Genomic DNA, 576,716 nt, shown 5'->3' on the forward strand with positions numbered 1-576,716 from the left:
CTGAAGTTAACTTTACAATACAAAGAAAGAACAATACAATACAATACAAATACAAAGAAAGAACAATTTGGCAACTATTCGATAATCATTTCATTTATTAATGGGAGACAGAGAAGTAAGAGGAGCATGAGCTCCATCACTATGGCAGGTTGATTGCATTAATAGCCCTGATTTTCCACCTGTCAGAACCCTTAAAGGTGTGGTCATGTGACTTGTTTTGCCCAACAGTATATTGAAGACCACTTAGATGTTTTTGCTTAATGCTCTTACCCTCCGGTATGCCAAGAGATGGACATGCCTAGGCTTGAGTGCTGAAAGATGAGCAAGAAGTGGAACAAAGAAAACTCTAAGTCATCCCAGCCAAGGTCATTTTCAATTAACCAATGACCAGCCAAACCCCAGGCATGTGAGCAAGCCTAGCCAAGATCAACAGAGCCACACAGCCAACCCAGAGCTGGCCACAAGAGTGAGACCAGCTAAAAGAAGCAAAATCCATATTTTTGGATTTGAAACTGCCACTTACCAGTTCTGTAACCTCCAGCTATAAAGTGAAGGTATAAAGGTACTTCAAGGATTGGCGTGAGCATTAATTGAGATAATATGCATCCATAATACTGCGTTTGGCATATAGCCTGTACTCTAAAAGTTCAGTGGTATACTGGGAACAAGAAAGTAAAAGTGAGAATAAATGAGAGAAGGGTTATGGGAAAAGATACTGAGTTCCTGCTACCCTCACCACCCTGACCTCAGCGGATATTACTGGGTTTTAGCACAGATGGCATAACATTGCCAAGATCAATTTTAAGCATTTAAATAAAACTTTGCTGAAGTTCTCAGATCACAAAAGGGAATTAGAGCAAAATGAAGCAAAATAATCTGTCTTCCAGAATATCTTCAGCTTTGTCTTCCAAAATATCTTCTATGGGAGTACTGCCTGGTATGCACACTGTGCCTCCAGACAGAAGTAAGAATCTTTCCTCACCACTCAGTAAAGCCCCTGATCCCATCTCTAAGGCCAGGCTCATTGTGGCACCTGGGTGGCTCAGCTGGTTAAGCATCTGATCTTGGTCCAAGTCATGATTGTGGGGTCCTCGGATCAAGCCCCACATCAGGCTCCCCACTCAGCTGGAGTCGGTTTCTCCCTCTTCCTGTCTTTCTCTCCTTCTCTTGCTCGTATTCCCTCTCTCTCTTTCTCAAATAAATAAATAAAATCTTTAAAAACAAACAACAAAAAGTCTAGACTTAGAAGGAGGTAGACTTAAAAGAAGAAGACGTTTTCTCCCTAAGAGTTGCCTCCCCAAAATTAGGGGAATCAGTGTCCTGACAGAAGCATGGTCCCTTCCACAGAGGATGTACTCAGAGACACCCCCCCCATAGAGGGGATCCCATTACTTAGTCATGATAGAGTAGCGTTAACAAAAAAATCATGTCAGAACACAATACAATCGTTTATATACCTATCCAAGATGTGTGAACAGGCCAGACACATTGGGGAGATGAGATCACAGTTAAAAGACAAAGCAATGCTCACAGAGCATTTGTCGATTGCACCTTCTACCTGAAATGGCTGGTCCCCTCTCTCCCTACTATCTTCAGTGTTCCAATTTCAGCTCATGCTTCAAAGCCATCGCATCTGGCATCTTCTCTGAAGTTTTCTCTGATCGTCATCCCAGTTCAAACTCCTGCAGGCATTTGTCCATAGAGGATCACATAGAAGAGGGGGAAAATATAACTCTGACGGGTCAGAATCCCAGCTATGCCACCCATCAGCAGTAGAATCTTGGGCAAGTTATTTAATCTACCTAAGCCTCAGTCTCCTTATCTAAAAATAGAGAATGTAACAGCACCTGCTTTGAATAATGATAAAGTACTTAGTACAGCCTGGCATATGATAGGTGTTCAAGAAATGTTAGATATTATTATTGTTGTTGTTGAAATAATTATTTTGCAATATGTGATGATACTAGCAGAATATTTGCCACATAGCCATGAAATACTTTATTATTATTAATTAGTGATCACTTTATATTCTATATTTTGTACTTTTCCTTAAGAGATTCTTTTTTTTTTTAAGATTTTATTTATTTATTTGATAGACAGAGGTTACAAGTAGTCAGAGAGGCAGGCAAGGAGAGAGGAGGAAGCAGGTTCCCCGCTGAGCAGAGAGCCCGATGCGGGGCTCGATTCCAGGACCCTGAGACCATGACCTGAGCCGAAGGCAGAGGCTTTAACCCACTGAGACCCAGGCACCCCTCCTTAAGAGATTCTTAATTCATACTAAGAACTTCTTTTATAGTGAGTCACTTACCCATTTATCCCCCAGTGAGATTCTAAGATCTTGAAGATACATTGTTCCAAAACATCTTATCTGTGGAGGGTGGAGAAATTTGAGGTATTCCGAGTTTTAGTGATATTTGTTCTCTGGTCAGGAATTGTTAACCTCCCTACTAATGAAAGAAATACTACCCTTGAGTGCAAGTCCAGCTGTGCTGCTCTTCAGGCTAACTATAGGGAGGATGCATGGTCTCTTTTGCCCTTAGCAACCAGGAAGAATTAAATTAATTTATCAGATCTCCAGCATTCCCTAGGCAGGCCAGACAGATAGACAGCCTGGAAAGGGACTGTATTTAAATTAAAATGGTGACGGGAAAAACAAGCTTTTTCTGCAGTGTTAATAAGTATGGCAAAACCCAGACAGCCTGGGTGCCTAGGTCCTGATCAGAATTTTGATTTAGGATTTCTTTTTCCCAGTGAGTCATAATTGTCATGGTCCTAACACCTGTCACCAGAAAAAGGCAAAATCAGTGTAATCACCAAAGCAGTTGCCTCAGGAATACATTCTTTTAGCAATTTGGTTGGAATAAGTTCAAGAATGCAAGTAATGAGTTGATTTCAAATGTGAAGTGACCAGAGTTGGCCTAAGTGCTGAGCTTTCCGAATTTAAGGGAGAAAGGAAAGGAGAGACAAGTTATTTTATTAATAACAACAGCAGGAAATCAAGTTATTCAAGACTTGTCTAGTAATGGGTAAAATAATTTCTGATACCAACATTTCTAGTCCAGAAACTATGAAAAAAATTATTGGATTCCCCAACTAAGCAATTAGTGCTGGGGCTGGCCAGATAAAAAGATGAGAATTGACAGCCAAAAGAATAATTATCTGGCATTACACCCAGATAATTTTTAAAATAAAATAAAACCAGATGAAAAAATGACAAAGAAGGGGAGGGGTCTTTAGATGGTAGGGTAAAGGTTACAGTAGACAGCATACTGCTGATAGTATTATTTTCCTGTTGCCCATGTTATTAAATTCCTTAAAAGTCATATAGTCCATTTAGATGAAATGAAAACCATAAACCAATGTAGTCATCTTGCTCCTAAACCATCAACTTTGAACTCCTGTTGTTGATCGTCCAATTTCTTTGAAATCATTTTAGCAAATCAAACTATAATAAAATCTGACTCCAGTTTTGATGTTTAATTTTTAACAACTTTTAAGCCTTACCTTTCCCTCTTCCCCTGGTATCCCACAACTGAGCAAGCCATAGGCCCAGATATTTTTCCCCTTGGCACCAGCAGAATATTCAAGCAATGCAAATAGTGGCCAGAGGTTAACAGTTATCCTGGCCCCACCCCCAAATCCCAAGGTCACTTGCCTCTCCTGCCATACAAGCTTGAGTATCTGCCCTATTCTCCCTCAGGAAGAAAAAGAAAGAAGAAAACTTAAAACTTAAATCTTTATTTAAATATAGCACAACTTGAGGGTGCCTGGGTGGCTCAGTGGGTTAAAGCCTCTGCCTTCAGCTCAGGTCATGATCTCAGGGTCCTGGGATCTATCTCCCACTCTGCTCAGCCAGGAGCCCACTTCCCTCTCTCTCTCTGCCTGCCTCTCTACCTACTTATGATCTCTCTGTCTGTCAAATAAATAAATAAAATCTTTAAAAATAATAATAAAAAAATAAATAAATATAGCGCAACCTCTGGCTCAGTTGTTAAGCATCTGCCTTTGGCTTGGCTCAGTTGTTAAGCATCTGCCTTTGGCTCTGGTCATGATCCCAGGGTCCTGGGATGGAGTCCACATAGGACCCTCTGCTCAGTGGGGAGCTTGCTTCTCCCTCTCCAACTCTCCCTGCTTGTATTCCCTCTCTCACTGTCTTTCTCTGTCAAATAAAATCTTTAAATAAATAAATAAATAAATATAATACAACTTATAGGAAATCCTAAGAAATCTACCTAAGAGAAACCGTAACTAATACGTGAATTTAGCAAGTCTGCAGTTTATATGATCAATACTTTAAAATCAATTGTATTTCTAACAAGTAGCAACAATTGGAAATGGAAAGTTTTTAAATTATTCTTTAGGATAACATTAAACCTAACGTTTTTAGGTATAAACTTAATAAAAATATGCATGACCTGTACACAGAAATCTGTAAAACATAGCTAAAAAATATTAAAAGACACAAATAAATGGAGAGATATACTATGATTATGGATCAGAATACTCAATATTATTAAGATGTCAATCTCTCCAAATTAATTTATAGATTCAATGAAATTCCAATCAAAAATCCAAGAAGATACCTTTTAGAAACTGACCAGCTGATCCACAAATGTATATAGAAATACAAAGGAACTAAAATAGCCAAAATAATTTTGAAAAAAAAAATAAAGTTAATTTTAGGATGTACTACAATGCTACAGTAAGCAAGAAAGAATTTTATTGGCATGAAGTTAAACATACAGATCAAAGGAACAGAATTAAAATTCTACAAATAAACCCTCATATAGGTAGCCAATTGATTTTCAACAAATGTTCCAAGGCAATTCAGTAAGGGAAAGGAAATCATTTTAACAAATGATGCTGAAATAACTGAATACCCATATGCAAAAAATAAAACTCTTTATTTCTCCGACATGCAAAAATTAACTTGAAATGGATTGCAAAATCAAACATAGTTTTAACTAAAGCTAAAAACTATAAAATTTCCAAAAGAGATCAAGGAGAAAATCTTAGTAACCTTTGGTTAGGCAATTTTTTTTAAATTGGATACAAAAAGCATAAAATATTTAAAAATAGAAAGATTGGATTTCATTAAAATGAAAAACGTTTGCCCTTCCAAAGACATTGTTAAGAAAATGAAAAGGCAAGGCACCAACTATTATATGAGCAGATATTTGCAAAACATATATCTAATGAAAGTCTTTTACTCAAATTATATTTTTAAAAATGCTTACAACTCATTAGGAAGAAAACAAGAACAAAAGGAACAAAGCTTTTGCACAGACACTTTACCAAAGGAGATATATGAATGGCAAAAAATTCTCAACATCATTTGTCTTCAGGGAAATGCAATTAAAATAATAATTGAGGGGTGCCTGGGTGGCTCAGTCAGTTAAGCGTCTGACTCTTGGTTTGAGCTCAAGTTATGATCTCATGAGTCCTGAGTTTCAGCCCTGCAAGGACAGGCTCTGCACTCAACAGGGAAGGTCTGCTTGAAAGATTCTCTCCCTTTTCCCCTCCCTGCCCCACATTCTCTCTCTATATATATCTATCTCTATCTCTGTCTCTGCTTCTCCCTCTCTCTTTAAAATGAATAAATCTTTAAAAATATAAATAAAACCATAATTGACTACACTATTCATACTCTAGAACTCCTAAAATCAAAAAGACTGATAACCTAAGGGGTGGCAAGAACATAAGACAACTGAAATGCTCACAAATTTTGATTTCTCATAATGTTAAGCATACAAGTGACCCAGCACTAAGATTTTAAATATTTACTCAAGAAAAGTGAAAATATATGTTTACACGAAGACTTGTGCTCATATATTCATAGCAACTTTACTCATAAAAGCTGAAAAGTGGAAGAAAATAATCATCAAATGATAAATGGAGTACATATTTTGGGATGTACTCATACAATAGAATATTAGTCAAAAAGAAAATGACTACCAATAAACATACAATATGAATGACTCTCTAAAGGATTATGCTAAGTAACGGAAGTCAGACCAAAAAAAAAAAAAAAAAAAAGAAAAGAAAGAAAGAAAGAAAAGAAAACTCTACATACTTGCATACTGCATGATCTCATTTACTAATCTATCTATCTAGAAATTCTAGAAATGGTGGAAGTATAGTGAAAGAAAGCAAGTCAGTGCTTAATGGATCCAGGGAATGGGGAGAGGAGATGGATTGTATGTGACACAGGGAACCTTTTTGTGGTGATAGAAAGGTCCTATATCATGGTTATGATGGTTGTTACACAACAGATTTGTCAGATTTCATCAAATTGTACATTTCATCACATGAATTCTATTCTAAAAATCTGTTCTAAGGAGGAATCTTTGATATGTGGAAAAAATAAGCTAAAGAGTATGTATTGCATTTTTTTAAACAAGGGAATAATGTCCATTTGCAGATATTTAATAAAATAAATTATGGTATATCTACAAGATAAATTGCTATGAAATTATTTTAAAATGATGGTGTTGATGATATTTAATGACACAGAGAGAGATATTTGGGTACTTTTAGGTAGATAAAGTAGAATGTTTATAGTCCATTTTATTATCAATTTATATGACTGTTTCATGTATATGTGAGCATGTGAATATGTATATATAATTATTTTTAGATCTCTATATATCATTAGAAGCTTATGCGCCATCATTTTAACTGATGGTTTCATTTACTTATCCTTATTTCCCAAGTATCTGATAATAAACATGCATTTCTCTTTAAGTAAGAGAAAAAACAAGTTCTTATTTTAAAAAATACATATCTGCTTTTAAGAGGCTTACAGCCTAGATTAAAAAAGAAACATGTAAATATCAAAATACTGATAAAATGAAATAAGTACCCGTGGAAGGTGAGAGAGAATTGACTGGGTCAAGTATAGTTTCATACCAAAACTCGAACCACTATACTCTCCAACATCCAGACCATGACCATGTTTTTTTATCTGAGACACTGAACCCACTTTCATTACTCATGATCATTTTCCCTCAGAAGATCCATGATCCCTGACTGCCACTTTACCCCTCATCCCAGTGTATCAGACAAGAAAGCATATTGATATTTGAACTTCAGTTGTGGATTAAATTCCATTTTCCTTCCACAACCAGTCAAAAATATACCTGGATACCGCAGATCAAGGACAATCTCCCGAGGTCCTCTGGAAATTCCATGATAGAAGACAAAATGTCGAGGGGAAAGAGCACCGCTAAAAGGCATTATATCCTCAGTGCCTGAGACACAAAAGATGCTTAGCAATATTTGCTAATTGTTTACTGGATATACTGAGAATAAAAACATTAGCTCAAGCTTGTTTTGGCTAGTTATTACCCTAACTTAATCTGGGAGGACTTCCTGAAAGAGCTGGAATTCTCTGGTTTAAAAGCAAGGTCTGCACACTGCTTCCACCCTTGTTATTCTTATATTTGGAGTAATTCCAAGACAAAAATCTTTTTGGTTAGTCACTAGGATGCTTGCCATCTCACCAGCTGGGATATTTATACATTAAACCTATTTCCAATGTTTTCTAACAGAATTTCCTGGTAGTGCTGAAGAGGGCTAAGCAAGTCAAGCAATGAGTAGTTTGGTCTAAATTCTCCAACTCTTGGTGGTGCCTGGGTGGCTCAGTGGGCTAAGCCACTGACTTCAGCTCAGGCCCTGATCTCAGGGTACTGGGATCGAGCCCTGCATTGGGCTCTCTGCTCAGCAGGGAGCCTGCTTCCTCCTCTCTCTCTGCCTGCCTCTCTGCCTGCTTGTCATCTCTCTTTGTCAAATAAATAAATAAAATCTTTATAAATAAATAAATTCTCCAACTCTTTCTCAATATTCTGGATTTATTAAAACCCCAAACATATTTCTACCTGGAAATTTTGTATGTTACTTTTCAAACTCAGTGGATTTTCAACAAAACTGAATCCCTGTTGCAAATCTGTTTGTGTTCTATTCCATCCAAACTCAACTTTGCCAGAACCGTCTAGTGTTTCTAGTTAGAAGTCTCCAAAATCTTGTGTCTAAGGAAAGGATAGCAGGGAATCCTAATTTACACTTGAACAAACTAAGAGTTTAAAATCCAAGTGTGAATAGAGACTGTAGTACAATAATATCCCAATTATAAATTTTAATTTATGGTATAAATAAATGAATATAGACCTAGGAGTAGGATATTGAGTCCAAAATCTGCCTTTATGGACTATTGATTAAGGCAGGTCACTTAAACTTTCTGAGAAACCTCAGTTTCCCCCTACATTGTCTAGGAGAGCTGGTTTCTTTTATCTGGGTCTCCAAGTTCCTTTCAGCTCTAGTATTCTATGATTTTATAATGTTCCCTTATAGATGCTCAGGGGAGGTAGTCATTTGGCAAGATGCTTCCCCAGTCCTTGCCTTGTGTCATTGTTTGTCAGTGTGTACAACAGCAATAAATAACCCATTGGTTGCAAGAAAAGTATGTGTTGGATCAAGCTGATATGTCTGCTCTCTGCCTTTTGAAGAGGACAGAGGAGGCTTTGATGTTGTCAGAATGAAGCCACATTTTGACCCCGAGACCCTTCAATTCGAAGTGGCCTCCATTGCCAAATACATGAAATGACTATTTACAATTAAAGAAGCATTCTGCCACAGTTTTTTATTTTTAAAAGAATATTTTTTTATTTTCTTTTTATTTTAAAAGAAAAGTATAATCCCAAAGATTAACTCTCTTACCTGGAAAAGAAAGAAAAAGGCTGGTTGGGGGACCTGGAAACTTCTCTTTATATACTGTTTCTGTTCAGTGGCAGGTAAGGGACAAGGTAAGTGATGTAGGCAGTCTGCATGCTAATAGGAAGTTAATCCAGATTTCTGGCTTATAATGAAGAGCACAGACCTGAAACAGATATGTGCAACCCCAATGTCTTGAGGCCTTTCTCTGCTCAACTCTGGTCTCCAGATCAATGCTTTTCTTGGGCTGAGACTTTATAGTGGCCCATGGGATTGGTGATGTACAAAATGCAGCACAACTCCTGTCACATGAGAATTGTTACTTCTTTTCCTCTTCCCCAGTTGTGCTGTACAGATATCCAAAGGCCTGCCTTCTTCCACATTCAGTCAGTTCTTTCAGAGTAGAACGACATTTTCTGGAATGTGTCCTTTGGAACTCTAATCCTGACAAAGTGACACATGTATTAAGAGGTTTGAGATGTGATGCACAATCTTCTCTTGAGGTTCACTTGTAATATCAAAAGGCTCTAAGAATTTCCACACAAAAGAAATGGTGCTTTTGTTATTAGTCAGAAATGGCAAAGATTACTGAGCACTTTATTTTTCTATAGATTGTCCATCTTTCCAGATCCCAAATTTCCTCTCTGGCTTATCCGTAGCCTCCCCCTACCACTCCCAGAAGTTACAAATAATCGTCTGAACTAGATCTTCATTTGCATCTGTCTCATAAACTTTTTAATTTGTTTTTTATTTTATAGATATACATAGATATCTCTTACCTCTCCTGACTGCCTGTACACTGCTAGAGAATAGAGTCTTCATTCTTCAATCTTTATCTACCATAGAAGATCTTGTACATGTGGTCGACCTATACATACTTGGTTGGATGGATCAATCAATCTAGGAGATAGCATCTTCTAGGTATTTGCACCTTCAACTGGTAAATAACAATGGAATCTAGACAAGTTCTCAAATAGTCAAAAAATACTATACTCAAACTTAAAGTTGGAAAAATGAAAATATTAACACTAAAGTCATAAACACCAAATGCCTCTTCTTTCTTTCTCTCTTCACTAATTCAATTACAGAAAAACTGGATATCATCACTCTTGCATCTTCAGATCTGGAAATGTGCTTCATAGTCATACAGTTTAGGTACCATAAATTGATGTCACAGGGAAAAGTTGACTTCAGGGAATTCATTACAAAAAGATCATATTATTATTTGTAAATAGCATTATGTAGGCCTAATATTCAGAGAACTACGGTGTTAAAGGCTTTGATAACACATCTTACTTGTTAGAATGGTGATTGTTCTAGTTAATTTTGCATTCTAATTATTTAAAAACTACCAAATAAGAGATCCACATAAATGATCAATTACAAATCAATTTTAATTTTATAAAATGTACCTAATATTAAAACCAAACCAACAGAATTAGATAAATTTTTGGAGGATGTGAGTATTGATCTCTAGGGGAAAAATATGAATAAGATATAATCTCTACCCTTAATAGGTGTGTCATATAGTAGGGTATCTCAGCCTTGGCACTATTAACATTTTGGACCAAATAATTCTTTTTATAAGAGGCTGTTGTCTATGTTGTAGAATATGTAATGGCACCCTGTGCTTCTTCCCATTAAATGCCAGCAGTACTTCTCCAATTTTGAAAATCAAAAATATCTGGTCATTGCTACATATATCTCCTAAGAGACAAAACTGCAGCAGGGAATAACTTTGCTATGCAGGAAGACATACTTAAAGTTGTATAGGTTTCAGAGTCACCTCTGACCACCAATTCTCATTTTACAATCCTATTAGATAAAAGCAATGTAGAAAACCTTGGGCTAGAGACCACATCCAAAACGTGGCAATAAACGTTTGATATTAGTTCCTCTATCTATAAAAGAATGGAATAAAAATTAAAACATTTGTACTTTCCGGTGTTTTGAGTGCACCACTAATCATTCATTTATTGAGTTCTTTGCATACAGCAGCCAGCTAAGGATAATGAAGATAGAAGGGTCTGAAATGGTTCTATGTGCAATTAAGATCTATTAAACAACAGAAGTAATAGAAATTAAACAAATGGCATCTTAGAGATGACCTACCTATTCCTCTGTTTTTTATATGAGAAAACTAAGATCCAGAAAAGTCAGGAAGGTGATATGACTTAAGGACATCTACCTAGTAAGTGCACTGGGCTAAAACATAAATGTCCTGATTCCAAGTCAATAACTTTGACCAATACAAAATATTAGCTAGCTGCTAAATAATGTAAGACAAATTACAAATTTGGGAAGTGATCAGAGTGAAAGGAAACTGAGTAAGGGCTGGAATAGTCAGAGAAGGCAACAAAGAAGAGGAGGGACTCAAGGCAGGCCTTGAAGTTCACAGGTGGCTTCAAGAAAGGGTTTGGGAGGGCTATGGTAGTTTTCCCATGGCTCTGGTGCCAAGCTGGGAATGACATGAGAGGAGACAGAGGCAGGAAAGCATGTGATATGAGCCAGGAACTGAGTTCATGTAGGGAAAGAATAAAAATAAGATTTGGGATGGTTTTCAAAATCATTCTGAGAAATCCCAGATTACCTTCTTTTCTGGATATTGTCCCCACTTTTGTGGTTCAATCTTCAAGTGCAAAATACCCTACTGGCTCACAGAGGGTCTTGAGAGCAGCTTTGCTAGGGGTTAAAGGTAACCCCAAGATTTCAGACACTCTTGAAGCTGCCAGCCCCCAACCCATCATTCTTAGGACTCAATTTATGAATTCAAAAAATTCTCACACATCAAAGTGCTAGGAACAAAAACAATTCTTGTGTTTCTAAAACTGAAAATTTCATCACTTCTTTCCCTTTAGTATTTGATCTTGAATATTTAATAGACTTGATTCCTTTTGTCTTGCACAAGCTAAATTTTCTGCATGTATCAAGGGATGAGTCTGGCATCAGTGAATGGATTAAGTGAATCATAAGAAAAGTGAATTTGATTGTATGGTTCAAAAAACTGAATTAAATAAATAAAAAACCCAAAACATGAAAATTTCATTAAAACCTGGAAAAACTCCACTGACAAGGGTTCTTCAGGAAAGAGCTGATGGAATTCAACTTAATAATATTGTGAGCTTTTCAGAATAATTGCCTGGAAAAAAAAAAAAAAGAAAGAGAGAAGCCATACTTCATCATATCAGTCTATTAAGAATGAAGGTGATCCAATGTATGTGTGTATACATATGTCTGGAGAGAGAGAATGAGATTGTGGGATGGAGGACTGGCCTAGAATCTAGAAGGAAAAAATGAAGAGAAATGTAGATGCTCTAGCTGAGGTTAAAAAAAAAATGCAAAGAGGCAAGTACAACTCTAATACAATACTTAAATTAATACCACTATCGCAAAGTGATAGCCAACGTAAATAAGACGGTATTGTCTCTCAGGCGTTTCTCAGGCAAAACACACCCTTAATGCATTGAGTTGATTTTGTCTACTGTTCAAGCCTTCTGAACCGATATGCTGAGTATCAAATATGTAATTCCTTTTCTCTTTTATAATCAAACTTCACTTGTACAAAAATGTTTAGAGATGTAGGACACCAACCAGAAGAGACAGCATGGTGTCTATTTCAGATGTTAACCCCAACCCTATCTCTGAGGCCAGTGAAGAGGGGGCTTCAGGTAGAAGCCAAAGGAAACTTTTTCAAAGGGACTCCGTGAGACATGGGGACCTGATGTTTTAGGTGACAAAGTATGGCACAAAGCTAGGAAGCAGGGCCTTCTCCACACCTCTGTGTGACGCAACTTTTCAGAACAGTGAGAACTTTAGGAAGAGCATGAGGAACTCCATGCTGAATGGGACGACACTTACTCAGAAAGAGTACCAGCAGCAGGGCTCCATCAGGACGTATCCCTCAGGGAGGCTTTTCATGTATTGAACACCTCGATAAAAGTTGATTGAACACATCTCTGTGCCAGTCATTCTTCTAGATTCTGAGGATTCCACAGTGAGCAAGAAGGAAGGCTAGAAAAATGTAATAAAAAAAAATAGGACAGCACAGGAGAAACTATTTACATGCTCTTTGGGGACACTACACAGATTCCCAGAAATAACTGGGTAAAGTGGAGCTAGATGGCTGTAGTTGGAGGCTGGACCTATGCAGATGAGGACAGAATATAGTTAATTTTGGTTAATATTCTTACTGCAATCCCATGGATATATATGCGCACTGTTGTATACATGTATGTATAAGGGTTGGAAGAAAATACCCAAAATGGTAACAGTGCTTATTATGAGCAATAGAATTATGAATATTTTTATATAATTTCATATAATATTTCATATTTTCAGATGTTACAAGGTGAGTAGACTTTATTATTCCAAACAGAAAAAAAGTTTGATTAGGGAGGAGATGGCATTACTTCATCGTTACTTCGCTTTGGGTAGTATAATTTTCTCGCGGAAACTGATTGTGCTGTTTATTTAGAAGAAAGGTATTTCATGATAAACTTACCTAAACAATGGATTAAAATGAAATGTGTTTCTAAACAGCATTATAGAAAGAGGAGCTGATGAATTATCTGCTAATGGTTTATAATTAAATGTCTAATCTTAATGCATCTTTTACTCATTCCAGCAAAGTAGATTTTACCACAAATTTTTAAAAAAGTGAGCAATTATCTCTCTCTAGCAACAATAATAAAAATGAGCTCTGTAACTTCCTAGGAGATCAATTCTACATCAATAAGTAGATAATTAATTGAGCTCTCCAGACAGTTCAAGAATTAAAATATCACCTTTGTCCTGATGTCTCTATAAAGAGATGCAATGGTTAACACGTGTTCTACATCTTGTTTTCATAAATGTGTACTTTCTACTTAATTTGTAAGGAGTTCCCCTTGAAACATTAGCCTTCAAAAGTTTAATGTTATGTCTAATGAAACCATGCACCTTAATGTTATACATATTAATCGCTCCTCCTAGAGAGCTATAATTCAAGCTAGTATTTGACTCAGCTGGTATTCCTTTGTTAGAAAAAAAAAATCAACAAGAAATTTTATCTAGTTTCTCCCCTTCAGACAATAGCAATTAAAAAAATGGAAGATTAATTTTCCTAAAAACAATGTGTTTTATGACAACATGAGCAACATGAATTTGCCAGAGTTGGAGAAATGAGTAAGATACAGAGATACATAGCAAGCCTGGCTTGATTGGGGCATAAAAATGAGGGATCGGCATCAGGACCACAAAATGTGGAAATTCCTGGAAGTAAGAGACTCTGGAAAGATAGATGATGACTTTGATATACCATGTCCCCAGATGGGTCACTTATTACTGCTTGATGATAATTTAGTGGCAACTATGCACCTTGCATCACTACTCCCACAAAATAAATTATAAACACTGATTTGGTTGAATGAGACCTTTAACAGAATTCATCTAAGACCTTCGAAGAATTTCCAGGGAGGTTTACTGTCCATAAAACATTCATAACGCCATTCAATCCAAACACCAAAGCAAGTTCATGGGGCTTCAGAAGCCAGAATGGCCTCACCATAAAGGATGGTTCAGGTATCCCAGCCAGGACACACACACATGTATGTATGTGTACTTTGTCCTGAAAGTCCAGACTTTAGGGTCTGTTTGTGCTCTTCTAGACCTCATTGGTTAAGAGGTAATCTTTGAAATGAAGAAGTTCACCCTGCTTAGGTCAGGTTCATTGGGAATCTTTGAAGCATTACAGACCTTCTTTTAAGTTCATGTTCCCTTCAGAGGAGATAAGATCTCCTGGGAAATCTAAAAGAGTTGTGAAGGGCATCACAGATCACAGTCAATCTATAGAAAATCTTGACAGCTGGTTCTTTCTACCACACTGAAGTGTGGGAACTCTCCAGTCAATACTCTACTGTTTTCTTATTTAGTCTCAGCCTGCCCTGGGAGCCAGGCAGAGCCAGTTGGAAGACAGGAGATTGGGGGAGCTCTCCCCTGCCTGATGGAGATAAACCAAGTTGGATTCTCAATTTACTTCTTAGCCTTGCCAAATGAGCTATTCCACCTGAGTAACAATCCAACAAACTTATTGTGAAAATGCATACACTTTTCCACATTACAAATGCCATCAGCTAAAAATGCAAGCCCTTCAGTGGTTGTCAAATCACACAAGAGGATGGGAATGGCATTCATGTTGAATTATAATTCACCATCTCTATGGTACTTGCCAAGGCTTTCTCATTGCTTCCATTTTTTCTTCTCTTATGGAAGAAAAACAGATAAAATATGCTTTGAGTTTTTCCCACTTAAAAGAAAAACACAAACCTAATAGTACATCTTAATCATTCTTCTCTTGCTTTCAAGGGAGAAAAACAAGTAGAAAAAGTATTAAATACATGAGTAGAGAAGGAGAATCCCTTCCCTTGAAGCTAAAATGTGGATGAAACAAGTATAGTCGCATACCAGAAAAAAAAAAAAAAAGTTTTGACCCACATTACCAAGAAAAATTCTAAGAATCCTTTGGAAAATGTGTTTTGAGGTAAATTAATCCTACGCTATTTTTAAAAAATTTTTTTTAAATTTTTTATTAACATAATCTGATGCTATTTTGTGGCACTCACCGGTTGGAGTTATTAAGATGTGGGTCATATTTCCTAGTCTACATTATAGGCTATTCCATTATGGAAACTCTCTTAGGTAGGAAGGTAAGTCTGTCTAAAGAAAAGAGTAAGGATGAGGCAAGTGGACCTGATCCCAAAATTTAGCTCTGCCCTTTACTAGCATTGTGTGCTTGAGCAAGTGAATTAATGTCTCTGAGTTTTGGCTTCTTCACTGATAATTTGATGCCAATAACAGTACCTACCTCATTCGGTGTATTACTGTGTATAAAGCGGTTAACACCTGCATGGCACAGAAGTCTGCAAGCATGCCTTAAATTAGGAGTTGGCAGACTCTGGCCTGCAGGCCTCTAGTTTTTGTAGATGAAGTTTAATAGAACACAGCCACACCCATTCATTTACATAGTGTCAATGGCTGCTTTCTAGCTGTAAAAACAGAGAGGTTGAGGTCATGTGGTTTGTAAAGCCTAAAATATTTGCTACCTGGCCTTTTTCAGAACAAAAGCTCCAATCCCTGCAAAACTATATAAAAAAATTATGATACCTTGCTTTTCTTTTTATTTCTTTCTTACCTTTTTAATGTAGAAAGAAAGTGACTTTCAGAGAAATATAGCAGCTTAGTGAAAACCACCCAGCAAGGTGGTTGCCAGACTTCTCATCCCATTTTCCACCCCACACTCCTTACTGCGATTGTAGAACCGCAAATGAAGTCATTAGCATCAGGTCTCATAATACATCTGCTATTTTTTCAACTGATTGGCTCCAATTTAAAGTTCACTTACTGAAACCAACTATTATTATTTACGGCTTTGAATGTGATTAACAGTGGTGCCTAGCTTAGTTCACCCCAAGAACCCTACCCCAAAATAGTCTGGATACAAATTTGGCTCAGATATCCCCATTGCGCTTACTATCTGGGCTCAGTTGGCTTTGAAGTTAGTGAGAGCACAAAACATCCCCAGAGGGGAAGTGTGCCTGACTAGAGCTCTCATCTCTGAAAGTAACTTTTCAACAAAAGCCCCAGGGTCATCCAAGTCATCATTGAGACAGTGGGTTAAAAACTGAGAAGTACAAATAGGCAGTTAAAAATTAAGGTTTTCCAAAAGTTGGGGGGCATCCTTTCTGATGGGGGCATAATACTCCATTGTATATATGGACCATATCTTCTTTATCCATTCATCCGCTGAAGGGCATCTTGGTTCTTTCCACAGTTTGGCGAGCTGTGACCATTGCTGCTATGAACATTGGGGTACAGATGGCCCTTCTTTTCACTACATCTGTATCGTTGCGGTAAATACCCAGTAGTGCAATTGTAGGGTCTTAGGGTAGCTCATAGCTCTATTTTTAAATTTTTAAGGAATCTCCACACTGTTTTCCAAAGAGGCTGCACCAACTTGCATTCCCACCAACAGTATAGAGGGTTCCCCTTTCTCCACATCCTCTCCAACACTTGTTGTTTCTGCCTTGTTGATTTTGGCCATTCTAACTGGTGTAAGGTGGTATCTCAGTGTGGACAGGACTAGAGGAAATAAAATCTGAGTAAAATAATCTGAGGAAATAAAATCATGCTAAGTGAAATAAGTCAAGCAGAGAGAGTCAATTATCATATGGTTTTACTTACTTATAGAGCATAAGGAATAACACAGAGGACTTTGGGAGAAGGAGAGGAGAAGTGAGTTGAGGGAAATTGGAGGGGGAGACAAACCATGAGAGACTGGACTCTGAGAAACAAACTGAGCGGTTTTGGAGAGGAGAGGGGTGGGGGGTTGGGTGAGCCTGATGGTGGGTATTAAGGAGGGCACGTATTGCATGGAGCACTGGGTGTGGTGCATAAACAATGAATTTTGGAACACACACACACACACACACGCACACACACACAATTGAATTAAATTTTTAAAAAATTGAAGTTTTCCAGAAAGATGGTTCAACTGAAAAAGCATTTTACTTCCACAACATCCTGGCTCACTTACTGATAAGCTAAAAAGAGACATTTTTTTCTAAAATAAAGATTTTATTTATTTATTTGACAGAGAGAGAGAGAAAGAGATCACAAGTAGGCAGAGAGGCAGGCAGAGAGAGGTGGGGGTCGGGGAGGCAGGCTCCCTGCTGAGCAGAAAGCCCAATGTGGGCTTGATCCCAGGCCCCTGGTCTCATGACCTGAGCTGAAGGCAGAGGCTTAACCCACTGAGCCACCCAGGTTCCCCAAGAGATGTTTTTATAAAGTGAATTTGATGTGCAGCTCTGTTCTGTTCACTTCTACCCTCAGAAGTTCCTTGCTATAAAATAAAAAGTAGAATTTGAACTAAAATTTTTTAATGGGAAAAAAATATGCAAGCGATGTGATAGAAAAGGCAATTGAAGCAGGATTTCTGTGGATTCATCCCTAAGGTTGAAGAAAGCCAGCATCAGAACACACATGAATGGTTCCTCTGGGTCTTCATGTTGTCTGCCCTTCTACTATGTGACCTTTACAAAATGACTTTGTTAAAAACAAGACATTTTTTAAAAATAGAATTATTTTTCTCACTCACATGTTGACTTGGTTATTTGCAGAGATAAAATGTCCTTCTGTGATCTCAAAGTGAACTTTTGAAGTATAGTCAAAGTCAAACAAAATGAGAGAACTGACTGAATTCAAAAATTGTGCTTTAGGATTTGGAGTTGATGAAAAATAGCAACTAGATTTCAGCAATTGGAGGGTTTTGCTGTTATTTAGATTCTTCAACATTTTATTCAATGTAAGATAATTTATTTTCATCTTTCCTAAATGGCTCTGGGATTGAAAGCAAGTCTCAGACGTGAGGCAGAATTCTATAGCCAAGTTGCAAAAGCCTGACAAAGTTTATTGTGGGAATGCTGATACCACCTTAACACAACAACAGGACTGGCACCACTATAATGTAATCAAAAGATTCAGGAAATAAATTCTTTGACAGTAAAAGACAAGAGGATATTAAAATATCACACTGAAATATAGCACATTTCCTGGTGACTTACTGGATTCTGACATCATAACCATTTTGCATGACATGGATTGACTTGAGAGAATATAGGAAATCCAGTCAGCACATGCTTGAGAGAAATGGACACATGTAATGGCCAACTCGTCTTGCTTCTTCATGGAAACAACTGGAATCTTCCTACAACAAGCAACTTTCATTTTTTAAGTATAAATTCATTAAGAGAATTTTTTTTAAAAAGGGAGAAAAATACTGAAGCCTGACCAAAGAAAGTAGGAAAAACAGCAGATCACCCCAGTCCAACCCAGGGCAGATATAAACTAAATCAAATAGCTTAAATGTGAGTCCTGGTATGGTATTCCTTCAAGATGGAATGGAACAGAGAAAAATGAAAATACCAGAGCGGGTCCCTTAGATTTACAAAACTCCACTCCAGTTGGAGGGCCATAGTTTTACATGTGTTCATGAACAGCTGGGTCATGTCTTGGTACTTGTATTGGTGCAGAGTGTCCCCATTTTCCTGGCAGAATCTCTCTGATCACTTTTTATGTTTTGAAAAGTAGATCAGACCTGCTACGTCACCACCAATAGAGAAGCTAACCCATGACCTTCTGTTTTGTTCTTCTGTCTTTTTAAATTTCGAGTTCCTCGGCTTTTCTTGGGAGGGTGTATGCATTCACTTCTCCTTACTATCATCATCTTGATAGCTTATAATTAATTATACAGCAGTTTCCACTTTCTATACTCTTTCAAACACCCCATAGCATCCCTCTGCAATAGTATTATTATTCCCAGTTTACTCAGGAAATGAAGCCAGTATTAACAGACTTATTATTTATATACATGGTCCATTTCCATCCCCATCTTGAGAAAAGGATTTATTGTGACTTCACATTTATAAGCATTATATAAATGACTTTCCCATATAAGCAAAACTTCTTTTTGGACACCAAACTTCATTTTAACCATTTTGCAGGAAATCCTTCTCAAAAGGCTTAAACGTCACAAAGGATAGGAAAAACTGGACAGCTACATGCAAAAGAATGAAACTACCACTTTCTTACCCCATACACAAAACTAACTCAAAATGGATTTAAGACCTAAATGTGAGACCTGAAACCATAAACTTCTAGAAGAAAACCTAGGCAAATATCTGTGGCATTAGCCATAGCAACATTTTTCTAGATCTATCTCCTCTGGCAAGGGAAACAAAAGCAAAAAATAAACTACTAGGACTACACCAAAATAAAAGACCTTTTGCACAGCAAAGGAAACCATCGACAAAATGAAAAGACAACCTATTGAATGGGAGAAGATATTTGTAAATGATACATCTGATAAGGGGTTAATATCCAAAATATATAAAGAACTCATACAACCCAACACTTAAAAAACAAACAAACAAAACAAAACAAAACAAAAAAAAACACTTTAAAAAGGGCAGAGGACCTGAATAGACATTTTTCCAAAGAAGACATCCAGATGACCAGCAGCCGCATGAAAAGATGTTCAACAGGGGTGCCTGGGTGGCACAGTGGGTTAAGCATCAGCCTTTGGCTCAGGTCATTATCCCGAGGTCCTGGGATGGAGCCCAGTGGTGCCACCAGGCTCCCTGCTCTGCGGGGAGTCTGCTTTTCCCTTTGCTCCTCCCCCACTCCCGCTCCTCCTCTCTCACTTACTCTCTCTCTCAAATAAAAAAATGAAATCGTAAAAAAAAAAAAAAAGACACACAACTTCACTAACCATCAGGGAAAACACAAATCAAAATCACAATGAGATATCACCTTAAACATGTCAGAATGCTAGGAAGAAAGAAAGAAAAGGAAGGAAAGAAGGAAGGAAGAAAGAACAAATGAATGAACAATGTTGGCAAGGATGTGGAGAAAAAAGAACTCCCCTGTACTGTTGGTGGGAATATATATATATTGGTGCAGCCACTGTGGAAAACTTTACCAATATTCCTCAAAAAATTAAACACAGAAATATCATATGATCTAGTAATTCCTCTACTAGATATTTACTCTCCAAAAAACTAAAACACTAATTTGAAAAAAAATATATGCACCCGTGTGTTTATTACAACATTATTTATAATAGCCAAGATACAGAACAACCCAAGTGTCCATCAGTGGATGGACGGGTAAAGAAGATGTGGTATACATATAAAATGGATTATTACTCAGCCATAAAAAATGAGATCTTGCCATTTAAGACAACGTGGATGAACCTAGAGGGTGTTATGCTAAGCAAAATAAGTCAGAAGGGAAATCACCATATCATTTCACTTACATGTAGAATTTTAAAAGTGAAACAAAGTAGAAACTGACCCACAAATGCAGAGAACAAACTGGTGATCGCCAGAGGGGAGGAGGATGGGGGAATGCGCAACATAGGTGACGGAGAGTGGAAGATACAGATCTCCAGTTAGGGAATGAATAAGGCAGGGCAATGAAAGGTACGGCATAGGGAATATAGTCAGTGGTATTGTAATAGTGTTTCATAGTGACAGATGGTAGCTATGCTTATGGGGAGCATAACAAAGCTTGTAGAGTCCTCAAATCACTATTTATACACCTGAATCTAATGTAACAGTGTGTCAACTATATTTCAATTTTTTTAAAAGAGCTCATATGTCACCAAGGATAACAATGTGATTTAGCCTTTTCTTGAAGACCCAAGGTTGTCATTGTATAGATCTTGTCATTTTATAATGATATATAATACACCTTTGCAGGGTTTTTTGGAGTCCAGCAATTTGTCCCCTTACAATCAGGCTATCTGCTGTGGCTTCTTATTTTAGTGGGCCTACCTCTTACAGTTCCATTTCTGTTTCAAATCATCCAGAGTCCTCTACGCCAAGAATTCGATTACTGTGTTTATTAAGAATTGCATGTTTAGGTAAGGTTCAAAGGATGATACAGAAGTTAGCATTAATGGGTTTGATGCAGAGACCATAAAAAAACTGTTTCACTTTTCAAAGAAAGCCCTTTTCAACTTACTTTCCATACAGGGCCATATTAAGAAAGGAAAATCTGAGGTTGCTAAAGTCTAAACTTTAGATAAGCCAGGGGTTTGTGAATTTTGATTTCCATTTTCACTCACATCTACTCAATTTCTTACATTCTCCTGTGAATTATATGCAAGCAGGTCTCAAGGCAGAAGAGTAATCTCTGAATAATGTTACTTTTTTTGGTCCAGTGTTATTGGTATGATCTTAAATCACAGACATTTGAACAGTCTACCCAAGATACCCAAATTACTCAGAAAGTGATTTGTTCAGGAAGAAAGCAGAACAACAAAATATTATCAAAGTTGAGAACTGATGCAAAACATCATTTCCAAGCATTATTCAGTTTAGAAAGAGGAAAGTCCACTGGACTAGATATCAAGCAATCCAGTTTTAATGCTAACTAGCTACATGAATTCGGCTAAGTCATTTTATTTATCTAATCCAAATAGTCTGTTTTTGTTTTTAATTAACGGACATGATTGAACAGATAATGATTCTTAAGGTACCACTCAGCTCCTAGATATCCTGGCATTTAAAATATGGTCTGACTAGCACAAAATCTGTGAGAGGATGACATCTAGTGGCTTCTCAGTTTATATACATCCTGATTACAAACACGAATGAAGTCACCACCAATTCCTACAATCTTATACATTAAAATATTAGTATTTTAAAACACAGAAGAATCGAGACAATAATCTAATTCAACCCACTCCCTTTACACTCATGAGAACTGAGAACCAAAGCAGTCATATCCTTGCTTAAGGACACAGAGCTAGATGTTACCCAAAGTTTACAGAGTCTAAATCTGGTGTGTGTGGTTTTTACATTTTTATGTTTCCCACAAAAGTCAAAAAAAAAAAAAAAAAAAAAAAGGCGAAATATAATATCACAAAAGACCAAGGGGGATTTTATTCCTTTGTGCAAGATCATTATCTGTTCATGGTTATCATATTGTTTTGTAATGTTTGTTTACAGGTTTAACTAACCCCATTAGTCATGAGGTTTATGAGGCTGGGGAACCTCAGGTAGCACTCATTTCTGCGGCCCCAGCACTCAGTCTCAAATCTATCTATCTATTATCTAATCTATCTATTATTTTTCATCAATCTACCTATCATTCAAGGTTTAAGAACATACTGTCAATATATCCTTTTAAAATTTCAGTGAGGTGTGTGCAATTCTATAAAATAAGATCATTTTTAATGTAAGTGTGTATTTTACGTGTAGCCAAAAATAAGACAAATTTATTGAACAATTTTTTCCCAACTTTCTGTTGGAAAACTACCTATCTCCATTCTGCATCACTTGGGTGGGGCCAACCTAGTCTTTCTCAGTGCCAAAAGTTCATGATGAAGGTCAGGCCTGTCCCCATTTGTCTTCCCCTTAGCCAAAGTGACCCATTTGGGGACTTTTCTGCTGAAGGCACTGAGAAAAATGCCACCTCTTTGTCTGGAATCTTGAGTAAAGATGATAGAGACTTGGAATAGCCAGTGGGCATTTTTCAGCCACATGGACAAAGCTCTTCTAAAAATGTAGCTAGCACATGAAGGAAAGAAGAGATAGAGACAGTGGCCTGGCATTATCAAAGACCCTGAATCTGGCCACTGATTTCTTTTTGCTTAAACTCTCTTGAATGGATTTCTGTCCCTTGAAGACAAGTGCTGATAATACTAAGATATATGACTTTATGAACAATTTTTTGAGGACAAGTCTTTCAAATCCAGTTCCCAATTCTTTCCATGAAAAACAAGGCAACAGGATCTATTCAGTGTGAAAATAGAAAGCCATATCCTAGATATGAAATATGAATTATTTCTTCCTCTTCCTCCAAATGCCTATAGAATGCATTATGATTCCATAATAGAATATTTACTGATAGTCTCTATGTTGAGATATTTTATTTCTTTAAGCATATTGTGAACTCCAAAAAGGTACAAATCACAGAATATCTTAGAACAAAGAAGCACTCAGTAAATATTTCTTAATGAGTATATAAGGTCTAAATTGTGTATAGCTATTCAGTTATATGTAATACCCTCAGAAAACATTTTATGAGAATTATTTCAAATGAAGACAAAAGAAATTCCTAATCTAATTAAATAAAACTTGCAATAAGGGAGAGACTTATTATGTAATTTGTAGAATTGTCTCCTAAGTGGCTGGTTTCATGTGGCAGTGGCTGCTAGTTTCCTTCTAAAATCTGTTCTCAACCATGACAGAAATTAAGCTAGTTACATGACTATCTAGGTAGAGACTGTATTCCCCAGCCTGCCCAGCAGCTATGCAACTAAGACCAGACCAGTGGGATATGAACAGAAGTGATGATGTGCCACTTCTGGGTCTGGGCGTTAATAAATTTGGCTTGAGCAATTTCATTATCTTTTTTCCTTTTTTTTTTTTTTTCTTTTTTGGGGGAGGCTGGTACCTTGCAATACAGAAGTCCCAGTAACTCAAGTGCAACCATAAAGATGAGAACAACACTCTAAGTTTGGAGTCAGTAAACTACAGGCCACACAGACCAGCCACCTGTTTTTTTGTAAAGAAGATATTATTGGAACACAGCTAGCCCATTTGTTTACATAGTGTCTATAGCTGCTTTTGCGCTACAGTGACAGTGCTGAGTAGTTAGCTGCAATGAAGACTATATTGGCCTGCACGCCTCCAATATTTACGATGTGGCTCTTTCAGAAAATGTTGCCATACATAAGGTCTCACTGTTGCTAGGGAAAGCATGGATGTACTCTCAAGGTCCTTTTGGTTCTGGGAAGGATGAACCAGGAGAACGCTCCACTTAACCCTCGAAGCTGAGAAGAGCTCAGCTGACTACATTCCTCAAACTAGCTCAATGGCTCAGATTGCAATCCCAGTATCAACCCTGCCAAGTCAGTTTTTGGGAAGACAATTAAGGATTATCCAAAAAGTCGATGGGAAGATGTAATAGTTAATTTTCTGTATCAACTTGACTAGGCCACAGGGTGCCCAGATACTGGTAAAACATTTTTTGGGGTATGTCTGTGAGCATGTTTCTCGGTAAGATAAACATTTGAATGAGTAGACTGAGTAAAGCAGATTACACCTCCCCAATGTGGGTGGGTCTCATCTAATCAATTGAAGGCCTGAATAGAACAAAAATGTTGAGTTAGAGGGAACTTCTCTTGCCTGATTATTTGAGCTGGGACATCAGCCTTTTACTGCCTTCCAACTCCAACTGAAAAATCAGCTCCTCTTGGGTCTCAAGCCTGCTGGCTTTCAGAGTAGAACTTACACCACTGCTTTCCTGAATGTCCAGCTTCCTATCTGCATATGTTGGGACTTCTCAGCCTCCATAATTACATGACCAATTCCTTATAATAAATCAATCTCTCAATCCCTCTTTTTCTCTACATACACCCCCCCCCCACACACACACACATTCTATTGGCTCTGTTTCTCTGGAGAACCCTAATATAGAGGATATTTCAAATGCATATGTTAATCACCCATATATTCCTATGCAAAACAGAAACTGAAAATATATTTTTATTCATGATCACAAGTCATCATAACTGCATCAGTAGGTAATAAATGTTAAGGGAAAATATAGATATATGAAGATGGTGTATGTGTGGTGTGTGTGCAGATTTGTTTGAAAGAAAAATGATCTGGTCATGTAATTCAGTTAGAAAACCAGGTGGTCCTTTCCCAACAAACACTCAAAGTCTACAATTTTCCGAAGGACCTCCAAGTTACTGCCCTAATACAACGTTTTCCCTTTGGATCTGATAATGTCCAAAGATTGCACCGATGGACTTCATCCTTGTAGGCCAGTGTTCTCAGTTGGGTGTGATTTGCTCCCACAGGACATTTGGCAATGCCTGGAGGCACTTTGGTTAGCACAACTAGAAGAAGGGTCTTACTAGCATCTTGTCTGTTGGTGCCAGGGATACAGCTCAGCATCCTACAATGCATAAGATAGCCCCCCCAAACAAAGGATTATTGGGCCCAAGATGTCAATATTGCTGAAGTTGAGAAAACCCTACCTAAGGCAAAAGACTGTGCTTTTTCAGGAAAAGAACATGTCAAAGTCAAGAAGTCATTTATTTAATGAAAATGAATTCAGAGCCTTTCCTGGAAACTGGTTTTCATAGAGAGATTTGGTTGTAGAAGAATGTGAGGTTCCTGAGTAACTTCAGGGAATGGCAGAGGTAACCCACAAAGAAATGAGAGGGGAGAAACACCGAAGTTAGATTGCACAAATTTACGAACTTATAACTTACTTTGGAGGAAAGCATGCCCTTTGGAAATGGGTCCAGAACCTCCAAAAAGCTGTTCAAATGTATTCTTAGAAGGTAGGGTCATATGGTAACTATGAGTTTGTTAAGCTTTTATCCTGGGCGTTGAGAGATGGCAAGGTTTAGATGGATCTGAAGGGTAAGTACATGACTGAGTGAGCAAAGACCAGGACACAGAAAAACAATATGCCTATTTTCCTGGGGTGCATCTATTTCACTGGAAGCTGTGAGGGCAGAGAAGAAAGATAAACTGGGAAGTGATTAGGATCCAAGCTGTGAGGATCTTTTAATGATAGGACAAAAACAACTATTGTTCTAGGCAATGAAAGACCATTATTATAAAGTTCTCAGCAGAGAAGAGATAGGACAAAAGTGAATATCCGTTGAGGGGGATTTTTCGGTATAGTTTCTAATGAACCTAGAATAATCCTGAGAGGGTAATTAGCCAGAACATTCATTTCCCCAAACATAATTAACTTTTATAGACCTTTAGAGTTTGCAAAGTACTCTCATACATCTACTTTTATTTTACTCTCCCAACAAGTTCCAGAATCATGTGTTAAACCCATTTTACAGCTGACGAACACAAATATATCACCCACGATCCAAACAGGAAACAGATGGCAAACCTGAATTAGGGTAATTTGAAGTATTTATTTACAGTGGGTTATAAAGGGATACTGGACATGTAGGGAACCTGAGGCCAGTAATATTAGAAATCTGTAACCACTTCTAGGCCAGGAGGAACAAAGAAAGCCAGCTGTACTGGAACCTACAAGGAAAGAGTGTTGTGTAGAAAGGATTGCCATGAGATGAACAGTGACCTTTGGCAGTGACACATCAGCAGGCCAAAGCTACCTCCTCTCAAGGAAATGCCAGGGGAACAAATACCATGATTTTGTTCTCTGATTTCCCATCTCCTTCTAAGGGTACCATTGGCTGGAAGCAACTAGAAGATAATGGTCCAGGAGTCTGTTGATGCAGGCCATACCCCCCATCAATACCTTCTCAAGTCTTTCCTCCTCAGGAAAAGTTCACGTCCTTACCATAAAAGACCCATGAAGTCCCTTAAGATTGTGTGTCATCGTCAATAATATTCCCTCATGATACCTAAAGTGTTAGCTCCCTCTGGTGTTCTTCATGTGCGATGGAAGAAAAAGATGGGGGAGGGGAGAAAAGAAAGAAGTGAGGTAAAACTTCACTGCTACAATCCATACTTCTTCCTGATCATGGGGGAGAAGTTGATAATAACAGCACCAGGACCAGATTCGCGGATGTACATTCCACGTGGCCACATGGAGCCCTAAACTTAGAACCGACCTGTACTTAGTCAATACTCTCCTGTTGATATACTGAAGTTCTTGATAATATTTGAACAAGGGGCCCCCACATATTTATTTTGCCCTGGGTTCTGCAAATTATGTAGCCAATCCTGCAGAGCTTCCTTTTTCTAGCATCTATTCAAGCTACCCTCGCCTTTGTCAGACTTTGCTAGACAGGGTTGTTTACCTAGTGGATGACTCAAACCTTCCTTCCTTGTCTTTACTGGATTTTCCAATAAGCAGAACATTAGGTAAGGCAGTACTAAAAAAATGGCTCATTGATATTCGGGGTTCCTGGCAAAATCCTCCTTTAGGTAGCAGAAACCCATTTGCCCTCCACAAATCAGGATCAATCATTTTGATCAGAACAGCAACCTCCAATTCCGCCGGTGGGTACAGCAGCCTGTAGAGCCCCAAAAGGCCAGGGGGCAGTCCCAACTAATTCGTCTGAATCATGACTGTACCCCCTTAGGGACTGGAACCTTCAAAATGAGCTAGCCCAAAGTTGTAAGAACTAGAAGCAGAAATTCTTCAGTTGAGGGGTGCCTGGGTGGCTCAGTGGGTTAAAACCTCTGCCTTCAGCTCAGGTCATGATCTCAAGGGTCCTGGAATCGAGCCCTGAGTCAGGCTCTGTGCTCAGCAGGGAGCCTGCTTCCTTTCTTTTCTCTCTGCCTCCCTCTCTGCCTACTTGTGATCTCTGTCTGTCAAATGAATAAATAAAGTCTTTAAAAAAATTAAATTGTTCAGTTGAGTTATTAAGGGTTAATAATGAAAGATCTCTCCTTGAATTCTGAATCTCAAATTAAAAGCCCCATAACACTGCTAAAAGTTTAGGGCATATACCCAATGGTATACTGTTAAATGTTTAACAACCAGCTCTCTGGGAAAACAATAAGCCCTGATTTGTAGGATTTGCCAGTTTCTGAGGTATAAATATTCCCACCATGGCTGATTTCAAGCTACTAATATCTGAACTCTGAGTTAGGAACAGATATGCAGGATAAAGTATTTTACCAGACTGATAAAATAGACAAAAATGAGCTCAAGAATATAAGTAATACTTCATGTAGTAAAATAATTAGCAAGTGGTAAGTTTTGAGTATCTATTACATCTTAAAATATGATTTAATTATAAGTTCATATAATAACTATAAATCATGTATATAAGCAATATATAAAATTTATATATGAGTATATGTGGCAAAAATGTAAAGTTATTTCAGGATAAAAGCTTGTATGCTTTTTATCCTGAAATAACTTTACATTTACAGGAGAACTGCAAAGACAGCACAGAGTTCCCATATTCCCTTCACCCAGCCATTTCTAATGTTATCATCTTCCATGACTGTGGTACATTTATGAAAGCTAAGAAATTAACACTAGTGCAATATACAAACTACATTACAGACTTCATTTGAATTTCATCAGTTTTTCTGCTGATGTCCTTTCCCTGTACCAGATTCCAATAATCCAATTCAGGATACCACACTGCATTTAATATAATTTAATTTGTAACCGTGATTATACTTAACAACTGATTTGCAAAATTTCTGAATGGGTTTTCAGCTGTTTGTATTGTAATCAGGAGCCGATTTTTTTCAGTAGTTTTAGTTGCCTTTAATTGCAACAAGCCAGGCACCTGTCCTTACGAGCAGATTGTATGGGCCTCCACGAATGGCTGTGTTAGTTTTTCCTTGCATTGAACACTGGGCGTGGGTATTCTGTTAGGTATTGTTAAAGCAAACAAACAAACAATATTTGTGTTTTCACAGTATTTTTCAGCCAAAGTGCAGAACAACAAAGTACAAAGGTGACTAATATGCAGGGGCTATGGAGTAGTCTTTTTTTTTTTTTTTTTTAAAGATTTTATTTTATTTGACAGACAGAGATCACAAGCAGGCAGAGAGACAGGCAGAAAAGAGAGGAAGCGAAGCAGGCTCCCTGCGGAGCTGAGAGCCCAATGCGGGGCTCCACCCTGGAATTATGACCTGAGCTGAAGGCGGAGGCTTTAACCCACTGAGCCACCCAGGCGCCCTTGGAGTAGTCTTATAATAGTACTTGTACTAGTATTGGTTTTAGTACTAGGTTTAGGTATCCAGAGCTAGATCAACCGCCCTAAATCCATGCCTGTTTGCATGATTCTGGAACCATATTTAAAGGTAAAGGGAAAAGGCTGAAAAGATTAATGTTTTTTACTTTTGTGGTTTGTCCAGAGGTTTCACAAGCCTCTTGAGAGGCTTTCTTGAGAGTTTTCTTGAGAGTTAAGAAAATTTAAAAAAAAAAAAAAATGGTAGGTGTTATTGGAACAACAACAAAAGAACATGGGTCTTTATTATAAAGAGAATATGCTCTTCTGGGGGACTGAAGTAGAGAAAAAATTAAATTATTGTAAACCCAGCAGTGAAGAAAGTAATTAAATTTTTAAAAAGATAAAAGAAAGCATGCTGATTATGTTGGAGGAAGACAGAGGTTCCCTTAAAAAAATTACTATGTTAGAAGGAAAAAAGGAGAAATGATATCTTTAAGAAAAAGATAAGTACATATAAAATGGAGTGACTTCGAAATGTAGTAGAGGAGTAAGGTGTTCTTCAAAAAGGTAATAGAATGCAGGGATATGTTTCGCATTATTAGATCAGAACAAACTAAGAGATCCACTGAAATCAAACAGGATGGAAAGCAAGGTCTCTAAACGAACTAGAATAACTCACTCATAAGAAACCAGGATTCAAATACCACAAAGAATGCCCTCTTCAAGTCATAGATAGACTTTCTATTTTGGAACGACCTACCAAACGTTGACACTCTCATTTGAAGTGCCCTATAGACATTGGATAGATTTGAAAGGGAAACCAGAAACATTGGTGTAAAGTACTCAAAGAATTAGCGGGTGAGTTTCAACTTGGCAGTTATTATACCTGTGTCCTGAGTAAACACCAACTTCTAAAATTGCATCAGCATTATCTTCTCTGCTATTATTTATACAGATGTAATTTGTATGGTGTGAATGTGCATGATGATTGGTATCATTTCTAATGACATTCACAATTTTAATCATGTTTTTTTAGATTAATTGTAAAGAAATCAGAAGGAAAAAAATCCACATCAGCAAGGACCACATATCTAATAGCTCCAAATATTTCACAGTAAAACATAAACCAAAGCATTGAAAAGCATTACATCACTCCAAGTGTGATTGGTGAATAATTTTATCGTAAGGTATATACCTTAGAAGTATAGTGTCACATTTCCTAAAGTGCATTCTTGAAACAACTATTTCTGTTAGATACTGTTGGAAGTTTCAGCATCCCTGACTCCCCTTCCAACAGAAAGCTCCCCCCAAACCTTTTTAAATGAAATGGCACTCAAATTGTTTATAGTGAAAATATTGCCAAATGAATCACAAACACGCTTTGCCTTAGAGATATTACCCATAGCACCCATCACGCTCATCCTCCCCTCTAAAGGGGCCCACACTCCGTAATGAGGAAACCATCTGATCCCTGCAGCATGCTGGATACACTATATGACGAGCCCCTCAGCCCTGCTGAGTAGGCTAGGGGAGGCACCTGACCTGAAGGGACAACCGACCAATCCGTAAGCTAGCCTGTGATCTATGATTACACAGCTTGGTAATCACACAGCCACCTTCATTCTCCTCTTTGGAAATCTGAACCATGACATCTAAAGTAAATTGGTCAGCGGGTAATAGGAGGAGAAGCAACAGACAAGAGTAACGGAGTCATATTAATAGTGAAGTTCTAGAGTTCATATCACACCTTCTTGTTACTAGAAAGGACCTTGGATTTTGACTAACCATCAAGCTACAGTCCCTGCAGCCTCTCATGAGGCCTAATTGTTCAGTTTTCCCTGCAGTCCCTGTGGCCTGACTGCACAGATGAGATCCCTGTTTCCAATTCTACTTCATGTAGTTCTATTTATTTATTTATTTATTTTTAAGATGTATTCATTTTAGAGAAACAGAGCACGAGAGAGACCACGAGTTGGGGGGAGGAGTAGAAGGAGACAGTCTTCAAGCAGATCCCCACCAAGCATGGAGCTGGAAGTAGAGCTCCCTCTCACAACCCATGAGTTCATGACCTGAGCCGAAACTGAGAGTGGGACACTCAACGGACTGAGCCACCCAGGCTGCCCCTACTTTATGTCGTTTTAGAATAAATTCCTCATTTGTCAAAAATCACTAAAGTCTCTATTTCTTACAACAAAAAGGGCATCCTTCCCCATTCTCCCTGTAATCAGATTCATACTTACCTGGCCATGTCCCAGCTGTGTGTTTTTCTGAGATGTACTCATATCAAAGCAGAACTTTCCATGTATATCCTCCATTGCTGCATACTATATTTCCTTTAAAAAAAAGTTTTTACGTGAATGAATAAAAGATTATTATAAAGTTGAATCTCCTCTGATTCATATTTTTAAAAAGTTGATTATGTGTCATCTTCTATTATTTGTAACATTTCTATTATTTGTTCATAAATGATTGTTTCGCTTCTCAAGGCAGAGCTGTTGAGTCACTGCCCTAAAATGTATGTAGGTTAGAGAGCATCAGCTATAACATGATGTCAATCAACAGTTTTCTTGTGAGTAAATAGACAAAAGTAGAAAAACAGCTTGTTGTCCTCTGGATCTGGGATCTGTTGTAAGCTCTCATAATCTTTGCTAACCCTAAAAATCTCTTCCTAACACTAGAGGGCACTGTGCCTTTGGCATATCTCCCTGAGAGGTTTCCACACTAGCCGCTAATTTTGACAGCTTCGCCTGGGTTATCAGAGCACATTGAAACTTCGTAGATTTTTGCTTTATCTTTTTTGCCATCCGTAGACCAAGACTGATTCTGAGGTTGAATGAGAATAAGGGGTTAAGAGAAGCTGCTACATGCCAAGTTGCATAGCAGTAAAAGGAGTCTGCAATTGTTAGTCTATACTGTTCGTCTAGAAAATTCAGTAATCTCAATCTTTCTGGTCCTTGTTATTCTTATTAAAAAGTAGCGTACTATTCAGGTACGTATATACTATGAGCATGACTTTTTTTTTTTTTTTTTTTTTTACTTTGGGAAGTAAGACTAGATCTTGTTAACTCTCATTATAATTCAAATATAAGTCAGATTGGTCTACTTAGGTCTACTAAAATTGTACAAAACTCCTGGAACTTCTTAAGGTGACCACCCGCCAATTAGGACGGGTTGTGCGGCCTTCGCGGGGACCTCTGTAGCGGCGAAATAATCTACTCTTACTATGAGCCTCCGAGATATAGTAATTTAGGGAATTTGGCTTCTTTCTTTGACAATACAAATTAAGAAGTAATTTTTCAAATAAGGTTTATCTCAAAACTTATTAACACCCTCAACACTTATTGAACAACTTTGTGCCAGGTTTACATCTGCTAGATGCTGGCAAAAGATACACACGTTGCGCTTTCCTTAAGTTTTCGAAGAGACAGTAATTTTTAAATTGTGAAGTTGATCTGATGGTGCTAGCATATTCAGAGCCACATGAAGCTCTCTGCAAATGTAACAGGAGACTTGGTCCCTCCAGTAAGGGGGGGGGGGGGTGTCAAGAAATGGCTCCCCTAACGAAATGACTCTTGAGATCTGACAGAGAAGTAGGGGCTCAACAGGCAAAAAGAGTGTGGGGGCAAACAGAGATCAGAGGATGGGGAGAACAATCTAGGCACCTACAAAAACAAAACTGTGGGAGAACACATAAGGAAAATAGTTCCAGTTCAGTGTATAGGGAACGGGCAATCAGAGGCCTTCAAAGCCGTAACTGTATTTATTCTAAGAGTAAACGAAAGCCTCTTAAAAGAGTTTTGAGCAGAATGCTGCTGTGATCACATTTGTATTTGCAAAGACGATCCTGGTGCCATGTGAAAAACGGAATGCCGGGTTAGAAAGCTGTTGTTGTTTGTGGAGGGGTGACTCTGAAGGTGGCGGGTTGTCGAGGGCTGCTGTTTAAAAGTAAAATCCGTACAACTCAGCGATGAAGTATATAAACTGTGAATGAGCTCATTGCACTTCCGATTTCAAGTTAGTAATTGTTTTTGAATTGGCTAGTAAAATAAAAAATGGGCCCATTCGATTCCAAACACTGAGGCTTCTGCATGAGAACCCTGGGGTCAGAGCGTTTATTTCCTTAAGTCAAAGTCGTTTATTTCCTTAAGTCGTGGGCCTTTGGAAATGCTCTCTGACGCGTTACAGATTAGCCGAAGCACGTGTTAAGGGATATCGGAGGAAAGGCGCTCATCCCTGGATCATCAAGGCGCGGGTCTCGGGAAACCTGAACTGCTATTAGGAGAGCTCCATTCGCCGCTACAGAGGTCCCCGCGAAGGCCGCACAACTCGGCAGGCACTTCAGGTCAGTCCGGGCAGAAGCCGTAGGAAACTCTGCGCTCTGTCCCCGGACTCTTCCAAGCAATAGGGACCGAGGCTTGAACCCAGTCCCTCCCACTCGCTATGGTGGCCGGAAAGGTCCTTGACTAATGGGCAGAGTATGCGTGGAAGAAGGCGCAAGTGAATTAAGGACTACTGGGCTCAGGGAAGGGTTAAAACCTGTACCCTCGGATCCCTTTCCCACACCGCCGCTCTCTGTTTTCCTACAGGGCTATCAACCAACAAGATTTTCCATTGGCTTAGAGACGGAAGGACCCGCCTTTCCCCGTTGTCGATTGGCTGACTCTTCAACCAACGGATTGGGAGGCGGGGCTTGGACGCTTTCCGATTGCATCAGCTGGTCCTTTCCGCGCCACGTGGCGCAAGCGCAGTGTTCCCGGGTCCCCAGCCAGCCTGTGACTGGCTTCGGCTCTCCTCTCTGCTAGAGCGTCACTTTTGTGTTCCGTCTTCCCTTCGTGGCTTGTTGATGTCGGAAGAGAAGGATAGGAGCCCTTCAGGGAAGATGGGAGGCGAGGAGAAGCCGGTGAGCGAACTGAGGGGGACCCGGAGGCAGGCTGGGGGCTCTGCTTGGTGTCCACCGCGCCCAACCAGGCGGGAAGGAGGAAGCGGCCCGGGCCGTGTGGGTCGGGCCGTGTGGGTCGGAGGGACCCGAGGGGGACAGTGGAGCTCCTGGAGGAGTCAGAGCCTCTTTCGGGGAGAGAGTGTCCGTTTATAAAGTAGGGCGGGGCCTTGCAGGTCATCTCTAGGTCCATCCTCTTTTTGCAGTTGAAGAAACTGAGATCCTGAGTGAGGGACTAGCTTAGAGCCAGACATCCAATTACAAGCCGCGACAGAATTAGAATCTAGGACACGGGACTCCCAGAGTAATGCTTTTTACTTACCTTAGGCGGGAAGAACACTGCAGAACCTTGTTTAATCCTAAAGCCCCGTAGGGGTTCCCTTCACTTTAAGAAAGGGAAAACTGAGTCCCCGAGATCGGACCCAATTTACCCAGTTTGGGTGGTTTATAGTAAGCGGTAGAGACCGGGTGTCTTAGAGAGGTTACACATTTCCCCTGCCTGGTGCTGTAGTCATGCCTTACCACATTCACACCTGCTGATGATTTCAGCCTTGCACTTTGACTTTGGTCTCATCTGCTTCATAGGAACAACTCCCAGGTCACTTTCACACCACTAGGATGAGTTGTTTTGTTTTGTTTTTTAAGTGATCAAGCAGATGTTAGGTTCATTCTGCCAGGCACTGCTGGGAGATGAAGGTAAGTAGGTGAAAAGGACCTAGTGATGCCTGATAGCAAAGACTTCACAGCCTGGTGTGTGAGGCAGGAAAAAAAAAAAATCATTGTGCAATGTGATCAACCGTGTGGGATTTCAGAAAGAGAGAGCACCTAACTCTGCTTGGGCACAGCTCGTTTGGGTTCACTTAGGAAGAACGAGTCTTAAGTGCACCAGGTAAAGCAGGCATGGCAACGCTTCCCAGGTAAAGGTAGCAAGGGCAGTAAAAACGGACACCCAGGAAGTGTCCTTAAGCTGCTTGCAAGGGATCAGTCTGTAGAGGGAGCCACAGCTCTTAGGAGGATTTCAGGCGATAGACACTTGAAATTGTATTCTACAGGTGAAAGTTTTTAAATAGGAAAATGATTAAGTGTGGATTGTAGTTTTAATTAACGATCATTCAGGCATTGGGATGGAAGGTGTGTTGAAAAGAGGTGAGGCCACAAGCAGGAGGCTGTTGCAGTAGTCCAAGTGAGAAGTGGTGATGTCTCAAGCTAAAACAGCCTCAGCCCTAACTCTGAAAGGATAAATCGCATAGAAGCAACAGTTTTCTCTTCAGTAAAATAAAGATGTCCTCTAACTCAGGAATAGAATGGGGAAAATGCATATGTGCATATTTCTAAACTGCATAAATGAAATTTAAGGTGATAAATGGTGCCTATCCATAGAGTTTTCTCCATTTATATTTTTCACTTAAAAATGGTATCTTTATTGTTTTGTAACTTGTTTACTTTTTTTGCTTAATAGTCTATAGTCAACAACTTTCCATGTCCACAAATATTATGTTATGCCATTCTTAATTGGAGTTGATGTAGAGCTAGCAGATAACATGATTTCTCTGCAATACCTAGCATTGAGTGCTCACTGGGGGTCTGGTATTATATTATGCATTACATGCATTAACTCAGCTTTTTCAATCCTTATAATAACTATGAATTGGGTTCTGTTATCCTCGTTACACAGATGAGGAAACCGGCAAAGAACAAGTACCTTGCTCAAACCCAATATTCAGTAACCAATACTTCTATCTCTGGTGCTGTCTTACCTCCTGTCCCCTGCCTAGTAATGAGTCAGGGACAGATACTGAATCAGACTATTGGTCTTTAGGACATACCCGAAGACCTGTCCCAGTCTCTGGGTCTGAATTTACACCATAGTCTGTATAGGTACTTTTCCTTCAACTCCTGAATATCCCTGAGGAAGGTAATTGTGTAGCTTCTCTTCACAGTTCCAACTTTTGGATTGAAATTTTAGATTGCTTGTACATAAATGCATGATGCATAAACTCAGATTTTTTTTCTGTTTTTGTTGGAAATAGAGAACAGTTGCCAAACATCTTCCTTATTGTTGTAGTAAAGATGGACTGGAGCTCAGGGTTCTAGAGTAACCTGTTTAAAAGTCCTGGCTCTGCTACTTACTAACTGTATACAAATAAGCAAAATACTTTATTCTCCTTGGGCCCGTATTCTCATTTTTTAAAAAAGAGGTATTTGGACCACAAAAAACCTTTCTGTTAATTTTCTCCTTCTTTTCCATTACTCCTGTTCATTTGACAAATATCCATACAACTAAAACCAAAAACATACAATCAGAAAAGTAGAAGTATCTCATTATTTTTCCATTTTAAACCTGCACACCTGTGGTTCAATTTCATCCCTCTTCCTAGAGATACTTAACTAGTTGCATCATTTCTACAGTGGAGCAAAGGCATATAGAGAGTCTTATAACTTTATTGGTTAGTACTTATTGATTGGGATAGGTGTAAGTTTTATTCATTTTTTATCTATTGACTATAAATGAACCTGAAAAGTTTGTGAAATCCAGAATCCCAGAGTGGGAAAAGTTTTAGCTCAGCTTGAAATTAGAAGTCATATTTTTAAATTTAGTTTATTTTTTAAATTATACAAGTAATACATTTCAAAATGTCCAACTGTTAAATGGGTAAATAAACAGTGGAATATTATTTGGCAATAAAAAAGAATGACGTACTGATGTGTGTAACATGAGTGATCTTGAAATCCTGCTGAGTGAAAGAAATCAGTCAAAAAGACCACATATTATATGCTTCCATTTATATGAAGTGCCGGGAATAGGCAAATGCATAGAAACAGTGGATTAGTGGTTGCCAGGGGCTGGGGAGAAGAGAAAATGGAGTGGCTGCTAATGGGGACAGTGTTTCCTTTTGGGGTGATGAAAATGTTTTAAAACTGAACATGGTGATAGTTGAATGAATATTGAATTCTATACTTTATATGGGTGAATTGTATGATGTAGGAAAGTATCTCAGTAAAACTGTTGGGAAATAAAATCAAAGACCACAAATATACAGAAAACTGTAATAAAGACCCCCCCCCCTCTTATCCCCAGTTCTACCCTCAAAACTCCTTCACTACTGATGATCATTTTCCTCCTTAGAGTGGACTGCTCTCAGCACCTGGATGCGTATCTTTCTTGTGACTTAATGTGTGAATCTAGAAAAATCATCTAGCTTTTTCGGATTTAATTGTATGTGTAAAATAGGAACGATAATGATGTCAATCTCACAGGGTTGCTGAGAACTAGATGCAGATTGTTTGTGGGGAAACTTTGTACATTGTAAAACTTTGTAATACAGTTTGCTTTAGGGTGTTTCTGCCTGACCACTGAAGTAAGGTGTTCATTTCTGTGAAGATACTTTTCACAGCATCCTATAATGCATGTCAGGGTCTCTTGACCTTGTGGACTGGGTAATTCTGTGTTTGGGGAGGCTGACCTGTGCATTGTGGGATGTTTAATAACATCCTTGTCCTCTACCCACTGTATGCCAATTGCACCCCCCAGTTGGGACAACCAGTGTCAACTGACAATGCCAGGTATTCGCTAGGGGCAGAATGTTCTTCTGGTTGACAACCACCAGGATAGACCAGCTGGTTGCCTTTTTACACCGGATTTACTGCTTTAAAACTTTCTATGACTTCATGTACTTCTACTTATTCCTCACGGAAACCCCAAAACCCCATAAGATAGAAGTGTTTGCTTCTGTCTAAGCCCTTGTCTGTCTTAACTGACATGATTTCCTAAAACACTCTGTTTTCGTTAGCCTGGTTTTATCATTCTCTCTCTTCTCATTCTCTCTCTCAACATTTCCACCAGTTTATTTCCTCCATTCTCAAAATCCAGTCTGTTAAAATCTTCATTCATTAAAGTTAGTTGTCCTAACTTACTTAACATCTAATCATAATGCTGCAGCTGTACTCTTTCCTCCTCTGGGAGGTTCTCACATGTGTGTGCCTTAGTTTCCCTGGAGAGATTAAGTTTGCACATTGTAGGGATTAGGCTTCTTTCTTAGGGTTTAACAAAAATCTATGAGCACAGTCTCTGAGTAGTACTTGTAGAGTGGTTGGTTATATATTAGATTCAATTTTTTTTTCCTGCAAATACTATAACTGAATAAATTGCATGCCTTTTTGTGGCCATATACTGAGTATATGTCCAGGCAAACCTGAAGTGAGACTCACAGGACAAGCAAAATAAAGGAAATGTGAAAACTTGACTATTATCAAATAACTCCTTTCTACTTTTTTAAGACGTGCTTATTGAAAGTTGTTAATTTGTCTTTGTCAGTGGTGAAATTTTTTGTCTTTTGAAATCACATTACTCACCCCTCCCTTTTTTAAATACGTGCTCAAATAATATCCTCAGAACTTTTCTGGGTGCAGCATGACAGGGTGTCAGATTAGAGTAGAATATAAAATCTTATTTCTTCTTTGCTTATGTAGGTAGGTGCCGGGGAGGAGAAGCGAAAGGATGGAGGCAAGAAGAAGAACAAAGAAGGATCTGGAGACGGAGGCCGAGCAGAGGTGAGTGTTGCAGAGCCCCGTTGTCAAAGATTGACAAGTGACAGGTCTCACACTTAATCTGTGTAAGATTGTAGATGGTTTACATGGCAGTAGGTGGGAAACTCTGGGAGGAGAATTAGGAAAGGAAAGTCTGAGCGAGGGAAAAGATTCGCAGCTATTTATTGAAAAAGGAAAAGTATATTGAAGTAGGATTGAAAGATAATCTGTGGGATTAGATATAAAAATCAGAGAAAAAAAGCTGGAAAGAAGGGGATTGGTAATTACTCAGTTGCCAGCTTGGATGCCAGCTGTCTGATCATTTCATTCAATAAGATACTAAGAGGTAGAGACTCGATGTTTAAGTTTACACTGAATGCAGCAGATATCAAAGAGGGCCCAATTCCTTGACCCATGCACACTGTTTCCACAAGGACTTGCCACTAGGGTTTGGTTTTGAGCCAGATAGATCTCCTTGGGGGCCTTGCCATTGTAAAGAAAATGCTTATAGTTCCTCCAGCTCTCACTGACTGTAGGTGGCATTTCAAAAGTCAGCCTAGAATCAACCTGGTTTCTGGGTGTTCTGCTTTGAGCCAGTTAAGCTCGTCTTCCCACTTTATTTTTGAAGTTGAACTTCTGTGAACCATGTTTCAGTTTTTGCTTTAGTCATTGCATTTTATTAGAGACTCCTTAGAAAATCACCAGGATGTGGAAGCACAAAGGAGCAGGCGTTCTAGAAGTGTCCTGTAGGTCAGTAAACCGGCTTTACAGAGCTGCTCTTACTAATGCCATGTCGCTCAAGCTGAAGGGTCAGTTGGTAGGTGATCAAGAACTAAGTGTTGCTTGGAGCCCCACCCAGCCATTTCTCTTAGGTTTTGTTCATTATAGTCCGCTGTAATTGTGGGGGAAGTTGTTGGTTGTGAATTTTAAAATTTGCAAGTAAATAGAAAAATACGTATGTTTCCTCATCTGTTTTTCATGTTTTCAGTACAGTGGTACGTGTTAATTCCATCACAGCTTGAGAATTAGCCTGCAAAGAGGAAAGAAAAGGTGCAATTAAAGGACCCTTCTGAAGAGAATATGTTGAGTACAAAATGTGGCCATATGTGTCTGAAATGATCTGTCTGGAAAAAAGTTCATAGTGAGCGGTCCAAGACCTTTCCTCCTCCTCCTCTGTGCTCCCATCACTTATGTACTTGTCTTACCTCCCTTCCAGGCGCAAGGTGCAGGTGTTATTCTTCTCTTTGAATTCGGAGAGAATTTTCCTTGAATGGGAGCCCTTAAGTCAAATAAATTTATAGTTGGTTAGTTAAGAATTGTAAGTGAACTTATAGTCTGACCAGCTACACAGACAGTTCCTTGAACAAGATTGAAACAAAATGGAAAAGCCATTTTATTTCTAGTATTATTTATAACTATATGTGTCATTTAGATAGAAAAACCCTTCAGAGGACGCCTTAAAAGGAAAAAAAATCACCTTATGCAAATAGCAAATGGTAATAATTGTCCATTTAAGATACTGACAGCTACGTGTCTGTTGTTATTTATATTTTTTGTTTTTTAAAAATTTCTTATAGTAAAAATTAGAAGAAAACAGCTTTTAATTCCTTTTCTTACCTTAATTTTAGGATAAGATTTAGCTGTGCTTCATGATTTGGGCAATCCATTTACCATGTTGCGTTAGTAATCATAATTTTTGTATTGTCTGTTTTTATTCTTTCTTTTTTCTAAAGAGGAAAGCAAATACTTACTAATCATTTATTTCCTCTTTTCTTGTCTTGCAGTTGAATCCTTGGCCTGAATATATTAACACACGTCTTGAGATGTATAATAAACTAAAAGCAGAACACGATTCTATTCTGGCTGAGAAGGCAGAAAAAGATAGCAAGCCGATTAAAGTCACTCTGCCTGATGGTAAACAGGTCAATGCAGAATCCTGGAAAACTACACCATATCAAATTGCTTGTGGAATTAGGTAAAAGTTACACCTGTCTTCAACTTCTGTTGTTTATAACTAAACTCTTTTTTTTATTATCTTGTTAAGTTTTATCTTCATGATATTTTTATGTTACTGTTTGTGTTTTTAATGTTTAATTTATATTATTTGGGATTTTAAAAAAATCAAAATGCTGTGGAGCTCTGTACTCAGGATTCAAAGTTAAGGGGCACCTGAGTGGCTCAGTCTATTAAGCGTCTGCCTTTGGCTCAGGTCATGATCACAGGGTCCTGGGATCCCTGCTTGGCAGGGAGCCTGCTTGTCCTTATCCCTCTGCATACCACTTCCCCTGCTTGTGTGGACCTGTGCGCTCTCTCTGTCTTTCTCTCTCTGTCAAATAAATAAATAAAATCTTTTTTTTTTTAAGTTACTTTAAAAAAAAAGATTCAAAGTTAATTTTTGAGAGAGTCCACTTTGGTTCTTATGTGACAAAGGATTTTATATTATTAATTCTTCTACTTTGTAAATATCACAAAACTAAGTAGACAGTGTTTCACCTATTCTGACTTAAATATCTGTTTTGAAGTTAAAAATGAAGGTAGAACATCTCACATGGGGAAGTTAAGAAGCTGATATATGACACATGAAAATAATGTACTATTTTTATAAATCCAAAGAAACATGTCTGATCTTAAAACTTGTATTGGGTTGGGAAGAAATAACAGAATTAGATGCAAACTTTGTAGTACAGTTCAAGCTTTCTAACTCTGATATGATTGGGATGAATCACTGTTTATAGGAAATGATACAGATGGGAAAGCATGAATTGATGCACCTGTCTCATACCAGGTATGGGCAAACTGTGGTCATAGCCTACTTTTGTCCAGCCCCGGAGCAAGCATGGTTCTTAAATGGTCTGAAAAAAAAAAAAAACAAGAAAACTAAGACGTGAGAGACACCATGTGTGGCCCAGTCTGAGATATTTAGCTCTTTACAGAAAAAGTTCGCCAACTTCTTTCTTGAACATTCTAATTTAAAACATATAATATATATTCGCTATATCCTTCACCCTATATATGTAATTATTTCTGTTTTTACTAATTCATTATATGTTGATTTCAACCACCTGCCATCACCATGTAATTGTTAAAAATGGTTTATTATCATCAGTTTCGTACTGTTGAACCTAAGGCCTAAAAGAACAAGTACAGAAAGAAAGAGGTTTGGGAACCAGCCTAGCCGGTTAGTGGGAAGCCCATGATGATGATGCAGCTGGTGAGCGTAGAAGCAGTTGGCCTATGAGCCATGAATCTTTATTGTGCCGTGGACACTAATTAGTACTTTTTACAAAGAAAATGGAGTGTTTCTGTTAATTTGACCATTGCTTCTATCTAAAGTACTTCTATCTTACTCCAGAGGAAGTATGAAGAAAATTGTAATATTAAGTAGATTTCCATGTGAGATCATAAATAACTGGATAGACCTCTGAATATAAGTTCAGCCTTTCATTTTAGATGTAACTGATAGCCTGAATTACATAGCTCTTCCTCCGTTGTTGAACATTGAGATTGTAGCGGTTTAATTCAGGCTCCTATTAGTCCAGGAACTTTTTCTCTACATTCTACAGTGTTGTCCTCCAGATTACATTGTAATTTCATAAAGTAACCGATTAGAAGATATTTTTTTTGAGAGCTGCAAAATTTTACATAAGGCAAACTGATCTGCAAGTGAGGGTGCATTATGACATTTTTACAAAAGTCCAGAATAAATTCTTGGCTGTTGTGTACAGAATTGTAGCATAAGTAACAGACTGTTGAAAGGTTTGGATAATCAGTTGTGAATACAAAAGGAAAGAAAAAAAAAAAAAGGCGTGTTCCATTTGCTTCAAAAGGTTTTTCTTTGAAGTTTTGTTTGTTTTAAATCTGAATGTTTAAATACTTTATCCTTTCTTTGGAAAATTGAAAAAGATGATCTAATATGTTCTGTGCATATCTACATTTTAAAGTAACTGCTGTTAACATCTCAATGTACCATTTTGGGCCCTGAGATAAAAGCCATTTTCTCCCAAAGAATACAGAGACTATTAGTCACCTTTTGGTCAATTCTTTAATCATCTGAAAACTTTTACACTGATATGATAAAATACATTTCTCTCTGCCAGATCTGTGTATGTGTTATGAAGTGTGTATATGGTTTTCATTTTACTGGCTTTATATGAGCTCAGAAAGAAAGAAAACATTGGATGTAATCTGTGGGAAATTCAGTGAATTTGAAAATGGGATAGGAATTAATAGTTTGCTTTCTCAAGGGGGGAGGTTGGATGTGCTTAGTTGTACTTATGCAGAATAAGGAGGGAACCATCCAGCCCTACAAGGCTTGTCAGCTGAAGCTTTCAGGTGGTAGGTTTATTTAAGACTAACAATACAAAGACGGCAGACTTCTCCTTCACAGTGTGGAGTGTTGTCTGCTTGTGTCTAGGCTATGACAGACTGTCACTTCTCTAGCTGCCCATTCAGACCTATCATCTGATTAATCTTACTCAATTCTCTAGCCATGCAGCTTCCTGAACCTTTCTTAACTCACATCTCCCTCGTCTAGAGTGCTATCTCCTCTCCTTTTCTTCCTGTGCAGGCCGCGATCCTTCAGCCCCTCATTACTTAATTCTCAAAGCTTGTCCACACTAATCTGACTTTTGCTGCATTCCAGTCCTCAGAATTCCTGTGGTTCTTACACTTGGTGTGGTCTGATTGTGTGGTCTTAATCGCTTGGTGATAGTTTATATCTGTGCTGTCTGTGTGTAGATGACTTTTTAAGTCCAGATTATAAACAAGTTTTATTGAATAGTCCTATATTTTACCTATATGCTTGCTAGAAATCATACCATCTTAGGCATTTACAGAATTTATTCTATCTCACGGAAAAGAGCTATTACAGATTTCAAGCAGGAGGGAGAGGAGAAGAGTTACTCAGTAGCCCCTCTTTTTCTTTTTTGGAGTCTAAATAGCTTGGTTTTGTGGAAAACTTTATTGGGAGAGATGAAAAGATTAATCAAACTGCTGAAAATTGTTTGTTTATCACAGTTGTGTCTGCTTAAATAAGAGGCATTAAATGTAAAGTAATAGTATTCTAGATTTGGGGGATCCTCTAGTTATACTTGGGTACATTTTGGGAGTTTGTTGTTTTTTCCATTTTATTTCAGAAAGCTGTAATACATATAAATAACATATGTAGTGTTAATGTAGAATATATATAGTGCTTATTTTCCCGTTTTTATTCTCACATTAAGTGTTTCACTACAGAAGATTCTTTCTTACATTCTTTTGTAAATATATATATGCTTGTGTGTATATTTTTTCAGTCAAGGCCTGGCTGACAACACTGTGATCGCTAAAGTGAATCAGGTTGTCTGGGACCTAGACCGTCCTCTCGAGGAAGATTGTACCTTGGAGCTTCTCAAATTTGAGGATGAGGAAGCTCAAGCGGTAAGTTTTTATTTAGCAGTCACTGAATTGCAAGATAAAGGTTCACGTTTCCAGTCTCTTCCTGCTCCCACTGTCAGTGGGTTTAGAGTTTACTGGTATCTTATTATCATATTTGAAATCATTATTATATCTTTCATTTAGGAAAGCAGCATAAAAGAGCATGCCTTGTGTATTTAAGAAGTGAACTTGAATAAATTTATTTTCATTACTGGATACTTCAGTGAGAAAAATGTTCTGGGATTTTTATTAAAAATTGGCAAAGCAAATAAAAATTCCTTTACCCTGTCAGTCAACACTTAAGCAGTATGTATAGATCTTATAAATAAAATTGAACACATCTTTAAACTACTGTCCCTATTGAATAATTAATTTCCATATTTTCCTTATCTTAAAATGCAAATCTGCTTGAAAGCTCTATAAAAATCAGCCTGCACTTGATGGCAAGGTTTTCTTCTTATTTCTCCGGGATGGTATACCATATAAAGGAAAATAAAATATTTTGTTTTATTATGACAGTTACTTAAATATGTGTTTTGGTGGTTTTCAGATGTATTCTGCATTCCGTAAGTTTTTTATGAAAATTTAAAAAGTCATTTCGGTACCTTCCAAATCTTAAAAATATAACTTTGGATATATTCTGACTCATCTGACCACCTTAAAAACCAAGTACAAATGACCCCTAAACAATATGAGTTTGAACTGTGTAGGTCTACTAATACACAGATTATTTTTCTATAAATAAATGTAAGTATTGTTTGATAAAATAGATGTATTTTCCATATGATTTGCTTAATAACTTTTTTTTCTCCAGCTTACTTTATTGTAGCAATGCAGTATATAACGTGTATATACCCTGCAAAATTTGTGTCAATTGACTATGTTATCACTAAGGCTTCGGGTCAGGAGTAGGCTGTTAGTAGTTAGGTTTCTGAAGAGTCATGAGTTATACTAAGGTTTTTGACTGCATGGAAGGTCAGCATCCCTAACCCCTACATTGTTCAAGGGTCAGCAACGCTGCTGTCAGATTTCAGTATCCATATTGTGTGTCCGTGTGTTTTATAAATGAGTTGTGGGGACAAGTTATAGCACCTTAGTTGTTTGCGTCCAATAAGGAAAAAGAGTGTTATTCTTAAAATGTCCCACATCTCAATAAGAGCCACAGCATAGCATGTGGGAGGTAGGATATGGGCTTGTTGTCTCAAAAGACCCTGAGTCATTACCATCAATAAGACAGTCACTTTGTGAGTGGCAATTGTTTTCAGGGACCAGGGTCTATCCCTTTTAATTAATGATGCTAATTTGAATTTAACTTAATTAGTTTGGAAACAACAAAACCAGATGATCTCTAAGGTACAAATGCAACTTAGTAATTCAAACCCTCTTAAATTATTTGGCTCTGCGTAGAGTCACACCAAAGTTTATACATTTATAAATTTAGATTTTTTTCATGTCTTAGGTTTATTTGTAGTAAATTTTATATATCTCTTTTTTAAGGCAGCCATATTAATTTACAGCATATATGCTCAAACTCAGACCATCCCATTTTTCTTTGTGTTTTCAGGTATATTGGCATTCAAGTGCTCACATAATGGGTGAAGCCATGGAAAGAGTCTATGGTGGATGTTTATGTTATGGCCCACCAATAGAAAATGGATTCTATTACGACATGTACCTTGAAGAAGGGTAAGTTATGTAACTGAATAAAAAAAGAGTTCGGAGTTACTCAGAGTCCATACGTTATTTTTAAAGAGCTCTCAGTAAGGAAGGAATGATAATAAGCTTACTGCTTAATAGTCACCAAGTGTTTCCACTACCAAAACTTGAAGTGTTGTAGTAACTTATGAAGTACTAGTAACTTACAAGAGCTCTGTTGTAGATCAGTGGAGGTAGAGACCTAAGGGATGTTGGGAAATAAAATGAGGCCGATCATAGCGGTGGTGGAGGGAGGGTTCATTAGTGAGAACAGTCTCCATCATGACCAAGGTAGAAGCCACAGAAAATATAAAATACAAAAATAATAATAATACCTGGTTTAAAATTCTAATATATGACACAAGGGTCTATTTTTCTTATTTTAAAACTCTTCACATTTTTTTAAAGAAATCTTTCACCAAGCTACTAGGTGAGTAGAATAGAGTGGAAAGAGATTAATTATACTTCCTCTTCCTTCAGGGGTGTGTCCAGCAATGATTTCTCTTCTTTGGAGGCTTTATGTAAAAAAATCATTAAAGAAAAGCAAGCTTTTGAAAGACTAGAAGTAAAGAAAGAAACTTTACTGGAAATGTTTAAGGTAAATTGAGCTGTAACATACAGTCTCCACTTCTGTATTCCTCTGTAATGTTACTTGAAGTTGTCACACTGGGGTTTAGTGTATTAAGTTGAAGCATTTTCTTTAGAAAAACATGTGTTTTTAAAACATGAAGTATTGACATACTTGTTTTCCTACAGTGCTTCGATAAGATGTATTTTGAGTTATATTTCAGCTGTAGTATTTAGAGATAAAAATTAAAGGAGGGTTTTTAAACAAACAATTTTCCTATTTTTAGTACAATAAGTTCAAGTGCCGGATACTGAATGAAAAAGTGACTACTCCAACTACCACAGTCTATAGGTGAGAATGTCAAATGTCATTAAATGTAACTAAAAGGTATATATGTCTTTTTAAGTCTTTCTTTTTAAAATTTCCTTTCTTTTTATCTCTAGGTGTGGCCCTTTAATAGACCTCTGTCGGGGTCCTCATGTCAGACATACTGGCAAAATTAAGACTTTGAAAATACACAAAGTAAGTAATATAACTTTAGAGACTGTATGAATGTATTTATCTAGTATAGGTTCTCTTGGTTTCTCTTTCTGCCTGTTTTTCCGTTGCAAACTTAGGGATGGATTTTTTTTCCTCATCCTAGTAATTGCTCAATGTCATTAGTCTTTTTTAACTGAAAGTCTGAAATGGTGACTGACTCACCATCCATCACCGGAGCACATGGAGATGGAGCTTTAGGGAATTCCCAGAACTCACACGGTCATGGTTCTAAGAGCTTTGAAACTCACTATTAGTATCTGCTTTTGCCCTTTGTCTGAAGTAATAATTACTTTACTTGTGCTTTTTAACCAAACTAGTCCTGCCTGTTTTTGCCAGTTCATAAATATTTTATGAGTGATTATTCAGTTGCACTTTGAATTATAAAACTAAACTGGGTCATTTTAAGATTTTTTGTTGTTGGTTACTTTACATTTTTGCTTAATCATCTTGTGGCTTGCATCTCATGTTCATGGGGTTGTGCTTTGAGTGGATAGTTGAGAGGGAGGTAATTTTCTTATCATGACGATGCTATAAATTTGACTCAGAGACCAGTATAAGAAATAACATCTAGTTCAAAGTAAGTGAGATATTAACAAATTTAAATATTGTTTCATGGTTAATCTTTGTTTTCAGAATTCCTCCACATATTGGGAAGGCAAAGCAGATATGGAGACTCTACAGAGAATTTACGGCATTTCATTCCCAGATCCTAAAATGTTGAAAGAATGGGAGAAGTTCCAAGAGGAAGCTAAAAACCGAGATCATAGGAAAATTGGGAGGGTATGGTAAAAGAGAGTAATAGTGTTTCTAGACTGAATTTTCTTTATTTTTATCTGTAACTCAGTTGTATTAAGTACTAGGAATTTCCTCTTAAAAAGATGCTGTGGCTTTCTAGTAGCTATTCTGCTATATTCTATATAATCCATAGATTACTTACTGATTATCTTATTGTTATCTTACTGTTTACTGTCCACATTATCTTTCTATGATGTACTCAGTACCACCCAAAGACTCGTTTTAACTACTACTTGTATTGAGAACAAATGCTGATGACCTAGCTCACAGTAAGAGAAGCATAGCAGTGTTTCATAGAGCTGAGAGAGAGATAACCTTGGACATTCCTGGTCTCACTGACTTATTTTAAAGACATGGAAACGGATTTCCCCTGAAATTAATCTACTTGTTGCCCAAGGTGACATAGCAAGTCACCAGGGGATACTATGGTGTCATTTTCTTTATCCCTCTACCCCTTAATGTTTTCTAAACTAGAAGTTAGGTTTGATAAAAACATGGCATTTCTAAAATTGTGTTCGCTCTGTGCCATCTCCTACCCTGCTTTCTTGGTGACCTAAAATAAATTCCAGTGGTAAGGAAGTACCAACAATTGGTGGGGCCCCTCCCTAAGAATTCTGGGTATTTGTTGGGGGAGTGGTCGGCAAGAAGGCTGGAGGTTATGCTGCTTTCACCGAGACCCAAAATCAGGCAACTTCATCAGCATCTTCTCTTTGATTATCACTGTCATTTTCCTGGTCTCCTTCCTGCTGCTCTTACTTTGAAAAAAGAAACAAGATTCACATCCCAGAGGTTTCAGGTATTAAAACTATGAGAGCTCCCGCTGTGGATAATTGAAAAGAACTAAGACCCCTGCTCCAGGTCATTCTTGGGTAAACTTGACTGGATTCAGGCATGTAACAGGCAGAGAATGTACTTCATGCTAAGTTGCAAATCAACTGCGATTCTATGCTATTGAATGGCACCAGAAGCGTTAACGTTTTCTTTGATTCGGGAACGGGATACATTAGAATACAAGATACCATAGTCATATTCTGAACTCAGGAACACTGAAGTTTATGTTGATGTTATGTGCATATAGAAACGTTCTTTTGCTTCTCTTTTACTCAGGACCAAGAACTATATTTCTTTCATGAACTCAGCCCTGGAAGCTGCTTTTTCCTGCCGAAGGGAGCATACATTTATAATACTCTTATTGAATTCATCAGGGTAAATAAACCATATTCATTATTTTCTTCTGTAAATTCAGGATATAAGTTGATGATATTAAATAAGGTCTTCTGAAAGGAAAAGATAATCTTGTATTTGAGAAGAAACATTTAAAAGAATGAAAATGCAAGTGTGAATTTCCATAAAATGTTTTAAAAATCCTTCTTCCTGGGGCACCTGGGTGGCTATCCGTTAAGCGTCTAGACTCTTGATCTCAGCTCAGGTCTTAATCCTCAGGGTCATGAATTCGAGCCCCACATCGGGAGCCTACTTAAAAAACAAAACAAAACAAAAAACAAAATTCTTTCCTCCTAATACATGACTTTATCCTTTTACATGTGTATGTACTCAACAGAGAAGCTGGTGAACTTTAAGTGGGAACTCTGTGTGCTCTTTGACAATTTATATTTTCCTCAAAAAAACAAGTTAGTCATTACATTGCTTTTTTATTCTTTACAAAATACAAAGTCTTTCCGGCTTATTCAGATTTGTAGGGAATAATACCACGGCCATCTGCATACTCACCACCTGCTTTACCACACATGGGCAATGGCCTTTCTTGCTTCAGATTTTTTATTTAAGTAAAATAATACATACAGTGTAAAGGAAAAACTCTCTTTTAGGACCCCTTTTATTCATTTCCCTCCTTTACTAGAAGAAACTACTATTTAGAGTTAGCATATATTCATGTTATTTTATATCTACCCATACGTATGTACCTTAAATTATTTATGTGTTTGTGGAGTTCAGATTTACATACATGAAGTCTCATCGTGTATCAGTCTTCATAATGCAAAAAATCATAATATTTTTAAAATCCTGCTTATTTTCACTTGCTATTTTATTCTTTAACGACCCACGCTAGGCCCGTTCCTTACTGGTAGACACTGATGTGATTTCTCATATTACTGATTATACAGTAATAGCATAGTTTTGATAGGCCTCCTTATGTATGGGTGCAGGGGTTTCCTCTTTGGTATATACCTCCAAGTGGAATTTCTGGATTGTAACGTGTGCTTCTTGAATTTCCCTAGATAGTATAAAACTGCTTTTTAAATCTTACTCCCACCGGAAGTCTGATGTTCTCTGTTCCTTGCATGTGTATCGTGTGTGTTTTCGAACAGAGCGAGTATAGGAAACGAGGATTCCAGGAGGTGGTCACCCCAAACATCTACAACAGCCGGCTGTGGATGACGTCGGGCCACTGGCAGCACTACAGTGACAACATGTTCTCCTTTGAGGTGGAGAAGGAGCTGTTTGCCCTGAAACCCATGAACTGTCCCGGACACTGGTATTGCGCCAAGATTTTCCTTTACTGCAGTTGGTCCTGGATTACTCTCCCTCCTTTGAAAGTATTTTTGTTTAAAGCAAATTATGCAATTAGGAGAATATTTAAATGCAACGTTATTATGATATTATAAACATTTTTCATGCACAGTTAGATCCTCAGATATGTAGATATCCAAGAATGGCAGTGGGGTGATAGCAGCGAACAGAGAGTATATAAAACAGGGAGACTGAATGTGGGCGCAGCGAATTCTCTAGATGTTTGTTTGTTTTCTTTTTCTTAAACATGTTCTTTTAAAACCTTGCTAATGAATCGACCTCCTTGGGAGATCTGCCTTGCTTTGCAGTTATTTTACTTTCTGTCCTTGAAAGTTAGCTGAAGAGTGACTTCAAGGGAAGACTAGGAAGAAGCTGTGGCTCTGGTCGCTCGGTGTCTGCAGCTCCCAGCAGCAGGGCCTCGGAGCTGAGGGCCGAGAGGACTGTCCATAAGGGAACTGGATTGTAAGTCAGGGAGCCAACGAGGTTTGTTCTTAGTTTCCCCAGATTCTCTAAAGTTGCTGAAACACCTTCAGACAGACAGAACTGAAGCAGTTTTGAGAGTGACAAGAAAGCAGTCTTTAGTTTCCAGTGTATTAAATGATTAGTATGGAGCCAAGGTTTTTTTTTATTTAATACGAGCATTAAGGGCAGTCCTCAAATTAATGGAACTATTGAGCACAAGGATTTGACTCCAGACCCACGGGAATCGGTTTTTATCTTCTGTTAATTGTGGATGGTTGTATTATAATGTATTTGCTGGTTTACTCATGCAAGTACTTATATTCCGTTATGAACTCCAGGATTTGAGAAATGTTGCTTGTATGTTTTATGCTTGTGAAATTAAATATCAGTGGGCTTTAATTTTCTTTTTCCTTCAGCCTTATGTTTGATCATCGGCCGAGATCCTGGCGAGAGTTGCCCCTGCGGATAGCTGATTTTGGGGTACTTCATAGGAATGAGTTGTCAGGAGCGCTTACGGGACTTACACGGGTACGAAGATTCCAGCAAGATGATGCTCACATATTCTGTGCCATGGAGCAGGTAGTATGAAATTCTGTGGGATTAAATAATTGAAAGAATTGTGAATAAAGTCAAGGAAAGTTACCACTTGTCTTTTTTTTTTTTTCTTTTTTTTTTAATTTAAAGATTGAGGATGAAATAAAGGGTTGTTTGGATTTTCTACGTACGGTATATAGTGTATTTGGATTTTCTTTTAAACTGAACCTGTCTACCCGTCCAGAAAAATTCCTTGGAGATGTTGAAGTATGGAATCAAGCTGAGAAAGTAAGTTTTGTTTTTCAGTATACTTGAATACTATTTGATGGAAATGAACTTGTTCCAAGAAACCCAAGCCTCTTTAAATGGCTAAAAGCAAGAGAAAATTGAAATGGTTCCTAGGCTTGGGCAAGCTAGTTTTTTAATGTATGATTTTAGATTATAAATAGTTGATATATTTTCAGTCATCGAGCTGTAATTTACAGAAGGGGGGGATTGGAGGAAGGTGGTCCAAAGATAAAAACTTCCAGTTATGAGAACAGCAGGTACCAGGGACATGATACGCACCATGATGCCTGTCACGAACACTGCTGCATGGTACGCAGGAAGGATGGTCAGAGAGTAAATCCTGGGAGTTCTCGTCACGGGGAGATGTGTTCTTTTTTCTTCCCTTTTCTTTTTATTGTGTCTTTATGAGAAGATGGATGTTTACTGAATCTAACATGGTAATCATTGTACAGTATATGTAAATCAAACCATTGTGGTGTACTTCTTGAATCTATACAGTGATGTGTGTCAGTTACTTCTCAGAAAAGGAAATTTGTATGTGAGTGTGGTTCAGTGGACGAAATTCTAACAGAGAGCACAGGGACTCGTGAAAGTAATTACTATAGTTTTAGTCTTAGATCAGGCTGGGGGAAGGGAAATTGCAGATGAACAAAATAAAAATCATTTTTCTTTATCCTTAGCAACTTGAAAACAGTCTGAATGAATTTGGTGAGAAGTGGGAGTTAAATCCTGGAGATGGAGCTTTTTATGGTCCAAAGGTCAGTATGAAAGTATATTTGAGTAATGGGATTTTTATTTTGGGGCGAAGAGGACCTACTTTAAGTTAAGAAAGAAAGAGAGAAAGCGAGAAAGAAAGCAGGCCAGTCCTGTTATAACTATTGAGTTCAGCTTTAATATAGACAGCAATTTAAAATAACCCAATCTTTACTGTTTAGATTGATATACAGATTAAAGATGCGATTGGTCGGTACCACCAGTGTGCAACAATCCAGTTGGATTTTCAGTTGCCCATCAGATTTAATCTCACTTTTGTAAGGTGAGTTTCTGGTGTCTGCTCTGAGTATATGTCTTTAGGGGCATATAAAGGGATACATAAAGTAAAACAATTTTTTTTTTCCTATGTAGCCATGATGGTGATGATAAGAAAAGGCCAGTGATTGTCCATAGAGCCATCTTGGGGTCAGTGGAAAGAATGATTGCAATCCTCACTGAAAACTTTGGTGGCAAATGGTAATTTTTTCATTGTTTTTGTCCAAACAATGTAAATTGACTAGAAGAAATGTCTGCTGTACAGTTTAGTTATACAGTAAAAAAGGAGAATGATCTGATTCGTCCCTTCTAATTAATGGCAAGTGTTCACTAAGGAATCATAATCGAAACCATAACTTTTGCTTTAAGAATAATTATTAGTGATTTTATTTATTTCAGAACTTGATTTGTTTGAATGTTATGTAATACTTTCTAATTAGGAGCTACTATACACTAAGAAGCACATTTGTTGTTTTGGGATTAGTATGGTTTTGACGTTTTTGTCTGAGTATACAAGAGTGGCTTTGGGCTCTCCTCTTTGAGTATTGTTGATCATAATAAGCAACTATTTTGACATCCTTTCGAAGCCAATTACTATTTTAATTGAAAGTACAGACTCCAAACTGGTCAACACTTTTTGTCTTGTTTCTACAACATTATGCTTTTGCTGGCAGGAAATGAGCCCATGACTTCGATTTTATTTTTAAGCAGTTTTGTCTGGGCCCACAATTTGTAAGGGCAGTTGAAAGCCACACAAGGTTATAAAACACCCATTACGTAGAGTCTGCTGTATTGATTGTATTGATGCAAAACTTTTGTAAAATGTAAATCTGTTCTATTTTACATGTTGTAGTCATTTCAGTTTTATTTCTGATTCAGTTAGTTCAGTCTGTAAGGAGAGTTCGTCATACTTGTAAGTGAAAAGAGATCATCGCTTTTTAGTTCTGTTTCACAAAACCAAATCGAATATAGAAAAAATTCTCTCCATGGTTTCTAGAGAATAGGACGATCCTCAGCTGGTTGCGCCGGCCAGTTCCGGTAGAATTTAGTGCCTTATCCCTGCTGTAATAAGACAACTGAAACTAGAGCAGTGATGAAGAGAAGTACTAGACCACATGTCTGCAGCACAGTGAGAATTTAACATCTGAAATACTCCACAGGTAGAATTACAAATGCTTAGTTTTTTAAAAAGAAGTGAGAACATAAGAGAACATAGGGTGGTCAGGCTTGCAAGACTTACGGACATAAACAGGGCGCTACAGGTGGCAGTCTGCCTTTCAAAAAAAAAAAAAAAAGTGAAAACACTCATTTTTATTAAATACCATCACCAATTATTGTCAGTTACAATTTCCTGAATCCTGCGGCATGGATCTTGAATGACTGAAGGCACAGTCTGGTCCCAGTGCCTCGGGAAGAGTAGTTACTAAGAGAATGTTGAACAGTGACTCACGAAATGAACTTCTTTGTTAGCCCCGCTGGCCTCTGGTGCATGAGGTTCTGTTTCCCTGAGAAACAGAACAGGTCGAAATATGAGGCCTAGTCCCTGCCCTCGATGTGCTTTGCCATCTGCCTAGTAAATCAGACCTTAGTTGTGGATTTTCTTGCTTTAAGGTTCTCTCTCCGCCCCTCAGTCTCCTCCCTTTAGTCTTTATTGGATATAAGGGGCAGGGGGAGAGTGTTTTGAATGTGGCTCTTGGATATTTCAGGAAAAGATACTGAGAAGTAAGCTAAGAAATGTGCCGTCCTTGTTTAGGAACGGGTCCCAATCCACATTAAATATTTTTAATTTCTTCTGAAGGCCCTTCTGGCTGTCTCCTCGTCAGGTAATGGTAGTTCCAGTGGGACCAACATGTGATGAATATGCCCAAAAGGTAATCCTTAAATACAGCTTTTCTTTCGATTTACTGTCACTTGGCTTTTTAAATCTCATTACGATATATATCCTTGGTAGATCAAGCCAAGGTGGTATAAAGAAATGTTACTATTTCTGAATAGATTACATTACCTCTTTTATACTTTTCCTGCATGTTCATGATCAGAAGACATAATTTGGATAGTGTTTTATATACTATTCTATATTTAGTGTTTAGTATGAGGAAATAGTGAATGCTATATATTTCATATATGCAGTATGATATGTAATTTCAGGTGCATAATGCAATTTAAGTTGCTCTTTGACTCAGAGAGTAATTTTTCTTCATATTTGTAATGTATATTTCTTCAATTATTTGTAAATTTTTTTTAGATTAATGGTGCCAGACCCATGTTTTGCCTTACCCACCAAAAACCTACCTTACATATAGATTCATAAATATCCATTCATACTTCACATCTTAAAGACGAGAACAGTCTTTTCTGTTATAGCGACAATTCCATACCAAGGAATTTCAAATCATTAGAAGTTGTGTTATAAATAAGCATTGTTTTATAATTGCAAGCTAAAGGTAATAAAGGTTAAAACAGATCTAAATGTCAGAGAACAATATCGTAACCTCACAGCCATCATCTTTCTGCGTCATCAGAAAAAATACACCCAGGTCTTAACTGTCCTTAAAAAAAATTCATGAACATTAGACCACCTGAAAAGCAAACCATTCAGACATACTGTATTTCTGTTACTGCAACAATAGTTTTTAGTTGTAAACGATAAAAATCAGTTATGTCCCATGGTTAATTGATTATACTTTCTCTTATTTGCATTATGAAAGTTCACATGATAGGAGAAAGGTCTATAATTAAATAACTCATTTCTCAATTGTTGCCAATACTGACTTCTCCCATTCCATCGGTGGTGGGGATGGCATTTCGAATTATGCAAGCATGGCTTTTTGGCTGTGTTGAGTGGACAGGGTTGGGGGGGCACTACTGCTGTTACTTAATGACTAGAAACCAGAGGTACTAAACAGCCTGTGATTATCATTCCACTTCCCCGAGTAGTGCAGCTTACGTGCATGTAAGGGCCCATGTTAAGAAACTAAAACACTGGTGTTTTAGTCTTTAAAATAGCATACAGTTGAAACTATAGTCCTGTCCTGGCACTCTTAATAAACTGTGTGTAAGGACCCTTCTGAGGTCCTTCTGAAATTTGTGTACTTAACAAAAATCTCTATTGGTTAATGATCATGTAGACTTAACAGCCTAGTAATGAAGTAAAACTGGTTTATTCAAATCTTGTGTCCTGTTAGTGGTAATTGGTTATCAGGTAGATGGCAATTTTAATATAGTTTAATTTGATTTACAAATAGTAAAATTTAACATAGTGTTGAGTTTTTGTAGAAAGGAAAAATACTAAAAACATTGTTTACTATTTAATGTACAAAAACTTAAGACGGTTAAGTGGAACTAGTATTTTTTAGGGGAGAAAGAAAGGGCATGGAATAATAATCTCTAATGTAAATAGCCAACTTTAGATTCCTGGAAGTTTATTTCGGGAAATTCCAATTTGATCTTTGCCTGTGGCTCCTTAAGAAGGAACCTTAGGAAGGTTTCTTTTTGGGGCGCCTGGGTGGCTCAGTCAGTTAAACATCCAACTCTTGATTTTGGCTCAGGTCATGATCTCTGGTTCATCAGATCAAGCCCTGTTTGTGCTATCATCAATTTCTTTTAAAATGCGGAGCGCACACAAATGACAGCAAGGACTGAATTCCTCTTCCCACCTTGCTGCCTATTTGAGAGATTAGAGATACTACATTCTGTGGTAGACTGGATATCTATCACTATGTATTAATACGGAGACTAATAAGCAATTTATTTCTTGGCAGCCATTAAGTGAATTTATGTTTGCAAAGGGATTTTTTTTTCTTTTGTAAAGAGAGCTGATTAAAGTTAGCTGATTGCCTGAGTTCTGATTTTTATGGGTTTTCTAAAACAATTACCTCTCAAGAGCAAAATATATCTTTTTATTTTTTGAAAATGTAGTTCTAAGTCACAAATTAATAATATATGCTTCAATGTATCTAGTAGCGCTCCTTTTTAAATATTTGCATGACTGTCCAAATCATACATTAAATAAAATCATTCAAGGTCAAAATCTAATTCTTGTTTTAAATCTGAAGAATTCTGTATCTGTTTAAATAGGTACGGCAGCAATTCCATGATGCTAAATTCATGGCGGACATTGATCTGGATCCAGGCTGTACGTTAAATAAGAAGATCAGAAATGCACAGTTAGCACAATATAACTTCATCCTAGGTAAGAAAGGAAACTTACTGAAGAAAACCTGCCAAACCTTAAGAATTGACACTGAAATCTTGAGACTTAAGAGAATTGTGGTTGATAGTTTAATTTCCTCTCATCCAGATTCTTACACTATGAAGTTCTTTCATTTGTTATAACAAAGGGAAATTTTGGTGTAAAAAAGAATATTGTTTAAAAGTTTGTATAAAAATCTTCTTTCCTTTATCTCCTGTTCTTTTTATATGGTAAGTTTTTATTAAGTTGGCTGGATTAAGTGACTCAGTAAGTACAGTGGTTTGAAGCATTGTAAAGTGATCTATTTTTTTAAATGAAAAGATTCTTAAATTGGTTGTTTAACTATACATGGTCACCTGACTATTTTATTTTTTTCTTAAATAGATTTTATTTTGTAGAACACTTTAAGTTCATAGCAAAATTGAGCAGAAAGGACAAAGTTACCTGTGTATCTCTTGCCCAAAACCGACACAGCCCACCTCACTACCAACATCCTGCACCGAACTGGTAGACTTCTTAACAAAGTCCGCAGTTCACATAGGGGCTCACTGTTGGTTTTGTCCATTCTGTGGGTTTGGCCAAATATATAATGAGATTCCACCATTGTGGTTTTGCTGTTCCCCCCAGGTCCTCTGTGCTCCACATACAAAACACGCTCTTCCTAACCACAGATGACCACTGAGGGGTTTTGTTTTGCTTTGTTTTGTTTTGTTTTTTTGTTTTACTAATTTCATGGTTTTGCCTTTTCCAGAATGTCATATAGTTGGAATCATACAGTATGTAGCCTTTCTAGACTGGCTTCTTTCAGTGAGTGATAGGCATTTAAGTAAAATTCCTACGTGTCTTTTCATGGCTTGATAGCTCATTTGAACATTTTAAAAAATCAAAAGCTACATGGTGGCTTTTAGGTCCTCGGATCATTTCTGTTCAAATGTTTGAGAAGAATCCTTCCACCTAATAAAGCTTTATGTCTTTTGTTTTAGTTGTCGGGGAAAAAGAGAAAGCCAGCAGCACCGTTAATATCCGTACAAGAGATAATAAGGTCCACGGAGAACGTACGATTGCTGAGACCATCGAGCGGCTGCAGCAGCTCAAGCAGTCCTGCAGCAGACAGGCAGAAGAAGAGTTTTAATGAAGAACTTGACCCAGATTGGCTCACTGGGAAAGGATGAACAGTGTTTCTGAAATATTAATTTTATACTCTAGAGAACATCAATTTATACCAAATTTGGAGTAGTTCGGTGGAGTCTACATGGGTGACAGCAGGATCAACCTATTTTGTGACCTAGACGGGTTTTAGATAATGTGTATTTGAAGGAGATAATTAAAAGACAAAATGATTTTATTTGTTAAATAAACACTGGAGCACTGGAAATAAAGCATGAGGAATGCTTTAATGTAATGTGGGACAATGTTTTTTATAAATTTAATGAAGTTGAAAAACAAAAATTTTCAGATTTGATTAAAGTAAAAGACCAGAATTAGATTATGTGGTAAAAATAAAAACTTGAATTCATGTAAGTTTCAATGCTCTGATCTTTGCATATATATATATATATATGTATACATATATACATATATATATACACACACCTGCTTGGAACAAATTGTGTGATTCAGTGTTTAATGTTTTCTAATATGATGTCTGTCTGGTGGGACTGCTGTTCTCAGAGTGGGGGATGGGCTGGGTGCCTGCTTCTTTGGCCTAGGAGGCAACTTTTAGGAGTGTCACTTCTTTTCAGATGACACCAGTTAGAACCAAATACGGATCTAATATAAAGTAGATTTGCACAAGGTTTTAAGATGAAGATGAGTTTTTATAACATTTTTTTTTTAAGATTTATTTATTTATTTGACAGATATCACAAGGAGGCAGAGAGAGAGGAGGAAGCAGGCTCCCCACTGAGCAGAGAGCCCGATATGGGGCTCTATCCCAGGACCCTGGGATCATGACCCAAGCTGAAGGCAGAGGCTTTAACCCACTGAGCCACTCAGGTGCCCCGAAGATGAGTTTTTAAAGAAATACAGGGGGCTGGAAGACTGCTCTGCACCAAAGCATCCTGGTTGTACAAATTTCCTATCCTCTCATAAGGAATCATTTTTGAATTTTCTATCAGTAAGTGATGATTGGGAGAGCCCCACAAAATAAGGAGTTCCTTGTGTGAACAGATATTAATTCCTCTTTAATACTGTCATCTGGAAAGGGCAACAGCATGTCAGTTCTCTAATAACCCCAGTAGCTTGTTTGGTAAGGTCACTTCAAAATGAAGTCACTTTGCATAGATTAATCCTCACTTTATTAAAGGAGATAAGACCTCTAATCATAGGGATTTTTTAAAGAACTTTATAATTAGGCCTTGCTAGTAAAAGTCTTAAGACTTAGCTTTTGACAGGTTTGTAATGAACTTTTTTATGTATTCTGAGAAAAACTAATATATTTGAAACAGAACTTTGCTTTCCTAAGTCATGACACCAAAATTTGATTCATTTGAAAATCATGTATTTGATTTTTGTTACTTTATAGTTCATAGTATCTTAATTTGAATTTTTCTTCAGTATGAAAAAATTTATATCATAGAATCATTTTAAATGGCTTCCATAATAGTCCAAACCAACTTTGGTTTAACTAGATTTCTTTCGGTACTTATTTTACACAAAGCAACAAATGGGTTATATAGTGGTTTCTTGAAATGTTTAGAGAAGCTTTATAAACCTCTCAGAACTTAAGATATAAAAGTATAATAAACTCATAGGTTAGTAAGACAGAATCAAAGAAATCCTCTTTGTAACTGACACCTTAGTTTTAGTCCTCAGTCTGTTGTTCTAGTGGAAACATTAAGGCACAACTGTCTTAAGAGCTCTTGGAACCGGGGGCTTATCCCATCAAAGCTCTTAAATCTAGTTTTTCCATTGTGTTTTGGTGTGGGGTTTTTTGGGGTTTGTTTTTGTTCTGGAGTGCAGATATGGTTCTATTCACTGTTTTACCCACCTGTTCTATTCTGGTATTTGACTTGAATTGAAAGAGCTGAATTGCTGAACTTTGATCAGACATCTCGTCTAGAGTTCTATGATCTCGGTAATCAAATATGCAGGAATAATTTTAGAGCAGTGACAGCACAGTTGTGACCAGCATGCGACTAAATCTGTAAAAACCCAATTTTGTGAAGTAAAATAGGTTCCAAAACCAAAATAGGTTGCAAAATGTGTAAAACAGGTGCACCCCAACCAGAATCTGCGGAGACCGATTTAGTCCGGAGTCTTGAGGCAGGTTGGGGAGGCGGAGGCAAGGGTAAAGGGTAAAGGACCTAGAGCAGGGCTGAGTTCTTATGAACCCTCTGCTGCTCCAGGAGTCACCTGGCCTCACTTCACCTTTACTACAGCGAGGGACATAAAAGGCTTATGAAGAACCAGCCTCTTAACCTTTTGACCCTCACCTATTCCAACTACGCGGGACAACCACTTTTAGCCATGATGCTGTATGCCCTGTTCCTGTTGCTAAAGTCGGCGGCTCTCTCGGTTCGTCCCTTTTAGAAATCCTCTACTGACTTTGCAAAAGATGAGGATTTTAGTTCACACCCCTTCATCTTCTCACTCCATCCTTCCAATATCTCATCTCTTTGTTAAATCCATATTAGGTGTTATTTTTTTACTAGGTTTATAAATACTATTGTTCTAATAAGCCAGAGTTTTCATGATTATTTTCTAGTGCAATTTTTTGTTTTATTGGCATTAATAATTACCTCTTTCAAAATATTTGTTTTAAGATTTTATTTATTTATTTGACAGAGATCACAAGTAGGCAGAGAGGCAGGCAGAGAGAGAGGGGGTAGGCAGGTTCCCTGCTGAGCAGAGAGCCTGATGTGGGGGTTCGCTCCCAGGACCCCGAGATCATGACCTGAGCAGAAGGGAGAGGCTCAACCCACTGAGCTACCCAGGCGCCCCCAAAATATTTCTTCGAATATCTGATTTGATCAGCTCTGTTTTCACTCCAGTTTTCCCAAAAGTCAAATTTTTTTCCAGCTTTCTTGAGATACTATTGACATATAGGTGAGTTTAAGGAATATGATGCAGCGATTCGACACACATATATATTGCAAAATGATTATCACAATAAGTTTAGTTAACACCTTCATCCCTTCACATAATTATGATCTAAAAGTCAACTGGACAGATAATTCACTGGTTCTATTTATCTTGTGAAACAAACCCCCTCTAGATTCTTGCCTCCTGACCCAGTGCAGACTCCTGGCACTCCTCCTTTGTCAGCCCCCATCTCTCTAGCATGTTCGGTCCTCTTCCTTGGATTCCATATTTTCCTTTTTCTGGGCTAACTACTTTCTATTGGCAGACAGGATTTTCCAGTTGCTTTTCAAAGAAAGATGCATAAGATTTTTGATTGAAAACAATTTTTTCTCTCAGAATTGAGAAAAGGTTGGCCCATTTTCTTCTGCCATTTTGTGCTTCTACGAGGAACCCATTCTTATTCCCATTCCTTTGTATGTCCCCTGTCATTTTCTCTGATAGGTTTAGATTTTTTTATTTAGCCTTATTGTTCTGAAATTTCATGGTGATGCTGTAGGTCTTTTGACTTCCAGTATAGTGAGCAACCTATTCGTTCTGGAAAATTGTATCCTTCCATTCTGAGAAAAGCTTTCTGTGTTGCCTTTGATGGTTTTCTCTCCTATTTTCTGTTCTTAATGGAGCCTCTATTATTTAGGGGTTTGTTTGGTTTTAGTTTTCAAGAGTTCTTTCTTTTTCTTATGTTATTCCGTATCTTACAGCATCCTATTCTTGTTCCTTGAATTAAATTTCTTTTCTTAGGGTATTTGTTAAAATTATATACAAGTTGTGTTTAGCACACTGCATTATCTCCACTTTCTTCTAAGTTTATATGTTAATGTTCTGGTCTCTTGTCAAGTTGTAAGTATACCTAATTGCCAGAGATTCTTTTTGAACAGTGAAGCGCTAAAATATATATTTAAAGTGCATGCGTGTGTGTGTGTGTGTGTTACAGAAGGTGGGTATAGCCTGGAGAACTCAAGGAGTTAATATCTGGTGGGCAAATTATTTTCTCATTCTGTTCTCTTCTTAGTGGAACTTCTATTATTTAAATGATCAACTTTCTTTTTTTTCTTTTTGTTAAAGATTTTATTTATTTATTTGACAGAGAAAGAGAGAGAGAGAGAGAGGGAACAAAAACAGGGGGAGCTGGAGAGGGAGAAGCAGGCTTCCTGCTGAGCAGGGAGCCCGATGTGGGACTTGATCCCAGGACCCCTGGGTCCTGGTCCTTAGATCATGACCTGAGCTGAAGGCAGACACCCAACAACTGAGCCACCCCTAGATGATCTGCTTTCTAAGAGTTCTCCTTAACCTTACTTTCCCCATTCATTCTACTGATTTTTAAAAAATATATATATTTTGGGCGCCTGGGTGGCTCAGTGGGTTAAGCCGCTGCCTTCGGCTCAGGTCATGATCTCAGGGTCCTGGGATCGAGTCCCGCATCGGGCTCTCTGCTCAGCAGGGAGCCTGCTTCCCTCTCTCTCTCTCTCTCTCTGCCTGCCTCTCCATCTACTTGTGATCTCTCTCTGTCAAATAAATAAATAAAATCTTTAAAAAAATATATATATATATATATATTTTAATTGTCACTTTTTAAGCTGTCAAAGTTCTTCTCTGTTCTTATCTCGTTTTCTCATATTATAGCATCCCGTAGGGGACATTAAATTTCTTTAGAGAATTTTCTTCCAATCTTCCTAAGAGGTAAGCCTGTGGTTTTTTTGGTGTTGCATTTGGGAAGGGGGCTAGGGAAAGGAAGTCTAACAGCAAGTATGCAGACTCACTTACACTCCTAAGGCCAGAATAGTACCTCATCATAGCCCTCCCCTGACTCTGCTGTCCCTTCAGTCTCTCTGGTTCTCTAAAGAACAAATTCCACAGTCTTCTGGGAGGACAGGATGGAACAATCACCTGAGCTCACAAGAGGCAGACAGGTGTCTAACTGCTCTCTATTTACTTTCAAATAATGCTTTTAAATTTAATCGCTCTTTTCCCCTGGTACCTGATCCTCTAATTCATGAATCCTTCTTGGTTCTTCAAGGCAAATAGCCTTGCTACTCTTACCCTTTTCTAGTGCTTAAACTTGACCTTCCGTTTCCATGCTGCATCACTTTCCAATGCCCCATTTACTTTCCATCTTCAGATGTTGTGGTTTTGGTTACAGATGTCTCCTCCCGGGGCAGCCTGTTAATTGCCCGTCCAAATTCTTACTTTCTGGACTCAGATCTTATTGAGGAAGCCACTATGCCCTCCTTAAGATGCTCAGCTTCCCAGAGGTTTGTTTTTCCCCTGGGAGTATTCATGACATAGATCTGACCAATGAGATAAGAATGGTAGTCTTGGGTGGGAGTTCTTGGAAAGTCTGTTAAAGAGGACAGTTTTTTTTTTGTTTTTTTTTTTTTCCCTTTCACTACCCTTCTTGTAAATTGTTCTTCCTCTTTCTGCTTGGAAGGCAATTCAGCAGCAATCATGCACCCACAAGGTGACCATGAGAATGAAAGCCACATGCTCATCACGAAGAATGGAATGATCGAAGAACCTCAGCATAGTGGTGATGTTGTGGATATGCTAAAACTGCCCAGACTGTCAAATTCTGGATTTCTTCTATTAGAGAAATAAACACACATTTGATTAAATACCTACGGTCACAATACTGGTTCAGTATAGCCAAAGCAAACCCCAACTCATACACTTGCTTTCCTCAAAAATGGACATGTGTTTTGGTCTTTGTTTCAAAGTCATTATTTGAACTAACAGGACTGGAAGTCCTTTGTCTGCTTTAGGATCTCACAAGAGTCTAGCCTTCCAGTTCCTTCTATTTTACCCCTGCCCCAGGCCACCTTTTGCTTTTCTTCCTCACCAAGCCTTGACATCATGGCTGATCCCTTGAATTCCGTTTTCACTAACACTCTCAACTTTCAAGCATCATTGCTCAGTTTGACCCATTGAACAAATACTCAGCCTTTCTCCATTCCTACAGCCAAATGACTGGGCACTACTAGGGAAAAGTATAGAATTGTTAGAATTGGTGCCACTTCCAGTTCATGATCTCCAACTCAGATGTGCAATAATTTATCCTCATGAGTAGTTTCTTTTTCCAGTCCCACAGTAACTACCACTAGTTTCTTCAAATTTGCTACATCTGGGGTGCTTGGGTGGCTCAGTGGGTTAAAGCCTCTGCCTTCGGCTCAGGTCATGATCCCAGGGTCCTGGGATCGAGCCCGCATCGTGCTCTCTGCTCAGCAGGGAGCCTGCTTCCTCCTCTCTCTGCCTGCCTCTCTGCCTACTTGTGATTTCTCTCTCTCTCTCTCCCTGTCAAATAAATAAATAAAATCTTTTTAAAAAAATTTGCTACATCTCTCTCAACTTACACCTATCTAAAAGCCTATGGAAATCATGTGACTTTATGTTTTCAAATGTCACTTCACACTTATCTACCCCCTCACTCTCAGGAGACTACTGGCTCTCCTCCTACTTCACTGAATCTAAAAAACTCTATCAGTGCTTCCCTCCTCACCTCCAGTGAATGAGATCTTCTTCCTTCTTTTTTTTAAGGCCAATCATTCTACTGGAGCTCTTGGTCCCGTGGGAGAAAGTGTGGTCTAGAGGCAAAGGTATGAGATTTGTAGCCAGACATTTGGGTTAATATCCGAACTCTGGCACTTACCAGTTAGGCAAGTTCGTTTAATTTCTCTGAGCCTCTTTTCTTATCTATAAGATGTAGATAATTCCCCTTTCATTAAATTGTTGTAGTCAGTAAGTTTTTTATGTAGTGTAAGAAAATAATGTTCTCATTTTCTCTAGTACTTTCCTACCATAGTTATTCCTGCTCTATCACCAACTTCTCCTCTAATTGTTTTCTACCTCTTAACCCCAAAGTACCATCTTTTCTGTTCTGCTATAGTGTGTTCTTATCTATTCTGACTTCAACTCCCTCCACAACATTGAAGGGGTGCTTGCCGGAGACCAGAGATAGTCTGTGCTGCAATTGAGCACTCTCTCTGGAGATACCCATGTGTTCAGGGGGGAAAATAACCCATTGGGATCCAACCATGGAACTGGGGTTTCATTAGCAGTGATCAATGAGAAGTTCCTTGTCCTCTTAAAGTTTATAGTCTAGCAGGAGAGGAACAAATCAAATACTTACAGTCCTGATGTATATTGTGAAGGAGGAAGCACCGGGTCAATGGAACCACCCATCGTCTGCAGAGGCATGGAAGGCAGATCAAGAACGAAGGGCTTAATTTGAAAGCAGGAGCGTGGAGAATGAGAGCAAGGGACTGATGCAGGAAGTAAGTGACCAGGCTTGGGAGGAGGATGGCGAGAGAGAAGTAGTGGGAACAGGGGGCTGGGATTCTGTGGGATTGGTTTAGATTTGCAATGGTCTGCTGAAAGTGACATTTACATAATGACTTTGAAACTATTATAAACTCCTGTGCTTTCTCTAGGTTCTTAAAATATCAATCAGGGAGACTTAAGCAAGCCAATTTCTTCATGGCATGACTTCTCAAAGTGCATTAAAAATCTCCAGTGATGCTGGAACTCCTTTTATCAAAAGTGACTCTCCCCCAGCCACTACTGTAAGGAATTCACTCTGGGAAATTCTCATCGAGGAATCTGTGGTCCTGAAAAAATGAGGCTATTTTAATTCCAGGCAGCAGAGGGCAACCTTACCCTCCTTATCCAGATTGATACAGGCTTCAGATAAGGTTAAAAGTAAAATCAGCTAAAATCGCCTTAGAGCTAGTTCGAACTTCAAGGGGAGGTTCTTCTGTTTCCTCCATGGTTACCCCCAACTTCATTTTCATTATTGTGGAAAATCAGCCATGAGAACTGTTGGAATAAGCTGTCCACTCAGGTATCAGAACAAACTCAGATGGAGACATCTTTCTGAGTGGTCCACTTACTGGAGAAGGGTACTGGAACCAAACAGCATCCAGTACTTGGATCTTGATTACAATTACATCTTAAAGTGGGACGTTGCTCTGATCATTCTCAGCTTCCCCTCATTATAACCGTACAAGATTGTTTCACATTTGTATGTATTTATTATAAATTAAATGCAAGCTCATTTAGAAAAACTAGAAAACATGATTAGGAAATAAAAGACTCATGACTTCATAGCATAGATAATTACCATTATACTTTCCTGTATATCCATCCACACTTACCCATCCACATTTAGACTTATAAATAAGATTATATGTTATCAGCTTAACCACCTGATTTTCATTTTTGATTTATATCCCAAACATCATTTTCATGTCTACAGGGGGATCAATAAATGACTCTAACACATGAATTTAATAAAATTCCTACACTTGACCATTTAGTGTTCCAGACTTCTAATATTATACACAGGAATTTTGAACCAACTTTTAATGCAATCTTCTGATTCATTTTTGTTGTGGTTAAAAAAAGCTTTCTCGGGATGCCTGGGTGGCTCAGTTGGTTAAGCAGCTGTCTTCGGCTCAGGTCATGATCCCAGGGTCCTGGGATCGAGTCCCACATCGGGCTCCTTGCTCAGCAGGGAGCCTGCTTCTCCCTCTGCCTCTGCCTGCCTCTCTGTCTGCCTGTGCTCGCTCGCTCTCTCTCCCTCTGTCCCTGACAAATAAATAAAATCTTTAAAAAAAAAAAAAAGCTTTCTCTTTTTTCATTATTTCCTATTCATATGCTACATTAACTATGGTTATGTTTCTCTCCAAGTTCATACAGTAATGTACAACCACCTATGCACTTACATAGGTTTTTTTTTAATAAACAAAAAAATAGAATTATAAGATGTACATCTCATTTTTCTTGCCTAACAGTATACAGTGGCAAAACTTTCAGGTCTGTTAGTAGAGATCCAATTAATCCCTTTAAAAATCTGTAGACAATCCTATTATTAGACATAATCACTTACCTACCAGAGAAAGACAACTTTGCCGATCTGAAGAATAAAATATGCTAACTCATTACTCAATGATTTCGTTCCTCCTAGTACTTGGATCTAAACTAAACCTATTGAATGAGAGATATATGCATTACTTCCAGTTTGAAGACAAGAGATGGCAGAACCTTGACTGTGCCTGGAGTTTGATGAAGTGTAAAATTAATTTGCCGTCAGGCAGAGTCACAGTCATAGCGATGCCCACTGTGTCCGTCCCAGCTGGCTGTGGCCCCAAAGTCTTACTTCCCATCATGCCAGCTTTGCCTCGGGCAGCTCCTTCCCCATGTCCTAACATGACCGGAAAGGGAGCAGTACAGGCAAAGAGGCCCAGCGGATTTCTCAACTGTGGCCAGAAAGTATGAAATGACACAAAACTTTATGATACAGAGAGTTACTATTATAATAAGTGATTGGATTTTTTTTTTTACAGCATTATTCCCCAAAGAGGGTCAGTAAAGCCCTTTTGCTAAGAGACCTTGCAGGAACATTTTAACACCTTCATTTTAGTTAGACCAAGAATGTCATGGGATCAGTAGCTGGGGATTAGATATATGGGGAAGGAACTTGTGAGGGAGAGATACAAGAATATAAGGGTTTTAGGGTTTGAGAAAGAATCCCCCTTTCTCCCTCTCCTGGCTGTGAAACCAGTTGAGAAAGAGAGAGAAGGAAAGAGGGAAATCCCAACAGCTGGAGAACCCATCATTACCTTTCTCACTGATAAACTGTTCAGAGTACACGACCCCACGTCTGCCGTAGAAGGAAATCTCTCCATCCAGTCCAGACAAAGTTGCAAAACCCTCTTCTGATAAAACATGAGGTGGAGCATTTTCTGAACTAGGGGGCTCACAGCAGGAGGAAGGGGGACAGGACTAACAGGAGGTGGCTCTTCCTCCTACTCACCCACCAGCTAACGTGCCCCCTTGGTTGGGGAGTGGGAAATAAGGAGAACTTAAGAGAGGAACCGGGGAATGGAGCCTAAACAGAAGGCAGGAATCAATATTCTCTCAACAGCTGTGGCTCAGACTCTTACTCAGAGATGCTCCAGCCACCAAGGAGGCCCAGGTAGGTTACAAAATGTCCATGTGAGTGTTTAGGCGGCGAAGGTCAAAGCCTTAGACCATGTAAGTGAGACTCTAAATTTTTTTTTTCTGTAGCCACTACTTTCAACAATACCTGCTGTTTGGAACCCTACCTGTTCACCACCGACTGCATAGGCAGAGGCCCAACGGCTTTGTTTATGCAATCTGGAATGAATAGCAATACACCAGCAATTCTCAGCAGCTGCTCATCCATTTACAGAAAAAAAAAACAAAAAACAAAACAAAAAAACCCCCGAGGCTTTGGTGCTAAAATCCCCATCTGGGACTGTCCTGGGCGATGTGTAAGCTGGATGTGGGTAGGGGTGGCCACCAGAGCCAGAGGCTGGGGATCTGGGATCCAAACTCCAGATCCGCGTTAACTAGAAGGGGTCGCAACCCTCCTCCCCGTGGGTTTCAGTTCCATTTCCCACACAGAAGGAGGAGTTTGAATATGGCGGCAATCCTTCCCCCTTTACACCGATTCATTTTAGATATACAAAAGGAATCCTCGTTACTAATGATGCTTTTATGTTTGAAAAAAACTTGGGAAAGTGGATGTGATGACATTTCAGATAGAGAATAAATATTTGTCGATGACAGGATGGACAATTACTGTTCTCCACTAGGACTCTCAGCAGCAAACAACGGAACCCCCGCCAGCTTGTTCAAGTATTCAAGGATACTACTAAGTGGTGCACAAAGCCTGCTCTAAGGAGGGATTCTGACCTCACGTCTCCACGAGCGAGCGCTGCCTCCTAAAGCAGGTGTCCCTCCCCATAATCCTCCTGCTCCCCTCTGCAAGTGGATTCTCATGGTGCCGCCTCTTTCCCCGTGAAAGTTTCGCTCCTTGTGCTCTCGTTTCAAGGGAGGTTCATGGAGGGCTTCCACCATGAGGAGATAACACGCAGAAGGGCGGAAACTGTGCCGTGGTCATAGGAACAGAATTTTAAAAGTATTGAGTGACAAAAAACACAACAAATGCACATGTCCACTCTTGCCAGTCCGCCCCACAGGCAGAAATCCTGGGCACAGAAATGCAATGTGTCGCGATGCATTCGATTTGCATGTGTGCCCACACGTCAGGGAACCAGAGAACCAGCCTATATTAACTTGCCAAGTTCTTATAATAAATACTTTCTTTTAAAAAAAATTCAGTTCTGGCAAGTGGAAATCATTACTGTGTTCATGGCTCTGAAAAAGGACACATTACATTAAATTCGCTATTGATGATTAATTCAGTACACAGCTAGATGGAAAGGTTGAATAAGCTGTCTTAAGGTGAGTTTTTTTTTTTTTTTAACCCTTTAACATATTTCAAAATCACCCAGAGTCCTTGTTAAAACCCCAGGCTCATCCCTGAACTTCTAAGTCAGTATCTGAGGGGAAAGTCTGGAATATATCGTTTAACAAGCTCCTTTGGCAATTTCTCCCATGCACTAAAGCTTGAGAATCTCTGCTTTGTGAGGCAAATATAGGGACTGTCGAGGAATAGTAATTAATACATTTAAAGTTAATTAATTAATAGATACAGCTGCGCATTGTTTATATTGTATGATTTCTTCTAGTCTTTGTTGACGTGGAGTAAAGTCTGCTACTTGTAGACCACAAGTTCTGGAGTGAAAATGTCTTACTTTTGTCATTACATTTGAATTTTAATTGTCTAGTGTTTCCTGTCCGTCGTTATCCCACATTTTCCTAAGTCCGTGGTCACAAACAGGGCACCACTGCTTCGTGAGGCCATTGAGTTGTCGTCTTTGATAGCAGAGTGAGTAATAGAGCTCTTTCCCCTCGCCCCAAACTGGGCTCGGAGGATTCCATCAAGTTTCCCACTAGCTAAACTTTTGAAGCCAGTGTCCCCCAGACCGAGGGCACATCAGAAAAATCTAGACGGTTTGTGCTTGGGTCGGTCCCCAGGATGTGTGTGGGGTCTGCGCGCTGGGCCCTCACCCCCATGCACACGGCTGCCGGAGCGGCCCTTCCCGCCGCGTGGAGGGTCCCAGCTCTCCGCGTGGAGGGTCCCAGCTCTCCGCGTGGAGGGTCCCAGCTCTCCGACTGCTTTGTCCTTCCGCCGTAATCACCAGGAGGATCGATGAATTGTGTAAGAAAGCTTCTAAGGGGTGTTTCTCAAGCTCATGAAGAATCCAGAAAAATGAGGGGGAGGAGATCAGGGTGTGGCCCTGAGCTGTCCCAGAATCCTGGAGCTGTGCTCCTGCGTCGGCGGCGTCGGCAGCGACGATGAAGTCCTATCTCCCAGCGCCTCGCTGGTCACCATAGTTTCTCACTGGTGGCCCTGCGTGCTGAGGGCAGCGAAACCAGCGCCTCCGACAGGGGTCTTTTAAGAGTTAACCTCTTCTGCTTATTCCTTATAACTCGGTGAGGAGGGCATTACTATTCTCAGTCCTGTTTAAAGGAACTGAAGGTCAGGGATCAGGAGGGAGACAGACCATAAGAAACTCTTAATCTCACAAAACAAACTGAGGGGGGCCGGGGGAGGGGGAGTCGGGAGAGGGTGGTGGGGTTATGGACATTGTGGAGGGTGTGTGCTATGGTGAGTGCTGTGAAGTGTGTAAACCTGGCGACTCACAGATCTGTACCCCTGGGGCTAATAATACATTATATGTTTATAAAAACGAAAGAAAGAAAGAGAAAGAAAGAAAAGAAAGAAAGAAACTGAAGGTCAAGGGGTTGGCTTGTTCAAGAACATGAGCATGAAAGCCATGACCAGTTCCTAGTGAATTTTCCCCAGTCGAGGGAAAATTAAAGTCAGCCTCAAAGTGGGTTTAGTAAAGGCTTATGCATCGTCTTACTGAGGGCAAGAGCCCCAGAGACAGTCTTCCAGACTGCTGGAGAACGGCTCAGAGCTCGTCAGTTTACAGGGGATTATACATGAAAAACACATGAGATTTATGTGCTTGCAAGCAGTTCTCTAAAGTATAACTCTGTCATGAGGTTTAATTTCTTCGGTTGGAAAAGACAAAGGCTTGCTGATTGGCACATGCACCCATGAAAGACCCTTAGCTCATCTTAATACATTATATTTCTTTCGCTTCTGATCTTTCAGAAATATTTCCTGCATGCCTCTGCTTCAAAGGTTTTCTGGTTCTTCCTGGTTTTGTTTTCTCCTTGAGGTCACTAGGGACGTTGCCGGAAGTCTACAGTAATCACCTGCTGCACATGACAGTGTGTGGAACTCGTGCCTGGTTCTTAGGGAGCCTCGAACATCGCTCTGAGCTCTGGTGGTGGGTAGCAGAGCTCAGGGGAGAGCAACGGAACCACCAGTCAGGCCAGGGGTGGGGTTGCGGCATGGGACTGACACCCAGCCCCTCATAACGAGGCACTCTCAGGTGTGAGAGTTGACCTGGGGTGAGGGAGCAGGAGGCCTTGGCCTTTAGCACTGGAGGGGCTCAGGGAATAACCTGCCTTTCCGAATGGCACATTGCAGGACTTGAACCCCCTCCAAGAAGTGTTTTTCCCAGTGGGCTGACAGAGCCTTTTCAGCCTCTAATTATGATCTACCAGGGATGCTACCTCAAGACGCTGCGAGTACCCTTTCCCTCAGCACACATGGAGACCCAGGAAGGTGACCAGCCCGGAAGAGGTGGGCACGCACCCAGATGCCCAGCCATGAGCTTGTCTCAACGTAGTGTGAGGGCTAGAGCTGCAGGTGGCCATGAAATGGCAAAACTCGTGAAGGAGAATAAGAAAAGAAGTTGTAGCTGGGATCTGTCGAGTGCCTTAACCTCAAGCTAGGAGAGAACCAATTCCACGTATGCCAAGGCTGAAGCAGAAAGACCACAAAGCCCCACAGAGAACATCTCTGTGAGTCTTCTTTCTCTCTCCCTTTCTTTCCTGGAAAACTCAACCCAAATACCATTAGGGAGATTGAGCCAAATAGGCACCCATTACAGGGGCTGAGGGTCAGAATTGGCACAGGGTGTCAGGGCCTCAACAGAGTCAGGAGAACACATGTGTGGGTGAGAGGCAGGGCAGGGGCAGAGACCCCGCTCCCCTGGGCATCTGGATGAGGTGAAGAAAGAGGGCATTCCGGTAGGGGAGGCGGCAGTGGCCAGAACCAGAGGTGTGAACACAAGTGAGGTGAAGAGGGGTCTGTGGAGGGTGGGGGGGGGGGTGATGGGAGAAAATGAAGTTAGTATATCCATGGAGGAGGATGGGAGCCGGGTTTCTCACAGTCCAAGAAGGGAGAAAACTCACAGAATCCTATGATACTCATTTGGAATTGGAGATGTCAGCATGGATTCATGATATTCAGTAGATAGAGCTAGGTATAAAAGTAAATATAGATATGAAAATTTGTGTACACACACACACACACTTTCAGATACCACCTTAAAAAAGTGATCAAAATTAACATTGCTAATGATGGGACGATTTGAAATTATGAGCCAGCTGATGGGATTCAGTGAGAACATAGCTTCGCTTCTGACATATTCCTGCCCAAAACTCTAACCCGAGTCTCATCATGAAAATAGCAGACCAGCCTGAACTTGGGGACAGTCTATAAAACACCACGCCTGTAATCTTCTAACCTGCCCAGGCTATAGAAGTCAAGGAAAGACGGAGGTGTAGTTCTGGAGAGAAGAAGAATACTATAAATAATGCAATGTGTCGTTCTGGGTTTAACCTTTTTATATAAAGGACATTATTGGAGAAACTGGTTAAACTTGAGTGGTGTTGGAGGATTGAAGGCTGGTTAGGTTCTGTGTAGATGTCTTGACTTTGATGGTAGTTTGGTGGTAGGAGAATGTCCTTATTTATAGGAAATACCTTGAAGTATTCCGGGGTCATGGGGCAGTGGGTCAGCAACTGATTCTCAAATGGGTTTAGGGAAAAAAGTTCTTTGTACTGTTCTTGAAATGTTTCTGTAAGTTTAAAATTATTTCAAAAAAAACATTTATTAAAATATTCAGGATTCAAGAAGTTACTTGGCCCACCCAGGTGGCTCAGTTGGTTAAGTGCCCAACTCTTGCTTTCAGCTCAGGTCATGACTCTGGGTCCTTGGATCGGGCTCCTCATCAGGCTCTGTACTCGGTGGGGAGTCTGCTTGGGATTCTCTTTCTCTCTCTCTCCCTCTGCCCCTCCCTCCCCCACTCTCTCTCTGTCTAAGGAAGAAAGGAAGGAAGGAAGGAAGGAAGGAAGGAAGGAAGGAATCTTAACTGTGGATAACTTCTTTTAAAACTGTTCAGGTGGAGCCTGAGTCACTCAGTGGGTTAAGCATCTGCCTTTGACTCAGGTCATGATTCCAGCGTCCTGGGATTGAGTCCTGCTTCAAGCTCCTTGCTCAGTGGGGAGCCTGCTTCTTGCTCTGCCTGCTGCTTCCCCTGCTTGTGCTCTCTCTCACTCCGACAAGTAAATACATGAAATCTTAAAAAATAAAATAAAACTGTTCAGGAATTAGTTGGGCTTTCTTAAATGCTTTTATTTTATAGCTATGACTGTTACACTTTTCTTTCCAATTTTTAGATATATAGCATATAATGCTAATCTGTGTTTGGCTTTTGAAAAGGTTAAAAATCTGACAATAAAACAAAGAGATAGGAAATAAGATCTTTCACTGAAGACAATGCTTGCTTTTCCTCTTACCTCCCATTAAGGTCTAGGCAGAGGGACGTGCTTCTGCCAGGAAAAACCTCATTAGTCCCAAGAAGCAGCCCCGCCCACCTGTCCCACTGTCTGCCCAGCTTTCATAGGCACTTTCCTCGAAGGGTCATGCTCCACGTCTTTGAAATACACCTACATGCTCTGTGGTGGGTCACGGCATTTAACTTCCCTTGTCCTCACGTTTGGCTAATGGGTTGGGAAGCACGGTCTCATGCTTGCTCAGATGATGGAAGACACTTGCTGCTGTGTGCTGGGGCTCAGATCTCACTGGTGCTTGGAGGGAAAGAGTCGGATCACTGAGCATGGGAATCCTAGGTCTCTTTATTTATTCTCTGCTTTCCCCTGATGTCCTTGCAGCAAGATAGAAATATTCAACTTCTGTCGCAACTCAGAGAGGCAGGGAAAAGAAGACTGTTTTCTCCTGAGCCCTCTCGTGTGCGATACTAGGTGAAAATCAACTACAACTTCATTCCAATCTAAGTGGGGTTCAGTTTCTTTTTTTCTTTTAAGCTTATGTTTTTTAGTAATCTCTACACCTAATGTGGGGCTCAAACTCAGGACTCTGAGATCAATTGTTGTATGTTCTCTCACTGAGCCAGCCAGGCACCTCTTCGGTTTCTGGTAAGAGTGCTCAGTCCAGGGGGGGCCTGGGTGGCTCAGTCTGTTAAGCATCTGCAATTGGCTCAAGTCAAGATCCTGGCGTCCTGGGATTGAGCCCCATGTCATGTTTCCTGCTCAGAGAGGGAGCCTGCTTCTCCTTCTCCCTCTGTTCTCTCTCTCAAATAAATAATAAAATCTTAAAAAAAAAATGTTCAGTTCCTCAAATAGCATCTCTTCCTTTGTCTCTCTCCCTAAGATTATGTCTGATATTGAAGGATATAACTTACTTGTCCTTGTGGCTTTGGGGAGAAGTTGAGGTCCTACGGGGAACTCAAGAGCCTTGGATTTCATTTCTGGATGTTTCTTTGCCACCAAGCTACTAGGTACTTCATTGGTCCCCTGCACCAACATCTGGGTGGTATTAACTCGGGGTCATTCCTATTCTTTGTGCAATGAGCCCAGAGGTGCTTTCTAGTCGATCTGATTTCACTTCAGTTACTGCTGGCTCCAACCAACCTGAGATACCCATAGTCTCCAGCCTCTGCTTCTTGTGCTGCAGGACTTTCTGCCGGACTCCCTTGTCCCAGTTAAGGCAATACCTGGGTGATTTCCCCCAGGCAGACCTCCAGGTCCTGAGCAGAGTGCCTTGGGTGGACCCGGGCCATGGACCTGGGGCGCCGGGGTAAACTGCCAGACCTCTCTCTGCCTGCAGTTCTTCATCTATAAAATGGAACTCATGAGAGCTAATGTTGAAATAGGACATCACTACTTGTCTTTACACTGCAACGTACCTGGTGGTTTCTTCAGAGCTCCTGTGTTTCTCGAACCAGGGACTGTTCTCTTCCTTTATTTCCAGTTTGCCATAGATTAGTGTTTTACAGAATACATAAAAACAAATTAGTGGAAAATGACATAGGAAGAAAGAGAAAAAACTATAAAACTTGTGCATACTGTTCATTGAAAGGCTATGTATGATTAATGTAGAGAATTATTATTACACTAGTAACTTGTTATTTCACAAATACAACTTTGCAAGCAGTTACGAGTGAAATAACAAGTCCTTACACTAAGGTTCTTTATGCATACCTTGGATAAATAACGTACACATCCATATTTTAAGTGTGTAATGTGACAAATGATGTTTCTTTTTCCTTTTTAAACCCACTGATCCAATGAGATTTGCTTGACAAGTTTCAAAATGACTTCCACTATACTTCATATTGATCTGGTTGCAGATTGGGACCAAGCAATCTGCGAACTGTATTGCCTCATAACATACACTCTGAGTCACATTTTGTACATGTTTCTACAGGCATGAACCAATTTAATTCTCACAATAACTCCATGAGGACAATATTATTATTATTACCCAACAAGTGAAAGCAGCTTATAAGTGTCAGAGTTTTGGGGCCTGGGTTTTGAGACTCCAAGGCCATAGCATGTTGTGAAGGGAAGGAGAGATATGCCCAGGTTTTCCTTATCTTGGAGACCCCAGGTGCAGTGAGCTACTGATCAGCAGGCTGTGGAAAGGGCATGGGATGGATTTAAGGTGAATTGGGGTGGTCTGTGTCATCGAGGAATGGGTAAAATGGATGAAATGGCTAATATCAAATGATTTTAGTGAAAAATAAATAACAGGTATGGGTAAAACCAAAGAACCTATGGTGGGGTCCCAGCTCCTAGTCCTGGAGGTGATGGGAGGGCTGAAACCAGAGGGGCCCCTGTTGCTCAGTGTGGGATATGTTTCAGAAGATACAGACTAAAACATGCAAAGGATCACCATTTGTTCTATGAACCAAGTAGCTGATATGGACAGTTGATTGCAGCTAGCAGAATAGTGGCGCTAACTAGCCACATGTCGTTGAAAGTGATGCTTAACCCAGTTCTCTGTCCTGCTGCCTATACCCTTTAGAAGCAAGGTTTGGCTCCTAATGAATATTTAGAGAATGTTCTAGAAAGTTGCCCTTTTACAGTAGCATTTTCATGGAAAGGGAATAAAATGTTCCTAACTTTTTATCTTACTCTTTTTTAAATGATTTTTTTTAAGATTTTTTTTTAAATTTATTTAAGAGAGAGAGTGAGAGAGAGCACGAGAGGGGAGAAGGTCAGACTCCCCATGGAGCTGGGAGCCTGATGTAGGACTTCATCCCGGGACTCTGGGATCATAACCTGAGCTGAAGGCAGCTGCTTAACCAACTGACCCAGGTACCCCATTTTATCTTATTCTTGGGACTTAAATAAGACCTTAAGGATTTGGGAACATCTTTTCTACAGTAAATCAGCTAAATAGGTGAAAGGGTATATTTCCCGAATTGTCTTACCATAAAGGAGTCTTGTTTAGAAACAGGTGATACTATACAAGTTGTTCCTGCCAAATGCAGGGAAATGGAAAGAAACCTAGATGAGAGTGAGGTAGAGGAGTGTGTGTGTGGGGGGGGGGGGCAAGTGCACATGCATGCATGTTTCCTGACTTTGGATGGCAGCTCTCTGACTTCCTCAGTGATGTCCTCGATAATCCAGCAGGGTTACAGAGAGAGATAGAGGTGACTGTGGGTTAGCAATAAGTAATGGCACTATCTCAGCCAAAGTGGCCTCTCAGCGCATTAGGTGTGGACATGCAGGTGAGGTTTGAGAACTGGGCTACAGGTGTCCATTGGAAGCACTGCATCTATAATTTCTCCTCCTCTGGTCCCTGGATGGGTCTTTCTCTAGGACCTCGCACAGCACCCAGGCCTGGAGCTCCTTTTGGTGGCTTTTTGTCTCCATCCCCTACTACAGAGGAAAAGAGAATACAAGAGTTTAGCCCGAAACACAGTGTGATCACATTATTCACTTAAAACTCCCTTGGATGACCTCCTTCCATCCTTAGACTGAAGTAGAAACCCCTTCACAAGGTGGCAAGGTCCTTTCTAACCATGACGATAGATGGAATAATGGCCCGGCAACGCTGTCTGTGTCCTGTGTCCCAGAGGAGTTTGGGCTCATGGCACAGGGGAATTCACACTGCAGAGGACATTAAGGCTGCTGATCCACTGACACTAACACAGGGAGAGGATCCTCGATTATCTACGTGGATCCAACAGGATCACAAGGGTCCCGGAAAGTCAAAGAAGGAGTCCGAAGAAGAACCAGAGGGATGCCATGTGAGCAGAACCTGACCAGCTGGTGCTGGCTGTGAAGACAGGATGGGAACCGTGAGCCAGGGATGCTGGAGACCAGTCGGAGCTGGAAGAGGCAAGGAAGTAGGTTCCCCAGCACCCCGACTGTAACCCCATGAGCCCACAATTGGACTTCTGACATACAGAAGTGTAAGATAAGAAACGTGTGATGTTTTAAGCCATCCAGTTGGTGGTTGTTTGTTGGAGGGCTCAAGCTCAGCTTCCAAGCAGGAAAGCCAGTGGCGTCTTTCTCTTTTCTCTCTCTCTCTCTGTATAGCTCGGGCTTCAGTTTCAGCTCTATCGTGCACGGTTACACGAGAGAGACGTCCTACGGCATGTTCTTCCTAGTACCAGCTGGGAGAGTTATCCTGAGAATTATTTGACAACATAATTCGATTACATAAAACGATTCTTTCCAGAGCATCTCTGTCATATGCAGCAGACACTGTAGACTAGGGGCCATTGTCCCCACTTAGATGGACTCACTGTACTGTACTGCCTTAGGAATGACATGCCCTGGGTGCATCCTGGGCTGAAATGCCTCATGTTGATTGTGGAACCAGGGACAAACCCAAGAATGTTTTTATATTTTGTTTTTGCCCTCGTTTTTGTTTTTGTTTTTTAACACTCCAGAGACACAGCTTGGGTTCTTCAGGCCAGAGGAGTCTGTGGGTCTGAGGCCGTGGGAGTGCAGGCTGAGGACGTGGCATCATAGCCCAGGCCCAAGGACAGCAGATGGAGTGTGGCTGTTCCTGCTGGAAGGTGGCCAGGCCAAAGCACCTAAGGCAAGTGTTAGGGCTCGTGGGCAGAGCAGGTCCGCCAGATAACCGGGCTCTCTCCTTCCCTCCCTCCTCTCCCCAAGATGTGGTTTGGGCGAGTGTTTAGAACGGCCTGCAGATTTTGAGCTGGAAATCTGAGGCACCGGGGTGGCACCTGCATGTCCTGAGCTCCTAGGGACCTTGGCCAGGTCAGCGTCCATCAGCCCTGGGTCCATCAGCCCTGGGTCTGGACCGGCTTCTCAGGGGGCAGGACTGGCTCAGGGGTGATTTGTGTATCTGCTCTGTCATAAGGGAAGAGGGCCGTGGGACGCTGGACAGAAAGCCACGCTGGACTGAGGATGTAGCTTGTTCCATAATCTCTAAGCGTGAAGACATTTGGTATGTGGCCCTCCAACTGGCCTCTCACTCCAGGCCTCACAGATGCAAAAGGCAAGGCTAAAGCAAACACCTGTCAGGGCTCAGAACAGGCAGGGCGGGCACCAACATGGGCCTGGTGGAAAATCCCTGGGCAGCTGTGGAGAAACCTGGCACAGGCTCTCTCTGCGGCCGGGACTGCAACAGACTGGGTCTGGGGCAGACAGGGGGAGGGTTCAGATCCGTGTGAGGACCGGGAGGAAGTACCCATCTGGTCCCCTCTGAGACGGCCCGGCATACTCTTGGTCTCCTGCCACGGTGGGCGAATAGGGCAGGACACTATCTCTGCGGCTCAGTGTCTTGGTCACCCCACTCCTCCGCTGGGCACCTGGGTGCACTCCCCATCGTGCCACTAAGCTCTCCATCCCAGACAGGCAGCTTTCATGTCACAGAGCATGACCCTCCATGTCTTCTCACCTCTGCCTCCTTCCTCTCCTCCAGCCCTTCGGTTTGCTGCCTCCTCCTGCCACTTCCAACTTCTTGACCACACATCTCTCCAATGAATCCATGAACGAAAGAAGAGATGATTTTAACAAAAGCAATTAAATTCTTCCTCTATGGCAGGCACTGCGCTGGATACGGAAATTCTCAGAACATACTGCCTCTGTCACTTGCTGAGTGAGATCAGGGAAAGCAGAGGTTCAGACGTCACAGTGGGCAGTCAGCTAGCTACTCAGGCTGAGCCTCAAAAGGTAGCATTTGGGGGAGGGGTGGCTCAGTGCTAGTCTGAATTATGACTTGCAGCTTGGCAGCTTTGGAGACTGAATTTTATCTGAGGAATTGACTTATATCAGCTAAGCTCACAGAAGACTGATGTATAAACCAGAATGTCAATTTATCATATTACTTTATCAGTGGATGGTGATAGTGGTATAGGGTGGTGAATGACTTTCCTATTTGGAAAGTGGTAGGAAAGCACTTGAAAATTTTGTTTGTCTCCTGTAGGTGCTAAAGAGCAACTGATCACTTTTCCCATACTTTCTCCTTAACAGATTAGTTGTGTCCATTGCACCTCAGCTGGCTTTCACAGGCTGGTGTAACTAGACAAGATTTAGAATTTCAGCTCTTACTACTTTGACTGGAGGTGGGGGAGGTCATAGGGGGAATGACCACACACTTTGTCAGTGTTCCAGGAACTCACACCAAAGGTTAGATACCAGTGAGTCTTTCCCCAATTAGAAGTGAACAAATGAAAGTAGGACATCTCCTACATCTTCTTTCAGCCACTTTTTCCTTGAGACACTGGTGCCTGCTATTCCTTCTCTGCAAGGAAAGGTTAGCAGAAGCCAAGACAAATGAATATGAAGCAAATGCTTAATAACAGATGATCCTTTGTCTTCACTCAGACACACGTGTGTATGATTTTTATAGCACATGTTGCAAAATGTGCATGGAATTGATTAACGTTCTGAAGCCCATTAAATAAGTATAAGTCAATGGAGGGGTGGTTTGGCTAGATCACAGCTCAAATGTTGGAGTGAAGTATTAATATCTCATGATGTTGCTCTAAGAGACATCACTGCCGGTGTCTTGTCTCCCTGGTCACCTCTGATGCTGCAAAGCCAGGGGCAACTTCTACACATGGTGGCTTCCATTCATCTGGTGATTTAACCAGCAATGGGAGCAAAGTCATCATCAGTGCTGCTGTGAAACCTGTTCCCCATTCCATCCACCCTAAACGAACGGCCTGCTAGAGAGAATTTGTGTTTTGTTGTTGCCGGCCCAATTTCTCTCCTGTGCTGACCCTCTAAGGAATGTCCTGCCATTGGCACACCTGTTCCTGGGTTACAGGCTGCCAGTGGAACAGAGTGGTTACATAGACTCTGGTCTAGAGAAGACAGACAAGTAGGGAAGGAGTGGGGCTTCCTGATAATTGTGGGAAGAATTAGGGTTTGAGAAAATGAGCCTCTCTAAATGTGGGACAACTAGAAGGGAGAAGAAAAAAATTAGAGAAATACATCTGTAGGTTTTGAAATGCATTCCTTCATGTTCTTCAGGAGAGGCTGGCAAAGTCTGGAAATACTTGCCACTTGCTTTTGGTTGTTAAGACTATTTCTTCCAGTAAGACACTGTCCTTAGATTGGGCTACTCAGATTAAACTTCTCCCTGCTGGTCATTTTTCTAAACTCTGCTGGCTGGTTATTCTGATTCCCTGTGCACTAACTGTTCTCCTTTGTGGTGAGTTTTGGTTTATTCCCTTTTACTGTATTTTGCTTCTGAATTTTTCTTTTTTTAAAAGACGTATTTATTTATTTATTTATTTGAGAGAGACAGGAGAGCAGGGAGAGGAGCAGAGGGGGAGAATCTCAAGCATTGGGCATGGAGTCTCACATGGGGCTTGACAGGCTTAACAGACTGAGCCAGCCAGGCACCCCTGAATCTTTTTTTTTTTTTTAATGTTTGGGTTAGTGCTCTGCTGGAAGGCAAACTCCTTTAGGGTGGAGACTTGTCTTAATACTTCTTTGAATTGACCTATTTTAAAGCACAGTGTTCATTGCCCAATGGGCAGTCAATAAAATACTTAGTGAACAAGTGAATGCTGTCATAATGCTAACAGTAGGTTTCTATTCTTTTACCTACACAGCTTATCACAGCAGGAGGGCCACTCTGATTCATCAAAGACCCTGGACAAGATCGTGCGAAACGAGTCAGGGCCCAGAGCCTTATCTGCCAAGTGACCCACTGAGGAACCCCGGAAGTTCCTTCTTTTTTTACTTGGCTAGAGTGGATATTTTCTTCTACTTCCAACCTCAGAGGGCATGTATGATAGCCCAGCAAAGGCATCTTGGGGGAAGCTGGCTTTTGGAATTGTGTCATGAAAATGTATTAGGAATACTGTGGTACAGATGAATAATCAGCAAGATTTCAGCTTGGCGAGCATCTTGGAAAAAAAAAATCCCTACAGTGGAGCCCACAGCCATACCACCTTCGCTTCTGATCTCCCTGCTACCGGTAATCTGACATTTAATTTTAATGGACAATTTAATTTTAATCTGACAACAATTTTCATTTAAAAGTAACCCTCTTGCCCCTGGGTGGTTACGGCCTAAGTAAGAAGAAGAGCAGAAATGTTTGTCAGCTTGCAACTTCCTTCCTCCTCTTCTGAAGTTCAGATGCCCCTTCTGATTCAGAGGCCCATGTGTTCAAGCACACATGAAGGAGTATTTTCTTCATGTTTTGCCCTTTGGTAGATCATAAGGGCACTTAAGGGCAATTGGCTTCCCAGCAATATGTAACTAATCCATTCCTCAATCCACAAGGGTCAAGGAGAGCTAATTGAATCTCATGCTTTATTAGCTTATTCGTTGTCTAAAATCAAAAACAGATGCAAAGACCATCAGCCCAACACCAACTGCCATTGTGCGCAGCCGTAGATTGAAGCTGGTTCCCTGAGGCTCCGCCCATTGGACTCCATTCACAATTATTTCCACCCAGTTGGAGGAAGGTGTTCCTGTTTATTAGCAGATGGGCGCCACCACCGTCCTCCACTCTAATTTCTCCTCACAAGGGGCTTGCTTTCCTGTTGAGACTCCGCATTGATTCTCAGTGGGATATACCAGCTTTGCGTGTTGGCCGGGTAGGTTGGCGCAGCTTTTCTCTTCCTGAAGACAGCCACCAGGGTGCAGCGCACGCCTGACTAAGCCCAGGTTTGTGCCAGAGGCAGTCAGGGAAGACCTGGGATGGACCATGGAAATGCAGGTCTGAGAAGAGGCCAACATTGGACGAAGCCTGGCAGAGGGAGGCTGTTAGGAGGCCAGGAGAACTCCCCTTCCCTGGGAGATCGCTAGATTCGGTCTCCAGAGATGCAGCGTGAAGAGGCTGTGTGGGAGTAGGGATGAGAGCTCCTTAGGCTGGCTGCCGGGTCGTGGGAGACTGGAGGACACCCAAGGCTGGGCTTGCTGTCCCCAAATGCCTCCTCATTATGGCTGATAATGTTTCACTCCCTGGATTCCAGAGAGTTGTTGTTCTTGTTCCTGTGTATATTGATTGTGTCTGTGTTTAATATTTCGGGTCTGGAGGCTACAAGTACGCCTCAGCACCCTTGTAGCCAGGCCTGGTCGTGCCTGGCTTCTGGTGACCTCAGTTTACTGCAATGGGGCTTCACATATGTCATCATCCTTCTCTGTCCCATACATGCTGTTCTAACGTTTCTCCTGACAGACCAGGACCAGGCAAAGTGACCTAATTCTAAGGAAGCCTGATGAAGGGTGAGGCATTAAATTTGTGATCAGGAGACTCTCAAGGGGCTCAGAGATCAGGCAGAACATCTGGGGAACTAGAGGTCAGAATCCAGGGAGTGGCCTGAGAAACAGGCATGACTGACCAGCAGAAGGAAGGGTATTGGACACTGAGCAGCCCCTTCCCATCCCTGTGACACCGAGCCCTGACCCTGGGTTCTGTCCCAACCAAGGCCAGACTGTGACAGCGGGAAGATCTTTGCAGAAGAAATGAGTAGGCATTGGAGGTTCAGAAGGGAACTGTGGAACACTAGATTTGACAGGGGTGTGGCACAGACAAAGCCATTGTCCACCATCTTTCTTTTCTACGGAAATGTCAGCTGCTGCCCTTGTGATCATATTCAGCTTTCATCTCCCAGTATACCCCCAGTTATCTTGTTTGGGTCCTCCCAGCGCCTGAGACAAGGACTTGGATGAAAATAGCTTATTTGGGGGAGTGAGTTCAGGAAACAGAAATAAGGGGGTGGGAAGGAGAAAGTCAACCTCAGAGTGTGCTAAAGAGGTTGCTCTAGCTATATCTATGGGCAACAATGCCAGCACCTCCTGTGAAGCATACAGGATCCCCACATTCGTGCACCTGAAGGATGGGGTCCTTTATCCACAATGTCCACTCCCACTGGTTGAGAGTTGCCCCCAGCAGTCTTAACCCCTCTACCTTTCAGAGCTGCCTGTATAGAGAGGGGTTGCGTGCCACAGGCGTGAAGCAAGATGACTCCGGGCTCACACAGAACTGCAATGGGCCTTAGGAATGTGACCAGAGGTGTCTGCTATGTCAAGCAAGGCTAGGTTAAAGCACTGGTTCTCAATGTGTGATGTCCAAGACCACCTTCTGGAAACCTTTGAGAAATGCAAATTCTTGGTCCTGAGTCCAAAATTCTGGGCACAGAACCCAACAATATTTCACGTAGCTCTTTCTCGACCCATCTGGCCCCTAGAGGCAACTGCTGTTCTGATTTTTTTCACTACATATTGGTTTTGCCTTTTTAAAAATTTTATCTTAAAAAATATTATATAGTCTTCTTTTGGGTAAAACTTCTTGTACTCAGCATATGTCCTGAGGTTCTGCATCTTGTTGCGTGTCTCTAGAACTCATTCTTTTTTATTGCTGAGTAATAGTCCATGATACACATACGTCGCAGTTGGGTTACAGTTCTTGCTACTGATGGACACCGGAATGGTTTCCAGTGTTTTGACTATTTTGAATAAAGCTGTATCAGCACTTCGGACGGTAGCGTAGTTCTTGCAGGATAATGATAATTAATTAATAACTGATAGGATAAATGATGATAAAGTGTGAATAATTGATACCCTATGATGCTTTGCCCTAACTCTCATGATCATGGAATGCCATGACCTGTGGAGGCCATTCTAACCCAATGTTCTCTCAGACTTCAGCCTGCCCTCACACCTCAGCACCTAACAGACTTCAGCACCATACTCAGAGGCCATTTTAACTAGTGAAATCACCAACAAAAAGCACTAAACTGTGAAAAACGTGGCACTAAATAGACTGAGAAGAACACTCACGTACTGTATGAGAGCGGAAACAAGAAGGCAGAGCATGGCCTTGTTCAACCTCAACTGGGAGCTCATGTGCAGGTGACGCAAATTTTTTGCAGCTCTGCACAAATCAGGAGAGCATTGCTAGTACTTGTTTGGGAGTTACGACTATATTTTAACAAACAGGCCAATTTGCAATGATGGAATCTGTGACTGGTGGGGTTCTGTTGCGAACAGAACTTAAACTTGATGCATGGGGTGGTTTCTAGTCAAAGCCCTAGTGATTTGGCTCTTGCTGCAGTGACAGAAATGGCCCCGTGTCCTGCCCCCTCGAATGTAGGAAGGGCCCTCGCTGTCCTGAGCTCAAATCCGGTTTGTGCAGAAGGGACTGGTGTTTTCATGGGAGAGGGAGCGAGAGGGGAGGGGGTTTGGGCTGAGTAAGGAAATGAAAAATTACTACAATTGGGTTAGAGGGTTGGTCAGTGTCCGTGTGATTAGGTCACCTGTGACGAGGTGGGGCTTCTGTCCTCCCACGGAGACTGGGAAACGGGCGCCCTACCCTTCCCGAGGATTATATTTCAAAGGAATGGCTCTCAGTCCTTGAGAAAGAGACTCCTGGGGTGTAGGATATACAAATACATCTCCAAGGGATGGAGAGAGGATTTATAGTAAGTTTTTAATAAATACTCTAAGACAAGGGAGGATGCGGGCCTGCCCTCAGAGTTGGCTGGAACAAGTGCTAAATTTTTTCCACACAGTTAAGCTTTTCCAGACGGAGACTCATCTGGGATGGAGAGAGGGGGTTCGGTGGGCTGTCCAAGGGACCAGGCCTCACGCTGCTAGAATCCATGCTAATATTTGGTCAAGTCTCTTAGTGCAGGGGTTTGGATGGAGTCATTCGTGCAAGTTTTTGCAGTGCTCAGCATCCCGGAGCAGAGACATATTATCCCACCGTGTGCCTGCGTGCAGAGCCTCTGACCCATGGCATGTGTGAGCACGATAAAGTGGCGGTTGTTGTCACACCACCAAGCTCGGGGGACGTTTGGGATGCAGCAATAGTAACCGGAACATTGCAGCTCCTCTCCTCTGCCAGGAGCGGCCCCGGCCTCCTGCCTCTCCCCAGTGTAAATGAACCAGTCTGATCCAGAGCCTTGGATGGATGGCTCAGTCCATCCTCAGAGTCGTGGTGTGAAGAACACTCAGCAGCCCGCCACTGCGGGCTGACCTGGAAAGAGCACCGTTGTTGGCGTCCTGCCCATGATTGGCCCCAGGGTAGTGTGGGGTGATGGGCTGAGGGGTGGAGAGGAAAAAGCCCGTCAGCTGCCACCAAAGCTTTATTGACTGCCAGGAAAATTGGACTAGCAGGTAAAGAGCCTTGGTTGGGGTGGGGGGGGGGGCGGGTACTGTAGTGAGAAACTGTGTAGCAGACAGAGGGGGAGATGTTCTGTGGGATTTTCATGGCGGCCAGAATGTAAGAAATCATCCTGTTACAGACTGTTGGAGCAGATTTGACTCAGAGAGACTGGATCAGGCCTTGCATTTTCCCACCAAAAAGCCCCAAGGCAGGAGAGAGGCCAGGGGCTTGACCGAAGTGATCCCACACAGGAGGAAGTGCCCTTGGAGTTTCCCGTTTTATTTTAAGGATTTATACTTCATATGCTACAATATGTATTTTATTTTATAAAATGCTTCCCTGCTCCCAACTTTGCATCACATCGACAGTTCAGAAGCATCATGCTTTTCCTGTGGTTTAAACAGCCCTCAGACACCCAGACTTAGGCCGACAGCCTCGTTCTACAGAAGAGCTAGCCACGCGACCATTCCTTCCACTTTCCCAGGCATCCTCTCTGTGTCGGGCATGGCATTAAGAACCGGGGGGATAATGACGAATAAGAAGTGACTCTGCCATCAGGGAGCTGATCATACATTGGGAGACAGAAATGTAAGGGAATGATTGCCCAAGACTTGCCCAAAGTCTACAACCTGGCGGTGGAACAGAGATTTACATCCCGTTCTGCTCCCAGTGTAGTCTGTTCGCTTCCCACCACATTGCCTCCCCTTCAGACACTGGGAAGACCTCAGAAAGAGCTGGGCATCAGGTGTTAGTAAAGTGGAAACCCTGGGCTCCTTAGTTTCAGCCCTTGGGTCCTGTATGAGAGGGTAGTTCACAGGACACCCAAATACCATTCCTAAAAATGGCTTGAACACTTCAAGTGCCCATAATTAATTGTTGATTACTAGCTATCATGATTAGTTTAGCTCTCTGTGTTGTTTCTGAATGGATCACCAAGTTCAGCTTCCAGAATAATCTTTCACCTCTCAGTTGCTAAGACTTTGATATGTCATCCCAGCTCCTTCACTTGACACCAACACATTTTTATTGAACAAATACTATGTGTTAGACAGTGAGCTAAGTTCCAGGAACCAAAATAACAGAAATATTCTCCTCCTCTTCAAACGGCTGCATCTGGAGGAGGAGCATGTTCATAAAAGAATTGTTAAGCAGGTCCCTGGTGTCTGGAATTAAGAATATAATTAGTGATGGTTTAAGAGTTAGTTTTCACCTGGATCTGCTCCTACATATCCTGTAAATTCCTGATCGTTTGGGAACAACAAGAGAATCCCTCCTGTGGACTAATTCTCCTAATGACTTTCTCCCACACCTCAGTGGTTTCTTATTGGCATTTAGGCAAGAGCCATCCCCTCCCCTATTGCCATCAGCTGGCTGATGCCCGATGCCCAGCTCCAGCCAGACTGTGCTGCTGCTTTAGGAATCCCTTGATATGACCTTGACCCCAGGCACCATAGACCATCATTGCAGAGGCTACAGGCACCACCACTGAGGACCCCCTGTCTGGGCAACAACCCACAAAGCTGGAGATGGAGGTGTTCCAGTCTGTACCAGCAAAAGGATGGGGCCTGGTCTTGTCTAGGGAAAGCGTGGGCAATGTTTGTTTGGAGAATGAACACAGTTGCAGGACTACTCTCTCATTAACCTCTCTCCGGTCTTGTTTTTTACTATGCCTGGCACATCTTATCTTTGTGATCTTAAAAAAAAAAAAAAGTCATATCCTCACTTATGATTATGGAAAAGGAACATCTTTAGATATTGCCTTCTCTGTTCCCCTCACCCCCACACCTCTTACCTTCATGCTACTCGCTACTCTTACCTCTCTTCCGTAGAAACAAGAGGACTCAGTATTGGTGGTATTGGGACCTTTCATAAAAGAATTGTTTTGGGACTTTCGTGATTTGGGGACTTTTGTGATTCCCTTGTCCAGAGCTCTTCCCAGTGGAAGAGGGAATGCTGCTATTGGTGGACATTTAATGGCCATGGGTACTTTTAACGGGTTAATGGGTTGACTGATCCATCTCTCCCTCTCTATCTCTCTGACCCCATCCTTCTTGAGCCAGAAACTTGGAGGTATACAGAAGAATAGGAAAACACTTTTCTATCCGCATCCAAAGCATGGTCTCCAGGTCAGCCTCACCTTTAGTAAAGTAATTCACTAGTAATTCAGTAATACTTCAGTAAAGTAATTTAGTAATACTTTAGTAAAGTATTTCGATATGACTTATGTCTGTTCAGTTTGGGTAGAATACTCAGTTGGAGGTGGAGGATTATTCCAAATCCTCAATATGTCATTTTTCTATTTTATTTGCTTTTGGTTTATTGTCCCTGGCTCTAGGATTGGACACCTGAGCCCCCAGGGGCTGATTCAAGACTTTTCTGGAGCGATGGTCACTACTCTTTCTCTCCTGCAACATTAAGATGCTTTTTCAAGGAGATGTGCTTTGAATCCTGATAAACATGTTTTCTTCTTCAGAGGTTCCTGACCCACCTCGTCAGTCCTTTCATGAGTTCTGAATTTTAGGGAGAGCTCAGTTTCACTCAACCCAGAAATGCTGCTACTCAGGCCAGGGTGATCATTGTTTAAGCGCAGTTTTTCAACTTCAAACTATTGACATTTTTAACCAGATAATTCTGTTGGGGGTGGGGCTGCCACATGGAATGTTTAGCAACAATCTTGGCCTCTCCTTCCTAGATTCCTATAGCACCCTCTCCCCAACCTCCTACCCCGCAAGCTGTCAAAATTAAAAATGTTTCCAGACATTGTCCAATGTTTCCTAGGGACAAAAATTACTCCTGATTAAGAACTGCTGTTCTAGAGAAAAATAGGGTGAGGGAGCAGACGAGTGTCTCGGGCTTTCTGGCGGGGTTAGTGTAGGTCTCGGGGGGTGGGCAGCATCTGAGCTGAGTTTTGTAGGATAGGAGTTACCTAGTCATCACAGAAATAAGAGTTTTTAACAAGGAGGTGTACATGGCCCTCTGTGAGGTCTTCTTGACCAAAAAATGACTCCTACGACTCCTGTGTATGACTCTGAACATGCTAGGAACGGCCTGCAGCTGCTTGACTCTTGCCAGGCTCAGTGTTACTCATTCCAGCTGAGTAAACTGCATGTCCTCATGGCCAAATTTGACCTTTGCTGGCCATACTTGCTATGCTATGTACCATTTTGGGAAAAGGATTGGATTTCCAGAGCAAGATTCTCTAGAGGTGGGTTACTTTCTCTTAAATGTTAGGCCTATAGGTTGGATAGATTGAGGAAGTAGGTTCTGCTGGGAGCTGCAAGTCTGATTACACTGAACCTGGCACTGAGAATTCTGTGCATCAGTTCAGATCATCTTATGATGGATCATGTCTGTTGTATAATCATTCACGAGAAGAGACCTACGGTCCACCTCATCTGGGATGTGACTCATCCGGGGACATAATGAGCTCAGGGTGGAAGAGGAAGGAATCTTCATGGAGTGTGGGAGGAAGAAATTGGCAACCTCCTCCTCCAGTTGCTGAATCCCACGTTAACACTGGTGGGTGGTGGGGGTCTCACTACAGGAGTAAATGAATCACATGGAAACATCAGTGAGTTTAGCCATTTATTAATGCCACTCAATGGCAGGCTATGATTACAATCAGGTTTTAAGTACTGAGGTCCCCACCAAGGGACCCCCTAAAGTGGGCCTGGCAAAGCAGCACAGCACAGAGATGCAGGGAGAATGGATGGGTTGGGCCATACACATCATACAAGCACTTTGGAGGACAGTCAGAGGAAGAACTGAGCTCTGCCAATGATGTGGGTTTTTTTTTTTTTAATATGACATAATTTAAAATTCTACTACTAATAACAACAATATCTGAATTAGCCTTACAACAAAACAGGAGTAGCATCAAATATGTTGGCTAAGTTATAGCACCAGGCAGTTCATGTCATGTGGTTTCTCCCCTGAAAGTGAATCGTCGTCACTGAGCACCAGATACTGTCCCCTGGTTTCATCTGAAAGTCAGAGGGAGAAGAGCTGAGACCTGCAGTCTCTGGGGTAGCAATGTGTAGCTCTCAGGGTTTGAAGGATTTAAGCCAATTGATTGGGAAATGATTGTCTGAAACAATGTAAATCTCCCAAACTGGTTTCAGAAACTTGATGGAAGTTATCCAGAAAATTCACTAAACATCTGAAAGCACCACATTGGATTGCTTGCACCAAAAAAGCCATCATACAACAAGTCATTCCCACAAGGAGGCAACTGTAGTATCCACAGAATGATTTCCTTTTCTAGAAAAGTATTCCTTAGTCCCTTGAAATAAATTAACCCACAACTTTTCAGAGAACAGTGAACTCTACCAGGGGAAAGGCAGTGTAAACCAACCTTGCCTCGAGAACCTTGCTATATCGAAGCATCAGACCGTGTGGTGGCCTCTTGGTTCATGGCAGATGGGTGTCCAGTGTGTTTTGCTACACCTCTCACTTGCTTGTTCAAGGTGGGAAGAAGAGAGGACGTGTGTTAAGTAAACCAATGATGTTGCTTTTGTGTTGTCCCCCATGAGCACCGAAGAAATGGTAAAGACACTCTCTAGGTTCTTATCTTCAGAGTCTCCCCTCTCTGATTACAAGCATAGGGACCTGTCTGAACCCTGAGGATCCAAAGATGAGTGACTGTCAAGGAAATGACTGTGTCAGATGACTAACAGCAAGGCTATTTCTAGCCTGGAGTCCAGAATGACAGAGGCCACACAACGATCCCAGAGGGCAGCCTCCACACAGGAAGGGAATGTGTGGGATGCATGATGAGGGGCTAATTTCTTGTCTTTGAGAAACTGGAGAAAGGCCTAGAATGGAGATTCTGGGCAGAACCTCCTCACACATCTATCATCTTCACCACATGGGTCATAAATAACATGGCCCATTTTGTATATTGGGGGATATGGCCTAGTTGAGTTTGCTGAGAATCACTAGGGATCCGGGTTTGTTCCTGAGTTTTGAAAGGCTGGTCATATCCAGGTCTCTGATGACATGCATAAGCCTCTGATAGCTAGTACAGTACCGGGTGAAATAACTCGGGCCCGGGGCTGACACTCAGTGCCCCCCCCGCCACCGAAAGTCCATACTCCACTCTAGGAACAGTCTTTGCAAACTGCGTCGTTAGAAAAAAACAGGTTCTCCCTCACCGTTCACGTCACTAACCATTTAAGCCTCTCCTCTCTAAAACCATCGTGTCACCAGAGACTGTTATCAGCCAGCAGTGTTTGCCTTTAAAGACAGAGAATACAAGAACCTCATCATCGGGAAATAAACTCCCTCACTTCAGGTAAACATGGCTGTTTCTGTCCTGTTTTTCTTCTCTCTTAAGTTCCATCCCAACCTCAGTATTTTATTTTCCACAGGAGTTTACCAGAATAATACACATTAATGGCTTGAAAAAAAAAAATAAAAAGCACATCATATTAACAATGTTAAGCTTCTAGTGTCCAAGCAATAGAACTGGCATTGGCCGGCAATACCGTTACATGTTTGACAGACGTGGATGGACTCGTCCACTTGTACATCCATTTGTGTGTTTCTATCAGTTCTGCACCCTTCTAGATATTAGCACCGGTTTTCAATAGCACCATTCTGCTGAACGGATAGGTAATCCACGGGAGCCAGGGGACTCTGTGCTCCGCGGGGAACAGTAAGTGCAGTCTACTTGTGTATGAGCCTCAGCCAAGCTGCTTGTGACCTGAAGGCCCCATCCCCGCCCCCCATCCTCGCTCTCTGTAAATGCCTCCCTTGGCAAACCAGGAAAGTTGCCTTGCATTTGAGACCACAGCTGCCTAATCAGTGGTGAGAACATCCAGAACAAGCATTTTCACTTTCATTTCACTTTTTTGGACTCCTCTGACTTGCCTGCTCCCCTAAGGGACAGACCTTCAAAAGTTAACTACTGGGTATACTGGGGTCCTATTTAACCTCGCTTGGAGCTATGTATTTTTTTTTTCTTTCTCAAGACTGAAGTTTGTATTAAGTTCTTGTACTTAATACAGTTTACCTGGTTCTCTGAAATATTTTGATCTTGAGCCCCATTTTCTGTCCTGGGGTAGGCAGGAGTGTCTTGCAACCATGGATTTGACTATGGCAGCAGTTGTACGTGAACCCCCAGTAAGAGAAAGACAGTTGGACCTCTGAGTTGATGACTGAGGCAGGGAACATGCTGGAGAGGAAAAGTCAGATGGGAAGACTCCTCTGTTCTTCCCCAAAGGAAAGGTCTTTGCCAAGAAAGTGATAAGTATAAAGGTCTGTGTTTCTTTTCTTACACTGGCAAGAAATTAATTTCTGTTCATTTCCTTTTTAAGAATTTCCATAGAAATTATCTTTGAGTCAGAATGTCTTCCCTATAATTAAGCTAAATCCCTTACCTTTATTAGTTAGAGTCTATAGTTTCTGACCATTTCCTCTTTCCTCTTCTTCTCGTGTCTCCAGGCCATCATGGGAGTCTTAACAGCCCAGATGATGAGTCTACGGGGACTGAGTGATACAGCCAGCACCTTCTCTCCTTGTCCCAGTTGTGTACTGACTAAAGAAAGTTGCCTTCACCTGGATGAATTAAAGGAATATTCCTGAAAGCTCTTCCATGACATATTAAACAGCATCTTCCCCAAGTAGGGAGGAAACAAAGGAGGATTTCACCAAGGTAAATTAACAAGACTGTTTCCTGGATGCATGTGGTTCTATTTCCAGATACTCCTGAGGCAGTCTGGGAACAACCTGGGGTCTTTGTTTTTACTTTTAAGGGGGAAAAGACATCAGTCACTGACTTACCTAATTTGGCACCTTTCCCAAGAACCTGTCCCAGGAGGTGTCTGAACTTCCTGGATATCTCACCGGCCTATCAGGGAGTAGCAAGCACTGTCATCCCATGCCTTCCGCAAAGCCATTCTGTGGCGAATAAAACACTGGATTTCGTTTTGAACCAAAGTTGAACCCGAAAAACTTCAATGAAGTGGTCCCTGGGGCTAGAACACGGGGGAGTCAGTCAGCAGGCAGCTGTGGTCTGTGGTGGGGGGTGGCTTGCTTCTGGACTTAGAATGCTTTGGGGTTTTTGAGTGACTGTGGCTTTCTTGGCCTTCGGGTGTGGATGACGTGTGTCTGGGAACATGTGAGGCAGCACTGAGCCCTCACAGTGGGTACAGAACATTTCTTCATGGTTTTCAGTGTCTGGCAGAAACTGGTTGATAAGTTGTCCTTGCTACAAAGTAAATCTGTGGAAGGACAGAAAAATAAGAAAAAGAACATAAAAAAAGAAAGATTATCCTTTGTAAGTGAATGAGCACAACTTATATGAATGGAAGATGTTACAGGTCTACCCAGAAAGGCTTCGTAGTAATTCATAGTAGTTGACACCCACTGAATGGTGATTATGGAACAGACAAGGTACAAAGTGTTTGTGTTAAACAGAATTATCAGTCACAGTGCTTCACTCCTGTGCAACATAGCTCCATATACGTTCCTACCCTTGCCATGGCGGCCTGGGCAGGGGGGTGAACACTTCATAGCCTGACTTTGGCTTCAGTTTAATACTTGCTTTGGACAATGTGGTATCAGTAGAGATGATCCCTACAGGGCCTTGGGAAGTGCAATGTGGTGAACCTGTCCTGACGAGCTTCTTCTGTCCCCAGGAGAAGGACCTGTTCGTGCAGCTAGTGGACCGCGGAGGATGGGAGACACAGGGAGCAAACCTAGACAGAACCTCCAGCTTGCAGCCAAGGCCAACCAAGGTTAGCCGAACCTTAGCTGACCCACAGATGCTGAGCTAACCACCCATAATTGTAGTTTTAAGGCCCTGGGTTTAGAGGTGTTTGGCTCTGCAGTATTTTCCTGTGATCGTTGAATGCAATGTTTCACAAGCATTGCTTTCCGTAATCTCCCCAGCAGGGCTATCAGGCCAACAGGAGTCTTTCCATTATTACAAATGAAGATGGTGAGCCCTACAGAAGTTAAGGTCCTACACAATGTTTCCCAGCTGGTAAGGGGCATAGCCAGAGCTCAACAGAGACAATGTTGACTCTAGAGCTTATGCTTTTATCAGTCATATCATTCAAAGCACCAGATGATAACCCAGCTAGCTGACTAGCCAGCGGATTCTGAGCAGAGGATACAGATGTATGAAATGTGATCACTGCCCTCCAGAAATGGACCGTGTAGGTGAAAGAACAAAACATATGTAGATAATTCCCACAACAAGCATCCAGCGAGCTACCTAGAGTCTAATCCTTGTTCTACTCTGACAGGTCTAAGCAAGTAAGTCCCTCATTGTTTTTTCTCCCCCTTGGCCCTGATTTCTTTATCCATGAGGTGGGGACTTTCTCAGGGACCACCAGCACACACATTCTGGGAGCGATACTCAGACCGGACTAGTCCACGGACTCTTGAGCTGGAAGGAACTCACTAAGGCCCTGAAGAGCAGATTTTCCTTCTCTAAAGTGAAATTGTTTCAAAGTTTGCCTGAGTGCCTCTCCGAGCTCTGGTTGCCTTGCTTTTTCTTTTTTACAGAAGAGATTTGAATAGTTTTGAAGAAAAACTTTTTTCACAAATTGAAGTAATGTCCTCTTTATCCAAAAACCATGAAGGTATTTTTTCTTCTTTATGTTTGCTTGTTTTGTTTTTCACTCTCAGGTCATGAAGGCAAAAAAGAAAAAAAAGAAAAAAAACTTTTAATCTCCTCAGAGCTCATCATTCCCTTGACACCACCTTGTTTTTCTGTGAAGAAACAAAAACGTATTTGGTTAGCTGTCAGAGTCCTATTTTGTTTGCAGGTTCAAACAGCAGTTGGGATTTGGTAACACACAGTGTTTGTAGAACCCAAAAGGTCTTCACTGTGGATTCTTTTCTTCTTCAGGCCTCTTCTTTAAGCCTATTACAAAATCCAATCGCTCCTAAAATCCACAGGGAAGTTTCTTAGGTGCTCTGCTTCAGAAGGCGTACATGTTTCAGCCAAGGATTCCTACCATGACTTCTGGGCCAGGTATCGTGTGGGTGGCTGTTCAGAGTGAGGTGAGAATTCCTTTTTAGGATGCTGGCTTTGGAGCAGGACCAGCATGGGTGCCTGGTGGCACAGACCTGCTGCAATTTCTTAACCAGCATCTCCTGAAGCCCTTGTGGGTGGTGGCTGGAGGAGAGTCAGGCGGCATAGCTCTCTGCCCCACAACTCCCTGACGTGAGTATGGGAGTGCTCTGGGGCTACTTCAGGAGAGGAAGAAGACAGAGGCAGTGTCAAAAGTCAGCCTGCCTTCCATCTCTTCATGAAGCTTCTTTTGGCCATGCTGGCTCACATGGATCCCTGCTGTTTCAGTCTCCAAACTTGTATTATTATGTAATATTTGCTCAAACATGGTACTACATTCTATCTTGAACTGTTCTGTAAATGGTGGTATGAGCCTTTTCTGCTAAGGCTCTAGTATGATCTCTCGAGGGTGTCTACCATTCTAAAAAAGGCTTCCTAGAGGTTCCCAAAGTTCTTACCTGTTGTGGGCTGAACTGCATCCTCCAAAGTTTAAGTGTCCCCCAAAGTGGCAGTGGCGAATGTGAATGTGACCTTATGTAGAAATGTTTTTCTTTTTCTCTTTTTAAAGATTTTATTTATTTGACAGAAAGAGAGAGAGAGAGAGAGAGGCAACACAAGAAGGGGGTGTGGGAGAGGGAGAAGCAGGCTTCCCACTGAGCAAGGAGTCTGATGTGGGGCTCAGTCCCAGGAACCTGGGATCATGATCTGAGCTGAAGACAGATGCTTAACGATTGAGCCACCTAGGGGCCCCACATGGAAACAGTTCTTTGAAGGTATAATAATGATATAAAATAAGATGAGGTCACAATAGCGTGGGCCCTTATTCCTTAATAATGACTAGTGTCATTATAAGAAGAGGAGGAGAGACCAGCACACACAGTGAAGAGAAAGCCACGGGAAGACCCTGACATCAGAGGGAAGCTGGCCCTGTGCGGACAGAGCGAGAGACTGAAGTGACCCAGCCACATGCCAAGTAGAGCCAGGGACTGTCAGCAACGAAGGGAGGCTAAGACAGAGAGCATGGCCCTATCAAGACTTTGATTTTGAGCTTCTGGCCTCCAGAAGTGTGAAAACACATTTTTGTTGCTTTCAGCTCTGTAGCTCTTGGTAGCTGGGTACGGTAGCCCCGAGACAGTAATGCGCCTCTCCCTATGACAATAATCATAACTGAAATACAACAGATCGTGCACTCACCCCACAGCAGGTCACATACTTCCTCTGTACTATTTCATTTGATCTACCTAGAAATGTACTTATAGGTATGGCTCTTCTTTTAAAAACTGAGGGTTCTGAAAAGTCTTAGTAACTGGCCCCATGCTGCATAGCTGATATGAAGTTGTGACTGGGTTCCGAATGTTGCTTCAGGGAAGGTTCCCAGGATGCCACCAAGGGAATGAAGCTCTTGTACTGGCGATGGGAGATGGGGTGGGAAAGGGGCCACATGGACAGGTCTTCCTTGAACACAACCTCTTCCCTGGCTCCACACAGGCCCCCAGCTGTCAGGTTAGGTGACACGCATGGGACAGACGGAGGCTCAACCATGCCTTGTGTTCTTGCCTAATCTTGCCTGAACCATGAAAGAAGGAAGCCTGCTTTTCAATGGTCCTCAGAGTCGTGGGAGCATGCTGGGTCCTGGGCTCTCCTGCTTGAGAGTGGGGTACTCGAAGGAAGAACGGATGTGGTGGCCTAAATGGGGAGCCTGTGTTCCAGGCCCATGTTGAGCAGCTCATTTAGACAATGACATGAGCCCAACATCGTGGCATGGCTTGACTGCACAGTTCTCTTTCTTATTATAAAACAATGAAGGCTTGTTGTGTTCATCAGCACACTGGATCCCAGCCGAAGCACACACAATGCTTGTAATTAGGGGCAACTTGGAGAGGAGATCCTAATTTGGCTCTGCCTGTTCAATAGAAACCAAGCTTGGAAATTTAAAGGGACAGTTAAAAGCTTGTTTCTTTGTGGTCAGCTGTGTCTAGGCTGAAAGGATAATGTTTTGCCCACAAAAGAAAGTTGAAAAACAATTTCAATATTGCTGACAAATACAGTTTCTGTAAGAGTTTGGGTTCTTTGAGGCCAAGAGCTGTATTTTACTTATTTCTGGAGTCTCAGGTTTTTTTTTTTTTTTTTTTTTTTTAAGATTTTATTTACTTGACAGAGAAATCTCAAGTAGGACAAGTAGGCAGAGAGGCAGGCAGAGAGAGAGAGAGAGAGGGAAGCAGGCCCCCCACCGAGCAGAGAGCCCGATGCGGGACTCAATCCCAGGACCCTGAGATCATGACCTGAGCCGAAGGCAGCGGCTTAACCCACTGAGCCACCCAGGCGCCCCTGTAGCCTCAGTTTTTAAGCACTTGTCTAGGACGTATCTTGTGATCCTTTATATTTGCTGAATAAATGAAAACATGAAATCCTATTCATCTGAAAGAATATTCCAGAATAGAAAGTTTGCTGACTCAAATGTTCATTTGTACCAACTCGGGGTCTATGTACTGTCCTTATTACTTTCTTTATTCTTTTTCTTGCCTTCTCTACCCCTTATTCCTTAAATTTAAAACAAAACAAAAAAACAACAACCAACCTAGGAATAGTGGTGTATATGAGTTTTGCTTTTGTTTTTTAATCATTATGAATGTAATGCCTAGAATATAGTAAATATTTCTGGATAAATTAAAAAATATCTTAACCTACTTAGGGTTTTACTATGTACTCTCTACTATGGAAATGGTAGTTCTGATTTAGAATTTAAACCATTAACAACTTAGATGGCATGTAAAGGAAATAAAATGGCCTGGAGGAAAGCAAACTTTACGTGGAATTCATATCTGATATTATAAGATGGACACAGGGCATATGTTTATTGTGCTGGCTGGCTGGCTGACAAGATTCCGGGCACTAAATGCCTTACTTTCAAAGCATTTTAGAGGACATTGGGGTAAGAGTGGGTGGTGGGTTTTTAAAATCAAGGAATTTCTTGATGCTACTCTTCATGTTGTTTCTATATGAGTAAGCATGGCTCGGCCTTCAAGAGAAGCTCGTAATTAACTTTTGTTGCCCTGATAATTGTTGATGAGTGGAATTCATTGCTATTTATATCTGTTGCCAGCCAGCTGTTAGTCATCATCTTCTCAGTGTGAGATTTCAAGAGAAGTCATACCAAGTATGCATTTAACCTGGTTCTGATTATTGAAGATTGCACTGTCCAGCAATCAAACAGTTAAAGACCATCTACTTAGGGTGCCTGGGTGGCTCCGTTGGTTGGGTGACTGCCTTCCTCTCAGGCCATGACCTTGGAGTCCCAGGATCGAGTCCCTCATCAGACTCCCTGCTTGGCAGGGAGTGTGCTTCTCTCTCTGACCCTCCCCCTTCTCATGCTCTTTCTCATTCTTTCTCTCTCTCTCAAATAAATAAAATCTTGAAAAAAAAAAATCTACGTAGAATTTAAAAATAAGAGCCCATAACACTGGACGTGGTCAATGAGGCCTATATTGCGGCTTCAATTTTGTAAAAATCAACACAACACTGATGGGTTCTAGAACCTTAACATTTTAAAAACATGGTACAATAGAAGGTTATGAGATGACATGAAAGGAAGAGGTTCTCAAATTTGCCCTTTGGCTTCTCAAACATTCATGTGCGCAAATCACCTGGGAATCTTGTTTAAATGCAGATTCTGATTCAGCAGGTCTGCAGTGAGGCCTGAGCTCCTGCACATCTAACAAGCTCCCAGGCGAGGCCAAGGCAGCCAGTCCACAGACCACATTTTGAGTAGTAAGAATCTGGAAAACTAAAACTTAGTTACACCTCTGAAAATAAACCCTAGCACTTTTCTTAAGAGTTTCAAGTAAGGTCCATGATGGCCATCCTCAAATGTAATTTGTTCGGAAAGTAACTGCACATGATAATCACTTCCACAACATTTTCTCCCTCAGTGTATTGCATTCAGAATTTCCAGCTCAAAACCCCCTCGTGGTCTTCCCATCTGTGTAGGAAACCAATCACAAGGCACTCCTACCTAAATGATTCATGGGCCTATCAACAAACACATCCCAAACAGAACTCATTTCTTTTCTTCATTCCCAAACCCACTCTGGGCATAGGACAACCAATGAATGGTAGCTTCCTCTATTCAGTGGCCCACGTTGGAAATCTGGGCTCATCCTCTCTCATCTTCCCCCTAGAACAGAGTCCTGCCACATCTCCCTGTCCATTGGCTCTTGAATCTACTTCCTTCTCTCCACCTGCATGTCTACCACACCAGCTTATATCACATCTGTCTCTGGTGTGGGGGACAGCTGTGTCTACAGAGTAGTCTTCCTTGTCTACCTTTCAGTGGCATCCAGCATGATGTTCTCATCTCCACACCCTTGTCTAGAATATTCCAGTGCCCCTTTGCCCCTTCTGCCCTGAAGATAAAGTCCAAACTCATTGGCATGTTTCCTAAGCTCCAGCTTTCCCCTTCAGTCCTACCTTTTCTAACTTCCCTTGACCTTCAGAGAGCTTGAGTTAGGCTTCTGCGCCATGACCTTGTATTCTTCCTGCTTACTGCAGAAACCGAAAGTCTCTCCAGGAACCTCCTGCCTGCCTGACCCGTCTCCTCATCCTTCACTTCCTCCACAGGCCTTCCCTGCTCTCCCCAGTTTGCAGTCAATGCCTTTCCAAGAACTCTTATAACATCCTTACTTCCCTACTCAGTGTTGCTGGGTTGCGGCTTTGTTTCTTGACTGACATTATGTTTACATGGAGTTGGTCAGGGTCTAGCAAATATGTGCTGAGGAAGAGCACGATTTGCCAACAAGCAACCTCTAGGGAAAATCTTCTCGGGTACGAACTCTAATGGTGGTCTCTGTGGAATACCCGCCCCCTCAGTCCTTGGAAGGAGGCAAGAAATAGATTCACAGACCGCAGCCTTCACTACCTCTCATCCTGAAGAATCTTCAGAACACGGCTACCACTGGGGACCACCAACGTGATGGTTTTCAAGATTTTTCTCTGAGGTGCTGCTGTCTAGTAGTCAGCTCTTGAACGAGGGGCAGAGTAAATTCAGCCTGACCCTCTAAATCCCGATCTCAGGACTACATCTAAAAGAGGCATTCTCTACTTTATAATGGATGTTAACTATCAAAAAAATCCTCTCTCCCTACCTAAAAACCTTCTCTCTAGGTTTTTAATTTAATTTAAAAAACCCTCACATATCAGTGAAGCCCCAGACACCAATGGAATAGACATTAGAATTCATGCTCGGACCTATTCAGAAAACTGTTAGTCTATTGAAATGAAGTAAGGTGCCCGAGGGAGGTAATCGAACTGGTTTGTTGATGGAATTTTTTCTTTTCAAACCCACTCAATACCTGCTATTTAAAATCTTCACAATACCTCTACAAGGCCTGTGTTATTATTCTCCTTAGAGCCAAAAGGAAACAGGCTCAGAGCATTACATAACTTGCCAAGGTCACAGAGATAGAAAGGGGCTGCTAGGGGACCCACACCCATTGCTGTCTGATTCCAACACTGGATTCCTTCCACCCCCGAGAGAGCAAGGCCTGTGAAGAGAAGGCGACCTGGCCTGAGACTCCGGCTCTGCCATCAGCCCTTAACCTTTCCAGGTTGGAGTTCAACACACTTAACATGACGAAGGTGACCACAGGTCATTCAACCTGGGAAGCTTTCTGAAAGTGGAGGTTGGATGTAGCAGACGACACGGATGCTCCCCTGCTCAGGTCTCCCTCCTCAGATTTGTTGGTCCACTTTCATGTGTCACCCCCGACCCCCTTCCCCAGTGCCAGCATCCCTGTTCTTCAGCTGCTAACACCCAGAGACGCTGGCTCTTTTGGAGGAGTGCCCGCAGTGTCTGCTGGAGCTCATTTGTCTCTCCATGTGGAGAGCTTTTAACCTGCGAATTTCCTTCCCCTGGGGTGGCCCTTGGCCTGTGGCTGAAAAGTGTGGGAGCGTGAAAGTCCAGCTCCAGGACCTCAGGAGCAGACGGCTCTGACGCACAATTACCCCCCGGAGCTCTCCCGTGGGACCAGGCTGAAGCAGCGGCCTGGCTGTGATTTCTCCCTCTTCTGTCCTGCTGCCCCTACTCCCCTCAGGGTCTCCCTCAGGAGCTTTTCCAAAATGGATCCCTTGCACCGAATCTGCACCTCAGAGCTGTTTCTGTGGCGCCTGAGCTAAGCCGGCGGTGCGGCATTGACAGGGAGGGCCGCTCAGCCCCTGACTGGTTTCCTGAGAAGGACGGGCACGTCTCTCAGACTTTTCTGACAAAGCAGAAGAGATCCTCATCTGTGCAGGATGACATCAATCTGAGTGCGCTCCGAGGCAGGAAAACATAGGAGATAACCCCTCAAGGAGTTAGAGTCAAACCTCACCAAAGTGATAGCTTGCTTTGAGTGGAGCTGGCTGGCCTCTTCAGCATGAAGATTCCTGGCACCAAAGGGGACTAAAACCATCCACAATGAATTCACACGGGACACCTTATTTATGAAAAGCTCTCACCCCGCCCAGCAGTCATCCATTCACCCACCGTCACGCTTCTTGCAGGCCTCTTGGCCACATTTTCGGAATTCTGGAGGTTTGGGCTCGTGATCACACAGGCATTGGTCTTCAGTCGTATTGTCCTCTGAGGAGACACAATGGACGGTCCTCTTCTGAAAGCCACCCCCACAGGAAGCGGTGCACTGAAAGAGAGGGGCATGCAGAGAGTCACAAGTCTTCCCCACGGCACGACAGGATTGCTAACGCCACTGTGCTCAAGCAGGGGAAAGTCTCCATGACCAGGAATTGTCTCGAAGGAGTCAGGGCATAAAGCACTAGTCATCTGGAAATGTGAATTGAGGAGGAGTCTACACTACTGACTGTGGACTGAATTCGGCTTAATTTACTATGGGGTTCCCTGAAGAATGTAGACAAAGGTGGAACAGCAGGAAAAAAATAGAACAAAATTTCATGTCTAGGTCCTGGTGCCTCAGAAATCCAGCTTCTCTGCACTCATTTTGACTTGGGGCTGGGAATCAGATGTGAGGAAAGAGAAATGAGAGAGGAAAACCATGGAGGGTTGGAGAGAGAACGTGGAATGGGCCCAGCTTGATCTTGTTGTGGCCTCAAGCCACACAGGCAAGAGGGCACCACAATGTCGTGAAGCAGCTGCCCATAAGCCAAAGGGAGTTCTCTGGCCTGCAAAAGTGGCCTGTGATTTCTGGGGCTGTGAGAACCTTTGTCTGTACTTAGCACATATACTCTTAAAAAAAAAAAAAAGTCTTTTTATTGTGTATATCTGCAGAACATAAAATCCACTTTTTAAACTGTTTTTAAGTACAGTATCCAGTGCCTTAAGAGTGCATTCTCACTGTTGTGCAATCATCACCTCTATCCATCTCTAGAACTTTCTCATCTTTCCAAATTGAAACACTGTTTCCATTAAATAAGAACTCCTCCATCTCCCAGCCCTAGTCTTAACCCCTGGCAACCACCATTCTATTTTTTGTATCTATGAATTTGACCTTTGTAGATACCTCATCTAAGTGGGATCATATGATATTTGTTCTTTGGTCCTTGCTGATTTCAATTAGTGTAAAGTCTCCAAGATTCCTGTATATTATAGCAAGTGCCAGAATTTCATTTAAGGTGGAATGATATTCCATTGTCTGTTTATACCACACTTTGTTTACCCATTCATCAATCAATGGATACGTGGGTTGCTTCCACATTTTGGCTATTGTGGACCCCAGATACTCTAATGATTAGCATCTATTTCGTGTTTTATTACTTTTAGCCTTTTCTTTCTTTTATAATCAAAACCTCCAAGAGGGCAGAAACCAGTAAGAAACAACTACTGAGCTCTGCAACAGAGGCCAGTGGGAAGAACAAGGGAAGTTAATCAGCCAGAATCTGGCAAAGAGTCCTGGACCAGGATGCCAGAGATGGGCTTTTCCACTTACTTTACATTGTCCTGGATCATTTACTCAACTTCTCACTTTCTTTCTCTGTAAAATAATGCTGTTAGATAAAGTAAATGACTTCCTTTCCTGCTCTTTTCTCCTAAGGGTCTGATGGAGCCAGGCTGGGCTGGTACTGGGTGCTGAAGTGCTCTAGGCCCTCTTGGGCAGAACAGATGAAGATGGAAGAACTAATTCCAAGCCAAGCACAAAAATAAGCAGAGAGGTCACTGTCTATGCATTTATTACTCAAAGAAAATGACTTGTGAGTAAAGAAGATGCATGAATTTATGTTGTACTTTATTGGAGGATTAAGCAGGAACCATGGTGGCTAATTTGGGTTTTGTTAATGGTAGTAATACTGTGAGTTTGGGGGTTTAGAGAGAAGCTACACCTTTCTCCATACTCAGTTCCGCTTCTTTTGGAACCAGCAACAATAGGGAATCTTGGTGTAGAACTGAGCATCCCAAAATAAGGATGGGGCTAACGCTGATTAGCTGAACTCCATGCCAGTCTCATTCAGTCCTGGATGCCTATTCAATCAGAGCCCCGGGTTTCTCTTCAGCTTAAACTGGCCTGTTGGGAAATGTTGATTCCCAGGGTTCAGCAGGTGACTAGCAAAGATTCACCTGTGAGAAGCTATAAATCTCTGGTTCACTACCACTCAGCCAACATGGATGGCATGGAGATCTATGAAGAGGAGGAACCACTAGAGGTCTTAAAACTAATGTAAGCATCTTTACTGAATAATTTTCTTGCACTCACTACTAATGCATGGTAGGCCCAGTTCTAAGTGCACAGGAGATATCCTTGAGTTCAGTCATGGTAACAACCATGGAAAGTCAGATTTGTTTGCTACTTCTGCTGGTATAGAAACACCCTCCTCTCTCCTGACTTTTCTTTGTCTTGTAGCATTTAATGGGCATGGAGACTCATGTCTTCCTAATCTGAAAATTTTCTTCTACTATTTCTTTCATCACCTCATTTCTATCCCATCTCTATTCTCCCTTTTTGGAATATTATTTTGATATTGTATCTCCTGGTCTAATCCTCTACTTTTCTTATCTTTCATATTTTCTGTTTGTGCTTGTTCTCCTTTTCTTGAGAGATTTCTCCACATTATTTTCCCAATCCTTCTATTTACTTTTTTTACTTTTGTTATTCTAAAAAATTTTAAGTTTTTCTTATATTCTCTGAATAGTCTTTTTATATAGCTGTACTAGGAAGCTAGGTCATGGATGTCATCTCTTGTTTCTCTGAAAAGATATAGTTTGTTGGTGGGGGAGAGGAGTTTGATGTTTCTTTCAAGGTTTCTGTTCCTTGGGGTTTCTTTTGTTCTGTTTGTTATTTTGTCTTTGGTGTGATAGAATTTTTTCAATGTCCAGTAATCCTAGGCTATTGACTTACGATGAGGTACCTGTGAGCTGACTAGAAGTTTCATGGGTGGCAGCACTTACTGAAAGGTAGCTTTATATGAAGTGATCGGGAAGAGATCTATGTTGTGTGGGGTTTTTTTTTTCTCTCGAGGCTAACTCTGTCCCCTGCCTTTGTGGAGCTCTATCAAGGAAAGGAGGACAGTATGTACTGTGTATATTTTCACTTAATCAATGGTGAGAGAAGTTCTTTTGTCCTCACCAATCATGACTGATTCCAAGGTCCATCATGGTTTACTTCTCCAGCAAGAAGACTTCTATGCTGTGGTCAGGAAAGATCTTAAGAGCCAAATGTCTCTCTTTACAAACTTTCAACCAACTCTCATCCCCCAACCCCCAACCCCCTCCCATGTCACCCCCAACAGCTGCCTCAGAGAAAATCTCTGCTGTGGACAGTTCTTGGCTTTCTCTACCATGCTAAGTCAACTTTAAGTTTGGCTATCTGCTTCTAGCTTCCAAAATTTTATTGACTCCTACGATATTGTGTCCTGTTCTCTTGTCTTTGTGGATTTGTGGCACTTTTAATTTTCACCTCTTCTATTTAATGCAGTTTGGGGAACAGAGGCAAATGTATATGTTCAACCCATCTGCATGTGTTACTTGCACTCTAACAATTGGCCTTTTTCACTTAATTATAGGAACTGGAGGTCAAGAGCAATCCCAAAGGCTGGCTTGGTAGGTGCTGGCCACCCTTCAAGTCCCCTCATCTTTGACATGCACAACTGATGACTTTCTGACCCATGGCTCTTCCAGGGAAACTTTAACTCATGTCCACTTCCAGGAGGCAGTTACCTCTAACTCACTCTAAAGAAATTTTGAACTTCTGTTGTTAGTAAGTTTTACAACTCAGAAATATGAGTCTACCTCATTCTTAAAAGGGATGAACTATAACAAATTAATAGACTGACCAGTTCTATCAGAGGATATTACGTTATTTTTAGGAATTGCTATTACAAACACTATGGCAATGAACATCTTTATCGTCAGCTAGGATTATGTTTGATGGTATATTTGTGGGAAAAATTGTTATAGGTAGAACTGTTGGGTGAGTTTATGTATTTTAAGTTTTTCCATGATTTTAATGCTTTCTGCTCTAACTCCAGAAGATGATTATAATTGAAAAAATGTGCTGGAAATTGAAGAACAACAACCATACAAAATCTCATTTTGCAACCTGGATGCTACCTGAGTGCCAAAATGAGAAGCAGACTGCATTCTTATAGCAAAGTGGGCTGTTTTTGACAATTTCATCTTCTCAGTGAGTTCCCTAAGAGCAGGATATGCTTCACACATCATTACTGTAACATTTGCTGGTCTATCATTATCTTTCCTGCCAGAAAGAATATTGGTCAGCTTTCCTTTACAATGAAGAACGAGGTACTAGAGCCTCAGGGAATTGACAGACTTACACATGTCCATCTGTAGTTGTTAATCTTCTGTGGGATTTTGTATTCCTGAAGGGGGCCCAAATTTTTAACATGTTCATGATAGTTTATGTTACATCAATTATCTTCTAAGGATCACATGTGATTTGGTTCGTGATCCTTATATTGTTATCCATGGTTCCAGGATATATTTTTTTAAAGGTTTTATTTATTTATTTGAGAGAGAGAGAGAGAGAGAGAGAGAGTACTACTCGGGGGATGGTCTGATGGAGAAGCAGACTCCCTGCTGAGGGGGGAGCCTGACATAGGGTTCAATCCTCAGACTCTGGGATCACGACCTGAGCCAAAGGCAGAGGCTTAACCAACTGAGCCCTCCAGGCACTTCCCAGGGTATTTTTGAGGAGCCTAATCTGCAACATGCATTTATTCACTAGGTATTATCTTCTCAGGTTCTGAAATCAATGATGGATGAAGAAATTCAGTTTTAGAGTAACTGAATTTCTAGTGAAAAGAGAAATGAAGTAATTTTCTGAGGGAGATACTGTGAGATGCCGAAATATAAAGTGATTAAATTACATTTACATGAAAAAATTACAATTGCACGTGACACCAGTGTCTCTTTCGGTCATTCATCAGGAAGCAGTATTAGATGCCAGTAGAAATAGGGAATTCACAGAAGGTACTACGTGCGCTGGCTATCTAATGAAGTGGTTGACATCATTCTTCTTTGCCTCCTGGGCATTTTTTCAAGCTATGAAAATAATAAACAGTGCATTTAAAAAATATTTTTGCAGGGTAAATGATTCATGTGCAATGTCCCTTTAGCAATAATGAATCATCTTGTTCTTCCTGGCTTTGAGTGGGTGATATCCAGAGACCAGCACAACCTTGAGTTGGATGTACCAGCAGAAGCCTTTTCCAAGACCACATGCCAGCAAGTGAACTGATCATGGGCGTGCAGGAGCCACCACAGCGTTCTGAACAATGCCGATCAATAAGGATATAGCAGCTGCAAAATATCCGAGGGCATTATGTGCAGCAAAATACTATGATGGCCTGTGTCAGAATAATCAAAATACACAAGAACAAGGCACTTTAAAAATATTAATGGTTGAGGGATTTGTATATCAGATCCTCATGGCTCCCCGTCTTCCAGCCGTTGGCCTTTGATCCGTCCCCACTGAGGTGGTAACCAGCTTCATGAAAGCACAGCCCAACCCATGGGCCTGCACCTCCCATGTCCATGCTGTGTGCCTCTCACCTCCCGACTCTGGGCTTTTCTTGTTGAGACATGAGACATGGTGGGGTCTTCCCATTGCCCACACGTGAATAACCCAGGATGACAGGGGATATTAGTCATCTGAGAGGACACTTTTTACCCACAATCCCCAGAGATAGGAGCCAATAGGGTCATCTCCTCCCTTCCTGCTCCCAGACAAACTACCCTAAGAGGCAGTAGTTCACACAGGTTTTAGAAGACCTTCTTTTAAGAGCAACCAGTTGTCCCTGACCCCGAACAGCAGTCATTTAAGACAAGAGGTCAGTCTGGTAACGTACCACCTTATATTCAATTCCCCTCCTTTCCTGTCTCCTTCCTCTTTCCTATCACCTCCACTTCCTTGACGTGGTATCAGATTTGGCCTTAAGACTGTATTTTCTAGAGAATCCAGGATATGACCCATCAGATTGATGGCAGAAACTGTCTATGGTAGAATTTTCTTCGTTTTCAGTGTCACGGATACAGTTATTTACATAACAACTAAACTTTGTGACAACAATAAATCTTTTCCCTATTTGCAGTTTAATTTTTTGTTTGTCTCTCCATCCAACAGGCTGGCTATCTGGCAAGCTGATCTGTGGTTTGACAAGATCTGAAACTCACAAAATCAGGCTAAGCCTCAAGCTGCAGGGTGTATCCACTCTTGATTGCTTCAGGACAAGCCCCAGGATCCAAGGTGCTGGGACCCAAAACTGTCTTTCCTTAGGCTTTCTGCCTCTGGGATAATATTGGTATTTGATCTGTTGTCTTCTGACAGTATTTGAACCTTTCTCTTCTGAGTTCATGACATAAACACTGGCCACACATCAGCTAAGGATGAACTTCTAGCAGATTTAGAGGTATTAATGGCAGAAGAGTACCAGAACTAAAATGCACAGAAACCCTCTATAAACCAGTGGAGATGCTGAACATTGACAATGAATATATCTTACCTTTGAAATCAAAACAAAACAATGCTATTTTTTAAAAGACTAAAATAAATAGAAGGGAATGTAATTGACTCTTACCAGGTCCCAGTTCCCAGCGACCCAGTGACAACAAGGGTGGCTGTTGCAGGGGGCAGTGGGTGTGGGCCTTTTCTTCCAGTCACAGAGACCTCCTGGGCAAGTCACTGCTCTCTCCTGAACTCCGCCTCCACAGGACCTGGAACACTGATGTAGAACAGGGACAAGTTTAGGTAAAAAATCCCAGAGTGACCTTTTCAGTGATAAGGGAAGACCTTTTTATTATCATTTTTGTTGTCTACAGTGCCAATAAGAATATTAGTGTCTATATTAGAATCTGTGCAGGTTCCTTATAACGACTACATAACAGTGATGAATCAAAAATTAAAGAGAAAGAAGGAAATTAATAAAGGACATTCTGAGGATCTGAAGAGGAGAAAAAATAATCAGAAGATGCCACATAGTTCAATGTAACATAGAACTGGAGGTCACACAGAAGGAATTCTGGTTAAAAACCTGAATGAGTGGTCCTTCCAGAATGGACATTATGTTATCTGCATTCTGCCTTCTGGAACAAGTATCTAGAAACCAAACTGTAAAATGTAGATGTCTTTATTATGATTAGCTCCAACAGTGCAAACAGGGAGCACACATTTGCAATACAGTGTTGTTCATCTCCTCTTGAAATGGGATTGAGTCCTCCTTTCCCACTACAAAATGTTTTAGAATTAAATGGGTCCATGGCTTTGAATAGGGGCCTGGAGAGGTTTGGCCTGGGGTCTGATCCACCAACTGTCATGCTTGCAAAAGTAAATTTGAGATGACAAGCTGGATTCCTAAAGGGAGACAACTCCAAAACGTGTCAGATTTTTGCTCACTAATATAATTACATAAGATCATATTCTCATTTTCCTACGGCTTCTAGGAGGAAATTACATTATCCACCAAGAAGCTTTGAAAAGTACTTTGAAAAATCTTAATTATGCTATGGTAACAACAACAGCAACCACAAAGCAATTTATGGCTGGCCACATCTTGCCCATTACGTTCAGGCACGACGTGAGCGGTGGTGTTCTAGAAAATGCAATCATGCAATCAATGCTTTCTGCTCAATAAAAGAACTGATCTATTACTTTCACGATAGTCCAACTTCGAGGGTCAACATGTTTTTTCCCCATTTATTCTATAGGAGGAGAGAAGAGAAAGGATTCCCCATTTCAGATGGGAGAGATGGGCAGGGTTGGGGACCAAACCTTCCATGTGCTCTGGAAAGGAAGGCGGTAAACCACAAGTGTAGGATGCAGAATTAGCATCAAAGCTTACAGAAGAATGTCCCCCCTCCCTAAAGACACTTCCTGTCTACATGCCAAGCAGCCATGTGGCCTCCTGAGGCTCTGGGTCAATACCTGTGATTTCTGGGACAGCACTCACCACTGTCCCTTCTTTCTCCTTACCGGCTCAGTTCTAGAATCTATGTAGCTTCCTCACAACCTGCACATGGACATATACCTACAGGTGTGCATATATTCAGAGCCATCTGGCCATGTCATGTCCCAAGAAAGGAGGTGAAGAAAGTATATGCTGGGGCTTCTCCAAGTGTGTGGTCTCTGGACCAGCAACTGTAGCATCTTCTGGGTACTTGCTAGAAATGCAGAATTGAGGCCCCACCCTGGACCTCCAAATTGGACACTCCGGGGGTGGGGTCCAGCCATCTGTGTGTTGACAAACCCTCCGGGTGATTCTCAAGTGTGCTAAAGTGTGAGAAGCTCTCCTGCAGAGACATCCCCATAGCAGAAAGGCTTCTTCCGTGCTGGTCGTCTGGGCCGTCGGACATGTCCAAGGGGGCCCACAGTATTCTCAGGATGGCAGACTGTGAGTGCATACAGACAAAGCAGCCTCATGCGTAGTCAAGGCAAAGCACAAGGGTGCCCAGACCTTCAAAAGCTCCAGAGGAACACTCAAAATGATTTTTGCATTTTCCATCTCCCTCAGAGGGAAGTCTTTCAATTGTGTGGCTGGCTTGAATGAGAGTACTAATTCCAAAAGGAGGGTGGCGGAAGCCCTTGAGGGAATAGCTCCTGACTGGGGCTCCCAGGATACATCTTCTTCATTATCAGAGGGCAGATCTGATTTCTCTTTAGAAACCTGCAGATGCACTTCTCTCACAAGGCCCCTCTGCAAATCCCTGGATTCTGAAAGCTGTCACCAGGTTCATCATATGTGGAGAGCTTGGAGGTCCACAGCATGAGAGGAGCAGGCATTTTATGTGCTCTAGAACTAAGCTGGTAAGGAGGAGAAAGAAGGGACAGTGGTGGCTGCTGCCCCGGAAATCACAGGTATTGGCCCAGAGCCTCAGGAATCAACATGGTTGCTTGATATGTAGACTGGAAGTGACTTTGGGATGGGGGGACATTATTCTGTAAGCTTTAGCACTAACTCTGTGTCTCACACTTGTGGTTCACCACTTTCCTTTCCAGAACCCGTGGAAGGTTTGGTCTCCAACCCCCCTCCCCGCCCCCCATTTCTGGCAAATAGTCACTGATTCACTCCTTCTCCTCAGTTCACTCTTTGTTCAATGTTGACTGGGCGGATTTCTGTGGTAGAAAGAACACAGGCACTGGAATCTGCCTTGTACCGAAACTAACAGCCCACCATTTATTTTCTAGTTGTGTGAACTCATGTAAGTTTCTTAATCTCTGAGTCTCAATTTCTTCACCTATACCATGGAAGTAATAAAGCCTACCATTCAGGTCGCTGTGAGTGTCACACCACGTATCACGGGCAAAACGCCTAGCCCATAGACATACTCCAAATATGCTGGGTTCCTTTTTTCTCTTCTTACTGTGCACAGATAAGGTTGGGAGCTGCCTGGAGCTGTCGCGGTATTTGTCTACTGGCAAACGACATCATCATACTTCACGGAAGAGCAATCACTTCACTTTTGTGTGCTGAAGTAGGACAAAGACCCAGAGGAACCTGGGCCCTCACAAAGCAGAGGGCACACACAGGCACAAACACACTTCCTTTTATTTGTGTGAACAGCAATCTGGGCACTGAATTGAGAGGTGGAACTCTAAAATACACTGTGTGTGGGAAGGAGCTGGCCATGACCCCCAGCTCAACCACAGAGGCCTAGCAGAGGCATGGGAGGCTCTGCCCTCAGGGGCTTTCATCAGAGTGGTCTGTGAGCATCTCCCTGACACGGACCCCAGTTCTGCCCATTATATCCACTGGGAGACTGGGTTGTGTTAAAATGCTGAATTGTCATAGCTGAAGCCACACAATGTAGTCTTCAAGTTCCTATTCGGCCTCCTGTGTGGACAGTTCGGGGCCACTGACTGGAGGCTGGTCATTGTCATAAGGCACATGCGGCTTCCCCTGACTTCTAGACTCGCAAGGTAATGCAGAGACTGATGCTGGGGCTGGGGATGACGTATGTGGAGGCCGTACCTGGTTCCAGGGCTCTACCTGCCACTCTTCGCAGGGCTCCACGTTGCAGCTCATGCTCAGTGGGGGACGAATGCCCGCCAGGAACTGGCAGTGAAACGGCCTCAGGCTGCGGCGGTCCAGGCTGTCCACACACTGAATCTCCCGGATCTGGAAGCCCCCGCTGCAGTTTCTGGAGCACTGCACGGAGGAGACAAGGGGGTTACACGAGTCCCTGGTGTCAGGCTTCCATTCCCCTGAATTCCAGGGGGCTTCTGCAGAGAACCATGAAGTTCCAGGCTTCCAGGCATGAAGAAGGGGCAAGTCTAGCTCAAGAGACCTGCTTCTCTCACAGGCCCTGGAGAGGAAGTCATCCAAGCAGCTCCCAAACATGGCATCTCAGAAAATACAGGCAGGGATTTATAGGAACTGAATGGCAAGTCCTGTTCTGTCACTCGCTTGTCATAAGGCGCTGGGCAAGTCTCAGAAACATTCTGAGCCTCAGGCGCCATACTTGGAAACCGGGATGTAACTGTGTCTCCCAGGGCTGTGGTGAAGATCACGGACCCTGGGGTCGGGTGTCTACTGGCGCAGCGTCAGCCTCAGTGGGTGGCCCGACTCTCTGGTGTGGAGTCATCCTGGGTGAATGGGGCTGCTCACGAGGGGATGACTCTGCCAAGCCATGCCCACCTCTCCCTCAGAATCCTGCCAAAAACCTGTTTGCTCCATGACTCTAAAGGCAGGATGGGTCACCCGTGGTCATGTGAAGGGCCTGAATGAGGGAAATGACTGGAGTAACTGCCCAGTGGTTTGGCTCACAGGAGCGAGCTTGTCTCTACCGCCATCCTTCCTCCCACAGCCAACACCCCCTGCCTTCTTCACTGAGCATTTGTTTGGCACAGATTCATGGAAAGCCATCATGAGGCGCTCCTTACTGCATAGGTGTGGGCATCGGCCACCTTGCATGGCAGCCCCCATGGCCTGCTGTGTCTCAGGAAAGAGCACGGTTCACCAGCACGCTGCTGACTCTTTAATGTCATGGTAACACTGGCGCACTAGGGTCCCATCCCCTACACCACAGCTGACACGGCCTCTTCCGAAGCAGTCCTACTCCCTGACCTCTTGGATTCTGGAAGCTACTCCATCCTCCACCTGCGTTATACTTGATCAGAACTCAAGCTTCCAAGACATGGTCTCGGGTGTCTTCAGAATATTAGTGTCTACTGATCCCTCCCATTCTTCTTGCCCCCGTCTTCTGGTCTCTCCTAGTCCTGTCCTTGCCTGGCCTGTCTTGTCACCCACACACTCAGTTGGGGACCCGAGGTAGGAGGGATGGAAACAGACCCCTGTGCTCCTCAGCGCTTTCCCCCAGACTCTCTGTGGGTTAAGAGTACCTCCCTGGGGGCACCTGGGTGGCTCAGTGGGTTAAGCCTCTGCCTTCAGCTCAGGTCATGATCTCAAAGTCCTGGGATCAAGCCCCACATCGGGCTCTCTGCCCAGCAGGGAGCCTGCTTCCTCCTCGCTCTCTGCCTGCCTCTCTGCCTACTTGTGATCTCTCTCTCTCTGTCAAATAAATAAATAAAATCTTTATTAAAAAAAAAAAAAAAAGTACCTCCCTGTTGTCCTTATGTCCCAAATGTTCCTCCCTCTACCCTTCACATTATCTGCTACCGCTCTTCCTTTTAGGTCTCAGTTGAAATGTCCTCTCCTCAAAGAGGCCTTCCTGGAAAGCCTTTATCCAAAGGAGACACTCCCTCTTCTTATGTCTCTCAGCTCCTTATCTGTTTCTATCACAAGAACTTGAAATGTGGAACCATTTTTACTCACTCTGTGTGTCTTTTTACTTATACTCTCACTGCCATGAAATTGGAACCCTATCTGCTCTGGTTACTACTGCATCCCGAGCACCCAGCATGCAGCCAGGCACGGATGCTCCACACAGGCTTGCTGAACGCATGCACGGATTTGGAGAAATGGGTAACCCGGGAGTTTCTGGGAGGCTGAAGCGACCTGTGGTTGCTGTGGAGATGAAAAGTGTCTTTAGCCTTCCCATCCCCCCAGCTATGATCTCATTAGCAGTCTTGGCTGAGAGAATGTACCAGCAAGAAAGTGTGTCTGTTGCTCTAGGTACATTTGGCCCCTCTCTACATGGTGAATAATTATGCTCTTTCTGGCTATGGTGGAATAACCCTAATTGCAGGGTTTGGGATGATGAAAGAAAATTCCTCAAAACTTTCAGTACGGTTTTCCCTTCTGCCATCTGCACATTGTACCAAGTCATCCGACTTCAACCTTGGGCTGTCACATAGAAAGATGCTGGCCCATGTGACAAGGGACAGACTGATGCTCTAATGCTTCCATAAACTGAATGTTTAGCTTCTTAGAAATAATCAACATATGCCAAATAATAACCGCCCCACACACACAAATAAAATAAAATAAAATAAAATAATAAAATAAAAACTGTATTTTCTTGGTGCCTGGGTGGCTCGGACAGTTAAACATCTGCCTTCAGCTCAGGTCATGATCTCAGGGTCCTGGGATTGAGTCTCCTGGGATCAAGTCTCCTGCTGAGCAGGGAGAGCCGGTTTCTCCCTCTCCCTTTGCCCCTCTCCATCACTCATGAGCTTTCTCTCTCTCTTAAATAAATTAATATATTAAAAAAAAAAACCCTCACTTTCCTGCCATGTAATAAGTACACAAAGGAAAAAGTAACTGCCAGTTTGAAATCAGCCACAGAACAAATGAGGAGACATGCTAATAATTTCCACACAAAGCAGCCCTTTGTTTGACAAAACAGATTTCTGGGAAATAACACGTAGTAAAGCAACAGGGATCTTTATTAGGACAGGGAATTTTATAAGAGTTAAGTATGAAATGGGATTTTACTTTCCTTTTTTTTCATTTGCTGTTGCAATCTGTTATTCCAAAATTTAATTTTCAAATTAGCATTTCCCTTTTGTTATTCACAGTCAATGGGAAATGAACTTTATTAATATGCTGAAGTAAATAACAAGGGAAGACCCTCACTAAATCTATGACTTTCATTCCATTTTCAAAACGGCATCTAGTTCAGTTAGCAATAGAGAAGGGGCAGGATATTAAATCACTCCATTCTTAATGCTGTTCTGCCTTGTATGCTGAATGCCAATTATTATGTTCATTTTCTTCTTGCCCTAGAGGAGGGTCATTTAGATTTATGGTTTCCTAACCTGACGCCTGTGGACCAGACTGAGCACAAGAGTCAGACTAATGAAAACAAAACCTGGCCAGCGCCTTCCTGGGATCAAATGATCCCATTTTCCAGTTAGCACCTCAGCTCAACAGTGTGATCTACAGACCAGATCAAGTTAGCATGAAAAATACCCTTAGCTTATAGGGGCCATTGGCAGAGACAGAAAGAAATCACGATTCTCCCTTATGTTGTTGTTGTTTTTTAATTTTTTATTCCTTTTCAGCGTAACAGTACTCATTGTTTTTGCACCACACCCAGTGCTCCATGCAATCCGTGCCCTCTCTAATACCCACCACCTGGTACCCCGACCTCCCAGCCCCCGCCCCTTCAAAACCCTCAGATTGTTTTTCAGAGTCCATAGTCTCTCATGGTTCACCTCCCCTTCCAATTTCCCCCAACTCTCTTCTCCTCTCTAACTCCCCATGTCCTCGATGCTATTTGTTATGCTCCACAAATAAGTGAAACCATATGATAATTGACTCTCTCTGCTTGACTTATTTCACTCAGCATAATCTCTTCCAGTCCCATCCATGTTGCTACAAAAGTTGGATATTCATCCTTTCTGATGGAGGCATAATACTCCATAGTGCATATGGACCACATCTTCCTTATCCATTTGTCTGTTGAAGGGCATCTTGGTTCTTTCCACAGTTTGGCGACCGTGGCCATTGCTGCTATAAGCATTGGGGTACAGATGGCCCTTCTTTTCGCTACATCTGTATCTGTATCTTTGGGGTAAATACCCAGTAGTGCAATTGCAGGGTCATAGGGAAGCTCTATTTTTAATTTCTTGAGGAATCTCCACACTGTTTTCCAAAGTGGCTGCACCAACTTGCACTCCCACCAACAGTGTAAGAGGGTTCCCCTTTCTCCACATCCTCTCCAACACATGTTGTTTCCTGTCTTGCTAATTTTGGCCATTCTAACTGGAGTAAGGTGATATCTCAATGTGGTTTCAATTTGAATCTCCCTGATGACTAGTGTTGTTTTTGATGTGTGAAGTCATCACGATACTCATTTTGTGCTGGACTCACACAGATTGCTCAGTCAGGTACAGTGAGATGCTGGAGCACAGGGCTGGGAGATTGCATTCAGGTGTGACCCTGACAGCAAGGGGCTACCTTAGTGTAGGTTAACCACTTCTTGTCTCTCAGCCTCTGTTTCTCCACTGGTGTGGAAAGGAGGATAGACGAGACGATTAGACTATCCCAACATTCTGGAGTGGTGTGAAGTATGGGGTCACTGCATTTGTATTCTGTTCTGATTTCAGAATACTTACTTGCTTTCCAAGTTGAACTTGGAAATACTAAATACTAAATACTAAATTGGGATACAAAAAAAATTCATTCCTGTTCCTTTCCTTATGCTGAACAGTTTCCTAAGACGCTTAAGATTAAATAGTTCATTCCAAAAATTCGAAGTTGAACAGTTGAACAAAATTCACCCTTCCATCTCTCTCCCATGCCACCCCCACATCCCTTCCAGTTATTAGACATTTCTATGTTCCAGACTCTATATTCCAATCCAATAGGAGGCGAGAGTTACATAAATGAGATGGAGGAATAAAGGCTATATTTAATATAAATATCACATCATGAGTTGCTCATGATCTACTGAGGGCACGATGGAGGAGGTGGGCAGTTTCACCTGAAGAGGTCAGGAAAGGTCTAAATAAAGGAGCTGAAGTTTGAGCTGAAGCATATAGGATAAGTAGGCGCTCACTCAGCTGACAAAAGAGGGTGGGGGACAATCAAGATGGAGAGAATGGCATGTAAGGAGGAGAGTGCTATGAAACAAGGCTCGCTTGGGATCGGCAAGCTGATCAGAATGCTAGGGCAAAGAGTCGGGGTGGATAGAGATGGGCAGGGCCATTATGGAGAGCCCCATAGTGGTCTTGGGTGGTCTTAGGCTCGTGCTTCCTGTGCTCCTAAATGTTTTTAACTCATTCTCATTCCTCTATTTTTTAGGGATCCCTTAATCTAAAACCTTTGGCGATGCTAAGAGAAGGTAATTACGGTACAGACATTTAACAAATTATATCAAGACTAAAATAAAAGCAGCAATGTTTAGCATATAATGATCTTCCTGCTACTCAGTTTTTGCTTTCTGGGGACAGAGAATCCCTTATAACATGCAAGTCTAAGTTTTGACTTTTGCACATTGGACTGTAATATACATTCCTGTGAACATGATATATATCAAAGTTGGGGATGGTCTGTATTTAGCAAGAAAGGAGCTCTTTCCCTACTAATTTAGTTCTAAAAATTCAGATCTAAAAAAATGTAGCAATGCCATTGACAATCTGTATATTCTAATAAACACAAAGGCAAGAAGAATGAGACAGGAATACTAGCGATATATACAATTACATTAGCAAATATTTGAAACCCATGGCCATGGGGCACCTGGGTGGCTCAGTGGGTTAAAGCTGCTGCCTTCAGCTCAGGCCATGATCCCAGGGTCCTGGGATCAAGCCCCGCATTGGGCTCTCTGCTCAGCAGGGAGTCTGCTTCCTCCTCTCTCTCTGCCTGCTTCTCTGCTTACTTGTGATCTCTGTCTGTCAAATAAATAAATAAAATCTTTAAAAAAAGAAATGAAACCCACTGCCATAAGGAAAGGCTGCCACCTTCTCTCATTTCCCAGCAAAAGTCAAAGGCTGCAAAAATAAAATGGCAACACTGCCGAGGAGGAAAAACAGAATATTCCAAGAAAAAATGTAAAAACGTTTCTGATTCATTTTAGAAATAATCAAGATCTATTATAACTTAACTATGAAAAGGGAAGTGCTTGTTCTCAGAAAGCAAAGAAAGGGCCTGTCAAACCACCAGTTTACAAAACTTCAGAAGGGGTAGGCATCAAGATGTTCCACCAGGCAGTGAGTGGGGCTGTGGGTGATGCATCGCTTTGGGGTCAAACCCAATGGAAGCTTTTCAAACCCATTTTGTCACTTCCTAAATTTCCTGCATGATGACACTCCCTCTTGTTTCCTCCTACAAATTTTAATGCCCTGAAATTGGCATGCGTCTTACAACTGATGTTCATATTTATTGTGCAGTGTTCCCCTTCTTTCTGAAAAGCTGTCATTAAATAGATGACGTGTCCCCCTGTTGATGGTTTCTTAAAACCGGGAGTGTTTGGTAACAGCTGTGTGAGCAAGCGTTAGTGATTTAAACACCCCGAGCTTTCAGTTTCCTCAGTGGGAATTATAAAAAAAGTCCTGGGCTGGATGAAAATGGACTTGATTATCTAAAGCAGCTCTTGTGTAATGCTGGGCACATGACAGTATCTGGAGAGTGCTGGAGCCCAGGCTGGGTCAAGTTCTCCAAAGTTCATACACACTTTGAGCACCTTGTCTGCTTTGTCCAGGGGAGCGGACACCTGCTCCAGCCAGTCCTTCTGTTGACAGAACTTTCTCTGCTGTCACCTGTCTACAAGCTTTTTGGCCCAAGTCCAGGAAGCCAGAGGTTAGGAAGCACCTAAGGGCCAGTCCTAACTTTCATCTGGAGCTCAAAGTTGGCCCAGGATTTCCCCTGAATAGTCTTCTGCCATTTACAAAGTAGTTTCACGAACACTCTCTTTTCTGACCTTTGTAACAACTCTATGAGGTAAGTGGAGGCAATAGCATCCACTTTATTTCTCAGAGGTGAGAGAAGCACAGTTTCTAAGGTGAATGCACCAGTGTCACATGCTGGTCATGACAGAGCAGGACTGCCAACCCACACGGGTCTCGTCCATTGCCCAGCACGACTTTCAGGATGCAATTCTGCAGAATGGTCTTTCCGAGCATACCTCTGGGAGAAACCCGAGAACTATGACTTGAACTTTGCTTCAGACAGACTGATGCATGAAGGGGAAGCAAGCCATGCTGAAAGTCTGCTTCTAGACACGTAAAGGCAGAGGGCTGAACATAGACTCCTACTCTACTCTCACACCCAGGGAGAGCCTGTCCCCAGCAGCTGTACCGGGCTTCATCAGGGAGCCGCATGGTGCTGGAGACAGAAGTCAGTAAAACCACCACAACTCACACAGCCATCACAAAGCAAGGGGGGACTGCTGGTGAGTGACCCCGAGGCATCAGGGGCATCGGGGTCACAGTTCTGTGAGAATTCAGTGTCCGTGGATGGGACGGTGGTAGAGATTTGGGGGATAATGCCAAAGATTCAAGGTAAAATTGGAATTCTTCCCTCTGAGAAAGCATCTGTGTAAAGGCAAACCATCAACAGGGCAGAATCTAAATGATCTGGACATTTAAAGGCAAAAAATGTACCTACGCTCCTACTCTAGGTTTTGGAGGTTTGCCTCTGAAAGAGTTTCATAGTCCTAATAGAACAGTGAAATGAAGAAGCCCTTGAGTCTTTCCTGGTACATGATTTGGAATTCAGACCTCCATATGAACTGGTTAATAATGTGGTAGTTAAGAAGGAATTATACTTACTCCTCAAAATTTAAGATAAAATCTAAACCAACATGCCTGGGAAAAATGGAAGTCAGGTGTGTAAGGCTCATAATAACAGAAACAAAGAAGTCAGGGCAATAGGCTGTCAGTGGTTAAGCCACGTCTTTGACAAGATTTATCTAGTATCCTGAGCTATCTCTCTCTAGCATCTCTTGAGTGGGAGGAATGGGGTAACTTGGAGGACCGATCCCGCATGTGGTAGCTATCACGTTCTGGCAGGCTTGGTGATAATGAGAGAGCTCCCAGGAAAACACCAGAACCAACCGCACTGCAGGGGGTGTACATAGCCCCAGAGCCCTCCCGGCCATGACGGGGCACACCCAGGGACAGACAAGGGAGGTATGCGCTGGCAGAGCAGGGCTTTCCTCGGGAGGTCTGAACCCAGAGAAGGGCTTCTGGATCTCTCATTCAGGGTTTTTCACAAGCTAGAATTCCTGGTACTTTTCACTGGAGTGCCTTTTTGAAAGTGTGAGCGATTTCGCACATCTGTCCTTTCTTCAAGCCATGCAATTTCCGAGGGAAGGGCTGTTCCCAGTAACAGCAAACTGGGGCGTTAGGACTGCTCAACATTTGGCCAGGTCAGGGATACAAAATGTCTCTTGGGATTTTGCTGGATGTGGAAGAGAAACTTCAGCAAAGCATTTGGTCTTCGTTGGAACTTGAGTTTGTTAGGAGTTGGAAGATAAAGAAGAAAGAACCAGCACGGTACGCCTTCTTGAAAGGAAAATGACATGAAAGCAGAAGAAAGGGAGGGCGGCAGGTACCAAAGGGATGGCTGGTAATCTTTGAAGGAGTAACCCTACTCTCCCTTTCTTCTCCAGAATCAGAGCCTCACTTTGCAAGAAGGGGTCTAAAGGAGATAAATGATGTTGCAAACTCCAGTCTTCCAAGTAAGTCCTCCAGAACCAGAGATGTCCTGCGAGACACCTGGTGGTCCTGCTTGTCTGGGAACAGGAGCTCAATACTGGATGACGGCGCTAACATTTACAAGGCTCACCAGCCTCTCCAGACATCTGGGTAGCTCTTTCTTTCCCCTTCTGTGTCTCAGCTGTGTGGAGAAACTGGCTCCCCAGAGAGAAGATGGGGCCCATAGGACATGCTAGCGTGGGGCGTGCTTGGCAAACAGAAGGTACGCGCCCAGCTCACACCTCTTCCCCTCCTCCTGCCAATCAGCTGTCAGCCCCACCACTGACAGGTGTCTCAGAGCCCGGGCATATCCTCCTGCGCCGGGCTCAGCCCCAGCCCGGGCTGGACCTGGTTAGTGCCCCAAAGCACCAAGGCCAAAGAATCCCAAAGCCTGATGGTCTTTCACAAGGGACCATACAGACAGCACAGCAAAATGAGTAACCACAGCCAGATCAGCAGAGACAGTAAAACCACTCTTCAAAAAGATCTGTACGGGAAATACACTTATGAAAGACCAATTTTTCCTTTAGGTCTCAGCTTTCTTCTCCTTTGGGGTCTGACAATGAAAGAGCACACTTGCTTTGTGAGCTGCTGCTGAGTCGTGACGTCATGATACGTGGGGTGCTGTCTAATTCTCATTAGAAGGCTACATGTGAGTCCTTGAGAAACAATGTGGCATACTGGACAAGCCATCCATGGCACTAATTTAAGGTTTTATTCTAGTTTATCTGGGAAGGCAAAGGACAGGCAGGTGAAAACATGTGGGTTACTCAGAACTCTGTGCGTGTTCAAAGACTGTTGTGCAACTTCAAGGGGGCCTGTGGGGATGCCCAGGATTTGCTCCTCCAAGTCCTATCAGAGAAAAGGGCAGCATGGAGGAGACATGCACCTAGGCTGTCCCTTCCAGAACACCGCGGGGCCGGTCACTCACCTTGCTCCAGTTCCCCACTCTCCAGCTGGCACAGGGACGGAGGTGGCACCTCTTAGCGGGGTCGGGCTTCTGGACAGCGGCACAGTCAGAGTCCCTGCCGGTGCTGCATTCCACGCTTCGCCAGTAGGCCCCCAGCCCACAGCTGGTGGAGCACTGCGGCGGGGAGGGGGACAGAGAGGACAGAGGCTGAGGGTTTCTTTCTCAGACATGCCCCACCACATCCTATAGTCAGAGGAGTTCTGTCTTGGAGGCTCACCTAGGTGCAGAACTTTTGACAAAAATACCAGTGCTGGGGGCCTTCCCTAGACAAATTAATGTGAATCACCCTGGGTAGGGTCTAGGCATCAGTGCAAAAAGAAATGCCCCGGCGTGGGGGGTGCTGGGTGGCCCAGTCCGTTAAATGTCTTCCTTCCCCTCAGGTCATGATCCCAGCACCCTGGGATCGAGTCCCCCATTGGGCTCCCTGCTTGTTGGGGAGCTTGCTTCTCCCTCAGCCTGCCACTCCCCCTGCTTGTGCTCGCTCTCTTTCTCTATCAAATAAATAAGTAAAATCCTAAAAAATAAAAAAAAAGAAAGAAAAGAAATGCCCCAGGTGATTCTAACAAAACAGGCTGGATGAGAATCCCTGATCAGCACAGGAGAAGAAAAGCTAATTGGAGGGGGAATTTGCTTCTCTTTAAAAATCATCCCGGCAGGACTGTCTAGGCGCTGCGGGCAGACGGCCCCCCACATATCACCCCAAGGATGTCCGCTCACAGAGGGTGTCCGATCTACTCAGCAGCCTGGTCGAACACCTCGGTGACCTTATGTCACTTCCTCCTCTCCACAACAAATCCATGGGTAGACGGGTGCCCAAAAAGCCCCATGAAGCTCGAAGAGCTGGCTTGACCGAGGAGTGAGCCTAGGGCTCCCGCCTCCAAACTGCTGTACACGGTCTGTGAGAGCAGTTCCTCTCGGATGTCAGCGTCCTCGTGCCTCACCTGGGCTCCTTGCTGAAGGCAGGCGCTGAGTCAGCAGGGCTGGGTGGAGCTGGAGATTCTGCGTCTCCAACCAGCTCCCAGGTGCTGCTGACGCCTCCAGTCCTCAGATCGGGCTTGGGGGTCACAAAGATGTTACAGCCCAGTGCTTTTCACCACTTGCCCTCTGGTAATGTATGACAGCCTTTTCCTCACATGATGTTATTATTTATTCGTAATTCTTGAATACCTTAAGTTTAGCCTGGGGTCACCTTGAAAGCTACACCCCCCGCCATTTCCTTTATGCTGTGTGCTTATTCTTCTGTACACCTGATTTTTCTTGCGCCCCTTCTCCCCTGTCCACTCTCAGAACAGGGGTGCTCTCTGTACAAATGGAAAACACAGTTCTGGGCTTATTTTTTAAAAAAGTGTAGAAGTTCCATTTAGGACATCTTTGAAAGCCTCACTTTTCTCTTGCTGCTATTTCATCCTCCATATAATCCCTTGTGTCGCATTGGGCAGACTCGCTTTTTGGACGTATGCGTGACACGACACAGGCTCTGGGGAGACGACTCTACCACAGAATCTCAGAGAGGGAAGAGGAGAACACAGCCTAGGGCATCGTTTTTCCAACCGGCTCATTTAAGGATGTAAGGTCTCCTCCAGCCTTAAGTTCTTTAGGATTTGGTACACACCTAAGTCCCTAACATCTTTGTAGTGCTGCATCCCGCAGGTGTGTGATAGAGTCTGGACCACTGACATCGGATGATGGCCCTGGTGGCCCACACGGGACACGCCATGCTCTCTCTCTGCAGTGGGACTTGGCAGCTCTTCTCATCAAACAGCGGGATATAACCCCCCAGCTCTTGAATCAAGGAAACTCTTGTGACTTTCTTTGGCCAATAAAACCCACCATATGACATACCAGTTCTCAAGAGGACATGCTAATTTCAGTTCTCTGTCTTGGACCTGTCTCTGCCATAGAATAAAACCAGGCTACCTTCCTGGAGGATGAGAGCTCATGTGAAATAGAACTGGGTGACCCTGCTGAGGCCACCTGAGACCAGCCCTCCCACAGTCCACCCTCGGGTGAAGCTGGGATCCCTGAGCTCAGGCCCGATCATCAGAACCTCCCAGCTGACCCACAGACTCATGAACACAACTCTGGGGTTTTGTGGTGGTTTGTCACCTGGCATTATTGTAGTAATAGGCACTGATACAGCTACATAACAGGTACCTTTCCTACAACTTCTCTTGCCTTCTGAGACTCGGGATACAACGAGAGCTCTGCAGTTAGCCAGTCATGTGATCTTCTGCAGTTTCCTAACCCCTGAGCCTGTAAAACTGGTGATACATTAGGACCACAGACATTCACGCCCATGGTCAGAACCCTACAAATGTTACCTATTAAACACAACACAGCTGCGAGGTCAAAATTGTAAGTCCACTTTCTGGATATCTGGGGCCCAGAGATAAGAAGCCACATTCAAGGCCACGTCACTGTTGTTAATTTCATATATGACAGAGAGAAAAATACATTTGCCCAAACCCAGGAAAGGGCCTAGTGAGACGGAATTCCCAGGGTAGTGAAAACGTGGTAAATCTCAAGGGATGTCTAGGATTCTTTGAACCATAATTGTGTGGCAAATAAATGCGTGTTGTCTCTGGGGCTCTGACATTAGTCCTGCCCGTTTCTGATCCCAGGAGCAGACACTGAATTCCTTTTTGACAGTTTCTACGGAGGCAGCCAACAACAGTGCAAAGCGAAAGCTGACATGGGGAAAATCATGGAACACAATAAAAGGGAGATGGGGCTCCATCAACGGTCACTTGTATTAGTTTCAAACTGGGAGTGGGGGAGGGGACAAGAAAGGAGGGCCGTGAGGAGTCAAGGGACTTCACTTTGTCCTGGAAACCTCCCTCCTGGTTACAGCCAGTGGCCGTGTGGCCACCGATGTCCTAGGTCAAGGAGTTCAGGTTTCGGGATGTTCGGAGTTGCACCTAACAAGGAGGGCTGCATTAGAATCACGTGAAAACTGCCATGGTTCTGGAAAATCGTTGTGTTGCATCGGTTTACACAACTGCTGCACCGCTGATGAGTAACTGCCTGGCCCGGGGGCTCTGACCGGACGACGGGGTGATTCAGTGGGACGTGATTTTCTGACCACGGAAGTGCCACACCACGCACACTGCCGACTGGCTGGGTTTTCTGCTCTGAGAACAGATTCCAGAGCAAACACTGGCTGGGGGCTCCCGACATGCCCCATATGCTCCCAACTACCTTACACAGAGTTAGTCCTCTTCCTTGCTAACGGTCTTTGAGTTGGGCATTGTCACTGTCCTCGTTACACAGATGGGGAACCTGAGCATGTGGGGACATGGACAGTGAGTGGCCATGCCCGGATTCCAGCCCAGAAAGTCTGGTTCCAAGCTGTATGCCTGTTGACAGTGTTAACTGGGTTTTTATAACCATGCTTTAATTTTCAATGTCACCATCTGAGGAACGTGTTGTGTAGAGTGGGGAGCGTGAACAGCTCTTCCACACAGGGCAGAAAGTGGGGGGACACGGTGAGAGCCATTTTGGATCAAATGATAAGGAGCTTTAGAAATTACTGCCAATCGTAAGGATCAGGAGTGCCTTTTTGGAAGAAGCAGCTCAAAGTTTGGTCCTGAAGAAAGCAGGGAGGGATTTGCAAGGGTAGAGGATGAGGGGAAGGAAATTCGAGGCAGAGGGAAAAACAGAAACAGACTGAGCGGGAGGGAGGCTTAGGGGGGACCTGAGCAGTTTTGATCTGCTGAAGCTGAAGATGGGGAGGCAGCGTGGGGTCAGTGAGGCTCAGAATGCTGGATTATGTAATGCTGTAGAGACTGCTGGACTGTTGGAGTTGACTTATCAGAAGAACGAGGAGACAGGAGAGATCTATGAGCAGGAGTTTGGAATGATTGGCAAATTCCTGCAGAAGACTGACTCGGCAGGCTTCCGTCTCTTGTGATGATGTGTGGGAAGCACTGCCGCGGGGAGAGACCGGGGGCGCGCAGACCAGCAAGGGGCCGGGAACAGTAACTGACGTTTGGGGCACTACTGGCATTCTGGACGGGACATTCCTTCCTTATAAGAGACCTCCCTGAACGTCACAGGGTTTTACCATCTTTGGGTTTCAGATAGTCACTGTGGGTAGTGGCCCCCTCCAGCCATCACTGCAACAAACAGAAGCATCTCATCTTCTCCAAGTGCCTCCTGCCATTAGATTAGAAACATCTGGCCCCGGAACTAACAGGAAATAAAGAGGAGATGACAGAGATGAGGAAGTGACACTGCTTTGGAAAACTGTCTGGGTTTTTACAGGGGTTGGGGAAGACTGATCTCAATGGGGTAATTGAGAGGCCATCCTAAAGAAATAGCTTCAGAAATGGATGGAATAGGGACACCTGGGTGGCTCAGTGGGTTAAGCCTCTGCCATCTGCTCAGGTCATGGTCCTAGGGTCCTAGCATCGAGTCTCACATCAGGCTTGTTGCTCAGCAGAGAGCCTGCTTCTCCCTCTGCCTGCCACTCCCCCTGTGTGCGCGCTCTAACAAATAAATAAAATCTTAAAAAAAAAAAAAAAAAAAAGAAGTGGACAGAATAAAAAATCCACAGGGAAAACCAAAGTTTTCATCCTGAGTCCTCATCCTCTCCAACAATTCTGTGTTAAAATATTTTGTCGGGCCGCCTGCGTGGCTCAGTTGTTGAGCATCTGCCTTCAGTTAGGTCATGATCCCAGGGTCCTGGGATCGAGCCCCACATAGGGTTCTCTGGTCGGCGGGAAGCCTGCTTCTCCCTCTCCCACTCCCCCTGCTTGTCTTCACTCTCTTGCTATGTCTCTCTCTGTCAAATAAATAAAATATTTTTTAAAAATTGAAAAAAATTGTCTCAAAAGATGTATAAAAGGGGCAGGCACCAAACCCTACCACAGAGGGAATTTCTGCCAAATGTTGAACTCTGTTCTTGTAATATCCTTTCGGAGCTCTGAAAAACTGCAGTGTGGACCAACACCCTTTTTCTAGCCAAACGACCTGGAATTAACAGCTCTCAGTTGCTTCACCACCGTTGCCAAATTTTGGGTGAGCTATGATGTATTCAGTAAGACAGTTTACTTCTGTCAAAGACAAATGATGACATTTGTGATAAGTTAAGTATAGCTTGATTTATTATAATTAAAACATATCAATTAAGTGCTGGCCTCCATGATTATCTGAGTTAATATATACTTTTATTTTGGTTTGATTTACAGGTACACCTCACTTTACTCAGAAATAATGTATTTTTTACCAATGGAATAGAGTTGAGTTAGAAGGTTCATCTTCCAACTGACAGCTGTGTCCTTAGACAAGTCACTTTAGTTTTTCTATTGCAAATTGGCATCAATGAGACCTTACCTGCTCCTCAGGACTGTTGAAGGGAGAAAATAAGAGCTAGATATGAAAGTGGTTTGGAAATTAACATGCTTTACAAATTAAATGTACAGCGGTTATATTAGCAGCAAATAGTTCATTTCTCTTTGGCCAGGGAGAGGAGCCATGAGTTGTGATAAAAATGCTGATTAATTTAAACATGCGATTATTTTACCACAAAGACCTCTTTTGAGTTGTCAAATTATTTCAACAAGCTCATAGCCTGTGCATTCAAAATTCAAATGGGGAAAAATGATTTTGATGCTTCAAAGGACATTAATTAGTTCTAGAAATGGAAAAACACGTATCCAGCCAAAATGCTGAAGCTTGAAAACAGGGGCCAACATTCTGTCATCATATTTATTTTCTTCTTCTTCCATATTCTAATTCTTTTAATGAGCCAAAATGCTTTGGTTTTCATGCAAGCAAACAGACCAACAAGAAAAGAAATCCCTTGATAACACTGAACTAGAGAACGCTTTTAGGGAATTTTACCTTTGATTCCCACCCCAATTAGGATTACCTAACAGATCTGGAGTCCCAGCATCAGCTTTCTGAGTGAAATGCCACCTGAGGCCCATTAAGGCGCTCCTCAGGTGTTCGCAGCTGGGGGCATGTTGCTCTTGGTCTACATGGGCACTGCCACAAAGCGGCTTCTGAAATGTGGACTGAGTTCTCTGCTCTTAACGCAGCTAGCTTGCCCAGTCCTCCTGACTTAGTGCAGAGTTCTTTTCACTTTATCTCACTACATTTGTCCTCCTTTCCTGGAGAGTTTTTCTTCCCTCTCTCATTTTTGGAATTAGGGAGGAGAGAGAGAGAGGAAGGGCATGGATCTAATGGCTTCACGTTTTCTTCTACATCGGGCTGTATCTTAAGCCCATTGTGAAATCTGCGCCAGAATGCAACAGTCCTAGCTATTTCCCTACAGAGTCGGGCATGGGGTGAGAAATGGAACTCCTACCTCACTCCAGTTTCCAGCAATCCAGTATGCTGGGCTTCCGCCTGTCGAGAGCTCCTTGTAGTCAGAGGCATTCAGCAAAAACCCCTCGGCAATCAGACTTGTTGCGTCTTCCTTGGTCAGGACCGGTCCGGAACCCTGCATTAGATTCACACTGCCTGGAAGTTCTGGAGGGTTATGGAGGACTGAATGTTCTGTTGGTGCTGGCTGGTGGTCTCCTCCCAGAGGGAATGGAGTGTTTGCTGGCTTTTCAGTGATCACCTCCGCACCAGGTGTACCATTTTTGAGAGTAGCAGGCCTGTGGCTGGGCAGCAGATCTTCCATCACAGTGCTGAAGGGTGGCCACAAGGACGCCCCCCTGAGATAAGGTGTTGGTGGACGTCCAAGGGGGATTTCTGTACTTCTCACCACCGAAGCATCCTTTCCAGCTACTCTGATTTTGGTCCATGTTACAGAGTTGTTTTCGTTTTTGATCTCAGACTGTTCACTGTCTTCCCCTGAGCCACTGTGTATCTCTATCCCTGGTTCTTTGGTCAAGGTATTGTAAAATGGCGTCACCTGCCATGTCACAGGCTTGCCGGAAGATGGCAAATCAGAACCACTCACTGTTGTGGTGAAAAAATCTCCCTCTGAGGTAGGACCAGGGTGTGAATTGGGAACATTCCCTTCGTTTGGCTGGCTACTCAAAGACCAGGAAGTGGGGATGGGCTGGGAAGTACTTCCGGTGGAAAGGACATAATGGGAACCTGGTTCAGTTTGGTGTGAACTATTCTGCCACCATTTGGCATCCGTGTCTCCTTGTCCAGCGGCTGTGGTCGGACTGGGGCTGCTGACAGCCCCAGTGCTGGTGCTCATAGACTCCGGCACCGTGGATGTGCTCAGCATTCTGGGACTGGATGGAGTTGGAGGGATGGGCTGCGGGGGGTCTGGCTCAGATGTTGGGAGATTTCGCCCACTGGGAATTGGGTCTTTGTGGGGTTTCAGAACTCTTCGGCTCGACGGGCACTGCTGGAGGCCACAAAGAGCTCGGCTGTTGGGCTTCCTTGTCACATCGCAAGGCTCGTCATGGTTCTTGGCACACGTGACACTGCGGATCCGCACCCCCCCGCCGCAGGAGACAGAACACTGGAAAAGAGAGAAGGCTGTCAGATTAGTGGGAAAGATGCACCGGTTCTCAGGCTCAGGTTTACAGTGGGTGAGAACAGCCCTGATGAAACAGAGTTGTGCGACCCGACCGTTTTCTTCCACTTTTTTACATTTGGTCTCTGAGCTCCTTTAGTTCTCCACGGAAATATGTGTCTCCTAGAGACCAGGTGGGGCTTGGGACCAACCTTTTACTCTTCACAAACTAAACATACAAACGTGACAGAGTAAAACTGAAGTCTGCCAGGACTCTGAGGCAGGACCGTTCATTCACAGGGAGTGCGATGAAACGTGCGAGTCGCCGCTCTTTCTTTCTTTTTTTTTTTTTTTTTTTTAATTTATGTATTTGAGAGGGAGAGAGGTAAGCAGGAGAAGAAGACTCCCTGCTGAGCAGGGAGCCCGATGGGGGATTCGATCCTGGGACTCCAGGATCATGACCTGAGCTGAAGGCAGTCGCTTAACCAACTGAACCACCCAGGTGTCCCTCACCCGCTCTTTTTAAGAGATGGTAAAATTATCTTTCCTTGGGTTGTGATGCTGTTAAATTAACATAAGCTGTTTACATATTTTCTGGAATCTATTAACAAACCTTCCCCTTTTATTAAGAAAACACCCAATGTAACTAAGAGAGTCTCACCCAGGCACACAGGCTACATACATTTCCACTTGACTCTGTCATGTGGAATCAGAGTAAGAGGTAGACAACCATCCACTCACACATGCACACAACATGTACACAGATCCAGGACTTCTGCTGTGAGGGTAATCGAAGTAGAGAGAGAGCCTTTCCGAAGAGTGACTCCCACGGCATGGTGCCAACGTGAGGGGCCATGGCTGGTATCCCCACCTTGTGTCCCCTCCACATTCTGTAGGGCACACCAAGACACATGCAAGTGGAGAAACTTTGGAGGAATCCTAACAGGATAGTCTTTCCTCAGGGCTCATGGAAAAGAATCTTTATTTCCTCAGTCTTAGCCGCCGCAAACCACACGTACTTGCTACATCACACGAAATTTCTAGATGTTTGGAATAATCTCTACTTTCACCAGATGTTTGCCTTTTCTTTCCAACTTTAAGTCGGCCACCAAATATACTGCCCTTGAATATGAACCACCCAGGGGCCTTCATGGGCTGTTTCACATGTGTCCGTCTTATATTCCTGACCTCAAAGTAGGTTTTTTTTAAAGCATGGGGACTGCATGATGCTTGGCAGATTTCAGCAGGTTCACAGCCACGATGCCGTGCGATACTGACGACCGCCCTATGAGATTTTCAAGGCAGGAATTGGGATTCCACATTCCACAGGAGAAGAACCTGAGACTCAGGGACTTGCTTGAAAGGTTGCCAGTCAGTGGCAGAGTAAGAATCAGATCTGTTTCAAAGCCTCCATGAAGTCTAGTGCAGCACACCAGACAGGTAGCCATCTACTGATTTCATCTCTTGAATACAAACTTGATTTCTGAAAAGCTACCCAAAGGCAGGAACTGTTTCTTATTCTGAACTGAATTCCAGGTATGTTCTTGGGACACATCAATCACTTAAAACACGTTAAGTGACTATTTCCCCCAGGGGGTGGGGAATCAGGAAAGGGAAAATTCTTCTGTGAGCTCAGGCATTTTTTAGCCTAAATTTCTTGCCTTCTCAAGTCCTATTTTCCCTTTCCTCTTTGTGGGAAAATAATATAGATACACGGAAATCCCCTTTATTTTGTTCCAGTCAAGCACCATTTCCCCCACAGACCAGGCAGCCGAGATTGTGCTCAGCTGAGGATTTGGGGCTCACCCCACTGCAGAGCCTGGCAAGGGCAGGCCGGGGCCAGATACTTTCCTGGTTTACTACAGTATTTCTACCTTCTTCTGTGCGAAAGTGCTTTAAAGCTCTGTCTGCTTCGACCTCCTCATGGCTTCTCCATTTGTTACATTCTAATCCAAACCCCTTGAGTTTTCAAATCTCCACCTTGGAAAATGATCTGACCAATTGAACACTTTTCACGTGGCTCTGAACACATTTCTGCGCTGCTTGCCTTTGGCAGGCTGGGTTTCGAGAGCTGATCCCTGAGAGAGGTCCCAGACGGTGCCAACGGTCTTCAAGCGGCGGGTATACCTCCCTTTGGATATTTTCTTTCCAAGAAATGTCAGAGTAGACAGCTACGTGGCGGGAAGCTCTCTGGCTTTTCTTTTCTTTCTCTTCATTCCTTTATTTATTTATTTTTTTTTATTTTGGTTTGTCTTGACTCGAAATGCTTATAAAGCACAGAGACACACACCTGTCCATGAGAAGCTAAGAGGTGAGCAGCTGCCTGGGTGAAGTAATTGTCAACTTGTATCTAGAAGATACTGTGGCTACCCACAGATCTCACTGATTTATTGCTAGATTTTTTAAGATTTAGATTTCCTAGGGTTAACAGATGGACAGATACATATTTTTTAGAATTTATAAATAACAAGTATTAAATAACGTTATTTCCTACTGTATAAATTTGCTCAATGTAAAAGAATAAAACAGGAGTGCATAAAAGCTAACTGGTTGTTTAGTTCAAATACATTAAGTTTTTTTAAAACTGAAGATTATTCTAGAACAGAGATCTAAAGTGGCAGCCTCAGGACCAAATTGGACCCACAGACATTCATTCTTCGGCCTGTTCAATCTTTTTTGTCTCTTTCTTTCTTTTTTTTTTAAAAAACAGGGGCAGGGAGTGGTGGCGGGGGAAGGAGAGAGAGAATTCCAAGTAGGCTCCATGCCCAGCACGGAGCCTGATGCAGGACTCGACCTCATGACCCTGAGATCATGATCTGAGCCAAAATCAAGAGTTGAACGCTTTAGCGACTGCACCACCCAGGCACCCTGGCTTGCTCAATCTTAAGCAAACAGATAAAATACAAACATTGAATTAGTAGCCAACACCTAAAAATTAGCAGATCGCATATTAAAATTCCAGATTTTTAGCTTCTCTCAACAAAGCAGACGGTCTCCAACTCCAGGCAGCTTTTCCAGATGGCAACTCACGATGTCCTTCATGGAGCCCGGGGTCCGGGAGCAGTTCTTATGTTCCCGGGCACACCTACCTTTTGTCCCCACCCCTTTCCTCACCCACAGACCCAGAGGCTTCCAGGTAGCCCAGGGATGCCACTCTTTAGGCCTGGGGCATATCGTGCCCAGCAGGACAGTGTTAACCGTCTACCAAGTATAGTGGCCTAAAAAGGAAGTTGCCTTTTCTCATAGTCACGTGGGAACGCGCAGCACTGTTTTGTACTCATCCCCATGCTCCTTCCAAGACATCTTCCAGCTCTGATTATCTCCGTGGGAGCTGTCAAGCCCCCTGCATGAGATAAACACTGGGCACGCCGCCGCCCCGCAGAGCTCATCTCTCATCTCGACTGGTGGTTTCGGGACTCTCAAAGCCAGTATCTGCTGTGATGACCTCGTGTCCTAACCTTATAATTTTGAACTGTGCATGGGGCCAGCGGCTCGTCAGTCTGTTACTGTCCTCCCTGGGGGTCATTGTGCTCTCACCTGTCACCTGTGGGGAGCCCGCTGAGATAGAGGTCTGCTGCTTAAATGAGTCAAGCCACCCACCTAAGGCGCCCTATTGGGGAGGGGAGCTCACAAAAGTCTGGGAGCTGCGGTGCTAAGAGTTTATTCAAAAACACAGTCGGGGCTCATCACAGAGTTCCAGCTAAAGGGACGAGGAGAGAACTCACTAGTGCGTTGGCATAAAGACATTTATTGTACAGTCTCGGGAATTTATAAATGAATGATTAGATCTCATGCTAAAATCAGCTTTGAAAGTAGGCTGAAAAACATAGGTGGCTGCTATGGGTTGAACTATGTTTCCCCCAAAAAGATATACTGGACTTCTAACCCCTGCCTAGCCCCTCCCCCAATACCTCAGAATGGAGACTTATGTGGAGATGGTGCCTTTACAGAGGTAATCAAGTTAAAATGAGGTCCCCAGGTGGGTCCTAATCCAATAGGACCACTGGGGAAATTCAGATACGGAGACAAATAAATAGGGACAAAACCACTGAAGATGAAAGCAGAGATCAGGATGTCAACATCTATAAGCCAAGGAAACCAAAGGCCACCAGAAGTTAGAAGGCATGGAACAGATTGTCCCTCACAGCCTTGAGAAGGAACCAACTCGGCCAGTACCTCAATCTTGGACTTCTGGCCTCCAGAGCTGTGAGACAATAAGTTTCTGTTGTCTAAACCACCCCATTTGTGGTTCTCTGTCATGATAGCCCAAGCAAACTAATATGATACCCTAATTTTAAAAAATATCAGACAGGAAAAAGAGAATCAGCATGGTCCCCAACTGGTTTTCTGTGAGTAGTTTAGTTAAAAGAGGTTGCCTGCTGAAATCTGAGAAGAACTGAGATGCTGGCACTTCCAGACATCCCTGCCACAAGAGGAGGTGGTCAAGGCTCCAATATCAGGCATCCAACACCACAGAAGTGCCTTGGACCTTAACTCAAACTGGGAAGTACCACAGGTAAGCGACTCATAGACATCTCCTCGCCTTCCTGCTCTGTCGTCCTTCAGTCTGCAGGCATTTCTGTGAGTCGCCACCCACGGGTATTAATACCTATGGGAGTATTTAATACTAATACCAGTAAGTATCCAGGAAGTATCTGCCATTAATATGTAATTCACTATTGACTTATGATTTTGCTGGGTCCTTTATATTTATACATACATTTGCCTCTTTGTTATGTGTCAAACATTTGTAGACCCTAGACCCAAGTCTTATACTTTCACTGCTCCATATAGAAAATGGCCCTGAGCTTGAGGCGAGGGTCTAGATGAAAATGCAGAGTGGCAGAGACCAAATCTCTCAGGGTATCTGAGTGCCAGCGACTGAATAAGGCTTGCAAAATCAGGGTAGTGTAGAAGACAGACACTTACTTGTCTTCTTAGCTTGAGAAGGAAGTTACCGTTTAGCTAACACTCACTATTTGCGGACACCACACAAAGAGCTTCTGTGGATTATCTCCAAGCCTCACATTAACCCTGTCTTTATAAATGAGAAAAGGCTTGGGGGGTATGGTTAACACTAGCTCAGGCCCCACTGTTTGGGATTGCCAGGGCTAGAAAACTAAGGAAAATTCTCTCCCATTAAATCTATTAGCCTAACTACCAGGACTAACAGGGGAATTCACAACAATATCAACCTTACAGAGTTATCTTCAGTGTTAGATGAGACGAACCATATAATGTGAAAAGCACTCAAAAAAAAAAAAATGATAGATGATGTTGTTATTCCTACCTATCTACTCTGCTAGGAAATGAGTGTGTCTACAGCTTGCTATGTCCCAGGCACTGGTCTAGTAAGAAGTTTGGAACTATTAACTCACTCCCCATAGCTTCTCTTAAGTCTAAGTACTGCTGTTAGTCCTGTCTCATGGATGGAGAAAACAAGCCACAGAAAACTAAAAAGAACCACATAGAAATAAAGTCACACATCTAGTTAAGTGGCAGAGCCAGGATTTGAACCCAGGGACCCATTCCCTGAAACCACGCATGCCCTTTACCCCCAGACAAGGCATGTCACTGAAGCGGTATACCTAATAAAAAATGGGGGCCTCAGAAATTCTGATACTCTCTTTACAACAGATTGAGGCCCCTTCTTTACCCTCCAAGCCTAGAAAGTAGGCTGGGTGAAAACAGGGCAAGATTCTTCGTGAAATCCGAGATTGGGGGTAGGAGAGAGGGAGGGGCTGGTCAGAGTGGCAGAAAGGCCCCCAGCTCCCACTAAGTCCTAGCTCTGGGTCAGGAATGAGTGTGGAGCCTGGGTCAGGGATGAGTGTGGAGCCTGGCACAGCTGAGCTCACCCTTCTCCCATTGCTTGGCTTGGCAGAGGTGTCCTGGCAGGGAAGGGAAGTCAGCCTGGGGAGGAAGACTCTGCACGAGCCTCATAGTTCTTAGATCTTTTAGCCCAGTTACCTCCTCTCTTCCAATACCCAGAGTGACCCAGACAGCACAGTGCAGACCAAATCATGAAGTATCACTTGGCGTGCTATACCCTACATTAATTAATGCCAATCTCAAGACAAGATCCGGACCATAAATACTATGATAGTAAGAAGACAGCCCTGCATCATCTCTCTCAAAAATGTATCTGCGGGGCGCCTGGGTGGCTCAGGGGGTTAAAGCCTCTGCCTTCAGCTTAGGTCATGATCGAAGGGTTCTGGGATCAAGCCCCACCTCAGGCTCTCTGATCAGCAGGGAGCCTGCTTCTTCCTCTCTCTCTGCCTGCCTCTCTGCCTACTTGTGATCTCTGTCAAATAAATAGATAAAATCTTTTTTTTTTTTTTTTAAAGATTTTATTCATTTATTTGACAGAGATTACAAGTAGGCAGAGAGGCAGTCAGAGAGAGAGAGGAGGAAGCAGGCTCCCTGCTGAGCAGAGAGCCCCATGCGGGGCTCGATCCCAGGATCCTGGGATCATGACCTGAGCCGAAGGCAGAGGCTTTAACCCACTGAGCCACCCAGGTGCCCCTAAATAGATAAAATCTTAAAAAAGAAAAAAAGAAAATGTATCTGGCCCTAGTTAGAATGTGAAAGACATTTCCTCATAGTCCAGGAATGCTCATTAGAGGGCTCAGATGGACAGACATTAACGAGATAGCAGAGGGAAGAAAGGGAGAACCACTGGATGAATATTTCGATGTTGATTGAACTAAAAACACCTCTCATGACAGCATTCCGGGGCTCAGCCATTCGGCTTAACTCCATCCAGTGAAGCCAGAAACTGAACCCCATGTCGGCTCATGGTACGCTACGCAACGGCCTGGATTTGGGACCACAGACCCAAGGACTTATCACATCCTGCCAACTTTTGGGTCCCTTGTTCTCCAGTTAAGTCAGGTCACTTTGTTCCCCATACACATGAGCACAATAAGAAGAACTCCTCAGCCAAAGACGTAACTGTAGTCCTTGAAAAAAGCACGAAGAATCTGGCAGTTAGTAAAGTCTACTTGACAAGAATTATGGACCACTTCAGAAGAAGCCCAGACATTCCTGGTAAACAGATGTAATGGACCAGTCCCGATAGCTCATCCAGGCTGATTTTGACAACACTGGAATTTACAGCAGTCCAGGCTGGCAGGGGCCTCACAGGCCAGGCCAGGCATAGGCTCTCATGGTCCTCTCCCAGGATCAGCCCCGTTGCTGATATGTGCACAGATTCATCGTACACTCTTAGTTTGCGGGTATGTTTTCTTTGCATTTATTCATCTCTCTTTCTCTTCTTCCTTTTTTTCTTTCATTCGTTCATTTTTTGGTCCCACCTGTCCCATTTGGCAGAGAGTTCTTATAACGCAAGAACCATACTAGCCATTTTCTTTTTCTTTTCACCTCGATGCCCACGAGAGTATTCTGCAGCAGATTTAGAAGCTAAATAAACCCAAACTGTGACTGTGAGCTAATGAAATAAAGTTCTGGAAATAAGGTCATCACAGCGGCTGTATGCATATGAGTGTTTTCTGCTCTCAAACATCTTCAGAAATCGCACCTTTGCTCATACGAACATTCAGATTCTTCTTCACAGAATACTTCAGAGTACCTTTATTAGTATAGAGAGTACTTCCTGCATTCTCCTGAATCAAGTATTTCCTATTTATTTGACGGTGAGTCCTAAGAGGAGTTCCTGTGACGTTCTGGTCAGTGACTGCATTATTACCAAAAGGGATGGGGCTTTCCGAGGGAGCTCAGCAGAAGTCAGAAACCACCCATAAAGTCTGGACTGTTACTTTAAAAAATCATGTATTTTTGTCATTCCTGAGGTCACTGAACTGCAGTGTGCATAGGGAAACAAAGCAAGGCCCTGGAGACTCCAGGACCTCTGGAGAAAAAAGGTCTCCGCTTCTACTCCAGACTCTGGGAGCACCAGGCATGACAGGACCAGGTTCCATGGTGACCTAAAGAAAAATGAAACCTGGGAGCTTTTTGTGACTTTCTAGTCCACTGATTTCTAAGTATACTTAGAGGATTTGATCAGATTAATTTTGGCAAAATGGAACAACACTGATTTGGAATTTATGTGGCAAATCACAGTACATGCTCTAAACCTCATACGTTGCCTTGCCCCATGCCGAACAGACAGACGATTTGAGGGGCTTTTTCAAGTCTGTGGTACACCGCCTATCCCTCTACAATTAGAGCAACACTCCTCCGGTTTTAACTATCACAGTTTCAGGGAAACAGAAATGTAAGCGTTTAGCAAACTAGCTCTTGGGGTGGGTGGGAGAGTCCCGATGTGCAACCAGTGGCTTAACAATGGGACTGCAAAAACCCTGACATTGTGCCAGTTAGCTGTTGCGGGCCTGTGCAAATGGGATCCAGCTCACCCCTGGCAGGTATCCGACTCCTGGACGAGAGAGAAGCAAATCCCGTAAGAAGATAAAATAAACCAGATCAGATACAAGGCCCCAGGGAAACGCAGTGAACAGGCCAGAGGTGGCGGACACCGGCCACTGCACAAGTTTCTCTAGAGCCGCTCTGGACTGGTTAATGAAGAGGCGGGGGGTGATGACACGCACCTCACTCCAGTTGCCTACTGTCCAGTCTGATGGACACAAGATGTCTCTGTTGCAGGAAATGAGGGTCTTGGGCTTCAGGAGGTGCTGGCAGTCTTTAGCGGGGAGAGCCTGCTCATCAGAGCCCGTGGTCTGGACACACAGCACTGTCCGTTTCTTCTCTCCGTGGGGCCCACAAGTGGCTGAGCATGCTTCCCACTCCCCGGCCCACCACCTGCAGACACACAAGGACACCAAAAGCATTTAGACATATTCATATTCAGTCCAGCCTCTGGAAAGAGGAAGTGGGAGCGGAAGTGCAGGTCACAGAGCTGGCGTGGGGGGAGGGGGTGTCCTTGGAGACATTCCAGCCAGCTAGAGGAGGAGACAGGGCCCAGCTGGTTCATCCAATCACAGCTCTAGTCCAGCAGAGCCCCTTGCAGGAGGAGATGCTACCTAAGAATGTCTCTAAATGGGGGGGGGGGGGGGGGGGGGAAAGCCCTCTCCTTTTGCAGTCAAAAACACTGAGGTCCAGTTTTCTATAGTAACACATCAAGCAAGTTTAAGCCTTACTTTCTTCATCTGTCAAATGGGTACAACAATACAGAGTTTCTATGAGTGCTGCAGACGAAACAAAATACCAGACTTATACATAGTGCACAGTACAGAGCCTGACACATAACAGAACCTGATCACCTGTAATTTACATGTTGTTATTTTGACGGTTGCTAGCGAGTAAAAGAATCACATAGAATTTAGGTCCCCTAGCTCTTCACTGAATGTTTTTCTGTTCTGCTGCGAAGCCGGTACTGAAACAATCAGTGGTTTTCAGTTACTCAGGAGATGGTCAGTCAGAGGCACGGCCTTCATTCTCCCCATCGCCTTCAGTGTACCTACGACTAGTTTCACCGGTCCCTTTGATAAGAAAAGCAAGAGAAAAAGAAGAAACAAAATAATTTCTTACTTGTCAGCCATTCTTGACAAGTCAAAGTGCTGACACGGTTTGCTAAGTGAATACTCTGGATTCATTGTGGACAAACAGGAACGTGAGCTCTTTCTCTACCCCCTTATCCTGGATGACGCACTCCCGATTCTAAGAGGCAGACCGTGTGGCTACACAGAAAGTGGCAGGGAGCCCTCTCTGTTTCCCCTTCTCCATCACCGTGTAAATCTTCTCCAGCACAGAAGAGAGAACAAGTGTACTGATCCACTGTGGTCTGGGTTCACTGCTGTTGCAACATACGGCCCACTTCTTTGGCTCTCTGTGCGGTAATAAAATGGAATGCTTCTGTTTTTCATGAAACAATAGGATAGCTCATGAAGTCATTCATTCCTGAATTTGGGGAGGACTTCTATCCTTGAGATAGTATGGAATTTTGAAGGAGACAAAAGTAAGTACTGGATTTGTCTGGGTAAAACTTGTTTTGAGTTTCACATTTTTAATCTCAGGTTAAAAGTATTTTTAAAAAAGTTATTCCTTGATTCTGTTATATTCTTCTTAAGTTATTTTTAAGTTGTAAAGATTACTTATTTATTCTTCAGTGTTGAACATCTATAATTAAGTAATTAAGATGAGTTACTCATTTACTTAGTAAGTAATAACAACACATATGGTTACTCCCTTAGGCCCTGGTGTTTATCATCTGGCTATCTTGTGTGGGTAAAAAGATGGTTTTGGAACTACATGATGTGAGAGCAACAGAACGCCCACTTCAGTAATTATGAATCTAATCACTTTGCTCTACTGCTGACATGTCTGGGGGAAGCCAGACACGTTACTGAATATAACATGTCATTCTGGAGGGCTTTAATAATATGAGTGGACCAAAAAAGCATAATTTATCAAATTACTTGCTATCAGGCTTCCAGCTCTGTCATCACAAAGTGATAATGAACCTCCTTATTTTCTTATTCTAGAATTTCTTCCACAGTCTCCTGGGCTATGTTTGTCACTAGTTTAAATTGAAAACAGACCCCCCCCCCCCCGCCCAATTTAAGTATCAGCAAGGTCTTCCAAGCCCAGGGCTCAGGAACTACTGTCAAGTTGTTTTCTGTCGTCCATCTCATTTTCTGATGTCTGCCATAATGCCAGATTTCTAGGAGATGTATAACAGAATACTGTTTTTATATTTATAGGACACATGACAGAAGGCTGTTAAAATGCCCTGAGGGATTGGGGAGAAGTGCAACGTACTGCAAAGAACTCAGCAGGACAAAAGCCCAGCCCATTCACTCACCCCAACAAGACAACTGCTCTGGCTTAGTTAGCACAGGATTAGCAACAACCTTCCTGGATCTGTTCTGGTTTTGCTATTGATCTTTATCTTACCAAATGCTGATGACACTCCCCACACAACTGGGTAACTGATCTTGTACTGGTTTGCACTGTTCTTGAGACTCCCTACGGGGGCCAGTCTCAACTCCCAATGACAATGTACGAGTCCTGTGGGGGCACGTGGGTGGCTCAGTCGGTTAAGCAGTTGATTTCAGCTCAGGTCATGATCTAGAGGTCCTGGGATGGAGCCCCCATGTCTGGCTCAGCGGGGAGTCTGCTTCTCCCTCTGCCACGGCCTCTCCCCACCACCCCACCCCCCATCATGCTCTCTTTCTCAAATAAGTAAATAAAATCTTAAAAAAAAAAAAAAGTCCTACAGACTGCAGACTGCAGATCTATTAACAACTGTCACCATAACAACACAATGAGAGGCTTTAAGAAGGAAAAAATGCTACCAGTTGACAATGATTTAAAAAGATTTGTTCAATTGCTTAGGCTACCCTCTCCGTAAGTATAATCTTCAAGTTGTTTGCAGGAAATTGTTTCCAATATAAGAGCAGAAGTCGGGGAGCAGAATGGGCTGTCTTCATCCCCTGAAGCTCCACAATGCGGAATGGCAGAAACCGCAGCTTCGAAACTGACAGCCTGACGAGAGCATCTGGGCACCGGAAGGCACACCTGTGCTGGCCGGGACTGTCCCTCGCCCACCTGCGGCCATGGCCACAGTCCTTCCTTTCTGAATGCCAGGGCTTCAGTACTGATGGTGGGAGAGGCGGCTGAGTCAGGGGTCCATTTGAGAATTTTGCTCCGAATCAACAAGCTGCATCCATCCCTCAGCTTAGGCAGCCTTCCCGGGGTAAACGTATCACTTGCCTTGTTCCTACAATGCTGCTTTTAGAACGAAGAGATGAAGACATGTCTACTAACTACAAAGCCCCGAGGAGGGCAAGGACCACGGGGACAGTGGCCAGGAGGCACAGCTTTGGATGAGGAATCCTCAGGCCTGGCTGCTGGTCCCTCCATGACAACAGCTTGCCTCGCCCACGAATATGCATCTGATTGCCTGCCTGGCTGCAAGCTTCCTCAGGAAGCAACCTAGGTGTGCCAGTCCATAAATTCCTTGGCCATGTCTTCCAGGAAGCCTCTATGCAATGGTTTTCCCAGCTCTGCAAAGTCTATCGCTGGGTGGGGGCATTTCTCCTCTTCAGCTGCCTGCATTAGTTTCCTGGGACTGCCACGACAAATTACCATAATAAAACTGGGGGCTTAAAACGAAAATCTGGTTTCCCACAGTTCTAGAAGCCAAATCTGGTTTCTTAGAGTCCTAAAGTCAGCGGGATAAAATCCAGTTGCTAGTGGGGCTACGCTGCCCCCCGCCCCAGGCTCTACAGAAGATCTGTTCTTTGCCTCTTTCAGTTTGTGGGGCTGCCGGTGGTCCTCAGCTTGGGGACCATCCCGTCAGTGTCTAAGGCTAGTGTCTTCAAATCTATCTGTTCTCTCTTCTTATCACCGTGTGTGCGCCGTGCGTGCGCGTGCGTGCGTGCGTATGTGTGTGTGTGTGAAATTTCCCTCTGCCTCTTTCTTCTAAGGACCCTTGCAATGACATTTGGGGCCAAGGGGGTAATTGCTGATAATATCCCCATTTCAAGACCCTTTAATTTAACAACATCTGTGAAGACCCTTCTTTGGAATGAGGTCACATTTGCAGGCTGCGGAGACCCAGAAGGAGACGTCCCTCCAGCCTGTCCCATGACCGCACTGAGGGTCAGCTTCCAGTCCACAGAGCTCAGCGGCCATCATGTAAGAATTCCTTCATTAAGGCTCTTCTTCCGTGTTCATGGGCTTCCCCCTCAGCTCAGCTCCTCCCCAAGAGTCCTTCAGCCTCTGGACTCTTGCTCCAACCTCCTTCTCCCTCTCGCACCGGTACCCCTTACTGTAAAGTTACCTCCAACTAGAAATTCTTACAGCTGGAGTGTGGACACAGCTAAGATAATCCCCCTTATGGAAGGTGAATTCTGAAAAGAGTGAAATCAAGTTTTCAGCCACAGGGGAATAAGAAAATGTCAGCAACAGATTGATGTCTGTTCTAAAACCAGAGCTGATATCAGAATCTTCTTTGACTGTGTCGCTTTTACGTACATAGCCCACGTCCCTGGAGCTCTACCTTGGCCTCAGCAGGTTAGTGTCGGCATCGAGAACTTCCCACCATACCTGGCACAGAGCTTGCTTTAATTCAGACACAGCCTGGGTGGGGGAGAGGGACGTGCCTGTCTTCGAACTTCTGCTGTCTACTAGTTGCATGGTACTGAGTGAGGTAAAGAAAATTTCTTGCTCTGTGAAACTGACATAATAATAATTATTTTTCTGAGTAGTTGAGAACAATAAAGAGAAGATAGAAGGTTATCTTTAAAACATCATCAGAAGTGAAGGCGGTGCTGAAAAACCCCACTGTTTCCACAGTGTCTTGGTGGCCCAATCGGTACGCATCTGACTCTCGATTTGGGCTCAGGTCATGATCTCAGGTTCATGAGATCAAGCCTTGCATTGGGCTTTGGGCTGGGCCAGGAGCCTGCTTAAGATTCTCTCTTTCTTTCTCCCTCTTTCTGCCCCTCTACTGCTCTCTCTTTAAAAGAAACAAAACCCCAAAACCCACTGTTTTTTTCTACTCTACTTTCACATCACTTCTGTTTCAACTACTGTGTGGGTTTTGCACACCAAGCAATTCTGACCCTCACTATCTGGGGTTAGCGCTGCCCGGGCAGGTCAAGGGCTCAGCGTCCTGACGCTGCTTTCATCCCCTGCTCTTCTGGTCCAGGAGGTCACCTGTGACCTGTGCTTCTCACCAGCTGGTTACGAATCAGGGGTTCCCACAATCCCTGCCAAGGGCTTGATAATTTGCTAGAGGGGCTCACGAACTCAAGAAAACCTTTTACTTACTAGAAAACTGGTTTATTATAAAAGGATACAACTCAGGACCAGCCAGATGGAAGAGATGCAGAGGGCAGGGTCCAAGAGAAAAACTGGAGAGCTTCTAGACCCTCTTAAGGGCATAGTGCCACCCCCAGCACCCCATGTATCTGGCCAGCAGGATGCTGTCCATTCCTCTCCAGTTAGGGCTTGTTTATGTTTTCTTTTTCTTTTTTCTTTCTTTTTTTTTTTTTTTAATGGAGGCTTTACTGCACAGGCGTGTTGGATGAAATCATTGGCCATTAGTGATTAACTCAACCTCCAGCCCCTGGACATCCCCAGAGGTGGGGGGCGGGGACCTGCCAAGTTCAAACCCTCTAGTCACAGGTTCCCCAGGTGGCCAGCTCTCTCACTCTGAGGCTGTGTGGTGGGAGGGGGTGGGCGGGGAGGGGGGGGCAGCCACCTGGGCACTTGGTTCACATACAACAAGACACAGCACTTGGGGGTTCCAAAGGTTTTAAGAGCTCTGTGAGGAACCAGGGACAGAGATGGAATATCCAGCCTTCACCGACTTACAGTGTCTCAGCACTCAGTAAATGGTAACGGTTACATGCCTATAATCACCACTGTGCCCCTCGTGGGAAATAAGAGAAGCTTAATAAATACTTGCTGGCAACAGTCAGGCCGAGGGAGACTATATAATACGATAAAAATGAGAACCTGAAAGCCAGGGACAAAATTAGAGTCCGGAAAGAAACAGCAGTGGCTTTAAGAGGGTATCTGACCTGTCAGAGAGAGGGTTTTGAAAAGGGAGGTGAGGATCCCAGGCATGTGCGTCCCAGGAGCGCAAGAGGAATTTACTGGTAAAGCGTCGTTAACCTTGAGGGAGCTGGAGTGTGAGGCAGCCTGCAAGCCCCACAGAGCAGCAGGCTAGCCACCTTCCGGGATCCCGGATCTAGAACCAATATGGCGCAGAAAGTGCACAGCTCTAGAATGCTAGGTCTCCACCAAGGGTGCTTCTGTCCTCTGTAAGACACTTGGCAATGTTGGAACATATCACTGGTCGTGACAACCCAGAGGAAGGGGGGTGGTAGTTGTTACTAACATCTAAGCAGATACAGGCCAGGGGTACAGCTGAACGCCCTCCCACGCACAGGACAGCCCCCCAACCAAGACTTACCAGCTCCGGATGTCCACAGTGCTGACGTCGGGAAAGCCTGCCCGGGAAGGCCACTCTTGCAGGCTGCCTTCCGTGCAGATGGGCATGTGATCTGACAGGGGACGCCGTCCCGGCCCTGCATGGTGCTCTTGGGAAAGCTACACTGTTAGCTCAAGAACTTTTGGGGGACGCACATAGTATTCTCTTCAACAACGCTATGAGACCAAATAAGCAGACGCCGAGCAGACCAGCTTTGTAAGGAATCTTGCTCGATGGGGAGAGGACGTTCTCACTCCCAGCTTGCCTAGGGCTCCAACAGCAAAGCCACAGGAGCCTGAAGAGTTTTCCTATATTCTAACCACAGAGCCTCACAAGCCTTTACTATTAAATCAGATATCATCCTTTGTTTTTGGGGTTTTTGTTTTTGTTTTAGAGAGAGGGAAAGCACAAGCAGGGCGGGACAGAGGGAGAAAGAGAATCTTCAGCAGGCTCCATACCCACTGCAGAGCTGAACTTGGGGCTCGATCTCACCACTCTGAGATCATGACCTGAGCCAGGCACTCAACCAACTGAGCCACCCGGATGCTCCAATCAGACATCATTCTAGGCAGACACACAGAGTCCTAATTCTTCTCAGTGCTTACCTGGGTGGACAATCTTTTTCATAGCACTTCTTCTGTCTCCCATTGGGCTGGGTTTCTGGGTCACAAAATGTAGCTTTCACCATCCCGTGGCCCTTCTTTACACAATGGGCAGTCTGGCGGCGAACACCTGGGGGTCGGGCAGAAGGGTTCACACATATTAAATCCTGAGCCCACGTGCTTAGGGTCAAGTGAAGTCCCCCGGTCATGTCAAGTGATCATGCTTATGGCTAATGGGAAAGTTGTCTGTAAGGTGTCTGGTTTTTAAAGTGGGCATGCGGAACGGGGTCTCTAACCCACCCACACGGCAGCTAGCCATGGGTGGAAGAGGTCGTGCTTGAGAAGGACTATAGGTAATATAGGTAGATTGATACATAATCGAATATATAGATTATAACCTAGCTATGGAGAACAAGTGCATATATGCCAAATAAAAAACAAAGTGAGATTTAAATAATGAAAGCAGATATTATCACCAGGTGTTTGAACACGATTGCTCCTAGTGTAATAAAGGAATGGAGAAGGTAGGAGCTTCTTTTGGAGAGAGGGGCAACCTTTCAACTACTCAGGCTTTCTCAGCTGATAAGACTGTGTTACGTTTCTTTCATCATATAAATAAAATGCTGGAAGGGACATGTAAAAGGAACTCTCATGGCACACGGAAGAAGTCTCCGGAAAGACACGAGCACCTGTAGAGATGTCTTAGACAACGTGAGCGGAATGCAGGCTGGCTGGTTGAAGCCGGAGACGTTGGTGTGTACCCGCCATGGTAGAGCAGAGAAGAGAGAGACTTAGATTCTTAGGAATTACATGAAAACTTTGGGTAGTTTGGCAAACTCTGAATGTCAAAACCTAAAATGAAAATGTCAGGTGACTCTCAGAGGTTGGAAACGTCGCCCCAAAAGGCTTGTTTCTGCCCATGAGTAGCAAAGATAACTATCCTTGTTCACTGATGCTGACTCCAGAAGTAGCAGAAGGGTACAATTTATTATGTAAAATCCCTCTTGCTATGATAACAGTATCCCATGGGACAGTGTGCTGGACCAGCAGTGAGCTGAACAGATGAACTGGCCAGGCAGATGATCGTCACGTGCAGAGGGCAAAGTTAATCGTGGTGTGTCAGTTTCTCCTTGGAATTAATGGTGTATATTACTATTTATTACTTGTAATTTATCTGATAAATACTATGTATTTATGTATATGATAAACTATTTAAACCTCATTCCACGGCATATGCTTAAATCCACCTCAATAAACATCTCTATTATTTTCATGACATCCTGAATATTAAAAAAATCTTGCAGGTACTGTTAGAGATCAATATCTTCACTGGGTTGACCCTACCTGACAATGATAGCAGATGAAGCCATATGGACTAGTACTGAAATGAATGCTATATTTAAATCGTCAAGGAAGCATCAGACTCTGATTTTCCGAAGAAGTGAGCTGTCTTCTCAGCATCACTGTATGGTCACACATCAGGGTCAGAGTGGAATGTGTGTCCCTATTTGTGATTCTCATGCCTTTTTTTTTTTAAAGATTTTATTTATTTATTTGACAGAGTGTGAGATAGTATAAGCAGGGGGAGCTGCAGAGGGAGAGGGAGAAGCTGACTTCCCACTGAGCAGGGAGCCTGATGAAGGGCTCCATCCCAGGACCCTGGGATCATGACCTGAGCCAAAGGCAGCGGCTTAATCGACTGAGCCACCCAGGTGTCCTGTGATTCTCATGCTTTTCAGGGATATGCGCACCTGTCTCAAATGTACATGGATATTTTGAGCTTTCATGATATTGAGGAAAGGTGGTCATTATACCATTACAAAAATGTTTATAACTGCAAAACAGTGGAACATATAAATAAGTGCGTATTTGCACAATGGGACATTTTGCAGCTATTCAAGCAAATGTACTAGAGCCACTTTCATTAGTGTGGATTTAATCTCAAAAGCACAGTACTGAATAAAACCAGCAAGACAACGACTGATACATAGAGTATGATATTATTTATAGAAAGTGGAAATGCCTGAGAAACAATATTTTTTAATGTATATGGCTATTCACGTGTATAATAAAAGTATTTAACAACATGTGTGAAAATAATATGTACTGGTTTCATGACCCTAGTTAGCTCTGGGGGAAGAGGAAAGCGAGTGGAGTCAGGGAAGTTGGTCTTCACGTATACCTGTGCAATTTCTATTCTTTAAACAGGAAGACTGAAATAAGCACGAGTAATAGTAAGAGCCGAGAAAGCTGAGTGGCTGGTATGCAGGAATTTGTTGTTACAATTCCACTTTCCCAGGACACTCGTCATGCTTCCCAGCAACAAAGTGTAAAGCTAAAATAATACAATAACAATACAAACAAAACAAAACAAAACAAAGTGATTGCTACTACCTGTTTGTAACTCTTTTGCTAGGGGAATCAATATGGTAGTAAGTTTCTTCATATTACCATAATATTTACACTCTTTTTTTTTTTTTTTTTAAAGATTTTATTTATTTATTTGACAGAGAGAAATTACAAGTAAGCAGAGAGGCAGGCAGAGAGAGGAGGAAGCGGGCTCCCTGCTGAGCAGAGAGCCCGATGCGGGACTCGATCCCAGGACCCTGAGATCATGACCTGAGCCGAAGGCAGCGGCTTAACCCACTGAGCCACCCAGGCGCCCTACACTCTTTGAACCTAGACATTTCAATGGCAGATTAACACTGATGAAATTATTCTTTACAAGAAATTGGCTAAGGACATTTTGCTTTGTCTTGCCAGGGAAATATAGAAATGATTCATAAAAATGATAGCTGAGAAGACCAAGTAGTGCTTGGAAAGTTTACCCGCGCCACAACGTTCAGTGAAGGTGTGTGTATACATACGTAAATACATCCAATGCATGCAACTAGAAAGTCCCTGACTAGAAAAAAGGATACCGAAAGGCAAAGCAAAGCACAAAAAGACATGTGTCAAGGGTGTGACTTTTTCTATTTTTAATTTTCCAGTAAAGTATTTAACTTACTTTAAAGATGTAGAAAATGTTCATTCAAGGAAAATAAAACATCGTTGACTGATTCAGTGTTTCACGCGGTCTTCCATCTCTGTATTTAGCAACGTGTGTCCTAGGGGACATGCCTTTCGCCCTCTGTGTCTGACAGCATGAGAGTAGAAATGCTGTCTTTCTTCTCCGTCACAGTAAGAGAGCTCACCGTCACTCCGACGGGCAGTGGGACCGAGATTGGGGTGAGCGTGTGGACACTGATGGCTCCCTGATAGTTCCTGTTAAGGTTTGCCAACCAGGATGACATTCGTCCAAGACCAAGAGTCTGGCTGTGTCAACGCTAAATGCCTGATTCACACCTGGTCAGAACATTAGGACTTTTCATTTCCCAGCTAAGAGCAGCCTGCTTTCCGGTGACCACACACATCAGCCATTTTTCCTATGCTCTGAAATGCTGCGTGTGTAATGCAAAGAATTCATCACATGGAGCATAAAGGGGGTTGTTCTCCTGTTTGTGGAGGGACCCCTGCCCAATCTGGACTGGCTCCGTTTTCAAACCTTCCTGGTGTCCCAGCACAAATGATTTAAGCCTACATCTAACCCTATACTTCATGGAAGGAAGAGATAAGTGGGAATGAGATCTGGAAAAAGTATTGGTGACTACAGTCCTTGTGACCTCAGTTCCCTCGCAACTGCTAGTTTTCGCTGACTCATTTTCTGCTTAAATTCCTTGAGTTCCTGGGCTAGCCCAGCCCCCGCTGTGCAGTGGGGCGGGACATCCAAAAAGAAATGCTCACCACAGCCCTGGGGTAACACCACCGACACCAACCCCGTCAGTGACACCGACCCCACGGCCGGCTGCTGCCACACATCCCACCTTGGGCCCTAATGGATCTCCAGAAGTTTCAGATTTTCAAAACTCATTTTGAAATGAACAGGATCTCCTGGATTTCTGAAGGCAAACCCTTGGTTTCTGTACTGAAGGAGGGAGAGAAAGAAGCTGGTGATACAAACGTTGTTTATTAGGTTGATGGGGTGACACAGTGTCTGCTACACCTCTTTCCAGGACTGCTTCCTGGGGCTGGGAGAGAGCAGGGGGCTGAGGGGTGCAGAGACACAGGACGTGAGTGGGAAGCCCATGGGGGAGTAGACTGGGTTCTTCTGAACTATCCACTCCTTCACTGTCACTGCCTTGGCTCCATTGCTGACTCGGGCCGTACTTTCTAGGCAGTAGTGACAGACTCGAGGCAGGAAGTTCCAGAATAGACTTGGACATGATCCAAAAGGAGAGACCGAGGCAGAGGCCTTCTCACCTGGTACTACAATTAAAGCCCCTCAAATGAGTACAGAGCCCCACATACCTGACAGGCTTGGACTCTGCCCTCCCAGGCCTCAGTGAATTGCATCTAGCCTGCAGCAGAGAGAGCCACACAAATGTCCCTGTGCTTGTCCACAGTTCCTGCCTTCTCTCTGCAGTTGCTGTACCCAGAGGACTAAGGCCAACCAACAAAAGATGAGCAGAAATCATCTGTGTCACCACCAGGCCAAAGCCCCTAATAAGAGCCAGTCTGAGATGCCTCGGTGGCTGAGTGGGTTAAGCATCTGCCTTCGGCCCAGGTCATGATCCTGGGGTCCTTGGGACCGAGTCCTGCATCAGGCTCCCTGCTCATTGAGGAGCCTGTTTCTTCCTCTCCCTCTGCCCCTCCTTCTGCTCATGCTCTCTCTCTTTCAAATAAATAAATAAATAAAATCTAAAAAAAAAAAAAAAAAAAAGGAGCCAGTGTGCTTCTTCCAATTCTTTCTACTCCTGCAGGGCACACTGGCAGCCACTCCTTTCAGATGTCTTAGCTCCGAGATGAAGCCGGGCCACCCAACCTGCACCAGACTTAAAATGGGTTAAAAATAAACCCACATTGTGTTGAATTCCTGAGATTTTGATTTCTTTGTTCTGGTAGCAGAACTCAGTCCATCCTGGGCTCCTGGATGGCTTAGTTGGTTAAGCATTTGACTCTTGATTCGGCTCAGGTTGTGATCTCAAGGGTGGTGAGATCAGGCTCCACCTTGGGCTCTGAGCTCTGTGGGGATCCTGCTTAAGATTTTTTCTCTCCCTCTCTCATAAATAAATAAATATTTTTTTTTAAAAAACCCCAAAACCAAAACAAAAACACAAAGAACTTATTCCATCTTGACATACTTAACAGCAAGGAATCTCTCCAGTGCTCAATTTTATCAGAAAGCTACTGTCCTCGTAGATACAAATACTCCGTAAACTGGGGGCGGAACAAAGAGCAGTGGGTGGGAGTTGGGAGAGTTTCTCATGGTTCGGGTTTGGCCATGTTTATCGAACGCCTCTGGGAGGGATGTTTGACTTTTGCAGAAATCAGATCCTCAACCAGGCTTTTAAATCTCTCTGTTTTGCTTTTTAGAACACATGTAATCCTGTGTTGTATGCTTGAAAGTTGCTAAGACAGCAGATCTTAAATGTCCTCACCACACACAACAAAGGTAACTATGTGCGGTGGTGGGCGTGGGACCTTATTGTGGTAAACATCTCACAATATACACATGGACCAAATCGTCCAGTGGTAAATCTTAAACTTACACAATATTAGTGTCGCATACAGCTCAATAAAGCTGAAAACAAGACAAAACAAGATACAGAACACTTTTTTCAAACAGAACCTTCTATGAAGGACAGTATAAAGGGAAAACTGCCTCTGTCCTTAGACCATGACCAGCATATTTGTTCCCACAGAGGCCCCTGGGCCATGTTTGTGGAAGCCTACAGACCTCTCGGCACCCTTGGATGGCCCTTTGTGAAGAGGACAAGGACTTCCAGACAGACCAGCTGCCACCCACCTGTCCCACACGTCACACTGCACTCAGTCCAATGGCCGTACTGCCAGAAGTATACCAGTTTTCCCACGTCATTGTCAAGGCCATCTTTCCGGATTGTGTACTCATACTTGATGCCGGGATTAGTCACCTGGAACAGAAGCTGAAAGGCAAAGGGGGGGGTGACATTCCTGTCATGACTTGATACTACAAAACACAGTTTAGTGACAACACCACAGAATGCCCATCCTCTTAAAGTAGTGACGAAGGCATGCATTGGAGCAAAGGCCAATCCATGAACATATCACCACCTCCGCCTCCACACCCATCGACACATCTGTCTGTATCTGTATCTATCTACATTCGTGTCTACATCTACCTATACCTCATCTCCACTCGATTATTTCTTGGCTGAATTCCCGGGGAGGTCTACTCTTACAGAAACTGCTCTGAGGGAATGGGGGGGCGTCTTTTCCAACAACAGACTGGCGGGCCACCTTGCACCCTCGTGAACTTACTAAATTGGTGATTACAGGTAAGTTACTTAATCACTTTGTGCCTTAGTTTCCCCATTAACAACATGAGGATGATAACAGCATGACTGAAAGGGGTGTTGTGAGAGTTAAATAAGTAAATAAATGTACAGTGATTCGCTATGAACAGAATAGTGCCTGGCAGGGAGCTAGCATTCTATAAATACTGATGCTTATTATTGTTGTTGCTGTTGTCTTATGACGCTCTTCTCCGGCTCTCAGGCTGGTTAGTTCCTTTAAAGCATATAGTTCTGGGGGTAAAATGGTCATGGGCTTTAGCCAAGTCATACCACTCTTGGAAGCTTCCCTCACTTCCCTCTCCCGTAGGCAATCAACTTATCACATGTTTATGTATTTCTTTTTAAAAGCTTTTATTTATTTACTTATTTTAGAGAGAGAAAGAAATGAGCAAGGATGCGAGCCAGGCAAGGAGCAGAAGGAGAGGGAAAGAATCCCAGGCAGACTCCACGCGAAGCACAGAGCCCCACTTGGGACCCATCTCACGTCTCTGAGATGACAACCTGAGCAGAAGCCAAGAGTCAGACACTCAACTGACTGAGCCATGCAGGTGCCCCTCATCACACATTTAAAATGGTTTCATTTTAAACTTACAGGTGATGGATTGGATGGTCCTTGGGATCAGGATTCCCGTATAGAAATCCTTACCACATCGGGGGTAAGATGTCTGGTTTCTAGACATTTATGACTCATAGTTGTCAAGCCTTCATCTCTGGTTTTTGTGAGTGCTCTGATCTCTGCCTCTGGAACCACCTCTCTCTTACTTCTGAATATGGTTAGATCTGACTCTCTCTTGGACCACTGGTCATCACCAACCGGCCTTGTCTCTTCTGCTATGATGATTTCACTCTTTCTCTATAGCTCCTTGCCAACATGTAAGATGAATCACCCATGCCTTTAAGGTGCACATATTACCTTATGACCCCATTCTCCTCTAAGAGCTTCACAAAATCAAACCTCCTGCCTACGAACAACCACATGATAACATATGAAAAAACCATGTCAGTCCAACACCACTGCCGGAAAGCTACCTGGAAACTCATGCCAGATGGACATCAACTGACAGTACCTTTTTTACACCTGAGAAACAATCACCCTCCAATAAACAGCCTATTTCAATCATACTGGAAGCTGAACTCCAAACTCCCAACTGATGACTTTTGGGGCCCCAGCACTTCATTTTTAGGGTTTCAGTAATTTCTAGGCAATAAAGGATTAACAGCACAAAGTAATGTCTTGCTTCCTCCCTGCTCCTTGTTAAAAGAAGTTTTATAAGTTCTTAATTAGTGTCTTATAGCAAACACCTTGGAAAAGAAAATCAGAAAGACCCTAAGTAATATACCTATCAGCAGTTCCCTTTGCTTCCACATTACCTGGATCCACACCGACTCATTGGTAGGACCCGTGGCCATCAGCTTCTCCAGGTCTCCTTTCCTGTCGTATTGGAACGTGGTCCCTGCCAGCTTGTAGTTCCCATTCCACTGGATAATGAACCCTCCATTGAGGTAATATTTTTGGGGGTCTTCACTCCTGATGGCCAAAAAGTTTCCAGCTCCCTCAAGTTCCATTACCCGTATGTCCCTTGCTCCTTTTGGAATCAGTCCGATGTCAACATAACCTAAGGAAAGAAGACACAGTAATGAAAGCGGCACACTGGCTTAGCTGAACACTACCTATTTCTGACCCATCGTTCATCCTCATTGTTGAGCACGCTTGCTTGCATTCCTCCTGGGTGGTCACTGGAATGCGCAGATGCACTAGACACAGTGAATTTTAAAGAGCTTGGCTGGGAGCCGAATTCCCAGGAGCTCTGTGACTCGGTGTACACACGGTTTTGGGAGAAGAGGTGAAATAAAGGCAGACTTGACTCTAAAGAGTTTGTGGTTGATCTAGCATTGACTTTTCTGTGATTTTAAGTTGATAGTTCAAAAATATACAGCCTAACTAGCTTCCCATTAGCATTTTTACTTCCCCATTTGCTGCTGCTATCAGATGAATCTTCTTGAACCCTGTATTGGATGTGCCCTTCTGCTCATGCATTCCCCACTGCCTGCAAATTAAAGATAGACTCTTAGAAATAATCTAATCATAGCTTAAATTCATTAAGAGAATCCCTGAGGGAATCTTGGATCATCTGCCACCTGGCGCTCTTGAATATAGCTACTGATGAGAAACTCTGCTCTGACCACAGCTTTTTGTATCGCTGGACAATTCTGTTCATTAAATGGGTTTTTTTCTTTTTTTTTATGTTTTGCTAAAATATGAACTTACATTCTACTTTCCTGACAAAGCACAGAGGGTGTCCACTTAAAGATGATGATCAAGTCGAGCTATTGTCCTACCCTCATTTACTGGATGTCACGGCAGGAGACATACTGGGGACAAAAGGAATGAACACATAATGCTCTCCTCCCTTTGGCAGACTCTATGCTAAGCACTTCAGGCATTTATCCTATTTGTGCTTCTTAAGAACCACCACCTCATCAGTGCGATGGAATGGAAAAAAACACGTGAACGTGCCAGGACAAGGGGGTCAGAACACATGAGTCCCAGTTTCTGCATCACCTTCAATGAGCTCTATGGTGTTCACTGACTTATTTAACTTCTTTAAATGTCCTCTGCACCATGAAGAGGCTCCAGTGAGATGTCTGATATCCCTCATAACTCCAATATTCAATTATTTTTCTTTTCTAAGCAGAACATTCTTTGTTCTTTTAACCTTTCCATACAAATGTTGGCTTTAAGACCCTGATCATCCTGGTCATTTTGCACTAGAGACACACTAGGTTTTTCAGCCACAAGCAAACCTTCATCTCTGTCACCTGAAAGTGACTTGACTGTTTCTTCTCCCTCAGACACTACAGTAACGGGGGGTGCTGGGAGCTCAGATCCTAGGGCTGGCCGGCAGGTACGACTGGCTCAGAAGCTCAGGAGTCACATACTCTGCTCTGTTTCTCAAACTGGAAGCTCCCATCCAGCAAGACCAAAATGCAGGTCTCATAGTATTTGATTAAATTGCATTTGGCCCTCACAATACTTGCCTGAGATGGCTGATTAAAACTACAATTTTTTAAAAATAATTTTATTTATTTATTTGAGAGAGAGAGAGAGAGAATGTGAGCAGGGAGGGGCAGAGGGAGAGGGAGAAAGAATCTGAAGCAGATTCTGAGCTGAGCATGGAGCCCAATGCAAGACTCAATCTCACAACCCTGAGATCATGACCTGAGCTGAAACCAAGAGTCGGATGCTCAACAAACTGTGCCACCCAAGTGCCCTAAAAGTACAAATTTATAATGATCTCAGGGAAACTATTTATCGCATGTCAAGAGGCTAATCCAATTTTCTGAAATGCTTTGGAGTGTTGCAACCTGCAGTCGCTTTCTGACTTGGGATGTCCCCTGCCTTCTCATAGCAGAACTCATGCAAGTAGATCTACTGGCATCACCTTTGTTTATAAACAGCAAAACAACCCCCCCCCCCAAAAAAAAAAAACAATGAGAACTAAATGGAAAAAAAATCCAAAAGACTTTTGTTTTTTATCTTTCACTTAAGAGAGAAAATCCAAAATGAGAAATGTTTATCGTGGCAGATTCTCCCAAATTCGAAGTGGAGGTACATCAGATTAGATTAAAGATTTCGGTGAATCTAAGTGCTGCTTCTGAACAGATGTAAACTGAGGCAGATTTAGCTGTGATCAAAAGTAATGCATATTTATAATTCATATTTGTAAAAGAATATCTAGGGGGAAGTGAAAAGATAAAATTATAGCAATTTGGAGTTAAAAAGAACCATGATGTACCACCAGACTCCTTTGCACATAATAAGAAAAACCACACTTGAGAAGTGTATAAAATGAAAAATAAAAATTTCAATTTTCCTTCCTTCCCCGTCCTATGTTCCAAAGATCATTACAGTTAATAGTTTATTGGATTCTCTTCTAAAACTTTTGCTTGCATACATAAAGCACATATACACATAACTTTTTAAACCAGTGGGATCGTGTTACATGAACTATTCCAAGGTACTGCTTTCTGGATTTAATATACCTTACATATCTTTCCATATTTTTGGAGCATTTCAACAACTGCAAAAATAACATAAACCCAGTTATTTAACCAATCTGCTATTAATGGGTATTTAATTGGAAACAAATGGCCACAAAGATTTTGCTTACTAAATGAGAAAACTGAGTTCGCAAGAGAGGAAGGTATCTATGCTACATCACATAGCTAGGTGGAAAGTACATATATGTATATCTAAGGTTTGCTAACCAATTCTTAAAATAGCATTTTTAATAAAAAATGTGGTTGGTAGAAAGAGATTTTAAAAATCCCCTTGAGTATCCTACCCTTAACGGTCTTCTTTATAGAAATGAGAATCCTATTAAAAAGTAAGTGTAGAAAACTGGGGTACCTGGGTGGCCCTTTGGGTTAAGCCTCGCCTTTGGCTCAGTTCATGGGCTCACGGTCCTGGGGTCGAGCCCCACATCAGGCTCTCTGCTCAATGGCGAGCCTGCTTCCTCCTCTCTCTCTAACTGCCTCTCTGCCTACTTGTGATCTCTCTCTCTCTCTCTGTCAAATAAATGAATAAAATCTTAAAAAGATAAAAGTAAGGGTAGAAAGTTACTGAGACATTTATTCTGTGTCAAAAGAAGGCTTTCCAGGGTTAGTCAGATTATATCCAATGTGTTAAGAATGGTGAATTTTTCATTCAGAAAATCACTTCTTTCCCACCTTCCCTAGGAAACATTCGTCATTTGCACCAGTACGGGGGCAATACTGGGAAAACTGGGGGAAGTAGGGAAATGTTAATCTTGACCTCAAAGAAGGCATCTGGGCCCATGGAGACTCATGTGGAGAAAACATCCCATCACTGAGTCCTGAGCCCCTTGAGTTGAAAGAATACTCAGGGCCTCTGGGGCCGGGGCAGAAGACTGGCCTTGCTTCAGAATTATCGTTAAGAGCTGAAATAGATTATTGGGGCTAAAGTGCATCTTATCCAGCTGTCCTTTGTAATTCACAAAAAAGGATTTACCTGATAGCATATTTGGTTTCCAGTCACTTCTAATAAAAATGTGTTCACAAAGAGGTCATACTATTAACCCCAGACATCTTTTTAAAGCTCATCTTTTTAAAGGAGATTGATGCTGTCAGATCACAGTGAACAAAACAATCCTCACTGCAGGGCCAAATCTCATAGTTTAATGTGAGGAGGCTCCTGGGCAAGGCCCATCTCTCCCCTGATGCTTGTCTTGACAGCAAAGACACGTCAATGTCAAGTTCAGGTACGACCCTGCATTTGACCCCCTCCCAAATCAGAGTGAGGAAGAACTACGTACACATAAATGTGCCCAGTAGATCTTTTGAGAAGTCCAAGTGCCTTGTCCTAGATTATGAGTTTTAGCTTCAGTTATTTTAAAAAGCAAGTTTTAGGGGCACCGAAACCTTGGCACACACAATGAGCAACCACAACCCACCTGCTAGAGGCTGGAGGAAAGGAAACGTAGGAGAGGGAACAGATGTTGACAGGGGCTTCCTGACCCTAAATGCTTCTGGGACAAAGGATGGCAGCCCTGAGGTCTCTTGATAGGAAAACTGTCCAGTAGAATGCCTATGCCTCCCCTTCCCTTCCTGTTCCTTCCAGCCTAGGCTTTCCTAGAAAACTTGATCTAAGACGGTTTCCACATGAGGTGATATTCTGGTTTCAAGGAAGCCACATCCCTTCTTCTTATGATGCATTACCTTCTACCTCAGACTTCTTCGGAAATGTTTTCTTATGAGATTCTCATCCAGTCTCTGTGGACTCACCTCCTAGCCCGCAGCTTCCCTGTCCCAGGCAGTTGTGTATGTTGTTGGCAAACCAGTCATCTATGACACTGACCTCCTCGTGTCATTCACCCATCTAAAATCACAGAGTGGGACTTATTCTCTCTTAAGCCAACAGCAAACTTGAAACTGTTATCAATTCCTAACTCTAGGTGAACCAAATCCAGCCAAGTAGATCAGCGGCAGAGACTAGGAAGCTACAGTTGGAAGAATGAAGGATGTAAACACACAGGCTTGGGAAGTGGGTGGATATCTGGGTGGTCAGGTTCGAGCAGAATCCTAGGCAGTTGCTTTTCTCACACATTCCAGGAATCTCCTGAAGATGTGGATACTGGCAGCAGCACATTCTGCTTATGGTTGAATAAAGGATGTAGGAACCGAGGCTGGCAGTTTGGGCAGTGAGTTAAGTGATACAATCACCTGTATCAGGGTTCCGGGGCACTCAGAGAATGGGAGCCTTTGTTCCCAGCAACAGAGGAAAGTAGCCAGTATGAGCAAGATCAGGACCTGGTTTAGTGATCACTGGGTCTGGCGTTAGTCAAGTCTGGAGACACCAACCAAGGACAGAGGAGTCCAGAGTAGTAGTTTTAAGAAGTTGGTGAATTAGTTCAAGAGGCTAAAAACTGTCAGGTTTTAACATTTAAGACCAAGAGAGATGAGTCATACAGAATCGAGGAAATTAGGCAATGGTGGGGGAGGGAACAAGACTGAGGAACTGGACAACAATGGGTCAGTGTTCTAGGCTAAAAAGAATGGGCTACAAGAGTTCGGGATGAAGGTCAAGGTATGGGTAACAAGCCCAGGGTGCCCTTAAAAGAACACAGCTTAATGCTCTACCAACTTCCTTCTGAACAAGGCTCCTCATTTAAATTCTGCCTAAGGGTCACATGGCAGAATGGGGCCCAGGCCTGTTACCTTACCTGGTTGGAGTAAGGCAGGGAAGGCAGTGGAGGGAGTGCTTGTCTTATTTGTCATTCTATCCTCCATGCCAAGCACACAATAGGTACTCCATGTTTCTCAAATAATAGAGTGAATGGCTAAATGAATGAGTGATGATATCTGTACGTAGTTCACTGTATTCTGGACCTAAGTTCTTTAATTCCAGATACTTCTCCTCATGGTAACCATGGCACTATCCCAAGATGGCAATTCTTTTTTCTTTCTCCAAGAGAGGAAATGGAAGCTATCCCGGAGAGTCTGCAAGAAAGTGGGCCTTATGTTCCCCATGTGTGACACTAACTGAAAGGGGCGATGCTATCATGTGGTGCCCAGCACTGAGTTTACTGAATGAGGTCCTCTTCACAGGGTAGACAGGGACTGAGTAGTTGGGATAGCCCAAGGAAGCCATGGATAAATACAGCTCTGGGAGACTCTGCCAAACCTCAACTTTTAGATATCAACAAACAAACGATCAGCCTTAGGGCTAAAGGTAGGAAGAAGATATAAAATACAAGCCAGGGTTGAAAGGGGCCTCAGAAATGGAGGTCCAAAGGGGTGACTTCCCCATGGCCAATGGTAATCTGGATCAGCACCTGGTCTCTTGTCTCCCAGCCTATTTTAATTCCACATCATTCATCATCCTCTCTGTTTCTTAGGAGCACTCACAAAAAAAACAAAATAGCAACAACAACATAGGGCCATGAAAAAAGGTCTTGGCTAGTATTTCATACTTCCATCATCAAAGGCAAGAGCAGTCAGAGAGGAGGAGAAGCTGGATCTGACCACTACGTGCATCTCTAATGCAGACTTACCACTTAAACTCTTGTCTTCAACCCCTCTGTTAAAAGAAACTATAAGCCCAAGTCAACGGAAGGAAGGAGAACTGAAACAGACACATGCAAGGTTTAAAAAAGTTTCGGATTCTTCTAGGTGACTGACTACATGACTACATGTTCCCATTATTTCCTAGTCACAGAGATGATCTTGCCTCGAGTACTAATTGTATCTGTTGCCCAAGTTCATTGTTTTTCTGGTGTTGTCTGATGGTTGCCAACTTCCGGGCTTTCTTTCAAGGTCATGGCCGTGACAACAAGTCTCTAGAGATCTGACACGTAAGTACTGGGATAAAAAAGCCATCTCTAACCAAGCCCCCATGTAACTGACTGCAAAATCATACTTGCTCTGGAAGAATCTTCTGTCAGGGCTCACCACATGTCACAGACTCCCGAAGGCAAATGTGGTGCCCTGACCAGGGAGACAAAGTGACAGTGTGAGTCCCCCAAGCCAATCACCACCACCCACCAAAGAAACCACGGTTCTTCTTTTTTATTTTTATTTTTATTTTTTAAAGAAACCACAGTTCTGGGTGGAGATGCAAGGAAAAAAGAATACTTCAGAATATGTGTAAGAAGGGGAAAACTAAGCTTTATGTCTTTGGGCTACAATCAGCAAGTGACCAAAACCCAGTATTACAACATTGGGTTTACAATAATTATGATTACAATATTGTACCAGTTCATGTTAAAAAAGTAAAAACAAAAAAACCCCAGAACTACAACAGCAGGACAACACAGAGGAAAAAATATCCAATATCCCACCAACATATGTGTCACACAGTTAATGATTGGTCTCCTTTATTGTCAAAGGGATACGGAATCAACCGTAAGAAAACCTTTTTTCATTTGACTTTATATGAGCGCTTACTGAATACCTCCTACAGATAGAAATCATGTTTGCTGACTTGGGGTGGGGCAGGGTGGTGACAAAGCCTAAAAGACAATTCAGCCCTTGGTTTTTAAGTGCACTGGAGAGAAAGAACACAATGTAAGGAGAAAGGCGGCCACGTGTAAATACACAGAGAAAACAACTAACTATGCCTTGGGTGTCTTCAGAAAGAGGATGTTAAGTCCCCTCTTTTGACTTTGGCCTTTGGGTTAATCAATCTACCCAGAGCCATCTCACTCCATTTCCTGGAGTTTTGTGTTACTTCTGGGTTTCATTCTCACCGTGGAGTGGTGGCAGTCAGGGTCTTTGTTTTTTAAGGTTTTTTGGTTTTTTTCTGGGTTTTGGGGTTTTTTTTGTTTTTGTTTTTGTTTTTCTTCAGCCAGGGTCTGTGTAATGTACCTGGCTTCATCAGGCACACAGCAAAGGTGGGATCTGCCCAGTGGGTGAAAGGAACACAGATGCTCCCTCTGGGGGTTAACAGAGTCCAGAGTGAGATCTGGCTGGATTTCCTCACAGTGCTGGAGGCAGCATGGCCTCTCTCACAGTGCTGGAGGCTTGAGGCTCTCTCAAGACACACAGGGTCTGAAGTTGACATCCCTCTCTGGGTACCAAGGGCCATCAGAAGCTCTCTGGGAAGCAAATGGGAGAAGGAGAACTGAAAACCAAAGGCACAAGGGAGCCCCGTGCTGGGCATGTGCACAGGGTCTCTAAGGCAGTGGTGGGGGTGGAAGTGTGGCTCAAGATGCTTCTGGGCTTTTCCCTCCCAAGAAACCAGAGTAAAGTCAAGAATCCAGAACTAAAGCCCAGTTTCCTAAAGGCTTAGCTAATTAAAAGGTTAAGTGATGAAGATTCAAGAATGAAAAATGCTTTTCAAAGGAGTTACCATAATGTTAGGAGCATAGGGTCTCTGAGGTCAGAGATGAACCCCCCACCCATTAACAAATACTACGGAGCTCAAATATAGAAATGTGATTTTAAGGATGACTTTATAATCCAAGTAAATGAGGTCACATTTAAATAACAAAATATTTACATATCAACTTTATAAATAATATGGAATAAATATTAGCTATCATAGGATGCTTGAGGAAACACTGAGTTATCATTCACATTCCCGGTAAGTAACGCAAAGGGATATGTTTCATGCATACCAAGCCATCGAATAGATAGACATAAAATTCAATCCTTCAGTGATAATTAAGCATTTCACTTTACAGTTTAACCTTATCAATTCAATAGCCAAAGATCAAAAAATAGGGACAAAATTAGACAAATTCAGGTCATCCACTGTGATGTGTCCCAGGGACCAACAGGGCACCTAATCAATGAACACGACACTCGAGGACATACTTAGTAGCTTTGTCCTGGGTGGCAGGCATGACTAAAAGAGAGGCACTGCTTTGTTGGGACCGAGGAAAAGGGCAGCCCACTGTATCTGGGAGTCCCCATCACTCCTGCCCTGGGTAAAACTCCAGTGTAGATGAGGCTCCTCTCCTTGGGCCCTACCTGGGGAGTGCACAGTGTACTCCCTACTCCCAGCACCTGCATTTCTTCGGAGAATTAACAACCTAACTGCCCCTCCCCAAAGCAGCCTCAAGCTGTGGCCTGAGGGAGCTGGCATATCTCGTCTTGGCTCCTTCACCCCTTGGGTGGGAAAATTCCAATGTATGATGTCTACACTGGCTCCTGTATGATGGTCACTGGCTTCATGATGCACCCTTCCTTGGCTCTCCTCCTGCCCCATTTCACTTTTTGGATGTCCTACTGATGTTTTCCAGGATCTCCCAACCCGCAAATAAGCTCCTGGTTCCCGAATTCTTGTCTTAGGGTATTTCTCAGGGAGCCTAAACTGTGATACTCCTCTGAGTTGTCTTCATCATCTCCGGGCCTCACTTGTCCTCCTCCCAAGACCCATCTGGCTACCAATCACTGCTGATGCCAAAGGACCAGCAGTTTTACCTGAAGACAAATATGCAGGGGTCACAGCAGATTCGGGGTAGGAGAGTTATTTGTTCCCGAGGATTATTAGTAGGCCAGAGTTGCACAAAGAAGAAACCTTGCAGAAGGTCATCATGGGAAAGGAACAGCAGAGCATGGGTCAGGAGGGGACATCAGGTGGCAGTCGCCAGCTGGGGCACCACAGGGAGGGAGGGGTTGGGATGCCCTTACTGGGAGAGATGGGGAAGTAGAATAAGCCCAGGCCCCCTTGCCTGGCCTCTCCTGTGTCCCTGAAGGTGCACCCTGAGCCTTCTGCCTTGAAGCCCACCACCAGCTTCTCTGCCCTCTCACTTAGAGCCCACCCTCTGTCAGTGCCCTTTGGGGTCAACTTTTGATCTCTGTGTCCCCCAGTTCGAGGTCCATGCCTATGCCACTGGCTTTCAGTCCTGGGTGACACTCATTCCCTTTCCCAGAGACAGCCCCCATGCAGTGGGAGACTTTCTGTAAGTGCTGAGAGATCAGCCCAAGCCCGAAAACTGTCCAGGAGCCCTTATCCCCTTGTCGCGAAGAGTACATCCCTGTGGAGTTCTTCGAAAGTTAAAATCTGCTTTAAAACACAACCATCCATCTTGCTCTCCATTCTCAGCCCCCTGCCACACTGAATATTTGTTTGTTACCAGATCCTTCTTTCTGTTTAAACATCTTCTTCACAGTCTGGCAGGCAGAGCCGTCCCCGAGGCATACACCGCAGCGATCCTCTGTGGCGTTGGAGCCGATCTCATAGTCACAGCCGACCATCTGTGGGGAAGAGAGGCTGCAGGTGACCGACACGGACGGGGACACCACACCTCCCTTCTCCTTTTCCCCTTCGCTCTTGATGAGATCTGGGCTGGGGACAGATACAGAGACAAATGGTTCCTGTCCCTGGGGTGAGCCAGAGGAGGAAACACAGCGTCCACTGATTGTAAAGGAACCACCTGGTTAGAGGGGAAAGACGGACACACTGAGTGGGTTCCCAGTTTCTCCTGAGTCCCAGGCAGAACTGAACACAGTTCCAAATAGTTAACATGGAGAATGTCTTGGAATCAGAGTTGCTAGAACAGCATATCCCCTTCTGATGTGCAAACCTCCTGCCCCTTTGTCTTCAGTGAGTTCCCAGGAATGACACGAGTTCCTCTGCCTGTAATACAGTGGTGGTTCAATCCCTCTATGGGCCTCACTGGTGTGCTCTCTGCTTCTTGTCTGAGCACAACCGGCGACCCGGCAGCCACCGAGGAGTGGGCTCAATGTTGAGACTCCTTCAGTCCCACAGGATATGACATCTCTGACCTGCGGACCACCATCAGATGCTTGGGAGCCCCCTAAGCCCCCTAAGACCCCTTGACATTTCACATGTAGCTGAACCCCAGCCACCGTGAGCTTTCTCCTAGGAGCCGAGACTGACTTCAACCTGCTCTGGACCCGATCCCCTACCAGGGCTCTGCCCATCGGCCCTTCTCCCTCACCTTCTTTCCCTCACCATGAGCTCTTCTCCTCAGCCAATTCTTTCCCACCTGAAAATCCCCAGGCTGGAAAAGGGGGGCAGTTAAACTGGGGTGTTCAGTAGCATCAGATACCAAAAAGTTATGACACATAGACGGAAAGTCATGAAACACTTGAGCCTCTGCCAGAGGTCTTGGTTACTTGCTCTCTGGCAACAGAGGGAGGGAACCTGGACCATATCCTACTAGTCAGACATCTCCTTGAGAAGAATTGTGCCTAGGCAGTTGTTTTTTTTTCCTCCTTCAAACATAATTTCCTTCCTTGATTTATTTTTCATATTTCTAAGTTTGTGTTTTCGTTCCAGGAGAATTTCAGGCGTACATCATAGTGACTGGGCACCTCCACAGGGCAGCCAGTACCCGTCACATTTCCTTTCTTGTTTTAGCTCCAATTCCAATCCGCTGAAAGGAAGAACAGTTTGAATTTTTAAATACACCCTCCCTTCACCAGCCAAACAGAGAATTAATGGCTAGTGACAGGAAATACCTCCGTTCCTCAAACTAACTCTCTCTTCAGCTCTGAGGATTGTGCTACTTGACCCAGTTGGGAAAAAATAAAGTGCTAAGAGATCAAAAAATTACTCATGCTAATCACAAGAAAGAGAAACTGTCAGGATGTGTACTCGGTCATAAGTAAAACATCAGCTCTTCAATGCGCCATGTTTTCAGCAGGCTGGAGCATATGCTGATGAGCTGATTTGTACACATCGCAGCCCCGGAGACCTTCGTTCCTTCATCGATTTGGGATGAGCCAGGATATCAACCCTGAGACACAGGAACATTAAAGTGTCCTTTCAAATCTCTACCAAAAGAGGATAGATACAAATGGGAAGAATAACATTAAGAAAGCCAGGAAAACAAACATGCTGGGCTCATCTCTCTTCTTCAGCAGCATCTGCCCACATACTTGGGGATGGAGGTGGGGGTCGGGGGATGGAGACCCCCACAGAGAATGTCCCACAGTGTAGTCAAGGGGTTCTTGCAGAGACTAAAAACCCCACAGAAAATGTCCCATAGTGTAGTCAAGGGGTTCTTATAGAGACTTCACTCCAACTGCTTCTCCCGTCATTGGCCCCCAGCCCAAGCAACACTGAGTTCAATGTCTACCATGAGGCCTGGGAAGACATGAGCCGGTCATCCTTGCTGCACATAAAACAAAAGGGCTCCCAGGGAAAAACGAATAGATGTCACTCAGCTTTTCACATCCTATGCTCTGGCAAGGGACCCATGACAGTATCGTCTTTCCACCTTCAGCAGAATCAGAGGTGGCTTTCCTGCTGCCACTGAATGTGGCCAATGACTCCAGCCAGGATTTCCTCTGATGGGACTCCTCGTGTGCCCAACTGCCACTTCAGTGAGCAACATCAAAAGAGAAATCCTTTAACTTTCCCATTATATAATTTCTTTCTTTAACAAACAGCTTTTTGGGGCACCTCAGTTGGTTAAATTGGTTAAGCATCTGCCTTTGGCCCAGGTCATGATCCCGGGGGTCCTGGGGTCGAACCCCAGGTCCTGCTCTCTGCTTCTCCTTCTCCCTCTGCCTCCTGCTCACCCTGCTTGTGCTCTTTGTGTCAAATAAATAAATGAATCTTTAAAAAAGAATACCTAAGGAACTCCTGTGAGTCCCAGTTTCATCTTTAAAAAAATAAAATTAAAATTAAAAAATAAAAAACAGCTTGATTGAGGCATAGCAGACATAGAAAATACGGTACCAATTAAACGTAAACAACTTGATGAGTCTGGATTCACACAAGTAACTGTGAAACCAGCACTCTGGTCAAGGTTACAGTCATATCCCACCCCCAGATGTTTCCTTGTGACTCTGTGTGTGTGTGTTAAGAACTTCGAACGGGGGATCTAGGCTCTCAAACAATGTCTAGGCGCACAGTACAGCGTGTTAATCATTGGCACCACAGCCATAGGGATGCACAGGCCTTTGCGTCTTGCCTGACTGAAAATTTGTACTCAGTGAACAACAACTCTCCATGGTTCCCTCCCCTCAGCTTTTGGCAATCCCTGCTTTATTCTTAGCTTTTATGAGTCTGCCTATTCTAGATTCTCGGGTAAATAGAATCCTGTGGAGCTCATTCTTCTGTGAGGGTCTTGTTCACTTAGCACAACGTCCTCCAGGCTCAGCCCTACTGTCACAAATGGCAGGATTTCCCTTTTCTCAAAAGCTGGGATGGAACAAATTCTGTTGTATGGCTACAACACGGTACCGACCACATTTTATTTGTCCTTTCATCTGCTGATGGACGTTTGGGTTGTTTTAATTTCTTGGCTGTTGCAAATAATGCTGCAGTGAACGTGGGAGAACAGACATTTCATCATTATCCTGATTTCAATTCTTTTGGATACACACCCAGAAATCCCATGTCTGGGTCTTCTGGTAGGTTCTATCTTTAATTTTTTGCGGGAACCTCCGTATTGTTTTCTATAATGGCTGCACGATTGTGCATTCCCACCAACAGTGAGCAGGGTCGCCCTTTCTCCACATCTTCGGCAACACCTATCTTTTGGTTTTTTGAAGACAGCCATCCCAACAGGTGTGAGTGGTATCTTATGGTGGGTTTGATTAGTATTTCTGTGATGTTTAATACTGTTAAACACCTTTCCACATACCATTTCTATGCCTTCTCTGGAGAAATACCTATTCAGCTTGTTCTTTTAACCGGGTTATTTGTTTTCCTGTTCTTGAGTTGTTGGGAGTTTCTTACACATTCCAGATATTAGCCCCTTGTCATATATTTGGTTTTCAAATATTTTCTTTCACTCTGTAGATTTATGTCCTCTCTGTCAGAAGTGTATCATCCATTCTTAACCCTGACATTTGGCCTAAAGAGCACACTCTCTTGAATATTAGAGAATTCAGGTTCCAGGCTTTCTCCATGCCCCTGGCTCTGTGAGTGAATGCATACTACATATTCTTAGCAATTCTCATCTTTTCCCTATGAGTTAACACTGTTTTACTTTGTAAATTCTCAAAGGACTGAGAAGAACTAAAACACCAACTGGGGCCAAGACCCACTCCACCTGAAATGTCGTCTCTGCTCTTCACAGCCCCTTGGCAGAGGTCGACAAAGGAAGTCTGCCTGGTTCTGAGATGAGGCCCGTTCTTAGCCGGTGAAACTCCAAGTGTAATGATGGGCAGAGTTACGCTCACCTGAAAAGAACAGGTGAATGATACTGCCATTTGATAAAAAGGGACAGTAACAATAATGCTGTCCTCGCTCTAACATTGGGAGTTAGGATCTGGCATTCTGGAGGGAGATGTGCCCCAGACAAACTGCTAAGAGGATGTTCAGCAAATCACTGAAATGGCCAAAACAGCCAGAGAGAGCAAAGCAGGTTTGGGACAGTTTCTGAGAGAAACCAGCGAGGGGGCACACTTAGGACAGGGAGCAAGACTACCAGGCAAGGTGGAGGACTACACGGGAATTCACACAGTTGAATTTCTTGAAAGAAGTTGCTATGGCTGATATCAAAGAGATTATTGCCCATGTTCTCCTCCAGGATTCTGATGGATTCCTGTCTCACATTGAGGTCTTTTATCCATTTTGAGTTTATCTTTGTGTACGGTGTAAGAGAATGGTCGAGTTTCATTCTTCTACATATAGCTGCCCAGTTTTCCCAGCACCATTTATTGAAGAGACTGTCTTTTTTCCAATGTATATTTTTTCCTGTTTTATCGAAGATTAATTGACCATAGAGTTGAGGGTCCATATCTGGGCTCTCTACTCTGTTCCACTGGTCTATGTGTCTGTGTTTATGCCAGTACCATGCTGTCTTGGTGATTACAGCTTTGTTGTAAACCTTGAAATCAGGTAACGTGATGCCCCCGTTTTATTTTTGTTTTTCAACATTTCCTTAGCAATTCGGGGTCTCTTCTGATTCCATACAAATTTTAGGATTATTTGCTCCAGCTCTTTGAAGAATACTGGTGGAATTTTGATCGGAATAGCATTAAAAGTATAGATTGCTCTAGTCAGTATAGACATTTTAACAATGTTTAACAATGCCAGTACCATGCATTGTACTGGCATCTGATCCAAGAGCATGGAATGGTCTTCCATCTTTTTGTGTCTTCTTCAATTTCTTTCATGAGTGTTCTGTAGTTCCTCGAGTACAGATCCTTTACCTCTTTGGTTAGGTTTATTCCCAGGTATCTTATGGTTCTTGGTGCTATAGTAAATGGAATAGATTCTCTAATTTCCCTTTCTGTATTTTCATTATTAGTGTATAAGAAAGCCACTGATTTTTGTACATTGACTTTGTATCCTGCCACACTGCTGAATTGTTGTATGAGTTCTAGTAGTTTGGGGGTGGAGTCTTTTGGGTTTTCCATATAAAGAATCATGTCATCTGCAAAGAGAGAGAGTTTGACTTCTTCATTACCAATTTGGATACCTTTTATTTATCTCTGTTGTCTGATTGCTGTTGCTAGGACTTCTAATACTATGTTGAACAAGAGTGGTGAGAGTAGGCATCCTTGTTGTGTTCCTGATCTCAACGGGAAGGATGCAAGCTTTTTCCCATTGAGGATGATATTTGCTGTGAGTCTTTCATAGATATATTTGATGAAGTTCAGGAATGTTCCCTCTATCCCTATACTTTGAAGCGTTTTAATCAAGAACAGATGCTGGATTTTGTCAAATGCTTTTTCTGCATCAATTGAGAGGACCATGTGGTTCTTCTCTCTTCTCTTATTAATTTGTTCTATCACATTGATTGACTTGCAAATGCTGAACCATCCTTGTAGCCCAGGGATGAATCCCACCTGGTCATGGTGGATAATCTTTTTAATGTGCTGTTGGATCCTGTTTGCTAGGATCTTGTTGAGAATCTTAGCATCCATATTCATCAGTGATATTGGTCTGAAATTCTCCTTTTTGGTAGGGTCTTTTCCTGGTTTGGGGATCAGGGTAATGCTGGCTTCATAGAAAGAGTCAGAAAGTTTTCCCTCTGCTTCAATTTTTTGAAACAGCTTCAGGAGAATAGGTATTATTTCTTCTTTGAAAGTTTGGTAGAATTCCCCAGGGAAACCATCAGGTCCTGGGCTCTTGTTTTTTGGGAGGCTTTTGATCACTGCTTCAATCTTGTTACTAGATATTGGTCTATTCAGGTTGTTAATTTCTTCCTGATTCAATTTTGGGAGTTTATAGTTTTCCAGGAATGCATCCATTTCATCTAGGTTGCTTAGCTTATTGGCATATAACTGTTGATAATAACTTCTGATGATTGTTTCTACTTCTTTGGTGTTCGTTGTGATCTCTCCCTTTTCATTCATAATTTTATGTATTTGAGCTTTCTCTCTTTTCTTTTGGATTAGTGTCGCCATTTCTATTCTAAGATGTATACAGTAGGTTGAGCATAAGAGCAAAAAAGGGTTGATCGGACCTACGATCCTGGGCTGAGAGGTGGACCGAAGGCTAAGAGAAGTCTGGGGACAGCCTGTGTGACAAATCAGGACATCTGGGCTGCTCGGGAAGAAGTTGAAGCCAGAGCCATGGGGATTGGTAGAAAAGGGGAGACAGAAGAACCTGAAATCAAGAGCTGGTTCTCAGGAGAAAGGACTGGGAGGGCAGGCGTGGGACTTCCTGCCCACAGGTTTGCAAGCTTACGCCATGCCATGCTTGTGATTAAAAACAGGAGATAGCCTGAAAAGTCTAAGTTTAAATTCATATCTTTGATAAACAAACTTAAAGAGTTTAGTACAACTCTTTTAAAAAATGGGAGAAGGGCATCAATAGACAGTCACCTTCTAGAACAAATTCCATTCTGATCAAGGCCTGGTGACTCTCCTGACAACAGAATCTGCAAATCTAATGAGCCAAAATGATGGCAAATATCATCATTTCAAAATGGACTGTTAAGTATATGAATAAAAGCAAATTCAACAAATGTTTATGTGAAGGTGAGCAAACATATTTTCATACAAAGAAGGTGAATTAGATACTACAGTTTTTTTCTTATGATGTATCTTTTTATTTCAATATCTGATCAATGACCTTTGAAAAAACTGTAGTAAATGAGTAAGACAGCTAACAAAGCTGGAAGTAACCACAGCCTGGATCCTTGGAAGGTAAACTGAATTTAGGCTATTAAGGCAAATTTGACTTGACATAATGTTGAAGCTTAAAAACTTGCTCAGTGTGGTAAAGAGAGCAAGTGGGTAATTAAAGCTTCTAAAAAGTCCCAACTCATTTCCAAAAAGAGGAAGTCAAGCTGAGAGACTGTAGCCTCTTCTATTCAGCTCATTTAATTGGCTTCAAGAGAGGCACCCAAGATCCCTTAGGTTTTGTTCAGAACGCCCCCGAGAGGTGGATGCCAGTGGATGCTGCTGCCAATGGACCCTGCCAATCGTGGACTAAAACTAAGACTCAAAAAACAATGAGTTCATTAAATTCATTGTTGGCTCTGTTAAGTTATAGGTGGGAGGTATAAGCAATTACGAATAAAAAAGGGGGGGTTTAACCTACTGTTTCTGATAAAAGGAGGAGGGGGGCTCTGTATAACCTTAGTAGAGAAATACTGTTTTGGGGTAAATCACACTGGAGTCATTAAAAAAGTCTAGCAGCTGAAGGAGGGTATAGAACTGGCTTAAAAGTCAAAGATTTGACTTGTCTCCAAAGAAAAGGGGGGAATGTAAGGACCTATTTAGAAACTGTCCCTGCTCCCCTTCCCCCAGGGGATTTACAGGTAACAAAGTCCAGATACAAAGGTGGGTCAGGCCAGGTGGAGACATCCAATCAGTTGAGGGGCATGCATACTGTCTCCCTGGTTACCAAGGAGTATGCCCCCCCCTTTGGGAGCCCTTTTGGCGCCAATCCCAATCAAGGTGTAATAGGCTGATTCAAATGTCTACTAGGGTAAATTGTAACTCAACTGGTCACCTAGCATCACTGTGGAATTTCCTGTGTGTGTTACAATCTCATTGGCTACCTGTGCATGGCCAGACCTGACCGCATGGCCTTTGCCCTTAAAAGCTAGTCTGTGAAGTGGAGAGGGGTCGCTCTCTTTTGTAAGAGGTGCGGCCCCGAACGTTCAGTTAGATTCTTGATGCTTGGCGCAAAATAAAGCTTTGCTTGACCTTCAAAAACAAAAACAAAAAACAAAACAAAACAAAACAAAACAAAAAACGCAGTGTTCTCTGTCTTCTGCTAAAGATACCATTGCTGTGCTTGCAAAGGTATTCAGGTCTAACAGATCATTTTAACATCACATTCCTTTCACAGTGATTAAGGTCCTTAGCCCTAGCTGCATATGGCAATTACCTGGGAAATTTTCACAATGTCAGTGCCCAGACCCCGAATCCCAGAGGTTCTGAATCAACAGGTTTGAGATTGAGTCCGGACATCACCTGTCTTTAAAAGCTCTTTGGGTGATTCTAATAGGCAGCCAGGCCTGAGAACCTATTGTTCTGGATAGCAATGGGGCTGTTTTGGCCTGACTTAGCTAGATAAACCTCTTCCCACTCTGGAGAACAGATCTAACTTGAATATATATTAATTACTTTTGGCTCTTTATAACTACAGAGCTAATTGGTAAGGAGTCTGAACGAGAATTTCATCTGAGTTCTTAGAAATGTAGAGTGTGATTAGGACTAGCTTTTAACTCACTCATTCCCGGGAATTGTCATGTTGCCTCCTATATTTTGGTCACTACTGGAATAAATCAATAGGCAACTTCACGGTGATAAACGTATCTTTTCAGGGTGCTGAACCCTTATGGGCAGGAGCCTTCTTCTGTGGCAGCAATTTAATCCAGTGGGGAAAAAAATTACAGTAAACATTTGTTGAAGAAACTAAAATGCATCAGAAACTTACTGTGTGCCAAGTCTCTGTTATGTTAGGGGCTTAACATATACGTCTTTATTTGACCTATTTGACACTAACTAGGAAGATACATTAACATCCTAATTTTAAGAAAAAGAAACTGAGTCTCAGCAAAATTTCTTGAGTTATATGGTTGGTTCACAATGCCATCAAGTTCACATTCTAGAGCCTGAGACCTAACCACTGTACTTTCCTAAGAGCTAATTAGAACTTTCTATATAAATTTTCCTTCATTGATTAAAAACACCTTTTCTTTAAACTGACATTTTTATGCCCGGGTGTTGGGTCACAAACTTGTTCATCAAGTCCTTGCAAACTAAACTGTGAGTACCAGAGAGGAGTTCTTCAATGGGCTGCACACATAAAAGCATGGACAAATCAGGTCTCTCTCATTTCCAAAAAGGCGGAGTTGATTAATGGAGTCAGTGTGGAAAAGTTAAATGGAAATCGGAAGATCTGGTTGAAAAGTTCCTATCAAGTCATCTCTCCTCTTACAGTAGATTATTCTGGTAATCAACGGAGAATTACATGTAAAAATGCTTTGCACAAAACACTATGCAAACTACTGTTAATTTCAGATTTTTCTCAAGTTTAAGTACTTTGCTAGTAAGTAACCAGTTAGTAATTTAATACCACAAAAATAATCAGGGTCAACTCTTCCTAATAATTCTTCCTTTAAGTTGTTGCTTCTTCAACTTGACCTATTCTATGCCTAAAATGACATCATAGAGCACATCAGTTAGTCAAGAAAGACCACAGCAGGAGTGAAAGCTTTCAATTCCAAACTGTTGACTCTGATCAAGACTTTCAAGTCCAGTCTCGCAGATCACATACTAAAAAAAGGACCACATGTCAAAGTCACAAAAGAAAGCTTAGAACATCTGACTTCCTGAGTTAATAAAAACCATGATTTAATGAAGTTGTAGATTAAGGAAACATACCCAATACCTTACATATGCCATTAATACAGACATTTCTGCTGTTGCCACCTTCAAAGCAAGGGGTACCATCAATGACAGCATCCAGCATTTTCTCGGAAAACTGGCCATCTATGGGTCGGCAGTAGAGCTCACAAGGATGTGCTGGAGTGAAAAAGAGACAAACCCTTGCAAATTAGCTTTTTTTAGCTCTGCACCGTTCCTACAGGATTCTTTTGTACTCACAATCCCCCACAAGTCGCTTATCTGGAGATTCCCATCTTTCACTCTCCCGTGACACATGTTGAAATGCAGGCTTTTTCTTTTTCTCCAGTTAAAGGGTTTTACAACGAATTAAATTGGGAAGATTGCTTTAAAATGCTATGCTCTTTGTTATAAACAATGTAACCTTTCAATCAAACATGGAACTGTGCTTATAAAATGAAGGTGCGGAGCCTCTGGGGCTAACCTAGCAAAGAAGCAATAGTAACCAGTGCTGCCAGACTCAAGAGAAGCATGGTGCCCACCCACCATCTGCTGCAAAGAAGCAGACCTCTAGGGAAGAGGCAGGCCCCTCCCCCAGGGCCAGCTCTCTACAACAACCGCCACCACAATCATGACCCCACCTCCAACAAATATTTTCCTTTATTCTCCTCAAGTTCAACAAGTGCCTGGACACAAATTTATAAACACAGAGAAATAGAAAGCCTGACTTCTTGCTGAAGCTGAAGCCAACGAGCTTACCGTAATGGTCTATCCCACCATGCTCTCTCCTCCCACGAATACATTCTAGGGTTCAATTTTCTATTCCTTTGTGAATGAGGATAGGGTGATTTCCAGCACAGGAACTGTTCTAAAGATTTACTTAATAAAATTAGAGTACCAGAAAAGATAGGTAACTTTGAAAACAAAAATTGCCTTAAAAATTTTAATAGGTAAAGGCACCTGAGTGGCTCAGTGGGTTAAAGCCTCTGCCTTCGGCTCAGATCATGATCTCGGGGTCCTGGAATCGAGCCCCGCATCGGGCACTCTGTTCAGCAGGGAGCCTGATTCCTCCTCTCTCTCTGCCTGCCTCTCTGCCTACTTGTGATCTCTATCTGTTAAGTAAGTAAATAAATAAATCTTTAACAAAAAAAAGCTTGAGAATGTCTTCTTCAGAAAGGTCCATCTTGGGAAGAATCTCGTTTGGATCTGTTTATTGGGATTGAACTTGAGTTTCTGGCAGATGTGACCAGCTGAGGGCTCAATGAGACCAGCCATGTGCCAAGGACCCACCCCGTGTGGATGCTGATACAAATACCCAGCTAACACAAAGCCTAGGTGTGGCTCCTCAAGAGTGCGATGATCCGTTTGGTAAAGAAATAAAAGCATAAAACACAAATATAACTAAGAGCAGAAGCTAGAGACAAACTTGAGACAGGGGTCAAGAACACCTTTTAAAGCTCAAGGGAGAAAAATAAAAGCAAAGAAAGAATACCGACTTATATTAAATAAAGAGCAATGGATAAGTTGTCTGAGAAAATGACAAAATCAAAATGAGTTGCAGAGATCACAGCACAAAGCACCAATGGAAAAGGGCCACAGGCCGGGGGTTGGGGGGCGGGTAGGGGGCAGGGACAAAGCAAGACGTGGGATGACTGTAAACCTTTATTCCTGGCAGTGTGATTAGCTCTGTCGCCACCTGAACTGGAGCAGAAGTACAAGAGGGAGCCACCGAGGCTCTGCTCTGCTCTCCTGGAGATGCAATCATCCATCCAGGTGGGCTGAGTCTGGAGAATCATTTCATGAAACCCTGGGTTATTAACTAGAAGGACAGAGGCAGGGAAAGCACTGTTAAATGAGAATTTGATTCGAGCTTTAGAATTTGGATTTGAGATACTGTGTTTGGACACATAAAGCAAAAAGAGAAAGCTGCTCTGAATAATTCTGGAGCTTTTCTAAAGGAGTTATCTGTTGCAGCCTGCTGGGAAGGGCTGGGCCTCCAAGCACCTAGGGTGCAAACTTAAGAACGCTCATTCTCAGGGGTTCTCGAAATGGGTCCTCCTAGCATCTAAGCCCCCATCCAAAGGCAGGCGTTGTACTGAACTCCAGAATGGTGAAGTTCTAGCGTTTGCCTTAGTTTTACTTCCTCTGAGCTTATGATGTTTGACTCACTCCCTGAAGGAAAAAACCATCCAGAGACTTTTGCTAGTCTTGTTTATATGGTGAGTTAAGAGGAATTTTGCTTAATAAAAAAAAACAAGCCAACATAGCATTTGCACACTCTCGCAGATCTTGCTGTGCTTCATAGCAGTTTCCTCTCATTTTAATTATTGCAACCACCCTATGGTGTAGTTCTTTTCTTAGCACCATTTCATAGATGTGGCACTGAAAAACGAAGATTCCCGAGATCTCACAGTGTGAGTAGCAGAGCCAAATCTGGTGCCTTAGCTTAGAGCCCACTCTACTATGCCTTAAGCAACAGGTACAGCTCTCTAACATCCACTCTGTATGTTACTAGGCAAGGCATTTATTTACAGATCGTGTTGGTAGAATTCCAGTGGGACTCCATTTTAATATTTTCTCACAGGGCTTAAATATAGTGAGAACCACCAGCCTGTGGAGTCACAGATTTCTACAGAGAGCGTATATAAAAGCTTTAGCTCATGAAGACCCAGTATTTCCTTGAGAAAGTTACTTAAGCTTTCTGTGACTCAGTTTCTTCATCTGAAAAACAGGGATAATAATTCCCACGTTGTAATGCAACTGGTGAGGGTTAAGACGGAGATCGAATGTGGAGCACTCGGCATGGGGTCTGGTCCACAGTAAGTGCTTGACACACAGCAGTCATGATCTCGGTTCTCACATATTTACCATGAACTCTATGAATTCTAAGGGTCTCACAGTTGCTCCCCCATGCCATGCTTCTATCACGTCAGTCTTCTCCAAAGACACCTATCTTGTAATGCTGATTCAGTTCTCCTTCCCACCCAGAAAAACCTTTCCTGAAAGAGCCTCTTTGCCTTCAGATTATTCTGTTATGCCACTTCTAATCAGTTCTACAGTAAACCCGGACTTTGTTTTACTATTTCTTAAACAATTTGTCTTGTCAGTTTATCATACAAAATTCTAGATCTTGGTAGGTCAGTAATTGGTTCTGTGACTTTTCTTTACTGCCCCTCTGGACCTGGTTCGAAGCTGTTCTGCTCCTGCAGTTATCGCTAAGGTCCTCACTGCTCTACACTTCTGAGACTATGGACTGGACAAGCTCCTTTGGTCCTCTGTGCATTAACCGGCCATGGCTGGCCTGCTCAGTGTGTGAAGGAGAGGACAGAACATTTGCCTGTTGAGGACTCCAGTACATGGAGGAGGTGAGAATAAGAACAGTCTGGGGGATTCTGCTTCACACGGCTTGGGCATCAGACCCCCAGCGATTCGGGTCTCAGGTCTGACTCCTACATCTCGCCCAAGGCCTCCTCGGTCTCTAGTCTACTTGTCGGAGGGGCTTGTCGGGAGAAGAGTATTAAAACCTCTCATGAGGCATCTGGCATAGAGCAGTGGCTTAAATGTGGCAGTTACTACCATCAACATTTCCCAAGGAATACTAACAGGACCTTACTCCTAGAAAAGGCTTTTAACACACATTCACTAATTAACAGACATGACAGATGTCAACACTGTTAGGGAGAAAATTTTGGATCAAGTGGCAAAGAGACCACCTCGATCCTGAGAGATAATCTTCAACTCAGTCATAAAAATGAACCTTGACCTTAGTGATGAAAGTCAAGGTTGTTCGTTGCAGCAATTAAATGTTTATGCAAAGAGAGAAGGACAGATCCATGAAGGTGCACTTCCATTATGTCGTTTCATATATTCAGAGTCACTATGCAGTCACTAGGGGGAATGAAGTAAGCCACAATGTCATGACATTCTGCTAATGAGCACAGCACGTGGCAGGATTGACCAGGCAGGATTTCATCTGTATCCCAGCTAAAACCTGCTGTTAACAACGGTGGACTCTAAGGAATGAGTGAAGCAAGGGATGAGAATTTATTTTATTTCATTCTATAACATACAGGTGCATGTCTTTTAAGGAAACATAAATTTCTTTTAAAAATAACGTCTTGGCCATCCAACAAGAACACTGGAAAGGTCTCCTTTCTTCTGTGATAAAATACATCTCCAAGAAGAGAGGCCCTCATTTCAGGACTTCTTTGCATTTTGCTCATGTGATACGGGACTACTACGACCCAAGGTTAGACAGGCTAACTCTAGTCTACTCGTGGAAGAAACACACATTTCTACTGAATCTAAGCATAGTGGTCCATGGAGTCTTAGGAATAATCCAGTAAAGAATCTTCAGGCAATAACAACACACAGACCTCCTGCTCCCACTATCCCAGAGCTCACACACCTGTGACCCACAGGGGTGCCGAAGGCCAGAAAGAACCCTGTGCTTGAGAGCAGCAGCACCTTGTTGAATGGAAGGTGGAGGGTCATTTCAGCACTTTACAAGCCTGACCCTGAAGTCCTACTTCCCTGTCCTCTCCTCTGGCCTTTCTCTTCCATGGTGCTTCGGGTACGTCATTGGGTTGGCCTAGAACACAGGCCTCTGTAGGAGACAGGAGTAGCAACAGATGCTCTGAGCTCTCCACCATCATTATAGTATCATCACAGTCTGTCCCAACCCCTTGGATTCCATAACATCCACAGAATTGAATGTTTTCACTGTCTCAGATTTATTCATCTGCCCTGACACTTCCCTTTGGATCACAAGATTTTCTTTTTCTCTACCTTTCAGGAGCTTTCAAACCCATCTATAATTCAGCTAAGGGAAGACTTTCGGGCTCATTTACTGATGAACTCTCAGCCTCACTCTGTCTGATTAATCCTCTCAAAGGAAGTGTAAGGAACTAAATGAACCTAATGAATCAACAGTTGCATTTTCACTTCTGGTGAAACAGGATGGCTCAAGAGTTTCGGATAATGATTTTCAGAAGTGGTCATTAGAAGCCAAAGATAAAACTTGGTAAGAAGGATAAAAGTATTTCTTAGGTCAAGGAAAACTTTTGATGCATTTCATATTTTGTAAGTAGATTGCTAGTAGAGTTTCACCATTTAAACAAAAATCCAGTTTCTACACTCCATTTTTAGGCAGGGCTCCCCCAGTATGAGCCCCGAAGCTGCTGGCCAGGACATGACACTTGGCTGAATGCTCTACATCACTGTCTTGAAGCTCTTTTTTTTTTTTGAAAGAAAGAGAGTAGGAGCAGAGAGCCAAGGGAGGGAGGGAGAGGGAGAGAGAGAATCCCAAGTGGGCTCCATGCCCAGTGCCGAGCCGGACATGGGGCTGGATTTCACAACCATGAGATCCTGAACTGAGCCAAAATTAAGACTCGGACGCCTAACCCACTGAGTTAGCCAGGCAGCCCTTGAAGGTCTTAATTTTATATTTGAACTTGTGTTTTCTAAGTGAGGTCTCATAGGACAATGAAGAGCTTGCATGAGCAGAAGACATGGGTGATATGCACATCTGCGGTTTCTTGCCAGATTTCAAGAAATACTAAACCTTAAGCAAAAGACACAACTTAAGATGTTTTATTCTTGTAACAAGTAATATTTAATGTAACAAAGAAACTCAGTTTAATAACAAGGCTCAGATCAGCTTGAAGGAAAAAACATATAAAGTTCTTACCAAAAACTCAACCAAAAATCAAACAATTGCTAAGACTCTGTAACTTTGGCAGATCTAAACTTGTATATTCTTTTACTTTCTGATATGGCAATATTATAATCCCTAAATATATCAAAATATAATATTAGTTAAACAGAAGAAGGCATTAAAATTAATACATTCTACAATAACTGTGGAGCTATAAAAACAAGAACAGAGGTAATTTTTTCCAATAAATTAAACCTATTTCACTGATGTTTTAGGTGAGGCTAAATGTAGTAATATTTTCCATTTGTTATATATTTTTATGTTCTGTCTTTTGATGAATATGTTTAAGAAATGTGATACTACCTTTGGAATTACAACTTAAATTATTTAAGAACAATTTTGTCATAATGCTTACAAGTTTAGAAAAACCTGGTTTTCAAGGATTCAAGACAGATCAGTTTAACAAAGCTAACATTTGTCACAATTTGTCACAATGCCAGCTGTTGGGGCTCTTTTCTCCAGACCAGAGTTCCTTGGCCGTGAGATCATCTGTTCCTAAAAATAGGAACATCATCTTAGGTAAAATTTAAAATGCAATGCGTGGTTGTTAAGGACAGAACCTTAGCCTAGTCTGTTTTACTGGTTAGCACTGAGGCTGCAGTCAGGCCTGGGCTAATTCCTCCTGGCTCTACGCTACAGTCTGCGTTTAGGCAAGCCACTTAAATTCTCTTCATCTAAAAGCAAGTCCAGAAAAACTGGGACAAACCCCTACATTTCCTCCTATTATTTTCTTGTGGAGAGAAAATCAGGAAAACACATAACATGCTGGGTGGAGGGTCTGGCCCAGAGCAAAGCCTGACCTAAGTCTAAGACAAGCTCTTCCCATTATCAGTTAGGAGATAGTTTCACTGAAAGTAGCAGAAATTGTTGTTTCCTTGTCTGAAACAGGCGGGGCTTTATTTGCCCCCAAAGACGGGAGATCCACAGGCGGGAGTTTAAAGTCATCCGCCTTCCGGCCTTCCTGCTCAGCCACTCGATGTGGGGTGTCCACTTTCTGGATGCACTGTGACTGCTCTACTCCCCGTAGGGTGAACGGCAGGAAGGTGTGGGGGTGAGGACAGCTCCGTTAGTACCCTTGTAACGGAGTACCCTCCGTTGCAAACCCTTGCAGAGGCACCTGCACAGCTCAGTTGGTGAAGCGTCTGACTCTTGATTTTGGCTCAGGTCATGATCTCAGCTTCCTGAGTGGGAGCCCTGCGTCAGGCTCTGCGTGTACACTGGGCATGGAGTCTGCTTAAGATTCTCTCTCTCCCTCTGAGCTCCCCCTTCCCTCCAGAACAAAAACAAAACCAAAAACCCTTCCAAGCCTTACCCTGAGGGGCCTCCATCTTTACCTCTTTGGTCAGATTTGGATCTCCCCGGAATATGAGTTTGTGAGTCTTTTCATCTTCTTTTATTGTAGAGGCAAGTGAGGACAAAGAGGGTTGGGCCTGGCTTTGGGCTGTCTGCCAACAGCGTCCATACTATTTCATCATTTCCTAATGATGGAAATGAAAGCCATAGATTCCTAATCTGTCAAATGAGAGGTTCCAGCCAGAAGATCTCCTAAGCTGCTCCCCATGCTTACATTCTCTTTAAAGGCTGTTTCTATCAAAAGCCCAAGTCTTATTGCAATAAGCTCCACGCACACCTCCCAGGCCGGGTGTGGGACTGAGCCCTCCCGCTTGTGGGACCCTCACTCCTTCCCTAGGCAGACCGCATCCAGTGACCGGTCCAGCTGGGGCATAAAGGTCTGGCTCTCTCACCTCAGCCTGGCCACTCTGAAAGTCTCTGCCAGATGCAGAGCTCCCCGTGGGGAGGGGTATGGCCTTTGCTGTGCATGCCCTGCAGGCCAGCTTCCCCCTTGCATACTTGCTCTGCCTTCCCTCTCCTTTTCTCCCACAGCTGCTGAACCTCCTGCCTGCTAGTGCTGGTTTCTGAGTCCGTTTCCTGGGGAACCCTAACTGCAGCGATTCTGGAAAGATGTTCCTGAAGTATCCTATTCCAGGAGGAGCAGATGGGGCCTGACTTCACATCAGAACCCTCCACCTTTGCTGGAAGCCTCACTGGCATCGAGCATTTATTTACTAGGTCTTAAATATCTGGAAGCAACAAGTTAAAAATTAGCCTAAGTGAATTTGGGCTAAATTGGGTATTCTGAGAAAGGTGAAAATCAAAAAAAAAAAAAAAAAAAAAAAAAGAGAGAGATTCCAGGAAAGCGACAACACTGATAGCAGGCTCTGGTCATTTCCTAATAGAAGAGGTAGGATAGATAAACATTTCTATTAACACAGGCTAACAAAGTCCCTGAGACTCTGTATAAATTCATTTAAATATATATCTATCATCTATCTATCAGCTTCTTAGTCAGACATATGCTTTAATTCCAGTTCTACTGTATAAAATCCTACAGCCTTGAATAAGTTATTTTCACCTCTGAGACTAAGCTTCTTTATCTCCAAGGCTGGGGAGTGGGTAAATGAGAAAACATAGAGTGAAACAGAGTCATATGCTTATATAAATACTGGTCAGAAAATGCAACTGATCAGGGCAGCTCTTCATGCTGATGCCTACATGAAAGTGATCAAGGGAAGTATGGATAGTTTTTTTGTCAGGAGTGCTGGAAAAGAAAATGTCTATCTTGGAAAGGAAGTTGATCTAGATTGATTTAGTAGTTTTCAAATCTTTTAAGCAGAATAATTACTGTTCTTTTTTTCAAACAAGAACTTGCAGCTAGCATAAAGTCAGGATTTTATGAAGCAAAATTTTGAAGGTCAAGGATATAGTGGTTAAAAAGAAGTCAGTGGGATCTAAAGAAATCATTAAGAGGAACAGAACATTTTGAAATCAAGCCTATGGATGGCAATTAGACTTACGTTCGCTGCAGCATCTAATTATTTCCTTTCAGTTTTTTGTTGCACAATATTGAAAAATCTCAACTCACAGGCAAACAGTTGCAAATAACAGTTTAGAGCAACTCAGCCTGCAATCTCAGGATATTTCTCAATTAAATTGTATTGATGGGAGACTTTCATTCTAAGGTCTTCAAAAAGCCAAATTAATTTGACTATGTAAGTTAGTGCACCGGTGGTCTTTGGTATATTAAAGCTTGAAACACAATATTTTTGAGTATAAGCATTGTTTTTCATTGCACTTTGATTTTTTTGGCATATGATGTCCAATTAGCCAGCATACACTACATCATTAGTTTTGATTAGCATCCAACGATTCATTAGTTGCGTCTAACACCCAGTGCTCAGCACATCACATGCACTTTTAAAGACTAGTGTAAAAATTTTTTTGAAAAATGAAATTAGGGGCTTCTGGGTGGTTCAGTGGGTTAAGCCTCTGCCTTCAGCTCAGGTCATGATCTCAGGGTCCTGGGATCGAGCCCCGAGTCAGGCTCTCTGCTCAGCAGGAAACCTGCTTCCCCCTCTCTCTGCCTGCCTCTCTGCCTACTTGTGATCTCTGTTTGTCAAATAAATAAATAAAATCTTTTAAAACAATGAAATCAGAATCAAACATTTTTGGAAGCCCTGGGGTTCCATGGAAAACTATAAAATTTGATGGAGTTTCTATGCTTATTCCAAATTGCTTGAATCTATGGTTCTTCTTCTGTCATTAGCTAGTTAGCCCAGCTGCTCAAAGTCATTCACCAAGACACTTATCAGTGTCCGCCACATGGGTTGAAAACCCTGCTGTACATTTACTTTATCCTCTGGTGACTTCTGATGGTGAGGCTGGGAGGGTGAAGTGCTCAATGCCTGGCCCAGAAGAAATGCTCCATGCCTGGTGTTGACATGAATGACCTACTTCTGGTCACCAACTAAACAAATAACTCTGTAGGGTAGAGTTTAATGAGGAAAATAAATCAGTGTGTTTGCTCAAGGCGGTAGCTACCTGGATTAGCAGCTAAGTCACTGTGCTTTAGGAATGGTCCCAGAGCCTGCAGGATACCACCAGGATGGGGGAGGGAAGCTTCCAGCCCGAGGCTTCCAGCCCGAGTGGATAGTGAGGTCAGTAGATGGCCCTCAGCTGAATCCCCCCTGTGGTTTACTCAGCATCAGTATCAGTGACAGATGCAAAATGATCCCTCCAAAGTGAGTGAAATTTATGTCCACTTTGATGACTCGTTTCTTTGGTACCTATTGTTCTGCTATGCGATACGCAGGCATATGACAGATGCTTGTTAAATAAATGAAAAGCCAAGGCAAATCACATCTTATTATTCTAAGTCTAGCTACTGGAACTGTCAGAATTCAGCTCAAACCCCACCCTGCATCAGGCAAGGAGGGGATCCCAAACTAAGCCCATGTCCCAACCCTGGGCCAGCTATGCTATTTTAGTTCAGGCAGGTTGCTCATTTGGGGTCTATAGCACTACTGTCCCAAAGAGCTCCAACAAAATAGAGAATGTTCAAAATATAAATACAGATAGTTCTAATTGGATGTACCTTTCATCATTAGTTGTGTGTGTGTGTTTGTATGTGTGTGTGAAAGCTCCTGTGCACACATGTGCATGTGTGCGTGTCCACACGACTATACACATGAGTTCTGCTATATTCAAGCACCTGGATAAGGAAGCTGAAAAGTTGAATTAATAACCAAATGACTCACACCTGTAGAGCAAGGATGATACCCAACGGTGTGGGGGCAAGGAGCAAATGTGGCCCGTGACAACCAAACACCATCAGGGTAGTCCAGAGACCCCATAATGACAAAGCACTATTGAGTCTTTCTTTCAAAAGCAATTGGCTATATAATTTTTTATTTTTTTTTTAAAGATTTATTTGACATAGAGAGAGAGAGATCACAGGTAGGCAGAGAGGCAGGCACAGAGAGAGGGGGAAGCAGGCTCCCCGCTGAGCAGAGAGCCCGACGAGGGGCTCAATCCCAGGACCCTGAGATCATGACCTGAGCCGAAGGCAGAGGCTTAACCCACTGAGCCACCCAGGTGCCCCGGCTATATAATTTTTTAAATAGTCCAAATACATAATTTTCATTCACATGATTCCTCTTGTGTTCTATCACACTGAATTGACAGAAACTTAAAAAAAAATCATCAAAAATTTTGCTTATTCTTTACTCCCTTGACTCAAATCTCCTTAGCTCAGGAAAATCTTCCCTCTTTCATTCTCTGCTTGAATAATAACACATTGCATGGGTATTTTTGGATGCTAATGTGTACCTAATGGTTAATGAGTCTTCTTCAGTTTCAGGAGGGAAGATGTAACTGGTACTTACACAGGGGAAGCATTGTCAAAGCTTCTGGTTCATTCTGCAGCTCAGCTGTGTTCCCATCCCCTGATGAGCATCCTTTAGATGCTTGATTTTACTTTTTACACCTCTTATACTCTCCTGTACATACAAAATATTGATTTCTGGCCCAGAACTGGCTTGCATTTATTTCTGATGAAGGCTTTCCTACCATCCTGGTTTCCTTGTGTTTTCCTCCTGTCAGCTGGAATGACTGATTCTGTTTTGAATGCTTTCCCTTTTCCTTCTTCCAGTAGAAAGACCTCTCATGCTTAACAATCATCAATACTTCTTAGCCGTCTTCTGTGAAATGACTCCAAACCTACGACGACCTTCTCTGAATTTCCGCCAAAATTATAATCAGTTCACACACTCATCGAGGAGCACTTTCATCAGCAATCTAGTACCACATTCCTGTTTGCCTCACTGATGACTTAGGGGCACCTCCCAGGTTCTGAAGTGAGCCACCATGTTTGATAAGTGTCTTTTATTTCTCACAGAACCCAGCACCGAATGGATATCTTCAGGCTTCAACATGTAATGTTCAACCTAACCAGGCCAGCATTTCCACTCTTTAAATATAAAACTCCTTCTGGTGTAATTCTCTCTCTGTGGAACTTTGCAGGGCATCCCAGGGCATCCCAGGGCATCCCAGATGCCCTGACATAGAAACGCTCCTACTGTCCTATACTGTCACAGCTCCTTACCTGGATTAAAAACTGGAAACCAGTGGTAGAGCTCATTCTTGTAGGGAACGGTGTCAAACTCACTGCACTGCATCTGTCGGAAGGTGGGCACGTCTGGGCGACAGGGGTGGACGTTGCACAAGCGATAGCGTTTCCTCTCCCCAGTGCAGTACTTCCCGCCAAACTTGGGTCTACACAGGAAACAGACAAGCTGTTCGTTTGTTTCCTTAGAGGCTACCATTTTTCCTTTAACATCCCTTGGCATCTGGTCATGTCTGGTCTTGGCCAAACCATGCCCTGATCTACGCTCAAAACTAACCTTTTACTAAAATTCTTCCAATTTCATACATTTTTTGACTGTTGTTGTTGCCCAGGACCATTCAGTTCCAGGTCTGTAGTTGCCTAATTTGAAACAGTGAGTGTATCTTTTCTACTTGTATATCCCCCCAGCCTCCCAAACTCAAAATATACACTGAGAAGGGATGCATCATTCTCCCTCCAAAATCTGTTCCTCTAATTCCTGTTTAGCAAGTTAAAAGTGGTCAGATTGCAGAAGCCTCCAACCCCTGCCTTCCTTTGACCCCACCGTCCAGTCCATCAGCTACCCAATCATCAATCATGTCTTTGTGTTTGTTTTCTCCTCTTTGTTCCCACAATCACGGAACTAGTCTAATTCTTCTCTCTCTTCCTGTCTCCCATCTGCCCATCTTTGCCCTCATTCAATCTACTGTACACATCTGGTTAATTTTTATGACTGCTTTAATTACTTTAGTTTCTTGTTTAAAAACCTTTTGTGGCACCCAATGACCACAGAACCAAGTCCAGCCTCTTTAGCTTAACATTCAAGGCCTTCATGATCCTGACTTAATTCATCCTACCAACCACTTCTCACCCACCCCTTCATTTCCATATTTTTCCAGTGACACAAGTTGACTTATTTACTATTTCTCTTCCATGCCCCTAGATAGACCTCCCCCATCTTAAATCTCTGTCTACCTGCTACCAAAGCTTTCAGGACTGAATAATGCTATACCTCCATCATAAACTCTTCCTGGATTTCTGCCAGAAGTAAACTCTTTCTCCTTTCACTGATGCCTGATTGTATCTACTGTATGCATTTACTCTACTTATCACTCCAAAACACAGTTCACTGATGATCCAATCCAAGCTCTATGTCACCTGTAATCTCTAAGTCATATTTTGAGTACAGACAGCTCTTAATAAACATTCAGTGAAAATATAAGTTAACCTTGTTTTAGAATAATATTTCTCCACCCTTTTTTTTCCTTTGCAATACACACAAGGGCAGTAACAACCTTCCCACGAGGATCAATTATTCATTCAAAAAGGGCAAAAGAAATATATCAGACTGCTGTCACAGAAGAAGAGGAATTCTCTGTCCTTTAAGAAAGCTCCAGGCAGGGCACCTAGGGGACTCAGTTGGTTAAGTGACTGCTCCAACTCAGGTCATGATCCTGGAGTCCCAGAATCAAGTCCCACATCAGGATACTTGATTAATGGGAAGTTTGCTTCTCCCTCTTACCCTCCCCCTTCTCATGCTCTCTCTCTCACTCTTACTGTCTCAAATAAATAAATAAAATCTTTCTTAAAAATTAAAAAAAAGAAAGTTCCAGGCAATCTATGTATGTCTTCTTGTCTCCACCTCACTGTGTCTGAAATTGGGAATTGTGTCTGCTTTTGCAGTGCAGCAGAATGGGGTCAAATACCTTGGGGTTTGAACTCTGCTTTACTTTGTATTATTAATTAGATGATTTTGAGCAAGTTATCTTATTTCTCTACACCACAATTTTTTTTTCATTTGTGAAATGAGCATAATAGTTCTTAATCACAAGACAATGCACATGAAGATTTAATAGAGTAGCTAATACAGTGTAAGAGCTCAGTAAATGATATCATTGTTGGATTATTGTAAGTATTAATCAACAAGTATTTATACAATGTGTTCAACATCATTTCTAGGGAGGACAGAGTCCAAAAAAGGTCAACCCATGCCCATGTGTCTCCTAGAAGCTTATAGTCTTGAGGAGGAAAAAAAATAATCATCTATGTAATAAATAAGAGAAAATTTAAGAGCAATTATGTATCCCTGACTGTAAGTACAGTGAGGGTTTGAGGAAGGAAGCAAACAGTGGAAGTCAGGCTGATTGGAAAGAACTCACAGATCAGCTCTCCTGGAGAACAGCCTTAGAGGATGAATGGAAGTGGCTTCTCGGTGCTAAGACAGAAAGCATGCCAAGTGAGCAGTCTCGATGAAATCACATTCTAAAAGCACGGGGAAGTAGGACATCTTCCCAAAGTGCCCAACTGATAGTTGGAGAGCCAAGATTTAAGCCCTTATCTTCTTTAGTCCATAGCCAGAGTCCTCATCCATTGTTACGCTGCCTGACCATGTGGTCTAGGGGGACAAAGACTTCAAACCCTGGCAGTCTTATTCATTTCTGGTTGCAGTTGTCTTCTCATGAGGTTCTGCTGTACTTTGCTCTCCTTGAGCGCCCATGACATTTCCTATATTTCCCTCCCCACCTTTCATTATGTGGTTTGAGTAGCCTTCTGTTCCTTGAACATAAAAGAGCTTTGACCATACCAGTTCACCTTTACTGACTCCATGTAGAAGGTAGTAAGAATTGTCCATGATATCTGAGGTTAGATCTGTTTCCCATTCATAAAGACAGAGTGACACTTTATGACTTGGCTCTTCTCCAATCCATTTCCATCCAACAAACATCTCTGAAAGTCTTACAACCTCTGCTGGCTTCTTACTAGACACCTGATCAACATCAAGAGCAGAGTCTCAATGTCAGCTGACCCCGCACTGGCCTGAATCCATAACCTGAGTCACACAACTGAATCAACAAACTTAATCAAACAAGCTACTGAGCTCAGACAGGGTCACTCACCTGAGGAAACTCTATGACACACTGTGGTCTCTAAGATGGGCATTGGAACCATTTTTCCCATGACGCCAAGTTAGAGATTCATCCAACAGTTCTTCAACAAAGATGTCCCTTTCTGACTACCACAGATCACCCTCCCAAGAGGCTGTAGACAGTAGCGGCAGAACACAGAACACAGACAACAGGTCTCAGAGCAAATCGCCTACATTAACTAATCTCTAAAATGGAAATCATATTTCTTATCACATTGAAATAACTCACAAAATGAAGATTTTCTGCAGAAATAAGAAATCCCTGGCTTCTAATTTTTGAAGCCACTGAAATCTTTTATTTAAACAAGAGCGACTTTTATTAAAGAGTAAAATTTAAAAACAATTTCATCCAAATCCCTCAAAGGTATGCTTTTATGGGTGATAAATGAGAAAAAAGATCATAATAACTACTGTAACACCTACCATTTATTGACAATTTAATGTAGTAGGTTCTGTGTTCAACTCTTTATATATATTAACTTAATTCTTAGGAGAAATTTATTATATATCTTTATTAAATATTCAGTGTATGTATACATACACACACATATATATACATAAAGTAATATATTTACTAATAAAAAGGAAAAGTGACATTTGGAACTTAGATACTTAGGAGATTGTAATCACATTCACTATTTACCTTTTAAAAAAAGGGACTCTTACTCCTCAGTGCAGATTAATGAAAATCTAGGCCAAAGGAGCTTAACATATTTTCTACTTTCCAGAGGCATCACATGTACACTTCTTAAAAATTTCCCAAGTATGCCAGGCAATAATGAAGTTAAGAATGCCATATATATTTGGAGGGGGGGGGCGCCTGGGTGGCTCAGTCAGTTAAACATCTGCCTTCAGCTCAGATCATGGTCCCAGGGTCCTTGCATCAAGCCCCACATCAGGCTCTCTACTCCGTAGGGAGTCTGCCGCTCCCTCTCCATCTGTCTCCCACTCTCTCAAATAAATACATAAAGTCTTTTCTTTTTAATGTCATATATATTTGGAAAACAAGGGAATTTAAATTTAATTCACATGATAGTATCATTATGCAAATTTAAAATAATGAAAAACTTTAGTACCTTAATTAAAAAATTAAAAACTACTTTGTGTATTAACTTCTCTGGAACCTTTAATATGGTTAATATTAAAGCTTAAGGTTCATAAAATCCTTATCTAAAATTTTCAAAATAATTATGCTCAAAAATGTACTATTTATTAGCTAACTTAAGGGAAGAAAATTATTTTCATAAAATTAAGCATTCATTATGATTCAAAGAAAGCTACAGACTTATTAGCAAAATTGAGTTTAAGTAATATTTCACTGACAGAGTGAAGTTATCTAGAAAAATTTCCCTGCATAGTCTCCTAAGATCTTTCCCATGGATTATCTTTTCACATGAAAATTTACTTATTTCTCCAAATGATGGGATGAGCGTATTTATCCAAGTTCTAGTAACCATCCAGTGCCACACCAACATTAAACAAAACAGAACCATATTTTGAAGAATCTTCTGGTTCTCTTTAGTTTTAGGAACCCACTGAACTTCTCCTAGGAGGATTAAGCTCACTGGCATCACGTTAGCCAAGACTGGTCTCCGGCGCTCGTGGAAGGAAGGGAAATAGTTTTGGCCAGACTTACTCAGGATTGTTGCAGAGCCTCTCTGCACTCTGGGCCCCAGCCCCACAGGTCCTGGAGCAGTGGGACCAGGGCGACCAGCGGCCCCAGCCACCAGGGATGCTCTCTGGTTTCTTCCCCACTGTGATGCACTTGCCAGCCATACACCACTGGAGAGGTAAGAGGCGGGAGACACATACATCATGAAAGTTCCCATCGCATGCTGAGCCAAGAACCCTAGAAATCTAAACCCAATTCTCCCCAAGCAAGCAGGCTTCCAATGGTCACACAGCGTATGGAGAACAAAGTAGGGCTTACAAAAAAATGTCTCCCAAGAGTCTTGGGTTTTCGAATGAGACAATGTTAGAAACCAAAGGAAACTTTCCGCTGCCTTGTTGCAGTCAGCCAATTGGGGAATGTTCCTCTAAGTGCGGTTGGCCGATGGCATGGCAAAAGGTAAAGCCACACACTGCTTCCTTCACTGGGAAAGTCCTGCTCTGACAATCATGTTGGCTCAGTCTGCTTAGCAACAAAGTTGTTTTATAATGTCATTGATTTACTTTTGGCTGCAAGCTTCTTACCTTGCTGCAGACCATAAACAAACATTTTGCAGACTGTCACTGAGATAACACTTCTCCGTAGGTAGGTATCTCGGCAGGTATCTAATATTAGCAGCAGACACCACATCCTCTTGCAAAAACTCCACCCGTAGCCGAAAAACACTAGTTGAAGTTCTAATAATGAGAACAACTTTTGCTTCCCTGTAACTGTATCCATTGTTTCTAGTTCTAGCTGTGGCTCAGAAAAAAAAGCTGTCCTCTCTCTTCAAGGCAATCCTTCCACAGCTGTCAGCTTAGGAAGGTGAACATTAAAAGAAGAAAAAAAAAGAAAGAAAGAAAGAAAGAAAAGAAAAGAAAAGAAAATGAAACTTGGTTGTTTGAGGGTTTGGGCACGCTTTCTCTGCTAGTGTCCTTTCCCTTATTATTTCTGGTCACTGTGCATTCTGACCAAGTTCTAGAATCTCGGTGATGGACACTGCCACTCTCAGGCAGCATAAAGATACCCAGGAAATGTCTGAATCTTAGGCTCACAACAAACACAGCTGGTCTAGCTGAGCAGCACACGTGCCCCTGCTCTCAAGCGGTCTGCAGAAATTCCATCTTCTGAATTCTTGGAGGTCTGGCTTTCCTCCTTAGTTAAATGGGCAGGATGTCAAGAAATGTAGTCAGATCAGATGATGAGAATGAAGATAACAAGTGGCTCAAGTCCAGCATCTTTGGAAGGCAGAAGCCACTGGCTTGCCTTTTCAGTTTTTAACAGGGAGGGGGGAAGAAGTCAAAATGAAGGGTGATAGTAAGCTCAGCAGATGTTATCAACCGTAAATTCTGCAGACATTCATCCAGCAAAGTTGGGATGGATGTTTTGCAAGTGAGATGTGGAACTGGGCCTCAGCCCTCTCTCCACAGTTTCCAGGGAAGGTTCAAAAGGCATCATGGAGATAGAATCCTTTTCCCTGGCTAGTCTGACTGTGTGACCTCCATTCACCCAGACAGCTGCTCTCCAGGGCTCTTTCCCTGTTCCTCCCAAGAACCTTGTGCCCACCGCCCTCCCACCACCTTCCTCCCTCAGCCCGACACGTCACCTTCTTCTCACCACACCGTGTCCCATCTGCGGCAGCGTCCAGCTTAGAGCGACAAAAGCCTTTCACTGAGCACCACAGGGTCTGGCAGACATTCTGGAAAACAAACGTGAAACTCTACTCTTTGGGATTTTCAAAATTTGTACAAAAGCATTCTACAGTGATGGTGAAAGACATACTTGGTCACCCACAGACTCACAATAATGCTGTTGTTACTAGTGAGCAAGAGTGATAAAAACTGATCATTAGTGGGGCACCTGGGGGGCTCAGTCTGTGAAGCGTCTGCCTTAGGCTCAGGTCATGATCCTAGTGTGCTAGGATAGCGGCCCATGTTGGGCTTCCATGGGGAAGCCTGGTTCCATGGGGAGCCTGGTTCTCCCTCTGACCCTCCTCCACGTTTGTCCTCTCTTTTTCTGTCAAGTAAGTAAATAAAACTCTAAAAAAAAAAAGTAATTATTCAAGAACTCTTGATTCAAACTTAATTTGGGCTTTGTCATCACTCCTACACAGTGGTATGGTCTACTAAGCAATAAGAAAACAGGAGATAAAACACATTTCCTAGCAGTTGAGGCCAGTTTCTAAATGGGTGACATAGTATCACTGACCTCAGGCAGGGTAATTGGGGACAGTAGCTATCAAAGGCCAATACAAACCATGCACGAAGGACTCTGATTACAAACAGTTGGGTGGTTATAACTTGAGCCTGTTCACTGAAGGAAATAGAAACTATTGCACTTAGCCAGCCCAAGCTTATTTACTTATGACCCAAAGTAGCCCCCTTGCTTAATGTGCCAGGGAGTGAAATGGGTTTTCCCTATTGTTTCTCCTCTTACAGTAAGAACAAGGGAAGGTTGACAAGAGTCTTACAGATCACCAGAAATGGCTCCACTGCTCCCATCCACCTTTTAATCTTTCTTCTATCCACCCATCATTCACCATTCCCTCTATTTAACTATGTTCTAGATTCAATGTTTTCTAAAATAAGATTTCACATTTTTACACAGTTTAGAAAATTCTCAGTCTGGATCTCTCTAAATTTTGTCTCTCCCTGATTACCACTATTCTCTCCTTCCCAGACCTCTAAACTGTTGGTGATAAGCCTTGCCATTCTGTCTTTCACATCTCAACTTCACTTATATTTTCTAACTCTCACTTTTCTTATATATAAAAGTTGAAAAAGTCTGGATTTCTATCAGGAAAAGACCAGCCTCTCCTTCAAACACCTCTGAGAAATACTCAAGAGAGATAGGAAGTAATTTTCTGAGCTCTAAATTCCAGCTGACTGATTTTCTTTTCAACTGTGTCAAATCTGCTGTTTAACCCACACACTGAATTTAAAATCAATGACCATATTTTTTATTTCTAGAGGCTGTAACTGTATTTCATATCTACCTTACCAATACCTTCTGGTGTATTTTTCCTTTTTCTCAAATGTAACTCCTCTTTCATGTATTCATTTTATTATCCTTACCTAAAATATTCATTTATCCAAAGTCATTTGGATTTATTATCTTTCTTATTTATTATCTTTCTTATTTATCTTTCTTCACTTAACTGTAGATTGTCTTAAATTTTGAATTAGAAGCTAAATGATGAATTCACCTAATCAAAAGCTTTATCTATTAGAGATTTTTGTGCATTTTAGCTAAGCATTGGTTTTTTCAAGGCAGGTTTTTAATCTTTCTTTCTACCAGGCATCCCATTGCTTTACCAGGTCAGAAATATGTTTATTTGAATTTTTTTTGGCATAGAGTTTCTCTGTTTCAGGATTTCTTTTCCTTTAGTACCTGCAGTTCTTGGTGACACCACTTCAAACAATGAAAAGGCAGACCAGACGAAGAGTGGTGGGCAGCAAGGCTGTATATTGGGGATAAATGCTCCCAAAGACGGAGGCGACCCAAGACGGTTGCTATTTTGGCATTTAAATCTAGAGGTTTTTATAAGATTGTTGGCCAGCTGTCTTCATATGATTAACCCTCCATGCACCTGTCATTCAATCAGGTTTTTTTCCACATGCTCATCTACCTCTCAGGGAGCTGTTCACATGGGAAGGGGTAGAGGACTCCTTTCAGGGTGGTGGAGAATAATAGGATGGGGTCTTTTTCCTTTTAATAGTAGTTTCCTGGGGGACGGGAGTGGGCCTTGCCCCTGCCTGCCTTTCTTCTGGCTAACCTCCATTACAACCGTAAGACAGTATAAATTTGAACTCAAAATGGCAGGGGGGTGGGAGGTTGGGGTACCAGGTAGTGAGTATTATAGAGGGTATGGATTGCATGGAGCACTGGGTGTGGTGAAAAAATAATGAATACTATTAGGCTGAAAATAAATAAATTAATTAAAAAAATAAGTATTGACTGTGGTCAAGTATTTTCTAGGGAGAAAGTTATCCACCAGCACCCCTCCACCTCAAAACCCAAGCTGAGGTAAAAGATGCTTCTCTGCCATCTACCTTTGTTGCCAATGTGTTCTTCTAGCCGCCACCACCCCCGCTGAACCACAGCTCCTCAAGTCCCCTGGCTTCGTGTAAGGGTCTCACTTCCAACTCCCTGCCTTGCTTCAGGGGTGCAGGTCATCATCTGTTGCCACGGGATGTTACATTAAAATCAAGGCCCTCTGGTTTTCTCCTCATCCGCCTCAATGTGCCTATCACTCCCTTCTTTAGTTTTCTCCCCCTGAAGATGTTTTTTAACCTTTCTTATATTTATAAAGATGATGTAGGTTTTTTGAGTTGTAAACTCTTTCAAGATAAAAAAAAGATTTTAACAAAGAAACTTGATATTGTATTCTCTGGTACTTTAAGTTTTTTGTTTTTTGCTTTTTTCTTTACTGAAAAGGATTAGGTTATCTTGGCTGTAATATACAGGAGTCTGAAGTCTTCATTCATTTATCTCAAGTCTTCCTTCCATTATCTATTTATCTATGGGCCAGGCCCTGCGGAATGTTGAGAATAAAAGTTCCTTCAGAGAGCTCACATAAAGTAGGGAAGGGCACAGACAAGTAGAAAGCAACTCTAATATCATCTAATAAAGTCTTTGTCCTGGGGCACCTGGGTGGCTCAGAGGGTTAAGCCTCTGCCTTCGGCTTAGGTCATGATCTCAGGGTCCTGGGATCGAGCCTCACATGAGGCTCTCTGCTCAGTGGGAAGCCTGCTTCCTCCTCCCTCTCTGCCTGCTGCTCTGCCTACTTGTGATCTCTCTCTCTCTCTCTCTGTGTCAAATAAATAAAGTCTTTGTCCAGGAAAGCACAGGATAGAATGTGAAATGTCCAAGCTGAGCTCCAAAGAAGAGCAGGAGGGATGATGCAAAGGAACCAGCACATACAGAGGTAGTGGGGGACCCCCAGCACTTTTAGGGGTTGAGACTGTTCCGTATACAGATAAGCACAGAGCATGAACCAGTAACTGACCAGAGAGAGCCAGGGTGGTGTGTTTGCAGTAAACCGCAGGATTCCCTGGAAAATCCTTACCTTTGTACACATCTAAAATTGTGGATAAAAATATTTTAAATGCATTCCTGAGTTGGCAAGAAAGTAAGAGAAATCCTCAGAGGCTAAAAATGTTGCAAAAATTTTGGACATCTAAACATACAAACCTGGTCACTTAGACTTTTGTTTTAACAGTCACCTGAGTAGTAGAGACAATAACCTGGGCCTGCGTTGCCTGGGAAGTTGGACTGGAGACCTCACAAAGACCATAATCCCAAAAGACTAGCCCTTGTGTGAAAGGGTGAACTAGCCTTGTGTGAACCCGGGGACATAGCTGGGACATGTGTCTGTTTTGATTTTAACTCTAAAAGTCGTGGTAAATGTTACCCCCAAGAGTTTGTACCCACAATGGCCCTCACACAATACTTGCAGTCAAACAACATCCAACCAATACTTATTTTAACTGAGCCCAAATTCTCTCTGGATGAGTTTGCCGGCCATCTAAGCCTTAAAGAATAACCTGATAGGAAGTTTCACGACAATTAAAAACAAAAATAGCATGGAGGACAAGGGGAGTTAGAGAGGAGAAGGGAGTTGGGGAAATTGGAAGGGGAGGTGAACCATGAGAGACTATGGACTCTGCAAAACAATCTGAGGGTTTTGAAGGGGCAGGGGGGGAGGTTGGGGTACCAGGTGGTGGGTATTAGAGAAGGCACGGATTGCATGGAGCACTGGGTGTGGTGCAAAAATAATGAATACTGTTATGCTGAAAATTAATCAATTAATTAATTAATTAATTTAAAAAAATCAAGACAAGGAAATAATCTCTAGGAAGAGAGACCTAGGAAAAATTCCAAATAGGAGAAATAGTTCCACATAGACTTTGGACACTGGAATTATACAACATAAATTATAAATGTCTCAAATATGATTAAAAAATAAAAGATCATTTTGAATGAGAAACTAGAAACCGTACATCAGAGAAAATTTAGAAAAATAGACTGTCACAAGTTAAAAAAAGATACTGTAAATGAGGTTAAAAAGTCAACAGACAGCTTACACAGAGGAGTAGATGTATCTGAAGAGAGACCTAGTGAGTCAAAAGATAAATTACACAAAATGCAGAAATATAAAGGGCCAAAAAATATGAAGGCAAAGTCCCAAGATATGGAAGATTAGTGATAAAGACCAACATAGATGTGATTAGAATTCTGGGTTACCAACTGAGGATTTCAGAAGGCAGTGGGGTAGGGGGGTGGATGAGTCTGGTGATGGATATTGAGGACACATATTGCACAGAGCACTGGGTGTTGTACACAAACAGTGAATCATGGAACACTACATCAAAAACTAATGATATCCAAATTAAAACCACATTGAGATATCACCTTACACCAGTTAAAATGGCCAAAATTAACAAAACAGGAAACAATATGGGTTGGAGAGGATGTGGAGAAAGGGGAACCCTCTTATACTATTGGTGGGAATGCAAGTTGGTGCAGCCTCTTTGGAGAACAGTGTGGAGATTCCTCAAGAAATTAAAAATAGAACTTCCCTATGACCCTGCCATTGCACTCCTGGGTATTTAACCCAAAGATACAGATGTTGTGAAAAGAAGGGCCATCTGTACCCCAATGTTTATAGCAGCAATGGCCATGATCGCCAAACTGTGGAAAGAACCAAGATGCCCTTCAACGGACGAATGGATAAGGAAGATGTGGTCCATATACACTATGGATTATGATGCCTCCATCAGAAAGGATGAATATCCAACTTTTGTAGCAACCTGGACGGGACTGGAAGAGATTATGCTGAGTGAAATAAGTCAAGCAGAGAGAGTCAATTATATGGTTTCACTTATTTGTGGAGCATAACAAATATCATGGAGGACAAGGGGTGTTAGAGAGGAGAAGGGAGTTGGGGGAAATTGGAAGGGCAGGTGAATCATGAGAGACTATGGACTCTGAAAAACAATCTGAGGGGTTTGAATTGGCAGGGGGGGTGGGAGGTTGGGGTACCAGGTGGGGGGTATTATAGAGGGCACGGATTGCATGGAGCACTGGGTGTGGTGAAAAAATAATGAATACTGTTTTTCTGAAAATAAATAAATTAATTAAAAAAACTAATGATGTACTGCATGGTGACTAATGTAACATAATAGGAAAGAAAAGAAAAAAAGAGAGAAGAAAGAATAGGAAGAAAAGAAAAGAATGGAAGGAAGAAAGAGAAAGAAAGAATGAATTCTGGATTACAGAATGGAGAATCAAAACAATATTTTAAGAGATAAGGCCAGACAACAAGAGATGGGATGAATCCTGAGGCCTCTTTTAAGCCATTTTAGAGAATTTAAACTTTATCGTCAGGAATAGGGAGACTGAAATATTTTCATCAGAGGAGCAAAATCCAATTTCCAGTTATAAAGGTCACTTTGGCTGCATTTTGGGAGACGGATCAGCGTTGAGAGAAGCAGTCAAATTCCAGGAAAGGAGAGCAGTAGGAGAACTACTGCAGTCACCTGGACGAGTGAGATTTTAGAGATATTCAGGAGGTAGAGTTGGAGTAACTTGGGAACCAGTGAGGGGTGAGGGGTTTTTGCATCAACTTTACCTTCTCTATTAAGTCTTGTTCACTGTGTATAAGTGCTGCCGAAAAGAGCACAAGTCTTGTTCACTGTGTTTAAGCACAGTTACTTCCTCCTCGAAAGGTCTTTCTACATGTCTTTTTTTTTTTTTAATTTAATTTAGTTTTTTTAGTGTTCCAAGATTCATTGTTAATGCACCACATCCAGTGTTCCATGTAATACGTGCCCTCCATAATACCCACCACCAGGCCCTCCCAAATCCCCATCCCCTCTCCTCTCCAAAACTCTCAGTTTGTTTCTCAGAGTCCACAGTCTCTCATGGTTTGTCTCCTCCTCCGATTTCTACCAACTCACTTTCCCTTTCCTTCTCCTAATGTCCACTGTGCTATTCCTTATGCTCCACAAGTAAGTGAAACTATATAATAATTGACTATCTCTGCTTGACTTATTTCACTCAGCATAATCTTTCTGTGTATTTATCTCACTATATTGAAATGATTCAGTCTGCCTCCTCCACAAGACCACAAGCTCCTCAAAGTCAGAGAACTTATCCTATTAATTACTGAGGGCTTCTCTTTTTCATCTCACTCCGTACCCAGCACCGAATCAGGGTGGGGTTCAAGCCTTGCCAGGCCCACGTCTATGCGTTAACACCGGCACCTTCACTCTGAAAGGGACGCTTTCAGAGGATTGCCCATTTCAGATCACAAAGGAATGCCACACAAAGGAGTTGGGCAGAGCAGAGCAGAGCTGTGGTTAGATCTGCATTGTTTTGAAATAACCTAAGCAACAATTTGAATGGGGAGGTGATTAGGTAGGAGGGAATTACAATTGCCAGGAAAGAAAATCGAAGACTGAATCAAGACAGTAACAGTGGGAATGAAGATGGCAGGGCAGAACCACAAACTCTTTCGGAGGCTAAAAGTCAGGGCTTGACTTAACATTTAGATATTGAGGGGTGCCTGGGTGGCTCAGTCGGTTAGGCATCGGACTCTTGATTCCCGCTCGGACTGTGATCTCAGGGTGGTGGAATTGAGCCCCACATTAGGCTGCGTGCTCAGCATAGAGTCTGCTTCTCTCTCCCTCTCTACTCCTCCCTGCCGCCCCTCCCCCAACAGCCACACACACTCTCTCTCTCTCCATCTCAAATAATAAATAGACAAAATCTTTAAAAAAAATGCACAGTTGGATATTAAAAATTAAGGAGGAGAATGAATTGGGATGAAACTTATTTTTACCTTGGGATCTGGGGGTTCTCTACAACCAGATGGGAAATTCAGGAAAGGGAGCAACTCTAGGTTGCTATGGAGTCTACAGGCGTGAATCACTGTGATTCCTGAAAATCACTATAAAATGTTCTTCACCAGCACCCACTTGCAAAGGTTTGCTGTGGGCAGAGCAATAGATACCAAGAATACCAAGGAGGCAGGATCAAGGAATGTAAGTGATTTTGACTTCATATATACTGCCTTACAAACGTCATACCATGAATAGGTTTCCATTTCTATGTCGGGCTCTTTGGACTACCAGCTTTTTCCCTGGCCCTTTCTTTAGCATGCTGGAGATCTCAAGTCCAGCGCCCACCCACCAGAGGCACCAAGATACCCAACACTTACTTCTACTTCCTGGCAGAAGGTGGCATTGGGGCCATACTGCAGCTGGCATTGATGGTGAACATCATAGATCACTCCAGGGGCAATGACCTTGGACTTCAAGCCTTTCTTTTGGGGGATATCATCGAGACAAAACCCCCATCCCCGGCTGAAAACAAATTATCAAAAAGGAGAACAGTTGCTTATGATTTCCTTTGTCTTAGTCTTTTATTCAACAGAAACCTTCTATTCCTGTGATTTACCCTTTGTCCTTCAAGACAAATTTATTGCCACAAGGCATAGAACCCTCTAGGCCCAAGATAGGAATGGCTGAACAGGAAATCAAAGCATACCCCAGACTATTACTTCAGCCGTGAGCCAGGAAATACAAGTGGGAGAGCAAAATAAAATCATCAAAGGGGTTTCAGTGACCACTCGTAACATATGCCAGCTGTTCCTGCCAGTGCGGGGGACTTACACACTCAGATCTAAAGTGCCTGCTCTGCCCACTGCAAGCAGGGCAAGCAGGGGGATGGGAAATTCACTGGGCTGTGCTTGGAAGACAGGACCCACCAACAACTCGGGGGCGGAAAGCAGAAGCAAAATCCACCCCCTTCTGATGCCACCCTGATGCAAAGATCTGGGAGAGGAACGGAGACTTTTCCAGGCCTAGGGGGAAACTCCAAGGGACTTCCAGTTTAAAGAGCACCAGGTCAGGCTGCCCCGAAACATGCTGCCACTTACTCCAGGAAGCGGGTGATGTACTCCTTGCTGCACTTGGACCAGGTCAGTGGGCTGGGATTGTACTGGAGCTGGCGGGACATGAGGTACGGGTGCCTGCCCTCGGGCTCACAGTCATTCTCTTTCCCGTCATGCTGGATGCCGAAGCTGCAAGAAGGCAGAAGGCGCAGGAGTATTAAGGCGGCAGGTATGAAACAGGGCGACAACCCCAGTCCCTCCACGAGAGCCACTTTGTACCGAATGCACCTGTTTACAAAGTGAGGCTCTTCCTGGACAGGGACAGCTGACTTTGAACTAAAAGGCGCAGGAGATGCTTTCAGCTTCTACAACCATGGGAACCACGTGGTTAATTCAAAAACCTGTGTTTGGCTGAGAGCTCCCAGTTCGGCTTTCCAGGAGTCTGGAGTAAGGAGGGCAAATCCCGCCTCAAGCGGTCTTCCTCTTGCTTTAGCAGCTGAAGCACAAAACACCCAAACCTTCCTTCTCCCCTTTTCATTATCCTGTACAGAAGGGCACAAAAGGGAAAGCCTAGGAGAGACTTCGTCCGAGGCCACAAACTTTGAGTGACTGATTTTCTTATGAGGCCTCCCAGGAGGGGTCGGAGCAGGGGGTTCACAGACAGATCATCTGGAGGGTGCCAGCTTTCCACTTCGTGATCTGGGAGTCCCTCCCCTGGAAAACGCAGAGGTCATCACGGCGTTGGGGTCAGATCTGAATGGAAGAGTCTGAAAACTACTTAGCAAGGGCCTGGCATAGAATCAGGACTCGGGGACTCATGGAAGTCCTTTACTGCTGCCTTGACCCTTGTGGAGCTTCTCAAACATCGCACAGCTCGTGAGAGGTAAAACCAGGTCTTCCGCAGCATGTGCTGCTCCGTCAGTGTCCTTACCCTCGTCCTGCTCCTCTGCTCCCGGCCTCCCGCTGCCATGGCTGAGCAGGTACAGCAGCCCTGAATGCCCCGACAGAGCTCGTTGGCCACGTGAAAGGGCGTCGAGGAAGGAAGTGGACTCAGAGTCTGTTTATAAGCTGAGTCCTCAGGATTGCCCCAAGACACCTGCAGAGGCTCCCCAAGAACTCTCTTCACTGGCGCACTTGCGACGCGGCGAGGTTGGCTCAAATTTCCAAATCTGAACAGAGGGGAAGGGTGACCTCTGACTCCGCTAGTGAAATTCAACCACCCTGACAGGCAAGCTCACATGTGACTTGAATACAATCTCCCAATCCACATTAGCAACTCTCACAGAGAACCGTGTGGGTGGATTTAGAGGTTTCTTGTATTTTGCTTAATGTGTTATGATGTTACCGACTTCCTTTCGGACTTTGATCACATTCCAGATAAATACAAAATTCACAAAGGAATCAGGGAATTAATCTACAGAACTGTTCTCACTCAGCCACTAATGTGACTCAGTGAAAGCTTTTATTGCAAAGCAGGCCTTCCCTACCCTCGCTTAAATCTATTCTTACCCCGCTCTTATGGGCCACAAACCCTATTCTTACCCCACTCAGGTGGGCCACAAGCTCACCTTCCCAATAATCAGTAAAACACTGAACTGTAGGCATGGTTTGAAAATATGCACGTATAGTGATTTTTCTAGCATCAGATAGTCTAATTCCAGAACCACACAGCCATTCCCTATATACTGGTTGGATTCAAACCTACATTCAAAACATATCAGTTCCCTTAAAGCTCTTTTTGTTCTATCGAAAGGTTTTATTTCCTTTTTAAAGGATTAATTTATTTGAACGAAAGCATACACACATGCAGAGGGGCGGTGGAGAGAGAGAGGGAGAGAGAGAATCTCAAGCAGACTCCCCACTGAGCACAGAGCCCAGTCTCACCACCCTGAGATCATGACCTGAGCCGAAATCAAGAGTCAGAAACTTAACCAACTGAGCCACCCAGGGGCTCCTGCTCTACCTCAAGTTTTTAATTCACTAAAGGATTTCCCCCTCCAGCTTTGTCACCTCTCTGTGCCCCGATGTTATGGGAGAAAAGCAGTGCCACTAATAAGTGTCCCTCTGGACTGTGTCTACTATGTCTAGATGTGTGGGGCCCCCCTGCCACATGAGCACAGTGGGCCAGTGATAAATGAAGGCCAAGGAAAGCACATGGGGTCATAGAATGTTTCCAGGAAGCTCCGTTCCAGCAGATGGGTTGGACGCTGAAGAGCAGTTGGGAGTACGAAGCCCTCCCAAGTCTCCCACAACTTGCTGGGCTGTTGGATTCACCGGCTTCACCTCTGTTAGATGAGTTTGCCGAATTACAGCTGTGAAATAGTAAGTTCGTTGGCTGGGTTTCAGGGTTTCATTTGATGGCTATTCCTTACCTTTTCTTCTTCTTTTTCTTTTTAATCTGAGTATAGGGGACACAATGGTATATTGGTTTCGGATGCACGACTTAGTGATTTGACAAGTTTCTATATTAGGCTCCGCTCACTGTAAGTTTAGCTACTATCTGTCCAGTTACATCATTATTACAACATCCTGGACTGTATTCCTTATGTTCTACCTTTTGTTCCTGTGACTTGTGATTCATTTCATGGTGCAGAAGACAAAAACCATGATAAGCGTGATTGTGTGCTTTCCAAGCTTATTGAGGAAGTACCGATTTCATGTATGTAACATACAAAGGTCTCTAATGAAATCCAGAAGCAGGAGAGAAATATTGGGTGAATATTGGCTTTTAGGTGTGTATCTATATATCGTGATATTTTCATTACTTAAAAGAAAAGGATGCCAGGTCTCAGATAAGTTTTTAAATTTCCTCCTGGAACTCTACCTTCGTTTTTGGTAACATATCTGTGGAGCCTAAGGAAGGTAGTAAGAGAACTCAGGTATAAATGACTGATATAATCCAGGGTCCTCATATACAGATTTTCAAAAAGTTTTCTCTCAAAAGGGAAATTATTCACATAAGGCCACAACACAAGTTAGTTAATTTTACTTTCTATTTTGCATCACACATAATTGGTAATGAAACAAATCATGTTTCCAAGAAACAATGGGGTATCTATGTTACTAAACTATAATGAGTGTCTTTGGGGATACTGGTTTGTCACAGTTTTCATTTTTGTTTTTGAGCTGCCTCAGGCCCTTTCATTGAACTTTCCAGTTTCTCTGTTTGGTCCACAGATAATTAGAACTATATAACTAAAGAAAGAACTAAATACCTCAGAAGTATCATTGGCCAGAAGCAAAAGTTTCTTAGGAAGCTCTTAAAGTCTTCTCTGGTTTGGTTTTGTGTTTTACTAAAGCATTTTTTTTCCCATCATTCAAACTCAAGCTTATGTGTTGTATACTTTTACCAGTGACCCTGAACTTTTTTTGCCAAATAAAGACAGCATTTTAATGCAAATCAAAAGCACTGTGAGAGATCACCTCAGTCTGGTCAGAATGGCTAAAATAAAAACAACAACAATAAAAAATAAACAAGAAATAACAAGTTTGATGAGAATGTAGGGAAAATGTAGGGAAAAAGGAAGCCTCGGGCAATGTTGGTGGGAATGTAAATCAGTACAGCCACTGTGGAAAACAGTATGGCAGTTCTTTAAAAACAGAAATACCACATGATCCAGTAATTCCACTACTGGGTATTTACTCAAAGAAAATGAAAACACCAATTCAAAAAGATATATGCTCCCCATGTTTACTGGAACATTATTTACCATAGCCAAGTTATGGAAGCAACCTAAGTGTCCATCTATAGACAAATGGATGAAGAAGACATGGTGTGTGTATACATATAAGGGACTGTTACTCAGGCATAAAAAAGAATGAGATCTTAACATCTGCAACAACATGGATGGACCTAGACAACATCATGCTAAATGAAATAAGTCAGACAAATACTGTATATTTCATTTATATGTGGGATCTAAAAAAGCAAATGAATAAACAAACAAAAAGCAGAATCAGACATGGAAATATGGAGAACAAACTGGTGGTTGCCAGAAGAGAAGGGTTTGGGGGTGAGCGAAATGGGCAAAGGAGAGCGGCAGATACAGGCTTCCAGGGACGGAACGAGTAAGTCGTGAGAATCAACAGTACAACACAGGGAATACAGCCAATGATAGTGTAGTAGGGTTGTGTGGTGACAGATACACTACATTTGTGCTGAGCAGAGCATAAAGTATAGAGAAGCTGAATCACTATATTGTATACCTGGAAAATGTAACATTGTATGTCAACTATACTCAAATGAAAAAATTTTAATTAAAAAATAAATGACATTGTTTTATTTAGGTCATCTGTACATGGCCCAATGTCTTTTTTTTTAATTAAACTTTTCATTTTGAGATAATTGTAAGTTCAGCTGCAGTTTTAAGAAATAGAAATGAAGAGGTCCTCTGTACCCATCCCGCACTTTTCCCCCAAGATAACACACTGTAAAACCATAATCCACTAACACAACGAGGTGCTGATGTAGATACCATCAAGACACAGAGCTCTGGTCACCGCAAGGATCTCTCCTGTTGCACTTACAGTCACACTCTCTTCCTTCCCACCCCCGTTCTGTCCTGAAGCCCTGGCAGCCACTAAAACCACCATTTCGGTAATTTTGACATGTCAGTCATATATCACACAGGATGTAACTGTGGGGATTGGCTTTCTTTCATGGAGTGTAACTCTTTGAAGATTCATCAGGTCACTACATGTATCATTGGTTCCTTTCTTTTAGGACGTCTGTCCCAGTTTAGTAACCATTCACTCTGTTGGGTCAACACCACCGTTGGATGGTTTCCAATTCTGGGCTATTAAGGTTAAGCTTCTATAACCATTCATATACAGTTTTTTGTGTGACTTCATTTCTCCAGGATAAATGCTCAAGAGTACTGAACCATACGGTAGTCTACTGTTCAAAACACTGGCAACCTGTTCTCTATAGTGCCCAAACCATATTACTTTCTAACCAGTAATGCATGAACGATACAGTTCCTCTGCGACCTTTGCCAGCATTTGGTGTCACCACTCTAGTTTTAGTCATTCTGATTGGTGTGTTGTGATATCTCATCATGGTCTTAATTTTCATTTCCCTGATAGCTAATGATCTTGAATATACTTTCAAGTGTTTATTTGCCATATATCCTTTTTGGTGAAATTTGGTAAAATGGTCTTTTGTCCATTTTCTAATTACTATTTGTCTTATTACTAGTGAGTTTTGATAGCTGTTTATGTATTTTAGATGCTGGTCCTATTGATATATGGTGAATTCTTTTCCTAGAACTACCATAAAAATTATTGTAAGCTCAGGGGCTTAAATAACAGTAACTACTTCTCTCACAGTCATGGAGGATAGAAGTCTGAAATCAACAGGTCAGCAGTACTATGAACACTTCAAAGGCTCCAGGGGAGAATCTGTGCTTGCCTCTTCCAGCTCCTGCTCAGTGCAGGCTTCCTTGACTTCTGGGACCAAGACTTGAACTTCTGCCTCCGACTGTGCCTGGTCTTCTTCTCTTTGATCTCTCTGTGTCCAAATCTCCCTTTCCAGTTCCTGGGTCTAGGGCGAGCCTGAAACTAGTCTGATTACATCTCAGAATTTTTAACCAACAACATCTGCAAAGACCCTATTTCTAAAACAGGTTACATTTTGAAATTCCAAGTAGCCTTGGATTAGTGAAGAACACTGTTCAAGTCATTACATAGGATTTGCAAGTATTTTCTCCTAGGCTGTGGCTTGTCTTTTCATCCTCTTAAAAGAGTCAAAAGTTTTTGTTTTTGTTTTAATTTTGAAGAGTACAATTTTTAATGTTTCCATTTATGGAATGCACGTTTGATGTCAAGTTTAGAAGCTCTTTGCCTAGCCCTGGATACTGAAAATTTTCTCCTCTTTATGTCCTGAAAGTTTTTTAGTTGTACATTTTACATTTAAGTTTGTGTCTACTTCAAGATAATTTTTGCAGATGGTGTGATACTTAAGTAGAGGTTCATTTTATATTTTTTAAAATTTTGCTTGTGGATGTCCAATTCCTTCAGTACCTTTCTTTAACAGGCCACCTTTCCTCCATTGAACTGCTTTTATACCTTTGTCAAGAAATCAGTTATATTTGTTTTGCACTATTTTTGACTTCTCTGATTGATTCCATTGATGTTTGTGTCTCTCCCTCCGCCCAAACCACACAATCTTTGTTACTGAAGTTGTATAATAATTTTTGAAATCTTGTAGACTGATTCCTCCCATTTTGTTATTCTTTTTCAAACTATTTTGAAAACTTATTCTAGTTCCTTTGCCTTTCCACATACATTTTAGAATAATTTTCTATATTAAAAAAAAATCTTACTGCAGTTTTGGTAGAAATATCATTAAACTTATATATTTATTTCAGGAGAATTCCATCTTTATCATGTTGAATCTTCCAATTCATAAACAGAGTATATGTTTTCATTTATTTAGATCTCTCATTCTTTCTTTGGTGTTATGTAGTTTTCAGCATACAAGTCCTGTACATGTTTTGTTAGCTTTAAAAGTATATAATCATGTATGTAAAAATATCATACTTTTGAGTGATCATGAAGGTTACTGCATTTTTAATTTCAATATCCACCTATTCATGATCAGTATATAAAAATGTGATTTTTATGACTCTATTGTACCCTGTGAACTTATTTTTCTAGTCTGTGTGTTTACATAGATTCTTTGGGGTTTTCTACAGATACAATTATATTATCTGCAAATAAAGCTAGTTATATATCTTCCCAACCTGTTGTCTTTTTTTTTTTCTTCTTGTCTTATTGCACTGGCTAAAACTGTACTCTTTTTTCTATCTGTTCTTCAGGCTTGATCATTTACATTGTCCTATCTTCAAGTTCGTTGGTGTTTATTCTGCCTACTCAAACCTGCCAATGATTCCCTCTAGTTAATTTTTTATTACACTGATTGTACTTTTTGTTTTTTAGCTTCAAAATTTCATCTTGGTTTTCTTTTTAGATTTTCTATCTCTTTACTGATATTCTATTTTTGTTCATACATCATTTTCTTGGTTTTATCCATATCTTCCTTAGTTCTCTGAGCATCTTTAAGGCACTTGTTTTAAAATCTTTGTGTAATAAATCTGCCATTAGGAACAATTTCTAATGATTTATTTTTCCTTTGAATTGGCCATACTTCCCTGATTCTTTGCATGTTTTGGGGTTTTTGTGTGTAGGGGAAAGTGAACATTTGAATCTATTAATGTGGAAACTCTAAAAATCATGTTCTTCTTCCTTAGGGTTTGCTGTTTTTATTATTGTTATTATTACTATTATCATTATTATTTTTTAAAATATTTTATTTATTTACTTAACAGACAGAGATCACAAGTGGGCAGAGAGAGAGGAGGAAGCAGTCTCCCTGCTGAGCAGAGAGCCCAATGCGGGGCTCGATCCCAGGACCCTGGGATCATGACCTGAGCCGAAGGCAGAGGCTTTAACCCACGCCAATCAGGCACCCCAATCATTATTATCGTTATTATTACTAATCATCTTAGTTATAGGTTGTGTTTATGCCAAGGAGCAAACTGAGGTAAAAATTTAAGGTCTTCTCAGGTCTTTTCTGAATCTATCTGGGCATATGTGGTTACTTTCTAATTCTCCCCATATATGCAATTACTTTCAAAAGTCCTATTCTTTATTGTCTGGCTCTCAAAGGGAAAAAGAAAGGTGAATAGGGGGAGAAAAGGGTGCTGGTCCTTTAAGTCCTCCAGAAGACACTCCAGTTAAAGGCAGGGGCATGGAGGCTTACAACAACATGGAGAAGTACAACCACAATGGCTGCCTACAACTTTGTTTTAACCTCTGTGAATCAGAAGCAGCCATCAGCAATCACAGCACAGATCCTTGACATTTAGAGGACAAATATCAAAATATTAAATCAATTCAGATAGTGACCCAGTTCAATTCTGTTAGATAACCTACCACTTCTGATAACCAGTAAACATCTACAACTCTGTTTCCAAGAATTCAGGGATATAGTGCTCAAGTAACGTTACTAAGAGGTTTTTACATTTATTGGAGAATTTCTAAACTCTGAAAGGATCATACTTGCCCTTGGCTTTATGGCCTTGGCTTTGTAGTCTTGCTCACAAAAATCATAGGTCCATGTCCAGATAATCATGCCAATGATTGTGTCAAAAATTGGAGCAAATCTGATTTTGTAGAATCTGCTTAGCTTATTTCTGACGCCTTTTATACAGCCAGATTAAGTTGAACATATAAGAAATCCATTCTTTAAACAGAAGTAATGAGCATTTGTGAGCACCTTTTATCAAGCAAGTCTTCTCAATTTTTCTTTACCTTGAGTATACCACTCGGGGAAGGCCTTGAGCAGTCATTTCTCAGTTTGACCTCATTATATTTATTAGCATTACTTAGCCAGCAGATGCTACTGACACCAAAGACTTGACTGGAGGCTGCAGGGAATATATCCTTTCACATATCAGGACAGAGGATGTCTATGTTTCTACATGAGAATAGCTTTCATTTTGTCAAGTTTTATTATCAGCATGCCAACTACTACAGCCTAGTCTTTTCAACATCTAGCCTTCTGTCTCCGATCGTTAATTACCTGTATAAGCAAGTCACTTAACCTCTTTGTCTTTAAATTTCTGATAACTAAGGATACTAAAACATAACACCTTTATCTCCCAGGGCTTTTTGGTAATAATCTAAAAAATGACAATACCTAAGAAATTGCCTTGTTCAACCTACTCGCTTCACAGATGAGGGAGCTGGTGAGCAGAGGTATTGGGAATTATCTAAGGTAATAATATTGGCTGATGGAAAGCCAGAGTAAGCACTCACTTTTCCCAACTTCCAAGCCGATACTCTAGTTTTGTCCTGCAGGTAAAAGTATTTTTGAAAACTTCCAGTATTACATGAGAAAAAAGATGAGAAAGCCCAGACCAGAGGCCAGGCCTGGAATATCCAAAATCCTCATTCTCTCTTCACTCAAAACATTCTGCAATCTGCCTTCTATGAATTCACCTAATCAAATTCACTCATTATTGAGACAAATGTACATCCTGCTCACCGACATTTGCTTGATGGTCTTTTCCAGTTGATGGCAGTTTTAAATCTCTGCTTTATTCAATGTGTTCCTTTAATGCATATGAGTAAAATGGGGTTAACATGGCAGTTTTAAATCTCTGCTTTATTCAATGTGTTCCTTTAATGCATATGAGTAAAATGGGGTTAACAATAGTAGCTGTTTTATAAGGTTCTTGAGAGGATTCAATAACACAACACAAAGCGTATGACATAAAGTAAAGGTGAAAAATGTTCATGTTTGTGACTTTTAAGTGATATTAATATTATTACTATTCCGTAAGAACTAAACAGGGATTGTTATTTCTGAATTCATCAAGTGAGTTACAGCTTTTGTCCTTGTCTGTGCTCCACCCATTCTAATTTAGAGAACTGTAGTAGCCTCTTTGGTTCTGTGATGTAGACAGGCACGAATGGTCAGGGAATAAAAGACACAGAAATCTTTGAAACACATGATGGTCCCTACTTTACAGGTGAGGAAGCAGAAGTTTGGGAGAATGAGTTTCAAGATGCAGCACAACCCAACTCCCGATGATCCATTTAAGGGACTTTCCCTTCTTTCTACCCACATGGTACATGAACATGGCAAGGAGATCTCTGTTTCCTTGGCCCTTTACCTGTGTCCAAGTTCATGGGCAATTGTGAAAGCCAGAGGGAGTCCAGAGTCTTCATTGATGTTACAGCTCCTATGAGGCTGGCACATTCCAGACAGGTGGGACAGACCCAAGGTCTCACAGGGGCGATTGACACCAGCACAGATGTCTTTTCTGAAAGCAGAGAACAGAGATGCATAAGCTTGCAAAGAAACATCTGAAAAAACCCTTCTGGAAAAAAATCTGGGTATTAACTCACATTCAGTGTGGTCTGGGAAGCATGATTAAAATTGTTTTTAAAAGTCCATACAAATATAGCGGGGTAATTCTGCATTCACAAGATTACTCTGATTTCACTTCTTAATTACTAAATCTCAGTAACACCTTAAAAATGTAGGAAAATATGACAAATGTTTTATTTTGAGTTGCTTCTGCCTTAATCCCAAGAGGCCAAATTATATTGTGTGGACCAAAAGAGAAGGATTTGATGGAAAATTTAAGATTATTTGAACTTTTATACAAAGTTAGGACAACCAGCAGTGGCCGAAGGTTTTCAAGTATGTCTTTCTGAGATCTGTGCTCAAAATTCCCCTGAGAACTTCTGCTTATTCACGAAAACAGGCAGTTGGTCTCATCAATCCATCTGGAGCTCAAATCAGCTGTCTCTGCAGCCCCACTATGCTAACAACATGGCATATGGGAAGGAATGCCTATACAAATAAAAACTCCTTGGATCTCAAAAAAATACTGGTTATAGTCTTTAAATGTAAAAACGTGCTCCCATATGTTTGTGCGCATTATTTCAGTCAAGGACAAGAATTAACTAGTCTTTTGGTTTTCTTCAATTCAAGAAGAGCTCTTTGCCGAGAATAATTAGCACAAATGCTAACAAGGCTCTGAACTTCAGTTAGTTACAGATCTTCAACTCACTGGGCTAGTGTGGGTACCATTTCCGGCAACAAATGGTCTGGGTTTTTTTTTTGTTTGTTTGTTTGTTTGTTTGTTTCCAATGGGGCATGGAAAAGATGGAGACTCCAAAAACTCCTATGAGTCCTCAGTTCCCCTCAGGAGGGGAACAGCTCCTCAGGAGACAACAGCTGGGACAATGGGTTAGAACAGAGAGACAGCTCCCATTTCAGGGTACCCCGGCAGATCTGATCTCCATTGTCATAGCAATAGTTGTTGGGTGGTTTTGTGTTGGAGAGCTAGATTGAATCATACAGCCCAATCATTCTAACTAATTGCTGGGTCTGTGGGAGGATCAAGAAAACACTGTTCCGCCCCTACAGCAAGATGTACTGGTCACTATTTCACTTTTTTCAAAAAGTCTAGGCCTGCGTGGAGCTGCTGGGAAAAGATGGAGTCTATTGCTAACTCCCTGGCTTTCTCATTGTGATAAGACAGGAGTTAGGTCCATTAAACAATTGTTCACTGCATGCCTACTAAGTATCTAGCACTAAAGAGAAAACAAGGGGGTAATAATAGAAATGTAGGGATAGGAGTCTTCCAGGCCAGGAGCTTATGCTCCCCAAAGCACATAAGCTCTACACCCCACCCCTATACTGGGAGTAGTATAAGAGAAAAGATGGCTTGGCATGCATCTTTCGGTATACTATTCCCACTTCATAAGGTATGCTCAAACCAAAATATGTTCAAGCAAATGTGCCTTCTCCTCAATGCAGCTCTATAGAGAACCCTGTTGAAGTGGACCTCAGCCTGGATCTCTGGAGGCAAGTCTCACACCTCCCTCCCTGGTGCTGCCTGTTTCTTCAGAACAGAGGTTCCCAGAAGGGGGTGCTTTGGCTCACCCACCGACTCCTACAGGACATTTAGGCAGTGTCTGGAGACAGTTTTGGCTGCCACATTCAGAAGCGGGTGCTACTCTCATCTCATGGAGAGGGGCCAGAGATGATGTCAAATATACTTCCATGCACGGGACAGCCCTTCACAACAAAGAATTAACCAAGCCAAAATGTCAGTGATGCCAAGAGTGAGAAATCCTGTTTTCGAATCTGAAATACTCTCCACTGTTTAGGAGCTGGTGAAGTTCAACATACATTGAAACCAGGCCTTTGTTCCAGCTCTGTTAGAACAGAGCTGTCTCTCTGTTCTAACCCTAATAGTTAAACTACTAGGGTACAACTGCCTGGATTCATGTCCCAGCTGTTCCTGTTAACAGCAATGAGATTTGGGGCAAGTTACATAACCAAACCTCAGTTTCCCGCTCTGAAAAATGGGAATGGCTAGTAGGAGTCAATGGCCAGGGTTGCTGTGGAGATTAAATGGAATGCTGATTATTCTAAGAGATGTAGCACAGTGCTACATCAAACACTCCACAAATGCTAATCATCCTCAACTCACTCATATCTTCATGTGAGAAGGAGAGAAGAAATAATTTCTACTTTAAGGACAAGAAAAGAGGTGGAGCTGACCCGGCTTCCAAGGGTGGTCCCAGATCCAGGATTCTTCTCTACAGAGAGGTCCTGCCTGGACTGAAGTCTTTCCATGGCTTCTCGCCCAGGTCCTCAGTGTTTTCTGCCTGCTTGCTGGCTTCCCAGAGCCCCTGTGCTTACCTTCCCAACTCACATTAACCTACCTCCCAGGGGACTGACTGATGTCACAGGTTCCAATATGAACCTCTGGAGATTGTTTGCATTCAACCAATGTTTTGATACTTTCACTCAAAAGAGTGCTTCTGATAGTTGGAGTGAAGGCTGTTTATCAACCTCTGCAGGCATCCCATGCACTGGGAGAGATGACAGGCCCAAGTGTTCGGGGGCAGCCTGTCCTCCCCAGGGAGAACATAAACAAGGGCCTTCTGTGCAGGAGGTTCTTGGTGGCTGAAAGGCCAGGCCAAGCACCCTCCTCCATGACACGTGCCTGGATTTCTTAGTGTCTCTGAATCTGCATAGGGGTTCCCCCCATGAGAACATACTTCCCCATGAATGGAAGACCTTCATATGTCTAGATTAAAATAGTGTCTACTACGCAGCAGGTATTCAACAAACATTTATTGAATCAATGAGCACACATAGCCTCCAAGAGCCTGGGATGATCAGAAGAGTTTATCAGCCTTTCACAGCTAAGAATCCTAGAAGGCTGATGGTTCTTCTTTGTACCAGAGGGGCTATGTGTAATCAGAACAAAATACTATCTTCATGGGGGTAAAGGGAGACAAGTGTAGGCAAACAGTTCTGCCTATTCAGGAGAGGGAGACCTGCTGCCTATATTCTGTCTTTAGCATTAGTCAGGGGTGGGTTACCAGGAGGACTGGTTTCTGTAGAGACAGTTGCATGTTTCTAAACTAGAGGGAAAGTTTTTAAAGATAAAACAAAGGATCAGAAACCCCATGCTGAAGACTTTCAGGAGTCTTTAATGAGGATCTGCAAACAATCTTCCTGATTGCTTATGGAGCTGCACGAAAAAGCCAATTTTAAAGATGAAGTCATTTTCAGGATAGGAAAAAGGCTTGCATTTTGCCAGCAGATGTAGTTTATTAAAAAGGAGAGTTTCCTGTACTGTTTGCCAACTGCCCCCTCACTGGTATGGGTCTTGGGAGTCATGTAGATCACAGGACTGCCTTTAAAAATGACAGAGCAGTGAACAGTAGGAGACACGCCTACATTTGAAAACCAGGTAACTCTCCACCCACCAGTCCCCTGCTTTGCAGACCCCAGCCTCCGTGTAGTTCCCAGGGTACCTGGTGAGGAGGACAGCCACATCATGATGGGCAGGGTTGAGGTCACTCTTCGGATTGATGCTCTTCTGCCACTTACAGAAGCTGGACAGTGTCTTCTCCGCATGGTGGGTGATTTTCAATCCTTGCTGGAGAAAGAAGAGGAAGAGACGGGCACAGCTGAGTTTCCTGTGCTCAGGGCTCATCACACAAGTCCTTGGAAGCTGCCGAGCTGGGCCAAGATATGGGTGGACGCCTCAGACATCTTTTTGGCATGAGTTTGGCAGAGGCCCCTCCCTGCTCTCAACACCATTACCCTCATTACTTTTATTAAAAGAACCTGAAGGACAGAAGTGCGGGACAGAAGTTATCACTGGAACAAGTAGCCCTTAAAGAAAACTTAAAAGTACACTGGCCAAGACCAAGACCTGTGTGATGTTCCATCTTGCAGCTCTCTGCTTCCTAAGCCAGTACAATTCCAAAGAGGCATTTTTATTTCTATTACCAATAATAATAATAATAATAATAATAATAATAATTCAACACTAAGCTTCTTCCTTATATGAGAACTACAAGGCTGGGTTGCACTCAACATTTGCTTGCCCGTGGTTTCCATTTTGGTCTCACATCCGTGGGTGAAGGGCAGAGGGTGACATAATCTCTCCAGGCTTCTGACCAGTTAGGACCACTGGCTGTCTGACAATGACCAGGATGCTGGAGGGGGCACCCCCAGCCTGCAACTCCCAGGGTTCCCGAGTCACCCACTTAGCCCAAAGTTACTACTGGGGATGGGAGGAGAGGACTTGTTCCAAATTAACTGGATGAACACTTGTCAAAAGGAGGGGGAGGGATAATCAGCTCTAGGGAGACTCCAGCTTCATTTGAATTTCTAAAGGAGACATTCCTTTCACTTGCCCCATTTCTCTGGGATCTTTCATACAAGATGGATTCTACCTGGAGAAAGACGACTTCCATTGGCCTGCTCTGAGTCTATCACTCTGGCTTCAGTCCAAGGAGTTCGAGACAATCTCTACATGAAACCATGAACCTGCTTCGGTACCGTTCTGTATTTTGTTAAGGCCCACACCCCAAACAAGACCTGAGAGGCTGGCAGTTGCCTGTTAAAGGCATCTGCAGGTCCCAGGTATGCTAATGAACCACCGCAAAAACACAGAAAGGTGGCTCATCTTCACTCATGAAAACTCATGTGCTGCTAAGCATTCTGAATTTAAATAAAAGAAACAGACTTCACTATTTACTAATCCTCACTATTTCATCGTCCAGCAGAATGCTAGATGGTGGAGGAGGAGGCAGAGTTGTGGGAGACTAGCTGGGCACAGGGGTCAGCCTCCCGCCGCTCATCTTGTCAAGCCCTAGTTACAGTAGCAGCCCTGCCAGATCCAACAGCCCCCACCGGCCATCAGGAACCGGCAAGGGACATAAAGTCGGAATGGAAGGAAAGAGAAATAAATAAAAAGGCAGAGAGGAAGGAAGGGCAGAGAAAGCAATGTTTCCCGATCATTTACTATGTGTCAGATACCTTCACTATGTGTCACATACCTTCTTTCATTTAATTTAATTGCATCTTCTGGGCATTTTTTCCTTAAGAGAGCAGAGTTAGTTTCATTTTATAATAAGAAGGAATTAAACCTCAGAGACGTGAGAAGCTCGCTGAAGGTGAATCGGGCCAGATACGGAATCGAAGGCTCCAAGAACAAGGGCTTCCAGGTGAAGCGCGCCTCCCGCGGGTAGCCCGCCTCGTGAGGAGGCCGCCTCAGGTACAGGCCCTTCACACTGGAGGCCCGAGCATTCAACAAAGCATCAACTGCAATTCAATCACTTTGAGGTCTGTTTTCAATCCTGTATTTCTTCTTCTGTTTGGTTATGGGCTTTTGTTGTTTTCTGTGTGTGAGCGAGGAGGTCTCTGAGAGAATACTCATGAATTAAAAAATAATACCATCTAAAATTATTCCAAAGAAAAAGAAATCCTTAGGTATAAGTCTAGCAGAACCGGTGTAAGCTCTGGATCAGGAAAACGACCAAACACTGTTGAAAGACAGGAGCCTCAATCCCAGCTTTCACCCCTTACACGAATACTGACTCAGAACGGATCAGACTTAAATGTAAGATGTTAAACTTGAAGTTTTAGGAAAAAAAAAATCACAGGAGAAAATCTTGGGGACCTGGGACTAGCCAAAGGGTTCACAGACTTGACAGTAAGGACACGAACCATACAAGGGAAACTGAAAGACTGGACCGCATTCGAAATTAAAAATTTCTCCTATGAGAGAAATCTTCAAAGACAATGAGAAGATGACTGTAGAGTGGAGGGAAATCTTTGTAAGACAAAGATTCAGACTCAGACCTAGAATACATAAAGATCTCCCCAAACTCAACAATAGAAACAATGAGAAAATAAGCAAACATAAAGTTTCATCTCACTGAGGAGGATGGACAGAGGACAAATAAGCACGTGAAGACAGATTCAACATCTTTTGCCATCAGAGAATTCCAAGTTAAGACCTCCAGGGCCTGTCACTACAGACCTATTGAACAAAGGCAATGAAAGGCAGCGGCAGCACCCGAAGAGTGGGGAGGACAGGTGTGCTAAAGCTGGTCACCAGGAACACTGCTGGTGAGGACAGAAACGGGCACAACCTCTGCAGACAGAAGCTTGACAGTTTCTTTAAAATACAGAACAGGGGAACACCTGGGTGGCTCAGTCAGTTAGGCATCTGCCTTTGGCTCGGATCATGATCTTGGTATCCTGGGGTGGAGCCCCGCCATCAGGCTGCCTGTTCAGTGGGGAGTCTGCTTCTCCCTCTCCCTCTGCCAACTCTTCTTGCTCGTACTCTCTCTCTCTCTCTCAAATAAATAAATAAAATACTTTTAAAAAATTAAAATAAAATAAAATGGAACAAATACTTGAAGACACAATTTGGATGTATCTTCAGGGAATTAGGCTGAATGAAACAATCCAATCTCAAGAGGTTACACATACTCTACAATTCCATTTGTATAGCATTCTTGAAATGACACAATTCTAGACACAGAGAACAGACTAGGGCTTTCTAGGGGTTAGGCTGGTAGGCAGAGGGGGGGTACAAAAAAGTAGCATGTGGGGACTTGGTGATGAAACCATTCTGTATTGTGTCAATAGTCACATAAATCTACATGTGTTAAAACTGGATAGAATGAAATGTACACACAAAGGCACCCCCCCCATCAGCGCTGGTAAAGCTAATGAAATCTGAATAAGGTAAGGGTTTGTACAAATATTAACTTTTCGGTTATAATATTATACTCCAGTTAAACCAGATGTTAGCACCAGAAGATGGGGGAGGGATATAAGGGAATTCCCTGAACTGTTTCTTCTAATTGCATGTACATCTATAATTATTTCAAAACGAGAGTATTTTTTAAATATCTTAAAAATAACTGATCTGAATTAAGGCTTAAGGGTTGCAACAGAAAATCTTACAAAGTGCTTTTCAGTATGATTCTATGTGGGTTACTACTTAATTTTACATGACATTCCATAGTTTTGATTCAAAGGGAAACTTTCGATGAGTGACAGTGGGTAGGAAGAGCCCACACACTCACACACCCATACACCCCACATACACACTCACATACCCATACAACCCCACACACTCACACACGCATGCACTCCACACACTCACACACCCATATACCCCACACACTCACACACCCATTTACCACCCACACACAGTCACACACCCATACACCCCACACACTCACACACCCACACAAAAGTGTCAGTTAAGTTCCCTACGTAGCCATAAATACACAGAAGCAGAAGAATCCCATCTTAGAATGTTCTCCTTTGATTCACAAAGGCCCTGGTGGGGCACACAGCTCAAGATGGGAAACCACCAGATCGGAAAACTCAATTTTAGCTCCAATATTGGCGAGACTCACCATTTTGTAAGACTTAGATACCAATCCATGAATGTTCATTTAAAGAAAAGGGAATGTTTACTAACTTCCACTCTCCCCAGTACCTGAGCCAAATTCAGTGTCCACAAGGACACCTCTTCTTCATCCTGAGGAAAGCAGAGTCCTTTTCCAGATGTTGCAGCAGGAACACTACCTCCAATTTTCCCATCATTACTAAGGGCCCATTTCCCTGAAGGGTCTTAGGTTTTATGCATCCAATCTTCTCACTTCAACAGTGAGGAAACCCAGGCCAGAGAAGGGCACCATCTTAGCCAAGCCACACAGCAGCGGTTGGCAGAGTTGGGCTTTCATTCCAGGTTTGCAGCTACGCATCCAGGACGAGTGGCTTCCAAACTGTTGAAAACTTCTCTAAACTTATTGCTTGAATAACTGGAATGATTTATCAGTTAGCTAACGAATGACTCTGACTTTTTTCTATTCCCCGAGGTCACACTCCCACCCTGGGGAGGAGACAAACACAGAAAGAAACCCTCTGCTTCTGAGACCCCCAGCTCCTCATCTTCCTCCTGCCCTCTGACCACTTCTCAGGCCCCTCTACAGGCTCTTCTTCTTCAGCCTTCCTTGGGCTCACAGCTTAGTTCACTCTTGATCACAGTCAGATTGGGGGAGATCATCTGTATGCCCCTGACTCTCCAATCTAGATCTCACCCCAAACCTCTCCTAGAGGGCAAACTCATGCACTCAAATCTCGTGATGGGCACCTTCTAGCTGGCACCAGAGGACCCCCCAACTCAGCATCCCCAGAGTCCTCCCCTGACAATATTCACCTGCTCTTCTTCCTGCTTCCTCTCAGCTGAAACACCATGAGCTTAGCAGCCTCGTCTCGAAACCCCAACGTCCTCCTGGTGGTCTTCTCTCCCTCTGCATCTGGCGTCCCCATCTGTCCTCGTGTGCTGCTAGTCGACCTCGCCTCCTTCTTCACTCCCAGCTGCCCGAGCTGACACCCTCTTCATTTCATGCCTGGCTTTTGCTCACATCATCTCATAACTCTTCTCCTTTCTTCCTTGTTCTTAAATCCATTCTCCAGGCTGGTGCCAGACCGATCTGGTCAAAACCAAAGTCTGCCCATATTATGACCCAGGACTCAAGACCCCTCGGAGTGTGACCTCCAGGAGGCTCTCCCTTCATCTGCAGCCTCACAGCGCATGTCCCAGCAACATTCAAACAGTTGATATCCCCCACCCCCATCATGCCATATACCATGCTCTTTCTACCTTTCTTTAAAAAAAATATATATATATATATATACATATATATATATTTTTTTATTTTAGAGAGAGAGAGTGGGGAGAAGGGAAGAAGGGGAGGAAGAGAGGAAGGAAGAGAATCTCAAGCAGACTCCCTGCTGCACACAGAGTCCAATGTGGGGCTCTATCTCATGACCCTGGGATCGTGACCTGAGCCGAAACCAAGAGTCAAACCGTTAATCGACGAGCCACCCAGGCACCCCTTTATCTTGCTTTCTTCAAGCCGCTTCTCTACCTAGAATGCCTTCCTCCCCTCTCTTACCCCTTCAACCTACCCAGCATCAGTCCTTTGAGACTCAATCTGAGCATTTCCAGGAAGCCTTCCCTGACCTCATTCTGGATTATGTTCACACCCGTTTATCTCGCGCCCCGCTGGCTCACAGCACTTGCTGCCTGGGGTTAGAATGGCCAGACCGTGGGCCCGTTTTCCTCCTCAGTTCTTTTCAGCACAAGGACTGAGGCTTATTTCCCTACTCGCTTCAGCCCTGCACAAGCCTGACACACAGCAGGTGTACACCCCACCCCGGGGCCGCACACCACCCCCGCCAGGAATGGAGAAAAAGTGAAGAAGACGCCCACTGTGCTGGACAAAAGTGCAGCACCCATGGGGACAAGGCTTCGTGGTGAGTCAGTGAAGAGGCAAGATCTCCTGTGGCTTAGGGAGGCGGAAGGTAAGGGGTCAGAAGTATAAGAACAGAACAACGAACATCTGTCATAATAATCCTGGTGCCTGTGGTAGGAACTGCTGGGCAGCAGGTCCACGTGGCTCTCTCATGTTTCTTCAAGTCATCTGAGCAAAGACACCAACAGCTTTTGTCTTTCTCCAAGGATGTTGTGTAGAAACAGACTTGGAGTACTGAGTCAGTGTTCCCCTCCAGGGAAGAGGGCAGATTTCTTCACTGTCCAGGATAATGGCTCCGTCTAGGGCACAAGCTGACAGGCTTGCTCCCAGGCACCTCCGAAGGGCTGATGTTTCCTTGGGTTGGAACTCCTCAGCCGAGATGAAGCCCACTATGTGCCCAGCATCCACCTGGGCTGCCCCTGTCTCCACAGCAAAGGGACAAGAGGGGCAGCCGCAGACATGAAGCTCGAGCTTGTGCTATGTTGTGCTGTGCTGTGTCGTGTTGTGAGGAGGAAAGTCCTCCATCCCTACCTGGAAGGCTCACGCCATCTCCCAGCATCATATCCACGGAAGCATGGCCGGAGAGCTGGTGAGCCTTGCTCTAATCTAAGACTCGGTATAACTCTTGACAGCAATAAGGACGAGAAGGGAGAACAGGGACCCAGCAGTCAGGATCCCTGACAGCTGAGGCTGAACTGTCTCCACATGGGCTGGGCCTGCGAGGTTGTCGAGATAAGCGAGCAGTGGGACCACTGGCAGAGGGAGGGAAGGAGAGGAGAAGGAGCAGAAATGTGGATGGCAGCCACGGGGAGGATTCTTTCCCCGTCCCATCACGCCTACAAGAGCAATTCTGGAATAACCTGGGGGTTAGTCACTGAAGAGGGGAACGAAATGTTAGGGCCTGGAGCCTCCTCTAGTGCTTTTGTCAATTTTTGCTTTTTTTTTTTTTTTTTTAACAAAGCTAGTGCACAAGGAACTAAGGCGCTGATCATTTGTGGCTAGGTACCTCCCCGCTGTGTAGAACTTCCACCTGCAATATGTGGCATTTAACACATTTTCAGTGACAAGGTCATCAGGATACCTTAATACTTCTCTACTAACTGTCACGATTCTGCAGGCAGGTTTTAAGTGAGTACAATTTTTCTCTGCCCCCTTGGCCTCTTAATCTCCAAGTCTCGTAAAAGCTAAATCCAGGAAACATTTACCCTTTTAGTTTCTTGAATGCCTTTGAACACAGAAGCCTCAAGAGGCATTAATGAGTTTTGCCTCAATACCACATGCCCTGAGAGTGTCCCTGTTGCAAAAGAACTGCAGGGGGGTCATGCTGGCTCCCCAAATTTGGGGAGACTTGGACTACACGTGTTTCGTGAAGCACCCTCGTAATTATTTGAGCTTATCAAGACAAATCCCCAACCATACTGATGTTGCCCCTGAAAAATAGCTTTTCCTTTTTGTTCTTCCACTGTTGGTTTTATTTTTTTTCTCATCTCATTTTCTTAAGTGAGTCCAATGCACTCCCCACTTCCCCTTCCCTACTCATCTGGGTACGTGACACCGAAGGACAAAGGAGCGCAAGAAGACGTCAAGGAAATCAGCAACCGCGCACAGAAACAGCCCCAATGGGAGAGAAGAAATGATTTTGCAAAATGTGGCTTTTACTATAAATTGTTCTCTCTGGATAAGCTCCCTTTATAATGAAAAAAAAAAAAAAATCTTGTATCAATTTCCTTGAGAATTGCCAGTAGAGCTTGGGATTCAATACATAAGGTGATTATTCTCTGCCAGCCAGGCTTAGGTTCCTCAGAAAAAAAGAGATGACGCAGAGAAGGGAAAGCAGTACAAAGCTTTACATGAAAACTAAGGAATAACTCCTCGATCGGTGGAAAGAATTCATTTTTTTTTCTTTAAAGATTTTATTTACTCAATTGAGAGAGAGCGTGCGAGCGCACAAGCAGTGGGAAGATGCAGAGGGAGAGGGAGAAGCAGGCTCCCGGGACCCTGGGATCATGACCTGAGCCAAAGGCAGATGCTTAACCAACTGAGCCACCCACGTGCCCTACCAGAGGGAAAGATTCTTGATTTAAAAAAGTGATGAGTGAGTTGGGGGAAATCAGAGGGGGAAACAAACCATGAGAGACTGTGGACTCTGAGAAACAAACAGGGTTTTGGAGGGGAGAGGGTTGGGGGGTTGGGTAAGCCTGGTCGTGGGTATTAAGGAGGGCACGGATTGCATGGAGCACTGGGTGTGATGCATAAACAATGAATCTTGGAACACTGAAAAGAAATAAAATAAAATAAAATGAAAAAAAAAGATAAAGAAAAAATAACAATGCAGAAACTGGGGAAAAAAAAAAAAAAGGTGATGAGTATACAAATTCTCTGCCAGTATTTTTGACACTGATCCTGAAAGAGCCACAATTTTATAGGTCATTAACGATCTAAAAATTCTCAAGGAGGGGGCAGGGGAAATCACCACCCTGAATTCCCAAAACTAACAGACTTTTTAACTCCAGAGTCTCACAAAAGGGAACCCAACCTTAAATCACTGTGAGACCAAGAGGGAAATTCATTCTCTGTGAAAACAGTCGCCAACTCCCTGCCTATCAGCCCACCGGCTGCTAATCAAGCCAGCCTGCTGCCCCCAGGCTCTGTCCCAGATGGCACATCCGGGCTCATCCCAGCTCACTGCCATCCCTGTTTTCTCTCTAGCCTGTTCTTAAAAGAAGTCTCATACTTCACATCCTAATCTTGTCCTGCCAATTTTGTTTTCCTCCAACAATTCTGCACAATTCTGTGAAATGAGCGTACCAGCAACAAGCTTACGGGGTTGTGGTAGGACCTCAGAGGGGACGATGGGAAGTAATGTTTACCCACTGGTTTCTGGGAGCCAGATACTACGCTCACTAATGCGGGAATTCACATGTCTGGTTCTCACAGCAACCCTAGGAAGTAGATATGATTCTCCCCGTTTTAAAATAAAGAATGGAGGTTATATAACTTACCCAAGCTCCTACAGCTTGCAAGGGGAGGGACTAATGATAAATGGGAAATTCTCCCTGATGTCAACTGCTCACAGGAATGGGAAGGAGGGGAGTCATCCTATCCTTAACCTCTGGCCCAAAAGGGGAACAGGGAGGCCATTGAATGAATTGGTCTAAAGCGCAAAGGGCTTGAGGCCAAGTCTGTGTCCAAGTCTTTGAGGGAGAATGAAAAGTTCAAAGGATAGGATGAGGGTCATAACAGGAAAATGAGCGCAGGAAAACGAGCGTTTGATTCAGGGCTGGAGGGAGGCAGGACAGGAATGAGAGCACACTGCCTCCTCTCTGAAGCTACTTGTTGATTTCACAGCCCACGATGTCTCAGTATGCCTGACAGGTCTTTCCAGTGCATGGTTTTGGGTACCTCAGTTTCCCCTGGTCTGAAATATGACCACCTAGTCTTTGAGGAAGTCTCTAGAATGCTCCAAATTGAGTATTATGTCTGATTATCCTGGCTTTATCTCAAAGTGCAATGACAATCCAGAGTGGTTTTTCCACGCTATGGAAAATTACAAAATTTCTGTACTTTATTAACCAGAAATTCTCTTGAACCCACCATAGGAAATGAAGACCAAAATGATGTCAGCTGTCAGATGTGATTAGAATAAGAAAGACGGGAGTTTTTCTTAGGCATAATGGAGGACCTACCAGCTGGGCCTGCCTCAGCTTGCCCACCTCATATCACTTTCCACGGAGCCCTAGAACCATCTCTCTAATGCCTTTCTCTCCATATTATCCCTCAGTTTGGAACCACCCGAGGCTCCCCTAGAATGAGACCCACATCCCTTTATATGGGCTCTATCCCTTCATGACCGTGGCCACGGCTGACCCTCATCTTTGCCCTCTGACTGCTGACTTCACATACTCACTTTCCCTTATGTATTATGTACCCATAGGACTAGGTGGTGAGCAACACCAAACCCAGCCTCGGCCTTCAGCCCTACATACTAATGAAGGGAGGCTATCAAACCAAAAGTTGTGAAATTACAAGTGTGATATGTGCTATGGAGGAGAATTTCACAATCATATAATTATGAAGTTATATGATAGAATCTTGCTGGGCAGGAAGGTCAAGGAAGGCTTCCCCAGTGAACTGACTCTGGAGCTGCTATCTGAAGGATTAAGGTGTCAACCCAGCGAAGACAGTCCGGGCAACAAGACCATGGCAGGAGACACCATGAAGAGAAGACTACTGTTGTATTCCAAAGGCAAGAGGGGCATGGTAAGGATGAGAGAGGGAATTAGAAAAGCACTAATTCTTTTAGTGATTTTCTAAAAGCACTTTAATCCAGGGATGGGGATTGGAGAGTGGGTGCCAGGAAGGGGGGATATGACTGGATTACCATTTGGCTGCAATGAGAAAATGAGATTGAAAGGAATCCTAGTAGACCAAAGTAAACACAACTGTAGCCCAAGGAAGAGAGGACTCCATCTTGAATTTGAGTGATAGAAATGCAGATGGTCAGACAAAATTGGCAATACCTACTGATGGACTGGATATGAGGGGTGGGAAAGGGAGGTGTCATGGATGTTTCTGGATCTCTGACTTCCACAACTAGAACAGTGATGATGCCAGCAGAGAGACCCAGTGTGCAACAAGACCAGGTGTGCATGGAGCAGGGCAGATGGGGACCCACAATCTTCTCTCCTGCCTCCTGCATAGTTCACTGTCTCCTCTGTGCACAGCCAGGTGTACTCAGCCCCCCTTTTGGAGGTTCATTATCAGTGATGTGTACAGTGATGTGTCCTCATGTGTAAGATGCTAGTTTACATGCTCAAAAGGCACCATGCAGGTCCCTCTACCTGTAATGTTCTTCCTCACTAGTTAATTCTTTCTCATCCTCTAAAACCCACCTTAGCCTTCCCTAGACTGGATGCTTATTTATTTATTTATTTATTTATTATACTCATGACAACTCAGTTTGAAATTTTCTATTTTGTGCTTTTGGGCATCAGAGTTGAAGCATCTCACAATCAGGAAATGAGACTTATACTCGTATTTGTATCCTCAGAAGCCAACATAGTGTTTGACATACAGTTAATATACCATAATTCTCTTTTGAATTACAGATGGAGAAAAACGGTGTATGAGGCAATGATGTCACTTCTTCCAAGTGATCTTCTGAATGAGTGCAAAGTGAGACTAGAATCAGGTCCCCTTGCTCAAAGGAGGAGTCCCTCCCAGTACTTCACACTGTACTTTCTGCCTCTGGCTGCTACCCTGATGTCAGGGCTGGAATCACAGTTGCTCGTTGTGGTTGGGGCTGCTCGTTAGTCAAGGACGTGAAGAATAGCTTGAGTCATGATCTGGGAACCAAGAAAATGAGAACTGCAAATTGTAGCTCTTTGATGAGACAGCAATTCTCTTGTCCAATTATGGACCTTGTATCACATGGAGAGTCTATGTGAGCTTGGTTGAAGGAGAGATGTGGAGTTCTCAGGGGCCTGATCCACAGAAGGCACACTTTGACATCTGACTAGCACTACCACAGGGACTGCAGAGGGGAAAGGTTTTTCCTTGGCTTTTTTTTTTTTTTTTGTCTGAAAACCCTAAACTTCTGCACATTCTACAGTGAAGCATGCATATAAGAGAGACTATTACACAATAGTGGATATTTGTCTTCCAAAGTATCAAAGTATTTGATTTGGCAAGTAAAAGGAAGACAGTCATGGTTTTCATTTTTTTAGCAAATCTTTTTGTGCCTCTCCTCTTGCAAAATGAGAACAGGAAGAAGAAAAACAATATTACTGTGAGGGAGTCAGAGAGGTAGCTGCCAATCAAGTTCTTTCAAGGGATTCTGTTGAGATTGCTTCTAGGCAACCAATCTGAACAATGGAAACATACCTAAGGTAAGAGAACCTACAGCAACACCCCATCCCTCAAATACAGCCAGGCCCAATAGGTGACCCATAAGCCCCAGCTGACCAAGAGGTAACTGAACACAGACAGGGTTACCAAAAAAGAAAAATTTCTTATGTTCCCATTCCTCCTCTGCTTCCTCCTTAACTACAGCCCCCCACACTGTCTCGTGGTGGACAGTCTCTCCCTTGCTGTCCTTCCTGCTGCTCCTTGACAGGAGTTTCTGTACACTTTTATCTTTTTTGTTCTGTCTCAAGTGAATTCTTCCACTGTCCACACTGCTGGCCTCCATCCAACTGGGCCGCCCAATATTTGGTGCCCCCCACATCTGATCAGGAGACTTCCACAGTCTCCAAGTGGCACTGTTCCCTGAGGGGGGAGAGATGTGGAGTTCTCAGGGGCCTGATCCACAGAAGGCACACTTTGACATCTGACTAGCACTACCACAGGGACTGCAGAGGGGAAAAGTTTTTGCTTGGCTTTTTTTTTTTTGGTCTGAAAACCCTAAACTTCTGCACATTCTGCAGTGAAGCATGCATATAGGAGAGACTATTACACAATAGTGGATATTTGTCTTCCAAAATATCAAAGTATAACTTTTACAAAGCTAAAAAAAATGTAATTCTCATAAAAAAATATACAGTGAACATGTTAGGGATGTATTTAACTGATTAATAAGAAGATAGACAAGATGTCCAAGCTGGTTTAAAGACAGATACAGGAAAGTGATGCCACTTTAGCTGGTGAAACTATAAAGAAAAAATGCTGGAATCAGATTGCTAAATTAGATACAAAATTAGTCAACAGGCCAATAAAACTGCAACCTTCAGAGTTATCTTCTCTATTAGACACGAATGATTTTTACCTCTTCTAGACAAAAACCATTTGTACCCTGTCAGTTTTCTGCATGTTCATACCTAACTTTATTGTGTCTAGGACCCCCTCAATAGCACGTAATAATCAGACAAAATTGCATTCCCGTAGAGTCAGACAGGTCATGTTAGACATTGAAAAGATACATAGCTTTTGTCTGGCTTGGTTTCTAAGTCTTAGAAAAATTTTCATAACAAAAGGTTCACAGGAAGGAAAATAATACACCTGTCAGTATTCCAAGATACCCAATGTATGCCTTCAGTGATTCAGGAAGTAGAGCATAGAAAGGGAAAGAAAAAGGAAAATGGATCCAGAGTCTGGATATTATTGTTTTTCCGTCTTCTGAGCATGAAGGGCCAGAAAACAGTAAATCCTGCCGGGAGCCTTCTAACCTCAGGTTTCTTGAGGAGGCAGACTTGAATGAGGCTATTCTTCACATGTGTCACTGCTGGGTAAGGTCAGTAGATTGCAAAGGCATTTCACCAGGTTGGAGGGTTCTTGCCTTCATTGAATGTCACTTCATTCATTCATGACCCAGGCACTGTGTGAGGTGCTGGGGATACAGCCAAGAATAAAGAAGGAATTTACATCGTGATGGTGGCTAAGACAGCCAAGAGAAGAATAAACAAATATACAGAAGAGCAATGAACTGTGCAAGAAGTACAAATAAAGGAAGAAAACTTTATTCTGTGATGGAGAACAGCAAGTGGGGTTGGCTTTGAGTTGGATGGTCACTGGGACTTCTCTGGAGAAGCAGCATTTGAACAGATTGGTCTGACAGGTGCCAGAGAACAAGCCAGCCATCAGCAGAGCCAAGGGACGGGTGTTTTGGGCATTGGGAACCATAAGTGCCTACGCCATGAGGCTGAAGAGGGCTGTGTATGTTCCAGAACTTCTTGAAGGTAGCATTGCAGACCCTGCTGTTGAATGTGGAAGATAAGGAAAGGAGGATTCGAGAATGACTCCTAGGCCTGTATGTGGTTACCGAGGTGGGTAACAGGGAGGGTTGGAGCCTGGGTGGTGGCAGAATTGAGATGATCTGGACAGGCAGCCATCAAGAATGCCGCTGTGGGCTAACTGAGTTTGCAAGTTTGGGTGGGCTCCGACACACCCAGGGTGACATGGCAAGGAAGCAACAGGATGGGAGTCTGGAGTGAAAGTAAGGAAGAGGTCTGGGTTTGAGGTAACAACCGAATCTCACCACGAGGAAGACATGTGAGTCTCCGAGAACAGATGCCATTTCCAAGGGTAATCTTAGAGAGACAGAGAGACAAGACAGCCCAGAGTTGAGGGGCATATATTAATATGCAAGAGGCAAATAAACAGGATAAAGGGCTCAACGTGTCCATGTCCCTCTTAACTTTTACTGAAACCACACAACCATTTCATGATTTAGTCTTATTCATTGTGGACATTCTAAGCCACTGCTGTCAATCTGATTTGTGTGTTACTAGACTAAACGACTACCAGGTGAGTCCAATGATGTCTCTCCCAGAAATGTTCTCCATCTCCCACCTGACAGCACAAAATTCCCAAGAAAATAATATAGAAATATCACTGTCCTTCTCAATGGGCTTCTAAATAGCTTCCTCGTGTCCCCTTTCTTGTCCATCAAGAGCTGTCCTAAAAAAAGGTAGGGAGTATAAGGATATAGGTCAGAAGAGTGGAGAGAAACTTCCCCTTACCTCTTCTTCCTCAAGTAGAATGAGCCGAACCACCACAATGTGAATGGCATTGCCGATGCTTGGGTTATGGAACAACCCAGTGACCTAGAGTCAGAAAGGGAAAACCATTAGCTCACATGAAATAGATACGTGATAAATGCCAGAGGAGGGGGAAAACAGCATTGTAATACACTTCAAATAATGTCGCCTTAGAGGTCAGGAATTCTGGGGGGGGAGTATGACAAAGATTGAGAGATACCCCTGGCCCCATCCACACTGTGATATTGAAAGGTGACCTTTTTAAGGTAACAGACCGACTTTTTTTCCTTGACCCGGTTCTTTCTCTCTTTTACTATCAGTTCTGGAGGAAAATACATTTCCCCATCTTGACAGGACTAATACTCTCTCTGGGAAGGCAGAAACATCAAGAATACAAAAGGGAGTTTTGGAATCAGGGGTCCTTACTCTACTCCAATTCTAACTAACTTGAGGAAATCACATTCTAATTCCTTGCCTGAGTTTACTTATCTGTGCACCCACATAAAGTGGTGAGATAAACTCAAACTAAAAGGACTGGGTCACTTGAGAAATACCTAGCAGAAAATGGGTGATCAATTCCAAATTTCCCTAGGATACACTTTTTTAAGAGACAGGACAAATTGGTCCTGAATTTCCATCCTTCCTCACTTGGCCAGGGAATAGGTTCAGATATATATGGAAGGAATGAAACAGGTCTCTCTTATTTTGGGAGGGTGACACCTGTCCCCGGCTGTGTGTCCCTACCCCACAGTCTGACTTACCATGTTCATGATGGTGAGGATGTAGGACTCGACGCTGTCGCTCCCATGATACTCAATCATCTTCGTGTCAGCCACGACCAGCGTCTCCACCCAGCGCTCTTTGCTGATGGACCGCCGAGACAGGCTTCTCCTGGGCCACTGGCTCCTCTCCCACTCCTCTCGCTGACGCTCCGGCTTCTGGGAGGTGGCAAGGCCATCTAAACATTAAACAGAAGACAGTGGGCTAACACTGCGTATCTCGCACGTACTACCCACCTATGTTTTAAAGATGCAAGGCCGTAGGTTTAATTTATGTTCAACAATGTAGGAACGCAGTGTTCTCATATACACGTCTGAAATGGAGGAAGGGACTGAGTTGAATGATTAGGACCAAGATAATGGAAATCTGTACCTTATAGAGAGGTTCAAAGTACTTCTTTGAAATAATTATTACCTATTTCATTAAACAGGTCCCTCACTATCAAAAGGTGTTATGATAAAAATTGGAAACATTTTCTTCTCCTCCTCCTCTAAATTATTCAGTGCCTACTACGCACAAAGCAACACGAGGTTTTAAAACACCAAGTTGTTTATGAGGGATGTACTTCTATCTCTGTTTTGCACATGGGAAAATTTATGTTCAAAATGCTTGGTTCAATAATTTCCCCAGAGTCACACAGCCCATAAGGTCCAGAAGATCCAAGGTTTTCTATGCCCTAAAATCGTGCATTTTTCATGTACTCTACATTGTAGTCTCCCACTGAGGAAACGTGCATACAGCTGGAGAACGTGTAAGCTGGAGAGGCAGCTGCATGTCCTTCAAGAAGGCAAAAGGTAGTGTGGATACACGGGTCTGCTCTGTAACCCTTTCCAATTGCTCACTTTCACCGTCTGTGTGAGGTCAGAACAGAGAAGTAGTTCCAAAAAAAAAAAAGAAGAAGAAAGAAAAAAGAGAGAGATAATTGTCGGGGACTGCCTCCGGCCGGGAAAGTCCCCGCCATTACAAGAAGGCGCTTGGCTCACTGCTAGCAAAATACGCTGCAAGTATACAATGAACTTTCTGGTGAAGCCCGCCTAAAGGAGGACATAGTTATTGGCTGTATCAAATTTAATCAGCATAGTAACAGGACCCTCATTGGCTCTCCCTATTGCTTGGCCCCTTATTGGTCACCCTGCTGTATATAAGCTAAGGAAGTTGATTAAATAAACGGAAATGAAGCATTAACACCATACCAGGCTCATTGTCGTCCCTGCTGGCCAAGGGCGACAATAATCATAAGATCCTCTTAGATTGATGGATCCTTATCATCTGAAGAAGCTTCAGCAGTCATTTAATCTGAGTTCCTTCCTGAGCCAAGAATCCTTAAAAGCTGTATTTCCTAAGAGATGCAGCCTGGAACATTAAGTATTCATGAGAGCTCTGAAACTACAAGTCCCAAGATCCAGAGCGTTTGGAAAGAGTATACTGAATTCCCTGCTTACACTGTAGGGTAGCTAGTTATTTATAAGCTGGCGGAATTCTAGATTCAACATGAAAATGTAACTGTGAAGGAATAAACTCTTCCTAAACACTTTCAGAAATGGAGAACTCACCACCGAGGACCTAGAGGCTGTGTAAGACGCCTTTCATGATGCCTTGGGTGAAGGCATCAGTTATTCACCATTTCCTGACTTAAGCTAAGGAAAGGCTGTCATTGGAGTCCTACCAACGTCTCAGCTTACTGGGACTCATTATTCTGCTTGGTTGATTATTAAATTTTTGGTTCTTTTCATTGTCTTTTGCCCCTAGCTGCCTCTTCCATGCTGATCTTCATTGGGAGAAATGCATTAGTACATTTCTGTCGGAGGATGAAGAAGGGAAAGAAAGCGTGTGGGATTCATAACTGCTGAATGACACAGATGACTGAGACACAGATCAGGTCTCCCTTGTAAAGAAAGGCTTCCTCTTCAGGGGGATGTAGTCCAGACCAGCAGGATGACCCAGGCTGGAGAGTAAATGAAACATAGAGCTTTGAGCTAAGAGAATTAAGTAGCAAATCCATTTATTTGTTACATTTGAGAATAGTTAAAATCCTACCTTTGGTTCATGACAATGATAATATATCATCATATATCATCGCGACATCTACTAGAAAAAAGCAAATTGCAATCTCTCTTTTTGGCACTTGTCACAAAAGCAAAGTGGTCCATGACTGCAGCAGATATAATGTCCCCTGGGATTATAATTCATGTTTCCTGAGTTCTCCCTCCCTTGAATTACTTTGTCAAATGTGTGATATCTGAGAAGGCTAAGGAAAAATGCTGTATTTAGTGCTTTCAGTGACTTTAGACTATTTAGGAAACATATTTTTCTTTTTTTTTTTAAGATTTTTATTTGTTTATTTGACAGAGAGAGAGAGAGAGATCACAAGTAGGCAGAGAGAGAGGAGAAGCAGGCTCTCTGCCAAGCAGAGAGCCCAATGTGGGACTCCACCCCAGGACCCTGAGAGCATGACCTGAGCCGAAGGCGGTGCTTAACCCACTGAGCCACCCAGGTGCCCCTAGGAAACAGATTCTTACAACACATAGGGAGACTCTACACTCTGCAACATTTTCTATTTTACAAAAAACATTTTTGTAAGTTGGATACACTATTTTGTAAATATAGTAGGGCTAACTCAACACTCAGCACTGAGCCTGGTGTCTTCTAACATGCGGTATGTGTCTGAACGAGTATATGAATTTCTTCACTTAATATCTATTTGTGGGGCTGAAGGGTCACATAGGGCATTAAATAAAACAAAGAGAAGTATTCAGGTTCTAGTGAGTCTAATCTAATCTTCACCTTTCATTCATTCCAACTTCTATATTTTTCTCAACACATGTACCCACCTCCAACCCCCAATCCCCAAACCAGAATGTCAACAACAATTGTGCACACATCGAAATCTGGCAAGTTTTGTTTGCTGAAGGAAATGTTATTTTGGAGAAAGGTCCTCTCTTGCCTCCAACAGATGAGGGAAGCCGCACAGTAATAAGGTCTTCCCATGTCAGCTCTCAGATTTCTCAGAAGTTCAGAACAGAAAATGTAATTTGGGGTAATTTTTTTCTTTTATCTGCTTTATTGTGTTTTCTATGTTACTTTTATAGTTGGAAAAATAAACTTTAAAAAATGTGATGAAGACCCTTCCCCCCTGGGGATAAAAATATATGTTTATAAAAAATAAAAATTTTTTTTAAAAAAAGACCCTTCACTTTTATTTTCCTCGCAATTTATAATTTAACAGCAGCATTTTTCTGAGTCTTTTCACCAGTTCTCTCATTAATATTTGTCCTTTCAACCAAGTAGCCAAAAGTTATTCTCCCCAACCATCATGCATCCCTAGCAACAGCAATCACACAGTAAATGACATAATTATTAAGAAAGATCTCACACAATGCGTCTATTCATTCATTTTCTGTTTCCCCAAAGGAAGACAAAGAGACCAGGATGGGGGAAGATAGAAAATTGTGGAGGAAGAAAAGGAATTACTCCTTCTAGGTAAGCAGCCAGCCATTCTTCTATGAAGGTATGTGGTGGCAAAGAGCTTCCAAAACAGGAAACAGCATTTCCATCACGGAACTAGAGATGCATGAAGTACAAAGGGAGACACTGAACTCAGCCAGACAGACTCATTTCCTGGGATACTGGAAAGAACATTACGATCCAGGGAAGCCCAGGACAATTCGTAGCCCACCAGCCACAAGTGCCCCTTTGGATCACTATTTTTATATCTTTTGGATAAATACCTAGTAGTGTGATTGCTGGGTCGTAGGGTAGCTCTATTTTTAATTTTCTGAGGAACCTCCATGTTGTTTTCCAGAGTGGCCACACTAGCTTGCATTCCCACCAACAGTGTAAGAGGGTTCCCCTTTCTCTGCATGCTCTCCAACACCTGTTGTTTCTGGTGCTGTTCATTTTAGCCATTCTGACTGGTGTGAGGCGGTATCTCACTGTAGTTTGGATTCAACACACTCTAGATTTCAAAGAATTAGTATAAAAAAATAAAGTATCACATTAACAATTTACATTGATTTTGTGTAGAAATAAATATTCTGATATCTTGGGTTAAGAAAATTATTAAAATTAACTTTACTTGTTTCTTTTTTTTATTATTATTATTCTTGGCTGCTACAAAGTTGAGAATTATATGTGTTGTACATTGGATTTTTATTGCACTGAATTGGTTTAGAGCTCTAGATACTTGGTTATTAATCCAGGGTCTTCTAATTATTTGTCTAAAGTCTGCCTCACAGAATTGCTTTAAGGAAGAAGTACCTTATGATGTGGTGGGAGCACCAAGCACATACCTGCCACAGGCCAGAGTGGTAACAAGTGTTATTTTGTTTTCCTTCATCTTATTTGCAGCTAAAGATATGATGCTTATTAATAGGTGAAAACCTTAGTTCCTCTTGTTTTCAGTTATGCTTATGTAATTTCACGACTGGGGAGAGCCATGATTTTAACCGGCCTGGCTGCCTCCTCCCTGCCCTCACCTTACAAAATATCTGGGCTCCTCACACACTAGGGCAAAACAGCAAGGGAGCATCACTCAGAAGCAAGTAATTTTACCTATTACTTTTTCCAATTTTTTAAAGGGGACAGAGAGAAACCAGATAGTACTAACACTTATTAGATTTATTCTAAAAAGTGACTTCCTGGGGCACCTGGGTGGCACAGTCAGCTCAGGTGGCGATCTCTAGGGTCGTGAGATCAAGCCCCACATCAGGCTCTGAACTCAGCACAGTCTATTTGAGTTTCTTGCGCGCTCTCTCTCTCGCTCGCTCTCTCTCTCGCTCTCTCTTCCTCTGTTCCCCCCACCCACTCAGGCTCGCTCCCTCTTTAAAATAAATAAATAAATCTTTGCAAAAAAATAAAAAGTGTCTTTCCGTCCTTCGTGAGATGAGCAGATAAACAAAATGCGGTGATACACCTACGTAGGATGGAATGTTATTCAGCATCCTGACACCTGCTACATCAATGAAACTTGGGGACATTATGCTAAGCGGAATAACCAGGCACCAGGGGACAAAGACTGTATGATTACACGTACCTGAGGCACCTGGAGTAGTCAGATTCACACAGACAGATAACAGGATGGCAGTTGCCAAGGGCTGCCGGGGCGGGGGCGGGGTGGGTGGTGGTAAGAGGAGCTATTGCTTAACTGGCAGAGACGTTCAGTTCAGAAAGATGGAAACAGTTCTGGAGATGGACAGGGAGGGCTGGGGCCGCGCAACAAAGCGGGTGCACGTGAGGCCCCTGAAATGCACCCTTTGATAATGACAATGGTACATTTCATTTTATATCAATTTTACCACAATGTAAAAAAATTTTAAAATGGGTAACTTTCATGGTAGATGGTGGATGTTGAAGCGAACACAGATCAACTCAACATCTCACACTTTCTGTCACTACGTCAGCCAGCCCCAGAGTGACCTTTAGGTCCCTAAGGAGACTCACTCACCAATCACTGTTTCACAATCACTGAAGTGTGCTTATTCAGGCGTTAACATTTCAACACGCAGAGCTGTCTAAGTAAGACATTTCTAAGTAACTCACATTTTAGTTGGCCAAAAATCCCATTCTCTAGCACATTACAGTGAAACGCAGTTTGGCAGTAACATAGATTAAAAGTTTTCCCTGAACCTTTCCAGGACTCCTGACTGCACCTGGGCTGTTCCTGCCCCTTGTGACTCTGTCCCCCTGTCCTAGGGCTACAGTCATCTATCAACGCCAGACAAGCTGGTCTTGGCTGAACCTTTATGCCTCTGCCCACTTCTGCCCTCTTGAGGCTGTTTTCTAGACAGCTCTTTCTGGCTATATTGTCAACCTGACATGTGTCCTCATAGATCTTCTGGCTTTGTTGGACTATCTTTCAAGCACATGATTTTCCCTCTCTAATCCTCCACCTAACTCCTTGTTGGTCCAGGACGGTGACTCTGTCGTGCATCTACCAAACATAACTCCTCTCTCGTATGTTGCTTTGGGCCTCCCAGCTTTACAAAGAGAAACTCTAGAATATTCTCTTCTCAAAGATGGAGTAGTAAATTCAATATGTATACAGATATTCCTTGGCACGCAATGGGGTGATGTCCCCATAAACCCACTGTGAGTTGCAAAAATCATTTAGTCTAAAATATATATTGCTACACCTAGCTTAGTAAACATCATGGCTTAGCCTCACCTACCTTAAACATGCTCAGAGCACTTATGCAAACCTACAGCTCGGCCAAATCATCTAACACAAAGTCTATTCTAGAATAAAGCATTGACTAGCTCATGTAATTTTATTGAATAATGTACTGAAAGTGAAGAACAGCGTAGTTGCACGGGGACAGAAGCTTGTCGGTGTATCCCTTGTTTCCCTCATGACGGTGTGGCTGACTGGGAGCTTTGCCTCCCTAATGTCCCCCATATTGAGACAAATAGAGACAGAGGCAGAGAATCTTAGCCCAGGAAAAGATCAAAACTCAATACTTGAAGTACGGTTTCTAGTGAAGTACGGTTTCTAGTGAACTGCATTCACACTATCATAAAGTCAAAAAACTGTAAGCTGAACCATGGTAAGTCAGGAATGGCGCACACTTAACTGTGATATTTCATCAGGCACAAGATACCGTGCGTGTATTCAAAACCTGTCAGGCCTCCTCTAGCCTATCTGTGGAAAGATAAAGTAGAAACTATAGTTCTTGAGCTCAAGATGTTCTCTCATTTACTGGAGAAGGAAAAAAACCCATCAGCCAGAAACAGAGAATCATATAAACAATAAATGATTAAAAGCTTATCAGAGTGCAGATAAGCCTTTGGAGGGAGAAAGAGACCAAGGAAAGCTGGATTCGATAAGCAGCTGTATTTTCCAGTCCCCAGATGGGCTCTGAGATGATAGAAATGAATAAAATTAACTTTACTTCCACTGAGGTGCTCTCTGTTTGGTGAGCAGATGGAACAGTCGTCCTTCTGGAGGGAGAAGGTAGATTTTCAGGGTGGGTAGAATGTAACTAGATGTTGGAGACAAGAGGGCAGATGGGGTGATCAGGATGGACAAAGGTGCAGAGAGAATGAAGCTTTTCAAAAATTCACAATGGCCTGGACAATTCCAAACTGCCTAATCTTAAACTATTTTAATTTGCCAAGTGAGTAGGGGACATTAGCTCTCCTTCATGGTATGTGTTGCTTATTAAAATGAGGTTGTATTTCTAAACCAACACACGGGCTGGCAGGGTGAACTCAGAGAGCCTGTAAAAATGTTACAGACGGAAGCAAAATGTTGATTTTGCTGCAAAGACTCCAAAGGTGAACCTTTCCCATGTCTGCAGCTGAGTGGTTAAGTCACCATGATTCCCAGCATATGAATATGAAAACTGAGTGATGCCAACTAGGCAAGCTTAAAGAATTTCAGAGGAATGAGTGAAATTTGTTCTTTCCAAAAAGAACATGAACCTTACACCATCATAGTTGCCTCTCTTGATAACCTAGTAGTAGGACAGCAGCTATTACTAACCCTGTTTTCCAGATACACCAATTTCATTTAAAAAGCCTTAAGTTAGGAGGCATTAACACACAGGTCAAGGGATAAGAATAGAGAACCCAAAGGTAGACCCACATGAAGATACCTAAGTGACTTCTGGCAAAGGTGCAGAGCAATTTAATGGAGGAGATGCTAGAAAAATTAGACATCCGTAGGCAAAACAAACAAACAAAAACCTTGACCTAAGCTTTCCTTCTTATATAAAAATTACTTTAAAATGCATGAACATAATAAAAACATATGAGTGCATGGATTTAATCATAAAATGTAAAACTATAAAATTATTTTTAAAAATAGGAGGAAATCTTTGAGATCTAGGATAAGCAAAGTGTTCTTAGACCATCCATCAAGGATAAACTGATGAATCAAACCTCATCAAAATTAAAACTTGTGTTCTGGAAAAGACAGTGCGAAGCACAGAGCTTCACTTTGGGGTGACAAAAATGCTCCGAAGTTGACTGTGGTGATAGTTGAACCACTCTGTGCATATACGAAAAGCCAATGAATTGTACACTTTAAATGGGTCAATTATATGTATTTGAATTATGTCTCAACAAAACTGTCTTAAAAAAATGTGAAGAGGATGGGAAAACCAGCTGCAGACTGGCAAGAAATATATGCAAACACATATGTAACAAAAGCCTAGTTATCAAGAATATGTACGGAATTCTCAAAACTCAATGGTAACCCAAAAAAATCAAATTAAAAATGAGCAAAAGATAGAAACAAACATTTCACTGAAAAAAAAATATACAGATGTCAAAAAAGCACATGAAAAGATGTCCAACATTACTTATTAGGGAAATGAAAATTAATGAGCTATCACTACAAGGAGATATCACTACGTATCTATCAAGAATGCTAAACTTAAAAATAGTGACAGTATCATTATTGTGATATCGGATATGGAGCAAACGGATCACTTATCCACAGCTGATGAGACTGTAAAATGGTATAGCCATGCAATAGAACTACCCAGGCCATTATGACATGACCAGCAACTGTACTCTTGGGCAATTACCCTAGAGAAATGAGAATTTACATTCACCCCCAAACCAGTACACAATGTTTAGTGAAGCTTTCTTTCTAATAACCCATAACTAGACACAGTCCAGCCGTCCTTTCATAGGTGAATGGTTAAGCCAATTATGGTGCATATGTATCATAGAACACTACAGGGTACTAAAAGGGGCAAACCATTGAAATACACAACAAAGTAGAGGGTTGTCTGGGGAATGTTGCTGAGTGAAAACAGCCAGTCCCAGAAGGCTATATCCTGTATCCTTCCATGTACAGGACATTTCAAAATGAAAACAGTTTTAGAAAATGTTACAACAGCTTGGTGGTTGCCCAAGGTTTAAGAATGAAGAATGGGGAGCATCAGGGCAAAGAGCAACATGAGGGATTCTCATGGGGAAGGAACTAATCAGTATCCCAGCTATGTCAGCAGATGCAGGAAACCACACGTGTCGCAAAACTGTCTCGTTTCACAATGTACCCCAATCCATACACTCGAGTACAAGGATGTTGGGGAAATCTAAGTAAAATCACTGGGTAATGTCCGTGTCAATGGCCTGCTTGTGATATCAATAGTATGATAGCATACTATTGTTTGGTAAGATGTTACCATTGGGATAAGGTGGGTGGAGGGTAGGTAGGATCTTTTTCCATTGTATCTTACATCTGTATGTGAATCTACAATTATTTAAATTAAACTTTCTGAAAACTGGTAGATTACAGTAAAGAATCAAGCATTTATCTTGCCTTTCCTAGATAAACTGAACTACTAGGTAACCAAATAATAGATAAGTGCCTTTTTATATAAGCATTCAAACGAATAAATTAAAAAATGATAGAATATAAAAAGAAAAAAAGAAATTCTTTGTCTGAGCTCACACAGCAGTAGCAAAAGCAAAAACTAAACTTAAATCTCCCAATTCTTAGTCCTAGTCGATGACTCACCACCACTCCCTCTTGCTGGGGGTAGGGTAGGGAAAGGGAAATTGTCCATAGCAATAACAGCATGCATGATATAATTCCAGGAATGGAGATTAGAGAGGTATGCATAAGTAAATACAAACAAGTAAGACAAAGTAAATCAGATACAGTGAGCCTACAAAAAGGTCTAGCTGAGCTGTCACTTGCTAGGCGAATTTCTCTAGATTTTGCTTCCCAACATCCAACCACATTTAGAACCTTCATCCCCTTCTGGTTTTCCTCAAGGGGCAAAACCCCTGGCTGCCTGGTTACTCCTTTTATTAAGGGTGACCCAGTGTGCTACGTCTACATGCATTATGGACCAAACAAGCCAGTGTCTTCTTCTTTCCTTTGAGCTTCCCTTGAAACTCAAAAGGGAGTGGTAACCACCCCACCTGTCCCAGCACAGTCCTTGGGAGCAGATCTGAGTTAAGAAGTTATCTGAATATGGACGTCTAGAATTACTGAGGTGCTCTCCTCATATTTTATATGTTCAAAATATAAAGTAAGATTAAACAAAATTAAAGAGCGTATCCAAGCCATGGCAAAAGGTGCTTTGAGACTGCCATATAAATTGGGAGCAAATCCACAGACTTGGCCTTCTAGTAACCATATTCAGAGTTGGCAATTGGGACGAGGACTCCTGTCTTGCAGGTCCTTTGCCAACTGGAGACTTAATTTCTGGGGATAAAATTTGAAGATACACACCACCCAAACAGAGGCACAATACCTTTCCCCGTAGTCTGTCTGAAGCCATTTGAAATGAAGCTGGAAAAACTCCCAAAGCCACAAAGCCCCAAATGTCTCTGCCATTTTTCTTTTTCAGGTTCCCTGTCACTGTCAACTTAAAGCATAGTGACAACCATTAACAGCAAGCTTTAAAGGGTTTTTGTAGTTCATGTGCCAGATCCAATGGATTTTCTGGGTATACACAGATGGCTAAGAACAGATTAAAGTCTCCCATAACCTATTCCACAGAAGAAGTGTCATTAATGCTACACTAAATGACTTTGTTCACAGAAACGTGACGAGCACAAAGTTCCATCTAAGACACATCTAGGACTTCATTATCCCTTCAGGCACTCTGAGTAATAAAGGCACTGATATCAATAATCTATATAAAGTAGCTTCCAGCACTGGTCCTAGAGGCAGCCTAGCTTCCCTATAGGATACTCTCTTTTGCTATAGTGTTATATGGCCTTGATGGCGATAAAGTCTGTGAAGACCTATACGTGCCTTCTCAATCATCAAAGAAATCCTTGTTCCCATCTGAGTCCTCTATTGAATACTTTTATCATCTTCTGTGATTTTAAATGCTGAAGACACAGGAGGACACAGGTGAGAGTGTAAGTCAAACAGAGGGTGGAGTTTGCCCAAACCCTTCAGCGGCTAATGGTTCTGGACAAGAGAGCTTCGAGTGAACTCACCCTATACAAAAACTGTTCTGGAAGTGCCAAGTGGCAAATGACACTGAGTCTATTTTTTACCTCAGTCTCCCCAAACCTTCCTAGGTAAGAGCTGTTTTCTTTTATGAACCAACTACACTTTTCTACTGAAATCAGAGTTTCCCAAGGACCTTCTCACAGTACTCCTGAATCTGGAGAAGTTGGGGGTTTTGGTGTTGAGTCACTACAACCAATAAGGTGAAACCTCTGGGTTTTCAATGATGTTGGCAAAGGACTTGAGTCTTCCATCTGTAAAGACCAACAACACCATCTACTTCAGGGTTGTGTCCTCCACAGACCTTGGAATATGATAGTTCGGAAAGATGTAAATGGGAACTCTCTCCCTGAATCCATGCACTTCCCTCCTTCTGACACCACCTCCTCTCTCTTTTCTCCTGCCTCCCTCATTCTCCAGCCCACCCCCTCATAGAGCCCCTCCTTCTCAGAACTCCATGCCCAACAGCCTCACCCTGATTCTCGAATGTGTCCTGCTGTGTCCCTCATTAGGGCTTCCACATCTGGATGCTGTTTGTTCTGCCTGTCACTCTCTTTCCTTCCTCCTGCATCCCCCTGTCCCCTGTCCTCCTTCAGATCTCAACTCAAAAGTCCCTTCCTCATAGGCCTTTACCCAACCTCCTTACCTAGAATCAATCTCTCACAGATGCAGGGCTCTCCTCCCTTGACATATTCCCTCTTCAAGTACTGATCACACTTGTAATTTCAGATTTATTTGAGTGTTTATACATTAACAGCAATCTCCAAAGAAGAGCTTTGAAGGCAGAAACCACATTGAAAGGCAGGGACTTTATCCCCAACTCAGGACCCAGATGATGTCCTTCACATCCAAATCCCAGCCCAGTAAGTACCTCACTTGCCCTACTCAGATTATTGCCTGAACCATCCCCCACTTCTAGACCCACCCCACCTTCTCCATCCAAATTAACATGGAACTTTCCAAGGCACATTATTCCTGATTCCTGCCAGGGGTGACAGCCATTGGTAACCTGGCCCCATTGTTAGATACCGTACAATTTGTACAGCCGACTTGCTGTTTGTGCTTTCTTTCTAATTATTATTTTGAAACACATGTGACATACTTTGGATCAGTCACACAAGTGGCTCAGGAAATTCTCAATTAAAGCCCTTGCAGAGTTGCAGCTGGGACGGCCAGGCCTCAGGGACCCGGGGTCCAGGCTACACAAACAGAGTCTGGAGCCCTTCCAAACACACTGCATGGCCCGAACACCACAGCCCCTCACCGCTCTCAGAGAGAACAGAGCAGGTCAACAGACACACAAGGGAACACCGTGCTACAGAGACAAAATGCCAGACCCCTCAGGTGACAATCATGATGGCCTCCCCCTTCCCCGTGCCCGGCCACTCTCCTCGCTGACCGTGTCTATAGGGTGACAACTGCAGTGCTAGTTATCTCTGAAACCCAGGTATGATTACTACTCCCTACAGAGAACAGAACGGAGCCTGGAGAGACAGAGGGCCCCAAGCATACAGGCAGAGCCGAGGTCTGTATCTTAATCTTCCTCCTGAGGTCAGAATGATGTTTAGGTGCAGGGTCTCAAGGCCAAATCAGCACTGCTTCCTAGGAGCTCCGAACTGACTGTGAGTTACCTCCCTCGGCCTTAGTTTCCTCATCTAGAAATGGAATATACTAGAATTTATCTGACGGAATTATTACGAGCATTAAATGAGCTGACGCAGAAAACACCTCTAACAGTTGCAGACACACTGTAAGAAATTTAATAAATGTTAACTATTACTGTTAAGAATTAATTCGATAAAAAAAAACTGGCTGCAAAAATCGAGTCATCGTCAATTAATAGCAAAGGCAGCCTCGGGGCTTTGGATGGTAAGAGCAGGTCTTAACATATCGCTCAGACACATGTATGAAGCCAGAGTTAAGCTGTCCAGTGCTCTTCAAAGGTAAGCCTCACATACAGACAAAGGTGAAGGGGGACAGAAAAGAACTGCATGCAGAAAGAAAAGCAGGTTGCAAAAATGAAGTCACGGAACCCCCATCTTTGGAGTAGATCTGCCTCTTGCCGGTGTGGGACAAGTCTGCAGCTCAAAGGGGCATGGATTCAGCGGAGTATGAAGGTGAGTGAAATTTGCCATAGGTCTTAGGGGTGCCACAGGTAACAAAAGGGTCTGTGAGGATTAACAAGGTAAAGGACAGAGAGCCAAGTCCAAGATCAGTGAAGCAGACACGCTATGACTACTCATGTAATAAACCAGCAAAGACAAACTAGTTTGGCCTCTTGACTGAAACCTCATTCCTTTTGAGCCTACTGGGAGCTCCTCTTGTACAGAGAGACAGATCCAAATGAGATAAACTCATCTCCTCCTGCGGCTCACTGGGGCTTTGGCTCCCCCAACCCAACATCTGGTCTGGGGACTGCAGAGTTGCCTGTGGACCACTGGCTGGACCGTGGCCTGGACCCAACGGCAGTTCAGGTCACAGCAGAACACAGGGGTCTGGCTAGACTTCATGTAGTTTGGCCTCATTTTAAAATAAATTCGGAACTTGGTAGAGATCCCCATCTTGATTTTGAACAAACACTAGTCAAATACCCTAAATTCCACACTGGATTTGTACATGGGGAAGGTCTGTAATCTGGGGCCTTAAAGCCCTGAATTTGATGTTTCTGAAACTAAGGAGATGCTTCCCACACAGATCTTAGAGTTTGATTCATAGCATAAAACGCAACAAAGGGAAAAGTCAGTATTATCAAAAGGGCCAATCATGGAGCTGCACTTAGCACACATTGTCTTATCAAGATGTAGATGGCTGTGTCCCTCGGCTCATTGCTGAGAAGCCGAGTTCTAGGGAAGCCAGCAGAAGCCAGAGTCAGCAGAAGCCCACAACCTACAAAATAATGTCCTTATTAGTTCTTACAAAGAGCTTTTCGAAAGCACAGATTTAAAGCCAGAACATCTTTTTCTGATTCATTCTAAAGCACTTTTGATCTTCAAAACTACGAAAGGGCATCATAAACTGGAGGCTGAGAATGTACCCAGAACGGGTCTTGAATTAATATCTATACACACCCTGCTTTATTTCACAAAGGGGTTAACATGGCTCCTGAAGGTAGACACTCTTTAGTTATCACCCAGTTAACTTAAGTCAGACAATAGCCACCCCCCAAAAAAAAGAATAAGAGGGGAAGGTAAAATGGAGTGAAAAATAATGACACTGAAAAACAATCTGAGGGGTTTGAAGTGACAGGGGGGTGGGAGGTTGGGGTACCAGGTGGTGGGTATTATAGAGGGCACGGATTGCATGGAGCACTGGGTGTGGTGAAAAAATAATGAATACTGTTTTTTCTGAAAATAAATAAATTAATTTAAAAAGAAAAAAAGAAAAAGAATGACACTAATTAACAAACTGGTTATTATCTTCTATCTTTTTGGCTTTGGTTGGTCTACAAACTTAGCTACAGTTCCAGCTGTCACTAAAAAAAGAGAAACATGATTAGTTGTTCAAGTCGGACAAATGCTGATATGACAAAAATCCAGTGCTCAAGAGAAGCAAAACTAATTATGAGACCTGAAAAACAACAACAACAAAGTTAAGGCCTAGTTGCTCTGGTTACCATTATTCAGAGTGAGAGCCTGAAAGATCCACCTTGACACTGATCTCCTTCGCCAGGTGGCAGCATGGTTGACTTGGTTGGACACCTGTCCTCAAGGCGGAGACCAGATTGGGAGCTTGATTGTGATACTACTTATTTGTATCTGAATTTCTGATAAAGTAATGGTCCATAGCTATTTCTGGGGAAAGACCTTTATAAAATGTAGCTATCTATCTAGTCTCAGTGTCTGTTGACTTGTAAGAGTTCTTTTTTTTTTTTTTTAACTCCGGACAGCAGTGGGTTAGTGGGTGAGTGGGTCTGATACGTATCTGTGTCTATATCGGCATTTGTGACCCAGTTGTGGAGCTGAAGCCACAAGCTACTGGCATGTGCATATAAAAGGGAGAGTTGGTAGGTTGTGTTATTTGTGTTCAAGAACTTTGCTCATGTTGAAGGGGCTCATCTGTAACAGATGGTTCTTAAATATGACCTCCCAGTTTTCACTCTGAAATAGAAATTAGTAACTTCAGTTAAAAATTATAAATGAATATTTGAGATACACCAAGAAAAACAGTGCCCAACAAATGTGAGTATAAAAATGTGTGGGTGGCTGGGTGGGTAAAAAATCATCAGATGTGTTTTTCTTTATCAATGAAAAAAGAAAGTAACTCAGTATCACAGTGAAACACCTGACTATACTAGATTGGTGGGGCGGGGCGGGGGGGTGGGGGGGGGGAGAAGATTGGCAAATGCCAAAACCTGGGTGGGAATAGGATATACAGGGTTTAATGAAAAGGGAGCTTTATGTGCCTTTGTTTATAAAACCTACAAACTGAAGGCTGCAAAGAAGAAACCTGTCACAAATGTTGACAGAGCTGGCTCAATTTTCATTAAAAAAATGCTCACGTATTTTTTGCTATCAAATATGATATTAATCCAAAATTAGAGTGTGGTTTTCTTTCCATTAAAATGACAAATTGACCCTAGAGTATTCAGGCTGCTTTTAGCAAGGGGAGTTCTTTATCTTCTGCGTCATTTGTCCAGATAACAGAGATTTTGCTTCTCCCCAGAATACTTTCTGTGTTGGGCACTGACTCGGTAGACACTTGATTTTAAAAAACAAAGAAGAGAGGGCTGAGAGGCCTGAAGCTCCTTAGGTCGTTCTTGACGTACTTACTGTTTACTGTTGGTACTGAATATTGGATTACTGTTCTGGTAAACAGGTTATGAGGCAAAGCCCTTCACCCACTGCTTGGCAGTTAGACTTCTGTTTGAATAAGAACCTGCTCTCCTCTGACATCTCTTTTTAATGCTGCCCTTTCAAATTAAGACCCTAAATTCGGAGGAAAAAAAAAAAAAAAGAAAGAAAGAAAAATGTCCTTGCCAAAGTGTTTTTTAAAGTCGAATCATCTTTGGCACTTGTTACATGACAAAAATGCCAACAACCCACTTTTTACCTTGATACCAATGCCATAACACTCTTGTGGCAAGACAGTTATTCGAGGAGCTGTGATAAAAATCTGTCTTTTCCTTTTGTGGAGGTATAATAGAACACACTGATTCCTGAACTCGGGCCACACCTGGAGTGTCATACCTGCGTTAATTCTCATTTCATCCAGTACGACAAGCTCACTATTAAGCAACAAAGGCTGAGTTTCATATTAGAACTAACACCTACAAAACCATTCCTGGAGGGGCGCCTGGGTGGCTCAGTCGGTTAGGTGTCTGCCTTCAGCTCAGGTCACGATCTCAGGGTTCTGGGATTGAGCCCCACATCGGGGCCCAAGCTCAGTGGGGAGTCTGCTTCTCCCTCTCTGCTCTCTCTCTCTCTCTCTCTCTCTCTCAAATAAATAAAATTTAAAAACACCACCATCAGCAACTGGCATGTATCTGTTCTGTAGCGTATTGGGTCCCAGGCTCACGGACAATAAGGAGGCTTAGCACTTTGAGCAGCCTGTGGACGGTGGGGGGGGGGGAGGGTGGATTTCACGTGCAGTTGTAGGCACTGCAGATACAATCTGGATGGAGGTGAAGTTCTTCATTTTGTTTCTCTAGCTTTGGAATAAATAAACTTCTGAGGAGAATTAAAAGAAACATGTGGGGTGGTGATCTCCGGAATAATAGAGGTTAACTGAGATGCAATCCTAGATTTTTTATGAAGTTTCCAGACCAAAGCCACTGATTTCTCTGGCTTCTGCAGCTGCTTCGCTGTACACGTGCTGGCTGAACTGGTTGGGGCGGGGGCGGGGGGGGGGGGGAGGGTGTGTGCTTGTGGTATGTATGTGGCTTCTCTGTAAACGAAGCCTGGCACAGGACAAAACCACGATGAGACCAGCTTTCTCTTGTGATCAAAGACAATCTTAGGAGACTGTATAAGACCACACAGGGGACTAATAAGAAAAAATACCCAAATCTTGGAAGAAAAGCGAGACGATAACGGGCGATGGCTGTTATCACGCAGGAAGTTGTCTAAGGAGCCCACCCAAGGTTCATTGGACTCTCCAGGTTCAGGGATGTGACTTTGACTTCCTATTTACTACTGATAAGGACCCAGGCATTTACAACTCTGTAAAGATAGATGTTAATTTGCAGAAAACTTACAAACTACAAATGCTTTTTGCCCAGTAGATAAGCTAACCCGGAGGTTATGGTTTTATTGGCCTATGGAGGAAACGACCAGTTGTTTATCTAAATCAGGAATTTGATTGCGTTTTCTTCTTTATTGAAGTGTTCTTTTTGTTTTCCCTTTACTGGCTGCTTATAGGTTAGTTTTCCATGTTCTACGAATCAGCTTTGTCACCTGCTGGTCCTCTCATTCCTGTGCCAGTTAAAACTTGGCACACACTCACCAGAATTTGGATCAGAGCTATGTTTGTTTTATTCATTGAAAATTATATTTTGATATGAACCAAGGAACACAATTTAGCCACAAACAAAATAAACATAAAATAACTTGAGTGATTTACTAGCCAGGATGAATCATCACAGTGACCATTAACCTCTTAAACCCCATCCCTCCGAAATTATCCCCAGAACTTCCTCCTCCAACCCAAGCCCAAGGGTTTCAGATTCTCTCCTCCACCTTTGCTGTCCTCGTAACTCTCCAGTATAAGTGCCTCACCAACACTAGTCTAGCAAAACTAAGCCCTACTCAGAAGATAGTCACTGAGCTTGCCCAACAGAATCTTTATTTTTCTGGTTTAGGAAGGGGAAAATCTAGGGGCATGCACACAATTCATGGCTTCTCTCTCCTTGCTGAAGGCTTCTCAGGTGAGCCAAGAAGAGAAAAAAAGAAGCATCCATGTTAGGCCAGCTGCAGCGTCCATCAGATAGGTGAAAAACTGAGGCTGGCACAGGCAATATTTTTAAACAGATAAAATAAAATTTGCACCCCTCCCTTGCTACTTTATTTTAGTACCACTTTGCCTATTTTTTCAGACAGAAGAGCCCAGTTGTATCAAGTAAACTGCCTTGCTGTGCACCCAAAGTTTGGCGGGTTTTACTCAGAGGGACTCTTCATCTTCTTGTCCAGGAATAGTAGGAATAGTTAAGTGAGTTGAAGAAAGGGAGACAATGAACTAATAATGGTCCCAAACAAATAACAATAGTCCTGCATGAGATCCTATCTGAACTGCTTTGCATATGTTAAGTATCTACACCCCCCAGAGGTAAATACAACTATTACCCCCATTTAGAGATGACTTAAGTCCCTTACCAGATGTCACAGAGACAATAAGAGGCAGAGCAGGGATTCAAACACAGGCAGTTTGGCTCTCCACACCCACCGTGTCTCATGAACACCCTCCTCCCTCATGGGGCAGCCTGGACCAAGGGAAAGATCACGGTCACTGTGAAGAGTGTAATGGTCCCAATCTTGATATCGTCATCATTATACAGGCTTTCCTCAACTTACCCAATTTATCGATGTAGTAAGTCATTATGAAATCAAAATTATACATAACTCCAAATCCCCAGATGAGAGTTTAACAATTCTCGCAGTCCACTTGGGTGTTCATTCTTAGGTAGGAAGGTAAATGGACTGAGCAGGTGGATGAAGGAGGTGGGTAGGTAAGGAAGCTGCGAAAATGGGCAAAATAGGAGCCATAAAGAAGAGATCGATGGATGTTGCAGAAATGCAAAGGAGTGAGGTAAAAGGAGGCTCTCAAAGGATGCCAAGGGGAATCTGTTTTGTGACACGTTTGGGGGGAGGTGATGAGAAAGACATACACTCTCATACAGTCTGGACCGAGTGAAAAGTGAGGCGACCCTCCTGGACCACGATTTGGCAGTATCTCTAACATCCTTAAATATACTTACTCTCTGACCTAGCAATTCCATTTCTAGAAATCTAGCTACAAATAGTTGGGTATGTGATTAGCTCGCTCTTCTGACCAGGGAGTGAGAAGCCCGGCGGCGCGGCTGTGTGAGGAGAATGGGGTAACTGCCATGGCTTCGCAGCACTATCAGCTTCTGGGTCTGAAGCAGGTCCCTCATGCAAAACGACATCTAAAAGCCCTTCGTGCCAAACATCCTACCCACAGGACAAACACTCCTTAATAGGCAGCCACTGGCTTTGGTCACCCTTACATGCTGGAATTAAGTTAACTTATAAGTAACACGCACCATGAAAAGCAGCTATTTTACTAGTTCTCTCAAAAGCAGAGAAGTTACTATGTAAGATGAAGGCAATTTTTTTTGTCTTTTGCCCAAAACCCAACAAAAAGGGGAAAAAAATCCTGTTAAACAATTATAAAAAAATACAAGTTAAAGAGAAATATTGGGTGGGGGACACAAAAAGTCAAACATTCTTTTAAATCTCATTTAACTTTAAAATGGCACTTATTGGTGTTTTCTATGGTTTTACCCCCCCGCCATGTGTCTAATTTTATCCATCTGTATCCACAACCTCAAGTCCAAAATCTTTATTAAAAATGTCTGCCAAACATTCCACAAGAAAATACACTGCTTGTAAAACCATCCAAACAAATACGCAAAGTAGAAGTTATCCAGAGACTTCTAAAATTGTGAGCAACTCTTATGCAATTGGATGGTGGGATTAAAATGAATTCTTCAGTGAGAATGAAAGAGATTTCTGGTACCAATGTATCAAGCTTCTTAAACAGGCTCTTAATACTCTCCTCATTCCCCAAAATATGATTGCCAATTCCAGAAAGTAGTTTTCTCTTCCAACTCCAGTCTAAGTATTTTTCCTGGACTCAGGAATAGGCATTTCCAGGCCTTCTACCCTTCCTGTCATAAACAGGTCATGGAGATTTAGTCTTTTGACAGCAACCATGAATAAAAAGATGTTCAGCAGGATGGTCAACGGTCTAAAGAAAACCAGAACCAAGGATCTGATCTGTGTTTCTATCATGAGGGACTTGATGACTTCAGCCAGACGGCGAGAAGCTGAGGTGAACGGGAACAATCCCAGCCCTACTTTGAAAAGAAGCTACACCTGCCTGTTTGAAGCAGAATTGCATGTCCCCTGTTGTACGTGCTTAGTCCGTGCGCAGGCTGTCATCCTAGCCTAGATGCTAGGGAGACGAAAGCTGGGTGGAGAGTAAATGGAACCCCCATCACCAAACTGGGACAACCCATTTGGTCAAACTGTAGGATCAGTGAAAGTTGACTATAGACATACTGTACAACCCAGCAATGCCTGTGTATGTGTATCACACACACACACACACACACACACACACACCCCACCCCAAATGTGCACCACAGCATTCACCTGATGGGCTTCTCTCCAGCAGAGAATCATCTCCAACCACAGGAAATGTTATGGATGAATCTCACCAGTGTGAAACTGAGGGAGAAAAGCCAGGTACAAAGGAGTGTATACTGAGTTATTGCATTTTACAAAGTACCAGATGGGCAAAAGGGATCCATTCTGGTAGTAATCAGGGGAGAGCAAAGGCACAGGAAGGCTTCTAGAGGGCTGGGCAAGTTCTGGGTCTTGATCTGGATGTTAGTTATGTGGGTATTTTCAGTTCGTGAAAACTATAAACTGTGCACTTATATTTGATAACTTTTTTAAGTTAAATAGATGAAGGAGTTAAAAAAAAAAATAAACAGATCCAGTCCATCCGTTGGAATAGTGTTCAGATCAGGAGGTGGATCATGAAGGGATCCTTGTCTTTTCCTTTCCAGACAGTTCCGGCATGGCTGGAGCAAAGGGTTCATGACCTCCCAGGACAGAAGGGGTTACTTTTCCCCAGATCTGGCTTTCCACCTGCAAAATGCTAAGTATTGGTAATTTAAAAGGCTTCACAGGCTTGAAGACTGGTAGTGACAAAAAAGTAGCCAGGACAAAGGTGCGGCTGAGACAGCAAACACTCAACCCAGCCATTCCTCAATGCCAGAGTAAATATTTTAATTCCACATCCTGAGCTGGATTGATCTCAGCAATCCTGAGTCTATCGCCGCCTCCCCCGTCACCACCTGCAAGTTCCTTTGTTTGTTTTCAAGCAGAAAGCCTTGGCTGAGGGAGAAACTCAGCAGCTCGGCCTGCCACCCCTGGACACAAGACTGTCCCTCCTGACAGTTCTCTCAGCCTCCTACCGCCTGGGCCCGGGGCTGTGCTCTCTGCTCATAGCGATCTGAGGCAGAGACTTCTCTACATAAACAAGCCGCAGGATCAGTGTGTAAAGACTTCTTTTCATTCTGATGGCAGGGCGGACAAGATTTCCCCCTCATCCGGGCTTCAGTAAGACTTTCCCCCTCGTGACTGGCGATAAAAGGACTCCGCGGGTCAGAGTATTGCCCGGACAAGAGTGTAAGTGTGTAGTTCGACCAACATGCCAACTGGGAAGATATGTTTTTATATTTCAACCTAAGGATATGGCCCACCATAATCATTTACTATTAGAATGCAGCAAAACAGCATATAGACCTCTCACCAGACAAATAATAAAACCAGTGTCACCACCAACCCCGTACTGGGTTGTGTGTTTACTAATAAAAATGATGACAGTTAGCAGTTACACTGTTCATAGGGTGCCTGGGTGGCTCAGTGGGTTAAGCCTCTGCCTTCGGCTCAGGTCATGATCTCAGGATCCTGGGATCGAGCCCCACATCGGGCTCTCTGCTCAGCGAGGAGCCTGCTTCCCCCTCTCTCTCTGCCTGCCTCCCTGCCTGCTTGTGATCTCTGCCTGTCAAATAAATAAATAAAATCTTTAAAAAAAAAAAAGAGAGAGAGACAGCAGTTACACTATTCTTATGACTGTTCCAAGGGCTCTAGACATATTGTCAAATTGTAATGCTCGGAAACACCAGGTGTGATAGAAATCACTGCTCTCCCCACTGCACAGACGAAGAATGAGCTAGGCGAAGGGATTAAGTATTCTGTGTAAAGGCTCGGAGTTCGGTAGGTAGGCCACTGGGTTTAAACCTAAGCAACCTCACTGGATCCTCTGAGGTGGCTGGATTTTCTTGGCTTTTTCTCTTAGACCAAGTATCAAAATACACTTGATTCCTTTCTGTGCGGGTAGGAGGACTGGCTAGAAGGATGGGGAGAGTCTAGAGAGACAACTACTCTACTAACTGGCCAGAGGGGTCGAGAGGAATTTGCTGGGAATGATCTGGAAGCAAGCCAGTCAAGGGCAGGTGATGAAGGCATCACTAGGTCAGAACCATAGCCCGGGGAGTGATGAGCAAGGTGTGACGGAAGCAGAACAGCAAGCTGGCCTCCCCGGAGGCAGGGCACCCGAGGGAGCAGAGGGCAAGTGCCCAACACACAGCAGAAGCGAGAGGAGAAGGAGAGCAGATGGCGAGCGCGTGAGACAAGTCTGCGAGAGCAGTGCCACGGAGGACGCTCCCACAGCCACGGATGGCTCAGCCTCTCGGGTCACGCACACTTGGGTCATCTAAGTCCCTGCTCGTTCCCTGCCCTACTCAGCATGTGCGGATGGCCCCTCCCCTTACCCCTGTCATCTGTCATCGGAATCTCAAGTTTGTATGTAGGCTTTGGAAGACACACTCAATTCATCCCTATAGTCACTGTCTGTAAACTACTCTCAGATCCTCCCTTTTGCGTCAAAGGAAGAGACACAATCCCATCTGTGTCTGGTTGCTAATATGTGATCTGTGGTTTTCATCTTATTTTCACATGAAGATCTTATCGGTCCTCATTTCAACGTCCTACACCTGAACTCCTTGCCCCCCTGTTCTTACCCCTCTGCCTCTGCAGTGCACAGAGCTGTCCCACCTCCCAGTGATCTGGCTTTGGCCCCCTCATCTGACCCACTTCTCTGTCCCTAACAGGAGAGGAGAGCCACGAGAGCGCTAATCTTAAATCAGATCTGGACTCAAGTGCTGTCCACAGCAACCTACGTGACAGTGGCCAAGCGGCTCCTCCTTGCTGCTCTTGAATTTTCTCCTCTGGAACCTGGGGGATAAAAGCAGCACAGGATGGAGCATGTGTGCTCCCCCAAATCCTGGGTGAGGTAGAGGGAGTCAGTGCTCACCGATCATTCCAAGTGCTCCCCTACGCTTCCAAGCCTCCCTTGCCGTCAGGTCGGCCACGGCCTATGCACAGTCCCCACTGAGGGGACATGGGGTGTCAGCTGCTGGGCAGGGTCAGGGTGCCACCTCTTCCCCTCTCTTTCTTCCTCCGCAGCACACTGGAGACCCCGTGCTCTGGGTGGTAATGAAGGAAGGCTCAGGAAAGCTGCCCGACCCCTGTTGGTATCATTTATGATCGTCCCAGGGGCATGGCAAATGGTGCCACTGGAGTGAGCTGTGTGTCCTTGACCCTGACCCTCTTCTCTGCTATGCACCAGTGTGATTGAGGCCAACAGCATCACCTCGCTGGGCCTCAGTATTCTTTTCTAAATGGAGATTTTTAAAATAGAGTTCTGGATTTTTAACCACTCCCAAAACATAAAGCTCTTTGTTTCAACGGAATCTGATGTAGAGACCCAAAGTGGAAAATAAGAAAATGTGGAGATGCCCTCAGTTGACTGAGAGGTGAGGGGAAGGGTGAGCACCCCACACAGTCACCAGCTCCCTGGGATCTGAGGCCAGTATAATTCCCTTTGTTTCTCTCTGCTAAATGATGCTGGAAACACACATACTTTTTTGTTCTTACTGAAACAGTTTGGAGACCAAGCAAGAATATACAAGCTACATGTTCTGGAAACCTGACGTACCTTTTCTCTGGAGGATAAAGATTCTCAACAGCCTACGTATGAACCAGCAGCTCGTGTATCAACGTCCACTTCGCGACACTCACCCTGCTGAGCCCACCCATCCAAAGCTGTCATGTCGTAAACCCTCCCAATCCCAACCATTCCTCCCTTACAGGACCTGCTTGGACATCCCCCCACCCCAGGCCTGAAAACCCCATCAATGCCCCGCCCTGACTTCCCCACGGAGGGACCCCACCAGGCCCTCCCTACTGCGGCACGTCTAACCAAACCAGCTAAGAGAGGGAGGAGTTTCTGGTGGTCTCTGAGGGCCAGACAATTGGCACGCCTGAAACGGCCCTCCCTGTGGTTTGGCAGAAACACCAGCTTTTATAAACCGCTGAGTTAAATGATCTCAGATGCCCCCCAGCTTTAGCATGCTCCAATCCTGATCTCCTCCTGGGGTGCCCTCCAGGCTTGTCTGGCTCTCCAGACATCGCTTCTCTTTATCTGGTTCTGGAAGACCAAACATTAAGGGAAGGCATCTGGCACAAGAGCCAGCCCTTCCTTCCCTGCCTTATCATCTCGTCCAGCCCTAAAAAGCGAGATTTTGCATTACCCATTCTTACGATATCAAATTCCCTTGCCATCCCAGAGCTCAAAACTCTCCAATATATTTAAAACTCTTGTGAGTACAGCCTTGCCAAATTAGAGGAGGGAGGTGGGGAGGTGGGGAGGTGGGGAGGTGGGGAGGGCGCTGAGGTGAAGCATCTGAAGTAGATCGCATGAACCAAAACACAGAGTCAGAGGCTGGGCACCCTTCAGAGCCTGAGGAAACAGGCACAGGAATGTCAAGTGTGCCTGACCTTGCCAGTTAGGCCAGAGAAGAGGCCCAGAGAGGTTGATTCACTTGACCCGGGTCACACAGCTCTTGAGTGCCACAGCCAGGCCGTGGAGCCAGGTCTCCTGTGTCCTGCTCTAGTTCATTTACTACCTGACCTAAGCAACAACCCCAGAAGACTCAGTGTCCACGGTGGTCACTGAAAAGGTCTGTAAGGGGCTCAAGGCAGCAATTTGGTCAGAAGAAGGAGTGTCCAGGGGAGTAACGTAGAAGCTCCTTTATTTGGAAGGTACACTGATCTCTCCCCCACCGTATGCTTGTGTAGGGAGGTCTGGGTCGAGGGCTGCAGATGTCGGCTCCTGAAACAGTTCAGTGGCTGAGCTCCAAGTCTCTGGTCGGGTGATCTCGAGGCGACGTCTTCAGTTTCGGTGCTAAAAATAATCCTTACGCTTTTTTGGTGCTCTCCACTTCCTATTCTGGAGCCACACGAATTCTCCCTTTGGAAGCTTCCAGAAATCTGCTTATCGAGACAGTACACTTCCTTGACTTCATCCTCACCTGTGGCTCTTTGGCTCCTCCTGGCTCCAGGGGAAGCTCCTGATTCTAATCCAGTCACACTAGCCCCCTTACCCCACCTCCTGGCTCCCAAAGAGTCTGCTCTCTCCTCTCACCTCCTCTGGACGGGAGTGTGCCCGTCTCACCAGCTGGAGGAACAGGGCTGTGAAACAGAAAGCCAGACAGCTGGGCTGGCAACCATGCATCACGGTTTCCCTGCTCCTGTAAATCCGGGTCAAAGTCAGGTCCAGCCTGGAGGTCTGGCTGGGGTGACAGGTACATGTATGTGTCCCCGCATTTCTGAAGGATTTCTCAGTTAACCCTGGGGCAGGTTTTCAGGACTGTGTGACTATTCTTTCTCCTCAGGGGCATTTCACAGCTTTGCAGCCATGTCTCCGGAGGCGAAAGTTAAGAGCAGTTTTCCAACGTGGCTTTGAAGAGAACGCAAACCCAAAGCAGATCAAACATTATTAGCTTTACAGATGGACTTGAGGCCTGCTTCCTGGGCATTTCCATTCTCCAGATTTTCCAAGGCCTTGGACTGTTACAGAAACTTGAGTGACAATTTAGGGTTTATTCATGGGGACCCCTGACTCTCTCTCCAAGCTCTTCCCTTATCTTCTCTCTGGCCACACAATCCTCCTTTCAATTCTTCAGATGAGCCAAGCTATCTGTGCTTAAGACCCTCGTGCATTTTGTTCCCGGAACACACGTTTCCCTGGATATTGAGTGGCTGGCCCCTTCTCTTTCCCTTCTCCTTAAGATCCTTGCAGACTCTCCTATCATTCCCTTGGTCCTCTGTTGCCTTACGCTGCCAGTTCCATTTCTGGTATCTACTGGTTAGCATTTATTTTTATTTTTAATATTTTATCTGTTTCTTTATCAATCTTCCTATGAAACGGACTCCCTGACGCCCTGCTGCCTGTTGTGTTCACACTCTACCCTCCGCATCTAGAATGTAAGCGCTCCATCCGATGTATCTACAGATTCGGTGAAAGCACAAAGACTGGATCCCTTCATATTTTCTAAAGAAAACAGCAAATAAATTTAGCAGAAATTGGCTCAAAACACCTGGTGTGTCATGAAATGCTCAGGTCTTGGACAACCCGTCCTCCTCCTGGGGCAGCCCTGAGACCCAGCCTCTTCCCCCAGGAGGAGGCCCCGTCTCTTTGTATGCCGCCAGAATCCCTGGGACCAGAGGAAGTTACTCCATTTGGGATGTTTACTGAAATAATACATTTCAGCTGAAAATCCACATGCTAGAGAGAAGAGAGAGGGAAGAGCAGAGCCAAAGCACTGACGATGAAAAGCCCCCAAGGAGGGCAGCCTGGGAGCAGAGCCAGCTTCCCCGGGCACGGCCTGCTTGGGATGGAACGCTCCCACCCCAGGCCCTCGGTGACACGACCAGCCACGGGCGGCCAGGTAGGCAGAGTGAGTCTCCGGTGCACACACCCTCCAATCCTTTCCTCTTCCCTCCCCAAAGCTGTGACCATTAGACGCACAGCCCTCTGTCTCGTGGCCCTCACAGATTCACAGTACGCAGTCTGATCACCAGCACTGGTGGGATGGGCTGTCCCCGGACCCTCTTTGACAAAGCCATTTGCTCTTTAAGGCTGACTTCTCCTCACTGAGGGTAGGGCAGTGTCCACGCTAACAAGGACTCTCCCCATCACAGGCTCTTCCACAAACCCCAGGCTGGGAAAGGCCACCTACCCATGGAGAGCTCAGATGGCTTGCAGCGGAGGAAAGGCCAGTTAGAACAGGGATCAAGAGAAAGCATTTCTGGGATCAAATGACTATCCAGGAGTATCAGGTACAGCAGAACAAGTCATTTAACCTCTCAGTTGGGATGACATCATTTATAAAGTATCCCATTACAAAGAAACACACATCATGTGTGTACATGTGCACATGCATGTGTATACTTGGACATGCGTGTGCACATATATGTATGGGTGCACAGGAAGACTGAGGCCCATGAAATACGACCCATGAATATCAGCCCCAGGTGTTGAAGGGTATTCTGATTGTTCATATCTTTATATCCATATAAAATTTCCAAATGTTATATTGTGCAGACATAACTTACACAATCCAGAAAGCAGTTTAAGAGGAAAATAAGTTCGAGCCCACTGGGTATGTTAGTAGTTATAAGATCCAACGGGATAACGCTCGAAAGTACTCTGAACAATCCGAGATGTTGCGCAGATGAACATCTGGGATTTTGGCAACTGGCAGGTCAGGCAGATTCTGCTTGTTAGCCAGTGGCAGAGTCTCCCTACATCTCCCTCCGAATGAAAAGAAGAGATGCTGGCACTGATGAGATCCTTAACACCTAGTTTCAGGCAGCAGAGCAAAAGGGGTGTGTGTATTTTATAAATCACTATTACAGAATGTGTAGCTTTTCAAATAGTACTTATTAAATACCCAACAGCTTAAAAATACGTAATAACGAAGAGGGCTCTAGGCAAAAAGTTCAATTCTGTAACTTGAAGCGAAAGTCAGAAAGTAGAAGGCTCCTCTCCTGCACGTTGGTGCTCATAACCATGTCCTCCACCGTCCACCCAGGGCTATAAGGAAGGCCCTCCTAGCACAGGGTCAATCGGAATCTTTTCACAAGAAATGGGATTATACACAGTTTATGCCAAGAGTTGCAAAAATAGCATTATCTGTGACATTCTGGAAGTATTAATATTGCACATGGCCACAAGATGGCGATAGTATGCTGGTAAAGTCTGTTGGGTGGGTGGGGGTGTGTGCGTGTGCGTGTGCGTGTGCGTGTGTGTGTGTGTGTGTCTGTCTGTCTGTCTGTCAGGGTTCAGTAAGAGTTAATCCTTTTTGGATGGGGTGGGTGGACAGAGAGTGGGAGGGAGGAATGACCACAGAATCCCTTTCCTCCAGCTGCTCCCCTGTGCCTCCTGACCTTATACTTGCTCCTAAAATACAACTTGAATGCACATTTTTATTTCTCATTTAAAATTTTGATTATCTTAATCTCTAAGGGGCAGGATTAAAAATCTATAATCTTATTATTTTTCAGTAAGAGGAAAATATACGAAAATCAGTCCATGGTCTCCCAGAGGCCGATTCCCACCACCGATCTGCAGGAAGCAAGTGTCAAAAGACAGAAAGGTCCCTCTTCTACCTCATTCTACAGCAGGTCTGTTTCTTTGCGAGCCTCCGCTTCATACAGTGTTTTCCACTGTGGTACGATATCATTAGGCCCATGGATGCATTCGAACAAATTCCTAACTGTGGCCATGAAAGACGGGCAATTCTTTGCATGGCCCTTTTGCTTGGCTCACTTAAGATAAGCTAATTATTTTGCTGAGGCTCTTCGGCAATGGTGGCCCTGCCTCAGCTGAGGCTGTGGAAGGGCAGAGCATAACGGTAAGTGGCGAAGGATCCGGCGGGTCTGGACATGAATCCCAGCGCAGCTCCACCCACATTTGCCTCTTGGACGAGCTCGCACCTGCCTTGCTTTCTCACCCCTAAACAGGGGCATTAAAAATGGCCTCAGCATTACTGTGAGAATGAGACACATGATCTTGGCAGAATATTTTGCTTAATATCGTACATGTAATAAAGGGCAACTTATTTTTAATCACTTATTATGAATTACAGATTCATTTCCCTTCTGCCTGTGATCTCTCTTCCCCTACAGTACAGCGCATACTGAAGACAACAGAGATGCATACTGGGCTCCTGCTGTCTGGTCACGCGTTCCTAAGCTTCACTCAGAAGCTCTGGTAATAGGGAGAAGGTGTTCTGTCCCAGCAGAGGCTGTCCGGGGAAAGATGCCAGAAGTCTGCAGATGGCTTCTCACTCTGACCTAGAAATGGTAAGACTGTATCTTTTCAGATTGTGTGTGACGAGGAATTACTCCAAGTACACCCGATTTATAGGATACCTAGCATCCTACACTGCTCAAGGGGCAGCTGCATTGAAAAATCCTCCCCAGGCTGGCTCCTGGCCAAGCCAGCTATGGTGCTGTGATAGATTAGTGATGTCTGCCCGGACACCGGGAGTCAGAAGCAACAACGCGCACACATACCAACCACTCACCATCTCCCTCCTCATTTGAAATCCAATTGTAAGCCATGAAGGAGGTACCAAAACAAACAAACAAACAAACAAACAAAAACAGGTGAATATTTATCTGATACTTAGGATGGGAAAGAACTTTGTAAGCATCAAAAGAATGAAAGAAATCACAAAGAAAACCAAACATTTCAACAAAGGCATAAAATATCTGAGGATCAAAAAATACTCAAAATAAAAAGAGCAGGAAAAATATTTTTCACAAATAAAACAAAGGTATCACATACTTTTTTATGAGACTCTCTTATGAATTATTAGGAAAAATACTAATGATCCAGTAGAAAAATGAGACATGATATCTCCCAGAGAGAAGTTTCTTTTTTTTTTTTTTTTTTAAAGATTTTTATTTATTTATTTGACAGAGAGAGATCACAAGCAGACAGAGAGGCAGGCAGAGAGAGAGAGAGGAGGAAGCAGGCTCCCGCTGAGCAGAGAGCCCGATGCGGGACTCGATCCCAGGACCCTGAGATCATGACCCGAGCTGAAGGCAGCGGCTTAACCCACTGAGCCACCCAGGCGCCCCAGAGAGAAGTTTCTTAAGGAAGAATTTTACCTATCCATAAGCCAGCTGAAATCTTCAGTAAGAGATACTCTCAGGTGGTTACTACAAGCCCTGGCACATGGGGGGTACTTAATCCTGATCACTAGCTGGTCTCAGGGGAACCAGCAATCGGTGTGGAACAGATGAGCATCAGCCCGTGAAAGGGGGCTTTGGCATCCCTGCTCCCCTACATTCCAAATCATGCTTTTTAGGATCATGCTTCGTGGAAGTCCAGGCAGCTTTACGGTTGGTCAGAAGAACCACTGTGAGCCAGAGTTTCTTGAGAAAAGACATGAAGGCCATCTCCTACACCATCATCCCACTCCGCAGCCAAGAAGTCTCATCGCTGAGACACAGTGGCTTCCAGGCTCCATAACAGAGGCCAGCGCTCACTGAGCCCTTTATCCTCTTCGACTCACACAGAAATGCAACCGAATAAGGACCACGTGCATTTTACAGATGAAAACAAGGAGGCTCAGCGAGGTCACAGAGCTGCACCCTGACAAGATTCACCCGTAGATCCATGTGACATCGAAGCCTGGATTCTCCAACCACCACCATCAACACACACACACACGGAGCTCTTAGCATCAGGATGCCTCTGGAAGATGGCCGAGCACTCCGGGCCCGGCCCTGAGCAGTGGCTAAGCCGTCAGAGGGAACAGAGAGGCTCCAGTCCCTGCCTCTCTCTCCTCCACCCCACAACCAAGGGATGTGCTTCCTGATGTTCCTGCTGCCAACTGGAGACCAAGCCCCTCGGCCTCTCCTGTGGGTAACCATTTCTGTCATTCCTGGGGCTCCCCTTAGGCAAAGAGGAACTCCTCGGGCACTGCCTGAGCTGTTTAAAGAACCCCTGGGTCAGAGGGGAGAACACAGATCTGCAGAGCTCATCCTCAGGACTCCCAGCGGAGGCGAGGCACAGAGCCCTGCAGGAAACAGCAACATCCGCGAGAACCTTCAGCTGCCAGAACAGTTTGAGACACAGTCACCACCGATTTCTGAGTAACAATTACAAACTTTTTAAAAATTATAACGACAGCAGCTTACAGGTCTCACATGTCCAATTTCACGTCCTAAAACACGTGCAGCTTTTCCCATTCCTTACAACAACCCTATGCCCTGAGAGTGGTTTTTATGAGCCCAATTTCCTGGTAGTGATTCACAAATAAATGATGTGTGCTCATGTTCAAGGTTAGTGAGGGACTGGGATGCTTGGTGTTCCAAATGTTGAAAATCCCCAGAGATCTGACGGGAAGGGCACTGGTGCCAAAAGCCAAAATCAGGGAAAACAGGCGGGCAGGGCACTGCCTTGGGAAAAAGACCAGCAGAGCACCTGGTCAGAGCCACAGAGATGCCCCGTGGTCTGGCTGCAAGGGGACTCATGGTCCACCCCGACAGGGTTTGTAGCCTTTGGCCCCCAGTGTCTAGACCAGCATGTCTGATTTCTACCAGAGCACAGCTGCTGTAAGATACCCTGATGATTTCTGCTAAATTCTCAGGTCTCTGGTGGGTTCTCTTTGTTTTTAACTGACCTGAGACCTAATAAAATGGGTTTTAATAACAATAATAAATTTGAAATAACAACTGACATGCATTAAGCATTTAATATGTTGTATGTGTTTTGGCTTTTTTAATCCCCCCCTAAACCCTTACTGATGAAAAACCCCAGGCACAGAGAGTTAAGTAATTTTCCCCAGGTCTTCTTTTGTAATGGATAAATGACAAATTCGTGATGAAGGGCCACAACTAACAGTCTAAATTAGTGGTTCCCAAAGCTGTAGCCTGGATCAGAATCTTCCAGAGGGCCAGTTTGGACTCACACACTGGGTCCCACTCCTAGAGTTTCTGAATTTCTAGCAAGTTCCCAGGTGATGTTGATGCTGCTGGTCTGGCAACCACACTTTGAGAACCAGTGGTCTAGACAGGGGGTCAGCAAATTTGATGAAAGGGCCACAGCAGCAAATATTTTATGTTTTGTGGATCAAGAGGCAAAATCAAGGCTATTAAATAGGTGCTCATATAACCATTGTAAATGTAACCATTTAAAAATATAAAATCCATTCTTAGCTCTCAGGCCCTAATAAAACAGATGGCAGGCAAATATGCTGTGTGGTTAAGACTCTAATTTCTGGTTTTGGGCCCCCTTTCCCCCACACCTCACACAGTTTTCCTGTTTCTCTTGAGGTCTCAGCTGCCTAATGGCCAAGTAAGAAAAGTAAACCTTGACTTCTTTGGAGACATGTCTCCAAAGGTAAAAGAAACAAAAGCGAAAATTAACTTTGGGGACTTCATCAAGATCAAAAGCTTCTGCACAGCAAAGGAAACAGTTCACAAGACAAAGAGGCAACCCACAGAATGGAAGAAGATATTTGCAAATGACAATACAGACAAAGAACTGATATCCAAGATCCATAAAGAACTCCTCAAACTCAACACTCAAAAAACAGATAATCACATCAAAAAATGGGCACAAGACATGAACAGACACTTCTCCAAAGAAGACATACAAATGGCTAATAGACACATGAAAAAATGTTCATCACCATTAATCATCAGGGAGATTCAAATCAAAACCACATTGAGATACCACCTTACACCAGTTAAAATGGCAAAAATTAGCAAGACAGTAAACAACAAATGTTGGAGAGGATGTGGAGAAAGAGGAACCCTCTTACACTCTTACTGTTGATGGGAATGCAAGTTAGTGCAGCCATTTTGGAAAACAGTGTGGAGATTCCTCAAGAAATTAAAAATAGAGCTACCTTATGACCCTGCAATTGCACTACTGGGTATTTACCCCCAAAGATAAAGATGTAGCAAAAAGAGGGGCCATCTCTACCCCAATGTTCATAGCAGCAATGGCCACAATCACCAAACTGTGGAAAGAGCCAAGATGTCCTTTAAACAGACAAATGGATAAAGAAGATATATATATATATATATATATATATATATATATATATATATATACACAATGTATACATATATACAATGGAGTATGATGCCTCCATCAGTAAGGATGAATACCCAACTTTTCTATCAACATGGATGGGACTGGAGATTATGCTGAGTGAAATAAGTCAAGCAGAGAGAGTCAATTACCATATGGTTTCACTTACTTGTGGACCATAAGGAATAACACGGAGGACATGGGGAGATGGAGAGAAGTGAGTTGGGGGAAATCGGAGGGGGAGACAAACCATGAGAGACTGTGGACTCTGAGAAACAAACTGCGGGTTTTAGAGGATAGGAGGGTAGGAGGTTGGATCAGCCTGGTGGTGGATATTATGGAGGGCACGTATTACATGGAGCACTGGGTGTGGTGCATAAACAATGAATCCTGGAACACTGAAAAAATAAAATTAAATTTAAAAAAAAAAAAAGAAAAGTGCACCTCAGCTTCAGCTGTTGAGTGTTTGACCAACGTCCAGCACAGGCCAGAGAACAGCAGTGACCGTGGGAGCAATGTCATTAAGGGGAAAACTTCCTCTGCAGCTGGCCCCAAGCCTCAGACACTCATGGGCATCCTAGTCACCATGGATTTGGAATGTCCCATGTGGATGTCTGCAAACTGATCATTTGTTTGATTTTTCCAGAGACAGATGACATTGAAAATTCTCTATTTAGTGTCATTTTCTTTGGAAGTAGAGGATTCTCATAGCTTTTCAAAAACAGTACAATGATAAGAAAGACATCCACATTAGTGTCATCGCCTTTAAAAGTACATAATTCTTTGCATATTTTAGATAACCCCAAAGTGAAAGATCTGGTCCTAAAGTTATTCTGTATTTATAAGGAGTTATCGGTCAGAGGGTTTCATGTTCTGAATTATGTTCAGGGGGTTCCAATTTTTTAAGCATCTACTTTTGTCCCCAGTGATTTAAAAACAGGGCAAGAAACCACAAGCCTCCTGCAGAGACCAACCTCTCCATTTGCCCCCAGGCTGTTCACAAAATGAGTGGTGTGCTGGAGATAGTCCAGTCACAACACTCGACCACTGTCGGGATTTCGATGATGACCCTGAGTGGTCCATGCACTCCCACAGCTCTCAGAGATGGGTCAGGAATTCCCTGACTCATTCCAGTTATAGAAGACATGACTCAGAACCGGTCTCTACGCTGGGTCTGCTGGGAATAGCAAGGTAAGCATTACTGCTTCTCATAGCATGCCTGGAGAGTTCTGCAAAATGCATAAATCCAGCTTTCAAGGTCTCCAGCAGGGTCTAAATAGGCTGGCAGCGTGTTCCCTGTAGTGCAGTCCATATGAAGGTTTAAATGCGTTTTCACTGTGACAGCGTCCTACACTGCGCTCCACAGCACCAGAACTAAAAAGCTGACACCACACCCCACGCCAGTGTGTGCCCCTCTACTTCCTGGGAAAAAAAAAAAAAAAAACCAAGATGGAGGCAACAACAGAGAAGGAGAGTATTAGTCACTGCATTCAAGCACCCACACTTTATTTGTGATTAGTGAGAACCCAGCAGAGCTAGTTCTCAGTGTTTTGCAATCTGTCACACATGGACTCCTGATGCTGGGAAGTGGGGATCTGTGGCGGAAAGCTCCCTGGGGGATCAGAGGAACAGGCCTCTCCAGGACGGTTCCACAGGGTGGTGACTGCAAAATCCTGTCCATTCCTCTTCCCCAAAGGTCCGTGATCCCTTATTCAAAACCCTTGGGGCCAGATGGGCTGGAATTCAAAATGTTGCCATTTTAAACATAATCTGGAAAACAAAATGGCCGTTAGTTGGGGAGAGATAGAAGAGAGTAGCTGTTTAATGGGTGTAGAGTTTCCATTTTACAAGATGAAGCATTCCAGACACCGGTTGCAGAGCACTGTGAGTATAAGTAACCCTACTGGACCGTACACTCGGAAAAGGCCAAGACAGTAAATTTTATGCTACATGTATTTTGCCGCAGTTAAAAAATAATAACTTGGGTCACACACTCTGTATTAGTGGAACAACACTATAGGGTCTAGGGGAGCACCCTGAAACAAAACACGTGGATTCTTCCACAACAAACTGTGCACCTAGTCTTACTAAGATGAATGCAAATTATAAGCAGCCTCATACCAATGCGGGTTGCTCTGTGCCACCAAACGAAGTCGCTAACCACTAAACTACTTTTGGTTTTCAAGGGTCTCTGGAATTTGGACTTGTCACTCAGGAACTGTGAGCTTGTAGTTCTCACTGATTCCACCCTACCCCATCTTGGTATGAAATTTTTATTATCCACAATTTACACATAACAAAATAGAAATAAGAAGTCACAGAGTAGGAAAAGAGTCCCTGCCAGCTAGTTGGAAATTTTTTTTTTTAAGATTTCATTTATTTGACAGAGATCACAAGTAGACAGAAGCAGGCAGAGAGAGGAGGAAGCAGGCTCCCCGCTGAGCAGAGAGCCCGATGCGGGACTCGATCCCAGGACCCTGGGATCATGACATGAGCCGAAGGCAGAGGCTTTAACCCACTGAGCCACCCGGGCGCCCCACTAGTTGGAATTTAATCGGCCTCATGCTACTGCTGAGCCCGGTTCCCCCAGGCACAGATGTGATCGACAAGTCACAGAATCCTAAAGAAGTCCCCTGAAATGTGAAGACAGAATCCCAGAGATCTCAGCCTGGGTCGGTGCTAGTGGAAGGTGCGTGAGATGGAGCCATCTGGGGGTTTCGATAACGGTCTTTCCCCTGGGACGGCCATGACTGTTCTCACAAGCCCGATTCGTGTCATCCTCTGAGCCAGAATCATGAGCAGGAAAAACCACTGTGTGTGTCCCCAGAGACTATCCCTCGATTTTTTTTTTTTCATTACTGAAGTACAGAATATCCCTAGTCAGTTGGCTTTTGTCCCCCTGCCCCTCGACACTAATCGTCTGCCTTCAACTGGGACTATTCCCCCAAAACAGAAGGTGTGCAAATGAAAGCGATTCTCTCAGCCGGGCACGTCTGCGTAGTCCGAGGGGAAACAGCCCCATTGGGATCTGAAGCCTGACAGGACTGGCCAGATAAAAGGCCTCGGGCTCTCCTCCTCTCGGCTGTCTGAGGTCGGCTGCTCTGTCCTGGGGTGAGAAGCGGCTTTTAGCTGCCAATACTCTATGGATCTGTCTTCGTACCAGACCCGCGCACACAGCTGCCTGTCTCCCTGCCACCGACCGGCCGCAGGGCCCTGGGGAAGCCACTGTGAGTCAGGTGTCCCGTCAGGGCGCTGGCTGGCCGGGGGAGGACAGAGCCATCTGCAGGAACTGAGCGCTCATGGATGCCCCCAGAAAGCTCTGGTGTCCCTGAGGAGCTGGTGGAAAGGGCTGACTCGGGCTAAAGATCTGGTGAGGGGAGGGAAGGGGCAGAGGGGGGTTCCTAGAACACAGGCCCTCCGTCCCCTCCTGTGGAAACAGCGGCAGGATTCCCTCAGAAGCGCAGGGCCGCAGTGCTGGGACTGGCTCTATTCTTAGCACAGGCTCTCCACAAGGGGAAGGGTTCTTCTGCGGGCGTGGATGCTCCCTCGGTTAAATTAAACAAAGACCTCCTCTGTTGACTAGGAGAATGCACTGGAATTTCAACTTGGTCTATTTAATGGGAATGGAAAGAACTTCCATAAATCCTGAGTCATCGCAGCTGAGCAAGCTGTCTGCCTCCTGAAGCCAACGGTGTGCAACATGTGTGTTTAAACACACACCTACACACCACCCACCCACACACATGTACACATACCACACACACGCCACACATAAACATACACCTATACCACACACATACCATGTATGTAAACACATGTACACACACTACACAAACACACACCACACATAAACACACAGCTATACCCCCCACACACCATACATGTAAACACATGGGTACACACTACACACACACCACACATAAACACACACCTACGTCATACATAAACCCACATGTAAACACATGTACACATACTACACAAACACACACCACACATAAACACACACCTATACCACACACACTCCATATATACTACACAAATACACAGCATACATACATACACACCTACACACCACACATGTAAACACATGTATACACATACTACACACACACACACACACACACACACACACACACCCCTCAGGTTAAATTTAGCTAAAACATGAAGTCCTGAACCTAGAATAACAATCCCACTGTTTCTGACATCACTTAAATATATGTGGAGTCTCTTTAATCAACCATCACATTTCAAGAGAAGTGTATATGTGTGTATGTGTGGGTGGGTGTGTGTGTGTGTGTGTGTGAGAGAGAGAGAGAGAGAGAGAGAGACACGGAAGCTGGATAAGTAGGCCCTCTAATCACATTCTCCCTCTCTCTCCAAGATGTTAAGGACCTTGGGCCTGAATTCAGTTTCCGGACTGCCCCTTCCTCATGCTGACACACCAGACGCATCCACTAAATCAGGGCCTTCAGCTTCAGAGCCCCAGAAACAGCAGCCCCCATGGGCCTCCCTCGGCAGCAGCCTGTGCTCCAAAGCTTTAGGCTTGGCAGGTTGGGATGGGGCAAGTGCGTAAAGAAGGCAGAAGGCCTAGAAGGAGAGTGGCCCTCAGAAGCCCTGCCCTGCAGACACTAGAGAGATGGGTCACTCTCACCAGTGGGAGACCCTGGTGTATACAAACCCACTTGATGGATTTTTTAAAAATGTTTTCTTATTATTTTTTTCCTTCTTTTTAAAATTATTTTTAAAATTAACATATAATGTATTATTTGTTTCAGGGGTACAGGTCTGTGATTCTTCAGTCTTACACAGCACACAGTTCTCACCACAACACATACACAGTGTGTGTGTGTGTGTGTGTGTGTGTGTGTGTATGCCACATCTTCTTTATCCATTCATCTGTTGATGGACATTTAGGTTCTTTCCATAGTTTAGCAACTGTGGACACTGCTGCTATGAACATTGGAGTGGGGTGCAGATGCCCTTTCAGATCACTACATTTGTATTTTTACCGTAAATACCCAGGAGTGCAACTGCTAAGTTGTAGGGTAGCTCTATTTTCAACTTTTTGAGGAACCTCCATACTGTTTTCCAGAGTGGCCACACCAGCTTGCATTCCCACAAACAATGTCGGAGGGTTCCCCTTTCTCCACATCCTCCCCAACACCTGTCATTTCCTGACTTGTATATCTTAGCCATTCTGACTGGTGTGAGGTGGCATCTCATTGAGGTTTTGATTTGTATTTCCCTGATGATGAGTGATGTGGAGCGCTTTTTCATGTGTCTGCTGGCCATTTGGATGTCTTCTTTGCAGAAATGTCTGTTCATATCTTCCGCTCATTTCTTTTCTTTTTTTTTTTTTTAATATTTTAACATCTTTAATAGCACTTAAAAAAATTTTTTTAATTTATTTTCAGCGTAACAGTATTCATTGTTTTTGCACCACACCCAGTGCTCCATGCAATCCGTGCCCTCTCCAATACCCACCACTTGGTTCCCCTGACCTCCCACTCCCCGCCCCTTCAAAACCCTCAGATTGTTTTTCAGAGTCCATAGTCTCTCATGGTTCACCTCCCCTTCCAATTTCCCTCAACTCCCTTCTCCTCTCTAACTCCCCTTGTCCTCCATGCTATTTGTTATGCTCCACAAATAAGTGAAACCATATGATAATTGACTCTCTCTGCTTAACTTACTTCACTCAGCATAATCTCTTCCAGTCCCGTCCCATTTCTTGATTGGATTATTTGTTCTTTGGGTGTTGAGATTGATAAGTTCTTTACAGATTTTGGATACTAGCCCTTTATCTGATATGTCCTTTGCAAATATCTTTTCCCATTATATTGGCTGTCTTTTGGTTTCATTGACTGTTTCCTTTACTATACAAATTCTGATCTTGATGAATTCCCCAAAATGAATGAAGTTCATTTTTTCTCTTGCTTCTCTTGCCTTTGGCAATGTTTCTAGGAAGAATATGCTAAGGCTGCGGTAGAAGAAGTTGCTGCCTGTGTTCTCCTCAAGGATTTTGATGGATTCCTGTCTGACATTGAGGTCTTTCATCCATTTTGAGTCTATTTTTGTGTGTGGTATAAGGAAATGGTCCAGTTTTCATTCTTCTGCATGTGGCTGTCCAATTTTCCCAACACCATTTGTTGAAGAGACTGTGTTTTTTCCATTAGACATTCTTTCCCGCTTTGTCAAAGATTAGTTGACCATAGTGTCGAGGGGCCAATTCTGGGCTCTCTATTCTGTTCCACTGTTTTTGTGCCAGGACCATACTGTCTTGATGATTACAGCTCTGTAACAGAGCTTGAAGTCCAGAATTGTGATGCTGCCAACTTTAGTTTTCTTTTTCAACATTCTTCTGGCTATTTGGGGTATTTTCCTGTTCTATACAAATTTTAGGATTATTTGTTCCATTTCTTTGAAATAAGTTGATGGTATTTTGATAGGGATTGCATTAAACTTGTAGATTGCTTTAGGTAGCATAGACATTTTCACAAAATTTGTTCTTCCAATCCATGAGCATGGAACATTTTTCCATTTCTTTGTGTCTTCCTCAATTTCTTTCATGAGTACTTAATAGTTTTCTGAGTACAGATTCTTTGCCTCTTTGGTTAGGTTTATTCCTATATATCTTATGGTTTGGGGTGCAATTGTAAATGGGATTGGCTCCTTAATTTTTCTTTCTTCTGTCTTACTGTTGGTATATAGAAATGCAAATGATTTCTGTGCATTGGTTTTATATCCTGACACTTTACTAAATTCCTGTGTGAGTTCTAGCAGTTTTACAATGGAGTCTTTTGAGTTTTCCATATAAAGTATCATATCCTCTGCAGCAGTCTTGGGAGTACCATTAATATGTGTCAGATTCACTTTAATTTTTTGCCAGCAAAGCAACTGTAAACCCAGGGCCGTGATTTGTATAGTGCAACACAAAAAGAAAACATAGGGTCCTGGGCAGGGGCAGAGAAGTCAGTCTTTCCTTTATAGCCCATGACCTCAAGCTACCCGGGGAGATGACCCCATGGGATTACAAATACCACATCAGGAGAAGTTCAGTACCTGAATGGGAAGTGGATAAGCGGTCCCTTTCCAGTCATCTACCAAATGCCAGCTTAGGATGGAGAGGACTGCTGCCATGCCTCATCCCAAGACACTGTAGGACACTCACTCTTGAACCTCCTCCTGTGCATGCAGACTCCCCCAGGGGCGGAAGACAGCCATGGAAGCAGGCCTCCCCACATTGGTGTGCCCTGGTCACTGCCCAGACAGGCTCACGTGGCAGTGTAGTCAGAGTAGAAAGTAAAGCTGGCTGAGAACCCATCCTGGGAAGGCAGAGAGGTGGCCAGAGGCAAGAACATGTAGGGGCTGAGGCTCCAGGCCCACAGCACATGCTACATTGTCTGATTAGTCTTCACTTGCAAAGCACAAGAGATAAAGATAAAATCATTAAGAATTTCAAGATGGCTACCATGGAGTGCCGCTCTTCTGAGCATGAATCTGTGTGGCCACACCAGTCACACACCTTATAGCCAGTCCTGACTACACTTTATTGTTGTGTGTACAGTCTTCTGTTCTTCATGCAGCATAACCAACTCCTCACAGCTTGAAATAACTAGAGGATCGCCATGCAGGTAAGCTAACACATCATTGCTCTTATTAATCTGCTAGGGCCACCAGAACAAAGTACCACGGGCTGAGTAGCTTAAACAGCAGAAATTTATTTCCTCACAATCCTGAAGGCTAGAAGTTCAAGATCAGGGTGTTAGCAACCTGCTTTCTTTCTGAGGACTCTCTTCTGGGCTTGAAGATGACCATCCTCCCCCTATGTCTTCACATGGTCTTGGCTGTATGTATCTGTGTCCAAATACCCTCTTCTTCTAATGACACCATATTTAATTAGGGCCCACCTTAATGATCATATTTTAATTCATTTACCTCTTTAAAGATCCTATCTCCAAATGTAGTTACGTTCTGAGGTACCAAGACTTAGAACTTCAACAATGGAATTTCGGGGGATACAATATAATCCCTAACAGATACCATTCCTTAAATGCTGATGTTCCATAGAAATGATCTCAAGGAAAATGGCTCCATAAGAATTTATAACCAGTCTATGGCTTCTCTCAGACAGACCTTCTTTAACGCTCCTGATCATACTGGGATTCTCTTCTATACACTCTTATGGCATTTGTCACAATGCTCATGTGTGCTATTTTTACAATTTTTGTTAAACTCTTTTCCTTCAAACTTGTAAGTCCATGAGGGCAGGGTCCAACCTGCCATGTTCAGAGCTGTGTCACTTAGTATCCAGCCCATAGAAACAGCAAATTAATATATCCTGGAGGGAGAAAGGTCAACCAATGGCACACACATTCATGTAAATTAAATTCTGGAACTTTCTAAGCTTTGGCTTATTTGCCCAGAAAATACCCTAGGGATCCACTTTTCTGCCTTTGGAGCAGAGAATTTGAAGCTTAAAATGCACTCATAATTTCCTCAAATATTTTATTTCAAATCTAACAAGTAAACTTCCTTCCCCATAGAGAAAATTTCATGGTTATTTATGAGACTTCCAGCTGCTACACTGAAATGGGACTATATGGGGGTGGGAATGTTTGTTTCCACAAACACTGACATTAATCAAGCAGTGAAACAAATACATAGTTAACATTAGCTGCTTCCCAGGGAACATATTTGCCTTCCCTCAGTGACTCAGAGCACTCTTGGTATGCTTGGACCCCCAGCCTTGGTGAGGTTAAATGTTTGCTCACACCTGCAGGACCCTTTTGGAAGTACACATCATTCACTCATTCAGTGGACAAACATTTATCAACAAACTATGAGGATCAGACACTGGGCTCAATATTTAGGATACAAGTATCCTTGGTACAAAGATGAGTCTAGTGCTGGAAACGGACTACAAGTTCTACAGGATTATCATGAATGAAGCTACGTTCATTCATTTACTCACTCATTCACTCAACATTTACTAGGTGCTTACTATGGCAGGCTCTGTGCTGGGCAGTGGGGATACATCAGAGAACAAAAGTGAGGTAGTGTGTGCCTTCAGGGTATCTACATTCTAGTTGGGGGAAGACAGACAATAACAAATACATAGGTGAGTGACATCAAGTGATGACAAATGCTCTGAAAATAGAGAAAGTAGGATATAGAGTTTACACAGTGACGGAAAGACTCCTATGTTAGATGGTGATCAGAAAGTCTTCTCTGATTGTGTGAACCTGAGCAGTGACCTGAGCAATGGGAGAGAATAAGCCATGAAGAAATGGCGGGGGCAAGGGAGAGAGGGCGCATGTTCCAGTGGAGGGAACAACAGTAAGTGCATAAGCCCTGAGGTGAGCCCATCTGAAGGAACATCTACGGGGCAGGGAAGGAGAGGAAGGTGGGGAGGCAGGAAGGTAGAAGACTCCAGGGACCACATCAAAACGCAGGGTGACCTTTCGGAACTCATCAGTCCTCCTAGGGCCAACCATGTAAGGGGAGAAGACTCACAAGGAAGCAGCTTTTGAAAGGATACCTGAAATCTGCCTCCAGGAGCAGCTGAGAATTGTCCTCCCAACTCTCCACAGGAAGCTGAAAATCCTTGTGTCAGATGCTAATGACGGCTCAGCCCTCTTATCTTCCAAGGCACTTGCTCTTCTGTGCCTCTCCCTGGAGAGCTCCCCTCTCCTGCCTGCCTTAGGCTCCCACGCCTCACTGTCTCTATATTCCTGCCTCGGTCAGTGATCTGTTCGGCCCTGCATCCCCAGTTCCTAGAACGGTGCCTGGTGGAGCTTGCCGAGGGAATGAACGTCACTTGCTTTCTCTTACCCATCCACCCTCTTTTATTCTAAAATCAAAATCTGAAGTAGTCACTTTCAGCTACAACCTTGGGCCAAGAGTCCCAACCACAGCCACGTTTTGTCTTATGCAAACTTCTCTTCAATGTTCAGGCATCAGCATGTCTACTAAATTTCTTTAGGCAAGTCTGGGTATTCTCTGAAGTTAAACGTGTTCCATATAGCTAAATACAAGCTTGTAATAAGTTGCCAAATATATCAGAGATGGTCCAGAAACTCAGTACTTCCAAGTTCAGCATTTCTGATTCCACCCCTGGCTGGGAACTCTCTCAGATCTTGGAGACAAGCTTGTGAATGAACAGACATGATTCTCAGCTCCGTTAAGCTTACAGTGCAGAGAAGGACACAGACAGATTTTCATCATATGATAGAGCCTGACATAGGGGAAGCTGGTGTTAAGAGTCAGAGGAGAAACATCTAATGCAGATTGAGCCAAGAAGGTTTTCTAAAGGAAGCTATGCGTAAGTCCTAAAAAGCAAAACAAAACAAAAAAAGAAATAAAGAACAAAAAAAAAAAAACAGAAGTAATTCAATAAAGCTTCTGGGGAAAACAGGTTTCAGGCAGAAGGAACCTAAACACAAGGGCTAAGGAAAAGCAAGGCTTTTTTGAGGAATAAAAACTAGTTCAGAAAGGCAAATGCTATGTTTGGAATGATAAGCTCCAAATAGATATGATATGTTCAGAACGTGGGAGCCTATGGCCCTGAAATGATGATGGAAAAGGCAAAGAGCTGTCAAGTAGTGAGGAAATGCAAGGCTGGGAGTCCGTGGTGAGGCCTGCCTCATGAGGAAAGGCTTCTGACCGGATCCAGGAGTCTCTCAGAGCTACCAAGCCGCTGCAGCACAGAGACAACGGGTGCTTTGAGTCCCTATGGTCTTGGTCTTAGATTTTACTAAGCAAACAAAAGAAACGGGTTGCCAATTTCTCTTTCCGCACATTTATGCATTATGTATTTCCCCAAATTCTCCCCAACAGTCCTCTCATCCCTCTCATGGGTAAAAGCTTGAACCGCTTCACCCATCTTCCCACCAGTTCTGAAAGCCAGTAATCAAAACCAACAGGCCATCTCACTAAGAGGAAAAAAAGGACAGAATAACAATTAAAATGTTAACCACCTCACAGCAAAGTCAGGTATGGATCACTGTGGAGTGGCTATAATCATAAGGCAATCAGGTAATCCGGAATTTCACGACAAGTCTCAGGCAGGCTCTACTCAGAAAGTTTGCTGTTGGGGCGGCTGGGTGGCTCAGTGGGTTAAGCATCTGCCTTCAGCTCAGGTCATGATCTCAGGGTCCTGGGATCGAGTCCCACATCGGGCTCTCTGCTCAGCGGGGAGCCTGCTTCCACCTTCCCCTCTCTCTCCCTGCCTGTCTGCCTCCTTGTGATCTCTCTCTGTCAGATAAATAAATAGTCTTTAAAAAAAAAAAAGAAAGTTTGCTGTTAGCCAAAACAAACAAACAAACAACTTGTGTGCTTTAGAACCAGTATAGAATATGGCAGTGATTTAGAATTAACTAAGTGGATTTCCATAAAATCAGAACCATTCACCCTGCACTTACTACATTGATTAGTGATCTGATATGCTGATTATTCTAATGAGCTATTGTTAATGGTATAACATTTAAAACATTTGTTAGTATTTGGTAATGTCTGTGCGTGCCATTTAAAAGACAACTCACAAATTTCCAAATGACTTCCATAAGAAATCTTACTCAAGACTGATTTCTCCGTGTTAAGCCCCGAATAAGCATCAAAAAGGGAAGAAATCTTCGGAGTCCAAAAATAGAAAAAAGAAAAACAAATATAAGTAAGCAGAAATTTGGTGAGAAAAGCAAAAGATGGACCATGATGATCTTTTCTAGGTGTCCCCTTGGCTAGGCTGCTGTCCCCCGTACTCCATCAAACACTGATCTGGGTGTTGCTGTGAAAAGGTGTCTCACAGATGTAAATTAAAGTCCTTTATCTGTTGGCTTTAGAAAAGCCAAAGTAAAGAGAATTATTCTCGATAATCTGTAGGCCTGATTTAATCAACTAAAAGACCTTAAGAATAGAGCTGAGACTTTCTAGGAAAACTCTGCCTTGGACAGCTGCTTTAGCCCAGACCTGACACCAGCATCCTGCCTTTCCTGATGGCCAGTCCTGGATTTGGGGTTTGCTAGCCAGCCCCCACTACTGTGGTAACCAATTTCCTGCAGTAAATATCCTCATACAGATCTCCTACTGGTTCTGCTTCTCTAGCTGAACCCTGATTGATACACACAGCTAGTTGCAGACGTGAGATATCTGCTGCTCACTTTTGCTCTGGAGGAAAAAAAAGACAAGTTGAAAAGTCAGATCAGAGACTAAGTGAAAAAGCGAACCAGAAAATGAAGAAATGAGTAAGCAAACCTAAAGCTGGTTCTCTGGGCTTCCACTCTAGGTAGAACTATTCATGGAGAATCTATCGCCATAAGCCATAGATCTGGGGCTCAACTCCCTAACAAAGAGGTTGAAGTTCAACATTAAGCATAGAGCGGTAGCACTTCATGTCCACTAGAGCGGCCAAATTTAAAAGTGAGGACAGCATGTATTGGACAGAATATGGAACAGTGGGAACTCTCACTCACTGCACTTGAACATCAACTATGGAAAATAAGTGGCATCATCCAGTCAAGCCAGATGTAAATATCCTAGGAGATATGCATTCTACTACTTGGTATATATGTGGGATAACCCTATGGACTTGAATCCTAAGAAACATTTTCAAGAAGAGTTTTTACAACATAATATATAATAGCTCCAAACTGGAAGCACTACAGATCTACTCACAGGAGGTTGGACAAGTGAAAGATTCACATAATGGAATACAGTTACAGCAGGGAAAATGAATGAATTACAGCTACTTGTCCTTGGGCAAACGTAAGGCAGAGTGACAAAAAGCCCAATACATGCATTAAGATTTCATCTCCCTTCATGGTCTTATCATATACTGATAAAATCTGGACCAGATCCCTACTTACCCATGTCCTATATCCAGGCTGTCAGCTCTGAAGACCAAGAATTATATCATATTCACATATGAACCCATAAAACCTAGGAGAGTACCAGCCATAAAGAATATACCCAATAGATAATTGCTAAATGAATAAATTTTGAACTCAAAAATGCATGTCAGGAACCAGATCCCATGTTCCTAGCCTACTGTCCTAATGTATGAAATCTCAAACTCTGATCTTACCTGCCTAGACCACTTTCTGCCACAGACAAACTGGTAGCCAGGTAGCATCTGATCTGACTGGTGTTAATTCCCCCTCCCTAGCTTCCTAAAACCATAGTTCCCCTTGATACTTCCATCTAATAGCCACTCAAGTCCCAGTCTATGTTCTTGATAAAAAAAAACCTGAGATAAAGGAAATTGCCAACGTCAATAAAATGAATTTCTTGAGAGTTTAATCAAATGAACTTTCAGACCATAATAATAAGGGACCCACTGTGAAACTCCTGGACACCTTTCTATATGCGAGATCAACATAAGTAAAGGGACACATTTTAGAGGAAAGTAATTGACACATTTTCCTTCCTGAACAACTAGAGCTTTTTTAAAGGACATCTTTTTTCAATACCAAAGGTGTTCCAGCTTTAAACGTAACAAAGACAGAACATTTTACACAAGTAAATAGGATCTTTCTTGATATAATCACAGTAATTCAACTTTGCAACACCAGCTGACCTAAGTATAAAGTGTACCTTAATGCTGGCTAATGACATGGACACTGTCAGTTAATTCCATCATTTCTGCAGGGTAACGTGGTCTAAGAACAATGCAATTACCTTGTTTAGCAAGACCAAGTCCATTTCAATATACCAAGATTTGTAAAATCCAAAGGTCACGTATATTTTAAGAATATTCACAAGCACATTAGATTATTCTTGAATCTCTATCTATCATTTAGGTATTAAATCATGTTTATTGTCCATGGAACAGAGATGGTCACAAATGATGGACACTTGTCAACTTCTAGAAAATGCACACTTCCTTTTTCTTTCTATCAATGTTATATAGAGGAGAGGCTAGTATACTTTAGTCTCATCTATTTGGTTATCAATCACTCTTCGTTTCATTCCGGTGATTTACTAAACTTCTCCTTTTCACATTACACTATGATACATACTGTTTGGGAAGGGACCTACCTTAATGGGGCTTTCAAGACAGCTGATAAAATAAGATTTATATATTCAAAGAAGACATAAAGATAACCACGAGGGAGTATAAAGCCCAAGATATAACAGAACCTTGACATCTAAGCTTGACCATATTCTGAACACCTCCCACCTTCATGGTTTTGAAAGTTCACTCCCTTCTCTGAGTCACACTGCTTCTTTGGTGAAAAAAAATGGGCTGCATTATGGCACCTTAAGTGTTCTTCCAACAGAGCTATCTATTCAATTCTGATATTGTGAAGATTTAAGCACGTTTTAGAAGATATGTGTAGAGAAATTCACAATGCAAAGACTGTTCCAAATGGGATTAATCAGAGAAGTTTCCAAAGTAATGGTAAGTCTTAGGGTTGGTGGAGAATGAATAAGGAAATGGTATGACAAGCACTAAGGCTGAGGTATGGTATGTGACCTAATGGGGACATGACATTCGTAAACCCTACTTTTTCCTACCCATCCTTTTTGCCTTTAAGATGAAATATATGCCATTCTCAGTTCATTATTAATCAAGTCTACCTCAAAGCGAAGGTGTTCATGTTGGGTACATGAGGAATAACCTAACTTATTCCATAGCACAACTGTGGCTAGGGAAGCAATTCTCTGGCCAAGTTCACTCACCGCCCTAGTAACTTGCTCTGCCATACTGATGACCCAGTGATCTCAAAAAGAGTGAATCACACAAAGTGTTATCCCATCATCCACTGTGTAACAGGAATTGGGAAATTCTTCAAGTGATTAGATTGGAGCCCTAAAATTTCACATAGAGACTAAGTTATCTGGATTGGTAACTTAATCAATCAGACCATCCAGAAGAAGAATCTCTTCCCTTCTCTTAGCTTTTGCTATAAGGAGAATTAGACAGTCTGTTATCTAATTCAGGATGAAATTGAAACAGCTTCCTAAAGTTAAGGAATGTAACCAGCTGTCCATTTTTGTGTACAGGAAACATTACAGACTCAAAATTTCTTCTTGTTTACATACTCTGCTAAGATCACAGAAGAAACTCCCAGGAAAGTTACCATCTATCCCAGGGTCTGGGTGAAGTCTATAAAGAAATGACTTGTACCCTTGTTCTTTCCTTCTCCTGCTTGCAAAATTCTGAGTCCTCTCAAATCTTTATTAGAATCCGTCTAGATTAGCAAATCTATTTTCCCACGGAGGTCCATGAAACCCAAATCCTTAAGACATAGAAATAATATTATGGATTCCTTTTGTTAACTATCCCCCAGCCCATTATTTTTTTTTTCCTCTGAAGAAAGGAGAAACTGTACCATATTTAAGAAAATGTCTCAATTTCCAGTGGTCCTTTATGCATAGATTATTATAGCATACGAATCAGAGAGAATATGGGAATTGCAAGGAAATAACTTGGGTCAATTCACCTCTGAAAACTACCTGAAACTATTTGGTACAAGGCAGACCTCTCTGCAATCCAATTCGGATCCCTCTTGAGTCGAGGGGCAGGGAACATATGTCAGTGAACTACAAACAAAAGGCAGCCAAAAGAAGCTTTGCTGAATTCATCACCTGATAAAGTGTTGATAATTCTTTCAGTTTCTCTTCGCACATCAGCATCATCACACCTTGAAATCTGCCTTTCATGTGCGGATATGACAAGCAGTTTGGTAATAGTCCACCCTAAAGTATTATAACTTTGCTAATAGTGAAACTCATTGTCTTTAGTTTAGACTATCATCTTCTAAGGAATTCAAAGAGTTTAAAAAACAAACAATTCATCATGATGAATATCATGTGAATATCATCAATTAATGTGGCAAAGATGTGGGTGATGCCTTTTCCCCTTCCCATTAAGAACATGAAGAGACTGGCATATAGATTATTCCTACAAGGGCACATACTCTGTGGCAACAGAAAGGGGGAAGAGATAACAGATGTGAGTAAGAGCAGGTCATGTTGTAGCAGAACAATAATGGAACAAAACAGACTGTACAACGAGGTGAGGAGATTCAAGTCACAATACCCTTTAATCCACAGGTTGGTTCCTCCTTCTCTGGAGGTCTCTGCCTCGGCTTCCTGTAAATGATGTGTGGGTGGTATTCTCCTTCAGCCAGTGGATGCTTTTTGACAGGCTCAATGAAGAAGTCTCCATGGGGTAGATGGAAAAACCCAGTCTGTAAATATACAGAATACAAAGGTCTACTTGAATCCATTCCATATCTATGCGGAGAAAATTAGTAAAGTGCAAAGTACATAGATCGTGATAATCCCTTAAAACCCGTAATACCAGTGCTTTCAGAATCTGCCATCTTATCTCACAGAAAAGCTACACATAAATAAATTAATGAGATGTCTTTGTAGTCACAGTTATTCAGTGTTTGGGGGTCATGGATTCCGCTGAGGCTCCAATGAAAAAAGGGTACCTATACACATGTATCCAAAACATGGTATGCAATGTTGCAAGTTCATTGCCCTGCCTTTAAAACCCACTGTTGTGAATCTTAAATTAAGAACCAATGCTTCCCAGTTGCCCTATTATGGAGTTGGTATCTATAAGCCATATTCCATGGACAGCTTTTGGGAACCTGTATGGGAGGAGTCCAGCTACATGTTCACTCAACTGCTTGAAGTGTTTTTGCCATAATGCTCTCATGGAAACAAAGAAACAAAGAAATCTGGGACTAGACTTCCAGGAGTTCACAGTGCATTGTCCTCTGTCAGTTTCCAGGGGGCATTCTCATTCACAGATATGGGAATCAGTGAAGGGCTAGAAAAAGCCCTTTGATGAAGGACTTTCACAGACCCCTCAGAACCAACTCCACTCTTTCTGGAGGTCAGGTCTAGAAGTGCTATTGCTACAACTATCTCTTCTCTTCAAGAAAATTTCTTAGGGCCCATTTGAGATGTTTAGAGAACTCCTTTGCCAATGATCCTCTTGGGGGGACTTAGGGCTCAGGATCTGAATTTTGTATTAACGAAAAAAAAGAATTATCCCTAGAAGACCTACTGATCGGGAGCTCAGACAATGGACTTCAACAAGATTCAATCCCAGCTCCCCCAGTTATAAGCACTGTGACTTTGGGCAGTGAAATATGGAGGTAATCAAGGCTTGTTATGAAAACCAAATGAGTTAATAATACATGTGAAGTTCTTAGAAAAGGCTCCTAGTCTTAACTACCATTAGTCTCTTTCCAAATTTTATGTCATTTCGTTGTATTAGAGTCAAGATAGCCATTCAGTGAATAATACATTTGCAAAAGCAAATCTGAAAACACCGGGGGCTCAGGGAAACTGTGAAGGCTTCCAAGTTCAAGCCCCCTCACCACACCTCAGCAAGCCAGGGCTGCCCTGCTCTGCAGACTGAGTCCAATGAGCAGCCCCCACACTCAAAAGGCAAGAGGGGCTCCATGAAAGGAGGCTGCTCTCTCTGGACAGTCCCTAACTCGGACGACTTTCCAAAACGTTTGCTTCATCGGACCAGTAACATAACCAGATCTTAACATAAATCTCACAACTGGCTTCCTGTTTTGATTACTGATGTTGAAATACCTTTAATAACACAGGGAACAGGGGGAAAAAGGGGGGGGGGCACACTTACTGGCAGTTGTAAGAACGGCTGTGTGACTTGGAGGAGGTCACCCAACCTCCCAGAGGAGTGATGCCTACTACTTCCCAGGGCTGCTCGAGGAATCAGAGGAGCTAAGGCTTATGAAAGTGCCATGCGAAGTACTTGACAAACATAAGGTGTGAATGTTTTCTCCGAGGAATCCCATAGGGCACAAAGAGCTGACAAGACCCAGACTGTAATAATATAGCTGCGAACAGCCTTGCACGGTGCTGGGATTTGGTTCCGTTTCTGCTCTGAGACAAAGAGGAGGGACATGAGGAGAATGTAAGCCTGTTGCTGAAAAAGCTCATTTGTTCCATAGAAACAAGGAGAACTCAAAGACTCCTCAGGGAAGCCTGGTGCGGGGTCCCTTTGTACAACTGCTGTCAACCCAATACGGAGGTCCCTGAAGAAAAAACATTCACCGACAAGAATTTATTGGCATTTCTTTCACCTCAAATTTTGGACCCAGGTGGTACTGAAGAAACAGACGGGGCTGTGGCTGAGAACATAATAACTATTTATGGGCAACATGAATGAGAATGCCTCAAAGCCAAGCCAGCATTTTCCTACAGGCTTACTTTCATCTGCATTTCTCACGAGGCCAGTCTGGCACCTGGAAATCACCTAAATATCCAGTCTAAATATTTCTCAGAGGCTGGACGGTGACACCTTGGGGAGCGGGCTGACTCTCCAGCAAGAGGGGAAGCAGGACACCCGCTCACACGCATGGACCCCATGTGGGTGCCACGCAGAAGAGGGGATGAAGAGACAGCCACTGGTCTGGAGGAGAGTGAGGGGAGATTTCCTGGCAGAGCTCTGCGCCTCTTCTCTGCCTCAATACGGAGACACAGAGCTTTCGACAGCGAGTATCCAGGTGGCCGTGGTTTATTGGAGTTTTCTCACCTAACCAGAGCCAGGTTATGCTGGAAGAACTCGTCTATGGTTTGCTTTCCAAATGAAGGGCAGGCTCTCTGCTTTCCTGATGCGAACTGGCCCCCCGAGAATCCGCATCTCCCGTTACCAGGTCAGGAAGAGGCACTCTTCACTCCAGTGTTCTCTCTAACCTGCTTACCTTTCTGACATCTTTGAAGAACAGGGGCTGGACTAAAAAAATTTAAAAAAGTATCCAATTCACCAGGGGCTTGTACTCTCTTCCCAGATGTGCCAGGGCAGAATGAACAGGGCAGATGTGCCAGGGCAGAAGCTCGAGGAGGGCCAATCTGCCCCTCCTCTCCATTGTCATCTACTCCTCTGTGTCAGGCTCCAGTACTCCCAGCACACTGCCAACTCCCCTTCAGAAAGAAACTCCCTTCCTTACTTTAACTGTCATAAATATCTGTGAATGCTTCCTGAGGCCATCTTCGAAGAACTGTTTTATTTTTTTTAAGATTTTTTTTATTTGACACAGAGAGAGAGAGAGAGAGAGAGAGAGAGAACAAGTAGGCAGAGCAGCAGGCAGAGAGAGAGGGAGAAGGAGGCTCTCTGCTGAGCAGGGAGCCCCAATACGGGACTCGATCCCAGGACCCTGGGATCATGACCTGAGCTGAAGGCAGCTGCTTAACTGACTGAGCCACCCAGGCGCCCCAAGAATTGTTTTAAATAAACTTTATTTTGAAGATTCATAAGCATACAAAAGGATATACAAATCATAACTGTAAAGTCCCATAAATCTTCCATAGGTGAACATCTAAATAGAGAAACAGAACATTCGCAGCAGCTGAGAAGTTCTCCATTCCCCTACCAGCCAATACCGTCCCCACCCCCACAAAGGTAACCATTATTCTGATTTTTAACTCTAATATATTAACTTGAAGTCCATCTTTAATTTTTATAGGAAGTATTATTTGACACACACACACAAAATGTCTACTAGTTCATTTCAAGTGTTAGGGATGGATGGAAAAGATTTTAAGGCAGGTGCATTTCTTTCCTTTTTTTTTTTTAATATTTTATTTATTTATTTGACAGAGTCACAAGTAGGCAAAGAGACAGGCAGAGAGAGAGGAAGGAAAGCAGACTCCCTGCCGAGCAGAGAGGCCAATGCGGGGCTCAATCCCAGGACCCTGAGATCATGACCTGAGCTCAAGGTAGAGGTTTAACGCACTGAGCCACCCAGGGACCCGACAGGTGGATTTCTTAAAGTCCATTAAATCAGACTCTTCAGATTGCTTTCTACTCATCAGATAAGCCCAACTAGGTAAGCATGAGACAAAGAGCTGAGCCACCTTGGTGTGAGGCAGTGACATTGAACCTCTACTGCTCTCTGCTAAGGAGAGTGGGGGAAGGACTTTCACAGACCCCTCAGAACCAACTTATTTTCCCCAGTTTTGGATTAAGAATAGTCACCTACAACCTCTTCTCCACCTCCCATCAAAGTCATCTTGATGTAACTGACATTATACTTGCATCAGTGTGATGATTTGGGGTCCAATGGGAAACTGGCAGTGTCTAATAAGGAACTTGTGAATGTGAATAGTGTTCTAGAATCACACAGCCTAGAGACCCTGAAGAGTCATCTAACCTATGCTGACATGCCTTCCAGTTTTACCACAAATAACACCTAGCAGACTGAAGGGTACCAACAATAGTATTGGAAAAGGCATAAGAAAGAATTACTAAATCAGTTCCAATACTCAGAGACCTGGGTTATGCAGCTCAAGGGGCTGCTGTTCACGTAAGAAAAAGCTCTGAATGGCACCCCCTGGAGTTGTACAATGAAACAGTGCTGCCAAAACTCATCAACCTGTCCTGGAAAGAAATTCCTTTTCATTTGAAAATTTCTGAAGTTACCAGATCAACTTTTCCTTCTCATAGTGACAAAGACAACAGGAGCAACATATTGGTTTGGGATAGAGATAGCCAAGGTACTCAATCACAGTGCATGAATCACTGGAAAAGATACCACCTGTTGCCCATTATAATACACAGGAAAGAGGGTAAAATACACCCCCACAATCATCCTTATTGATTATCCATCTGTATCTATCACTTGGCCAGGCCTATGCTAAGAACTCTAAGAGGGGTATATCAACTTCTAGGTTTATAATGCAGCCAGGAAGACAAGATTTGATATACAGAACCCCTGAGCAATGTGTGTATCTGGGGTAGGGGGAGGGAGGGAGGGTACCTCCCTAAGTGCTACAGATTCCAGTGCTATGGTTCAGGGAAGTTGAAGACCAGTGAGGGTGAGTGCTTCTGGAGGGCAGACACAGACGACTATGCTTCTTTGGTCTCCAAAACACTTGGCACAGTCCTAAAGCCAGGCTAGCCTTCCAGAATCAACTTTTTCTGCTGGTCTGTAGCAGGCAGAGCATTTTACCATTTAATATGTAACCAGGACCCTAAACCAGGACCAGAGATTAAGACATGATAGAAGCCTCAGAATATAGATGGAAGACCACTAGAAAGATTACCCCAGGAATACCATACCCCCTGATGTGATCCCAGGAGCTCCCTGACTGGCCCACATTAAGCCAATGGGGAGAGTGATGGGTAATCTCATAGATTCATGAAGATTTTCTGTATTAGTCTTAGTGCTAGTAATTCATGGGGTGTGAGGAGGTAAAGCTCAAGCCAAGAAGACATCCTCTGGTGCCTCCACCCAGTAGTTAACCATATGTAGGGCAGATATTGTAACAGTACACACCTGGTCCCTATCTTCTAGACCAGTGCTGCCCAATAAAACTTCCAGTGTTGATGGAGACATTTTACATCTGCACCATCCGATTTCATAGCCACAAGCCACATGTTGTTACTGAGCATTTAAGATGTGGCTAATGTAATAGCAGAACTGAAGTTTTAATTTCACTTAATTTTATTTTTAAAAATATTTGAGTATAGTTGAGAGGTGTACAGCATAGTGAGTCAAGAAGTCTATACGTTATGCTCTGCTTACTATAAGTATGGTCATCATCTAAACCTATTACAATATCCGTGACCATATTCCCTAGGCTGTGTGTCTTTTATTCCCGTGAGTTATTCATTTCATAACTGGAAGCATGTATTTCCCACTCCCCTTCATCATTATTCCCATTCCCCCAGCCCCAGCCTCTCTGGCGATCATCAGTTCTGTCCTCTGTATTCAAAGGTCTGATTCTGCTTTTTGTTTGTCTTATTGTTTTACTCATTTGTTTTGTTGTCAGTTTCTACATATAAGTGAAATCACATGGCATTTCTCTTCCTCAGTCCAGCTTATTTCACTTAGCAGCATATCCTCTAGGTCCATCCATGTTGTCACAAATAACAAGATCTCATCCTTTTTTATAGCTGAGTAATATTCTCTCTGTGTGAGTGTGTGTGTGTGCACACGTGTGTGCACGAATACACGCACACACATCTTCTTTATCCATTCCTCTATCAATAGACATTTAGATTGCTTGCATATCTTAAATACCATTAATAATACTGTAATAAACAGAGGAGTACCTCTATCATTTTTGAATTTGTGTTTTCATTCTTTTGGGTAAATACCCAATAGTAGAATTATAGAGAATATATGCAGAACCATAGAACAAAGCTGGAGGTAACACAATTCCAGATTTCAAGACATGTTACAAAGATGGATTAATCAAAACAGTATGGTACCGGCACACAAATGGAAACCTAAATCAATGGAATAGAATAGAAAGCCCAGAAACAAACTTTTGCTCATATGGTAAATCAATCTATGACAAAGGAGGCAAGAATATACAGTGGGGAAAGACAGTCTCTTCAATAAATGGTGTTGGGAAAACTGGGAGGCCACATACAAAAGAATGAAACTGGACAACTTTCTGATACCACACACAAAAATAAACTCAAAATGGATTAAAGACCTAAATGTGATACCTGAAACCATGAAAATCCTAGAAGAGAACACAAGCAGTAATTTCTTTGACATCAGCTGTAGCAACATTTTTCTAGCTATGTCTCCTCAGGCAAGGAAAACAAAAGGAAAAGTAAACTACTGGAACTACATCAGAATAAAAAGCTTCTGTGCATGGAAGGAAACCATCAACAAAACAAAAGGGCCTTAGGTTCAGGTCATGACCTCCAGGTCCTGGGATCAAGTATCACATTGGGCTCCTTGTTCAGCAGGGAATCGGGTTCTCTCTCTGCCCCTCCCCCTGCTTGTGCTCTATCTCTCTCTCTCTGACAAATAAATAAATAAAATTGTAAAAAATAAAAAATAAAAATTGACCTTAAAAAATGATATACCCAATAAGGGTTTAGTATCTAAAATATATAAAAAACTTCTACAACTCAACTCTAAAAAAAAACATGATTACAAATTGCGGAGAGGACCTAAATACACATTTTTCCAAAGACATACAGATGGCAACAGACACACAAGAAGATGCTCAACATGACTCATCATCCGGGAAATACAAATCAAAACCACAATGAGGTAATATTATCTTAAACCCATCAGAATGGCTACTATCCAAAAGATAAGAAATAGCAAGTGTTGGTGGGGAGGTAGAGAAAAAGGAATCCTCGTGCACTGTTGGTGGGAATGAAAACTGGTGCAGCCACACTACAAAACAGTACCAAGGTTCCTCAAAAAAAAAAAAAGAAATACCCTCTTACCCAATCTCATTTAACTTTAATTATTATCCTGAATTAAAAGAGCCACAGGTGCTCAATGGCTGCACTGGACCGCAAATTTCTAGAGACCTGCTGATGACAGAAAGAGAGCCATAGCACAGGCCTCATACAGTGACAGAACTGTAATCAAGGCAAATTTGAAGACCTGCCTTAAAAGAAAAACCGAGAAAGTGACATTTCACTGTAACAGTCTGTTTTTTAAGATCAAGTCAACCGGGAGCCAGCTTGGAAACAACGATTTACTGATTCAGACTTCAGAGAAATTAGAGAGATAAGTAGCTATAAACAATCCAACATTTGCCAGAATTAAAATGAAACAGGACAAGGGCTACGTGAGGGGGCTGCCATTGCCCTGAGACCAAAATGGAAGGGCCGGAATTGCTCCACTTCTAGAAGGTTCCACTTCTACAAGGCGTGGTCTCCCTGAGGGCCCTGAAATGTCAACCTACATGTCCTCATACCCCTGCCATGCTCTCAGAGAAGCCCACCACAACCCTTACACACATGAGACCACATCCCACTCTCTGGCTGGCAGATCAGAGTTTAAATAGTAGAAAAACAAAAACAACCAAAAAAAAGCAAAACAAAAACAAAAAAACTGATGGAATGAATTCCAAAAAATTTATAAGCTCAAGAAGTTATGAGAGGGTTTACTAGAAATAGCTTGAGCTGTGTGATCTTGGTCAAATGAGTCAACACAGTGAGTCACAGTTTTCTCATTTGTAAAATGGGGCATCACCTATCTTAATTTGCAGGGTAATAACTCTCAGAGCCATTGTAGGTAAAATGCCTAGCAGAAGGTTTTACCGCATTTCTTGGCACTTAATAAATGCACAGTAGCTCACGTGATCAGAGCATCACCTACTGTGAATGCAACACAAAGGGTGGTGACAAAATTTAAGTCTCCCAAGTCCATTTGCTCAGTTCATCTCTTAGCTACATGTCACTTAACTTTTCCGGGCCTCAATTTCTTCACCTGAAAAATACGAATAGTGATAGTAACTTGCTACCTAACTTATTAAAGTTGTCATGTGTATTAAATGAGCCAGCGTAATGCACGTAGATGAACATTGGCGCCTAATAAGTGTCTCATAAGAGTATGCTATTAGCTATTGTGATCATCTGAGGAAACATTTCCCCCCAATGCCTGATGTGATGGTGAACTTCACGGACCACCTCAACTGGCCATGGAATGCCCCATTCAATATGACTTCTGTGTGTCTGTGAGGGTGTTTCCATATGACCTTAGCATTTGAAGTCAGTGGGATTAGGTAAAGGAGAACACCGTCCCTAGCGTGGACATTCTCCGGCCGCTGGAGAGTCAGAGCTGGGATTTATCCCATCAGCTCCCCTGATTCTCAGGCCTTCAGACTCAGATTCAAGTATTCCACGCTTCGCTTGGTTCTCCAGCTTGCAGATGGCAGATCGTGGGTGTTCTCAGCTTCCATAAATGTGCTAGCCACTTCCTGACAATAAACCTCCTGTACGTACATACATGCCCCACTAACAAGGGGAGAATCAGTGACGACCAGGTGTACACTGAGTGGTCTGGAAAAATTTGTGCAGAGACAGAATTAACTGGTTTCTTTTTCTTCCTTTAATAGTCTGAGAGCTCCAAGTGAAGGTGGAGGCCTTCTAATCAAACCTCCACATGTCACAGGCATCTCCTCAGCCTGGAGAGCCGATTTTCTCTGCTTCTCTCAGGCAGAATCGAGCTTAACTCCCCAGCTGGGATTTCCTCAGATGAATGAAGGCTGAAATCTTCAATAAACTTAATTTCAAGTCGCTAGGTCAACCATGAATGCCAAGTCCTGGCCTCCTTGTGTCCTGAAAACAGAATCAGCAGTACAGTCTTTCTGCCTCTAATGGGAAAAGCCAGACTTTGGAGACAAGGCTGAGTTGCCAGTCAGTGCCAGCACTTACAAGCACCATAGCTTTGCACTAGTAATTTGGTCTCTCTGGGCCTGTTTCCTCATCCATAGCATGCTGATGACAGCATGTTCTTTGCTGAGGAGCTCTGGTAAGAACTGAATAGGGCAATACATAAAATTACTCCAGACAGAGCCGGGCCTTCAGTAAATGTTTCCATTCCTTATGGATTTTCTCAAGGTGATGGTATTTGGACTCTTCTCTGGAATTAAATCATTTCTTCATCTTACAGCATGGTGAGCATTGTTGTTTATCTCTAAAAGTACTCAGGTTTTGATAAACTATCTAGCTGGTCTCCTGCTACCTGACATCATCTCAGCCTACTCCTCCGCCATCTTGATTCCTCCTCTCTGAAAGGACTCAGGTTTTGGTTCCAAAAGAAAACTTTCTGCTCACGTAAGGATAGAAAAGCTGTCTCTCAATTCATTGTTCTCACCAGATAACACTTGGAACTAAGTATTCCATTCTAATTCCCAAGAGCTATTCACATAGATTCACATAGATTTTTTCACATAGATTCACATAGATTTTTTCACATAGATTCACTGAATCTCAGGTTCCCTTATTAGGGAAGAAAGACTAAGTCCCTGATAGTAGAATAGCCGCTCACCCCAATAAAGTGGATCTTTAGAAATAAGAACACAATGACCAAAGAGAACAAGGCATCGTAGGGTCCACTTATTTCTAATTTTAATGTGCAAAGGAATCATGGAAAGCTTACAAAAAGGCATGTGCCCAGGAGCCTTGCCCAAAAATTCTCATCAGTACATCTACTGTGTACCTAGGAATCTGCATGTTAGCAAGTACTCTGGGGTTTTTGATACAGATAATCCACATGTCCTACTTTGGAAAACATGACACTATTCCTTTAGATGGTGCTTGGTTACTTCTATCCTCTTCTCCCATCAACACTAAAGATATGGAGAGTTACTAGCAATAACCCCAATTAAACACTTAGTTCATCTCCACCAAAAGAAGTTTCAGCATAACAACTACTGACTACAGCTTATGGAGAAAGTTTCCCTGAATCTCAGGTTCATAGAGAATTTCCATAACATCTTAACATATCAGGGCAATACAAGATGCCAAAAAAGTCTAAAACATTCTAGGAAGTAGATTCTCTAATTGAGTAAATGTTCTGGGTTTGAAATGTGGAATCATTTGACATTAAGAAGATGGGACATCTGGGACACTGGGGAGGGTATGTGCTATGGTGAGTGCTGTGAGTTGTGTAAGACTAATGAATCACAGACCTGTACCCCTGAAACAAATAATACATTATATGTTAATTAAAATAAAAGAAGATACGGCATCTAAAAGATCTAGCTTGACACAAATGCTGAGGAACCCCACCAAACCTATTATTCCTGAAAATTAAAAAAGGAATTCCATTACTTCTCAAATCATGCATTCTTTGATAAGCTAACAAAATCAAGGAGCGTCAGCTAAGATACACTGCAGCAACCAAAAACTCATCAGAACTTCTCTCTCCCACAGTCTTCAGGGACAGGGAGGGAGCCTCCTGGATGACAGTGTCTTACCAAATGGTCTTTCCAGTCCTGAGCAAAAGGAGGAGTTGTCAGAGACTTAAGGTCATTTCTGACTACTTCTCCTTCTCTCAATAATCTTCTATCAGAAAAATATTGTTCCTCAGAATTTCTCTATGGCTTTGCCATTGCGGGGGAGCGGCTCTAAGTAGCAAGCCATGTTTGTCATCACCAGAAAACTGGAAGTCCAACTACAAAAAAGGGGGGGAGGTAACTGGCAGCACATTGGAAGCCCAGGAAACATGTTATTAGGGAGAACAATGGGAGAGAAGCAGCTCTGCAGAAGTGAAAGCACTTTCTCCCACGGGGAGAAGAAAACCATTATGGCGGATTGAGCCAAGATACAGCACTATTTTTTCATAGTGCCCCAGCAGGTCATCATTCTCAGTCCAGAAACCATCCTTCACTGTGAGGACACAAAGCCTCACTGGGCTGTGGAGAATAGGGCCCTGGCTCTGCTTCTCCCAGCACGATGGGCAACAATTCCTGGTTGGGAGTGCTCCCGCATGGGCAGGAAAGAGCACAGCAGCCAGCCAAGACTGTTGCTGTGGCTGCCAAAGTGATTCTGGCCTGAAACACAACATTCCAGGGATTTTTACCAGTGGTTTCTGGCCAAAGGTGAATGTCTTCTCTAGTGGCCTAATGATGGGAGAAGGCAAACCATAAGGAAATTTGACAGATGTCAGCTTCCCTAAGTGCCACAGCAGAAAAAAGGTAAAAACAAAAACAAAAACTAAAAGGAACAGGAAAAATAGGTCTAGTATGAGATATTAAAGACAGTGTGAACACTGATACTTATAACCTCATCACATCTCTAGAATGAACAAGATTAAAAAAAAAGAAGAAGAAGAAGAAGATGTGCCTTCCCAAGGGCTCTTTCTTTAAAAAATAAGTCTATACTCACTGTCTCTACTTTCCAAACTCCCCTGAAGACACAACTATCGCAGAACAAGTGTTAGTTATTTGTAATTCCCTACTGTCCTGTCAGAACAGGCCTGGGTAACTAGTATTTTTGGCCAAGAACAAACAAAATCTTCCTCAGCAGAACAGGCTTTCCTATCCTTGAAGATAACATTGAAGTGGTAAGGGGAAGGGAAAGAGAAGCTCAGAGAGCCCTAAATGACTGTGTTTAAGAAAGAAGAAAGGAGTTGAGAGCCCTGGAGATAAGCCAGGTACAGTCAAAGCAGCCCCTGGAGGTGCAGAGGCCGGAAGGGAAAGGATCCACAGAGGAACTGAGACACACCAGCCAGCAGCCAAAGTGAAAGCTTTGCAAAAAGAAACTGCAGATTTTTACTTGAAGCATGATAGGAAATTACATTATAAACTCCTTTACCATTTTGCCTGTGAAATTCTCAGTAAAATAAATATTTTCTCTATTACTTTGATGGGACTAGAAGGGCTGTGTTCTCAGATGGTGTTCTCAGATGTTGCCACAGATGGCCTGGGCAGAAAGAGAGGAGAGTCACCGAGTCAATACATAGAGGGAACCTCTTTTTCTCTTTCAGCAGAGGTGAGCGTGCCTGCTTGCGGCAAGCAGGGAGGACAGCCGGGAAACCGCTCTCAGGTTGGGAGAAGACACCATCACTTTACGGAGCCCGGCTGAACGCTCAGCGGACACCGGGCCACTGAAAACCCAGTCAAAGGAAAAGACAAATTAGGCAAACGCAGGAGAGGTTGTGGTCAGAGAAGGGAATATTAACATTGAAGCATTCAGATGTGATGAAGTTAAAGATCTTGAAATGGGGAGATTGTTGACCCAATATAATGACAAGAGTCCTTACAAGAGGGAAGTGAGAGGGTCAGAGTGAGTAGCAGGAGAAGGGGTGACTGAAGCAAAGATTGGAGGGAGAGGCCATCGGCCAAGGAGTACAGGGGCTTCTAGAAACTGAAAATGGCAAGAGAACAGATTGTTCCATGAAGTCTCCAGAAGAAAGGTAGCCCTAATGATGCTGAATTTTTGACCTCAGACCTCCAGAATTATAAGAGAATAAATCTGTGTTGTTTTAAGCTACTATGATGGTGGTGATTTCTTACAGCAGTCCCAGGAATCTCATATATCTGGGGAGTGGGCACCAAAGTTAGCCCAGTCGCAGAAGTCTAGGGAAGGAAAATCAAGAAGGTTAAGGGTCCATGAGGTTAAGGTGTTGGCCTTGACACAATAGAAAATACATTTCACATCAAGACTCTAGTACATTACCAAACCAACGTTTCAGCGAGTAACGCTTCCCTCCTTTCCTATGTAGGAGGCATTCTGATATATCCCATTCTATTAACCTATTTTGTTTAGTTTAAATTCTGGTTCCAACACACGAAGTCAATTTCATATCCATGTAATGGGTTACAACCTGCAGATTCAACAACATTGATATGGTGCTTGGACTTCATTGCTTGATCTGGATCTGAGTTCTTATCCTCCGTTTGTGCTCTCTTCCTGCATGACCTTGGTCAAATTGGTTCATTGAGGAGTCTCAGGCTCTTTGTATGAACAATGGGGAGTGCCTACTTGATAAAGGCATTATGACGAATAAAGAACTATTATCAAGAAACACCTATCACAAAAAAAGAAAGAAAGAAAGAAAGAAAGAAAGAAAGAAAGAAAGAAAGAAAGAAAGAAAGAAAGACCTATCACAGTGGCTGGCACACAGTATTAATTCATAAATAATAATGGCTTTCTCTAATATCAGGGAACCTTATCATCATAAGAGGATTCAATTTTGCAGATGATAGTGGGACTACATTTCTCAAGGTATCCACTCTTGCTAAACTATTTTAATCATTAGAAATTCCTTCCCTTTGTGGAGTTAAAAATCTTTCTTCCTATCACTTCCACTCATTGTTTTAGTTCTGTCTTCTGGAGTTATACCAGAATACGTCTAGTATCTTTGGCACACAATATTTACTTAGTATATTGGACAGCATTTATGAGGCACCACTAAGACTTCTCTTCAGGATAAATATTTCCATTTCCTTCAACCCTTTTTTATTTCCTATTAGGCTCAACCACCAGCACTCTGGTTAATCTCTTTGGAACCACACTACAGCTTGTTTATATTTCTCTAAAATGACACCAGAATTGAGTGCTGGGAGTCTAGCACTCCAATGCCATCAACCTCAGAGAAATAAAATAGTGGGAAAAGTATAGTTTCTTCCTCCACAAGAATCAAATCCTGCAGGGAGCAAATCAGTAAGGCAAAAATCTGGTCTAATAAGGACTTACTTCTTGTACAAGGGCTTAACAAAAAGATCTGTTTTCTCCATGGTATTTCATGGGGTCCAGGCAATGAGCTCTAGGATTGAGAAAGGTACATTGTGACAACACTGAATGCAGAATGTCTCAGGGGTCACTGAGGTTTAATGATTATTTTTTTCTTAAACAGGTCCTGAACCGGCCAGACATCTCCTGCGTTAAGAGTTTGAATTCCGCGCTATTTGGACCATTCCCTCAGCATCCTAATGGAAATGGCCCCTTAACAGTTTATGGCAGTGCTGTTTGGGGTATGAACTCACACACCAATCTCTGCAAACAGTCCCAATCTCTACAAAATAAGCAGACAGTACCTGCCTCGATATCACATTTCAGGGGAGAAGTTGATTTCCAAGTACATGTGAATGATGTTTCTTTTCCCAATGTTTTATTTCAAAAAACTTCTGAAGTACAGAGAATTTAAAGAATAGTATAATAAACACCCATATATCACCAACCTAGATTCGACAAATCCTAGTATATTTCCACCTCTGAAATGAACATGCTGCCCTATTTGAAGATAATCTGCAGACACGGTGGGAGTCCCGCATTAAATACTTCAGCATGCTTGTCCTAAGAAGCAGACATTCTCATAGATAACCTCAGTTCCATTACCTCACCTAAGAAAAATTAGTAATAATTCCACAACACAACCTAATTTTCATTCCATGTTCAAATTTCCTGTATTTTCCCCAAAATTTCTTGTAGAGTTATTGTTTGTTTGTTTGTTTGTAACCGGAATCTAATAATGTTTAATACAATGCATTTAGTTGTTATATAATAAATTGATTTTTAAAAATTAATTCATATTACCTCAAGCACATAGTTTAATTAAGTGGAATATTTCTTAAAAGCCCGTTATGAAGAGCAGTAATCTTTTGCTCTACCTCACCCAATTCTCAGAACTAATGACTTGCAGCTTTTTTAACCCTATTCTTCTGGAAGCTATCTCCATATTTCTAAATAACACGCTGGATTTTTTGTTTGTTTATTTTAATCAGGTTTAGACCTCATCTGAAGTACTGTGCTAAATATTCCTGAAGACTGTAATAAGTGGGATCCTGTTTTCCTATAAGGAGCATTTGAACCAAATAAATTATAGCTAAAACTCACAGTATGCTATAAACCAGTATTTTAAGTATTTTATATTTTTATATATTTATATATTTTTATACTACATATATATTTATATATATATTTAAGTATTTTATGGATATTTGACTTGCCAAGATACTAGTTTTTACCGTATTTAAATGATGAAGTCAAAACCGTACTGTGCTAGCTTTATCATTTTCAGTACTTGAACAAGCAATATGGAATAACTGGACAGAACACATTTATCTTTGCTTTGCAGGGTTTATGGCTTAATATCATTAATCTAATTTTAAAAGTTTTTAATGCCTGTACCTTTTATTTTATAGCATACTGTGAGTTTTAGTTGTAATTTATTTGGTTCAAATGTTCCTTATAGGAAAACAAGATCCCTCTTATTACAGTGTTCAGGAATACTTACCAGCCTGACAAACTATCCAATTTGGAGGTTTGGGTTTTTTTTTAAAGGTTTATTTATTTATTTGAGAGAGAAAAAATGGGGGGCCAGGGGTGGGAGGGAGAGAGAATCATCAAGCAGACTTCCCAGTGAGCAGGGAGTCCAACTCAAGGCTCGATCTCATGACCCTGAGACATGACTGAGTCAAAGTCAAGTGTCAGACACTCAACCAACTGAGCCACATAGGTGCCCCTACCCAAAATGTTGTATACTAATATGTGCACTATTAAAAGGAGACAACTAGAAAACAAAATCATATATATGTGGTAGGCAAAATAAGGCCACAAAGATAACCATGTCCTAATTCCCAGAAACTGTGAAAAAGTGAGATAACATAGCAAAGAGAAATAAAGAATGCCACCAGAATTAAGGTTGCTAATGAGAGATGGGAGATTTGCCTGGATCATTGAGGGGAGGGGTGATGTCATCCACAGGATTCTTATAAATGGAAGATGGAACTAGCGAGACCTAGAGAGATGGCAGTATGAAAAAGACTTGGCCCAACGTTGTTGGGTTTGACAATGGAGAAATAAGAATGTAAGCTTGTAAGCCATGAAAGGGACTTCTAGAGCTAGAAAAAGCAAAGAAAGGGTTTATCCTCAAGTCTGCAGAAGGAAGGCAGCCCTGCTGACACCCTGCTATTGGCTCGCTAAGACCCATGTCCAACCACCCACCTCCAGAACTGTGAGATAATAAATCTGTGTTGTTTGAAACCACACAACTTTTGGTAATCTGTTAAAGCAGCAAAAGAAAAATCATACACTATGCTTATATACATCGAGTGTAGAAGGTGAGACGGTACCAGACGGTACCAGCTAGAATTGGTGCTAGCTCTAAATCAAAGAAGATGACCTAAATTTAGATGAAAGCTAGTATCCAGCCCTGGGGTTGATGGAAAGGGCGAATTTTGTCCCCTGAAAATTGTAGCTACTTGGTTCAGGCTAAAGAGTTTGGAAGAACTTTAAAAAAAAGAGGTCACTGTGTTCACCTTAAGTCAGTTACAGTGGTAAGAGCTCATCTCAGCCCCGGGAGTTTCTGCCAGATCAACACAAAGAAAATGTCAAGTTTCTTAGGGTTGAAATACAGTATTCTTCCCACTGAGAAGAAAAATTAGAAACAGAAGGTGCTGAGATATGTGGTTGTCTTTCTGGATGTCTTAACAGAGGATTTGGGACTCTGAGTTACAAGGCACAGAATAAAATGGAATAACGTAAGGCAATTGGGAGAGGCAGAGTCTTACCCCGGGATGTGACCTTAAACTTGAATCTCTTGGACCTAAGGCTTTTCAGATGAAAAATGGAAGTTATAATACTTGCCCTGTCTTCTTCCCATAATGAAAGGCAAATAAAACTATACACATGAATCTGCAAATAATACATGCACACATCCCCCTATCATTTTCAGCTGAAAAATCCCAATGACTTATTTTTGCTGAAAATCATAATTCTGCTTTGTGAATAGTTTTCTTTCAAATTAACTCATGCCTAGGATGGTAGATGGCTGTTTTTCTTTTAATAATGTGACAATCCATCAGAAAACGTCTCATCCATGGAAAGCATGAGCTCATGGTTTTAAACACATTTTCATTCCAAAGGTTCCAAAGAGACCTTCCCAGAACAGTCTGTGTGACCTCAACGGCATTAAGAAGGAAATGGTCTTATGCACTGGAATGAAGCTGTTTTCAATAATGAACTGAGTATAAGAAAATCTGAAATCTATAGGGAACAAGAGATCCCATTCGGATCAAGTTTCAAACTTTCCGGAGTCCCCTGGGAAACTGCAGGGACATTGCTGAATCCTTTCTCATTATTTGTAACTTGTACACTGTTGTATGTGGTTGGGGGAAGGGGAGTCTTCAACTGTCTCTGACTCAGCTTCTCCCAGGACATATGAGGGACTCCAAATAATCCAGCTCTCACTGATTTTATTTCCCCAGCTCTATCTGGGATTTTGGAGGAGCAATATAAAAATATTTTCAAAGGTGCTTCTCAAATATGACTGAAATACATTCATAAAAACTCAGGCATTTAAGCAGAGAGTCCACTTTGAATCAATGAAATCATGGGTTTTTTTTTTTTTTTCAGGGTCCCTGCCTTCTCATCCCCTTCCTCCAGACATACGTATATTTCTCATGTCATCTTCTAGAAAGTACTTCCTGAGCACGCAAACAAAAATATAAATAGTGCCCACCCTAACCTTCCCCATCCACCTTCATCCTTTATTTTTCTTTATAGCACTTATTTCATACTATATATTGGCATTTATTTACCAGTGTAATCTCGTCTAGTATCACTCTCCACACTACGGTGTTAGTTCCATGAGGGGAGGAGCTTTTGTCTATTTCGTTCAATGCTGTATCACCACCATTACTTAGCATCTGGCCCAAAACCTGGTAGGTGCTCAACATGTCTCTGATCAGTGACAAATGTTGAATAACGGATGCTTAAAACCCATAATTAGATCATTATTCCTTTCCTTAAAGTGAATAAAGACTTGTTTCCTGAAATTAATTAAAATAACTTTGGAAGAAGTATCTTAAAAAGTTTTCAGTCTGTCTGAATGAGCTGATCTCAGCCCTTGGGAGGAGATCCTGATAAATCACAGGAAACCAAGATCAGAGCCTGAGCAATTAAGTGGAGAAGCATTCTCCAAGACACTGAGTCCCATTCTGCATGATACTTTCCTCTTTTTTATTTCCTTGTATATCCTAAACCTCCTAAAGTAATTAGTTTTTTTTTTAAATATTTTATTTATTTATTTGACAGTGAGAGATCACAAGTAGGCAGAGGCGGGCAGAGAGAGAAGAAGGGAAGCAGGCTACTGGCTGAGCAGAGAGCCCGATGTGGGGCTTGATCCCAGGACCCTGAGATCATGACCTGAACCGAAGGCAGCGGCTTAACCCACTGAGCCACCCAGGCGCCCCATGTAATTAGTTTTTATTACTAAAATTTTAAACTAAAGAATGAATATCCATCCAGGAAAAACAGGTACAGAGGAGGTTTCTAGTTTCCCACTATGCATATAAGGAGCTAGGTAGTTACCATTCCATCCTAACAAGCAAAAACCTCAACAGACTGAAAAATCAACTCTTCTTAGATGCATAAAGAGAGGAGGACACAGGGCAAACTGCTACTCCCAGGACTGGGGAGACAGCCTGGTGACTAGAAGAGCAGCAGCTTACCAGAAGACTCACTAGAGAAAACCACCATGGGAGCCAGAACTGGGAAAACCTAAACTATAATTTCACACAGTCCTGGAGGCTCAGCATAGACACAACTCTGAGAATTAACACTAAGGGAACTCATTTATAAGGGGCCCCTACAAAATAGTGAAACTTGGCCAAATCCACACAATAAATATCAGGAGGGGAAAAAAAAAAAATCCCGCCGTTCTTCTGGCAGGAGGAGAGCAGAAGGAGCCATTGTGAAATACTCCAGAACACTATGTTCTTCACAAAGCCTGCCTTTAGAAGAAACCAGTTAACCAGAGCCTAACTTGCTCGGGTATTATCAGAGTCTGACTCACCTTAGGGAAAGAAAATACCCAACTTTAAATAGCTCTAGCCTTCTACATGGGAAAAAGGAAATACCCAACTCCAGTCCACTCAAGCCCATCTTGTCCCATCTAAGGAGGAGGAAAAACCTGAGAATCACCTCTAAGTTCACAGCCCAGAAACAAGACTCACTAAAACACTGAGACCTAATCCTAGGACTACAGAACACTTCCCCTTCCCCTAAACCTCACCACAAAAAGTCTATTCATAGCAGTTTCTTTTATTTGGTATGTCACCTATCAAGAAAAATTATCCCCCAAAATGGCAACTATGTAAGAAGATGGATGTTAATTAGCTTGACTATAGTAATCATTTCACTATGTATATCAAAACAGCATGTGTAAACATAGAGAATTTTTTTTTAAAAAATGATAAAGCAGGGGCGCCTGGGTGGCTCAGTGGGTTAAGCCTTTGCCTTCGGCTCTGGTTATGATCTCAGGGTCCTGGGATCGAGTTCCACATCAGGCTCTCTGCTTAGAAGGGAGCCTGCTTCCCTCTCTTTCTGCCTGCCTCTCTGCCTACTTGTGATCTCTCTCTGTCAGAAAAATAAATAAAATCTTAAAAAAAAAAATGACAAAGCATACCAAAAGGCAAAAAATACAATTTGAAGAGACAGAGCAAGCATCAGAACCAGACACGGCAGGGATGTTGAAATTATCAGACCAGGACTTTAGAACAAATATGATTAATGTGCTAAGAGCTCTATTAGATAAAGTAGACAGCATGCAAGAACATATGGGAAATGTAGGCTGAGTTGGAAATCCTAAGGATGAACCAAAAAATATGCTAGAGATCAAAACCACTATAACAGCAATAAAGAATGCCTTTGATGGGCTTATCAGCAGACTGGTCAGACCTGAGAAAAGAATCTTTGAGCTTGAGAATATACTAATAGAAACCTCTAAAACTGAAAATCAAAGAGAACAAAGGCTTAAAAAAAAAAAAAAGAAGAAGAAGAACAGATAATTCAAGAACTGTCAGGGCAACCATAAAAGGTATAACTTACCCATAATGGAAATACCAGAAGGAGAAGAAAGAAAGGCAAGAAGAAATACTTGAAATAAAAAATGACTGAGAATTTCCTCCAAATTAATGCCAGAAACCAAACCACAGGTCCAGGGAGCTCAGATAACACCATGTAGGATAAATGCCAAAAATACTATACCTCAGCATACCAGCGAAAACAAAAAACCTGATAAAAATATCTATAAAAACCATACCTGGGGTGCCTGGGTGGCTCAGTGGGTTAAAGCCTCCGCCTTTGGCTCAGGTCATGATCTCAGGGTCCTGGGATCGAGCCCCATGTCAGGCTCTGTGGTCAGCAGCGAGTGTGCTTCTCCTTCTCCCCTGCTCCTATCCCTACTTGGCACTCTCTTTCTCTTTCTCCCTCACTTGCTTTCTCTCAAATAAACAAATAAAATCTTGTTTAAAAAATAAAATCAAATATTTTTTTAAAAGCTACAGTAATCAAGATAGTACAGTATTGGCAAAAGAATAAACAGATTAACAGAACAATACAGAGAGCCCAGAAATAAACCCACATAAGTACAGTCAACTGATTCCTGACAAAAGAGCAAAGGTAATAAAACAGAGCAAAGAAGTCTTTCCAACAAATAGTGATGGAACAATTGGCATCCAAATGCAAAAAAAAAAGAGAGAGAGAGAGAGAGAGAATTAATCAAGATGCAGACATTACACACTTCACAAAATTTAACTCAAAATGCATCACTGACCTATATATAAAACACAAAAGTATAAAATTCCTAGAAGAAAACCTGGATCACCTTGGGTATGACCATGACTTTTAAGATATAATACAAAGGCATGATCCAGGAAATAACCAATTGATTATTTGGACATCATTAAAATTAAAAATTTATGTTCCCCAAAAGACAACATCAAAAAAATGAGAAGACAAGCCACTGACTGAAGAAAATATTTCCAGAAGATACATCTGGTAAAGGACTGTTGCTCAAAATATAACAAGAACTCCTAAATTCAACAATAAGAAAACAAACAATCTGATTTAAAATGGGCCAAAGACCTTAACACACATCCCATCAAAAAAGATACACAGATGACAAATAAAAATATAAAAAGATACACCACATCACATGTCATTAGGGAAATGCATATTTAAAGAACAAAAAGTTACCACTGTACACCTATCGGAATGGTCCACGTCTAGAACACTGCCAACATCAAATGCTGCTGAGAATGTGGAGCAGCAGGAACTCTCACTCGTTGCTGGTGGGAATGCAAAACGGAACAGCCACTTTGGAAGGCAGTTTGGTGGTTTCTTATAAAACTAGCCATACTCTTACCATACAATCCAGCATTCGAGCTCCTTGGTATTTATCCAAAGGAGTTGAAAACTTACGTCCACACAAAACCTGCACTACAGCAGCTTTATTCATCATTGCCAAAACTTGGAAGCAAACAAAGCGTCCCTCAGCAGATGAAGAGATGGATTAGCTGTGGTCCATCCAGACACTGGAATATTACTCAGCACTAAAAAGAAGTCAGCTATCAAGCCATGAAAGACTAAAATGCGTATTACTAAGTGAAGGAAGCCAATCTGAAAAGGCTGCGTACTGTATGATTCCAACGATCTGGCTTTCTGGAAAAGCAAAAGTATGCAGACAGCAATAAAATCAATGGATCCCAGGGACTGGTGGTGGGGAAGGGACAAATAGCAGAGCACAAGGGTTTTTAGAGCAGTGAAAATACTGTGTATAATAATATACTAATGGATACACGTCATTATACATTTGTCTGACCCCTCTTGTTCAAGACCAAGAGTGAACCTTAATGTCACCATGGACTTTGGGTGAATGTGATGTGTTAATACTAGCTCATCAGTTGTAATAAATGTACCACTCTAGCAGGGACTGTCAGTAATGGGGGAGAGGCTGCGTACACATACGTGCACGGAACACATGGGAAATCTCTATACTTTCTCTTAATTTTGCTGTGAACCCAAAACTTCCCTTAAAAGGTAAAATCTTAAAAAATAAAGTTTGTTTAATAATATAGAGTTTCAGGGGCACCTGGGTGGCTCAGTGGGTTAAAGCCTCTGCCTTCGGCTCAGGTCATGATCCCAGGGTCCTGGGATCGAGCCCCGCATCCGGCTCTCTGCTCGGCAGAGAGCCTGCTTCCTCCTCTCTCTCTCTCTGCTTGCCTCTCTGCCTACCTGTGATCTCTGTCTGTCAAATAAATAAATAAAATCTTTAAAAAAAAGAGTTTCAATTTTTGCAAGATGAAAGGAGTTCTGCAACTAGATCCATAATGTTAATATATTTAATTCCACAGAACTGTACATGTAGAGATGATTAAAACAGTAAACTTCATATTATGTATATTTTACCATGATATAAACAAAAACTGCAAAAAAAGAGAAAAAAATACCCATGTTCTTAAAATGATAACACTGCCAAGGAAAATTATAGTGCCAACTAGACCCTTTGGGGCTCCTTTCAATAAGTAAATTCTATGTAATTTTAATTTTAGATTCGTAGCAGCCTTTTCCTTGCACAGAGCTGGTATAATCCACCTACACTAGAGACGGCAAAAAAACATGCTCCACAACGCTGTCACCCACCTCACTTATGTGGCCCTGTACAGTGCTCAGCAGACACTGCTATTCCCTTCTAGCACACGCTCATCTTCTACCCATCACAGATCCTCTCAACAAGCTCTCCAGGCATACTTGATCCATTAGTAAAACTTGACATTGTGAAATGAAACTTATTTGCCATTGTGATCTAGATATAACTTTTCCTAAGATGTTCTATTACTCATTTAGGAAATATATGGGATATCAGGACATTGAACAAAAATCATGGCAGAATATATATGTATTTTATACATATACAGAAAAAATATATGTATTTTAGGGAAAGAGATGGAGACAGGTCCCATTTGTGACTGCACATGTACATAGTAAAGTAAATATGTGAATGGAAATTGAGAACCTTTTTCTCCAGGGTTCTTGGAAAGAAGCCAGTAGGCTATGCTTCACCCCCTGTGCACAATGAGAGCTCTGTCTTAAAGACAGGTCTGCTTTACTCTTCAGAGCTGAGCTAGTATGCACTGGATAAATTCTATTTATGTTGAGCTCCTACTATTTGAAGTCCATTAAGCACCACCACATGTGATATACATATGAATAAATTGGATAAATTTATCTATTTATGTTGAGCTCCTACTATTTGAAGTCCATTAAGCACCACCACATGTGATAGACATATGAATTTTGCCTTCTAGAAAGGCATGAACAAGAAATACCAAAGCAAGAGATACCTCACTGTGGATGTATAAAGAAAAAGAAATTAATTCCATCTGGGAAGGTTTCATAAAGGAGATGTTTATGATCTGAGCCTTCTAGGAGTAATAATAGTTCATGGTTTGGGAGTAGAATCTTTTAGACAGCTGAAAAGACTCTGTGCAAAGGCCAGACAGGAAAGGTATAAGGGATAGCCAGGATCCCAGAAAATGTGAGCTGTTCTTGATTGAAGCCTCTGTTCTAATTCTTCCTTGTCCTTTTTCTTGCTCATCTCTTTGTTCAATCATGTCTCAGGCTCCAGGGCCTGTCTCTTCTTGAATGGAGGCTCAACACAAGTCAATTTTTGGCCAGCTTTTAATAATCAGTCTACTCGATGCTAAGGAAAGGTCATGTTCTTGACCTTTGCATCTACTCCAGGTATATATGTGTGTCAACTACACAGCCTACATCATGGCTTGTCACAGCTACACCATTGTGGCCCTCAGTGTGATAAACTAGGTCTGTTTTTCTATGTGAATTCTTAGTAACTGGACTCACAATTCCCCCAACTCCCTGTAGTAGCATGAACCTAACTATATGCACAAAACTGTGAAGAATAAAGATCCTATCTATGTTTTCTTGGTCTACCCTACACCTTATATCCCATTTAACCCCAAGCAGGTCCTGATGATGGAGAATGTCTTCTTTCCAGGAGCCTAGCACAGAACCACACACACAGAGCTACTTAAAAAATAGCCTTTGAAGGGTATTGATGATGATTGATTTTTTTTTTTTTTTAAGAAGCCTATAACCTTCAATCCTTTATGCTGAAGGGGGCAAAAGGGGCTGATCTGGCCCTGAATCCAGAGAAACACTGTGAAGAAGCCACTGACCATCAAGCACTGGCCCAAGAAAGAAGCTGGCTGGGTCTCCTCTGCATCCGCCATATTGGATTTTTCACTCCCCCCCCCAACCAGGCTGGAGATCACCACTTTCATTCACCCAATCAAGAAGCACGTGTTAGGTGCTTCCTATGCACCAGCCTCTCCTTCAAAGCCCTGAAAATACAACAGTGAACAAACTAGATGCTCCAGCTGTTGGGGAGCTCATTATCCCGGGAGGAAACTCAGAGAACTAAACAAGCAATGAAAACCTTTCGTAATAAAAGTTCTAACAAGGAAAGTGTAGGATTCTGTAAGAACACACAAGAACCTAGGAGTTCCAGGAAAGACTCCCCAGAAGAAATGACACTTAAGCTAATTTGGCACCAAATAACACGTTTTGGGGCTGCTTGTATGGAGATGAACTGGGTTTGTTTTTTCTAAGCATGGTTGTACACATTGTAAGAAATTATTAAACGCTTTGAAATAAGGCAAAAGGATGGCAGCATTTCCCTTTGACTTCATACCAGCACACTATCAGGCCCACTAAAAGGCTGTCTAATTCTCCAGAGGAGTGTGCTCTTATTTGAGTTATCAGTTTAATATTTTTTCTTTTAAGATTTTGGGTTTTTTTTTTATTTTTAAGTAATCCTTACACCCAATATGACTCAAACTCATGAACTTGAGATCAAGACTCACATGCTCCACCAACTGAAGCAGCCCGGCGTCCCGAGGTGCTCTTTACCTTCAATGAGAGTCCAGACTCTCTGACGTTAGGGTTAACTTGCACAAGACTGAAAAGTTGAAAATGATGTTGTCCAGTAGAAATGCAAAGGGTTACCGTCCAGGAGAGAATCTAAGCCCAACAGTTAGTTTGTATGGCCCTGAACCACAGGAACCCATTCTGCATGGGGCCTGGCCTTCTTATCCCAGCACACTTACTTCCTGTGACTTGTGTTCTGCTTTTACCAGCATTACTAGGCTCTTGGTTCCTCCTAACGAATTAAACTTTCGTGTGTGTGTGTGTGAAAATCATGCTTTTAACTCTTTGAAAGTCATCAAGAAGAGAAAAGAGAGGAATGCTATAAAAATACAGACTCTAAGTCTCCAGCTTAACTGAATCAGAATCTCGGGGGACAGGGCCTGAGAATCTGCCTCTTTTCCCAGCTCCCCAGGTGACGGATGCTGAGAAGTCAGTGTGATGGTATTTGGAAACCACTGGAGGAAAAGCACCCATGCCCAGAGAAGTCATCCTCGGCCCAAGCCTAAATCCCATCAACAGAAACTCTCCTCTCTATCTCAGGGCTTTGAACCCCTGAAGATATAAACCCCTCTTAAAGATGAATAATTAAATCGTTCTTTAGCCATTTGTACTATGGGGTTGTGGAGGGACAGGGCTGCAAATGGAGGAATATGAGAGAATAGGATTTCCAAGGTGGATAAAGAGCCCAAGGAGAAAAAGGAATAAAGGCTCCAATTGGGAGGGGTGCCTGGGTGGCTCAGTGGGTTAAAGCCTCTGCCTTCAGCTCAGGTCACGATAACATGGTCCTGGAATCCAGCCCCACACCGGGCTCTCTGCTCAGCAGGGAGCCTATTTCCGCCTCTCTCTCTCTCTCTCTCTCTCTGCCTGCCTCTCAGCCCACTTGTGATCTCTGTCTGTCAAATAAATAAAATCTTTTTTTAAAAAAGCTCCTACTGGGGTGGGGTGGGGAGACTCGTGAGCATCAACAGGGACAACAGCATCATTACCATCACTACTTGATTTACAGTCCTGGACAGAACATGACCACTTTTAAAAAATAACAAATTTGAGAGGCACCTGGGTGGCTCAGTGGGTTGAGCCTCTTGCCTTAGGCTTGGGTCATGGTCTCAAGCCCCACATCGGGTTCTCTGCTCAGTTGGGAGCCTGCTTCCCCTTCTCTCTCTCTGCCTGCCTCTCTGCCTACTTGTGATCTCTCTCAAAGAAATAAATAAAATCTTTTAAAAAATAACAATAATGATGATGAACATTTTTTCATGTGTCTGATAGCCATTTGTATGTCTTTATTGGAGAAGTGTCTGTCCATATCTTCTGCCCATTTTTTGATATGATTGTCTGTTTTGTGTGTGTTGAGTTTGAGGAGTTCATTATAGATCCTGGATATCAACCTTTTGTCTGTACTGTCATTTGCAAATATCTTCTCTCATTCCATGGGTTGCCTCTTTGTTTTCTTGACTGTTTCTTTGGCTGTGCAGAAGCTTTTGATTTTGATGAAGTCCCAAAAGTTCATCTTTGCTTTTGTTTCCTTTGCCTTCGGAGACATATCTTGAAAGAAGTTGCTGTGGCTGATATCGAAGAGATTACTGCCTATGTTCTCCTCTAGGATTCTGATGGATTCCTGCCTCACATTGAGGTCTTTTATCCATTTTGAGTTTGTTTTTGTGTACGGTGTAAGAGAATGGTCGAGTTTCACTCTTCTGCATATAGCTGCCCAGTTTTCCCAGCACCATTTATTGAAGAGACTGTCTTCTTTCCACTGTATATTTTTTCCTGTTTTGTCGAAGATTATTTGACCACAGAGTTGAGGGTCCATATCTGGGATCTCTACTCTGTTCCACTGGTCTATGTGTCTGTTTTTATGCCAGTACCATGCTGTCTTGGTGATCACAGCTTTGTAGTAAGGCTTGAAATCAGGTAACGTGATGCCGCCCATTTTATTTTTGTTTTTCGACATTTCCTTAGCCATTCGGGGTCTCTTCTGATTCCATACAAATTTTAGGATTATTTGCTCCAGCTCTTTGAAGAATACTGGTGGAATTTTGATCGGAATGGCATTAAAAGTATAGATTGCTCTAGGCAGTATAGACATTTTAACACTGTTTATTCTTCCGATCCAAGATCATGGAATGGTCTTCCATCTTTTTGTGTCTTCTTCAATTTCTTTCATGAGTGTTCTGTAGTTCCTCGAGTACAGATCCTTTGCCTCTTTGGTTGGGTTTATTCCCAGGTATCTTATGGTTCTTGGTGCTATAGTAAATGGAATCAATTCTCTAATTTCCCTTTCTGTATTTTCATTGTTAGTGTATAAGAAAGCCACTGATTTCTGTACATTGACTTTGTATCCTGCCACGTTGCTGAATTGCTGTATGAGTTCTAGTAGTTTGGGGGTGGAGTCTTTTGGGTTTTCCATATAAAGAGACATGTCATCTGCAAAGAGAGAGAGTTTGACTTCTTCATTACCAATTTGGATACCTTTTATTTCCCTTTGTTGTCTGATTGCTGTTGCTAGAACTTCTAATACTATGTTGAACAAGAGTGGTGAGAGTGGACATCCTTGTCGTGTTCCTGATCTCAACGGGAAGGATGCAAGCTTTTTCCCATTGAGGATATTTGTTGTGGGTCTTTCATAGATAGATTTGATGAAGTTCAGGAATGTTCCCTCTATCCCTATACTTTGAAGCGTTTTAATCAGGAACAGGTGCTGGATTTTGTCAAATCCTTTTTCTGCATCAGTTGAGAGCACCATGTGGTTCTTCTCTCTTCTCTAATTAATTTGTTCTATCACATTGATTGATTTGCGAATGTTGAACCATCCTTGTAGCCCCGGGATGAATCCCACCTGGTCATGGTGGATAATCTTTTTAATGTGCTGTTGGATCCTGTTTGCTAGGATCTTGTTGAGAATCTTAGCATTCATATTCATCAATGATATTGGTCTGAAATTCAAATACCCAACTTTTGTAGCAACATGGACGGGACTGGAAGAGATTATGCTGAGTGAAATAAGTCAAGCAGAGAGTGTCAATTATCATATGGTTTCACTTATTTGTGGAGCATAACAAAAAGCATGGAGGACATGGGGAGTTAGAGAGAAGGGGGTGGGGGTAAATTGGAAGGGGAGGTGAATCACGAGAGACTATGGACTGAAAAACAATCTGAGGGGTTTGGAGTGGCGGGGTGGGGTGGGAGGTCAGGGTACCAGGTGGTGGGTATTATAGAGGGCACGGATTGCATGGAGCACTGGGTGTGGTGAAAAAATAATGATACTGTTATGCTGAAAATAAATAAATTTAAAAAAATTAAAAACAAAACAAAACAAACAAACAAAGAAAATAATAACAATAATAAATTTGAAAGTATATACTCTTGGCTCCCAAACATATGCAAGCTTCTTTCTAGAAAAAGATACACATAAAAGGTTTAAGACAGAGGTCACAAATTAAATCCATGAGGAAGGGTAAAATTCAAGTACCTGCACCATGGAGGCCGAAATGAAGGCTCATTGCAATTAAAAATCAAGTCTGCCCTGAACTTTACAGTCAGCCAGTTATGAAGGAGATCAGATGTCTTATGTGATTCTCGTTCCCCCAAAGGACATTTGAAGTAACAAAAGGTTCCTTCCGACACTAGAAATTGGACCCATTCATGCTGGGTACAGGGAGATGCTTAAGAGGTATGGGTTCAATGATAGGTTTACAGACAAAAACTACAAGAAATTGTCGCATGGCTGTTTTCTTTCTTCCAGCTCTCAATAAAAACTCAGGGTGTCTCATTAAGGTGAGGTTTTGACAGGAATTGGAAAAGCTGAGAGAATAGTAAGCTAAGATGATTCACGTAGATTGACGAGAAAAGAAAAAGACTGGAGAGTTTGCTATGTAAAGATCTTCTATAAAAGCATCTGAATTTTTATTTATACTACCAAATATGAATTCTTCATCAGTATTCAGGACATCATCAGGCTAATGGTGTACTCAAAATGTTTTCTAGGGGCGCCTGGGTGGCTCAATCTGTTAAGTGTCTGCTTTTGGCTCAGGTCATCATCTCAGGGTCCTGGGATCGAGCCCCATATCAGGCTCCACGCTCAGCAGGGAGTCTGCTTGTCGCTATGCTCTCTGCCCCTGCTCATGCTCGTTCACTCTCTCTCTCTCAAATAAATAAATACATAGTCTTTAAAAATTGTTTTCTATGGCGCCTGGGTGGCTCAGTGGGTTAAAGCATCTGCCTTCAGCTCAGGTCATGATATCAGGGTCCTGGGATGGAGTCCCGCATAGGGCTCTCTGCTCAGCGGGGAGCCTGCTTCCCTCTCTCTTTCTCTCTGCCTGCCTCTCTGCCTACTTGTGATCTCTCTCTGTCAAATATATAAATAAAATCTTTAAAATAAAATAAAAAAATAAAAATTGTTTTCTAAAATCGCATTGCTTCAAAAGGTGAAGAGCTAACTCTGGGACAGACACCCTTTGTGCCCAGCTGACTTCTGGGTTCTTGTAGCTCTCGGCTGAGCTAAGTCTAATAAACGTGGATGTGGTCTTTCCCCTTCCCATTGCCAGCAGCATTTCCAGAGCTACTGGAAGTCACGCAATAGGAGTAACGTCAGAGAATCTCAGTGGCAGGACAGTAGATGTTTCCAGGTAAAACTCTGAAGTCTCCAGGTAAAAACTGACAAACACCCTCTTCCCTTTTCTTCTTTTATACTTTCCCCAAGAATACTGCGGTGGCTGGTATGGAATATGTGCTGAGATAATCCATGAGGAACACTAAGTAGTTTTCCTGGGTCATGTCGACAACGCAGCCGTGGACCCAAACGTTTAGCCTCTCAGACTTTACGCTCTGAGATTACAAGATGGACAGTCTTGACTCATACACGCAACAGATAAAATTCTTTTAAAATCTGAATTAGTAGTTAAAAATTTCCGACAAAGGAAAGCTTAGACTCAACGTTGTCACTGGTAAATTCTATCAAGTATTTAAGGAAGAAATAATACCAATCCCATGCAAACTCTTTCAGAAAGCAGAATAGAAGGTAAAACCTCCCAACCTTTTCTGAAGCCAGTATTACTAGGACATTAAAGTTCACAAACACAATCAAACACAATTTGCTTAGGTGATGGGGCCCTTCTTTACCAAACAGGAATTTCTATTAGCAATAGGTTAGCAAGAGAGGGTATTCCCAGTCCCCAGCCCTACACCCCAAACTCTCCGCAGGCGATGGACAGTTATGTTATGATAGCTTACGTAGCTGAATGTGATATATGCCAAATGCAATATGTAAACACTTGACTATAAAAACTGACCCCCTCCTTTCTAAATAAGTGCATTTATTACCTGTATGTGCAATTGACAGATGATCGCAATAATGAATGAGCAGTTAGAAACACATTATGCTTGAGATGTCTTAACCTATTCCTGAATGCCTTCTGTTTTCCAAAGGAGTGGCTGAGCCCTTGCCCAGAGCTCTCTATCCTGGAAGAGCTGGAGCAGGTGGGGCTGGGCACTGGCCACTGAATCATGCCAGGGCGCACTTTTCCACTGAAGTCCACTTTCAATTGCTTCTGTGCAATAAAACCAAGTGCTTATAAAGAATGGAAAATAATTGGAAGAATTGGAAAAGAATGGAGATGCCATATACAACAATTATCTCAAAATGGATCACAAGCCTAAATGCAAAGACTAAAACTATAGGAGGAGAAAATCACTATGACCTTAGATAAGGCAAAAAAAAAATTATATATATGATACCAAAAGCACACCACCTGAGAGAAAAAATTAGTAAACTGAACTTCAACAAAACTAAATTTTGGTTTTTCTCCTCAAAAGATCTTTTAGAAAAAGAAAGGACACAGAGAGGGAGAAAATATTTGCAGAACATGTATCTGAAAAAGACTTGTATTCAGTACATTCTTACAGCTCAGGAAGAAGACAGACCAATTAGAAATGGGCAAAATATTTAAATGAACACTGAAATATAAAGATATGACTTGGAGCCCCTGCTTGGTGTAGTCACTTTAGCATCTCACCTTTGGTTTCAGCTCAGGTCATGATCTTGAGATGAGCCCCAAGTCAGGCTCCACGCTCTGCACAGAGACCACTAAGGTTTCAATGCTCGCTCTCTCTCTCTCTCTCAAATAAATACATAAATCTTAAAAAAAAAAAAAAAAAAGATATGACTTGCCCCTAAGGTTACAAAAAGATGTTCGACACTATTCATTATTAGGGGAATGCACATTAAATTATATATCATTACATACCTATTTGAAGAATGGTTATGATCTAAAAGACTGGCAATGCCAAGTGTTGGCTAAGATTTGGAGAAATCACAGCTCTCATGTATTGCTGGTGGGAATATAAAATAGCGTAGTTATTTGGGAAACAAGATGTTTCAAAATGGTGTGGCAGTTTTTCAAAAGACTGCACATATACTCTTCATATAACCAAACAATTCCACTTCCAGGCGTCTACCCAAGAGACGTATGAGCATGCTGTCACACAGGACTTGGAGGCAGCATTCACAGAAGCCTCATTTAAAGTAGCCAAAAGCTGGGGCACGGGTGGCTCAGTGAGTTAAGCCTCTGCCTGCAGCTCAGGTCATGATCTCAGGGTCCTGGGATCGAGCCCCATATCGGGCTCTCTGCCTGGCAGGGAGCCTGCTTCCTCCTCTCTCTCTGCCTGCCTCTCTGCTTACTTGTGATCTCTCTCGCTGTGTCAAATAAATAAATAAAATCTTAAAAAATAAAAAAATAAAGTAGCCGAAAGCTAGACACAGTCCAAACGTGCCCCGGTTGGTGAATGGATAACCAAAGTCTATCAATACAACAGACACTGCTCGGCAATAAAAAGAATGAGCCACCCATATAGGCAACAACAGGGATGAACCCCAAAGGTGTTATGCTAAGTGAAAGACGCCAGACACAAAAGACTACATCCTGCGTGATTCCATTACATGAAATTTCTTTAAAATGCAAAGCTCGAGAGGCAGAGAATGATGTCTGCCTGGGGCTGGGCTGGGAATGGGAACTGCCTGCAAATAGGCATGAGTGAACTTTTTGGGAGTGACAGAAATATTTTAAAAATGTATTGTGGTGATGAGTCCACAATTGCTGTTCACTCAAAAATCCCTGCACTGTACAATTAACAGTGGGTGAAATGTGATAACATGCAGATGTTACCTTGACAAAGCTATTGAAAAACATTTCCTAAAAAAAAAAAAAAAAAAAAAAGGCCATTCTTCTGGGTTCATGGTTCTCCAGTGAGGATGGGTTATGGGGAAGGGGAGCAAGACAGGAGGAGGCATATTACCCCCAATGAAGTTTTTTTTTAAACACACGCATTTGTTCCTCTGTGCAGTGTAATACCAGACATCAAAGGATATCGTCATCCATTATGGGGAGACTTACACAGTTTGCAAACAATTCTGATGATTCCAGGCGATTCTGATACACATTAGCCGACACACATATACTCCTGAACATATACTCTTGAACAGACTAGGTCCCAGGAGTCCATGTTTTCAAAAAGCAAAACGGCTGATTCTTGTGATGAGACGAGTATAAGACGCACCGCCCATGGTCTCCAATGCCAGAACCCTTCCGCCCGGTGGCAGGGCTCAGTGGGATCAACAGACTCTGGGAAGACCCATTTCCTGACCCTCTTTCAATCATATCTATGCTGTCCACCTCCAGGGCTAGATCTGAGAATAGCAAGTGCCTGCCCAATCCTAATGAATTAAACCAACTACAATTCCTGATCCCTCCACCTTTGTGAGGACTTCGGTTCACTGAAAGTGACCCCTCTGAGCTCAGTACTAAAAAGGCCGACAATTTCATTATGATTATAACTAATCACACCCATTACACATGTTAGCCATGACATAATTCACTAAACTTATGCCTTGGTGTGGTTCTCTATAGATGAAACGTGCTTTAGGCCTTTCCAATTCGGTGATTGTAAGAATATACTTCCCCTTTTAAAAGTAATGTCTTTTTCTTTGAAACAGCTTGTCATTCCTTAGTCAGACGGAGTCTCCCATCCTTGGAAGAACATAGAAAACATTTAAAAATTACCATTTGCAGGGGCACCTGGATGGCTTAGTGGGTCAAGGTCTCTGCCTTCGGCTCAGGTCGTGATCCCAGGGCTCTAGGATCAAGCCATGTCGGGCTCTCTGCTCATCAGAGAGCCTGCTTCTCCTTTCTTTCTCTGCCTACCTCTCTGCCTACTTGTGATCTCTGCCTGTCAAAAAGAAAAAAAATCTTAAAAAAAAATTACCATTTGCAGTCACCTCTTACTGTTTTATTTTGCTGTCAAGTTTACAAAAAACACAAAACAAAACAAATAAACAGGTGGCTACAGAAAAAGGCTAAAAGATCTTACTTTTTAGAAAAAGTAAAGATTTATAGGGAGGGAACACGGGGTATTAATAAAATTAAGATGACCCTCTATGGAAGTGTCCCCGGCAGCTCTATGCATTTCAGCAAGGTTCCAATCTAGCCAATTGCCTGAAACTCCTACCATCGCTAGCATTTCTGAACAAAACATGTCGCATTCTCATAAAGGTTCGTTCATAGCGAGAACACATTTCTTAAGAGAGAAACTATGGGTACTTGAGTGACCCACATATTTGAGAGGGTACAGCAGTGACATCTGTCATCAGAACCAGCCCAAAGTCTTCAAGAATTGAATGTCATCAAATCCACAAGCTCCCCTGGGCTGTGACCCATCTTTCGGGAGGCCTGTCTCCTGGTTTCCAACCACACTGTCCATAATCTCGACCCTTCCACGTCCCTGTCCTTGGGGGATCCTCAGACACGACTGCTCCTAGGAATCATTACTACATCATTGTGTGGGATTACAGAAGAGTCTCCCCTATATAAAAGAAAGTGACTTTTCTCTAGGATATTTAAAGACACGGGAAAGCTGGGCAGGAAAAAGAGCTCTTTTCTCTTGACTCTTCTACAGGAATTAAATAGACACTGAATGCCTACCACGTGCAAGGGAGTGTTTCCGTAGCAAACAGCTGAAGATGAATATAACACAGGCCCTGCCACCAAGGACCTCCCAGCCTCGCTCAACGAGAGGGGAAAGGTGACGCTGAGTCACCCTGAATCGAGATGATCTCATAAGGATGCCAAGTAATTCCAGCACTGATGGGCACCCCTGTCCCTGCCTTGATCACCAGCTAATGGCCGTAGAGCACACCCAGAACTCTGCACTGCAGTCTTTCTGGAAAAGATGCCTGCTTACGAGTGGCCATAGTGATTCCTACAACTTAACAGAATTAGCGGACCTCGTAATAATGTGCATCCGGTTGAAACAAACAAGCCCCTCTGGGAAAGGTGTGGAGATCTCTCTCTCTCTCTCTCTCTCTCAATCTAGCCAATAAATAAGTACACATCCAAGGTAACAAATGTTATTAGATTTGACAATGACTCACTGAAATGGTATGAAAATGTACCTACAAGGGAGGAAGAGGGTGGGAAAGCGTGGAAGGAAGGGAGGGGGGAGGGGGGAAGGGGGGGAAGGAGGGAAGTGGGAAGGGGGGGACTATAAAATACAGCCAGCAGAGGTGCACACGAGACGCAAACGTCCTTCTCTACTTGACAGTTCATGGGGTTTCATTTCCCATGGCATCCAGATGATTTGGGGGGAGGAAAGAGTGGGGCACAATTCAGAGAAAAACCCGAAGCAGGTGTACCAGGCAGCTATTCTGAATTTCTCCATTTGTGAGAGGATCCTTACATTATAGCCTTGAAGGAAGGGAAGGGCCATTTAAGAGAAGCATGTGTCTCTCGCCATAAGCAAACCAAAACATGAAAGCCCCCGTTAACTGCAGAACGCTGCACAATTTCCAAAGCACCTCTGCACACATCCTCCTCCGTTCCCCAGGAACCCCGGGAGAGAGACAGGACAGGTGTCACCCCTGTCCTTCCTACAGATGCACTAACCCAGTTTTCTCCAAATCCTCTGTTTCCACAGTGCTCTGCAGGACATCCTTCACTCCTGAGAGCCTGGAAAGTCCTGTCTCTGAAAGAGTGAAATCCCAGCTCAATAAAAATGTGATTCAGGGCCCAGAAATCAATCTACCTCTATCTCTCTCTCTCTCTCTCTCTCTCTCTCACACACACACACACACACACACACACACACACACTCAGGATCACACGGATCCTGTAAACAGAAGCATGGTTTTGCTCTGTAAGTAAACAATCAGGGTCAATGGGAACGTGAGGAGTATAACAGGTTGTGGACATTGTGAGTTCCCTCCAGGACAGAAGGGCCACACATGCTGAACAAGGGGACAGCCTGACAGTGTCAGTGTCTTGGGCACAGGGCCTCAGATCCCCAGAGAACCAGATGCTGCCCCACTGTGGGCGTGGGGAAATGTGGACACAGACCTATCTGTTAACCCAGCAGCAGATGGCATGGCCCACACACTCTGTCCCCCAGGCTGAGACCAGGCCATACCCTGAGGGGAGTGAGGGACGGAACAGCCTCTGTCACTCAGCGTCCCTATCTGCCAACCAGCCCGCTCTCACCATCTCACCTTTATTCTACCAGAAAAAGCCACAAGAGGTTTCCGTGGCTGCCTCTCACGCAAGAAAGAAGAAACTAATAATGGCATCCACTGAGGAGGGAGACTGCTGGTGGCCAAGAGCAGCACATCAGCTGTGCTCCCAGTGAGTCTGAAAAGAAATGGTGAGCATGTTAGCGATCAGGCTCCTGACATCCTGTCACTGGCATTTCAGAACTTCAGTTTGCTTTTCCTTTATTTTGAAAATCACTTCATGTTTCTCAGCAAACGGAACAGTTGACAAAACCAAAAGACAACCAGTATAATGGGAGAGGATATTTGCAAATGACATATCAGTAAAGGGATAGTATCCAAAGTCTATGAAGAACTTACCAAACACCCAAAGAATAAATAATCCAATCAAAAAATGGGCAGAAGACATGAATAGACATTTCTGCAAAAAAGACATCCAGATGGCCAACAGACACATGAAAAAGTGCTCCACATCACTCATCGTCAGGGAAATACAAATCAAGATTACAATGAGATACCACCTCATACCAGTCAGAATGGCTAAAATTAATAAGTCAGGAAACAACAGATGCTTGTGACGATGCAGAGAAAGGGGAACCCTCCTACACTGTTGGCAGGAAGGCAAGCTGGTGCAACCACTGTGGAAAACAGCATGGAGGTTCCTTAAAAAGTTGAAAATAGATCTACCCTATGACCCAGCAATCACATTACTGGGTAATTTTCCCCAAAGATACAAATACAGTGATCTAAAGAGGCATCCACACCCCAATGTTTATAGCAGCAATGTCCACAGTAGCCAAACTATGGAAAGAACCTAGATGTCCATCAACAGATGAATGAATAAAGAAGATGTGGTATATATACACAATGGAATACTATGCAGTCATCAAAAACCTGAAATCTTGACATTTGTAAGGACATGGATGGAACTAGAGGGTATTACACTAAGTCAATAAGTCAATCAGAGAAAGACAATTATCATATGATCTTAAGGATATGTGGAATTTAAGAAGCAAGGCAGAAGATCACAGGAGAAGGGAGGGGAAAATGAAACAAAATGAAACCAGAGAGGGAGAAAATCCCTAATTGACTCTTAACCATAGGAAACAAACTGAGGGTTACTGGAGTGAAGGGGGGGGGATGGGGTAACTAAGTGATGGACACTGGGGAGGGTGTGTGTTGCAATGGGCACCAGGCCTTATATGACACTGATGAATCTCACACCTGTACCCTGAAACAAATGACACATCATATGCTAATTAATTGAGTTTAAAAATTAAATGGAAAAAAAATGAAATTACTTGGTGTTCCTAAGGAAGTGACTAACTCTGGGGCAAGTGCATTGTCCTGCAGCACTCCCGACCCAGCTCTCAGCACAAGAACACTAGGCTGCCTGTGCAGCCTCCTCCCTCTGACTGGCCACCTTAGCCAGCCTCGTGCCTCCTCTCCAGCTCCCAGTAGGTCCGTGCTGGTCGCTGCAGTAATTTCAAGCAAATCCCAGCACTACATCATTTCACACCAAAACTACACTATGAATCTTTTAAAACTATGGCCATTTTCAAGAGTAAATATTAGGCCTTTATCACACCTATGAAGGGTAAAAAAAATGATCCCTCGATTTTCGACAAAATTGCCATTTTCTCAAAGAAAGTCTCTTTACAGTTCATGTGTACAAATATGGCGTGGAGAAGTTCCACACTCAGCATCTGGGCGTTTTGCCTCTCGCTTCTGTTTTATTCTGGAACAAGCCCACCCACCTTCCCCCCTGCCATTGGCGGGTGCAGAAACCAGGTCTGTTGTCCTGGAAAATGTCCCACATTCCGAATCTGGTTGCTTCCCTGCAGCTTTCTTTATCCCTGCTCTCTGTAAACTGGTAAACTAGAAGCTTGATTTGATTCAGATGTGTGGCATGCCTGTGTGTGCATATGTATGTGCAAGTGTGTTTGTGTACAAACATATGTATACACATGGATCTGGATAAAATCAAGTTTCTAGCTCCATATACAGAATACGTATTGATATATATATATACATATCTATGGATAAGCGGTAGATATCAGCTACCTCTCTATATATACGCATACGTTCATATGAAAGAATTATTCCTAGAAACAGGAATACTTCATAGGTTGGGCTATGTTCTTTCTTTAAGGATTTTATTTATTTATCTGAGAGAGAGAGAGATTGTGCGCAAGTGGAGGTAGGTACAGAGGGAAATGCAGACTCCCTGCTGAGCAGGGAGCCCGATGTGGGACTCCATCCCAGGACCCTGGGATCATGACCTGAGCAGGAGGCAGAGGCTTCACCGACTAAGCCACCCAGGTGCCCCATAAGCTGTGCTGTGTTCTTCCTGCTGCGTCATACATGAAGGAGGCCTGACATCTGGCGCTGCTTCAAGTAGCAATACTAACATTTATTAGAGGCTTACCTGGTGATTTCGATCCCTCCACTGTAAAGTGTGGGGTCAGCCTCTCAGGATGAAAGCAAGCCATGCCCAGATCGGAAAGCATGTCAGGAGACGGAGGCCAGTGGCTCTGGCTTAAGCTCTGTCCCTGATGTCCTGCCCCACATGCTCATAGCATCTCATGCGCATGGCGGCACAGCGGACACAGGGCCTCTGGCTTCCTGCACAAATTAGCTTTCTACAAGCTACTGGGTTGAAATAACCCACAGGAGTGATCAGGAGTTTTAAAATCTTAAACTACACGAAGAAAGGGGTCTGGTCAGCATAGAGCGCCGAAAAGTTTGGGATCCAAAAGCTAATCCTGATGTCCACAACTCAGCTTATTATTATATATATGATACTTTCAAACTGGACCCTTTTCTAAATGAATCTCAAAGCCTGGTACTTTTAGCAAGATAATACCAGCCATAATAACTTATTGCATGACCCTGGGTTCTACTGTAGAGGGAGCAAATACAAGCTTGACCTCTAAGACTGGTGGAGAAAAAAAACACCTACAAAAACTGACCAAGACCAATTACGGGGTGCTACATTACTCAACATCGGTAATGTTCCAATGCAATGAGATCAGCACCGTAGGTCTCTCGGGGCAGGATGGGTAGGGATGAAACCCAGAAGGAGCCCTGAAGGAAGGACAGAATTTTAAAAGTGGGAAAGGAGAATAGGAAACAAAAGAATCAACTGGACTGAAGGCCCAGAGAAAGAAATGGCAGAGAAGAATAAATATTTGGGGTAGGATTGAAGGAGAAGGGACAGTCACAGGAGGGAAAGATTTGTGTGAGGAAAGGTTGCTATGTAATCAGCCTTAGTTGGCTTCGATCAACTCAATACTCATAGTCAGAGGGAAGAGTTGACCAGGTGACCCTTCAGTCAAGCACAGTGGTTCTCTAGCTCAATGTACAATGCACTTGCTTTCCCTCCGAGCACGCCTCTAACTTCAGGAGCCACGACCAATGGTCTGGCAGGCAGTGGAGGAACCCACACACCTGAGCATAGTCCTCAGAGTCGACAAGGGGTCGGTGGGAGAAATGTCAGACCCCAGGGCTGGAGGGAAGAACAAGGAGAGGGGGCACCTTCCAACTCTGCCAATGGCATCTTGAGCTGTCACCTGTAGGGAAGTCAGCTCCCCAAAAAGCCCCACTTGCAGCTTGAAATATTCTTAAAAGGACAGCCATCCTTTTCCTCCCAGCAACGCCATTATTTACATCTTTTTTAGTAATTACAAAGTTCTAAACGTTCGGAAAAGACAGTTGAAAGGTGTGGTACTTTCAAGCAGCTGTCACAAAAACAGACTTTCATGCAGAGCAAAGTCTGCGTTTTATCTGGGAACTCTGAGCGCACAGCTCAGGAAAGCTGGGAAGAATGTTCTCCATGTTTCTGGTCCTAAAGCAGGCACCATATGCCCAGACTCCTAAAGTTCCTCACTGCTACTTCTGGTGGAGAGGAGGGGAGCTAAGATGGTGGCAGGGGGTTCCCGGGGAATGCACAATGTCCTTCCGCCGGGTCAATAAGAGCCCTTCAGGGGCGCCTGGGTGGCTCAGTCGTTAAGTGTCTGCCTTTGGCTCAGGTCATGATCCCAGGGTCCTGGGATCGAGCCCTGCATCAGGCTCTCTGCTCAGAGAGAGAGAGAGCTTTTTCCTCTCTCTTTCTGCTTCCTCCTCTCTCTCTCTGCCTGCCCCTCTGCCTACTTGTGACCTCTGTCTGTCAAATAAATCTTAAAAAAAAAATGGCCCTTCAGCCCAAATGCGGAGGGCTCTAAAATTTACCACCCTTTCCCCCACTGATCGAGGTGAAGGCTGAAGAGAACGAAGGAACCCAGAACCTTAGGCCGACTGCCTCAGTAACAATGCAATGTTGGAGTTCGCGGAGGAACAACAACAACCAAGCCCAGGAAAAATACCTAGAAACTTCACTTGGAGAACCTCACTCTAGACTAGAGTCCCACTCATACCTCTGTTACGACACACAGAACCTTTTTGGGCACATGGAGAACCTCCAGGATTCACAGCTTATTCTCCATGACTGATGAGAAAGAAAAATTTACAAGTGCCCAAAGGCACAGTAACAATGACGTCGCCTACAGCATTATTGGTAACACCTAAGTGACCCATCAGTGAGGACATCAACGGGACAACAGACTACGGTGCATACAGGGCATATGCTTACATGCTAGCTGCACAGGACATTCCAGTAAAACAAGGCAGCCATGTCCGTTTCACTCACTTTTGCACCCAGCACACAGCCTGGCAGAGAGAAGACACTGGATTTATGAAAAAGTGAATGAAATGCACACACTACTGCACCAACTTTAGAAGAAAGACTTTAATAGACATGGAAAGATGTCAAGGTTATGTTGCTGCATGAAAAGCACCGAATTCTTGAGCGGTAGGGCTCCATTTTTATATTAACAGTGCATATACATTTCTTTATTTTTCATCTTAAAATTATGTGTATTCATGTAGATAAAGAGTATTTATATGCACCTCTATGACCTATAATGGTGTTGCTTGCTGCTATCCAGTACTCCTCTCTTTCCAGGCATATAGAAAGCTGAATTTCCTGGCCCTCTTGGTGCTCAGTGGGGTCACAGGTCTAGTTACGGCCAAGGAGCTGTGAGTATAAGTGACATAGGTCACTTGCAGGCCACAACATTACATACCAGCATGTGCCTCAGAGCAATCTTCCCTCTCCCAAGTTTTCTTGAAAGTATTTGTTGAGATCAAGCTTTTGGCAACTTGGAGCAGCTCCCCTAGTCAATATCATATAATATGGGATTGAGAAATAAACTTCTGTTGTGTTCCCCTGGGTTTGGGGTTGTTAGTTAGCCCAGCATAATCTAACCTATTTCTGACAACTACAAAACAGACACACACACGGACTATACATGCAGGTGTACAAATATGTGTATTTATGAATACATACATGCAAATATCAGCATGTGTAAGAAATCTGTAAAAAGAAACAATCAGATAAGGTGGGATGAAAGTGGAATTAAGCAGAGGGCTTTCAGTGTGTATTTTATGTAATTCTCTATTTTAAAAATTATTTTACACTAAACATAACTGCTTTTGTAATTAGTAATTCTGACTGCTACCTGCTCTTGACCTGTCCATGAGTAAGGCTAAATAAGCCAAAAGGAGACCTCAAGCTGTAGATCTCTTGCAGTTCCTGAGGCCTTCGCGCCTCCTGGCATCAGGTGGTGTACGATCCCTGGGAATCATTCAACAGAGTGGGTTAAAAGGGAAGGACACTTTCTCATTGAACCAATCTAGGTAAACGTGAGATATGAGAAGCCTGTCTTTCCTTTGGTTAGCTGTCTCTTCTGTACCATTCCTCTTCTCTGTTCTCTCTTTTCTTACCAGTCTATCATCCCTACTTCTAAGGTACCCAAGTATACTAGGCTTCTCCTCCAGCCCCCTCAAAGTCACCAACTGCACCTTGACCTATGCTACCAAATCTCAATCTTGGCTGTACTTGGGAGGCACCTGGGCGGGGGGGGCCTTAAAACCTCCCAGGGTCCAAGCTACATCTCAACCAGATGAACCTAAATTCCTGGTGGTGGGACAGAGAAGCACTGGTAGTTTCCATTGCTTCCCAAGGGCTTGTAACATGCAACCAAGGTTGCAAGGTGACCAAGGCTTAGAGAAGGGAGCTGACAGGGAACCACTACTCCAAACTGGTAATAGCATGAGCAATTTTGTGACCCCTCCAAGTAGGAAGTAAGCGTGTCTGAACAGAGATCAAGTCCTTAAGTCAAAAGACTGAAGCTCACTGGGAGAACACAAAACCAAACCCCCCGCCCCATCCCAGCCCCAAAGCCTCCAGAAATCAAAGCCTGTCTCTCTCATCTCTCCTTAAAAATAGAGAAGGGGAAAATGGGAAGAACTGCAAGAGCAACTGTTATTTCATAATACTTATCTGACCATAAAGGCATCCCAGTGAGCCGAACTGTGCCTGCTACAAACTGGAATCCTTTTTATTTTACATCGTTAAGCCGATCAGTTCCAACTTAGTGACTGCTAATATCATGAGCGCTACTTGCCATTTCAATTCTGTGACAAAACTGTGGCACAAAGGGCAAGTTCAAATATTATGCTGAGTGAAATAAGTCAAGCAGAGAGAGTCAAGTATCATATGGTTTCGCTTATTTGTGGAGCATAACAAATAGCATGGAGGACATGGGGAGATAGAGAGGAGGAGGGAGTTGGGGGAAATTGGAAGGGGAGGTGAACCATGAGAGACTATGGACTCTGAAAAACAATTTGAGGGGTTTGAAGTGGCGAGGGGGTGGGAGGTTTGGGTACCAGGTGGTGGGTATTATAGAGGGGACAGATTGCATGGAGCACTGGGTGTGGTGAAAAAATAATGAATACTATTATGCTGAAAATAAATAAATTTAATTAAAAAAAAAGCCAACCCACAGACTGAATCTCATTTATCTCACATCATCATTTCCCTTGAAAGGTCAAAACCAGAGAGTGGGCGGAATGGGCAAAGCAGGTTAAAAGGTACAAACTTCCAGTTATAAAACAAATAAATCATGGGGCTGTAACATCCAGCATGGTGACTACAGTTAGTAACAACATACTGCATATCTGAAAGTTGCTAAAAGAAACGATCTGGGGCGCCTGGGTGGCTCAGTGGGTTAAGCCGCTGCCTTCGGCTCAGGTCATGATCTCAGAGTCCTGGGATCGAGTCCCGCATCGGGCTCTCTGCTCAGCGGAGAGCCTGGCTTCCCTCTCTCTCTCTCTGCCTGCCTCTCCATCTACTTGTGATTTCTCTCTGTCAAATAAATAAATAAAATCTTTAAAAAAAAAAAAAAAAAAAGAAACGATCTGAAAAGTCCTCATCACAAGGAAAACAATTTTGTGACTACGCACGGTGACAGCTATTAAGTAGACTTATTGTGGTGATCAGTACACAATAACATACAACTCTCCGATCATTATGTTGTACACCTGAAGCTAATATAATGTTAGCTGTCGATCATGATGCAATAAAAATAAATGTGTAAACAAACAAATAAATAAATATCAAAATTATATGATTTCAAATCAGTACTTTTTGACTACTGATGGCCAGAAATTTCTTCAAGGCAGGTTCCTTCTTTCCAACTGTAACAGGATCAGATTGGGTCCAAAATGAAGGATAAAACATTCACAGAAGGCAGGGTTGAAAAAAGCTGAGAAGTCTTCTATAAAGGTACCTCTAATTTCAAGCAAGAGAAGGTAACATCCTGCCAACAAGAGTGTAAACAAGCAATCCTTTAGCTCATATGATATCAGCAACCTTAAATACTTGACTTTCCACAATCCCACTACTAGCTGTTAGACAGGGAAAACCTAGCCTGCACATCTATACTCTAATGATGGTCAGTGGTCTGTGATCTTCCTGGCCACACCTCTTGAGGAAGACTCCTGCCCTGTAAAACTCAAGGCAAAGACAGTCATGTTGTAATCTATTTAAATGCTAGCTCCTAGAAATTCACACACCTGTTAGGTGTAGCCCCTAATACCTCACACCTGTTAGAAAAGACTATTATTAAAAAGACAAGAGATAACAAGTTATGGAGGAAATGGAAACCTTGTGTACTTTTAGTAGGAATGTAAGTTGGTGCAGCCACTATGTGGTGCAGCCACAGCATGAAGGGTCCTCAAGACACAAAACACAGAAATACCATATGATCCAGCAATCCCACTTCTGGTTATAATCCAGAAAGTCATTATCTCAAAAACATAACTGCATCTCTATGTTCCTTGAAGAATTATTCACAATTGCTGAAGTACAAGATGATCTATGTGTCCAATGATAGACAAGTGTAACATAAAATGTAGACACATATACATAAATAAAATGTAGACACATATACATAAATATATATGTGTGTGTACATATACATATATGTACACACACACACATACCCACACATACAATGGAATATCAGTCAGCTTTTAAGAAAGAAGGAAATCTTGACATAGATGAACCTGAAAGGCATTATGCTACATGAAATAAGCCAGACCCCATCCTATCCCCCCCAAAATACTGCATGGTATCACTTATATGAGGAATCTAAAAATAAAGTTACATAGTAGAAAAGTGGTTGTCAGGGACTGGGAGGTAACCACTTTTCTACTGCTTAACTTTTCTATTGAACACAGAACCAAACCACTATCTCCCAGCAAAGCACAGCTGGGCTAAGCAGAGAACTGGATTCTAAGCACAGGCAGGTAGTATCTGTCACACAAAAGGAGCCCCCCCATGGGGTCACCATGGGGATGGTGTTCATCATCAAAGATGCCTCCGCTGGCACCAATGCTATGGTAACGGTGCCAAGCAAACCCCAGCTCTGATGGCCACCTGGGTCCCTGGTCTCCGCATCTTTTCCTATTACTCGTCATAAATGTTCTCGCTGAGTGCTCTGCTTCAAGTTCAGAGAAGATCTCAGGCAACCTTCCCTGGTGGCATGTGAATGTATCATCCAGGAGTAGCTTACAGAAAGCCATCTAGTCTTTCTTTTTTAAGATACCATATCTCTAAATCCTTCTCTGTTCTTCTCTGTCCAAACCAAAAACTATCCCCAAATACCCATTATTTTTGTCCAGAGCCTGTGGTAGATTAGCTTGTTCTACCTCCCCAGCTAAGGAATACAGTTGTCCGCTCCCTGACTTTGCCTGTCCACATGACAACTTTTAGTGAAAAGGATGTTAGTACAACTGAATGTGGGAACCAAGTTTGCCCAGTGGCACTCACCGTCCTCATCTCTGTCACAGCTCTGGGAAGAGCTTCCACCAACACCTGCCGGCCTCAGAAGGACTGTTCCTGGAGCAGACCTGAGCTCAAACCTGCATGGCGAGCCAAGGCCAGCCCACTCCAAGCTGGAGTAGTACCGGCTGTAGATGTACCGGCAAGACAAAATGACTGCTGAGACTTTGCTTTCCTCCTCAGACTAAGAGATCCTGGGAAAATGACAGCACCCTAGAAAAGGTTTCAAGAAAATGTAGCTCCTAAGTGAAAAGAAGAATGCAAAAGGCAGTCCAAAAGGCAGTATCAACCTAAGGCAGCTGAGTGGGGAGACAAAGCATCAGAACCGGTTGGAACTTGCAGATGACCCCATCAGACCTGCTCATCTCCCTAGCCTAGGAGTGGGGGTGGGAGAGGGCCAGACACTGAACTCCAGGGAGTCATACAAAGTATAGGCTAGGGAATACAGAAGTATTTGGAAGCCAATGGGAACTGGCATAGCCAAGATGGGGTCCCCATTCATTACATGTATTTTTATCCCCACAAACACACAAACAGTGTCTGACTAGTGCCATTGTAGTCAAACAGCAGCGTGATGAAGGCTGTAATTTCTTTTAAAGATTTTATTTATTTATTTATTTATTTGACAGAGAGAGACACACAGTGAGAGAGGGAGCACAAGCATGAGGAGTGAGAGGAGAAGCAGGCTTCCCACCAAGCAGGGAGTCCCATGTGGGGCTCGATCCCAGGACCCTGGGATCCTGAATTGAGCCAAAGTCAGATGCTTAATGACTGAGCCACCCAGGCGCCCCTGAAGGCTGTAATTTACTGTAAAATAGTACAGTCTAGTCAGTATGGTATTACACATGCACTAGTTAAAGTTTAAATTCTAAGACTGGCCAGACTAAAAGTATGCCTGATACACAGCCCAAGAGTAGTCATCCAACGTTCAAATAAAAAGAGGCATGCTCCTCAAGTGGTCCCTTAAATCCTACCATTTGTGTCAACATCAACAGTCTACACCTTGCTACTTAGTACAATTTATATAAAAATACACTAATGAAAGCCGTGTTTTGTTAATTACATAGTGAATATCAGAAATGTGTTCTCACTGGAGAAATTGAAGTTGTTCAAGGTATGTAAACTGATAAGACAGCTGAGAACACTCTCCGTTCCTATATGAACAAAGTGTAAGAATCCAGCAAGGCTAGAAACCTGTACAGGGCATTCCAGCCTGCACCCTCTGTCAGAGCCACATCTAACCACTGACTACAAAGCACAGGGGAGTAGCTACGCCTGCCTCAAATGAGCTGTTCCATAGGGGGGGCCAGAGCACCAAGAGGAGAGACAGGAGGGTTTCACCCAGCTTACAGAATGGATCTGCGCGATGTTCTGCACCTGCCTTCTTAACGAATGCTTGTCCCACAAACGTCTTTATGTGCGATGGAAGAAAGAGGTTAGGAGGTCTATGCCACGAAAGAAAAAAAAAAAGACTTTTCTAATTTGGCAAAATAACTTTGTAAAAAATAGAAATTGTAGAACTACTTAAAAATAAATTATATATCATCATGTTCAGTTGGAAGCCACTGCAGCCTAAGGGATAAGTATTAGATGCTAAATGTCTAGTATTAGCTGCTAAGGATTTCCTACAAACCTTCGCTTTCTCACCTGTAATACAAAGGTCGTATACACCTTAAAGGAGTGTTGGATCAAATGGGATAATGCATTATAATTATTAGAGTACTGAGTACTTACAGCAGATTTGGAACATAGGAAGAAACCCTGTGCCGTTTTCAGAAGGTGTTGGCTCCCTCTGTCCCCTCCCCTCCAATATCCAGAAGTCACTGAAGAACCAGAAATGTATTCCGTCTATACAACAGGACGTACCGACGCCGGGGATGGTGAAGAGCGATTTTAAGGTGGAATCAGCAGGACGTGCAGACTCACTGGCTGCGGGGGTCACAGCAGAGAAGGTCGGGAGGGGTAACGGGATTCTGGCTTTGTGCCACCGGGTGATACTGGTGCGCTTAGTGAGACAGGGATGCCGGCACAGAAAGGACTAAGAAGGGTTAGAAAGGAAAATAAGTAGTGTTGGACAAGCCGAGCTTCGTGACATCCACAGGGAGATGGTCTGTAAGCACTCGGAGCTCAAGACAAAGACGCAAGGCAAAAAGCCGAAGTGCACCAGTTGTCTCGCACAGGCGAAAACGGGGGAAGACGAGATCCACAGCGGGGCATAGAGATGAAGGTTAGGAATGAAGCTCTGAGAAGAGCAAACCCAGTAAGAAGGAGAGAGAGGAGGTGATCTGAGTGATGATGAAGCCCGTTAAGGAAGTGAGAAGCTGGGAGAAAGGCAGGGGGAGAGCCAGGTGACAAGAGCACGCGGTGGGGAGTTCTGGCTGGAGTTAAGCTCCGAACTGTGTCCACCGAATCCAACAGTCTCGCAGGCGCTGGGGACCTTGATAAGAGCCGCTCTGATACACACACAGGTGTGGAAGGCAGAGGGCAGCTGGAAGGGGTAGCAGACATCTCTGTTCACTCAGAAAGTGTCACTATGAAAGAGGGAGGAGTGAGTTGTTTCCTCCAGTGATTAAGGCTCAGTGAAACTGAGTGAAGGACCAGCAGGGCTAGTAGGAAGAGAGCGCTAGGGGGCTCCGGGATCAGGCTCACAGAAATCCCCAAAATGCGGAGGTATAAGGAAACTAGAGATAAGGGACCAAACCAGACCACCCTGCCCCAGCTGTCAGAACTGGGGTCTTGTTCTAACAGTCACTTATGACCAAAGAAGAATTACCAGACCCTCAAAAGGAAGTAAGCTTTTTTTTTTTTTAATATTTATTATTTATTTATTTGAGAGACAGCACACAGGGAGAGGGGCAGAGGGAGAGAGAGTCTTTTTTTTTTTTAAAGATTATTTATTTGACAGAGATTGATCACAAGTAGACAGAGAGGCAGGCAGAGAGAGAGAGGAAGGGAAGCAGGCTCCCCGCCGAGCAGAGAGCCCGATGTGGGACTCCATCCCAGGACCCTGAGATCATGACCTGAGCCAAAGGCAGCGGCTTAACCCACTGAGCCACCCAGGCGCCCAAAAGGAAGTAAGCTTTTAAAGGTGTTATCACTAGTCCTTACTCAGTGGTGCTATCTGTAGACATGATAAAAAGATTCAATAAAAGACCAACCCTAAAAGCCCTCATGGGCAACCCTGTCCAGACCTCTCTCACTCCTGAAAGCGGTTTTATTTTCTGTACCCTTGCTTAACAGAAACTCTTTCACTTTACTCACTCTCCTTTGTCTGTAGGATTCATTCTTGGACTTGGTGAGACAAAAACCTGGTGCTCCCCACTTCCAAATGCCCATGGTTGTGGAGACAAAGGGAGCTACAGAGAGAGCAAGGTGAGGTGCAGGGCACAAAGGTGACAGCTGGTTCTACAATGTTTCCAAGGAGGTCAGGATGACAGGATCCAGAGCTTAAGAGGAGAAGCATGAACTTTAGGCAGGAGGAGGGACACCTTTTCTTGTAGAACCCAAAGGAATTAGAAAAATGTATATGTCGGGGCACCTGGGTGGCTCAGTGGGTTAAGCCTCTGCCTTCAGCTCATGTCATGATCTCAGGGTCATGGGATCAAGCCCTGCATTGGGCTCTCTGCTCAGTGGGGAGCCTGCTTCCTCCTCTCTCTCTGCCTGCCTCTCTGCCTACTTGTGATTTCTGTCTGTCAAATAAATAAAATCCTTAAAAAAGAAAGAAAGAAAGAAAAAGAAACATGTATATGTCTTCACGGACCCAAGTGTTGTTCTCTGCGATGGACCACCAAAAAGCCAGGCCTGGGAAAAGCGATTTCCATGAACAGAGATGTTTTTGGCATGGGGTAAGTCTCTGTCAGCAGGGATTCTCCCACTGGACCAAGCTATAGACTCCCTGAGAAGCTTTTAAAAATCCTGACCTCAGGTGATACCCCTTACCAATTAAATCAGTATTTCTGAGGTGGAGTTCAAGGTTCAGTGATTAGGAAACAACCACCCAAGAGATCCTGACTGCAGTCAGGTTTCAGAACCAGGTATCTAGAAAGAGAATATAATTTAATATTTACCTTTAAGAATTAGCTACATATGGGGGCACCTGGGTGGCTCAGTGGATTAAGTGTCTGCCTTCGGCTCGGGTCATGGTCTCAGGGTCCTGGGATCAAGCCCTGCATGAGGCTCTCTGCTCAGCGGGGAGCCTGCTTCGCCCATCTCTTTGCCTGCTGTTCTGCCTACTTGTCATCTCTCCCTCTCTCTGTCAAATAAATAAATAAAATATTTAAAAGAAGGTTTTTTCAAAAAGAATGCTGTTTAAAAAAAAAAAGGAATTAGCTACTTATGATTAGAACCAAAGAGAACTTTAGAGAGCCTTTGGTTTGAAGGCACAACAGCTAGGACTTCTAGTACTATGTTGAATGGCAATGGTGACAGTGGACAGCCCTGCCATGTTCCTGATCTTAGGGGAGAAGCTCTCTGTTTTTCCCCATTGAGAATGATATCTGCTGTGGGTTCTTCATAGGTGGCTTTTATGACATTGAGGTATGTTCCCTCTATCCCTACATAAAGAGTTTTGATCAACAAAGGATGCTATATTTTGTCAAATGCTTTTTCAGCATCTATTGAGAATATCATATGGTTCTTGTTCTTTCTTTTATTAATGTATTGTATCACATTGATAGATTTGCAGATATTGAACCAACCTTGCAGCCTAGGGTTAAATCCTACCTGGTTGAGGTGAATAATCCTTTTAATGTACTGTTGGATTCTATTGGCTAGTATTTTGATAAGAATTTTTACAGCCATGTTCATCAAGGATATTGGTCTGGAATTCTCCTTTTTCGTGGGGTCTTTGTCTGGTTTGGGGATCAAGGCAATGCTGGCCTCATAAAATGTGTTTGGAAGTTTTCCTTCCATTTCTGTTTTTTGGAACAGTTTCAAGAGAATAGATATTAATTCTTCTTTGAATGTTTGGTAGAATTCCTCTGTGAAGCTGTCTGGCCCTGGGCTCTTGTTTGTTGGGAGATTTTTGATGACTGCTTCAATCTCCTCACTAGTTATGGGTCTGTCCAGGTTTTCTATTTCTTTGTGGTTCAGTTTTGGTAGTTTATATGTCTCTAGGATGCATCCATTTCTTCCAGATTGTAAAATTTGCTGGTGTATAACTGCTCATAATATGTTCTTATAATTGTTTGTATTTCTTTGGTGTTGGTTGTGATCTCTCCTCTTTCATTCATGAGTTTATTAATTTTGGTCTTTTCTCTTTTCTCTTCAATAAGTCTGGCCAGGGGGTTAATCAATCTTATTAATTCTTTCAAAGAACCAGCTCCTGGTTTTGTCGATCTGTTCTACTGTTCTTTCGGTTTCTAATCCATTGATTTCCACCATTTGCAAAGTGGATGGAACTAGAGGGTATTATGCTAAGTGAAATAAGTCAATCAGAGAAAGACAATTATTGTATGATCTCACTGATACGAGGAGTTTGAGAAACAAGACAGAGGATCATAGGGAAGGGAGGGAGAAATGAAACAAGATGAAACCAAAGAGGGAGACAAACCATAAGAGACTCTTAATCTCAGGAAACAACCTGAGGGTCACTGGAGGGGAGAGAGTAGGAAGGATGGGGTGGCTGGATGATAGACGTTGGGGAGGGTATGTGTTACGGTGCGTGCTGTGAATTGTGTGAGGCTGATGAATCACAGACTTATATCCCTGAAATAAATAATACATTATATGTTAATTAAAAATAATAAAATTTAAAAAATAATAAAGCACAGTAGCAAATTTATCAAGGAAGAAGGATAGAAAATATCCAGGTGCACTGCACATACAAAGAGCAAGCATCATTCCGATAAACATTCGTTTCCTTTCATAGGTGCCTATGAATGAATGGGGTCGAGAGAAATGTGCCTCTTATTGTGAGCCAGCTTCAAAACAGTCTGAAAACCAGTGACCTAAATAAACTCCTTTCACAGATGACAAAATTGAGGATCAGAGAGATTCAAAGTCTCTTTAAAAGTCAGACACAGATACACACACACTAGCGAATTCCAGACTAGAACCTAGAGCTCCTGATGAGTTGCAGAGCACAGGTGACCTTCTGTCTCCTGTGCGTGCTGGTTCCCCCACTCAGCACACTGTTGTAAACTCCCCAAGGGCAAGGATTCTGGCTTCCACTTTTTAGGTTTACCGACATTTGCAGCTTTGAAAATATTGTAGGCCTAGCCCTGAGGGAGTACGTAAGAAGTAGAAGATGTTTCAGTCCTTAAGAACATGAAATTTAACTGGGAAGCTCAGGCTGGAGGCCCCAAAGAACAGGATATACCAGAAAATGCTAAAGTGTGGGTCGCTGTGAGGGCTTGGAGAAGCACAAGATCCTCACCACGCAAATCTCTCCTCCTGAAAGCCCTCCGCAAGCATCCTTCATTTTCATCTCTAGAGAAGACTACCAGAGAAATAGAACACTCATCTTGTAGCAGAAAAAATGTTTTAAAATAGGTTTGTAAAAATAAAAACCCACTCATGAATTCCATGTCCCTTAAATAGGATTGGTGTGGTGGATTCCTCTTAAGACAATCATTGCCCTAAAAATTCCAAGTGCCTATAGCCAAATATTGAGCATGTTTTAATCAGGCAGTAACTGTTACTTCTCATTTTCCCTTCAGCTTGCAGAATGATGAAAACCAAATGTTCCAATCACAGTATATTCACTAGCGAACTTTTTTTGGCTCATTACATCCTCTGGTCCCCACAAAGGCTATTTATCTTTTATGTTTATGCTGTGGGTCTTACTAAGTTGTGACCTATCTCAAATCTATTTAGAAGGAAAGCTGAAGAATGAGAGCGGGTTCTCATGTGAATCCCACAGCGTATCTGAGAGCCCGGAAAGGTCTGCAGGCACCAGCAACACAAGGAACATAACCTCATCATCCAGAAACTTTGCCCTGAAATAGGGCTCTGGTCACTAAAGGATCTGTCTTCCTCCAGCTCCACTTTTGGCCTCTGGACACAGAGTAAAGCCAGGACTGTCCTTACTTGACGCCACAACAGCCCCTGGGGACAGCGGGGGCGAGTTATCTCTTAGCCAGGCTCTGTCATTTTGATGTCCATACACCCAACACCCATGTCTTGCTTCATAAGTAAATTAAGTCCCGGTCACTCCCTCTGCTCTCTGGCCCACCTCTTCCCTGGGCTCTCTCCAGGGCCCCCTCTGCCATTTCGTTACAGCTGTTTGCCCCTAGGGGTGACCAGGGATGGCAGAAAGAACAGTGGCCTTGAAGTCAGCTCTGGATCTCTGCCCTGCCTCTTCCTAGCCCCTGACCTTGTTCTCCCAGACTTCATTGCCTCATCTGTGAAAACAACAAAAGGCTAGGGGCTAACTGTACTCGGTTCTGTCAACTCCCAGGGTAAAACCCAACTCAAACATGGGATATAAAAACACTGCAATCAGGACCACCAGAACTAGAACTTCCCAAACTTTAAGCTACTTCAAAATTCCCCGGGGAGTTTGTGGAGGGGGGGGGGGAAACAAATGATATGCATCATAGTAAATAAGGAAAATATATAGTTCGTTAAGAGTAGTAAGTACAATGGTGAAATTCAAAGCAGGGCAGGAGAGTGCAAGTGAAGAGTTATTTTAGTTTTAGTTTTGGGAGGGGGTTTAAATTTTTTACTTCAATTCAATTTAATTAACATATAATGATGTATTATTAGTTTCAGAGGTGGAGTTCAGTGATTCATCGGTTGCATATAATACCCAGGGCTCATCACATCACCCAGCTACCCCACACCTCCTCTCCAGCAACCCTCAGTTTTTTTCCTACAGTTAAGAGTCTCTTACGGTTTGCCTCCCTCTCTGTTTTCCTCTTATTTATTTTTTTTAAAGATTTATTTATTTATTTGACAGACAGAGATCACAAGTAGGCAGAGAGGCAGGCAGAGAGAGAGGAGGAAGCAGGCTCCCTGCCGAGCAGAGAGCCCCACACAGGGCTCGATCCCAAGACCCTGACATCATGACCTGAGCCGAAGGCAGAGGCTTAACCCACTGAGCCACCAGGCACCCCTCTTATTTTTTTTTTTTTCCGAAAGGGTGATTTTAAATAGGGAGGTCAGAGTAAGTCTTGTTGAGAAGGTGACATCTGAGAAAAAACTTAAAAGAGGTAATGACCATGGATCTGGGAAAGGTGGGGAAGGAGTGATCAAGGAGGGCAAAGACCCTATGGGGAGGGCGGTATGTGCAGGCTGTGTCCAAGGAACAGCAGGGAGACCGGAATGGCTGGAGGTGAAAGGAAGCAAGAAAATCAGAGAAGAGTTGAGGTCCTAGTGCTCCTATTGCTCCAGACCCTGTAAGCTGCATTAAGGCCTTTGGCTTTGACTCTGAGTGAGAAGTGCTGAGAACAGCCTGTACAAGGGTGATGGTGGAAGCGGACTAGGTAGGAGGCTTTGGCAATAACCTGGGGAGCACACAATGTGTCCTGGATCAGGACGATTCCAGAGGAGGAAGTGGAGGGTGGGTGGAAGCCAGCTGTATGCTGAAGGCTCTCCCACAAGACAGGCAGAAAGATGAATCTGGCGGGTGAAAGGAAGAGTGAAGTCAGAGACAACTCAAAGGGCAGGGAGGCCACCAGGTCAGATGGCAAGACTGTGAGTCATGCAGGTTTGGGGAGCAGGTGAGAAGTTCCAGTTCCGACAAGTTAGTTCCTCTGGCTCACAGAAACCTGCAGAAAGATGCACGCATCTTAACTTCGGACACAAGGAATACACCTAGGTAATGACGACCAGGATCAAGAGAGGGACTATTTTTGCCAACAGGGAAGGCCTTCTTCATGTCCCCCCTAGTCACCACTCACCTCAAAGATAACTTATGCTGGGGCACCTGGATGGCTCAGTGGGTTAAACCGCTGCCTTCGGCTCAGGTCATGATCCCAGGGTTGTGGGATCGAGCCCCGCATCGGGCTCTCTGCTCAGGAGGGAGCCTGCTTCCTCCCCTCTCTCTGCCTGCCTCTCTGCCTGCTTGTCATCTCTCTCTGTCAAATAAATAAATTAAAAATCTTAAAAAAAAAAAAAAAAGATAACTTATGCTGACATCCATCACCACAGATTGGTTTTCCCTGCCTTCAAACTCCATATAAATGACATCACACAGTATGAACTTTTATGCCTATTTTTTTCCTTTGATATTAACTGGTGAGAAGCATCTACACGTAAAGCATAACAAGGGCTCATATTGTTTTCACTGCTGTATGTTATTCCATCATTTGAATATACTACGATTCATACAACCACTCACTGTTGATGGATATTAGCTTTGTTTCACCAGTGATATAATTTGCCATTACATAGCAGGATCAATTATTTTTGGAGGCTTGCATCTCTACTTGTGGCCTCAGGGTCCTGGGGAGATTAACACAGAGGTAAGGGAAGTTCTGGGGGGCTCATGGCAACAAGCTTAGCTGGGGCATCAATGTTGAAGATCTTGCACAATGAGGGAGTCAGACCAAATGGAGGAGACAAGAAGGGCTGATCCTGAAAGGTAGGAAAGATAAGATTTACCGAGATCCATAAATGTTTCTAGGACAAGTTCCAGTTCCAATTTCCTCTGAGTATCCAGAAAGGATTCATCTAAATTGTTATGATATTACCAAAGACCACTCTTTCTTCTCTTTCCTTTTATAGTTGCTATGGACCAGTCAGTACTCACCACTTTATAGACCAACAGGACATCAAGAGACAAGCAGTCAGGACCCTCTTAAAGATACTCCTGAACTCAGTCTGCAGGCTCCTCAGCACATTATCATCCCGTAAGTAATAAGTAGTGTGATACTCTAGAAAGACCATGAGCTCCCCAGACAGAGTTCCGGTCTGGTTCTACCACTTGTCACTTTGAGCAAGTCAATGGACCTCCCTAGTTTCAATATTCTTGAGTGAAAAGCAGACTGGGAACTGCCTCTAGGGTCCACTCCTGTCTTCTGACTCTGTTTCCCTCATCTTCAGGATTGCATCATTCCACATTCCTCCAGGGACTTGTTATCCAACATACCCAATCGGGGAAAAAAAAAAAAAAAAGACTATGAAACGCTAACATGCTCAGTGCGGTGGTAAGACACAATAAAGCAATGTGGATGACAAGCAAGTAGGAGGATTCCAACAAGAACACAAACCCAGCAAAAATGCGATGCTGGGGGGAAATCCAGGGCTTCCTGGGAGCACTTTGGGTGAAGCTGATGAAATGGAGAGCAGATGAGGAATGAGTGAGTAGGATTCTTCTGGATCTGATTTACCTTAGCTGCCTCCTTGTACATCTCTGCCTCAGCTACCTATACCTCTAGGGGTCTCTGTCAATACCGAAACCTTCCCACATGGAACATTCTCTAATGCCTAAGTCTTTCAGACATGAGATAGGGTTTCTGAGCAACATAAACCTACTTTTCCCAAGTGTCTGTGTGGTTTCAGGGCTCCCTTCTCATGGTTCTGAATCAAAAATGAGAAACAAACAGCCACTAAGTCGACAAGCTGATCACAGTATGTGCCGTGTTAGCCAACTCAAGCTGTGCTCTTTAAAAATGCTTGATTTCTACAGAAAACAGCTGCTTGGAGGACAAAAGGAAGGATACAATTCTGCCATTTCAAAAAGGCGATGGGATCATAAATTCATGCAGCCACAATGAAAAACAGCACAGATTTTAATTTTGCAAAAATTAAAAATAGAACTACCATATGATCCAGCAACTCCGTATCTGGGTATTTATTCAAAGGAAACAAACCCACTATCTCAAAAAGATATGTGCACCCCCATATTCATCGCAGCATTATTTATAACAGTCAAAATATGGGAACAACCTAAGTGTCCACTGATGGATGAATGGATTAAGAAGTTGTCGCATATGCAGAACAAAATATTATCCAGCCATAAAAAGGAGGGAAATCTGTCATTTGTGATAACATGGATGGACTTCGAGGGAATTGTGCTAAATAAAATAAATTAACAGAAGAAGACAAATACTGTATAATCTCACTTAGAGATGGAATATTTTTTAAAAAAACAAATCACAGATCCAGAGACCAGACTGGTGGTTACCAGAGTGGAGGTGTAGAGAATGGGCAAAAAGAGTGAAGATGGTCAGAAGGTACAAACATTAAAGAGAAAAAAAAAAAAAGAAGAAGGAAGGAAGAAAAGGTAAGAAAGAAAGAAGGAAGGGAGGAAGCTTGTCACAATGCCAGTTTGAAACATGTGGAACTCAGGAGGGAACCCGGACTGCAAAGCACAATGTCAAATAAATAAGTAAAAAACAAAACAAAACAAAAAAACCTAATCTGAAACCTGTAAGTGACAGTGTCTCTGTAAGTGACAACTAGTTCACGTCTTACGGGAGGCACTAACTTGAACTTCTCTGGAAACTGCCCTGCACCAGAACCAGAAGAATCAGGTTTGATTATTCATTCAGTCACACCTGCGAGCTATCATTTTGTCAGGAAAGGTTGATGACCCCATAGGGTGGGATGTCCCTCACCCAGCCCGGGCCCCCTCCCTAAGCCCCGAGTACTCAAGCTAGAGGTCCTTGCTTTTCCCACTGCAGATCCTAATAGGAGTTCCTCCACTTTTTCTGATGGAATACAGCCAACTTTACAAAAACAGAAAAATTTAGAGGGTGCCTGGGTGGCTCAGTCAGTTAAGCATCTGCCTTGGGCTCAGGTCATGATCTCCGGGTCCTGGGATGTAGCCCCGCATCAGGCTCTCTGCTCAGCGGGGAGTTGCTTCTCCCTCTCTCTCTCCCTCTGTGTTCTCCCTCTCTCACTAATAACTAAATTAAAAATGTTAAAAATTTAACAAACCTCTACACACTCATCACCCACTTCCAACACTTACCGATTTGTGGACAATCATGTCCCAAATTACTCCGTGGGAAACCAGACATCAGCCAAGTTCATCAATAAATATTTTAGTATACATCTCCAAATACACAGATTCTTTTAAAAAAAAATATATGCTATTACCACACCTAAACAAATGAGCCATAATTCTTTAATTTATCAAAATATCCCATATTTGGATATCCCTCATTGTCTCATTAACTTTTTAAATGTGACTTTTTTCTCCTCCCTTTTTTTAAAATTTAAAATGACATTATGAAAATCATTCCATGGTATGATACACATTTTTAAAAAGCTATTTAATATAATAAAGCATGAGGCTTTCCCATATGAAAAGAAAGCTGCATTAACCAGATAAGGATTTACTTGTCCATAAATGCTTCTCTATGAGACCTAAAGGGGTCCTCCACTAGGCAGCAAGGGCTTATCCCACAATGGGGTCATCAGTGATGTCATTCCTACCCTTGACCTTGATAGGAAGGGCAGAAGTGCAGAAAAGAGAAAGGAAGACCAGAGAGAGACGCTCTCAAGACTCATATAAAGCTAAAAGTTGACCCTTGGAAAGGGAAAAAGAAGCATTCACCATTCTCTGGCTGCCATCTTGTATTTGTGATTATCTAACAGGAATTTCACAAATCCTTTCTGTTGGTAGGCTACACATGTAGGCCCCTCAAGATGCTGTTTGCATAGTCAGATGACATTTATTTAGGCATCTCTGGCACTGACTGTGACCTTGGAGAGATCACTGAATTTTCCCAGGTCTCAGTTGTATCACTGGTAAATTTTGACACTAAGTTTTATACTCAAATATTCCTTTAAACTCTAACATATTTTCCTTTTAAAAAAATGAAATAAAGTAACTGAAATCACCAGAATTGTGATATTTAGAGCCAAAAAAAGTATCGGGGCTTCATTCTGTACAGAGGGCAGTTCAGTCTTTGAACTCAAGAGCAGATTTTTTTTTTTAAGATTTTATTTATTTATTTGATAGAGAGAGAGAGCAAGAGAGGGAACACAAGCAGGGGGAGCGGGAGATGGAGAAGCAGGCTCCCTGCTAAGCAGGGAGCCCAATGCAGGATTCAATCCCAAGACCCTGGGATCATGACCTGAGCAAAGGCAGGCACTAAATGACTGAGCCACCCAGGTGCCCGGATCAAGAGCAAATTTAAATTAAGCACAGAGCAGCCTGCTAACAATAGTCCAGTTGTCATCACATTGGAATACTGAAGGAACTCCATGAATTTTTCACTTCTAAGAAAGACGTGTGGCATGTCCGGGATCTCTTTGAGAAGAATTTACACAAAGCTGTAAAAATAGGGTTGCCTGGGTAGCTCAGTCAGCCAAGCCTCTGACTTTGGCTCAGGTCATGATCTCAGGGTCCTGGGATGAGCCCCATGTCAAGCCCCACATCAGGCTCCACGCTCAGCAGGAAGTCTGCTTCTCCCTCGCCCTTTTCCCCTCCCCCAACTAGTGCTCATTCTCTCTCACTCTCTTGCTCTCAAATAAATTAATAAAATATTTTTTAAAGTATGTTTGGTAGATCACACATGGCATCTGCACAAGATATTAAGATAAATGCAAAACAGTTCATGGGCTAAAGACATGGCTCTGCAGTCAGTAGAACTGAGGCCAGTTTCAGCTGAGACAGGAAATCTGTTTGATTATGGGGCTGGGCTTTTTATTACTAAATGATAACTTGTTATTGCTAAAGTATAAAAAAAGTGTGGAAAATAGAGATTAGGAAAATATTACCAGGTGATTAGTAACGCCAGTAACAGCCACTGATGACATTCTCATAGCTTTACTAATATCTGGAATCTTTATTTTTTATAGTAGTTTTGTTAAAGATTTTATTTATTTGACAGAGAGAGAGACAGAAAGAGAACACAAATAGGCAGAGTGGCAGGGAGAGGGAGAAGCAGGCTCCCTGATGAGCAAGGAGCCTGATGTGGGGCTTGATCCCAGGACCCCAGGATCATGACCTGAGCTGAAGGCAGATGCCCAGCTGACTGAGCCACCCCGGTGCCCCAGTAATATCTATAATCTTTATAATTTAAAATTGTGACTCATGTTCTTTTCACATTTAACAACACTATGAATTCTCTTCTTTATCATCAAATAACCTTCCAAAATATTGAGAATGGCTACACAAATTTTCATTATATGAAGATATTCCAGTTGAACATTTCCAGATTGTTGGGTGGGCATTCGGTTTGTTTCCAATTTATGTTTTTCATTATTATCGCCAATGCTTCTATAAACATCCTGGTAGCTGAATGCCAGAGAGCATACTGGAAATAAAACTCTATAAATGGAATCAAATTTTTGTTTTGATCTGTATCAACACACTGCCCTCTGAACATACTTGTGCCCCAATCCATTCCAACCAGCAGAACGTGAGTGTGCCCCTGCCCTTACCACAGTCAGTACTTGCTAACTCTTATGTAATTAAAAGCTGATAGGCAACAAATGTATTTTTTCTGAGCATTAAAAAAAAAGGAAGAAAGAAAGACTCATTCCTGTGGCTCAGCTACTCTAAGCCATATTTTTTTCAAATCCATTGAAGTTCTCCCTTCCTTTCTCTAGCTCTGAACTTGTTCTGCGGATCCTTATGACCCACCTTCACTCCTTCAATCCCTTCACTGAAGAGTTTTCAATAAAATAATGGATCTCTGCCAGGCAAATCATCGATGACTAAATCCTGGCTCTTCAGTCAAAATTGCTGAATTTCAGATTTGCTACAACTGTTTGCTTTCTGTCTAGACCGAAATAGTAAAATTTATTATTCCAAGTGTATCTGATCAAGATTTAGGAGCCCTCAAGTCATGTCCCATTTTGTTTCTACAAATGTTCCTTTATGACACTGCTTACAAAGAATAACTTATATTTTTTCATCTCTTATCCCCTCTCTATTCTTGGAATCTCTACTATTTATCATCATGGACTATTCCACTTCCACAATCATAGACCTACCATTTCCGTCCTTCACAGCATGTCTTAAACCTTCATTACTTTGATTTTAATGCCTGGAAAGTAAAAAGCCACATGAAGCTCGGTATGGCCTCTGAGCCCGCCCTCCAAGTGGCAAAGCTCTTCATGGGGGCGTCCGACTGCCTCTGTGAACAGCCAGAACACAGACGCACTGGGAGGCAGATGTGAATGCTAGCTTTGGTTGTGTGATCACACTTACTCTTTCTCTGGCCTCAGTTTCCCTCATCTGAAAATGAGGGAATTGGGTTACATTCTCTAGGAGAATAATACAAAGCCCTCCTTCAGAATGCCCATAACATTTGTTGTCCTATCTTTTCTACCACTTCTTTATACTTGATCTCTCCAGGGAGCAAGCACAGCTGCCTTCAGGAGCCAAACTGGTAACAGAAGTGGGTGAAGCAAGCGAGTTTTTATTCTTTTGAAATTGGCATGTGCTTTATTCTCCGACATACAGAGAGCCTTCACTTAAAGGGTTATGCTTTCTCCCGTTTTCCCGATACATTTAACACCATGGATTTATCTTTTGTTTCTCTCTTTTATATAGTTATTCATGGGAAAAACTGTATCACTCAACAATGAGAAAACAAAGGCACAAAAACAATGATAACGAATGACGGCTCCATGGCAGCCTTGTGTCAATGAGACGCTGGGGGTGGTGGGGGTTGCCATGAACTTGATAGGACCCACCAATCCCGGTGGGAGGAAGACTTGGCCCAGAGTCACTCTGGCCCCACCAGCATGCAGGTCTATGGTTGTAAGATCTGCTTTTTGAGGAACAGGATCTTCACATTTTTAGGTAAAAACTGATATTTTAGCTGCCAGCTCCAGTTTATGTATATATTTCGGAAGCTGAATAAACTATGTCTGTGTACAGTCAGTGTGGGATCTACCCTTTTGAAAAAAAAATGAGACACAACCATCTGATGAGACAAAGGTCTCATTTTGGAATCAAAAAGTAAGGGTGAATGGGGGAGGAAAGGGAGTAGCATGAAGGAAAGCAACCTCCAAGGTTTCGAATCATTAATGATTCCAGAGCATATCCTGGTCATGAGCCACTTCACCCACCGAGGAGGCTCCTTCCTTCTCAATACTGACAGTTAATAATACCAAGAACTAAGATATACGGAGAACATTCCAGATTCTGTGTGAGGGCTTCACAGAGTTCATGGCATTGAAATCTAAAGATCCCACAACTCCAAGTGTCTCTCCCAGGATTCAAACCCAAGACCATGCTCTTAACCTCTATGCTCTACCCTACAAAGCCACTGGCTTGAGGAACTGCAAAGAAAATGAAAAGAGAAAGAAAGAAAGAAAGAAAGAAAGAAAAAGAAAGAAAGAGAGAAAGAGAGAAAGAGAGAGAGAGAGAGAGGAAGGAAGGAAGGAAGGAAGAAAGAAAGGAAGGAAGAAAATGAACTGCACACTTGTAGCAGCCCCCCCGAAAAGGGCTATGAGCCTCATGTGCCCTTGAAGTAGTCTCCCTTCTACTACACAAGACCTTCTGTCAGTTCATCTTAGCAGAGAAAGCTGCCCCCAAGTTTACATTTGGCAAGCTTCAATGGGGCAATTTAGTCAATACAAAAATTTAAAAATGAACAATAATAATATAAACATGCCTGAAAACGTCAATTCTCCCACTCTAAGTCACTCAGTCTTTATCCAGAGCAGAGGGAGAGCAGGGAAGGGCCCTGTTTTTTGCCCAAAAGAGGAGCTAGTTGGCTAAGGTCTGTAAAATTCAACAAAGAAGCCACTAGATCAACGTGGGCCAAATGCCCTAGTGGCCTCCATGACTAAATCAAAGTCTAAGCCTCTACATGCCTCACGGTTACAAAATCGAAACCTCAGGACAACCAAACAAACAGCCAGCTAGGCTGTAAGCTGTAGCCTATCAAATATTTTATTTGCTTCCATACCTTTCCCTGGTTCCTGTTGGCCAGACACTCCTAAACCCTTCTGGTTTGGCACTGCTTGATTCCAATCAACTTTTGCTCAAATAAACTCTTCCAAATTTTAATATGCCTCAGGGTACCTTTTCACACCCTGAAGAATGGCTGTCCAGGGGCAGGCCATCAGTTCGGGAGTACGAGTGAGGAAAAAAGGCCCCAGAATGGGATTTGTGGCTGAACCTGTCTAGCTATTCACCAATCCCATTTCTTCTTTCCGGGCACACAAGACCACCTCGCTTCCCAACATCCCTTGCTCCATAAAGTTATGCAGTCATGGTTCGGATGGCACCTAATGGCCCCGAAAAACTCCTAGGAGAACCACAGCTCACACCTTGATCGCTTTCAGCAGCAGTCGTGGAGTGAGGGGCTCCAACACTACAGAACCACAGGATGAAGGAGTCTGGATTCCTGAGTCACCCCTGGAAGGGGAGCCATTTTTTGGAGCAGAGCCATCCAGAAGAACCATCCAGAAGAGATGCTGACCCAGACTGGACTACGATGCAAATGAGAAACAAAATTTCTCGTGGTTGGCCATTAAGATTTGGGAGTTATGTGTTAAAACAGCTAGCAAGCGTATCCTAATAAGAGTTCCCAGAAAAACTAGAGTCCTTTCCTCTATGCTTAACCACGTGTCCAGTCTGCACAACCAATTCTGCCCTTCAAATAGTCGAAGAGCTTACTATTAAGGAAATTCCCAGAGATCACCCCAAAAAACCTACTGAAAATCTCCTTAGCTCTGTGAAAAGTCAAAGCCATCTAACTGCAACCCTAGAGAAGACCTCTTGGCTCAATGTGAGAACAGAGATCCTAAAAAACAAACAAACAAACAAACAAACAAACAAAAACAGCCGATAGTCAGGAGTCTAGTGATACCCATGGATGAGTTCAGAGAAACTGAACTGGACAAACCATTTCACTGGACAGGAGTCTTAACCAGTGGTCAAACTTTCAGCTGATAGACAAACACAGCAATGAATGTGGCAGAAGCTCCCGCCAAGAGAAAAGTCTGTACACCCAAGATTTGTGTTTCAAATACCACACAAAACCAAAGGGAGTACTCTGCTTTTTTTTTAAGCATCCAAATCTCTTCACTCCAAAGTATGAAATTATCTGACCAATATGTAGGGCTTGAAGATTTTCATGTAATCAGAGTGGCTTTTGTTTTTATAAAGAAAGATCAGATGATTTCAAATGGATAATTCTAAAATGTACAGGTTCTGTCCAGCAAATTGTGACTGAGGTAGAAGCAATAATTGATTACATGAAAGTTCTCTGGAAATGGGAAAGAAAGCTAGACCTAAATGCAAGCAGTTCTTCCCTGGGAGTCCTCCCTTGACTCTTCCCAGGAGAAACCACAGGCAGCATTCCGTCCCACAGGTCCTGTATCATGTAACCCAAAGAGTGAGTCCAAACTATCATCAGGCCTAGAGGTTGTGGCGGAGCCGGATCATCTCTGTAAATTGGATTTAGAAACGACACAGGAACATATCCTTCCCTTGCCACAGCTGAAAGAGTTGGACAAATCATTCAACTCACTTCTTGAACTGCAGGTGGTGGGTGGGGGTGGGAGCGGAGGTGTTAAAAAAAAAAAAAAAAAAAAAAAAGCTCTCTCTTAAAAAGAAGATGAAATACATGGTATTTCCACCTGTATATTCCTAGATAATTTGTTGGTGATAAGAGTTAGAGACATTTCTATGGGAAGTCAAGAGATAAATTGGTTTTTCAACCTCCTCTCTTCTAAAAGTTTATACCTCTTGATAAGATCCATGATAGTGCATTTAGGGGGAAAAAAGTTTTTCTCCCAGAGGCATGGACCTGAAACTTTTTTTTTTTAAGGCCATCTGCTCAGTGGGAACAGAAGATTCACAGTTCACCTAAGTCATCTATTTTCATCAAATTCTAATGGAAAAAAATAGTGGGTACAGTACTAGCAAATCTCTGGAAGATTACCAGCAAATGTTAGAGCAACCTTTGGTTGTGGGTAATTCAGTTTGCATCCCAATATATACATCCCTAGACATGTGCATATATGCGTGTATATGATTTATAGTCTGTTTGAAAAGCTATGTCAACTACAGAGAACCGATGGTCACCAGAAGGCAGGGGGTGGTGGATGGGTGAAACAGGTGATGGGGTGAAGGAGAGCACTTGTTAATGTGACCAGAGATGTTGTACAGAAGTGCTGAATGACTACACTGTACACCTGAAACTAATACTACGCTAACTCATATTAACTAATATTACCTAAACTAAGATTAACTAACTGGAATTTAAATAAAAACTTAAAAAAATATTTTTTTGACCAAAATGGGTACCACTACACAGTATTTGCTAAACCTAAGTGACAAATTAAATTAAGAATAGTAAGTATAATTTGTAACTAAGAGCCAAGAATAATAGCAAATAAAAACACAGCTAAATACCACCCTGATGGTAGACCATTAAGAAGCTTCTAGCCAAAACCCACACAGCGGCAGACACCCACATGTTTGGATGGCAGTGGGCCCTCTGCTAGGCATTACCAGGCAATGGGACTTGCTCATAAAATACAAATTAGAGTCCATAATAAGCGCCAGTAATGCACTAATTTTAGTTTATGAATAATAAAATGTGAAAACCCTTAACAACTTACATAACTGATTGCTGTTAAATAGCTCTTAGTCATCCACGGAAATTAAGGTCTTTGGAATGAGGCACCCATCATTCCCCTGGTAAAGACCTGGCCCTTTTCTCAACACTTCAGGAGGCCCTAAAATCCACACATGTTCTTCTGCGTGACTGCTGGCAATATCAACACTGAGCCACTGTTCTGTGTCCAGGGCTTTGCATTCTGTTACTTACAAATATTAACTTCTGAATTCTTAGGAGCTATGAAACAACAGAGAACAGTTAAAAATGAAAACTGGATTCTGGCACCAAGTCCTCAGAACACTTGGTTTCAAAGAAAAGTCACCCAGACATATAAACATAACACATTTTGGAAAAAGAGCTGCATTGATTGAAGCCATGGTGCGAGGCCTGGAAAAATACAACATCACATATACATAGCTATGTAGATGTTCCTCAAAACCTGGGGGATTAAGGGGAAACAGGAAGTCCAAAGTCTGAATGCTAGAAGGCTTTTTCTTTGATTCTCGCATGCATTTTTTATTCCCCTCTACTATTCTAGAAAGGCACGAAAGTAATAACAGCTATTGCTGTTAAGGTATCCAAACCCCCGATACCACTTCTAGAATAAATGAAGATAAACAGATAGGTTTCTCAAGCCACTCTGGCTGAATAAAGTCCTATCCCCACCTCACATTTTTTCTCTATGCATTTCCAAAGGGGCAACTCTCCAGAAAAAGGACGGACAGTTACTAAGCTTGCTCCGGAACTATTGAGAGCAGACTCCAAGGGAAACCTTGACATCTCCGGCACCATCTTTCTTCTGCATTGTCAGAAGGCTGCACTCTGATACCAAAGCAATCAAGCAGAGAATAATGCAGACCAAGGCTGGGCACCAGAATGCCAGAAAAAAGATCTCCAAGCTAGAAGGACCTAGAGAATGTAACCGAAAATCTATTCTTCAAAGCCATTAATGAACAACATCAACCCGATCTTGGGGGAATGTGCCCACTATCTTTGGCAGGCTGTTGGAAACAGAAGAGGCAGCCTGACCAAGTTCCTCACAGGAATATGGTGGTGTTGTGGGGTCTGGAACAGTGAATTCAGCTCAACAAGCCTAAGGTGACCTCCTGCAGAACAAGAATGCATGCGACTCATTACATTCATGACAAGATTGTGTTCTTCATGGTATCTTCGAGGATATGTTTACTCCCAGGTCAAGTCAAGATTGAAGACGAGGAGGATGTCTTTGCAGGCTAGGAACACTAACTGAAGAAACTATGAACAAATAAACACGAAACCCTTTCCTAGAGATCAGGGCCTGTGATAGGGTAAATATCTGATTCTGTCAGTGTGGTGGGCACACTTCCAAGAAGGTCCCAGTCCCTGCTGTCAACACAGCTTCTCCAAGTTATTCAATGGAACACTGCTCTAGGTGCTGCTGTGAAGGGATTTCACTGACATAGTTAAGATATCCCAAGTCAACTGGTTTTAAAATACAGAGATTTCACTCAGCATAATCTCTTCCAGTCCCATCCATGTTGCTACAAAAGTTGGGTATTAAGCCAAGCAGAGAGAGTCAATTATATGGTTTCACTTATTTGTGGAGCATAACAAATAACATAGAGGACATGGGGAGATGGAGAGGAGAAGGGAGTTGAGGGAAGTTGGAAGGGGAGGTGAACCATGAGAGACTATGGACGCTGAAAAACAACCTGAGGGTCTTGAAGGGGCGGGGGGTGGGAGGTTGGGGGAACAAGGTGGTGGGTCTTAGGGAGGGCACGTATTGCATGGAGCACTGGGTGTGGTGCAAAAACAATGAATACTGTTACGCTGAAAAGAAATTTTAAAAATAAATAAATAATAAAATACAGAGATTAATAAATAAAATACAGAGATTATCATAATAATCACACGAGTCCTTGAAAAGCAGGGTTTTCTCTGTCTCCTCACTGGGAAAGAAATTAAAGGTTGGAAACATGAGAGAATTTGTTGTGTCATTGCTAACCTGAAGATGGGGCGTGGGGCATGTAGCAAGGAATGCAGGTAGCTTCTAGAAGCTGGCAGTCTCCCTGGAAGCTTCTTAGAACGAGCAAGAAAACAGACTTCAGTCCTACAACCACAAGGAACTCAGCTTAGAGACAGACTTTTCCCTAGAGCCTCCAGACAAAAACTCGGGCAACCTACCACTTTGATTTCAGTCACACACTACCCTTGGCTGAGAACCCAGCCATGCTGTGGCAGATTTCTCACCTGCAGAACTGTGAGCTAATAAACGGGTGTTGTTGAAAGGCGCTAAATTTGTGGTAGTCTGATTTAGCAATAGAAAACTAGTATCTCAGCACGTTTCTCATTCCCCTTTACCCATAAAAAATACTTGCTGTTTGTGTCCTTGAGTTTGTACAGGTACTGGAAAATATATATTCTTGTTTTGTGTATGTAGTTTGGTTTATATCAATGGCATTGTGCCATACTTGCCATGCTGTTTTGGGTGGGTTTTTTGTTTTGTTTTGTTTTTTGGGTTTTTCTACTTTTTTGGGTTTTTTATTCAGGTCTACCTTGTCAAGACCTATCCATTTGCCATGGGTATATCTAGGATTCCCTTCTAATTGCTACAACATATGCCGTAGTATGTATCCACTATGTTTTTATTAATGCATTTTTCTTAAGTTGTTCTTCAATTCCCTGCTACCAAAACCTGTGCATAAGCATCTCTCACAGAATTTTCCTCAGGATCCTAAGAATCCCTCCAGAGTGTACACCCACAAATAGAATGGATAGGTCACAGAATATATTAATACTTATTTTAACCATATGCTATCAGATCATTCTCTCAAACTGGTCAGAACCAGCTCCTCCCCTAGCAGTGCACAGGATCCTGTTTCCTAGCTCTTCCAAGATGCATTACTGACTTCCTAATCTTTGTCAGTATCCTGAGAATAAAGTATTATCTAGTCATTTCAATTTGTATTTGACTCAATGACTCTGAGCGCTGCTTCATGTCATTATTAACCAATTGGATTTTCCCATCTGTGGACTGCCTGCTCCTACACTTTGCCAATTTTTCTACTGTGTTTCCCACCTTCTCCTAGATTTGATTTGATTTTAGATATTGACCTCGAGACAGTCCTCACATCTTTTGGATACCAGACTCTTCCAGTATCTTCCAATGTGATATTTTTTCAGTGAATGCAGAAGTCCTTAATTTTTTATAACCACATTCATCAGTGCTTGCTTTGTAATTTATACTTTATTGGCATCTTTATTTTTTTTAAAACATATACTTTTTTAAAAGATTTTATTTATTTATTTGTCAGAGAGAGTGAGCACAGGCAGGCAGAGTGGCAGGCAGAGGCAGAGGGAGAAGCAGATTCCCCACTGAGCAAGGAGCCTGATGAGGGACCTGACTCCAGGACGCTGGGATCATGACCTGAGCCAAAGGCAGGCACTTAACCAACTGAGCCACCCAGGCGTCCCTACTGGAATCTTTATTAAGAAGTATGTCTCACCACTAACTCACTAACATATTATCCAGTACTGTCTTCACTTGGTTTCATATTTTTACCTTTCCCATCCTAGTCCTTAATCCACCGAGGGTCCAGATTTGTATGACGATGTAGTTTTACTTGTCTCCATATTGTAAGCCAGTTTTCCTAACACCATCTGCTCAACAATCCACCCTGTATAGAAGCAACTTGAGAAATATGGATGTATGTTGGGCTGGGAAGCCAAAGTGATCCCACTAGTCTCTGCAGGAGGGCGAGATGTAGTCACTGAAGATGTTGGTGGCGAGAAGAGGTAAGGAGAAAGATCTGTCTCAGTAGATACTGATCTGAACAGCCTCTTTGGCCCAGGTGTTTTAATTTCCAATCTTTGATTTATCTGCTTTCTTTGAAAACCAGAGTTCCTTTCCACTTGGGAGGGTGGCAGAGAAAAGGCCATGCTGGCATACACGTGAGCCCTAGGGACATCAGCAGTTGGCATTAACCACACTGAGCTGGATGTATTCTAGTCCAACACATGCTCATCCTACCTTAAAATCTTTTTCATCGCAAAACTGATAGGGCCCAGTAAGATAAACAAATGCTACAGTTTGTTAGGCCAACAATGGGAGAAGAACCCATGACAAGGACCATCATCATGAGCCGTGCCTCCCCAAGCTGGCACCCCCTGAGCACAGCATGAGGGAGGACTCTTGGGTCCTGCTGCAGGACTTGGTCTCGGACATGAGGAACCTTGACATACCGTTAGCAAGACCTTCCCTAGGTAGCAACTTCTGTTATATACTTTAAATTCACTGCTTATCTTAATGCTTTGAGGGCAAGTTTTCCATTCCTCTTCTCTTCTTATTCAACCAGGACCCTCCCTCCCCACCTTTCCAAAGCAGTACAAAACTAACTTTCTGCTATACTCCCTCCCCTCTGCTTTTGCTTCAGTCTCGAATTCAAAAGTGATTCCCAGGAACTGCATGGAAGGAGGACCTGACCTCTGGCCTCCAGAATGCCCCTGCCTTCTTTAACCCCCATGGGTCTTAATAATTAATTCCTCCCGGGGCCTCTCTGTTTCCTTGAACTCACTCCCTGGAATAAAATTCCACTACGCAAATATGAGAAGTACAAAGCCTCCCTTCAGAAGGGCCCTTTCCAGTACTGCTCTAATGTCAACCAGCTTTCCTCAGTTCTCAAAGAATTCAGCCTCCCTTTACTGAGGAATCCATTTGGCACCAGAGATGGAAAGTCCCTACACTCAGGAAGGGTATTAGAATGTGGAGCCCCAGGCTCCTCAGCAACAGGCAGAAATCCTTCCCTAGGACCTTCTCGGTCATCCTGCACCTCTGACTCAAAATGTTAATGTCCTGAATCCTGATGTACAAAGGAAGGTAGGGAAGATCCCAGAATGGAAAGAGGCTTGGGTCATTGAGTATGAATCAAAATCAGGAAGAAGATAAGGCAGCCATTCCTGGCCAGCCCATGGGAATGTGGTTCTGATGGATCAGAGGAGAAGAAGGAGTGGAAACGAGTCTGGGGTGAAGATCAAGGATCTATGAGCAAGGCAGACTGGAGTGAAATGGCCCAACCAAGGCTCCTGAGAGCCAAAGTTGTGGCTCTGACTCCCTTGGAGGGCCAAAGGCAGGAGTGACTCAAAGGGATGGGTGGCAAGGGGGCCGGGCAACTGGAGTGACATGATAAATGTGATCTGTAGCACGATCTGGCCTGAGGCCAACACAACTACATGATTATATTCATTTAAAAAAGAGATGGTAATCAGTATACAGTCCGCCCACTCAGAAAGCAGCTGGATAACAAAGAACAAAATAAAAGTCTGGGGGTATGGAGGGGCCTAACAACTGTAAAGCCACCTATTAAAGAATTCTACCTTGGGCGCTTGAGTGGCTCAGTTGTTTAAGCGGTTGCCTTCGGCTCAGGTCATGATCTCAGGGTCCTGGGATGGAGTCCCGCATCGGGCTCTCTGCTCAGCAGGGAGCCTGCTTCCTCCTCTCTCTCTCTCTGCCTTCCTCTCTGCCTACTTGTGATCTCTCTCTCTCTGCCAAATAAATAAATTAATTAATTTTAAAAAAAGAATTCTACCTTTTTGTCACCTTCTTCAAAAAAAGCTCACACTATAACTGTTGGCAGTTGTTGATTTGATGCCTGGTTTCATTCCACTTTTGAAATGATTTCCATTGTGTCCATGCTACAGACTCTTACCTTATGAAGTACATACATACACATACATACCACTCAGGACACGCCTATTAGCACAGTGCAAAAAACCTAACTGCAGTAATAGGAAAAAATAAATAATACTATGTTAGAGTCACTCTTTTAGCACACAACATACACGAAACTCATTAAGTCCCATAAAGTAGCAACTATTTCTATCCCCATAGATTGAGCTCTGTAGTAAGTGAATATCTTCTCCAAGATCATACAATGAGACAGGGACAGGGCTGGAATCCCAATTCGTGCACCCTGGCTCCAGAACCCAGCACTAAAACCCCTCTGCCGCCCCTACCTCCTAAATGATGGAGACTTATCTGCCCAACAAAAATAAACAGTGACCTTAAGTTTAGCTTTCCTGTGAATGAGTTGAGCTAATTCCTGTGAATTAGCCCAGAAAGCAGTACAACAGCTAAAGACAAATATTTTGCTTTGACACTGCCCTTTAAGTAACTAATTGCAAGAGACACATGGTTGGGTCCAACCAAAGGGCCCCAGTTCCATCGTCTGGTTGGTCCCCAGCCTGGGTGACTTCTCACTCCTCGAATCACACAGGAGATAGCACTCCAAAGCCAAGAGCTTGCCTCCATGCCATTTACTGTGCTGCTTAATCAGTAACAGAATGACAGTTGCAAATGAAGCTGACCCCATCATTATCTCCTTTTTATTCTGGACACTCATCACAATTACTGCCCAATCTGCTTCCCCAGGAAACAAACTATATTGCCATGGCAAATGATTAGCTCCCCAAGAGTAAAAGTCCAGGTGGCACAGAGTGACAAAAGCCCTGTCCCACAGCCAAGGCCACTGTAGGAGCCAGAAGCAGCAGGTCCTCTCAAGCACCTCCCAACACCCAGTGTGAGTCCTGCCAGAAATGAAAGAACAAGGGGTGTTCCCCATTAAGAGACTGGGGGTTTATAGGATCCCTGGGGTTAGCTGGTACCAAGCACTATTCCTTTCCTCCAGATGAATATAGCACTTTCCAAGGGCTTCAGATTCATAGTTCAGGTGATCCCCAAGACCTTCATTTGGGACTTTTGCTGAAATTATCTAGAAAGGTCCAAATAGAAGATGGGAGAACAGTATCTGCAATTTGCTTTCTAAAGGAAAAATCCTGGATTCTGTGGGTTGAAGACCTTAAATAGTAAATGAGATCTTTTATTCGTTTCTGAGATGTAGTTGTAATCTTCAGTGTAGTTGTAATTTTCTCAAACACAAACTATAACCTTTCCAGTTTAAACAGAATTCCACTCAACTTCTGTCCAGACAACTGTGTTATACACTAAAACCCCTGCAACACACCTAACATGTCCAGTTTCCACCACTCTTCTAACAAAGTTTCCACTCAGCACTGGGGCGTGGTAGTGTTCTCCCTTGGTATGTTTTGATTCAGAGACAATGATACATTTGAAACGATGGTTTACAAAAGGGTTGGATTTCCCCTTCTTTAAACATAACCTATACTTTGCCTCCATTTATATCAACACAAAGAGAAGGCTCACTCCTTCTAACTCTCACACATGCACCAGAGACAACCATGGGAGGCAGAGACCAGACAGAAAAACTGTCCTGACATCAAAAATTTAAGGGAATGGGGCGCCTGGGTGCTCAGTGGGTTAAGCCTCTGCCTTCAGTTCAGGTCATGATCTCAGGGTCCTGGGATTGAGCCCTGCATCAGGCTCTCTGCTCAGCAGGGAGCCTGCTTCCCCCCCCTCCCCGCCCCCCGTCTGTCTGCCTCTCTGCCTATTTGTGATCTCTGTCAAATAAATAAATCAATAACATCTTAAAAAACATTTAACAGAAGTACAAACTTCCAGTTATAAAATAAAATACAGAACTCTTAGGTACAGCTTTGGATAACTACAGTTAATCATACTGCATTGGATATTTGAAAGTTGTTAAGAGACTAGATCTTAGAAGTTCTCATCACATAAAGAAAAAAGAAATATTTGTATCTACGTGTGGTGATGGATGTTTATTAGATTTATTGTAGTGATCATTTTGCAATATATACAAATATCAAATCACTATGCTGTACACCTGAAACTAATGGATTGTTTTATGTAAATTGTATCTCCACAAGGAAAAAGTCACTTGATATTTCTCCATCTTTTGGTCAACCTTTTATTCTTCCTTTTTTAAAAATTCAGTCACTAGTGTACTCTTATTGTTTTTTCCTAATAATTTTTTTCATTTTGTTTTTTCTCATCATGATAAGTGTACTCTTTAATCCCCTTCCTACCTCCCCTCTGTAACCATCAGTTTGTTCTCTACAGCTAAGAATCTGTTCCTTGGTGTCTCTCTCTCTCTCTTTCTCTTTTTCCTTTGCTCATTTGTTTTGTTTTCTAAATTCCACACATGAGTGAAATCACATGTTTTTTGTCTATCTCTGACTTATTTCACTTAGCATAATACTCTCTAGCTCCATCCATATCATTGTAAATGGCACGATTTCATTCTTTTTGATGGCTGACTAATATTCCATTGTAGATCTATACCACATCTTCTATACCCATTCATCAGTTGACAGACACCAGGGCCGCTTCCACAGTCTGGCTGTTGTACATAGAGCCCTCTTATCAGCTTATTCCAGGAACACACTGACTTCTTTCTATTCCTAGATCTTTCAGAAGCCTGATAGCTATGAATAAAAATAAAAGATGTAAGTCACTGCCCCCATAATTTTATAAAAGCACACAGAAGTTAGCACGAGATGATGAAGGTGAACAACTAGATGGGGAGAAGAGAAAATAAAATTTCTGTTCACAGAAACTTTGTTCCATTAAGTTCCAAGTGCGCCTCAGGCCGCACGGCACCACTTACATTTTTACTCTGAAGGCGGCTACACAAATTGGCTTCACTGGGCTTCAGCTCAACATAAGTGGTGGGATGAGAACTGAATTTCATTTTTCTCTTGGTAATTTTTATGGGTGTTTCAAATGTTCTACAATAAATGTGTTGCTTTCATATTTAGAAAAAATAATAAAAGTTATTTTTAAAACAAGTTCTTAGCATTCTTAAGAAATACAGAAAGGCCTTCCTGTAAAGCTACATAGTTTACAAGGAGCTAAGTGCCAGGTATGTGTCAGTGAATGACTTACTCCTCACTCAGGAACCCCTGACTGTCTGTAAACTTTTGGCTTACATTATAGGGACCAGGGCCCTGCCCTTGTCCATAAAACTGCACTGGAGGAGTCAGAAGGACCAAGCCCATCTTCCAAAGTCAGATTAACCCCTGTTAGTCAGCCCCTCACACACACAGATTTCACCCAAGTTCCCTGGGCAGACAGGAATTTAGGACAGATGTCACCAGTGCTCTAGAGGATTAGGACACTGTGTTCTGACCTTGCATACACACAGGCTGCTTTGGCCAAGAATGATTCTTTCAAATGCTTGCTTGAAAATACATATTTAGGTCACAAGTCAAAGCCTTGCGATACTCACTGATCACAGGAAGACTAGTGATTCCAACTCCCCTGACATCCTTGGGAGCAGTTCAGACCCAAGTGGCACCCAGGAGGAAGTGGGGGGCAAGAAAAAAGTAGAGAAAATCACCTACCCTGTGACAACACCTGGCAGAGAACTAGCAATGGAAGCAAGGATTAGGCACTGTCTCCTCAGAACTCCCATGACCCGTGAGAGGGGCTGCGCACTTTTTCTTTACTATCCTCTAATTCTCAGCACAACCTCTGAAGTCATCCTGTTTCTCACAAATGAAGAAGCTACGACTCAGAGAAGTTACTCGGCCGAGGCTGCCCAGTGAGTATGTGGCAAAGCCAGGACTGAGCCGAGGCCCATCTCCGGAGCCCCCGTTCCCAAGCACTCAGCTCCATTACCTCCACAAAGGCAGGACAATGGCTTACTATATCCCCATCAGGGTCCCCTGGCAGGATTCACTGACTAAGGAAAGAAGACCATACAGCCTGTCCCCCCAAATTATCTTCATTATAAGAGAATCGCCATTGACTAATAAGGCCTGGTCAAGCATTATCCTCAGTCCTTATGCTAACTTTGCAAAATCTGAACTACAATCACCATTTTAGAGTGGTGGTAACAGGGCCTTAAAGCCACGAGGACTGGAAAATACAGAGCAGGAGAAGAACCCCCCCACCCTGCACCTGCAAAGCATTTATAACCAAATTGAGGGTGTCATCTATGCATGATGTATCTAGCTCAGCGGTTTATGCAGAGACCAAATGAGACACGCATGCCGCAGCTCAGTACAATGATAAACGTTCCTGGTTTTATGTTTCCTGGAGGTCTACACCCTCGGTGCAGTACGTTTTCCCAAAGCATTCACCCAGATGGGAGAGTTGAAGGAATGTGAGCGCTGAATCCTGAAACCGTGCATCCGTGCCTGCTGTGATCTGGTCGGGCCGGGGGAGAAGGGTGTACACGAGCCACAAGGGGACTCCTCCAGCTAGAGGAGCAGGTGGAGACAATTTGGAATGGCTTCAGAGCAGCCCTACAAATCGTCCCTCCCCTAAACCCCGGCGTTCTCAATGGGTGACTCGCTCCTTCTGTTCATGCCAGCCTTCTCCAAAAATCTTCCTTCAACAGGCAAACACCCAGACAGAGTGGCATGTTACATTTCTGGGAGGAGAGGATAGTCAGCTGGACAACCTCGGAGGCTAGAAACAACTCCATTCGACAATCTTTATTTCATAGTCACCAGATATTAAGGACGTAACATACAGCAAGACTGAACGAGACAAAGGATCTTCTGCCGTTGGGTGAACTTTCATTCTAGGGGAGGCCACGTGGTTTTAAGGCAAAGAAGAAGCACAAATTAAAGCACTGCGGGGGGAGAGGGGGATGGGGATGGGGACACAGAATGGAAAATGATAAAGAGAGCAGACACTGACTTTGAGAGCTCAGCCGACTCTCAGAGGACGTCATAAGTAAGCAAAGACCCCCAGGACCAGAGGGAACCAACCAGATGCCAGTAACGCATCTTCTAGCCAAAGACAGCAGCACTTGCACAGGTGGGAAAGAAAGAGCTCAAGGCATCCAAAAACATTAAAAGGAGGCTAGGGTAGCTGAGTATTGAGGACCAGCGGACGCATGGGGAGAGAGAGGTCATGTCCCGCCCCTACAGCAGTCTAGGTTCCAGCCTATGAACAATAGGTAACCACTGGATGGGCTAAAGTGTGTCAGACAAGACCCAACTTATGTTCCCTAAAAGGTGACTCGAGCTGTTCTGTGTAGAATGAATCATACAGCAGTAAGAAAAACAGCAATGCGAGCACATAAGAGATGGGGGGCTTGGACTAGACTGGCAGAGTGGACATGGAGGAAAGAGAAGGACTTGAACTACACTTTGGAGGCAGAATCAGCAGGACTATGGATGGACCTAGATGTGGCCGTAGGCAGGAGGAGGGGAGAATACATGTCCCCAGCATCAGGACAAATATATATTGTAAGCAACTCATCCTGACAGCTCTGCTCACTACACCCACATGAACAAATTCTTCCAATGATGGACCAATGGGTACACCAGGAAATTTCTTGAAAAGCATCCATTTCTTATAAGAATCTGACCTTGTAGGGCAGGGAATGCCTTTGTTTCCAGCTGAATGGAATGCCTAGGTTTGGGCAGAGCTCTTCCTATGACCTCCCGTCCCCCCAGCATCTGCCATGGCATTCCTGCTTAGTACTTCTTGGAGGGTAGGGTTATTCTGTAAAAGAAAGTTTAAAAGAATGTGCAGAACAGGATAATAATGCAACCAAGGAGACAGGTCAATGGCAGTGAATATCTGGATTCAGTTAACAGCCTTACTCAGTCAACACTTCTTACAATCAGAACACTGCTGAGAATTAATTATTAAAGAAACCTCACTTGTAAATTTTTACCAGGGAAGTAGATTTCCTAAGGATGAGGGTCTGCCTTCCAGAAAACTTTCTTTTAAGAAATTTAGAAGTTGTGGAGTTCCTGAGTGGCTCAGTCAATTCAACATCCAGCTCTGGATTACAGCTCACGTCTTGATCCCAGGGTTGTAAATTTAAGCCCCATGTTGGGCTTCACACTGGGCATAGAATGTATTTAAGAAAAATGTAAAAGCTGTATATAATATGAATACATTATGAAAACTAGAACTTACTAAGAACATTAAAATGTCACAAGAAAATTAGACCAGTATTTGTGGCTACGCTTAACATCTCTCCTTTTTTTTTTTTTTAAGTAAGGACTATCTTAAGGAACTACATTGCATTGTAATTACCCTCCATAACATCGCCACAGAAAGGCTTACAGAGACCTTCCCCAAATGCCTCATGTGGACTTATGTGGGTGTCTAGACTTCCGGGATGAGCAAAGACCATACAAATTTAGAAAATATGAAGCAACAAGGTCATCTTTTAAGAGTGTAAAGAACCAAAGATGCTCCGTCACAAGAACCACATCAATTACAGTTTCTTAGATCCCAACAGCTGAACTCATTGCAGTCAAAGTATAAAAAAGACAAAATTAAAAATAGAAATGACAGTATTAGAAGAAAAGATGAGAAAAGATAAGGGAAGCTAGAGGCCGACAGAGAATCGTAGGACATAAAAGTACTAGAGAAACAGAAGTAACAGGGGTGAAGGGAGCCCAGAAAGAACCGGTGTGGGAAAGATGGAGAAGGAGAAAAGGATTAGGGAGGGGACGAAGAGACAGAGCGTAGGAGGGAAGAAAAAAAAAAAATAGAGGGAAGAGCTCACCACAGGATACGGTTGGTCATTTCCTAAAAGAAAATGTGCTTTGAGGTTAGACAATTGACTAAAACACTTGGAAATGATTGCATGGTCATCATAACTTCCTCTTCTGACTGAAAAACAACTGGTCTCAGAATGTCCCAGCTCTGAAATTAACCTGAGATGCTATTTCAGCTCTCAGTTCAACCTCCCTGGATGGCAGGTTCCTGATCAGTTACCAGATGCAGAACCGTGAGCAACTCACTTAACTTCCCTGTGCCTCAGTTTCTTCTTCTGAAGAGTGGACACCACAACAGGACCACCTCATAAAACTGGGTTGAAGGTTAAATAAAATCCAAAAGTAAAACACATAATATAATGCCTGGCACACACCTGAAAGCTCAATGTAGTAATAGCCATGGCATAGCACCAAGGGTAGGCTCTCCTCCCAAGGTTCCAAGAGCGCAACAAGCTAACTACAGCCTTGGTCTTCCATCACTTGATGGGTGTGGCCACTCAGCCACTGGTAGAAGTGGCCACCAAGGCCAACCAGCAAGGGTAGGAATGATCTTCAGCCTGTACACTCAGCCTCTGCTCAGTTTCTGATCTAGCCAGGTTGTCAGCCTCAGGCTCCCAGCTACCAAGGCCCATGGTCTAATGCAAAGGTTCCTGAGCCTAGAACCTTCCAGGTCTGCTAAACTGAGCTGCCTCCATCACCAGTCCTGTGGTGCTCACCTGGTCTTTGTGGCTAACCTTCAGCACCATCTCTTGGTTCATACACTAGCCCTGGATTTTCACCCTGAACTCCAGACTACCCAGCCAGGGGATGCTACCCACAGCCCTTAGCAGTTCTGGCCAGGGTTCCAAGACACAGACACTGCTAAAGCTGCCTTCACCTCCTGTTCCCCAATCTCACACTTCTCTGCCTCTCTGTCTGCTTCACATCCATCCTTGTATCTGCGAAAGGGATTCCGCCTCATAGCCAGGCTGTGCTGTAAGCCCTTATTCTGAAAACCACCTGCCTGCTCCTGGACAGCCTGGCACCCAAGCTTGGCCCCGCGAGCATGCAGCAGTAAAGAGCCTATGAAAAGCAGCAACGGCCAGCCTCACGGGCACCATGCTGGCCTCCAGCCCAACCTGCAGCTGGGCCCACACACCCACGGGAGGCATGTCCACAGGCTGGAGCGGAACACCCAGGGGCTTTAACACTTTCCAAAGCGGCCCACCCACAATCACCTCACCTACCAGCCCAAGCAGTTCACTGCCCTGGAGATCCTAGTGAAGGAGATGTGGTGGGCAGTGCCCATGGCGGGGGACAGCCCCGAGGTAGACCCGTGTTTCCCAGGGGTGGAGGATCCACTGGGAAGAAAGGCATGCAGCCACCCACTTGGCACAGCCAGGAGCAACAGCTGGCAGCGTATTAGAAAGCATGGCCCTGGAGAGACAGCCTGAAGTATTTCTTCCTCCAAAGGGTCTTCAGGAAAGCAGCAGCCACAGTGCAGAGAACATGGCCCCCAGGACAGACCAGGCAGAGTAGCACAGGGGGCTGCAGTGGGCAGGTGTGATATCCGGTTTGCCTTCCGGGAAGGGGCCTCCAACACCATGCTGCACGGCTTGTGCTTCTGGGACCTGCACTAGCCCGAGCCCCCGATTCACGCCAGATGTCCCCAATAACACCACCGGTGGCAGAACCACGCGTGACACTGCAGAACCACGCCTGATGCTCCAGAGCCACAGCAGACGTTCCCAAACCAGGCCTGATGCTCTGGAACCAGACCTGATGCTCCAGAACCAGGCCTGACACTCCGGAACCAGGCCTGATGCTCTAGAACTACGCCTGCCACTCGAAAGCCATGCCTGATGCTCCGGGGCCACAGCAGATACTCCTGAACCAGGTCTGCCACTCCAGAACCACGCCAGACACTCTGAAACCACACCTGCCACTCCAGAACCGCACCCGATGCCTTGGATCCACCCCAGATGCCCCGGAGTCCACGTTCAAATACACACACCCCCATCAATGCTGGTCGCCGCAGAACCATGCCCGAAGCCCTCATCCACACTGGATGCCCCTGATCCACGGCAGATACCCGAGACCTAATCTGGACACCCCAGGACCACTCCAGATCCCCTGGATCCACATCAGATACCCTGGAGCTACTCCAGAAGCCCTCAAACCACAACAGACCCTCCAGGATCCATGCCGAACACCCAGATTCATGGAGTACACTCTGGGGTTCAGGCCCAAGGCTCCAGATCCCCACAGGACACCCCTGATCCACATCGGAACCCCACACCTGTGCACACCCCGGGGCTTCCACTGGATGCCGCGGCCTTGCTTTCTCTCTGCTAGAAGCTGTACAGAAGTGCAGAAACCCTCAAAAAGTCTTCATGAAAGTCACACCTTTCCAAAAACTTCCTATCCTTGACAGTCTTCTTACTGTGCCCTGGGTCTTCGACATTATTTCCTTAGGGTTCTTGTTTGAACGACTCTCCTCTCTCTGTGGCATTCACCTCTGGATCCCCATGGTTCCTCTCAAGTCGCTCCCAACTTCAAAAAAGAAAAAGTCCGTTCCTACGTAATCTTGTTTCTCCTTATTCATTGACCTGTAACTATCTTTCCTTCAGAAAGAACTGACCACATTTTGAACTCCATTTCCTTCTCTGTCCCCTGCCATGTAATAGGTTATGGTTTCTGCCCACCCCACACCACTGTTCATCATGATTGCCGGGACATGGCAGACTCTGGCATCTGTTTTCCTCTTATACCATCCCCTTTCTGACTCCATGATCTCGAACCCCTGCATACCTGAATGCATGGTATTAACAACACCCATGCACCAGATAAGACTGTCTTCCCTCCTTAACTATGTCTCAGCACCGCCTTCTCAGTCTCCAGAACACAAAGATTATGACTTTACGTTGCTGGGACATCTACATATATAAGCCCAACAGGTAACTGGAAATGTTCACCTATGACTTACGAGATAGAAAATACTTCATAATCCTATGTACAAATGTGAAATGTGTTCTCCTGGTGCCTTTTCAATCATGCCTCTGCTCCTTTTGCTGATTCACATCTTTCTTTCCAACGCTTACATAAATTTAAAAGATGCTTTACTTAGAAATGGATTTCAAATTATACAGCCGAATCAATGGTAAAACAGCATGGACTTGGGGGCTGATGTCTCTGTAAATAAACTTACAGAGCTGTGCCTATCCACAAAGGGAGGGCTAACAAAAGTGTAAGTCAGTCTCTTAAAAGCCTTTTAGAGCAAAAGGAATTCAAAACAGAAGTCATCCGCACTGCAACCCTTAAACAGACCTTTTTACACTGAAACTAGCATAAAGTTGACTTAATATCTATAATGTTCCATAAAGAACTATTGAGAACACTCCACAGGCAGCTGGAAAAACACAGGGAAATAGGAAACAGGCATGCTGCCAAGGACTGGGGCAGCCTCTCCAGCTAAGCCATCTAATGGTTAGGGCAGAGGCCCTGCAGGTAACTCAGACAAGGGCAGAAGACTCCAGGACACCAGCAAAGTGGGCATTACGTCCAGAGTTAGGGTAGCAGGTGTGAGCACAAAGGCCAGAAGCAAAAGCAAGTACAGCTTCCAAAGGCAGAGCCAGACGTGGTGGACACAGAGGAACTTACCAAGGCTGGGCTGAGAATCTGTCATCAGCCCTGGTGGAATCACAGAACACCTGACCTGGACAGGCATTTGGTGATCCCCAGACACACGTGGTCAAATTACGGACAAGGTGCCTTCCCCCTCCCTACTCTCCTCTCTTCCTCAACAACTCAGTTCTAAAGCCCCTAAGTAGTCAGGAGGCAGAAGGCATCTGCATGGGGTTGGAGTAGGGAGGTCAGGGTCCAGGGATCCCTGAGGTGGACCAGAGCAGCACATCAGCGCCTGAGTAGAGTGAAAAGATCTCTGCGGTGGGGAGATGTGGGATGCAGGGGAACAGACCTCAGAATGCAAACAAGGCAAAAGCAACACTGGGTTTCCAAGCTAGTTTCTGAGCCCTCACAACCCCACAGGGCAACAGCCTAGCTAGAGAATCAGAGCCCGTGGCCTGGCCTGAGGGCCAGACTCTACGTGAGGTGAGGAGAGCAGTCACTTGAGGCTTCTGCGGGGGGAACAGGAAGCGCATTTGAGGTGAGGAGGGCGTCCACCCAAGAGGGCAGCGGCTGCAGCGGGGCACGGGGCACAGGCCAGGGGTGTGATCCAGGGAGAAAATATGCCAAGAGTAACAGGAACCAGTGGTCGTTGTCAGAGAAGCTCTTTTGACAAATTTGGAAAGAGAGAAAACCAGAATGAATCCTGTGGTCTTGATCTGGAATTGAAGGTATTGGTATAAATTCATGACTTCCTACATAGGTACAGAGACTATAGACTGTAGGTGGACTTGTGTGTCTTGATTATGTGTAGGTACGCACGTCTACGCGTTCCACTGAGAGAGCCCGGAGCGGCAACACCCAGTAGCGATGAGCACATCTAGTGCCCAGATCTTCGCTTAAATACCACTCTTCTGGCAGGGGAGTGGTCGTTGCAGAGGGAAAGTTCCCTGAAGAAGTGACTGATTCGGGGCACCTGCTGGTTCAGTGGGTTAAGCCTCTGCCTCTGGCTCGGGTATGGTCTCAGAGTCCTGGGATCAAGCCCTACATCCGCTCTCTGCTCGGCAGGGAGCCTGCTTCCTCCTCTCTCTCTGCCTGCCTCTCTGCCTACCTGTGATCTCTCTCTCCATCAAATAAATAAATTAAAAAAAAAAAAAAAAAGAAGAAGTAGTGACTGATTCTAGGGCTGGGAAGATACAAGGTGATCTTAGAACATCTTACTGTACTGAAAACAACAGAGTGCTCAGACAAGGATGAGACAAGTCAGAAGGACACAGAAACCAGATGGAAGGGCCCCCACTGTCCAAACTGAGGTCACTGAGCATCACAGTAAATAATGGCATATCACATGAAATGATAATGTATTAGTATGGACATATTGCCATAAATAAGGGAATGAGTCAATTGAAACCTGTGAGACAGAGAGTGCTCACTGCCCACAGCACCTTCTTGCTGTTCCTCCAAGAGGCTCTCTTTGCGCTTCTTGCTCCAGGGCCCAGACGCATGTTCCAGAAATGCTCTCTTCCAGTCTTTTGTTTGTCCTCCAAGCTCAGATCAAAAACTAGCCTCTCAAAAAAGCCTCCCAAATCCCAGACACCACTGGGTCCTTCTTTTATAGGGTCCTATAGCATTCACAGTGCTTGCCAACAGCCCAGTTCTATGTCAGCGGTTAGCCGTCTAAGAGCTCCTTCCAACAGTGCGCCACAATGACCGTGTCTGATGTTGTGGACGCTTAGTAACGGCAGCAGTCAGGTGCTGGGATTTCTCTTCCTGTGTAAGCTCTTGCTGGGGAATATTACCAAGGTGGACATTAACGAAACACACAGAGGACCTATGGAAAGTCATTCATTGCACCTCGCTGTCAAAACCAACTCCCTGAATGAAGTCATGGGAGGCCTTGGAGTGCAGATCTTCTGGCTCTGTGCTCAGAGATTCGTCCTATCAGACCACCAGGCTCCACCTCCGGTCCGGTAATTCCAGGTGACAGTCATAATTTCTGTTCTCCACACAGACACTAAAATTTTTAAGGTCTACACTAAAAATTTCCTTCCAATTTAAGACTGAATAATTAATTCGAAAGAAGAGATTATTATATATCCTCAATCTATATTATCGTATGTAATAATGATCTATTATCTCGATTATTAATGATCTATATTATTCAGCCTCGGAAAGGAAAATACAAATGGCCAACAGGTCTATGATAAGATATTCACCATCAGTAGTCACCAAGGAAATGCAAATCAAAACCAAAATGAGCTATCACTGCATACCTGTTGGGCATAGCTATGATTTAAAAAATTAAAAGCTAAGAATTGCTGGGAAGGATGTGTAGAAATTGGAACCCTCATACCCTGTTGGAGGGAATATAAAATATTAGTGCAACTGCTTTGGAAAATAATATAGAGACTGCTTAAAAAAAAAAATAAGTATAGAACTACCATGTCACCCAGCAATCCCCCTTCCAGGAATATATCTGAAAGAATTGAAATCAGAATCTCAAAGAGATATGTATACTCCCATGTCCATTGCAGCATTACTCATAAAACCTGAAGGATGAAAATAACCCAAAGTCCATCAATAGATAAAAGGGTAAAGAAAATGTGTAAGCTGTGGAATATTACACAGCCTTAAAAAAGGAGGAACCGCCACTATCGTGACAACAGGGATGGGGCTGGAAGACATTATGCTCAGTGACATGATTCCATCATAAAATGAAGGCTGTATGATTCCTCTTAAAAGTAGCATCAAAAATAGTCAAAGGTGTAACGTGGAGACTAGAAGGGTGGTTATCAGAGGGTGGGGGAGAAGGATATGGGGAACTGTTCAATGGGTATAAATGTCACAGTTGTACAAGGGGAGTGAGTAGCAGAGATCTGCTATACATGAGAGCCTGTAGTTAACAATAAGGTGTTGTATACTGAAAAATGTCAGAGGAAGAACCTCATGTCAAGTGTTCTTACCGCAAAAAAGAAAAGGAAAAGAAAGAAAGAAAAAGAGATACATGGAAACTTTTGGACATGATGGGTATGTTTATTATCTGGGTTGTGTTAACAGTAACATAAGTACATACATAACTCCAAATGTACTACTCTGGATATATTAATTTTGTGTCATTTTTCTGAATACCAAGTATACCTCAGTAAAACCATGGTGGGGTTGCGGGGGAGAAGCACGTGCCACAACATGGTTGAACCCTGAAGATAATTATGCTAATTGAAAGAAACCAGTCACAAAAGAACAAATACAGTATGAGTCCATTTCTTTGAGGTCCCTAGAGTAGTCCCATTTATGGAGACATAAAGTAAAAAAGGGGCTGCCAAGAGCTAAGGGGAAGACTCGGATGGGGAGCTGTAGTTTAATGGGTACGGGATTTGGGAAGCTAAGACAGTTCTGGGGTTGTGCAAGAATGCAAATGTCCTTCATGCCGTTGAACTTCAGACATTAAAGTGGTTAGTTTCTGTTATGTGTATTTTACTACACACAAAAGTAGTCTAGAATAATACCTCTTGAAGGCTAGGCAGAGCAATTCTGGGAAGTCCCTGGGAGGCAGAGGTAGGTGACAGTACAAGCTGCTTCATAAGTCTTTTTGTATTTTTTAAATGTTGCAGCCCATGAATGTATTACCTGCTTAAAAAACAAAAAACAAAAAACAAAAACAAAACAAAACAAAAAACAATTATAACTGGGGAGGAAAATCTGGAGTCTTCTCCTGGGGTGATTTGTACTCTAGATTATTTTTTCTTCCTCTGGATCAGTAATAAAAGGTGAAGACGGGCAGAAAGAGAGTAAAAACTTTAAATGCCCAAGCTTAAGGCAGAAAAATGTGTGTGAGGAAAAAGAAGTAATTGAAAATATTAATTTTCTTGTCCAAAAGAGTAAATGATGAATAATAAAGTATATGTTAATCCCAGGGCACTGCAAATAAATAGGAATAAATAATTTTAATTTGAATAAATAACTGGAATTAAATAAATGGGAATAAATACTTGAACATTAGAAAAGCCATTTTCTAGAGAACTGAATCTTCTAGTTATTCTACAATTGTAACAGTAACATGAAAAATAATGGTATCAATAATAGTAATGGCTACAGTTTCTTAAACCTTTGCTCTGTAAAAGACAGTGTTACGTAATCAATATTTCATTTAATCCTTACAGGCAACAATAAAAAAAGGTGTTATTAGATTAGCCACATATTACAATCTCAAAGATAATTTGCCCAAATTTACCAAAATCTATCTAACTCAAGAATCTGCCAGGCTCTAAACACTAGATGCTTCTCACTGAAGTGACCTTAGGAAATCTCCAGGGAAAATTATCACTGGGAAAGTTCTCATATCAGCATCCTCCTTCTGCCAGCCATCCAATTCCACAGCACAGAAAATGTCAGTGCCCACCTCTGGCACCTCTCAGCCTAGAACACAATTTCTCACTCTCACATATTTTTTTTTTCTAAAGATTTTTATTTATTTATGTGACAGACAGCTCACAAGTAGGCAGAGAGGCAGGCAGAGAGAGAGGAGGAAGCAGGCTCCCCGCCGAGCAGAGAGCCTGGGATCACGACCCAAGCCAAAGGCAGAGGCCTCAACCCACTGAGCCACCCAGGTTGACTTTAATTTTTCAGATTTACTTTTCAAGGAGAGGTTTTTAGCTGCCCATGAATCATCACCTTCCTTTCACAGACCAGAAACCTGGGACCACAGGTGTGAAGGGACGTGCCTTAGCGCTTCTGCGAGCCAGGAGTGTCGGACACAAAGCACAGGTCCCTCAACTCCAGGTCCGATGTTTTTGATTAATAAAAGCCTAAATCTCAGGGGACTGGCCTGGAGATTAGAGTAAAAAGGAAGAAAAGCCTGCTTACCAAATTTGTGTCTCTCTATTAAAACAGTTTAATGTAAATAGAATTAACTAATGAAATAGCAAATCCTTTCCAGAGAAAGGATGTAAAGCATTTATCACTGGATCTCAAAATCCTTTCCTGGTCATTTGCCATGGCTACTGCTATCACAACCTTCCAGAGAAAAAAGAAAACTCACCCCGAAGGGAAATTGGATGGTTGTCCCTCAGTCATCATCCAAGGTCAGATGTACCCTCCGGTACAATGCAATTGCAAATGAATGAGGGTCAAGGCTGTTTTTACACACTTAACTATACCTGTATCTGTAAATTAACTAACTGTACTTAACTAACTTAACTATAACTGTAACTGTGATTTCAGCCATTTCTCCTGCAACATAGCTTTAGATAAAAACCTCTTTCTGTGGACTTATTCTGCATTAGGTAGTGCCCTCTTCTCATACCTAACACACAAACACACACACACACACACACACACACACACCCCAGAGTCTGCTTCTCTTCTTCCAGTAAACTCCATCTCATCCGGAAGCTCTGCTAGAACAGCCTATTTCCATTGTTCTTTCTCTATCAAGCTACACAGAGATTGGAAAGGAGATAAGAAAATTTTTTTAAGTTTATGTATTTATTTATTTTTAGGTAATTTCTACACCTAACGTGGGACTCAAACTCATGACCCCAAGATCAAGAGTTGCATGGTCTTCCAACTAATCCAGCTAGGTGACCCAAGATTAAAAATATAATTGGGGCAACTGGATGTCTCAGTTGATTAACCAGCTGACTCTCCATTTTGGCTCAGGTCATGATCTCAGGGTCATGATCTCTGGGTCCTGAGATCCAGCCCTGCACTGGGCTTCACACTGGGCATGGAGCCTGTTTAAGACTTTCCCTCTCCCTCTGTACCACTCCCCTCTGGCTCATTCTAGTGTGCATGTTCTCTCTCTCAGAAAAAAAAAAAAAGAAAGAAAAAAAGAAATATAATTTAATAAATGATATATAAGAGGTATAACTAAATGTGATTAATTTAATTAATATATACTATTATATATAACTGATGTAAATTACTTGAAGAATTTATAAGTAATATATAACATATAAAACATATATTATAAAATATGTAACATATAAAGTTATATAAGTTAAATATACCTGTTTTGGAAGTTAAAACTTATATAAGTTAAATAAGCCTCAATTTAGCTAACTGCTCAACTTCATGGGTTCCTGTTACAGATCTGTTAAAAAAAAAACAAAAGATAGTAAAAATATCTAAAACACAGCAAGAGTAAGAAAAAGGAAGGAAAGCCAAAAAGAAAGCCCAGAAAACCCACAGCTTGTCGGGGAGGGGGGAGGATCAGTCATCAGAGATAAGCTGAGAATGTTGGCCCTCTCTGCAAGAGAAAGGGGCCCTCTCTGCAAGAACATCCTCCCAGAACTGAGGGGAAAGCCTCATTCTTGCTTTGCCATTGCCCCTTTATTCCTAGACTTTCCTGAACATCCTGGAAAACTCCACACTTACAATCTCTTAAGGGAGTATTTATAAACATTAAGGTTTCCTCGTTGTTGACCCAAACTTAGCATCAGCAAGGCTCCATCCTCTTGGGAGCAGGAATGAAAGTCTAAACAGCATCAGTTGTTAGGGTCTCTCCTAGTCTTTGGAAGGTCAGGAAAGCCTATCTGTTCTCAACAGCTTAGATGAAGACCCCAAAACAAAAGATAATTGTTTAGCATACTCATCAGGGAGGAGATTAAAGAACTTGAGAACAACGGGAAATTGTCCTGGGAAGAGCTCTCCATGCCAGGGCCGAGGGTTCTAATATAACAAAATGCCATGGAGGACAGAAGAGAAGCAAAGGATGACAGAGAGCACCCCTGGCCAGCAGAGCCCCTCTTATTTGGCTCCCAAGCTCTCATGTATCTTTTCAGTCTTTTTTTTTTGAATCACATTATCTAAGATTCCTCTTCCAACCTTCTATCCACCAACATCCACTGGGACAGCAGCATCCCCCCCTACTGCTTCCAAGCTTCATGAGATGTTCAGGCCAACAATTTGCCACAAGGTTGCAGTATGTAGAAAGGAGAACTCAACCAGAATGAGTGTCTCTAGGTGCGGTGGACCGATGCCTGTCAAATAGTTATGCACATACAAATTACCCGAGGATCTTGTTAAAATATAGGTTCTGATTCAGGAAATCCTGGTAGGACCTGAGAATCTGCATTAGTAATAAGCTCCCAAGCGATGTTCATGCCAGTGGTCCGAGGGCCACACATTTCACAGCAAGGACTCAATCCACTCAAATAACAGACTCAAAAAAGGCAAAGGGTCTCAACTAAGATCACACAGAAGTAGGATTGAGTCCAGTTCCTCCGACTCCCAAATCCAGTGTGATTGCTCTGTATGAAAAATATGCCAAGTCTCCACAGACCTGGTTCCGTGTCCCTCTGACATAGGTTGTCTGGTCAAAAATAAATCAGTTAGGTCACACTGAAAGATCATCTCCAGCAACCAAGCGAAACATTTTTTTCAGTTACAAAACATAAAACTCAGGCCTCCTGTTTTCTCATTTTTCAAAGCTCTTATTAATATCTGTTAGTCAAAGGAGACATTTGTGAAAGGAACTAGAGCTTTCTGAAAGCTAATATTTAAGCTCCCTGGACTTATGATTCACACTCCATCAAAAAAGAGGAGGAATGTTAATACAGGAACATCAAGTGGGAAACTCTGGACATTTTGTCTTCAGTCTCTGTAATGAAAACAGAAATGAGATTCCAAATAGTCTTCAGAGAAGAGAGACAGAGGAGGAGAGAGTAACATCTCTAGCTGAATTCGTGTGAAACCATAAGCTAAGTAATGAACCAGTAACAACAGAGCACCTGGCCTCTCAGCTCCGGTTAGCTGAAGGTCAGCTCCTTCAGGACCAAGCTCCTGACCTGTGCTTGGTCCACAGAGAAGGCCCTTAACTCACAATCCAGTAAAAGAAAGAAAATAATGCCGCTTCTTGAAATACAGGTTCTACAGTTCTCTCTCTCACTTCCTGTATATCATGCTGGGAACTCACAAGATGAACCGAAAAGGAAGCAGAAAGACAAAAAAGAAGGAGGGCGGGGGGAAACTCATGTTTCTGAGCCTCTAACACAAAGCACTGATGGTGAGGAGGGGACTCTCCCACCAGCCAGAGGCCCTGTTCCAAGGTCTCAGGTCAGAGTAAGCATGGGTCTGACAGGGCAACCCCCAAAGGTCAGGGGTCACAGGGAATTCCTCAGCCTGGGAGCAGGGTTAGAGGATACACAGAGCCTTTCTTTCCATCCCTCCTGCTGAGGAACAACAAACCCTGACCCAGAGGCATCCCACAACTCAAAAGGACTGTTTTCTGCAAACAAGCCACAGAGTTCCAGATCAGGAAGCAAGGCAAGAAGCCATGCTGGGGAAGTTTTCCCACACAGCTCTGCCAGTGCATTTCATTCCTTGGCTACATCACCCCTTCAGCCAGAGTTCAAGAACAAGAGGGCAGAAATGGTTACATTCTTTGATTGTATGGAAAAAGAACACGCAGACCTTTCCATCTGGGTCAAGAATTGACCCACACTGAGGGACTCACGTGGTAGGAAGCCCACCCCTCTGTCGGTGGAGGCGCCATGCTTGAGCTTAGAGGTTTACATATCACTCATGTCACTGACAGCATTTGCACAGCGAAACACAGAGAACACTTAATTCTTGCACTTATGGAAATGAGAACCTAACAAAGTTCCCAGAGTTACAGTGCTATAACAGCATGCGGTAGCAAAATCTGAGGTCTTGGTAGTGAGAGGCTGGAGGACCACTCCAAGGCTTCATAGTGGCCCACAACCTAGAATTAAATCTCATTTTTGAGCATACCTTCCATTTGTTCTGGTGACATAAATCAAAATTCTCTTCACCTCAATGCAAAGCTGACTAATCAAGGAAACAAGGATGCCTTCAAACATGGGTATTGGGTGGAAATGTGTTTCTCTGACATGTCGGTAGGATCTGAGCATTTATGTAACCGTCTCTTCTTGAGAAAGCCTCCTCCCTCAGTCCAGCTCAAGCAGCTGTTCACTGGAGATCCGAAGCCAAGAACCCAATAGTCTCGGGAAATAGACACAGACTTGTTCACCTTGAATTGAAGAAGAGGTTGGGAAAACGTTTTGATCAAGACTTTCGGGAGGTCAATGGAAAAGGCTCCCCTGGGGCGCCTGGGTGACTTGGTCAGTTAAGCGTCTGCCTCTGGCTCAGGTTATGATCCCAGGGCCCTGGGATCAAGCCCTGCATCGGGCTCCCTGCTCAGTGGGGGACCTGCTTCTCCCTCTCACTCTACCTGCCATTTCCTTGCTTGTGTGCCCTCTCTCTCTGTCAAATGAATAAATAAAATCTTCAGAAAAAACAAAAAAGGAAAAGGATCTGCTCTTAATGCCCATACATAGCCCAACTCTCCATACTGCTATATGAAACTGAGCACCTCCGGCTTTGGGAAACGTGCAAACAATGGGAGACTGTGTCCTCATGTGACTGTCACCTGGGGGCCACAGAGCCAGCCCAAATCCTGTGGGTAGGCGGCTCCGGGATTATTCTAATAGCACACATTTGGGCAAATTGCAAGAAGGTATGCAAGAGAGACAGATGAAATTATAAAGGTATCCCTTTCAGACAGATGAATTTTAAAAGGCACCTAAGTTGACAAACAAAAAAAAAGAGGCTCCACTTTGGGCAAAGAGCTTATAAAAATCCCTCTCTTCCTCCTGAAACTAGGATTTAGTTCCATTAGCAGCGTGAGAGCTGGATTTCAGCCCTCACTGGTCCCTGTGATGGGGTGCTTTTATAGGGTTGGCAAAGCACAAACTGCCCTGGGGGGCCCAGCCACCTTCGGCTGGGGATTCCCCTGAAGCAAGTAGCTATTCCTTACAAGAAACACCTGGAAAGAAGTAGAAACAAAGATGGGCCTGACTCTGGGGTGAGATATTCTCCTCCTTTCTCAGAGGCTCGTGATTGGGCCCAGGACTCAGGAGACAATTATGCTTCTGTGTACCCTTCAGCAGGGGGATTAACAGTGGGGCGACCCTTGCTACAGATCAAAAGCCCAGCACTTGGTTAGAAACCCTCTTGGAGCTCAGCCTACACCCAGCACAGCCAAAGCGAAGAGAAGTTTCAGGTCATTATTCGTATTGTCTTTCCTTCCTTTTAATGCAAACTTTCTAAAAGAGTCTTACTAAAAATTACACTTTGAAGAAGAAGAAAAGGTCTGACCCAAGCCCAGAAGAGAACAGCAGAGTTGACAGCAGTGTCCCCTTCCCAAACTCAACATGATGGTGGCAGTCCCAGCGTTCTTAGAGTGATGAACCCAGGAGGGCCACAGAGCAGAGCGACATCACACCGCCATCACGAGGAGCCAGTGCCCTGGGAACCCACCCGAAGTGACTCAGGGACCATTTCAGCAGACTATGTTTTAGAAGTCAATAGATGGCTTTCCGGCCCTTGGGTGAGTCGTTGAGGAACCATAATCTCATCGTGAAGCCACAGCCAGGGACGGTCTGCAGAAACGTGGGGCAGGAGAAGGCTAACGGCTGAAATAAACACGTCCATCCCTTCAACCATGATTTACTGAAAGTTTACTACGGAACACAGCTAAACATGCGTGAACAAGACAGGGTGAGGGAAAGAAGAGTTAGGCAAAAAGGAGAAGAAAATAGCAGGTACTGCCGGTTCTTTTTTAAAATAAAACAGGCAATGTGATGGAACTCTGGAGGTGTCTCTGTAGACTGAATGGCCAGGGAAGATCATGAGCGGGGATCTGAGAGACAAGAAGGGGCATCTATGTGGAAGTCTGAGGGAAGAGCATTCTAGACAGAACATGAACACAAAGGCGATGAGGCCAGAGAGAATTTTGGGCAGCGTGACTGCAGAACTAGGCAGGAGGCCACGGGGATGGGGCAGGAGGGCAGCGAAGCAGGCCGGGAGCAGGTCAGAGGGAGCCTGGCAGCCAGGACAAGACATTTGGATTTTATCCTGCTGTGGTGGGAAATAAGCGGAGATTTTAAGAAGCAGAGTGCACCGCTCTATAAATGTGTTCAAAAGTCCAGTGTACCGCTGTGAGAAATGACTTGCAGGGAATTAACACAGGAAGTGGGGAACCACTTGGGAGGTCAGTGCTGTGGTCCAGGAGAGACAGAATGGTGACTAGAACTAGAGGAGAGTTTCTCAACCTCGAAATGATTGATATTTTATACCATATAATCCTTTGCTGCAAAGGGCCGTTCTGTGCACTGTAGAAAGTTTCCAACATCTCTCACTAGAATCCAGAAGCAAGCTCCCCCTTCCCAGGTGTGACAACCAAAAATATCTCTAGACATCCCCAAATGTCCCCTATAGGGCAAAACTACTGCTGAGAACGAGCGGACTAGGGTGTTAGCTGTGGAAGTGACACGAGTAATAGATTCTGCACACACTGGGATGGAAGAGCCGACAGGATTTGACAGGAATAAATACAGAGTGGGAGAGAAGTAGATGAGTCAATAATAATTCCATGGGTTTGGGCCTGGGTAACCAGAAGAACAGAGTTGACACGTACAGCGATCGGAAAGATGACAGGAGGAGGGAATAGAGAATATTGCTTGGGGGCGCCTGGGTGGCTCAGTCAGTTAAATGTCTGCCTGCAACTCAGGTCATGATCTCAGGGTCCTGGGATGGAGCCCTGGGTTGGGCTTCCACCTCAGTAGGGAGCCTGCGTCTCCCTCTCCCTCTGCCTGCCATTCGGCCTGCTTGTGCTCGTTCTCTCCCTCTCTCTGTCAAATAAATAAATCAAATCCTCAGGAAAAAAAAAAAAGAATATTTCTTTGAACGTGTCAAATTTAAGATTCCTATTAGACCTACATATAAGATGGCCAAGAGCTGGAGTTATAAGGAAATATCAAATAAATAAATAAATTGAGTAGTTATTCACATAAGTATAAAGAGATGAAGAAAGATACGATGACAGAGGAGCGAGAGATAGACAGGTGGATACAAAAGGCAAACAGGTAACTGTACAAATAGATCATTACGTAGACGATAGATAATAATGATAGATGATGAATGAACAGATGGACAGATGGACAGACAGGCTGACAGAGAAGTTGATAGCATTTGCGGCTGGTCAGGATCCACCTAATAAGAGGGTCAAGTGAGAGAAGAGGGAGCCACAGACCAAGCCCTGGGACACTCTATTAATTAAAAGATACAGAAAGGAGCAAAGGAGGTGGAGACGGAACTCTCAGAGTGGTGGGTAGGAGTAAAACCATAATAATGTGGTGTCACTTAAGCGAAGAGAAAAAAATACTTAAAAATAGGAATTGTGTCACATAGTGCTGAAACACAAGTACAAGGAAATCAGAAAGGCACCGACCAGCAACATGACCTTCACTGTTGACCTGACAAGAACAGTTTTGTTGAGGTGTCCCAGCACTGTCGGTGAAGAGATCAACTCCTCCTACTCAGCCAACAAGAGACAAAAGGTCAGGATACTTTTCTTAAGTATTTGAAGCTGTTATCTATAGCGGTGTGAGATAAGCAGGGCTGACTAATGGGATTATCCATTTTTTTCAGGCAGGAATAGTTTGCAAGGGGCCTATGAGGGTTAAGGCAGTCACGGAAATGAAGGTTCTTGCCACAGCTTTCAGACAAGCTGACACTTAAAAACCTATCAAAAGGGAAAAGGGCACTGGAATTCTTTGGACTGAAAAGAAATCGTAAATCATACTAACGAGCCATAGAAACTTGGGTTCCATCAGAGCAGACTCTTCTCCAAATTTGCTCTGAATCGATGAGCTAAGTCTCCCTGGGAATCAAATGCCATCATCCCACCAGCGGCCATCTTTGAACAGCAGGGGACACAGTGAGGCTCAGCGCAGAAGAAAGTACTATCGTTCTACCAGACTAATTTAGAATCAGAAAACTCTCCAAAATAGAATACTTCAAGAATAAATAGGAGTGAACAAACCAAGGGAACAAATTTGCAAAAAAGTTTTCACTAATTTTTCCCCAAATAAATTCTCTGATCCAGAAAAGTGAATTAGAAAAAAAAAAAAAAAATACAAGGCAATTTTTGATTCCACTTAACAGCCTCATTCTCTAATCACACTAACTACCTGACAGGTGGTACAGGCCTGCCCTTGGTAAGGACCGCCCACTTAATGGCTGGGAGATTTCCTGGTGAGAAATGCCATCAGAGTGAGATTTAGAAGGGAGGGCCCAAGGAGCTACAAAATTCTCATCTTGGGAAGGACAGACAACCTAGTATTTTGGACGTTTTCAGTCCCACCAGTCAACCTGGATAAGTTTCATGAGAAGAATTGGAAGAGACCTACTGTGTTCATGGATTGGACTAACCATAACACATGCTAATTCCCCAAATCTCTCTCTCTATATATAGATTTAATGTAATTCCTACCAAATCTCAGAAAATTTTTGTGGTCCAATTATTCTAAAATGTACAGGGAAAGGCAAAGGAACAAGAATTACTAAAGCAGGTTTGAAAAAATGTAACATGGCAGGAATCGGTCTACTTGATTTCCAAACTAATTATATAGCTACTACAGTAGTAAAGATTCTACTGGTGGAATAGAACATAAAACTCAAAAATAGACTCACAAAAATAAGCCTCAGAAAGCTTTCCCAAATGCCACCTCTGTCCTTAGGTTTGGGGGGTGGGGGCTTAAAAGTGAATATATCCTAAGCTCAAATCCTGTGGATTTGAGTGTAGGGTCATGTTTGGGTGAAAGGAAAATAAATAACACAGAAGTCAAATTCCCAGATAATTGATCAGGAGAAATCAGACACACGTCCAATCACTATCCTTTTGATGAGGGGCACTGGGTCTTTTTTTTTTTTTTTTTTTTTTTTAAGATTTTATTTATTTGACAGATCACAGTAGGCAGAGAGGCAGGAAGAAAGAGAGAAGGGAGGAAGCAGGCTCCCAGCTAAGCAGAGCCCGATGCGGGGCTCAATTCCAGGACCCTGAGACCATGACCTGAGCCGAAGGCAGAGGCTTTAACCCACTGAGCCACCCAGGCGCACCGGGTCTTAATCGCAAATGAACTTGAAGCTGGCCAGCTTGTATGCTCACAGAAAGGAAAAGAAAGTCCTTTGGATTTTAGTGCCTATTTTATAACTGTTCATTAACTGCTCAATTCTGGGTGAAGGGCTCCAAGGCAATGCAAGTGGACTGGTTCTTCTGGCAAAAAAATCATTCATCAATTTGAATCTAAAATTTTCCATCATCTTGGCTACCACATTAGTCCATTAGTTTATATTTGCTTTTTTGTGCCCCTGTACTCAATAGGAATCTGGAATCTGAATATGAAAACGCCCAGATGGTTGTCTTCATGGCTCCCTGGGGCCATGTGAAATTGAAAAGATCCCAATATTCTGTTCCCAAGCCTGGAATAATGCTAAACAGTGTGCAACCTCCCTTACAAAGCACAGGGTGAAAAGAGGGGCCAACTGAGAGCAGCGGTTCTCAACCCTGGCTGCACACGAGCATTACTGGGGAGAGCTGCTACTGTAGAGTCATATTAGCTAATACTGTTAATTAATCCCCGCTCACGCCAATCCATTGGCCGGCAACACTGACCGCATGTTAGAGTTTCCCAGGGAGCTTTAAAGAATTACAGATGTCTGAGCTCCCCTCTCAGACCCATCAAATCAGAGCATCCGGGAGGACAGGTGGGCAATGGGTACTTTTGAAAAGCTCCCCAGCATCATTTACTGAAGAGACTGGCTTTTTTCCACTGTATATTTTTTCCTGTTTTGTCAAACAGTATTTGACCATAAGAGTTGCAGGTTCATATCTGGGCTCTCTCCTCAGTTCCGCTGGTCTGTGTGTCTGTTTTTGTACCAGTACCATGCTGTCTTGGTGATCACAGCTTTGTAGTAAAGCTTGAAATCAAGCAACGTGATGCCCCCAGCATTGTTTCTCTTTTTCAACATTTCTTTGGCGATTCTGGGTCTCTTCTGGTTCCATACAAATTTTAGGATTGTTTGTGCCAGCACTTTGAATAATGCTTTTGGTATTTTGATCGGGATGGCGTTGAAAATATAGATAGCTCTGGGCAGCATACACAATTTAACAATGTTTATTCTTCCAATCCATGAGCATGAAATGCTTTTCCATCTTTTTGTGTCTTCTTCAATTTCTTTCACGGGTGTTCTCTAGTTCCTTGAGTATAGATCATTTACCTCTTTGGTTAGGTTTGTTCCAAGGTATCTTACGGATTTTGGTGCTATTGTAAATGAAATTGGTTCTTTAATTTCCCTTTCTACAGTTTCACTGTTAGTGTATAAGAAAGCAACTGATTTCTGTGCATTGATTTTGTCTCCTGTCACATTACTGAATTGCTATATGAGTGCTAGAAATTTGGTGGTGGAGTCTTTTGGGTTTTCCACATAAAGTATCATGTCTCTGTGAAGAAAGAGAGTTTGACTTCTTCTTTGCTAATTTGAATACCTTTTACTTCTTTTTGTTGTCTGATTGCTTCAACAAAGCAGGAAAAAATATCCAGTGGGAAAAAGACAGTTTCTTCAATAAATAGTGCTGGGGAAAATGGGACAGTTAAATACAGAAGAATGAAACTCAATCATTCTCTTACACCATACACAAAGATAAACTCAAAATGGATGAAAGACCTCAATGTGAGACAGAAAGCCATCAAAATCCTAGAGGAGAACGTAGGCTGTAACCTCTTAAACATCAGCCATAGTAACTTCTTTCAAGACACGTCTCCAAAGGCAAAGGATACAAAAGTGATAATGAACTTTTGGGACTTCATCAAGATCAAAAGCTTCTGCACAGCAAAGGAAACAGTCAACAAAATAAAGAGGCAACCCACAGAATGGGAAAAGATACTTGGAAACGACACTACAGACAAAGGGCTGATATTCAAGAACTATAAAGATCTCCTCAAACTCAACACACACAAAACAGATAATCATGTCAAAAAATGGGCAGAAGACATGAACAGACACTTCCAATGAAGACATAAAAATGGCTATAACAGACACATGAAAAAATGTTCATCATCACTAGCCATCAGGGAGATTCAAATCAAAACCACATTGAGATACCATGTTACTCCAATTAGAATGGCAAAGATTAAAAAGGCAGGAAATAGCAAATGTTGGAGAGAACTTGGAGAAAGGGGAACCCTCTTAAACTATTGGTGGGAATGCAAGTTGCTTCAGCCACTTTGGAAAACAATGTGGAGATTCCTAAAAAAAATTAAAAATAGAGCTACCCTATGACCCTGCAATTGCACTACTGGATATTTACCCCAAAGACACAGATGTAGTGAACAGAAGGGTCACATGTACCCCCATGTTCATAGCAGCAATGTCCACAAGAGCCAAACTGTGAAAAGTGCCAAGATGCCCTTCAACAGATGAATGGATAAAGAAGATGTGGTCCATATATACAATGGAATATTACTCAGCCATCAGAAAGGATGAATACCCAACTTTTGCATCAACATGGACGGGACTGGAGGGGATTATGCTGAGTAAAATAAGTCAAGCCGAGAAAGTCAATTATTGTATGGTTTCACTTACTTGTGGAACATAAGGAACAGCATGGAGAACATTAGAAGAAGGAAAGGAAAAATGAAGGGGAGGAATGAGAGGGGGAGACAAACCATGAGACTGTGGACTCCAAGAAACAAACTGAGGGTTTTGGAGAGGAGTGGGGTAGGGGGGTGGGTTAGCCCAGGTGGGTATTAAGGAGAGCACATACTGCATGGAGCACTGGGTGTTATATGTAAACAATGAATCCTAGAAAACTACATCAAAAACTAATGATGTACTGTATGGTGACTAACATAACATAATAAAAAATTTAAAAAATTTTTTTAAAAAACTCCCCGTGGATCCTAATGTTCAAACAGGGTTATGAGTGACTGTTGTAGTCCGGTGACCGTTAGACTTCAGTGAGCACCAGAATCTCCTGGAGGACTCATTAAAACAAAGGTTTCAAATAGGCAGATAACAGAGACAGAAAGTAGATTCATGGTTCCCCAAAACTATGGAAAATGAGGGGATCAGAGTGCAACTGGTAGAAAGACTTGGGCTCAAATGAACTGTGCAATTTATTCAACATCTCCAAGCTTCATCATCTACGCAATACAACCAAGATGGGGGGCTGGAGAGCAGGAGAGAAGAACGTATGGAAACTACCTCATATGCCACATATTTTAGTACCTGGTATGTTGGAAACATAAAAAAAGATAATAGCCACCAACAACCATTGAGTGCGTATTGTTTATAAGCACTCTTCTAAGGTGTTTATATATATTAATTCATTTAATTTCCACAATATCCTATAGGGATCAGCAAATTTTTTTCCTATAAAAGCCAGATAGCAATTTTTGGGGCCTCATGGGTCATACAGTCCTGACCCCAACTACTCATTTGCTGTTGTAGTCCGAAAGCAACCTTAGACAATGCAAACGTGTGGGCTTATCTGTTTCCAGTAAAGCTTTATTTATAAAAACAAGAGATGAACAGATTTGGTCGGCAAACCATATGCCACGCCCTGGTATATGAGATGGGTACTGTCACAATCTCCATCTCATAGATAAGAAAACGAAGGCATGGGGCGCCTGGGTGGCTCAGTGGGTTAAGCTGCTGCCTTCGGCTCAGGTCATGATCTCAGGGTCCTGGGATCGTGCCCCGCATCGGGCTCTCTTCTCAGCAGGGAGCCTGCCTCCTCCTCTCTCTGTGCCTGCCTCTCTGCCTGCTTGTCATCTCTCTCTGTCAAATAAATAAATAAAATCTTTAAAAAAAAAAAAAGAAAGAAAAGGAAAGAAAGGCATGAAGGGATAAACTGACTGCCTAAGTTTCTGTATGAAGTCTGAAGACGAAGTCTACACAGTCAACTATAGACCGCAAAAGCTGCTGACAATACCGTTAACACCAGTGAGCCTCTCACTCAGTGCAAATCCAGGTTTTCCAAATTCAAAAGGGGCCGGCCAGCCAGTGAGGCACAACACCCTCACAGAGGCCTCAGAGGCTGAAGACGCAACCCCAGTCCTCCCTTGCTCCCAGGCAGTCCCTGGTTGAAGTTGCTCTCCCTGCTCGGAGTCCTCAGCGCCCTCACTCTCCATACCTTCCAGATCGGTCAACTTTTTCTTTTGCATTTCTTCCCCAACCCATTTGGCAGCCAGGACCGCGCACATCACAAGTGCTCAGTTTGCACACACTGAAGGTGTGTGTGAACCCATGGGTACTGGGTGTGTAAGCCGAGAGGACAGGGGCCTGGGGGCAGAGGAGGGAGAGAGGGACCCAGGCACTCACCAGTCCCTGGCAGGCACTGAGGGCTGCGGTCCCGATGCTGGCACCCTGTTGCAGCACTGTGCCCCTGAGATGGCAAGGGGGTGCTGAGGAAGCCACCATCTTCACGTGGGAAAGGTTCCCGTACCTCCTCTCCAAGATATAGCTTTTGGAAAGAAATCCCTGATTGACCGACAAGTTAAAGAACAGGTCCTTCTCCTCATGTGAAATTCTGTAGTACACCCGGTCCTCTGAGCCATCCACATCTCTCTTCCTCCTGCTGTTGTCAGTGACGGGATGGTGCAAGCCATAGGACAGAAAGTGCCCCCTGGCATCTACTCGGACTGGGGCCACCACGTGGTACTCGGGCAGGGCCTTGAGAAAATGCTCTGAAAGAAGAGAAGACAAAGAATGAGACGGCGAGCACTCTCGGCGGAGTCTACAGCAAGGCCAACGCTCCGCCATTCGGAACTTAGCGTGTTGAGGGCAAAATACCAGCGTTGGCCTGAAGTCTGCAGGTCCCATCTACTGCACAAATACTGTCAACAGTAAATTCCCTGAACAACTCAAATCCACTCGGGGCCCCTCCTTGAGGACACGTGGCAGTCTGAGCCGACACCCAGGCACAACTCTGGAGGGCAGATGTTTTCCCAGAGTCAAATTAAGATGAATTCATTCATGAGGCGTTCTGTTAGCAAAGGGGCAAGGTCAGCGAAAGGAATGTTTCAAGCCTCAAGTTCTTGAATACAAATCACAGAGCTCCACTGTTTATTTGAAGGAGCTTAAACGCCTCAGGAACTTCTCATTAACTTGGGTCCGAGGAAAAATAAAAACAGCTAACCGGTCGGTCGGTCGTATACACGCCGACAAACTTCACACCAGTCACGGCGTTCGCGTTCTGTGCCGCGAAACGGGTCCTTAAAAAAACAAACTCGCATTTTCTTTCTGTGTTAACGAAGTATACAAAATAAAATGGTAAGATGAAAACTACCACTTTAAAAACGCAAGACAGGAACAACGCTTGTCCCTTCCACACGCGAGAACATACACGCACCTTTTGGCTTGCTCACGCTTAAATTCCCACCCCTTCCTCCTCAGCCCGATGTTTGAGAAGAACAAGGAATCTAACAGGAGCAAATCATCACTCGGGATTACAGACTATTTAAGGCAAACCATGAGCCACTTAGTAAAATAACCAACTTTTGCATTAAAGGGGGAAAAAAAGAAAAGAAAAGGAGCCAGGGTGGAAGCAAGAGAGAGAGGGGAGAAAACAAGTGCCACCTGCCGTCTCCCAGCGACATTCCGCCTCCCAGCCTATGCAGTTTCGGCTGTTAACTTCCCGCTACCCTGTCTGTTGCACTGACAGCCCGTCTGTTCTCATTTAGGTTTGGAAGTCCCAACTCCAATCCCCCTTCCTTCTCCTAATGTTCCTGGCTGAAGTTCTCTCAGGTCCTTACTTTCCATACCTCCCAGAATACCTCATTTTACCGTGCTTTTTGTTAATGAGACTTTATTCCCGAAGCCTCTGGGGGCCAGAATCTTGCACGTCACAGGTGCTTGACGCGTAATGTGTCACTCAATCAGTGAGCACATTTGTAGCTGGTTAATTAAAAGAACCGGACTTAATGGGGGTACATTTATAAAACAGCCTCTTTTCCCAGATAACTGCCTTCCAACACACTTCGTGAAATCGTTTGTTTCTGCCTTGGATGAAATTTGGGGCCGAGCACAGAGTTTTCACTCTTAGGTACTAATGAACAGTCTCCGTTTTTTAAACATTAAAAAAAAAAAAAATCCAGAACTATTGCTTCTGATCGCAGCAGTTCAGAGCAAGAGATCACACAGCAACATGGATATATCTTTAAAAACAATGTTGAGTGTAAAAGAAGAAACAAAACAAGTTAATACAGAGCCACTGACATCAATGGAAAATACAAGCACACCAAAACAATAATACAAAGTCAGCCAGAACATATGTAAATGAAAAATACATATGGAACCCATTAAAATGATTTTCCATGAGGAGGAATGGGTGTAGAGACAAAAGTGCAGAGAAAAAAATAAAAGAAAAGGGTTTTGCCTGAATCAGTGACACTAACTTGCCATGAACTCGGAGTCAAATGGACTCAGTCTCCATACTGCCTACTGTATCTGACTATATATGTATCTATGGACGTACATATATATATGTATATACGTCCATAGATACATATATATGTATAGATACATATATATACATATATATGTATATGTGTATATGCACATATATGCATATGCATATATATGCACATATGTGTGTATATATGCATATATGTATATGTATATGTATGCATATACACACATATATGCATATACATATATATACTATAGTATCTGACTATATATGTCAGATATTTAGTATCTGACTGTATATATTTAGTATCTGACTAAATATACTACATATATTTAGTATCTGTATATATTTAGTATCTGATATATTTAGTATATTATATTAGTATAATATACTATATTTATATATAGTATATTCAGTATATTATATTAGTGTATTTAGTATCTTTAGTATATTTAGTATCCTACCAAGTTCCGAGCTCAGGAGAGGAAAGGAGAGGATGGGTCAGAACAGGGTGGATACAATTGGCTTCCCTGGTATTCTTCTCAGGTTACTCTTTTATTCTACTATCACAGTGATGTCTCTGGCTTCTTCAGGGTGAGCAGTGGATGGGAAGTTACGGGCAGAAAAGCCTTATTCAAGTGGACAGCCATCACCTTGCAGTGGGCCCAGCTGTGCGTGGTCCCTGCCCAGATGCTCTCAGGGAACGCTCGTCTGTGCCTTACAGGGCCTGTCTCTGTAGTTGTATCTCAACGAATTAAACACAATTTTTGAAAGTATAAAATGAAAGCTAAAGCTTGCCTAAGCCCCAGCACCTACTCCTCAAAGAACAAAAAAGCAAACAAATTTAGACCTCTTGACCCAGTTGCTTTTCATCTAATGGGTTTGGAAGAGAACCAGCGTAAGTTGGCTCTACAATAACACGACGGTAACAACCACTATCACCATTTAACGAGCACTTGCGAGGAGCCAGGGACCATCAGTCCCTTCTCACTCGGTCATCACAACCTGTGCCACAGATCAGAGAATTCTCATTTCATAGATAAAGACACTGAGCCTAAGAAAGGCCCCAGAGCCAATAGGCAGCATCCCTTATACTGAAATCTCATGCTTTCTATTTCAAAACGATCTTCCTAGCCACTGCCCTTCCTGTACAATGGCCTGTTTAGCAGGTAGAGTAGTAAGAGGTTAAGACTAGTATTGCCTCTTAATTTGATTGCAAACGAAGCAGCAAGCCATGTCAGCCTATAGGTGTGGACAGAAATAGGAGGCCACAGGAGTCTGATTTATGTTGGTAGCCCACCTGCTGTTGCCTTATCTATACAAAGGCATCACAATACGAGTTTCTGCCTCCCAGGGTGGCTGTGAGAATCCCGTGTATTTATAAATGTAATAGAGGTTGAACAGTGCTTGACCAAGAGCACTCGGTGGCTATGACAGAAACTTGGCCATCAGGGATCACTGCACCATAAAGATACAACCTCCAAGCAGAGGCAGGGGAGAAGCCCACGCTCACCTTGGCTTCCTCTCAGTGCATATTGAGTTTGGAAGATGAGGTAACTACAACCTTGGCCAACAGAAAGCTGAGCTCAGAAGGGATATAACAGGAATGGAGAAAGCACAAATCAGGAAATAATCGTTACCATTTATACTAACCATTTATATTATACGATTTATCCATTATACTACTATTTATACTAACCATTTATACCGGTATACTAACCCGGTCTTGTCTAATCCGTACTGTTCTCTGGGACAGATATTATTAACCATGTCCCTCAGCTTAGCCTTCATTCCCACCCTGATAAAAAGAGGGGTGAGGATTTATTCTGGGGTGATCTGACCCCAGAGCCGACCCTTCTAATGGCTGCCCTTGCGGCTTCTCAAGGGTCTACTGCTGAGAACCAGACATCAAGGTGGCACGTCAGCAAGGCTGTGGGTGGGGGGAACTGAGGCACACTGTAATCCCATCACAGTCTGCCCCTTTATAGAAATACATTATCAGCCCTGAATACCTTGATTTGCCTTCTTTAAAATTAGCCTCCAAACCCTCAGTCATAAACATTGATGATACCTCATGGGAAACTTTGAGTGAAGCCTGTTGGCACAAGTGCTTTTTTTTTTTTTTAAAGATTTTATTTATTTATTTGACAGAGATCACAAGCAGGCAGAGAGGCAGGCAGAGAGAGAGAGTAGGGGGAAACAGACTCCCAGCTGAGCAGAGAACCCGATGCGGGGCTCGATCCCAGGACCCTGAGACCATGACCCGAGCCGAAGGCAGAGGCTCTAAACCACTGAGCAACCCAGGCGCCCCAGCACAAGTGCTTTTGAAAATTCACAACACCAGGTGATCTTTTACCCTCTGCTTAGGAAGAAAGGAAGAGAGCTGAGAGAATATTTTACCTGCCAGATTTTATAGTTTAGGTTAAATCTATATTTAACTCTTGATATGGTGTATTTCTCTCTTAGAGAGCAGTAAATTTCTAAGACTCTTCACTAAAAAGGGCAATGAAATTCTCTAAGAGTCAGAAGTTCATTTTCAGAATTCTCCTCCAAGTGGGATGTTGCAACTTTTCAAATACATTTTTATGGTAGAAAACTACCAAAACTGTGAAGTGTCTCCTTACATAAAGAAAATAAATGAGATCATTTCCATCCTTTTTTTTTCCCCCCAGTAGCAGAAATACATGATTAGACCATTTGTCTTGAAGCACACTCGAAACTTCTGTCTGGAAACACTCCTTCTGTTCTTGCAGAAACCTGAGCAGCCGAAAGCACATCTCTACCCTGGGACGAAATGCCGGCACTGTTGATTCCCGAGTTGCTGGGAGCACCGAGATCATAGAAACAGCCGGCGACTTGCAGGCAGTAGAAGGAATAAGGAACCCAAGGGGCTATCATGGCTGTCGCAGAAAGGCAGTATGTTGTGCACAAGACTGAAGCTTCCCACTGTTCTGATACTTGATTGGGAACCAGGAAAGCTTGGGGAAGTCCCTGCATGTTTTGGTATCACAGGCAAGCGCTGTAGCAAGAATATCTGCCTTTCCTGGTCCAAGAAAAGATTGAATGTACCTCTGTGTTCTTCCCAGGGCTAAAAGCCTGCCTCTGCCCTCTGCCCCATAGAACTAGAAAGAATGTTAAGGATTATGTAGGATCAGAATGTTTCCAACCATGGGACCCTGTGCACTCCCCTCCACCCCTGGGCTGAAGTAGCACTTCCTAGGTGTCCGCGAATTCACGCTGACTAAAAGACTCACCTCCCAGGCCCCTCACTCCACCTCCGGAAAAATAAGGCTGGCAGAGATGATATCTGAAGTCTTTGGCGGGTTTAAACATGCAGCATTTGGGCGCAATTCAAAAATGTCAGAGTAGAAATGGAAATCTAGGGACATTGGTTCTTTGTGAAATGAGGGGTTGGCCATTTGGGGCAAAATTCAGGTCATCTTAGTCCCAAGAAGCCCTAGAATTTTCTCGTCCCTTCTCTCCATCTCTCTGTCTCTCTCTCAGTTGTTCTCTCTCTCCACTCGGTTCTAAATGAAGCCTGCTCAGAAATTTCTCTGTTGGACCAAAGATGGATTACTTGTAAGTCCATTGGTAAGTTTATTAAGAACAAATATTGTGGGGGAAAAGACTTTTAGGAATGAAAATTCTTTTTAAAACCTAAATAGCTGGGCATCGCTGATAAACTCGGAGCACTGTAGAGCTCTTTGTCAATATCAAATAATTTCAGCACGTAACCCCAGTGGTGACCAAGCAAAAGAACCATCTCTCACCTTCCAGAAAGGAGAGAGCAAGGCCCAGGGGCGTCTGCTCCACACTAAGCTGAATTCGCTTACAAAGATGTGGAGCAAGGAGACCTGAAAAGCAACCAATCCACGAGAATGTGTGTCTTTGAACCAGGTCATCTCTAAATGCCCTGGGAAGTGCTCACAGGCTCTGTCTGTGCTGCCAGAAGAGAGATTTTTCACAAAGGGGCTGTTTTTCAAAGAAAAACAAACACTGCTATTTTAAACTTGGGGGTGGGAGATGGTATCTGGAACGTTTACACAAGCAAGTGCTGGCTGGCTGACATCTAACCCCAGTGCCTGGCTCCAGCTTCCAAGGAAAGCAAAAGGGACTTGCTCCTGATGGCTCTTGAAGTCACAGTAGATGAGCTCTCAGCTGTGTTGGAACTTTGCAACGTAGGCAGAACCCTGTGTAGAAAGCCTCAACAAAGACAGGCTCGTGATCTCTGCCACCCAAGTGGTCTTGAGGATTAAGAGGGTCAGAATGCTAGGCAAGCTTCTCAAGGCTTGAGCACAGTCAGCAAAACACTGGACTTCATGTCTGCTAAAGCAGTGCTGTGGGTGTGTGGGTGTGTCTGTGCATTTGTGTGTCTGTATGTCTGTGTGTGTGTGTGTGTGTGTGTGTGTGTGTTGTCCCTACCTTATTATTGCTAAGAGGCCAGCCTCCGGAGCCAGGCTACCTGGGTTCAAAACCTCACTCCGCCATGAACTGGGCCCATGAACTCATCATGCTTCCCCAGCTTTAAAACAGAGACAGTAACAATGGTCCCTGCACCCCAGAAAGCTGTAGGCAGTGGTTGCTGAGCTGACACAGGCAGAGTGCCACAGCAGTCTTGGCGCATGCAACTTTCTCCAGCCACGTGGACCATTGCTGCAGCTCTGTCTTCTCCTGGAAGCACATGGAACTCCCCACAAAACACCGGAGTGTCTCTGACCCTCCCAAGTCCAATAAAAAAGCAGAGGCAGCAGTACCCTCTGCTCCAGGTGTTAGGTTTAAAGGGCAAGTTGTCCTCACACCGCATCCAGCGTTTCCAACGGCACTGTATGCTTCAGGACATTCACAAGGAGATGCAGCCAGCTGCCATCAGAAGGCCCTGCAGGGAAAGGTGAGCCCCTACAGTGGTCAATTTCCCCCCAAAAGAACTGTTATTTTTAAAACACAGCCCTAAATCTTTCCAGGAAACCAAAAGACAGCCAAACTCACTCAGCAGGAGGCCGGAATCACATTTCCCCTCCCCTGTCCAGAGCTGAAACTAACTAGAAACACCCCCAGTGGCCAGTTTGAACTAAAAAAAAAAAAAAAAAAATCATTTTCTGTGTTCAGAACTTGAAAAATAGAGATTGAAACAGTGCAGCATTCAAAGAGGAGACAAAAGGGGAGGGGGGCGTTACCAGTTACCACTTGGGTCTTTTCTGCCTCAGCATTAGTGTGTAAGAGACGGGATTCGCAGCCTTTCGGTAAGAATTAAGGAATCATCACTTTCAACACTGAATTCTGAGACAACCTATGGTACTGAGCTCCCAGCCCAGATTTTCTTACGACTCAGCCAAACGGTTTTGCAGAGTTCAGCCAGTGGGGGAGGGGGAGCAACCAACTTTTCACGCGTCTCCCCACCACGGTTTTTAAAGGAAATAAAGAAAAGCCACTAACCTTGCCTTCTGTCCGGGAACTGCACTGGGCCTGGCTGAGCTTGGCTCCCATAGCAAAGGACCCCAAAGTTAAGGAGGTAGGCTACAACGGAGAGGTTTGCAAGCCAGTTCCTCTGGGCACATGGCATGATTCAGTTGTTGGGGAGAAGAAAAGTCAACAAAGTTTAGCTCTCAGCTCAAGAAATCAAGTCCTCGCCTGTGGCCGAGCAGAACGCTGCAGAGGTGCATGGTCCAGGAGTGGGACAGAGCGGCTGCAAAGCTGCCCGGGATCTCCCTTTGCTTTCTTACGCAGAAAGGGGTTAGTTACCTTTATCCCCCTTCCCTCCTGAAAGGGGAATGATTCAACTGGCAGCGCCTGCTTTCCGCGGGGTGTGGAATGGGTCAGAGCGGGAGGGGGCAGCCCACCCAAGATCCCCACCCCTCTGCCTTCCGCGCCGCCCGGCCTCGGCCTCGCAGCCAGCTCCGCGCATCTTCCTCCGGCCTCCCACCCCCACGCTCCTCCAGCCCCGCCCAGAGCCCTGCCGAGCCGGCCAAATAGGGGAGACCCGGGAGAGCCACCCTGGGCGGGACTGCGGAAAGAGAGGCCCCCAGGCCAGCCCTCCCTGGCCAAAATACAGGCCGAAAGTGCTGAGCGCAGAGGTGGGGCACCGGGGAACCCCACTCCTCCACGCCCCGGCTCAGTGCTGCCCCCTTGGCTGCCTTTCTCCACCCAGTTCCGAACTTTTCCTAACACCTCTCTATGGAGACCCCTCAGTCTTCTCCCGGACTCTCTTCCAAGGCGAGATAGGATTTTTGCATTTTAAAAAGAAATGGGCAGTTTCTCTCGGCCAAGTTCTGCAGAGGGAAAAGGCCTGAGCTAGTCTTCTGGTTCAACCCTGAACAAGTTTCTTCGTGGCCACCAAGAGGTGCTGAGACCAGATGATTATGAGCCACTGTGGGTCTGCAGGTCCCCCTGGTGCCTTTCTACTTCTATTACCCCACCTTTCCTAGCCCACCCCACTCGCCCACAAGCAAACCAAGACAGTGGAGGAAGTAAGCCCAAGAACATGCGAAGGTATTTCTCCAATTCGCCTGCCCAGGCTGCTCGCGGAGGGGGCAACCACGGGGCTGGAGCTTTCCATTACTGAGATTACGCTGCAAACCAGGGAGCTTTGCCAAGCATCCTGAGAATCGACTGGATAATCCAGCCAAGATTTCACATCCCTGGGTTCAAACAGGCTTCCTTACTCCATTCAGGAAGAATTTGGCCCCATACTGGTCCTCCAGGCCTTCTAGCCAATGAGACATGCAGGAAGGCCACTCGTTCAACCCTGGGCAGGCCTGGGCAGCCCCAGTAAAGCAGTGATCCAAGGGCAAGGTGGTCCTCGCAGTCTTGGTGTGGGTAGGAATCCTTCAGACTGGATACTTACACGTCACTGTATTTCCAGGGGTATGAATTAGTTTCCTATTATCGGCATTAGACATTCTCATAAAGTTGGCGACTTAAAACAGCATAGATTTAGTATCATACAGCTCTGGAGGTCACAAGTCTGAGATGGGTCCACCTGGACTAAAACTCAGGTGTGAACAAAGCCGCATTCCTTTCTGGAGGCTATAGGGAAGCATTGTTTTCCTGCTTTTTTCATCTTCTAAGGGGCTACCCACACTCCTCAGTCCCTTGCCCTCGGCCCCTGGTTTCAAAGTCCGCAATGGCCAGTGAGTCTCCTGTACGGCATCATCATGACACTATCTCTTTTCCCCCCTTTTCTGTTTATAAGGACTCTTATGATGACATTGGGCCCACTCAGATCATCCAGAATAATCTCTTGATCTTACGATTATCCCATTAGCCCATTAGCAACCTTAACTCCATCTGCAACCTTCAACCCCCCTGTCCTGTAACATAACATGTTATGTCATTATGGGCCAGTCATAAAAGTGCTCTGAGCCTCTTCTCCTGTGACATAAATATCAAGTAGGAAGAGCACAATTTAAGTGCAAAAGAAACTCAGATATGACAGGCATGTCTGGTGAAATGGCATGATTATCTAGCAGAAATGTAATTGCAAGGGCACTGAAGAACCACTTTGAACCAGACTCCTTTGGTTTCTTTTCCTTTCTTTCTCTTCTCCTTCCCTCAGTCTCCCTCCTCCACTTCCTACTCTTCTTCCTCTTCATTTTATCCTTTTAGTAGCAAGCAGGGACTCATCTGAAGGGCTGGATCACTCCTGGCTTCCATGTCCTGGAGAAGAGCTCTGTCTCTCAGCCCAAAAACTCTGGGAACTTCTGAGTCCCAATAATGTCAGAGAGGACCCATGGAACATTCTAGACTCAAAGTTTCTTAACCTCTTCAACTCTGATGGCTTTCCCGTTACTTTCTCTTCCTTCCTACTCTTCAAGACCATGACTAGAAATATCTGTCATCCAGAGTCATCCAACCTGAAATATTAAAACTCTAAAATTGCACCAAATCCCAGCCCTTTCAACCCTTTGTACCCAATACCTTGGGTCCTCAGCCTAGTAAGAACTGCCTATCTTCTGATCTCTCCATTGTTGGTTGTCTCATAATCTATAAGCACCTCTCTGACTTTACCTCCTTTTCTGCCCAGCCATATCCTATGATTCCTCTTCTTAAATAATCTCTCACCAGTGCCTTCAACAAGGCTTCCTCATCAAGCTCTAACCTTGTTTTACCCTAACTGCTGATTTTCTCTGCTTTTTGTCTCCAAGTGCTGTTGAAAAGAGTCACCTAACTGTACCTACTGGTGCGACGATCAATTCATGTCTTCAAGTTCAGTAAGTTTTCAACATGACTCAGTGCAAACACACATCCTGCTACTAATCCAACACCAAGTTCTTCCTACTTTTCCCAGAATTTACAAAATCCCTCCAAAGCCTGGTATTTCCTTAGAGTAGAGGGAAGAGTTCATCTTACTCAACTTTCCTCTGATCACTGGGGAAAAGTAACAAATGTTCGTGGTGACAATTGTTGGTAGTGATTTAAAAAAAAAAAAAAAATGCCAACTCCCTTTCCTGATATACCCACTACAGAGAGCAGAGCTGTGAATCACTGCAGAGACTCCAAAATACCTCTGAAATAGCAGATGCAAATATACTACCACTGAAGGAAGACTATAAAAATATGTAGAATATAGGTATTGAGTAATAGCTAAGAACAGAAAAAAAGTATTTCACTCTAATTATGGACAGAGCACTGTGCTGAACACTGTATCAGCATTACTTCATTTAATCTTCACAAAAACCTATTAGGTAGGTACTATTATTATCCTGGGTTGATAGATGGGGAAACACTGAAAGAGTCTACTCTGAAATGGGAACCTGGGATGAAGTAATGAGGTTCAGAAGAAGGAAAAGCATTAGCCAAGCCACTAAGCAGAATCAAACACACATATGCCTTACTTAAGGCATAATTTAACACTTGGTGGAGATCCTATGGATTTGGAAATTGGAGATGCCTAATAATGAGAAGTTAGTAGCCCACTGAGTGCCCGGGCATAGCAGTCTCTGAGCAGTCATGCCAGCAGCTGCAGATACTGTCATTGTCATATTGGTCCTGGGTTATTCCTGAACCATGTGGGCACCAGTCCCTCTCTGTCGTTGTGCCTTAAACATTAAGTCTCTGTTAAAGAATCGTGTGTCCGTTGTTCCCAAGGAGAGGAGGAAATCAGGGATGGAATAGATTAGGGAAACCTTGAGCGCTACTGCCCTAGCAAAAAAAGAATACTTCATGTAATCATTCAGCAAGTATTTATTGACTGCCTTCTGTGTCCAGGCATCGGGGATATAGCAACAAATAAAATAATCAGAGACTCTTTCCTTGTGTTTGCATATGCCATGGCTTGAGCCAGGGGGAAAGAGAATAAACAAGTAAATGTATAATATGTAAGACAGTGGTAAGAGCAGTGGAGACAATAAACAGGCTAAGGACTGGAAGTGATCAACAGGGGAGGGTTCCTGTTTTATATAAGAGGGTCAAGAATGGCCTCCACCAAAAAGATTTTAAGGAAGGCACTAAGAATCTGAATGAAATAGGTATCCGGAAGAAGAACATTCCAGGCTAAAGAGATAGTAATAGGAAAGACCGTCAATTGGGAATAAGTAGGAGTATGCTCAGAGAGCTCAGGGGGAAGCCAAGTGTTTGTTGGGACTGCAGTGTGTGAACAAACAGAGTGGTGACGGACAGGGAAAGGGAAGGTCATGAAGGCCCTTAGAGACCACAAAGAAGACTTTGGATTTTTACCTTGAGCACATTAAGAAACCATCGGGTGGGTGAGGGTGGGGGTGGGGATTTTAAGTACAGGAGTGCAAAGAATTGAGTTAGGATTGACAAGATGCCTTGGGCTGCTGTAGAGGGAAAAGGAGGAGCACAAAGAGTGGTTAAGAAGCCACGCGACTGACTCAGGGACGAGACAATGATGGATAACATCAGGTGGTAGCAAAAGACATGGAGGAAGTTGGACAGACACTGGGCATGTTTTGAAGGCAAAACAACAAGACTTTCTAATTAACTGGATGTGTGAGAAAAAAGAACTCGAGATGGATTTCAAGGTTTTGAGTTGCCCATAATTGAGATGGGAAAGATGGAAGGTAGACTAGAAATGGTGGGGGTGGGGAAAATCAAAAGTTCACTTAGAGACATGTTGAGATGTCTCTTAGAGATCTGAAAGGAAATGTCAATAGGCCGTTGGATGTATAAGACTGGAATTCAGAAGAGGTTCGGATTGGGGTTATGCGCTTAGAAGTCAGCGTGAGTATTTGGATGATATTAACAGCCTTGAAATGGAAGGAAAACAACTACTGTGTGAACCTAGCGGGGAAGAAAAAAGACACGAGGCTTGTACTCTGGGTGCTATGGACTAAATAGCTGTGTCTGCCCTTGCTCCTACCCCTACACACACACAAAACTGCTACGTTGAAATCCTAAACCCCAGTGTGATGGCATGGGAAGGCGGGATCTTTGAGAGGTGATTAGGTCATGGGAGTGGAAGCCTCATGAATGGGGTCCGTGCCCTTATAAAAGACAGCCCAGAGAGCTCCCTCGCTCTTTCTACCGTGTGAGGATACGCAAGCAGACGGCCGTCTGTGACCCAGGAAGCAGGCTCTCACCAGGCACTGACTCTGCTAGTGCCTTGATCTGGGACTTCTCAGCCCTCACAATCGTGAGGAATGAATTTCTGCAGTTTATAAGCCACCCAGTCTTTGACATCTTTCTTATATCAGCCCAAACAGGCTAAGACACTGGGAGTGCTCCACTATTTAGAGTTCCGGGAAATAAAGAGAAATCATCACAGGAAATAAGAGAACACCAAGTGGAAAGTGTTTCAAGGAGGGTTGATTCACTCGCTCAGACTAGAATAAGGACAGGGGGTAAGTCCAGGCTTTACCGTCTCTGTTGCCCAGAAGAAGAAAAAAAATGGAGAAGAAAGGTTGAGTTTGATTGGTTACGAAACAATAACTCTACCCACTAGTACATACAGCTGCTCATCAACATCCTTGGAATCTGACCAATCAGAAATTCTCTCATGGAAAGCAGCATCAGGAAGGTATGAAAGTACCGAGGAAGGTGCACAATCCTAGTTTACCCCACCTCTAATGTTCTTTTAACCTACTGAGCTCAAAAAGAGCCTATGAGTAGCCTGGGCTGGCATTCTTCTCCTCAGAGGAGAGCTCCTGCCCTGGCCCCAGAGGGACTCCCCTGCTACTCATTGCTGCTTTCTGTGAGCCTCCTGGGGTCATTGAGAGCAGATCAGCTCTGCTCCCAAGAAACTTGGAAACGAGTCAATGAGATTAGTTCAGGTGGCAATAAAGATAGACCACAATAGTACCCCCACTTGTTTGCCTTACTGAAGTACAATTGACATGCAGTGAACTGCATATGTTTAAAGTATACAATTTTCTGTGTTTGCACATATACGCAGACACACCTGTGAAATTATGGACACGGTAAGCTTCGACATATATATGTGTATGTGCACGTGTGTGTGTGCTAGTGTGCATGAGTCAAACCAGAAACTTCCTCCTGCTCCTTGGAAGTCCCCGCCTCCTGCCCCTCCTTGAATGACCCCACAACCACAGGTAGCCACTCCCCTGCCAGCACGGACATTCATTAGCCATTTCTTGAATTTCACGTAAAGGGACTCATATGGTATAAACTGACTTTTTTCTACCTTCTTTCACTCAGTATCCTTATTTGGGCATTTTGTGTCCCAATCTTCTGCTTCTTTTTATTTCTGCACAGTTTTCCACTGTAGGGATCTACTGCTGTGGGCCTGTTCATTTGTCTTGTCACTGATTTATCTGCTGGCCATGGAAGACTGACGGAGCGAAAACTTGGTCAGCTGCACCTAGCCTAATCAGGCAGACGCATGCCTTCTACTAATCCCTGTTAAAGATATTGCCTTGAGGGCACCTGGGTGGCTCAGTTGTTAAGCGTCTACCTTTGGCTCAGGTCATGATCCCAGGGTCCTAGGATCGAGCCTGCATTGGGCTTCCTGCTCAGCGGGAAGCCTGCTTCTCCCTCTTCCACTCCCCCTGCTTTGTTCCCTCTCTCGCTGTGTCTCTCCCTGTCAAATAAACAAATGAAATCTAAAACAAAACAAAAAAGATATTTCCTTGAAACTTACGAAACAAGGCCCCTAAGTCCTCCAACAATCTCATTTCAATGGACAGTATATGTTTCTCCTCAGGATAAAGTGACTTGAAAAGATGCAGATGAAAACCATGACAAACAGGCTTTGAAGTTAACCCTGGATTAAGATAAAGCTTCTCTGGACGGTTTGGTAGAGTTTCAGCATAGACGGTCCTCTCTGCCAGACAGAGGTGTGGCTTCTCTCTACTGCCATGAGATGGGTATCTGCAGCCCTTTGATCTTCAGAGCACAGAAAGCCGGGCTCTTTGCTCTCGGATACCCTTTCATGGGGCCCAGGGGACAGCTGGCCGAGACCTAGATGCCTCTGCGAACACCTTTCTCTACTGCGGCCACACTCTCCACATGGCGTCCCCCAGGATCGCCTCCTTGGCAACAAGAAGGCCTGTTCTGTTGCTTCACAGTCCATCTGAGTGTGGCAGATAGCACTGGCTCGCACTGTTAGTTGACTGTTTGCTGTCCTGGGAAATCTACCCCCTCCACCCCCACCCCCGGCTCCTGAACAGCCTCCAGGAGCAAAGGGCTCTATCCATCCAGCCACCGTTCCCTGCAGTAAAGCAGTGGCTGCGATCCGATGAACATGTCCTGATTCCTCTTCTGAAGGTGAGAGGACCGATGTGTGTGTGGCTATCCTGCTGGAGTCCTTGAAACCCAGTGTGAGAAGATGGGGTACACAGGATATGTTTATTGAATACAGGGGCTAGTAAGTAAGGCAGAGAGAAGTATATGAAAGACTCATAGAACAGACGAATTAGAGAGCAGGCAGAATTTCACACAGGGAAACTCGAGTTTATGAATCTCACGAGTCCTTACTATTGATTTTCCCCTTGAGTATAAACTATAGATACAAGGACTATATTTATTTATTACTACATTTCCCTCAAAGATAAAAATGATAAACAAATATTCGATCCAAGGGTGGGTGGCTGGAAGACCGAGTGGGGAATGTTCTGGAAAGGACGTGCTTTGAGACCCATGGTCACGCCTCTCCATTAAAGAGTTGGTTTCCCCTTCTAACTACCATCCTGGAGTCAGGAAGCAGATTCTGGTTTTAGTATTTAGACTATTCATTTCTCTCTTTTTCCCCAGAAATAAATATTGTCCTTTGTGTTTACGCTGAAAGCCCCCTGAGTAACCGCACCTAGGGCTGCTCTGGTCTTCTCTTGAGACCTCCTCTACCCGCTCTCTCTGAATCAGCAGCTAGAGGGTTGATCCCTGGTGTAGCAGGGGCTGTCCGCATACTCTGCTCTTATCTTCCATCTTCCCATGTTGCTTCTTTGGAATTCAAGTGTCTTGTCTTCCTCTAGGATTTTGAGTTGGAAGCTTAGATCATTGACGTGTAACCTCTTTTCTTTTTAAAAAGATACACTTGTAGCTATAAATTTCCCTCTAAGCATTGTTTTGATTGCATATCAAAATTTGATGCCATGTTTTAATATGATTTACCTCAAAATAGTCTATATTTTATAATATTTTACATTTTAGTTCCTTAATCAGGATTATTTAAAATGTGTGGCTTCATTTGAAACATTTGAGGACTTGCAGTAATCATCCTTTTGTTGAATCTAGTTTAAGTCCACTGTGCTCAAAATACACATGTTCTGTATGATTTTAGTCCTTCAAAATTTGTTGAAACTTGATTTAGTCCCATGAAGTAGCCTATCTTGGTGAATGTTTTTTGTGTATTTGAAGAAACTGGGTATTTTCTGGATGTTGAGAATAGAGTGTAGAACTTACCCTTAGGATGTGCCTCTTTGGAGGTCTGAACTGAAAGCCTAGACTGTTTACGTAGTCCCCTCCACTTTACTAGACTTGAACATCAGTCTTTATTGTCCCAGTACTGCATAGCTCTGGAGATAACTACTCAGGTAAGTGGGGCTTCAACTCCTGTTTCCTGCTGGGTGTTGTGATAACTGTCCTACGGTGGTAGTCAGCTTTCAAGATGATCCCAGTGATGTCTGCCTCCTAGTAATTATATTCCTGTATAATCCCCCTCTCCATGAGTACGGGCTGGACTTTTTTTTTTTTTTCCAAGATTTTATTTATTTATTTGATGGGAGAAGGAGCACAAGGGGAGTGAGTGGGAGAGGGAGAAGCAGGCTCCCCACTGAGCAGGGAGCCCAATGCTTCCAGAACCCAGGGATTATGACCTGATCCTAAGGAAGATGCTTAACTGATTGAGCCACCCAGGTGCCCCTAGACTTATTGACAGGCCTCTGAACAACAGAATAGGGACGACGTTGTGGGAGATGAGAGAAAAAGAATGACTCTTGGGCTTTTGGTTCAAACAGTTAGATGAATAGTCATGCCTTTGACGAAGACTGAGAAATCTGAAGGAAATCAGCAACCATGTAGAAGTAGCAAGTAACAGTTGGATATGCAGCTCTGGGAATTAAAGGCTAGAAATCAGATCTGGGATGATAGTCGTACCAGCCTCACTGGTTTTCAGTAGTAGGTGAGAAAATGCTGGTAAAGCCCTTTGCATAGTGCACACAATTGTTACCTGCAGTGGGTACAATTGCTTCTCCTAAAAGGATGTGCTCAAGTCCTAGTCCCTGGTACCTGTGGATGTGACCTTGTTTGGAAATGTAAGTGTACATTCTTTGCAGATATAATTCGTTAGGATGAGGTCACATGGATTAGAGTAGACCCTAATTCAATGACTAGTATCCTTATAGAGAGAAAACAGAGACACAAAGATATACACCAAAAGGAGAATCCCATTTAAAGACAAAGACAGAGGGGCGCTTGGGTGGCTCAGTGGATTAAGCCTCTCTGCGTTCAGCTCAGGTCAGGATCTCAGGGTCCTGGGATGGAGCCCCCGGATAGGGCTCTCTGCTCGGCAGGGAGCCTGCATCCCCCTCTCTCTCTGCCTGCCTCTCTGCCTACTTGTGATCTCTCTCTCTGTCAAATAAATAAATAAAATCTTTAAAAAAAAATAAAGACAAAGACAGAGATGACAGTGATGTAGTTTCAAACCAAGGAATCAACATAGACCCACCAGAAGTTAGGAGAGAGGCATGGAATTTTTCTCTCTCAGAGTCTCCAAGGAACCCACTCTGCCAACACCTTGATTTCTGACTTCTAATCTTGAGGATTTTGAGATACTATATTTCTGTCATTTTAAATCACCTGTTTTGCTGTTATTTGTTACAACAACCCTAGAAAAATAATACAGTGCCCAAATAAATGTGGAGTATGAGTAGTTAGGTAGTCATGGTTTCTATTATTATTATTCATGTTGTGCTATTGTTGTTTTTGTTGTCTATCCAAACACCTAACACATTGCTTTGCATATTAGGAACTCAATTCATAGTTATGGTAAAATAAAAATCTGTGATATCTGCAGACTGAAAAGAAGTAATGCACAGTGAGGGGTAACTACACATATTCCAAAAGAATGTTGAAATCATAGTTTTTATCTGAAAATCCACTTAGCTTTATAGAATCCCAGAATTATGATTCTGTATCTCCTCTCTAACCTGACTCCTGTAATTTCCTGTCTCCTCATTTAGATGGAGCTTAAGTTCTTCCATTTTGCTACAGTCTACCCAGAACAAACAATCCAGGTGATAACAGGTTCCCCCAAACTCACACCCTACTTTTACTTACCTGTTTGTTATATTTTCCATTATTTGGATTATGATCTTGTATACCTAAATGATATTTGACCACAACTAATGTTTCTCTCCTTCAATTTTTTAGATGATGTTTGAGAAAAGCATGGCTCATGCTTTTAAGTAAATGGTCTAAAATATCTTTAGTTCATATTGGAAAATTTCATTTCATATTTGAAAGTGGATTTTTGCTTCCATAACAAAGGCTTAGTTAAGTGATACTACAAATTCCTGAACATGATCTCTGGTTCATTTTCAGAGAGCCAATTTGAAAATGAAGAACATTCTAGACTCAGAAGCATCTGACAACATTCTTGGAGAGTAGCACTTGGGACCAGCCAAGGCCTGGTGTACCTCAAGAGCACCTGCCCTCTCAAGTCCCACAGTGAAGAAAATGTCATGGTTGGACCCTAAAATGTGATTTTAGGAAAACTTGCCAAGACCACCTTCTCTTCCTTTACTTCCAGTCCTAGTGTGTGATAAAGTTTGGGGAGCTTAATTTTTTTTTTACATGGAAAATCAGAAAAAAAAAAAAAAGTCCAGATGTTCTCAAACTTAGGAAAAAATTAGTATCATCTGGATGAAGGCTTTTAAAATGTGGAGTCTTGGGCCCTTTTCAAATCCACTGAAAATCAGAGTCTCTGGGTCAGCATGGGGCTGGGGGGAGAGTTGTAATTTATATTTTTAAGCAAGTTGTCTACCTGACTGTGAAGTCACCTGCTTAGTACCAAGCCTCAAAATATTTGCAACTATAATTCCTTCCATTAACAGACGTAAAAACCAAGGCAAAGGGCTGTCAGGGTATGCCCTAGTCTTCCTTTTCAACGGCACCTTGAAATTTTTTTTCTTTTTTTACTTTTTTTTAAAGAAAGGAGAGATAAAAATTTGATGGAGAAAGAACTGGTAAAACATGAAGTCAAAAGTGAGCTCGAAGGTGAGACTAGTAAAAAATACAGAGATAAGAGGTGTCCCCAAAGGAACCCTGTGGATTGGGAGCAATAGTCCCAACATCGCTGAGCTTCTCTAGATTAGAACTGTTTGAAAGGGGGTTTGGTTTTAGTTCATTCCTTCACTAAAGTCCTGACGCCCTCTAGCGGACAAGTAGAGAAGTCCAGAGTCTGTAGTGAAGCGTGTTCTGGGCTTCGAACTAGGTTCTCGCTTTGGAATCCAGCCAGACTGTTTCGGTTTCCCCTAATATGTTTTGGGTATCACATTTCTTTTTAAACTAGTAGCTTAATTTCTCCTCTGCTTTAAAGTCACATCCTCTCGAGAACTGTAAGTGAAGTTGTGGATTCTGCGGGAGAGAGGAGAGCCACGCTTAAGATTTATTTTTTTTTAATCTCAGTTTTATGGGGGACAGTGAGGAAAACATTTCAAATTTCTTAAATGCACCCTTAAAAAGTGCGATTTACACTAGAGCAGTTGAACTGGCATTTAAACAAACTGCAATCTGAGAAGTAATTCAAATGGCTTACACCTGTTCCCCTTGTCCAAAGTAACTTAGAAGATTCCTTAGCATTTACTCCCATTGGTCTGAAAAACACCTGCTAAAGAGTTCTGATCATAACAGTTGTCAGAGTAAGGGGCTGGTAGTCCAAAAATAGCCTTATGGAATCCTCTATTCCAATCTATCAAGGTAAAGAGAGTCATGTGGATAAACAATTTGTGGAAGAGCTTTGGGCTGAGAGCTGGACCGGTGGTACCTAGTGTCTATGAAGTCAGCTCACCAATGATACAGTCTCTGCTTAGCCTCAGTTCTAAGAATGTACCAAAGGCAGAGGGCAACACTTGAACCCAGAGTTTTGCTAATAGGAGGATGCTTTGAAAATCCTGACAGCCACAGGCACCAAGTAGAAGGAGAAGTGGAGCTTGTGTTTTTGTGTATCCGGTTAAAGCCCATCATCGATCGGGACTTAAGGTTTGGGCTTGAAAAGAGGTTACTCATTGCTTTCAAAAATAGAAATGGGCAACAGCGTGAAGTTTTAGAAACGCCTTTCATCGAATGGGATCATTTCAAAGATAAAGTGGGAGTAAGGAAGAAAGAAAAAAAAAATCTAATACCTGTTTACGTTTGGAATAAAAAAGAAAAAGGGATCGCAAATCAAAGCCGACTTTCTCCAGCAATATGGGAAAATAAAGGGTTACAACATCTCCTGAAACTTTGAAGTGGAAAGGGGAAATCAGCTGGTGGGCTCTGCCAGCTATCCACCTCTTCCCCTTCCCCGCGGAGGGCGTGGCGAAGTTCAGCACCTCGGAAAGCGCCCCCCTCTTGTCCGCGCGCGGGTTACGCATGCTCCATGGGAGCCCGCAGCCCGGGCTTTGCGGGTGCGAATATAACTCGGGTGGCCGCCGCTGACAACTCACTGGGAGCTGACAACAGTGGAGAGATGAATGCGCGAGGCAGCGAGGTCGACATCGAAAGACCTCCAGGGGGTCAGAGCAAGGTAGTCGGAACTCTCCTATCTCTCTCTTTCCTTTCAAGGGACAGAAACCTCGTCCAAGCTGCAGAGAAACCGACAAAGGTTTGAAAGAGAAGGAGGGAGCCCCCTGTAGCGGTCCTGAGCGGCAGGGTGGGTATGGGTATAAGCTAGTGCCCAAAAAAGGCAGTGGGGGGAACGTCTGGATCGTACAGCAAGGACCAGAGACTCCCACCTTGGCCAGAGAATCCTTGGATGCCCACCGCTCGCCTCAGGAGCTGCGCTGCTCAGTGCTAGATCTCCCCTCCAGAACAAACGCCGAGCACAACTCCGGCCCCCAAGGCTGTGTACCCCGCGCGGGGAGAGCCTTTGGCACCCAGTTCCCGGGGGCTATCTACAGATGCGGCTTTGAAAGGGCCCACGCACGCCCTGCGCCCTCGCCGGGACAGAACCCCCACAGTTCAACTCGCTTTGGTCTTCACTTCTGCCCTCCGCCCTCCCCGAACATGACCTAGAGGCACCTGCGCTTGGAGACAGTCGCCGCAGCCAGGACAGTCACCATGAATAAGGAGGCTGGCGGAGACGAGCTCGCAGAACTCTTTGGTCTGATCCCGTACCTTCTGCAGGCGGCCAACACCAGCGGCAACGCGTCGTCGCTGCAGCTCCAGGACTTGTGGTGGGAGCTGGGGCTGGAGTTGCCTGACGGCGCGGCGCCGGGGCATCCCCCGGGCACCGGCGGGGCAGAAAGTGCGGACACCGAGTCCCGGGTGCGGATCCTTATCAGCGCGGTGTACTGGGTGGTTTGCGCGTTGGGGCTGACTGGCAACCTGCTGGTGCTCTACCTGATGAAGAGTAAGCAGGGATGGCGCAAGTCCTCCATCAACCTCTTTGTCACCAACCTGGCGCTGACAGACTTTCAGTTCGTACTCACCCTGCCCTTCTGGGCGGTGGAAAATGCGCTCGACTTTAAATGGCCCTTCGGCAAGGCCATGTGTAAGATCGTATCCATAGTGACGTCCATGAACATGTACGCCAGCGTCTTCTTCCTCACCTCCATGAGTGTGGCGCGCTACCACTCGGTGGCGTCCGCTCTTAAGAGCCACCGGACCCGAGGGCATGGCCTGGGCGAATGCTGCGGCCAAAGCCTGGGGGACAGCTGCTGCTTCTCAGTCAAAGCACTGTGCGTATTGATCTGGGCCTCCGCCGCGCTGGCCTCGATGCCCAACGCAATCTTCTCCACCACCATCAAGGTGATGGGCGAGGAGCTGTGCCTGGTGCGCTTCCCAGACAAGTTGCTGGGAGGAGACAGACAGTTCTGGCTGGGCCTCTACCACTTGCAGAAGGTGCTACTAGGCTTCGTGCTTCCGTTGTGCATCACCAGCCTGTGCTATCTTCTGCTGGTGCGTTTCATCTCCTACCGCCGTGTGGCTGGGACCGAAGGAGGAGCCTCAGCGGCCGAGGGCGGCCTGGCCGCAGCCAGCGCCCGGAGACGGTCGAAGGTCACCAAATCTGTGACCATCGTGGTCCTTTCCTTCTTCCTGTGTTGGTTGCCCAACCAGGCTCTCACCACCTGGAGCATCCTCATCAAGTTCAACGCCGTGCCCTTCAGCCAAGAGTATTTCCTGTGCCAGGTATATGTGTTCCCAGTGAGCGTATGCCTGGCTCACTCCAACAGCTGTCTCAACCCCATCCTCTACTGCCTGGTGCGCCGGGAGTTCCGCAAAGCGCTCAAGAGTCTATTGTGGCGCATCGCGTCCCCCTCTCTGACCAGCATGCGCCCTTTCACGGCCACTACGAAGCCAGAGCCCGAGGAGCAGGGGCTGCAGGCCCTGGCACCTCTCCACCGGACCGCGGAGCCTGACCTGGTCTACTACCCGCCTGGCGTGGTGGTCTACAGCGGGGGGCGCTACGACCCGCTGCCCAGCAGCTCCGCCTACTGACTGGGGGCAGGGGACGCAGTCACTGCCAACTGGCCTTCCCCGGATGGGGAAAGAGGAAAGCGGATTAGGCGATGCTGGGGGCCCATCGGATGAGAGGTAGGAGGGACCAGGATGGGAGAAGCCTAAAGGAACAGCCTGTGAAATGGCGGGGCAGGGGAGGCCGTCTGCGGTGAGGGAAGGCTTCAAACCAGGTGGAGAGAGGACGCTGGCAAAGGGGCCCGAGGTCAGACTCACAGGAACACGCCGCCAGCCTGCGTCCCCTTCTCCCTACACAGACTTCTTCCTCTCCTTAAGCTCTCAACACTGGGCAGGGTGAGAACGCCCAGAAGCGGAGAAAGGAATCAGGAATGTAGAGAAATTGGGGCACAAGGAAGTGGAGCTCAGCCAGAGATGCGTTGACAACTGAGCGCATTTACTCCAGCGACTTTCATGGAGCTCTTGAAGGGGTCTTCAAAGTGCATCCAACCCGGCGAGCCGCCCACAAAACCTTTCTTTTGCGCCTCGAGCGCGAGACCGCCACAGCGCGCCATCTGACTTGCAGCGTGGTTGCGCAGGGGACCTAGTTTGGGAATAAGAAACTTTTTCGGAGTCGCCAGAAAGTACTGACAATCCCGATCCGCCCTCCAGAGAAAGGCACCGCGGGAGGGGTACCTCCCATGGAGCCATTGTATCTTTCATCATCCCGGACAGAGCCGGTGGGTGCGCGAGAACCGGACAGCGACTCTGTGCTTAGGTGTCACGGAGGCAATATACTTGTCTCCAACACGCGCTAGAGATTCGCGGGGGAGTGGCGGCCCTGCGGGAGGAAGCCGGTGCCGAGAGGTGAGAGGGGCTGAATCACCGGGCCGGTCAAGGCCTCAATAGGAAAAGGGGAGCTGACGTGCTCATTTGGTGAACGAGGAGAAAGTGAGTGCGCCAGGCGCTGGCAGCGGGGATGTCCCGGTTCCCGGAGGACGGAGCGGGTCCCCTGGAAACACTGTGTGCTCCAGTTTGCGCGGTGCAGGCGAGCTGTGCCCTGGAGCAACTTGACAAGTTCCTGCGGGTGGGGACTTTTCTGCAGCACTCCCCTCCCTGCCCCCACTCTTCGCAAATCCGGACGCCCATTTGATAGAGGCTCCGGACCAACCAGTGGAGGGATGGCTCCGACAAGGTTTTTGAAGGCTTAGACAGAAAACTAAGGTTATGACTTCCATCTACCACAAAGACAAAAATAAATAAATAAACTAGGAAATGGCCACATTTATTTTATGTTTTTGAGTGCCAGTGTGTGCCAAGCCCTGTACTGGCTGCTGAGATGACATATACAAGCTAGAAACATTAATGATTTTGACATCTAAAAGGAGACACAAGTCATGTCCACAAGGCAACTAAGTCACTGAAAGAAGAGCTGAATGTCCTAACAATGGCTACAAGAAAGTGCGTCCATGGGGATGGAAAGCTTAGCTCTGCTGGGGGTTCAGAGACTTCCTCACCAAAACAGTACTTGAGATGGACCTAGAAATATGGGTACAATTTAGACGGGCAGGAATGGCGATTTAGATGGGCAGCAGGGACGTAGAGAGGACATCTGCAGCTGAAGAAAAGCAATGATTAAAGGTTGGAGATTGACCTGTCAGCTGCATGGGGGGGAGGGAGCAGGAAATAAAGCAGTTTGGCTTCCTTTTCTTCTACAGAATTTCCTGGGATTTCTGTTCAGAATTAAATGTCCCTGTATTTGTTTTGTTTGTCTGAGAATGGAACATTTTTTGTTCCAGACAGAACATGTCGTTGGTATTCTCAGAACAAATACTTGAGTTCCCAAAGGTGGTTAAAGACTTTTAAAATTTACTTCTATCCTCTCATTCAAACCTCCTTGGAGTTGAGTTAAAAGAGCAGAGTGTTTATTTGAATATTTGAATGAGTGTGCATGCATGTGTAAAAGAGGGATGGGGTGGGTAGATGCCCCAGGGTGGGTACTCTGGCTCCTTTCTTCATGCCAGCAGCCCATCCAATGCTCTAGCTGAAAAGAGCTTCAGTCATAATAAAGATCATACCCTGTGGTAGGCCAGAGATGACAACTCTTAACTTCTTAGGGTCCGGGTAAGAGGGTCCTCTGCTGCAGGTCACCCTCCTAGCTCACCCATTCATTGATTTCAAAATATTCAATCACCAGAACAGTCTTTGGAGAAATGATCAGGAAATAAACATTGAAGTCTGCAAATAATTCCATTTTGAAACCTTAGAGAGGTCAAAGACAGCTGGGTAAAGCAAGAGGGGTAGCTTGGTGCTGTCTCTTTTAATAAATGTAGGGTACCAAGTCACGTGGGGTCCTCTGGGCATTTGCTCATCATCATCCCACATTTACGGGGAAGGGAGCAGGGATTGATTGTCCCTGATCATTCCTCTAATTCAGTCATGACCTTGCAGCTCTAGGATAGTTAATGTGAAGGAGACGGAGGAGGGAAGACTGGAAGACAGACTGGTTTTGAGGGTTGATTATCTCGTGTAATTTATTGAATACTGTATTGAAAGTGAAAAAAACCAACATAGCTCTATGGGGACAGAATAGTTGTCAATGTACCAGATGTTCACCTTTGTGATTGTGAGGCTGATGGGGAGCTATGGCTGCCACTGCCTGGCATCAAGAGAGAGGGTCATACGGCATATCACCTGGGAAAGATCAAAATTCCAAAATTCGAAGTATGGGTTTCTACTGAATGCGCATTGCTGTCCAACTATCATAAAGTAAAAAAAAAAAAAAATTTTTTTGTTAAGTCCAGCTATTGTGAAGTCAGGGACTATCTGTCTGTATGAGCGAATTAAATATGAATAAATTAATATCATAAAATAAATCGTCAGCAATATTTTGAGTATTGGTGAATTAATGAAAAATACGACCCTCTGACAAAATATGGACCTCTAATTAGAAAAAACACAACACATGATAGAATAAAGCCAATTGTCGTGTGTAGAACTAGTCTGCTTCTCAAGTTTGGTCAAGGCCAGAAATACCCTGAGATGGAGGCGCTCTCTCCCACACTCAGCTTTTGCCCCAGTGAATGGAGGCCAATCCCAGTCTTTTCTTTTCTTTCTTTTTTTTTTTTTTTATCTATTTGACACACAGAGATTACAAGTAGGCAGAGAGGCAGGCAGAGAGGCAGGAGGAAGCAGGCTCCCTGCTGAGCAGAGAGCCCGATGTGGGGCTCGATCCCAGAACCCTGGGATCATGACCCGAGCCGAAGGCAGAGGCTCAACCCACTGAGCCACCCAGGTGCCCCGATCCCAGTCTTTTCTAAGATGAATAATGCCTGAAATCTGGAAACTTGTGCAGAGAGCTGGCAGAAAGTGAGATGTGGGCAGACCACTGACGCTGAAGTCATTACACAGGGCGTCCAACGGGCAGACCCCAAAACTGTAGAGCCAAAGAAAGAGATTGATTTCCTGCCATGGACTTCCCAGTGTCTGAGGGTAGGGACAATGTTTATTGACCTAGTCCACGTATCTAACAAAGAGAGCCACAAAACAGCAGCCGATCAGCGACACTGCAGAGGCCGTGATCACCACAATGACGCTCCCAGCCTTGTTGACCAGGAAGCCCAGGCCACCTCCAACCAGGATCTGAGCCAGCTGCACCATGCAGGTGAGGACAGCGCAATCCAGGCCCTGCCCTCTCCCATCGCTGTCCAGGCTCCATCCTGGGGCCTGCTGTCTCTGCAAGGGAAATGCAGGAACACACTTACTCTACATGAACCGTCCTTCAGGGCAGCCATTGGGATGGGGGGCCCAGAAATATTGCAGCTGCAGGGGACATTGGGGCAACTGTCAGAATCCCCAGGTTCCCCTTGCCTCTTCTCTGTGTGATGGTGGGTTGGTTTCTCAGCATTCCTGAGCCCCCTTTTCCTAATCAGATAACAGAGGGTAATGGTACCTGTTCTGCTGCTCTCCGGGGGCGCAGGAATTCCACGTCAGGAGTAGGGTGCGGGCTGGGAAGTTGGTCATGCTTTGGCCAGACCATCATTACATTTGGCTGGGCATTTTAGAGTTGCTGTTTCAAGACCTTTATTCTCTGGCTCAGCCTTCCCCTTTCCTCCCACATCCCCCCGGCCTGCCGGTGAGGTTCAATGACATACCTTCTCATCCTGCTCCTCACGATGGTACTTGGCAATGAGACTGAAGGGCACAGTGTACAGAGTGCTGGACATCACACCAAACAAGGTACACATAGTCAGGGTGGAATAGACGTTCGGGAAAAGTCCAATCAATCCTGTCCCCAGGCCAAATAGAAAATACCCCAGGAAGTAAAGACCCTTTAACCCTAAGTAGGATCCTAAAGGTCTCTGAAGGTCTGTGGGGAGAAGAAAGAAAGAAATTACGGTGAGCAGTTCCTCATATTATTTTGTAATTTCAGACAATCTTTTCTTTTCAAATACACTTTTTTTCTAAGGAGTTTTCCTTTGATACTGAATATGGAACAAAAGAACCTCCTTATCTGCGCTTCAAGACAGCTGGCTTTTGGAATCAGTTTTAAATCCTGTGCACACAGAGGGCTGGAAATTGCCTCCGGAGGTTGATTTTCTTTTTCCACAAGTAAGGACCAGGCAGCCGAATAGCGCCAGGATGCAAAGAGGTGGTGGGAAAGGACACCTTGGCTATAGGACTGTGGGCATGACGGGGGTGCAAGGTGTGGGAGGAGCGGAGCGTGGGTCCTTCTGATTCAGAGTCTGGCCTAACAGGACACAAACAACAATCCAGGCCCATCTTGGCCACATGGCCCAAAGTCAGGTTGGAGGAAACTGAAACCACCAGATTTTAAGAATGATGCAAGTAATCTCTCCCCGACCCCACCGCCCTCCCGCATTTGAATGTCATCTGCATGCCTAAGAAGGAAGCCAAAGAATGTTCTCTGTCTATGGACAGGCAGGTTGTCTGACTTGCCAACACCTCTCCATTGGGGAGGGGTCCTTTACTATACCCGGTGCCACCCTATTGTAGGCTCCCTCCCCATCAGTCCATTCCCTTCACTTGTCAAAACCCTTCACTTGCTCATCCAAAAGAAACATAAAAAGACAAACAAACAAACAAACAAACAAACGGGACTAGTAAAACCCCTCTTTGTGGTTGTTGTCAGGATCAAGTGAGATCCAAAGCCTGCACCCAGCACACAGAGACCATCCGGTTAATGATTAATGGTGGGCATTGTTATTTCAACAAATACAGGCACGAAAGATGGTTATCTCTTAAGGAGGTTCCCCTCCCAGCAAGTAAATTTGGCTTGCTCCTAAAAGTACTGTAGGAGAGTTCATTCCAAAAATTTGAAATTTTTTTGCTTTAAAATGTTTCATTCTGTGTTCCACCTTGGTAGGAAGATCCCAAAAAAACCCTCCAGCCTCTCTGTTTTAAGTGGCTGTTTCTCATCCATAGGCTCCCTGTCTTTCTCCTGGTCATCCTACTGGAACATATGAACCCAGGGGATGACTGACAAAGACCTGGAGTGTGTCTATTCAAGAATGACAGTCTCCCTATCTAACCAAATAACTGTTGGACTCGCATCACAGAGAGAGGAAACCTAATCTGTATTACACTGGATTCAATTATGAAACTAAACCCTGTTTCAGATCATCCCATGGAAGTCAGAGCTTGACAAGTAGGCACCATTGCTTCCTCTACTAAGGACATGTGAAAATGACAAGTGGGCACCATTGCTTCCTCTACTCAGTTCATATCATCCCTAGGGAGCTGTTGTCAAGGTGGAGAGAAAAAGTCATCTAGAGCTAGGTCAGCTTCTGTTTGCTTAATGATTATATTTATACAAAAAATGTAATCTAGGTGTCTCAGTACCTAAAAGACATCATCAGTGTTCACTGGAGAAATGCTCTCATCCAGTATGTCGGCCAGCCAAGAGGAGGGCAAAGAAGCATAAAGAGCTATTGGGAAATATAAGCAACTTCAGAACAAAGACTAGAAGCCAAGCAAAGAATCTTTTATCCATGAGAAGAAATCAGTCAGTTTAAGGGTAAAGCTGACTTGCCTTCCACTGGGTCTAATACCGAGTTACGGTATGTCCTCACGGTGTGTCTCTCGTTACAACTGGAGATAAATGACAGATTTAAGCATCGGCTATGAGTAGGAGTGTTGGATATGAAAACTTGGCTACATTTCAGTACTTAATACTGCTATTTTCATGGATCTAAGTATGCCCGCTATGCAAAAGGAACTTGAAAATACCATCCCTCATCCTCCACCGCAACAGCCAGATTGCCCTGCTAAACTCCATCTGGATAGAAATTCTAGATCCACATCTGATGTTATATGATGAGTCCAAGATAGCGGGTGTGTTCTGGAACTGAAGGACATGACTGATTTTGCTCAGGGTGGGCTGGAGTGCAGGGGGAGAGAACTTGGAAGATTTAACAGACAAGGTCCACTGGGCCTGAGTCTAAAAGCGCAATTAGCAGTTGTCTAGATGTGGAATTAGAGAGAGCATCTGGAGAAGGAGAAACCAAAAGCAATAGGAAATAACACAGAGCTGAGAAAGTCTGTGTAGTGAGTGAGTCCTCAGGGGCAGTGAATCTGAACGGGGAGCAAGAGGTCAAAGCGTGACTGGGACCCAACCTGAGAATCTTGGAACACCAGGTTCAGGACTTCGACTTTGTCTTATGGTCACAGAGAGCCCCTGAAGATCCTCAAGGGCTGGCTGGTAATTTATAAATAAAATTTAGTTCTAATTCAAGTGAAAGGGATCCCATAGATTGATACATTAATATAACTTTGGGAAACTATTCAAATAATAATTTATTGTACACAGGACTTTTAACTCAAAAGGGCCTAAAAATAACATGCATTTTAATCTTCAAATGCCACGCAATTCATAGAGGAACTAAGACTAGATTAATGGAATGTCCCTAATAGGGATTCCTTGAGAAAAAAATATTGTCAACCCACTGGGTGGCTCAGTGGGTTAAGCCTCTGCCTTTGGCTTAGGTCATGATCTCAGGGTCCTGGGATGGAGCCCTGCATTGGGATCTCTGCTCAGCAGGGAGCCTGCTTTCCCCTCTCTGTGTCTGCCTGTTTCTGCTTACTTGTGCTCTGTCATATAATTAAATAAAATCTTAAAAAAAAAAAAAGTATTGACACAAAACTAAAATGCGTATTACTTGTGGAAAAGTGGGCTCCTCTTACAAGAACGAGGGTGTAGTAAATAGTCTCCCCACGTCTTGAAAGCACAAAAGGACTGAGAGCAATGAAGAGACCCTTTTAGTCTATTACTCTCTGATTCTAAGTACTTGAAACCTTCCTCCTGTGATTTTCTTTGTTCATGCCCCCTGGGAGTGGGAGGTAGGGAGTGGGTGTCGGAGGCGGAGGTAGAAGGAAAAGTAAATACTTCTAAACCTAAATCTCATTAACAGGGATGCTTGATAGCAGGAATGTAACATTCCACCAGGAGACTCCCAATTGTGTTCAAACTATCAATCAATAAGCTCAGCCCTACCCGAAACTTGTTTGTACCTGTCTATAAAAACCCTGCACCAACCCAGCTCTGGACCTCTCCGCAACGAGCGGCGCAGAGGTCCAGGTTCGAACCTGCAATAAACGACCCTTGCTGATTGGCTTTGACTCACATCTCTGGTGGTCTTTTAAGGTGGGGGTAATATTCAATTGGCATTTCATGGGGAGGGGAAATATAAGTTTTAAGCCACTATTATTTGGTTATCATAAATTTTAAAATAATAAAGCTTACTCTTTCATGATTACTGGGCTCATGAATTCCTTACATGTTTTTCCCAATTTCACTTTTCCCAATTGTGCTATATTTTGAGGAGAATTTCTGACCCTGAAGCAGGTTTCCTGCTGTGCTGTGGCTAGTTGGAAGTCAGACAAGGGGACACTATAAGCATTCCCTCTCTTGCCCCCACTCAAGAAGCACACTTCAATGGCAGAATGAGTGCCCCTGAGAATGGTAACAGGGATCACCCTCCAATACTTCCCCCTCTCCCACAACGGGCCATAACCCTGCTGTCCCTTGGGCCTGCCCAAAGCTTAGAGCTCGAGTTGGGGACCAGCTATCTCCCCACAATCTAGGAGGCGCTTCCATTATTAGTAGTAGCCCAATTTCCATCCCAAAGGGGGGGCCTGATTACATTTTATAGACTAGATTATTTCACTTAATTCAATGCATACAGATCTTGGAGATGTCCATATACATTGGCAGGCACCAAATGAGACTAAGGTTATAGTACATTAATTTGGGATTGTTTAAAACCAATCACAGGGGGGGCCTGGGTGGCTCAGTGGGTTAAAGCCTCTGCCTTCGGTTCAGGTCATGATCTCAGGGTTCTGGAATTGAGCCCTGCATAGGGCTCTCTGCTCCACGGGGAGCCTGCTTCCTCCTCTCTCTCTCTGCCTGCCTCTCTGCCTACTTGTGATCTTTGTCAAATAATTAAATAAAACTATTTTTAAAAATAATAAACCAATCACAGGCGTGCCTGGGTGGCTCAGTCTGTTGAACGATAGACTCTTGATTTCAGCTCTGGTCATCTGAGGGGTCTTGGAGTTGAGCCCTGCATCAGGCTCTGTGTTCAGCTTGGAGTCTGCTTATCTCTCTTCCTCTGCTCTTTCCCCAGTGCTCTCTCTCTCTCAAATAAATTAGATAAATAAAATCTTTAAAGAAAAAACACAATAAATAAATAAACAAATAAATAAATAAATAAAACCAATCACAGGAATCTCTTTGTGTGCAGTGTCTTTACAAATGAAATGTGGCTAAGTGGGGGTTAATGGACTCGGTCTCCATGGAAAGCTGGTACCTGGGAAAGACAGTTGTCATCCTCCATCCTGCAACAGTGCTCCTGTAACATACCTTCCTCCCCACCTGAGCTAAGGTCATTTTGCATGTTAGTTCTGTCACCTAGCATATTAACCATCCCTCCTATGTTCTGTCATCTACAGATCTAATAAGCTGTATTTGCGTATATGTGAAGCTCCACCAGAGACCTAACTCCAACAGAACACAGACCTGATGCTAATCAGTACTCAGTGCTGGAACTCTAGCCCTTGTGCATCTCACAGTTCACCATCTGGTTTCCAAGGTTTCCTTTTATTTTCCGGGGAACTTTGATCAAGAAACCATGAACTCCAAGGAAAAAATAATCAATGAGGAAAGTAACATAGACTTCAGTATGGAAAGAGAATACATCTTGTGGTCCTTTCTAAGGGAAGAGATTTTCTGATCTCCATATAATTATCAAGAATCTGGTATTTTATTTTATTTCATAGATTTATGTATTTGAAAGAGAGAGAGCAAGCATGAGTGTGAGGGGCAGAGGGAGTAGGAGAGAAAATCCCAGGCAGACCCCACACTGAAGAAGGAGCCTGACATGGGGTTCGATCTCACGACCCTAAGATTACGACCTATGCCAAACCAAGAGTCAGATGCCTAACTGCCTATGCCACCCAGGGAACCCAAGGATCTGGTATTTTAAAAAGCAGAAAATAAATATAAAATCCAAAATTCTGCTAGACCAGAGGCCTCTAGAAGATACTTTCAGGAGGAAGAGACTTACAAGAATAAAGTGAGGAAAACATGGCATTGATGCACAAGCCCCAACATCCAACCTCAACCCCTCTTTCGTAGATGAGAAACTCTGTGGAGTTGTGTGCACTGTAGGGATCCCCGTGGTACACAATCTGAAAGAGAGATTTGGGAACGTTGAGATACAAATGCACTGTGGTAGGGACTCCCTTTTAAGTGCTCTGCTTCTCCATCCCTTTACAGCTTCCCAGGACACAGAGCTCACTCTCCCATGAGCATATCATCCCTCTCTTCCTCTTACACTTCTACTCAAGGACCTTCAGGAAGTCCTAATGCCATCAAGTCTAAGCAGCATTTCCCCGGATCATTAATACCCTTCCTTCTGCCTAACCCCTGGATCCTGCCTGACTTAGGCAACCCTGCCACCCTTCTTCGGGTAAACCAGCAGGCTTCTGACTCATCACCACATGTGCCATTCCTATTCCTGCTTAGAATGTTTTCTCCCTCTTCTCTGTCTAGCTCTTATTCACCTTTCGAGGCCTGGATCATACTAAACCTCCTTTGTTGAGCCTGCCACGACAGCTGTAGCTCACACTGATTCTTCCCTGTCTGCTGTATTTGATCAAGTGCTGGTCCCATAGAGATGCCTTGGGTGCAGTAAATTGTCTCCAGCTCCTGTCTGTAAGACAGCTCTTTGAAGGTACTCTTTCTTATACTCTCACTGTGCCCATCCTAGGGGTGAGCCGAGAAGAAACTCGACAGGTGCTGAACAAGGGAGTGATGTGCAAGTCAATGAGTCTTTGCACAGACATGTTTATTACCTGGCCCATGAAATCTGTGAAGAAGAGCATGTTAGACAGGAAGGCGGTCCATCCAATGAAGTGGCTGATGCAAAGGCAGCGGTAGTGGGGAGGCATGTTCACCAACGTCCTCAGCAGTGACTTCATGGTCATCACTTTCCTAGACTGGAATAAAACATGAAACAGGTGTAAACTTCAGGGCAGACATGCAGCCAGCTGTGTAAGCCAGAGCACACAGCTGTGTTTCACATTTGTCTGTCGATTATCCCCACAGAATCACACTTTCTGGGCACAGCACCAAGGTTTCCATGGAGAGGTCTTATAGGAGGTGTTCTGTTAAGTCTGTGTGGATACTGAGCACTTTCAGGCCCTGAATAAAGCTTTGGAGACTTAAGGGCAAAGGGACTGCAAATGGAACTTGCTTTGGGCCAAGATGGAACAAATATCTAACATCCTGTCTTTGAATGACAAAGCCACTACATCAGGACAGAGCTCACAGATCTAAGCTTGCCCTTGGATGATTATAATTCTTAGATTTCTTGAGTCTGAAAGTATGTTAGACTGAATTCTAAGATGGCCCCATGAACTCTGTCCCCTGGTGTTACCCCATAATTATGTTATATTACATGGAAGAGGGATTTTGCAGATATAATTGAGGTTACTAATTTCTTGACTTTGAGTTCATCAAAAGGGAGATTATCTGGGTACTCTAACCATATCACATGAGTCCTTTAAAAAGCAGAGAATTTTCTGTAGGTGGGAGCAGAAGAGGAAGTTAGAGAATTTCAAAGCACAAGGGTTACTGGCTTTAAAGGTGGAAGAGAATCATTGGAAGGGACCTTAGAGTAAACTCCAGAAGAAGAGAGTGACTCCTGGCCATCAGCCAGCAAAAAAAAGGAGCACCTCAGTCCTACAACCACAAAGAGCTGGGTTCTACTTAAATGAGCTCGGAAGCTGATTCTTCCCCAGTTGAGCCTCCAGATGAGAATGCACTTCCATCAACAACTTGATTTCAGCCTTGTGACACCCTAAGCAGAGAACCTGGTTGAGCCCACCCAGAACTCTGACCTACAGGACTGTGACATAATAAATATGATTTTAAGCTCCTTGAGGTAATTTTCTAGGTAGCAACAGAAAACTAATACAGAGAGCCAAGCAGCTCCCTGCTATTGCTCAGGTCCCTCTTTCCAGTTTCTTTTTTTCTGGATCCTGCCATGAGCCAGCACATGCAAATGATCCCTATATGGAGTCAGAGGTGAAGACAATATAGAATACACACACACACACATATACACACACAATGAATACACATATCCACATTCTTTAATTTAGACTTAAATTGTGTTGAAACCAAAGGCTACACTGTTTTTGTTTTTGTTTTTGTATCAGAAACCTTGAGAAAATGAGAAATGTTGAACTATTGACACAACTGTTTTTTTTTTTTTTTTAAAGATTTTATTTATTTATTTGAGAGAGAGAGACAGTGAGAGAGAGCATGAGCGAGGAGAGGTCAGAGGGAGAAGCAGACTCCCCATGGAGCTGGGAGCCTGATGTGGGATTTGATCCTGCGATTTCGGGATCATGACCTGAGCCGAAGGCAGTCGTCCAACCAACTGAGCCACCCAGGCATCCCGTTGACACAACTGTTTTGAAATACAAAGAATAAAAGCGCTTTTGGCCTCTTGTTTTATAACAGAAGAAAGAAATGTTGGGAATATTAAGACACTGAGACTATAAACATCAATCATGGTGGGGAATTAGGTCTTTCTTGTCAGATTTTTATTTGTTCTGAGTCTTGACATAATGAAATTGATTCCTGGCTAGTTTATTTATAAGGTGGTCTCCTGGGAATTTCTATTTTAACTATAACAACATATTGTTTTATAACTCTTAACTTCATATAACAATGCCTTTCCCTTCAATATTTATTGTGGAAAAATACATTTACTTATTGTAGATTTGTTATGTAAATTGATTTTTTAATTTGTCAATTTTTTAGTATTTAACCTACTTGGCATAGTCTGCCTATAGGTTAAATAAATAAATGATCTTACACAGTCATTCCCACTCATATCCATGGGGAATACCTTCCCAAGACCCCCACTGGATGCCTTAAAGAGCCTATAGTATCAAACCCTAGATAAACTATGTTTTTTCATACGTACACATACTAATGATAAGGTTTAATTTATAAATTAGACACTGTTGGAGATTAACAACAATAACTAATAGCAAAATAGAACAATTACAACAATATACTATAATAAAAGTTGTGAGTGTGATCTCTCCCTCCTAAAATACATCATTGTATTGCACCAACTGTTCTTCTTCATCTTCTTCCTGTGATGACATGAGATGATAGAAGGCTTTTATGGAATGAGATGAAATGAGGTGGATGACATACATTAGGCTATTATTATTGACCTTTTTATAAAGATTTTATTTATTTGACAGAGGGAGAGAGAGAGAGAGAGATCAACAGTAAGGCTGAGCAGCAGGCAGAGAGAGGGGGGAAGCAAGCTCCCCGCTGAGCAGAGAGCCTGATGCGGGGCTCGATCCCATGACCCTGAGATCATGACCTGAGCCAAAGGCAGAGGCTTAACCCACCGAGCCACCCAGGCGTCCCCACTATTGACCTTCTGATGATAAATCAAAAGGGTCGTCTGCTTCCAGATGGTGGTTGACCACAGGCAATTGAAATTTGGAAAGTGAAACTTCAGATAACTCGGGACAACCATACCTAGTCAGTATTTAAAAAGCATAGACATTCCTTTGGAATTAGGAAAAATAACTTTTTGCATGTAAAATATAGTAACTGTCAAAATAAATGCTGACTGAAAAAGAAACTCAATGCAGGATTGTTACTTTTTATTTGACCATAGGAAGAAGCTAAGGGTAGAGAACCAAAAACAGGGGTTCCTGGCTGGTGCAGTTGGTAAAGCACACAACTCTTGTTCTCAGGGTTGTAGGTTTAAGCCTCGTGCTGAGTGTAAAGAAATAAAATCTTTAAACAGCAATAGCCTAAGTTTCATGCCTTTCCTTCTTTTCATTCCAAAAATGCAAAATTCTAAAAAGTGAATGTGGCCGGCAAGTATTCATCCTCTTTCCAAATACTAAGTTATGCTTCTGACTTAGATGTAATTTTCATTCTACTTTCATTGTTAATCTAACTTTTCCTTTCATCGAAAAACAAATAAGAGCTTTCAAAATGTGTCTAGTGTTTCTGCAAAAGCTGGGATTGTAAATATTCAAACACTTTGGGTATTTCCACTCAGAAGGAACATTCAGAAGGCATCTTATTCTAGGACTCATCAGTTCCCTTGGAGAAGCCCTTTCCATGGCACAGGACCCTTGGGAGTTGCACTACTGCATGTATCCTGCACCTTTGTCAACTGGAGGTTGAGTGGTGGTGGATTTACACGTGAAAAATCCACAGAGCCAGGAGTGGGAAGGAGAACTTGATGAGCGCGCACTCAAAAGGAGACCACTGAAAGGCTGAAGTAAGCAATGATAGCACGGGGGAACTGCAGATGAATTTTATGAAGGATCCAGTTTGAACCCTGAAATAATTCAGGCCTCCTCTTGCCGTTGAAAAAAAATTAGTCCCAGTTCTCCAACTGCATCACCACCCTCATTTTGGGAAGTGTTATATTCCACCTTGGAATGTAAGTAATGGTATAAATGGCTTATTATGCCCCCTGTTAGGACTGTAAGTCTTTGAGCATAGGGAGCAGATTAGTCAATTTCATGATCCCTAAATACCTAGTAATGCCCTGTACATACTTGGTACCCAAAGTAGTGTGTTGACTAAATAATGACTATAATGTTTTTATAGTCATATAAAGCTTAAAAAGCACCTTTACATGCTTTATCTTAGTTGAACAACCCAATAATCCTGGAAAACAGGCCAACCCATCAAAAGAAGTTGAACTCACAGAGACTCACTGAGCTCGTATGAAAGTTCTGTTGGAGCACAGATTAAGTCTATTCCCTGTTGGTGTGTGAGGGGCTCAACATTCTGCTTGGCTCATAATAGGCACTTGTAGCTAACATCTTACTATGTGGTAGGAACCAATCTAAGTAAGTTTTGCATGGCTTATGTCATAGAATCAGCACAAAACACTTGTAGGTAAATAGAATGACTTTCTCATTTTACAGAAATGTAAACGCTCAAGGTCATGTGTTCTAGAAGCGGTAGAGGCAGGATTTGAACACCTATGCTCTTAATTTTTTAATTTTAATTTTTTTTTTAGAGAGTGCCTGCAAGCATGGGGGTAGGGGGCAGAGGGAGAGGGAGAGAGAGACTCTTAAGCAGGCGCCATGCTCAGAGCAGAGCCTGATGCCAATGAGGGGCTTGTTCTTACCAACCTGAGATCATGACCTAAGCCCAAACCAAGAATTGGACACCTAACTGACTGGGCCACCGAGGTGACCCATACTCTCTTAATCTTTGGACTCTTTACAGCAAGTGCCTGGTAGTTGTTGAATGAATAACACAGGCCAGTCAGCTAGAGGAATCAAGATTTAAACCTAGGTCTTCTACAACCTCTTCGCCAGTGAGGGCATCCTTTGTGCTTATATAGCTGACGTAGTGCCATTAAACTCAGCTTGAAGGAGGAAGCAGCTGTCCATCATTGTTGTCCAACAGAACTTTCTACAGTGATAGAAATGTTCTATATCTGCACTGTCCTGGACTGTCGTTCCTAGCCCCAAGGGGTTCTTAAGCATTTGAAATGTGGCTAACACAACTAAGGACCTGACATTTTAATTTATTCCATTTTAATTAATTTAAACTTAAATAGCTGTGTGGGTCAAGAAGCCAATGTATTGGTCAGCATAGTTCTAGCCTCTTCTCTCTGACAATTTCCCCCTAATCTAGTTCCATTTCTCTGTAATTTAGTAGAGTTTTTTTTTTTTAATTTTTAAACTAATTAATTCACTGACCAGTTCACCAAAAATGGCCTAAAAGAAATATTTAATCAACTCATGAAATACAAATTCAACATGCCCAACCCAGTTACCAACCCAGGGATGCATTCGTTTGGAGGGACAAATTTATAGTCCCAATCTAAGAAGTCAAGCTATTTCCTGAGGCCTAAAGATGGTTCCAGGCTTCTCTCATGGTCTAACATTTTGGAACTGGCTTCATCATCTTCCCTACTTTGATGCACTGAAAAGAGTCAGAGGAAGATCAGAGGAAAAAGCACACATTCTTAAAGTTTTAATTCAAAGGGATAAGAGCTACAGGGGATTGGAGGATTCAGTTAGACTTCACATCAAACTTTTCACATCAAATAAGCAAACAAAACAAAGAATGGTTAAAAAAGAAGAAGAAGAAGGGGGGGGGGGGAGGAGGAGGAGGAGGAAGACCAAGGATATTTTTCCTGAGTGAGGAAAAAAAGAATTTGCCTCTTACCTGTCCAGTAGAATTTTTGTGTTTTTCTCCCTGCAATGCCAGTTCTGGGTTTACAGAACCAAATTTGACTTTCTCAATAGACCCATACTGGTACATTTTGTCTGATGACAATGCAAAGTCCTGGGGGGCTTGCTGTGGGGATATGTCCTTTGTGACATCTCTAAGTGGGGCTTCAGGGATACTGCAGAGATGAATAATAAAACACAGAGTGAGCACCAAGGCGGAGAATAAGAACATGACCTGGAATTCTGTGCCCAGTGCTCTTCCTGTCTCCAGATGAGCCCAGTCGATGCCACCCAAAAGGTAACCCAGGGCACCTCCAAAACCTAGAAAGCAAGAAAAATCTGTGTTAGCATAGTTAGCAAACCATCTTCTCTTTCCATGGTTTCTGGCGACCCCCACCCTCCCGTGGGAAAGCTCCCTGAGCACAGCAGAGGTACCTGGTTATGATAGAGTTAACACAGCAGGAGGCCAAGACATCTGCAACCACAAAACGTGGGTTTAAGCTTAGTTCTGGCATGTGCTTGCTGTGCCCTTGGCCTTCCTCACTCATAACATGGGGGTAATGATAGAAGAGCCACACTTGGCTGTGATTCACAGGGCTGTTCTGGGACTCGTGGTCCCGCAGGATCTTTATCAGACAATGACTCTCTTTATCTCATCATGGAGATGCCCAGAGTGTCAGAGGTTGTGGGCTGAGCTGCAGCAATCAACCAATAAAGATGTACTAAATTCCCAGCACTATTTGAGGGTCTATCTAAATCAGGACTGATTGGAAAATGGACTAGTGCCAGACACAAGCATTGCCACCATCAGAAACCCTGTGGCCTTTCTAAACTGCACACTCTAAACTGCTTCGGAACTAAAAGTCCTGCCCTTAAAGAGCCCTAGGGAAAACCAACCTCTGACTGCAGTAAAATTATTTGTATTGGCATTTATCTGTTAATAAGCTTCCTAGTGTGGTGCAGGTTTGCCAAGATCAAACATCTTTGGACTCTGCCTTCTTTCCTCTATTTGAAAATAAAGGAATTTTTTCTAGTGAATAACAAAAGGTGAAATATGAATTTTAAAAATCTTACTGTCTTCTCACAGGATGGGATTTTGACTTGAAGTTTTTCCTTTGCTCATTTTACCTGCTTTTGCTAAAGACAGTGTGATTTAAGGAACAGTGAGGAAGGACTTCCCCAAATCAATCCTGCCCTCTAATGGTCTAATATTTGAAATCCTATTAGTAGTGATTCATTCTTTCTGGATTTTGAAACACAAGAGCCCCTGACCTGGGCAAGACAAAGTAGTTAAGTGCTCTTTGGATGGTGGCAGGTGTCAGTGGTTCTAAAAAACGCGAGGTGGGGGGCACTTCTGGGCGTGGGAGGGTGCCGGGGGAAGTAAGGAGAGGGATGCCAGACACACCGCCCACCTGTGTCACAAATTTATGTAGGGCCAATCACCCTGTCAACCTTTCCACGTCAACTGCCCATCATGCCTTCCCAAACACAGAGAGCCACCTGGACAGAAAAGCTTTGTTTTTGTCTTTATTTTTCTTGGGCCACTGAAGTCTCCATCTTATTTCCCAGATAAAGACAGTACCCTCACAAGCCAGGGAATCAAGGAAGAAAAGGGAATTTAAGGGATTCTCTAAGTCTAACCCTAAATACCCAACATAAACCCTGACCCCAGGAACCCAAGTGTCAATGTCAAATACCATGACTCCTAATTTATTTCGAATGGTGGAAGAATGGGCTATTCTGGTCACGCTACATTCTGGTTAGTTGCAATTTACAACAGAAGATATTTACAGGCGACCAACTATTTAACGGTTAACCAATGGATTTCAAAAATAAAGAATCGTTGTCCTGCCCTGAGTGCCAAGGCATTATAAGACAGAACTATGGGAGACAGTGGCAGACTGGGTGCAATGAGGTCAAAAGTTCATGTCTTCTGCCAACAGGAATACATGGTCCAGCTGTGGATGACGGTCATATCCATAAACAGATAAGACACGTGTGGGGACCTGACCTGGATGGTGGGTCCCAGGCTGTGAGAGGAAGGAGGGGCCACTGAGCCAGCCACACCCGGCTGTGATTTGGAGGGCCTCTCTGGGACTCATGGTGACTCAGAATCATTATCAGACAATGACTCTCTTTATCTCATGGTGGAGACGCCCAGGGTATCAGAGGTCCTGGGCGGAGCCAAGCAATCAACCAATTAAGATGTACTAAATTCCCAGCACTACTTGAGGGTCTATCTAAATCAGGATTTCCCAATTTCAGCACCCAGGACCTTGGGGGCTGAAGGATTCTTGGTTGTGAAGAGCTGTTCTGTCCCTACAGGGTGGTCTGCAGCATGTCTGATCTCTCCCCACCAGATGCCAGTAACAACTCCTCCACCAGCCTGATAACCAAAAATGCATCCAGACATTGCCTAATGTCCCATGGGGGGCAAAATGACGCCTGGTTGAGAACCTCTGACCTAAAGTAATCCTATGAAAAACTTACACGTTCTTTTTTTGAAACTGTTCATCATTCGTTACCAGATCAACAGTTGTCATATTGTCATTTAGTTCTCCTGTCATTTATGCCTCTTCCCTTGTCAGCTACCATTCCACCGAGCAAGGGAAATGTAGAGTAAAAGACCCCTGCCCATTTAGAAGTATTAGAAGTATTTATATGTGCAATAGAATGGTGGGTCTATTTTATGGATGTAAATATACGGGCATAAATCTAATGATGAATTCTTGTTCAGCATTGCCTAGAAGGATCGAGTCCTACAACTGGAAGGTTTCCTAGTCTATTTTGATGTCTGCTGGCTTAGCGTACTTCAATAAATATTGTTGAGCACTAAATAACTAAATAGATGCCCGAACTTCTGGGCATGCAGATGTAAAGGAAACACAGCTCCCCTTCCATTCCTCCCCAGAAGGCAGTTCAAAATGGAAGAAGCAGGTGAGTAAACAGCTACTTTATTTATTTTTTTAAAGATTTTATTTATTTATTTGACAGAGAGAGATCACAAGTAGACAGAGAGACAGGCAGAGAGAGTGGGGAAAACAGGCTCCCCGCTGAGCAGAAAGAACCCGATTCGGGGCTCAATCTCAGGATCCTGAGATCATTATCTGAGCCAAGGGCAGAGGCTTAACCCACTGAGCCACCCAAAGGCCCCTAAACAGCTACTTTAAAAAAAAAAAAAAAAAAAAAAACTGGGGGCCTGGGTGGCTCAGTGGGTTAAGCCTCTGTCTGTTCCCCCCCTTCTTTCTGTCTGCCCCTCTGTCTACTTGTGATCTTTCTCTCTGTCAAATAAATAAATAAAATCTTTAAAGAAAAAAAACTGTAATAAATTATGCTAGAGGGGCACCTGGGTGGCTCAGTTGGTTACATGTCTGCCTTTGGCTCAGGTCATGATCTCAGGATCCTGAGATCGAGCCCCACATTGGGCTCCATGCTCAGTGGAGAGCCTGCTTCTCCCTCTCCCTCTGCGCCTCTCCCTGCTCCTGTTCTCTCTCTCTCTCTCTCAAATAAAGAAAATCTTAAAAAAAAAAATAAATAAAAGAAAATGATGCTAAAACTGTGACCTGGGTACTCAGAGTATAGAGGAGTTCTGTAGAGTTTAGTTGTTTCTGGCACCTAGTTAATAGTACCAAGATGATGTTGATTATTAATAATTATTATAGGATTCCACTTAATTAGCAATGAAGTTCATAAGAGTTCAGTATATCAAAGATATTAGAGGTAGAAGGCTGTTCCAAACTCGTCTGGGTGAATTCGATCTGAAAGCCAGTGGTTTCCAGTGGTTAAGTGACAGGGGACAGAACGGAAAGAAGGGATGTGGAATTTTCCCGGATTTCAATCCCTGCCTGCCCCCCTGCCCCCGCACCGTGTGCTTTCTGGGGGTGGTGAAACTCCCTCGCTTGAGTTTTGTGACTGTTAACATGACAACACACGGCAGCACCAGGACCCAAACCGAGGGCCCTCTAGACTTGTTCCAGAAACCCTGACTCCAAAGCCTTCCCCAGAAGTGGGAGAGAGAGGACTATTGCATCAGGGGGACAATCTGCCCAGTGACTAGAATCCAGGGATCTTTCTGGGGGATGAGCTGGGCCTACCACTGACCGAGCAGGGCAAGTGGGAAGTATAGTGGAAGGAAAATGGATCCCAAACCTGGAAAGTGCCTGATTTAACAATGGTAAGTGCCCGATTACCTGTGATCTCTGTCTGTCAAATAAATTAAATTAAATTTTAAAAAAATCAGTCTAGAGCAGTGCTTCTTAAACCTTAATCTGCACGTGGATCATATGGACATCTTGTTAAAATGCAGAGTGCCTTGGTCTGTTTGGGTTTATGTAACAAGAATGCCAGAAGCCGGGTGGCTTCTAAACAACAAAGAGTTATTTCTCCCAGTTGTGTTGGCTGTGTGGGTAGTGGCGACTGTGGCGTCAGCAGATGGGGTATCTGGTGAGACGCGCTAATCCCACTCAGGAGGCCTCGTGACCTAACCACCTGCTACAGGCGCCACCTCCTGACCCTATCACATGGCGGCTTAGGGGGCTCACATATACATTTTGAGGGCAAACACTGAATTTATAGCACAGGTTCTGGTTTTAAAGATTCAGGGTATGGTCTTTCCAAGCTCCCCAGGGATGCCAGTGTGGCCAGTCTAAACATCACTCTGCATAGGCGGGTAGGAGAGCAGTTTCTTTCTTTTTTTTTTTTATTTTTTTTTTAGTTTTTATTTATTTATTTGTCAGAGCGAGGGAGAGAGAGAGAAAGAGAGCACAAAGCAGGGGAAGCAGCAGGAAGAAAAAGAAGCAGGCTCCCTGCTGAGCAGAGAACCCAGTGCGGGGCTTGATCCCAGGACCCTGAGACCATGATCTAAGCTGAAGGCAGAGGCTTAACGACTGAGCCAGCCAGGCACCCCCAGGGAGCAGGTTCTAACCAACTCTGCTCCACCCTTACCTGATGTTCTCAGGGAACGGGATTTTGTCGTCAGAGGATATTTGACCAACAGTGCAAAACTGACCAAGTACAATGATGGACAGTTGTGTAAAATTGAGATTAATTTGCAGACATTATTAGGGTTCTACAATTTGATTATGTTTTTGTAGCCTGATAGAGGAATTACCCCAAAAAACATGACAGGGGAGTTATAGTTTTACTGCCCTGTAGAAAGTTAACCAGATTTATATCTAACCTAACACTTTTTCTTTTGCTAATCACACACACACACACACACACCCCGCAGGAACGTGGGGAAACCATTCTTTATATCTTCCCTGTCAGTTCCCTCGATAATTTGTTGAGCAAAATTCAGACACCTGCTTCCAGTAATTTAGAGAATTTTGGATCCTCTCTTTTCTTAGGGAGGGAGAAAAAAATAAATCAGGCAAAACTGTTTCGTTTGTTCCAAAGCTATTATAGGATGTAGTTAAATGTTACAACAAAATGTATCCTGAAGGAAGAGTGGGCCTTTGGGGTAATTACTCCGTCGGCACCGTATTAAAACTCTGGATAGAAACACCCTCAGATATGACAAAGGCCAGCAGAGGGCTGTAAGGATTCACTGAAAGCTTTCCTTTCTGCTGCCTCTGCTTAAGCTAAGGATTTTATCTTCAAAGACAGTCTCCAAGACAAAGCCAAGTCAGCTGCAACAAAGGCCAATACTAACTCCCACATCAGCATCCAGACAACATTTCTTTCTCTGCCAGCGTTAGTCTCATTCGGGCCTCTGGGATTAATCACCAGGTTATTGGCCAAACCCAAACCGTAAGCTGGAACATCAGCCAATGTCCGATGAGGAGCCTTTACAGCGGTCCAGCTGGCTCCTTTGCAGAACCAGGCCTCGCTGTCACACGCAGACCACAGCCAGCCTCAGAAGAATGAACGGCTTGATGGGCAGATGTTACATTTCCTAATTAACGATACGACTTGAACAAGGCTCATCCTGGAAGAAGTCCAAGCATATGGAAACAGGGTTCTTTCTCTTTAGCTCACAACTATACTAGGTAAAATGGGCAACTGGGGAGTTTCCAGGTCAAGGAATCTAAAAAGTCTGTCTGTGTTGATCTCTGCATCTACAATGTACCTGGAATTTCCCCTCTGCTTCAGACGTGTGGCTTAACGATCCACGATCGGACGGCAAAATAGCTCGAGTCAAGAGAGCTAACGGTGTTCTGCCCGCTACTTCACCTCAACAAGAGATCAGACTAAAAATCCCCAAATTCCCATGGAGTTCATGAGAGAGTGATTCTGACTCTATCCTACATGCTAAGAAAATAACAACGGAAGTATTCAATTAGGTATATGGTTCCTAGATTCCCTCAACATATACACCCCCATCCTGGAGAGTTAACAAATAGGTATTAGCTACTGTGTGTGTGTGTGTGTGTGTGTGTGTGTGTGTGTGTCCTTGGGCCCAGTTATCAATAGAAATTGATGGAGCATCCACTCTCCAAGAGCTGTGGAAGGCCCTGGGGACACAGCGATGAGTAAGACAGACAACCTGTCCTCTTGGAGCTAAGAGTAAAGGAAAATCAACCAAGAAGACATGTGTACTCTGGTCAAAGACAGGAAACATGAGTAGTTGGATATTTCTTCAGATTTACAAGGCAACTTTTCTCCCAAAACATGGGGAGGTAATATATTTAAAGTGTTGGCCATTGTTTTCATCACCCCCACCCCTCCCTGTGGTTTCGTGGTATTTCCTGATGTCTTTGTCCCTCTGGGCTCTTCCTTCACATTCAAGCTGAGCCAAGATTCATCATTGTTATAGGGGAAGGACATGAAAGGAGAAAGCAGAGAAACAAGAATGTGTCTTCTTGCTTTGGAGTTTCAAAAGCCCTTAGGATCCAAAAGCACAGAAGGAAGATTTGGTAGAAAATGTGTCAAATAAATAAATAAAATCTTTAAAAAAAAAAAATGTGATCCAAGAACAAGGCATTGTTGATGGATGCACATGTACTGGTGAACCCCTTAGGCAGTGGTGGTTCTGCCTCCTGCTCTTAGGGCCTAGCTGGTACTGGGGGAGGGGAGAGGGGGGCAGAACCACACCCAAGCAGCTTGGGGGGAATCCCCAAATAGAAGGGACCAATGCCTCATTTCCTGGGCAGACCCCAAGGAGATAATAAGACCTCGAGGAAGAAATGGTTTGGTGTGGTTAAGGATAGATGGTGTGTGTGAGGCTCTGTTCTAAGTGCCTGACATCTATTGACTCACACAATCCTCACAACAGCACTTTGAGGAGGGTACTGCAAGAAGCACAGAGCCATTTGCTGCTCACGGAGTTCCGCTCACCTTGGTGTGGGGAGGGAAGAGCAGAATGGCAGGGAGGAAGCCCAGAAGCCTGCGGTTCTACAGGGGCCTCACAGAGGAGAATAAGACATAACTAACTCATTTGTGACCCTTTCACCTTGAGCGCGGAAACGCAGTGGGACAGTAGGGATCTCAGTAAATGCCCGCTCGAGCAGAAGACCCCAAAACCCAGGAACTCACTACCCCAAACCCTTGCACTTTAAATCCCCAGAACTTAGAAGCCACCTTGGAGAAAGCGATGGGAGAACATACTTTTTTTTTATTTTTTAAAGATTTTATTATTTTATTTATTTATTTGAGAGAGAGGGAGAGGGAGAAGGAGAGGGAGAAGCAGACTTCCCACTGAGCAAGGAGCCTGACTTGGGACTCGATCCCAGGACCCTGTGATTATGACCTGAACTGAAGGCAGACACTAAACTGACTGAGCCGTCCAGGCGCCCTGGGAGAACATTATAAACCGAGACTAAATTTTCACCATCCTGGGACAATGGGCTCAACACAGGAGTGATTAAGTTAATTTAATTTGGGGGGGGGTCTGGGATTCACACCCATTTCAGACATAAAGATTTACCCAATGCTTTGCATTACTGAGCATTAGCTATGCTATAGGCAAAAAAAAAAAAAAAAAAGAAAAAAAGAAAAGAAAAGAAAAAAGAAAGTGCAGTAAGGCAATGTTGAAATCTTATTGTTCTCCATCAGTAATGTCATTAAAGACATAAATTCAGAGAACTGGAATAGGCTATTTGCCAGAGGTCAAATGCACTGAATTTGCAATTTGCGTTCCTGTCAAAAGTTGCTAACATGTGCTAGTATGTCTAATGCAATAATGGTTCCCATAAAAGTATTCACCTTCATCATCCCCCCAAAGGCAATTTTCTTGATGTGAACATAGGCATTAACTATTGCTACCCTAGTTCAGATAAGATTCCTGAAACTTCTTATCCCCTGACATGGCACATAAAACCTGACTCTTGTTTCTTTTCTTAGGGATTAGAAATGACTGCAAGGTCAGATAATTAGTTGGCCTGGTTCTGGAGCCATTTCTTTAACTCTGCAGAATTAACATTTTAGCTCTGGGTTACAACAGCTCAGTTCACTGTAAGGTTAATCGCTGAGCACTTTGCAAAATGCTTTAAGTCTTCTAGTGGTGACTAAGTAGCATGAAGCACCTAGGCTAAGAGCGAAAAGGCTCAGGACTGGAAGTCACATACTGGCTAGGACAGCCCTTGTGCGATTCAGCAGGTCCCCTCAGCACCCCAGCCCCTCCTCCAACAGCTGCTGCAGGGACCAGTTGTAAGCCACTTTGGCCACCTTGGCTCAGGTGCATCTGGACAGCGCCTTGCCTGAGGGAACCCACACTCAGGCGGGGGTCAGCACTCGCACAAGTGAGGTTAACACCCATGGGACCACCCTTGGCCAGTGGACATGGGAGCCAATGGATTCATCCCCCTTCTTGGTCCCTCAAATAGAAAGTTCTGAGACGAACTTCATTAGGCTCCCCAGTGGGTCCTGGAGAGAATGGAGGATGGTCACCTAGAGCAAAGGCCAACTCTGCAGTGCTTCATGGTTGGTCTGCTCTGCTCCACCCTTCCCTCACCCCCACACTCCGAAATCCTTTCCCGAATAAACTATGCATACAGTCTTTTTCTGGAGCTCAGGTTTTAGGGGAATCTGGACAAAAGTTTGAACCATGACTTTGGCTGGCTGGCTGTCTGGTTGGCTAGTTGGTTGGTAGGTTGGTGGGGTTTTGCCCCTAGTCCAGCCTACTGCTACCCAGCTGTGTGACCTTGGGCTCATCACTTTACCTCTCAGTAACAACAGCTTCCTCAGAGGTACAGTGGGGATGCTAAAATAGAATATTTGTCCCATCAATACTTCTTGAGCACATTCCAGGACTATTCGAAGTCCCGGTGCTAAAGCAACAAATAGGAAAGATAATGTTCCTGCCCTCAGGAAGCTTATATGTTGCTTAGAGAGTCAGAAAATAAGCAACATACAAATAAATAAAATAGTCAGATAATGATTTTAAATACCTCACAGAGGAGGGGCTATGTGACCCCAGAGGGGTTCAGGCGAGGACCCGAACCAGGGTGATTTGGTATCTGTGGGAAGAGCTTTCAAGCCGGGGACGAAGCCAAGGAGACATCCTCTAACCCACCTTGGAAATCCTTGGAGAGGTGCGCTGCTTGCACTTGAACAGAATTTGGAGACAAAGCAATCTGGAGATATGAATTGCTTTGCTCTAAGTCACCCATGTTGCCCACAAAACTGTCATTCCTGTGTCCTTGCCTTGTGCTCTGGCCACATCCTTTCTGAGCTAAGTGACTGAGGAGATGTGAAAGTTCACCAGGGATGGAAACTTCAAAGGGAACCCAGCTGACACGAGAAAACCACTCAGGCGCTCACACTCGAACATGAAACACAGCAGCTTTCCACCCGCGTGCAAGGTTCACTCACAGGATTCCCTGCCTGAACTTCATTTTTAAGACTCTTTCCTTAGCTTTTAATTAACTCTAATCAGATCATTTGTAACCTGAGCATTTGTATGCATACTTTGGGATATTAAGAAAAACAGAAAAGTTGAAAGAGGTTGTACTCCACAAGTTCCTTGGACATGGGGCAAGTTCCTCTCTGAGTTACCACAAATAAAACTTTGATGGGTTTTATAAGCCCAGTGGGAACAGAGGAAATGAACTAAATATAGACATTTGGTGTTTGAGCCTTTTAAACAATCTCTCGCTCTGGGCATTTGGCAGCATATTAATTAACATGTAGGGACGCCTGAGTGGCTTAGTTGGTTAAGCTTCTGCCTTCGGCTGAGGTCATGATCTCAGGATCCTGGGATTGGGCTCTCTGCTCAGCGGGGAGTCTTGTTTCCTCCTTCTTCCTCTGCCCCTCCCCCTGCTTGTCCTCTCTTGCTCTATCAAATAAATTCTTAAAACAAAACAAATCAAAACAAAACATTGTGCAAACATCCCTGTGAGGAAACAAGAGTTCAGAAATACTTTAGTTAAGAAGAGGGGCCGGGATTTGAATCAGGACAACTTTTCCCATCTTGTTTCATGCCAGCCCCCCACTGCAGGATGGAGCCAACTGCTAAAGATAGTAAGGTGGCGGGTTCGGCTTAGCAGATACATGCTCAGTTCGAAGCATTCTGACACAATAAGGAATTCTCTACTAATGAACCTGGGTACCACAGACCCATGTGCCCCTAGAGGTGGAGGCAGGACAAGGGTGGATTCACCAAACCCACCACACATGTCAGCGATGGTGGGAGGCTCGAGTTAGTTACCTTTAAAGGTAAGAGACAGAAGCCAAGAGGGAACAAAAATGTCCCCAGGGAACACTGGAGTCTCTTTAAAAAAAAAAAAAAGAAAGAAAGAAAGAAAAGTGAGAAATATACTGGGAAATATTTTGGCAACAAAGCCTTTGACACTTAAGTGCAAAGCATTTGGAATTGTTAGGCCTGGACTATAATAGAATAAATAGCTCTGAAATAAATAAGAAGAATTTCAATTTACTCAGATGACTGGATTCCTTGGGTGACCAAGGTCTTGTTGATGATGAAAATCAAAACAGGCTTGATGAGGGAGCAGAAGGCTAGCAAAGGACAAAGCACAAGCTGACACCCTGGAACAGCGCCCCCCCTTCTCCCACCCCAAGCCCCACCGTGGGATTTGTGTGCTATTCCTCCAGGAACCTCCCAACTCTCTTCATGTTAATGCCTTACTAGAGGGGGAAAGGACCTGAACTGGATGATGGCAAAGGCCTCAGGTATCCTGTGGGTCCTCTTTAGCATATGAAAGTTCTTTTGGAAACCTCTCTTTTTCCCTAGCCCCAGCTCCCAAGTATATAACCAACCACCCCTCACATCCCAGGTACAGCAGCTCTTTCTGTCCACGGGTTCTGTCCTCCTCTCCTGCCTGACTGAAAACCACCATTTTGTATCAAAGACGTCTCGAGAATTCTTTCCTGGTTGTCAACTCTGGACCTCACCCCTCCAAAACACATCTACATTCCGAAACTACAACAGGCTCTGACCCTGAATGTGCCTTTATCATAAATGCTTGAGTTACACAAAATGCTATAGACATCTCTTGTCAAGTTCATGTAAATGAACTGAGGTCTGGCCTATAATATGCAAAGACAGAGCAGTATGATAATGCATTGCTGGTTATTTTTCTTTTTTTTTTTTTTTTTTTTTTTTTTAAGATTTATTTATTTGACAGAGAGAAATCACAAGTAGACAGAGAGGCAGCCAGAGAGAGAGAGAGGGAAGCAAGCTCCCTGCTGAGCAGAAAGCCCGATGCGGGACTCGATCCCAGGACCCTGAGATCATGACCCGAGCCGAAGGCAGCGGCTTAATCCACTGAGCCACCCAGGCGCCCATTTTTCACTCCATTTTTCAGTGTGGTCTTCCATTCAGATCAAGGACACTTTGGCAGGGTCACACATGTTTAACTGGATAGAGCTCAACTATTAACACTTTGAGCAGAAGGGGGGACAGAGAGAGAGAGAGAGAGAGAGTAACATTTTAAATAATACAGGTGACCCTATCTTCTGTCCCATTCATTGAGCCCATGTTCAGCAGTAAACATTAAAGAGGAGATGTTTTTGCAGATATTTTTATATCTACCCATCACCATGCAGGTCTGTGCCCACAAAACAAGGCACACTGTATTTTATGTGTGATCTGAGAGATATTTATGAATAATATAGACTCTATGCTTATCAATAATCCTGCCTAAGTGATAAGCTTTAGAATCTAAGCTTTAAACAAGGTGAGAATTCACTGTACTATTTTTTTTAAAGATTTTATTTATTTATTTATTTGACACAGAGAGATCTCAAGTAGGCAGAGAGGCAGGCAGAGAGAGAGAGGAGGAAGCAGGCTCCCTGCTGAGCAGAGAGCCCGATGCGGGACTCGATCCTAGGACCCTGAGATCATGACCTGAGCCGAAGGCAGCGGCTTAACCCACTGAGCCACCCAGGCGCCCCACTGTACTATTTTAGAAGGGGAAGATGTTTTATTTTTTTCCTAATAGGAGGGAAAAAAAGAAAAAGAAAAACTTGCTTTGAACTATCCAAACACCCTCAGGGATCCCCCCTATAACCAGAGACAGTTGGCTGGGATTCAGAGTTCAGTGTTAGAGACCAAATAAGGTACTAAATGAGCATACCTGATTGATCCAATTTGCCATCAACTTGATGGAAAACTGCAGGAAATATAAGCTGGGGTATGAAACCAAGAGTCTCCTTTTATGCAACTAACATTTCTAAGTACCTGCTGTCAACAAGGCAATGGGTTAGATGCTGTGCAGAAGTAAACTCTCATGTTTTTATAAATAATGTAGTTTACAAAATCTTGTAAAAAAGAAAGATAAATACACACTGAATTAGAATATACGGGAGGTTGTGAACAGTCCTAAAATAAATTTGATCAGGTAACATTGTGAACTGGAGTATCATTTTAAAATACAATTACCTCTGTAATTGTATTTCAAAGACTGGGCTTTGACAGAACATATCAAAACATAAAATAAATATATTGGCTGGGCCATAAAGACATCAAATAAGAGGGACTGATAGAGCACCCCCTCAACTGGATATGAAAACCCTCCCAGGCCAGGATCATGCTGTAATCTAATGTAAACCCCCTCCCCAGGGTCCTAGCATAGTCCCGACTGGTGCTCTATAAATGCATATTGAACATTGCTAACCTTGTTCTAAACAAATGACCCAACAGTAACCAAAGGAGGCTGACAACAGCCCCAAGAACTAAAGAGAGCCCCTCACTGTCCTTCTGGCATGGCCTTTCTCAGACCAGGAGGTTGAGGAAATGCCAACTCTTTATATAACTAAGAAATCTCTAGAACATGTGGGTTTCTTTTTCTTCTTCTTTTTTTAAATTTGTTTGGTTTGTTTCTATTTTTATTTTTAAATTGTGGTTCTTAGCACACTTGCCGCAGAATCATCCAGGATAGTTACTTAAAATGCAGACCTTTGAACCCCATCTCAAACCCACTGAATCAAAATAACTGGAGGAGAGGCCAGGAAGCTGCATTTTTAACAAGCCCCCAAGTAATGCTGCTGCTACATTACTGATTAAAAAAGAAAGAAAGAAAGAAAAAGAAAAAGTAAAGTGCACAAGGGCCCCTTTTCATTGTAGTTGAAAATGTCTCCACAAATGGTTCTTCAGAAAACTCTTCTGTAAACTTCCTTTGCAAAACCTCCAGAGCCCAGTCACAAGCTGATTTGTTCAGAGAAACATACTGAAAGACAGAGCCCGCGTGATAGGAACATTCCATCAACAGATCCATTCATTCAAAAACTGATGTGTAGAGACACGAAATGGCTTCCGTGGAAGTGCCTCCCTGTCTGGGGAGCTTAAGGAGAGACTTTCTGGAATATTCCCTACCTGTGAAGAGGGCATGGTAGTAGAGGCCCCTCTCCTTATCCTCCTGGGAGCAGACATCAAATAAGTAGGCTTTAATGGGCCCATCAATGAAGTCAGCAGCAAAATCAAAGACAACTACACCTATCATGGTGATGGTTATGGCCCAAATCCGCTTCCTTCTTGAATCAGCAATCAAAGCTAAAAAGGAAATAAATATACATCACCTAAATTCTGCTTTGGAATGATTTGCATTTTTATTTCCACCAAAATGTCCTGTCATTAAATTTTCTCCCTTTGCTTTCATTTTGCTTTGCTTTTCTAAATAAAAATGGCTTTGTTATTTTTTTCAGGTTATAAAATTATACACGTGAATGCCGGAAAAGGTAATCTGAGGGTTTTGAAGGGGTGGGGGTGGGAGGTTGGAGTACCAGGTGGTGGGTATTATAGAGGGCACGGATTGCATGGAGCACTGGGTGTGGTGCAAAAATAATGATACTGTTATGCTGAAAATAAATAAAAAATAAATTTAAAAAAAAAAGTAGATCTATAGAGACAGGAAGTAGATTGAAGAGTTATTTAGGCCTGGTGGGGAGGAGGGAATGGGGGGTGGTGGCTGCTAATGGCTACTAGTTTTCTTTTTGGGGTCATAAGATACTGTGGAATTAGATAGTGGTGATGATTAGACCACCTTGGGATATACTAAAAGGCACCAAGTTGTATGAATTTTATAACATATCTCATTTTTAAAAGTTGTTTAAAAAATTGTACATGCTTATTATAAACCATTCCAATAATGTAGAGAAGCTGGGGGAAAGAGACATACAGAAAAAGGTATATTCCTGTGCCCTAAGGCAGTGCCTCTCAAACCACATCCTTAATCATCACTTGGACAGCTTGGACAGATTATTGGGCTCCGTTTCCCGTGATTCTCCATGATTCTCCCTGAGTCTCTAGTAGAATTGAATTGGGGCTGGACATCGGCATCTCTACACCCCCGGGGACGCTGATGCCCTAGGTCTGAGGACCATCTTGGAGGAGCACTGACTAATGGGATCAGGCTGGACACGCTCATCTATAACCAACTCTCCTCATACCTTTGCATTTCAGTTAATGGAGAACAGCTGCACAGTTTTGAACAGCTGAATGATACTCTCTCTGTGGACATGCCAGAATTCTCTCCCCCGATCTCCTATTGCCTTCAGTGTCACTTAGGAATAATGTGTAATATATGCACATTTTTTAAGATTACAGTATAACAATAAGTAAAAAAATAAGCCTATACTCCACATTTTACTTCCGAAATCCTCCAGTAGTCCCCTCTAGAAGCAACTATTCTTATCAGGGGTTTTTGTGAATATTTTGCAGAAACAACCTACATTCATGTGCTGATGCCCTCTTTTAAATATGTATACACGATAGCTGATTATCCACCTCATTACCAGATCCATTTTGCTAGCCTGAGAGTTAATGGTCCTGAAATGTGTGCTATTTTTAAGTTCAACAATTCTTTTTTCAATGCAACTTTTTTATGTACTATCTCCAGTTACTGATTAATTGGTGGCTGATTAATGTCAAGAAAAAGTGTTCACCATCAGGTTTGTTTTTGCCCAGAATTTGCAGTGCAAAAATGTCTTCTGGAGCTGATGAGCTAATGCTCTGCCCCATTGAAAGACTCTCCATAAAGCTATGAACAGAATTAGCTCTTACTTAGACATATAGGTAATTTATTATAAGTGTTCATAGAGTCATTTAGCAGATGATTAATTTCACAAAATACTAACTAAAGCACAACCTCAAAGCACACTGCAATTAATAAACATGTACAAATATTTCATTTGAGAAAAGAGATAAAAAATGATTCCTATTTTTAAATCCTCGCAACAAGTAAACAACAGCAATGCATCCTGATGTCTTTAAAAGTAAGATCTCCCCAAGCCATGGAATTTGGGCGGTTCCAAGGTGGAATTTCCTTGTAACCTAGGAGAGAATCAGTTCTAATCAATTTCTAAGGAAGCGTTCCATAAAGAAATCGGACTTCTCCTCCCCTTGAGTTGCATAATGGGCCCCTTGCCCCTGCCTGCCCACCGTTGCGGTGCACTAACCTGTCACCATGGCGTCCCCGTTGAGGTACAGAGCCATGCCCAAGAGCATCATGACGCCCAGGGTGAGGATGTAAGGTCTCCGACGGCCCCAGCTGGCCTGGCAGTGGTCGCTGGCTAATCCCACCACAGGCTGCAGCAGGAAGCCCAGGACGGGGCTGAGCAGCCACACCATACTGTACAAACTCTTGGGCAGCCCCACGCTGAGCAGGACTGGGGTCACGTAGGCCGCCTCCACCGCGTAGCAGAACTCCCGGCCCAGCATGGCCATGCTGTGCATGATGAGGTTGCTTGTGGGTCTCTTGGGTGGCTCCACGGGGTCAAAGGGTTTATCCTTGGCCAGGGACTCACAGGTCTGAATGCCAAGCTGCCCCATGTTGCCACCCATGGCCACAGGGTGAGGAACCTGCCTATAAGCCCAGCACCTTCTGTGTGGCCCTCTGGTTTCTGGCCCAGACTGGGTTTGACATGGAACCCGGCCGAGTGGCCGACAGAGATGGTTGAGCTGGGGGAGGGGCTCAAATTCTTTCATGCCTCTAAGATCACAAGTTATGATGAGAGGGAAGGGGGTGGGGTCAGGCAAGCATGAAGGAGATTAGCTGCTGTGAGCCCGCTGGCTCCTTAGAATGCTTGTCTAAAGGAATCTTTCTTTGTGCTGTTCTCTTTCTCCCTCTCTGTCTCTGTCACACACACACACACACACACACACATATACATACCTTCTATTACACAAAATCACATACACAGCTTTGAGATGATGGAGCTCTATGATGCAGGCGTCAAGTCAAAATAGGAATGCATCACTATCTCCTTCTAGACTTTTTCTAGATACAAATATTCTGTTTCCCTGAACACAAGTTTCTACACATGCACCTCAAGGTTAATTAGACTTAAAACCGTGGGAGCTCGTGTCCTTTCTCCAGTCTCTAGCTGTCTTACAGCACTGTGACCTTTCCCTTCATTGCACTTAACACACTTTTTTTTTTTTTTAAAGATTTTATTTATTTATTTGACAGAGAAATCACAAGTAGATGGAGAGGCAGACAGAGAGAGAGAGAGGGAAGCAGGCTCCCTGCGGAGCAGAGAGCCCGATGCGGGACTCGATCCCAGGACCCTGAGATCATGACCCGAGCCGAAGGCAGCGGCTTAACCCACTGAGCCACCCAGGCGCCCCACTTAACACACTTTATAATTAGTTCTCTGTTTATTCTATTTCTCCTGTGTTCGTCTATGATCCCTTTAAGAGCAGTGATCAGGTTTATTTTGGTCATTATGGTATCCCCAGCATCTCGCATGATCTCTGATACCTGCTAGGTCCTCAGTAAGTATTTGCTAAGCAAATATTGAGTGAACAAAGTGTATACACTACATTTTGTAGTATCAGTCAACTGCCTGTTTGCTCAGGTCCATTCTGAGCTCCTCCTCACATTCTCTATATCATTAGAGACCACATTTCCCAGGCTCCCTTGCTCTCTGGCTTCTAGGTAGATTAGGCCAATGGAAGGCATTGGTGGGAAGACTGGGAGCAGAAGGAAATCATGTTATTTTCCTCCTTCTCTTTCTTCTTCCTGAATTCTCCATGGCAGTGGGTGCATCTCCACAGTGGGTCCAGCTTCCCAAAGGCAACCTTACCTCCTTAGTCCTGGTCACACTACCTTTCCCATCAAACCCTGCAGACATAGGAGTGGCCCTAGCTTCCCTGTTGTGGCTCACATATGGATTGCCTGTCTGTCCCTGGCTTCTCAGCTCTTTCATCATCAGTGTAATTCTCTATACTACATCTTCTGACTGACTGACTGACTGATTGATATTTCACCTGCTCCCTTCTGGCAACCACCAATTTGTTCTCTGTATTTAAGGGTCTGTTTTTTGGTCTTCTTTTTTCTTTGCTTTGTTTCTTAAATTCCATATATGAGTGAAATCATGACAGAGAGACAATCTCTGATTTTTTCACTTAATCTTATACCCTTTAGGTCCATCCACGTGGTTACATATGGTAAGAGTTCATCTTTTTTTTATGAGTAATAGTCCATTGTATATATATATATACCACATCTTCTTATCCATTCCTTATCAGTGGACAGTTGGATTGCTTCCTTATCTTGGCTATTATAAATGTTGCTACAAGAATCACAGGGATGCCTGTATCATTTCAAATTAGTGATTTTGTTTTCTTTAGGCAAATACCCAGTAGTGGAATTAACTGGATCATAAGGTAATTTTATTTTTCATTTTTTGAGGAAACTCCATACTGTTTTCCCCAGTGGCTACAGCTTGCATTCCCAGCAAAAGTGCAAGAAGATTCCTTTTTCTTCACATACTTGCCAATATTTGTTTTTTCTTCTGTTTTTGATTTTGGTCATTCTGACAGCCATAAGGTGATTATCTCATTGTGGTTTTGATTTGTATTTCCCTGAAGATTAGTGATGTTAAGGATTTTTCATGTGTCTGTTGGCCATCTGTATGTCTTCTTTGGAAAAACGTTTATTCAGATCCTCTGCCCATTTTTAATTGAATTATTATTATTATTATTATTTGGTGTTTAATTGTATAAATTCTTTACTTATTTTGGGAATTAATCCCTTATCAGATATGTCATTTGCAAATATCTTCTTCCATTCAATTGGTTGTCCTTTTGTTTTGTTGGTGGTTTCCTTTGTCGTTGAAAAGCTTTTTATTTTGTTGTAGTTCCAATAGTTTAATTTTGCTTTTGTTCTCCTTGCCAGAGGATACATATCTAGAAAATGTTTCTACAGCCGATGCCAAAGAAATTACTACCTATGTTTTCTCCTAGGAATTTTATGGTTTTAGCTTTCACACGTAGGTCTTTAATCCATTTTGAGTTTATTTTTGTTTATGGTGTAAGAATAAATTTCTTCTGTTTTAAAGACTCTGAGTGGGTCATATTTTCTCTGCTGGACCATGAGTTCAAGTGAAAAGTCTCTGGGGCAAGAGGAACACAATCTTAAGGGGAGGACCTTAAAATGGTTCAAGAGCAAGACTCAGAGTCAGAATATTAAAATTTAAATTCTGGTTCTGCCTCTTCTTAGCAGTATCTTCTTGGGCAAATCACTTAAACTGGCAGTTCCCAATCTGTGTGCCAAGATGCCTCAGGACACCAACTGAACTCAAAGGTGTGCCTCAGAATATTTAAAATCTTGAAGATAGTAAACAGAGTGAAACTCAACATCTGTCAGACACCCCTTGAACTATTAGTGAAATAGTTCACACTTTCAACATAAGATTGCACTCTAATCCTTTCAAAGAAGCCAACAGTATATGAAGACAAATGTGGAACAGAAAATGGGGGTAGTAGTGTCCAGTCTGATTTTGAGGCATGAGAAGCTGTACAAAGTCCAACACATATATGAGCCATAAGTGTGTTAAAAATGAAATAAAATTAAAAATGCTTTCTCTCAATTTATTTTTCTCTCAATTTATCTCAATAATATAATTTTATTATTTATTTTTACAAACAGCAAATTAGCTGTTAGGGCATAAATACTGAAGTTGTTGGGACCTAATTGTTTATAAATTGAATGGTTAGATATTTCTTTTGACCTAGGGGAACCATGAAATAATTATTCAGGCCCAAAGGAAGACGGGGACAAAGAAGGTTTAAGACCATCTGAGCCTTGCGTTCTCATCTGTACAATGAAGAAATCTGCCTCCAGCTACCCCTGTGATTGTTGAACAGAGACTGGGATACTATATATAATGAATGTTTTGGCCTGTCTACCCAACATCCTTTCTCCACTCTTTTCATCCTGATGGGACCTGGATTAGATTTCAGAATCTACCCCTTCCTCATACACCCACGTGCTTCCAGCTAGCTGAGTCCAGGGGAGGTCCAAGAGCAGGCTGGTTTTATCTAAGGACAACCCTACCTTCTCTGATAAAGACTGGAGTAGGACTGACCATCAAAAGAGACACAAGACAAGATTTGCTGATGGTTTCTGAGACCATCTCTTCTTCTGGATGTCCTTGTGTATGGTATGACATCTAGAACTTGTTACCAGGCTGAGGATAAAGTGAACATAAGGAGGTTGGCAAGTTGGCAGAGCCAAAAGAATGTAGGGAAGTAGGGTCTGGGTGACCGGATTCGGGCAACTCTAAAATCCTTCTGGATTCGAGGTATGTGAGCCAAAACATTTCATATTTTGGATATTGTTACTGCCAGCTGAAGGCATCCTGATGTGACATAGGGGAGAGTATTTTGCAGGTTATAAAGTGAAATGTAATTGTAAATGAAGTCAAGAATGTGCTTGGAGGAGTGATGTGAATACAAAGAAGCCCGGATGCAGCCAGTCATCTTGTTCCATGGTATTTATTTATCACCAGACAGTTTGTATCACTTCCTACATTGTAGGATCAAGAGAAAAGTGCAAATCAGTGTATATCAAACTATACATTCAAGAATAAAATTTCTATGTATTCAAGAATATAATCTGTCCTTCATTAGAATTTGCCATCTTCAATTTCCTGCTTCCCCTCCATTCTTCTTATAGCCTCCTACGTTCTTCTCGCCTGCCCCCTTGCCTATTCCCAAGTCTATACTTTGTCAAAAGATCAACAAAAGAGAAAGTGTAGCATTTTCTGCACAAGGTCTTAGACTCTTCAGAAGCAAAGTATGGGTCACTAACAAAAGCTGTTATTGGGTGCCTGGGTGGCTCAGTTGGCTAAGCAGCTACCTTCAGCTCAGGTCATGATTCTGGAGTCCTGCTTCAGGCTCCCTGCTCAACGGGGAGTCTGCTTCTCTCTCTGATCCTCCCCCCTCTCATACTATCTCTCATTCTCTCTCTCTCTCAAATAAATAAAATCTTTTAAAAAAACGATTATTAACTTTATTTATATACGTGTATTTTTTAAAAGTTTATACTCTACAGAAAACAATTTTTCAAACATTTGATATGAAGTCAATTAACTACAGAAATCAATATTTTGAGCTAACACATCTATTTATTTACAGATTTTTGCCAACTAGCTTTTATTCTTCCCCTCATCAGCCCTTCAGCAGATATTTTTTGAGCACCTATTATGATAGTAACAAAGGGAAAAAGACTTGGTTCATATCCATTAGGACAGTGCCACTCAAAGTGTGGGCTTTGAACCAGCAGTATGATAATCAGCTTGAAGCTTGGCAAAATTGCAGATTCATGGGTCTAGCCCTAGACATAGTGCATGAGAATCTCTAGGGGTGGGCCTAGAAATCCACATTTTAACAGTATCTCCAGATGATTATTCTGTGTGCTAAAGCAACTACTCTAGGAGCTTATGACTCATGAAGAGATATGTAAACTACATTATAAGCAATGACTACCTTTGGATAAATGTATTAAGCGCAACGAAAACATAGAAAGGGCCCCTAAGAATAGAACTAAAAATTACTGAGCACCTAGGATGTTCCAGGCACATAGTGGGCCTTGTCTTAGACACCAGAGTGATTGAGTGATATTTGAACCCAAGACTTTTCTGACTCCAAATTTCACAACCACTGTATGAAACTGCCCTAGGGCTGAGACACATAGGAAGTTTCACAAAGAAGGCTGTGTTTCAGCCAGGTCTCAGTTTGCTAAATCAGGAACATGGAGCAAAAGGGACTAGGAGTATTGTTAGTGCTGCTTTAACACTTTAGAATTTGGAAAGGAATGGAAGCAAGAGAGAGCGCCACATAATTATGAACTTAAGGCAGTGCCTTGTAAAGTTCTGGGGAGCAGGGAGTGCGGGTAGGACTAGACAGCTAGGGAGAAGTCTTGTTATAAATAAAGAATTGATATGCTATATAAATGGATTTACATTTTGTTATACAAGAAAAAGAGAGGACCATTGAGGAATTTTACAGGACTGAAAGACCAGTTTGGTAGGATAAAGATTACCAGTAAACATGATACCAAAAAAATGAAGGCAGTCATACTGGAGGTCAGAAGTCAGGAAGGCAAGCTGAGCAGGCCAAGGCAGAGATAACAGGAACCTGAATGAAGGCACAAAGGGTTTTGGGCAGAAAGGACTGTTCCAGAGCTATGAAGATGGAACTGACAGCACTTGACTATTGAGATGTACTTCTTTATTAAAGCTTTACGAAGTTTCCACTATGGGCTAGTTGCTGTTCTTGGGACTGGGTATTCAGCAGTGACCAAAACCCACAAAGTCCTTCATAAAGCTTTCATTCTAGGGTGCCTTGGTTAAGAGGCAGTTGGTTAAGAGGGCTGGGGCTATTCAGTATAATGTCATTAATGATATATGACATGAAGGAAAACAAAATGGGTGAGGAGAGAGTGAATGATGAAGTGGCTGCCATTCTAGGGAGGGGTCAGGTAAGGGTGCTCCTTAAGGTGACAGTTGGGCAGGGGGCCTGAAGGTGAACTGAGGGATAAGTCATGGGTCTACTGGGGCAGAGGCAGACATGATGGGAATGGAGGCTGGAGACTGGTAAGAGGAGGAAGAGTCTAGGACTTCCAAATGGATGATAATTTACTGAGAAAGAGACATGGGTGGGTGATGCTAAGAGGCAGCCACACAGAGGAGCCAGACTCTCAGTATGGTGGTCTAGATGAAGAGTGGGGATTATAAGAAAGAAATCTCAAGAACATTTTCTAAAATTCCAATTCAAAGAGACTGGTTGAATGATTTTCTTATCACATAAAGAGGATTAGACTTTTCTATCTAAGGACTTCATTTTGGTAAATAGTAGAGACAAAGTTATTTCAATGAGCCACAAAATGGTTTTTAAGGGCTATTTAAAGGACTTTCTTAAAAGCTTTTCACAAACTTAAAAGCATAATTAAACTTTAGGAGAGAAAAGGCTTTATTTAATAAAAAGCATTATATTTATTCATTTAAGGTACATTGTTAACATTTTAATTTTTTTAAAAGATTTTATTTGAGAAAAAGCAAGAGAGAATGAGCTGAGGGAGAGAGCACACACATGCGCGTGGGTGTGCATGTGTAGGCATGTGTGCCCACAGAGAGGAAGAAGCAGACTCCCTGCTGAGCAGAGAGCCTGATGTGGGCGGGGCTTGACCCCAGGACCTTGAGATCATGACCTGAGCCAAATGCAGATGCTTGACCGAGCCACTCAGGTACCCAATTAACATTTCAATATTAAAAACATAATCTATCAAATTGAAAGGCAGAAAAACTGTTACCATTTAATAGCGGTAAAATGAAAACATTCCTAAATCAAAAGCTATGATGTTAACCATTTTCAAAATTCAATCAGTAATCAGTCTTGTTTCTTGATTAGAACAATTGATCCACTGTTCCTTCATGTTTCCATACTTAGAATTTTATGTATTATTCTATATTGAACATGTAATATTCAAATTCAAATTCATTCAAATTGAATACTCAAATTCAATTCACAGGAGGCCTGAAACTTAGAGATTAGCTCTTGGCTTATTACTTTCAATAATTTTATCTAAGGTAAGCTGATTGATCTCTTCCTGGCTGAACCCAAATTCTCGAAGTATCTCTTCAGTATGTTCTCCTACAAAAGGATCCCTTCTGGATGAAGGGACAGCTGGGGTGTCTGACAGCAGCGGTGCAGGGCGGGGACTCACACCCTGCTCCTCATCAGTGAGAAACGAGCCCCGTTCTTTGTTATGATGGTGGTGGGCAACCTCTTCAAACGTCAGAACTGGGGTCACACATGCATCTGTGCCGTCGAAGATCTGACACCACTCTGCCTTTGTCTTCTTTGCAAATATATCTGCAAATCTCTTCTTCATTTCTGGCCAATCACTCATGCTCATCTGATGAGGAAGGTCATCAGACTTTAGCCCAAGTCCTGAGATAAAAACACAATTTCTTACATTATTAAGCTTTGGGTGGAGTTATTATAATCAGTGAAAAATGCATTTTGACTTTACCATACTGTCCCTAACAGGATGTTCTGTAAGTTTCTCAGCTGGGTCAAGGGAGGAAATTCAAACTCAGATTGAAGCTAGAGACAATGTCTAGAGGTAAGTAGCTAACAGGACTCCAAAGAGACTTCCCACAGACAAGATTTTATTATTTATATTTCATCAGAAGTAGTCTATTTGTAAAGGTCTAGTTTCCAGAAGTTGGTTTTTTTCCCTAAGTTTTTAATAAGAAATTTCCTCATGATGTTATTATCTGTCATACTGAATTCAAATAACCCCATATTTTATATAGTATACCCAAACCCTATGAAAGGTAAAATTTAAACAACTTTACACATGATAATCCCATTTTTTAAGAAACCTAAAGATAAATGATTAAATTCAAAATTGCAATTTTATATGTAATATTCACCTCTATTTTGGTCCAATAAAAAAGCTTGTAGTAGGACAGTGATGTTTGACTCATTAACCTTTTAGAACACTGCTGTGAGCTAGAAACAAAGGATTTGTAAGGTAACCAAAGACACATGCAACAAACTGTTCCTACAGAACAGACAGAAAGTGATCACCCAGCCAGTTCATGAGTGGGGCACATAGACTTGTGTGTCAGGCACGAAGGAGACCTTGAAGGGCCCATCAAGACATGGTACAGAGAAGATGAAAACATCCAGCTCGGGATTTAACAGAAAGGATGTCTTCTGGGCCCATGACCTGATCTGTGCCTCCTCTATAGACTAAAGCACCAGCCCCCCAGATGCACCTGAACTCCAAGGCTGATCAAATTATACCCAAGGCCTCTTTACTAGGATTTGGTGTGAATGTCATTTTTACTCCCTCATGCAAGAGGGTTTGTAAATGTAGATGGTGAGAGTGGAATAATAATGAAAGGCCCTCCTTCTTATGCATGTTATTTTGTATAAGTTTAGTCAAGTTAATCTAATACTTGTCACTTTCATCATCCTTCCCTTCCCTAGCATGTAGAAGAACAATGACTAATTGTAAACTGCTCTGAATACGAAAATCCTTCAAGAGGTAAGAAGACATGGATACTGCAGGCAATTCTTAGGGTTCTGAGGTATAAAAGGAAAAAAGGAGAACTCATATAGTTCTGGACAGTTGTAAAAGTCACCTGTGGGATATACAAATAAATTTTTCTCTGTAGTCACTTGTCCCACTCAAATACCAGCATAAATATGGAACCCAAACTGCAGGTTTACCACTGTAATCTACCAAAAAAAAAAAAAAAAAGTTTCTAAGGATGTCTTTTACTTAGCTTTCTTTTTCCTGACTGCCCCAAAACGCTGAGATTAAAAAACAAATGAAATGACCAGTTAGACAAAAATAGTGATATAGATCATAGCTATTGCTAGAAACATATCTGCATGCTTTTTAAATGTTTGTTTAATCAGAATGTGATCAGAATCCAAACACTAAATAAAATCGGATCCAATATGTTCTCTTTGTAACAGACATTATATTTGAGAATAATGGTCTCAAAGGTCTGTACACTAGAAAAACACTAGAAATCAAAAGACCTCGGCTCCTCCCCCCAACTCTGACACCCCAGCTCTTCCACTGTCTTCTCATTTTTTCTCAGCCCCCAGTTTCCCATCCTGCCCATGACCCTGATCAAGGCCCCAGGATTAGCCACCAATGGTTGAGGATAGGTTATTTGCTGTGCTCTTGATATTCCTGTACAGAATTCTAAAACCATTCTACCACATAAGTACAACTGTAGATTATGGCTAGTTTTTATAGCATAACCCACATTAAATTACTCATATTTTAAGATGTTTCAAGGACTGGTCTGTAGAATCAGACACTATTTAAAACTTGGGACAACTGTTTTAATTTCCAAAAGGCTACCTTACATATGTGTGTACACATATACATAACCACAGGCAATTAAACAAAATACTTACTATTTTAAGTATGTGTCATAAACTTTACTGCTCTATGACATAATATTTGGCAAATATTAAGCAGTCAAAAATCCATGTTGTGATTGTGCAATGTTTTCTGTACAAAGATTAATGTTTATTAACAAAAAACAAAAAAAATGTGTTACAATACAAAACTGCAGAATAATGTAAATAAACTTGAATTAAGAAGTGGTTACATTTTAGTACAGGCACACCATAGACTACCATAGGGCTGCTACATAGAGCATGAGGCAAATTTTTTGTATTGACAAGAAAGGACATCTTTAATATATTGTTGAATAAAACAAGATAGCTACTAACTAAAAATTTACATAATTATATACTGTATATAAATATAATTTATAAATAAATAAACCAATTGTGTTGATATTCACATAGAAAAAGTTCATGAAAGCCTCATCCCAAACTTTCCCAAAGTGAAAGGACAAGGGAGAATCTTTACTTCTTAATTGACCAATTCTGTACCACACTTTTTTCTAAAACACGCATTATTTTGAATTATTTTTCATTTTTAAAAATTTTCATAGCATAAAATTTGTAGTAATTCTGCTTTAGATTTCTGAGGAAGTGCCATACAGCTTTCCATAGCAGCTGCACAATTTTCCATTCCCACCACTAAGGCACATGCCTTCAGTTTCTCCCACAACTTTGACAAAACTTCTTGTTGTCTGCTTTCCTTTTAATAATATTTTGAGATTTAAAAATTTTTAAAAATTCTCTATTGCTTACTGATTATACTACAAGAGTCTTGTTATCCCAAAATATCATAAAATTCGGAGTTGTCAGATTTCTTTGCCCCAGAAAGACAGGGTCCTACTACAATAGAATTTGTACCTTCCCAAAACCTTGTGTATTTATGTTCAGATATTGAGGAGTTCAACTGAAGTCTCGAAGATCTCAAATATAAGGTAAAATAAATGATGTATATAATTAATACTACCTAAAAAAAATCATTATAGATGTGGCCATTTGTCCAGTTAGACCTGAGAGAGAAGTAATATATATGTGATTAGTAAAAGTACTATTTTTGTAAATAAATACTGTAAAAGAAAGAAAATGCTGAGGCATTTTTACATGGCCTGTGTAGATTAGCCAAAGCTGATTTAACATGCTAAGTCAGCCTGAACCAGAAACCTACCTATCAACTAAGGATCCCTAGTGAACTCTGCAGGGAGAGAGCAGGTTAAGGATACCATAAAAGGCTGTGGATGCAAAGAGAAGAGGCTATTAAAAAAATCAGGGTGGTTATAGAATTTAGACTTAGAAAATCTAGAACGTGGTCAGAAGATGAAGGGCTGGAACAATTAACCTGCTAGAAAAACATCTCATTTCATTTTCAGTATTTCCAGAAAAACTTACTCATTGTGGTGGAGTGTGCATGTTAGAAATGATCATACCAAACACATACGTTTTAAGATAACAACAAGATACACTAAGGAGAGAAGCTAACTTCTGGAATGGCAGTCAGAACCTTCAAAACTCTGTTCTTGCATAAAAGCAGCAAGAACCTTGGCCCAAATGGTCAGAATGAGCCTTTTCATAACTCTGGAAATTAAAAGTTTACAATAATCCAAAGAGCATTTATTCAAGAAAAACAACTGCATCTCAGTAAGATCAGTGAGACTTGCAGTGTTGTAACTTGCACAAATTTCATCCCTCTCTCCCCAGCTCAGGGGCAGCCACCAAAACCAAAAGGCTTTTAGCCATAGTGCTGTATTCACTAACAGTCATGGTGAGAAGAAACTGAGTTGAGAGCTTCCCCCAAAACCCATCCCCAGAGAACTGCCGTTTGTCTAGCAGCTCCCTGAAAGGCTCCCTTCTCAGGGCTTGTCTTCAATTGATCTGACTTAGAGCTCACAATGCCCTATTCCCAGAACATTTTTGACCCATGTCAAAAAAATCAGACGCAGCTGTTTAGTATCAGCTATCTGAGGTGTCCCCTGTTGGGACTAAAAAGCAGCTGACAAACAAAAGTGGGGAATAGGATATACATGAGGGGCTTTGAGATGTTCCAACACATTTCTCAGAATTTAGAAAGCACATGTGTAGGGCTGTGAGCATGCCCAGGAAAGATCTGAGAAGGTCCTAGTGTTTCACTTCTGGCGACCCTGAGTCCCCATATAAGTAAAACACGAAGGCACAGAGCACCTCAGAAAAAGATGGGAAATTAACTGGTTCAAAGCATTTAAGGATATCCCTATCCAATCATTACCTGATCACCAAGCTAACTGAACAGACTTCAGTAGCTTCACGTACCAAAGAATACAGATTTAGTCCAGGAAAGTCATTAAATAAACAAATAGTGGAAACAACAAACCCAGGACTGGGGAGAGAGGAAGGGAAGGTGAGACCTAATGTCCACAGCTGCCACATTACGTTACTTAAAATACCAAGTTACAACGAAATTTGTGAAGCATCCAAAGAAGAAAGAAAATATGACACATATGCAAGACAAAAAGCAGTGAACAGAAACTGTTCCCAAAAAAGCCAAATATTGGACTTACTGGAAAAGACTTTCAATCAGCCAGCTTGACAGTTCACTACACCATGCTGTCTTGGTGGCCACGGCTTTGTAGTAAAGCTTGAAGTCAGGTAACACGATGCCGCCAGCTTTGTTTTTCTTTTTCAACATTTCCTTAGTGATTCGGGGTCTCTTCTGGTTCCATACAAATTTTAGGATTGTGTGTTCCGGCTCATTGAAAAATGCTGGTGGAATTTTGATCAGGATGGCATGGAAAGTATAGACTGCTCTGAAAAGTATAGACATTTTAACAATATTTACACTTCCAATCCAGGAGCATGGAATGCTTTTCCATCTTTTTGTGTCTTCTTCAATTTCTTTCACGAGTGTTCTGTAGTTCCTCGAGTATAGATCCTTTACTTCTTTGGTTAGGTTTATTCCAAGGTATCTTATGGTTCTTGGTGCTAAGGTAAATAGAATCTGTTCTCTAATTTCCCTTTCTATATTTTCACTGTTAGTGTATAAGAAAGCAACTGATTTCTGTACATTGATTTTGTATCCTGTCACATTACTGAATTGCTGTATGAGTTCTAGTAGTTTGGGGGTGGAGTCTTTTGGGTTTTCCATGTAAAGTATCATGTCATCTGTGAAGAGAGAGAGTTGACTTCTTCTTTGCCAATCTGAAAACCTTTTAATTCTTTTTGTTGTCCGATTGTTGTTGGTAGGACTTTTAGTACTATGTTGAACAACAGTGGTGAGAGTGGGCATCCTTGTCATGTTCCTGATCTCAATGGGAAGGCTGTCAGTTTTTCCCCATTGAGAATGGTGTTGTGGTGATTTTAATTTTTGATTTTTCATTAACATATATGTATTATTAGCCCCAGGGGTACAGGTCCATGAATCGCCAGGTTTACACACTTCACAGCACTCAGCATAGCACATACCCTCTGCAATGTCCATAACCCCACCACCCTCTCCCTACCCCCTCATTGTGGGTTTTGCATAGATTTTATGAAGTTGAGGAATATTCCCTCTATCCCTATACTCTGAAGAGTTTTATACAGGAAAGGATGCTGTATTTTGTCAAGTGCTTTTTCTGCATCAATTGAGAGGGCCATGTGGTTCTTCTCACTTCTCTTATTGATTTGTTCTATCACATTGACTGATTTGTGAATGTTGAACCATCCTTGTAACCCAGGGATGAATCCCACCTGGTCATGGTGGATAATCTATTTAATGTGCTGTTGCATCCTATTAGCTAGGATCTTGTTGAGAATCTTGGCATCCATATTCAGCAGGGATTTTGGTCTGAAATTCTCCTTTTTGATAGGATCTTTGCCTAGTTTGGGGATCAAGGTAGTGCCGGCTTCACAGAAAGAGTCTGGAAGTTTTCCTTCTGTTTCTATTTTCTGAAACAGCTTCAGGAGAAGAGGTATTATTCTACTGTGTATTTATTCCAAAGATACAGATATAGTGAAAAGAAGGGCCATCTGTATCCCAATATTCATAGCAGCAATGGCCACAATCACCAAACTGTGGAAAGAGCCAAGATGCCCTTCAACAGACGACTGGATAAAGAAGATATGGTCCATATATACAGTGGAATATTATGCAGCCATCAGAAAGGATGAATACCCAACTTTAGGAGAAGGAAAGGAAGAGTGAATTTGGGTAAATCAGAAAGGGGGACAAAGCATGAGAGACTGTGGACTCTGAGAAACAAGCTGAGGGTTTTGGAGGGGAGGAGTGGGGGGGGTTGGGTGAGCCTGGTGGTGGGTATTAAGGAGGGCACGTACTGCATGGAGCACTGGGTGTGGCACCCAAAAAATGAATCTTGGAACTGAAAAAAATAATATAATAAATAAATAAATAAATAAAATATGTTCAAATCACTGAAGGAAACCATGTCTGAAAAATTAAAAGAAAGTTTGAGAATGATGTCTAATCAAAGAGAATATCAATAAAGAGGCAGAAATTACTGAAAAATCAACCAAATAGAAATTGGTTAAGCATCTGCCTTCAGCTCAGGTCATGATCCCAGGGTCCAGGGATCGAGTCCCATATCGGGCTCACTACTAGCGGGGGAGCCTGCTTCTCCCTCTACCCCTCCCCACTGCTCTATCTCTCTCTGACAAATAAATAGATAAAATCTTGAAAAAAACAAAGAAATTGTGGAATTGAAGAGTACAATAAAATGCGAACTTCATGAGAGGGACTCAACAACAGACATGAACTAGCAGGAGAGAGAATCAGTGAGCTCAAAGAGACATGAACCGCTTAGCCAGTCCGAGGAGCAGAAAGAAAAAAGAAAAGAAAAACAAACAGAACTTCAGAGACCTGTAGGACACAATCAGGAAGAGCAGCACATGGAGAAACTGGAGCTTCTTCCACACATGCCTCTGCCCTTATTTCCTGGACTTTCCTCACAGTCTGGCCCCGAACACCAGTGTTCACTCCTGCCTCAAACAAAGAAACCAAGATGGCCTCCCGCCCTCAAGCCAGAGGGAGATGATGACAACTCAGCACTTGCTGAAGGGAGAGAAACAAGAGCAAGCACTCAAACATGGTGATGAAATACAAGATAAAACACACTTAATGAACAAGGCAGAGAGGAGATTTTGAAAGCAGAACAGGACCGTAACAAACCCTGCCAAAGAAGTCAGAACCGACTGCCCAAATCCCAAATTTGGGGGTGAGAACATTTGTCAACCATCTACAAGGGTCTGCACTGCTCGGGGAGGAGGTGTCACGTTATCTGACAAGAGTTGAAGTGGCAGAATTTGAAGATACTAAATCAGGTTACAGAATAGAATAGTATTTTAATGAAAATCCTTACTTTGAAAATAAAGTTCTCTTAAAACAATTTCACACGAATGAGAGTAGTGCTCCACTGTCGAAGTCCACTGAAATCAAATGGAAATCTGGAAAGGATTTGGTGAAATGTTGAAGTCAAACGTAGACTAAAGCCAGCAGGAAGGGACAGCCTGAGGAACCAGAGGCCTAGCTTCTTCAGCTGGCTACGGAGAATTCTGACGCAGATGAGTTAGGAGACGTCCTCAGAGATGGTGTTTCGCCAAATCCACGCCAGGACTACTTGGTTCCTGATACAGATGATGAAGAAAGGAAAGAAGATGATGATGTCGACGAAGAAGGTATGGAAGATACTGATGAAAAGGAGATGAGGATGAAGATGAAGGAGATGAAGGAGAGTGAGGGAGAGGAAGGAGAGGTGATGAAACAGAAGATGACTAATGGAATACTGATGGGGGAGACAAGAAGCAGGAGAAGGCCCCGTTCCAACCTGAACCCTAAAGTGAGCTGATTACCTACCAAAGAACTCCGATCACCCATGAGATCAGCCTGAGATCAGAATTATACACGTCTGGATCTCTACAGGGGCAGAAGATGCCAGTGGGCAGGTAAAGCGGAGTGGGAACGTCTGACAGATACTGGAAGATAAACAAAAGGGGAGCCACCTCTGGGAGCCACCAGAGGCGACCCATTGGAAAGTAATACCCCTAACACGAGAGTGCCCTGCATCTGGGAACCAGCATTAACTTGGAGACTGGTTGAAAGCATTCAAAAAGAGCAAAGGATCGTGGCGGGAGGGGTGGGGGGAATTGTGGGTATCCGGGTGGCTAGAAAGAGGGGCTTAAGTCCCTGAACCCAGGACAGCCTTTCCTGGCACTGAGTCAGAGAAACCAGGTCTTGATCCCTGAGCCACCAGCGCACCCGAGAACGAATGGGGTCCGGCTCCTGTGAGGGCTGGGAGCCTCACCAGATGGCAGAATGCTGAGCAGTGCTAACAGCTCAGATGCGCACGCCCCTCACCCTCCCCTTAGAGAGGTGCGCGAAGGCCCAGCCTGGCGCCCTTAGACCCGCGCCATTCTACCAGAGCCTGAGACGCCTGTGCGCCCCACACCCTCCCCTGAGAGGTGCGCGCAAGCCTAGCGCTCTTAGACCCAGAAAGACCAGGCACTCCCAGCCCAGGCCGGCGGGGAAAATCTCAGTGTGTGATCACTGCTTGGAATCTCTCTGGCGGTCTGGAGTTACCCAGACAGCCACCGCTGCTGTGGTTTTGGGTACAAGCAGAAGATCCTATGTCCCCAGGGACCGCGACTCGGAACCTGCTTTGCTAGAGGCTAAGGGGGAATTTATATGGGCTCTGCAGCACCCACAGGAGACCAGACTGAGGCTTCTCTCTGAGAGGGAGGTCAGGGTGCAGTTTGCTTTCCTCTAAACCTACAAAAACCATCAAAAGCGGTCAAGGTGAGAGAAAAAAAAGTGAACAAACATAAAAAACCTCCAGAGAACAAAAGCCTGATAAAACCGGTTTCCTCAGAGCCCACCCCCTTGAAGGGGACAGGAGGACTTAATTCAGGGAACATCATTGACTGAAAACCCACGTGGCAGTCCCCTCCCAAAGAAAACCAACCAGGAAAGGGAAAAAAAAATGCTACAAGAGAACAACCACCACTACTTCATAGGACAACTTTTATTTTTAACTCGTTCTCACTATTCTGGTTCTTTTTTTATATATAGGTAATTTTTTAACCTATTTACCATCACAGTGAGATGTCCAGTACATCAAATTCCATAATAACCTTCTACCCTGAACTTTTTGATAAAAACACCTGTGTTTTCCTTTTGCATTTCTATTTAAAAAAAAATTTTTTTTAAATTTTAGTTTAGGAATACTGATGGATTCTAACCTTCCTTTTTTAATTCTCTCCAGTCTCTGGAAGCAATTTACAGTCTTTTTCCCGTCCCCTACTCTTATGCTCATTTGTCCTGTTTTTTTGAAGTCTCTTTTCTTTCCTTTTATACCATGGTTCTCAACTTATTTTGGGGAGAAATATCTGGAGCAGAATACTTTGGGAAAAGAATGTCTATCCCTTTCTGTTCCAAATTTATTTTTATCCCTTTCTGTCTCAACAAAATCTTGATGGAATCAACACCACTGTGATCTGTGGGAAAAAATAAAAACCTGCTCCCTTAGCTCTATTGGAAGTTGGAGGGTGCTAGGCCTTTGTGTGGTAGTGCACAGAATTCTAGCTTTTTTTTCCCCTCCTTTCTCTGTATATTGGGACCCTGAATAGCCAAAACAATCTTGAAAAAGAATAAAACTGGAAAACTCACACTTTCTAATTTCAAACTTACTACAAAGCTACAGTGATCAACACAGTGTGGTGCTAACATAAGGAGAGACATGTACATCAATGAAACAGAATTGAGAGTCCAAAATAAACCCTTACACTTGTGGTCAACTGATTTTCAACAAGGATGCCAAAACCATTCAATGGAGAAAGAACAGTCCTTTTGACAAATAGTGCTGGGAAAACTGGATAGCTATATGCAAAACAATGAAGCTGGACCCTTAGCTCGAAAATTAACTCATCATGTAACAGAGACCTAAATGTGAATGCGGAAACTCATCAGAGTGAGACTACAAAATTGGGAGTTCTCTGAGTAACTCCTATGTAATATTTACTAAAGGATAAGTAATACAAATGTGCTAACAAGCTTACATGTTATTAGAACTCAACAATATCTGTAGCAATTGATTAGAACTCAAAATCTTTTTCAATGAATATACTTTATCATGTCATTTAGAATTGCCTGTGAATGATGATAACAAAAAGCTGAATGAAGTTTAGTCATTTTCAGTATTATATTTAAATTCTCTACAGACAGTGCATGAACACACAAGGTTTACATCAGGTACAGACGCCACTGTGCTCTGTCCCTGCTGCTTCCAAGGCCCTGCACCACGGAGGTGGCACTATCTTTCCCACCATTCAGCCCCTCCTGTAGCGTTGTTCTGACCTGAATTCTGAATTAAGATCTTCCATTCTTAGTTTAATTTCTGAACAGAAAGGCTTTTATTATCTAGAGAAACCATTCTGTTCTTCATTTCTCCAACTATATTTAAGTCAGTGAAGTTAATATGGTTGATCAGAAAATGTTTTCCGATGCTTGCAAAAGACAATTTCAGCTATATGCAAATAACTGTAGGTAGTATTCCATCCAAAAAGCTACCAACTCCACACTTGAAGTTGAAAAGACAGATGCGCCATGACCAGCTTGTCACACTACTACATTATATGCTCTAAAACTTCTTAGATACTCAGGTATCTGTAAAGAAAACTTTAAATTCAAACATGTTACAAGAACAAAATAACATCAATCCAATTATTTAATTAGGGAAGAAGAAATCTCAAATATTTCCTGTTAACTTGTGGCCACGTGCAAAAAAGACAAGAATCTGCAAGAAAGGTATACTGCAGAAGCATCAAGTGATAGTAACATATTCCGATAAAATCTTATTCACCAAAGTCACCCTGTACTCTGGTGACCCCTGACACTGGGAAAAACTAGAGGTGACATCTGTCAAGGAGTAAGAACTGGTAGAACCAGCAGGTCAATTCTAAGGAAGAATAAGACGTGGGCACACAAGGGCAGTATAAATACCCAATACTACTGATCATGAAATGTGATAAAAAATTGAACTTCCACAAAATGGACTGTTTTTTAAAACTCTGAGCTGTTTTATAGACTTGCCAAATTACCTATAAAACACAAGGGAAATGCCCCATAATATAATGATGGTTACAATGAGGTAAATTGTAAGGTAGCTACATAATAAAGACATATTGAACTTCAAAAGGCTCCAAAATAGAGGGGCGATAGGGGAGGCACATGATAGTTACTTACCTTTGATCAGCAGCTTGTAGAACTGGGGCTCTAATGCTCCAACAGCCATGAACCCCCCATCTGCTGTCTTGTAAGTTGTGTAGAAAGGTGCTCCACCATCTAGTAAGTTCTGTCCTTGAGGCTGTTCCCACAGTCCTGTTTTTTGAGATTTCCACAGAAAAGAACTCAGGTATGCGCTTCCTTCCACCTTTGAAGAAGAAACAGGATACAATATGAATCCAATACTTAAACTATAAAAGCATGATTAATTCCCACTTAGATTTTTTTAAACATTGGTATAAAAATGTTTCTTAGTAATTAACAAAACTCTTCGATATTTCATGAAAGTATGTTAGAACAAGTTTATGATACAGGGTTTCTCCACTATTCGGGTCAGAAGATATTTTTCAGAAAAGACTTAGAAGGAACTACTTTTGTTCTCTCCTTCAAATAAAACTGCCAAATGTTGACAATTTTTGATGTCAAGGGAGGGCACATGGAAGCTCCTTATATATTCTCCCTTTAATTATATATGTTTAAAACTATTAGGATAAAAAGTTAAAAATAAAGCAAAGAGGTTTTTAAAAAATCTATTTTTGATTTCAATACCTATAAACACATATATGTCAATATATGAAGAATATCACATTATAAAGGTAAATCATATTACAATTAAATTTAGCTTATTTTAGTTTGACTCCAAGCCCAACAAAACTGTATTTGAGCACTTAATATATTTTAATTTTAACAATCACTAGAAGGTTACAAAATAAACACAACAATATGAGTGGCAGATATATGGGTCTTTTGAGTCCAGACAACTAGTTGAGGATTGCCCATTTCCCGCTGAGTCCTGAAGTAACAGTAACAGAGTCATATTCTCAGGTGTAATGGTGACAGGCTAGATGCATAGGGCGATCCAAAGAAAACTACTTCCCTATACTTTTGACTTTGTGATCCTAATGATTCTAGGCCCCCAGTGAGAAGGCCATCAAAGCATCCTTGTCTTAAAGAGTTGGAATGGAGTGGGCCTATGGAATTCCTCAGTTACTGGCTGTGAAACAAATGCAAAATATATCTCTGGATATATCCCCTTTTCCTTTTTAACTTTAAATCTCATGCACACTTCAATTTATGGCTCTGACATCTGACATACCAAATAGTGTATTTTGTATAGGTGGCCTAAGGTGCTTCTTTTGAAACACGGTTACATAGATTTTAGAGAGTCCCCGTATCTATATATACACATGTACATGTACATATACAGACACACACATAGAATGAAACACCACATATAATGACACATACGCATACACACATGAATATACATCTACGTAAAACCTCACCCGGTCACCCATGCCAGAAACAGGGGAGTCAGGACACCTACAGGGCTCAGTTGGTTAAGTGGCCAACTCCTGATTTCAGCTTGGGTCGTGATCTCAGGGTCCTGGAATGGAACCCTCAGGATTCCTGCTCAGTGGGGAGCCTGCTTGAGGATTCTCTCTCCTTCTCCCTCTGCCCCTCCTCTCACTCAAATGCACACACATACATGCTCTTTAAATAAGTAAATCTCAAAAAGAAAAAAAGAAATAGGGGAGTCAGTCTTGACTCCTCCCTCTCCCCTCACTGCTAATGCATCATCAAATCCTGGCAATTTTACATCTCAGAGATAAATAGCCCTTAAACCCAGACCCATTCTATCACCAACGACTTTAGTGCTCCCACATCTCTCTCAGCAACTACCCAGGAACTGTCTCTCTGCCCCCAGTCTTGTCTTCCTCATCCATCTCCATTCTCCCTCCAAAGACCTGCCCAAATGCAAAACTGTACGGGTGCTGGACTGGGCTCCTTCCAAGGTGCTGTGATAATTTGGGCAAGTTTCCATGCTTAGGCTTCCTCCTCTTTAAAATAATGTATTCCAAGCGAAACTGCTGATTTGAGGATGAGGAGAAACTGCAGGGGGGGAAGTGCTCTGCGTAACACAAGGCCTGTGCTCAAGGCGGGGCAGTGAAAAAATGCAAAGCCTCATAATATCGGAGTCTCCCCAAAAAACATAGAAGGAAGATCTAGACTGGCCCATTTTACTTTAGCGCCCGTAAGAATCTTCTCTATATATCTGCTAAGGGAGCCTTCTGGAGCCTAGTTTCAAATGAAGATTGCTTGAAAATGGGGAAAATTGCTGAAGCCAACATAGGAATCAGACGAGCCATGGAAAGTTCAGAGAATTGATTCCACAAACAGATAATCATTGATGACATTCTGACACATGTAAAGGATATGAAGCTATTTTCAAGAAAAGGATGTTCTTGGTAATATGGGTTCCAATTTTGAATCCCACCTCTCTCTTGTCCTATCCAGAAAAGAATCTGAGGCAGCTGCCCATCAGACTTGGGAACAACACGGAGGTTCATCACTTCCCCTAATTAACACTTACCATGCTTACGTCAATGACCTGACCTTTGCCAGAGCGCGTGCGTTCAAATAGAGCCAAGAGGATGCCCAGTGTGCACATGAGGCCACCACCGCCAAAGTCAGCCAGTAGATTCAGTGGGGGAAATGGATTCTCACCACTTCGGCCAATTTTTGACAGGACACCTACATTATTTAAAAAAAAAAAAAAAAAAAATCAGGGAACAGAACCTATAATTTTAATGTCTCTTTTAAATAAATACATGAACACCTTAAGACTAATAACCAGTCTCTCTAGCTGCCGACATAGTGAATACTAGTACATAATGCTTTTCCAAATCTAAACTTATTCAGCATATCTATAAACAGGCTTTCCTCCCCAACAAGGCTCCTTGTTTTGTTTTTCACCTTTTTTTTTTTCTTCTCTAAAACTTTATTCCAACGAATGCTTTCACAATTTCATTACTCAGTTTTTACTCACTGAGTTTCAGGGAAAAAATTATTATCATTAATTACTGTTACCAATTTAGTTCATCAATTATACAACAGGGTAATCCACTGCCATTCTTATTAGAAAGAGACACAAGAAAATAAACACAAGAACAATAAAAGTGACTACATTTTAAAATAGCTAGAAAAAACAATTCTATCCTCACTCTTTTCCTCAACCTTTCAATTTGTTCTCATACGATATTTGAGACTCAAATCTCAAAAACACACACTTTCTTAGAATCCAAGGGTTGGGTCATTCTAAGACTCAATCTCATAGGTAAAAATTCTAATAAAGTGATAATACGACCTGAAAACAACAGGTATTCAGTAAAGTCTAAAATAGTGACTCAGGCAATAATTCTCAATGAAGTTGGAAGGAAAGGGGAATCGGGATTAAACAATATTAGCATTTTCAAACTATAGGACCATCAGGTCTCTTTACTTCCTAGTAGGGGCTTGACTGAGAATTGATTATACAAATGCGGTAAGTAAATGTTACTAGCAAGGGTTTATTATTCCTCAAATGTGTGAAGACAAGGAGAAAGGGGTTGAGAATAACTGTTCCAGGACAAACCAACCCCTCCTTTTTTATTTTAACTAGGTTCCATGGGCAAAGTGCGGCTTAAACTCACAACCCTGAGATCAAGAGTTGCATGTTCCACTGACAGAGCCAGCCAAACCCACCCTTTTTGAGCCACCACGGTTCCCTTATCTATTTTCATTAATATTCAAATCTGCACCTTTGAAAATTCTTTGTAATTAGTCTAACTGTCCATCTTGACTGGGACCAAAATAAAAAGCACAGAGAAATTATTTTCTGGATGTACCTGACAAAGCCAAATAGTTGATGTCATGGCCTGCCACTCTAGAGAATCTTCCAGACTGGCCAAATCCACTCAATCTGGCATAGATAAGCTTTGGATTCTCCTTCCGCAGAACCTCTGGGCCTAGCTGGAGTTTCTCCATGACACCTTAAGAGGAAAGTAACAGTGATTGTTTTTTAAAAGAGGATGAAACTGAGCATATAATCCCATCACTGTGGCAAACAAGAAACAGCACTCTTCCAAGTCATACTAATAACGTTTGTTGTGGGTTTTAGCATGTTTCCAATAATTAGGGACATAAAGAGTGAGGCCACTATTTCTGGAATGAATGACGTCTGCCCCAGAATACTTTGTTCCTCCAGCCCTTCCTTCTTTCCCTTCAGGCATATCCAAGTTCCTTCAGTCCCCATAGTATGCCTTTCATTCCTTGGGTCAGTGCCTTTATAGCTCCCTAAATCCTCTCCTTAGTCATTTATTAGAAATGGTCTGTTCTCTAGGAACAGTTACCCTGGAGCTTTATTTGGTCAAAAATACACTTTCAAAAATGGCTATTCCTTTCAGGATCTTTTCTTTTTCTGTACCTTTGTCATTGCCCACCACCTTCTACCTCATGCTGTGCTTATGTGTGTAGATATTCCATCACCTTTGGTATCAGCTTAGAATCCTCTGGTAAGATTCATGCCTGATCTGTTTCCTCGGGCCTCTACATACAGTACCTAGCATGGGTACTTTCACAAAAGGCTCAGCAAATATCCATGGAAAGATTGCTAAAATAGCATCTAAGAGTTCTTTCCCAGGTGGGGAATCTCTGGCTTTCGTTGGATTCTCATTGGATTCGCTCAAGTAATAAAGAAAGGCGAATGCAAAGAGGCGATTAGAAAAATCAGGAATTTGGGAAAGAGCCGGGAATGGGTATAAGGAGAGCAGCGCAACTGCGGTATCTAGGATTCCAAGTACGGGCGAATGGTCAACAATAGCAAACGCGACAGAAAGATCTAGAAAGACGCTGACAGGGACGGGTCCGTGTGGGACCAGGAAAGGAGTGTAGCGGGCGCACCCTGTCTAACGGCCCGGCCCGGCTCCTCCCTTCGGCGGGGACCCTCCCGCGTGTGGTCCCCCAGCGGCGCTGCGGGGGCGCCCGGGGCTCACCGTGGCGGAAGGGCTCCAGCACCACATCTGTCCGGGCGCACAGGCGCCGCAGCACAGCCGCCCCCTGCGGCCGCTTCAGGTCCACTGCCAGGGAGCGCTTGCCCCGGGACAAGAAGCTCAAGTCCCTGCGGGCACCCAGCCGGTCCACACGCACCACCTGCGCCCCGAAGTCCGCCAGGACCATACCGCAGTACGGGCCCGGGGCCAGGCCGGCCAGCTCTAGCACCGAGATGCCGTGCAGCGCCATGGCTCCCGCGTCTCCAAGTGCAGATGTGTCCGAACCCACATCTAGCCCTGACCGCCGGACAGGCTTGTCCTCCCGGGAGTCCCTCCCTCTTGCGCTTGCGCGGGGCCCTGGCCTGGAGTCTGCGCATTGGGCGGATTCCGCCCCCGCTCCTGGCCCAGTTCAATGGGCGCTTTCCGTTCGCCTTGGCTCCTTGCCTTTGAGGCGTTGCTTGCCACCTGACTGAGACAGGATGGTTTCTTGCCTCCCTCTCCGCCTAGACTCTGTTAAATTGAGGGTTGTTTTTAAAAAAAAAAAAAAAAAAAAAAAGTTTTTTGTTTTTTTTTTTTTTTGAACAAAATATCTGTACTAATTAACCAGCACCAAAAAAGCCAAAAAGGAAGTGGTTAGGAGCATTCTACCAACAGGACCTGGAGAGAGGCTTTTATAGAGAAAAGCAAGTAAATGATTGGTTAGCAATAGATTAAAGTCTGCTTGGCTGTTTGTGATGGGTTGTCCTTAGGTTCCAATTTTATAACTTTGAAGCCTTTACAGGATTAGATTTTGGTTTGTTTAGTCGGCTGCCAGCGCACTGGAACCACAGCAGTCTAACGGCCTTCTTGTTTTATTAATCTAGCACCTCTTTGTCCCTCTCTAGCCCGTGTTCCTACCTCTGTTTAGACATAAGCTTCCTTACCCCCTTCTTTGTTTTATTTTTAGTTTAAAAAACTTAAAGGGCTCCTGGGTGGCTCAGTTGGTTAGACAACTGCCTTCGGCTCAGGTCACAATCCTGGAGTCCCCAAGATCGAGTCCCGCATCAGGCTCCCAGCTCTATGGGGAGTCTGCTTCTCTCTCTGACCTTCTCGCCTCTCATGTTCTCTCTCACTGTCTCTCTCTCAAATAAATAAATAAAATCTAAAAAAAAAAAAAAAAAAAAAAAAAAACTTAAAGAGAAAATTGCAAAGAATGATAAAGAAGACGTTCCAGAATGACACAATATTTTTTCATTATTTGCTTCCAGACTACTGTTCCTAAAAAATAAACAGTATACATATAGCTTAGGCTAACAACCAGGATCAGATTGACATGAGTCAGAGATATTACCCAGCATCAAGTTTTACTAATAGGTTCGAAGATACAGGCCATGGAAAGGCTCAGTCAAATCAGAGGTCTGGAAAATCTTACATGGCCCTTCTTTCCTACATTGGACACATACCCCCTGTTACAGACTGAAATATGTCCCTTCAAAATTCATATATTGAAGTCCTACCTTTCAGTATCTCAGAATGTGACTAGGGCTTATGAAGAGGTAACTAAAGTTAAATGAAGTTCTATGGGTTGGCCCTAATTAATACGGCTGGTGTCTTTATGAGAAAAGATTAGGATACAGAAAGCAAGGACAGAGGGATGGCCATGTGAGGACACAGAAGAAGGTGGCTATCCTCCAGTTAAGGAAAAAAGCTTCATATGAAACCAAACTTTCAGATACCTTGATTTTGTACCTTTAGCCTCTAGAACTGAGAGAAAATGGCTTTCTGTTGTTTAAGCTGTCCGGCCTGTAGTACCTTATTATGGAAGCCTGAGCAGACTAATACAACTATTAAGAGAGTTGGGGATGGGGGCAGTCAGGATGTTTTGTTATAGCCCTAGCAAAATAATATACCGTCTGACCCATAACTATAGTTTAGGTCTCTAATGAGTTTCTCAGGTACCTAACAGACTTCATTTTACATCCCAGGCAGTTACTTAGCTCTGGAACCATGCTTCTTAGCTTTGGGGTTTAATTAGCATAAGTAAAGGGCTATCTGTTAAATGCATCAAATAGATGAGTCCTCTTCCTTCTAGCAGATATTATTCATCTATTTACCCAAGGTAAATAGGTACAGAAGGTACAACTGACAAGGAGAGTCACCTGCCTTTTTCTTTATTCCTCAAGTCATCCATGCACTAAAGGGAGTATATAGATCACAGGCCAGCTGCTTTTTAACATCTTCCATAGCTAAAGTCTCCTTTACCCTTCCCTCCTACCCAAATTTACATTTCTTTGCTGGTGCTCACTCCACCAACACACCCACGCACTCCCATGATTTTTATATATGGTCCACAGTCTATTATATCTATTGATGCTGTAACTATACTATTTGTATACTGTATTTTGTATACATATATCATATTCTGTAGTTTAAATTTACATAAATTATGTTACATTGCAATCACTCTTCTGAACTTGCTTTTGTACTCCGTCTTATCCTAACTCGTCTCCCCGTTTCTACCCCTTTCTCTTAGATCAGTCAGATTCTTGGCTTTAATCAAATAGCTTACATAATTGCCTGATGCTGCTAAATTCAGGCCACTGGAGTCCCACCAGAGGTCAAAGCATGAAAGTCTGGTTGGGACATCGATCTCCATAGTTTCCACTTGCCTCTGTCCTGCTGAGAGATTTATACCAGCCTGATTCTGGGTCAAAAGTATAGAGGTACTTACTTGTAGGGTCTCCCACTGATGATTAAGATGGGGCCCAATTATAATAATGACTCTGGTGGATTGAAACATATTAAATATATGAAAAATCATAAGTTAATAATGCTTTTTAAGAGATCTTATTAATCACTTTGAAGATTTCTAGAACACTAACTCATTATTATAAAAATTGATAAATAAAAGTAAAAAAAAGATTAAGCATCTATCTTGTCTTCCATATAAACAGTATTTCAGAATAACCAAAGAGCTAGTGAAATGCTAGTAAAATGTCACTATTTTCACACAGTGAAAGAAACCATCAACAAACCAAAAAGGCAGCCTGAAGGGGAAGAGATGTTTGAAAATGATATATCCAATAAGGGGTTAATATCCAAAACATATGAAGAACTTACACAACTGAACACCAAAAATAACCAAATAATCCAACTAAAAATGGGCAGAGAGGGAAACCTGGGTGACTCAATTGGTTGAACATCCGACTCTTGGTTTGGGCTCAGGTCATGATCCCATGAGTCTTGGGATCAAGCCCCATGTCAAGCCTTGAGTTGGGCCCAGGGCTCAATGTGGAATCCGGATGAAACTCACTGTGGTGACTTATAACGTATGACTATTCAACTTTATTAAGAACATTATAAAACAATACATTTAACAAAAGTATGTTTATTTCCATACGATGCTTTTACATTTTTCTCATCTCAGTTTTATCTAAAGCTAAGCCAATGTCTTCTTCTAAGGTACTCTTATTAATAATGTGTGTTCTTTAAACATAGAATCCCTTTGGGCAACATGCAACATTCAATTGTCTACTGGCAATACAAGGTATTTATGATGTTTGGAAATAGTAAACCTCAACACCCATGACCACACAGCCCAGAAGCAACTGGAGACGTATACAAAATCACAAAAACATTACCAACCAGTCAAGCACATTTTGGCTAATATCCATTCACTTTAAAATAGAATTGTTTGTGTTGGTCAGGAAGAGTTTAAAAATATTTATAGATCAAAAGAATGGGTCAAAGACAGAACTGAACATGGAGCACACTAAGTTAGCTAATAGGGTAGCCCTAATTAATTTCTTCTGCTTCTAGCTATAGGGGGTAATCAATACAATTAAATCCATAGTTTAAAAGCCTTTGTGGAAATTGAAATTGTAACTGAAAATAAAATAATGGATAATTGCTTTCTAAGGGAATTCATTAAATGATATGTTTCAGATAGGTATCTCTCTAGTGCATTTTAAATATGATTCAACATCAGGATAAACACATACTCCAATGATGATTTCCTCGCTTAAAATAAACAAATTTGGGGTACTATCTCCTGAACTTGTCCCTTTTTGGGGAAGGACAGGCAAAAGTAAAGGAGCACAGCTCCATTGTAAGTATTGCCTAAATATGGTGATCAAAAAAAGCATATCAATTTTTATCTTTAAAAACGTTAAGAGATTTTATTTTATGTCTTCTAAATGGAATGCCCTTATATTTTTTATCCATTAGTTTGTATATAACTGAGTTTACAGCTCCTCAAATGACATGTCAGTGAAGTTTATTGGGGTAACTTCTAAACTGAGAGAGAATAAGAGAATAAGGACATTGTGTATACTGTGTATATGGACATAAGCTCACCTCAGCTGGTTCTCCAGGCCAGGGTCAACAAAGATCTATTGTAACACAAGAAACCCAATGGGAAAAAGCCAATATGATAAATCATATCTGATAAACCCAATTTTGTATCATGAGAAAATTCCATATCCAAAAACATAAGACATTACAAGTCAAGATTTAATTACAGCAGGAGTACATTATTTATGGGCATTGTGAATACTTTCTTTATCTAAAAGCTATCTGGAATTACTAAAATTATCTATATTTATTCATAAATATTGACCCACTGGATCAAAGTGTTACTTCCCAGTCTAGGCTTCACAAATGTTTCTGGTAACCTGGTCCTCGCAAGTGCCTTTTTTCTGCCCTGCCCGGCCCCACCCTAGTCACTGCACCCTTGTCTCTGAAATGTTATAAAGAATGATGAGCCCCAAACCTCAGGAATTCCTGGAAGTTGCTATTAAATTAAAAACAGAGCAGCCAAATTCTTTGCAAAGGACTTCTTTGATGGAACAATTATTTCTAGCCTGTATCAAGAAGGAATTCTTCTTTAGGTGCCTGGGGAAGAGTAAACATGCCAAGTATATTAGTCAAGGTCACTTGAGAAGACTGTTTTGTGGATTCTTCTTCTGAGCTCCCGAGTAGAACCCTTAACCCTAATATCCCTCAGATCACAACAATACCAGCTCAGCCATAAGTCTTCCCAAAAGTAGAGCTGGTCTAGTCATATATTCACTTGGTTTCAAAGAGGAGGAAGCCTGCAAAGGTAGAGAAGCGCTGGTGGTCCCCATGAAGAGCGCCATTGCCCATTCTCAGCCAAACCTCATCCCCTTTAGCCAGCTTCAGTACTGCATGGTTGCTGGATGTATCTGACTTCCCCTTTGTTTCATAGCTGTAAAGAAAAAAAGGCACCAACTACTTAGCCTTTGCAATGGAAAATCGCCTCTTTACCAAAATATGTCTTCCCCTTCTTCTCCAGGCTCTCATGCACTTAGAGTTCTAGGATTAAGTTCTCCAAATGGCATGTGAACAGACATGTACCATTTCTAGAATTGGACAACACAACTCTCCCAAACCCCTCTTCTTGCTTCTTCCTCATTATGACCATGTGGAATGGTAATGATGATGACCAGAATGACCTGGAAGCCAAGTGTTGTAGCCTGAGTTCTTGAAAACTGTGTAGTGGGAAGATCTCTCTCACTTGTCCCAACCTGGAACAACCACTCTGGACTGTCCCATGAGAAGAAAAGGGATTTCCATTACATTTAAGCCATTAGGCTAATGGTATAGCAGTTTAGTTTACCCTAACTTCTTTGGGATTTCATAACGCAAACTAAAACATGTTGCATTGGCTCAGGATTAGGCAGAAAGTACTGAGGAGACAAAGATTGTGGGCTTGAAAGCTGGAGATCCATGTTGTGCTGTGGCAAAACATTAAGGAAAACATCTGATAACAGAAAGCAGACCTTATGTCCACCAAGCCTATAACCTAAGCAAGGAAGTGACTGGAAAAGCCAAAATACTGCTTTTAGTAATATGTTTCTGCAAAAGATGAGTTCAGACAAAAATTGGTATGTCTGAAGGACAGGAAGAAGAAAGGGAGGGTCTAGAAAGTTGAGGTCTAACAGGGTTGGAAAAGCCAACCAGAGACATCAGATATAAAGTTGATGTTGTCTTATTAAGACTTCTCATCTGATCTAATAGACATGGCCTATGACATAACCTGACAGATTACAAATATTGCCTTTCTACTTAAATCTGTTGTTTTAGAAGATCTTGTGGTAACCACCACTAGTTAAGACAGAAGGGGATGAAGACAAGAAATCAAGGAAAAACAGGCTGAAAAACAAGATGTCAAGAAAAGAATGGTGGATGTGGTTTGCTAACACATGTCACTGACTGGCAGCAAATGGAACAAAAGCCTGATAAGTTTCTGAGGAAATGGTATTACCCAGAAATCCAAACCTGGTTCATGAGGGACTTGAGGTCTTTGACTAAATACTCTTAGTCTTCTAATTTGCACCAGCAAGAAGTGGGCAGTGCAAGACCCCAGGGAACACCTACTCGCCTTTTGGATGGAGACAAACAAGGAAGGTCCTCCCAGAGGACAGAATCAGGGGCCAAAGAGAAAAACAGCTGAAAGGTTGACTTGATAAAAAGGATTGCTCATTCCTAAGACTTGGGGCTTTGAGCTGGATGCATGAACTGTAGTTTAGGCGGTCTTCCATGGGGGTGGAGATGGGGAGATTTATCTTCTAAATGTAGGAAGAAGAATTCAACAGATACTTGGTAGCCAGAGAAGCCTGGCTGTTTACCAGACTCCATCTCCCTTCTTCCAGAGGAGCAGCTCTACATTCCTAGCTGCCCCTGCATAGGCTGAGGGGAGTTAGGGCTGGACAACAACGTAACTGTGTTCTCTGAATAGAATGTGAGATGACACATAAACATGTTCACAAACCTGTTTCTCTTTTTGCCTTCTGACTATGGCAATCACAATGACCAGGGAGAATTTGCAAGTCATTTTTACAGGTGGCAGAACTGCTTTCACCAGTCTGCATCTCTCAAAACCCATATGGAGCACCTCCCTCCCAACAGCACATCCCCCCAGTCCCTCCTCTACCCTCTCGTCCCCATCCTTCCCCATCCTGGAGCTGGTCAAGCAACATAGAGCTCTGCAGTGTTTGAGCTGCCATATTGAGTCTTTTTTTTTTATTTTTTAAGGATTTTATTTATTGATTTATGAGAGAGCACAAGCAGTGGGGAGAGGCAGAGGGAGAGGGAGAAGCAGACTCCCCAGCAAGCGGAAAGCCCAATGCAGAGCTCCATCCCAAGACCCTAGGATCATGATCTGAGCCAAAGGCAGCCGCCGCTTAATCCAGTGAGCCATTCAGGCGTCCCTTGAGTCTCTTTTTTGCAGCAATTCCACCTACTTATCCTTTTCTTTTTTGGTTTTTCCAAATACATCCCCCCACTGGAGACCAGACTCCAGAAGAAATGGCAATCCTCCCAAGTCATCAAAAGATAAGATAGCAGCCACAGAATTGTTCATAAATATCAAACCACCCATTTAGTTATGGGAAAGATGTTGGCTCTCTGCCTCTTTCCCACATCTTAAGCTTACATCAAAACAAGTTGTAATATTTCTTTTTAAGATAATTTTTAAAAGATATTTATTTATTTATTTACTTACTTACTTACTTATTTGGAGGGGGCACACACCTGTGCACACATGAGAGCAGGTTGGGGGAGGGGCTGAGAGAATCCTCTAAGCAGACTCCCCGAGAGTAGGGAGCCCCATGCAGGGCTCCATCTCACCACCCATGAGATCATGACCTGAGCCGAAACCAAGAGTTGGTCACTCAACCAACTGAGCCATTCAAGGACCCTAAAGTAATTTTTTTTTTTTTTTTTAGAAGAAGCTCTAGGGACAGGTTGATAGGATAAATATCAGAGCAGCAGAAAAGCCTAAAGACCAAGGCCCATTCCCAATTCTCTACCTGCCAGCTGAGGAAGATAGTAGAGAAGATCCTCAATAGGGGTAAACTCTGGCAAAGGGGGTGGGAAAGTAAGAAAATAGAAGAAAAGCCTGAGAAAGAAGAAAAGAATTTATAAGTTAGGAAAAGAACACAAATAGAGGCGCCTGGGTGGCTCACTGGTGGCTCACTAGGTTAAGCATCTGCCTTCAACTCAGGTCATAATCTCAGGATCCTGGGATCGAACCCTGCATTGGGTTCTCTGCTCAGCGGGGAACCTACAGCCTGATGCTCCCCCTGCTTGTTTTCTCTCTTGCTCTCTGTCAAATAAATAAATAAAATCTTTATGAAAGGAAAGACTGTCCTTTCCTTTCCCTCTGCCCTTCCCCTCCTGCCCTCACAAGCACATGTGCGCTCACACTCTCTCTCTCTCCAACAAATAAGTAAGATGTTTTAAAAATATATAAATGATTAATTATGGGGAGTGTTGGTAGTAATCAATCAGCTCAAGGCCTCTCATCAACCTGCTTATTCTCAAGTTCATCAGATTTATTTCTTCCCAAATAGTAATTATAATCTGGCCACATATTGGTATATGGGAGCTCTCAGTGATGACAAGTCAGGGGCTCCTGATTCTTCTACACTCTATGGTGTTTGCCATCCTTTGAGCAAGCAATGGCGGCATGGCTGACCCTTGTGATAGAGAAGACCACCCACCTGTACATGCTGAACACTGTATTGCCATTGTGCATGAGGTACACATACACTTCTTCAACATCCTCGTGCTTCATCATGCTGAAGGTGAAGAAATACACACCTGAAAAAGGCAGGTATTTATCTGCATTTATATTAACATATTGTACATTGAGGACTGGGAGATACACTGTATGACTTCACATTTTTTTGTTTATATCCTACGGATTTGTTTATATGCATATGCTATATCCTATATGGCATGTAGGCTCTTCCTGGCCTTTATTTGCAGGACTGTTCCTTTATCTGCTCTCAGCTCCTACTTTAAATTAAATAAATTTCTCAGTGTGTGTACCGTGTATCCCTAATAAGCACTTATGATGAGGTACACACTATTCCTAGGTATCAGTTAACTACCACTAGGACTCTTTGGACAAGGTACAGAGCCTGCATGGATGAACTCATGGCCTCTTCGGCCTAACAAAACAAGCCACGTGAATAGCATTACAGTGGGTGGGTACACTCAGCCCAGAGATGTTAGCCAGAGCTAAGAAGTAATTTTAGCAGAAAAATGTTGATCAGTTCTGAACAAATAGTTTTAGAAACTTATCATGTTATTCATTGTAAGTAGAAGAAATTATGTACCATAAAGAAAAAGACTCCATGATGACTCAGCAGCATGATCTTGCTACTAAAAATAAGGATCCTTCTCATTTGTAAAGGATCAATGTATTTTAAAAGATGTGTTTTCTTGTAAGACTCTAGGCCACCCAACAGAAAGGAACTTAATAGGAACTGATACACTGTAAAAGGTTAGAATGAATCCAAAAGCACAGAGATGAGCAAAAGGGAAAATCTTCCCAACTCCAAACGAGGTGGGAGTTGAGAGTGCATTTTGGAAAGATGAATGAATATATATCATCAAGCTCTTATGGATTTTCCAAACTACATTTTCAAATTAGTGACCTTGTCTTTGTGCATTTAAGTTTACAGCAAGGTCTTTCTTGCAGTTCTAGAGGCTGGAAGTCCAAGAGCAGGGTGTCAACACAGTCTGGTGAAAGGTTTCCTCCAGGTCACAGACTTCTGATTGTATCCCCATGTGGCAGAAGGGATTAGGGGACTCAGTGGGGCCTCTTTCATGAGAGGACCAATCCCATTCATTAGAATTCTGCCATCATGAGGTTATCACCCCTCAAAGGCCATACCTCTTAATACCATTAACTTGGGCCTTAGGTTTTCAATGTATGAATTTTAGAGGGACTCATTCAGACCATAGCAGCAGGCCTTGTAAGGGGAAAACCCAGAAATGTCTTTTAAAAAAAAGATAGCATGACACAGTTCTATGTTCTTTTTCAAAGGTGCAATCAAGTAAGATAGAAGCTGTGAGGGTACCATGTTGACACCTGCTTCTGAGTCAAGTTGAACCAAGTGAAAAAGTGTGATCATGCCTCATTTAGGGCCAGGCTTGCATGTTCAATATCCTGGGAATAAAGGAACTGGTGTAAAAAATCAGTCATACCCATTCATAAGGCTGGAGATTAGTTCACAGATGCAAAGTAAAGGCAGATCGAAATTACAGGACTCTACGAAAATAGTTTACGTGTGTTTAGATTTTTCCATTTTACAAAGTGTATTAGACACACACATACATAGACATGGGTGACAATCTTCAATGCCTCAGGAAGATAAAGCTGGAATGAAACGACAGGAAAAGATGTTATTTTTCTTGAAACAATGATGGCTACTATACAAAGTAGATTGCAGAAGCCTGTTAGAACTGACTAAGAGACCAGATGGGGAAAAAACGAAAATGTCTACATGTGGAAATACAAAAGTGAGTATGTATCTTACCCACCTATGGCTTTCTTCTAGGGAAGCTACTGAAAGCAGAGGTAACCCACTTCTGCTCTAGTTTTTAGGTCTTTGTGTTGCTGTAATTGCAGTAATTCTATGTCTCATCCCTCCCAAAGCTGAAAAGCAGAAAATGCTCAATTTGTTATCTGTTGTTAAAGGGGGAGACAAATGATGGTTGTTACCAAGTGATGATTCAAGAGAGTTCTAAACAACTACTAAATCTTTGAGCTTCTTGAAAGCCCTTGAAAACAATGGAAGCCCTTGAAAATAAATAAATAAATAATAATATAATAATATATTATTAATAATATTATATGTTATATTATTAATATTATTATATATTATGTAATATATAATAATATATAAAATAATAATAAATAAATAGAAAATAAATAAAGCCCTTGAAAACAATGGAACCGTTGGGCTTCTCTAGATGCTTACGTAAACTGCAGCCCAGAGGTGTGTAACAAAATAATTATAGGAAAATTGTCAACCTCCAGAGCAGAAAGTCACATAAAAAGGTTTGAAGCTGTTTAAAGTATGATGAAAGATCACTTGGGTCATTTCATATACCCGTTGACTTCTGAGTTTAGCTGGGTGGAAACCTCAATCAAGGCGTTAAAAACACTTGTGTCAAATTTAACATGGCGACTGCATCCATCAGAATTTTCCTCCTCTCCTTCTGGATACCACATAGGGAAATAAGGAGCATTGAACACAAACACCAGATGGAATCTATTTTTCAGAAGATTAGGAGACATAAAAGTCAATAAACTTAAAATACTTGTCTGTCAGATGCAACAGACAGCAGACAGAGAGTCTCAGGGAAGCAACATGGAGGCTGGGCAGGGAGTTTTGAGGAGGCCACGCTGTGGCTGATCTCACAGTACTGGAAAAAAGACACTCCCTGATGGAGAAAGGCCACATGCTGAAAAGAAGCTCTTATGAGTGGGGCTGAGATGAAGTCCAAGTGATATTTTGGGGGAAGGTTGCTAGATAAAGTACAAAAAGTGAGGTGAGTGGTCCTAAAATGGCAGATTTCCAAAACTATCACCAAAAACAGGGCAAGAGAAGTTTAAGTGCCAGGCTTGTCTCAGAAGTCTTCCCAGACCCAGGGCAGTCTGCAGAGGGACAGAGAAAACACACAGAAGGGCCACACTTGAGAAGGACCAGAGTGAGTCTCCTGGTAGCTGGAGAGGGAGCCATGGAGGTAGAAGCCAGAAGTATGCTGAAGTCCCCCCTGTCATCCCTCCTCCCCCCAAGAAACTACTATCTGTGGCTGGCCTAAGGAAACCCAACTCTTTCAACCGCCAGTCAGTTTTAGAAAGTAGAAAAGAAGAGCGAGCAGAAACTACCCATAGAGGAAGAATACTCACCAAGAAGCAATGTTGTCAGGTAGTAGATGAAAACTATAACTAAATCTGAATGTAGACATCCTGAGTTTAAGATAATGTTAATAAAGCAAATCCTTCTATGAAAGAATATTATTAAACAAAAAGCAGGAACTCCTAGCAGAAATGTTCAGATAAGAGAAGGAACTAAAAACTGGGACTAATAAGTAAGGTAAGGCATGGGAAAAGTAAAGAAACAACACAGAAATAAGACAGAAGAAATTGGAAGAAGCAAAAAGGAAAATTCATCCTCAGCATAGGTAATTAAGGACATGCAGCATGTAAGGACCTATTTAGCCAGAGCGACTCCACTTTGGGATGGAGAAAGCAAACAATGTGAAATGGAAATTAAAATTAAAAAAACAGCAAGAGATTAGAGAAAATAATAGCTACAGAAGACAAAGAAAACTTAAACACAAACCCAACAAAACATTTTTGGAGCCCTTCCCATGTTACCATCTGCAATTTTGAGAGGCTGTCGACATTCCCTCTCCATCAGCCCTGTCATGCCAGTCTCTATTTCAATGGTCACATCACTTCCTGGCAGATTCTGACCTCCTTGGCTCTCAAAGACAGTGTGATTACCTTGGGCCCACCTACATAATCCAAAATAAGCTCCCCATCTCAAGATCCTGAATTTAATCAGTCTTATGAAATCCCTTATTTTGCCATATAAGGTACCATTCGCAGCTCCTGGGGATTTTAGGTCTTGGGCCAATTTGGGAGTCATCATTCAATGCCTACAGCTTCCTTACTTTCAGCCACCACAAGCTGATCATTCTGGGTAGGCTTTTCCTGCTGTCCTTTGACTAGGTGGCTGTAAGCCTTCTTTTTGCCCCGAAAAGTTTTTTTAATTATATATATATATTTTTTTTATTTTCTTAAAGATTTTATTTATTTATTTGACAGAGATCACAAGTAGGCAGAGAGGCAGGCAGAGAGAGAGGAGGAAGCAGGCTCCCCACTGAGCAGAGAGCCAGATGTGGGGCTTGATCCCAGGACCCTGAGATCATGACCTGAGCTGAAGGCAGAGGCTTAACCCACTGAGCCACCCAGACACTCTTTAATTATATTTTTAAATACAAATTTAAACATGGTTTTTCCTTCTTCTTGCTGTACTAAGGTGGGGTGGCACTGAGAACAGTGTGACTTGTGTTAGGAAATCAGGCAATAAGCCAGCACGTTGTTTATGGGATATTTTTGAACTATATTAAGACCAGTGAAAAGGTCACTAGGTTTTTATTGTCATCATAGTGCAGCAATTGGAAACCCTGTCCATGATAAAACACTCCTCTCCTCTGGGGTTGACCACTCACAAGCACCCTCCGCCCCCTCCCCTGCACCTTAGGACACCACTGGTTCACTTGGGCGCCTGGGTGGCTCAGTCAGTTAAGTGTCTGCCTTGGGCTCAGGTCATGATCCCAGGGTCCTGGGATTGAGCCCGGGGCAGGCTCCCTGCTCAGCGGGGAATCTGCTTCTCCCTCTCCTCCCCGCTCTTGAGCGCGCGCAATCTCTCTCTCTCTCTCTCTCTCTCTCTCTCTCTCTCTGTCTCTCATATAAATAAATAAAATATTGTTTAAAAGATAAAAGTGTATTCACCTTTTTGAATTCGAATTCATTTACTTTGAAATCCAACAGAAATCTGTAAGAATTTCTGTACTAGATAAAGTACAAAAAGTGAGGCGATCACTTTGAACCGGAATCGGAAAGAATTCTCAACTCTCGTAGTGTCTTCCGTTCTTTGTGTCCTCTTCCTTCATCATTTACCTTCCTCCCTCACGCTCTCACCTTTTGCCTACCTTCCTTCCGTCCTTCCTTCTAGATTGCGAGCTGATTAGTTCAGTCATTCATTTGTTTTTACTTCTCACCTGATACCGGGGCCCCAAATCTACCAGTCATGACATCAAAGAAGTTTCCGATGTTGGTCTCCACGCTGCTGAAGATGATCCCGCTATTCTGGTTGCTGAAGTGGGTCGCCAGAGAAGCCATGAATGCGATCTAAGGAACGTTAATTAACAGGAAATTTATCTTCAAGGAATGAGGTTTTCACAAAAGTAAGTTTTGTTCGACATTATTTGTAACAGCTAGATTGGAAATAAACAGAAAAAAATTAAATCATGGTAATTTTTAATGTTTTTTATGCTATGAAGCCATTAAATGATAGTATATGTCAGCAGTTCTGACCTTGTGTTTCATGGAACATTAGACTTCAAAAGGTTTTTTTTGAAATATTAAAATACTATTGTGGGGAAAATATAGATGAAATTGACTAATAGCTATTAAATGTACATTAGCATATTAAAGGATCTGAGAAGGCCTGCAGCAAAAATAACCTTTTAATTTTATTCACTCTGTGTAATTTATTTCTCCAAAAGAACTGTGATATTATGATGTATAATAAATATACATTTAGTCTTTGTCCCAGCCTTTGGCATAGTGCCCAAAACCATTGAAAATCTTAAGTGTTTAGAGAGATCAAGGGGTCTTTTGTTATGTTAATGAGATAACTTTTGGAAAGCTCCTAGGTAACCTAAAGATGGGGCCTATTTGCCATTGGAGCCAACCATGTGGTTAGAGATGAGTGATCGGTCCCACCTTACATCCAGGAAGGGTAGAGGGGCAGGAGGTTGAATTCAATTACCAATGGCCTGTGATTTAATCAATCCTGCCTATACAATGAAGCCTCCATAAAAACTTAAAAGGCAGGGGCTCAGAGAGCATCTAGATTGTTGAACATGGGAAGTGCTGGAGAGTGATACTTGGTCTCTGAGAGGGTATGGCACCTCGGCACCCTTTTCCCCAAACCTTGCCCTATGCATCTTTTCCATCTGTTCCTGAATTACACCCTTTTACGACAAACCAGGGATTGAATAAATAACATGTTTCTCTGAGTTCCTGCTAGCAAATTACTTGAACTCCAGGAGGGTTCGTGGCCTCCCCTTCATAGCCAGAATGTCGGAAGCACAGACTTAGAGTCTCAAGTTGGGGGTGGCGGTCTTGTAGGGTTGAGCCTTTAACTTTGGAATCTGAGGCGTTTTCCAAGTAAGTAGTGTCAGAATTGCGTTGAGTTGTAAGGACACTTAGCTGATGTTGGACCAATGCTTGGTGGTGTGGGGAAAACCCTCACACTGGAACTGTACCACTCTTAGACAGTCACATTTGAAAATAAATGCCAGTCCCCCATCAACATGAGTCGTTGTAAGTGAGTGTGAGTTAAATCAATAAATTCTTTAGTTTGCTGGGATTACCTGTCTTCAATGAATGGGAGTTTAAAGGAAGGGCTTAGAGGAGAGTGTGAGAGAGGGAATAATTGGAAGTTTGGAAGACTCAGGGGAAAGCAGACTGAGGAAAATTAACACGGCAAGGATTTGGACAGTGAGAAAGACAGCGTGAAGGCTGTGGATGCCGAAGGAAGGGGAAAGTAAGGGATGGATGACACAGCAGAGGAGGGATTTTGAAAATGGGAATAAAGGGTCCTGGAATCACCCTTCTTTACAGGCTGCGTGAGGCCAGTCATCTCTCCTCTGTAATGCCGCCTTTAAAACATGTGAATGTAGGGGGCGCCTGGGTGGCTCAGTTGGTGAAGCATCTGCCTTCAGCTCCGGTCATGATCCCGGGGTGCTGGGATCCAGCCCTTTGTCAGGGTCCCTGCTCAGTGGGGAATCTGCTTCTCCTTCTCTCAGCCCATGCTCTCTCTCTCTGTCTCTCTCAAATAAATAAAATCTTACAAAGAAATAAAATGATAAAAATAAAAAATAAAACTGTGTGAATGCAGTTCTGCCAACATTGTGGTTGTTGGGTAATAATTGATGGAGCAATTTAATCATTGCCCAGGGTGCACTCCATCAGACTGGCTACAAGGGCCCCTGGGCCTTGTACAACCATCGCAGGTTTAGAGTTAGAGTTTCTAGCTTTGGGAATGTTTATCCCCCTTCTCATCAGACACCTTTCACCTGGCTAGGCAGCATCTGTCTTCTTTTCTTTGTAAATTATTGATGGCCCATTGATGCCAGGTTGCTACGATTATTAAACAACATTCATTTACAAGTGACAAAACCTCAAAAGCAGTTAGAGAAACACAAAAGACCTCTTAAGTTATAACTTTAAAAAATCAAGGCCCAGAAAAATGATGGAATTTATACAAGGTCAACCAACCACCAGATACGCCCAAATAAAAAACAAAGTTCTCCCCCAGTCGCTCTTTCAGACAAGAGTCTCTGTATTCTGGTTCTTGAAAGGTCTCTCCTGCTGTGGTACATTCTCTCATTTACACACGGCCCCCAGCTGCCGATGGTTCGACTTAATAATATTTCAACTTTAGATGCTGCCATAGCAATCCGCATTCAGTAGAAACCACACTTCAGATTTTAAATTTGGATCTTTTCCTGGGCTATCAATACGCAATAGATCCTCTCTTATGATGCTGGGCAGGGGCGCTGAGCCACAGCTCCCCGTCAGCCACAGGATCAGGAGGGTCAACAACAGATATTACACTTAACAACCTTTATGCTAACATAAATACTAGCTTTCAATGGCGATAGGAATCCCTTGAAAAAATCAATTTTTAAAAACATCAGCCAGAAAATAAAGAGATAACCAAGACTTAGTAATTTTCATGGTGCCCTAACCTTGCATTTTCCAGTTTTAGATGTTATTGGCAACAAGAATTTTGAACATCTCTTAAAGGAGACATAAACAGTAAACAAATGAGCATGTAAGCTTAGGCTAAAATATTCAATTAGAGCCTCATAAATAGATTCAAAACACGTCAAACTGAAATAAATATAGTCTGGTCTAATCTAAACTAGGATGGGTGACCCAAAAATAAAACATCTCTAGTGATAAAGAAGACATGGAGAAAAATTTAAATGAAATCTGTGCCACAAAATCTTGAGTTGATAGAGAATGATACTTATATATTCATATCCATATATGTGATTTAAATTGGTAAATGTAACACAATGAATACATAAAATATTCGAGGTAGACACATGCCATTTTTACATTTGAGTTGCCAGAAACCTTTTTATTTAACATCCCTTCTGATAAGGAAAATGGAACATTAGCAGATACCCAGGGCTGCGGTGTATTTGGTCTAAGAAGGGAGTTGAATTTCAACTTCTTAAGAACGATTTCAAAATGTTCTTTGAACAACAGTGTGGGCCATCTGTGAACATCCCGCAGCGGGAGTGAGTCAAGCCAGCCATGCGGCCATGCGGGCCAGGAGCCAACAGAGAGAGCGTGAAGAAGCTCTAGGACCTTCTGCCTCCTGCACTGCGAGGGTGCAGGCAGTTTAGAAGTCCAATGGAGATCTGCCCAAGGTGACTTACCTGCAGTTCTGGAGGAACCCCCGGGTAGCCCTTTTCTCCCTTGGGGCCATGCTGCCCTCTTTCACCTCGTGGCCCAAGGTCACCTTTGTCTCCTTTCTCACCTTTGGCCCCTTCATGGCCAGTGGCTCCATTATTGCCATTGTTCCCGTGGTTTCCTTAAATTACAAGCAGAAGGCATCACTGGGGAAAGCCCCCATCACTCACACTGACCACCTACTGTTATACAAATATACAGACCCTTTCTTCAAAAATGCTCACCCTCAATTGCAAAAGAAGACCACTTGAAACAGTCCTGAACACAGCCAAGGGGGCAGCACCAAATGAGCTCTCTTACTAGGGACACTGAAGACAGCCTTAGCCATTCAAGTCTCCAAAGACTGTTTTCCCCATAGAGCAAGAGTTGGATGAAAAATTTTGAGGATTGGGGCAGTTCAGTCATTGGGCATCTGCCTTGGGCTCAGGTCCAGATCCCAGGGTCAGCATCTGGCTCCCAGCTCAGTGGGAAGCCTGCTTTTCCCTCTCCTACTCCCCCTGTTTGTGTTCCCTCTCTCACTCTCTCTCTCTCTCTCTCTCTCTCTCTCTGTTAAATAAATGAATAAAATCTTTAAAAGAAAGAAAAGAAAAGAAAAACTGGGGGGACTGATAATCGGAGTATTATTTATAATAGCAGAGATTAGAAACAAACAATACTGGAAGAGCTCCATTAAAAAAAAAAAAAGGCACATCCCAGTAAATAATGTTATACCACCCCCCCAAAAAGCTAAAGAAAAGTATTTATTAATATTAATATTGTTCACGATATTTTTAGATTAAAAGGTTATGAATCATTAGAGGCAGTGCAATAATATGTGTGAACAGTATTTATATACTATGTGTAAGGGCCTATTTATCCAGAGAGATTCCATCCGGTTAAAGTGATTTTGTTGTTTATGCAGTAAAACTTAGACTGACCCTGCGGTCCCCCCTCCAGGGAAACTTACTTAAAAGCAAGTCCCGGAAACCAGTAGATTATGGTCGACCGTCCCTGATAACAGAGCCCCATTGCAGGGATGAATCAGGCCAGGTGGAGACATCCAATCAGTGGGGTGCACATACTGTCTCCCTAGCTACCAAGGAGTGTGAGCCCTGCCTTTTGGGTGCCAATTCTGACCAAGGTGATAGGCTAGTTCAAATAGCTACTATGGGGTGAATTGTAATTCGATTGGTCACCCGTGCGTGACCTAGCATGACTATGCAGCTTTCTCTGTGTGTTGCAATCTCATTGGACACCTGTGTGTGGCCAGGCTCAAAGGCCACATGGCCTTTGCTCTATAAAAATTAGTCTGTGAGGCTGGGAGGGGTAGCCCTCTCTGTAAGAGGCGGCCCCGAATGGTCAGTTTGATTCTTGATGCTTGACTCGAATTAAAGCTTTGCTTGACCTTCGCTTTGTATCGGTCTCGCTCCTTTGATCACAGACCTATTATTGGGGGACCTTTCACGACGTAAAAATATTTCCAGTATTTTTTTTTTCCCAAATGGATGAAACATGAGTGGCTTTTGTGTTATGCTATGTACTTTTCTGTCTCTTTGAATTTTTCTATAAAGGACGGGCACCACTTTTATCATGGAAGGAGATGTAAAATCATTGATGCAAATTGTAACAATAATTTTGAAAGCAAGGCTTGAATAATGATTTCAACTCTTCACTCTGCCACTAAGAGACAGTTTCTACAGCTCTTCCTTTATTTTGTATTTGCTGAATTTCGCACCCCTTCGCTGTTAAGACAAATGTGTTTTGTTGTTTTTTTAAAGACTTCATTCATTCATTTGACAGAGAGAGATCACAAGTAGACAGAGAGGCAGGCAGAGAAAGGAAGGGAAGCAGGCTCCCCGATGAGCAGAGAAGCCAGACTCGTGAGCTCGATCCCAGGACCCTGAGATCATGACCCGAGCCGAAGGCAGAGGCTTTAACCCACTGAGCCACCCAGGCGCCCCCCCTTCGCTCTTTATTTTGCCTGCCACCTTTGGTCAGGTATTGTACCAGGCTTGCCAGCCCTCCAGGTAAATAAACTTGAACTGTATTTACAAGTTAATGGGCCAAAAAAAAAAAGAAAAAAGCTATTTTGTTTGGGAACATTTAGCCAAGGCCAGCTTGTTCTGTACCCACAAGAAAGTTTAGCCTCAGAAGATATTAAGAGGCTGAATATTCTCTAACCCCAGTCACTGCACCTGCGGGCAGATGCCCTTGATGTTAAAGGACATGGACTCTGAGACAGTAATCACAGTTTAAAGTCTAACAGAATATTTTCTCATTTTAAATTTGGTTTCATATAAGAAGTCACTCAAAATTATATTAAAAAATGAAAACTTGGGGAACCTGGGTGGCTCAGCCAGTTAAGCATCTGCCTTTGGCTCAGGTCATGATCTCGGGGTCCTAGGATTGAAGTCTGCATCTGGCTCCCTGCTCAGTTGGGAGTCTGCTTCTCCATCACCCCCCTGTTCTCTCTCAAGATCTCTTTCTTTCTCGAATGAATAAATAAAATATTTTTTAAAAATTAAAACTCATATGATAAATGTTAACATCAATGAAGGTGAGAGAAGAGAAAGTAGACTGCTGTCAAACCCCAAGAAAAAGTCCTGCCCCCAGGAACTGACATGGGGAAGAGGAAGACAATGAACCCTCAGAGGGATTTGGGAGTCCTAAGACAGAAAGGATCTGGGCTATCCTTTCCGTGGCTGACCCCAGACATTAGCCAGTTTTCAGGACCTCCCGTGCCTGGGGCACACTCAGTGGGGTAGGGTGGCTCGGTGGAGTCCGACAGCATTTCCCATGCTGCCAAGTGGTGCGGGAGCCCAAAAATATTCCCATGAGCCCAAGAGAGGCATGAAAGTCAACCGGAGATAGCTGAACATGGACAGACCCTGAGATTAAGGGAAGAAAAACTTAGCTAGACACAAATTCGGACAGAAGGCTGTGTGGTTCAGTGAATGTCACTATGGAGATGGCAATAGCCAGGCCAGTAAGCGCTCCTCTTCCCCCACCTTCACGTCCTAAGTTCCCTGAAAGTTAGAGTGTGTTGCATGAAGCACGTTGTGGAAGAAACACCAAAACGAGCGTATGTCCAATAAGAGTCCATAATTCTGTACTCCATGCTGGTTAAGACCCCCCTCCCCACTGCCACCAGTGAATCGGGTGCCCCAAGATGTCTAACACCTGTGGGATCCTGGGAGTGGGATAAATAATAAATACTACTGAGCTTCTGGTACATTGTTGCACCTAATTGGCTCTGTCAACCTAGTCCCCTCCCGAACTCCCTTTTGGATTTTCCACACATACCCTTTGGATCACACAAAAGTGAACCCAAATGATTTCGATTTGCCCTGGCTCCGGTTTTGGCACAGGGCCCAGTTAGACTGGCAATAAACAGAGTGTCTCTCTCATCCTTACCTGGGATGCCAGGGGGTCCGGGGGGCCCCGGGGGGCCTTGGTAGCCTCGGAAACTGTACTCTCCATGGCAACACTTGCTGCAGTCTGGGGGCAGCCCTCCAGTTTGTGGAGACTTTAAAAAGATACAGAGAGAAGCTTCAGAGAATGGTATTGGGGAGTCATTAGGACTTGTGAACTTCTCTTGGTCTTGTCTTTTGGGCAAGTTTAACTCCAGACAACCTAGGACAGCATCAGAAAAGCTGGTGTGGACTTGACTGGCGTGCTGGCTAAAGAGAGCATTTGACCAAAAGGACCAGGAAGCCAGAAGGTCAGAAGAAGGGCATGTTCTTTGGAAGGAGTGTGGTGCTGACAGGAGATGGGGCAGTATTTCTGGAAAGTACTGTCCTGAGGCTACTGGTAATGGCCAAGAAGGAAATCTCTTCAGAGCCGGCCCTCTCCTTCCCAGCTGCCAGGAGCCTCCCCTGTCGCTTCTTTGAGTAGGTGACCCTCAAAAAGTAAGAATGGTAAACTTCCAAGAGAATTAAGAATTTCTGTATTTAGGATACAGGGATAAGAGTTCTTAAAATTTTGAGTCAAAATGCCACCCTTTCAGTCCAAGCACACTTCAATTGCCTTAGGACATGGAAGAAACAAAGTATTCTTTAGCCCAGTAAATTAGTATTAACTATCTACATCTTGAAACAACTTTAACTCCCCTTTGAGAAATATTTAACCTCAGGTTCTGTTTCATATTTCACTTCAAAATTTTAAATGATTATCACATCGTTCACACCAATATTCAGCGAGTACTTAATGGATACTAAGTATACTCAAATATGAGTATCTGCCTATCTATTTAAAGAAAAATTTCTTTTTTTAAGAAAAGATTTTATTTATTTATTTATTTGACAGAGAGAGAGAGAGACAGTGAGAGAGGGAACACAAGTAGGGGGAGTGGGAGAGGGAGAAGCATGCTTCCCACTGAGCAGGGAGCCTGATACAGAGCTCAATCCCAGGACCCTGGGATCATGACCTGAGCAGAAGGCAGATGCTCAACGACTGAGCCACCCAAGCACCCCTAAACAAAAATTTCTAAAATGTGTGCTTACCATCGAGGAACTACAGATATAGTGTAAGAGCTAGATTCGCTGATAAAATTTAGAGTGGCACCAAATTGGTAGCTTGCCTTTTGATTATATCATATAAAATACTAATGGAAACTTTCCTAGACTTGAGTTATAATTCAATGGTCTTTTGAAAACAGCATATTGTTTGTAAAGGATTCTAAAGAAAGAGAAGGAGAAAAAGGTTGGAGGGATGGGGACAGAATAAGGAGAAAGGAAGAAGGAATCTGAAATTCAGGTTTTCTCTATCATTAGAAATCCAAGCAGAAAAGTGGGTCAAGTCTGCACATTTAGACTTCACTTTTGTTGTTGTTGTTTAATTAAAAATGGGCGTGGACTTTTTCCTCACCCCCTCATTCTTTTTCCCTACAAGCCTCTACCAAGCTCTTCAGGGAAAACACAGAGCATCAGTAGTCCCAGCTTTCTCTTGCAACAGCTCAGGGCCGGATCTCAAGTGATCAGGGGACACAGTGTGGAGCTAACTCATGTCTAGTCCTCTGCCCACCAGACCCCTCACTGGACAGATGTGGGAGTCTGTAAAAACCTTTGGTAAAACTGGTGGAGGAATAGAAAAATCAGCCAAAGCGAGTGGCTGGAGACAAGTGACTTCAGACACTTGGAAAGTCAGACACCACAGCACTGCCCCACCTTCCAATCCAAGGATGCAATCTGAGAAGTATTTCATAGTTTCCTGGTGTGATTTTGCTAATGTGAAATACAGTTTTTTAAGCTCTCAGAAAGCTAAGATTCTGCCAATAATGGGCTTTAGGAGAGAAAGAGGGAAAATTCCGAATCGGGAGCCATTGGAGAATAGAATTGAGTTCCTGGGACCCTAAGAATTTTAGGAACATGTCTGTTCTGGAACCAGAACTCCCATCTCAGTTCTGTGTGACTTTAGTGATGTCACTCCCCCCTGCTCCCAGGCATCATTTTTCTTGTCCACTAAATTAGGGCACTAGGTAAAACAGTTAGGAAATTTCTTGCCAGCTTGAAGAGCAAGCAAAGATACTAAAGGTCTTTTCTAAATCCTTAAATAATAGTTTAGAAAGATTTCATTTGTGAAGTCTAGTGTCTGAGTGTGAGAAGTTAGCTCCAGGAAAGAGCTCCTTGGTACCAGAGCTAACTAGCACTGGGGTGGGTGTCCAAGGTACTTGGGAACACTTAGAAAGCAGAGACCTTCCACCCCAGCAGGGAGAATCTTCTGATTCCTACTAGCTGGTCATGTTCTGAGAGCCGTCCTACAACATTTCCCATGTTCCTCTGGTCCTTCACAACACAGTCAAATGGACTAATGCTCGTGAGCCTCTGGAGGGCCCCTTAAAACAAGCTGGACAGGATGCCTTAATTCAGAGGTTGTCATCACACGCGGGGGAGTTACCACAGACACCCTCTTAAGTTTATCAACCCTCAACTCATAATCAGGTCAAATTTGAAAGCCAAAGACAGGAGAATGAGCAGTGTGGGAGGAGGGATGGGTCTCTAAGACAAGTCCCATCCATTTGGTGGATGGAGGCCATGGGACAGGTACTGAGGTTTGAGGTCTGCTCTTAGTGAGTGACTTCTCAGAAAGAGGGTCCACAGCTCCTTCTTTAACTGAAGAGAGACGGAAGACAAAGGAGAGGGGAAACGGGAAGAAGGGGAGGGGGGAATCCAGGAGGTAGAGGAGGAGGACCAGAGATTAAAAAGGATGAAACTGCCTAGAAAAGAGAGCCCAGGTCTGCTCAACCCCCATCTCTGCCCACTCTACCCACCATGAACCCCAAGGCCAGAGTCCTCTTTCTAGAATACACACCAGCTCACCTCACTGCGCTGTTGCGAACAAACAAACAAACACAACTTTGGCTGGAAAACTAAGGTCTGAGCTCCATAACCGGCCAACAGAATCTTCCAGGCGGGTCCTGAGATCATCCTGTGTCTTCCTCCCACGGCCTTCACCTATACCCACTCCTCCAGGGCTTTCTTGTCTCTTTGCTGTCCCACATATTTTTAAACTTTATTTCTTGCGTGGTTAATCATCCTTTTTGGGTCACCTTTGCGGTTCAAAGCAGCGACCACCAGCGCTCTGGCACTGTCTCCCCAACTGCCTTTTGTGTAGAGATTTTGTTGATCACGTGGTGTTCAATTGTCTGTTCATCTGTCCCCACGAGAGCCCCCCAGAGCTGACTGGAGATGGGCTTGGGCTTATTTATCCCTAACATAAAGCTTGGCACATAGTAGAAGCACAGGAAATTATAGGTGAAACGATAAATGAGAAAAAAGAAGAATTGAAAGAAGACAGGTGAGGAATGCAAGGAAAAGGGGAACACCGGAAAATCCGAAATGCCGCGAGTTTCCATACCCATTGGCTGATGAGTCGTATTGAAGATATCCAGAATATCAGTGATTCTAAATCTTCTCGGTATCTGCTGAAGGGGGTTTGTTTGAAAATACTTTAAAAGCCCGGGAGGGTTTGAAAGCCTCCCCTCGCGCCCGGACCCCCCACAGCCACTTCAAGTAAAGAAAGCCAGGAAGTGACTTCTTGCCCCCTCATCTGACTCCAGCATGCTGGCTGCCTACGCCTGGAAGGTGGGGTGAAGCAGAAATGTCATTTGGATTCCGGTGGCCTCCTCAGCATTGGTTGCCAAGAAATAACAAATGACAGCCTACATCTGCCTTCTGCATGTCTGGGAGCTCATACTGCGAAGGCCAGGGAGGGCCCAGCAGAGAGATCCTATCCACTGAAATGGAAAGTCCAGGTCAAAGCTTGGACCAAAACGAAAATATCTTCACCACTAAGAAAATACAAAGTAGCATGAGTCACCCTCCAGTCAAAAGATTATCAGATGAGGGGACGCCTGGCTGGCTCAATCAGCGGAGCATGTGACTCCTTATTTTGGGGTTGTGTGTTCAAGCCCCACAGTACGTGTAGAGATTACTTAAAAAAATAATAATAATAAAATGTGGGGGAGGGTGGGGTGCTGGGAAGTGGGCTTGGTTAAGCTTCCAACTCTTAATTTCAGTTCAGGGTGTGACCTCAGAGTTGGGAGATCGAGCTCCATTTCTATTCCACACTCAGCACTCTGCTGAAGACTCCCTCCCCCTCTGCTCCTGTGCACTCTCTCTGTCTCTCTCGAAAATAAATAAATCTTTAAAAAAAAAAAAAAAGATTGTCAGATGAAAGGACCATCTCTAAAAGTGGCCCTTGAAAAATAAGTATTTGGAGATTATTTCTTTTGTTGCTCCTTAAAGAAACAACTTTTTCTTTTTCTTTTTTTTTTTTAAGATTTAATTTTATGTATTTGAGACAGAGAGAGAAAGAGCATGAGAGGGGAGAGGTCAGAGGGAGAAGCACGGAGCTTGATGTGGGACTCAATCCCGGGACACCAGGATCATGACCCGAACCGAAGGCAGTTGCTTAACCAACTGAGTCATCCAGGCGCCCCCTTTTTCTTTTTTATTTTAAGCTTTTACTTATTTGGGGGTGCCTGGGTGGCTTAGTCCTTAAGTGTCTGACTTCGGCTCAGGTCATGATCCAAGGGTCCTGGGATGGAGTCCCACATTGGGCTTCCTGCTCAGCTGGAAGCCTGCTTCTCCCTCTCCCACTCCCTCTGCTTTTGTTCCCTCTTTCTCTGAGAGTCTCTCTCTCTCTCTGTCAAATAAATACACAAAGTCTTTAAAAAAAAAATTCTGTATTTATTTGACAGAGAGAGAGAGAGAGAGAGCAGGTGTGAGCACAAGCAGGGGAAGTGGCATGCAGAGGAAGAGGGAGAGGCAGGTTCTCCACTGAGCAGAGAGTTCTATGTGACAATGTGGGTCTCCATACCAGGACCCTGGGATCACGACCTGAGCCCAAGGCAGACGCTTAACCCCCTGAGCCACCCACGTGCCCCAAGAAACAATTTTTTCTTCACACAGGCTCACAGAACAATCTGGGCGACTGCACTAAGCCAAGTTAGAAATCCCAGCTCAGCCCTGGATCTCCAGCTGATCCTGTGTTGGGTTTCAGTATGATCCTTTTGCTAGTACCACCCCAAACTTTTCAATCTGTGAGAGGACAGGCTTAGATTTCACTGGCATGAAGCTTTCCAGGGCCTGCTGAATGCAAAGACTCAATAGATTCTTGTAAAACCTCTTTGTTCAATGCTCCCGTAATTCAAAGTAACTCTTCTTTCCCGCCTCCTCTGATTTCAGCATGCCAGATGACGAGAAGGTAAGTCAAAATCCGTTTTGTCTGGTTCTTAATGTTTTAAATTAAATTGAGTGTCACCAATTTGCAAATCACTACGCTGAAACCTGACCCCACTCCAGTCATCCCCGGAAAGAGTTAAAGATGTTTTCTTGAGGGCTGAGTTCACACCCAAGGAAATAAACCAGGTCCTCCGTGATTAATCAGACTTTAAATCACACAACGAAGTTTTGCTTTTCACACACATGCAGTCTTTTTGGTTCTAACTCTAAGGTTCAGAGGCTGAGCATAGAGGCTTGGTAACCTAGATTACTGTAAAACAAATAAACAAGCCTGGCAAGAAATGTCACAGTAAACTAACGCATCGAAGTGAAAAACTCAAAGGGCAGCTTCTCCCTTCTGGGAAGGATTAAGAAAATCCAACTCTTGGGATCTGCAAATGATTTAGACCCATCTATCTGCATGGGTCAACATTTGTTTCCACACCAGGAGCGCAAGAAAGAAACCAAGTCACAGCACAGCACAGCAGGGAGCTGGCCGCTCTGCTCTCCTCTCCCCTGGGGGACACCGTCTCCCACATCCTCTGCTGATTTTCTAACACAGACCGGCACAGTCCCCCACCACACCCCCCCAAGACCCCAGAGCAGCCCAGAAAGACCCCTACAAGCAGCACAGCCAACTTCTCGAAAGCATCGATCCTATGAATCACAGCTGAAAAAAGAACAAAACTCGTTAGGCTTTCACAGTAATCCTTAGAAGAGAATTCCGAGTACCTGGCCCCAGAATGGGGTGATCTGGGCTAGGTCATCTACCTCGGGGTGCGGTAGCCCATCTGGTCTCAGGGATTTTAGGTCTGTAGAAGTGTTATTATCCACAGTCCCCGTTTTAGGATGGCTCCGCTCTCTCACTTTCTCCCTCCTGGAGCCGCTACGGCCAGTCTGCTGGTGGCTTTGCACTATTCTCGCCACTACTTTATTAGGTCTTCCGCTCACCTCCATGTACTCATCTTGACAGAGGCAAAATGGGAGGAAAAGCAAAGCCAGCAGGTGCCAGGAGACGAGCTGCCTCCGGAGCATGATTCTCAACAGAGCCCCAGAGCCTCCTGGAGACGACGGCGGGGCGTTGCGGTAAATGCCAGGGCTGGAGATGCGAGCCGCAGCCGGCTGGGAGGTTTTATACTTTGGTGTGTAATAAATAAGGCTGCAGGCATGCCAGAGGGGAAGCAGCCCTCCTCCCCGGGGCAGGACAGCCCCCATTCATCACTCTCCCACCCGGCAGGCGGCTGGGCTGGCGCGCGCAGCTTGCAGTTGGTGGGGTTCGTAAATGTCACACCTTGGCACGTTTGTGTTAAGTGTAGAGGAAACCATACACAACCGGCTGGGAAACAGAGAGCGTGTGTCCGGAGGTTGGCTTTCGTGATTAGACATGTGCCTTCGCCGTCTGAGATGCTTTTGGAAAAACCCTCCCTCAGGCTTGCCAGGAAATTTGGGCTTAACTGCATCTGTTCTGTCTGAAATGTTTGGGGTTGGGGGGAGACTGGTTCACGGCCATCGGGAGAGCTCATGCACTCTCGCTGTACAGCTAACGCCTCCCGCCCGCCAGCCGCCGCGGTCCACTCCAAGGAACTCAGTACTCCTTCCAGACGCCAGCGGCAGAAGGCAGTTGAGTGAGTCCAGAGCATTGAGCTGGGTTCAGGTGCAGAGTCTCCGGGTTTAGTAAAAAGCATTTCCCCATTCTAGGCTATCTTCCCTTTTCCCCTGCGTTTCCAAAAACCAGGGTTAAATTAAAGTCAATGATTGCCAGATGAAGATATAACATCCTGCTTTGTATTGAAAGAAAGTTGTTTGTCTCTGGCCACTCATCCTTCTGACATATTCTTGATTAAAATGGAAGAAATGAAAAGGGCCAAACCAAATACCCTGCTTCAAACAGACTAGCATGGAGAGAAGGATCATTTCTTTTCTTTGCTACACTTTTAGTCATTTGGCCAAAGAGCAAATGGATATTCCTAACTTCTTTATGATAATAAATTAAGGGCACTTATGTAGCCTGGCCATGAAAAAATTGCTCTATTTATGTAGCATTTCATTTAATATTACTCATTCATTCACAGAATAAAAAGCCACTGCTTCCCCCCCGCCCCCCGGAGATCTGCAGAGACCCTGGGACTTAAGGGACGATGAGTGGCAAGTGTTTACTGCTAAGTGGACAAGCGTGGCACTGTAAGAAGGCTAAATCTGGGGGAAGCCAGGCCTGTTGCTAAGGCGACAGAGGGGCTGGAGAGGGGAAAGAGGCAGGAGGGCTGCCCACAGCTGCCTTTCTCACTCAGCAAAGGGGCCTGAGAAACAAAAGCTACTGGTGGAAGTTCCATCACTCTTGCCGGACAGCTGCCTCCAGAGCCCACATCTGCACAGAGAAGGAAGCAGGTCCCGGGGCAGAGTGAAGACGTGAGAGAGAGATTCGGTAAAGCAGAAGCTCTCCAGGTCCCCAGTGTAGGGCCCTTGTGAGTCAAGCCTATTCCAAAGCGAGCAGTTCCCACCCAGTGGCCTTTGCGAGGCTCCGCCATCCGCATCCCCTAAGTCTACCTGTCTGAAATTTAGACGGGTCTGAATTCTCCTGAGAATTCTAGGAGACCTGTGACAAGCCCTCCTAGGCAGCTAGCCCTTGGTTGGGTAACGCATCAGGCCTTCACCCTTACTGAGGGTTTCTCTCCCAGACCTGGAGCCGAGACGGAAACGTGACATCTGGGTCTTGTGGGCGAGCCAGTGGATGGAAAATGGCTGTGAGAGAAAAGGCCCCGAAGACGTGCCTTGGTGGGGATGCTCCCTCCCCGGAGAGGCCTGGAAACAGTTTTGCAGGGAGACCACAAAGCAAAAAATGGCTCTGAAATCTAGGTCACCTCATTCAGAGTTCTCTCAGAGCTGTCCCTGGCAGCCCCCGCAACCCGGACCACCCGGGTTAAGAAGCTACAAGGCAACCTTTTCGGTCTTTCAGCTGCACTGAGGATTTCCACTGGTGATTTCACTCCTTTCGACTATTCTAGTGGTTCTCAATCCTGGCGGCCTAGGAAAATAAACCAGAAAGTTGCTAAACCGATCAGTGCCTGGATCCTATCCCGGACCAACTGAGTCAGAATCTCTAGTGGGGCCTGGGTGCCAAGAGTCTTGAGAAAGCTCCCTGAGATGATTCTAATAAACAGCCAGGGTCAGAGAATCCCTGAGCCATCCTCTCCTTGACTCAACAGGAATAAATAATAATATCTATAATTTGGTGAGCACTCACTGTGTGTCAGACGAGTATTTCTTTGTTTTAGGTCGCTGACGTCGCTCAGAAAACCCGTTATTACCATCTCTTAGATGAGGAGACGTTGGTCTCCGGGAGGTAAAGGGACTCGCCTGGTGTTACACAGTTGGAAAGCCGTCATCAGGACACGTTGCTCTCTATCATCCTGTCTTCCCACAGAAAAGTAGGAGAAGACCAATGACAGGCTGGCTGCAGCAAGAAGACCAGGCCCACAGCCTCCTGCCAGGAGGCTCGCCTGCAAAAATCAGGCTAGAAGGCTATGACTGAAATTATGTCATCCAGAAAGATGTCCTAGTCTCCATACTTCTGTGAGATGACTTTATTTGGAAATATAGTCTTTGTAGATGATCGAGTTAAGATGAGGTCACTGGGGCAGGCCTAAGCAGATACCACCATGTTCTTATAGAGGAGAAATTTGGATACAGAGACAGACACACACATGGGGAGAATGTGGTGTGAAGACAGAGGCAGGGGGTGATGCATTTACAAGTCAGGGAACACCAAAGATGGCCTGCGAGCCACGGAAGCTGGGAGAAGGGCACAGAGCAGATTCTTCCACATGGCTCGAAAGGACCCAACTTGATCTCAGCCTTCTGGACTCCAGAATTAGGAGACAATGGCTTTCTTTGTGTAAGCCCCTTGAGTTGGGGCACTCTGTTATGGCGGCCCCAGAAAACAAATACAGAGAACTTGTGGGGAAGATTGAAAGAAAAAAAATAAACCAGCCCTCATCATTTTAACCATGAGGCGATGGCTGCCTGAAAAGACTTAGCCAAATGTCCAAGTTCAAGTCGTAAGTCTGGCCCCGATTAGGGGCCCTGCCCCTACGCACGAGCCCCTTTTACTTTTCTCCAGTAATTTCCCATTGGGTTCATTTTCAACTTTGGCTTCTTAATTAATCTTACTTGGGGTTATCCTTTCACACAGGTTCTGGGCATGTCCTTTGTATCCAGTTTTCAAAGATTTGAATTAGAGTGGAACCATCATTTCTTCCTGTGAACTGAGGCCTGGAAACATCTAGAACCTGCTGCCGGTGGAAGCCGGAGTCCCCATTCTGCACAGAGGTCTGGGGGCCTCTGGCTGCTAAGATATGCTGTAACTGCCACTATGTCTTGCTGGCTCAGCTGGCCGTGGGGGTCCAGCCAGGAAGTTGGCGCAGCCACTGCTGTGAGCAGCAGGGATATACATGACTACCTGTGAAAACTCAGGCCCGTGAAACAGCTCTACAGGCTGGAGGCAAATATTTGTTCAGCTCTACAAAGAAGGCTGTTATGAAATGTGTGGGTGACCTGTGGTCTCCCCCAGGGTGCTCCACTGTGGCCCTGGCCAAGAGGAGATCAGCTTTGGTCTGGCCAGGGACAGTCAAGGACTGTGTGGAATTGAACATGTCTTTATATCAGTGCCAACATGAGGGGTAGCTAAAGAAGGCATCTGTTTGCATGGCTTTCAGGAGCAGTTGGAGTGTGACCCACCTCCCCCCTACTCCTTCTCGCTGAAAAATACTCTAGTATTTTTACTCAGCTCAGTGAATTCTGGGATTCTAAAGGCAATGCTCTATCCCTTCAATTTAAACCAATTCAAGGTTTATTAAAATGCAAATAAAATTAAAATACTCTCTTAGAGGTGGTGGTTTAACTGTATTGGTCATTTATATCTTAATGTTGAAGGCTTTTAGATCATTTTCAGAGAAGTTTTATTTGGTGAAGAATTAAAAGAAAGGAATATAATGTGTTCAAAAAGGGGACATTGTCTCTTAATATTAGCTATTGCCTTTTGCGAAGAAACAGGTTTGTGCTTGACACCAGTCTGAGGAAGAATAAGAGAGGAGGTTGGTCGACTGGTTAGGGTGCCCTCACTTTGCTGGAATTACAGTTTTGGGTCTGACCCTCCTTTGGCAACTGCAGGACAGGTGTTGCCAGTGTCCCAGAAATGGATGTGTCCATGGCCGAAATAAGGCTACCAGAGATTGGCGTATAAAAGCCAGCATTCAAATGTACTCATTTACAATGAAAATATGTGTTATATGCTTACTGAAGAGAAATTCTTTCCACGGAAAACGTGCATGAGAAACCAATTCTAATCAGAGAGATGCATGATCAGCAGGAAAGTGTGTATGTGGTGTGGAATTTTTTGGATAATATTTATGACTCATATTATCAGGCATTAGTTTAGGTCAAGATCCAAACAGAAAAGCAGAAACCATCCCAGGTATTTCAAGAGAGAGAATTTGACAGAAGGAATGGGTTAAACACAGAGATAGAAACTGTAAGAAGCAACATGTCCTGAGGTTAGGAGTATAAAGAGAAGAGGTGGGTGTTGTCAGATCTTGGGAGCTGGAAGTAGGGGCCCTGCAGAGCTGGGACTCACACTGCTGAGAAGGGAGGGCTGCCTGAGGTAATCTGGCACCGTTGTCAAGGTGTGGTGAAGTTGATTCTGGGCCTATAGGAAGAAGCTGGTCTGGGACCAACTCCAGCTACCTGATCGTCTTTATTGGCCAAATACACTCACAAGCATAACAAGCAAAAGGTAAAAGGAAAAAGGAAAAGCACAAGATTTTTTTGCACTCTTCCTACCTTCAGCATCTCCTTCCACTGCCCCCTACTCCTTGATCAAGGAGAAAAGTAATTTGCAGAGTCCTAGCATCATGAGGCTGCTTTGAGGGCTGGGGTGGAACTAAGAGACAACACGATAGCTTTCGTAACCTGATGCACCAGTCTCTGCTCTAGGACTGTTCTCGCCACAAGAAACAGTTAATCAAATTCCTGGGGTGGCATTTGAGACACATCACCCAGCTGGGTCTGTCTGAATTCTCCTTTTGTAAATTTTATTCAGATCATCTCCATTTTTCCTAACAATTTCTTTCTTCAGACAGAAGACAATGTAATTTCTTTTTTAAAATGGATTTTCTTTATTTATTCATGAGAGAGAGAGAGAGAGAGGGAGAAGGAGAGAGGGAGAGGGAGAATCAGGATCCCCATGGAGCAGGGGGCCTGATGTAGGGCTGGATCCCAGGAAGGCAGACACTTAGCCGACTGAGCCACCCAGGCACCCGACAATGTGATTTCTTATCCAAAAGCTTTCTTATTTCCTCTGTAGATGTCACCCAGAACATGTGGATTGGATTTAGGGTATGCATAAATGGCTTTGAGTATTTCTCATCAAAGTGACTTGTTGACTGCATATAGGACACTAACAGTTCTCTGACACTCAGGAACTCAGTCTCCCAGTAGGGGCCATGTCACTCTCCTAGTCATTGACCAGACAAAATGCATTCATGTAATGAAAATGAGACAAGAGTTGTTTTCTCAAAGATCTTGCTGAGCTAAAGCTAGAACCCAAAATCCAAGCTAATCTTCAAAATGGGAGATTGTTGTCATCAAAGGTGCTATATTAGTCAAGGTTCTCCTGGGAAACAGATAAACAATGTGATGTATATATAGAAAGAAAGATCTATGCAGGTGCCTGGGTGGCTCAGTTGGTTGAGCAGCTGACACTTGACTTCAGCTCAGGTCATGATCCCAGGCCCTGGATTTCAGCTCAGGTCATGATCTCAGGGTCCTGGAATTGAGCCCCGCACTGGGTTACACTCAGGAGAGAGTCTGCTTGAGGACTCTCTCTCTCTCTCTGCCCCTCCTCCTGCTCATGCTGTTTCTCTCTCTCCAAAATAAATAAACAAATCTTAAAAAGAAAGAAAGATTTATATTAAGGAATTTCCTCACAATATTGTGGGGCAGTGGGGTCCGAAATCTACAAGACAAGCCTACAGGTTAGAAGTTCTGGCAAGAGTCAGTGTTGAAGTCTTGAGTCTGAAGGCAATGTAGAGGCAGAATTCTTTCCTCTTTGGGGATCTCGGTCTTTTCTCTTAAGTCTTCCAATGGATTGGATGAGATCCACCCATATTATGGAGCTGATCTACTTTACTCAGTCTACTGACTTGAATGGCAATCACATCTAAAACATACCAACATCTAGACTGGTGTTTAACTAAACAACTGGACACCAGAGCCTAGCTAAGTTGATACATGAAATTAATCATTACAGATGTCATTGTGAAAAGTATATAGATATCCCAGGAGAGCTGGGAACATTGGGTGGCTACAAAGAATAATCCAGTCCTACTTGAAACTCTGGAAGATAATTTCCTCATCGTGAAATATCCCAGGGAAGATGGGATAAGCACTTTGGGATGGGCCTATGGAGATCACCTCACTATCTCTACACCCAGTTTCCCCATGTTCAGACTTCCTTAGGCTTTCATAGATGTCCCCACTCCAGTCAGACAGTGTCTTCCATTGTCCATCAATCCTTGTATGTTCCTCTCTCCTGGTCATTGTCTCCTGCCTGAAAAGTCTTCCCTGATGTTACAGTCTTTCTTCATGAAGTTTTTCCAGGCTTATTCCAGTAACACGACAGTAGGTTCTCTTGTTATAATACATGCCTGAGTCCTCATTTAGCATGTAGCACCATCTCCACGCAGACACTGTTTGTTTGAGGCCATATAACAGGGACAACCTTTCTTCTTTGTAACAGAAACTTGATTTCATTCTTCATTCTGAAGAAGCAAGTCCCCCAAAGGAAGTTAATCATGACTGATGTCATCTTTTTGGCGATGTTTATGCTGGACATGGACACTGACATAGTACAGTATGAAAGAAATCTGCTAGGGTCCCTTGAGAAAGGACCCTCTCTCATAAAAAAGGACATACAAAGAAGAAATGTACCTTTTCTGTCTCTTCTTCCACTTAACACCACCATGTTTAGATGTGAAATATGGTGATACAGTCAACACTGAAGGCACAGTGGTTTAATACAATAATGCTCATTACTAACCTCGAATACCTGTTTTACAAGGGTCAGGGTCCTCTTCTACCTACTCAGGGACCCAGGCTGACACAGCCTCTACCATCACAGCTCCCATCAGTCTCCAATGTCAGTGTGAGGGGAGAAGTGGGATGACCACAGTAGATGTTTTCAAGGCCAAGCTCAGAAGTGGCTCACCTCACTCACATCCATTTGCCAGAATCCAGTCTCCTGGCCCCAAGTGAACTACACTGGGAAATGTCTAAGAAGAGAACAAGGAATGGGAAACACAGAGCACCGCTTCTGTTGTGAGAAGTCATGAAAGGCTTCCTTGAGGAAAGTGTGACAGATATGTGAAGAAGGTAAGCTGTCTCCTAAGGAAGCACTGGGGAACACATAAATGGGGAGGGATTTCTAGCCCTCTAAAGCCCTCAGCTTTATTTTTTAAAAAAATAGAGTGTGGGGGGAGAGGCAGGACCAGGAGAAGGGGGAATCTTAAGCGGGCTCCACACCCAGCATGGAGCCCAATGTGGGGCTTAACCGTATGACCCTGAGCTCATGACCTGAGCCAAAATCAAGAGTCAGAGGCTTAACTAACTGAGTCATCCAGGTGCCTCTCCTAACCCTCCCACCTCAGCTCTTTTATAATTGGTTTATTTGAGCTTAGGCAGGCTTTAACTAATCAGTCCAAACTTAAGAGTTAATTTGGTTTATATTTTCCATTTACCTAGTCTACTAGTGAAAGGCATTTAGGGAGTGTTTGCTGTGTGAAAGTTGTAGAATAAGGCTTTCCACAATAATATACATGGCATTGGTGTTTCCCTCAGGATCTTGGCTCTAGTTGAAAAGATAAGTCAAATGTGTAGAAACTATTAAGTAATACAATCCAGTATTGTTTATCAGAGGCATAAACAACACAAAGTTTGAATCTTGATTCCTCAACTTTCTGAGTCTAAGCCTGTTTCCTCTTTAATAGAATGAGACGCATGATGTCTGCCTCACATGGTGCTTGTGGCACTCACTAAGATTATAACGCAGAGGTAGAAAAAAAGGTGGAGCTGGCAGGAATTATTAGAAAGAGAACATCAGGTTAATATAGACTTTGTTATACTTCCTGCTAGTGCATGGACAATTTAAAAATAGTATTTGAGTCATTAAACCTAATAAGAGGTTTCAGATCAGTAAAAACAATCAATTTCCCTTTTTAAGTGCAGCGAGAAATTTTCCCTCCATTGAATTAAGCTACAGGGTGTTGGTGTCCAGTAAATAGTTGGGGAGCCTGGTGTAATTTTAAAAGAATTTCGTTAAGCTCTTTTGTTTCCCAGAGATGCGGTTGAGAAAATGCAGAAAGATATACGAGAGAGTAAAAACCGCAAGGAGTAAAGTTCTACAGATTTATGAATAACTCATATATAACTTATAATCCACCTTGAAAATTAATCATTTGATTCGGCAAATAGTAGGTCAGCTCTGTCTTGCCTGCTTCCATGGTCTGCCACAGCCTGTTCCAGGATCTTCTGGAGGTATTAAAGAGCAAAATGTTTCCACATGAGTAATGCTGATTCCAGACACTCCACCCGAACCACAGAGGGAGTAGATCTGGGGTTGGCATCCCAAATACACTTCTTTATTCCAAGCCTAAAAGTAGGCCATAAAGGAAAGGCATTCTTGGATTCTAAACCAAGAGTCCACCCAGTCGTGTCCCCTAATGAGTTTACTCATCTCATTGGTTCCTGTCTGCTGGTGTGACACAGTGCTATCATCTTCCAGAGACATTTGCCCCATTTGTCTGCAGCCCTTCCCACACATCCTGTTAAATGCTCATGCTCCATGACTGCTTCCTTGGCTGGCCCCTTTAGGATGGATTTTGGTGCAAAATCAGCACGTTTTTATGTATCTAGTTGGGATATGTATCAGTGGTGAGGTCCCCTGTTTTGCAAGCAACAAGAGCACCCCAGGATTTTAAGAAAAGCAGAACCAGCTGTGGTCCATGTAATCTAATTCCTCTTCCCCAGTATATGTGAGCAAATAATGGCCCATAAAGGAGAAGGGATGTGTCCAAGGTTATGCAGCTAGTTAGAGGTAGGGCCAGGACTAAAACCTAGGTCTGTTGACTTCTAGACGAGTGATCTTTTTCCAAAGAATAAGTTAGAGGGCATCTGGGTGGCTCAGTGGGTTAAGCCGCTGCCTTCGGCTCAGGTCATGATCTCAGGGTCCTGGGATCGAGTCCCCCATCGGGCTCTCTGCTCAGCAGGAGCCTGCTTCCTCCTCTCTCTCTCTCTGCCTGCCTCTCTGCCTACTTGTGATCTCTCTCTGTCAAATAAATAAATAAAATCTTTAAAAAAAAAAAAAGAATGATAAGTTAGAGATCCAATCTAGTGAAATGCTGCTTTTCGTTAGGGTCTTTTCGACTGAATTAGGGAACAGACCATCAGGGAAGTCACTGTCGCTCTGTAACTTTTAAGGAATGTTATTAGCACATGGGACGATGCAGTAAAAATGATAACAGGCCGTGTTCCTAAATGAGTTGTGAGAACCTGAATTTCCCATCTACTTCACAACCTTCCTGTTTGTCTTCTTGTTACTTTTTCTATACCTTCATGATGGGTTTCGTATCCCCTTCCTCCTCTGCCTTCTCTTCTCTCTCCTCCTCCTCCTTTTTGATGACCGCCATCACTTTTCCCCACCATACACAGACCAAAAAGCATGTGTATCAAGTAAAGATGTGGCTGTGAAAACTAGGAATCATCATGGGATGTGATGGCCAGAAAGGGCTCACCTTGGAACATTGTGAGGTGCTCATGGAATTGCCTGGAAGCCCGAAGACCAGACTTGGAATACAAATAGGAAGGACAGTACAGAGGGTCCCACAAAAGAGTCTTGTTATCTTGCAGTAGAAACCATGAGGCTGGAATGACACTGTCTTGGAGTCAGATCATGCACATTCCTGGACACCCCTGAAACCACCATGACTAAATCTTAACCGACCCTTTGTTCTTCATCACTTATTCTAAATTCACATCCTGGAGGCAGTATGATCTCCTGATTCTAAGCCACACACCCAGGCTATAGCTGGCAGAGGATAGGGAGAAAGGAAATCTCTAACTTCAAGACCTATAGTAGGCAGTTGGGCATTGAGCCCCACTGTTAGTACACACAATGGGGAGTTCTTGCCATAGGGACTGAAAAGTCAATACGATGACAAAAGTCAATAGGCGCAGATGAGAATTCAAGGCCAAGGTTGACCCCTGAGTGAAACACCAAATTCACCTATGAGGATGGACATATGAGCAGTAGATTCTAAATTAACTGGAGTGTTGTTACGTGTGTGTGCTGCCTACAGGCTCAGGCAAGAGAGGGAAGTGGAGATTGTCAGCATAACCAGACCAACATTCCCTGGCTGTGGAAGGATTTTCAATTCACAGCAAGGAGCATGAGGCTGCTGATGAATCACTGACATGGATTTATACCTCCTGGGTGCTGGTTGGTCTGCATCTGTCTTCTAAGCCCATGGAGGCTTTACTAAAAAACTGAAGCTCTCTAGAGACAGACGCAATGTTCTGGCAGTTATTCCTTTGAAAAGCTCATATTTTCCAATATGCAGTGGGAAATCTGCATACATCTGTCTTCAACACTAGAACACACAGCAGCTAAGGGACAGCTGCTCAGCCTTGAGATAATCAAGTTCATTGCTCCCTGACATCCACCCCTCAGAATCTGGTCATTCTTATCCAATGGCTGCAATGCTAGGTAACAAGCTACTCTGGGATGCATCCTGTAACTTGGTCATTGTCACGAGAATTTGGGGGACCTCTTTTCTCCAAGTTAGAAGCCACATCCATCAGTTTTGCTCTGAAATGCATGATTTTATACTTGTTCCCTCCAAAAATGTAGTTAGTTCATCAGAAAAAGGTTCTTTACATTGACTGGAAATTATGTAAAGCCTTGATGAGTCCTAAGCTGTAATTTTATGGTTTCACAACAGACAAAACATTGGGAAGGGGGAAAGAGGGGAGACTGAATGGAAACAGAATCAGTGAAATGCTGTTTTAGGTATTCATTCCGAAACATTCTCTTTGGACTTTCTCTTAGAGTTCCTTGTGAATGTATTTACCACATCTGTGATTTTGCCTGTCCCAGAACACATATATTTAGGCCCAATACTTGCCCTGGAGTCCTGGTTCCCCCTTTTCTGTTTTTGACATTATTCTGGATTGTAGAATTTTACTTATTAATTTGTATCATGATTTTTATATTTGAATGAGCCAGTCCAGGTGGTTAATGCATTTTTATGAATTGGGGTACAATGCAGGCCATAAAAGTAATAACAAAAAGGGAATATTTAATAAACATAAGCAATAACCTACTAATAGCATTGGCATTTTTAGTTGAATAGGAGCAGAGCCCAGCTGACCAATATAGGCCTTGGGCTTGCTTTTTTCAATTTTTTTTTTTTAATGAGATAGAGAGAGAAGCACAGGGAGCAATAATGCCAAGTAGTGGGCATAAATATATGTGTTCTGGGACAGGCTCCACACCCAACGCAGAGTCCCACGTGGGGCTCGATCTCGTAACCCTGAGATCATGACCTGAGTTGAAACCAAAAGCTAGAGGTTCAACCAACTGAGCCACCCAAACTCCCCTATAAATGTGCTTTCTAATTCTTTTAGCAGCAATCCTTTGTTAGATGACACTGTTGGGAGCAAGTTTCTCTCGTCTTTAAAGCAGTGAGGATAGTGGGGAGCCTAAAGCATACATCTGATGTTGACCGGCTTTATTCAGGGATGATGAGGCAATCCCACCCCTGAAGTGGGCCAGGGTAGCTCAGGTTCTTAGAGGCCACACTTCCTCAAGCAGAGTTAGGTAAATACTGTGCTTCCTGTCATAAGCAGGGCAGTGCTAGTGGATGTGTGCTATAAACAGCCTTGGGATGAAGCATCAGCTCTTGGTCTTGGTGGGAGGCCAGCCTCCCTCCACTCCTCAGCTGCCGAGCTCCAGCCTGGACCATCCTAGATGCAAAGAAGGTTGCCCAGGCTTGTTCTCTAAGAGGGCTCAGTCTGCTCAAGAGCGAGGCTGTGAGTTTACAGACACTCTTACAGATTGAAGAACAGTGTGGGTGAGGGAGACCCTGTGTGGGAAAGTTTCAGTGAGATTTATTTTCCCATCATATAGATTTCCCCTCTGTGAGTATCATATGAGGCTTCTTTTTCACTTCAGATCTGATGCCATCCCCCACCCCGTTACCATTGTCCCCCTTCTCTGATGTAGAGACAATATACTTTTCTTGGATTCTGATTCTGTCACCATCCACTGGAAGTTGCTGATTTGGGATAAAGGGGGAGGGTAGAACAAAGGAATGGGAGAGAGTGGGGAGCAGGGTGGAAACCTGCTTACCCGCTCTCCTGCTGGATTTCCTGCCGAAGCCTGATGCTTAAGCACACTTTGTTTCCAGGGACCGTTGGGTGGCTACAGAGCACAATTTCAAACACTCCAGGGGTCTCTGAGAAATGTCATTTTCATGAAAAGATGATAGCCGACCCAGGCCAAAGCCCAAGGAAGATGAATGATAGGCAAGAGAGGTTTGGTTTGCTGTCTTGCATGTACTAGAGTAAAGAGGAGATGGAAATGTCACCAGTGAGCGAACTCTGAGCTTTTGCCGTTCTCTAGGAGCTGGTCCTGTTCAAAGGATTGGGCAATGTATGTAGTAAGTAGCCTTTCAAAGCCCACGGTTGGAATCACAAATGTCCTAACCTCCTGTCTGCCATTCAGCACGAGACACAGTCAACTGCCTATTTCCACCAGCTACTGTGACAGAAGACCTTTAAGGCACACATAGGCATTCTTGCTCACCCTCTTCAGGGTAGAAGATGGGCCCAATTCCCTCGGTTTGTTCTGTCCATTATTATGCATTATCATCCAGCATTGCAATATATGTATTTATTGCTCTGAACTCCCAAGTTCATTGAGGTCAGGAACTCCACAGGTATTTTGTTTCCCTAGAATAAAGCCCATCACTATAATTTAGGTTGTAATAGTGACCATGTATTACTCTTTCAATAAACGAGTAACTACCTTCATGAGGCAAATGTCCAAGAAAATGCTTTGAATGATTGAACAAATGAATGGATGGTCATATATTCGGCAAGATGACTGCCAAGGTGCCCAGTGATGGCTCCCCGAAGTCTTCAGAACAGAATCAAAGTGCTAGACATTGGAAATTCAAGTTGACCAAAACACAGTCCCTCCTTTCCAGGGATTCACAGTCAAGAGACAGTGAAAACACAGTCACAGAAAACATCCACATGAAAAGTTAGGGTGAAGATCTGAACTGAGTGCAGGAGAACAGAGGGGAAGGTAGGGATACCCAGCAGGTCTCTTCCTCTTAATCGCCGCACAGTACGCTCGGGCTGTTACCACAATTAGCAATATGACTGGGTGTCCTGAACAACAGAAATTTATTTTCTCATAGCTCTAGAGGCTAGAAGTCTCAGACGCATCAAGGTGTCAGCCGGTTTGCTTTCTCCTTGCCTTGGCTTGCCAATGGCTGCCTTCTTGTGTGTCCTTACATCATTGTGCGCGTCCAAATACTCTCTTGTTATAAAGACACCAGGCAGGTTAGATTGGGGTTCTCGCTAAAGGCCTCATTTAAACTTAATTACCTCTTTCAAGGCCTTTTCTCCAAATGGTCACACTCTGAGGTACTAGGAGTTAGGGCTTCGATGTATGAATTTGGAGGGATCACAGTTCAGGGATCTCTGGCTCACAAAAACAGTCCGGACCATGTCTCAAGGCCCTTGCATTCCTGCCTCCAGGATGTGCCGAGTCCAGCACAACTTCCACAGCCCCTGGGCTCTGACCCTCCATCTCCCCTGGGCCTTTCAGGCATATTATTACATGATGGAGAGTGGCTGCCTTCCTCACTGTCAGATGGGAGGGTTAGTCATGTCATTAAATAACACCCTTCTATAGGTAGGACTGGCATGTAGGATGCCCGCAGTGCCCGAGGGAGCTCCCCTTCTCAAATTTCCTCTCCATCAGGTCTCTTCCCTCCTTCAGGGCCTTCAGGTTCCCTCTCTTCAACTTAGAAATGCCGTCCATGTTGATCTGCAGGACAATTGCCACCTCAGGGCTCACTTCCTCTACCTCTCATCTTGTACTCTGTTAGGCTAAGCACCAGCTGTTCCTATTTTGTGCAGTGCCCATTCCCTCAACCATTCAGTGCGAAGCACTTATTGAGTCCCTCCTATACACCCACCCAGCGCTGTCCTAGGCACTGGGATGTGAGCCCCTCCAGCAAGCTTGCATCTAACACTAACGCTCCACTGACCACATGGCATGGGAATTTCTCCATCTATTTCCCTCACCAGACAGATCCCACGCCTCCCTCTGGCTGCACCCACTGCTGCTCCTAGCAATCTCTCTGACCAGTTTGTCCCCTGGAACCACAAAGGCAGCCCAATCACCGCAGTGGGAATGGATGCCCCCCTCTCCTAGGTCCTTCCAGCACTGGGTGTTTCTTCCCAGTTCAACATGCTTACCCTCTCAGGCTAGTGTGCAAGTGACTGAGCTCTTTGTGCCTTAAAATTCACAAATCTTTAGGGCAAAAGATTTAGAATATTCATTAGCCAATTATCCTGAAAAAGGCTACATTAAAACCAATCCACTTAAAAATGGAAGCAAATAGTCTAAAAAGTGTATCAAAAAGTGTACAAAAGTGTACTTTTAAAAAGTGCACAAAAGATTTAATTCAGATTTTGTCTTGGGGTGCCCAGGTGACTCAGTCAGTGAAGAGTCTACCTTCGGCTCAGGTCATGATCTCAGGGTCCTGAGAAGTCCTGTGCCGGGCTCCCTGCTCAGCGAGGAGTCTGCTTCCTGTTCTCTCACTCCCTTCCTGTGCTCACTCTCCCTCTCTTCCTTAAATAACTATATAGAATCTTTAAAAAAAAAAAAAAAAGAAGAAGAAAAAATTTTATCTTGAAAATGTAATATAAAATTCTAAAGAAAAATCTTGAAAAATGTAATATAAAATTCTAAAGAAGTTTGTATTATCTTTTGTGGAACTAAATTTATCTTATAATTGTGACTGTGTGCTATCCTTTAAGTGAACAAATAATTGTTAGGATTGGGGTTTTTACGTCTGGTGTGTTACAGTCCAAAAGAGGGGATTTTCACATATTTCATCAAGTGCTTTTCCTAATCTTAAAGAATCAAATAACTCCCTTTTGAAGTGACTTTATTTTTCCTCTTTGAACCGCAGCTTAGTCTTGCTAACACACATAACTGCTTGTCTGTCATTGGTTTCACGGTGACACGAGAGGCTCCTCATTATCATTTCAGGGACCTCATGAACCTGCGGTAATACTTGCAATGTCACTTTGCAATCAGATTGCCTGGCATCTGCCCTCTGTTGCATCATCAAAATTTCTGGACGAGACTGAAGAAGAGTTCTGAGAAGATGGGGGTAGTGACAAAGGCTAGCACAGACAGAGGGGAAAAATGGTGAATTTTACATGCAATCAGTTCACCGGTACCTTTAACTCTTTGTCTGCGGGCTTCAATAATGAACATTTAAATGTTTAGAATATAATGACCTTCCATAGTTTCTTTGCACCTTCCTGAGCATATATGGAGTTTACCAGAGATCTCTTGTCAGCCAACACGTAGGAGGATTCAGAAGAAAAACAAGATAATTTTAGATTTAGATCAATAGCAGACTGTTACTTTCCCCCAAATATCTGTTCTTCTCTATTTCTTAGTAATAGGATCACATATAGGGCATAATGGCTACTTGGAATAGAGATGGCATTTCCCAGGTTCTCTTGCAGTTAGAGGAAGCCCTTGCGACCAACTCTTGGCTGATGAAACATATAGGGTCTTATGTGTGATGTCTCCATTTTTCCTTCTTTCTGCTGATGGGAATGTGCGTATAATAGCTGGAACTCAAGCAGGTATTTTGTAACCATGAGGTGGAAGCCATCAGGACAAAGTGAAGCAGTTAAATAAAAAGAGGTAGGGCCCATGACAAATAAAAAGAGGTAGGGCCCATGACTATTGTGAAGCTAATGTACCAGCTCTTGAGTACACAATTCTGAGTACACAATTCATTTATGGGAGAGAAATAAACTTCGATCTTGTTTAAGTCCTTTAACTCTTTAAAGGTCAACTTTTCTGTCATGTGGAGTTGCACCTAATTCTGATACAAGGTTTGTGCACAGCTGCATTATTTCTCTTGGCTCTCAATTCTATATATTTTTTTAAATTTTATTTATTTATTTATTTATTTATTTATTTATTTGACAGAGAGAGAGAGAGAGAGAGAGAGAGAGACAGTGGGAGAGGGAACACAGCAGGGGTGTGGGGGGAGGGAGGAGCAGGCCTCCTGTGGAGCAGGGAACCCAGTGCCGGGCTAGATCTCAGGACTCTGGGCTCATGACCTGAGCCAAAGGCAGAGGCTTAAGGACTGAGCCACCCAGGTACCCCTCAATTCTATATTCTTATGCACTGAGATAGATTATCCATTTTTTGTACACAGGAAGAAGTAAGTGGGATCGACGATGTAGTCTTTTATCTTTCCTCAAACGTTGACCCCAGAATTGAGGAAATTTGGAATATGTGAGATATGTGACCCAGGAAGAACAAAATAAAGAGATTTATTCTAACATTATCCAGTGAAATAAGAGTAACCTGAGCCTGAGTGGACATAAAACCAAGCAATTAATATATTTTTTAATTTTTAAATTAACATATAATGTATTATTAGCCCCAGGGGTACAGGTCTGTGAATCAAGCAATTAGTATTTATTATGCACCTAACTATGTGCATAGATGGTACAAAGCATCGTGTAAGGCAGAAGCCTTCCAAAGATGTCCACATCATAATCCTTGGAATCTGAGAAAATGCTACCTTTCATGGGAAAGGGACTTCGTCGTTGCGATTGGGATTGCAGGCATAGGATAGGGAGGACCTTTCACCTGGTGGGAGGAAGAGGAGATAGGGAAGTGCCAAGTGTGAAAAGCACTGGACATACCAGTGCGGGTTTGAAGGTGGAGAGGAAACGGGCCCAGGACTGCAGGCAGACTTGGAACTGAGAAAGGCTCCTGGCCAACGGCCAGCGAGGAAAGGGAGTGGTTGGGTAACCGGCGGTGCCTACCCATCCACTGAAAATGAGAAGCATTTAATCGACATTGAAAGAGCTCACCTTCCAGGAAGTACTAAGAAATGTTCAATGAATAAAGCACTTATACAGGAAGCATATCTGTAAAATCTGTCAAAGTCAAACTAATATGTAGACCTCATTTTCTACATTTGTTCCAAACCTAAACCAAAGACGGGTCTTGAGCTGCCATTCACCTTGGAGTCAGAAGCGACATTGCCAGTGAAAAGTATATTTGATTAATATATTAGTAACTCAATCATATCATATATGAAAAATTTCCATTTCAGGAGGCGGCCTTGCCCCATTTTTTCCCCAGGGCGACAACTAAGATCTTGGGTGAACGTTTCTGCCTGAAGGTTACCTAGATCCTTGGTCACATGGGGTTCTGTGCCCTGCCAAGGGCGGACAAGGCTCTGGGTACTCTGCCAGGCCCTGCTGTTGGGATAGAACCCGCAGCCATTTCTACCTTCTGCCGCTGGTTTTCCTCTTTTAGTGTGTGCTGCTTCCACATGTTTCACCCTGGAAACCAGACAGGATTTCTCTACTCTCAGAAGGAAGGAGCAGAGGAAGGAAGGTTGAGTGGATGAGGGTTTTTTTTTTTCTTTTGAAGATTTTATTTATTTTTTTTGAGAGAGAGACAGAATACAAGTTGGTGGGAGGGGCAGAGGGAGAGGGAGAAACAGACCGTTTGTTGAGAAGGGAACCCCATATGGGGCTCCAACCCAGGACTCTGGGATCATGACCCAAGCCGAAGGCAGATACTTAACTGACTGAGCCACCCAGGTGTCCCGGACAGTTTGAGCCTACAGTACAATTCTAGGGAAATCTGGCAAGACTGATGGGGGACTCCCCGAACCAGAGTCACCCATCCCCAAAGCAGACCAGCCCAGCATCCCTGCCGTGCTCAGCTGGCAGATGGGAGCAGCCTGTGGAAAAACCAGTCTCTGTAGGAAACTGATGACAGATTTCTGAGCCCAGCAGCTGGGGAGTTGGTCACATATGAGATAAATAATGAGATCTAAACATTTCCAAAGCATTGCATCATCCGGATTGAAAGAAAGGTCAGCACTTTTTGAGCGAGCCATTTATAACTAAGACATAGTAAGAGGATGGAAACAGAATACACGCGGTTGCTGGAAATTCTTCATTTGTTCATTTGGTCAGAAAATCATCTCTGTCTTCCAGGCTCCAGCTGAAATTATCCCTGCACTCAAGGAGTTTACACTTTGGCAGGAAGACGGGTATTAATCATCAACAAATGTACAACTGCAAATAATTATATACGCACGTGCGTATGCAGACACATTCTTAAGAAAATTGAGGCTGGGCATCAGTCACTTTCTATACATTTTTTTATTGAATTCCTTCAATTTTAGTGGATTTTTATCTCTAAAATTAAGAGTTCTGGCCATGATGACAATCAAATGCCTCTGTAGCTGAGGGAATTATTTAAAATGTCTATGGGTGGCTCAGTGGGTTAAGCCTCTGCCTTCAGCTCAAGTCAAGATCTTAGGGTCTTGGGATCAAGCCCCACATCAGGCCCTCTGCTCAGCAGGGAGCCTGCTTCCCCCCCCCCCACCTCTGCCTGACTCTGCCTACTTGTGATCTCTGTCAAATAAATAAATAAAATCTTTAAAAATAAATAAATAAAAATTTAAAAAATTAAATGTCTATTACACAGCCCAGGTATTGGTTTTCTTGTGTTATCTTCCCTTGGGGTGCTGGTACATGGCTGAGTCCCATGACAGCCATGTAAGGGATCAGAATATGAACCCCACCCTGATCCTTGGCTAGACAGGCCCACTTGCCCATGCTGTGTTTGGAACTAACCCAGTTCTCTACTGGGTTCTCTTTCCCCTCATTGTGATAATCCTGAATAAAATCTCTGTGGAGGTGTTCCCCTTCCCTCTCTCGTGTCTGGAGTGACATGTTGACAAAACCACTGTATTCACCAGTCTAAATACTTATCTAAACTTCTATCAGTCCAGAGACACAATGACAGTGATTTACATAACAAACTCTACTAAACAACCCTTGCCTTCCATTAGATTCCCCCCTATATTTACCTTCTCACAGTTTCCCCCCTCTAAGAGTTCACACTCTTTTACCTTTGTCTATCACATCTCCACAATTCATTGCTCTTTGGTAAACATGGTATATATGCTCCTGAGCCTTCTTTGGGTTCTCATTTTTTTCACTTCTTTGGGTTCTCACTTTTTTTTTATCTCAAGGACTCCATGTACACATAAAGTTATTAATAACAAATAAAATGTGTATGCCTTTTCTCCATTTACTCTGTCTTTTATCAGTTTAATTTCTAGGGCTCCAGGCCCAGAACCTAAGAGGGTAGAAGAAGTTTTGTTTTTCTCCCTTATGATTTAACAAGGGTAAAAATCAACGTGGAATGAGGAAGGAAATGGAACAGGCTAGATCTCTGAACAGGAGGACCATCTATTGACATCAATATCACTTGTGAGGAGGATGTGGTTTGAAGTTTGGGTCTGACAATAAAGAGTCAAGAAAGAATCCTTGAGACATTTTCACAGTTAAAAGGTGCTTTTATTAAAGCACGGAGACAGGACCCGTGGGCAGAAAAAGCTGCATCATAAAAGTGAGGAGTGACCCATTTTACAGGGTTTTGTTTATCCAATGGAGGGGAGGGTGATTTTAGGACTCCAAGAAATTCAATCAATAGTTTCCTGGAGGTCTATTATTAAGATTGTGCTTTTCTTGTAAATCATTAAGACAGTTAAAAATGGATGGAATCTTATGTCGTGTATGACAGCGATCTTTATCAGTTGACCATTTATATTTCCTTTTTTTGTTCGTGGGCAGTCATGAGTGCTTGAAGAATGTCACATGTATGCCACCTTTGAGGGGGCAGGGCTTGTGGAGTGCCAGTGTGCCTTCTGCCCTCAGCTAGCCTTTTGTTATCTCATCACTGTCATCTGGGGATCTTTTAAATCTGGTCTGCGGGAATAAACAAGATCGATCATCTCTGAGCATTCGTGTCCTAGCATAAAAGTATGACGGTCAGGCCCAGGGATAAGGGAAGCTGGATTTAAAGTTGGACAGGTTTTAAGCATTATTTCAGGTGTGTCCCAAAGCATAGCCTGGTATTTAGAAAGTCGGCCTCCCTTCATCCATTGGTGACCTCTGGTCTCTAGAACACTTTGGACCCGAGGTGGTATCATCTGTCATCTTCAGAGAGGACTGTCCCATAGTAAGTTGTGAAGTTCCTTCTATCAGGAAGACTGAAGCATCACTGCTCAGAGACACGCCGGCCACCCCTAGGTTACATTCTTAAGTGACACTGAAAAATCGCCCACCAGTCCTGCTTCATTTCCTCCTTTCAGGGTCAGAATTCACTGAGGTGTTTACTAAATGCAGGCCGGAATGGTTGAGGACTGTCTTTAAATCCCCACAGCCAGACCATCCAGGTTCATGGAGCAGCCTGTGGCCTTGCAGGTGAGGCCCATTCAAAAGCAAGTAGGATATAGGGGTTGTGTTTCCTCACTTTAGAGAAATGCAGAGAACACATTTTTTTTTTTTTTTTAATTAAGTACTCTAAACCAGTTGGTGTCACCAGGCACCTTGGGGAGAAGAGCCAGGATGTGGCGCTGTGACATGCATAGGGAGCACTGTGACATGCATGGGGAGGACAGCCTCCTGAATAGCCCCTAAATCTTGTACCATCCATTATTTTCCATTTGATTTTTTTTCCTGGTAAAATTGGAGTGTTATAAAGAGATTGACAAGACTTTAAAATACATTGTTTAGGAAATTTATCAGTAAGTGGTTGGTAAACCCGGCTTTTGCCTTGGGTTTTGTTTTTAAGGATTTTATATATTTATGACAGAGGAAACAAGAGAGGGAGCACAAGCAAAGAAGAGCTGGAGAGGGAGAAGCAGGCTTCCCGCTGAGCAGGGAGCGCGACGTGGGGCTCAATCCCAGGACCCTGGGATCATGACTTGAGCTGAAGGCAGACACCCAATGACTGAGCCACCCAGGCACCCCTTGTCTCAGGTTTTAAAGGATATTGCTTTTTATGAGGTGTAGTGGTTGGTCCTTTCACTGGCTGGGCTTTAGGAGCCCAGCCCAGGATATCACAATCCCGACCCGTGGATTTACTTGCTTCCAGATATCAGAAGGCATGCCAGGGTAAGGAGTTAATTCCCCAGGTATTAAAGAGAACAGCTGTCCTCTTCCTATGGAAGGACAAACCTGCTTCCTAGTTTACACATTAAATCTCATCTAAGTAATAGAGTGGGACAAGATAGAAGAACTAGAAAAACGTGAGTGACCAACTGGCTTCTATACTTATAGGAGAAAGGTATTGCCTGGTGACACATTTTAGTTGCCTCTTCTATGCCAACAATGTTATGGTTAGAAAGACTAGTAGAGCCTGAGTGCTGAATAAGAATAGAGCAAGTGGCTCTTGTTTCAGTAAGAAAATCGGTAAGCTTACCTCCCACACCCGGGTTACCTGATACTCAGTGCTGACATCAATGGAGCCAACCAGCCTCAGGGGTCCATCTTGCCAGATCCCTCAGTTCTGCTCTCAGGCAGGGAAGTGAGCTCCTGTCTTCCTCTCGCTCTGGAGATGAAGTCAGTCTCTCTTCCAGTGTCCTTTTTTCTCAGACAGGACATGGCCCTGGTGGAGAGCATTTGTTTGGCTCTTCTTTGCTCCATTGTCTAATTTGGCCACACTCTTAGCATGGGGTCTTACCTGGTCCTTAGTCTAATATTGGCTTTTTGTTGGCCCCTGATTACTCTGGTGTTGTGGAGAATCAGCAATAGGGGCGGCCATATTAGAGCCTGTAATTTAGCTCCCCGGCCCTTTTCCTGCTGTAAGGCCCTATCTCTTACTAAAGAATCCAATAGCTGCCTTTGGTAGGCACTGGGTCAGGGTTTGAAGGCCAAAAGCCACTTTGGTCCATTTTCAGCTGATGTCAGGTGCCGACTGCCTTATAAAATGCATGTTTAGTATAGTGACTCCCACAGGTGAGATTGGGTCCAGATTTGAGTATTTACTGATGGCTTCTATCAAGTGACCCTGAAATAGAGCTGGATTCTTGTCAGCTCCTTGCGTGCCTTCCTGAATTTTATCAAAGTTTACAGGCTTAGAGAATCCTTTTTTCATTCCTTCTATTAAATCTTTCCCTTTCCTATCTTTTTCGTAATTCCCATGAGGTTCAGTATTGGGAAGAGAAGTTCCCCCTACTAGATAATGATCTCAATCTCTGGCAGCTTGCTCATCGACAAATTCTTGAGCACCTGCCCAGCTATGGTTCTCCTACTCTGGGGCACGAGAATGAGTTAATATACTATAGATATATATCCTGCCAGGTCAAATCAACAAGTTTCAACAGAAACTTGTTGGAAGCCCTCAATAAATTGAGGATGGTTTTCAGAATATTGTTCTAGTTGTTTTATCTGAGCCAGGTCTGCCACGGAGGATGGGACATGGATTCTAATTGTGCCCATTTCTCCATTAGCAACCTCTGCAATCCAGATTTCGGCAGAACCCCTGCAAAATAGGCAGTTCTACTCCTGGTATGTCCAGCTGGGCTGGGAGCAAAGGGGTCTTGGGTTTCATGCGGAGGAGGGAAAGCAACAGAGCCAGTGTTGTCTTTGCTTGGACTGGCCAGTGATCTCTCCAGTAGTCCAGTTTTATTAGGAGGAATGGTCCTATTTACACAATCACTATACAACATGTCCAGAGGGGCTTGTTAACCTGGTTGGTAATTAGACACATTCTGCAGGCCTGATTTAGGGCCCTGATTTAGGGCCATGAAGGCCTGGACATAGGATACCTCAGCCCATTTGCCCTGTTCTTTGCAGAAGAGATCTATCTGATAGATTGTATTGAAGCTTAATGTCCTATTAATGGGCCATTTTTCCTTGTCCCCTAAGGAGTACGGAGGCCATGCAATCTTACAGAAATAGCTCATTGTTGTTTTTTTTCTTTCTTAAATCTTACAATCTGAATTTATTCCAGTGGGTTAAAAAGCAACCCAAGGAAGAAGCCTTGAGACCCCCTGTTCCTAGAAAGGTAGAGAAAGGCCATTACCAAAATAAATCTCCCCATCCTACTCCCAGGTGGCATTCCATGCAGGATACATCAGAGGTTCATGGTGTCAAAGTGACCAGAGGTGTCCCTCTAAGAAGTCACTATGAACACCCTTCCCTTATGCTGGTGTCCCTCCACATCCGCATTGTATCCTAGGCTACAAATGGGGCTGGCGAATGGACTCAAATGCCATGCCATGCTGCTATTTTTAACCCACAGAAAATACTAAAAAAAGTTTTACAAGGGCAAATTATCCAGTTCTATAATCTAAGGAGTTAAGAGGGGACACTGACAAAAAACAGTGAAGATAGAAATCCACCATCATCTAAACTACATTCTAACACATGTAGTCTTTACAGCTGACTTCACTAGGAAAAGGTCTCCAGTTGGGTTTTAATTCAATCGGATACTGTTTTTCACTAGCTCTGGGCAGAGGTTTCGGGGCCAGAAGTGGCTAGACCACAGAAAAATGGAGGGGATCACATTAGACCAACAAGGAAGAAACCTCACAACGGAGTCTTAAGATGGGCAGCTATGCTAGTCACTTAGCTGGCTGATCTGGCCCAGACAGACAACTTTGTATAATGGCAGGAATAAAGAGAGGGCATCAGGTTTCCAAGTCTTATTACCATCCTGTCTAGGGTACTAACTTCTAGTCAAAAGGTAGGCTTTTGGTTCCTCCCGTGGTGTAGCCCTGGGGTAGAGGACTACAGCCTTAGCAATTGACAGGAAAGTGTTCCAAGAAGACCACCGTCCTTGAGAAGGCCCTGAAATGAAAGTAAAGAAAGAGAAGAGGAAGTACTCACCAAGTCTGCACCAACGTTGGGAGGCTAGATGAGAAAACTGAGCCCCATGCTGGTCGCCAAAATTATGTGATTTGAAGTTTGGGTCTGAGAGTAAAGAGTCAAGAAAGAATTCTTGAGACATTTTCAGTGCTAAAAGGTGCTTTTACTTAAAGCACGGGGACAGGACCTGTGGATAGAAAAAGCTGCATCATAAATGTGAGGAGTGACCCATTATATAGGGTTTTTTAATCCTATGGAGGGGAGGGTGATGTTAGGCCTCCAAGCAATTCAATTAATAGGCTCCTGGAGGTCTGGCTGTTATTAAGATTGTGCTTTTCTTGTAAATCATTAAGACAGATAAAAAATGGTTAGAGTTTTATGTCTTGCAGGACTGCAATCTTTATCATTTGGCCATTTGTTTGTCCTTGCTTTGTTCTTGGGTGGTCACGAGTGCCCACAGAATGTAACATACATCCCACCTTTGGTGGTGTGGTTTGTGGAGTGCCAGTGTGCTTTCTGCCCTCAGCTAGCCTTTTGTTATGTCATCAAGGAGAGAAGGGTTTTCCTGCATAGAGACTGAATGGTTATTTACAAACTGGATTCTTTCTTAAAAGTAATATGGGAATTTGAATGTGGGAATTATGGTCCTAAAGCATATGTTGTTGGCATATGAACTTTTTAAAAGTTTTTTTGAAATTTAATTTTATTTATTTGCAGAGAGTATAAGCAGGGGGAACAGCAGGGAGAGAGAGAAGCAGGTTCCCACTGAGCAGGGAACCTGATATGGGGCTTGATCCTAGGACCCTGAGATCATGACCTGAGCCAAAGGCAGATGCTTTAACAACTGAGCCACCTAGGGGCCCCTTGGCTTTGGACTTTTGACCCACCCGGTAAAATGGGTCTGTTAAGAAATGTACATCCCCAGCATCTGTCTGTTTCTACTTGTTAAGGTGACGGCTATTCTTAGGGTCATCATGGATAACTTTTTGTATCATTTATTTGTCTGCCCCCCGCCATTTGCATCCTGTGGGGAGGGCCCTGCCTTCTTCATGTCTCAGTGACTTCCATATATTGTTTGCCCAGTGAGCACCACCACTGACTACCACTGCTCCATCACACCAGCATGAGGACCCCCCAGACTTTATTAGGACAAGAGATGCTCTTATCTAAGCCCCTGTGTTTCAGGCCTTGTTTCTGGAGGGAAGCGCTCACTACAGTTTGTGAGGGAAAGTTCTATACAAACAGGCTTTCTGGCTTTCTGACCACAGTTGTGAAGTCAGCTCCCAAATGCGATTCCCAGCTGCTCCTCTGACTTGACCACAGGCCACATGGCAGCTGGCGAACCCAGTAGGGAGCCAAGCCACTCTCCGCAGCTCATCTGTGAATCTTATTCTTCTAGTGTTACAGGAACATCTGCAAGGTTCATTTTATCCCACAGAGCAAGAAAAAGAAAAATGCCACATACTGGCTTGCTTGTTAGGAATGAAAGACTTTCCATTGAGCTGGGCCATTTGTCTCTGAATAGCAATGTAAATGAAATCATTCTGCAGCTGGGGCCCCCAGGGCCAGATGCCCAGGCTCAGAGACCAGGCTGTCTGGGGTCTGTCCTGTCTTGGCCCATAGGAGGGTTTAAGGTCAAGCATGCTGGGCAATTGTTGGCTCTTCTGAGACCCCTAAACACAAAAAGTTGGGATTAACGTAAAGCAGGACTGCTGTGGAATCTGAAGAACTAGACGTTGTCAGCACTGTAAAACCCTGGAACAGGTAACAAACTATGAAGATCATGTCTCTGTGCATCTTCAGGAATAAAAGGCCTACTCTGTCCTCCATCGGGAGGCACCACCAGTCCACTAGAAATTCACTGCTATACCACAGACATCTTCTTTTGTTCTCCTCTAGGGGGTTTTCATTTGGGGTTTCCGAATTTTATTATACATGCTCATCTCTGCAGAAAATTATGACAACCATAACAAACCAGGTTTGAGATGTCCAGAAACAGAAACTAGTTGGTGGGAAATTAGCACAATCATCAGATGGGTAAAATTCTAAGTGGAGAAATTTGGTTCTCACTTTGCATAGGCCAAAGGAAAGCTCTGTCCTGGTCCATGCTGCATAATGCATCATATATATTTATAAATGCACCTGAATCCTATCCTGCAAAAAGATGGGTTCAAGTCCTAACCCCCTGTACCTGTGAATGTGACCTTCTTTAGAAATGGGGTCTTTGCAGATATAATTAAGATGTCAGTTAAGTTGAAGTCACACTCACATACTTTCTCGTATTGAAGTTGGCCAGGCCCTAACCCAATGACCAAGGACCTTTTGAAAAGAAGGAAGTGTGGACACAGACACACCTGGAGGAAGCCATGTGATGGCAGAGGGCGAAATCAGAATAGGGCAGCCACAAGTCAAAGAATGCCATGGCTGATGGCAGTACCAGAAGCTAGGAAGAGGTGAAGAAAGGATTCTACCCTGAGTATCAAAGCGTGGCCTTGCCAACACCATGAAATTGTATTTCAAGTGACCAGGACTGTGAGATAATACATTTCTGTTGTTTTCAGCGCTTTACTACACTAGCCCTAACCATCCAATACGACACCTCACTTTTCCTTTTCCTTTCTTCACAAGGAATCACATAAAATAGAACTGTGTTGTGAAGGCACAGACCTAAGGCAGTACTAGCAGCAGTGAGTGTACAGAATTACATATTCTTGGGATGTAGTTTTGAAGATGGGTGACGTTTGGTGGGGCCCAAAGCCAATGGCCAAGAAAGAATTCTTGAGATGTCTTTGGTGCAAAATGGCGGTTTTATTAAAGCCTGGGGACAGAACCCATGGGCAGAAAGAGCTGCTACTCCCTGCTGCCCCAGATTGTGAGGGGCAACTGCTTATGTACTTTGGGGTGCAGGGGGAAGGTAAGGGAAGTTCCAAAAGGATTTTCAGATGCCGAAGAAGACTCACAAGGATCCTGGAGGTCTGGCTATTGTCAAGTTAAGGTTGTTTTTCCCTCTAGCAAGGCATTTACATCAAGACAGCTGGGAGCTTCCTGGTGAAAGGTTATACTCAGCCTGCCTCAGGTATCTGTCAATTGGCTGTCAATTACAAGGACATTTAATCTTCTCTACATATCCTTCTGCCTTTGTTTCCCACATCATTTGCACCCCAATTATCAGTCATAATATGCACACTCAAATCAGTCATGATGAAATAACATTGAGTTTCTGTTATCTCTACAGAATGTAAAATTATAAAATTACTGTCATATGGAAAAGCAATCAAAGAGTACACAGCCAAAAACTAGAAAAAAAAGTACTCAGAAGTATGTCAGACAGTTATTTAATAAAAATAAAATGCTAAGATGTCCAGAAAGATGTGCCTGCCTCCTGATCCCCAGAACCCATGAATATTACCTTATTTGGAAAAGGAGTCTTTGGGGTGCCTGGGTGGCTCAGTCGGTTAGGTGCCTGCCTTCGATTCAGGTCATGATCCCAGGGTCCTGGGATCAAGCCCCACATCAGATTCCCTGCTTAGAGGAGAGTCTGCTTCTCTCTCTCCCTCTGCTTCCCCATTGCTCATGCTCTCTCTCTCACTCTCTCAAATAAATAAAGTCTTAAAAAAAAAAAAAAGAAAAGGGGCCTTTGCAGATGTGATGATGTTAAAGACCTTGGGATGAGATCATCCTGGATTATCCAGGTGGACCCTACATTCAATGACAAATGTCCTTAGCAGAGACACATAGTGGAGGCAAACAGAAAAGGAGGTGGCATGGGGACCATGGAGGCAAAGGTTGGAGAGATGCAGCTATAAGCCAAGGAGCACCGTGGCATGCCACCAAAGCTGGGAGAGCATCCAGGAAGGGATTCTCCCCTAGAGCTCCTGGAGGGAGTGTGGCCCTGGGACAACTTCATTTCTTCCCACAGATGGTCTTTGTTCTCCTTGGTCTGTGTCTTTTGTGTTGTTTGTCATAACAGGGAATTGCTGTAAGGTGGACTGGGGTCTAGGCCCTGTGAGCCTGCTGTTGCAGTGCTTTTGGTGAGTTCACAGTTCCCATCAGATCAGCGTCTATTTAGACAAACTTTGCTGTGGGTCTCCTGTGTCAAAACAGGATGAGATTTTCCCTCTTGTTGTATTCTGTGTCCTAAGAGCTTGGCTTTGAGCAGGGAGAACAGTCACTCAGGTCTCCACCATCTGAAAGGTGCACTGACTGGGGGGGTGGGTGGGGTGGGTGTATCTTGTTGGTCAGTCAAATAGATCAGAACAATCTTTGTCTGGTCATGCCAGCTGTCAGGAGAGTTGGCCGGAAGAAGTCCCACCCCAGAAGGGGCCTTTGTTGTCTTAACCTTCCTTGCTCATTAGTGAGGGAAAGTCCCATTCCAGTAGCTCCTGCCTAGTGACACATGAGCAGATCTGTGGCTGGAGGCATCTCCATGTGTGGGAGATGGGACATACCACAAACACCACAGCATTCTCACTGCCTGTACAATGAAGGTGTTTGCTTTCTTACACTATTCTTGGGAGTAAACTTTGGATTATGAGGCTGCACCATTTATGCCCTCCCCAGGGGCATGTCTTTGGTTTGGCTCCCTCTCTGATTTCTTCCCATTCAGTTTTCCCTCTCTCCTGTTATGGTCCTCTGTCCTGTTTCTTATGTTCCACATAGGAGTTTCAACTCTTACTTTATGACTTGAATCTTTGGAAAGGCAAAACATGACTCTGAGAATAACTCAGAGACCACTCAGAAGTCTCTCTGTTGTCTCCTAAAGAAACAGAGGACATTGGAAAAGAAACTGTCCTGCACTTAAGAAAAAGGAAGGTAAAAAAAAGCAATTCTCCTAAACCCCATAACCCTCAGGAAATTCCTTTTTTTTCCGAGGGACTGTTCCCCCTTAAATAACAGAGTCAGCTTCTTCTCAGCCAGACCCAGATCTACCATAAAACTTAAAAAGGAGGAGCAGGAACTGGAGTTCTTCATTGACGCTGGTGCAAATCTCTCTCCCACCCACTCAGAACCTTTATCTCTACCTGTCACTTCTGAGTCTAAGCAGGCTGTTGAAGGCTGAGGGCAGCCCTTCTGTTGCCCCTGTCCCAGCCCGGCCTTCTAACACTCACCATGCCTTTCTAATTTCCAGCTGTTCATCAGCAAACCTTCTTGGTGGAGATTTATTGGGTAAATTTAATGCCATTATAAATCACAATGAGAAAGCTTTTTGAGTTCTCTACCATCAGACCAGACCCCAAGTTTTCTATTGTTGGTTTGTTTTTTATTAATTGGAAACCCATTCTGATCAAAATTCCTCAGAGGATGATCTTTAATAGATGTCCAATCGAGTCTTGGGGCCACACATGCAAAAGAAGCTGGATTGTTAGAGGGCACAGAGCTTATGTGCATTTCCTAGAAAGGAGATAAACCATTTTCATCAGTAGCTCGCTACCTTTTCTCCAGAAATGCAGAGCAAGGAATTAACCCTATAAGAGACTCTCTTTTGAAACAGGGCATCCTTGACTTTACTACCTCATCCTGTAATACCCTGATCTTGCCAATGAAGAAAGAAAGCAAAATTTAGTTAGGGGGAGACCAAATTTGTACAGGACTTGAAGGCCATACCTTGTTTTATAATTTCTTGGCTCCTACTGGTCCCAAATCCTGCTGAGATTCTCACATCATTCCTGTTGACAAAGCCTGGCTTACAGTAATTGACCTCTGCTCAACTTTCTTTTCAAATCCATTGTACCCTAAGTCCCAGTTTCTTTTTGCCTTCACATTTAAAGGGAGATAATGAACTTGGACTCACATATCCCTGAGGGTATTATGAATTTCCTTCAATATTTTTCCAAGTGCTTAAACCCAACCTAGATTTATAACCTTTACCCAATGTTCCACACTGATGCAACATGCTGAGGACATTTTACTCTGTAATCAGACTAAGCACGGAGCCTATCTACAGTCCCATGTTTTCTCTCTTTTTTCTTTAATTATGTCCAGTTATGGATCACATAGTACATGATTAGTTTTTGCTGTAGTGGTCAATGATTCAGTACTTGCATAGAACACCCAGTGCTCATCACAACACATGCCCTCCTTAGTACCCATCCCCTGACTACCCTATGCCCCACTCCCCTCCCCTACGAAACCCTCAGTTTATTTCCGGGAGACCATAGTCTACATACAGAAGAAAGAAACTGGACCATTCTCTTACACCATACACAAAGATAAACTCAGAATGGATGAAAGACCTCAATGTGAGATAGGAATCCATCAGTATCCTAGAGGAGAACACAGACAGTAACCCCTTCAACATCAGCCACAGCAACTTCTTTCAAGACACGTCTCCAAAGGCAAGGGAAACAAAAGCAAAAATGAACTTTTTGGGATTTCATCAAGATAAAAATCTTCTTCACAGCAAAGGAAACAGTCCACAAAATTAAGAGGCAACCTGTGGAATGGGAGAAGATATTTGTAAATCACACTACAGATAAAGGGCTAGCATCCAAGATCTATGAAGAACTCAAATTCAACACCAAGAAAAACAAATAATCCAGTCAAGAAATGGGCAGAAGACATGTATACAGACATTTCTCCAAAGAAGACATCTAAATGAATAACCAGCACATGAAAAAATGCTCAACATCACTCAGCATCAGGGAGATTCAAATCAAAAGCACAATCAGATACCAGCTTACACCCATCAGTATGGCTAAAATTAACAAGGCAGGAAACAACAAATTTTGGTGAGGCTGTGGAGAAAGGAGAACCCTCTTATACTGTTGGTGGGAATGCAAGCTCACACAGCCACTTTGGAAAACACTATTGAGTTTTCTCAAACATGAAAGAGAAGGAAAAAAAAAAAAAAGAAAAGGACAAAAAAAGAGAGCTACTCCAGGTGTTCTCTGAGAGCTCAATTGCACAAGGGCTACCAAGCCTCCAGATCTAAACTTCAGTGGTCACAAACAACTGTTGTTTGTTTACATAAGATTGAATTATCTCAGGGCTTTCAAAAGCTAAGTCCAAAATGCTTTGAACCAATCTTCTTTCCTGTAAAACCAGGAAAGAGTTCCATAAGTTTTTAGGGCGGCTGGCTACAACCACTAGGGGATTCCTAATTTCCCAGTTTTTGTTAAACTTTTATACGCTCTTATCTTAGATAGCATCTCTGAGCCTATTTCTATGACTTCAGGGGCACTAACCTCCATTGGAGCCTTAAGATGATCTTTGTCCACACCCCCAGCTCATGGCTTACTTAATTTATATCCACCCTCTCATTCATCCTGCCATGAAAACAATGGCATTCCAAGGCAGCTTCCTAGATATGGCGTAGAGCCTTTCTCATGCCAGTTCAATCCTGTGGCTTCATATGCCCCCATACTTATGGGCAAAGCCACAGCCACCACCTTGATGGACAGGCTCCTCCCTTCACCTGTGTGTTTTCCATGAGGTGTCTGCCTTCTTCCCATTCATAAGACACATAAGACACAGCACCTCTCTGCCTGGTGACAGACCACTTATGACCCAACTCTCTTGACTAACCCTTCCATCATCTTACATCCTAACACTTGGCTTCCAGCTACTTGACTAGTTCTCTCTAATGATGAGAGCCCTCCTCTGTTCCCCATGATTGCCCTACAGCTGTACATACGGTCTCAAAACCACAAGACCATCTCTGGCTCACTTCTGTTTGGTGATGGCTCCTATAAAAGAAATTTCCAGGGACAGGTACTCATGTTGCCATAGTTTTCCAACATGAAACTCTGGAGGCATATTCTCTGCCTACTGTAAAAATTGTCCACATGCCTGAACTCATGGTTCTTACTAGAGCTTACACATTGGCAGAAGGGAACATTGCTACTATTTACATAGATATTTACACAATAAGCTTTTGGACACTGCCATGCTGTTGGCACAATTTGGAAATCCCATGAATTCTTAACTGCTTAAGGGCACTCCTGTGGCTAATGAGCATGTAACTGTTGACTTATTACAATATATCCACCTTCATTCTAAAATCACATTGTGGGACACCTGGTTGGCTCAGTTGGCTAAGCAGCTGCCTTCAGCTCAGGTCATGATCCCAGAGTCCTGGGATCGAGTCCCACATCAGGCTCCTTGCTCAGCAGGAACCTGCTTCTCCCTCTGCCTCTGCCTGCATCTGCCTACCACTCTGTCTGCCTGTGCTCACTCTCTGACCAAAAATAAATAAATAAATAAATAATAAAAAAATAAAATCGCATTGTTCACTACCTGGCCCCATACTGAAGAAACTGATGCTTTATCTTTAATGAGCAATAGGGCTAACAGGGCTGCCAAGTATACAACCCCAAACAGACCCTTCATCCGTTCTCCACCCAATGTTTAACCCTACTTTTATCTCTGACTGATGTGATTAATTATGAGATAAATGGCCTATAGTCTGAAAGACTGGAGATAAAAGGGGCCGAACAGTTATCAGACGGATTACACATTCGGCCAAAGAGACTTTCTGTAGTCACTTTTCTTCCAACCTTTTGGGTCGTACTTATCTACCACCAGATGGGACATAAGTGCAAACAGAGGATACTTAAGGAACTAAAAGACAATCGGTTTTGCCCAGGTGGCCACAGAACTTCTAACCAAACTCTTTTCCTGTGTAAGTCTCACCACATTTCTGGAAGAAATCAACATACTCCCAACAAGTTCACCCAGGCCCGCACTACCCTGTGTAGAACTCCAAATGGATTTTACAGATTTTCCCCCAATGTGACGAGTCTTACAGTTTAGTTGTCTGTGTGTTTAGGGGGGAAATGGAATGTGATCTGACCAGATGTGCTGATGCTGCAATAAGGGTGAAGAAATTAGTACCTGAGATTACTTCTTGTGTGGGCATTCCTTTCTGGATTGAGTCAGACCAGGGAACTCACTATATGGCAGAGGTAAACCCGCTGCTTGCAAAAACTATGGGGTACTCATGAAAATGTCATGCCTTATGTCACCCTCCGTCATTAGGGCAAATGGAATATAAAAATCTAGACATAAAAGATCTGTCAAGAAACGGGACTTAAGTGGCCGCAAACAGTGTCCTTGACCCTAGTTAAGATCCAGAATACTCCAAATAGGAGACATGGATTGATCCCTTTTGAAATGACGTTGGGTCATCAAAGGCCTACTGGCATCTCTAAATCTTTCACTCAGGGATTGAGTGAATGAAAGCTCCGAGGCTATGACTAACTATATGCAAGCACTAACTAGTATACTAACTAGTATACAGGAAGTGCATCATCAGTAGGCCAGTGAGGCATGGCTTCGACCAAATAATGAGGCTTGGCACCCACTTCTATCAGGAGACCAGGTGTTTTAGAAGGGTTTTAGAAGAAACTCACTGGGAAGGATGCTATGAGGAACTGCTGACCACCTACACTGCCATCAAAATAAAAGAGAAATCATCCTGGATTCATGCATGTCACACCAAAATAGGCCCACATTATTGCTCTCCAGACAACTGGGAAATGATCCCTCCTAGTGACCTGAAGATAAAGATTTCCAGGGCCAAGTCCCCACCCCCAGAAACAGATGACGCCATGACACTGACAGCTTTTCCCAAGATCACGAATCAAGAAACTTCTCTTTTGCCTACCCCTCTTTTTTTTTTTTTTAAGACTCCCTGATATTAAGACAAAACCAAAAACACAAAAGCTCAACTTTTTTAAAAAAATAATTTTTCACATTTTTAAGTCACTGAATAGAAGGCTGACCCAAGAATATTTGTTTCTATCTATCCTGCTTCCCCTCTCTCTGTTTTTACTATGGGTTCTTGTCCAGCCTGTGTCTTGTTCTCATTAACCCTCTCTTTTCCCACAGGTCAGGCACAGATCAAACACCTCCTTGTGCCAGCTAACCAAACTCTGGCTTTGTTAACCGTCTGACTGTCGGCTGTGTCAGTATCTAGATGCAAAAGAACCCAAACGGGTCTCTGTTCCTGGTGCACTGAGCACAGGAGATGGACAGACGACAAGGTCTGGTACCCATGACCAGAAGAAAGTCATTCTTTCATTTTCCCTGGTGAATCACTTGGACCCTAGAAAATTTCTACAGAAGCTCAAGGACTATACCTTGTCAGGACTTCTCCTGGGAGATATACTAAGACTATGTTGGGGTTTAATGCTGAAAATGGCATCTTCAAACTTGGCAAGGAGATTAGAAATAGAATAGTTTGACAAATCACTAAATGTGTTCTATAGCAGTTCTTCACAACATGGGGTATTTCAGCTGCCCTCCTTGTTAAATCACCCAGTACCACAGACTATTTGGGTGGACCAAAATTCTGAACTTAACTTGGCTAGGTGACAAAGCTAAGCTTTATAGCAACCAGAACCAAACAACAGGTCTCCTAAATAAGCTATTTTACCACCTGTTTTGCTCTCATAGACTGATGAGACCATGTGAACTATGGAGCTGTATGGACCATTATCGAAGGCAAGGATCATGGAATGCTCCACACTTGGAAAAATATAGGTTCCAGGGACACATGGGTGGCTCAGTCAAATAAGCATCCACCTTCAGCTCAGGTCTTGATCCCAGGGTTCCGGGATCGAGTCCTGTATTGGGCTCCCTGCTCAGTGGGGAGTCTGCTTATCTCTCTATCTGCTCTGCCTGCAACTAACTCTTCCTGCTTGTACTCCCTCTCTCTCTCTCTGACAAATAAGTAAAATCTTTAAAAAAAAAAAAAAAAAGGAAAAAAGAAAAGAAACAAAAAGAAAAAAGAAAAAGGTGACGTATAGGTTACAACCTAATCTTGTCTCTAAACCACACTGGTCTTTTTATTTTATGTGGCAACAAAAGTGTATAAAAGGCTCTCACCTAAATCGTCAGAACCATGGGGACTTGGACACCGACTCCTTCTGTCACCCAGCTCTCCACCATACATGGCAGCCAAATTACAAACTTGGACTCCTTTGTTCATAAAGTTGTGCCCTATAAACACACCCATTGAGAAATCATAGAAAATCCATTAGTAAATCACAATTCCAAGTTCTTTTCAGCATTAAGGGTCTTATTTTCAAGTCTTGAAGATTATGATTTACAAATGGCAAACCCAGATCTCTCTATGGTAATGGAACAAGAGTTTAATACTACAATTCAAACTTTCAGAATATTCCACGGAGAAGTTAACATCGCCGTGCCCTAGGCACACTGGCCATCCAGCGATTGGAAGAAGCTTATGCAATCAGTGGTCAAACATGTTGCTTCTAAATGAAGTAAATGGGACAAGTAATACCTAACTTAAATTTGTTAAAAGAAAGAATCAGTATTTTTCATCAGGTAAACAAAGCATGGGCATTATGTCAGACCAATCTGTTTCTGGGGTTGGAGAACTAGTTGAATGAGATATGGGGAAATGTGCAAACGAACGGAATATTCACCTTCCTTCTAATCTATGTTCTTTTTATCTTTTGCAGATTACCTATCACTCATTGACAGACTCGATTTCTCCCTCCACAGTCACCAGCTCGGCTTATAGGATATAGAATTTCCAGAGACGTTTCAGAGAAGGGAACTATAAGGATACAGGGTAAGCTGCCCCAAAATGTAGCATGATGGCATACTGATCACTTATCACTGAAGCGACTTGGGAAACAGCTGGAGCAAAGACATTCTGTCACCCTGAAAGCAGGAAAGAAACCTTTGATTTGAAAAAGACCCTCCCTATACTAAGAAGTAAAAAGACATCCTTATCACCAAAGACAGATATTTTAACAGTGAGAAAGCTGTAGAAACAAATCTTACATTTTTTTCTTATCATCTTACCCTAAATTCTTAGACTTCTTTATGAATGAACACTCCCAAACCAAACCCCTATGTTCTTTATCCTGTCAATTCCTCACAAATACATTGTCTCATTGTCTAAAATGTACCTGACTACCTGCCTTGGTTATTTCTACCTGCCTTGGTTATTTCTTTGGATCTCAATTTTATCACTAGGTGTCTGTGTGCACATAAAACTCTGTGGGTTTTTTCTCTTGTTAATCTTCCTCATAACAAAGAAATTCCTAAACCAGCTAGAAGAACCATGAGGGTAAAGACGGAAACTGCTCCCTCCCCTACACTTACTTGTTTAGAGTCGATGGGAAATGCAACCTCAGTTGTCTTTTGAGGATCTCTTTCCCTTCCTGGGACCATAAAAGATTCCAAAGAGCCTACAGTTGGAAAACAGAAACTCTAGCCATGAATCCTTCCTGATCACCACTAAAGTATGACCCATTTGAAATCAATACAGTTGGGCAGCTCCATTTCCTCTGAGCAAGTAGGGATGTTTAGCCTCAGTCTCCAAGACCATTTCTCTTCAGCTTCCTTCTCCTGCTTCCATTCTTAACTCCTGCAGCAATCCCGTATGTGTCTCAGCAAGCTGTGTGCTAACAGAGCACAGGCTTCCTCTGTTTTTAGAAACCCCTCAAAAGCCAAGTGCCCTCCACAGTCACTGGGAGGTCTATCTTCTCTCCCCTGACTCCCGTGCTTCTCCCCCGCTCCCCCTCATGGGCTAGTCCCTCCGACTGAATCCTGCCTGGCAGTCACTCCATGATGCCCAGAAGTCTGTCTGTGGTTCTAAGACACCAAGACTGAGAAGGGACCCCTGGAGGTCCCTCCCTGACTCCAAAGATGAAGGCTTGACTACTCTCTTAGGATGGGGGAGTGGAGAGAAGAACCCCTCTAAGTTTCTTATCTCTTGCAAAATAAACATGGGAACAAAGCCAAACACAGAGAAAAAATTAAAATCTCAATCCAAAAGCCTGGTGCTTTATTATTACTCTTCAGTTGGTGACACTGAGGTTCTTGAGGTAGGATTTGAGCAGCCTGGTGAACAAAGCTCTGCTTCAGAGAGGAGAACCCTTGGCTATCCTTTGAGGAACCCAAACTCCCTACTAGGGCTCCACCCCTCCTGCCACACTGCCAAGGGAGCAGAAGGCTAGCTGAGGACAAAACACAAGCCCACACTCCACAACCTCTCTCCCCTGCTTCTGGGTAGGATACATGTGACATTCCTCCAGGAAACTCCCAAATATCTTAATGTTAATGCTTTGCTAGAGGGAAAAACACACTTGGCATGATGGTAGCAAGGCCTCCTCCAGTATCCTGATGGTCTTCTTTGGCTTATGAAAGTCCTTTTGGACACCTCCCTTTTTCCTTACCTTCCCCAACCCCCTAGTATATAATCATTTGCTACTCACAACCCCCATGCAGCTCTTTCTGCCCAAGGGTCCTGTCCCCAAGCTTTAATAAAACCACCATTTTGCACCAAAGACTTCTCAAGAATTCTTTCTTGGCCGTCGCTCCGGACCCCACCCCACCAAACCTCACCTACACTCTAAAACTCCATCAGCATGGCCTTGAAACTGAGAACTGAGGTCCCTTCCTTTTCCAGATGAGTGCCCGGTTCCTGTGCAACACAGGGATGATGGAAAGCATTGCAGCTGCCACTGCAGTGGTCTGAGCGTGGACTGCAAGGACACAAGAAAGGAAATGACATTTGTTGGCAGCATCAGCTACTCTGGGACACATTGTCTCCCCCTGGCTCCTGCCTGGACATTTTGAGGAAAAACATGTACCGGGGGAAAAATACACAAATGTGCATTCCTGGAGGAATAGTCATTTGGCAAGCTGTCTGCCTGAGTAAAAATCTCTCCTCTCCAGGGAAGAGGAAAACAGTACTCTGAGGCAGGTCACCAGTAGATTAGCAGATTAATTCTTTTTGCTCATTAAAAATAAATAGGTAAAAATTCCTTGGTAAGACAAAAACAAGGAGAGTCTCCCTTCAAAATACCTCTGTTAGTCCCTTTCATCTCGTCATTACCATTTCTGTGGCTTTATTTCAGGGCCTCCGTCCAGGTGACTGCCATTACCTCCAAATTAATCCCCCATATTCATCTCTCTCCACCGCAGGCCACGCTGTACACAGTCCCTGGGAGGCCTTGCCCACATGTCCACTTGCCAAAGGCCTTCCCTACTCAGGTGGAGAAAAAGGACCGAGCACTTAGACCTCTGACGTCATGGCTGATTGAGGGTGTGTGTTCCTGGACAAAACTCACGGGGTTCAGGTGAAAGACCTCTGCTGCAACTTCTGAACCCTGCCTGCTCGACATTATGAGTTCATGGTCCTTTATGAATAGTTGAATCAGGAATCAGGCCTTGGCATAAATATGCTGCATTGCACTTTTCATGTTTTAAGCATTTAATTCACACAAGGTGAGTATCTGAGTTGTGGCATAGTATTTGCAACCCCATTTTGTCATTGCTCTTCATTTCCAACGGACCCATTTTAAATATCTTGAAATAAAAGCCTCAGGACTTCAAAGAGGCTCCACGCAGAGGAGGGACAGAAAAAAAAAAAAAAAAAAAAAAATCACTGTGCCATCTCTTTGGGGCCTGCCCTGGAGGTCAGAAGCTGGGAGGAAAAGGACTAATCAGAGGAGCAGATGGAGACCCTCCAGGGAGTAGAACCCTTCCCTTAGGAACCCAGGGGGAAAAACACAGCTGGGCCGGGGAGAGGCTCCCATTAACCAGACCCCAAGGGCAGTCTTTTTTTTTTTTTCAAGATTTTATTTATCTATTTGACAGAAAGAGACACACAGAGAGGGGGAGTGGGAGAGGAAGAAGCAGGCCGTCTTTAGGAAGAAAGTCAAGTGGGGACAACGGGAGGCTTTCAGGAAAGCGGAGGGGAAAAGGGCAGTCAGTGTTTGGTCCGTGTATTTACGGACTCTCTCCCTGGATTTATGTGATTTCCAAACAAAGAGCTGATTCAGTTAGCGGAGTTAAAAGTCCGTTAAAACAGTGAAACATTATTTAGACCTGCCTTAACTGAGCAGCCAGTGGGCCGAACTTCTCAACACATTCTGATAGTAAATAGATCCGTTGTCATCCCGAGACCATTATAGACGCTGCTAGAACGCAGGCACAGACGCCGGGCCCTAGTGAGGCCGTGGGGAACCGAAGTCCCCGCCCGTCGGGCCCCCGCAGAAGACGCCGAGTGTGTGCGTGCAGGGGCGAGCGGTGTGCGCGCGTGTTTGCACGCGTGTGCGTGTGTGCGCTGCCTTCGAGTCCCGAGGAGGCACAACCTCGGGACGCTCTGCTTCCGCCGCTAGCCGAATCCCCTTTACATCCTCGACGTGCGTGCCTGTGCGGTCTTCCCAACACCAGAAGGCCCGCCTTCTCCGTGCCACGGAACTGGGGGGAAACAAGGCCACCCAAACCGTCCTGTGTTTCTTTGGGCTCAACCAGGACGTTGAACAACCCGGTTCACGGAGCGTGTGTTCCGCGGCGCTCCTGTTGCAAACAAACATCTCCACCACAGCTGAGCAGGAAGCGGGGGGGGGGGGGGGGGGGAGCATTCCGTCTAGAATCGCTCGAAGAGATGAATTTCCATGAACTTGGGAGTGCGAGGGGCCCACCTACCCAACTGGAAGATGGTTGGGCCTGGGATGCAGCTTCGTGGGCGACAGCGCCCTCTGCTGGCTCCTCTCGGGAAAGCAGGCAGTGTTTTCACGGGAGCGCCTTCTAATAAAGAGCGGCACGGGCACGCGGACGTCCTGGTGGGAAAATGCCAAGTTTGTTCTGAGGCGCTTTTCAGGATGTTAGTCTGTAAGGGGCCCTCTGATTTACCCCATACCTGGGACTGCTACACCATCATTCAGAGCCCGCCTTCCGACGTGTGTGATTCTCAGGCTGCTCCGAATTCCCAGCCAGGATGCTTCCCAGTCCTCCTTCCCTCCTCCTGTGGGGCGTCCCTTTCCCTCATCTTCTCAGCACTGGGGTCCATGGCCTTGGGTGTCTGTAAGATCATTGTGCGAAGGGACTAATGAATACAAACAAGACTAAACAGCCTTCCCCTCACTCCATTAACATTCCAAGGGCATTAATGGACATCTTCTTCAGACAATGACTCAATCTTTGTTGTCTGGTCAGACAGAGGCTCTCAGTGGGAAAGACGTTTCATGCCTGGAAGACTGGAGGGAGGTATCCTCCACGTCAGGAAGACCCTAGGGGGAAACACTTCTAGAAAGTTTCCTCATCAGAACTGTAGGTAGCCATGACTATGGTGGTGGGGCAGGAGCATTTCAGAAAAACATCTTGCTGAAAGTCAGAGGTTCCTCTCTCAGAACACTTCCACCGTGCCATTTCTGGAGGGTTCGTAATGCTCTTTGATACATCATCATGATATAATACGTCTGCATGAACGACACAACGCTGGCTTGACCAAGTTCCGTGTCGTTGAGTGCAATCTTTCTCCAACTCAAAACTCAGCTAAACTCATAGTGAAATCGAGTAAGCGCCTTGCCTGCGTTAAGAAACACTGTTCTTCAGACTTCCCTTGAACCTCAAGATTTCTCAGGCCCTGCACTGCTAAGGATCCGTAGCTAACCTCCGTCAATGTACTATGCTGAGCACATCTCCTTGCTGGGGTCACGGGAAGACCAATGGGAGCCCAGAGGCCACAGCCACCTAAGCATTTCACAGACCATGCCATGGCTCATTTTCCTGGATGGATCACTTCACAGCTGACCTTCAGCATCTTCATGTGAAGCCCATACATGGGAGGTGTTTTCCTACTTTTTTGTGACTCGGGGGACCTGAACTCTAATTTAAAAATGAATAAATGGAGGAGGCAGGAATAAGAAAATGTTAAAAACTCCTTTTTTTTTCAGACTTATTAATGGCCATTTTGATGCAGGAGAGCGAGATTCTTGTCTCACAGACAACGGAGAGTGAGTAAAGTGGTAGAAGTTTATTAAGCAAGGGTACAGAAAAAGCTCTCAGGAGTGAGAGGGGTCCTGACAGCGTTGCCAGTGAGGGCTTTTAGGGTTGGTCTTTTATTGAAGGCTAACCAGGGAACTCAAATCTTTTAAACATCTCTATTGATAACACCATTGAGTAAGGACTAGCGATCACACCTCCAATGGCTTACTTCCTTTTTACGGTCTGGTAATTCTTGGTTGGTCACAAGTAGCTGTTGTAACAAGACCCCTCCTCTGAGAGCTGGGACAGGATGGTCTGGTTTGTTCCCTTACCTCTGGTTTCCTCTCATATCCCGCATTTTTTAATTTTGTGAGCCCATGACCCCCTGTCTATCTCTCCCTACCTAGCCCTGCCTGTCCCTTCCTCAACTTGATATTGTTTTCCTCTATTTCTCACTGCACCAGCAAATTCTAACCCAGAGTAGCCTGGGCCATGTCACGAGGGCCCTAGAATAGAAAGCAACTCCATTAAACTCCATCAGAATTTGTGCTGAGTTGAACCTGCTTCATAATCCCTTATAGCTCTACTCATCTCATAGCTCTTTCACTGGATAGCAGCAATTCCCCTTGCCAGGGAGTGCTTTAGGTATAATTATTGTAAGGTTTTACAGGCGAGATAAACATGACACCAGGCGAGGTAGGCTCAAGGCAAGATTTATTAAAGGCATCCTCGGCGACTCCAGAGAGGAGAGTCAGGGAAGTTGCGCTGGGAGGGAGTCGGAGGAGTCTTTTATTGGGCTAAGGCAGGGCATGGGTTCACATCCATACATGGTAAGGTATTTGGTGATAGGAGGGTATGAGGGAGTCCTGTTGCTCCTGTTTCCTGCATAGGTATCGGGTTACCTATGGAGCCGTGACCTAGGCATACATCCTTTTGGTGGGAGAGTCAAGGGTTAAGAAGGGGGGGTGGGGTGCCTGCAAGATGGGGGCCCGGTGGTCATTTCTATTGTTCCTCCTGCATTCCTGGAGCCGCAGACCCAACAATTATTACTCCCAATTCACAACCAATGGGAAGAAGCACAAGCGGGATCAAGGGATCTACTTGAAATTGGTAGATAGTGAGGTCACCACACCACACATCTGGTTCTCTTCCCACAAAAAATGTCATGCCCACCTCGCTGAGTAAGGCCAATCTGGGTCAAGTTTGCTTAAGAAGATGGTTGAAGTCCCATCTTTGCTCCAGTGATTTTAGATGCCGGCTGTATCATTCACCCAATTCCCCTATCTGTTTGGGTCTGTTTCTGGACTTCTGCTGTTTCACTGGTTTGTCTTGAATACACTAGTACCGTACTGTTGTGTTTTGTTGATTTATTTACTTATTTTAACGAGAAAGAAAGAGTGTGTCCATGAGCAGGGGGAGTGGCAGAGGGAGAGGAAGAGAAGTCCTTAAGCAGATTCCCCACCAAGCATGGAGCCCAATGTGGGGCTCCACTGGAGGACCCGAGATCACGACCAGAGCCACAATCAAGACTCAGGTGCTCAACTGACCGAGTTACCCAGGCATCCCCCACCCCCAAGGTTTTAATTATAGAAGCTGTATTACATGTTTTAATGTCTGATAGACACACACACACACACACACACACACATACACCCCGTACCTTCTGTTTTTCAGTGTTTTCTGGCTTTTCTTGCACTTTTTCCCCCATGTGAAAGTCAATATCAACTTGTCTGGCCTCATAACAAAATCCTGCTTGTATTTTTAATTGGGATTGAGATATATTTATAAATATATTTTTAGAGATTATGTCTAATTGTTCCATTTGTTTAAGGCTAATTTTGTATCTTTCAGGGAATTTTTATTGTTTTATTCATTTAGATTCTGCACAAGTATTTAATGTGTTTGAGGTTATTGTACCTAGGGGTTCTCCTATAACTGGTTATTATTTGTATACAGGAAGGCTATTTATTCTTTTGAACACAAAATGTTAACTTGAGAATAGTCTGATTTATAGAAAACTTACAACAGAACGGAGTTACAACATACCCAGTTCACCCAGTTTCCCCCAAGGTGAATATCTCACAATTACGATGTTACCTTTGTCTAAACTAAAACACCAACGTTTTTACACTGCTGTCGGAGTATCACTAGCTTTTCCCCCAATGTCCTCTTACCCATTCCGGGATCCCGCCCATAATGCTATGGTCCACTTAGCAGTCGTGTTTCCTTAGCCTCCTCTGGTCTGTGACAATTGTTTGACCTTTCCTTATAGTTCATGACGATGACAGTTTTGGGGAGTACTAGTTGGGCATTTTGCTAAATGCCTCTCAATTTGGGTTTGTCTAATTTTTTCTTGAAACCAGACTGGGGTTGTAGGTTTGGGGGCAGAATATCCAAGGAGTGATATGCCCTTCAAAGGGATTGGTTTCACACAAGGCAACAGTACAACCTGCTCCATTGTTGGATTCTTTCATTTTTTGCATTGGTGCAAGCACTGATTATTTAATTTCCAGTTATATTAGCATCAATCACACAAAATGAAAAAGAAGTAAAACTTTTCTCTTCCAATCCTCATGCCTCTAAATGCTTTTCTTCCCTTCTTTGGCTTATCTTTATCTCTTTTGCTCTGGAAGCCATCTCTTTTGAGGATCTGGTCTGCTCACTGTCCTAGACTTTCCTGGTGGCCCCCTCCACACAGTGGCAGGATTTCCCTCCCCCTTCTCCCCACCCCACAGGCACTCCCACAGCATCTCTGCTGAAATTTGGTGCTTGTTGCTCTTTTTACGTTTTGGAGTTTGTTGAGAGACCTGTCTCCTAGCAATGTTGCAGGCTCGGGGCACATGTGATTTTGTGTTCCATGTTGACTTTAAGGGCTAGGGGAAGGATATGTCGAGACTCCAGAACCAAGTGACCACTATTACTGAAGAACCCATCAGAATTCTTCCAGGCATTGTTTTAATGGTCTTCGATTTTCGGGTTTCTGTACTCTGAAGCCAGTTCAAAATGGCTCAGTTGAATGGAGGCTTACTTAATAGCCTTGGAAACCGTGCAGGCAGTGTCCTTCAGCTGATTTCTGACGTGCAAAAAGCCATTTCCAGAGATCAAATGTTGTATTAAACAAGATATGAATGTATTCCTCTTTCTTATGAAGTAAGTCTGGAGAGAAACAGTATAGGGTTGGCATGGTGCTCATTAATTATCAAAGACCCAGAAAGCATTTCTCTTGATGTTCTGTCATTTTCACCACAGTCTTCCACCTCTCTGTTCAGGATGGTTCCTTGAGCTTCAGCTGTCATGCTCCCATTCCAGCCACCCAGACACAGCTGCAAATAATGGAACGGAGTCATAGGATGCCACCAGTGGGAAAGCCTGGGAAATTCAATCTGTATTCTTTCTTCTGTGATTTCACCTGATGGCTAAAAATTAGGGGATATCTTTCTAAAGGAGTGGGGAATGTACATCAGGAAACACCGGAACGTAAGCATGGACTTTTTTTTTTTAAGGATTTTTTATTTATTTGAGAGAGAGAGCATGAGAGTGGAGAATGTCAGAGGGAGAAGCAGACGCCTCATGGAGCTTGGAGCCCGATATGGGATTCGATCCTGGGACTCCAGAATCATGACCTGAGCTGAAAGCAGTCGCCCAACCAACTGAGCCAACCAGGCACCCCATAAGCGTGGACTTTTAACAAATGTTTATTCCACAAGCCTACGCTCCTCACTCCCATGAAAGTTGTAGCAATTCTTGCCTGGAAATTGTTGAAATGGGGCTGGGGGATTATTTTATAAATATGATGATTTTATTATATATATTTTTTCTTTACTCTATAAACTTACTAACACATTGATTTAAATTCTTATAATTTCTAGAAGGACTGGGAGGCCCTAGAATTATACTACTACTCTATCATTTTATCTCCTCAACTTTAGACCTTTTTAGAAATCCTGTATGTGGAACAGGTAATTTTTCACACCTTCATTTTTTTATGTAGTTTCTTTCTGCCATTTTGAATTTCTCCAGAGAAGAGCAAAATACAGAATACTGAGCTTCTCTTAGGTCTATATGTAAATGTCATTGTGTTAAATAACCACTAGGGGGCGACCCATCCATGTTGCTAGAAATCCTTTGCACCTTGACCAAGCTGGGCATCTTGGAGAAGATTTTAAGGCCGAATCTCTTCTCTGAAATAATGCAATGGGAGTGAATCTCAGTCCCCAAACTCTAAGGTGTGAGAAAACACTAAATGCCTTTATTTTCTATAACTCAGTCTATGCAAGGCTTCAAGATCCAAAGAAAATTAAATTTCATTCTTGGAGGCTCCCTCTCCTGCCCCAGAAGAGGGCAAAGGACCAAGGTTTTGGGTTCCACCAACACACTGGGGGGGGCCCTGCTGGCATTAGTCATCTGTCCACACTGAGAATCACTGAGATACCCTTTGTTCTAGTTCCCATGACCCTGCCTGGTCCACAACTGTCTTGTTTGTGCCACATTTGGAATGATGGTGCCTTTGGAAGGATGGGGACCCAAGAATCTGGAGGAGTTTCCCTGATGCCCCACAGGGCCCATTCCTCTGAGTTTCTTTTTTTAGGGTCCGTAATCAAAGGAGCAAGACTGATAGGAAGCAATGGTCAAGCAAAGCTTTATTTCGCGCCAAGCATCGAGAACCAAACCGACCGGTAGGGGCCGTCTCTTACAAAGAGGCGACCCCTCTCAGCCTCACAGACTTTTATAGAGGTGGTGGAACCTGGCTATACACAGGTGGCCAATGAGATTGCAATACACAGAGAAAACTGCACAGTCATGCTAGGTCACACACCGGTGGCCAATTGAATTTCAATTTTCCCTAGTAGATATATGCGTGCCCCAGTGATTGGATGTCTCCACCTAGCCTGACCCACCCTTGTATCTGGGCTTTGCAAGTAAGTTCCTCTGGGAGGGGCGGGGTCAATCTAAGTTCACTGCATAAACAACAAAATGGCTCCCTCTGACTAAGTAGGCCCTTACGCTTTCACGTCCCCAAGACACTGTCAGGGCCAGCCCGGCACTTCCTCAGAGGAGGAGGCAACCCTGAATCTGCAAAAGGGCTTCAACAGAGGGTCAGAGAACTAAAGTGCAGCCTTCTTCGCCCATTTAACCAAAGCACCTGATTTAATGAAACCGCTAATATTGACTGAGGGCTTTCTAATGGCCAAGCCCTGTTCTAAGCCCTTCGTGTGGGTTAATTCCTTTCCTCTCACACACGAGGCTCCTCCTCATCGCCCACGGGAGGGAACCAATGCCCAGGTGGTCCCGCGTGTCGCCAGGTTCCCGCTGACGACGCAGGGTCGCTGTCGGGCCCTCACACTCACCTGCGCAGACTCCGTGTGATGCGCTGACAAGGGAGGGAAGGAGTGACTCGGTCCGGGCACAGGCTCTTTGGAGGAGGTGAGGTTTCGCCGAGCTTGAGCGTGCAGAAGAACTCTGGCAAGCAGACGGAAGGAGGAAAAGGCTTCCACGCTGAAGGAACCGTGAAAAGGTAAACTGGGGCATGTTAACATTTTCGAGTTTATTTGAACAAACCTCGATTGGAATCAGGAAGTGCCAAACCGGAAGTGGTTGGAAGGGGTCGACCAACCAGGGCGAGGTTTTCATAGAGAAGCTGTAGGAAGCAAAGCAAGGGAAGTCCTGATAGGCCATTGCTTAAAAGGGACACCGTATGTGAGAAAGTCTTGCTGTCTGTTCCCATCCTTTGAACGTAGGTTTCCGTTTCTTAACCTGGACGCATTTACGGGCTTGATTTTGGGTTTGCTGACCTAGGTTAAGGCATTAGAGCCACCTCAGTCTCATGGTGTCCTGGTTTCACTAACAGAACACGCCAGTTTGAAGCCAGGACGCAGTGATGGCAAATAGCAAGATTTGTCCCAGTAGCATTTGGTGAGGGGCACAGAAGTGGGGAATCTAGTGGACAGGTGGCTGGAAAGATTGGGGCCCCAGTTAGGAAGGACTCTAACCCCAGCCAGCAGGGCGTGTTCTGAGCAGGATCACCCTGTCACGCAAGCACATTTGTCAGCCACTTGCAAGTTGGCCCTTTTCTTAATCCTCATAAGAACCCGTGGGCTCTTTCTGCCTGTGCGTGAGCGTTGCTCATGGTGAAGACTTAGGATCATGGCTGGTGGCTGGAGCCAGTGAGATCAGCAGAAGGTCAGTGCGGTAAGTCACCTGAGAGCAGAGGAAGGATCGGAGTGGAATGAAAAGATGAAAATCAGATGTGACTTGGGACTTAGAGGGCAAAGCAGTGGGGTTTAAGTGGTGTGGGAGGGTTAAGGAGAAAAGGAAAGGAGCAGACAAGGGTGGGCTGGCCCCAGGAACAGTCTGCGGAATGAGTAGGGTAGAACGCAAAGTCCAGCTTGTTGCTACTAGAAACACAAATTCTGTTCCTATAGAAACCACTGTAGCCCATTTGGGATTTGATGAGACTCCCACGGGCTACCACCATTTACACCATTCCTGAAAAGCCACATAAAATCATCTGTCGAGGCCCTGTGTGATGCTGGGAAAGGCCAGCTGTACGCTTCTCAGCTCTAGCTGGCCCACTGCTGTCTCTGTGAGGCTGGGGCAAGGTGGGGCATGGGACACACATGACACCCCTCTTCTCTCAGCCTCTCTGATCCTAGCTTCAGGGTGATTCTAAAGGAAGGAAAAAGGAACCTGGGGGCTGGGGGTAGGGGTCCTTCCCATCACCCTGCCAGAGAGCACCAACAAAGCCCAACTGACAGGACTCAGCTGGGAAGTACAAAAAGGCTCTCAGGACATCAGCTGGTGAAGCTTTCCCTCTGCAGGGACTTGGAGACCAGACAATAGCCCCGGTTTTGCTGCTGCAGCTGGAAGCCTCTTTCCCAACTTTGCCGTGAGTCAGTGGCTTTGTGCTCCTAACCATTGTTCTTTGGGCTTCTATGGCTTAATTCCAAAACACACTCTAGGCTGTTTGGTAACATTTTTCCTGCCTCCAATGCAAGAGAATTCATGTTAGATAACTGAGTTCATTTGCCAGCAAGAGGGCAGATACAAAACTCAACTACCTTTACCAGAAAACAAAACAAAACAAAAAACCCAGGATGATTTGCATGAAGAAGTAAAATTTAGGTTCAAGTGCGGGCTTGGCTCCTCGTAGTAGTGAGTGACCAGTGGAGTTCATTCCTACCCTGTGCCTCAGTTTCCTCTTCTGTAAAATGAGGAGGTTGAATGGGGGCTTTTATAATTATTTGTTAGCAACACCCAATTTTGCCCTCAGAACTCTTATAAAAAGCAGATGTAACAATATGTTATAGATTCATATGCATAAACAACTTCAAGTGCATGTTGGATCAATACAAAGTAGTCAAACAAGGCTATCTGTGTATTTATTTTGGCTGCCCTGTATCACAAAGATCGTGATTGGTATATGGAAGTGTTTGCAAATCCTAGTCTCTCTCTTTCTCTCTTCCTTCCTTCCTTTCTTGTTTGTTTGTTTTTTTTTTCTCCCTCCTTTGCCTTGTTTTGTTTGTTTTCAATAATTGCCTAATCTACTTAGGGAAGTCCTTAATTGCGGTAGAGCAGATTTTAATCTAAGGTCATCAAAGACAAAACAAACCCCCCAAAACCAGCTAACCAGGCAGCATAAGCCCATGCATTTGAAGAATCAGTAATTTTAAGTATACATTTCATAGCACTTTTAATCACAAGTAAAATACATTCTAAAAGTTAAATTGGAATAAAACATTTGAACACCTCTTTTATATGCTCTGGGCTCACAGGGCACGCTGAAATCTGCTGGGCCAGAGGTCCTTTAAGACGTCTCCAAGTCAGAGAGTCTGTGATCTCTGCCTCTTCTCCCCAGCCCAGTCCCCACCTCTCCCCCTTTGTTCACTCTACAAATATTCTTGAGATCTTCTTGTGAATCTGGCACAGTTACAGGCCTGTGAGCCACTTCAGTGAATTTCCCCAAATACATACATAACCCCTGTATGATGAGGACTTTACCCTTGCACTTGGGATTATTTATTTTGTTTATTGCTTTGAAACGGTTCCAGTTTATGCCACATTAGACACAGACTCGTTCTTTTCTAAGTGACTGAGTTTCTCATTCGGTCAGTTACCAGTTCCTGGGCTGTAGTGGAAAAAGCAGATATTCTGGGCGCCTGGGTGGCTCAGTGGGTTAAGCCGCTGCCTTTGGCTCAGGTCATGATCTCAGGGTCCTGGGATCGAGTCCCACATCGGGCTCTCTGCTCAGCAGGGAGCCTGTTTCCCTCTCTCTCTCTCTGCCTGCCTCTCCATCTACTTGTGATTTCTCTCTGTCAAATAAATAAATAAAATCTTTAAAAAAAAAAAAAAAAAGAAAAGAAAAAGCAGATATTCCATCAACCTGTTAGCAGGCAACCGCTGAAGACAAGTAGTCCATTTATTCTCCCCTACCCCCCACCCCCGGGCTGGCTAGGTAAACTCCAGGACTAGCTCTTTAGTCAGCAAGGTTCCCACTAGACTCAATCTTCCTTCCTGGAGGTTTGGGAAACATAGGGGTTTTCTTCAAGATGCTCTAAATGAGACTGTAGGGGTTTGTTGTTGTTGTTGTTGTTCTTTAATGATGCCCCATTCAGAAAAACTCAGAGTCCTCTCAAAATGCCCCAAAGACTGACCAATGGGAGAGTGGCTTTTGTAAACCTGAAGAATAAGGTATCTTCACAGAAATCTGTTCTATTAAAAGCCTTCTGTCCCAGAAGCCCAATCCAGCTGGAGATAGATTACGAAATTCTCTGGATTCTTAGAGAATGTCAGATGATGTCATTTAGGTTCTGTGATTAAGCATTGCCTTAACAATGAGGTTATTACCCAAGAACAAGAATGAGAAAGTAGATTAGATGAGTCTGAGAGTCCTTGTCTAATAGGACAAGGACTTTCTTACCATGGCCTTTTTTAACACGAACACGACATGGGATGTGGAACTGGTGTGGGACTGTTCTTCCATCATGCATGAGTCAGATCTGCTCTTGGGGACAAATCCATCTGACTGGGAAGGGTATGTACATAAGAGAATAGAGTAGAGATGCTTAGAAGCAAATGGGGGGAGGCAGGCAATTTTATAAACTTTCCAGACACTAAGCTACTAAGAGCATCAAAACATGAAGCAGGCAGTGTGAGCTTCTCCAAAATTCATGACATTTTCTTATTTATTTTTTATATTTTCCTTCTTATTTTATGCTTTCTGAAGTCTAGAAGGAGCACTGCGGGCGCCTGGGTGGCTCAGTGGGTTAAGCCTCTGCCTTCGGCTCAGGTCATGGTCCTGGAGTCCTGGGATCGAGCCCCGCATGGCATTGGGCTCTCTGCTCCGCGGGGAGCCTGCTTCCTCCTCTCTCTCTCTGCTCTGCCTGCTTGTGATCTCTGTCTGTCAAATAGAAGGAGCACTGCTTTGGAGAGTATGTTAAGTTCTCTTGTCCACTAGGGGGCATGAAAATCCCAGGAACCTCCCTCCAAGAGTCTTCCATTGCTTTGAACAATGATGAGCAAGGTGGGTTGTCTGTCACTGATCAGAGCGAGGCTCTAAAAGTAGTAATAACGTCCAGGCTGGAATCCTACAACAGTCCTGTCACATGGTTGCGCAAAAAAACGAGGGGACATTTGCACTGGCGGAAAAATGACTCTCAGAGCAGCTCTTCCCATCTTCTGCCCCTAGAAGCCTTGTGGAACAAGTCTGATGGGGCTGCTCCATGACTAGAGGTCAAATACTTGCCTGCTTCTGTCACGTTCGCTCGGAGTCTTTTGTCCTCCAGAATAAACACCATCATTGTTTTAACATTTCTCATATTGTATTAGTTAGGACTCTTTTCTTTTTTCTTTTTTAACTTTTTTTTTTTAAGATTTAATTTATTTATTTGACAGAGAGCGATCACAAGTAGGCAGAGAGGCAGGCAGAGAGTGAGAGAGGAGGAAGCAGGCTCCCCACTGAGCAGAGAGCTGGATGTGGGACTCTATCCCAGGACCCTGAGATCATGACCTGAGCCAAAGACAGAGGCTTTAACCCACTGAGCCACCCAGGCGTCCAGTTAGGACTCTCTTCTATTGCAACTTACAGAAATGGCTCTGGTTAGCTTTACCTGAGATGGCCCTCAGGATCAAGGGGAGAATGAAACATCTGTGATTTGAAGAAGCAGCTGCTGGGAAATGAGGTTGGGGGTATGTGCCGTTCACACAACTCAGATCGGTGACTCCTTTCTGTATGTCTCAGTTCCAAGTGTCATCCTCCTATAGAAGACTCTGAACACCCACCCTTGGACCCATCAGCCATGGACAGGGGACATGTGTCATGTAACTTAGGCGTGGCTGCTGAGTCCCAACTCACAAAAGTGAGAGAACACAGGCTCCCGTTCCCTTATTCTGATCGCTCTTCTGAACATGGACCATTGTGACTGTTCCCTTCACAGTGTGGAATCAAGTGCTGAGGCTGGGTCTGGCCACACAGAGCAGAGGATATCGGCCTCCAGTTCTGGACTCCATACTTCTGTTATTACGACCTAAAATGGTAAGCTTTCTTGCATTCACATTACCCTTCACAACTGTTGCTAAGTGATGTGACCTCCATCTTGTACTCCAACCACTCTCTCTGGTGAAGAATGACAGGTTTTATCCCAGGGATTTTCATTTGACATCTGAGTTACTGTTCCAGCCTGTGAAATTGTTTTAGATTTTGATTGTATTACCTATTACAGGATAATTATGTCAGTACTATCTTTGGCTATTAACAAAGTTTTGTTTTAAGAAACAGTTTGGCAGGAGAGTAAGGTGATAGAATCACTGAGCTACCCAGAGAAATTGTAGAAAATGTGGAAGAGACTTAAGAGTATCACTTCTAGGAATTTATTGTATAGAAATTGTCAGAGCTATAAACCGAGAATTGAGTACTTAGATTTCTTTCCTTATTATTTACAATAGAAAAAAAATAGAAATCTATTTACTCTCCAATACTAAGAGCATGTGTAAATTCATGCATGAAATCATATAGTCACTCAATGAAATACTTTTGCCACCAATAAAAGGCCTCTTTATGGTATAGGAAAATATGTATGTGTCAGGAAATATTTATATACTTTATATAAATTTATCAGAAACTTATATAAAGTGCTTTTAAGGTTTCTTTTTAACAGAAAATAAACTGAAAGAAATACACCTGAATGTTAACCGTGTCTTATCTTTGGGCGATGACACTTTGGTGATGCTCTTTTCTTCTTTACACTCTTCTTCTATACATTTTTTTTCACTTTTACAATGAGCATGTATTTCTCCCCTCAATGGAGAGTCTTTTTTTTTTCTTTTTTAAGATTTTATTTATTTGACAGGGACACAGTGAGAGAGGGACCACTAGCAGGGGGAGTAGGGAGGGAGAAGCAGACTTCCCGCTCAACAGGGAGGCCGATGTGGGCTTGATCCCAGGACCCTGAGATCATGACCCAAGCCGAAGGCAGATGCCCAGCAACTGACCCACTCAGGCACCCCTGGGAGGTCTTTTTAAAAGAAAGTTTATTTCATGATCATTTTCGGCTCTTGACCATTGATAAGTCCTTTGCATTAATTAGGTCTGAGGATATTTTGTTCTTTTACACTGTCAGGAAGCATTTTGTCCCCCTCACCTCTCTTTGACAACGGTACCATCTGGAATGTAATCATCAGAACATCCTGTGGAGCCCACTGGCTGCCTGGAGACCGTCGGGGAAGGAGCCCTGTGTCTCCAGCCTCCTGTCTATCAAGTGGGCATGACCCTCAGCTAGGAAATCCGCTGTGTCAGCTCCTCAGAGTTGGGTGCGCAGCGAACGCCTGGCATTAAGCTTTGTGCTGCTGAGGCTTCATTTCGGAGGCCTCCAACTTGGATAAACATCCTGCCAGCTACACAACCAAATGACAGGCAGGCCTTCCACCCGTGAGGTTCCCTTTTAGAAAGCCCTCGGGGGTGGGGGTGGGCACCGGGGTGGCTCCGTTGGTTAAGCCTCTGCCTTTGGCTCATAATCCCAGGATCCTGGGTTCAAGCCCCACATTGGGCTCCTTGTTCAGTGGGGAGTCTGCTTGCCCTTCTCTCCACCCCCAAACTCCCCCACTCATGCTCTCTCAAATAAATAAATAAAATAAAAGGAGGGGAAGAAGGAGGGAGGGAAGAAGGGAAGGAAAGCCCACCCTCGGGGCCCAGATAACTGACCGAATGAGGGACCCTTTTCCTGGCCAGTGCCCTGATTCCGCTCTTATATTTTAAATTTACCAAGAAAGACTGAAATCCTAGGCATCTCACCCTTGACCTCAATAAAGGCAGAACCTAAGTATCGGTGCGCTGTCTGTCTTTCTGTCTCTCCCCAAAATCTTTCTGTGTGGCCCTGGGCATGCTGTGCGTGGTCCAGGATTTGTGAATAATAAACCTTGTCCTTTCTTTTTTTTCTTTTCAATTTAATTTTTATTTCTTTTCAGTGTTCCAAAATTCATTGTTTGTGTGCCTCACCTTGTCTTTTTAAAGTTCCCAGATGATTGCTGTGAGGAGCGGTTTGCAATCTCAGTAAGAACCGTGAGGACCTTCCAGCCTCAACACTGGCTCTGCTCACCTGCCGGAGCTGTGTGGAGCCGCTCCTCCTCCATCCCCCCCCCCCACACCCCCACCCCGCAGTAGCAGGGGCCGGGCCCTGCCCCCAGGTGTTCCGAGACCAGAGCAGCATGATCTGGCTGCTGATAATGCAGAGGACTTATCAATGGTCAAGTTTATTTAACACCCACCCCCCCCCCCCCGCCCTACCTGGTAATTAAGATGAGCTCAGCGGGGAGGGGCACCCCCGGCAGCCCCACTACCCGGATACTGACTGTGATTTCTTAGCTGTATTGACTCATCTGGGCCACGGCCTCCTCAAAGGAAGGAGCCAGGGGCTAGCATTTGTTGCCTTCTGTAGATGAAGAAACTTAATATTTAGGGAGCTTTCCCGGCTTGCCTGTCGTGACTCCGTTAGCAAGAGGCAGAGCTGAGAAAGCCGGCTTTTCTGTTTCGGTTGCAAGTACTGGGTCTGTGGGATTTGACAACAGTCTCCTCAGGGTCTGATTTCAAGCGAGGCAGAGGTGTGGGGAACGTGGTGGCTGGTGAGAGGACACAGCAGCAGCAAGACCATGGCGCCCCCAGCTTCTCCGCGGAACCTTCCTTGGGCTTCTTGGAGGCACGCCTGAGAGCAGCCTGTTGCCCAGCAGGAGGGTTCACTTTCCTGTTCACAGATACAAACTTGGTTTGCAGCCCATGGGTGCCTTCCTGGTGGGCCACTGAGGAGAGGGGTAGCAGAGGGGGACTGGCCTTTCTCTGGACCTTGGGGGCAGGGGGAGTGGGGATCCTGGCATAGGCAGGATACAGTGGCCTCCCCTGGGCTCCCCTGAAAGGCACAGAGGAGCCCTGGGGCATCCCCGGCCATTCTTCAAGCAACCCCTCCCAGACCTTCTCCTTGGGTTTCTAAATGACTTTTCATTCCCTTTCTCCGAAAAGAAGAAAAAGTGCCCTTAACTGCACTCCTCTCGGTGTCTGCCCTCTGGGAGCTCTGTGCAGCCTGACAGAATCCCTCGCCAGACTTGTAGGGCAGCCTTCGGTGAGGCAGACCCCGCCGGCCTGGAGCAGCAGCCAGCGTGTCTGCGCAGGGCCCCGCGATGACCTTTCCCTTCTTCCTTGGCATCTATGCACTGCGAGAGGGGGACAGGACGGTACCCCCCATAGCTCTCCGAGGCCTGGATCCAGAGGGGAAGCTTGGAGAATCCGGAGGCCTGTGCCCTGAGTCCCACCAGCCCCTTAGATGGGGCAGGAAGATGGGGACAGCGACACCAGTGGAGGACTGGTGGATGGCATTCTGCCAGAGTCCTTTCCCTACCTTCCAAATGGCCCCTAACCTGGCTGGATGCCCCCACAGAACTAACAGAGTTTATCTGAAGTGCCAACCAAGGCTAAACTCAGAAGTGGTCAGATTTGGGGGACTAATAAGGTTTACTCTTTCAAGATAAGGAAGCATGAAACCTGATGCAGCCTTAAGTGACTGTCCTGCCTTGAAGGTCATAGCACTTTGCCCAGAAAGGGAGGGAGATGAGCTCCCACCTCTTCAGGAAGAGGAACGCGTTCCTTTATATTCTGGAGGCACACTTTAAGGAAAATCGGCCACTTTCGGGAAAATTGGGTGAAATCTGTTTTTAAGCTGCAGTTTTTCTGCATCTCCAAAAACGAGTATTTCCCATAAAGATGTGCAGCACACACTAATTCTCTCTCGAGGAGGATGATCCTTTTCTCGGAGTTTTTGTGCTTTGCAGTTGGTTTGGTGCTCTGATGACTTTGTTTGGTGAATCGATGATGATAGTAAAGAAAAACCTCCTCTTTTGAAAATACACTTACGTGGTAAGATAAAAAATTGACAATCCTGCCTTGGTCCCCCATATTCATTTTTAAATTTTTATTATTCTAGTATTTGTAAATGGTAGAGTGACTATGTAACTGCCTCTCCACCCCCTACAAATACAAAATCAAGAGACAGCAACTCCCTCGGTGGCAAGAGAAGGCACTATTTGTGATCGCCCCCTGATCTGAGGTGCCCCATCTGGAGAAAAGCTGTCAAATCCACGGCAATCCAAACAGGAATGCTGGGGGACCCCCAGAGAGATGGTGGGCGCTGGAGTCAGCAGAGCCACGTTTGGTGCCTATAAGAAGTTAGAGAAGATGTGCTCAGACTCCCCACATTTGGAGAAAGCAGTCTGTGGATGAGGTAGGCATTTCTACACACCACCAATGAGGCAGGTGCCTACTGGCCTGAGAGAGAGGCCGTCTAAACTGCCCACCCACTCACATAACCTTGGGTCCTAAACTGCACCATGACCCCTGGAGAATTCCTCCTGGCTCCGTGTGCTGGGCCTCAGTTGCTGGGCAGCACTCCATCATCCCCCAGCACAGTGGCTCACAACAATGACTGTTCTTCTGCTCAGGGTTCTGGGGTTAGCAGGTTGTGCTGGGTTCAGCTGGCATTCCTTGGTGGTCACCCCGATGAGGCAGAAGTCATGCTGTTGTTTGGCCAGGGCTGGTCCAAAATGGCCTCCCTCGTGTGTCTGCCAGTTGGAACTAGAAAAAGAAATTCCACTTCCCTCAGACTTTCTCCATGATTTGCAAGGCCAGAAGTCAGTAGTGCAATGTCTTCCAAGTTTTAAGAGAAAAAAAAAAAAAGGTGACCTAAAAATAAGACTATGGAAAAATGTTTTTAACCATACAAGAAGTCAGGGGACTATAGCTTCCGTATGCTCTGTTTGAACGAACCACTCAAAGGTGAATGTTGGCCGACTGCGATGGGCTGAACTGTGTCTGCCTCATGCCACTGATTATTCATATGTTTAAGTCCTAAACCCCAGTGCCTCAGAATGTGACTGTATTTGGAGATAGGTCCTTTAAAGAGGTAATTAAGTTAAAATGAGATCCTAATTCAATGTGACTAGTGTCCTTGTAAGAAGAGAAAATTCGGACACAGACCTACACAGAGAGAAGACCATGTGAAGACATGGGGGAAAGAAAAGGTCATCTACTAGCTAAGGAGGGAGGCCTCAGAAGGAACTAAGCCTGCACACACCTCGATCTTGGACTTCCAACCACCAGGACTGTGACAAAATTAATTTCTCTTGTTTAGGACACCCAGTGTGTGGAGCTTTGTTATGGTAGCCCTAGAAAACTAATACACAATAGAAATTGCTGAAATTGGGGCACCTGGGTGGCTCAGTGGGTTAAGCCTCTGCCTTTGGCTCAGGTCATGATCTCAAGGTCCTGGGATTGAGCCCCGCATCAGGCTCTCTGCTCAGTGCGAAGCCCGCTTCCCTTCTCTTTCTGCCTGCTGCTCTGCCTACTTGTGATCTCTCTCTCTCTGTCAAATTAATAAATAAAATCTTTAAAAAAAAAAAAGAAATGACTAAAATTAATGAGTAAAAAGAAATGGAACAAGCCATTTCACAATAGGGCTAAGTTAAACACAAATGTGGATAGTATGTTACATGGCAGAATGTAAGTGTATAAGCCTGGCTTCAAGAAACTTGGGTTCCAGTTATGTTCAGACCTCCAAATAACTGCTATATTGGTTGGGTTCTCTGGGCTGCACTTTCCTCCCTGGTAATGAATTACTTTTCAGGTAGGATCCAGAGAGTCCAGAAATTCAGAGTGAGAGCCTCAGGGACTACCAAGAGGATAAGGGGGTCTGAGTCTGTGGGGTCTGTGTGCTTCTCCACTCCACGGGCAGCCTCACGAGCTTCTCAGTAAGATCTCACTGGAAGGGATTTTGCTGTGGCTAAAAAAAACCCTAAACACCAATGAACTGGATCATTTCTGAGTTCTCTTCCAAGTCAAAAAGCTATTAGCAGTTTAAGGTTTGTTTCATTCCGTTAGCCTTAAGAAAATGGAAGGACATGTTGATGACTTATATAGGCTTTGGCTGAAAGTGAGGGTCTGACCACGCACGCTTCCAGCCAAGACCCACCGAGATGTTAGCGCAGCGAGGCTGGCTCCTCCTTTCTCAGGAGGGCTGCTGTGGGAAATGGATGCTAGTCCGCTCAAAGGGAGGTGCCTGGAGAGCGAATCCCAGGAACTGGCTGTCTGGCTCTGGGGTGGCGCCCAGGGAAGAGCTCAGAGTGACTGCCAGGCCTTGTGGACAGGAAGAGACCGTTGAAGACATTTGTGCCAAAGCAAATCTTGGTCATTGTCACTCTCTTCCCTGTTCCTCAGTATGGCTTGGTTCTCACAACCAAGTGGGGCCACAAATTCTCCTTAATGAGTAGACCCAACGGCAACCTGCTTCTAAATAGCTGACCTGAAATTTCCCCCAAAACCATCCTTAAAGAGCCTCTTGGGAGGTGACTTTCCCTGCTTCACTATTTTAGGGGTGGAAGTGTTTTCCGTCCTCAGAAACTCTGGAGTATGGGAGTGTTTTCAAGGTGTGTGGTGCGTGAGGGACAGAGAGAGGGCAAAGCGAGAATTATCTGAGGAGAGACTGACAGAACGTTCCTCTGGGAGTAGTTGTTCCCTTTCCGGGAAATTGCAGACAAGTTCATAGACCACCATGAGCTTGTAAACAAACTGTTCATAAAGAGGCTTCCAGCTGGGCTGGAACAGGACAGGGGAAACCCTGCGGCCATTCAGCAAAGAGGGGCTTGAAAAACAAGTGGTACCCAGCAGACGGGAAGGCCGAAGCTCACCGTGTTTGCTGGGCCGCCCAGAGGCCACAGGGAAGGGTCAGGGCTCCACAGAGGCTGCGGAGGCCAGTGCAGGGTAGGCTCTAGAAGCCAGCCGGGGCGATCAAGGTCCTTTTACTGGGCTTCTGCTGGCTCCTTGGAGACCCAGGTGGACAAGAATTGGTGGGGCAGCCGGTTGCCTGAGTCCCCAACAGTGTAATTTGGATGTACTTTTCATATGATTTAAGGGCCTTGGTTGCCTCTGAAAGCGAACGCAGTGCAGCTGGACTACAAAGCTGCCAGAGTTTGGGGTCTGGAAAAATCTATTTCAGAGTCAGAACAGCCCCGCGTTGTTACAGGGCCAGGACTCAGACTAGCTAGGGAAGCCGCTGTCGCCTGAGTGGTGGGGTCCTCAAAGGGCATGGCCTCATCGGTGCCGCAGCTTTCCAAGCAGGTGGGAGGGGGCATCCGGGTCCCACCCAGAGGATCCTTTCCCTTCCCGGGGCTGCCCTGGACCATGCAGTACTCGCAGCATCGGTGGCTGCTCTGTCTGCTGGGAAGCAGGAGGGGGACGGTTCTAGGGGGTGGCCCATGCGGCTCTCCCACTCTGTCAGGAATGGTCTGGTTCCAACAGACAGCAGAGGCAGTTCAAATTTCAACTCCCCACTGAGTCGGGGACTTCTAATGATCAGTATTTTCTAGAAACTTGTGCTCTTTCTATGTGCTAGTTTTGGTGACCTGGTTATCCTGCTCCTCCCCTCCCCCATGGAGAACATCACTCAGCTGTTGATTTATGTGTTTATTCATTCAGTAGAGACTTAATGCTCACTAGACGCAAACCAACGGCAACACTAACAGCAACAATGGTGTGGTCTGGCGTTGGGCCAGCCACCACTGCGAGACCGCACATGTGGCCACTGTCTTCGTGGACTGCACAGGTTGGTGGACGAAAGGTACGCTCTTTCTTCTTTTTATTTAACACAAAGTCCCTGCTACGTACAGGCCACTGTTCTAGGCACCTTACAAATATTAACACGTTTAACCCTCCTCACAGTCCCACAAGGTAGGGGATGTTAATATCCCGCATTTTACGGTTGAGGAAACTGATCCTGCTCAGGATCGCACAGCTGGGCGAGGCTGAGATCCAGGTGGTCTGGTCGAGCGCCCATAGACCTTACACCAGGCTCCCTCCTCAGCAGAGAAATACAAATCGATAGCCTGTACAGGAGTAAAGAGTGTGCTCATGCTCCAGAAGAGCAGCCTGCAAGGGGCGGCGGGGGGCGGGGATGGACTTTTCACTTCGGTTTCGAGTCCTGGTGGACTTCTCTGAAGAGGTGACAAAAAGGAGGAGTCTGTTCCACGCAAGGAAAATTGCAAAAGCAAAGCCCCTTGGGTGAGAAAAGTCTTGGTGAATTCACGGACCTCAGGAGGAAGAGTCTGCTGTCAGAGGAAGGCGATAGCCAGAGAGGGCATGGAGGCAGGTGGAGGCGAGGTTGGCAGTCAGGCAGACTGGCCCATGTTCAGTTTCGTTAGGGAGCTGTCAAGGTAAGGCAGAAATAGAAGGACCTGTCTTCACCAAAACAGACGTGGATTCACCCACAGATCTGCGGCTTTAAGCAACATGATCTCAGGCTGTTTGATTTACCTCACTGTGCCCCTGTTCTTTATCTCTGGATGAAAATAACAGTAAGTGTTTTGAAGATTAAAGGAAGTCATACAGTCAAAGTTTTCTGTATGTATGTAAGGTGGGTATTGCTATTATCTTCAATACAATTTTTAAATTCTCACTAAATATGTTCCTTTTCTAATATTTCCCCTATCAGCTCATATTACCCTAGGCTTAACATTTAAAAAAAAAAAAAAAAGCTTCAATTCCTGTTTTTACTTTACCAGCCTTTTTCCTGGCTTTATTGAGATATGATTGGTATGTAAAAATTGTACATATTTAAGGTGTACAGTGTGGTGTTTTGATATAAGTATACATTGTGGGGTGCCTGGGTGGCTCAGTGGGTTAAAGCCTCTGCCTTCCGCTCAGGTCATGATCCCAGGGTCCTGGGATCGAGCCCCAAATCAGGCTCTCTGCTCAGTGAAGAGTCTGCTTCTCCCTCTCTCTCTCTCTCTCTGCCTGTCTCTCTGCCTACTTGTGATCTCTGCCTGTCAAATAAATAAATAAAATATTTTTTAAAAATTATACATTGTGAAAAGATCACCATAGTCAGTCTGACTATCTACATCATTATTTTCTTTCTTTTGTGTGTGTGTGTGTGTGTGATAAGAATACTTAAGATCTATGCTTTTAGCAAATTTAAAGTATGCAATACAGTCTTGTTAACTATAGTCACACTGCTGTATGTTAGTCTCTCCAGAACTTACTCATCTTTCATAACTGAACCTTTGGATCCTTTCACCAGTATCTCCCTATTTCCTCTTCCCCCGCCCCAGCCTCAGGCAACCACCATTCTACTCCCTGCTTGTATGAGTTTGACTATTGTAGCTCATTGCAGCATTACTCATAATAACCAAAACGTGGAGACAACCTACATGTCCACTGATAGATGAATGGATAAAGAAAACACAATGTGTATATGTACAGTGGAATATTATTCAGCCTTTAAAAAGAAGGATATCTTGCCATTTTACCACACGGACAAATACGGGGCATATAACCCAAGTGAAATAAGTCAGACTCAGAAAGATGAATATTGCGCGATCTCACTCATATGTGGAATCTAAAATCGTCATCAGCTGTAAGCAGTTGTCGTGTCCTGTTGATTCTGCTTCCATAATTTCCATTGTCCTTTCACACTCAAAGCCAGTAGAGTGGGCAAAGAGAGAATTCCTGACGGTTACTAACTGAAATGGAAAATAAACACCACTGGCATTGAGGAAGAAGCTGGTGTTTACCAGAGGGAGAGTGCCAAATATTGTTGAAAGGAATGCTTGGATAAATCAGTGATGTGGTCATGAGATAAGCTCTCATCAAAAGATCATGAGTGATAAGATTTGGAGTAACTTCGGCTTTACCTGCTTAAAGGAATGGTTTGCCTGGACTTACTCTCTTTTTTCCTACTTGTGATCTGGAACATGAATGTGCCTCAGTCTGACTTTGACCATGAAGAAGAAGAAATACTTTAAGGGATGATGGAAAAATAAAACAGAAAGAACCCGGTTCCCTGAATGACCTCATGAAGCAGGTTGTCCACCAGCCCAGACACACTGGATAATTATGTAAGACAGAAATAAACTTCTCTCTGGTTTTCTTTTTTCTTTCTTTCTTTCAAAGCTTTTATTTGAGAGAGAGACAGCAAGAGAGGGAACACAGCAGGGGGAGTGGGAGAGGGAGAAGCAGGCTTTCTACTGAGCAGGGAGCTGGACACGGGGCTTGATCCCAGAACTATAGGATCACAACCTGAGCTGAAGGCAGACACCCAATGACTGAACCACCCAGGTGCCCCCCCTCCCGGGTTTCAAGAGTCTCTGTGTTACAGTCCTTTTGCTAAGTAATGCATGCCTCCCTCTGTCCTGCTCCTTCCATTGGCTGAGGCGGGCTGGGCAGGGAGCAGGGCTGGGGGGAAGACAAACCACGTTCTCACATATAGCACTGGCAGGTCAATAGGATCCCAGAGTAGAGAGCGTGCACACAGCTAGACAGCCTAAAACAGCCTCACAGAGCCCTCTCACCCTAGCAAGGAACAGGAGCAGTGTAGTCATGCCGTGTTCCCCAGAGGAACACAGGAGTCGCTGATGGGATGAATCTCTGTGGCTGGCCTCCCAGGGTCTCATGGGAGTAAAAAGTAGGCAGACATGGGCAGAGCAATGAATAGGCCAAGCTGAAATGTAGATGTAATCCTAGCGGTGAGAGTAGGAAATCTGAAAGGACAAGAGATTTTCTGCTACCCAAAGGAATCAGGACTTTAAAAATAAATAAATAAATAAGGCCAAGTATGAAGCAGAAACAAAGGTGAATTTCCCGCACATCTACATTTGACAGCTGAGGTTTGTAGGCACGGCAGTAATTCTAAGGGGGCTAGCAGTCGCTCGTTGGCAGGGGACTAGGTAACAGGTCCTGGGCACAAGCTATCTTGAGTAGCCTTCTCGACTCCTCAGTCACATTCATATTATTGTTTGCCCACCTTATGGATGAGAATGTGGACTCACAGAGGTATTACACAATACAACCGAGATCTCCCAGTTAGTGAGGGGTGGAATTGGAACTCCAATCAGCCTTTTGGTCAGAAGCCCAGACTCTTAATTAATTAATGTTCAAGGGTAAATGGCTTCAGGCCATGCTTTGGAGGCTCCATTATTTGAAGTTGGATTGCCTATAAAAGATTGCTATTATGTAAACTTTTTTCTTGTCTAATGTATATATAGAAAAATACACATAAGTGTATGACTTCATAAATTTTCACAAATTGAACACAGGACGAGAAAAGAACATGACCAGAATGCACAAGTCCCAGCTGTCACCGTTGCATACATCACCCCCCACCCAAAGGCTAACCCTTACCCCAGAGCCCCCTACTCTGTGCCTCACAGACCCAGGTCAGTTTTGTAGACTTTTCCTTCATGGGTCTGGTTTATGAACCAGTGGTTCCCACTTCTCTTTTTAAACATTTTCCATCATAGAGAAGATGCCAGATCTTCACATGCTCACCTTACCAACTTTCTTCTTTCTTTTTTTAGGTCAGTTCAACTTGGCAAATATTTATTCAACTATATAAGCTGGCCACTTGGTGCTGAGCAATAGGTTAGAGAAACAAATTAGACAGTCATGTTCCTGCCTCCTAAAATAGCAAAAGAATACAATTGGATACCTGTGTCCTGTAGAACCTCTTGGAAATGGAAGATGATAGTCTGGATACTATAAGGCTGGTGTTGCTGATGCCTGAAAAGGCATGACTGACTGGTACCTTTAGGTGCCTGGGCTGAGTGATTTTTCAAGGATGCCTTGGATACCTGGACGATGCTGGATTGGAGGTTAGGTTGAAAGCCGGTTTAGGTCACACTTTTGGGGGGAGTGGACATTAATACAGTTTTCCAAAATCTTTTATGAGGAGCATTTCTTATTTTGACCTATGCTATCTCTCTTCACCACTGCTTTGCCATTTTGTATCCTTATATTTGTTTTGTACTGACCCAACTGTATGTTGGTTTATTTGTTTTCCCCCATAGCATGAAGATAGGCATCTATCCTTCCTTAACTGAAAATATGAAAGAAAAATATTGAGACTTTTTTCCCATGTATTTTTGTACCATACTTGCTATCTCAACATTTCTAAAGAATTATTGAAGAATGGTTGACATACAATGTTTTATTAGTTTCAGGGGCACAGCATAGTGATTGACAATTCTATACATTATGCAGTGCTCACCCCAATAAATGTAGTTGCCATCTGTCACCATACATTATTGCAATAGGACTGACTATACTCTATCCACTATACTTTTAATCCCTGTGACTTAACTTATTTTACAACTGGAAGCTTGTACCTCTTAATCACCATCACCTGTTTCTCCCATCCTGCACCTCTCCCCACTGGAAACCACCAGTTTGTTCTCTATGTTTATGAGTCTATTTCTGTTTTGTTTTTTAGATTCCACATATGAGTAGAATCATACGGAACTTGTCTCTGTCTGACTTATTTCAGTTAGCATAATACCATCTGTATGATTGGTTTTTTGAACCTTGGAAGTCATAGTTATAGAAATGTTTACTTAATTAATCCCTTAATGGATGTGCTAGTGTTCTCAGCTCTTCAGTTGCTCATACCAAGCCGTCTTCAAAGGGCTGCTCTCTTAAGGGATCTTTGCATCCCGTGCCATGAAATAGAAAGGGATAGAACAGAAGGATCTTGGACACAGAGGGAGGTTTTCAGGTAGGCGCTTAGGCTTTTTTGGACTGGTAGTATGTAGAAGTAAAGGGAACGTTAGAGAAAGTAAATGGATGACTTTGCATTAATTGAAATACAGAACTAAGGAGGAATACAATAAAACAGAAAAGGGCAAAGAGAATTGAGGTCAGCGTTAGCAGAGAATGGAGTATTTTCCCAAACTTTAGGCAAGGGGGGTGCTGCAGAATTCCTCCGCCCTGTAAGTAAAGTCATTGTTTGCCACTAGGTGGCATTCACACGTTCAGAATAACTGAGGACGTCGCAGAACAGAGTGATTGGCCTGCCTGGTGCCTCATAGGACCACATGGCACTAATGAATTCTAATTTCAAATTCTACTTTGGTTGCATTTCACTATTCGATGCAATTTATCAGTGCTCATTACCACTGGCCAAAATGACGGCCCGAAACAGTTACTGTTTTTGAACTCACTGGTGTGTTCTTCCTTCCATGATGGGAATTCACACTTACTGCACCTCTTTTGTTCTCCTTAGGAACTTGGAAATCATTAAAAACCGTGTCCCAGGCAAAAAAGTCTTACAAATGAAGGAGTAGAACAAGGTCTCAGGTCTGAAACAACTGGCTGTTTGGGATTTTGTTTTGTATTAGTTTGGATATCTTCTTTGGTAGGTTTAAACGAAGTTTTCCAACATTTCCTTTTCCAAGCAAGATTAACATTGAACAAACCATGTCACATCACAATGGTATAAGATGCTACAATATTTGGATAGATTTTTCTTTTGTAGGTTCTCATTCTATCTAATGCATTTAAGACCCTGACTTTGCCCAGTTAAGAGAGATAAGGAATTTGAACAGGATCCCTTTATAAAAGGTTTATTCTGAAGACAAAGAACACTATACCTTTAGTGCTTACGTACATGCATAGAACTAAAAATAACCAAATATGGTGCCTGCGTTGATCTAGATTTCCACCGCCATCTGTTGCTTGAGTGGCTTATGCCAGTGTTTCTTACTAAGGCAGGAGATCCAGTGGAGACTCAAAAGGTCAGATGGATCCTTTGAATGAGATGGGGAATCATCTTCAGCTCCCAGTCTCTCCTCTGTCGTTTTGGGTGAGATCTGCTAAAGTGCTAGAGAATGGGTTGCAAAGACCTGAATAGCATACTTATTTGGGGGAGTAGGTGTTTTGAGGTTCATTTAGTGAGAGAGCAAAATTTCTCTGAGAACTAGTATGTCATATGATGGGAAAACATGATAAATGGCCCATTTAATGTGACTGAGCCCTCAGCAAGACCAGGGAACCACATGTTGGTTCTGGGTGCCTGCTAGCCTCAAGACCTGAGAAGCATTGCTCTCAACATGTGCCTCTGACCCCAGCCCCAGGCCATTGTCAGAATGTGCTCTGCTGAGTCACTGTGTCTGGTGTCTGTCTGCAAAAAATCAGCCCTTTGAGCTGCCTTGTAAGATAAAGAGCCTCCAGTTTTATAGTATTGAGCTTTCCAAATGAAGAAAGGCTTCCAATCCTAAAACCATCAGCTGTCCTGAGCTGATATATAAGCATGAGTTATTTATGAATATATTGATTACAGACATATTATAGCCAAGGCCTAAGTACCATTAAAAATCACGATAACATCTACTCTGAGTTGTGTTTTCCCAGTGCCTGTGTCCAAGGGGAAACCAATTGTTGGGGAGTAGTAGTGAGTTGTCAATCACCATTTCTTTCCTTTTTTTTTCTTTTATTTTTTTTAAGATTTTATTTGGCAGAGACACAGTAAGAGAGGGAACACAAACAGGGGGAGTGGGAGAGGGAGAAGCAGGCTTCCCACCAAGCAGGGAGCCTGATGTGGGGCTCGAACCCAGGACCCTGAGATCATGACCTGAGCCAAAGGCAAAGGCTTGAGACTGAGCCACCCAGGTACCCCAGCAATCACCATTTCAATGGGAAAGCATTAAAGATTTTTAATTCAAGCCTCTTCAGCTGCCAAGGCCTCATTCTTGACTAGGAACAGTTCATTACACAGGATTGCTGGCTTCCACATTCAGGGTGGCAGAACATCGCCCCATGCCCCTCATTGCGCGCTCTTTATTCTTTATCTGCGGTTTATTTGGTACTTACCAACCTCTTTCTGTGCTTGGTCTTAAGTCCTGGTTAATGCCAAAAGCAAATCATCTCATTTCAGAATCATTCCTAGAGATACGTTTATGCATATGTACATTGGGTTAGCTTCACGTATGTTACTATTTTTGTATTTACCTCTCTCACATGTGTGTGCATGTGAGTAAATGACATGGCCTTTTTATTTAAAAGTAGGAATGTATTATGGACTGAATGTGTGTGTATCCTCTCCCAAATCATATATTGATGCCTCAGCCCCTCATACGATGGTGTGAAGAGGTAGGGCCTTTGGGAGATAATTAGGTTTCAATGAGGTCATAAGGGTGAACCCCCATAATAGGATGAATCCCCTCATAAGAAGAGACACCAGAGCTTTCCGTTTCTACTATGTGAGGACATGGGGAGAAGGCCCTTTTCCATCTGCAAGCCAGGAAGAGGGCCTCCGACAAAAACTGGGTTTGCCAACACCTTGATCTTGACTTCCCTGTCTTCAGAACTGTGAGAAATAAATGTCTATTGTTTAAGCCACCCAGTCTATGGTATTTTGTTTTAGTGGCCGAGGCTGACTAGAACATAACATACTCACGTACATAAGGAGGACCCGGAATGGAGGAGCGCACGTGTGCGTGTCAGCAATAGTTATCTAGTTATCAGCCGATTGTGGAATTGCTCTCTTTCTTGATTTTCTTTCTTTCATATCTGTAGTCCCCACGTTTGCTGTGATACTTGAATGTTATATTTATAAAGAGAAGAAATATGGAAATGGTTTTTGGAAAAAATTATTTGACTGTAATACCAACACCGAATTTTCCAGTAAAGAAAGGGAAAGTGCAATTGGTCTTAGAGCCTGACAGCCAGGTGACTCTTGGGTCTTTACTCACCAGGCACTGACAGGGCCCATGGTACCTGAGGGTTTTCTCTTCTGCAGCGGATGACAGGTGCCTGACCCTATTCGAGGATGTTGAGGAACCAAAGGAGAAAGCTGTATGAAAGCCCTTTGTAGCTCCTCTGTGTCAAAGTGTGCTGACTTTGCTTCATTTGCATTTTCCATGCCTTGGCTGGGAACCTCCTGCTCTAGGGCATTTCCTGCAGCAGGGAGCAGGCACCAGCCTTCCTGGGGAACTTCCCAAGTCCCTGGCCCGGGGCTTGTGAACAGTAACAAATCAAGCAGAGCTGCTCGTGTCAGGACTGGAAGAGTTCCACATGTCATTCCAACAGTCAAGAGTCGAGGTGTGGTTCATAAGATACCCCGACCATGCAATTCCACAAGAACGAGGGATGTCCGAGAAAACACAGGACACCCTGTTCAGTTTGAGTTTCAGATACCGATGGATGACAAATAATTTTTAGTATGAAGATATCCTAATTACGGCACAGTCGTACTGATACGAAAAATGAATTCTTGGGTTACTTGTTTTATCTGGCAATCCCTCCGCTTCTGGTTTGGTTGGTTGGTTCTTCCTTATTAAACTTGGCTTTTTACTGGTAGTTTAGGTTTTACAAACGCATAGCTTTCCGAGGCAGGAGCTACTGCAGCTAAGCCCCTCACACAGTGAGTGACAAGGGGCCATTTCTAAAGCATCTGTGGGGCTGGCACAGTGCCAGGGAAGCACGAGGAGGCCACTGGGCTTCCATCAGCCTTCTCTTAGGACATCGTGAGCTGTAAAGAGTCGAAGGGGGACCATTAAGGCCACACGTCCTTCATCTGACCTGGCCATTGTATGAAAGCAGCACCTGTAAGAGGCCAAGGCCATGAGCTCACCTACTTGCAGACCTTGTTCGGTCTCAGCGAAACTGGCCAGGGCCAGGAGGGATGGGAAAACAAGCAAGGGCAGCCCCGTGTGAGGTCAGGACTGGGCTGCTGCCTGGTTTTCCACAAGGATGCTCTTGTCTCTGGATGGTGAGAGAGTTGATGTCAGGGACTCCCAGATGGAAAGTCAGCCTTCCCTGTAGGTGAAGCAAACCACCAGCTGGGTGGGTGGCTGTGTGAACTAGTGCCCCTTCTTGGCCACCAGCCAAATGCCCCAGGTCCCCACGGTTGGCGTCACACACTGGGGAAACGTGAGTGTTTGAGCTGGAGCATAGCCCTCTCTTGTCTACCACACACATGCAGAGGGATCCCGGTGTCTGATGCATTCTTTACTAAGAATCAGCAGCAGAAGGCAGGGCTGAGGGTGAAGGAGCCACAGACGGGGCTCAGGGGTGCTGGCTGTTTGACATCAGTCCCATCACTTCACCTGTAACCTCGGTTCCCTCCTGCACGAGTGGAGAAGCAGAACTCCAGAGTGACCGGGGCACTTGGAACATGACGGTGCTGCTAGGTGAGGGGGCGTGGGCTGGGCATGTCCTGGGAGGGGAGATGAGCTCCTCACAGCTTAGAGACGTGAAGCTGAGCTCAGGTATCTAGACTGGTTTTAGAACAGGGCCTGGAGCGGGTGGGCTGATCTCACAGGCCAGGACATAGGGCTGAGGAAGGGCCCAGTCCCCTGAGACTCACTCCCCGGAGGTCTTAATTGTGCTCCTGGGAAGGCCTAGCCCTTACAGATGAGGCCGTGTGTCCTGTCCGGGACAAGGGGACAGTAAACCCAGCAACCCTCTCGTGTCTCCTCTCTCCAGCCCAGGCAGTCTCGGGGACCCGAGGATAAAGCCCAGCCGGCCGCTGGTGCCAAGCTGATCATCTGCTCCATGCCAGGGCTGTTCTAAGCCCTAAAGACACAGGATGGAACGCCCTTTGCCCTCCCCCGGCAGAATATGAGGGATGAGTCTACCTAGCACGACGCCGACTCTGGTTTCTAGTTGTGTACAAGGAGATTCTGAGTTACCCTGTCGTTTCGTTCTGCCTCATTCATCTTCATTCAATCACCTTGGTTGGAATCGTCACCAGACAAGCGAGAAGAACGAGGCTGCCCGCCGCTCAGAACACCGTAAAGGGTCGTGACCACTCTGGATTTCGCCAGCCTCTTGTCTTCGCCCTGGGACAGTCAGAACAGATGTCCCCCTCATCGTTATCCCAACTCCATGTCTCAGAAGAAGAAACTGAGGCTCACACAGGCTACAGAACTTGACCTAAAGCATGTAGTCTGTAAGTGAGGCGGCCCCTGGCTTCAAATACATGTTCTCTCTGCCCTACCAGGCTCTCCACAACAGGTCAGCCCTCGGAAACTAACAGAAAGGAAGGCCCGGATGACCCAGGCAGAGGCAGGTCAAAACTATCCCTGACTTGGCTCTTCCTCTTTGTCAAGTACAAACTGGCCAGATACCACCCACTAATAATAAACACCTTGCATTTAGGCAATACCTCACAACTGATGGCATTTTTATAAGCATTATCTCATTTGACTCTCACAAAGAACTCTGTAAGTTAGGCAGGGTAAGCCTGGCTATCCTCACTGGACAGATCAAGCATCTGGGCAAAAGTGGGTTGAGTGGCTGGGCCCTGATCCCAGACCCAGGGGCCAGGAGAAGTGGGACTCCATCTGGTTGTTTCTCTAAGAGTCTGTTTTCTTTTCTACTGCTCAGAAATGAGGACTAGGCTAAGAATGCCAAATACCTGGCCCACATACAACTCGATCTTCTCCCACACCCGGGGCAGACATCATTAATCAATCACAGAGTTGTGCCCACATTTGGCTGTGGGCTCCTCCCCAGCACAGTTCTCCCACAGCCATTATCAGCCACAAGAGGAAAATGAAGGCTGCTCTTCTCCAGCCTGGTCCAAGCAGTACCCATGACTGGCTCAGGGCATAAGTATAAGAATTCATTGGATTTGGGGCACCTGGATGGCTCAGTGGGTTAAAGCCTCTGCCTTCGGCTCAGGTAATGAGCCTGAGGATCGAGCCCCGCATCGGGCTTTCTGCTCAGCAGGGAGCCTGCTTCCTCCTCTCTGCCTTCCTCTCTGCCTACTTGTGATCTCTGTCAAATAAATAAATAAATAAATATCTTAAAAAAAAAAAAAAGAATTCATTGGATTCAAAATCTGATTCAAGATCCGCGAATGACTGTTAATGTAGAGTCAGTCTTACCTATTTATCTGTAATCACAACAACACTAATAATAGCTAACTTTCTGGGAGCACTTCCTACATGCCTGGGCCCTGGAGTATGCACTTTCCATGCATTTTCTTAAGCAGCATCCTATTCCATTTCAGAGATGAAGGGACTGAGGCTTTGCGAACTTAGATAATTTGCCAGATGCAGTCTAATACTGCCAAAGCCCATGTATTCCCCACTTTGCTCTCCTGTCTCCTAGAGACCAATGGGTTTTCAATTCCTTATAAGCAGAAGCATTTATTACTGCCCCAAACCCTTGAAATCAGCTGCTTGGATAGGTAAGAGAACAGAGGGGACTGGAGGCTGAAAGTAGAATCACTAAGCAAAGCAAGTTCCATGACGGGGTAGCTAATGGGTGGCAGAAGGGAGTTTTCAGTCTAAGCTGAGCTTGGACATGGGAGCCCAAGTGTCCCCACATGAGCATAAAGCTCTTGGCAGTGTAGGACAAGCCAAGGGTGGCAGGAGACTGGAGTGACGGGCTAGCTCTCCCACACAGCCAAGTCCTGGCACATTCTTCAGAGGAGTTCAAGAATCTAAATTTGACTCTGAATGTCCACATTGTTATAAGGGTGTAGTGGTCTAAGTAGGAGGTAGAACATATTTGTAGAACATACCTGACTTGTAATTTGAGCATTTAACATATATGGGGAGTGGGCCTCCATCATACTTCCGTGTGTGTGTGTTAGAGCTAGGTCTAATGAAGATGAGGCTTCTCTCCTTCTGCTTCTCTGGGCTGGCTGCTCACAGGGGCATCTGCTGTCCCATGGTAGTGGGAGTAGAGGGCCCAGCCCTCCATCCCTGGAGTCCTGAGTATCAGAATATGTGCCTCACATTCATTTGGTGCTGCTGACCACAGTGGGCCCTTCAAGGTTTGGGTGGCTTGAAGTGGCACCAGGGGTGCCTGCGGTGGCAGGTGGTGGCTGCAGAACCCCCAGTCAGAGCAGCCTCCCCATCTCATCAGTGGCAGGGGACTCCAGAGCCAGCTCCCTAACTGGGAAGGCAGCCTCCAGATGCAGAAGAAACCACGGCTCCCTGTGTGGCCTGCTTCCTTGGTGTCACATGGGGAGTTTTTCCGGAAACCCTAATTTTGAGTTTGCTTCTGTAGCCCTCTCAATAATTCTGTAGGGGGTGCCTGGGTGGCTCAGTGGGTTAAAGCCTCTACCTTCAGCTCAGGTCACGATCCCAGGGTCCTGGGATCGAGTCCCATATCAGACTCTCTGCTCTGCAGGGAGCCTGCTTCCCCCTCTCTCTCTGCCTGCCTCTCTGCCTACTTGTGATCTCTGTCTGTCAAATAAATAAAATCTTAAAAAATAATAATTCTGTAGGCCACGCAAGTCCCTGAAATAAATCCTTTCTGCATAAAACAACTAGATGGGTTCTTTCTATGCATCTGACCAATACGGGGCACATAATAACCTCCCTTCCATGACCAGGATTCCCGTGTCTTAGGAAAAGCCCCACTGGCTACATTCTGGGGCCTCATTGTTCCATTGTACCTGCTCTCTTTGGTAAGGTTTTCTCAGCTTTGGTCTTGTGCTTCAGTCTACCTTGTCTGACTCTTCCTTCAGACCAACACCTCTGCTCCCTCCGTCTGTCTGACTTGGACATTGTGCTCCTGAGCAGCGTGTCTCAGGTCCTTTCTGGTGTCATCAGAGCCCAGAGCCACTCCCAACACTGCCCCTACTCCAGCCCGGCTTCTGGGAGCCTGGGCCAGGCCCCGCAGCACCCCGTCTCTGACCAAGGGGGTGACAAATGGATGACTCTGTGTAGCCCAGTGACACAAGAGCCATGTGACACCAGGCATGGGCACTGCACATGGAGAGAGGGCAGGTTGACCGCTGTGACCCCATCCTGACCTGAGGATGGCACTTGCTGAGGTCAGAGAGAGCAAAAAGCAAACAGAAAGTGTCCCTTGGCTTTCCAGTTCTGATCCTTCAGTTTCTCTTGAGAGTCTTGCTGGGGCTTGAGCGAAACCAAGCAGTTTCATTTCACTACAAGTCCCTGCAGGAAAGTCTCCACATTCCAGCAGCCAGGTTTCCCCACTTTCGCCTCTCCAGGTTGGTTGTGATCGTATATAGACTTCCTGCAACTTCCCTCAAAGTCATGCTTTCTCCTCTGGTTTAATCTTCCAGCCCATGAGCTCATGGGTTTGCATGATTTCAGTATGAAGTCATCAGCTTGTTCCTGGCCTCCTGGACAGGCTTTAAACACCTGCAATTTGCCTTGAAATGAAACCCAGGCTCTGTTCCAGGAGCTCCCACATATGTATATTGATATTTACTATGTGGTTGAAATCTTTTTCTCCTTTTTAGACATGAAAACCTCCAATCTTCCTTTTCCTTCCCCTCAGCATGTACACCTGCGTTCTCAGAGAAGGAGAAGGCTGGAAGGAACAGAATCCTGTAGGAGACAGATGGTCAAAACTCAGAGGACACTAGAGGCCTCTATCTTACAAAACATCTTGTATACCTGAGTCGGGAGCTGAAGCAACGCTGGGATTCTGGCAGGAGGAGAAAAGAAAATTCTACCCTAAGACAATGGCAGAAAGAATTGAAAATGGTGTGTATGTCAAGGAGCCAAGCCAGAATGTGTAGGCCTGGAATTCTGGAATGTGTGTATTCTGAACATTCCTCATTTCCAGAGTCATAGCCAACAACAAAAATCACATTGTGACATCAGAGCCTCCATTCTTTCTTGTGGACCTGTGCTCTTTCATGAGCAGAGAGTACGAAAGAGTTGATTTTTTAAAAACACACACACACAAGAGAGTCACAAAGATGGCAATTTTGGACTTATAATTTGAATTTAAAAAAAACTATTTGATTAGATACAGAAATCCACTTAACTTCATCTAATTCAATTCAAAGAAGTATTATTAATTGAGTCCCTATTATATTCCCAGTGCTGAATTAAGTTGAGGAACTACAATACAGCTGAATTAAGTTGAGGAACTACAATACAACTTAAGTTGAGGAACATACAATACATAATATGTAATAATACATATTATTATATGAAATAATTCTTTTTCTCAAAGGGTAAGAGAGGCAAATATTAAATATGGGAGCTAATTAGAGACCAAAGCAAGGGGCCACAATCCGAGACACACACTGCAACCATTAAATCAGGTAGGCTCTGAATGACAGAAGAAACAGGGAAGGTAAACAGACAAAAACATATTAATTAGAGATGAAGTCCTTAAGATGGTCCTTGATGTTTGGGTAGGGCTTGAGAAGTTTCTGATCTAATGCTAATGTAGGCAACTTTGTTCTGAAAGGAGCATAATGTTAATATAACTTGTTTCTAAGAGAGTTTGGGAAACGATCAAACAGAAAAGAAGAAGAGACTTAGTACCAGTTCTTTGGATAGATTTGGTCTGTTTCAAGGTCAGAAAGCCCCCAAGACTTTAAACCCAATGGAAAAGCTGGAATGGAAGCCAATGTGGGTACTTGGCCATAGCAGAGAGCTGGGTCCCATGTCTTAACAACTTTGTCTTTGCTTTCTGCCTGTGCTTGGAGGAGATACTGTCAGGAAGCCTATGAGAGTCTAGGATGAGGAAGGAGAAGAAACTAGCAGTGGGAGGTGAACAGTATATGAGAAGACTGGGTGATATAAATCCTAAGTTAATCTAACTCCCTCACTACTTTATGTGCATTAAAATGTCCAAAATGGAAGGAATTGCCTCTCTCATTTTCTTCCAAGCCTGCTCATCTCTTAATGTTGGCCATTTTATTTAGTGCCACTTTCATGATCCCTGCCATTCAGAATGGAAATTTCTCTCTTCCTTGTGTAGGAGAGGTGCAGTAACTGGGGCCTATGAATTAAACTAACAAAAGACAGATTAACAGGAGAAAAAGTTTATCCACACGTGCAACAAACATACATATGGGACTACTGTGGTGAATAACCCAAAGGCGTGGTTAGATTTTGGGGTTTGCTTACCTAACTTAGTAGGGGAAAGGGAGGGGACAGAGAAGGTTCCTATGAAAGAACCCATAAATTTCTTTGGGAAAGACAAACAGGATCTTATGAATCATTTATCTCCAGAATCTAGAATGTAGTTTGCTACTCATTAAGTACTTTTGAATAGGGGCATCTAGGTGGCTCAGCTGGTTAAGAGTCTGCCTTTGGCTCAGGTCATGATCCCAGGGTCCTGGGATGGATCCCTGCCTTGGGCTCTCTGCTCAGTGGGGAACCTTTTTCTCCCTCTCTCTTTGCCACTCCCCCTGCTTGTGCTCTCTCTCTCTTTCTGTCAAATAAATAAAATATCAGAAATATATATATACATACATACTTTTGAGTGAATGAATAAACGAAGTAAAAGAATATTGTTTTCCTAATATTTATCAAAGGGTTAATAAGCAAAAACCATAGCACCTGCTAGAAGATACTTGCCAGATACATGTCTTTAGCTCTGATCTGTCTTCAGAGATACTCACCTGTATTCTCAACTATTTACTGCCCATCTCCACGAGGAGGTGTCATAGGCATCTCAAATTCAACATATCCCACAATGAACCCATTGTCTTTCCTGAAAACCTGTTCCTTGTATGTTTTCTGATTCAGTGGATGACATGTCCCCAGCCACCCAACCGCCCAAGCTACATAAAAGTTATTTCTCATTGACACCCCTCTTTTCTCACTTCCCTGTAGTAAATCATGCAGTCCTATGGATCCCACCTCTAAAATGCAGTCCTATGGATCCCACCTCTAAAATGTCTCCAGGAGGAGCATTCTCATTCTGTTTTCATCATCCTTGCCTGGCTTTTAGGAATCCCTTAACTGGTTTCTTATTTCTAAGGTCATTTCTGCCCACTCCATCCATAACATTTTCAAAACAGGCAGCCAAACAATCTTTTCCTGAAAATTCTCTAGTGATTCAGTGTCCAGGGTCATCTTTCCTTAAATTTGAAGTGACCTTTTTTTCAGGCCCTATGCTCATTACTGCTGGACTAGTCTCCCCCCATCACACCTTTAAGAGTCTCAGTGCTCTGGCCTATACCATGAGTTCATTCATCTTGCAACCAGCTCCTTCTCTGCTTCTGTCCCCGGTCTTGCCCCTCATTCCTTCCTAGCCTAGACTCAGTTCTTCGCTCTCTCTGCCTCTGGTTCCCTTAAGGAATTTCAGAATTATTATTTTCTTTCTTCACACTCCATTCTGTTAGTCAAAATCATTGTCTACTGAGCCTCTGTAAGTGATAGAGCCTACTAAAGGCACAGGTAAATGGATCATCAACCCTATTGTTTCTGATATTTACTGGGCATTTTCTGTGCCTGTGGCCATGATCCGCTCAAAGCCGTAACCTTGCACTCTACCATGTTGCTCAGGATCTTCCCTCTTAAGAGCAGACCCTCTTCCCATCTTCTCTGCCAGAGTCCTCGTGGCCCCACCTCCCCACCCCAAGCTCTAGCAGACAATGCCAAAATTCTGATGCTGGTTAGACAAATAATTAAGCTTTTCATGTTGGAGCTACTTGAGCTTACCTTTCATACCAGTCATTTCCATTGTGTTATTTTCCAAAACAAAGGAGCAGCTCTCCCCTTAAGAGGAATTCTGCCAGCCCCTTGGCCAATCAACTCAAGCTAGAGTTAGTTTTTACAATATGCTTGGTTGACATACTATTGGGGTTAACTCAGCTCTCATTTTTTTCTGGTTGGTTAATGCTTTTGGTTCCTGATTGCCCCCCAAAAAAGTGGTCTCCAAAGATGTTAGGAAGAAGATCCTCGGAAATATGAAAAAAAAAAAAAAAACCCTATTAAAAATTCTGGACTTATTTTCCAATTTTTTTTGGTGTATGTTTATATATTTCATCTGTCTCTAGTATCTTATATTCATCTATCTAGGAAAGGTGGCTAAAAACTATTAACTGATAAAGGTATAAGACCAAAAATTTAAGGACTATTGTCCTGGAGGGCAAGAGCCCAGTGCTCTTAACATAGCTTCCAAATCCTTTGCTAACAGTGCAGAAAGAAAGAATCATGACTTTCACATAGATATAAAGTGAATGCATGTTAAAGATTTTATTTAATTCATTATTAATGAGAGCCTAGAAATGGAGAATACAAAGAATCGACATATTTATAGAGCAAGGATATTGAAAGAAATGTGCAAATTCAGGCAAGACCTGCTTCTTCCAAAGTGGGGGAAGGAAATCAGTTGAGACTCTTAAGGTAAAAAATTTACATCTCTAGAGTCAAGAATTACTTTGCATTGTTACCATTTATCCATAACGTACTGACTTGTGAAATAGCTCAACTGGTAGGCTCAGAATCCATGTAAAATCAAAACCAGATAACTCGGGAAGGGTGTGCTCTAGACCAGGGCAACCTAAAGCCTGCAGGCTCAATCCGGCCAGCCGCCTGTCTTAGTAAATAAAGTTTTATTGGAATACAGCCACACCCATTTGTTTAGGCCTAACCTCTGGCTACCTTCCAGTTATAATAGCCTCCTTGAGTAGATAGAAAGTATACGGCCAGCAAAGACAAAAAATATTTATTGTCTGGCTCTTTACAGCAAAAGTTTGCCAATCCCTGTTCTAGGAACAGTGCATAGTTTTCCAATGGAGCATGAAGTCTTCACTAAAAGTTTTCAGCCCAACAGGTCTTCCTTCCCAAATGTCCCACCTGCCACTTTAGTCAGCCTATGCTCTGTGCCGCCGCCCCCCACCCCGGAAATGCTCTTGGGCCCTGCACCTGGGAATCTCCACATATGGATGGGGAGCTACTCAGAAAATCTCTCAGATGAGGCTTGAACGGATTCCAAAGGCAAAAAGCTCTCTCTATCGACTTTAGCAGTAGGACTTTTGTAAATGTACTTCTTTAAAAAAAAAAAAAAAAAAAAGAATTATTTATTTATTTGAGAGAGAGAGAACACTAGCAGGGGTGGGGCAGAGGGAGAGAGAAGAGCAGGCTCCCCGCTGAGCAGAGAGCCTGAGTGGGACTTGATCCCAGAACCCTGGGATCATGACCTGAGCCGAAGGCAGACACAACCGACTGAGCCCCCCAGGCGCCCTGTAAACACACTTCTTGATGGTAACTGGATAACGTACATCAGGACCCGTCATGGGCTGAGTTGCGGCCCCCCCAAACCCGGATTCATTTGTTAAAATCCCAACTTCCCAGTACCTGATAACTCTACTTGAAGACAGGGGCTATAGAAAGGTGACTAAGTTAAAATGAGGCCTTCCCTGTGGGGCCCTGATCTAATATTCCTTGTGTCTTTGTAAGACAGAGATGCTAGAGACACACGGGCACAGAGATAAGGCCATGGGAGGAACTCAGTGAGAAGGTGCTGCCTGAAAGCCCAGGGGAGAGACCCCAGGAGACGCATGACCTGCCGACACCTTGATCTCAGACATCCAGGCTCCAGAGACCTGAGAACGTAAATATCTATTCTTGACACCAGTCTGTTTGTAGGGCTTGGTTATGGTAACCCCCGCAAGCTTGAACAAGGCCATGTCCATTACATGACCAGAACCCAGCATCACGCCTTGGAAATTCACCGGCAGACATGCAGCGGAGACCACGCTCTTCGTTTTGGGCTGCATAGCAGCTTTCTCAAGCGGTGGCCAGCCATCGACGGATCCAGACAGAGTTGGTGACTAACGTTAGAGACTCTTTTCCCCAGACACTCAATCAGCTGTTTGTTCACGGAGCCCTCATAGACCCATGTTGGTGGCGGGGTGGAGCGGGGGTGATGAGCAGATGGGTTCTGCTCTGGGAATTCACCACCCAACAACGGAGTCGGATACAAACACAACCACCTGTCCCCAGGGGCCCTCATAGACTAACCTGAGTGCGTAAAGGAACAAACCAAGAGGAAACCACAATGCCACGTTGTAGATGCTTGGAAAGGGGTATTTTTAAGAGTGTTCTGGGCATCCAAAGGATGGAGGATTGATTCTGAGGAAAGGAACAGACAAGGAGGGAGAAGGAGGTAGTCATGGAGGGATCATTTGAGGAGGGTCCTCTGGGAATTGAAATGGGTGGGGGTAGGAGGCAGCTTTTGCCTCAGTGGTTTGGACTCTGTCCCATAGCCTTGAACATGCATGGTAGGTTGAAAAGGGAAGTTGTCACGATTTTGTTTGGATGAGGCTTGAAACCCTAATATCACATATACTATTCATTCCCACTTTCTTAGGGGCAAAACTCAAATGGGAAAGAGGAAGTGCACAAATGAAATCCTAAACTCCTTAAAGAAGACTGATGTGTCATTGATTTAAAAAAAAAAAAGTGTTAACGCATTTTAGTTACCCTTAGAACCTGGTAGGTTTCTAGCCAATAGTCTCTACCCAAATCAAAGCTGGTTATAGAATTGGATGAGCCTCGTGGGCCCCTTCAGGTGTGTGTGAATCCTCCCCTTACCCAGCTTCAGCAGCAGTGGGCACCGTAACCAGGACCCCCAGTCAGAGTATAACCATGAGTCCAGCTGCCCATTCTGCTGGCAAGAGGAAAGCAACAGTGTTTTTTAATCCTACAGTTTCTGTTGACCTCTTTATGGCTTTAGTTTTGTAAGAACAAGGGCTAGTTCTCTTTTTTTTTCCCACCATGACAATAACTTATTAAACTAGTTATGCAAATGGCCCATGTAAAAACATTCAAATGACACCATTTAATCTTTATTCCATTGACATCATCAGTAATCTTCTGGCCCAGATAGAACAACAGTGCATATTAGCTTTTACCCTCATACCTCTTAAGAAAGCTGTTGTACAAAGTTAGCAACTATAATAAGAAAGATGAAATATAAAATATTTTAAAAACCAAAGTAAATTGGGGGAGGAATGGTGGGAAACAGGTAGCAAATTTTAATGAACTCCAGGGAAGTAGTTGGTAAATTAGCTCAGTCTTGTTTGATCTGCTCAAACAAAACAAAACCCTTAAACTACATTGAAGTGGCTTGGCTTCCCTAAGAAAAAGGAAATGGCATTTGGTAAGTATACTATTTTTATAGTTTTGTTTTGTTGTTTGTTAGTTTGTTTTACAAATTTGTAAAAAGTTTTGAGACTGTTTTTTAAAAACAAAGAAACACTGGACTTCAGCCCTCAGTTCCAGGAAAAAAAAAAAAAAATCAACCCACCCTCAAATTGAAACCATATCCATGTGGTCATAATTAAATGCCTCAAAAGAACTTAAAACCAACTGAGAACCATCTGAGTATGTCCAGCTACGTATAATAGAAGGCCACTGTTTAGCAGAGTGCCGTTTCTAAAATGACATCTGTAGATGATGGGGAGAAAATGCTAGATAACCATCAGCATGAAAGTAAGAAGGAAGGTTTTTTTCTCTTTTAACCGTCTAGCTGGGCCCCGGTGCTTAAAGATTATACACCTAATGAACTTGAAATTGTTACTCCAAACATCTTAAGGGTCTGTAGGATGCTGCTTTTGCCAGGTGAGGAGCAATGGAAAGATGGATATATCAGGCAGGAGTTGGGGGGAGGAAGTTGGTTCTGTCTCGAGCCTCGGGCTGCACTGTCAGGGTAGGGCGTGATAGAGGTCTTAAAGAATGGGAAAGATTTTGAGTGACAGGTAAGTGAGGAAAGAACCTAAAATGATCTGTCCAGCTGGAAAGACAGGTTGGCTTCCAGGGCTGTTCCCTAGATAAGCGGAAGGTATGTGGATGTGGGGAAACAACCAGATTCGTGTGTGTAGATACAGAACACAGGCAACAGCACAGAGAATGAATTGGAGAGGAGAGTGGCTGGAAATGAAGAAATGTGTTATGAAGCCAATGCAGTTTTGACCAATGGCAGTGGTCAAAGAATAGAAAGGAGAATGGCACAACCCATACCTTCTAGAGTGTTCTATAACACAGATTATTTCTATTTATATGGAGCTGAATAAACATTTTTTCATGTTAATGGGGAAAAAAGCTTTTATGTACATTCAGGTGATAACTGATAACTTGGCTGGCCACAGAAATTGCACAATAAAAACAGAAATTAAATGCAGGGAAACTCCAAAGTTGGACCAAGCATTGTTTTTGTTTTGTTTTGTTTTTCTCTTCAAGCAATTATTCCCTCCTGTCCGCGGCTGAATCTCTGCCCTGGAAATCCCCTCTTCGCAGATGACATCCTTTCCCTTGTTTCTAGACCTGTCCTCGCTGCCATGGGAGAGAACCCAGGGAAACCCCTCCACCCCGCACAGGGCAGGAGGGAAATGGAGGACCTATTTGCCAGCACGCCGCAGGAACAGAAAACAGCCATGTCCCCGGCAGGCTGCATGTGAGCTCTGGCTCCCCAGAGGCCCTGTGGGATGAAGAGGCGTCCTGTTCTGGATTCCTAGGCAGACACTAAGTTGCTGCTTTCTACATGCCGCTGGGATGCCTTTCTGGCCCTGCAGAATCTAAGCCATCTGTATCAGTGTCTTGCAAAGGCACACGTGGAAGGTAACGCGTGCATCTTGCGGTGGTTGGCAGCACCACTGTCCGCATTCAGATCCTCGCTGTGCCACTTCCCCAAGTAAGCCAGTCACCTAACCTCTCTGTGCCTATTTCCTCCCTGGGAAGCGGGGCAGGGGAGGGGACCTCTCTCAAGGCATTCTTAGGAGACTGAAACAGGTGAATACGGGTAAAGCCCTTAGAACAGTGCCTGGCAGGGGGCAAGTGCTTAAAAAGCTTTAGAGATTGTTTTCATATATCCAAATAGTCTAATTTTTTTTTCCAAAATGAGAATAGAAGGTGAGAGAAAGTCTCAGCAGAGCGGAGGTTCTGCGCTGGAGGAAGGGGGGGAAGAAGGGTTTACTACTGCCCTCAGTGCCAGGGGTGGGGAGGGGTGGCCTTCGAGGTAGGGGCAGCAGGTGGAGGGCCACTAGCCCTCCTGGGTCTGGTACCTCGGCGGTGCAGGACTCTATGATACTCTGCCTGGCGTTATTGCTGGCTGAGCAAAGCTGCCACTTCAGATGCAGGCATGTGGAAACCGTCTTCCTCCTCAGCAGCCACGACATCTGTAAGACATTCCAGGTTACGTAAGTGAAAGCGTTGAGAGAAAACAGAGTTCTGATCAAAGTCATTCCTCCATGGAACCAGCACTCTCCTGCCTCACCTCCATTCAGGTGTGGCATCGGGACTTTTGGATCTGGAGCCTGGCCTCGGTGAACACTGAAAAGGTTTGCCCAACCTTCAGCAATCTTCAGTGCCAGGTTCCCTACGTAGCTAATAAAATTAACTTTCTGATGGGTAAAGAATGAGAATTATTAAAAGCATCGAAACCGTTTTTTATAGACACACATAGACCCAGAGCTGGAAGGAAATGGAGAGATCCTTTCATTGTTATCTGAACTAAGAATAATTTTTTTTTTTTTTTGCAGAAGTCTGTATTTAAGCAAATTTCTACTTCAGATTTTTCTAAGAATCTTTATACATCAATGAGATTAAAAGCAGATTAAACTGGAACCACCCCGGGCAATTCTATGTATACAAAGGTAGGAATCGGTGGTGTCATTCTGCCTGAATCACCCACCCAGGAGACAGGCGAGAGAAGAGTACACCATTTTTGGACAATTGAAAAACAATAAAGCCAATTAAAGTCAGTCTGTATTGTGTTGTCTCTATGCACTGATGATCCTACTGTCCGCCAAGGTAGACCAGCTGGCCTACCACTGGGTGACGGGAGGGTGGTGTGACAATAGGCTCCCAACTCCACCCCCAAACCCCCAACTAAAACAAGCCATGAAACATGGTTTTCAAAACCACTGATCTACCCCACTCTGCTTGTCTTTCAAACCCAGGAAGGTTAACTGGCATGCCCAAGGCCACCAAGCTAGAATAACTCATGAAAGTGAAATGCCATTCCGGAAGCAGTGTCCTCAACCCCAGCTGGGTGACTAGGAAGCAGCACCCTGTTTTTTCACACCCTGCTTGATTCCTTAGTGGTATGTGTTGAATCGTATTCCTCCCCACCCACCCCCACACCCCCGCCAAATTAATATGTTGGAGTCCTAACCCATGGTACTCCAGAATATGACCTTATCTGAAAACCAAGGATTGCAGATCCAATTAAGATGAGGCCATTTGGGTGGGTCCTACTTCAATATAATGGGTGTCCTTGAATTTAAAAAAAAAAAAAGGAAATTTGGAGCAGTTGGACACAGGGAGGATGCCTCGTGCAGAAAAGCCAAAATTGAGATGGTGCATATACATACCCAGAAACACCGAAGACTGTGAGCCAACCACCAGCAAGAAAACAGAGAAAGGCATAGAACAGCTTCTACCCACAGCCCTCAGAGGGAACCAACTAGTTAGACTACCAGCCTCTGGAACTCTGAGAATGTTTTCTGTGGTTTGAGCCATGCAGCTTGCCGTTCTTTGTAAAGGCAGTCTCGGGACTCTAGGACACCTGGGCAGTGGCCCATCAGTGGCAGGAGTGGCCGCAGACATGTCATTACGTAAGTGAGGCAACATCGCTGCAAAACCGTCCTCCGTGTCTGCATACCCTCGAGCGGGCACACGAGTGGGAAGAGCCACAGAATTCAAAGCCAATGCACCTTTTCAAAGATTCAGTAATTGAGTCCGCTCGAGGTTTCCGGTCCATTGCAGTGGCAAGCCCAGCTTCACAGAACTCCAAGAGAGAGTGAGGGACTGTCCGCCACAACCAGGAGAGACAGAAAGTGGTCGAGGGGGACTGGCATCCAGGCTTCTGGAACCTCTCTCTCTTTGCCTGCTCTGTTGCCAGCATCCCTCTCTTCCACCCACCTGCAAGGATCTCGGCTTCAGGCTACCCCTCATGGTTTTGGGCTCCCAGAGACAACAGTGCGCTGCTTCTCTATTGGCAGCGGTCAGGAATATCCCTGTGGAGGGGTCAGCGTGGCCCAGCCGGTCACACAACACATCCCGTGTGGTTATCAGGGAGACTCTGAGAGGGGTTGTGCTACAGTCCGGGACTCACCTCTCCCAGCTCGTGCACTCTCCAGCATGGTGGACTCCAGCCCCCTGTGTACTCTCCTCCACAGGACTCTTGGACTTGGGACCGTGGATCCTCCCTGTGCAAATGCCTCCATTTACAATTAAACCACACTCCTCTCACTGTCTCAGAAATATGCAGGAAATGGCTTAGACTGCTTGGACCACCCACGAAAGCCATCTGTGTGTGGGAGGAGCTGAACCGACCATGCAGGTGCGGAGAGTATTACCCAGAACCGTGGAGTATAGAATCAGACCAAAAGAACTCTACGAGGAAGCTGCATTCTCCTTCCTGCCCTGGGAGAGGAAGTGTAGCTTTATCAGAATCTGTAACTAAATCCAAGGAAATGCTCCCTAAACAGCATGTGGTTGTGAAGCCTGGGTTCAAACCCCAACTCTGCCACATGCGAGTTGTGTGACCTTGAGTGAGTTCCTTAATATCACTGTTTCGGTTTCCTCATCTGTAAAAGCCAGAGGAATATTAGCACCTTCCTGCTATTGTTGTGAAAATCGCAGGAGTTGATTGACAGAGAATCCTCAAGTGGGTGCCTGGCATGTTATGAAAGCATTTTCCCTCTTGCTATTGTTGTCATTATTATTCTGAGGGACGTGGTCTTGGGAGTGGGACAGCCACGGCTAATATCGTGACTCTGCCTCATACTAAATGCCACCTTGGAAAAGTTACTTAATCCAGCTGGTGCCTCAGGTTCCCCATCTCTAAAATCGGCGTGATGATATTCCTTCCCTCGGGGTACTGCTAGGAAAACTGAGATGATACATTTAAGGTGTGAATTTAGGACGGTGCCTGGCGCACGGTATGCGTCCCCCAAATGGTCGCCATTGTTCCTGGGTTGAAATACACTGATCCCTGTGAACACAAGCTGTCACTGATACTTACTAGGCGCTCGCCATGGCTGGGGTGACGTGCTAGACCCTCGAAGGAATCCGGGGAAAATGAAGTCTGGAAGCGCCCTAAGAGATCTTGTCCAGTTTTATTGCTTGTTGGATCTTTAACTCTGGGCTCTGGCATCTGTTTCTTCAACAACCAAAAGAGACATAACCTACATGCCAGCTCCCGGGAAGGGTGTCAGTGGTGACAACCCTACCAGATGGACTAAGAGGGTGATGCGTGTTGTGCCTCCGAAGTGGCTGGCTTTGCTGGCAGCGGGCAACCAATTACTTGAAAAATCTGGGAGAAGGCAAAGCAGTGAATATCCGCAGAGTAGTGAGAGATGGCACGCTTTAAGAAAATGTCAACTCCATATGGGATGGGAGAAACGTCTGCATTAGGCGAGCTTTTCTTCGTTCTAAACAGTCCTGGGGGTGGGGGTGGGGGGAGATTCGGTGGGCGGCACAGCGAGCCAAAGAAGGAAGTTTTTGACTTCCCTGCTGTTTTTGCTTCAAGTATTGCTGTGTTAGCATATGGCATCTCAGATGTGTGAATGAACTATAATTTGTATTTGTGATATCTACAGCTAGAAGGGACTATTTGGGAAAGGGGGAAAAAAAACCAACCCAAAACAAAAACAAAACAGATGCAGAACAGGATAAAGACCTGGGTGTCTTTAAAGGGTAAGTCTTCAAGGTCTTAGAAAACAAGCTCTGACATTCAGGTGCCTTGCCAAAAATGATCCCAAGACATCAATCTCCTAAATTTCACCTCGAAGCTTGACAAAAAGGTAACGAAGCACGGCAGCGCCTCCACTGTCCGCATGCTTTGGTGGTTTTGAGAGATGACATCATCTGTCATGAGTTCCCTTTTTCTAGTAGTGGAAATCAGACTGGAAAAATCAAAATCACTCAGAGTCAGCTATGTATTCACACCCTTCTCCTATCTGTAAACTTTACAAACCAATTCTTCAACCTTAAAAATTATTTCATTTCTAACAAGTGGGCCCTAGTGGAGTGGTATTAAAAGAGAAAAGGATAATATCGCTGGAAACATAAATCCAGAATGCCTTTGCACTCATCTACAGCCCTCTCTGCCCAAATAGCATTCTTTATAAGAGCTTCCTATTTCTACAGAGGTGTCTTGGGTGTTCACACCTGTTGGCTTTTTTTTTTTTTTTTAAATCTGGAATTTACTGTTTCTCATCATGTGAGAGAATATACTTTAAAAACCAATACTTTCTGCACTTCTGGAGAATGAAAAAGACAGAGATGGTGTGGCCTGGATAATTTCCCCTATTAAATTAATTAAACCAGGAGGCCATTGGACTGGAGGGACTCTACTGTCCTTACCAGCCAACACAAGCAAATCCAAACCTAAGTCTGTAAATGCCTCAATGCTAAGAAATCAAAACCTAAGGACAAGCAATCACAAATAGCCAACGAGGCTCTCCCCTGTAAGGCAACTGCTTAAGTGATAGCCAATCAAATCATTTCCTTCATTTGCTTCTGAGTCTCCTGTTTAAGTCTTGCCTCTCAGTCCTGCGGGTAGAGACCCCCCAAACACTTCCAGTCTGGCACTGTAGATTGGAATTGATGCTTGCTCAAATAAACACTTAAAAAATTTTAATATCCTTCAGCTTATCTTTTAGCATCCCCCAAAAAGTGGGAAGGAGGGAAAGTGAAGACCATAGAACAGTGGGTGTCTCTGGCTCGACCCTCTCTATTCCACGGTCAGTGACAGCATCCTCTGAATCAGACTGCAAAACAGTCACCGCCTATTCGCGGCGGACCGGTGTTTCCACCAGCTGTGTCTCAATATTCATTCATCCCGTTCATTCATTTGTTCGTTCATTCATTCATTCATTCATTCAATGTTTATTGTACATCTCCTCCACTCTAAGCGTTAGACTATGATGACAAATCAGACTGGGCTGCTCCTCTGTCATGAAAGAAAGGTCCATCAGTCTCACATAGCCTAGGACAGGTCCTAGGTTCCCAGGCACTCAACGATCATTACTACTGTCTATGGTAACCATTTGTTATTCTTTTTTGGAGGCTCAGCTTCTGAACTCTTCTTCAGTCTCAGGGGCTGCCCGTCTTGGTGTGTCTCGATGGGAAGCAGACACCATTTTCCAACACCAGAGTCACAATTTCTTAGCCTCCCCTGCAGCTTGAATGAGGGCAATTACAGGGCTCTGCCAAGCACAAGCATCGGTGCTGGCTGTGGCTTAGGAGCGGGAATGCCAGCCCCAGCATCCCGCGTAACCCGGTGGAGGTAGCCATGATGGTGAGCTTCAGGGACAGTCACAATGGCAAGGTAGGGCAAGCCATGGACTCTCCCTAGGACCAGATCTGCAGTAATTTGGGAGGTTTTCACTGGCCATGTGGTCTCTAGCTTATCTCTCTGGGGCTCCCAAAAATTCAGAGAGTGGCCCAATATTTTAACACATTTTCCTTTGCTTCAATTAGCCAGGCATGGTTTCTGGAGCTTGTACTAATCTCCCTGGATGCTCCAGCATGGCCACCACAAACACTGGAGCACACCAGACAAGGGCTGGGGATCTGACCGTGCGAGAAGCTGGCACTGGGCAGTGGAGGGCTCCCTCCGGTCTCCTACCTCCCACGCTCTCACTGTTGGTTGTAACACATCATCTTGTTTCAAGTTACATCATTTTAAATGAATCAAGCTGCTGTCTGTAAATCCTGCGGATCTGGTAATCCCATTATCCGGAAGGGATCCTGAACAAATCAGTGGTCTTTTCCTTTAAGCATGTTCATCACAGTGTTATTGATTAAAAACATTAGAAATGACCCAAATGTGCATTATTGAACAATAGCAGAGCTCCCAAAAGGAATGTTTTCAAAGAGCAATTGAGGTCATAAAGTGGACATAAAACTATGTAAAGTAGGATCCCAATTTTCTGTAAAACTCTTGTTTTATATGGATGATGTGTGTCCTTGAAGGTGATAGGTCAAAGCACTGATCACCATTATCTCCACATTGTAAGACTGCAGCTATTTAAAAAAAATAAATAAATAAAGCCTGGAAAACAAGTAGGCACTATTTATTTTGCATATATATTTTCTTTTCTTTTGTGTAATTTACAAATTTTCTGCAATTAGTCTTACCTTAAGGCAAAGTATTAAAGACAAAATATATAAATATGGTTAGAATTCTGATTTTTCACTAATTTACACTACTGTTCTACCAGTATTTTTTTTAAAGATTTTATTTATTTAGGAGAGAGAGAGAGAGAAGGGGGAGGGGAAGAGGGAGAAGGAAAAGCAGAGAAGGAGTGGGGGAGGGGCAGAGAAAAGCAGGCTCCCTGCTCAGCCTGATTGATTGAGCCTGAAGTGGGGCTCAGTTCTAGGACTCTGGGATCATGATCTGAGCTGAAGGTAGATGCTTAACCCATTGAGCCACCCAGGCACCCTACCCTTGACTACTACTTATAAGTTAGTAAGGTTCTGCCTTATTTGCAACAGCATATCCAAGTAAATGATACAAGTAAAATAGGGAGCTTCACTGTATCCCCCAAGGGCATACACTGTGAACATCCCTCATGTTCTCCCCCAAAGATACCAAGACAGAATTCTGGCCGGTGAGAAGCTTGCAGGCCACATTATAAATTCTTAAAAACGTATTTTAGAACAGAGAATGACAAGATAATGCCAAGTGACAGATGAGTGATGCATACTTAAAGTCTATAGGAATTCAAGAAAAGGTGCTCAATCCAAGGGAATACTTGGACATTTCGTTGAATTTGGGGGAACTTTTGCTCTAAGCCAGTGGTGCTCACTTTTTGGTTTCAGATATTCTTTGTACTCTTGAGAATTATTTTTTTTTAAGATTTTATTTATTTATTTTATAGAGAGAGTGAGAAAGATGGAGCATGAGCAGGGAGCAGGAGGCAGAGAGAGAAGCAGACTCCCCGCCTAAGCAGGGAGCCTGACACAGGACTCGATCCCAGGACCCTGAAATCATGACCTGAGCCATAGGCAGCCATTTAAAGACTGAGCCACCCAGGTGCCCCTACACTCTTGAGGGTTATTAAAGATATGAAAGAGCTTTTATTTGTGTAGGTTATATACATAACTACCCAATTAGAAACTAAAACATTTAGTTTAAATGTTTAATTTAAATTAAAGAATTTTAAAAAACTATTCATTTCTCAAATAACTTTTAAATAGCAATATTAAGTTTGATTACATGATAACATAAATAACATTTTTTTGAAAAAAAAACTATTTTCTAAAACAAAAATGGTATTGTTTTGTATTTTGCAACTCTCCCTAATGACTAGCTTAATAAAAGACAACTGGATCCTCATATCTATTTCTGTATTCAATCTGCTGGGTCCTGTTCGTTTGTGTTGGAATATATAAATAAAATTCAGCCTCATACAGATATACAGTTGGAGAAATAAGGAGTATAGTCTTTTTCAGAATAATTATGGGTATTTTTTTCCTTCAATAAGACATCAAGTCTCAACAAGCAGCAGTTGCTTAAAGGTTAGTTGCCATGCAGAATCTGATAATGTTTATTCTGTGTGATATTAAAACTCATTGGTCTACATGTACTTTAAACAGATCTTTTACTTCCACATGATTTTATATACCATGTGCTGGTCATTCGGAAAATTCTTATCTTCAAATGCCCTGGTCATTCGGAAAATTTTTATTTTCAAATGTTGACACATTTTATTACACGGTATCAAAAAATCATGTTTGTTAAAAATTACCATAGCTCTCCTCAAAAAAAAGCCTTGGGTTATTAAGAATACATCAAGTTTGAAATACTGGTAACAAGTTTTCCAAAATTCTAATTTTTGCTAGAAAGCTCCAATTTTATCTTTAGCAACATATATTGCCAGTTGTTTCCCTTGCAATGACAGATTCAGTCCATTCTTGAGAAAATGTTAGGCAAAAATCCAGATCTGGGTAACTAGAATTTGTCTACCAGTTATGCTTTCAAATAAAAATGTTGTTCCATGGAAAAGTGGCAGGTCGGCTCGTAATTCATTTGCACAAAAGCTTTTCCTCTAGACAATCACTGGATAGCAATAAGCAGGAGAACGCTTTCTGCATATTTCCTATTTCATCACTCAGAATATTAAGTGTACTCAAAGGTCAAGATAAAATAAAATTAATAATTTTTGTTTCCTCAAGAACATTCTTACATGAAACTTTTTTTTCCTACCGTTGGGTGGTGACGATACACACAAGGATTACTGGTACTCTTTCTTTTTTTTTTTTTTTTAAGATTTTATTTGTTTATTTGAGAGGATGAGAGATAGTGAGAGAGCATGAATTGGGGGGGACAGGAGGGAGAAGCAGATTCCCCACTGAGCAGGGAGCCTGATGCAGGACTCGACCCCAGGACCCTATGGTCATGACCCGAGCTGAAGGTAGACACTTAACTGACTGAGCCACCCAGACATCCCCAAGTGCTCTTTCCTTTTTTACTCACCAATGTTTTTGCACCATCAGAGCAAATGGTAATGCAATAAAGTAGACAATCAGCCTCTTAGCATTATTGAGGGATCTGTCAGGGGCAGTAGACATACTTTGAGAACTACTTTAAGCCATGAAGAAGGGGGAGCCTGGGTCGCTCAGGGGGTTAAGCATCCAACTCTTGTTCTCAGCTCAGGTCTTGATCTCAGGGTTGTGAGTTCAGGCTCCGCGTTGGGTGTGGAGCCAACTTTAAAAAAAAGAAAGCTGCAAAAAACCATGAAGGAAGGTAAGGCTTGGACAAGTCATCGTGAAATGAATGCCCACATTTGTTGGCCAGTTAGTGAGGGGATAGAAGCCAGAGTAGAGGCTGGAGAGGTAAGTAGTTGCCAAACTGTGCAAGTCATTAAATCTCAGGGAGTGGAGCTTGGATATCCTCCCGTGGACAGGTGGAAAACATTAACAGCATAGCTATCATTTATTCAGCACCTACTGTGTGCCTGGCATTTTCCACACATGATTTAATTTACACTTTCATATGAATTCCAGGAGGCAAGAATTATCTTCATTTGGTGGAAAAGGAAGCTGAGGTTCAGAGACGTTAAGAAACTTGCCTACCTCACACAGCTAGCAAACGTACGCAATGTCTTCCATTTCAGACTTCCTTCCAGGGCACATTCTTCAGCTCTGCTGCGTAGGATCCTGGAATGCACATGGTCCTAAAACATCTAGTCTGCCATGAAACAGCCTGGCCATAAATCTCGTGTATTTACTCTGGGTTCCCCAAGGGCAAGAGTCAAGTCTATTGACATGCCCAGCACACTGTGGCCACTTAATAAATCTTTAACCATAAAGGTAGTGATTTTTATGAAGCTAGCTCCACCCAGATCCCCTTCAGCTTTTCCTGAGTTTAACTGCACACACCAGAGTAAAAGGGTTTTGTTTTTGTTTTTGTTTTTTTTCCCGCAAGAGGAATTTGCAGGCACCTATATCCTGAACCTGACTGTAGCCTTCAGTGACCGTGACAGCTGCCTCTGCAGTTCTTATGGCATATTTGTAAGGTAAGCAGAGCCTGTCTGGTTCACCTTTCCAGCTTTTAGAGGGGCTGGGTATTATTCTGGAAGGAGACTGGGCTTTGGAGCAGGCTGACCTGGGTTCAGATCCCATTCTAACACCGACAAACTGTGTGACCATGGGCAACTGGGCAATAAACCTGTGAGAAGGTGAAATGAAATGGTATAAGGAAATCAGCATTCCTGGCATATTTTCTTTCTTCCAGAACTCCGGGCTGGTCTCGCAGAGTCCTCCTGCAGCCCCTGAGGGACCTCAGGCTTGCCCAGAGTCAGACAGGCCCAGCCAGGGCTCACCTGTCTCACCCCATCAGCAAACTGCCCCTTGGATCGATAGGGTCTGTCTGTCCTCTACCCTGGGTTGGTGTCCTCAGCTTGCTAATGCTTTCTAATGAGCTAATAAAAATAATAAATCCCTAGCCTGTATTTCACCCCAATAGGAATTTTAAAAGGTATTCCTAATTGCAAAGGGTATTAACGGGGCCACTATTTAAATATTTTGAGAAACACTGAAGACTAAATTCCCTTCTTTGGATGGTATGATTTAGCATGTTAATGGTTCTGAGAGGAGTCCCACAGAAACAGGAACCTGCACAACATCACATCACAGCTCAACAAATTATAGGCACTGCTGAAGGCCTTTTCCTGACAATCACCCACCCCACCCTCAAAAAAGGTTTTCCCTTAATACTATTTTGAGAAGCAATATTTTACTCTCAAAGCTATGATGGCATCACAGGCTTCGGGCTGTCTCCATACAGACCAGGACATGTCGGCCGCCATCTTGGGAGGTCTGTAAGCCTTGGATGTGAGAACAAAACTCTAAAGCCTGGCACAGGCTGAACTGACCTTGATATGAGGAGAATTCAAATCCAATACCCAAACCTCTACAGCATTTTTCAGCTTACAAAACATTAAAAAAATATATGACCTCACTCACATATGTTATCTCAGTGTATCCCTAAAAACATCTTCTGAAGCAGTCAAGTCGTGCTTCTCTCCCTTTCTAGGTTGTGAAGTTAGGATCAGAGAGATGAAATGAGGCAGAAAGTCTCAGCTGAGACCCAACACAGACTCACGTGGGACTCCTGGGCCACAGTTGCACCCAAGATGCCAGAATAAGAAATAAATGGGGCAAGGAGTGGACTAGAAAGGAGGAATGCAGACGACTCTTCAGTCATCCACTCCATTGGTGAGCACCGTGTCCGCATGTCTGTCTGCCTCAGCAACTGCTTTCCCACCAACAACACTGCTCTTCAGTCAGGAGACCCTCAGCACAAGAGAAAGCCAGGACTCAGTAACTGCCATGTCCCCACCAAAGGTGAGGTCTGGAGGGAGCCCCTGGGGCACTGGAGAGAGAGGGCTCCTTCTCCCACACCCTCCAGCTGACAACCTGGCAGTGAGACAGCATCTCCACACCAGCCCTCTTTCTTCCCTCTTTCTAGAGCATTTTCTCCAGCCTTCCATTCAACTTGGTCAACAGACAGAGGCTGGTGGACCATCAGCCAGAATGGTGTGAATCCAACATTTCAGACCCGACATCTCTGATTCAAATGTTAGGTATTCTCTTCTAGGTCACCTTCCCTCTTCCCAGAAGCCCAGAGAGGAGGAGAAGGAAGAAAGGAGAAAGCTGGAGAAAAGAGAAAGCAACGACTTGTGGATTAGACTCATTTTCCTTTGGGCTCAAGGTTATTTTCTGGATTTTGCAAACTCTTCATGCTAAGAGTTCAATGATGTCATCTTCTGCTTCAAATGCTTTATGTGAGTGAGTTGTCCGAAATCTTCAGGTGCCCCTCTCTCGTTAGTGGTCTCTGGAAAACTCTCACTGGGTAGAATCAACTCTGATGAATGTAATGAGGACAAAGACTGCATCTCTACCATGGAAATTCTGATTTGTGGTGCCTCTGAAGATAAAACAACACAGCTTACAGACGCTGCTGGGCTTGGGTGCTTGCCCAGAAACTTCCCATTCCCGACAGCAGAGATTTCCGAATACACTTCATCTTCCTTTTTGTGTTAACAACAGCATACTTTTCTGGGGTTTTTTGTTTTGTTTCGTTTTGGTTTTTTGACAAGAACCTTTTGGGTTTCTTTCCAAAGAAGTCAGTCAGGGCTAGGACAGTTAGAAAAGATTTTGGAAAGTTATCAGCCCAGCTGAACTTCACATTTTTTAAGAATCAGGGAGGGACTATTTCTTTGGAATAAGAAGGCAGTTTCTGACACAGTAGTTAATAAAATTGTATTTCTTATTAAAGAAGTAAGTCAGATGCCTACATTATTCAAAAAATATCTAGTATTGGGAATGCTGTAAATTATTCATTGTTAATTTCTCCCCTTTCTACTGCAAGTTTTAAAAATAGCATTCACTGTACCGAACTTCCATTCCTTTCTGCATCCTAATATACTTTCTGTACCCATGGAAGAAATTTGCTTTGAAACCAAAGGGAAAAAAAAAAAAATATATATATATATATATATATATATATATATATATATATGTATTTTTAAGTGCTCTCAACATCCAACATGGAACTCAAACTTACAATCCCAAGATCAAGAGTCACACACTTCACCAGCTGAGCTAGCTAGGCACCATGGAATGTATCATTTTAATCTTATTGGTATGTTAGCTCAATGGGTGGTGCTAATAATATAAGACAAAAGAGCTGAAGTTTTTTTATCTTTGTTTTTGCTTTTCCTTTTTTTACCCCCTCAATTAATTTTTATAAGGAATTGTATTAGTTTGCTAAAGCTGCCATAAAAAAGTACCACTTGGCTTAAACAATAGAAAGTTCTCTTCTCACAGTTCTAGAAGCCAGAAGTCCAAGAACAAGATGTCAGCAGGATTGGTTTCTTCTGAGCCTTCTCCCTTTGGTTTGCAGGTGGCCATTTTCTCCCCATATCTTCACATGTTCTTCCTTCTGCATGTGTGTCTTAATTTCCTCTTCTTATAAGGACATTAGCCATCGTGGATTGGAGTTTGTTCTAATGACCTTATTTTAACTGAATTACCTCTTTAAAGACTCTATGTCCAAACAGTCATATTTTGAGGTTTTGGGGGTTAGAACTTCAACATATGAATTTGGGGAGAACACAATTCACTCATATCAGGAATCACTGGTCATAGGAGGTCTTGTGGATGACAGCATAATGGGTAATGAAAAGAGAAATTATTTTTTGAAGGATTTATTTATTTATTTTAGAAAGAAGCAGGGAGGGCCAGAGGGAAGAGAGAGAGAAAATCTTCAAGCAGACCCCCCACTGAGCACAGAGACTGATGCAGGGCTTAATCTCACGACCCATGAGATCATGACCTAAAGCAAAGCCGAGAGTCAGATGCTCAACTGACTGAGCCACCCAGACACCCCATGAAATGAGAAATTAAATGAGGAATGACAGAAGCAACTAGATGAGGAATCACAAGAACTGACTTCCAGCCCCAGCCTGTTATTTACTGGTAATATAACCTTGGACAACTTTCTTACCTTCTCTGCCTATCTGATCTTTCATAGTCAAGTGAAGGAGAAAAAAAAAATGCAATGATTTCTGGGGTAGTAGGCAAATCCATCAGCTTGTCATGGTTGAATAGTAATCCAAGGAGAGGCAGAAGCAATAACACACTAAGCTGATTTCTTGGTGGCCTGAGGGAGAAGTTTGCACCTCAGTTAAAGATACCATGGGAAACCAGTTCCCTGCTTCTTCCAGATGAACACCAAAGGAAAGTCACTGTAATGCTTTCCATGAAAGCCCAATTACAGTCAGTCACAGAACTGAGGCAGCATGATGCTCAACAAGCAGGGGAGGGAGAAAAACAAGGCAAGAGTATGGCTACTATCACAGCTGTGAGTAAGGGCAGTGGGCCTCTGAGGGGACATCTGCTGGGACATGCCTCTGGGTGTGACAGGAACACGGGACCACTCTCTATCCATGCCCAACACACCCTGCCTCTACAGGTGGGTGACCCCCTCCCCTGCAGTTTCCGGGCCTCCGTGCTTCTGTTTTTGCCCTTTAGGCCTCAGAAAGCTTTCTGTCCATGCCAATCTTTGTGCCCACACCCCTGTGCATGTCCCGGACCCTGATTCCACTTCCGTAAATACTTCCTTCATGAAGGTCCTTCCATGGACCCCACCAAGTGGGATTCTGCTTCCTTCTGGGGCCCTCCCAGAGACAGATTACTCTGACTGCAAAATGAAGGTTGGCCACATGAGGTGGGGTGGGGAGGGTCAGTGAGGTTGTGTTTCTCAGTCATCCTTGCTGAGGATGATACAGGGGTGAGACTCCAGAAAGACAGAGGGTGAGGGTGTGGCACGGAGCTGATGCACACTTTTCTGGGGACCCTGCTGGAGGCTTGGCTGACCTGAGAGTCTAGGCCATGCTGATGAGGCCACATCAAGGATCCTGTCCCTGGCCTCCGGGTACTGTCATATGGGCCACAGAAATGCTTTAATGACAGAGCAAGTTTCTAAGAGTGGATTTTCAGAAATGATGAAAGCAGGGACAGGAAAGTGTTGGGTGGGGTGACAGCATTGTGTTCCTCTTTGTACCCTTTCTCCTCGAATCCCAATGGCCAGCCCCCCATCCTCTGCACCTGCCAACAGACAACAGATGTTTGCTGAATAAATCTCCATTTCTAGTGTTGTTGTTGTTACATTCGTCAATTTCACGTAGATACTAATTGTATCTAAATAATTTGTCGTATTTATCTTTTATGTAAATCTAATATGAGACCAGGGGAAATAGCTCCTATGAACTTACAGTATATAATAGGAAAATAAGACCTTTCTGATGTCTGGGATTTGGGGATAGTGGTTCCAATGGGTGAGAACAGCCAGGGACCAAGTACACCCACATCTTAAAAGGAGCTGTTGGGAAATAAGTCAATCAGAGAAAGACAATTATCATATGATCTCTCTGATGCGAGGAATTTGAAAGGCAGGATGGGGGGTCGTGGAGGGAAGGGAGGGAAAAAAATGAAACGAGATGGGAACTGGGTAGGGAGACAAACCATAAGAGACTCTTAATTTCAGTAAACAAACTGAGGGCTGCTGGGAGTTTGCAGGGGAGAGATAGGGTGGCTGGTGATGGACATCTGGGAGGGTACGTGCTACGGTGAGTGCTGTGAATTGTGTAAGACTGATGACTCACAGACTTGTACCCCTGGGGCAAATTATACATTATATGCTAATAAAAAAAATAAATTAAAAGGGAGCTGTTGGGCCATCAATATGGGACCTGTTGGGCAAATGTGAGGCCAGATTTGCGAGCAGCATGATGCTCAACAAGCATTTCTGGGTCATAAGAGAGACAATAAAGACTTTTTTCAGAAGCTAAAGAGCCAGTAGAGAGGACTGTTTTGCTGAAGAAGGGTGGATGGGGTGGGGGACGGGGGGAAATAATCCACAGAAGGTCCTTCTCCAACACCTGCAGCCACAGAATGTGCAGGTAGTAGTTCTGTCTCCACCTCCAACCTGTGTTGGTCCATGCAGGATCTGCAAGCTGGGGTTGGCAGCTAGGAGAGAGATGGGGAGAGGAAACAAAGATGAAATTCACCCAGCCCCCATCCCAAATAAACACCCTTTCTCTGGCAGCCTTCCCACCTAAAAGTAGGCTCAAACTCAGGGTACTGATTGAATGGTGCTCCCCCAGAACCCATGAATGTGACCTTATTTAGAAAAAGGGCCTTTGCACAGGTAATTAAAAATCCTGCAGTGCCTGCCAATGCCCAAAACCCAATCAGTGATAGGTGTCTTAATGACAGGCATACAGAAGGAGACACGGGGAGAAGAAGAGAAGTTCACATGAATGTGGAGACAGAGATTGGAGCAAGGCAGCCACAAGCCGGGCAGCATCAGGAGCCAACAGAGGTTGGAAGAGGCAAGGAGAGACCCTCCCTAGAGGCTTCCTGCTGACACCTTGATGTCAGACTTCTTACCTCCAGAGTGAGAAAATGAATTTCTCTTGTTGGAAGCCACCAAATGTGTGGTCATTTGTTACAGTGGCCGTGGACACAAAACACCAGGAAAAGAGGGGGTGTTCCAAACCAGGGGAAATTCACAGTTCAGATACTACCCTGGGTTTTACTTTGGGGTACCTACGATTTTCTGGAAAAGCAATAAATCCTGCCCGAGATATCCACCAGCGGTACAGGACACACTATTCAAGTCTCCCAAGGAAAGCAAAAGTTTTTCTTGTTGCCTTTCAATTGTGTCCATTTCATAAAGTGATTGCACTTACTCCAAGGAGTGTTAGAAGAGTCAGCGCCTTCCTTCCCACTGCCCTTGCCGCGTCTACACTGGGGGTTCTGCTGACAGTCCAGGAACTACACCCACTGCTGTATCAGCTCACTTGCAAGTGGTCCCGACCTGCAGTGTAGACAGCAGCTCCGAACCCAGGCTGGGGACCAGGGTTCCACCCCTCACCAGCTGTGCAACCTCAAGTTCTCTGGCCTCGCTTTCCTAGTCTGTAAAACGAGGAGACTAAGGGCCCTTGCATCACAGAATGGCAGCATGCAGGGAACACCATGCAAGTAGGCCAACGAGGTGAGTGAGGCCTCTGGTCCTTGTCCCTGCCCTAGACCCAAAGGTCGGGGGTGATTATGAATGCGGACGAAGAACAGCCTCTCTCTCCAAATCAAGTCAGGGGCCTCGATGACGGGACCCTCCACTTCCCCCCCCCCCCGCCTCCCCCCCTCTTCCTCAGCAAAGTATTGGAGGGACTTTGTGCTTATGTCCCCATCATTCTACTTAGGGAAAACAAAATCTGTCTCCTTACAGCTAAAAATAGCCCCCCTGTGTGAGTGGGGTGGGGCTCTGGAAAAAGAAAGTCTGCTAACAGAGCTTAAAGGCCATCTTCTGAGTACGGTCAGTGCTGGGCAGATGCGGAGAAGCATGGCGGACACCTTGGGTGGCGTGGAGCTCACAGATGAGAATACAGTTTCCAACAATCCGGTTAAGAGACAATACAAGGCCTTGTGTAGTTCAGTGCTACATTGTCTCAGGTCTGGACTTGCCCAAGAAAGAGGCTCCATGACGCCGAAAGTGGCCTCGAGGCCACATCCTGACCATGACGCATCTCACCTAGTTAAGGAAACCCAGAGGGTCCTGCTTAGGGCTCTTCTTTCCCAGAGGATGTTGATCCTGGCCGTGTCAGGCCACTAGATATGACGCACATCTTTTGGCTGGGGATTACCCAATTTTCAAAATCCATGACTCAAACCTTGACCAGCTTTGATAATACACGGGTGTTTCCTTTTGACAGTGTTCCCCCCCCCCCCCCCGCCACGGCCACCACCAGCAGCCTGGTGCCCTTTTGAGGTCAGCTTGGATGAAGAATTCACCTCCCCATGTTCACGTCCTTGGCAGGGATCTGCTTGAGCCCCAGCAAAGTGGTTCAGAGAGTAGGGGAGGTGGGAGGGCAGAGGGGGGAGAGGCTCGTCCTGCCAGATGCCCCCTCGGGTGTCCGCTTCCTTCCCCAGCTACAGTTTGTGCTTTGGAGCATTAATTTAGCCACAGGGACCTCATCGTATGTCAGAAGTGTTCCCCCCAGAGGAAATGGAAGTGTTTTGCATGGCAGCCTGCCACAGCATTCATCTGGAAGAGGGGAGGGGCTCTCTTTGGCATCACCAGAATGGCCTCCCAGCTGCCTCCTTCCAGACCCATGCACACATTGCCCCAGCTGCAGGGACTGCTGGCTCCTGGGAGCTCACCTCTGAGTCCCTCTTCAGGAATCGCCTTCTGCCAAAAAATTTGATCTCTCTTCTGGGGGCAGCCTGCAGCCAAAATCTGGTCAATATAGGAGACAAAGTCCCACGAATCTAGCCTTTAGAGCCTTCTTGAGGATCAGCTCAGGCCAATTACATCCCAGTTCAGCTTACCCTTTTGCCCAGTCTGGCTCCCCTCACCTCCCAGCAGCAATTTTCCCCAAAGCACTCTCCGGTAAACCCTCATGCAAAGTCCAGAGGACTCTGTAGTTTGGAGACTCCAACCTGCACAAATGGGACCACATGGAGTTTCCCTAAACCCCTTCTGCTGTGAGGCTTGACTCCAGGGAGGATGAGGAAGTGTCCTACAAGTGGCACCAGAAGGACGTTTTTCCTTTTTTGGTTCCGTAAGACCTTGGCAGGGCTGATTCAGGGGCTGAGACAACCCAGTGCAATGCATATGGCAGAATCCCTTTTATCAACCATTGCCAGTGGTGTCCTGTTTTCACATCACCCTGTTTCTTAATGCTCAGCCTGAAGCCTGTCAGGGACAGCTTCCTGAATTTCCATCACTCAGGAGACAAGCCATCTCTACTATCTGAAACAAACTACAGAGTCCTGCAAAGTTCAAAGTCCAAAGTCCCCCATGCTCCTTGAGGAGCCAAACTTCATCCTCAAAGGTTCAAGACATCATTATACTAAGCCAGCACCTCACCCACACCCCTGCCCTTTCTCTCCTTTCCACTGGCTGGGGGACCCTGCCCTTATCACTGAGCCTTAGTTTTCTCATATGTAAAACAGTGCTAATGAAGAGCACCCTATCTGGAAGTACTTTTAAGAATCCCCTAGTTCAATGCCAACTGAGTGAAGGGATTCCTCTTGAACTACATGGTGGCCCACTTCTGCTGGACTACTTTCTCCATCAAACACCAAACACAGATTCTCTTTTCAGGCTAAACTTTCCTGGTCCCTTTTCCACATAAGTTCCAGATTCTTTGTTATATTAAATATATCACGGTATCCCAAATGTAGAGATGGTCTTAGACTCAGAGGGTTTTCTTGGATTAGCATGCATCTGGCATCAGTGGTAGAATACCCAACTAACAGTGGCTTAAGAAATAAGGATCTTTAATAATTCCACCAAATGAGATGTCTAATCAGAGATCGGGGATTTTTGTTTGAGGAGGGGCTCAACAGTGTCCATCACAGACACTGGCTTCAGTCTGCATGGTAGTGAGACAGCTGTTGTCCATGTAAGTGCCATATTCTTGTATAATCACATTAAAGAGAGCAAAAGGACTCAGGCCTCTTTACCTCCTTACCCTCCCTCTTTTTATCAGGGAGCAAAATCCTTCTCAGAAATTACCCACCTAATTTTCCCACATGTCTTATGGCATAACTTGCCATATGCTGGTACAAAACCAATCACAGGTCATGGGAATTAGGAATACATATTTGACTGATCCCAATCAAGGTGTATCCTTCTCTACCGCCCTACCTGCCAGTTGGCAGATGGGCCTTTCTTCCTGGAGCATGTTGCCTAAGAAGAAGGGTAAACTCTCAATGGTATCTGTCTAAGAACCTTAGGATACTAAAATCACTTTAAAGTTAATGTTACCAAACCACCTTTCCAATGACCAAGGTTTCAATGCTTTCCTTGAATTAATGGGAATGGTATTTTCCAAGAAATTTTAGAGTTTTTTTCCTTTAAATTATTTTTTATAATTTAATTCTCAAGTTTTCTTTTTATTGCTTGGGTTATCCAGAAGAAGTGGGCTTGCTTTCCCAAAAAGTGGCCATTCCAATATTTTAAAAACATTTCTCTCCCAAGCTGAATAGACCCAATCCTTTCTCCAGTATTCATCATTTGGTTTTGAAAACTTGCACAATATTACCATCCTTCTACAAATGTCCTCTAATTTTTCTGCTTGGTGCTTACTACATTTGTGCTTCCAGCATGGTTTAACCAGCATAGTGTAGAACCTAACAATTACTTCCTTTATTCCCAGTCCAGTCAATCTAGTTCTAGTTATACTAGTAATATATATTTACTGTAAAATTACTTTAAAGATACTAGTGAGCTTTTAAAGGTCACTGTAAGGTACTATATGCTCTTTTGTGTATCTTCTTCCTCTATCTACCCTGACTCTACCCATGTCTTCCATTCCATTCTCAACTTCCCACCAATATCATTCCTCTTTGAAGCCAGCTCCCAAAGCCAATGTAAGATCCCATATGTGTTTCCAGAAACAGTGTTAACCCCAGATCTGAGAACATTCTCCATAAGTGGTGGATTTCTACCCTCAGTTAATTGGTTCTCCCTTTGGCAATTTTGGAATTACCTTCCCTGTTTTCAATTCTGTTTTTCTATTGTTATAACCCAAGAACACCTTAGCTTTTCAGGCACCACATTTTATAAGACCCCTCCATTATATTTTCTTGATTCAGGGTGAGCTTAGTGATAGCAAGTATTTCTGTGTGCTGCTATTCAACCAAATCTCCTCCGTCTTGTAGAATTTGTGCAGTTGGCTCTATGGGCCAAGAACCGGGTCTTTATTTATGACTCTAACTTTTCATCTTCTTGAATTTGAACCATTGCTCTAACAAAAAGGTCTTTGGTTACTGATTCTGTCATCCAACAAATTCAGTATCTCTCTCTTAACAAACTCTAGAAATTGCTGTGAAGAATGTTCTGTAAATGTCAGACAGTAATATGTGAGTCATGTCTACTGCCAGGAATTTCAGACAATTTCACACTACATTTGTTG

The 576,716-nt window shown here is 43.4% G+C and overlaps 6 protein-coding genes, 1 long non-coding RNA gene and 1 pseudogene across 19 annotated transcripts; 4 read left to right on the top strand and 4 right to left on the bottom strand.

The window, feature by feature from the left end:
- The first annotated feature begins 33,630 nt into the window (after positions 1-33,630).
- On the top strand, positions 33,631-57,932 carry TARS1 (threonyl-tRNA synthetase 1). 2 transcript variants are annotated; one of them, XM_059173741.1, is made up of 19 exons: positions 33,631-33,803; positions 38,310-38,390; positions 40,151-40,341; positions 43,661-43,784; positions 45,346-45,467; positions 45,957-46,074; positions 46,331-46,395; positions 46,488-46,566; positions 47,218-47,364; positions 48,487-48,585; positions 49,710-49,876; positions 50,790-50,952; positions 51,058-51,195; positions 51,876-51,953; positions 52,131-52,231; positions 52,321-52,425; positions 54,023-54,095; positions 56,302-56,416; positions 57,400-57,932. In XM_059173741.1, exons 1-19 carry the CDS (start codon positions 33,747-33,749, stop codon positions 57,546-57,548), a joined length of 2,172 nt encoding a protein of 723 aa, XP_059029724.1. In that variant the 5' UTR covers positions 33,631-33,746; the 3' UTR covers positions 57,549-57,932. The 2 variants fall into 2 exon arrangements, with proteins under 2 accessions (XP_059029724.1, XP_059029725.1); XM_059173742.1 differs by lacking the exons at positions 33,631-33,803; positions 38,310-38,390 and adding an exon at positions 39,357-39,448.
- A 30,785-nt stretch (positions 57,933-88,717) lies between these two features.
- On the bottom strand, positions 88,718-379,630 carry ADAMTS12 (ADAM metallopeptidase with thrombospondin type 1 motif 12). 6 transcript variants are annotated; one of them, XM_059173743.1, is made up of 24 exons: positions 379,191-379,629; positions 371,669-372,033; positions 273,400-273,550; positions 224,707-224,903; positions 223,928-224,011; positions 209,646-209,770; positions 205,970-206,119; positions 196,335-196,478; positions 195,615-195,759; positions 187,998-188,090; positions 186,380-186,525; positions 181,818-181,987; positions 170,207-170,340; positions 160,560-160,680; positions 150,829-151,073; positions 148,929-149,067; positions 143,087-143,213; positions 136,126-136,336; positions 126,446-127,567; positions 120,097-120,249; positions 110,593-110,769; positions 107,206-107,349; positions 100,691-100,844; positions 88,718-92,368 (listed from the first exon to the last, which is right to left on the bottom strand). In XM_059173743.1, exons 1-24 carry the CDS (start codon positions 379,315-379,317, stop codon positions 92,190-92,192), a joined length of 4,803 nt encoding a protein of 1,600 aa, XP_059029726.1. In that variant the 5' UTR covers positions 379,318-379,629; the 3' UTR covers positions 88,718-92,189. The 6 variants fall into 6 exon arrangements, 4 of the variants coding, with proteins under 4 accessions (XP_059029726.1, XP_059029727.1, XP_059029728.1 ...); XM_059173744.1 differs by lacking the exon at positions 379,191-379,629 and adding an exon at positions 308,834-308,972 and having other exon boundaries at positions 371,669-371,807; XM_059173745.1 differs by lacking the exon at positions 371,669-372,033.
- On the top strand, positions 118,593-125,485 carry LOC131831634 (uncharacterized). 3 transcript variants are annotated; one of them, XR_009353738.1, is made up of 5 exons: positions 118,593-118,964; positions 119,081-119,149; positions 119,308-119,388; positions 119,696-119,817; positions 121,575-125,485. It is a non-coding gene; the product is annotated as an uncharacterized LOC131831634 (long non-coding RNA). The 3 variants fall into 3 exon arrangements; XR_009353739.1 differs by lacking the exon at positions 119,308-119,388 and having other exon boundaries at positions 118,607-118,964; positions 121,575-121,702; positions 121,786-125,485; XR_009353737.1 differs by lacking the exon at positions 119,308-119,388 and having other exon boundaries at positions 118,610-118,964.
- Positions 379,631-391,374: 11,744 nt separating the features above from the next.
- Positions 391,375-396,650, top strand: RXFP3 (relaxin family peptide receptor 3). The gene has a single exon (XM_059173750.1). It carries the CDS (start codon positions 392,430-392,432, stop codon positions 393,807-393,809), a length of 1,380 nt encoding a protein of 459 aa, XP_059029733.1. The 5' UTR covers positions 391,375-392,429; the 3' UTR covers positions 393,810-396,650.
- A 216-nt stretch (positions 396,651-396,866) lies between these two features.
- Positions 396,867-425,773, bottom strand: SLC45A2 (solute carrier family 45 member 2). Of its 2 annotated transcripts, XM_059173747.1 has the most exons (8): positions 425,334-425,773; positions 423,253-423,429; positions 409,534-409,859; positions 404,139-404,282; positions 403,349-403,472; positions 397,919-398,133; positions 397,717-397,815; positions 396,867-397,499 (listed from the first exon to the last, which is right to left on the bottom strand). In XM_059173747.1, exons 1-8 carry the CDS (start codon positions 425,716-425,718, stop codon positions 397,278-397,280), a joined length of 1,692 nt encoding a protein of 563 aa, XP_059029730.1. In that variant the 5' UTR covers positions 425,719-425,773; the 3' UTR covers positions 396,867-397,277. The 2 variants fall into 2 exon arrangements, with proteins under 2 accessions (XP_059029730.1, XP_059029732.1); XM_059173749.1 differs by lacking the exon at positions 397,717-397,815 and having other exon boundaries at positions 425,334-425,768.
- A 3,868-nt stretch (positions 425,774-429,641) lies between these two features.
- Positions 429,642-449,519, bottom strand: AMACR (alpha-methylacyl-CoA racemase). Of its 3 annotated transcripts, none has more exons than XM_059173751.1 (5): positions 449,164-449,515; positions 448,018-448,161; positions 446,724-446,884; positions 444,311-444,497; positions 429,642-433,116 (listed from the first exon to the last, which is right to left on the bottom strand). In XM_059173751.1, exons 1-5 carry the CDS (start codon positions 449,408-449,410, stop codon positions 432,707-432,709), a joined length of 1,149 nt encoding a protein of 382 aa, XP_059029734.1. In that variant the 5' UTR covers positions 449,411-449,515; the 3' UTR covers positions 429,642-432,706. The 3 variants fall into 3 exon arrangements, with proteins under 3 accessions (XP_059029734.1, XP_059029735.1, XP_059029736.1); XM_059173752.1 differs by lacking the exon at positions 429,642-433,116 and adding an exon at positions 438,880-439,014; XM_059173753.1 differs by lacking the exons at positions 429,642-433,116; positions 446,724-446,884 and having other exon boundaries at positions 444,307-444,497; positions 449,164-449,519.
- LOC131831293 (protein SET-like) lies at positions 439,963-440,809 on the top strand (annotated as a pseudogene).
- Positions 449,520-452,465: 2,946 nt separating the features above from the next.
- C1QTNF3 (C1q and TNF related 3) lies at positions 452,466-476,094 on the bottom strand. Of its 2 annotated transcripts, none has more exons than XM_059173754.1 (6): positions 475,684-476,094; positions 469,643-469,754; positions 466,216-466,370; positions 462,754-462,883; positions 457,665-457,764; positions 452,466-454,366 (listed from the first exon to the last, which is right to left on the bottom strand). In XM_059173754.1, exons 1-6 carry the CDS (start codon positions 475,984-475,986, stop codon positions 454,207-454,209), a joined length of 960 nt encoding a protein of 319 aa, XP_059029737.1. In that variant the 5' UTR covers positions 475,987-476,094; the 3' UTR covers positions 452,466-454,206. The 2 variants fall into 2 exon arrangements, with proteins under 2 accessions (XP_059029737.1, XP_059029738.1); XM_059173755.1 differs by having other exon boundaries at positions 475,903-476,091.
- Between the last annotated feature and the right edge of the window lie 100,622 nt (positions 476,095-576,716).

This window comes from Mustela lutreola, chromosome 5, assembly GCF_030435805.1.
Source record: "Mustela lutreola isolate mMusLut2 chromosome 5, mMusLut2.pri, whole genome shotgun sequence".
In the NCBI taxonomy this organism is placed as follows: Eukaryota; Metazoa; Chordata; class Mammalia; order Carnivora; family Mustelidae; genus Mustela; species Mustela lutreola.

Bases quoted from the DNA above. Each gene is read 5' to 3' on its own strand.
- TARS1 (XM_059173741.1), top strand. From the start codon at position 33,747: ATGTCGGAAGAGAAGGATAGGAGCCCTTCAGGGAAGATGGGAGGCGAG. The intron at 46,075-46,330 runs GTAAATTGAGCT...TCCTATTTTTAG, and splicing joins CTTTACTGGAAATGTTTAAG to TACAATAAGTTCAAGTGCCG. The intron at 46,396-46,487 runs GTGAGAATGTCA...TTTTATCTCTAG, and splicing joins CCAACTACCACAGTCTATAG to GTGTGGCCCTTTAATAGACC.
- ADAMTS12 (XM_059173743.1), bottom strand. From the start codon at position 379,317: ATGCCATGTGCCCAGAGGAACTGGCTTGCAAACCTCTCCGTTGTAGCC. The intron at 224,012-224,706 runs GTAAGTCAGACT...TTCTGACTCTAG, and splicing joins TCCTCACCATCATGAACATG to GTCACTGGGTTGTTCCATAA. The intron at 186,526-187,997 runs GTGACGTGTCGG...TTACCTCTCCAG, and splicing joins CACGGTGTGGTGAGAAGAAG to TGGTGTATGGCTGGCAAGTG.
- C1QTNF3 (XM_059173754.1), bottom strand. From the start codon at position 475,986: ATGCTCCGGAGGCAGCTCGTCTCCTGGCACCTGCTGGCTTTGCTTTTC. The intron at 466,371-469,642 runs GTAAGGATGAGA...TTGTAATTTAAG, and splicing joins CGGACCCCCTGGCATCCCAG to GAAACCACGGGAACAATGGC. The intron at 454,367-457,664 runs GTGGGTGGTCTT...TTTTCTTTACAG, and splicing joins ACAGTGTTCAGCATGTACAG to CTATGAAACAAAGGGGAAGT.
- AMACR (XM_059173751.1), bottom strand. From the start codon at position 449,410: ATGGCGCTGCACGGCATCTCGGTGCTAGAGCTGGCCGGCCTGGCCCCG. The intron at 448,162-449,163 runs GTGAGCCCCGGG...TTTCCTCTTAAG, and splicing joins GCTGGAGCCCTTCCGCCACG to GTGTCATGGAGAAACTCCAG. The intron at 433,117-444,310 runs GTAAGTAACTAT...TTTTTATCTCAG, and splicing joins CTACAAGCTGCTGATCAAAG to GACTTGGGCTAAAGTCTGAT.
- SLC45A2 (XM_059173747.1), bottom strand. From the start codon at position 425,718: ATGGGTGGCAACATGGGGCAGCTTGGCATTCAGACCTGTGAGTCCCTG. The intron at 423,430-425,333 runs GTTAGTGCACCG...TTTCCTTTTTAG, and splicing joins CGGGGACGCCATGGTGACAG to CTTTGATTGCTGATTCAAGA. The intron at 398,134-403,348 runs GTAAGTCTCTTC...TTCTCCCCACAG, and splicing joins GTTTTCCTCACTTTATTCTT to ACCTTCAGAGACCTTTAGGA.
- RXFP3 (XM_059173750.1), top strand. From the start codon at position 392,430: ATGAATAAGGAGGCTGGCGGAGACGAGCTCGCAGAACTCTTTGGTCTG.